This window comes from Ambystoma mexicanum, chromosome 10 (assembly GCF_040938575.1).
Source record: "Ambystoma mexicanum isolate Mex_15411 chromosome 10, UKY_AmexF1_1, whole genome shotgun sequence".
Taxonomy (NCBI): Eukaryota; Metazoa; Chordata; class Amphibia; order Caudata; family Ambystomatidae; genus Ambystoma; species Ambystoma mexicanum.
In genome coordinates, this window is record NC_090932.1 from 383,334,485 (window position 1) to 383,911,200 (window position 576,716).

The window sequence follows — 576,716 nt, forward strand, 5'->3', positions numbered from 1 at the left end:
TACAATCTTTGGTTATACATATCATTGTCCCACACTCTTTTGTTATATAGAGTAAGGATTTGGCAACAGGTATATTAGTATAGGCCATTTTGTTTTGACACGACAAGACTAGGACAGCGTTTTCTTTACTTTGATGGTTGCAGCTTGCTCCCATCTTAGATTAAAGTTTATGTTAGGCGTTGTTCTCACCCTTATACTGTTTAATAACCACCCTTGGATTATATACTCTTCGTGTCTGTTGTTCTTCTGATAACCATGCCTTCCTTACAATGTGCAGACTCCAGTCCATCCACAAGCTAGAAGGGAAGGATGAAAGAGCTGGGGTACAGACCAAGTAGAGATGAAAGGCAATCACAGAAGCCTATAATCTTTGAGTTGGTCTTTGATGAGGAGAGAACACGTCTCTCAACAGGGCCAAAATCTTGAATCTACTCTCCTATGTGCCTGGTGTAAACACCATCGCTTCCGCAGACTTGAAATCTGTCCACTTATATGACCAAGTCATTTAGGGAAGTGTGCTGTGTTTTTTACATCAAAACTAGTTGAAAATCTAGTGCACCACCATCAAGAGGATATCCTCCTAAAAGGCTTTGAGAGCTATTACATGGAGGTAGGGCCTGAAGCTGAAGATTATTTCAAGAAAGAACACATGCAACACTTTGAGCATGGATATCCCGGGCATTTCCCAAGGGCTCAATCGTCCTCTGGATGGGAATGGCTCCCTGGCTCCATACCAGGAATTCCAGCCTGTAGACCAGGATTCTAAAAACCAGATCCTAAGCTGGAATTCACAGGGCTTTAATTCCTTTATGCAAAAGAAGCTGTATGAAGTTCTACAGAAATATGACTTTATATTGCTACAGGAAACGTGGCTTATGAACTGCCCCGTGTTAGATGGGTTTTTGCTTGATTATAAACCAGCTAAGAAAGGCTTAAGGGGGGCTCGTGGGGGGCTTATTAACAGCTATCTCCTATTCAAAGCAATCAAAAAATGGAAATGTTCCTCTGAAATGGCACTGGTAACTGAACTGATGTATGCAAGCTGTGAGACGCCTAAACACACGTTATTCATAAACATAGAAGCCTACACACGTTATTCATAAACATAGAAGCCTACACACACGTTATTCATAAACATCTACTGCAATCCAACCAGATGTGTGTTGGACAGAACTGTGCATGAACTTGAAAACATTCTGTTGGATTGGCAGCGGTCAGCACCTGCCAGTCCAATTATTATGGGTGGGGACTTCAATTGCAAATGTAATCTGTGTGATAACAACCTAATTCTGTAGAGGTAGAGCCAGGTTTCCCCACCCAAAGCTCCTCCCCCATGCTACCTATATGTTGGGAACCGGAGTGTGAGACACGTGCATTACCAGTGAAAATACCAATATCGGGGTGAATCCTGGAAGTAAGGTTCCCATTCAGAAAGCCATACCTTCATTCACGACAATATGATGGCCATTTGAATGAAATCCCAGAGGAAGTGTGAAAACTGAGCAAAAGAGACGGTTGGTGATGTCATGAAAAGCAGAGTTGACGTACTCAGGAAAGAAGCAAGAGGCTGAAGACTATAGACATACTACAGGTTCTAAAGGAGGAGCTGTCAAAGAAGAGCAACATTTTGGGCTCGAGATGAATATGCTCATGCTACAGAATAAATAAAGAAGATACAAGTCATTTGACAATAGTACAGAAGCAGCAACGCAAGTAGACAATGTATTCTTATAGGCTAGCTATGTAGTGAATAGATTGTGGTGATGCAGAAACTTATATGTTTAGGAACGTATGAACTATGGATGAGTCCAAATCGCACGTTTTGCAGAGCTGGATCCCGGGAGCATAAAGGCTTTTTTCAGTGTTTCACAGATGAAAAGTAATTGAAATACAGAAATGGATAAATGAAAGGCTTGGTTAGCCCAACATCAGGAAGTCAAGGCCGCCTTGAGCCTGAATATTTGTGCAATAGTTACAAAAACGGTGTGAAAAGAACAAAACTCCTGTCTTATGTGGGGAGCGAGAACATTAAAGACGTCAGAGGTTCATCATTTAATAGTATTTTACCTGCAAAAAGACTCCCAAACATGGTCTATAGTCACGTGGTCAGAGGAAAACAAGACACTGGGACGAGCTGCATCCAAACTAAAAGACAGAGGGCCTCATTACATGGTAGGCTATTAGTGCCATGGTTGCCGCCGGTATTTTACCGTGTCCGCCTTGGTGGATGGTGTAATTACCTCCCTACTCCAAGGTGAGTGGGGGCAGTAATTCCCCATTCACCAAGGCACTTCCCCCTTCCCATTTTTGCCCCCATAGGGCATAATGGGAATGGGGAAGGCGCTAATTACGCTACCGCAAATTGCGGTACCGTAATTAGCACCAAGGTCCCTTTGCGGCACCCTACTTTAACGGCTGGTAAAACCAGCCGTTAAGGTCGGGTCCTGCAAAGGGAACTCGTAGTAAGGCGGTAAGGGTTTACCGGTACCGGTGCCCTTACCGGTACCAGTAAACCCTTACCGCCTACCGTGTAATGAGGCCCAGAGTATGCTCTACTCCCTCGTATTTTCTAGCACAGAGAACATTTCCAAGGCCAAGTTCAAAGCTTTAATTGACAGTCAGACTGCAAGTGTGATGATAGATGACAGGCTAATTGGTTGGAAGCTATGGTTATGACCAACCCACCAGCACCTGGGGTGCCAGCCTGCATGCTGCTTGCATATGTGGAATATTACAGAGTTGTACAAGGGTGCCAGCCAATAATCGAGGGTCACGTAATAGAGAGCCCTATAGTTTGTATAACCAATCGGACGTAGTGTATTTCATGACATTCGTAGTATCCTGCACTAGAGGAGGGCTTAGTTACCCCACCTGATGTTAGATACCCAATCACCTTCCCTGAGAAGTATGGAACGTACACCTAGATGTTCTCTGTAAGCCTATTACTTTCGCAAGTAGGTTTTTGTAGTTTGCCAAGAAAGATGATGTCAATGATGATGAGCTATTAGTACATAACCTGCTTTTTTAATGAAATGTATTGAGTGAGAAGATCGAGCAAGTTCATTGATGTTCGTTGTAACTCCCTGTTTTAGATAATTGCTATTAAAACAGATGCACTTTGCCAACTTCCTGAATCAGTTTCATTATTGATGTTTGAGAATATTCTGCATCCCCATCCATCTCTAAGTGTTGCTGCCTCGTCTTAAAGGGCTGGGTCGGATACCACAGTTCATGTAGTAGCACAGCTGATGGTTAAAAATCCATCGATCTAGTAAGCTTTGTGGTCCCGGAAATATCAGATGTCCTCCGCCATTTAGCTGGAAGGACGTGAAGCTCCCTGTAGATTGCGGCCGTTAGTTTAAAAATCTTGCAAGTACAGGTCGGATGGGTCCCTTGTTTTCAAGTGGAATCCCCTTCCCGACTTCTACAGGAAGCTGAGCAGACTGAAGGCTGAAGCGGCTGGTTGAGGAGGAGGCGATCCGAGGGACGGAAGTTGAAAACGCGAATGGTGAGTAGGCGGACTGAGGTAGCAAACTGAATGAGCACTGAGGGGGAAGAGTGATAATGGGGAAAGTGTAATGGAGGGCTGGTTGGGGTATTTTATTCTTTATTTAAAACGAAGAGCGTCATAGTTTATGATGAAGAACGTCATAGTTTAAGACAAAGAGCATCATAGTTTAAGACATATAGACGAGGAGCGATCTATATGGTGAGCCCAGAATCCTATGTCAAGGACGTTTCGAAGGATCTCGTCCTAAAGTCCAAGTGGACATATCTAGGCTATGAATGATCAAGGATCGTTAAAGAGGACACTTCATACTCCATCTGAGTCATTTTTATGGGCAGAAATAGTCACGAGGAGCGCTGACGAAAAGTTTATGTGGGCCGGCCAGTCTGTCAAGTTTGTCTGTTTGTTTGTATACTGTATAAGGATGTATGTGATAAAGGAATTAAATATTGAAAGAACAAGGAAGAAATAGACTGTGGTGGAAATATTGAGATTTGAAAGTTAATTGTTTATTTATTAGTGACCGATGGTGTTCATGGAATAGGTAGATTGAAGTAAAACGTGATATAAAGGCTTGGAGCTGCGACGGTTAGTGCACGCTCATATTGTATTATTTTTCTGGAAAGCATTTATCTGGGTAAAATAACGGTAAATTGTGACAGTCGATTGTGACTAAGTCATGATGGAGGATATTACTCCACTTATACACTTATGCAGACAGTTGCCAAAACACACACCCAAACTTGAGAAGGACAGTGCAGAATGGGTTATGGGCATGGCAAATAAGATGTTCATGCCATGGCCACAACGGGGATCGCTGTCCAAAGCGATCTTGCAACAGATGACGACATATTTACACGCATCATATACGGGGAAAAAGTTAGAAAAGAGGCTAGCCAGCCTAGAGCTCTGGAAGATGTACCAGGAGGAACTGGAAGACCTGCATCCTGAGGACTGGATGCTTATCCAGTGCAAAGAGGGGGGAGATGAGCCTTCTGCTCCCCCTACAGCGCCTGAAGTAAATGGCGATAGTACGAAAGATGAAGGAGTATATCCTTTAAAAAGCTCAAGGCAGGGACAGGGTATAGTAACCCGACGTATAAGTCATCTGCATGTAGCAGCGATGAGAGTCCAGAGAAGACTCCAGAAAGAGATGTGATCCCTAAAGTCCCACAGGACAAGGAGAGAAGTGATCGACCAGATATGTCTCTAGATATAGAGAGAGAGATAAAGAGATGGAAATAAGAGAGAGACAAAACTGATGAGGCAGCGTTCACACAGAACGAATGGATGGGCAGTCAGATATTGCAATAACTTGATGGAAAGAGCATTGAGGAAGTAAGGCAAAAGGAAGATCAGGATGAACAAGGTAAAACATATGAACAAAGAGAGAAACGATTGAAATAAGACAAGGCCAAAAGAAAAGTAGACAAATACGGGAACAACTGTATTAAGAGGAGTAGTTGAAAAAACAAGAATGAGCAGAGGAGGAAAGGAAGTATGATAATAGACAAAGAGCAATTGAATTTCGAGATAAGCTAGAAAGGATAAGAGAGGAAGAGGAAGAACAGAAATTAAGAGATAAAAGAATGCAAAGACTCAGGGATGAAGAAGTGTGTAGGGCAAACGAGAGACAAGAGGTGAAAAAACAGAAAGAATAAAGGGTTAGAGAGGAAGCGGAGAAACAAAGAGAGTTTGACAAAGAAGTGGAACGAAGGAGAAGGCAAAAGGCACATGACAATGATTACATAGAGAAAGAATTAAAAGAACCTAATCCAGTAGTAGCATTGTAATAATTAGAAGAATTATTCCCGACACACAAACCAATGCGATGTCCGTCTAGAGCAAATCTTGAGGACGATTTTGACATAAGAAGCATTGGAGAGAAAATCGATAAGGTTTATCATGGGATGAGGACCAAAAATGAATCAAATGAAAAGGGAAAAGTTGATCGATTTGAAGGTGCACAGTCGAAGGGCAAAGAAGGAGGTTTGTACATACTCGACCATAGATTCTTGTCTTTGGACAGACTGACTCTGAATAGAGATGAGAAAGAGGGAAGCCACACTAGTTGGACCAGACATGTCAGACGAATACAGAGAAACCTTCCCAGGGGAAGAGGACACTAATGCATGTGGTCCTGAGGGTTGTTCTCTGACCAATAGAGAAGTGAGATGGTCAGATCTAGACCTACCTAAATCAAGGACGCCAGAGCCGCTGGTGCGGCTAGATCGACCTAAAGGGCGATCCCATAATGTGAGGGGGGACTCACCACCTTATGTAAGCAGGATAAGGTCACTACCGGGAAGAAGACAGTGTGGATCCATTGTCCCTGCTATGGACAGGCAGACGATAGGGGATGAATGCAATTTTGGGACCTCGCAGTTCCCGTTGTTAGAGAAGGGAGGAGCCAGACCACACTATATACCATGGCCCCAAATGGATAAAGATAATTTAATATGCAAACTCCTGAGTCTGACATCGGGTGCCGGAAAATGGGCAATGAAGTTGAGAAAATGACAGGAGGAAATACGCTGGCTATAGGGGCCATTAAGGGTCTTGTAGCAGCTATGCTTGGAGAGAGAGCCGATGACATTTGGTCGAGAGCAGGATATGCAGGTGTCACTGCCCAGAACATTGCTCATGATGGAGCACCGTTAATAATTGTAGAGCAGCAGTTTGGTAAGCGCTTAGAGTACAGTATCCTGATACGTTGGATATGAGATATAATGGCACGTAAGATGCAGGAAGGGGCGGATCCTTTGATTTACATTCAACATTTCCAGGAGCAGTGGAGCTTGGAAACGTGCGAGCCCTGGGGAAAATCTATACCTGTATTCTATCATATATTATGTCAAGGGCTGCCAGATAAGGTGCAGAGACAGCTCAAGAAACTGGTGGGTATAAAGGCCAAGGCTCTCCTGGACCTTGGTTTTATCCAGAAAGTAGATAGTCCGACACATAACAAAGGTCGAATTCTGGACTGGTTAGTCAACCACAATTGTGACGTGGACATCAGTTCCAATACCCCATGCCTGTGGACCGACCACCACCTTTTGCACTTCCACATTCCTTCCAGAATAGCAGCTAAACAAAGCCTTCCCGTGCCAGCTGCCATGGATAGATCAAAAGAGCTGCTCACCAAAGACAGAATTCTCCCCTTCTAGAAGCATCAGCATTAGCGCGCCCTCTCTCTAAGAACCCAACAGATTTGGCCAGTCTCTACAACTCCACTCTCAAAGAATCGGTAGACGATAGTGCCCCACTAGAGAATAAAGGAGCCAAACGTATCAAACATGCCAACCCCTGGTACAGCCAAGATCTACTTGACTTAAAAGCACTTAAAAGGTAAGCTTTATACAAATGGGAAACCTGCCCCTCTCTACACAAAATACTTACCTCACAATTGCCAAGCAATATAAAAAGGCCATTGCCACAGCGAAAGCCGCCATATACAACCTTAGGATTGACTAAGCAAAATCCCAGTCCAAGGAACTATTTGCCATCTTCAATGAACTGTTAGTCCCCCCCACATCTACACAACAGACTGTGAAAGATGAGAAATGGTGTAATGACATCCAGCACGCCATGCTAGACAAGATTAACCTTCAACTTGGTGGACCACAAAATCCTAGGCAAACATCTCACAGACTCTGCTGACTTCTCTCCTGAAGCCACCACTTGAATTACATCCTTTCTGGAAGGACGAGCCATGAAGATCTTGTCAGTCCAGACATCTGCCACTCCATCACCCATCAGCTGTAGAGTGCCACAAGGCTCATGCACATCCCCTACCCTCTGTAATCTTTTCACCTTACCTTTATTAAAGGACCTAGCAGAATTCGGCATAACCTTCATCAATTATGCCGATGACACACAAATTCTTCTTCCACTATCTGGTGATTATGTGAAGGACCTCAAAACCCTACAAAAGACATATGCACTCATCCAGGCGTGGATGGTGGCCAATGGTTTATGTCTCAAAGGGGACAAAATGGAAATCCTACTAGTAGGCCCCAAGGAGACGTTGAACAAACTAAACAGTAACTACAGCAATATCAGCATAGAGAAGACTGTTATCAAAGTCTCTGCTGAGGTAAAAACCTTGGGAGTTTACCTTGACTCGACTTAGTCCATGGATAGACCAGTCAGTTACATCTAATCAGCAGCAGCTCTCACAACTAAACTCATTAATGCAGTAAAACCCCACCTCTCCTCCAAAAACTGTCTCAACATTGCTAGGGCCACTGTAGGTGCAAATCTGGACTATTGTAATGTCCTCCTCCTAGGCACCTCCTCCAAGAACCTTAACAAATTACAAATTACCCAAAACAATGCTCTCAGAGCTGCACTCAGTATCCCTAAGAGAGAGCATATCTCGCAGGCTAGACAAAACGCCCACTGGTGCCCGGTCAAAGATCGTATACTGTTCAAGGCCCTCAGCATTGTGCACAGATGCATATCTCAGTCTGCACCCTCCTACCTAACAGAACGAATTCAGCAAGCACAATCTCATAGACCTAAACCTGACCAATATTCACACCAACTTACAACCCCTACCTATAACAGAGCCAAAGCGGGGGGGTCCAGCTTCGAAGTGCTAGCACCAAAAGCCTGGAACTCACTACTACTCAAACTCAGAAAAAGAAACCTTGCTTATGGCTTTCAGAAAAGCCCTGAAAACTAAGCTATTCAACTGAAACTGCTCCTCAATGCCGTTCCCCTCTAACCATGGAACACAAATATTGTTTAGGTCTCACAACATCTGTATCACTACGTTGAGAGATGTTTTAATGTAACATGTACCTAAGTTAATACTCTGTAACAGCGCCATGATGCCCTATGGCAGTTGTGTGTTTTTTAAGTGGAAATAAATAAATAAATAAATTAATAAATAAATAAATAAAGGCAAAATCATGGCCAGAAATACAGTTGACAATTGTGCATCATTGCCAATTGTTGCATGAGAAAAGTTAGAAAAAAAAGAAGGTAGGAAGCTTGAGGAGGATAAGTTAGCACAGAAAAAGCTATCAAAGTATGCTATAGAAGGGGCAATGTTAACTATTGGAGAAAGGCCAGGATCACAGCAAACAACAGGTATGCCACAGGAGAATAACCAAGGTTATTTTGATCAAGGAGGGAATGGATTTGAACCACGAGGTAGAGGAAACTTCCGCGGGAGAGGAGGTTTTCAGAATAATCAAGGGAATTTTCAGATCAACCAAGGTGGGTTTCACCCTATGCAGAATGAAAATCAGGGCATGCAGGGAGGGCACATTAGAAGACTCCCTCCTGTATGTTGGAGATGTGGAATGAAAGGGCATATAGCACAAATGTGTGGAAGCCAACAGTATTCACAGAATGGGCAGTTCTCCAGAGGGTGGACTGCTTTTCTGCCTGCATATAACCCACAAAGTAGTAACGGGTTTGCCCAAGAACAAACAGTGTATCAAGCACAAGCGCCGAGAACACAACATGCTTTGCAATCACAGCGAGCACTGTTGAATCTACCACAAGGGCAATCACGACATGCACCCATGCAGATATAGCAGAGCACGAACACAGGATAGTTACTGACTCCTAGAGTATGGGGTATCACTGTCGAAAGAGGGAATCCTTTCACAGGCACAGGAAGAAGCATGTACCCACAGTAGGACAGCTCACTGGATAACTTGACATGTTCAATACTATCTGTAATGCAAAATCCTCAAGAGGAACCGAAGTTTGACATCACAATAGGAGGCAAATCCTTTCTTTTTTAGTAGACATGGGTGAATCTCGCTCATGAATACAAGAGGGAACATTTTTACTATCAGGTAATGCCACGAATGCTCAAGGTTTCACAGGAGCTACAAGTAGAGTTCCTTTTACTGAGAAATTGCCAGTCTCTATAGGAGAATGTGATATGTCTGTTCCATTGTTGTATTCAAAACGGACACCAGTTAATATACTGGGATGAGATTTAATGACAAAGTTGAATATGACGATTTCTTTTACTGATGAAGGCATAGTGTCTTCAATGCCAGGAATACATTATTTAAATGTGAGTGAATTCATTATGACATTTACAGGGCAAATAGCCATACGAGGGGTACCGTTAGAATCAGAAGTATTTCATTATGGGGTATGCATTTTGTTGACCTAGCTGCCTGGTTTTGTAGGTAAGACTATGAGAATACCTGATGAATTTCTCTTTAGGCCAGAAATGCTCATCAACGAAGAGGGGGGGGGGACAGATTTTTCCCTTAGAATTACAAGCATCTGTAGTATGAGGGGTCTTGGCCATGCTCGTAGGATTTGATGACAATGGCAGATCATGGAGCACAGTAACTGCCATTGAAGAGGGTTACAGATGAACTGAAGTCACTGATGAGGACATGTTTAAAGATGACCCATCTGATGACGAAGTAGTGTTCGACATGAGCATTACATATTGGGTTAGAGCAGAAAGACGCAAGGTCCCACAGAGAATAATGATATTGCGACAGCGTCCTGCATTCTTTGATGGCAAAAGTGGAAGTTTCTTTTTGGACTACGGGCCATTATGAGGTAGGCCTATTAAAGGGGGTTGGAGAAGTCAGGAATAAACTGAAGCTAGGAGCAATTTTACCTTGAGCAAGACAGTATCCCATGCCTCGAGAGGCAGATGAGGGTATTTTTAAGACGATATCTGCCATGATGGATCAAGGCATTTTAGTGGCGTCAGAGTCACCATGCAATACCAGAGTTTATCCGATCAAGTAAGTTAAGGGGAGGGTTGTGGCGTTTAATCCAGGACATGCACGCGACTAACCAGATTGGAAAGGCCAAATTTCCTCTAGTTTCTAATCCAGCGACAATCTTAAATAGTATCCCTGTTGATGCACGATATTTCACTTTGATTGATTTGAAAAATGCGTTTTTCTCAATCCTGTTGCATAAAGATTCTCAAGATCTGACGTAATTTATGTTCAGACAAAGTTAAAAAGCACAAGGTTACTTCAAGGGTATTTGAGTCTCCATCGATTTTCAACAGAGTCTGCAGATTGACTTAAGCAATAGTCATTTGCCAAGTGTCATGCTGCAATATGTAGATGATATTTTAGTCTGCAGCAAATCAGAAGAAGAGGGCAGACATGACTCAGTTCAGCTAATGATTATTTTAGCAGAGAAAGTATATGAAGTGGAGAAAGAGAAATTGCAGTATTGCCAACAAGAGGTGTTGTACATAGGACAGTTAATTTTGCATGAACAAAATAAAGTTACACCTGAAAGGGCAGAGGCAATTCTGAAAACAGCAAAACCACACGCGATAAAGCACATGCAACAGTTTTTGGGATTATGTAATTATGTAACAGCATGGGTATTTGATTATAATTCATACACAAGGCCATTGTTGGAGACCCTGAAAAAGGCTCAAGCAAATCAAGAATGGATTGTATGGACTGAGGAAATTGTAAGGGTTTGATGAGTTAAAGAAGACAATTTGACCAGCTCCAGTCAAGGGATTCCTAATATATCTGGGGAATTTTTTTATTCTTGCACACAAATGGGACAGTTATGATAGAAGTACTCACGCAGAGAAATAAGTGGGGTACAAGCCCTTAGCATATTACAGTGGGATTTTGGACCCAGTAATGAGGGGTCACTTCCCATGCGAACAATATTTGGCAGCCGCCCAGTTCGCTATTCAGAAGCCTACCAGCATAGTAATGGGGTGTTCCATGACGATGTTTGTTGAACATGCATTATTTGCTGTTTTGGAAAAACCTAAGGGTACATTGACATCTCAAAGAGCTTCTGCTTATGAGGTGGTTATATCAAATCCTGTGATTAAAATAGTCAGATGTAAGACTGTGAACCCTGCCATGTTTGTAGCCGAACCATTGGCAGAAGACGAGCATGTTCATGATTGCTCAAATTATGAAGAATTCTATGAAGAGATCCCAAGGTTAAAGAAAAATACTTTGGCAGCTCGGGAGATTCTCTTTATTGATGAGTCTTCAAAGATCGATCCAGCTGATGGGCAAAGATATTCAGGCGCTGATGTGATAAGGCACACAGCTAACAGGGAATTTCGAAGTAATGACAAGTGCACAACTACTGTCTCACTTTTCAGCACAGACTGCAGAAATAGTGGCGCTAATTGTCGCACTTGAGAACAACACAGACCAGGAACTAACCATGTACAGTGACACTGTCTATGTGATGTTGACAGTACATGCAGGGCTAGCACGTTGTAAAAGGAGGGGCTACCTCTGAGCGGACGGCACTCCAGTGCAACAAGCCACCCTATTAGACAGACTTGTTAAAGCACTATAGCTCCCAGTAGCCAATGCAGAGTAGACTTTATTTCATGCGGAAATCAAGCCGCAGACAATGAGGCAAAAAGATATACACATTCAACAGACATTGGCCCTCATTACGACCCTGGCGGAGTGGGTTTACGCCAGCGGTATTCGTGGCGGACCCGTCCGCCCTACTACGAGTTCCCGTAGCGCCATGGAGCCTTTCTCCGCCTGGTTTTTCCGGGCGGAGAAAACCATGGCGCTACGGGACCTTGTTGTTAATTACGCCACCGTACTTTACGGTGGCGTAATTAACGCCTTCCCCACTCCCATTATACCCTATGGGGCAAAAATGGGAATGGGGAAGGGTAAAATGGGGATTGGGGATTTACCGCCCCACCAAGGTCGGAATGGGGCGGAAAATCCGCCAACCCCCATGGCGGTATCGGCAGCTTTCCGCCGTGCTCCGAGGTGCATTTAGCACCGCGATTTCCGCCAGGGTCGTAATGAGGGCCATTATGAGTTTTGACACGCCTGATGTGAATGAAAAAATGGCGGTGATGATGATTATAGGTAAAGGCATCAATGAATTATCGAATACAAAATTGATGAAAGTTCAGGGTGGAGCACCACAGGATGAGAAAGATCTGTGGACATGGAGGGGGTGTTCTCTATCCCCTTCCAAGGCATTGTGGTGACAGGAAAGCACCGCTAAACCGGTGATGCCTGTAGCCTTATTAAGGGTGGCGTTGGAACAGATGCACTACCCTGCGCATGTCACTAGGCAAGCCTCAGAGCAACAATTGCGGAGGACTGGTTCAAATTGAATTTGTTAGAACACGTTGCATTTTATGTAGTAAATTGCATCGTATGTCAAAGGTGTACTGCTGGGCACACACTGCGATCAGTCAGAGGAGTTATACCTCAACCAAATGGTCCTTTTCAGCATTTACATATTGACTATTTTGATATGCTGCAAGTCTGTAATGGCTATAGTTATATGATAGTGGTAGTGTGCCCCTTCTCAAAGTGTATCAAAGCTGGTCCATGCACACATCCAGACACCACTTGCGCTGTGAAGTTCGTAGTTCGTGAAGTATTTCCTAGATGGCCAATATGTGAGGTGTTAAGATCAGATAATGGCCCGTATTTTGGGCATGAAGTATGAGAACAAATTAGCTTATTGCTCAGTATAAAGCATAAGTTTTGCTCTGCTTATCACCTTCAAGCTAACGGAATATGTGAGAGACTCAAGAGTTTGCTCAAAGTAAGGATAGCCAAGCTGAAACTAACGTTGAGAAAAAGATGGCTGCATTGCCTGCCTCTTGCTTTATATGCATTGAGGAATCAACCAAGCTCTGATCATCATCTTACGCCCCATGAACTAGTAACGGGGAGGCGAATGAGAACGCCTCTCACTCCTCCATAAAGGACTAGAAGTGATGCCCAGACAACAGAAGAATTGCTAGGAGATGAGCTTTGTGCGTATTTAGCCGGTGTGACTACAAGTATCTCTGTCATTTCAGACCAAGTCAAGGGGACGGAGTGTTGGTCTCAGAACTCAGATGAAGACCATACAGTAACTGGACCAAATTAACTTTTACTGCCAAAGTTATTTCCCGGAGTTCAAATTCTGATCAGGAACTTTGTCCGCAAATGGCATCAACCCAGGTTTAACAGTCCATTCATTGTCGAGGACGTTACACAATCAGCAGTTACGGTGCTAGGAAGACACGCTTGGATATTCCTCTGTGATGTGAAAGTCTACACCAGAGAGGCCGCTTCACCCCCACCCCATTTGGAAGCAAGCAACTGAGAAGAATTTCAGCATATGCAGACTAGATCCATGGGGAGGAATACGGATGCAAAGACTGTCCAGTAGACAGACAAAGAGTTCATTGGACTGTGGTTCATTCAAGACACTATTTGTAGCTGCTAAAAAAGGAGTGAAAGAAAAAGCTATTGTTTTTGAACCACAGGAGATTGCCAACATTGGACTGAGACATATTGAAGTCATGAAGGGAGAAGAAAAATACCAAACATCGAATTTCTTTTTGATGACTGGAAATTGAGCAGTTCCCCGATTCCTTTCTCACTGAGTTTCTCTTTGGAGGCACCCATGGTAGTGCCTGATGGCAACACTTATCGGCTCATTCTTGCTGTTTTCCTCTTCATTCTTCATTCATAGCCTTCGCTGGTTGGGAGAACTTAACGTTCACCTGTTTCTGCAAGATCCTAAGAATGGTCCAATCATGAGGAGACTGCTCTCAGCCATAATTGCACAAATCCTCCAACTACCTGAGCATAACATTGCAAGCACAGATGGTCCTGTCTGACAAAGACTCTCATAAACTGCTTTGAATGGTCTTTTATTTCTTGATTGAAGAATGTCCTTATCTTGTTTGACGACAAACCAACACTTGTGTATTCCTGAGGGATCGTAGGAATCGACCTGTGATAAATTGGCTGATACATGAAATTCACAGGCAGAACTGCTTACTACCTGACACATCTCCTTGAACGCATGACTGAGTTTGTCAAGTGACGATATTCACAATCTACTGGCCCTAGTCTTTCACTACTTACTGGAAGCACATCCTCATTTGGTTGGTGAAAGGACGATTATTTTGAATTCATCAGGAACCCTATCAAACGTCCTACCATCAGCCAGTTGCTTGTGGAGCTTGTGGAACAGATCCAGCAATTGGCAGATTATTATATGAGATTGCTGATTAAAGATTGTTTTTTCCTTCCTTAAAAGGAAAAGTAGAAAATGGGAAACATTGATAGCAACAATAATGTGGCAAAAAACGAGGGAGCACATCGATGTGCAAGAAGCTATTGTTGTATAAGGTGGACCTACTTGTACCTAATATATACATGCATCATGTTTATTGTAATCCATCTCTCATGATACATATTGTCTATTATGGGGATCCAAACAAAGCAGTAATTCCTGTGTATCTTCCTATGCCGCAGAAGGGTACAGATTTGGAAATTATAAGACAGCCAAGGCTTTATGTAATTGGCCCGACTCCAGTGATGCATATGAAAGCACCTAGTTCTGTGACAGATAAATCTGGGCTTCCCTCTGGGGGGAGGTCACCTTTGCAAGTTTTTCATGTTAATTGGATATCTTTGTATCATGCCAATAGGATGAAACCTTGTGTGATTGTTACTACAGCAGTAGCACATGTAAAGACAACAATTGTACTGACAAATGTCCCTATGATTCCCCCAGTGAGAAGGAATTATGCAGACATACTTCATGATATGATTATAAAAGCTCATGAGGAAAGAAACAGACCTAAGAGATGTGCAAGGGAGGATGATCATGACTTAAATGATTATCTAGACAGCACAGCACATTTGGGGACCAACATGTGGTATCAGCACATGAAAGAGATAGGCAAACAAACCTCTGAGGAGGAATGCTATGTATGTGCACTCCTGCCTTATAGCATGGGGAAGTCCAAGATATCCATAGCTATTGAAATAGATGTTCAGACAGCGCACTGCCTATCTCACATTGCACACTGCCGAACAAGTGATCAGTGCATGGGCCGAATAGCCTATCTAGCATGGGCAACAGAATGGACAGATCCAGATGAAGATCACTATGTAGTAGACACAAAGACAAGAGCAAGAACCCACACTAAAAATCATGTGATAAGATACAAACAGCCTGGAGTGAAAGGTGCTGGAATCAGATGGGAAGTGAACAGAAGACTTGAAAGTCCAGGAAAGTCTGCAGTAAAAATTCAAAGATGAAAAGACAGAGGCCAAATGCAAATTTGGGGATCAGTACTTTCTCCAGATGGATGGGAAGAAGGAGTGGTTATCTGCAGAGCGTGGGTAGTGATTGGCCACTACATACCGACTATTGACATTGTGGAAAATGTATGCAAATCTTTATGGCCGAGACTTGCAAAACTACTGACACGGGTCAAAGACAAAGGAGGGACTTTGCAGATAGTACCCTTGGGAAATGCAAAGCTATGTTTCAGAAACAATGGTACAAGGAAGCCTAGAGAGAACCAGAATTGTGGTTGAATCTTTGACATGCCAGGAATGAGCATTGGAACGGCAGTGATAATGGATCACTACTGGGCTTGTTGATCTAGAGCTTACATGAAGCTGCCCAAAGATTGGGGAGGACAATGTTCTATAGTGAACGTCCATGTTCCAGCATTGGTGATTCCTAAAAGTAACCTGAACATTGGCGAGTTTCTGAAAGCAGACGCTCACCTGAGGAAGAAGAGGTCTGCTGAACTTCTGAATCGAATCAAGAGATGGAAATATTTCTCAGCCAATTCAATAGAAGCATTTGATGCCATCCTTTATGAACACAGATTTTTTAGTCAGCCTTCATAGATATTCACTACAATCTTCATGCCCAGGATCCTGACGGATGCAAATACTAAGTGGTTACAAATAACCAGATGGGAATTGCTGCACACTGTTAACACGACTATAAAAGGATTCAATGATATCAAAGAAGAGCTGAGAGCCATACGACTGGTGACTCTTCAGAATAGATATGTCTTGGACATGATCACAGCTATGGATGGAGGTGTTGTGCCATAATTGGAGAATCATGTTGCACATTCATACCTTATCATGATGATGAGAATGGCACCTTGACAGAGGCCATAGAGATGCTGACGAAGTTACACATCCAGATGATAGATGAAGTAGAAGACATTGCTGATGACAAATGGTTTGGAGCACTCTTTTGATGGGTTGCACAATGGATGGCAGACATTTTCAAGTTGCTTGGAGCCCTGATAGTCATGCTATTGCTTGGATTCTGTGTGATCAGGATAATAATCCCACAGTGCAAAAAGACTGCAAAGAAAGCTGTTGGAATGAAGATCATGATTTATGTTGAATCAGGATGGAAGACTAAGGAGCTGACAGACGAAGAAATCAGAGACTATGTGAAGCCAGCATCCATGCACCCGAAGGAACAAAGTTCCTGTACCCAAAGAACCACAAGAAGTATGTGGGGAAATTGATCTATCGCAGTCCCAATGGACAATGCATGCTCATGTCCTGGAGTACTGATGAGCATGTGAAATCAGCAGGATGCCTGAAAGGAGACATAAAGGCATGGGTCCCTATGAAGAATTTCTTCAGACAAGGATGTCTAGATGTGAAGGTTGATGAGAGAGTGGTTGATGAATCGCCCAGATGGGGTGAGTGTAGAGGTTGAGCCAGTACCCCAACCCAAAGCTCCTCCTCCATGCTACCTATATGTTGGGGACCGGAGTGTGAGACACATGCAGTACCAGTGAAAATACCAATATCGAGGAGAATCCTGGAAGTAAGGTTCCCATTGAGAAAGCCATACCTGCATTCACGACAATATGATGGCCATTTCAAAGAAATCCCAGAGGAAGTGTAAAAAATGAGCAAAAGAGAAGATTGGTGATGTCATGAAAAGCAGAGTTGACATACTCAGGAAAGAAGCAAGAGGCTGAAGAATATAGACATTCTATAAACTCTAAAGGAGAAGGTGTCATATATGAGCAACATTTCAGGCTTGAGATGTAGATGCTCATGCTACAGAATAAATAAAGAAGATATCAAGTCATTTTACAATAGTACAGAAGCAGAAACGCAATAGACAAAGTATTCTTAAAGGGTAGCTATGTAGTAAATAGATTGTGCGATACGCCAATGTATATGTATAGGAACGTATGAACTACGGATGAGTCCACATCACACTTTTAGCAGAGCTGGATCCTGTGAGCAGAAGGCTTTTTTCAGTGTGTCGCACTTGAAAACAATTGAAATACAGAAATGGATCAAAGAAAGGAAGTTGAGGCCGCCTTGAGCCTGAATATTCGTACAGTAGTTACAGAATGTGTGAAAAGAACAAAACTCCTGTCTTAGGTGGGGAGTGAGAACATTAAAGATGTCAGAGGTTCATCATGTAATAGTATTTTAACTGCAAAAAGACTCACAAACATAGTCTACAGTCACGTGGTCAGAGGAAAACAAGACACTGGGAGTAGCTGCATCGAAACTAAAAGACAGGGTATGCTATACTCCCTCGTATTCTCTAGCACAGAGAACATTTCGAAGGCCGAGTTCAAAGCCTTGATTTACAGTCAAACTGCAAGTGTGATGATAGATGACAGGCTAATTGGTAGGAAGCTATGGATATGACCAGCCCACCAGCACCTGGGGTGCCAGCCTGCATGCTGGGTGCGTATGTGGAATATTACAGAGGGATACAAGGGTGCCAACCAATAATCGAGGACCATGTAATAGAGAGCCCTATAGTTTGTATAACCAATGGGACATTGTGTATTTGATGACGTTCGTAGTAACCTGAACTAGAGGAGGGCTTAGTTGCCCCACCTGATATTATATACCTAATCACCTTCCCTTACAAGTATGGGACATATACCTATATGTACCCTGTGAGCCTATCACTTTCCCAAGTAGGTTTTTGTAGTTTGCTACGTAGGATAACGTAATTGATGACGAGTTATTAGTACATAACCTGCTTTTTTATGAAATGTATTGAGTGAGAAGATTGAGCAAGTTCGTTAATGTTCATTGTAACTCCCTGTTTTAGATTATAGCTATTAAAATAATTGCAGTGATTGATCTGGAAGTGGCATTCGATAATATTGATATTGAGAAGCTCTGGTAGAAGCCGAAGTCATGGGGTACAGACATGGTGCTTCTTTGGATGATTAAACTCCTGTACACAGATAACTTGATAAAAGTAAGATTAAACATGCATGGTAATGTATCCTGGGCAATACCTATTTACAAAGTTGTAAGGCAGGGGTGTGTTTTTTCCCCTACATTGTTTAATCTTTACCTGGCAGATTTATGGGAGGAATGTAAATCGTGGAAGTGCTATCAGCCTAAATGGGGAGATCTCATTGCCAAAGACTAGGATAGTACCTCCATGAATGTTTAAGTAAAAGTTCCAATACTGTACCTCTCTTAGAAAATGTTCACAGGAGTTGCTTGTGCTTAGAAGAATTAATTGAGATCAAAGAAACTTACTCAGACTTTGTGAAGAAAAAGAGACTAATGCAGTGGGATAAATATACAGATGTTGTGGATCTACAGAGACTTAAATTGTATAGAGATGAACAAGTTCACTATGCATCAAGGGGGAAATGAAGAGAGTATTTAGCAAAATTCTCTTCTGAGAAATTAAGAGATTACTTCCTCAAATTCCACCTAATGATCTCCCTACATTTGAGGTCATAGGGCCTAAACTCAACATACCAAAGGAACTTTGTGGTCATCATCTATGTGGACTGGCACCTTTGGAGTCAATACAACACCTGGTCTTGGAATGTCGAATTTTGTGACTGACAGGATCTGTTTGTTCGGTCCGTGGGTGCACTCTACTTTTGCAGTTGTCAATGCTGCCCTGTGGGAAAGACTTATGACAACGACTAACCTGGGTCTGATATTAGCATTGCAAAATTCCTCTGAAAGAGTTGTAAAAGGTCATCCACCAAGGAGAACAAGACTGGCAAGAATGCTGTAGAATTGTATAACCCAAGGAATTGTAAAAGTGTTACGATTATGTATGTCTAGAACTAAGAATTTGTTTTGTGTAGTCGGGATCAATAGTATTAGGGACTGTAATGATATGGAAAAAGAGATGTTTTTATAAAGTAACAGTGAATGATAATTTGTTAATATCAGTGGAAAAGTTTCTTGTAAACTAGAAAACGCTGATTAAAATAATAATACACCACATGCCTCTAATTCCGTTGAGTGGACCACAAACATAAGTCAGCTCATCCATTCAACTGAAGACCTGTGGCCTACTGCCCACTCTATACCCCTTGAAGTCTTTGCCATGAGACCTGATGGCAGGATAGTGAATAACCCAGGAATTGCTTTTTGTAGGATTACTGAAAAAACATGGCCTCAAAAACACCAGAACAAAAGAACCTCCTGATTCACGTCACACATCATGCTCAAAGCAATGTTGCAGCAGGCCTGGATCCACTACTAAACTGGAAACTTTGCTTTAATGTCATCACAGAGAAACGCAGTGCACAAAACCGAGCATCAGACCTTCAGTAATAGTCCTCCCAATAGGTGATGACTGGCGATCAAAAGGGGTGCTTGAGATATGTAATTGCAAATCAGGCATAGGGGGAATTTGGAGAAGTAGTGTTAGGCAGAAACCTGTGCAGTTCCCTCTGGGACCACTGCAAAAGATTTAGGACTACAGGTGTTTGGCAGTAAACCCACTTGGTAGCAGTCTGTACCACACAGATTCACTTGGTAGCTGTGGCTGAGCAGTCAGACTTCCCTCAAGAAGAGTTAGGCAGTATACAAAGCATTCACAATATGTCAAGAGAACACAGTAGAACAAGTAAACACTGACCAGGGCTTGGTGTAAAAGAGACATAATTATTTGTTTAAAACCACATCTAGAAAAACACACAGGCACTGATAATAAGCAATTCAAAAACACGGTCACTAAAAGATATACACTTCCTTAAAAGAATATTGGACAAGTCTTAAGTAAAGCCCCACTTATTTTCAGACAGCGGTGAGCGCTTAACGTAGATGGCACTCTAATAGTTTGTTTAAAAAAAAGGGAGAGAAAAGCAGAGAACAAATTGAAACAGATCCCAACACTTTTTCAAGAACACAACAAGAGAGGAAGGCAAAGTGAAACCGTGAAGTTAGAGTTCAAGAGGCCGGATCCACTCTCAGAGGATCTAAACGAAATGTGTCCAATTTCACACGGTTGCAGTGCACAAAAATCTTGAAAAGGTTCAAAAAGGAGTTGGACCACAGAAAGGGACCAGTTAGAGGGTCAAGGCGGCCAGCCCAGTCCAGAAGGTTAAGGAGTTATTATTACCTTGTTGCAATCTTTAGAAAGGGAGGCCTGGCAGACACGGTAACTTAAAGTGGTGAGAACGCTCCAGCGGGGGCAGTTGTTCCTGGCAGCGGATGGAAGTCGGTGCTTCATCCGGGGGAAGAGAGAATCTCTTCGAGGAGGAAGACAGGAGTCTGTTGCATTGCGAGGGAAGAAACCAGCTGCAGAGTTTCTCAGGTACAAGGAGCGGTCCGGTGATTCGCGGTTCAGTGGTGAGTGGCTATCCGGCAGCCGGGGTGCTTGGCATGGGCAGTTCGACCACAAACTGGGCTGGGGTGCGAAGAAAGAAAGGTAAACTGGTTGTGCCCACAAGTCAGGGGAAGAAACCTCTCCAGCCGGGAGATCTTCTCTGTCGTCGGGAAGTGGTGAGTCGGTTCTGCAGGGCTCCACCGGTGGTGTCGTCGTGGTAGGTCGGCTCAGCTTCTCCCTCATCAGATTCTCAGGTCCTGTGGCGACTTCTGAAGTTCCAGTCCCCACAGCCATGCTTTTATGCAGAAAACCCCCATTCACTCAGCCTAGCTGTCACTCAAACATGCTAACTGGTGAGCCGGCCGGCTCACCACTTGGGCCAATCACACAAGAGTGCAACCTGAGTTACCAAGGTAACTCGGTCCAGGGTGCCTAAACCCCCTCCCACACCCCCTGTGGTACCCAGACAGAGTGGCACCACTTTTGGAGGCTTCTGTGGAGAAGCCCGCCAAAAAGTGGAACAAAGGGCTCGACTTGGGTTGGAGTCACAGAAGAGAACACAAACGCCATTTTAGAATCGAGTCTTGGCAAAAAATACCAACCGGAGAATTAATATTAATTAAATAAACCGGCGGTATGTTTGAGGCTATGAGAATTAAATAATTAAAGTTGGTAGCCTCGAACAATGGGAAAATCCCATAGGAAAATATTTGCGGTCGACTATAAAAAGTAGTTTCCACTGCCACCAGCCAAAACTCGATCAGGGGGGACGGAGACGTGCCCCCTCGACTAACAGACCCCGGGGCAATCGAACTGCCCCGACAAATACATCCACAATATGATGGTTTGTACTGGTTTCTGTTAATAATTTGGGACTAGCAAAGCCAATGGTGACTTTACATGCCCTGGGAGACAGTAGTCAGTCCCAGGGTATGGAGTCTATGGTGGGGTGTCACTATGACACCCCTGTGTTACTGCACGGAGGGTGCTGTGTAACACACATAGGAAAAACACATGAGACCCTATGGAGTAAAGGACCCCATAGCCCGTGAAACACATTACCAGTCAAAGGAATACCATTAAACATGTCCAAGAGTGGGAGGAAAAGAGTCTCACTCTTGGCAGGAGAAAAAAAAACAAACTCCAGAAATCCAGCAAAGCTGCTGAGGGACTCACTAGGTTGGGAAATTCAGCCTAAAGAGAGAATTCTCCCTAACACTCACCACCCCCCAGACTAAGGGACAGGAGGATTTAATCCACTCTGGGATGAACCTCATACCTCTAGTCGATGACATACATCCTAGAGAGTCCATCAGCATTTTGATGGTGACACCGTGACCTGTGCTCAATGGTGAAATCAAACCCTTGAAGGCAGATTGACCATCTCAATAGTTTTGGATTTTCCCCTTTCATTTGCATTAACCATCTCAAGGGTTGGTGGTCAGTCTGAATGACAAAAGTAGAACCATACAAGTATGGTTTAAACTTCTTCAGTGCCCACACAATAGCAAAGCATTCTCTTTCGATTGTTGCCCACCTTGTCTCAGCTGATCGGCTGATGAAGCAAATGGGGTGCTCCCTACCTTTCCCATCCAGTTAACTGAAGACTGCACCTATTCCTACATTGGAAGCATCTGTTTGCACAATGAAAGTATGGTGGTAGTCAGGAGCTCTGAGTACTGGCGCTTGGCAAAGAGCCTTTTTCAGGGTTTCAAAGGCCTGATTGCATTCCTCATTCCATCTAACCTAGGGAATTTAGGAGAGGAGATGACATTCAGTGGAGAAGCTATGGACCCATCGTTCTCAATGAAATTCCTGTAATTCCCAGTGAGACCTAAGAAGGCTCTCACCTGGGTCTGAGTAGTAGGTGTTGTCCAATTTTGCACAGCTTCAATCTTACTGGGCAAAGGCCTTATTTCTCCACCTCCTACCTCATGTCCAAGGTAGACCACTTTACTCTGTCCAATCTGGCACTTACTTGCCTTTATGGTCAGATTGGCCTTTCCAAGAGCCTGCAAAACATATTTTAGGTGGTCCACATGTTCCTCCCAGGAATTGCTGAACACTGCTATGTCATCCAAGTATGCTATGCAGAAGTCCTCCATCCCATTCAGAACCTGGTTTACCATCATTTGAAACGTAGCAGGTGCATTTTTTAATCCAAAAGGCATAACCTTAAACCGGTATAAGCCAACTGGGTTAGAAAATGCCATTTTCTTCTTGGCATGGTCTGTCAGGGCTATTTGCCAATAGCCTGACGTCAAGTCAAATGTGCTGAGGAACTTGGCTGCACCAAGTCTATCCACCAACTCATCTGTCCTTGGCAAAGGGTGGGCATCAGTCTTAGTGACTGCATTAAGAGCTCTGTAGTCCACACAAAATCTAAGTTATTTAGATCCTGCCTTTGGTACTAACACAACTAGGCTAGACCATGGACTAGTAGAGGGTTCTATTACTCCGAGATCAAGCATCTTGTTGACCTCACCTTTGATGTGGGTTCTTACATTTTCTGACATTCGATATCCTCTGCTTTTAACTGGCAGACAGTCACCAGTGAGTATGTCATGCTGTCCCCAAGGGGTCAAGCCTGGTGAAAGTGAGAACAGAGAGGCAAACTGATTCAACATAGATTTGCACTCTTCCTGTTGCTCAGGTGTCAGATTTGAAGAGAGATTTACTCCTTCAATCTTTTCATCCAAAGGAAAGCATCTGAGGAGATCTGGAAGAGCTCCACTCTCTTCTTCTTCCTCTGATGATGCTAGAAGCAAAGCTCCTACATCAGGTCTGGAGACATACGCTTTTAGTCTGTTGGTGTGGAAGACTGTTGGGGCCTCCTTGGGGTTGCCCAGGTCCACCAGATAGTTGACCTCTCCAAGTTTACCCACAACTTTGAAGGGTCCCATCCATTTGTCTTGCAAGGCCCTCTGCCTTGTTGCTATCATAACGAGAACTAGCTGGTCTTGAGTAAACTCAACCATGTTAGCCTTTTGGTCATGCCAGTGCTTGACCAATGCTTGTCCAGCTTTCAAGTAATCACTTGCTTCTGCCATCATTTGTGACATTCTCCTGCGGAGACCTATCACATAGTCAGTGACTCTGACTGGCTTGGGGGAAGGAGCACTCTCCTACTCCTCCTTGATCAGGGCCAATGGACCTCTGACTGGATGACCATAGAGAAGTTCAAAGGGAGAATAACCTACTCCCTCCTGAGGGACTTCTCTATAAGCAAAGAGAAGGCATGGCACTAGAAGGACCCGCTTTCTTTTAAGGGGGTCCTCTAAAGCACCTATCATGCTCTTCATGGTTCTGTTGAACCTTTCAACCAGTCTATTTGTCTGAGGGTGGTATGCGGTTGAGAACTTGTAAGTAACTTCCGCAGGTTTTCCACATGGCTTTCATGTAGTGGGACATAAAATTTGACCCCCTGTCAGAGGTTACTTTCTTAGGAAACCCAACCCTGGTAAAAATACCAAGGAGGGCCTTCGCCACAGCCGGAGCTGTAACAGTCCTCATAGGAATTGCCTCAGGGTACCTAGTAGCATGGTCTACTACAACAAGTATAAACCTGTTGCCTGAGGAAGTTGGAGGGTCAAGGCGATCAACAATGTCAATCCCTACTCTCTCAAATGGGACTCCTACAACTGGGAGAGGCACTAAAGGTGCCACATTCTTGGAGCCAACCTTACCAGAGATCTGGCAGGTGTGGCAGCTCCTGCAGTGTTTTTCTACTTCGTCCCCCATCTTCGGCCAATAGAAGTAGAGAGAGAGCCTTTCCTTAGTCTTCTTGAAACTCAAGTGACCAGCCAAAGGAATCTCATGGGCTAACTGCAAGAACTGTGGTCTGTTCTCTTGGGGTACTACAAGTCATTTGTTGTCCCCAGGTGCAGACTCGGTTGGTTCACTGTAGAAGAGGCCATCTTCCCAGTGTAACCTATATTTCCCAGGCTCTTGCCCTCCCAGCCTGAGCATCTGCCTGGTGGCGAAGACCTTCCAGAGTTGGACATTCTTTCTGTCCCTTACTGAAGTCTGCCCTGTTGGATCCACCTTCTGCCAGTAAAGACTGCAGCTCAGGATGGTCAACAAGATCCAGATCTCCAATGAGTTCCTGGCCTTCCACCAACTCTTCTTCAGAGTCTAGTTTAACCACACAGGGTTGTACCTCCCTCTCAGCCTCAGCTGGAGGGGGAGTTACGGGTGTAACTTTGGACAACCTAGGGGAAGTCCTTGTTGGCTGCACTGGAGTGCTGGCTGCTGGTTTCTTGTTAGAAGTCTTAGGTTTCCCCTTTGCTTCTGGTTTGTTAGAGACAGCAGCTGACATCTCTAGTGGAGCAGGAGTGATCTCTTTCTTCATCATCTCCTTGGGAGTACCTCTCATGGTTCTCTCCCTTGCAGGTCTCGGGAGCTCCTGTAAGCTTTTACTAGGAGGTCTGGGGGTATGTGACACTACTCCAAGAGTTTTCAAGTCATTACCCAGCAGAACCCTTCCTGGCACCTCACTTTGTATGCTGACAGGTATCTTCACAGTCATGTCATTACACTGGATGAGAACTGGTAATTGGGGAAGCATCTGCACAGGCCCTCCAGCTAACTTGGTGAGGCGTTTGGGTGCCTTAGCAACATCCTCAGCCTGAAAAAACGATTTGTCCACCACAGTTATGCTGACCCATTGTCCCTAATGGCAGGAATCTCCTGACCATTTACCTGGACACTGTCCTTATAATACTCTTTAGTATTATCTGGGATAGAATTATAGACATCTAAGTTCTGTTGTTCCCACAGACCCAGATAAACTAAAGAAACACTAGCTGAGACTTCAATGGGTTCATCAGCCAGTAATAGAAAGTTTCCACTTGCCATTTGTACTTCCTCCTCTGGAGCGAAGGCTAAGGAGACAAGCTGGACCCCTGAAGGTTTACCCTTACATCTGGGATCCCCTTTCACATGGTCAGTAGAGCCACAAACAAAGCATTTACCAAATGCTTTATGGAATGGTGGCTTGTTCTGACCTCCTTCTGGTTTGGCACCAGGAGGTGCACTAGCCTGATTTGGTTTCCCTGGTGGCTTACCCTTTTGGTTCTGTTTGTGGCCCTCTTTGGAATTGGAATTATTGGATTTCTTTTTGGAGTCCTTTTTTGGCTGTTTTCCCTCATCCTTTTTCTGAGTAGCCCCAGAATCCTTGTGAGTGGCCCTGTTGGCAACCCACAAGTCAGCAGCCTTAGCTAACTTCCTGGAATCTAATTCCTTTGAATCAGCCAAGTGTTGTCTGAGCTCAGGAGAGCAGGCATCATAAATTGACTCCAACATTACAAGATTCTTCATTCCTTCATAAGTGTTAACTCTGTAACCCTTAATCCATCCCTCTAAGTTTTTCAAACTTTCACTCACCCAGGTAGCCCAAGGGGTACCATCATGCTTTTTGAGGGTCCTAAACCTCTTAAGGTACTGGGAAGGGGTCTTCCCAAATCTAGCTATCAAAGCTAGCTGCACACATTCATAATCCTTCTTATCCACCTCCCCCAACTCCATTACCACATCAGTTGCAACAGGGGGAAGCCTAGAGAACAACCGGGGAAGTAACTCATTCCCTGTGATGTCCTGGAGCCCATGATTATACTCAAACATTTTCAACCAATCCAACACATCCAATCTAGGTTCATACATACCCACTAATTCCTTAGGCATCCGGGGTCTTTTGGGACTGGGACTCCTAGAAGAACCAGAGGAGAGAGAAGCATTTTCTACAGACAACTTTTTCATTTCTAACTCATGATTAAGCTCGATTTCTCTGAGTCTTAGCTCAGCTTGCTTCTGCTCAGCCTGGGCATTCATTCTTCTGAACTCTAGCTCTGGGTTTCTTCCAGATTGAGCTAAAAAACGTTTGTACTCTAATTCAAGCTTCATTTTTTCAAGTTCAAAATAAGCAGGGTTACATGCGGGACCTGGTATGGGCCCAGTAGGTACAGTAGGTAAGGCAGACAGAGGCTCAGAGTGGCTAACTTCATTAGGTTCACTTTCCTCTTCTGACTCATTCTCAAGACTTTGATTCAGATCAATACCATCACTGTTTCCTACATTTGCTGGGGGGTAGATTCCTCTGTACCACCCAGACTTTGGTTTTCTAACAATCTTTCTATAAGTTCCATTTTCTTGCCCTTCTCAGAGAGATTCTTATGTCTACACAATACTTTTAAGCAATCAGCAGTTTTGGCAGACAATGATTCTAGGGTATAACTCTCCATAGCAGACATAGTTAGAAAATCAGCTTTTTTAGTGCTAAGCTCTGGGGTTAGTTGTCCTAAAGTGTTCAACAAGCGCTCTAAAGTGTATACTCAATACAAATCCCACTGCTGTACACCAGTGTAAGGCAGAAACCTGTGCAGTTCCCTCTGGGACCACTGCAAACGATTTAGGACTACAGGTGTTTGGCAGTAAACCCACTTGGTAGCAGTCTGTACCACACAGATTCACTTGGTAGCTGTGGCTGAGCAGCCAGACTTCCCTCAAGAAGAGTTAGGCAGTATACTGAGCATTCACAATAGGTCAAGAGAACACAGTAGAACAAGTAAACACTGACCAGGGCTTGGTGTAAAAGAGATATAATTATTTATTTAAAACCGCATCTAGAAAAACACAGGCACTGATAATAAGCAATTTAAAAACACGGTCACTAAAAGATATACACTCCCTTAAAAGAATATTAGACAACTCTTAAGTAAAGCCCCACTTATTTTCAGACAGCGGTGAGTGCTTAACGTAGATGGCACTCTAATAGTTTGTTTAAAAAAAAGGGAGAAAAAATCAGAGAACAAATTGAAACAGATCCCAACACTTTTTCAAGAAAACAACAAGAGAGGAAGGCAAAGTGAAACCGTGAAGTTAGAGTTCAAGAGGCCGGATCCACTCTCAGAGGGTCCAAATGAAATGTGTCCAAGGTCACACGGTTGCAGTGCACAAAAATCTTGAAAAGGTTCAAAAAGGAGTTGGACCACAGAAAGGGACCAGTTAGAGGGTCAAGGCTGCCAGCCCAGTCAAGAAGGTTAAGGAGTTATTATTACCTTGTTGCAATCTTTAGACAGGGAGGCCTGGTGGACACGGTACCTTAAAGTGGTGAGAGTGCTCCAGCGGTGGCAGTTGTTCCTGGCAGCGGATGCAAGTCGGTGGTTCGTCCGGGGGAAGAGAGAATCTCGTCGTGGAGGAAGACAGGAGTCCGTTGCACTGCCAGCGAAGAAACCAGCCACGGAGTTTCTCAGGTACAAGGAGCGATCCGGTGATTCGCGGTTCAGTGGTGAGTGGCTATCCGGCCGCCGGGGTGCTTGGCACGGGCAGTTCGACCACAAACCGGGCTGGGGTGCGAAGTAAGAAAGGTAAACTGGTTGTGCCCACCAGTCAGGGGAAGAAGCCTCTCCAGCCCGGAGATCTTCTCTGTCGTCGGGAAGTGGTGAGTCAGTTCTGCAGGGCTCCACCGGTGGTGTTGTCGTGGTAGGTCGGCTCAGCTTCTCCCTCGTCGGATTCTCAGGTCATGTGGTGACTTCTGAAGTTCCAGTCCCCAAAGCCCTGCTTTTATGCAGAAAACACCCATTCACTCAGCCTAGCTGTCACTCAAACATGCTAAGTGGTGAGCCGGCCGACTCACCACTTGGGCCAATCACACAAGAGTGCAACCTGAGATACCAAGGAAACTCGGTCCAGGGTGCCTAAACCCCCTCCGACACCCCCTGTGGTACCCAGACAGAGCGGCACCACTTTTGGAGGCTTCTGTGGAGAAGCCCGCCAAAAAGTGGAACAAAGGGCTCGACTTGGGTTGGAGTCACAGAAGAGAACACAACGCCATTTTAGAATCGAGTCTTGGCAAAAAATACCAACCGGAGAATTAATATTAATTAAATAAACCGTCGGTATGTTCGAGGCTATGAGAATTAAATAATTAAAGTTGGTAGCCTCGAACAATGGGAAAATCCCATAGGAAAATATTTGCGGTCGGATATAAAAAGTAGTTTCCACTGCCACCAGCCAAAACTCGATCAGGGGGGATGAAGAGTGCCCCCTCGACTAACAGACCCCGGGGCAATCGAATTGCCCCGACCAGTACGTCCACAATATGATGGTTTGTACTGGTTTCTGTTAATAATTTGGGACTAGCAAAGCCAATGGTGACTTTACATGCCCTGGGAGACAGTAGTCAGTCCCAGGGTATGGAGTCTATGGTGGGGTGTCACTATGACACCCCTGTGTTACTGCACGGAGGGTGCTGTGTAACACACATAGGAAAAACACATGAGACCCTACGGAGTAAAGGACCCCATAGCCCATAAAACACATTACCAGTCAAAGGAATACCATTGATCATGTCCAAGAGTGGGAGGAAAAGAGTCTCACTCTTGGCAGGAGGAAAAAATCAAACTCCAGAAATCCAGCAAAGCTGTTGGGGGACTCACTAGGTTGGGAAATTCAGCCTAAAGAGAGAATTCTCCATAACAAGTAGAGAACCAGTGAACAAGAACAATCCAACCAAATGGAGTTAAAATACAATTGTAAGCCACATACAAGCGTGGCTATGCATGGGCAGGTCCTGAGGCCTGGCCACATCACTGCATAACCCAATGGGGAGAGAGTGGTGTGGGTGACTGGGGAATGGGACAGAGTACTTAGAAAGTTGGTGGTACATGGAGGAGGAGAAGAAGGTGGAACAGGAAGACCAAAGCTTTGGTGGTCGACAGTAGAAGGGAGGAGTAAGGTGAAAAATGGGGAGGAAGAGCTAAAAGAGGAGAATTGATAGAAGGGGCTACGAGGAGGTGAGCAATTACAACCCTAAGGAGGCATTTTTAGAAACATCTGGGAAGGGTTGGAGACTATTAAGGAGAAACACAATCAGCAGAGTACTGCATACAAAATAGGTGACTATGATAGAAATTGGGAAGAAAGGAGAAAAAAATGAAGAGTAGGCTGAAGGTGTTTGCGGGGGAAGGATAGGTCAAGGCAACGCGTTTCTCTTGGAAGCAAGACAACGCAGCACAACACATGTTCAATTCCCAACCCTGCGCTTATAAACCACTTGTTGGTTTTAAGCGCATTATAAAAGAATAATTACAATTATAATAATAAGCCTGAAAGGATAGTCAAGGAGAGGTGGAGGTACAACCCTGTGGTGAATCATTGGGGAGGCACAGGGGGAATTAAAGGAGACAGTGAAGAGGAGGGAACAGGAGGTGCAAGAGAAAATGGATCAGGAGACCGTTGGATCTCACCCTTGATGTGGACTAGAATGGGGCATTGGTCATTAGAGCTTGGATCCCGAGCCAGGGGAAGTTAAAGTCCAACTTACCTATAGGTGCAGAGAAGCATAGCTCACCCACAACTTGGTGGATATTTTGGGGTTCATTCACTTTCCACCCAGGCCTGACTTCTGCTATTACCTTGGCATACAATGCAGGTGCACATAGAGCCCTCAGACCCAGAAGGGAGGTCTCCCTAGGAGCAGTTGAGAGAAGCAGAGGATCTAAGACAATAAATTGAGGAGTCAAGCAAGAAGTGGTAGGACACTTAAACCCCAAGACTGGGAGTGGCTGAACAGAGAGAAACTCCATTGTGGAAGGGACCTCTGGACGGACAACTAGAACCCCAGAGACATTATGGTGCTTGATTCTCAAGGAGAAGGTAAACCCATAAGTAAGTTAAATTGATGTTATTTTGACCAACTTGTGTAGAAATGAGAACAGGAGTTCATATCGAATCTATTACTGCTGTTACCTATTACTGCAAAAATCCGCAGGGAGAAATGATTGCATCACGATATGATCGGCTTAGATCACACATTGTGTTCCCATATCTTTAAACAGTATATATTATACAGTTTAAGGGGTGCTGGGGTTGGAGTGGTGTCCCCCGCACTCCTTGTACAGTACAATGGCTTTGGTGGCTGCGGGTGTGTCCCCTGCTTCCATTGGAACGATTGCGGGTGATAAATGTCCTGGAATCTCTATAGGGTTTTGGAAATGTCATCGTACAATACTTTCAAATTCCACATGATGTGCAATAGTGCCATTGTCTGGAATTTGACAGTATCGTAAAATGACATTTCCAGTCCCGCATAATTTCAGAGTTCTTTCGGTTTATGATGAACGCTTTAAGAGTGTTTGGTAAGCTCAGGGTTATCTTGCGATCAATTTGGTCATGTAATAATCAACCTAAACAGTAGAAATCCCTCATGCAGTTGTATCTTTGATCCCATACTTCTGTGTTACTTTTCCTTTCCCGCTATCTGGCTTCATAAGAGAACTAACCATATGAACCTTGCTCATGCATCCATCAACAGTATTTGATGTTTTATTTGTCCCTCTAACCATTTGCTTGCTGTCTTATTTGAAATTATTTGTTTCTTTCATTCTCTCCATTTCTGTATGTATGATATTACCATATGCCACATAACTATTGTGATACAGGCATGGTATCAAGAGAGACACAGACTCAAAAATAAAAGTTTGAAAACCTTTATTATCAAACTTTATGGGGTTGGTGTAATGCCTATCTGGCCCTAACTCTAAGGGGATTATTCCCTCAACTGATGCTTCTAAGGGCCGTCTATGTGCGTAAATCCAAAACTAAAGATTGTCTGTGTCCAAACCTGTGCTTGCCCTCATTCTTAAATGAAAGGTGATAGGGGATCTTTTTAAAGGAAAAATGGTGACTCAAAAAAGAAATATAAACCACAGCTGGTTTTAGGTAGTCTTACCAATAGGTGTAGTTCTGCCAATTCAAAATAGTTCAACTCAAAAGGGTTGCTCTTTGAATCTTTCACATAGGGCTCTTGCAGAAAATCAATAAAGTTCACAATGTCGCTGGGTCTCTTGGGGTTACCTTCCCCAAACTTCGATCTTTCCAGTTCCATACATTAAGGCACAGTTCCTGTTAGGCCTCTCAGGGCTCCTTTCCCCAAGTCTAGGCCTCTCTTCACAAAGTTCAACAATGTCTTTAGTGGGCCTGTTAAGGTTCCCATGTTCAAGCCTATGCCCCTCTTTACGCAGTTCAACAAACAAACAAAAAGTTCCTCTTGTCAGGATTTACCTTACACTGTGCAGTTCTTTCGTGGGGTAGTATCAGAGACTTTTGAGAACGCTGGGTTCTTTGCTGCTCCAATGCGCGACCACTCTGGCCTCTAACCCCTCTACTTACTCTCTGGCACCTTTTCCTCTTCTGTGCCTCTTTCACTTTGTCCTTGTTCACTTTACTGTGCTTCCTGCACACCTTCTTTCCTGTTGTGCACAATTGCACCTTCTTTCCACCTTTCTGTGTCTCTTGCACACTTCTCTTTGCTTTTCACTGTGCTCTCTTGCAACTTTAATTTCACAACATGCTCTATTGCACCTTCATTTTCTCACTGTGCTCTCTTGCACCTTCATTTCATCTTTAACATTCTTCTTGCACACTCTGGGCCTCATTACACGTTGTGCGGTAAGGGAATAACGGTACCGGTAAGCGATTACCGGTACCGCTAAATTCCCTAGCTAATTACGACCCGGACTTGCCGCTATTAGCGGAACCGGTAGGTACGGTGCCACTAATAGCGACAAGTCCGTGGGCGCGCGGGCCCCAGACCGGAAATAGCGGCATGGCGCTAATTGCACGGCATCACAAGCCATGCGGACATGGCAATAGCGGCACGGTAAAGACCCAAAAATCCCTTACCAGCATGGCGCTAATACAGGCATCGCGAACCACCCGTTAACTGACCTGAGCAGTGTTCACACCTGCCACAGGTGGACACATCCAGCACAGGTGGAGGCAATGGAGACTTGCAGCACAAAAGAGCACACCACACCTCTTCCCACACACCTTCCCACACCAAAATGGTTCCAATACTGGCAGCATTACATGGGCTGGAGGACACGATTGCAGTGCGGCAGGACCAACAACAGGCAGCACAGAGGAGACGCAGGAGGAGGAGGAGGAGGAGGAGGGCAAGACAGGCGCAGCAAGCACCTCCAGGGCACCCGGAAATACCACAGAGCCAGCCACCAATACCCAGGATCCAAGCCAGTCAATTTAACCAAACACCTGAGCACATACATACCCTGTACCGTCTGCACCGGGATACCATCACCAGCAACGTGTATAAGATACATGACGACAGCGTGAGCCTCATAGACATCAGAACTGCAATCCCCCATCTACTGAAGGTGGTGACTGTGCACCACTTCCTGGCCACAGGCTCCTAGAAGCATACTGTGTGGCAGATGCATGGCATCTCACAACCAGTATTCCCATGCACGCCGAACCAGGCACACAATGCCCTCCTGAAGCTTGCACATGAACACATATTCCTACCAGGGACTGTCCAGGAGATCGCAAACACCAAAGTTGCCTTCTATTCACTTGCAACCATCCCAGTTAGCATCGGGGCCATCAACTGTACCCATGTGGAATTGGTGGTCCCACATCACAATTAAGTAGTCCAACTAAACAGAAAACAATTCCACTCCATCATTGTCCGAATGGCATGTGATGCAAACAAGATAATCACACATTGTTGCTCCAGACATCCCGGCTCAACCCATGATTCAATTGTCCTGTAGAACTCAACCATACCACGCAACATGGAGCGATAAGCCGGCCAAGGATCGTGGCAACTTGGTGATTAATAGGGCATGTACATGGCGGTGTGATTGGGGCGGGGGGAGAAGCATACACCAACTGGGAGTTGACTGTCGTGCGTGGGACAAATGGTCATACAGATGTACCCCAATGTCCATCGGGGAACGCCACAATGTACTTGAGAAGACCCCACATGAAATGTGAAGCTGCACAACATTGAATACAATCCAACTTTCGAAAGATTACACATCCATCCACACCCACATTTCACATCATGCAACACCACATAATACACAAATCAGCAACATGCCGTCAAGAGAGTCATACAGAATTTGGGCAGCACAACATCAATACAGCAATATGCCCTAGAATGCATGCAAAGGGATCACCCCTAGCCATAGCATCTGACCACAAACCCATAGCACCACTGAAGTGATGCTTCACAGTATAGCAACATGGATGTTGGAATGGCAGTACACTGGCATTGCAGTACTAAATTTGCCTGGGCCCAAGGACACCTGAGACCTGGCCTCACCCAGGACATATCTATTACAGTTGGAGGCATGATTCGGGCATGTCGACATGCATGGTCGAGCTCAGCTTTGCACATTGCAGTCACGCAGATCGTCTGCATACATGCTGTCTGTTGTGATTTCCAATCACAATGCAAAGACGATTTGTGTGACATGTACATGCCGCACCAGAGGTGGCTGGTAACAGGTACCCATTCTTCGCCCCATACAGGCAAAGCCGGCTATCCCCTGAAGAGGTGGCTCCTAACCACTGTATGGAACCCACTGAACCAGCAGGAAGAGGACAACAATATTGCACATACCTGTAGCCGCGTCGTGATGGAGCAGACATTTGGCCTTTCAAACACACAGCTCTGGTGCCTAAGCTTGCCGGGTGAGGCTCTCCTGTATGGCCATGACAAAGTGCCGAAGATAACCATGGCATGTGTGACACAGCACAAAATGTGCATCAGACGGAATGTGCCTATGCCACCTGACATGCAACCACCAGATGAGGATGATGTGGATGGTGATGAGGATGGTTGAAATAGCCCGCCAGGACATGCAAGAGGCTATGGCCAGGAGGGACACGATGTGCGTCAGCATCTGATGTATCAGATTCCATTAGACACAAGGGAAAACTATTATGTATGGAGATGGGTATTGTTGCCCTGATGCATGTGGTGAGTCCCACAAAGAACCATCTCCCCAATACTGTACACATACACAATGATGAAGACCAAGCCTGTGTTTCAAATTCTCAACAATATATTGTGAACAAAATTCAAACAAAAAGTGCATGGCCCCAACTGTGCATACAACTTCCCCCCGTCCCCCACACAACACTCCCAAGAACACCCTTACTCCCCTCCCCCCACAACAATCCCAAGAACACCCTTACCCCCACTCCCCCCACAACACTCCCAAGAACACCCTTACCCCCCTACCCCCACAACACTCCCAAGAACACCCTTACCCCCTCCCCCACAACACTCCCAAGAACACCCTTACCCCCCGCCCCCCACAACACCCCCATGTGAGCCTCATAGTGTGTACGTGTCCTTCTCCACATGTGCAACCAAGTCCTTGCTGGCCCTAATTCTCAGTGCCTCCTCCGCAATTGGGTGGTTTGAATGTGGTGCGCCTCAGGTTGCGTAGAGAGCGGCGCAGGGGGCTTGTTTGCCGGGAACTCCCAGAGGAGTAGGTGCCCAGTTGATCCGGTGTTGTGGGTGGGCATTGGCGCACAATCGCGTCTGCTCTACGGATCACGGCCTGCCTGAGTTGTTCGTGCAGGCCTCCATGCCCTCCCTTGTCTGCCTTGCATACATACAGAAGTCCTCCCTCAGACGGGCTGCCTCGGCCACATGCTGCCCTACCAGCCCAGTGATCTCTGGCTGATGGATGCAAGGTCATGTTGCGTGCTACGAGCAGGAGGGATGACTGCTGCGCCTTGGTCCATGCCTCTGGCATCAGGTGAGGACACCTGGGGGCTCCATGCCCCTTCCACGGTGTGGGTGGCTGATCCTCCATGGCTACCTGACCCTGATGACAACCTTGGGCTTGCCTCAATGGAGCGTGTTGGGCTGGGGGTCTGGCTTCACTCCACAATGTCAAGTGCTTCCTCCTCGTCCGAAAGTGGAGCAGTGGCTGCTGCCTCACCAGTTGAACTGGTGGCAGCAGAGTGCGTGCCCTCCATGCTGATTTCACATGCATTGGGACTCACTGCCGTGGTTGCAACAATGGCAGCAGCCATGGCCTCAGGCTGCGTGGAACTTTTGCTCCTGCTGCCTTTGTCCCTCTGCTGCTGGACACTCCTCCCGGTTACCCTTGAGGTGGTGGCGGTGTCCCCTGTTGCATCTCTCCTGGGCTTTTTTGTAGATGGGGGAGCAGCTTTCGCAGTGCGTGGGTCCTCAGTTTCTGTCTGTGATCCTGTAGGGGTGAGAAATGGGGAATATCATCATTTATGGTTCTACCTGCCTTATGCTGAATGTTTACGTCATGCCGCTCTATGCATTGGGGCCTCTTTATTGTGGATTCCGGTAATGGGGATGTCGGGTGGGTCATGCATGAATGGGTCTGTGTTGCACGTGTATGTGGTGATGCATGCATGCATGTTTGTGGCTGGATCCATGGCCTGAATATGGACACATATTTGGGGGGCCCCTCACACTTCACTGTGCATTTTTTGATGTATACACTCACCTCCATCGGATGAAGTGGCCACACCATGCTCCATTTCTCCAACACCCTCTATCGATTCCACTCCAATTGTGGATGCACAAGTCTCCTCCCACTCACGGAGTTTCAGAGGTGAATCGCCGCCACCTCCTGTGCCCATTGCCAGCTTGCGGTTCACTGACAGTATATTTCTGACACGGAGCCGGAGGTCATCCCACCTCTTACGGCAGTCCTTGACTGTGCGGGTGGTGGTGCCCACCGCACTGACTTTGTGGGCAACCTCTGCCCAGATGGCCTTCTTCTTGAGGATTGTCTCCCGCCGCATGTCATTGCTGAAGACTACATTTGCATTTGCCGATAGTGTCTCTGTGAGCATGATCAGCTCCTCATCGCTGAATTCTTCCTTACGTTGGCGATCAGCAGTTTTTTTTACGGCCTTGGGCATCTTTGGGCTATCCGGGATGGATTTGTGTCCGAGTTTCCTTGAAAGGGGTCCTGGATGCGGAGGATGGCAATGGATTGTGTTTTTAAAGATGGCCACCGTGCTCTTTCCCGTTCCTGTGCAATGACGCTATTTCCGGTTCCGCTTTTTAACGGTGACCGCTAATAGCGGTGACCGCTAATGTCGGTGACCGCTAATAGCGGTGACCGCAATTTGCATGCAGCGTGAAGGCGGAGGTGCTATTAGCACTTTAGTTGAAGCCGGTAAAGGACTATTTGGGGACTTTTACGGCATGGCGATAGGGCCATTACCGGCATGGCACTATGCTCCTGTCCGCGTACTCGTAATGGTACTCAATTAGCGGCCTCTTGCGAGGGCGGAGACGCAAATAACGCCATGCCGGTAAATGGCTTCATTTACCACAACATGTAATGAGGCCCTCTGTTTTTCTTCTGGGTCACTTGCACCCTCTTTTCCACTCTTGGGTTACTATCACCCTCTCTTGACTGTCCGTTTTCCTTCTCTCTATCTCTTTGCTTTCTCTCTCGTTTTTGGTTCGCTGGCACGCCTCACCGTACTTTTGGGTCTCTGGCAGCCCCTCTTGGCTTTTTCTGCACCGCCAATGCACTTGCTCTGTCTTTCTTTACTTCTGCGCCTCTAGCGCACCTTTTCTGCCATTCTGCTTTGCTCTCCTTCACCGCTGTCCAGCATTTGCTTGCTATGCTTTTTTTCCCTGCCTTGCTTTGCTTTCTTTCTCTGATTGTGCTCACCAGGATGTTCACTTTTCTCAGCGCCCTGCTCCTGCTCCGGCCACCCACACACTACTGAGTTTCTTACTGGCTCACAAAACTCACCAAAAGTAGCAGAGCTTTGGTGAGCAGGTCAAATGCGTTTGGGTCCAGGTCATGGTCTCACCACCGCCCCTCAGACAACCCTGTGACCCACACCGGTCCCAGGGGAACGAGCACTGGCCTAAACAAGACCGATAGACTTCCTTCCGCCCCGCACCGGCTTCCCAGATACACAGCTCCCTCGTCACGCTGCAGCCCCTCATATACACTGGGTCAGTGTCTTGGTGTACCTCACTCCACCGGTCCTTCTGGGCTCCTCTCCTTGCAGCCTTCTGCTCCTTGGCCTCCTGGCTGCATCCAGCAACCCAGCTTGCTCCATGATTCTGACAGAACCACCCTTTTTATACTCCAGGTGAGAGTCGATTGGAGTCAGGTGTGCACAGTTGGAGAAAAGTGCCTGACCTTGCCTGGGTCTATTAATGGGACAATTCAAAGGTGTTGGATGGTAAGCCTCACTTTGTATCCCTATGTTGTTTCTATGGTTAATCATCATTGCTCCTGATTGTCTCTTCCTCGTCCCAGTACTTATTGGAAATGGGGAGGGGGAGATGGGGTGAGAATGGAAATTCCCCATGAAGACTGAGGGAGATTGGGTTGGTGTGCAATTACAAAAGGGGGGATACCATGTCTCGCACTTGGGTATTGTCCTCCCAAACCACCACAACCCTCCACTCATGTGATCCTCCCTCGCTTGTCCACCCCCAGGGTCTGGGTCAGAAAGCGATGGGCCTTCCCTAGTCACCCGAATGGAAGATCCGCGGGGAGTACGTGGGAGTACACTATCAGGTTTCTCACACTATGTCACGATTTGATCCCATTCCCGCCACTTGGGGGCCTGATTTGGGGTCCATTCCCTATTGGACCTTCTGTCTGGACCTCATGTGACAGTGCTGTGGTGAATTGGGAGCGCAAAATCCTTATTTTCCATGTTACTTCCTTTCCGTATCCATTCCAGGTTTTTGGCAGCCAGTATACTGCTTTAATCAAAACTATGCTTCCCAGAATGTCTGGCCCACTGCTTCATCTCCACTCTTTCAAGACAAGGTTGGGTGGAGGATAAGCAGCACCTGTGGCTGGCAGGTGCAGCAAGCAGCACACCTGAGGTGTGTGATTGTTAGCCAGCTGTAAAAGCCTCAGTTTGCTTCAGTCCAGCACTGGTTATTGATGAAGTGTTCCTTTTTGTGACTGGTCACTGGTTCCTGGTTCTTAGCTTAGTGTATATTTCCTAGTTTCTAATTTCTTGTTCACTTTTCCATGGATTTGGAATTGTGTGCACTAGTAATTTCTGCTTCCAGGATTCCCTTTCTGTCTTCCTTTATTTAGCAATCAGCACTTTGCAGTGATTTCCTTTTTCTGTGCATCCCAGTTTGTCTGTGTTCTTTATTCCGTTGACTTTGCCCTATTCAGCAGTAAAATCTTGATCGTTTAGTCACTCTTCATTTATAGATTTAGTATTTTGTCCCAGTTTGCCTTTCCTTCCCTGGGTGGGGATGGGGCGGTTTTGCCCTTGTAATTTCGTTTTCCCTTCTCCTGTTATTTTAATTTCTCTTGGAGTCTGTTCCAGGTTTTCACTTACACTTCTCCCTTTGTTCCTATAGATTATTAGGTGTGGTGCGCTGTGTGGCCAGCTCCTGTGTGAATGCCTATGTTTTCCTCACTATTCTGTAATCACTATTCCTGATGTATTACGTTATCCTCCCTTTGCTGTTATAGCCTTTCTGGGTCCCTGTTTCATCAACAGGGTTTGTGGGCTTCGCTGACATTTCAGGTGGTATTTCCCGTCCTCATGAGTATTGGCTTTCAGTTACTTTATACAATACCATCAAGGGTGTTAGCTCACAGATCTTGTTGTTGCTTGCCCTGTATGTGTGCTTAGCTCTGACAGTATCTGTAACAGTAATTGTGGGTAAGGAGCTTGCTGACTTTCTTTGTAATCATAAGGAGCTTCTTAGCGTTTACCCCCACATCCCTGATTGTATATTTGTAATCTTATCAGGCTCTACTTGTACATCCTGGGTTTTAGAGTTCATGTGTCTTGGTTCATGAGTGCATGTTGTTTGTGTCAAAGCAATTCACTGTGTGATCTTGTGCACATTCCCCTTGCCATATTCACTACCTTTGTCCTCTCATGACACCCTATGCTTCAGGTCCTTAATAGCATTTCTTAAGACTCGGGCGGATAGCTCAGGGTCAACGTGCTCGCCTTGGAAACAAGACGCCACAGAGCACCACAGGTACGATACCCGGGTCCGTGCTTAGAAACCTCTGGGTATTAAGCGTGTTATAAATAACCGATCATATCAAGACTAGCTTTTAAAAACAGTTGTACTTGTGTCCTGATTATATGCTGTTAAACCTTTGGGTAGAGTTTTAGGTTTCCCTGAGGTTTCAATTGCTCATTACTAATAGACCATATCCTTAATGGTCTTAGCATTGATCTCAGATTATAATTTCCACGTATACATGACTTGACATTCTTAGTGATAATATTTTGGTGCTTAGTGTGAGGGTGCCTCGAAGAAAAAAGAAGGTGACACAAAGGTGGCATGATTGTGGTTATAGACTTTAATTATGGTTTTGAATACCTAACTGTATCTATTTCTAAGAAGGGTTTCCCTACCTCAAAACTAATACTAAAGGGTCTGCCATAATGTCCGTCAAATTAATCTCCACCATCCTGCGTCACAACCTACTTCTAACCCTCACACTACAAATTAAAGATAAACTCCCAAAAAGTTTCTTCTTCAAGAGAATGGCTCCCTTCTTCTGCTTTTTGAATAGTGTCCAAAGAAATGTTCTCTCACAACAGAAATTATTCCCTTCCCCTGGCTTCCGGGTTTCACCCCGTCTGCAATTTCACTCCCAGTAGAATGGCTCCTTTCTCCTGGTTCGAGATCTGTACAGTTTCCAATAAAACCAGGGGGAATGACTCCCTTCCCCTGGTATTTCCAGCAAAACTCCTAGCCCGGGACCAAGAGAATGCCTACCCTCTCCTGGTATTACTTGGTACAGTTCACAAGGAGGCCAGGGGGATGAACTCCCTTCCACTGGCTTATTTAACCCAACGTTTGACTCTGTACCAGGTGAATGACTCCCTTCTCCTGTAATTACTTTATTCAGTTCGCAACAAGGCCATAGCGGAAGGACTTACTTCCTCTGTCGTCTTTATCACACTGCTAGTTCGGTAACAGGAGAATGACTCCCTTTTCCTGGTATTGCTTGCCACAGTTCTTTCTCACTGTTTTCAACCTGCAGTAGCCTTTGCCACTCTGGTTTGTTCTTGGTGAAGTCCCAAATCTTGTTTTGGTCCCAGCCCATTCTCTGGTGGTCAGTGGTTTTCTTGTTCCCAGTGTGATGAGGAAGAATGGTTCTCTCTGTCCCACTGTGACAAGGAAGATTTACTCTTATGCTTCTGACATCTACTTTAGGGTCCAGGAACCTTCTCAGACTCCTGTTAGGTTCCCCAAGCCTTCTTGTGTTCGTGTTAAGGTCCCTGACCCTTCCCTGTTGGTCAGTGGTCTTATCTCTGCCACTGATGCTTCTTGGGCACTGATTAGGGTCCCTGACCATGCTCGTATTCATGGTAGGGTCCCCAACCCTTCTCTGGTGGTCAGTGGGTTTCTGTCTGCCACTGACACAAAGAAGAGGTCGTTGGAGGCACGACTGACAATGATTAGGCCCAATATTTGGTTCACTCCCACTAGTGTGAGGGAAAGCTGTTCGAGCATCTCTCCCACCTGTCCCTGCATCCCCCCTGTATCTCCTGTTCCTCCCCTTACCTTTACTGGGATTTTAGAACATCACTGGGGCTTCCTGTGACCGGGATCAGCTCTGTCGGCTTCCTTGCACCGCTCAGCGCAGTTTCCTCTCTGGATCATGTCCTCGGGTCTGCATCACCAGACTCAACGGAGAACTCCCACAGCTGCTCGCCAGCGTTCTCTGCATCTCCTTGCTGCTGGTCCGCCAGCAGGATTTGAATCTCCCGCTTTGGAAATCTGCAACACCCGCTTCCTCTAATGGCTGCGTTCGGCTCCGCAGCTGGGCTTGATACCCCGGATATTCCTTTGTTCCTTTTTATACATTGTATTCAGCTCCTCCCGTACGGGTTGTACAAGTCCTTTGTCTCTGCTAATGTTGTGATCCTCATACCTCCTCAGGGCCACCTCGTATCAGTGTTAACACTGTCAATGATCTTTATGTCTCCTGTGTTCTTCCTCGTACTATTACTTTTGGCTTTATCTCCTATGTTACAACAATACATAGGTTTGCTTTCAAGGTAATGGTAGTGAACATTAGGGAGGGCTAGGGAATGTCAGAGAGTGACAACATTCAGTGGGCTGTACCCCAGGTGATCATCCTTACCCCCAGAGGTGGAGGCCCCCCGTGAACTCTCCCGCAGTAAACCACCTCTAGGGGAACTATTGGATATCAGCCGCTTCTCCCTAGCCCCATGGAAAAGGGCCCCCCTTGGGGAGAAGTGATAACACCTTGTGAATAATCATATTAGTTTGAATAATAATCAAGTTATGTATAAGCAGTACAAATGTGTTTAAACAAAAAAGATGGTGTCAATGGATTAAGTTGATATTTATGGACTCTCAGATATTTATTCAGAGAATAAGAATCTGTCCTGAAATCCAAAGATATAGAGGAAGGCAGGACATGAAATTCTTGTAGAAATGTAATAATCGATTAGATATTTTAGTCAATAATACAGCATTTGTCTTGTTTGTGAAGATGTTTTAATTTCGTTTGCACCGCAGTATCATTCCATACATTTTCCTACCCATTTTTCTTTTCAATTAGTTGCTATCAAAATATTGTGCAATTTTTTAAAAAGGACCTCATTTTACAAAGCTACTATTTTTCAGACCGCAGGGCAGTGTCAAAAACTATTGATGCAAATATCCATAACATTAAACTAATGAGAATCGGAGAAAGATCCAAAACTTTAAGTGATCGCTGGCTCATGGTTTCAACTTAAAAGCTAAAGTAGAGGATTTTAATTCCTGTTCCCGTTAACCATGGATGGAAGGTGCTGCTGTGCAGCTTTGAAAAGGAGTTCAGCCCGTGTCCTTCTCTAGGATGGCTGGCTGGTGGCTACCCTTGAACAGAGTCCATCGTAGGAGTGAGCAATAGGAGGGTCCAGGTGGGCCAGGGACATGATAGGGCTTTAGGAACGTTGTCCTATATATATATTATGTATTACACAGCCCACGGGAGCTATGGTTATGGTGTAGTTATGGGTAAGTTGCTAAACTCATAGGAAGACCACTTTATCAATGGCTTATAACTTTGCTCCCCCTGGAGGAATCGTCACCAAACTTTGCAAAAAAAGTATATGGCCGGCTCTGAATTTTTTTGCCAAGTTGGGTGAGGTATTGTGCGGGGGTGGGGGAGCAACGTTGTAGGGGGGTCCCACTTTTTTTTTTCCATAGACTAAATGGGCCGAAAGGCTGGACAGATTTTCATCAAATGTGCGGCAGGAGCGGGGGGGGGAGGCGGTGGGTCAGAAAGCATGCTTTTGTGTGTTTGGTGGAAATCCGACCAGTACTTTTGTTGCAAAGAACTGAAATTCACATCCCAAAAAATGTGTGATATCTGAGTCCGCTCCACTGACCCATTTCCCTGTTCGCTCCGCGGACAGAAGTGTCATTGGCTCTCAGTACGACGTGCTGTAGGAGAAGTTTGGACGCGGGTGGTTGGTTGGAGGGAAGTGTGCTTAGCGTCAACATTTTTGGGGAAAGCCGCCATGGTTTATCGGAGGACAGTGCAGCGGTGGAAGGGTCTGGAAAATGTACCGTACGCAATGTGTTGGCAGCAATAATGGAGGGAACGGGTGGGGGAATGAGAAGTGGTTTATGTCAGATATGTACATAGGTGGAAGAAGACGGAGGAGTGCCTGCAGTATTTGCGCGTATTGCACCAATTTGCAGGTATCTAGACAGGCAAGTACTTTGTACGGTGATGGGAGGTACTGTTGGAATGGCGCTATAGCTTCTGCCGTGACCTGTTTGCGGCAACCTTTTTTCGTGGTGAGTGGTGGCAGGTGAATTGCAGAAGGGGAGTGAACTGCAAATGACATAGGTTGGGTGGGAGAGTGGGTGACTATGCGCTACAAATGGAATGCGGTAGTTGGACACATGGTGGCATGCATGGGTGAATGAAGTTGAAGTGGGTCTGTGGATTGTTGTAGTTGGTGACATGGTGCCATGCATAGTCGCATTACGTTGCTGTGGGTGTGTTCAAGGACTATACTGTGTGCAGATTTGTTGAAGTAGGACCAATGTTGTCAAAATGTTGTGGTTAGTCACACAAAACTTCTTGGCTTTTTCTGCACCGCCAATGCACTTGCTCTGTCTTTCTTTACTTCTGCGCCTCTAGCGCACCTTTTCTGCCATTCTGCTTTGCTCTCCTTCACCGCTGTCCAGCATTTGCTTGCTATGCTTTTTTTCCCTGCCTTGCTTTGCTTTCTTTCTCTGATTGTGCTCACCAGGATGTTCACTTTTCTCAGCGCCCTGCTCCTGCTCCGGCCACCCACACACTACTGAGTTTCTTACTGGCTCACAAAACTCACCAAAAGTAGCAGAGCTTTGGTGAGCAGGTCAAATGCGTTTGGGTCCAGGTCATGGTCTCACCACCGCCCCTCAGACAACCCTGTGACCCACACCGGTCCCAGGGGAACGAGCACTGGCCTAAACAAGACCGATAGACTTCCTTCCGCCCCGCACCGGCTTCCCAGATACACAGCTCCCTCGTCACGCTGCAGCCCCTCATATACACTGGGTCAGTGTCTTGGTGTACCTCACTCCACCGGTCCTTCTGGGCTCCTCTCCTTGCAGCCTTCTGCTCCTTGGCCTCCTGGCTGCATCCAGCAACCCAGCTTGCTCCATGATTCTGACAGAACCACCCTTTTTATACTCCAGGTGAGAGTCGATTGGAGTCAGGTGTGCACAGTTGGAGAAAAGTGCCTGACCTTGCCTGGGTCTATTAATGGGACAATTCAAAGGTGTTGGATGGTAAGCCTCACTTTGTATCCCTATGTTGTTTCTATGGTTAATCATCATTGCTCCTGATTGTCTCTTCCTCGTCCCAGTACTTATTGGAAATGGGGAGGGGGAGATGGGGTGAGAATGGAAATTCCCCATGAAGACTGAGGGAGATTGGGTTGGTGTGCAATTACAAAAGGGGGGATACCATGTCTCGCACTTGGGTATTGTCCTCCCAAACCACCACAACCCTCCACTCATGTGATCCTCCCTCGCTTGTCCACCCCCAGGGTCTGGGTCAGAAAGCGATGGGCCTTCCCTAGTCACCCGAATGGAAGATCCGCGGGGAGTACGTGGGAGTACACTATCAGGTTTCTCACACTATGTCACGATTTGATCCCATTCCCGCCACTTGGGGGCCTGATTTGGGGTCCATTCCCTATTGGACCTTCTGTCTGGACCTCATGTGACAGTGCTGTGGTGAATTGGGAGCGCAAAATCCTTATTTTCCATGTTACTTCCTTTCCGTATCCATTCCAGGTTTTTGGCAGCCAGTATACTGCTTTAATCAAAACTATGCTTCCCAGAATGTCTGGCCCACTGCTTCATCTCCACTCTTTCAAGACAAGGTTGGGTGGAGGATAAGCAGCACCTGTGGCTGGCAGGTGCAGCAAGCAGCACACCTGAGGTGTGTGATTGTTAGCCAGCTGTAAAAGCCTCAGTTTGCTTCAGTCCAGCACTGGTTATTGATGAAGTGTTCCTTTTTGTGACTGGTCACTGGTTCCTGGTTCTTAGCTTAGTGTATATTTCCTAGTTTCTAATTTCTTGTTCACTTTTCCATGGATTTCGAATTGTGTGCACTAGTAATTTCTGCTTCCAGGATTCCCTTTCTGTCTTCCTTTATTTAGCAATCAGCACTTTGCAGTGATTTCCTTTTTCTGTGCATCCCAGTTTGTCTGTGTTCTTTATTCCGTTGACTTTGCCCTATTCAGCAGTAAAATCTTGATCGTTTAGTCACTCTTCATTTATAGATTTAGTATTTTGTCCCAGTTTGCCTTTCCTTCCCTGGGTGGGGATGGGGCGGTTTTGCCCTTGTAATTTCGTTTTCCCTTCTCCTGTTATTTTAATTTCTCTTGGAGTCTGTTCCAGGTTTTCACTTACACTTCTCCCTTTGTTCCTATAGATTATTAGGTGTGGTGCGCTGTGTGGCCAGCTCCTGTGTGAATGCCTATGTTTTCCTCACTATTCTGTAATCACTATTCCTGATGTATTACGTTATCCTCCCTTTGCTGTTATAGCCTTTCTGGGTCCCTGTTTCATCAACAGGGTTTGTGGGCTTCGCTGACATTTCAGGTGGTATTTCCCGTCCTCATGAGTATTGGCTTTCAGTTACTTTATACAATACCATCAAGGGTGTTAGCTCACAGATCTTGTTGTTGCTTGCCCTGTATGTGTGCTTAGCTCTGACAGTATCTGTAACAGTAATTGTGGGTAAGGAGCTTGCTGACTTTCTTTGTAATCATAAGGAGCTTCTTAGCGTTTACCCCCACATCCCTGATTGTATATTTGTAATCTTATCAGGCTCTACTTGTACATCCTGGGTTTTAGAGTTCATGTGTCTTGGTTCATGAGTGCATGTTGTTTGTGTCAAAGCAATTCACTGTGTGATCTTGTGCACATTCCCCTTGCCATATTCACTACCTTTGTCCTCTCATGACACCCTATGCTTCAGGTCCTTAATAGCATTTCTTAAGACTCGGGCGGATAGCTCAGGGTCAACGTGCTCGCCTTGGAAACAAGACGCCACAGAGCACCACAGGTACGATACCCGGGTCCGTGCTTAGAAACCTCTGGGTATTAAGCGTGTTATAAATAACCGATCATATCAAGACTAGCTTTTAAAAACAGTTGTACTTGTGTCCTGATTATATGCTGTTAAACCTTTGGGTAGAGTTTTAGGTTTCCCTGAGGTTTCAATTGCTCATTACTAATAGACCATATCCTTAATGGTCTTAGCATTGATCTCAGATTATAATTTCCACGTATACATGACTTGACATTCTTAGTGATAATATTTTGGTGCTTAGTGTGAGGGTGCCTCGAAGAAAAAAGAAGGTGACACAAAGGTGGCATGATTGTGGTTATAGACTTTAATTATGGTTTTGAATACCTAACTGTATCTATTTCTAAGAAGGGTTTCCCTACCTCAAAACTAATACTAAAGGGTCTGCCATAATGTCCGTCAAATTAATCTCCACCATCCTGCGTCACAACCTACTTCTAACCCTCACACTACAAATTAAAGATAAACTCCCAAAAAGTTTCTTCTTCAAGAGAATGGCTCCCTTCTTCTGCTTTTTGAATAGTGTCCAAAGAAATGTTCTCTCACAACAGAAATTATTCCCTTCCCCTGGCTTCCGGGTTTCACCCCGTCTGCAATTTCACTCCCAGTAGAATGGCTCCTTTCTCCTGGTTCGAGATCTGTACAGTTTCCAATAAAACCAGGGGGAATGACTCCCTTCCCCTGGTATTTCCAGCAAAACTCCTAGCCCGGGACCAAGAGAATGCCTACCCTCTCCTGGTATTACTTGGTACAGTTCACAAGGAGGCCAGGGGGATGAACTCCCTTCCACTGGCTTATTTAACCCAACGTTTGACTCTGTACCAGGTGAATGACTCCCTTCTCCTGTAATTACTTTATTCAGTTCGCAACAAGGCCATAGCGGAAGGACTTACTTCCTCTGTCGTCTTTATCACACTGCTAGTTCGGTAACAGGAGAATGACTCCCTTTTCCTGGTATTGCTTGCCACAGTTCTTTCTCACTGTTTTCAACCTGCAGTAGCCTTTGCCACTCTGGTTTGTTCTTGGTGAAGTCCCAAATCTTGTTTTGGTCCCAGCCCATTCTCTGGTGGTCAGTGGTTTTCTTGTTCCCAGTGTGATGAGGAAGAATGGTTCTCTCTGTCCCACTGTGACAAGGAAGATTTACTCTTATGCTTCTGACATCTACTTTAGGGTCCAGGAACCTTCTCAGACTCCTGTTAGGTTCCCCAAGCCTTCTTGTGTTCGTGTTAAGGTCCCTGACCCTTCCCTGTTGGTCAGTGGTCTTATCTCTGCCACTGATGCTTCTTGGGCACTGATTAGGGTCCCTGACCATGCTCGTATTCATGGTAGGGTCCCCAACCCTTCTCTGGTGGTCAGTGGGTTTCTGTCTGCCACTGACACAAAGAAGAGGTCGTTGGAGGCACGACTGACAATGATTAGGCCCAATATTTGGTTCACTCCCACTAGTGTGAGGGAAAGCTGTTCGAGCATCTCTCCCACCTGTCCCTGCATCCCCCCTGTATCTCCTGTTCCTCCCCTTACCTTTACTGGGATTTTAGAACATCACTGGGGCTTCCTGTGACCGGGATCAGCTCTGTCGGCTTCCTTGCACCGCTCAGCGCAGTTTCCTCTCTGGATCATGTCCTCGGGTCTGCATCACCAGACTCAACGGAGAACTCCCACAGCTGCTCGCCAGCGTTCTCTGCATCTCCTTGCTGCTGGTCCGCCAGCAGGATTTGAATCTCCCGCTTTGGAAATCTGCAACACCCGCTTCCTCTAATGGCTGCGTTCGGCTCCGCAGCTGGGCTTGATACCCCGGATATTCCTTTGTTCCTTTTTATACATTGTATTCAGCTCCTCCCGTACGGGTTGTACAAGTCCTTTGTCTCTGCTAATGTTGTGATCCTCATACCTCCTCAGGGCCACCTCGTATCAGTGTTAACACTGTCAATGATCTTTATGTCTCCTGTGTTCTTCCTCGTACTATTACTTTTGGCTTTATCTCCTATGTTACAACAATACATAGGTTTGCTTTCAAGGTAATGGTAGTGAACATTAGGGAGGGCTAGGGAATGTCAGAGAGTGACAACATTCAGTGGGCTGTACCCCAGGTGATCATCCTTACCCCCAGAGGTGGAGGCCCCCCGTGAACTCTCCCGCAGTAAACCACCTCTAGGGGAACTATTGGATATCAGCCGCTTCTCCCTAGCCCCATGGAAAAGGGCCCCCCTTGGGGAGAAGTGATAACACCTTGTGAATAATCATATTAGTTTGAATAATAATCAAGTTATGTATAAGCAGTACAAATGTGTTTAAACAAAAAAGATGGTGTCAATGGATTAAGTTGATATTTATGGACTCTCAGATATTTATTCAGAGAATAAGAATCTGTCCTGAAATCCAAAGATATAGAGGAAGGCAGGACATGAAATTCTTGTAGAAATGTAATAATCGATTAGATATTTTAGTCAATAATACAGCATTTGTCTTGTTTGTGAAGATGTTTTAATTTCGTTTGCACCGCAGTATCATTCCATACATTTTCCTACCCATTTTTCTTTTCAATTAGTTGCTATCAAAATATTGTGCAATTTTTTAAAAAGGACCTCATTTTACAAAGCTACTATTTTTCAGACCGCAGGGCAGTGTCAAAAACTATTGATGCAAATATCCATAACATTAAACTAATGAGAATCGGAGAAAGATCCAAAACTTTAAGTGATCGCTGGCTCATGGTTTCAACTTAAAAGCTAAAGTAGAGGATTTTAATTCCTGTTCCCGTTAACCATGGATGGAAGGTGCTGCTGTGCAGCTTTGAAAAGGAGTTCAGCCCGTGTCCTTCTCTAGGATGGCTGGCTGGTGGCTACCCTTGAACAGAGTCCATCGTAGGAGTGAGCAATAGGAGGGTCCAGGTGGGCCAGGGACATGATAGGGCTTTAGGAACGTTGTCCTATATATATATTATGTATTACACAGCCCACGGGAGCTATGGTTATGGTGTAGTTATGGGTAAGTTGCTAAACTCATAGGAAGACCACTTTATCAATGGCTTATAACTTTGCTCCCCCTGGAGGAATCGTCACCAAACTTTGCAAAAAAAGTATATGGCCGGCTCTGAATTTTTTTGCCAAGTTGGGTGAGGTATTGTGCGGGGGTGGGGGAGCAACGTTGTAGGGGGGTCCCACATTTTTTTTTCCATAGACTAAATGGGCCGAAAGGCTGGACAGATTTTCATCAAATGTGCGGCAGGAGCGGGGGGGGAGGGGCGGTGGGTCAGAAAGCATGCTTTTGTGTGTTTGGTGGAAATCCGACCAGTACTTTTGTTGCAAAGAACTGAAATTCACATCCCAAAAAATGTGTGATATCTGAGTCCGCTCCACTGACCCATTTCCCTGTTCGCTCCGCGGACAGAAGTGTCATTGGCTCTCAGTACGACGTGCTGTAGGAGAAGTTTGGACGCGGGTGGTTGGTTGGAGGGAAGTGTGCTTAGCGTCAACATTTTTGGGGAAAGCCGCCATGGTTTATCGGAGGACAGTGCAGCGGTGGAAGGGTCTGGAAAATGTACCGTACGCAATGTGTTGGCAGCAATAATGGAGGGAACGGGTGGGGGAATGAGAAGTGGTTTATGTCAGATATGTACATAGGTGGAAGAAGACGGAGGAGTGCCTGCAGTATTTGCGCGTATTGCACCAATTTGCAGGTATCTAGACAGGCAAGTACTTTGTACGGTGATGGGAGGTACTGTTGGAATGGCGCTATAGCTTCTGCCGTGACCTGTTTGCGGCAACCTTTTTTCGTGGTGAGTGGTGGCAGGTGAATTGCAGAAGGGGAGTGAACTGCAAATGACATAGGTTGGGTGGGAGAGTGGGTGACTATGCGCTACAAATGGAATGCGGTAGTTGGACACATGGTGGCATGCATGGGTGAATGAAGTTGAAGTGGGTCTGTGGATTGTTGTAGTTGGTGACATGGTGCCATGCATAGTCGCATTACGTTGCTGTGGGTGTGTTCAAGGACTATACTGTGTGCAGATTTGTTGAAGTAGGACCAATGTTGTCAAAATGTTGTGGTTAGTCACACAAAACTTTCTGAATGGCTGTGGGTAGGGGTGGTGGAGGCGTGGTATGTTTGTGGATTCTGCTAATTGTGACCTGTTTTCGTGAATGGGTGTTTTATGGTGTGGTGGAGTTTGGGAGTGAAGTGCCGCTACCTACACATGTTACGTTTGTGCATAATATTAGCTGCCCACATGGGCACATGCATGGATCCAAAGTGTTGTGCTGGGTGTGGGCAAGGGTGGACTGTTGTGTGCATGGCCAAAGGTGTGCTGGGTGTGCCTCAGGATCTTTGTGGATGCTGAAGTAGTGCATCCCTTAACAGAAGTTACTGGTCGGGTGTTTTATGGTGTGGGGAGTTGGGGTGAAGTGCCGCTACCTAGGTATGTTATATTTGTGCACAATATTAGCTGCCCACATGGGCGCATGTATGGATCAATAGTGGTGTGCTGGGTGTGAGCAAGGGTGGACTATTGTGTGCATGGCCAAAGTTGTGCTGGGTGCGCCTCAGCGCTGGTACGGTAGGAGTGCTGGTGGCAGTGGTGTGTATGTGGATTGGTGTAGTTGGTGACATGGTGACATGCATGGTGGTATTACGTGCTGTGGGTGTGTAAATTCAGTTATGGTAAGCTAAGCAACCATAACTCATGCCACCAGTGTGCACTGCAAGGACTAACACCCATGACATCAAAGATGCCATCACAAATCTCATTGATGACATCACTGATGAAATCACATGCGTGGCTGCCCCTTTTTTTTTCTTCGACATTAGTAGGCCAGGAGCTTTTCTTCACTCCCAGTCAGGAAGTAACAAATCAAAAGGTTCTATCTTTGTGTACAGCACCATTCTCATATGTTCTTGCACTACTTTACTCAGGGTTCACTCACATCATATGGTACATATACATATAGAGGAAGAAGAAAGCTTAAAACTCCGGAATCATTTATGTGCATGACGGTAATCAGTTATGTTATAAACACTTTCTGGTAATACTGCTCCTTGTTTGCCTACTGTAATTTCCCTGTAAATGCTCATATTTGTATGCATTGTGGTTTCTTTATGTTTCCTGTGCAGTAGTGCAATTATGTAGTTTTGAAGGCAATGGTACCTACCTCTTACATATTTCACAGTACCCGAAACTCTAAAACAAAAGCATTCATGATTTCACTATGTAAAATGGGCAGATTTTCAAGATTACACTTCTATGGGGCATGGTGCAGACAATGGCTACGTGTCCACATGAGTTGGTTCATGTACTGCAAGGAAGTCTGTAATACAATGGTGTGTATAGCAATGCATTGCACAATGAACTACTTAGCTCATAATAGTTCTTCCAATGATCTTTGATCGTTTTCTGCCACCATAACAATAACAATCCCTTGTGGAGGCTTTCCATGAAAACTAAATGCACATGTGCTCTCATCAGTGATGTCATAAATGTGATTTGTGATGGCATCTTTGATGTCATGGGTGTTAGTCCTTGCAGTGCACATTTGTGGCACGAGTTATGGTTGCTTAGCTTACCGTAACTGGCGAATTCCGGGGGGGGTTCGGTTTTACCTATAACCATAATGTCCCTGTAACAACGTTTTCCATTGAATTTCATAGGTTTTTGCTAGTGCAACTTAACCATGACGTCCCTTTAACAACGTGTTTTGTTATTGATCTATAAATACACAAAGGTGTTCTCGTGCAATCTCAACTTCCTGAGTAGGTACTATAGCAATCACAACATGCATTTTAGATAAAATAGAAAGTGTTTCCAACTAAGAAAGAACTGATGTTTTCTACTTTAACTGTAAGAGGAATTGTGGTACGTTAGTGCTACTGTAGTATGAATACCTATAGACGTACCTTTAGAGTAAAACCTGCGTTACGTCCATGACTGACTGCAATATCTGCCAATTCTTTTTCAAGTGGTTCTTGGCTGGTGCCCTTCACATCAATATACTCACAGTCTGTACTCGCGTAATGGCAAGAAATGGCCTGCAAAGACAAGTGTAAAAAATAGGCATTCAAATATAGAAACTCTTTTAAATTACCTGCCACCGATTAGGGATTCCATGCGTTGTGCAGTATCTTGAATTTCACATATATGAGGTCCTCTACTTCCGTGGTATTCAAACCTTTTCATGTGCCCCCCTGGAGTAAACATGGTGTTGCCGAGCCGCCCTGGAGTGGACATATTGCTGCGGGGCCCCCCAGATCTCATTTCTGCTTATATTTTCTATTGAAATCAGGCACCGTACTCCCTTTAGGAAGAACCTTGCACCCCCGGACAGCCTTTGCCCCCCACCCCCACTACCCCTAGGGGGGGCCAGCTGCACCGTTTTTTCTTTCTTTAAACTCTTTTTATTAGTTTATTTAACCATAACAAAAAACAGAAAGGACAGCAGTACATGTCCTCACATACTAGGTAAGATTATAGCTGCAGCAGTGAAACAGGCAGCAACATTGAGATTCTATGACAAGACTGGAGGCGAGCATTATGCTTCAACTTCTTTAATTTACCACTCTTCAGCAGTTTCAACAAAACTCAAAAACCATAACAAAACACTGAAAACTTGTCTGAAACAGACTTTTCTTCCTTTAAACTACAATCCCCATAGTCTCTGTAGTACATCTCACTCCATGCTCAGCTATGACCACATCCTGTCCCTGAGCTCCTCCTCTTCTTTTACTGCTCTTCAAGCAGATAAGTACTATTCTGGTTATCTCCCTATTTTGATATAAAAGTTAGGGTTTTAATTAGTATAATATGAGATTAAGGCTGTAAAAGCTATGCCTATTGAGGATGTATTAAGAATGCAGTGAGGAATAGGACGTTTAATATGCAGCTCAATTATATGTTAGACAGATGATAATACAGCGCGGCGGTGCGTAGAGTTTTTTCTAGGTTATAGCCCGACCGTGCGGGCTGACTTCGCCTCGACTCGCAGGCCCCGTGCCGTATGCCCGGCACATCAGGGGTGGCAGTGAGCGAAGGCGAGCATATAGCGGGTCGCAGGACCGTGTTTAAGCTGAGTTCGGAGCCCCCCCGCGGGAATTACAGCGGCGGAGATCTGACCGCGACGGGCGACCCCCTCCCTTGGGAGGGAGGAGCCAGCCGCGTATAAGCCGCACACCCCCTCCTTTGCGGAGGCGGAGCCGAGGCGTGCTCGCTTCCGTGGCGACCCCCTCCCTTGGGAAGGAGGAGCCAGCCGCATATAAGCCTCGCACCCCCTCCTTTGCGGAGGCGGAGCCGAGGCGCGCTCGCTTCCGTGTTATCGCATTAAGTACGAGCGACACGGAGCAGCGCGGTCAAAGGAGCCGGGCCCGGCGGTGAATTTTATATTGTCAAGCAAATAAAATGAACGGCCCATTCAGAGGGCGCGATACAGCAGGAAAGCATTCCTAACACACACACACGATAAGATCGCGTTCATATCTTATTTGCACGATCGTGCGAGAGCCCTTAGGAGGCTCAGGAGGACGTGTGAGAGCACGTAATAAGTTCCCCTGACAAGGGGATTGGGAGAAGAAAGCCACCACAGGCAACTTGACTATCTACCCTCCGTCCAGCACAGCCACAAAAAAAAAAAAAAAAAAAAGGAATTATATATTTTGCTGATTAAAGAAAGGGTCACAAGAATAAGACCCAGAGCACATAGAGTGAAAGGGCGTGCAGTGACACCCTTGCGGGTACAACAGGCACACAGCACCCACGCATAATGTCAGAATTAGAGAGCAGACCGCAGATCTGACTGCCAGCTTCAAGCAGGTGCTAGGAAATTCACTCATAGATGCAGTGGCACAAGGGGTGTAACCCCTGCAGGGTAGGCTGGAGCCCCTCGAAGCAATTTTGCACCAGCCCATAGACAGTGTCGGACGGATGGGATGCACGCCCACGGAACCCTCAGAGGAGGGGTCATCGGGGAGTACTAAGGCCCGTAAGAGGAAAGCCCCTCTTGACCCCCAGGGCCCTTCGGATGGGGCAAAAGAAAAGGCCCCGGAGGTCGTCGATGCCTTGGCAAAGCTTCATGAAGCTTATTTGCGGCGTCAGACGGTGCCAGACTTCACGACCCCCACTCCAGGGGACGAAGAATATGGAGAAGAGGACCCAGGCTCAGGAGAAGAGCTGGAAGAAGGTTTAATCCCCTCGCAAGAGGAGGAGGAGGAGGTAGTGATCAGACCTAGCGGAGCGGAGAGAATCCGCAAATGAAAGCACCTCGAAGAGGTGGAGGTGGACATGTTTGACCTGAGTAGCATTCGGAATTCGAGGTCCTCGGACTGGCAGCCCTCGCCTAGAGAGACACAATATATGACCAGGAGGCTGCGAAAGGCACTGGACACAGAGGTCCGCCAAAGGCTCCGAGCAGAGTGTCCGAGACCAGATCTACCGGGGAAGGTGGCAGAGACGCCAGAATTGGACCCCAAAAGGCTGATGTTCGTCTCAAAGACGACCAAAGTCCCCCGGAAAGGTATCGATAGGTCTTGGAGGAGAGGTCAGGAGAAGGTTCTAGACCGGGCAGGACCCCTCGCTAAGATAAGGGACCTGGCTGAGAGGGCCAAGGACACTGAGGAGGAAGTAGACCCCGACGCCCTAGCGGGCTGAGCGCAGAGAGCAGTATGCTTCCAGGGGAACGCCAACTGCGCTTTGTAGGCACCTACGCGTCTCTGGAGAAGGCGCAAGCCCCCATAAGGAAGATTTTCCCCAATAGGAGTTTTTTGGGAGGGGCCGGTGGCCACAAGGTCGGTCGACTAGTTGTAAATAAGGAGGAAGAAGGCCCCAGAATCCCAGGGCCCAGGACTGGGAAAATAGACAAAGGTTCACTCAAGGGAGAGTTGCATATTACCCTCCTGTGGGAGGGAGAACAAGCATGTTCTGGAAAAGTTGGCGCAAGCTTTCCAGCGAGGCCTGGATTTTGCAAGCGCGCAGGCCACACCAGCAGCGTCTAGAGCGCGCAGAGCAGAGCCTGCTAGACCAGGAGTTACATCAATTAGTAATGAAGGGCGCCATAGAGTAATGTGCGAGAGAGCCCGTTTTTTATAAGTAACATGTTTCTGATGCACAGAAAGGGGTGGATTGTATACCGACATTTCAAGATGGAGGGCATACATCAGCTCCGAGAGAGAGATTGGTTGACCAGGTTCGATCGGAACGAGGCGTGCCTGACAATTCCGATAGCGGAGGAGTTCAGAACGTTCCTAGCTTTTCGCTGGAGAAGACAGCTCTGGCAGTTCAAGTCTATGCCCTTCGGACTAGCTTCGGCTCCATGGGCCCTTATCTAAGTAATGAATACAGTAGCGGCGGCCATCAGAGAGAAAGTATAAGACGGATCAGTTATCTAGACGATCTACCGCTACTAGCCGAGGATCGAGAGACCCTCAAGTACCAGACAGAGTGGGTAATAGACCTGTTATCGTCTCTAGGGTTCCTAGTGAACAAGGTATAGTAGGAAACCGATCCGGCACAGGAGTTAGACCTTCTAGGATTCATTCTGGATACCAGGAAAGCGACCCTGGAACGGCCAGCTCGGAAGATGCGCGACATCAAGAGGGAACTCAGAGGATGTCGGCAGAAGGAGATAGTATCCCTCCAGTCCCTAGCAAGAATAGTAGAGCTGCTTGCAGCTTCTAGTCAGGCCATCTTTCCAGACTCACTTCATTATCGAGCACTGCAGCGATTAGAGATACGGCATCTGCAGCAGGGTCTGCACTATCATCAGACAGTGCCGTTGGATCACGAATCCATGACAGAGCTGGAAGGGTGGTTACAAAATATGGATGACTGGAATGGGCGTGCCATTTTCGGAGACAGACCGGATCTAGCTATAGAATCCGAGGCCAGCCGGGTAGGCTGAGGCGCAAGGTGCGGAAACCTACAGACGAGGGGGAAATGGAGCGAGGAGGAACTTCGCTTACACATAAACTGTCTAGAGCTCCTTGCAGGGTCCCTTTGCGATAAGGGCATTCACGAAGGAGAAGATGAGATCTTGTGTCCTCCTGAAGAAGGGCAACATATCGGCAGTGCGTTACACAAATAACCTGGGAGGTACCAAATGCAGGATGTTGGCCGAACTAGCGAAGGACTTTTGGCACTTATGTCTACAGTCAGAGACGTCCGTCACGGCGGAATATCGGCCCCGATCAGTGAACGTCATAGCGGACTGGAACTCTCGGTACCTCGCGGACTCCAGCGATGGGAAGCTGGATCCAGCAATCTTTCAGAGGATAATAGAGAGAGGGGGTCCAGTGCACATAGACCTATCCGCGCCCCGGTTGAACAACCAGACAGCAGAGTATTTCAGCTAGAGGCTGGTTCCGGGAGCTCGAGAGACAGACGCGTTCCTTCAAGACTGGAACGGAGGTCAACATTGCGCGTTCCTGCCATTAATGTTGCGGAGCAGAGTTCTAGCGAAGTGTCGGAGGGAGACAGCGGAGTTGCTATTTGTAGCATCATGCTGGAAGTCTCAAGTATGGTTCCTGACCCGCATGGAACTGGTAGTAGATTACCCGAGACTTCTTCCGGAAGGAGAACAACTGCTCACGGACCCAGCTGGGTAGTATCAACCTCTGAGAGTGAGGGGGACTCTCCCGCTCATCACGTGCAGAATATCAGGAGACGCTGGGCGCTGCCAGGCATTTCGGCGCAAGCTGCGCAGCTCATTGCAGATTCCTGGGCTTCGTCCACGAGAAGGACCTACCACGCGGCTTGGGCCAAGTGGATTAGCTGGTGCAAAAAGAGAGGTCTTCATCCCATTTCGGCCCTGTAGTGAGGATTTTGAATTTCTTAGCTCAGCCACTACAAGGTGGTGAAGCGTTTCGTACCATAGGAGTGTACAGGTCAGTCATATCCGCGGGGCATCTCCCTATTGAGGGAACGCCAGCAGGGGAACACCCAGCGGTAGTACGGCTATATTAGAGGAGCCAGATTTAGAGTGCCTCCGGAACCTCGATACAAGACGGCCTGGGATGTCCTAACAGTTCACAATCTAGTGGAGAGTTGGCCGGGAACGGATATCTATCTATGAAGAGATTATCGGGGAAGTTAGCGATGCGGTTATGTTTAGTTTCTTGTAAACGAGTATCGGACGTAAGGGCCCTGGAGATTGACAGGAAGTCATTTGGCCGGAAGGTGCGACTTTTACAATCGTGGGACGAACTTAGACGGGGACATCTTCATTTCACTACCCATATTTACCAGCTAGGCCTAAATGGTGCGTAGCAAGCTGCGTAAAAGAATACGAGAGCAGAACAGAGGAGTTCAGAGCAGCGAATACGAAGCAATTGCTGATTGCGCGCAGGAAGCCATTCAAAGGGGTGTACTCAGCTACTATAGCCAGATGAGTTAAGGAAGTGATGCAGGTGGCAGGAATGGATGTAGAGAAGTATGGAGCACACTCTGTGAGAGGAGTAAGGGCGTCCAAAGTCTATAAGACAGGTGTATCCCTCTGAAATATTATGCTGGCAGCAGACTGGTTGAATGATCGAACTTTTAAAGAATTTTATTTCAAGACGACCGAGAGTTTAGCGGTCACGGTGTTGGGAAGCTTTGAACAAGCATAATGCTCGCCTCCAGTCTTGTCATAGAATAAAGATTACCCCTGCTATCTGCGCAGGGAATATTAATTCTATTAAAGACTAGGAGGCGAGCATTAAATTCCCACCCAATTCATGTATTGTATAAAATGTGATCGTAAAGGATAATGTTATGATATTATCAGTAATACATGGACACCACCCTGATTTTCTGCTTTTTGTTTATTTATAGGAGAGGAGCAGAAGAACAGTTGAAGTAGGAGACTAGCAGAGGTAGTCGCCTGAGTGGAGGAAGTTCGACATTCGTTTGGAATGGTTCAAGTTGTTGCCAGTTGCAGGACATGTGTGGAGTTCTAAATGGACTTTCAGAGCGAGTAAAAGAGAGGAGGAGCTCAGGGACAGGATGTGGTCATAGCTGAGCATGGAGTGAGATGGACTACAGAGACTATGGGGATTGTAGTTTAAAGGAAGAAAAGTCTGTTTCAGACAAGTTTTCAGTGTTTTGTTATGGTTTTTGAGTTTTGTTGAAACTGCTGAAGAGTGGTAAATTAAAGAAGTTGAAGCATAATGCTCGCCTCCTAGTCTTTAATAGAATTAATACTCCCTGCGCAGATAGCAGGGGTAATCTTTATTAATCAACAGACAAATCCTCCAGGGCGTGGAGGTGGAATGTGGTCTGGGCATTAAATAGGCCACATAAGGCCAGCAGGTGTTCTTCTGCCTAGCAGAAGGGTGCAGAGTGACACAATATTCAACCTCTACATCACGGCAGTACACAATATCAGTTTTCCATTGGTCATACAGTGGGGGACGACCCCTACGCCATAGTGGATTAACTTGAACCTGCCACCTTTTTCATCTGAGCTCAGCAGTACTGCTAGTCAACATCAGTGAGAGGGACACCAAGGGCACTCTCCCACTTTTCGCAGGAGTCGTCAGCCCAGCCCAGCCCACTGCCTTATCGATTATGCTTGCGTTCAGTCTGGACACCATCCTGGCGGTGTTCTCTGTGCTAATCACACCATGCAAAACAGGGGCAGTAGGGGGCGGTACAATGTCCTTTCATCGCCAGGCATTTCTACGCTAGAAATTTAAACAGGGTAGATAAGTGGTTGGGGGGTCGGGTTTACTTAAAAATCGGTGCAGTAGGGGAGGTTTGGGGGGATGCCCCTCATTAAAAAAATGATGAACTTTTTATTACAGGTTTAAATTGCAGGCGTAGAAATGCCTGCCGATGAAATGACATTTTGCAGCCTAAAATATAAAAACACATCCAACAACGAGGTGTCACCCCAACCCCTAAACTCAGTGATCGTTAAGAATTGACAAAACCCCGGCTCCCCCCCTCCCCAAAGACGTCCTGCCAGCATGAGATACCCAGCTTAGTCATGCATTCTGGGTAAGCCCTTTCACTAGTCAGCGAGATCGCGTCACAGGCAGGAGGGAGTATAAAACACTTCCTGCCGCGATCTTCCCTTGATCTGTCGCCAAGCCTTACATGTGATCTCGACCATGTTTTTGCCTTTAGCTATTCGCTGCTGGGTAGTCTATATCATTGACCTCAAGAGTGACTGCGACGCAAGTGCTCTTTCAATCTGGACATGTGATCTGTCGGGCACTGGGTCATACCAATATACTAGGAATGATGCTTGCATGGCTATCCAATAGGTTTCCAGGTAAGGGAGTGCTAGCCCACCCCTGTCCAGTTGGGCAGTCAACTTGTTCCAAAGTATCCGAGCCTGCCTACCCTGCCAGATAAAACCTGTAATCAAATCCTTCATTTGTTGAAACAAGAAAGGGGAACCACTATAGGAACGTTCAGGAATGTATATAGGAACATAGGCAGGATGACCATTAAAATCAACCATATCCGTCCATACACTGACAGCGGTAAATGTTTACACCTCTCCAGTGTTGCTTCATTCAGAGTGAGTTTTGCCATAGATTTCTCCTTTTACAACAACTCGGGGGACTGTGCAATCACAACCTCCAGATAATGAGTGCCCTCCTTGTGCCATTGGAAGCCCAGCCCATCACAGTACCTGTCCACTCCATCAGTCAGGGAGAACAACACCGATTCCATGGGGTTAATGTTGAGCCCAGAATACTGCCCAAATTCCAATACATCGGCCATAATCGGTGCCAGGTTCACCTTCGGGTCAGAGACAAACAGGATCCTAAAGTCTGCGTATAGCGAGATCACCAGACTGACCTATTCCCCTATGAATATGTTTAGCCCCACAGTTTGATGGCCACTGCTCTACGTAGATGGTGAGGTAAAGGACGCCTGAACAATGCAGGTCTTGTAGCCAGCATCATTTTTAGAGAGCAGACACAGAAATTTGATATGTTGGTGCAGCAGCCAGAGTAATTTCAAGAATGAGGGAGGACTATAAGGAAGCCACCACAGAATTATTTTTTTTAAAGACTTTATTTTCTCTGGTGAAAAGATTAAACGTATACCTTTTATTCAACATAAAATTAGCAATTTGGACTAACCTTACATACTGCTATTTCTGATATATACCTTGTTCACCTTTTATTATCCGCATTCATGCGTATACACCTGACATAATATGTGTTACCTTATACCAGTGGGAGTAGGCGTGCTGTGCGTTCTTAGGGATCCTATGAGAAACCATAAAGGGCAAATAAACCAACCCAAAATATTTAAAAAAGCGGGGCAACTCATTTTGCTTTCATCATACTTTTGCCTCTTGGTCCTGATTGCTGGGTGAGCTTGTGTGTCCCTAAAGTTCCTCTGTCCCTGGACCTCGGCTCGCATCCCTTTGTCCATCCCTTCCTTCCCCTAGGTATTTCTCTACTTATGGGTCCAGATAACCCACTTATAGTATCTTCTCAGGTATCTTGTCAGGTGAGTGAAAACTTCCTCAGGAGTGATGTTCTGAAGAAGTAACTTTCTTTATCTTTTACGTACTCTATGAATCGGGCCCAGGTTCTAGAATATTTTGGGAACCTATTATGTACCAATGCAGTTATTTTTTCCATGGATATCACATCCCAGATTTTGACCCATGATTGGGCTATTATGTGACCTCCTAGGTTTTTCCAAAATCGCGCTTGTTTGCGTCTGGCAGAGTTTAACAGGTGCGTGATTAAGGTGAATATAGGAATATAGGGCTCTGCACTTTATAAGTTCCTTACTCATCTATCTTCTGTGGTGGGTCAGAAGAATGACAAGGATACCTGTAAGACATTTCAAATGTATCTTTATTAAATAAAAGGATAATGCCTTTCTCTCCCTACTTCTATGGGGTGTTCCCTACCTAACACAACTAGCTAAGGTGCTTGTCAGTCATCAGTCAATGTCTCAAAAAAATATGTCCACCGTCCCAAAATAATCGTAACTGACCCTACCACTATCTTAACAACTAAAGACAGTAGAATGACTCCCTTCTCCTTGGTTCTTCTTTCATTGACTTTTATTCAATAGGTGATTTTTAAGTAGTCTCTTGTGACTTCTTTGATCAGGTCATGTAGTTCCCTCAATACTTCCTTATTCTTTGATTCCTTCTCAAAGATGGATTTCTTTAATTTTAGATGGTTATCTTTTCCTTTATCACTGATTTTCTTTTGTTTACCACTCTCCTCTTTCATTTTGGCTATGAAGGTTCATTCTTCCCCTTTTCAAAAGTATGGTTTTCTAACCTTTCGGGTTCTCTCTTTTGAGATGATCTCCCTTTCTGCTTAGTTCACAACCTTTTTCCTCGGTATTGTATCTGTCTTTTAACATAAATAGCATTTTGTCCTTTTTCTCCGGGCTTTCCCTTATAGCAGTATGCTCTTTTGTTTTGATCCTATCTTTACTTGGACTGTGAGGAGTTGGGCTACTCATATAGCAATTATTCTTCACTTCTCTTGGTTTCACTGCTATTGTCTTGTTATTTTGGTTGAGATAAGTATTAGTACTTTTATACTGATTCTCATGCAGTTTTCTTGCTTCTACTGTGATCGTCTCTTTATCTTGACTGAGACTAGTATGACTGTTTTTATACTGATTCTGATTCACTTCTCTTGCTTCCACTCTTATCACCTCTTTACTTTGACTGAGACAAGTGTGAAGACTCTAATATTGATTCTCATTTGCCTGTCTGGCTTTCGCTGTTATCATCTCTTTAATTAGACTGAAATGAGTATGAATGTTCTATTAATGATTCTCTGCTTCCCTCCTGGGTCTCCCGCTTTCCCTGTTACCTACCAACTTCAGGGATAATGTCACCGGGATTTCTTGTTGCTCGGGTTTAGCTTTCCCCTCTGCTTGACCAGCTTCTCTTCTTCCTGTGGTATCTCGCACTTTGTATCTTCTTCCAAGATAGCTTTCTGGTATCCACAGTACCGGGTTGTCATGCAGTTTCAAACGCATATCGGTGTTAGCGCAATTGCCAGGCCTGCCGGTTCACCATGGTATTTTCGTGGACGCACCACCAGTCACTACTTCTCTCCCTCTCTAACTCGTAGGACGCACTAAGTTCAGCTCTTGGTTCTCGCACATCAGCCGATTTGGAACTACCGGCTTCTCTGAGTACTCACCTTCCTCCTAGTTATGAATTAGCCAAGGGCATTTCCAAGCATGTCTTTGTGCCTCTCTCTTCTGCCCTCGCTCTTTATCTTCCTCGTCCCAGTAAAATGATGTTTTCCATTTAAAGGGATATTTACAGTTTCAGTTTTTCGATGACACATTCTTGTTCGTTCTTAATATAAATCCTGGTAGAATATGTCTGAAGAGGTAATGTTGGAAGGATCTGCAGGGAGGTTCTCACAGGAACGGGAGTCCTTGTCCCCAAAGGGGGAGTCTCTCCCAGTGAGGTCCTGATTGCCTTGACCCTGATTGCTCACCTCCCTAGCCTCACAGGGGGGCTCCCCCTTTGTGAGAAGAGACGAATTCCTGGGATTTCTCACAATCTCCTAAAATTGTTATCCTCTGTGACATTGGGAGGAGGCATCCTGGGATGTCTTTGACTATTTCAACTATTTTAGCCCGGTAATTTTGGGCCTTCTGGCATTTTCACTGTATGTGAGTTTGTCCCCTACCTCTTCACATCCTCTCCAACAATTCGGGGAAGTCGAGAGGTCAATTTTGTTGAATCTTAATGGTGTTGTATACCATCCAGGACTAATTTTATAGGCCCCATCTTTAATAGTGGCGAATCTGGATGCCTTGTGGACCCTCTTCCATATCTGTCCACATAATTCTTCTGAGATTAGGGTTCCTAGTTCTTATTCCCACCTAACCATGTATTGTTGTTTGCTGGTGTCAGATATGTCTTGTAATAGCCTATATAGTTTAGAGTGTTGTCTCTCTTCTATTGCTTCTATTAGTGCGTTTTCGATCACAAGTACTGCTCTGGTCCCTGCTGCTTTGATTTCTCTCTGGAATGTCCAGTGTTGGATTTGGATGTAGTAGTAATGCTTTTTTTCCATTATTCCTATTGTCTGTTTGCACTTTTTGAACATCTTGGGCTGTCTCTCTGTATACCTGTGTTGTAGTCTGAGGGGCCCCCACCCTCCCAGGTGTTCCATGCCCTACTATTGAGCCCTGGGGTACAATCTGTATTATGTATTTTAGGGATCATTGGGCTTAGACCCTGTCTAAACCTTTTACACCTGAGATGTCTATCCCAGAATATTAGGAAGTGTTCAAAGAAGGGTAAGAGGGTTCTGTGAGGGGTCAGAAATGCGAGACAGACACAAAGGTATAGTTTACTTAATTTTTGCCAATTTATTAAAATAAGGGTGAGATAAACGCCTATCTTTCCCTACCCTAACGAGAATGTCCCTTCATAGCAAACTAAAACTAATGAAAGACGACCAAGTGTGCAAAAGGTATCTGACCCTCACACTCATACAACACAAATGAATAAGGAATATTTGTCTTCAGTTGAACAAAGCAGTTCAAACATCTAGTTTTTAGAAAGTACTGCTTGTGACCAGGGTTGGGCTCCCTTCCATTCGATGAAATCATGAATACTCTTACACAAGTTCTGATTCAACACGGATCTGCTCAATATGTGAGACAGGCATGGTATCAAGAGGTTGACACAGACACAAAATATCAAGTTTATAAAACCTTTATTGTACTTGAAATGGGATTGGAGACTTCCTAACTGGCCCTCTCTCTAAACGGGTGTAGTCTCAACCATTAAACTAAGTTGAAAGGTAGTCTATTGTCTGTCAGTCAAAATAATAAAGATGTCTGTGTCAAGCCTTTTTTTATGTTTATTGTTGCATTTTTAGCATACAATATACCTTATACAACATAGTCAAAACAGTATAAATTAGAAAGAAAACAGTCAGTCTAGTCACACATACAAACAATTTTTAAAGATGCACTTTCCTAAAAATGTCACAACATTCAAAACACAATACTAAAATGTTTAACAAGGTATCATCCTTAAACTTAAAACTGTCATCTAAGAGCATAATTCCAGTAACAAATTCCTTTCTTGAATTACTTTGGCTAGATGTTCAAATATGATCATTAGAAATTTGACCAACGCCAAGAGAAGTGAAACCTGCGTGCAGGTCATCAGTCTGATCCACAGTGACTCTGTTTTCACGACCTGTGTCACACCTATGCTTGCCCTTTCTAGAACAATAATGTGTTTGGGATTGGATTGGAGTAAAATAGTGAGCCAAATTAATTTCAGGATGGCACTGGAGCTGCCCCACAGCTCCCTTCCCCAAGCTTGTGTTACTTGGGATTCAACAAAGTTCTGTGGGGTCAAATAGTTCACAGAAAGTTCCTGTAGATTTCTAAAGGGTTTCTTTCTTCAAAGACTTAGAAGCCCTTATTGTCACCTTCTCTCAGGAATTTCACAGTTCACAATATTTTCTCTCACAAGACTTGCTTGCTCTGGTTTCATCAGGGGTTTCCTTCCCTTACAATTCCAACAACTTGACAGTTCAGTAGTTTCTCTTCACGTTAGACTCTCTTGTTCAAAACTGGGGTTCCCTTCCCCAACAGTTCAACAATTCTCAACAACTCAACAACTCTTCATATCAGAGACTTTCGAGAGCGCACAGTTTCACTCAGCCCTGTGTGGGACCACTCTGAAACCTTGGCTTTAATGGGATCATGCCCCTGGCACTGTTTAGCTTTATCACCATTCACCAACAGGGTCATACCCTAGGCACTCTTTAACTTCTTCACTGGGTTGTGCCCCAGGCACTCTAACTTCTTCTGGGTTTCAGCTCACTCTTCCTGTTTTGCTCAGCTCCTTGTCATGCTCTCTATTTTGTTCCGACTTCTACGTTTGCACAGCTCACCTGCACTTTCCGAGAGTGCTTCAGAGTCTTTTGACAATGTTTTAAATGTACACACAACCGCTCCCTTACTGTGTTTCCTTCACTTTCACAATTATAGTTCACAATGGTTCACAATGGACAATTGAAGCTTTCTCTTCAGGGCGTCTTTCATCGTACGCTTGTCCTTCTCTTGCAACAAATTATCTCTCGCACTTCGTATCTTTCACTAACCGGGCTCTCGTCTCACTTTGAACTCATCGGTTGTGATTACTTCAGCATAGCTTTTGCGGTTATGTCGTGTCGAGGTCAAGGGCTCCTCGCCTGTCCCTAAGACACTCCTGGGCTGCCTCGCTAGCACAGGGGAACAAGCACCTTTCAAGGACTTCTCTTCAGAGATTAGTGTACCATGCAGCCCCTTTCTGGCTCCTTGGAGAGACGGCACCCTCGCCAAGCTTTCTCTAGCCTTCTCAAACCACAGCGTCTTGGCGCTCTGTTCTCCGACAGCAGGTCTGGGAGTACACAGGCTTTCCCAGTTGCCTGTTAGCTCATTCTCTGACTCGGGTTCTTTTTCAGGCTCCAACTTGTTCTGCTTTAGCTTTAATATATGGCTTTAGACTTAGAAGGGATCCCCTGCTGGACTCAGCCATGCATCATCACACCTGCTCTCCCAACTGCTTCTCACAATGTTCTTTCAGCAGCCTTCTTTTATACACCTGGGGCGTATCAATGGGATGCAGGTGTGTGGTCATGGTTGGGTTTGCCTGACCTTCAATATTCCAATAAAAAACATGCCTGTCCTTTAGTCCTAAAAAGAGAGTCAATTGGAATCAGGTTGTGAGTGTTCAGTGTTAAATGCCTTATCCTGCCTGACTCTATTTATGGAACAACCTAATTGTAGTTGGTGTCAGTCTTTTCTCTGTTTCTAAAGATGTTTCTCATAGGTAAACCTCATTACTCTCGGTTGCCTCTTCCTCGTCCCAGTATTTGCTGTAAATGGGGTGGGGTAGACCAAACCAGATGGGAGTTGATATTTACAGATTATAATATTACAAGGCGATTGGCAAAGGTGAGAAGGAAATCCCCTGCCCCTTGTTTTGTATCCTAAATGTGATTTTTCTTGCATCAGATTACTCCCTATTTTAAACACCCGTAACATGAGAGCATTGGTCTATACGACACTTCCCATTATCAGAACTAGGGGAAGACAAAGAAGTGTTGGAATGGAAGTTATGTCTTTGTCTTACCTTACTTTCCCCTTTTCGGGGTCTGTTCAGGGATGACATGTTTGTCCCTCTCTTGGGTTTGGGACATTGGGTCCTGCATAACCCATAAAGGCTTCTGGGATTTCTTCACCTACCGTTCCATTGGAATACTCTGTCTCGCCTGGGGCATCCCAATGAATGCAACCCCGGACATCCCTGGCCACCTGAATAGAGGGTTCTCTGGGTTTACATTGGAGAATACCCCTAGGTTTCTCACAAGTTCAACAAAACATGTCTTTTCCATTCACTGCTTCTTTCACTTTGTAAAGCAAATGTCTTTTTCACAAACAGTAGTTCATAAACTAAGGCAATTGTTTTCCTCCACACAATGTCATTCTCAAGTTTCAAAGTAAATCTTAACTCATCACGATTATTATTCCAATGGAATGCTTTTGTCAGGACAGCACAACCACTACATTTTTTTGATGCAACAGTTTGTAAAAATGATATAGTTATCAATGTCTCTCCACAACACCTTTTTGCCACAACCACATTTCTTCCAATCACCTGTTTCTTTTCAGGTCTACTCGTCTGCCAAGACTAACTGTACATGGTCCCTTTCCTGGTTCACTCTCATACCAGGAAGAAAACTCCTATCAGTACAGTTGGTCTCTTTCATGGCAATATGGGTTACAGGTTTCCCCAAGTTGACTTCTCATAAATGGAGAATTGTGCCCTTCTTGCACTTTAACTTCTTTTCGATAGCCTCTTGGCTGTTGGCAATGTGGATTACAGGTTTCCCCAAGTTGACATCTCATAAATGGTGAATTGTGCCCTTTTTGGCTTCTTTTCTTTATGATTTCTTGGCTGTTAGCAAAATGGGTTACATTTTGCTAACAGCCAAGAAACATCTCAGTATTGTGGCCTTTTACATTTTGCCAATAAAGGGGTTTAATTAGGCATTTATTAAACTCTCTTTGCCTCACCCTCCTTCTTTCACTTTGCTCTCTGGCTCCACATGGCTTAATTGCGGGAGCCCTATATCTCTTCTGAGGCTCTCTGGTTACTATTGGCAGCTTCGGCATCCTCCTTGTGTGCTGCACAGCATAGCAGCTCTTCTCTTTGGTGTCTTGGGGACCCCTTCGGTCCTCTCACCATCTGGGTCTCTCTCTCTGGGAGCCTCTGGGGCTCCATCTTCAGTGATCACGGCTCTCCTGACCTCCAGACCAACTCACAGATGCTGCCACGTCTGCTTCCTTGCACTTCTGCACACAAATCCGACCCAAAGCTGCAGCCTGGGAGAGTGAAATCTCTTCTTGTTTCACCTGCATCTTCAACCACTCTGCATCTTACTGTACTGCTTCTGCCTCTGCTGCTCCTTCCCTTCCTGTTCCACCTCGACCACACAGCTGTGGTCCACTTTCAGGTTTAAATGTCCTGCTCAGGTGCCTTGCCTTCAAACAACACATTCTCTTCAGTGGCACTTTGATCCTCATTCACTCCTGGTTCTTTTTCCTCGTCCTAGCATCAGAGGCATTATGGATCTTGAAGTCCATAATGGATATAATTCTTTTAAGTCTACTCACATCTGTTTGATTGTTGAACTGAATGTTATTAAAGTTAGGAGATGTTATATGACGGATGTGCGATTTATCATTAGAGCTAAGAGTTCTACCCAAGACAGAATCATGGCCATTAGACGGTGTCACATCTAATTCAGGAATTCCCAAAGTATATAACATATTTTGAATAGATATGGAATTTATATAGAATGGAACAGTGCTAAAAAAAAACGTCCAGAGAGTCTAGCGCCCAATTCCTTGATTAATAGTTTAAGGTGTCTGTGTACCGTTTATTTATTTTTTTTGCCTGCCCCCAACCTTGCCTCTGGATTGCTCTTGTTTTTAGCATACCCTTCTGACTACCGTGTTTGACCTGGCCTGTCCCTTAACTCATGCCTGTATTACTGGGATTATTGAACTTGCCCTGAGCCTGCTCTTCTCTTGGACCAGTTTGGGGATTATACATAGATTCCTAGGTACCTCTACAACCTACCCACTACTAAGTATACCATGGATTTCCTGACCTAGGAACTTGTTCTTGTCTTCTGTTAACCTACTTTAGTTGCGCTCTCGAGCCACCCAGGAGAGTTCTGCATTTTGTTTTATTTGTATCTACATCCTCATTCTGTACTGGCGGTAATCCTTCTTTTGCTGACCTATTGTTCTCATCTGCATTAAGTATTTTTATATTTTTTATAAAATGCATAAAGCGCCTTTCACCAAAGGCGCTGAACAATAAAAGAATTCAAAAACAGCACAATAAAATGATGATACAAATGGATCCAGGTTACATCAGCAGAGAAAAGGAGAAGGATATAATTTTATTTCTGGGAAGCAGGAGACGAAAGAAAATAGAGTTTAACATTTGTTTGAAAAATGCAAAGAGATGAGGAGGAGTGAAGTGAAAGAAGAAGGGCATTCCAACAGTTAAACAGAGTGGAAACAAAATTAAGCACAAGCAGGCTTAGGAACAGTTAGAAGAAATAGATTCTGAGATTGTAATGAACGCAAGGGGACATAAAAAAATGTAGGGATGAAAGATAGGGCGGGGCCAAACCATGGGTGCATTTGAAAACAATTGAAAGAAAGTGATGCAAGAGATGAGATTCGAAGGAGAGTAGTGAGATTGAGAGTAGGGAAGATGTAATATAAGATATAGGGGTTAAAAAAAAAGAAGACGAACAGAAGAATTATAGATGGATGAAGAGAAGAAGATGACAAGCAGGAAGACCAAGCGGTAACGATAAGCAATGATAAATATCGGGGGGAAAAATTAGAGAAAAAAGAAGAAGTTTAGTAGCATGAAAAGAGAGATAAGGTTGAGCGTGGTGACTGGTAAACAAATCATAGCAACAGGGGCGAGCAATTGAAGAGATATGAAGAGAGAAAGAAAGTAAAAAGGTTGAAAGATAACGCAGAGGTTGCACGCTAAAGGTGAGAAGGGGTGAGAGGGTGGAGGAAAAGAGAGAGAGGAGGAGTTAAAGTAGTAGAAATTGTAGAAGAGGGGAAATCAAAACATCAGTTTTTGAAGAATTAAGATGCAGAAAGTGGGACATCAAGTTTTGAACAGCTAAGAGGCAGCTTGAAACAGTATAATGCAACACAGAATCAAAAGAAGAGAAAGAGAGAATGATCTGGGTGCCATCAGCATAAAGATGAAAAGAAAGATCAAAAGTAAAGATAAGGGCAGAAATAGGAGCAGTATAGAGAGAAAAAAGAGAGGACCGAGTACCGAGCCTTGGTTGACACCATGAAGATGAGGGAGTGAAGAAGAATAAGAGTGTCCAGCCCAGGTGACAGAGTAGGTTCGTTCTGAAAGATAAAACCGAACCCATTCAAGAACAGACCCAGCAATACTTAAAGTGGAAAGAGAGGAAATACGAAGAGAATGATTTACAGTGTCAAACGCCCCCAGACAAGTCAAGAAGAATAAGAATAGAAGAAAGGTTTAAGTGGCGGGCTGAAAGAAGAGAATTAGAAACATGAAGAAGGGCAGTTTTGGCGGAATGAGATGGGGGAAGCCAGACTGAAAATATGGAAGAAGTGAGTGAAGACTCAAATAACGAGTTACTTGAGTATAAGCAGCACATTCAAGAATTTTAGAGAGAAAAGGTAGAAGAGAAATGGAAGAAAGTTTACAATGCATAAAGGTAGTCGAAGGAGGAACAGGAAGGAGAGAGGGAGTAAGTGATCTGAAGCATAAAAAAAGAAGAGAGGAAACACGAGGAAAAGGGGAAGAAGAACAGACAATTAAGTAAAAGGCAGGTGCCAGACTGATGAGATGAAGGAGAAGAAATAAAATGCAAGTGATAAGAGTCAGTAAGAAAAAGCAGCAACTGGAGTGAGGCGTTAGAAGCAGGAAGACTAAAATCCCCAAGAAGAAAGAAAGGCGAAGAAGACAGAATCAGATGGGATAGAATAAGTTCAAGATGTTAAAGAAAATCTCAAGATGCACCAGGCGTACGATAAACACCAAAAACTGAGATGTGAAAAAGATTAAAAAAGGAAGAAAAATGATATTCAAATGAAGTAAAATTAGGAAGATTAGGACGGGGAGATAAGAGTCCAATTAAAGAGAATTCCAGTCTCCCCCTCCAACCCTCCGCACCTAAGTGGTTGGGGGGTATGAGAGAAATAAGTGGAAGGAGTGTGAAGAAAAGCAGTAATTACAGAATTATCAGGAGTGATTCAAGTTTCAGTTAGACAAATAAAGTGGAAATTAGAGCGAAGAAAAAGATCAAGACTAGAATGCAATTTATTACAGATAGAACAAATATTTAAGAGACCAAAGTGCAATTGCGGAAGAGCATCAGGAGAAATAAGAGGACAAGACAGATTGGAAGCATTACGTAGCCGTGCAGAAGGTGGCACTAAAGAAGTGCGGTAGGTTGTCCTAGATGGAATAGGACAAGATATAGAAATAGATAAAATAAGTACAGTACTGAAACAGCATTACTTGACTGACTTAAAAAAACAAATGGATGCGGTCAGGGAATCAGGAAACCTATGCATTCTGCTCCTGCTTGACCTTTCTGCTGCGTTTGATTTAGTAGATCACACCAAACTATGCCAAACCCTTTCAAATAACTTTAATTTCTCCAAGGATGCAACGTCTTGGATTAAATCTTTTCTCTCAGACCGCACCTCAAGAGTAGCCATAGGAGATACAGCAGCTGACCCCATTTCAGTCCCGCAATGAGTCCCCCAAAGATCCTGCCTCTCTCCAATGCTTTACAGCTCCTACACCAAACTACTCTTCGCAGCCTTAGACTAATGGGAGTAATTTACACGAATTTTGCAGATGACACACAAATACTTATTCATATCTCAGGCAATTTAGAACGGAACACCATCTGTGTCAATAAAATGTACGCCCTCATCCAAAACTGGATGGCTGCAAATAGTTTATGTCTCAATGGAGAAAAAACTGAGATCCTCATAATAGGCTCTCCAGCCCGCCTAGCAAAGCTCCACCCATTTTACACTTCCATAGTCATCAACAATACACCCATTCCCATTTCTAACCAAGTGAAAACTCTAGGAGTATACTTGGACTCTAGCCTTACCTTGTGCAAGCACATCAGCGCACTTGCCTCAACCACAACATACACCACCAAACTTATCTCACTAAGCCACCCATTCCTAACGCCACAAAACTGCATCACACTAACAAGAGCCATTCTCTTAACCAAATTAGACTACTGTAACATACTCCTCTTAGGCACTCCACAAAAAACATCAATAAAATGCAACTACTACAGAACAAAGCATTATGATCAGAACAAGGCATAAGCAAAAGAGATCACATTTCACACCACTGGAGAGATGCACATTGGCTACCCATCCAAGCCGGGATAGACAACAAAACACTCACAGTCACGCACAAATGTGTCTCTGGCAAGGCCCCAACCTACCTCAACAACTGTTTCAACCGCAAAGCTTCAGTCAGATGCCTTAGATCTAACCCAAACTTACAGCTACACATCCCACGCTTCAACAGCGTAAGAACAGGCAGATCCAGCTTCATTGTAGCAGCCCCTAGAATCTGGAACTGTCTCCCTGCTAACATTAGTAATGAGCCCTCACTGATTAAATTCAAGAAACTCCTCAAAACATTGCTCTTTAATAAATACTGAGCCCGGTGATCTCTTCTGTAACGCCACACTGCATGACTCATGTCAATTTTGTATAGCAAACGTATACGCTATATATAACCCATGTAACCACTGTATATGTAACAACCAAGATTAAGTATTCCTATCTTTTATCATGTAATCTTAAGTCAAGCTTTCTCTGTAACTACGCCGGGAAACCCTTGGGTTTTGGCGTACAATAAATACAATAAATAAAATTAAAATAAATAATAAATAAACAAGTAAGTGACTAATCTGCACATGGTTTGCCACAAACAGGGATAAATAATGAGAAACAAAGCCATTCAAAAAGGGGTCACCTAGAGAAAGGGGTGCTGAAGGCTAAAGATGTCCAAGGAGACTCCTGAAGTAGCAGTCACGTGGAAACACACGACTGCCCCAGTAACCAAACACAGGAAGTGGGGAAAAGTTATAAAACCTGCCAAAGTGGTGATAAAATGCCCACAAAAAAGTCTGTTTTAGAGCTTCAGGAAAAAAGGCACACAGTCAGCAGCAGGTGTTCATAGGACAGCACAGGTAACAGTCCACGGAATGGCACAGAGTTGGAAAACCCGATGAAGCAGTGGCATAGAGGCAGTTGAAGGTAGTAATTCCAGTGCCCTAGGCGAAAGTACAGGCACAGACATGAATGGGTGGCAAGCGCACCTTCGCTGAGGTTGAGAAAACTAAGTCACTGTCATGGGATAGACCGCCTCCAAAGAGATGGTTAAAAGAGTGGAAACATGCCACTCTAGCAGTTGGTGTAGTGTTGGGTCAGAAAACCTGAATACACAAGGGGCTCAAGAGCAGTTGCTCGCAGTCACCCCTGGTGACCCACCTCCCCATAAATCCTCACAAACAACCAAACCAGCAAGTGCTTAGGGAAGGAGGAATTGGAAGGGAAGGGGGACACCAGAAAAGACTGAACTGAGCTGGACTAGAGGAATACTACAGGGCTCCAGCAGACAGTCAGAGTAACTGAGGTTCTAATTGCACCAACAAAGTCAGCACTACAATATGCTGCCCACAGAAGGATGCCACAACAGGATGCCCGACCCTTCCCACCCCAGCTAACCTTGTCCTGTGGTAAAAATGCAGGGTCTGTGCTTAGGGCTCAGAGCCTGCCAACCCAGCGTTAAAAGGGCAGAGAGCTGAAAAATACTCACAGGAGAAGGGAGGCTGCTCACAGGAGGAAGGAGGCTGCCATGGCTGGATCCAGGACCCGGAAAACAGAGGTGTCCAGACACGAGGCGCTCAGAAGTCTGATATAATAGCGTCATCTCCAGGAGGTCTCCCGATGGTACAGGAAAGCTGGTGCCACAGTCGCCGCAATCGCAGCTCCATGTGCAATGAGGAGGAATGCCCAAACCTCAGTCGGCAATGCAGCACAATGGACAGCAAGCACTGTGTTGGTGCAGGAGCAGGAAGGAGCCTAAAGGAATCGGAGAAGCGGACCCTTCAATGCAGGGTGAGCGTTGTGAAAACAGCCGTTTCCAGCGTCCCACCACCGCAAGCCTTTATTCTGATTTGTTGACCTGCATGCCACAATTGCAGATTCAGATCTGTGTCTTCGGCTGCACCTGATACAGATGAGTGGACTGATATGTGTTTCTGACTTGTGTGTGTGTCTGTGCTCTGTGAACACCATTCATAACAGTCGATCGAGCCGCTGTGTTCACCTAGCACCATGGATGCTTCAACTGATCCACTTGCAGCCCTGGTCCAGTCTACGACAACCCTGAAAACTGAGATCACTATGGCCACACTCACATTCATGCCAGCTGTACGCTATTCAGGCGGTTGCTCAATCTCTCCCTGTGGAGGCAAGGGAATTTGTGGCAGGAGCCACAGCAGTGCCTGCTCACACTGCAATTGCACCTACGGTTACTACGGTGCTCTTTCCATTTTCTTCCCCAAAGTGTTTTTTTGGGATCCCCGTACATTTAGGACTTTCTTGAATTAATGTAGACTGCACCTCCTATGTAGGCCTAAGGCCTTACCTGATTCCGCTTCCAAGGCTGCTTTCCTATTGTCCTATCTAGGTGGGGGAGCTGCTACATGGGAAAACCCGCTGTTGGAGGGCAGCAGTCCATTGCTTTATGATATTGATTAGGAAGGGTTTTCGACACACGGCCTAAAGGACAAGCCACTGACCTGGAGGTTCTAGACCTGACGGATACAGGAGGATCTTCTTTGTTACATCAGACATTTCAACCAACTGATGGCAGGGACCCACTGGCCAGAAGACAAGAAGGCAGCAGTGTTGTACAAAGGTCTTCGAGAAGACATAATGGGTCCTCTGTCGGTGGTTCCGCTTATTCCCAAGGACTACTTTGCGCTGTTGGATTTCAGGTGAATGCAAGCCAAGCAGAAAGAGGTGAGAGAAGAAGTACAACCCCTCATCCTCTTGCTTTGGCTGATCAACCCCCATCTTCATCTGGTGGTGCCAGCTGTGCTGAAGAACCAATGTAAATAGGAGATGTTTGAGTACCACTGAGTCAGGCGGAGAGGAATTGGTGAAGGAAAGAAAACTTGTGCTTGAATGGTGGACAGTCCTGCCATTTCATTAGAAACTGCCCAAACCGATTCAGCAAAGAAAGCGTGAAATTAGATGTCTCGCCCCACAAACGTAGCTTAAGGATGAGCCAGATGGCATCTCACATCTCCCTATCTTCTGACAAATCTTGAGTGTCTATTCTATGGTTTCCATACTCCTACGTCCCGTCTGCTTTCCTCCATACTGCATGAGTGTCCCTCACTAGGGACAAGAACCGAACCCTTTTCACCAGTAATAAATGTGGTTTCCCCTTAAAATTGAGTTGTGTGTTCGGCCCCGCGGCCCTGGGAGCATGCGCTCCCCTCACTCCGCCCCCTAGTGCCACACCTCAGTCTTTTCTGCATCAACGGGAGCGGGCCAGCTTCTCCTGCCCTGTGGTTGGTGCCCTTTATTCCCTCCTAATTCCACGCATTCCCAGTCTTCCCCGGGACATCTGTCCCTCTGTTACTTATTCTGCCTTTCCAGGTTTGCCATAATATGCCCAGGTATTCACAATATGTGATAGGTACTGTAGCAACCCTTTGGAGAAAGAAATGCAAAAAATGAAAATGAAAAGAACTGTATAGGCTTTGCAGCTTACCAATCGATTATATGAACATGTTTTCTAAGTAATCTGCGTTTCCAGGTTTGCCATAATATGCCCAGGTATTCACACTATGTGATAGGTACTATAGCAACCCTTTGGGGAAAGTACTACAAAACAAGAAAACTAAAAGAATTGTATAGGCTTTGCAGTTTCCCAATCGATTATATGAACATGTTTTATAGGTATTCTGCGTTTCCTGGTTTGCCATGATATGCCCAGGTATTCACACTATGTGACAGGTACTGTAGCAACCCTTTGGGGAAAGTACTACAAAACATGAAAATGAAAAGAATTGTATAGGCTTTGCAGTTTACCAATCGATTATATGAACATGTTTTCTAAGTATTCTGCGTTTCCAGGTTTGCCATGATATGCCCAGGTATTCACACTATGTGACAGGTACTGTAGCAACCCTTTGGGGAAAGTACTACAAAACATGAAAATGAAAATAATTGTATAGGCTTTGCAGTTTACCAATCGATTATATGAACATGTTTTCTAAGTATTCTGCCTTTCCAGGTTTGCCATAATATGCCCAGGTATTCACACTATGTGATAGGTACTGTAGCAACCCTTTGGGGGAAGTACTACAAAACATGAACATCAAAATAATTGTATAGGCTTTGCATTTTACCAATCGATTATATGAACATGTTTTCTAAGTATTCTGCGTTTCCAGGTTTGCCATAATATGCCCAGGTATTCTCACTATGTGACAGGTACTGTCAGGCACTGACATATTTTGGCAGTTAATACCATCATATAACCAGGCAATGTCATGTTTGACAGATAATACCTTGAGATTCTTTGGTGGTGACATCCTATGGCAGGAAATGCTATTATATTCCATGTATTATGTGAGGGGTCAGAAAGGCGAGACGGACAAGGAGATGAAGTTTTATCACAAGTAGCCATTTTATTAAGTAATATGAGTGTAATAAATGCCTCGCCTTCCCTACTCTAATGAGGATTTCCCTGACTAAAGGAGAATGCTCTAAAAAGGAATCTGTCCCTCACACAAATACATACAACATCAATTATCTAGGACTCACATGGCCATTTTAAATTAGACAGTATTACAATTATATTCAAAACATAAACTCTGTACACAGTTATCCTTGTAACCTGGAACAGCTCTCCCTTCCCCAGGATTAAGACAGGATTTTCCCAATTCAAGAGATCACAGATTCTTTGAAGGACTTGTGGAATCTAGCCTCAAGCTATGTCACAGACATAACAGATAACATGGTTTGAGAACCCCTCAAATCACCAAAAGGGGTTTGCAAATGGTTCCAGCAGTGAACTGGAGTCAAGAATGTGAGCCAACACTCGGACAACTGAGAAGCGTCCCAGCGACGGGATAAGAGCACGCATAGAAACCCTTTCTGTTTGTAATACAAGCATGGTCGGGAGGCTTTAGATGATGGAAGGCTGCAGAGTGACGGCCATTTGAACTTTTATTTGTATCTGAAGTTTTTTTGAGTTATCCTTTGATCAAGATACTGAACTATTTGGTTATGTTTACCTTCTTCCAGTTCGTTTTTTTGGACATAGCTCTAAGTTACTGAATACATATAAGGCTTTGTTAAGTCTACTATCCTGTCTGGTCCAGTCATCCTTTGTCAGCTACATGGCCCGCTATTGAACTTTCTTCGATATGCTGTATTGTACAAATGCCGAGAGCAAATAATTGAAACGTGTCGAATCTGGGGATGTCATTGCTTCTCCCCTAGCAGGAGTCACTCCCTATGCGGCAAGGGAGTTCATTCCACTGAACAAAACCCTTCCTAGGCATTTTGGAAAGCGGGACGTCACTAGGAATGACTCCCCTACAGGGGACAGCGACTCCCATTCCCATGGGGAGCTCCCTATACACCAGCCACAACCTGCCTGAGTGGGAGTCAGTAATAATGAAAACTCATCTGTGTGTGTGGCTCAATATATTAAGGACTCTCATTCCTATCAAGAACTTCCTGCAACAAATACTTTTCCTATATGGGAGTAAAAGAGACTGATGGTATCTTCATTGATTGTAATCCAAAACATACTGACATTGCTGCCAAACTCTGGAATCCCCATGAACCCAGCAGCTGATGTGGGACAACACACCCCTTGGAAGTAAGGCAGCGAGAATAAAAAGACGACAAACCTTGAATGGCTAATGAGAATTCTTTATGCAGAGGCAATCCTATGACACAACAACGCCCTGGAGGGATGGAGCTGCGCTGAATCACAGAGCTAGCGGTGGCCTGGATAGATCAAATCTCGAAAGAGAGACACTGGGACCTATGAGAGGAAGGGAATCTGGAGGGTCAATCATTCAAACCAAGAGCAATCCCTGCATTTAAAGAACTTAAGACACAAGTAGAGCCAGTCCACGTATGGGTCAGTCAGACCCCCAGAGGGAGAATATCCAGGAGGTTTACGAGGCGAACTAGAAATCTGAGTGTTGGACATAGGCAGAGGACCCAAGAAACAGTCCCAAGAGATAAGTAAATCAGGGGGCCACAGTGGTCTGGAGAGCCCTATTGAGGTAAGTGGATCTTTGCACCATACAAGTGAAAGGGAACCTGGAGGGTTCAACCAGCCAAACCAAGAGCACGATCAAGGGGAACTTGGAGGCTTCCTTTGTATACAACCAGTAAAAATTGGTGGAGACGAATTAAAGGAATCATCCATCCATTTAAAGAACTTAAGGCATTTGATTTTTGTTAAGACTTGAATTTTGCCTTGAGGAACCTAAGGAAAGACTTCAGAATGTTTATTTGATGAACTGTCAAGAAGGAACATTAGAACTGTGATATAGACTCTGGGAGAAACCCTCAGATACATGAGTAAGATTGATCTAAAGAAGATTGAGCAGGAGAGATAATGCTCTGGCTTATCTCTATGCTTTTGTGTCTTAAAGTGATAGGGGCATATAGGTAATAGATTTTGGACAGTTTTTTTGTTTTTGCGTTTTTACTAAAAACAAGCACCTTTTGTTTAATTGATAGTAAGGACAATCCCTCTTAATGGTAGGGACAGATAGACATTTCTCTTTTAAGTTAAACAAACACCCTTAAAGTGATGTCCTTGAGTCTGATTCCTTCTTCTGGTTCGCCACAAACACCAAGTATTTTTGCACCGGTTGTCCCTTCGTATTAGCGTTGGACACGCAGTCAAATCATATGTATATGTATGCAGAACACCTTCCTGCACACGCTCAGCAGCAAACAGCTAAAGAAGTGGCAGTGTAACATAGAAAAAAAGAAGTGATTTAGGGGCCGATTCATGGAATTTGTGCGCCGAAAAACGAGGATTTGTGCGCCATTCTGCCCGCAAATCCCCATTTGTTAAAAAGGGATTTGCAGGCAGAATGGCGCACAAATCCCGGTTTTTCGGAACAAATTCCAAGAATCATTCCCTTAATCAGGAAAGTGGGTGATCTAGTAACAACGGGCGTGGTACCCCACAATCAAACTCATGAAAGCTAGACGGGCCCTACCGCTTAGGCATTTCAATGGGATGTGCAAATCAATGCATAGAAAAACATTATGTCTTGAAACAATGCGGCACCTTGCGAGGCTGCATAGTCCTGTTCAATCCGGAACCATGGATCAGTAACGGGTGGAAGAAAACCGTGTCGCCTTTCTCCATGATGAGGTGGACCCTCGGAAGGCTCTGATCATAGTCACGTGCTTCGTAGAAAAGCTTGTTCACGCCACCCTGGAAAAAAGTAACACACAGGTGCATGAAATTGACGCAGGCCATCAACTTTACCATATGTCAAGCTGGAGAAGCCCAGCATGAAGCGCTGTACGAGAAAGACATGATTATTAACGACAGCTAGTCAACTGCCCAGCCTTGACTCTGTTAAAAGCAAGCATAATGCATATCTCTGCCTCACAAATAATGCCTTTTGGTAAATTGGCAGCCATGTGGCAGCTCGATTCCATCAAATAGTTACTTCTAATCGAAAACTAATTGTCAAAAATATCCCCCAATTTTCTTAAATTAATAGGATTCACTCTGTTACATCCTCATTTTCTAAAAAACTCCTTGCCCTCACGTCATGCTGGTTGCAGCGATATTAATATTTAATAGCACCGTGATGTCACGTACATTGTTGCGAGACATATGTTAAGGTGCAAAACATGGATTTCCATCCTTGAAACATGTCAGAACATGCTCTTAGTAATTAAAATACCCTCCAATTTGTCACAGCGCTGATCTTCTACTTTGATTAGTGCGTTGGAATTATTCTAGAAAGCAAGATTTCAACTGATGGCAATTGATTATTAATGTTAGAATGTGAGGCTCCTTTTTGTTTGATCTGATACTTTTTGCAGAATGTGTTCATTTCTGGTACTACCTTTCAGGACACGTGATTTTTAGGTTTTATAGAATGTACACTATACATTCATAATACATGCTATCTTGACACGCTGAACTATATGGAACGCAGGGGCTTAGCTATTTGCCATTCACCAAAAACTGATGCAACCCTTTGGCGAAAGAACTACAAAAAGTGAAAATGAAAAGAACTGTATAGGCTTTGCAGTTTACCAATCGATTATATGAACATGTTTTCTAAGTATTCTGCGTTTCCAGGTTTGCCATAATATGCCCAGGTATTCGCACTATGTGACAGGTACTGTAGCAAATCTTTGGAGAAAGAACTACAAAAAATGAAAATGAAAAGAACTGTATAGGCTTTGCAGCTTACCAATCGATTATATGAACATGTTTTCTAAGTATTCTGCCTTTCCAGGTTTGCCATGATATGCCCAGGTATTCACACTATGTGACAGGTACTGTAGCAACCCTTTGGAGAAAGAAATGCAAAAAATGAAAATGAAAAGAACTGTATAGGCTTTGCAGCTTACCAATCGATTATATGAACATGTTTTCTAAGTAATCTGCGTTTCCAGGTTTGCCATAATATGCCCAGGTATTCGCACTATGTGACAGGTACTGTAGCAAATCTTTGGAGAAAGAACTACAAAAAATGAAAATGAAAAGAACTGTATAGGCTTTGCAGCTTACCAATCGATTATATGAACATGTTTTCTAAGTATTCTGCCTTTCCAGGTTTGCCATGATATGCCCAGGTATTCACACTATGTGACAGGTACTGTAGCAACCCTTTGGAGAAAGAAATGCAAAAAATGAAAATGAAAAGAACTGTATAGGCTTTGCAGCTTACCAATCGATTATATGAACATGTTTTCTAAGTAATCTGCGTTTCCAGGTTTGCCATAATATGCCCAGGTATTCACACTATGTGACAGGTACTGTAGCAACCCTTTGGGGAAAGTACTACAAAACATGAAAATGAAAATAATTGTATAGGCTTTGCAGTTTACCAATCGATTATATGAACATGTTTTCTAAGTATTCTGCCTTTCCAGGTTTGCCATAATATGCCCAGGTATTCACACTATGTGATAGGTACTGTAGCAACCCTTTGGGGGAAGTACTACAAAACATGAACATCAAAATAATTGTATAGGCTTTGCATTTTACCAATCGATTATATGAACATGTTTTCTAAGTATTCTGCGTTTCCAGGTTTGCCATAATATGCCCAGGTATTCTCACTATGTGACAGGTACTGTCAGGCACTGACATATTTTGGCAGTTAATACCATCATATAACCAGGCAATGTCATGTTTGACAGATAATACCTTGAGATTCTTTGGTGGTGACATCCTATGGCAGGAAATGCTATTATATTCCATGTATTATGTGAGGGGTCAGAAAGGCGAGACGGACAAGGAGATGAAGTTTTATCACAAGTAGCCATTTTATTAAGTAATATGAGTGTAATAAATGCCTCGCCTTCCCTACTCTAATGAGGATTTCCCTGACTAAAGGAGAATGCTCTAAAAAGGAATCTGTCCCTCACACAAATACATACAACATCAATTATCTAGGACTCACATGGCCATTTTAAATTAGACAGTATTACAATTATATTCAAAACATAAACTCTGTACACAGTTATCCTTGTAACCTGGAACAGCTCTCCCTTCCCCAGGATTAAGACAGGATTTTCCCAATTCAAGAGATCACAGATTCTTTGAAGGACTTGTGGAATCTAGCCTCAAGCTATGTCACAGACATAACAGATAACATGGTTTGAGAACCCCTCAAATCACCAAAAGGGGTTTGCAAATGGTTCCAGCAGTGAACTGGAGTCAAGAATGTGAGCCAACACTCGGACAACTGAGAAGCGTCCCAGCGACGGGATAAGAGCACGCATAGAAACCCTTTCTGTTTGTAATACAAGCATGGTCGGGAGGCTTTAGATGATGGAAGGCTGCAGAGTGACGGCCATTTGAACTTTTATTTGTATCTGAAGTTTTTTTGAGTTATCCTTTGATCAAGATACTGAACTATTTGGTTATGTTTACCTTCTTCCAGTTCGTTTTTTTGGACATAGCTCTAAGTTACTGAATACATATAAGGCTTTGTTAAGTCTACTATCCTGTCTGGTCCAGTCATCCTTTGTCAGCTACATGGCCCGCTATTGAACTTTCTTCGATATGCTGTATTGTACAAATGCCGAGAGCAAATAATTGAAACGTGTCGAATCTGGGGATGTCATTGCTTCTCCCCTAGCAGGAGTCACTCCCTATGCGGCAAGGGAGTTCATTCCACTGAACAAAACCCTTCCTAGGCATTTTGGAAAGCGGGACGTCACTAGGAATGACTCCCCTACAGGGGACAGCGACTCCCATTCCCATGGGGAGCTCCCTATACACCAGCCACAACCTGCCTGAGTGGGAGTCAGTAATAATGAAAACTCATCTGTGTGTGTGGCTCAATATATTAAGGACTCTCATTCCTATCAAGAACTTCCTGCAACAAATACTTTTCCTATATGGGAGTAAAAGAGACTGATGGTATCTTCATTGATTGTAATCCAAAACATACTGACATTGCTGCCAAACTCTGGAATCCCCATGAACCCAGCAGCTGATGTGGGACAACACACCCCTTGGAAGTAAGGCAGCGAGAATAAAAAGACGACAAACCTTGAATGGCTAATGAGAATTCTTTATGCAGAGGCAATCCTATGACACAACAACGCCCTGGAGGGATGGAGCTGCGCTGAATCACAGAGCTAGCGGTGGCCTGGATAGATCAAATCTCGAAAGAGAGACACTGGGACCTATGAGAGGAAGGGAATCTGGAGGGTCAATCATTCAAACCAAGAGCAATCCCTGCATTTAAAGAACTTAAGACACAAGTAGAGCCAGTCCACGTATGGGTCAGTCAGACCCCCAGAGGGAGAATATCCAGGAGGTTTACGAGGCGAACTAGAAATCTGAGTGTTGGACATAGGCAGAGGACCCAAGAAACAGTCCCAAGAGATAAGTAAATCAGGGGGCCACAGTGGTCTGGAGAGCCCTATTGAGGTAAGTGGATCTTTGCACCATACAAGTGAAAGGGAACCTGGAGGGTTCAACCAGCCAAACCAAGAGCACGATCAAGGGGAACTTGGAGGCTTCCTTTGTATACAACCAGTAAAAATTGGTGGAGACGAATTAAAGGAATCATCCATCCATTTAAAGAACTTAAGGCATTTGATTTTTGTTAAGACTTGAATTTTGCCTTGAGGAACCTAAGGAAAGACTTCAGAATGTTTATTTGATGAACTGTCAAGAAGGAACATTAGAACTGTGATATAGACTCTGGGAGAAACCCTCAGATACATGAGTAAGATTGATCTAAAGAAGATTGAGCAGGAGAGATAATGCTCTGGCTTATCTCTATGCTTTTGTGTCTTAAAGTGATAGGGGCATATAGGTAATAGATTTTGGACAGTTTTTTTGTTTTTGCGTTTTTACTAAAAACAAGCACCTTTTGTTTAATTGATAGTAAGGACAATCCCTCTTAATGGTAGGGACAGATAGACATTTCTCTTTTAAGTTAAACAAACACCCTTAAAGTGATGTCCTTGAGTCTGATTCCTTCTTCTGGTTCGCCACAAACACCAAGTATTTTTGCACCGGTTGTCCCTTCGTATTAGCGTTGGACACGCAGTCAAATCATATGTATATGTATGCAGAACACCTTCCTGCACACGCTCAGCAGCAAACAGCTAAAGAAGTGGCAGTGTAACATAGAAAAAAAGAAGTGATTTAGGGGCCGATTCATGGAATTTGTGCGCCGAAAAACGAGGATTTGTGCGCCATTCTGCCCGCAAATCCCCATTTGTTAAAAAGGGATTTGCAGGCAGAATGGCGCACAAATCCCGGTTTTTCGGAACAAATTCCAAGAATCATTCCCTTAATCAGGAAAGTGGGTGATCTAGTAACAACGGGCGTGGTACCCCACAATCAAACTCATGAAAGCTAGACGGGCCCTACCGCTTAGGCATTTCAATGGGATGTGCAAATCAATGCATAGAAAAACATTATGTCTTGAAACAATGCGGCACCTTGCGAGGCTGCATAGTCCTGTTCAATCCGGAACCATGGATCAGTAACGGGTGGAAGAAAACCGTGTCGCCTTTCTCCATGATGAGGTGGACCCTCGGAAGGCTCTGATCATAGTCACGTGCTTCGTAGAAAAGCTTGTTCACGCCACCCTGGAAAAAAGTAACACACAGGTGCATGAAATTGACGCAGGCCATCAACTTTACCATATGTCAAGCTGGAGAAGCCCAGCATGAAGCGCTGTACGAGAAAGACATGATTATTAACGACAGCTAGTCAACTGCCCAGCCTTGACTCTGTTAAAAGCAAGCATAATGCATATCTCTGCCTCACAAATAATGCCTTTTGGTAAATTGGCAGCCATGTGGCAGCTCGATTCCATCAAATAGTTACTTCTAATCGAAAACTAATTGTCAAAAATATCCCCCAATTTTCTTAAATTAATAGGATTCACTCTGTTACATCCTCATTTTCTAAAAAACTCCTTGCCCTCACGTCATGCTGGTTGCAGCGATATTAATATTTAATAGCACCGTGATGTCACGTACATTGTTGCGAGACATATGTTAAGGTGCAAAACATGGATTTCCATCCTTGAAACATGTCAGAACATGCTCTTAGTAATTAAAATACCCTCCAATTTGTCACAGCGCTGATCTTCTACTTTGATTAGTGCGTTGGAATTATTCTAGAAAGCAAGATTTCAACTGATGGCAATTGATTATTAATGTTAGAATGTGAGGCTCCTTTTTGTTTGATCTGATACTTTTTGCAGAATGTGTTCATTTCTGGTACTACCTTTCAGGACACGTGATTTTTAGGTTTTATAGAATGTACACTATACATTCATAATACATGCTATCTTGACACGCTGAACTATATGGAACGCAGGGGCTTAGCTATTTGCCATTCACCAAAAACTGATGCAACCCTTTGGCGAAAGAACTACAAAAAGTGAAAATGAAAAGAACTGTATAGGCTTTGCAGTTTACCAATCGATTATATGAACATGTTTTCTAAGTATTCTGCGTTTCCAGGTTTGCCATAATATGCCCAGGTATTCGCACTATGTGACAGGTACTGTAGCAAATCTTTGGAGAAAGAACTACAAAAAATGAAAATGAAAAGAACTGTATAGGCTTTGCAGCTTACCAATCGATTATATGAACATGTTTTCTAAGTATTCTGCCTTTCCAGGTTTGCCATGATATGCCCAGGTATTCACACTATGTGACAGGTACTGTAGCAACCCTTTGGAGAAAGAAATGCAAAAAATGAAAATGAAAAGAACTGTATAGGCTTTGCAGCTTACCAATCGATTATATGAACATGTTTTCTAAGTAATCTGCGTTTCCAGGTTTGCCATAATATGCCCAGGTATTCACACTATGTGATAGGTACTGTAGCAACCCTTTGGGGAAAGTACTACAAACTATGAAAATTAAAAGAATTGTATAGGCTTTGCAGTTTACCAATCGATTATATGAACATGTTTGCTAAGTATTCTGCGTTTCCAGGTTTGCCATGATATGCCCAGGTATTCACACTATGTGACAGGTACAGTAGCAACCCTTTGGGGAAAGTACTACAAAACATGAAAATTAAAAGAATTGTATAGGCTTTGCAGTTTACCAATCGATTATATGAACATGTTTGCTAAGTATTCTGCGTTTCCAGGTTTGCCATAAAATGGCCAGGTATTCACACTGTGTGGCAGGTACTGTCAGGCACTGACATATTTTGGTAGTTAGTACCATCATATAACCAGGCAATGCCATGTTTGACAGATAATGCCTTGAGATTCATTGATGCCGACATCCTATGGAAGGAAATGCTATCATATGCCATGTATCATGCAAGGGTCAGAAAGGCGAGACGGACAGGAGTTGAAGTTTTATCACAAGTAGCCATTTTATCAAATAATATGGGATTGATAAATGACTCGCTTTCCCTACTGTAATGAGAATTTCCCTGACTAAAGGAGAATGCTCTAAAAAGGAATCCGTCCCTGACACAAATACATACAACATCAATTATATAGGATTGACATGGCCAGTATAAATTAGACAGAATTAAGCAATATGACCTGAACGGCGGGGGCATTAAAGACTCAGGGCGAAGCGAGGGCCTTAATGAAGGCCCCGGGGCATTACCTGAGTCGGTAATGCCGCTGCTGCGGGGGTCATATTGCTTTTAATACCCCAGCCCGCAAGATCTGCATGACCAGGGCACTAAAAGCATTTTTTTCTGTCCCAAAACGTTTCGGGACAGAAAATAAAATAAAAACGACCAAGAAAATGGCCGCCGGGAAAGAGAAAACGGAGTCCATTTTCCCTTTCCATGGTGGCCATCGGGAGTGGACACACTGGGAACACTTCTGTTCCCAGCGCGTCCTCACCGAAAAAAAAAAGATAAGAAGGTAAGTGGGGTTGGGAGGGAGGGGGAAAGGAGAAAAAAAGAAGAAAAAAAACACACGTACCTGCATCCCTGGCGGGGGACGAGGAAGCCTCCAGCCATGTGGAGGCTTGGAGAGGGGATGGCCCCGCTCCAAGTCTCCACACAGCTGGAGGCTTCCATCGTCCCCCACCGGGACAAAGCAGGCTGAACGTAAGAGGGGAGGGGTGTAAGGAGGGAGAAAAAAATAAAAAATAAAAATGTACCTGGGTCCCCGGCGGTGGACGATGGCGGCCTCCAGCCGCGTGGAGACTCGGAGCGGGCCTGACCCCGCTCCGAGTCTCCAAACGGCTGGAGGCTTCCATCATCCTCCGCCGGGGCCAAAGTGGGCTAAAGGTAAGTGGGGGGGAGAAACAAACAAAAAAAAACATACACAATTCCCCGGCGGGGGGTGAATGCAGTCTCTCAGCCATGGGGCGGCTCGGAGCAGGGATGGCCCCGCTTCGAGCATCCTCATTGGCTGAAGGGCTGCCACGCCCCCCCCTGCCGGGACAAAGGCTGTGGATTCCTGACCGAGCGATTCCCAGCCGGGTAATGCCTCGGCGAGGGCCAATCAGAATGGCTCTTTCATTCTGATTGCGCCCTCGTCGGGTAATATTAACAATTATATTCAAAACAAACTCTGTACACAGTTATCCTTGTAACCTGGAACGGCTCTCCCTTTCACAGGATTAAGGCAGGATTTTCCCAATTCAAAGTTCCATTCAAGAAAGTTCTTTTCAATAGCCAAGTACAGTTTTAAACGTAATACAACATTCCCTTCACTGCAAAAAAAGTATTTCACTTGGCAGTCGAATTTGTAGAACCAAGGTTTGTCACTCTCTAACAAATGACTCTTCAAAGTTTCCAAAATCTCTTCCATAATTAAACACAAAATGCTTTATCTTCACACTTCTTCCTCATGAACAATACATGTTTGTCAGGATAACTTGCATAATAGTACATCACAACATAACCATGCACTTGCCACTTCAAACTTCACCACAACCTTCCACCACAATGCAGTACTTCAATATCTTCTTCCTGGTCCACTAACCTGTCTGTACTACCACTAACAATCCCTTTTCTGGTATATTCACATGCCAGGATAAAACTCCTAACTCTACTATTATTACTTTGTGGTAAGGCTTCCTTCAAACATCAGCAAAGCCTTTGACTTTCAACAACATTGACATTAACAACTTCTTCCATTAGGATTCAACACCTATTGATGCTGTTTGTTGCACTGATTTGTTTGCCATATGCAATGGAGGTTATGTTCCTCTCCCCCATGACACTTTCCCCAAAGAGGGCTTCTCTCCTGCCACCTTTGAGTTTCTACTATCACACCAAGTAATTATTGGTAATGTCTATTATTCAAGTTTCTCTCTTCAAGAAAGTGTTTTCTCCTATTACACAAAATAGCCATTCTTTGGCTTAGGCAATAATGGTTGGAATCTGGTTTATATATCCTTCTCTTGACTCTGGCAATGGTGGTTATAGTCTTGATATATTGCCTTCTCTTGACTTTGGCAGTGGAGGTTATTGTCTTGATTCAATATTGCCCCCTCTCACTTTGGCCAAGATGGTTATAGCGTTGGTTCAATATTACCCTCTCTTTACTTGGGTAATGCTGGATATAATCTTTCTTAAACATCGCACCCTCTTTACTTGGGTAGTGATAGTTACAATCATGATTCTCTCACTTCTTCTCAACCTGAGCATTGTGCCAAAAATACTTTCATTAGTTTGGTATTCATAATGTTTATAATTAACAAGCAATTTACTATGGCACCTACCAAAGGCCAACTCACTGGCTTCTCTCTGCGTGTCCGTTAAACCCGCTGCTGCAATTTCTTTTTTGTCATCAGTTTCAGAGCTTCTGACAGCTCTGGTTGTATTCCTGTGGTCCACGCCTTTCACAACAGGATCCTGCGTTGCTCCTCATGTTCCCCGGCGCTTGCCAGCCACCAGAGCAGGGATATGGAGAGCTTCTCTCTCCCGGGGGGCAGTCTGTCACAGCACTGTTTCCCTCTGTGGTCCTCTGCAGTTCAGGCTTCTCACACCTATGACTCTCTCGAAACCATTATCCACTACACATGCGGCTGTGGTCCCGGCGCCTTCCTTTTTCTGCCTCTGCTGCATACACAACCTCTAAAACTTCTCCTACTGCTCCTCACACTTCTCTCCATACATGAAGGGGATTTAAATATTCAAAATTCCCGCTCATGTGTGGATAGTCAGAAACACCAGACTGCATACTGCAGTTCTGTGCATCTGAGTCCTGCTTCCTTGTCCTAGTACCTAGAACATTATGGGACTTTAAATCCCTAATGCTCGGGTCTCTTTTTACCTCAACAGCTTCAATGTTAACCTTATTTTATTCATGCTGTTTCTGGGATACATTTTTAGGGGTGGGAGTTAGAGGAATCAGTGGTTGGTTCTTAACGTCACAATGTAACCCTGTTAGGGAATCATAATTTTCAGAAGCAATGGTATTAAGGCACTGATCTTTACATATCTCATTCCCCCGTTGACCATGAGGCTTTGCACTTCTAAAAATGTGGGTATTTGTTGGAAGGGAAGCCTTACTCAGACAACAAGCCATTAGATATTCTGGAATTATGGAAATCTCACACCCTGAAGAAGATGAGTACTGCGTCTCTCCTAACAAAGTCCTCCTATTTCCATAGTGGCCTTCTCCACCTAGGTGATTCCCCCGGCTAACACCACCCGAGGGTTAGGATCAGGTAGCAGCTGGCTTCCCCTGACCATCTGGGAGGAGACTTTAGGCTACGATTCGGTGTGGACTCTGCAGGATTCATCACAATAGGCAGTCTATGTCCTTGTATTAGCGAATGCCAGGTATTGACAAAGTCTGTCCATGTTTTTATACTATTGAAGTGTTGGTGCCACTTATGGCAAGATATTCGTACCATGTGCAAGGTTTCCCTCAAATATGGGTTGGTTGTGAAAATACAGTGACACAATCATTGACAGTAGGACAACGTTTTTCTCATGACCCCTAAAAAGTCTTCCAAACATATTGAAGTACTGCTGTTATTTACTAATCTAACTCAAGTCCATATGAGGAAAGTGCTAACTAGCAGTTAGGGTGCACATTTCAAGAAACATCATCCCACTGATGATGTTTTCTCTGCTGGTATTTTCATAAGATACCATATGGGTTTTGATGGCCAACATGTTTGCACTCTGCTGTGCCTGGCAACAATCCAAATGTCTCGGGTGTGCGCCATAAATCCTAGTAACATAACAAAGCCCTTGCTGCGTGTATGCTGTTATGCCTATATCCCGCACATGGAGGTTTGGCAATGTAAATATAGCTTTGAGAGGTGTGGCGATTCAGGAGGAGGACATAGACACAATGAGGACATTTCAAAGATTGGTTTATTAAAGAATAAGAATTAGGCCTAACTTTTCCTTTTGCTACGGGGTGTTGCCTACCTATCATTGTAAATAAGGTGCTCATCAGTCATCTGTGAATGTCCAAAGAATATGTCCAAAGTGTAAAACTGACCCTAACTGACCCTACCACTATTCTAACAACTAAAGACAGGAGAATGACTACCTTCTCCTGGGTTTTGCTTCTTGCAAATGTGTGCTCTTTCTGGTTCTTCTTAACAGTTGTTTTTAAAGAGTTGTTTGTGACTTCTTTAATCAGTTCCAGTAACTGTGATGAACCAGGAATTAGATGCGGACACAGAGGGCTCATAGTGATTGCTGTAAACTTTTATTCAAAATAGAAGGGGTTGGAAAAATGCCTCACTGCCTCTGCTCTAGGAGGTATTTCCCTACCTCAAATAAAAAACGAAGGGTTTGACCTGCATCAAGATGTCCAAAGCAAAATGTCCTGTGTTCAAAATCCTAACCTAGCCCTCACATTTTAAAAGTAACTCTAAGGTGTTAAGGGTATTGGTTTGGCCTTGAAAGTGCACAAATATTCAAAGTTCCAAAAGAAAAGGATATTGCCAACAAAAACATTCCAAATGGAAAGTGTTCAAAGTTCAAGGGGATGGCCCCCTTCTCCAGGTTTCTCTCTACCACAAACTGTTCAACAAAAATAACCTAGTTCTTATTAGACCAAGAGGATAACTCCCTCTTTTGGTATTAGCAATTTACCTCACAGACTTGGCATTTCCTGGTATATCTCCTGCAAGGACGTTCTTAGACAGTTCACTCAATTCACAATCCCACGGGCATGGGTCCTCCTTAGGCTTCTCTTTACACACTTCGCTTTGCCTGGTATACTCTCCTGCCAGGGCTTTCTCATATAACACAACTCTCTCTCACTATGAACGCGGGTCCCAGACGTGCACGGTTTCTCAGGCCACAACCTTTTTCCAATACTTTCAACATCAAGCAGGTCAGAGAGCCTTCTTGCAACAGTTTCTCTCTGCCAGGGCAGCCATTCAGCACTTTCCCTGGTGCATGGCAACCTTCCTGAAGCACCCTGGCATCCCACCTTCCCCAGCTGGGCTCACCCGCTGTGTTTGACTGTGTTTGGCTGATTTGTTCTTCCTCGCACCGTATCATGAATGCTGCAGTTTGCCTGTTGATCGGGGGAACAATCAACCACTTCACCCCTCATTGTCTGCCCAACACGGTCAAAGGGCAGCCTCTTGCTCTCTACTCTGCCATGGTAGAGCACAAGCTCTTCAGTTCCTTCCCCTCGGGGATGCCAGCAACCCCTTAGCATCGGGCAGCAGTTTGCCTGTTCCTCCCCCTTCACCGGACTTCGCCTGCCGCCAGGTTCTCCTTGAGTTTCTTCCGACGTGAACTGCTTGCTTGTGTCAGATATCTATCTCCTTCCTGCATCAGCTGTGGGCAATTTAAATGTCCCGGCATTGCCTGTCTCCTTCCAGCAACTAGAGCGCAGTGCGATCTTCATAGCTCTGTTCCTCCTCCTTGTCCCACGTTTTACAAAGGATTCACATATATGGGATTGATAGTTAGTCTTTGTCATTCTAATTTCATAATATCATAGAATGTCATCAGCAAGACTTGTAGGTTGTTGAAGGGGGTACCAAAATATGCCATCAAGGCATGAGGAAAAAAGGGGGTATGCCTAAAAGGAAAGGGGGATACCATGTCTCATCGATGACACCTGTCTCCCCCCCTGAGTGTCAAGCTCCCCCCATGAGGTCCTACCCATGTGGTCCCCCCGGGTCAAGATCAGGTAGTGGCTGCCGTCCCCTGGCCACATGCAAAGAGACTATCTCTGGGAAAGCAGTGATGACATCATCGGGATTATTTCAAGATTTATGAGAATTTTCTTCCTTCTCAAAATTTGGTTTCTTTGACCTTGGATGAATACTTTGATTTGTATTAATGTGTTTCGCAAAAATTTGGTTCTTCTCTTTCCTTTCCCAATAAAGGGGTACTTCCCCCTTTTTCCAGGGTAGCGATATCCCAACTTTACAGTACTCCCTTTCGTAGGTTTCTCTCTTTTACTTAATTCATAGTATTCTTTCTCTTCATAGAATTCATCTGCTAGTTTATAGTCTCTGTCGTGTGTTATATTGCACTCTGCCTTTCTCTCCAGGCGTTTGTCTCTCAGTTCTAGTTTCTCTTTCAAGATTTATTGTATCTGAGGTTCTTACATTATCATCATTCCACTTTCTTACTTTCCATGCAGTGTTCTTGTCAATTCGACTGGGACGAGCATGAGCAGTCCCATAACTATTCCCTGGCAGCCTCCCGGATCTCCCTTTTTCCCCGCTACATTTTATTCTCTGGGATAGCGTCTCCCTCCTCTTCCGTTCGCTCAGGGTTCATTGTGTGTTTACCTTCGTTGGCTTCTCCAGTTACTCTGGTGTCCCGCTTTCCGTACTTTCCTTCTGGACGTATTGGCAGTCCTGCGGGTATCCGGATGGTATGTGGTTTTGACCGCCTAGTGATTGCAACGTTGTTTTGTGTACTGCTGGTCCACTACGAAGTACCCGTGGTCACACCACCACCACATATTCTGGTTCGCTCCTTCTGAAGGTCGCTGCTTGTCCAGCGCTCTGCTTTCGGCTCCGGAGCAGTTTCCAAACTTCCCTGGCTGGCCTTCACATCTCTCTTCCTTTTCTTTGTTGCAGCGTCTCTCTCTGTTCAAGCCTCCACATCCTAGTTAAATGGGGATTCCCATTTAAATTGATATGCTCTCTTTCTTGTTGACAATAACATGTGTTAGTTCTCTCTATTCTATACTCTTTTGTAGGTCTAATAGTCCCAAGTAGGAGTATCCTTTAGGGAGGTCCTCACAGGAAAGGGAGTACTTGTCCCCATAGGGGGAGACTTTCCCAGTGAGGTCCCACTTTCATCGTCCCCTAGGAAGGGTGTTGTGGAGTGGGCTGACCTACCTAGCCTCACAGTGGGGGGCCCTTGGGGAGAAGGGACAAATTACTTTGATTCGTCAAAGAGGGTAATAAGTTACCATGGACTCACTGAGTCCAATGAAATGGAAGAGGCTTTCTCTGAGCACATCCTGAATAGGGACTGTGGGGACACATTTTCATAGTACATGTGGGGACAATGCCATGCATATATCAGATCCGGAAGGAGCAGGATGAGAGGAGTTTCCTCAGGATGCTTTAGAAATCTATACCCACCGTCTGACTGAACAAAGCAGTGGAATAGTTCCTCCAAGGCAGGAGTGCTGCTTGACATACTCTGTCTTGAGCTTTGACAGGTGCGCAAATAGGAGCTGCAGGTGGAAATACAAGGTACAGGGATTATAGGGAAGTATGGCGGAGGAGTGTTTAAGAAAGAAAAAAGAAAAACAGGTCTTACCTAAAGTCCTATGAATAGGAAGTAGAACCTGGATAGAGTTGTAACAGAATAATGCTGTATCGAAAATACAGCAACGGTCCTAACAAGAGTTCCAAACAGGATAACACTAAATACCTGTAGATAATGAAGATAAAGCCAGCATGAACTAAGGCCAGGATTCTCTGTCCGAAATATATACTTTTTCAAAAACAGCATCTTCTTCCTCTGTTCCTCCTTTATGCTCCTGGGCCTTTGGAATGAGATTTGTGGAGTTCATGCCAATGCGGTTTAGAGAAATAGACCAATCTGCATCTTCACACACCATAGGCTCATCAGTCATGCGGACATTAACATCAGAGTCTTCTTGGACTCCGCAGTCCCTCTCCCCGATGCAGAACTAAGGATCCCCCACTTGCCACGATAACAGGTGGTTATTTTTAGCAGCAAATGAGGCATTAACGAGTATTGGATGATAATACCAGAGTATTTGAGTGAGATTCTCCCTGTGATGGTAGCACTTGCACACATAAATCTGTTTAGTACATGTGGTAACTATACCATACATATGAGACATTAATAAGCTTTGGCTGGCAATAATGGAGTATTTGAGGCAGCATTCTCCATTCGATGGTTGCTCCTGCACACATTAAGCTGTATAGTGCATAACTTACTATAGCATGCATAGGAGGCATTAACAAGCGTTTGATGACAAAACTAGAGTATTGTATTGTAGTAGACATTTATATAGCGCCTTTTACCATAATTATTGCTATCCGCAAATAGGGCTTCTTCAAACTTAAAAGACTCAAGAAGGTTAGTCCCTGCCTTCCTATGCACCTTCTTGCCCCCATTATTGCTACAGCCATTTCTGGAGACCTTCACTATTGCAATGTGTTTCTCTTTGCTCAGCCCAAATACCACATTTGCAGGCTTCAGATTTTGCAGAATTCAGCTGCACGCTTAGTGGCAGGCCTGCCTCGTTTTTCGCATGCCTCTCCTATTTTGACTCAACTCCACTGACTGCCTATCGAGTGTCGCATTAAGTTTAAGACTCTCTGGCTTACCCATTGTGTGTTAGATAGGCACAGAGCGGTTTTTCATCAGGACAACATTTCGGCCTATGCTCCTACCAGGGCCCTTCGTTCAGCTAGCTATAGTCTGATAGTAGTTCCTCGGTTTAGGAAGGCCAAGGTTGGTGGTCCTGCTTCTTCGGTGGCGACTCTTCGCCTTTGGTACTCCTTCCCTCTCTCCCTCAGGTTAACTGAGGAATTCCCTCTTTTCCTCTGCTCCCTTACTGATCTCCTGTCTGAAACTGAAACTGCTCTGGTTTTCCTGGCTACCCTCTGAACTCGGCCCATGTCCCCTTCCTGCCAGTTGCACACCTGCACTGCCCTCCTGTCAACCCTTGCACTCAGGGACTGTTTCTGTCTCCCTACAGCCCCCTACCACCACTTGACACCTGACCTCTGCCCTTACCCTTGCACTTGCCACCAGCTGGCCGCACTTTTCATTTATTATCTTTGTGTTTATTATTTTACTTATTTATTTATCTTTATTTATTGCTTACGGTTATCTGGTGTACTGCACTGCCCCCGCCCCTTTCCCCCTGCACTTCTCCACTTCCCCCTTGCATGCCCTTGCGCAATCTCAATGCCACCAAGCCTAGTAAGATCGCTGTCTGTCCTCCCTCTGTTCCCCCTCCCTTGCCTCATCTCGCCTTGAAACACTTGTGTATAGGCGCATTATAAATGCCATATCATATCATATCATATCACATCATAAACTCCTCACAACGTTCCTTTTTCCACACTAAGCTGTTCATTGGCCTCTCGCTTTTTCTTTTTTGCTCCCCTTCCTCTGTTCTCAGCACCAGGATATGCCCGGGTAATAGTGCGCTATCGAAGAAACAATAACATAACATATTGTAGTCTCAATGAACTAGTGGTGAGAACGCCCTGGGGGACAGAAGTCCAAAATATGGGATATTACGGAGTAGGTTTAGAATGCATGTGCGCATCTAGCCATGATAAGGCTTAGGAAGGCTAACCGGGCTCCGGTAAAAGCAACCCAAGAGGTCAGGCATATGACTGGGTACTGAGAGAGATCAGGAGAAAGTGTGAGTAAAAAAGACTCATTATGTTTCCAGCTGGCTCAAATTTGTCATAGGACTTTTCTGCATACTGATTGCATAGGTGTTTAGGCATAGTCTGGTGCAAGTAGTGTGATTAATCAGCAATTGATTTCCCCAGAAAACCTGGCCTGGGACCCTTCTCATGTGGCCAGGGAAGGGCAGATGCTTTCTGATCCCAAAACTAGGGCGGTGCTCTGTGGGAGGATCACATGGGGGGAACCAAGTCAGGAACACTGGGAAACCCCCTTGTTTAACTTTCCCTGAAATCCCACACTTAAATGGAGTATTGCCGAATAGAAGGAATCAGAAAACCTAATTATGTTCTTGAGGACTTCAAGTCCCATAATTCCCCAAGTACTAGAATGAGGAAGAGGGCTCAAGAGCAATGTTGCAGGGTTGGTCAGCTTGTTAAGGCCAATGACCCACACCTGAGGGAGGCAGAGAAGCTTAAAAGGCCCCCTCAGATGCAGGCCATTAGATGAAGATGGTGGTGGAGCTGGAGCATTAGCAGCAGCAGAAGGAGAGCACGTTGTTGGCAGTCCAAGCAGAAGTTGGTGGAAAGAGAGGGCATCGGGACCACGGTGAAGCAGATTCCAGCGGCCTGTCCAGAGAGGGTCCTTTTCCCCCTGAATCAGAAATGCAGAGGTTGCGCAGCAGGAAGCGCGAAGGAGGACAGATTTTCCTCATGTGAACCTAATTGCAGAGACTGCACAGCAGGAAGTGGGCAGGAGACCGTGGCTGGCAGCAGGTGTGCAGTTGAGGGTCTATGGATCAATGAGGAAGTGTGTCCATTCAAAAGGAGTCAAAGCAGTGGAAGTCATGCAGCATGCACTGGGAGCGAAGACAGAAGACGGTGAGTGTTTCCAAGGATTCTAATTCCTTGCACAAACAAAGGCAGGCAACTGTAGCCAAGGAGAATAATTTGCATGCAAATGAAAGCACTGTTAATCCTACTGTTGATTGTCGAACAATGGAATGCAAGAAAAGTACCACTTGCGTATGTATAAAACTCTCTGAATCACATTAATTGAATATTAAAATGAAGAAGACAGATGAAAGACTAATCATGTGTGCTTAAAAGTGATTCTGAAGGGAAGGCTAACTGAAGAGTTATTTGTGAAGCAGTAGAAAACATTGTAGCACTGAACCTAAGTGAATTGTGAGTTCCAGGGAACAAGCATTGCCCAAAGCCTAGGGTGGTGCACACATTGTCCACAGCCAAGAGTGGAACAAGCATTGCCCAAAGCCAGGAGCGGTGCAAGCATTGTGCAAAGCCAAGAGTGGTACAAGCATTGCCCAAAGACAAGAGTGGCGCAAGCATTGCCCAAAGCCAAGAATGGTGCAAGTATTGTCCAGAGCCAAAAGAGAGTAACAACAAGGCATACCACTAAGCTAATGGGACCAACAGGAAGAGAAAGGGTGAATGCAATGTATTAATGGGGTGAAGCTTGTTGATTGTTATTGTTCCATAAAATTGAAGCTGGTATACAAATGCATGCTCTAAAAATGCCCCTGTATTCCTCCTACTCACTTCAATGGTAAACAGCAAACCATTCTTGGGCAGAATTCATCCCCCTTAATGGGGCTGAGGCGCAGATACTTACTACCACTCCTACTTGATATGTGGCTAAGATCCATGAGGGAATCTATGCAATTCCTCACTAACACACTAGAGTGGAATGCGGTATTTGCCTCTGCAAGGTATGTCCATCGTGCCTAGCTTTTAAGAAGCAGGCTGTCAGTTATTGATTTAAACCACTCATAGGCTACACTGAGGTTGCGAGCTGTGCTATCCTCTTGTAGTCCAATCAGACCTCTATAATGCAGTATTGCGGTTGCGAGCCCTGCTCTCCTCTTCAGGTTGAAATCCAAGGTTAACAACCAAAAGTTGGTAAATTTAACTTGTTTTTAACTTGTTTTTATCTTCCTTCACTAAGTGTATGGTTTTATTTTAATGTGCATTTACTGTTCGTGGTTTGTTATATATTAATTGTGACTGTGATTGTGTTGTTCTGTGCTAAAGTATCAATCCGAATAAAGCTTTTTGACACATACATGATTTAATGGAGCTTTCATGTTTCAACAAACATCCCCAAAAATCCTGATATTATTTTAAAAAAACAGCAACCCGTCAATACAAAAATTACTGGCAAAAGGTCCTTTTTGGTCCCGTAAAAGGTTTTCCCCACACTTACTCTCCACACCCACTTCTTTATCATACCGCCTCAATAACTATGTATTCCTCAACCGCACACAAATGAAATCTCATTAAAACACGCCGCCCCATATCCTTTCTATTCCTTTGAGATTTCACCTTCACTCGAGCATCGAAGGAGCACAATGTTTTCCACTACAACACTCTGTATCGCTTCCGCTTTTCACTAGTATGGCCCATTCTACTACCGAGCCATCTTCTCCAAAACTACCAGAGGAGACCCACACTACGTTAGACTAACCAAGAAACTCGAGGTGTGGGGGTCGGCAGCAAAATTAGTACAAGTTAGGCATTACCAAGATATACCTCAGAAAGGTATCTACGGGTGGTCTTACCATAAGATGCCACCTCACTCTAAAGTGAGGGCTCCAGCCAACCAGACAAGCAACTGAAGGTTATCGAGACTATCCCCACGAGTAACATACTGCACTGAAAGTCTACACCTCTAAAACTAGACAATAAAATATTTAACATCATAAACGATTCATAAACTTCATAAACAGATTCACTCTTCAACCTGCTTAGTCCCTTCTAATCCCACAAACACATTTCTTGCCCTACCTAAAAAAACATGTTTCCTTTTTCTCCTATTACACCCCACTTACGTGGATGTTAAAAACTCAAAGCGCTCCAAACTGGTGCTCGCCCAATCAGTTGTGCTTCACAGCTGGGCTGTGGAACTTCTGCCTCCGGGACCAGGCAGGCCTCTTGGGACCTGCAAACCACTTCTTTTTCGTGCACATGCTGGTCCCTGCAGAGAAGACCAAAGTCGCGCTGGACGAACAGCAGACCCCCAGTATTTTTGGAGAGCCTAAGGCTCCTACCTGGCTCTCCAAATTGCAGGTGTTTACCTTTAGCTCTGCCCCTTTACTCAAATTAGGCCCACCTCTAGAATTAGTAAGTACACCTTTTGTCCATAAAGCAGGTTTTATTGTAAAGACAGCTGGGAGGGGGCTTAGATGACATCTAAGAGTCACACTAACCCTGGTCTCCCTGAACCTCACAAAGAACACACATTATATATAAAGTTTGCAACAGTTAATAGACCCCCAGATACTGTTACAAAGGCATCCCCCAAACATGATTGGTTGCCCTGTACAGAGAAATCTAAATTACAAAACAAACTTAATCTTTGTATACTTTCTGCATCAAACATTCTTCTAATTCGTTGTTGAATGTGTACTTTTGCTTTCAACAGTATTTAAACAAACTTTGTCCATGCATATTTTCTGCATTAGCACTCTTGTACCTTTCAGTCACTTCTGTTTCGGTTGTCGGAATGCCACCGGGGTCCCCAGTGTCTTTGGGTGGACTCACCAGTCTTTCCCAGCATCTCAAATAGTATCTGTGCCTTTCTGCTTTGACTTTCAGCTCTGCTTTCCAGTTCGGGGTATGCAGATGCATCTCCTGTGTCCACGGCTCGGCGGTCACCTGCCAGCTTTCTCCCAAGTCTCGGAGTGAAAACTGCTAGCCGACCGAGCAGCCCGGACACCAAGAGCTTCTGTACTGCTCTTGGATTTTCCATGGCCTCCCTCGCATCTGGCGTCTGCCTCTCTTCTCCGGTATCCTCTTCTGCTTCGCCAGCCTTCCCGGTAAGACCTGCTCTCAGAAGCCTTCGCGTGGAAACCAATGTTCCATTCTCTGCTGTCTGCTGCGCTTCCCCTTCCTCTTCCTTCTATACGGTTGCCATTTCTAAAAGCTCTGCTCATATCTCGTTTGTGAGAACATCTAGAATGCGTGTTGCAGTTTGAGACTTTTTTATTTTATATGAATTCTATTGTCCTCTTTCTCGTCCCAGTACCTAAGTGGTTATGGGAGTTGAAGTCCAGAATTTCTTTTGGGTTTTTAACTCCTGGGTGTTTCTTCTTCCCGATTTCACAAAAATGTACTTCAGTATTGGGGTTCATAGTTGTCTTTGGAGTCTTGATCCTAAAATGGGTTTTCCCTTGGGTTTTACATAAAGGCACATTAACAAGCAAAAGTGTTTTATGTAAATTGTAAGTGTTTGTGTGGAACTTGGGGACCTGATTAAAATGATGTAAAGAAAAGGTTTCTTGACGCCTTCTATGGGGGGTAATAGTAATTTGACAATAGGCCATTATGGTTCTTGGGTCCAGACAGTCTTTCTCAGGGAAGAGGGAGAAACACTGCGAATCCTCCAAATAAGTCACACAACCTCCCTGTTAGTTGTCTCCTCCCATTTGATCCTCCCTCATGCAATCGGCCTCAGGGTCAGGATCAGGTTGCGGCTGCCATCTACTGGCCACATGGGAGGAGGTCTCCACCGAGGATCCTGTGATGATTCCTCGGGAGTCATCACAGCATGCATAGGGGGCATTAACAAGCTTTGGATTGCAATACTGGTGTATTTGAGGCAGTATTATCCATATGATGGGATCAAATGTACACATGAAACTGTACAATAAGTGTGGTAACTATATCATGCATTTTAGGCATTAACAAGCTTTGGATGGTGTAGATGTGGACCTTTGGCTCCGCCCCTTAACCAAATTAGGCCCACCTCTAGAATTAGTAAGTGCGCCTTTTGTCCATAAAGCAAGTTTTATTATAAGGACGGCGGGAGGGGGTTTAGATGACATCTAAGAGTCACACTTACCCTGGTCTCCCTGAACCACACAAAGAACACACATCATATAAAGTTTGCAACAGTTAATACACTCACCAATATACTGTTACAAAGGCATCCCCCCAAACATGATTGGTTGCCCTGTACAGAGAAATCTAAAACCCACACAGTTCATTGGACACAGACATTATGATACAATCCCCTACATACTTATATTTACACGGTTTACATTTCCAATACACCCCATCCCAAAACCTCTCCATATTTGGTGGCAGCCTTGCCTCTTAGTTACACAATAACAGAATTCCTATTAATGATGCACTCAGACCTAGCCTAAAAATACCTAAGCACATGAAGACGAGAGAAAGACACGTAGATTCCCTTTTGACCTATTCCTGTTTGCTAATCGCATTGCCCAAACCTGTCCAGTGTCCAATTCTTAGGCCTATTGACCCTTCCTATTCACATGAGTTCCGCCCACTCTCTGAGAACACAATCAGTCTCCTGACATGTATTACTACTTATCTTCGCAAGTGTCCTGGGAGAAGCCACCTGTTCCAAATACCCCTGCGAGTTCACAAGTTGCCTATCCCTTACAACAATGAGCTCTTCTGTTTACCAGAGATCATATCTTCCCTTCGCCCTCCAGCACTTGAGCCATCTGCAAACTGAACGCAGCCACCTTGTTGACCAACTTACAAAATCTCTTCCCTGACTGCTGACTGGCCTTTGCCATGATTGCGAAAACACCCTTCTAATTAAATCACAATACGAAGACCCACGATACCCAGAGCAACCACACCTCATATATTTCATATTTCTTACTAAATTCGAAAAATACTTCCTATATGTATACCATTATGTGTGCATTTTATATCTATTATGATCTCCTCTCATGACCACCATTTATACAGCTAAACTTCACATGCACATATTGATCGCCTGCTTCACTTGGGTGGGGAGGGTCCCTCCGTGTGACAATGTTTCATCGTTATGTTTCTGCGTGCATACAAATCTGCAAATGTGTTGCCTCTACACAAAATAACACAAAGTAACCTAAATGTAACATTTATCCCATTTACCATCATTATTGTAATATTTGTAGCAATTTGCGAAAGTGACAGAAATGACGATGATGATGTGTCCACCCCCCAGTCAGTTGCATGGGGCGTGAAGTTCAAACTTTTCCAATTTCCCAACAATGGCAATACTATAGTGTTTGAGGCAGATTTTCCATATGATGGGTTCTACTGCACACATGAAGCTGTATAGTACATGTGGTGACTATACAGGCATACGAGGCATTATCAAGCTTTAGATTGCAATACTGGAATATTTGAGGCAGTATTATCCATATGACATGAGCTAATGCATACATGAAGGTGTATAGTAAATGCAATGCAATTTGTCATTTCTATGGTGCCTTTATCCCATTGATATGGCCTCAAAGCGCTTTCGGTGAATGCCCTCAGTGGACTGAAGTTCAGGGTTTGGGAAATTTGTCAGAGAAGTTTTCAATGAGCATGCGCATTTGACCAGAACGAAGTTGGGTGGGGATGGCCAAGCACCGGGCATGTGGATTAGTGCTGTGGGTTCGTTGGGAGTGTGTTTGAGGGCAGGAGACTTGTTATGTTTCCAGCTAGACTGAATTTTTGTCATGGGACTTAGCTGCATTCTAATGGCAAAGGTATTGTGCGTTGTGTCTTTGAGGGGTTAATGGAAGCGGATGCGTGAGGGTGAGTGGCCGTGCCTGCGGCTATAATCCATCAGCATGGCGTGCAATACTTAGGAAGGATTGATTTGGAAATGACTTGGAACGTGCAGTGCCAAAAAGAAATGAATGATGCAAAACAATCCTGTTGGCTAATCTTGTTTTGTTCACAGATACACAGGTGTAGTTTACAAAGGAACAGTTTAATCCAATGGTGGACAGCCGACTCGTGTTTTGAGCTCAAACAGGTCGTTCTCAAGGAAAAGATGGTGTCGTCAGTAGAAAGGCACCAAATTGCCTCTGTAGACAGAAGTTGTGGAAAGATATGTAACATCTGACACTTCTCAGCAGTTGGTGACTGTGTTTGTCTCGTTCAGTAATGTTATGATGAGGGAAGTTCATCTTGTGAAAAACAATTCAAAAGAATCCTTATGATAACAATTAGTGGTTTCTTTGAATAGTGCAATAGATTGTCATGCCTTAAATGGCATCAAAGATACGGCTTCGGACAGAATACAAGGGTTAGGTCCCTAAACAGGTGCCGCCTTGAACGTGACCTGTTTAGGGACCTAATCCTTGTTTTCGTCGATGTGGCGCGGATGCAGGTCCTAGATAGGGGAAGATGTGTCTGAGGATGCAGAGGTGTAGATGGCAGATAAGGAATTTCAGTAGGAGATATTTGAAGCCTGCGTTGCATGCATGTTCCTCAGAGTGTGAGATGGTGAGGTGTAGTTTGCAGAGGATTGCTAACCCTCTGCTGGTTCTGTTGTGCACTATCAGTTGGTAGTTTAGGGGGAATTCCTTGTGTGCAACGGGATGAAAATCACATGAGAACCAGGTTTTTGTGATAAAGAGGATGTCTGGGTTTTTCAGATGAAATAAAGTTGGATATGTTGTGTCTGTTTTTGGCCACTAATCTGGCGTTAATAAGGATGCATGAGATTGGGTCAGGTGAACAGGAGTAGTTGGCACCCGAGGAGGGGGATGGTGATGGTTCTATGATGAGGGGTAGTGGTGTTGGCTTGGAGAATTCTTGAAATCTTTGAGTGTGTGTGAAGAGTGCTTGTGTGTATGTTTTCTTAGGTGGGGGTTTGGTGTGGATGAAGTGTGTGAGAGGATCTGGAAGAGTGGCCCGTTGTAAGATCTGCGGAGAATGGGGTGAGAGGTGGGGCTGGTGGAGGGGCACGGCAGTTGCTGGAAGAGGATCAAATATGGTGATGGTGTGTGGGTGGGTCTGGGTGCAGATGTTCAGGAGGGAGTACCGAGGGCTGCGAGGGATCAGTGCTGGGAGAGATGGCAGAGGAATTGAAAAGGGAATTAACTGGTTTGGGTGAGATAGAGGAGGTCATAAAGGTGTAGAAGAGGGGTGTGGGCTCGGGTCCGGGTGCAAGCTTATGTTTGGAGTGCAGGGATGAGAGCCTATGCAAGATTATGTGTTTTGGCAGGTTATTGGATGCCAACAAGTGTTTATGGGGCAGCCATGAGGGGGTATTGGCAAGGGTAGACCCTGCAGTATTTATGGATTGGAAGGATGTAGAGCTAAGGGGATGGGAGTGTGGCAGTGGAAATATGGGTGGGAGTATCAGTGCTGGGAAGGTTTGGGGAGAGCCAGTGAGGGGGGTGCCGACAGAGGAGTCCTGATGGGTGGGGGTGTGAGGAACCTGAGGGCATCCTCACTCCTTTTCCCCGACATCCTCTGCTCAGGTAGCCAGGGAAAGGCCATCACTTTTGGATCCTGACTCTGGGGGTGGATATGGGAGGGAGGATCACCTGGGTGGAGGAGACTTGGGGAGTGGGAAGAGGCCATCCTTGGGTGTGACATGGTATCCCCATTCTCTTTCCACAATGAATCTTTAGTGCCAGCAGCCTTTGTAGATTACTGTCAACCATTCCTCTTTACTTCCTTTCAAAATGACCCTTAGAAATGCCATTATTAAGTGATATGTTATGATATGATATGATATGATATGATACGATATGGCATTTATAACAAGCCTATACACACGGGTGGGACAAGGAAAAGACCAACTAGGCGGACACCACCTCATTTAGGCAGGATAACCCCACATCAGCCTCCCCTTGTTAATACAGAGAAAAATCAGATCAATACCAAAACGAGGAAGAAACAACTGAGAGTTATGCGCACTTCCAATCATTCACACCACTTTGGTTCTGAGACGAGGAAGAGGACTGTGGAGGAGTACCATTGTAGTAGCCAGGCATGTCTAGCTAATAGGCTTAACTGTGGTCAGGCAACTGAAGTGAAGGACTTGCACCTGCAACCAGTTAACAAGCCACAGGTGTATTAAATGGGAGCCCGTCCAGGATAGGGGAGAAACCAGCCTGGAGAGAAGTACACGGCTGGCAGAAGCGGAGCGGGCTGCAGAGTAACCGGCTGGAAGGACGGCATACTGAGCAGGAGGGTAAAAGATGCACCGATGCCAGAGCTGGCCGTGAGAGGGTCGAGAAGCCTGCAGTCCTCTATGCTCTGTGCCCAAAGCAGAAGCTGTAGGACACTGAAGTCTCCCTACCGCCGCGGGCCGCTGTGAGCTTCCGCTAAGGAAGAGCGGAGCTATGCGCAGCAAGGTTCGAGGACAGCCAGCGCTACTCGGTGGGGCTTCCGTGAGGTAAAAGCAGAGCGAAATGAAGCCAGAAAGGAGAAACTAGATGCCTGGAGGAGCAGCAGCAAACCAGTGAATGTAAAAAAAAAAGGGAATACTCATACCAGGGCTCTCCAGGGGCTGCAAGCAGGCATGCTGAAATACCCAACGATCTGAAAACGATTACAGTCACTTTCGGAGATCAAATTATGGGTTTTTGAATGCCGGCCAAGCTGCAAAGTGTTATCAGTGCTTTTCTGAGTTCAACAAGTATTATTGAATACCAAGAAAAAGAGGTGCCACATATTATAGGTACTTTTGAAGGTGCAACAAGCAATTTTGAATACAGAACTAAAGGAAAGAAATGATGAACATATTTGAATACAGCCCGAGATAAAAGCAAGTGATGTGCACTTATGAATAATGTGAAAGTAAGGTGGTAGAAAAAGGTGAACACCCTGGAGTAAGTTGTGTGAGATACAAGCTGTGGCAAAGCCAAAAGACTTCCAATCAGAATATGGTTGTATGAGATACAAGTTGTGACACAGCCAAAAGACTGCCAAAAAGAATCTGAAATAATTGTGGGCCAAAGATAAAAAGTTGTGAGATACACGTGATGGCAAAGCCAAGAGAAGGACCAGGAGACTCTAAAATGATTGGTGACCAATGGCCCAGGTTCAGAGAAAGAGAAAACCTGTGTTGGCAAAAAGCCTGAAATAATCTAGAAGCATAACAAAGTACCAAGGGTTATCGACTGCGTGACCTGTAATGGGTTGACCAGGTGGCCCAACAACTGCGCCTAGACCGAGTGGGCCTTGCTTGGAAAGAGACAAGGAAAGTAAAGATAAAGACGTTGTCATTTATAACAGTTGCTAATGTGAATGAGAACTGCAGAAAGAGAGCAATCTATGTGAACTATTGAAAAACATGAATGATTAAGAAGTTGAGCTGGAACTATTTTGAAAGCAAAGATATTTGAGCTGATTATAGTTTTGAAGCCGGAAGAGCTGACTTTTTGGAGAAGGCAACGCTACGACCTTGTGAACTGTGTTGAACACTTGGGGAAGGGAACCCCAAGACTTGGTGAACTGCGTTGAACTCTTGGGGAAGTGAGCCATGAGGACTTTTGTGAACTGTTTTGAGCCTAAAGAAGGGGAAGCTGGAAATAAGCCAAGAGCTAGAAGAAGCTTGGAACTGTATTTGGAACACTCTTTGGTTGCTGACATCCCTACATATTGTATATATTTAGCTGTGAGGCCAAGCATAGGTTTTGGACACAGACAGACTTTTGAGTTGAACTTACTGACACAGACTATCCTTTGTTTTCTTTAGGTAGCGAAATCCAACCTTAGCATAGGGCAAGTTAGGCCTTATTCCATCCTGGTATTTAAGAAATATAAACCATTTATTTAGAAAATTGAATCTGTTGTCTATGTCTTAATTTATGATGCCTTCACAGCGGGAGGTGTCAGGGGTTCACCCAACTGCAGGTTGTGGGGGGCGAGGATGGGAGGAGGGCAGGGAGGAGTGTTGGTCAGGTTTCTGGTATGTCATATTGCCCCTTTAGCCTTGGAGCTGCTTGGTAAGGTGGAAGGTTTACTGTCTCTGCTCTGGTGGCTTGAATAACACTTAGGGGTTTATGGCCCTGTCTGCTCACTATTCAAGGCCAGCTAGATTGACAGAGGTGGCAAGGTGAAGGTAAGGTGGAATGTAGGCAAGGTCTAGCTTCAATACAGTGTCTATAACTAGAATGCAGGTAGGAACAGTACAATAGTTGCACTCAGATGCTGCTAGGTTCAATACAGCATCTACAAGATGTGTAACTGGATTCAAAACATTTGCTACACTCAAAATGTAAGTATATTCAGAACATTTGCTCCTGTTATGAGGATCTGCTTGAAGACCAAATCGAAGTGCAACTCTTGGTATGACTCAAACCTTGTCACCCTCAAACGCATGTGCAGGGGGGTTGAGAGTAAGTGGGGGGCATCAGTTGCAACCTCTGACAAACTGGCCTGACACCTGCTCCAATGGCATTACAGACTCTCTGTCCTCACCAAAAAGAGAGCACACATCCAAGCCTGCATCTCTGTGGCATCTCACAACTCAGCCAATCTCTTAAAAATCTGCAAGGAGCTGGCCAATCCTGCTGCATTGTCTACTCTCCTGTTCCCTCCAGAACCTCTGTATGGCCCTGGCTTCTCATTTCATCATTAAAACTCAGGACATCCTGTCCACCCTCTCTTCCTCTTCCCCCTCCACTCCTGGCCCGCCGTCTCTCCTCCCCCCTTCCCTGCCTTTCCCTTTTTCACCCCAGACAATATTTCTAGACAAGTCTGATCTATGAAAGTGTTACGCTCACCTGATCTCCACAGGGGCGCCGAACGGAGCTGGATGATGTGGTGGTGAGTGGTGTCTTGTACTCCTCTCAGATACGAAAGCAGGCTTGCCTAGAAAGGTAAATCACAGGTTACCCAACCATGTGGATAAGGGTGCCTCCCGCCTCCCGTGGCGTCCTCTTGCACCCCCCCCGCTATATCTCACCTTTGAGTTACAAATAGCGGACTCTCCGTTCTGCCACTGTTCGGAGGGGTGTGTCGTAGTTCTAGGATCTAGTTACTTCACTGATCCTATTGAAAGTTCCAGACAACTGTGACTCTATGGTAAGTCTTATTCCAAAGATATGGATAGCTAAGAGTTCAAATTGCAAAAGTTCACTCTGTACCTTTCTTTACAGATTCCCTATTTGTGCATACGATGGAGCGAGGTTCTTGGTAGCTGGCTTCCCAAGGTAAGATTTGCGCCAGTGCTATGCAAAAGTCTTTTCACCCGATACTGTTTTTCTGCACAACTAACCTGCTGCTTTTATATTCTGCATGTGCGGAATCTCCTGAACAAGGCTGCGTGATGAAGAATTGTGAGCCCGTGAGGGTTGCTGCCTTCAGTGAGAGCTGCCTCATGCAGGATTATAAGTCAGAATGAGGCCTTCCCAGTGCTCTGCTAACCTGATGTCTTCTTTTTGTTTTACAGATGCGGCAGTCCCGGAGCGACGATCGGAAGATGAAACGGAGATCCAGTGATGACTTTCCGATTGTTTGCTGGTAAGTATTAGTGCGGCGCTGAACTGCGATGAAGAGCGTGTGATCTGCAAGGCTAATCTGATGTTCTTTCCTTTTCAGTCCTGAAGAAGCGTGGACTCCGGAACGGCCGCGATGATGAGACTGGTACGTATCTTGTTCTTCTCTTCTTTCTCACACTTCTTTGCAGGTAACTCGAGACAACTGGACGGGCGTGGCAGATGGCTGGCCTAGAGCTGCAGTCACAGTGACTGTTACGCTGCAGGAGTGCAGAATAACACGAAGCGTGTTTTGTATGAAGGGTGTGGCTTATATAGTCTTCTGAAAGTAGTTCTCAGGTAAAGTAGTTCCAGCAACCCACCCAAGCAAATAGTCCCATGGCAAATAATCCCTTCACCCTGCCTCATATTGGTTCACACGTACCTCTCTGAGTCTGAAAGTGCCATGTTGGTGATGGCAGTATGAGCTTAGCACCAACAGTGCCAGGACCAAGTCCAGGAAGCCCCTGCAAGATTCCTTGGGCCTTCAAGGCCCCCATGGGACCTAAAGCCTTGGGCAGGGTGGTCTGTACCTGATGTTTGGGGGTATGGACCGTGACAGAAAGTCTTGTCAAAGCAGGTTCTCCCCTCTTCATCCAGAACCATCAAGGACCACATTGACACCCTTGCAACAGCCTTATCCGATTTCTGCAATTACTCCTTTGCCACTGGAACCTTCCCCTCCCCACTTAAGCATTCCCTTGTGCGCCCCCTACTAAAGAAGCCCTCTGCCGATCCTTCCTCTCCGGCGGCTAAATATCGCCCGATCGCCATCTCTCCTTTTCTGGGCAAACTCTTGGAAAAGCTGGCCATCTCCCAGATTAATCTGCACACTGCTTCTGTTGGTTGTCTCCACGACCACTAGTCTGGCTTCACAGCTGCCAGAACCACAGAAACTGCGCTCCTAAACACCTGAGAAGAGCTGCTCTCTAACCTTGATTCCAACAGTCCTTCTGTCCTCATTCTCGGATCTTTCTTCTGCCTTTGATACAGTCAACCATGCCATCCTGCTCAATCGCCTCCATGATAACCTGGGTATCACTGATCAGGCACTGGCCTGGCTGACCTCCTTTCTCACTGACCGACCCTCTCAGGTCCAACTGGGGTCTTTCATCTCCTCTATCTCTCTCTCTCTACTTGTGGTGGTCCCTAGGGGTCTAACATCTCTCCCTAGCTGTTAAACCAATACCTGGCATCCTCTTGCCCACAGCATCGCTTCCTTCTGCTCCAACTTTCAGTGTTAAGCGGATGACACCCAGCTCTCCTTCAGGTTTCCCTCAGCCGCCTCTTCTACTCTCTCATTCCAGATTGTCTGACCGCAATTCAGGAATGGTGTGCCATCAAGGATCTCTGCCTTAATGCCAGTAAGACTGAGATCCTCTTCATGGGAACACCAGCTCCCTCCTTTCCTCTCTCTCTCTGGTCTTCCACTCTTGGCCCCCTTCCTGCTCCTACCTGCGAGGCTAGGAACCTTGGGGTCATCTTCGACTCCATCCTCTCCTTCTCTCATCACATCTCTGATGTCTCTAAGAAGTCAAACTATCAGCTGCACCAAACTATCAGCTGCACCTCCTCAGAGGTATTCTTCTTTTCCTCACTTTTCCCCAGAAGCTCACTGTTTCCAGAGCTCTGGTCCTCTCTTGGCTGGACTACTGCAACAGCCTCTTTCCAAATCTTCCTGCCTCTACGCTCCGACCTCCACAAATTATCCAGAACAGGACTGCAAGACTTGTCCTTGGCCTCAAGCCCATGGATCATATTTCTCCATCTCTGAAATCTCTTCATTGGCCCCCAGTGGCAGCAGGGATCAAGTTCAAGACCCTCTGCATTGTCCACAAGGCTTTCTGTGACCTGGGACCACAATATTCCAATTCTCTCTACGGAAAGCTCTTTGCTCCTCCACATCCAACTCCTTGAGGGTCAGTCGCAATGAGTTGGTGACAGATCTCTATCTTTGGCTGGGGTCTCCCTCTGGAACAGCCTCCCTGCCTCTTTCAAACTTGAGCAGAACCACCTCCGGTTCCGGAAGCAACTCAATACCTTCCTCTTTGCTTCCGCTTTCTCTCTTCCTCTCCCCTGCTGATGTCCCGACTACTCCACCCACTGGTCAACTGGCTACCCTCTGAACTTGCACCCAGCCTTCTGCATGTCCAGTTGCACTTCGCCCTGCCTCCTAGCTCCCCTAGAACTTGTGGTCTGTCTCTGCAACCCTACAGTCCCTTCTCTCTGCACTTATAAGCCACCCATTGGTACTTCTCCCTTTCCGCTTCCCTGCACTTGCACAATCTGAATGACACAGGGCCTAGTAAGATCGTTGTTTTGTCCTCCCTGTTTCCCCCTCCTGGTCTTGTCGCCCTAGAAACATTTGGGTACAGGTGCGTTGTAAATGCCATATCATATCATATCATATCATATCATATCATATCATACACTCAAATGTAACTAGATTCAAAACATTTTCTACACTCAAATTGCAACTGGATTTAGAACATTTGCTGCACAAACTGCAACAAGATTAAAACCATTTGTTGCACTCAAATGTGTAGATAGAGTCAGAACATACTCAATATGCACCCAGATACCAATACAGAGGCTTGAAATTAAAGGCTACACTTGAGATGTACCTGAATTCAAAGCAGAAGCTTTGCTAAATATTAGGCCAGATCCAACACAATGGCTACATTCTGAAAGCACCAAAATATAACAAAGTGGCTGCATTCAAGTGAAGCTAATTTCAGAACAGAGGCTATCCTGGAAAAACACCTAAATTCAATGTGGTAGCTATGCTCAAAAGTATTAGAATTCAGTACTATGGCTGTATTCGAGGGCAGCTAAGATGAACACAGTGGCAGAAACCAGGCTCACCGCATTCTACACAGAGGGGGTACTTGCAATAAAGCTGACTACACATCAGTTACACATCAGTGGGGAGACTCCAATATATGGCTCTGTTTAAACAAAGGGGCTGTACTCTACAGCACAATTAGAATCAGATTAGGAGTCACTAATACAGCGTAGGCTAAGCACCTAATGGCCGTCTCTTACATTACGGTTGCTGCAGACAGCTTCTACAGGCCTGGCTTGGATGCACAGGTCCAACAGGCAAACAGGCGAGGGAGCTGCCCTGTGCCATAGTCCTTATCCGGTTGCCCCAGCAAAGCTGCCCTGGAGAATTCAGCTATGCAAACATCCTGGAAGCTTCCAAACAATAAGGGACTGGGTGGACGTGTGGGGGATGTAAGAGGGGGATGTAAGAGGGGGTACTGGGAGGGGCACAAGGAAATTGGGAGAAGGAAGCATGCTAATGCCCCAGTGTCATAGTGAAAATGAAAATACGGCCTAAATATGGCCTAAAGAAAGGCTTCAATATTCTCAAGGGCCTTACCAGGTCTGAGATGGTCTCTTCGAATGCACTGTGTCCTCCCATGTGTCCACATCTTATGATAAATATATTTCCAGCTTCAGCTGCTTCGAAAAAACAATTCTGGGCATAGGGCGCTGTGTGCTGTCTCGTCGAGTCGATGTCCCCCGAGGGCCTCCGTTCGACTGTCGACGTCATCATTAGTATAAAAAGCGCATGCAGCACCTGTTGGCTTCAGTTCAGTTTTTCCAAGCAATCTCTTCAAAGAATTATGGCACGCTTCGGTTCTTTACTGAACGTCGTCACTAATTTTCTGTACGAAACAGTCGTCACCATCAGCTCCATCAAAGACTAAAATGTGCTTCAAGAAATGTCAAGACTGCCGTTCGAAGATGTCAATCACCGACCCCCACTGCATATGCCTTTGGTGTCTTGGAACTGATCACTGTACCTCCGAGTGTTACCCCTGTCAGGATATGACCGAAAAGGCTCCGAGGGAGCATAAAGGTAAATTGGCGGTGGGTAGGTTACCTTCGAAGTCTCCTTTGAAGATTTCCAAAAGCAGAAAATCCGAACAGTCGAGAGATTTTCATTGACAGAAAAGGTCAAAAGGATCTCGATCGAGAAGTTGATCATGTCATTCTTCTTCTTCTTCTCCTTCTTCTTCTTCTTCTTCTTCTTCTTCTTCTTCTTCTTCTTCTTCTTCTTCTTCTTCTACTTCTTCTTCCAAGAAGGCCAAGAGACACCGTCACAGGTCATCTCCGACCTCTAGTGATTCCTTGGCCGAGGTAATCAAATGTCCAACCAAGTCTGACTCCTCAGCAAAATGGGATGCACTTCGTAAATAAATGTTCAAAATCTTCGAGAATGAGGCCCAGACCTCCTCGAAGGAGAAGCAGAATGTCCAAGCCACTGCCAATCTGCATCAAGACGGCAAAGGAAGTTGAAGGCTAAACCTTATAAACCTTACAAATCTTCGATTCTGAGACATAAGCCAGAACTACATCAAGAAAAATCTCGATCCAACGAGAAATCATCAAGGGCTTCAACAAGACAGGAATCAAATCCTTCGAAGGTTTCTTCGAAGAAACAAAGGAAGTCGGCAACCCTGATTGCCTCGCTAACACCATCAGCATTAGAGCCGTCAACACCACTATCGAAGTCGACTCAGGCGTTGATGACGTTATCAATGATTTCTTCGAAGTGGTCAAAGCCCATGGTTATGCAGCATAAGGTTTTCAAACCCTTACCAAAAATGGATTTTTTAAAAAAACTGTAACTTCAATTTATGAAGACAAAGAACACTCAGATGACAATACACCACCATTTGGCATACAATTTGGTACCCCAAATGTGCCAGAGGACTTAATATCTGAAGATTCCAGGATAAAAGACTTGTATGAAAACCTGCAAATAGCCATTGGAATAGATACCTCTCCAGAATTGGAATTTGGGAAACCAGATCCTTGTGACCATGCTGACTCCTCATACAGGCAACTAATGAGCAAGGTGGTTGAATTTGTGGGATGGATTAGGCCTGCACCTTAATTCGAGAGGATGACCTAACCGATATACTGGATCAGGGTCCCCAGAGAGATATCATTTTGCCCTTTCATATGGCCCTACAAAAAGGGTCTAATCGAATTGGTAAACAACAGAAACTGCAGTTGCAGTAAATAAGAACTTCGCAAAAAAATATAGGCCATCCAGCAGTGACACAGAATATTTAACATAGCACCCAACAAATGAGAGTTTGGTGGTTCAGGCTGCCACGTCTACTAAACAATCAGCATATCCTTCTATCCCTCCCGATAGGTATGACAAGCGAATGGATGTCTGGGCTAAACAAATATTTACTGCTGGAAGTATGGCTTTAGAATCAGCAAACACAACTTGTGTCTTGTCAAAAATCACATTTACCCTGTGGGACTGCGTAGCTATAGTGCTGACCACATCCCCAAAGGAGAAGAAAGAGATGGCTTCCTGGCTATCATCAAGGGTGGTAAGGAGGCAATGTGCAAATGCCTCCGGTCAGGTCTGGACACTGCTGATAGCATTAGCAGGTCCATGGCAACTAGCATTGTGCTGCACAGATTTTGCGTAGTTGAGGAAGTCTGGATTTGCAACAGATGTGCAATCTAGACTCCTCATTATCGCCTTTGACGGCTTGAGGCTGTTTGGCAGCAAGGATGAGGAAAGTCTGGAAAAGCTGCAGACCTCAAAAGCGGCAGCTAAATCTCTTAGTGCCGCCATTAGACAGCCTCAACATTCCTACCCCGGTACATCATCTTGGAGGGGTAGGTCCTTTTGATTCTACTCCCCAGTTGCAAGAGGGAGAGAAGAGGCCAGAAATAGAGGTCAGAGAATATTACTTCGAGATGGACGAGGGAGAGGTGCTAATTCAGCCCAGGCAGCGGCGGTTTTAGCCATAGCCACTGTTTCAGGCGCCTCAAAACCACTCTGAGGCCTTAACCCACAAGACCCCTGTGGGAGGCAGACTTTCTCAGCATCTGAAAGAATGGCGGGGCGTGAATTCAGATGCTTGAGCGCTGGAAACGGTAGCCCAGGGTTACTGCATTCCCTTTCTAAAAAGTTCCCAGGATCATCCACTGGGGAACAGATCTTTTAAAATTCTAGTGTTATGCTCACCTGGCTCCCACAGGGGCATCGGTCGGACCCGCACAGCTGCGGTCTCCACCCACGTGATGCGTAGTGCAGCGATGACTGACTGGATCTGCCCTCCTAATCTTGTCTGCTTAACCCGTAGAAATATTCTCCTGCAAGTGGAGAGATGGATTTAGCCACTTGTGGATTCAAGTGATGGCACCCCCACAGTCCTCCCCAACTAATCACCTCTGAAAAGCCCTCACAGCAATCTCACCTTATATTCTTGAAAGATGAGCTCTCCATCCTGCGTGGATTTGCAGGAGCACGTCGATTCCAGTTACTTCACTGGTTTGAAGGCTCGGGAGAGTTCCGGAGAGTATTGACTCTGAGGTTCCTGGTGAGGACCAGTAAGTATTAAGTTCATAGAGTTCAATATGTTCGATGTTCACTCTTGTTCCCCCATTCCTTTCTTGTCTTGCAGCTGGATGGTGAAAAGATGCTCTTGTGGCAGCTGGTGGCGCTCAGGTAAGAGTCTGTATTACCCGGCGCTGTCCGGTAAATGTAGCACGTGGAAAACGTGTTGTTTTGTCTCTCTTTACAGATGCGGCACGTGAAAATATGGAGAGTCAAAAAAGGATGCCTCCGGTGGTAAATCAGGTAAGTCTATTGTGGTAAGAATTATATTTTTTGGTTCCCTCGGCTCACCTTGTGGTTTTCTTTTGTCTCCTAGGTGCCAAAGTTCGGCGAAGAAATGATGGAGGCAGTGCCGACCCGAAGGATGCTGTGAAGACTGGTGAGTATGGCACAGCGCTGCAGCTGGAGGTGCGGCGCGTGCAGAAATGATGTTCTTTACAGGTCCAGAGACGAGATGGATCCAAAATCAGGTGTGGAATAGAAATAAGTTCGTTTTCTAACCTTGTCCCTTTCTTTCCTCGTTGTTTTAGGATCTCCGGATTCGAGGCGGGCGTGGCAGAAGACTGGATGCAGGCTGCAGGCATGGTGAGCGTTACGCTGCTGGATGCAGAAGAACGCAAAGCACGTGTTGCTGGTCGGGCGTGGTTTAAATAGCCTCAAAAGTAGTCCCAGGTAAGAAGTCCCTAGAACCACATCCGAGTAAAAAATAGTCCCTGTAGAAAAATAGTCCCTTTCAGGCTTCATGTTGGATTGGAGTCATTTGCAGCATGGTCTGCCTGAGGTAAGTAATAACTATGAGCCTGGCGCCTTAGGCACCAGGACTGATTTCTACTATGAGCCTGGAACCTAAGGCGCCAGGACTGAACCCAGATAGCCCCTAGCCGGGGCTGCTGAGGATGTACTAAATGTCTAGATGCCTGCTTCCGGGGCTGATGGGCTTGGTCCGGATGCCTGGGGGTAGGCATCATGACAGCACTCCCCCCAAGGCCCCTCCTAAAGTTGTTCTTCCCATGGGCCCTGGTTTGTCTGGAAAGTTCTGATGGAATCTTTTCACCAACCGAGGTGCATGGACGTGGTCACTAGGTTCCCATGACCTTTCTTGTGGTCCGTAGCCCTTCCAATCGATTAAATAAAAAAGGTTTTGATTGAACCATCTTGGAGTCCAGGACATTTTTTACCTCGAATTCAGGTTCTCCATCTATCAAGATGGGGTTGGGTGGTTTGGTTAATCTTGTTACTGGTTGAACTGGTTTTAAAAGTGAAACATGAAAGACAGGATGAATGTGCATATTAGAGGGTAATTCCAATTTGACGGCTACCGGGTTGATAATGGCCTTAATAGTGTAAGGTCCCAAATATCTAGGGTTAAAAGTCCGAGTTCCCTTGAGAGGTATGTGTTTTGTAGCCAGCCAAACTTGATCCCCAATCTGGTATTGTGGAGTTTTACTTCTATGTTGATCAGCATTTTTCTCATATTTCTCTTTTGCTTGTTTCAAATGTTCTGTTGCCTCTTTAAAGGCTTGTGTAATAGTAGAATGCAAATGACTAACTGCAGGCATTTCTAAATGCTGAGGCGAATCTAGTTCTGAGGTTTGAGGGTGATGTCCATATATGGTATAAAAGGGGCTTTGTCCGGTTCCTGAATGTTCAGAGTTATTGTATGCCTACTCGGAAATCCATAAAATATCTTTCCAATTACTTTTGGTCTGGTGTAGCATGCAACGTAGGTACTGTTCAAGGGTCTGGTTGGTCCTCTCCGTCTGACCATCTGTCTGGGGATGGTGACTGGTTGATAACCTCACGTCGATTTGCGCCAGTTGACAGCATTTCTTCCAAAAATGTGAAATGAATTGACTACCTCGGTCAGAGACCAGTACGGAAGGAAATCTGTGTATTCAAACAATGTTTTTGAGGAACTCCTTGGCCAGAATTGAAGCAGAAGGTAATCCCTTTAGAAGAATAAAGTGGGCCATCTTGGAAAAACGATCCACAATAACTAGAATGGTGTTAAATCCATTACATGGAGGTAGATCTGTAATAAAGTCTAACGATAAGGTGTGCCATGGTGTAGGTGGAATATCCAAAGGTTGTAAGAGGCCAGCTGGTTTTTACTTCTGACTTTTGTTTTGGGCGCAAATGCCACAAGACATTACAAATGACTTTACGTCTTTTCGCAGGGTGGGCCACCAGAATTGTCTCTTAATTTTAGCTTCAGTTTTTGCAAAACCTGGGTGTCCTTCCATCAGGGTGTCATGATAATTGGAGATGACTAGTTCTTGTCGTTCCTTGTGTGGTAGAAATAGTCGCCCTTGATAATAAGGTAGGTCATTGATGACTGAGTAGTCCGAGCCTTTCTTCACCCAGTCCTGCAGGGCTGTTGGATCGAAGAGTTGTTGGATCTTTACTTGAATATCCTCTAGTGTCTGTAGGGTGGTTATGCCAAGAATTCTTTGTTCTGAAAATATAGGCACTGGTTCCGGGTTCAAATATGCTTCTCCCATCCCTATTCGGGATAAGGCATCTGCCTTGCCTTTTTTACAACCTGGTCGATAAGTGATCACGAAATCGAACTCGGCAAAGAACAATGCCCATCGAAGTTGACGCGACGATTGGGCCTTGGCTGTTTTTAAATACTGCAAGTTCCGGTGATCGGTGATTACCGTAATGGTATGCCTGGCACCGAGAAGATAATGCCGCCAAGCCTTGAAGGCGGATTTGATGGCTAATAATTATTTATCGGTAACCGCATAGTTTAACTCGGGTGCCGAGAACTTTCTGGACCAAAATGCTACTGGGTGAAGTTGACCGGTTTCATGATCCTTCTGGGACAGGACAGTTCCCATGGCTAAACTGGATGCATCAGTTTCAACTATGTATGGAGGTTCGGGGCATGGATGCTTTAAGACAGGTGCAGATGTGATTTTCACTTTCAGCTCTGGAAGGCCTTTTCAGCTTCTTCGGTCCACAAGAAGCGTTTGTTTTTTCGCAAAAGTGCTGTGATAGGGTGTACAACATGTGAGAAATCTGGAATGAATCTGCAGTAGAAATTAGCAAATCCGAGCATGCTTTGTACCACTTTAACTGAACTGGGTGATGGCCACTTGAGGATTGCATCCACCTTTTGAGAGTCCATTCGGACTCCTTTTGGAGTCAGGATAAATCCAAGGAATTCAACTTCCATAGCTTGAAAAACACATTTTTCCAATTTTGCATATAACTTGTGCTGGCGTAGTTTCTCAAGGACTGCACGAACGTGCTTCACATGGTCTGATTCTGAAGAGGAGTACACTAGAATATCGTCTATGTATACAACAACACAGACGTCAATGAGTTCACGAAGGACATCATTCATAAAATACTGGAAGGCTGCTGGTGCATTGCAGAACCCGAAGGGCATCACCTGGTATTCGAATAACCTGTACTTAGTGTGAAAAGCAGTCTTCCATTTGTCGCCTTTCTTTACACGTACCAGAAGATATGCCCCTCGGAGATCTAATTTAGTGTAGATGCAGTCGTCCTTTACTTGGTCTAGTAATTCGGGTATCAGAGGCAATGGGTCTTAACCGTGATCTGATTTAATGCGCGGTAGTCTATGCACGTTCTGAGGTCACCATCCTTTTTAGGCATGAAGAACAAAGCTGAAGATGCAGGGGACTTGGATGGACAAATGAAGCTATTAGCAAGGTACTGGTCCAAATATTGTCGTAAGTGAAGTTTTTCGGGTTCCGTAAGGGCGTAGATCCTATAACATGGAGGTTGTGCACCGGGTATGAGATCGATTTGACAATCGTATGATCTGTGAGGTGGTAGGGTGTTTGCCTGTTCCTTTTGGAAAACATCCTGGAATTCTTGATATTCCTGAGGTAACTGCACAACTGGAGTAGCGACTGTGGCCAGGCCTTGGTTCAAGGGTTTTTTCGGGTAACAAGTATGTGCACAATCCGGGAAGGTTATTCTCTTCTCTCGCCAATCAATACAAGGATTATGTGTTTCCAACCAATGTATCCCCAGTATTATTTGGAACTGCAGGGCTTTGATTAAATCAAACACAATAGTCTCTCGATGCCGATCCTGACCTAATAGTGTCATCTCTGCGGTGGAATGAGTTACAGGCCCAGAGGCAATTTCAGTTCCATTGACTGTGGTGATGACATCCGAAGTGGTCTTTTTGCAGAGAGATAGATTCATCCTAGAAGCCAACTCGTGGTCCACATAGTTTCCTATGGCCCCGCTATCAATGTATGCCCTCAATGCCTGCATACGTGATGGCTGCCTCGGATCTATAAGGACCATTGGTATGATGAAGTGCGAGGTCTGAGTATCCTTCTTCAAGCTCGGCAAGCGGACCTCTACGCTTGTCGGGCGTGGTCGTTTCTCGAATCAGGCTCTGTTTGATTTTTATCAGCAACTCCGACTACTCTTTTAGATGTTTTTATAGGGCAATCCCGTAGAAAATGTCCTGAGGCCCCACAGTACAGACACAATTGCATCTGCTGTCTTCTTTCTCTTTCCTTTTGAGTTAAGGGTCCCTTGACCCCCCCGATCTGCATCGGTTCTGATACATCTGTTCCATGAACATTGGGTTTAACCAATACCCGATTCTCGAACTTAGCTCGATTAGCCTTTCTATTCTGAAGTCGGTGGTCTAACTGGACCACTAAGTCTATATATTCTGTACAATCCTGAGGTGGGTTCATAACTTGGGCCAAAACGTCTTTGAGTTCACCCCGAAGTCTACGATGAAATAATGTAATTTGTTTTACCTCTGGCCATCCGGTTTCCAGCACAAACCTATTGAAAGTGGTGATATAGGTTAGTAGATCCTTTTTACCTTGTCGTAATGATAAAGGTTTGTTATCCAGGGCCTGTCCCTGTGAATGTCTGGCAAATAGTCTTTCCATGCTCAATTGAAAACCTTGAAAATCCCGAAGAAGAGGGTCATCCTGGTTAACTAATGGAATTGACCAATCCGCTGCCACTAAGATATGATAGTACAAAGGCTACTTTGATTTGGTCATTTGGAAAAGCTCCAGGTCTGCATAAAAATTGCAAGCGGCATTGGTTCATAAACACAGCAAACGTTTTTGGGTCCCCAGCAAAACGTTCGGATGGAGCTAAAGGAATGCTCCCTGGTAGAACCACTTGCACAGGATTGCTCGATGAAACAGGAGTTGGATTCCCCCTGAATCCAGGTAACAGTGTTTGCCCAGCTTGGTTTTGCAGTAATTGTCTAGCAAGATCATCAGTGAGCTCCTTTGACACAATCAGTTCTCTCCTGAGGGCATTAGTCTCTTGGCACGCGGAGTACACTTCTGCCCTAAGTTCCCCTAACAATAGGGCTAGTTGGTCAGTTTCTGAGGTTTCCATAACGTCCGGGTGGGGATTTGTAGATAGGCTTTGCGTTCTGTTACGCTCACCTGGCTCCCACAGGGGCGTCGGTCGGACCCGGACAGCTGCGGTCTCCACCCACGTGATGGGTAGTGCAGCGATGACTGACTGGATCTACCTTCCTAATCTTGTATGCTTAACCCGTAGAAATATTCTCCTGCAAGTGGAGAGATGGATTTAGCCACTTGTGGATTCAAGTGATGGCGCCCCCACAGTCCTCCCCAACTAATCACCTCCGAAATGCCCTCACAGCAATCTCACCTTATATTCTTGAAAGATGAGCTCTCCATCCTGCGTGGATTTGCAGGGGCTCGTCGATTCCAGTTACTTCACTGGTTTGAAGGCTCGGGAGAGTTCCAGAGAGTATTGACTCTGAGGTCCCTGGTGAGGACCAGTAAGTATTAAGTTCATAGAGTTCAATATGTCCGATGTTCACTCTTGTTCCCCCCTTCCTTTCTTGTCTTGCAGCTGGCTCGTGAAAAGATGCTCTTGTGGCAGCTGGTGGCGCTCAGGTAAGAGTCTGTATTACCTGGCGCTGTCTGGTAAATGTTGCACGTGGAAAACGTGTTGTTTTGTCTCTCTTTACAGATGCGGCACGTGAAAATATGGAGAGTCACAAAAGGATGCCTCTGGTGGTAAATCAGGTAAGTCTATGGTGGTAAGAATTATATTTGTTGGTTCCCTCGGCTCACCTTGTGGTTTTCTTTTGTCTCCTAGGTGCCGAAGTTTGGTGTAGAAATGATGGAGGCAGCGCCGACCCGAAGGATGCTGTGAAGACTGGTGAGTATGGCGCGGCGCTGCAGCTGGAGGTGCGGCGCATGCAGAAATGATGTTCTTTACAGAAGAACATATATGGAGAGTCACAAAAGGATGCCTCCGGTGGTAAATCAGGTAAGTCTATGGTGGTAAGAATTATATTTGTTGGTTCCCTCGGCTCACCTTGTGGTTTTCTTTTGTCTCCTAGGTGCCGAAGTTTGGTGTAGAAATGATGGAGGCAGCGCCGACCCGAAGGATGCTGTGAAGACTGGTGAGTATGGCACGGCGCTGCAGCTGGAGGTGTGGTGCATGCAGAAATGATGTTCTTTACAGGTCCGGAGATGAGATGGATCCAGAATCAGGTGTGGAATAGAAATAAGTTTGTTTTCTAACCTTGTCCCTCTCTTTCCTCTTTGTTTTACGAGCTCTGGATTCGAGGCGGGCATGGGAGAAGACTGGATGCAGGCTGCAGGCACGGTGAGCGTTACGCTGCTGGATGCAGAATAACGCGAAGCGTGTGTTGCTGGTCGGGCGTGGTTTAAATAGCCTCAAAAGTAGTCCCAGGTAAGAAGTCCCTAGAACCACACTGAGTAAAAAATAGTCCCTGTAGAAAGTAGTCCCTTTCAGGCTTCATGTTGGATTGGAGTCATTTGCAGCATGGTCTGCCTGAGGTAAGTAATGACTATGAGCCTGGCGCCTTAGGCGCCAGGACTGATTTCTACTATGAGCCTGGCGCCTGAGGCGCCAGGACTGAACCCAGATAGCCCCTAGCCGGGGCTGCTGAGGTTTTACTAAATGTCTAGATGCCTGCTCCCGGGGCTGATTGGCTTGGTCCGGATGCCTGGTGGTAGGCATCATGACATACAGATCCGCTTGTGCAGGAAATTTTGACCCTGCTGGAGAAAGGTGCAATAGAAACCGAACCTGTCGCGGATAGGAGCAATGGTTGGAATTCCCCGTACTTTCCAATTCCCAAGAAGGACAGAGGATTGAGACCCATCTTGGACTTAAGAAACTTGAACAAGTTCCTCAGGAAGGACAAGTTCAAGATGGTTACGCTTTCTCAGATCATTCAGGCCCTCCAACTCCAGAATTGGATGGTATCATTGGACCTTCAGTATGCTTACTTTCATGTGCCTATCCATCACAAGCACAGAAGGTACCTGAGGTTCAAGGTTGGCGGTTCTCATTATCAATTTCAAGTTCTGCCATTCGGGCTGAGATCTGCCCCAAGGGTTTTCACCAAGTTAATGGCGGTTGTGGCAGCAAGTCTCAGAAGAGGGGGGGAGTTCACTTCTTTCCCTACCTGGATGATTGGCTGATCAGGGCACATTCACCCGACCAAGCCCTGGAACATTTCAGTATAACCTGCCACTCTCTCCACAGACTAGGCTTCTCCATTAATTACAAGAAGTCCCACATGATACCATCACAAAGACTCCAGTTTATCAGAGCAGTACTGAATACAACCTTGGGGAAAGCCTCGCCACCCAAGATGAGGGCTCAACACATTCTGCAGATGGTCACCAAATTCAAGAGTGCCCAGCATCTCCCTGCCTTCGATTTTTTAAGGTAGCTCGGCCTCATGGCATCCTGCATTTTTCTGGTGCCAGAGACTCTCTCCAATGGGATCTCAGGACTCAATGGTCCCAATTCTCAGGCAGGATGTGGGACCTTCTTCACGTTCCAAGCAGCGTCGCACAGGATCTTATGTGGTGGGCCTGTGCGGACAACATTTGAAGAGAAAACCCTTTTGCAACTATGGCCAGAGATAATATTAGTAACAAACGCCTTCCTCATGGGCTGGCGAGCCCATGCCAACGATCTGACAATCGGCAGCCGTTGGTCTCCATCGGAGTCCAAAATACACATCAACCTTTTGGAGCTGAGGGCGATCAGACTAGTGCTGGAGGCCTTCCTGCCCTCTGTATTGGGAAAGAAGGTCCTGATAATGACGGACAACGTGGCCATGTACTACCTCAACAAGAAAGGAGGCCTGTGTCACTACCACTGTGCATAGAGCAATGCAGTTCTGGTTCTGGGCAATTCAAGAAGGAATCTCCCGTTTGGCAGTTCACCTAGCCGGAGAGGAGAACGCAGTGGTGTACGCTCTGAGCAAGCAGAGCACAGTCTCCCACGAGTGGGGACTATCTCAGGACAACCTTCAATAGAGCTTCACCCTTTGGGGAACCCCGGAAGTGGGTCTTTTTGTGACCAGTGTCAACCGGAAGTACAAACTGTTCTGCTCCAGGGAATTTCCCCCAAGAGCAGATCTAGGGGACGCGTTTATAGTGGACTGGGAGTTTCCACTCCTGTACTCGTTTCCTCCAGTCCTCGTCATTCCTCATGTGATCAGGAGGTTGAGAAAGTTTGGGAAATCCATGATCCTTATTGCCCCAGATTGGGCCAGGAGGACGTGGTATCCGGATCTTCTGGACGTGTCCATCTGCCCTCCAATGCGTCTTCCACAAAGAGAGGACCTACTCTCGCGAAAGGAGGGTAGGGTTCTCCATCCAGAGGTCAAGACACTCAACCTTAGCGCATGGTTTCTGAGAGGTTGAGATATAAGGATTGGGAACTCCTGGATGATGTAATGGAGATCTTGCTTTCGGCCAGAAGGCCAGCAACAAAATCTTTGTACTGCTACAGTTGGAACAAGTTCAGCAGTTGGTGCAGGGATAAGAATATGGATCCTTTTCTTTTTGATTCACCTATGGTGCTTTATTTTTTTGTTACATTTGGTGAATCTGGGTCTCCAGATTGGAACAATTGAAGGTTACCTGGTGGCGCTGTACATTTTCAAGCGATCTTCAGAGGAGAATTATTATTTTAAAATCCCTCTGATTGTTCAATTCCTAAAGCGTCTTACTAATATATTTCCACCAATTCCATTCCAAGTCCCTATGTAGGATCTGTGAGAAACCTGAAGGTGTTTCTCCCGCTAGCCCCCGGGGATCTGTCATTCGGTGGCTGGGACATGGCCATTGCTTTTGGATCTAGTTCCTGGGGGTGGACCAGTGCTGGAGGGTCACCTGGGTGAGGGCTAGGCAGCTCACCCCCCCTTCACAACACAAACACTTTCTCACAGACAGATTGTTATGAGAGAAAACGGACTAACATCTGAGCTGTATACCTGACATGTCCCAATACAATGATCAGGCATGGTCAGGCAATTACTCACCATCACACACACAACTGACTTCCATTACACTTCACCACACGGATAAAAGGAGAAGCACTGGAGCACACTCTGGGCGAGGCAATGCACATGAGGAAGCAGCAGTTCCAAGATGGCAGTTTAACACAAGGAGAAAGATGGCAAAACAGAAGGGGATCGTAATGAGGGAGGTGTCCTTGTCCTTTTTGGTGAAGAACCGTTACTTTCACGAAACCTCAAGAATAGAAAGCGTAAGACCAGGAAACCAGGCTGAAGAATCTTGCATTGTTTGTCAGAGATACCTGGGGCCCTCCTGCATCAATAATCAAGGCGGGCAGAATCTCCACCTGCCGTGGTACTGTCCTTGGCTCCTACAACAAAGCAACACCAGTGAAATCAACACAGTCGGTGAGTTGGGGAGACTGATACCAGAACGGTCTGTGTTGAAGCCAAGATTGCAAGCAGCAGCATTGTATGGTGAGAGCTGAAGCAAACAGTGTTTGAAAGGCATGTGATAACCAACACAAGTAACATTTAACAACAGATGAGTGATTGAACTTTGAAACCAAGATCAATACCTTTGGCAGATTAGATCGGCAATGCATGCATGTTATTTCCATTGTCTCTCTAAAGTATCAAACTGAGAGTTGAGAAAGGTAAAAGAGTGGCAAAGAACTGTGCATCGAAGTGGTCCTGCGACGGGTCAAGCAAAATCCTGTGCACAATCGAAAGTCTTCGATGTTGATACTCGTCTGAGCCCGGCAGAGGTAGACTGATTGAACATTGTGTTAAAATGAATCTGAGCCCGGCTGAGGGGGATCCAGTGTGAACCTTGAATCACCCGAGAAATTGGATGTATGAAAATGCCAAGAGCATTGTGTTAAAGGGGATCTGAGCCCGGCTGAGGGGGATCCGAGGTGAATAGTGAATCACCTGAAAAATTGAGTATGTCCTGAAAAATTGAGTATGTCCGGAAAAATTGGATATGTCCAGAAAAATTGAGTACGTGGGATCTAAACCCGACTGAGGGGGGGTCCATGGTGAATCGTGAATAACCTTAGAAATTGAGTATGTGTGAAATCCAGAGAGGAAAATAATGTATTCTTTGTTTGTCGCATCAGGTCCTCTCAAAGAAGAGACTTTGAAAGGCAAAGAGACTTGGGCATGGAAGGCTCCGATGCCAATGTTTGAACTGCGCCCTCATGCTAGAGAAGCCAGAGACTGTGCTATCCTCGAGAGTGCCGTCTTGTCCTGTGCTGGAAATGTGGGCAAGGGAGACCTATGGCCTGAATATCCTGACAAATTATTTCTTGAGCACTTCTTTCTTTTACATAACATTGTTTGCCTGATTATTTGCATTTAGAGGTAAAGATTGGCAATAGGTTTATTTGTATAGGCCCTTTCATTTTGACAAGACACCACTAGGAGTGCGTTATTATTATTTGATGGTCGTAGCTTGCTCCCATCTTTACATTTAAGATTAGATAGGCGTTTTTCAAAACTTTTTTTAAATGCAATAAACACCCTTGAACTATGGTCAGTTTTGTCTGTCTTACTGTTATGATATGTTATGATATGTTATGATATGGCATTTATAATGCGCCTGTAGACAAGTTTTTCTAGGCACGACAATACAAGGAGGGGGAAACAGAGTTAGGACTAAACAACAATCTTACCATGCCTTGTGTCATTTAGATTGCGCAAGCGCATGGAAGGAGAAGGTGAGAAATGCAAAAAGGGAGGGTCGAGAAGTGCAGGTAATCAAAAGTGCAGCCACCGGGTGGCTAACTGCAGGTAATCAGAAAGTGCAACCAACTGGTGGCTCATAAGTGTAGAGCGAGGGGACTGTAGGGTTACAGATACAGACCACAAGTGTTGCGGGAGCCAAGGCCCAGTGTGAGGTGCAACTGGATAGATAGGGACCTGGGCCTAAGTTCAGAGGGTGGCCATGTGACCAGTGCATGGAAGAGACATGTCATCAGCAGGGGAGAGGAAGAGAAAAAGCAGAACCGAAGATGGTTCTGCTCAAGTTTGAGAGAGTCAGGGAGGCTGTTCCAGAGAGAGGCCCCAGCCAAAGAAAGAGATCTGCACCCAACTCTCTGCTTGGAAAAGTAGCCGACCCTCAGAGAGTTGGAGGTGGATGAGCAGAGAGCTCAAATGGGAGATACTTAGGAAGAGAGAGGGGAGGTAGTGGGGTCCCAGGCCCCAGAAATCCTTGTGGACAATGCAGAGGGTCTTGAACGTGATCCTTGTCCCCACTGGGAGCCATTGAAGAGATTTCAGAGCTGGAGAGATACGATCCCTGGACTTGAGGCCAAGGACAGGTCTTGCAGGTTGGTTGGCATGGTTGACCAGGTCTAAAGCAGATGAAAGATCCAGGAGGATGAGGACAGAAGGAAGGTTAGAGTTCAGGTTGGAGAGCATGTCTTCACAGATGCACAGGAGAGCATTTTCCGTGCTTCTGGCCGCTCTGAAGCCAGACTGATGGTCATGGAGGCAACCAACATAGTCAGTATAAAGGTTAAGCTGGGAGATGGCCAGATTTTCCAAGAGTTTGCCCAGGAAAGGAGTGAAAGAGATTGGGCAATAGTTAGCGAAAGAGGAAGGATCAGCAGAGGGCTTCTTGAGGAGGGGTTGGCAAGGCAGTGCTTCAGGGGGAGGGGAAAGCTCCAGTGGCAAAAGAGTGATTGCAGAAATATGCCAAGACTCGAGTAAGGGTGTCGATGTGGTCCTTGAGGGTTCTGGAAGAACAGGGAACAACCTGTTTTGACAAGACTTTCATAGATCAGACTTTGACATTGTCTCCGGTGAACAAGGGAAAGAAGAGAAGGGAGGAGGAGAGGAGGCCACAGACAGGCCAGGATAGGCGGAGGAAGAAGAGAGGGTGGACAGGATGTCCTGGATTTTAGTGATGAAATGAGAAGCCAAGGCTATGCAGATGGCCTGGGAAGGAACAGGAGAGGTAGAGACTGGAGCAGGGTTGGCAAGCTCCTTGAAGGTTTTGAAAAGTTTGGCTGAGTTGTTAGACGCTGCAGAGACGCTGGCTTGGATGTGTGCTCTCTTCTTTTGGTGCGAATAGAGAGTCTGTACTGCATTTGTAGCAGGCGGCAGGCTAGTTTGTCAGAGGGTGCACCTATAGTCCTCCATTTCCTCTAAGCCAACCTGTACTTGCATTTGAGGGTGACGAGGTCGAAGTCGTACTACGAGTTGCACTTGGATTTTGGGCTTTAAGCGTATCCTCGTCACAGGGGCAAGTACATCAAGGGTGTCAGAGATAGAAAGATGGAGGACACACTTAATGGGTTGGATGACCAAGAAGGTAGGTGGCATTGCTGGGGTTGGCTTGGCCTGAGGGGTAGAGAGAGAGAGATGGGAGGAAAGGAGAAAGTGATCACTCCAGGAGAGGGGAGTGGTAAGAGGGTTGGAGTGGGGGAGGTATGAGGAGATCAGACCATCGAGGGTATGCCCTGCAGAATGAGTCGGGCCAGAGGGAAGAATAGAGAGACAGAGGGAGTAGCAGAGGTTGCGAAAGAGTTCTGCAGAAGGGCAGGAAGCATCCAAGGTGATGTTAAGGTCTCAGAGGAGGAAAAGTTGAAAGGTAGAGGCGAGGAGGGAGGAGTAGAGATCCGCCCACTCAGAGATAAAGGAGGCTACCTGGCTGGGCGGCCGGTAGGTAGTGGCCACAGTGATAGAAAGGCCAGGAGAAGCAAGAGCCTGCAGACCAGGCATTCAAAGGAGGAATAGTCCTGCATAGGAATGATTGAAGCAGCGATACACTCCGGGAACATCAAGGCTAAACCCCCACTGGGACGGTTTGTTCTGGGCACAGAGAGGATCTTGTAGCCATTAGGAAGGAGAGTGTCAAAGCTTGTGACAGCGCTGGCTGTGAACCACATCTCGGTCAGACCGAGAACATCCAGATTGAGTTCTTCGAGGAGACAGCAGATGTTGGAGGAGTGTTTGACAGCTGAGCAAGAGTTGAGAGTGGCAATGTGGTGCAGGTTGCCTCCTTTTAAAGATTCTGTCAAGGGGCACATGTCAGAGGTATGCCCTGAGGAAGTGTTGAAGGTGCCCAAGGATGGGCAAGGTAGCCAAGGAAGAGGAGGTGGGTGCCAAAGGGGTGGCGGAGGAAAGGGGCAACAGGGTTGCCAGAGAAGCAGAAGAGGCAGCCGCAGAGGTGGCAGAGGATGAAGGAGGCAAAGGACCCAGAGAGGGGCAAGAAGGGACAGCAGGAGAAGAAAGGAAGTTTATAAGGCACAGGAAGCATCTGTCGAAAAGAAGGAGGTTGGCTGAGTGCCTTGGGCCAGGATGGTGCAGTTTAGGTAAACACTAATGATGGTCTTGGCGAGTGGAAGGGGCCAGGAGGGCCTCCCATCGGTGCCACCATTAATGGGTGAAGAGGAAAAAGAAGAAAGAACAGAGACCATATTGAGGGTCTATAGACGTGGAGAGGGAACGACAAAGATGATATAGGTAACGGTCTGTCTGGAGGAAGCACTGGTCTAGGAATCAGGGATAGGGAGGCCTGGGTAGGAGACCAGGATCTCCCTTTTGAACTTCTTCCTACCAGACTTAGCGAGAAGGATAGGATAGTCAATAGAAAAGCAGTTAGAGAAGATAGGAGAGAAAGAGAGCACCAAAGATGGCACAGAAGGCATAGGAGGGAGTGGAGATCTTAGGGGGAAAAACTAGGATGGGGGTGGGACAGAAGGAGGAGGGGCACACAGCAGACAGAACAATGACCGAACTCAGATACAAAGTATAGACAATGCCAACTGAATCTCAAAGTAAAGAATGGGTACAGCAAGGATGCCGTCAATACAATATAAGAAACAAACAGGAGAAACAAAAATGCAGATAGAAAAACCGAACAATCAATCAGAAAACCTACAGGAAGGAATGAACAGCATGGACACAGGCAATACAATGAAGCAAACAACCAGGAGAAACAAAAACACCAAAAACAGTACAATCAACCAGGGAAACTAGAAAAAAGAATGAACTGCAGGGATGCAAGAAGTACGATGTATGCAACAACCATGGATAGTAAACACAAAGGCAGAGCAGACTACCACGGGAACATAGAGGAAAAAGAATGCAACAACCATGGAGAACAAAAACACAGAAGTGCACAGTAGGTCAGTTGAAGGGGGTTAGGAAGGGAGAAGGAGAGGGCCTGCAGGGGATGCAGATACCATGCCTTCCTTACAGATCTTAACCTGGTGTTAAAATGTCTAGTATGTGTTCCGTTTGAGCGAAAACACTCATGCCTATTAAGACTTTTAACTTTGAAAACGGTTTTGGTAATGGCAATAAAGTCAGCTGCAGTGCAGGGTAAGCGAGTTGCAGGCACTTTCCTTTAAACCCCATACACTGTCTTCTATAAAGACAAGGTTGTTCTCAAGGTGAAACCTTAGTTTCTACCGTACGTAGACTCCGACTTCCACTTGTTGCAAAGATTATTTTACCATCTTTCTACCCACCTCCTCATCCTGGAAAGGAGGAGGGAAGATTACGTAGGCTGGACCCAAGAAGGGCTCTCAGCTTTTACATATGAAAAATGTCCAAAATTCGCCAAAATGACCAATTATTCATTGCCTATATGGTCCTAAATTGGGTCTAGCTCTGACAAAACAGACGCTATCCAGATGGATCATCCTGGCTATTGGGGAATGTTGCAGGTTAGCGGGCAAAGACCCGCGGAAAGGCTTGAGAGCACATTCCACAAGGGGCAATGCAACCTCTGCTGCTCTTTAGACATAAGACATATGTGCAGCGGCCACTTGGTCGTCTGTTCACACTTTTGTAAAACATTACTGCTTGGATTCATCTTTCAATCAAGAAGGACAATTTGGGAAAGAGGTCCTTCATTCAGTCCATGATAACATTTAAGGACGAAGTAAAATTCATAATCCCACCACTAAATTATTACTGCTTTGGGAGTCTATCATAAAATGAGGAATATGTGGAAGACACACTGCATTCGAAGAACATGTTACTTACCCCTGGTAGTGTTCTTTCGATTGCATGTTCCTCCCACGTATTCCTCATCGCCCCTCCCTGCCTACCCCACCATAGAATATACGTGTCTTTACACTTTGCGCTTTCTAGGAGCCTATTGGTTATTGTACGCATGGTAATTCCTCTGCAGGAGGGGAAAACCAGAACTAAAGCCAACGGGCGCTGCGTGCACTATTTATTTTAATGATGATGTCGACAGTCGGACGGAGGCCCTCGAGGGACATCGACTCGAAGAGACGGCACACAGCGGCTCCTGTCGAGAAAAAAAATGGGTAAGAAACTTGTTCTTCTCACACGGAGCGCAGTGAAAATATGGAAGGATCCGGTCTCTAGAGAGGGATATGCACAAAATGTCTTGAAAGCATGCAACCAATCAGGTACTGCGTAGGCCTGTGTGGGGTGGAGGAGCGGGTAGGAGGAGGAATACAGCGACAACGGGAGGAGGAAACTTGCTAAAGAGCAGGTGGCAGGTGGCATAGTGAAAACGAAAATCCAGCCTAAAGAAAGGCATCAATATGCTCAAGGGCCTTACCAGGTCTGAGAGGGTATCTTCTCACACGGAGCACAATGGCCCTCATTACGACCCTGGCGGAAAGTGACTGACCGGACCGCCACAGCGTAAATAGCGTTTCCGCCATTGCACGAAGGAGCAAAGTGCGGCCAATTCCGACCCATCGGGCACGAGCACCACGGCATGGCGGAAGTGCAAAGTCCGCAATGGCGGAAATGACCCCAAAACGGCCCACACCGCCGCCGTACGGCGCCCTAGGTGCAATACCGCCACCCATCACAGCGGACACCGCAGTGTGCGCCTACCGGAAAGTACGGTGACCGGAAATATACGGAAACGGAAGTTAAAACATGGGCCCGGAACGGGAAACATCCCGCCGTACACCTATAAAACCACTAAAACCACACAACCACTAAAAACACTACCCTGAGACACACCCCAACCCGACATCCACCCTAGCGAAACCAAGAAAAATGGGAAAAGTAGCGAAGAAAGCGTGCGACCGCAAGCGGCAGGTCCACTTCTCCCGTGAGGAACTCACCGTGCTTACAGAGACCCTCCAGGAGAATGCTGCCGTCGTCTTCTGCACGCAAATGACCAGGACGGCACTTGCAAACAAGAAGGCCATATGGGCTCTGGTGGCACAGCGGGTAAGTGCGGTGGGGACCGCACCCCGCAACCCACAGCAATGCCGAAAGCGATGGGACGACCTGCGGATACGCGTCCGCAGCATACTCTCTGCCAACCGCAACATTGCCACAGCCACCGGGGGAGGTCCTGATTCACCCATCAAGTTGACCCCCTGGGAAGAAATCTGTGCCTCCACCATCGGAATGGAGAGCATAGAGGGAGTCGGAGGGATGGAGAAAGGAGTGCAGACATCCGAAGATTCAGGTATGTGGGCCAAATAAAACAATGCCAAACCCACAAAGTCCATCCATGTGAAGTACCATGTGTCCACATAGTGCAACAGAAACACATGTCCAGGAGAACGTCCACACACATCGGCCTGATAGCGCACGTTAAAACCCACAATAAATACATAAATAATTAAAAACCCCTAAAACACGCACTACACGTGCAGCAGGCACACCCTAACTGCAGGCTGCCAAACAACTGCACCCTCACCCCACACACAAATGAAAGCACCTCCAAGGCCCCGACCCAAATCACCCTCAGGTACCACCCCAATGCATGTGATACAATGCCATTCCAATACCCACAGACCCATTAATAACCCTCGCCCTCCTTTACTCCACCACAGGGTCCGATCCAAACGACGAGCATCAGGACACCCCTACCAGCACACCTGCAAAGAGGGCCAAGACCAACGGCCAAAGACCCTCCACCTCAGCTGCACGCATCAAGACACGGCAGCAGCACAAATCAGGTGGCAGCACAGAGGAGGGAACATCAACAGGCACCCCAGCAGCCAGCATGCCCACAACACCACCACCACAGGTCCCCCCAACGGATGCCACAGAAGGCACTGCCTCTGGTGGCAGCAGCACCATAGGTGACACCCCATTGATGGCAGCATGCTCCGACACAAAAGACGGGGATGTCGAAGTCAGATCCATCCATGACCTGTCCCAATCCCCCTGTCTGTCCCATCCCGTACAACATGAGGATACCACGCAGGGGCACCCACAAGACGACGACTGGCCATCCACCACAAGCCCTGTGGCAAGGCAACATGAGGACAACAGCCCCTCTGTGACACCCCCGCAAATGGCCATGGCCCAGCAGAGGCAACAGTCCCTCGACCAGTTAATCGTGCAACAGCAGCAACTGGCCACGCTCCTCAAGGACCATGCCGATGAATGTGGGGGCACTAAGGCAGACATAGAAACATCAACTGAGACACTTAGGGCAGAAATGGAGAGAGGTACAGAGACACTAAGGGCACAAATGGAGAGTAGCACCGAGAGCCTGAGAGTCCAAATGGAGAGAAGCACCGAGAGCCTGAGGGGGGAACTGCATGCGACGTCCAAAGACGTATGTGCCGAACTTGCCGCAGTGCGCCGTGTGCTCACTGAGCTCTCGCAAACCCTTAGGGACATGCATGGACGTGAGCAGGCAGAGACATCATCCGTTGCAAGTTCCGTCCAGGGCAGCCCCCAACGTAGATCTGGGAGGAACCTGCGCTCCACAGGCAGGGGTGCCCCTGATACCCGCAGAGGGGGCTTGCAATAGCGACAGCCCACTGACAATGAGCATCTTTGGACACTGGTGTTCGGGGGGGAGGTAGGAGGGTGGAGGGGGTGTGTTGGGCTCACTTGGGTGGCGGGTCGATAGGGTGTACTACATGATATCACATATGCCATAAACAGTGCACGATCAACCAATGAGATGTGTGGACATTGATCTTTGTGTACTAGGCCATCATAGGCGTACAGTCCATATTGTGCATGTCCCAGACACACACAGTGCCACGAGTCCCGTGTCCATGTATCAGCCACCAGGCGTGAGTGCTAGAAGCATACATCAATGAGATGCTGACGAATGTCACGGCCCTCCGGTGCCTCGCAGACTCCTTGAGGTGCTGCCACATCCCCACCCTCATCATGACCATCATCAGGTGCTTGCAGTTCTGCGTCAGGGGGCATGGGCACATTTCTACGTACGCACATGTTGTGGAGCATGACACATGCCATCACCATCTTTGCAACCTTCTCATGGCGGTACAGGAGTGCCCCGCCAGACCTGCTGAGGCAGCGGAAACGACCCTTCAGTAGGCCGAATGCCTGTTCAATGACTACACGGGTACGTGAGTGGGCATGGTTGTAGTCCTCCTCATGCTGGTCCCGTGGGTTCCGGACTGGTGTGAGGAGCCATCTCTTCAGTGGATATCCAGCATCACCTGTATGTGGACGATAAACGTATGATGTGGAATGCCATTGCTACGTACGCACACCCCCCCCCTTCCTGCCAGGTCATTGCCGAATCACATACCCCACATTATCATGCATGTAATGAGACTCACCGAGTAGCCAGGATCTGTTCCCTGCGTGTCGCTCCATGTAGCGTGGTATTGTAGAGTTCCTCAAGACCATAGAATCATGGGTTGATCCAGGGAATCGGGCACAACAATGTGTAATGATCCTGTTGGAGTCACACACCATTTGTACATTCAGAGAATGAAATTGTTTTCGGTTGCGGTACTGGGCCTCCATGGCATGTGGGACGACCAATTCCACATGGGTGCAGTCGATGGCACCAATGCAACCCGGTATGCCGCCAAGTGCATGGAATCCCACTTTTGTGTTGGTAATTTCCTGCTCCGAGCGTGGTAGGGAGATGTAGTCGTCTGCGTGCTGCAGGAGGGCATCGAGCACTTGCAATAGTGTCCGTGAGAACAGTGGCTGAGAAATGCCATGCAACTGTCCGACTGTGTGCTGGTAGGTGCCTGTGGCCAGGAAGTGTAGTACAGACACCACCTTCAGTAGGGGTGGGATGGCGGTTGGGCTATCTATCATGCTGACAAGGTCAGCCTGTGTCATGTCCACAATGGCGGCTATGGTGTCCCGGTCCAGACGGTAGAGGGTGTGGATCTGCTCATCAGTGAGGTTGAACGGATGTGCTCGGAGGCGTGGGATTGCGGGCTGCCTGCGTGGTGGTAGTGGCTGTGCTGGCGGCCCTTGCTGGCCCTGCCTTGCCCTCCTCCTCCTCCTGCGTCTCCTCCGTGCGGCCGGTTGTAGTTGGTGTTCGTCTTCTTCTTGGAGTTGGAGTACTTGCAGTGCTATCATGTCCCCCAGGGCCAACATCGCGAGTCCTGCCGGTAGCATTTCGGTGTGGTTGTGGGAGGAGACTGGCTGTGCAATTTATGTGTTATCAGGCTGTATGGCCTCCACCTGTGGAGATTCATTCCACCTGTGCAAACTGCTCTCCCCTTTGGCCGAGCACGTCCCGCGCACAACGCTGCAATTCGGGGAATGGCATCTTGCTATTGCAATCATGTATTTGTACCCGATGGCCGTGTAACATTGGTTGATATGTTCATTCTGCTGTGGTCCCATTGTTTCACATACTATCTGTGCAGTCGCGAACAGACTTGTGAAGGGTCAGTGGAACGTAGTACTCGAGTAACGGTGGGCCCTCATGCATCACTGTACCGAGTTGCAACGACGGGCGGGGCGTCCCATTTGTGGGTGAAGGCAGTTGCCATTTTCACACACAGCCGCACTCGATGGATTAATTAGTGATTTCAAACGGCCACAGATGCCTCTTCGACGTGATGTTGCAAATGAGGAATTCGAAGGGCGGCGCTTTCGGTTTTCAGCTGGCGGCGAGGAAATGCCCACAGGTCTGACTGCTAATATAACGTACTATTGTTCAATGTCCTTGGGACAGGGGCCATGGCGAGGATGCAATGATTGATATGAATAGTATGGGAATGCGCAATAGCGACGTGGGCGATGAGGCCGGACGTTCCCAAATACATGTTACTTCACTACACTGGAATTACGGGCTGGGGCACTGTGGATTTTGCAGGCTGCATAACGCACAGACTCAATGGATATTTCTAATGTTATGTGAGTAAATATTCAGGCGTTTTAATCCCGGGATGAGGGAATGATGAATGGATGCATGGGCAGGTGATTTGATACAGAGTTTGCCATGTACAGGGCTTCTTGGGATCTATCCGCCTCCCCTACGCTATGTGATGCAGGGCTGCCATAGTGGGACCATCGTCTATCTGGCCTTGTTGAGCCCTCCCTGTCTCGACCCGCCCTCAGACACTTGTGTCCATGCACGTTACCAATCCCATCTGATGGATTCTGTTTTGCCAGACGCATGCACAGGTACACTCGTTTGTGATGGTGTTTACACCTCGATATAGATAGTTATGAGTCGCAAGTGGTTTTTGGGTGGTGATGGACCTTTGGAGTGGGCTAGCATGCATATGGCTGTGGATTTAGTGTGATCATTGAAGTGAGTTGTTGGAATGTAGTTCTGATGGCCATTCTGTTCTTTTTCTTTTCTTTTGGTTGACAGGTATCTCCTCCCCTTTTGCCACTGCCATCTGTATGCCACTCCTGCAGATGGGTTTTACTCCCGACACCTGCTGCTTCGTGTTAATCAGTGGAGCAGCATTACGATCTTATGGGACGATCGCCAATGGGCCACATGCCCTTACGCAGTACTGGTGGCTCGGAGCAACATTTCGGCCTTTCAGCTGGACTAGTGCCTCCCCATTGGGCCGGCCCTGCGGTTCTGTGCGCTTCCATGTTGCCTTTTCGTACGTGAATGTGGCTCTGTGTACCATGATGGAACAGGGCGTAACACAAGTAGTGGCTGGTCATTTCTTGCGGATGCAGCCCACAATGGTGAAATGTGTTTTGGAGTTCATGGCCTGATGGCTGTATGGGCTTGGTGATTTTGTTGTGCATTAAATTTCTATTCTGATTTGGCCCGTGTAGCGTTCTTCTTTGCAAGTGATGTGGCATATGCCTATTTGGGGAGCGATGTATTGTGAGGAGATCTGCATTGGGTTCCAGCTTCGGAGTTTAGTTGCGTGGTACTGTACTGGGCGCGTTTGCCTACGAAGCCCGTGAGGTCAGGGATGGGGGCTGCCAATATGACTGTTTGAATGTTGTCATGCTCAGGGGCGGGGGATTAGGTTTTGTGTGACAGATGCCGGTCAGCCAGGTGGACTGGTGTAATGATGTGATTTTCGGAATATTGCTGGTCACAGGTGCCTGTGTTTGCGTGCGTTTCTTGGTGGGGGACTGTGGTCATGTCCATTGGGATGGCTTCTGTATTCGTGCCATCTGTGCCCTGCAGCTCCCATTGGCCCCTGTTGTGTTTCTTTTGTTCGTTGGCATGCATGGGTGACTTGTACATTTCACTGGTTGCATTGTGGCTTCATTGCACCTACGGGGAGTTGTACTTTGTGGGCAGGGAGCGGTGTACAGGCACTCAGTGGGGCCGTTTACGGTTGATTCGCGATGCCGTACTTCTCACCATGGCGGAATGGTACATTCCGCCATGCTTGATGGCGTTAGGTACATGTCCGCTAGGGTCGGAATTGGCGTACCCTTGCGCCATGGTGGTGTTTACGGTTTGGCATGGCGCGCGCGCGCGTGCTTGGTGCAGTTGGCGTTGGCGTTCACTACGGTGTCGCTAGTGGCTTCGTACTTTGCGGTGACGGGTCATAGTCGCACCGAGCGCTATTCGATGGCGGTATTGCATTTCCGCCATCGTTTTCCGAATTCCGCCAGGGTCGTAATGAGGGCCAATGACAAATGTGGTGACTATACCATGCATATGAGACATTACCGAGATTTGGGTGACAATACTGGAGAATTTAAAATAGCATTCTCCACATGATAGTATTACCTGCACTTATGAAGCTGTATAGTACATGTGGTAACTATACCATGCATATAAGGCATTAATACGGTCTGGATGGCAATACCGAATTATTTGAGGCAGCATTCTCCATATGATGCTAGCACCTGCACACATGAAGCTGTATAGTACACGTGGTAACTACACCATGCATATGATGCATTAACAAGCTTTGGATTGCAATGCTAGAGGATCTGAGGCAACATTGTTCATATTATGGGATCCACTGCACATATAAAGCTGTATAGTACCTGTGGGGACTATACGATGCATATAAGGCATTAACACGGTCTGGATGGCAATACTGGAGTATTTCAGGCAACCTTTTCCATATGATGGAGTCGACTCAACACATCAAGGTGCGCAGTGCATGTGGTGATGCCACCATGCATATGAGGAATTGTTTGGTCGTGGAGGGAATGGGAGGCTGTGCTTGTCATACAGTGGCAGCTCCTGCTCATACCTCCGGGTCTGGGCGCTATACCAATTGAATAAATACATAAATAAAAAGATGTGACTAAACCTTGAGTTTTAGGTATTAACTTGTATGGCATTACTCGGGCATAAGTGGCAACATCTGGCTTACGCTGTCCGATGTTAAATATGTGAATCTGCTAAGTGTATTTTGTGATTATAAAATTATCATGAGGCATTCCCTTATTACTTGAGGGCAAACTATTGCCTACCAGAGAATAACAATGGGCTTGGCACAGCATCGCAGCCGCCCAAAGACTTTGTGGTCTATGTGGCAAGGAAGTTGGTACTGACTTTAAAGTCGTGAATAAATTGATGATGATGGCAGGCTTGCATTCGTTTTATGTGCATTTTTTTTAAAGTATACTATGAATCTGAACTGTTTACATATGTATATATTTATAACGTTTTAAAGTGTTTAATCTGTGCAAGTAAATCATTATCCTATGTTATGTAAATGTGCTTAAGGTTTTACTTAACCAAATGCACAAAAAAGTTTTAAAAAATGTGACTATACAATGCGCATGAGGCATTCCCCTATTATTTGAGTGCATTTTGTCTTCACGCACAATTTGAGGGTGCGCCTGTGCGTGGGAGGCTGTGCCTTACATAAGGTTTCTTTGGCAGGTGTTTTAGGCATCAACCACCATTGAATGACATTTCTCTGCTGCCATCGTATGCACTTGGAGGGCAGCACCTTGCACGTGGTCACTTTATCAGAGACCCGAGTCTCTAACTTCCAATCTGGCTTTTCTGAGAAATTTGAATGTTGCACCTGGTATTTAAGGAGCGCACCTGAATATGTGAGGCTATACCTGGCAGGTGAAGCCAAGAAGCCAGTATTCACATATGGCAGGCTATACATGGCACAATACTATAGAACTTAGGAATGTGGGGTTGGATTTGTCATGTAATGAGTATATATGGTAAGTTAGATATGGGATGACAGTACCTGGAGGAATGCAACTCTACGAGCCTGGTTTATGGTGGTTTAGGAGAGATTATCCCAGTCATACGATAACCTCAGCCATGGTTCATCGACTCAGCATTCAAGTCAACAGTGGTTGATGTTGCCTGGGATTCAGGCGGAAAGAATACACACACGCACGGACAGTTAGAACATGAACCTGCTTTATTCAAGGCTCTAACCACTACTGGCGCGTAGCGCGCCTTTTCCCAGAAACCTCCCCCCAACATGTACATCATCAAATCCCGCTCCTTTGTGGGTGGGGCATTCCTTGACAATACGGTGGCAGGTAACACCACCCCGGGACAAATGTCCAAACGTCAGATTAACATTCTTCGACCAGTCGTGCTAGTCTCTTAATTACTCGCTGTGGTCTCTCGTGACGGGCCTCAGCTTCTTCGTTTTTTCGTGTGTCCTCGCCGTGTTCTGTTCTGCTAGCGTCTTCCTCAGGCGGGACCCACAAGTCGTCTCGCGGGGCCCGTGGCTCTGGGGTGACGGGTCTCGGGGGAGGCTCACTCTCTTCTCTTTTGAGGTAATGTTTGAATTGTTGACAGTTTTTTGTGATGGCTTTGTCGTGGTTTTAGGCTGTCACCATAGTCCCTTTTACCGCTGTGACTCTCATGGGCCTCGGGGCAAATCGTGGATCTGTCTTTCGTATCATAGGTTGTTGTACCAGAACTTCATCTCCGATCTGAAAGTCTTTTGGCATTGCCTTGCGCCTTGTGTCGGTGTCCTGCTTTGCTCTTTCTTTCCCTTTGGCATCTTGCTGAAGTATTTCAGCATCTGGGGTCTCTCTGGCTGATGGGTTTTGTGGAATGCGGGTGTGTACCTCATATCGGACCATGAGTTTGGCAGGTGTTTTGTTCGTGGCTTCGTGTGGTGTATTTCGGTAGTCTCTGAGGAGTCGGCACAGTGCTTGATGTGGTTTGATTGCTTCGATGCAGGCTCTCTGGATTGTCTTCTTTATTGATGCCATAAATCCTTCTGCCATCCCATTTGCTTGCGGATGTCGAGGTGTGATTTTCATGTGTTTGAAACCTAGGTGTTTTGCCAGCGCTGCAAATTGATATCCACAGAAGGGTGGTCTGTTGTCGGACTTGATCACTCTGGGATTCCCCGTTCTCTGAGTATTTCATCCAGTACTGCAGCCACTTGGGGAAAGGCTGCAGAGGTTAGCTTTTTTACTATAGGGAATCGCGAGTACTCGTTGATCAGAAGTAGGAGATAGTCGCCTGACTCTGTGGGTCCATAAAAGTCCATGGCCACTCTTTCCCAAGGGTGATCTGGTATTTGCGTATGTTGTAGAGGAGCAGGGGGTTCGGCTGGCGATGTGCACTGGGAGGCATGGCAGTTCTTTACCCATTCGTCCACTGCAGCATCCAGGAATGGGAACCAGAAGTGACATCTTAGTTGTTTTTTTGTGTTTTCAGCACCCCGGTGTCCTTCCTGTGTGGTGCGGACAGCCTCATTTCTCAGAGCGGCTGGGATGATAATGCGTAAGGCTCTGAGTAGAATGTTGTGATCTTTTACGGCCAAATCGTTGTGTACTCTAGCTAGTCTCTCAATTTCTTGTCTGCACACCCCCGGATTTGGGATTCTCGAGTAGTCTTGTTCGCCCATAATGTTCATGGTTGCGCCTGAGTCTACCAATGAAGTGAAACAGGCAGTTTTCCATTTTGATTGGTATTTTGGGGGCTTCTCTGGCTTCTTCACTGTCGAGTACAAGGTTGACATACTCGTCTTGATTGTGTGCATCATAATACATGTTATATGTGTTTGCTGCAGGATCATGGTAGTATGCATATCCTTCTGGTGGGTTGTCATATTTGTCTGTTAGGTATTGTGGTTGATCGGTGTAGTCAAGCATGTACGGGTATTCATGATCTTGATATTCATCAACGGCTCTCACATATCATCGTTGGTTCTGTTGGTAGTGGTTTTACGGTCCATATTGTGGAAACGGTGGGCGGAATGGCATCCTGACCGGTGCTTGGGGTCGTATCATGAGGAAAAGTTTCCCTTCTCTACATACTGACTCAAAATGTCCTTCTCTTCCGCAGTTCATGCACCTTTGTGATAGTGCTGGGCAGGATCCTGAGTGTGGAAATGCCATGCCACAGCGGTAGCATTGCCTCTGTTGGCGTGGGACTTGTGGGGCTTGTAGCCTGTATGAGTATGGACCTTTATGACCCCAGCGAGGTGGCTGGATGGTGGATATGAGTTCCGTAGTGTCTTGTTTTGGGTTGTTGGTGCCGGTCATGGATGCCGCTTGGGCGTCAACCCTCTCAAAAATGCGGGCAAGCTCGCTGACTTCGGGGATAGTGAGGGGCTTCTTCAGCAACTGCTTCTTGAGTGCGGGCGATATGCAGCCTTCTATGACTCTAAGGCGTATTGCCTCATCAAGGGAAAATGCATCAAATTGGCAGCGAGCCCCTTTTACTCTTAAGCGGGTTAAAAATCCATCCACCCTCTCTTGTAGTTTCTGCAAACATTGGTTGAAAAGGTATCTTTCATAATTGCGATTTGGTTCGATTATGAGAAGTTTGTCAAGGGCTTAGATTATATGCTGCAAAGTCATTTTGTTCAGCTGCTGGGATGGTCTTGACAATGGTCTTAATCTCTCCCCCCACCAGATGGAGGAAGATGTCTCTTATGTGGGGAGAGTCGCCATCGCCTGACCCTCTCACAAAATGCTGGAAATCCTACATCCACTCAGTCCACCTAGGCCCTTTCGTGGCTTGCGGTGTCATGGTGAACAGTGGTGGCATCCGCAGCTGTATAGATTTAGCCGTGAAGGCTTGTTGGGGCGATGCTGGATTGCTCATCCTGTGGTGATGATATCCTCTTTATTGCTAGGATATGGGTGTCACCCTTGGGCGTAGCAGGGTCCTGATATCAAAATATCGATCGTGTGTGGGTGGGCACCAAATAGCAGAGTGACAAGGAGGTAAGGTGCAGGGGGCACCGTGTGTCTGTTTGGTAGGGCCACGTGGGCCAATTGTGTCGGGGTATTGGGCTTTGTTCTCCTTTGCAGGACAATGTTCTCCGATGTGTTGGTGGAGAGAAACAGCATGTGCCAGTGAGGGGGGTTTGGGTCCACTCACCAGTAGCTGTGCACGTGTCTGGAGCCGGATATTTCAAATCTCATGAGGGGCCGGCCGTTCTTCCAGCCGTGGTGTGTCTCGACGGATTTTGCAGGGCCGTGTGGGTGGCACAGGCTGCTGCAGCTCCAAATCAGAGTTAGAGGCATGGCGTCGCTTCAGGGAACTGGTAGGCCGCCAACAGCCAGAGGGCGTGCGCGGCGGGATCACCAGCGCTGTCAGGAGGAGGAAGCCTGGCAGGCTGTTGGGCCGGAGTGCGTGCAACGGAATCGCTCGCGCTTGCAGGAAGAGGAGGAGACCTGGCGGACTGCCTGGGCTGAGGTTTGCGCACAGCGGGATCTCTGGTGCCTGCAGGAGGAGGAGGAGACCTGGTGGACTGCCTAGGCCAGAGCTTCTGCGCGGCTGGATCGGCAGCAACAACAGGAGGAGGAGGTGTGACGGATGTCAGAGGCCCAGGGTCTCGGCGGACTGCGGCAAGGAGGACTCTGTTGTTTGTGTGGGACGGTCCTCATCGCCAGTGTTGCCTGGGATTCAGGCGGAAAGAACACACACATGCACGGAGGGTTAGAACATGAACCTGCTTTATTCAAGGTTCCAACTGTTACTGGTGCGTAGTGTGCCTTTTTCCCAGAAACCTCCCCCCAACATGTACGTCATCAAATCCTGCCCCTTTGTGGGCGGGGCATTCCTTGACAATACGGTGGCCGGTAACACCTGATAACTAAAATAGTTCTAATCTTATTTGTCTATTTTAGTAACTATCTGTTATTTCACTAATCTAACGCATACTTATAATAGGTTTTATCAACTTCAGCAATGTCACTTCCTGTGATGTGTGTGGTAAGTCAGACACAGGAGATGGATAAGAGGTTATGTTTACAACTGGATGTTTATTACAGGTTTTGAAATTGAGTGGATTTGGGAGCTGTTGGCTCCTGTTTGTAGCCTAGAAGAGCCTGTTTAACTTGACACCAACAACTACCTGGAGCCGCTTTTCGAACTGATGCCGTACATACTGTGAGTGGTCAGAAATGTGAGACAGACACAAAGGTATAGTTTGTCACAAGTTGCCATTTTATTAAAATAAAAAGGGGTGAGACAAACACCTGTCTTTCCTAAACCTAACAAAAAGATCCCTGCCTAACAAACCAAGGCTAAATAAAAATGACCCAGTGTCCAAGAAGTCTCCGCCCCTTACACTAAAACACACAAGAAAACCATATAAGGATTGATTGGCTGTTTTCAGATCAACAAATTCATGTATTAGTTCAAACTCAAAAGCTTTAAAGAGTGTTCCTTGTGCCCAGGGCGGGATTTCTTCCCCTGGATCAATTCAGTGATATCTTGATTAAAGTTCAGATTCAGTGCTTCAAGCAAGGATGGTAACCATAAGGGCCAGAAACCACACCAGCCATTTTTAAAGGGCCTTGTATATCATGGCCCTGCTCATTCCCACATATCCAACAAACAAATGGGATTCTGTATTTAAGGGAGGATGAGTAAAAATCCTGCTTGGAGATTCCTTGTCCTTTACACACGGTCACCCCTAGTGGATCCCACTTGCCCTGTCCCCAAGAGGTGTTATGTGTGGTTGGCTCGACTCCCTAGTCCCAAAGGGGGTGGCTCCCTCTTGGGGAGAAGGGATGAATTCCATGGAATAGTCAGATGTGATGAGGGTCAGAGGTCATGTGGGGTCAACACTGATACATGTCATGTGTGGCGCCATTTCCTGCTATATCATCGGGTGTGTTGTGTTACATACACTCTACCTGGCATTTTGGTGGCTTAACATCCTTGGCTATGGCTACTAAAAGGGCACTGTGAATAGGAGACATGACCAAAAACCAATGAGGCCACACGCCAGATAACCAAGGAATTGTTCTCCAAAGTTAATCAGCTGCAAAGCAACATTTTTCACAAATATATGCAATTGTTATCTTCTGAAAAAAACGTATTTTCTCCAAATTTTAAAATAATTACATTCTTCGTCACAAACAGGTTCACCCGGACCCAAGGTTAAGTTCTCAGCTTTGACAAAATCACATGGAAAAGTTTAATTTAAAAGGTGCAGAACATACCTCCCACTCGGGGTAACAGTGTTCTTTCAATGTACCCTTATGTGTTCCCGGAAGTACTTCTAGGCAACCGTTTTCGCGATGTAACTTCACCATCGCAGTCCAGGCAGCAACGATCCGATCGGCGGGACGGAAGGGAGAGTAGTGCAAATCCTGGTGCATGGGGTGGCGGGAAGTCTTCAGCCCTGAAAGGGACAGCACAGGTGCAATGATGTCATCTACTTCTTTATGAACACATTCACACAAACTAAGGGGAGTGACACACTTCAGCGTGACCACACAACTTCAAACCGAACAGACAGTTAAGAAAATGTTTGTGCATACAGGCTTTAACCATTTTTCTTTTTTCTTTTTTTGGTATTTTTGGTGGATTTATTATTGTTTGTTGATGTCTGTTGTGCAGATAGAGCATCCATCTTTAATGATGGAACTAAATCAATTACAAACGTAACTAAAGAGAATATTTTCTATGAAACCAAAGCATGAATGGACCGTGGTGGAAAAAGGAAAAGGAATGCATTTCAATCATTTGAACACGGCTTTAAAAAGCAGACATGCTCCTGGTTGCCGCTCTTTTTCCCTACTTAAGGATCCCTCCAGCCTCTCTTGCTTTGCAGATGGGGAGCAGGTGCAAGTGGGTCTAGGTCACCTGACCTAAGCCCCGCCCACCTTGTGCCTTCCTAGCTGCCGGTCTTTTTCCCCACTTAGCAAGACCCGCCTACCTGGTGCCTTCCTGCTTGCCAGACTTTTTCCCTACTTAAGGAGCCCTCCAGCCCCTCTTCCTTTGCAGATGGGAAACAGGTGCAAGTGGGTCTAAGTCACCTTTCTGAAGCCCTGCCCACCAGGTGCCTTCCTGATTGCCGCTCTTTTTCCCCACTTGGCAAGCCCTGCCCACCTGGTGCCTTCCTGGTTGCCGCTCTTTTTCACTACTTAAGGAACCCTCCAGCCTCTCTTCCTTTGAGATGGGGAGCAGGTGCAAGTGGGTCTAGGTCACCTGGCCTAAGCCCCACCCACCTTCTTAGCTGTGCCTATTCCTTCCTTCTCTTAACTCTTAGATAACAGGTGTCTCTGGGAGTCCGAAGCAAAGGGCAGACAAAGAAAAGGATAATTCCTCTTTGGACCTGTTCAGATCAGGAAAACCCGTAACCCGAACCCCCGCTCAGACAGAAGGTAAGCATGCTGTGATGTTGTGTGCTGTTCCCATTCCCCCTCTGCTTCTTGTTTGCTTGTGTTTCCTGCCTTGGCTTACTCCTCTCTATCCTGCCTTTCCATCCCTCATTGCCCTCTCCTTCTGCCCCCACTAAACCATACTACTGCAGGAGTTTTGTCTTGATACACTATTGCTCTCCCATCACCGTGTTGTTGCAAATGTTGGTTTTGACTTTGTGGACTCTTTTGAATCTTTTATCGTGCTGTGCCATTTTCATCCTGAATCCTGTCTTGCATCTGCTGTTCCCTGCAACATTATGTGTTATCACCGACTCTGCACCTGCATTAGTCTCTCCCTACTTGCCTCTCCACTCTTTCTCACTGCTCACAATGTTCTCTCCTCTTCTCCCCTTCTTCCTTTCCCTCTCTCCTTTCCCACTTTCCCTTCTTTACTCTATGCACTTACTCTATCAGAATTGTCCTTGAACATAGTATGATAGCTACATTGTTTGTCTCCACCCACCCCCCTCTCGTTTCTCTTCCTCCCCCTTCCTCTCCAGCACTATCTAAAATGTCGTCGGGCCTAGTACGATAGTCACTTGTTTTGTTCCTCTCCTTCCTTCTCCTCCTCCTCACCCACTCCTCTTGTAATCCTCCAGTTCTATCAGAAATGTCGTGAGGCCTAGTACGTTAGACGCCTGTCTGTTCCCTTTCCCTTCCCACCCACCTCCTCCCTCCCTTACCTGTGTCTTAGCTCTTGCACTATCTGAAATGACGCCAGGCCGAGTACGAGAGTACATTTCACATTCTTATTGTTCAAGGCCTTGTAAGAATGTTCACTGTTTGTATTTTTCCTATGTACCCTCTCCTTGAAGTGCTTTGAAACATTGTGTATAGGCACTATACAAATAAACTATCATATCATATTATATCTTATCATACGTGAATTATCACTATAAGATGCTATAAAATAACTCGCTATTCAAATAAATTTGCAAAGGGTTATTTTCTTTGGCTGCCAATGGGTTCTTGCCATATAATGATCTATGTTTTAACTTACTTTTTCAGTTTCTTTAATTTAGTGTTTACCTATGATAACTACCCTCAAAGCCCCACTGCAGTGTTAAATGCAAATTATTTAAAAAATACTGTAACTCTAGGAATGTATTTATTTATTTATTGGATAATTGAATGGCTCCTATACATAAGTGTTTCCAGGTGCCACAAGGTTGGGGGTGGGGGGGCGTATGGGATTTAATAAGAAAAACAGCGAACAAGAACACAAGATGGTTGTATTGGCCTTGTGACAACCCTACTGTGCAATCGCTAAGGAGATAAGTGCAAAGGGGTGGGAGTAGAGGGAGAAGTGCAATAGTGGGGGGACCCCACAGGGGGAGGGCAAGTGCTGTACGGGTCAAGGCGGCAATTGCCAGTGGAAAGAGGGGGAGAAAGGGAGGGAAAAGTGCAGTGGGCAAGCAGACTTGGTAGGGATAGTCCGGGAAAGGGAGCCCAAGGGCAAGTGCTGGCGGAGGGTGCTGGGAGGGACTGGTGGGGGTGGTCTGGTCCCTGTATGACTCAGAAGGGACCAGGCCCCAGTTGTAGCAGCAGGTGGGAATCTTAGCAAGGGAGGGGGAAATGGAAGGCAAAGGAGAAAAGGAAGGTCTTGAGAAGTTTCCTGGAACTTAAGAAGATCCAGATCAAGACTGATGGGGAGAGGGAGGCTGTTCCAGAGGGAAGCACCAGCCGAGGAGAGGGACCTACCACCAACTATCTGTTTGGAGAAACGTTTGACCTGCAGAGAGTTGGAGCCAGAAGACCGAAGGGTTCTAGCTGGGTAGTTTTTATGTATGGAAAGCTGGATGTAGAGAGGTACCAGGCCCCAGACAGCTTTGTGAATGATGCAGAGGGTTTTGAATTTGATCCTTGCAATCACCGGGAGCCAGTGTAGAGCCGGAGAGATGCAGATCCCTGGGGTTGAGGCCAATGATAAGTCTTGCGGCCCCATTCTGGATTAGTTGGGAAGGGAGGAAAGAGGAAGGTTGAGGAAGAGGCTGTTGCAGTAGTCCAGCCTAGAGAGAACCAGAGCTCTGGAGACATTAAGCTTCTGGGGGAAGACAAGGAAAGATAGAATGCTCCTGAGGAGATGGAGCTTAAAGTTGGATTTCTTCGCAGGACCCAGGACGTGTGGAGAGAAGAAGAGAGAGGAGTCAAAGATGATCCCAAGGTTTTTTCCCTCACACGTGGGTGAGGGGAGGGCACCCAAGGAATCTGGCCAAAGAGTGAGGTGGAAATTGGGCGCAGGCGTCCCAATGAGAAGGATCTCATTCACAGCTATCTCTATAAGACCCACAAAGCTTTAAAATGCAGACAGTGAAAGGAAATGTGTGTAAAGAGCAACAGTGAGCAAGGCTGTCAGGCTTCCCTGCAGGCCGGGCACAACACAATCAATCATGATGCAAAAAAAACAGCCTTGATAAACCACTTTTTAGCATGAAACAGAATGCGACAATTTAAGCTTACCCCTGCTGCAAGCGGCTGACTTGTTTTGTTCAGAAATAACAGATTTTCTTGCCTGCTTCTTTACCTTACGCCTTTTTACACCTCCAGCAAGTTTTGTCCGGGGGTGCTAAACATAATGTGACTGCTTTCCAAGAGGCCTAAAACGCTCTTGAAGAGTTTATCCTGGTTGGAACACTTTTTACAATCCCAGCTAGAACTGTTTTACTTTCCCTGCTTTAGTCTAACTTCCGACAAAGGTGAATATTTCTGCGAAGTTGGAAAGCCTGTGAAAAGAGCTTGTTTTATATCAAAACAGCAAGGACATCAGATCACCTTCGTCTCAGTGAATGACTGATTATGAAGCATGAATTTAAGCATTGGAATAAATCTATATCTCTCCCCTTCAATACCTTATGACTTTTTCATGTCTTAAAGGGCAATGTCCCACCGCTCCTGCAGACACTACACATTTGACCGAGTCCCACTTCATCACATATTCTGCAAGGTTCTATGTGATATTTCTGCATTTTAAAAGTCGAACAAAAAAAAAGATCGTTTTTTTTTCGGCCAATTTTGTGTGGCCTTTAAAATGCCAAATATCACATACTGAATCCCATCCCCTTCGGAAGGCGACCCTGCCCCCACCCTCTCCCGCTGGATTTTCAGAAACCCTCTCTTTCATCATCCACCACCCGCCTTTCCAGCACAACACATTTCCCATCCTCTCCCAGACATGCAAACACACTTCTCCCACCTGTGATGTCACGTGCCCCGGAAAAGCCTGGTCATGTGTCAGGGGGCGGGATTAAAGAATAAAGAACTCACCGGAACTGACGCCTGCGTGCCAGTCCGGATTTATGCAGCACATCAAGTGGTCCTGTGTTTTATTGCCGCGCTGTGCTGCATTGCCAGGCCCGAGCAAGCCTCATCATCGTGCTCGGCCTCAGCCATGGCAGAGGGCCCACACCATCACACCACCCACCCCCTGCCTTTCCCACCACAATCATTCCCCCTCCTCTTCCGCACAGACACACACAACACACGCACACACACACACACTCTAACAGCACATTAAATATACTTTCTGTTGGGAGTGTTCCAGAACTCCCATTAGCGATTCCCGTAAGCCCCCAAGCACTCACACAATGACACGGAGACATCCGTTCTGCTCGGGCTTCGCGGTCGCACTGTCGCGACCGGGAACGCCTCCTTTATTTATACTGCACGTGGCGGCGTGCAACGTCAAACCGCCGCGTGCGCTTCCCTTAAAGGAGCTGCGCCACACTTCTCCTTTTCCATGAGGACAAACAACACATCTTTATTAATCTACAAAACCAACCAAATAACAGGTGAACATAAACTTTCAAAAATCCCCAACACACCCCTTTATTTGCAACCGCCCTGGATCCTCCTAAGGAACACTCGGGCCCACGGGCCACTTATGAATCATGTCCCAGAACGTAATGGCTGAGGGCTGAGGTAAGCAGGTTTCCCTCGCCCAGCCCTCTGGGGGTACCTCCCGCTTACCTCTGGCACGGGGAGTCCATCCGATGAAAATCCCCGGGCGGGGGACTCGGATGTTGAGGATTGGCCTCCTTCCTCCTCAGGCACCTCTGTCAAGTCCGGTTCTAGGGGAGGCTCAGTTCTTGGGTCCCCTAGCTTCTTGAAGAAGCTCACATCCCGGGTAACAGCCAACCTCCCGTCTGAGGCTGCCACCATGGACCCCTTGACGGCTACCACATCGAGTGGCTCAGGTTTGTAGGGGAGAGAGGGCTTTCCATGGGGATGCCTGTTCCTGATGAGTACCTCATCTCCTGGCTCCAGTCGCTGCAGACGCAGCCCTCAACGCACATTCTACTGTTCGATCCGCAGCTGGCGGTCCATCTCCACCTGCTGGTCATCGATCACCCCAGGCTCCTTCTCCCCCACCTCGGGCAACAGTCCACGGGGGCACCGCTTAAACAGGGCTTCAGCGGGAGCCACCCCAGTGGATGCATGGGCGGTAGTGCGATACACCTGCAAGAATTGGTACAAGGCCCTCTGCAAACACTGTCCCTGGCCCTGGGCTATTCTGAAGGTCTTGTTCAATCTCCTCATCAGCCTCTCTGCTTCTCCATTGGCCCTCGGCCGAAGGGGGGTGATCTTCCTGTGCTGTACCCCGTACCCTCCCATCAGCTCCAAGAACCGCTTGATTTGGAACGTTGCCCCATTGTCGGAGCACAACGTGTGGGGGAACCCGTGGGCTGCAAACACATTCTCGATGGCAACCACCACATGTCCGAACGCCACCGAGTCCACGAACTCCACCTCCGGGTACTGAGAGTATTCATCCACCACCACCAGGTACCGAGCATTGTAGGCCCAAAGTCCGCGTGTACCACTTCCCAGGGCCGCGTACCCCAAGACATTGTCTCTATGGCCGGCTCTCTTTGCAGAGGGGATGCCGCCTGACACCAGACACATGCCGCCACAAAGTCATCAATCTTGCGCTCCAATTCGGGGAACCACACTATTAGCCGCAGTCTGGCCTTGGGTTTCGCAGCACCCTGGTGTCCATGGTGGGCCAGAGAGATCACCTCTTTGACCTTTGACTGTGGTACCACAATTCGGTCACCTCTCAACAGAAGGCCGGAAGCCGAAAATGGCAACTCCTCCCTCACCTTCCAGATTTGTTCCAGTACGATCTTAGCCTCTTGGGTGCGCCCAGCCAGGGACTCCAGCACTGTCTTCCATGAGCCCTCCTGCATGGCCTGTTTCCGGATCTGGAAACATTTGTCCTGCGCTGCTGCCGCCTCCAGATCCTCAAGGGGCATGGCATTGGGGGTGGCCGCCTCCACCACCATGCCAACATGATCTTCCGCCTCCTCGGCACATGTGTCTGGGTCCTCCCCTCCACGCACGCTTGGATGCCTAGACAGGTAGTCCGCCACATTGTTCACCCCTGTCCGATACACCAGAGTGACCCCATGTTCTAGGAGTGCCAGCATCCACCTCTCTATCCTTGCTGGCGGCTTGGATGAGGACCCTGCCAGAATTGGAAGCAGAGGTTTGTGGTCCGTCACGACTGTCACCAGGCAGCCCAGGACATAGAGCCTGAAGTGCCTGCAGCCCCACAACACAGCCAGCCAGCCTCGTGTTCAATTTGAGAGTACCGCTGTTCCGTGTTGGACAGCGCCTTACTGGCGTAGGCCACCGGACGGACGCTACCATCCCAATCAACGTGCGTTAGTACAGCCCCCAGCCCAAAAGGGCTAGCGTGGACACTGATTTCCGATGGCAAGGCAGGATCGAAAAATGCCATGGTGTCGTCAGCTATCAGTACACTCTTGATATCATCAAAAGCCGCCTGCTCAAAGGGGCCCCAATGCCAGCTCATTTCCTTCTTTGTAAGGGCCCTCAGAGGCTGCGATCGTGAGGCAAGGTTTTGTATGAAGCGGCCACAGTACGTCATCATACCGAGAAAGCTCCTCACATCAGACACGGATTCAGGTGGCTGTGCTTTCTTAATGTCCTAGACTTTCCTTGGATCTGGTGACATGCCCCCCTCCTTGAAAACAAATCCAAGGAACTCGATGGATGGGCGCAGAAATTCACATTTCTCCCTGTGGAGGGTGAGGCCAAGCGACTGCAGTCTTTCAAATGACCTTGCCAGCCTGCCCAGGTGGTCAACCTCAGTCCTGGCAAACACTAGGATATAATCTCTAATGTTTAAGACACCCTCCAGATCAGCGAGGGCGCGCCAGATGATGTTCTGAAGGTACACCGTCCTTTGATCGCAGGACTTTTCATCGCTGGGTTTTTTACTGCAAATTTATTTTGGGAAAAAAACTTGTTTTTTTTTGGGGGGGTTAAAAAATTAAAAAAAAATGTGAGGGAATCAAAAAATAAATGAAGTGAATGGGGGTGGGGGGTAACACCCCCCAAAAAAAAAATGTGATGGTTTTTTTTTTCGAAAAAAATATTTGCGGTAAAAAAACCCTGCGATGAAAAGTCCTGCGATTAAACAACGTAGAACCGTTCTGAAATACCTCCGCCACTGATGACACACTGAAACGGAGTCTTTTATATCGGTAGAGCCCCCAGTGGGTGGTAAATGTCGTAATGTACCTTGATTCCGGGTGTAGGACTACCTGATGGTAGCCAGCCAGGAGATCCAGTTTGGAGATAAACCGAGCACCCTGCACCTCCGCAATGATGTCAATTGTTGGAGTGAGGTGTCTCTCCCTTTTGATGGCCCTGTTGGGCAGCTTCATATCGACACAAATGCCGACGGAATTAGGTTGCTTCGGCTTTCTTGCCACTACAATTGGGGACACCCACGGAGTTGGACCCTCCACCTTCTCGATGATGTCTAGGTTCACAAGATTGTCCACCTCTTCATCCACCTGCTCCTGAAGATGAAAATGCACCCTCCGATGTTTGAGGGCAATTGGCTGCACAGATTGATCTATGTGAAGCCTCACAGGCTCACCAGCCATCTGTCAGATTCCATTGAACAAAGTAGAGTACTTGTCCAGGAGGTCGTTGATATCCTCCAGATACACAGAATACGCAAAGCTGAAGATGCCGAGGGCCTCTGCTGCAGCGCAACTCAGGAGAGTGTTCGTGCTCACCGGCGTCACATTGAAGCGTGCAGTGATCTGTGAACCATCATGCTTTACATTCGCTACAAAGGCACCATCCAGCGGGATAGATTCCAAGCCTCCGAAGACAAAGATGCAGGCCTTCGGGCTGACCAGCTTGAGAGGCATGTCCATTGCATCATTGTGTCCACGGGCCATCACACTGACCAACGCACCCGTATCCACGAGGACTGGGACGGGTGATTTCTTTACCTCCACCACACACCTTGGCAGACGCCTGGTCTTCGATTTGAGGGCTCCCACACTCGACACAAAGAAGATGTTCTCTTCCTCTTCTTCCTCCTCTTCTTCCACTGGGGCACCCTCTTCGCTTTGGTCAACCTGAGCTACATTCGGTGGGCGATTTTGGCGAAGGAACCCAGACCGAAGCGGGCCTCTGGGCATCATCACAGGCAGTGCTGCCTTGCACACCCGGGAAAAGTGATCCGCCAGGCCACACCTACCGCATGTTCTTCCAGCTGCAGGACACTCAGCGGGGTCGGGTAGGTCATACCCACACTTCTGGCATGACTCACCAGCTCTTCCACCTCTGTCACGGAGGCCAGATCCAGTTCTTCTGACACCTCTTGCACCTCGCCACATGACACACACCTCCTCAGTCTTAACTGGACGTGTGCCAGCCTCCATACTGGACGCCCAGGCTTTGGACACTTCGTGGCAGCATCCTAGCTCAAGGATGCGGGCCAGCGTGGTGCCTGGCTCCCTCAGCACCTGCCACCTCACTTTGTCTGAGGAGCATGCCTGGATGAGCATTGTTCGAATTATGTCATCCGCATCACCCCACGCACATGCCAGCGACAGGCGCCTGAGGCGGCCATAAAAAGTATCCAAAGTCTCATCCTCCCTCTGCTTTGCGGACAACATTAACAACCTTACGTATTCCGCATTGGCAAGGGGCAGAAAATGAGCCTGGAGGGCAGTCTTCGCAGCTGTATAGGAACCATTGGCCGGTTGTAATGACTCAAAAATTTCCTGGACCGCAGGTCCTGCCGAATAGAGCATGGTGGCCAGCTTGCTATCATCGTCCATCTCCATAGTGGCCCTGAAATACATATCGAGGCGGTCCGCCCACTTCTTCCACCTGGGCCCCAGACTGGATGGCGGGCCTGAGACATTGAACTCAGGAATAGGCTGCAGAGCCGCTGGGGCCCGTGCTTGGGCCATGACAGGAGGTGGTGGCTGAACAACCGGTTCTGCCACTGGTGGAGCCTGAGGCAATGGAGCATGAGGTGCAGCTGGAGCCTGAGGCTGCGCCGGAAGTTGGGGTCTGGGCTGGAGTCTGATGTTGGTCTGCAGGTTGCCCACCGTCCTGGTCACCAGGCCCGTTCATGGGTCAGAGCACACAGGCACCACCAGCGTGGATCTTGGGGGCCGCAACTCACTCCCACCACCACAGCACAGTCCTGACACACACACAGGCAATACAAAGTCCAACCTGGCGGTGATGACGATAATGGTAGAGATATCACTGCCACAGAATGCTCCATGCACAGATGCAGCAGCTAGACATGATGATGAAGAGGATGATGAGATGTGGAAGTCCTCAGCTGCAGCAGCTTGGTATGATGATGAAGAGGATGATGAGGAAATGAATCCTCAGCTGCACGAGTGCTGTGCGCATGCACAGATGCCCCAAAAATTGAGCCAAGGAGATAATGGGCTAAGCAGGCCCAGCCATTTCAGCCCTTCACCTCGCTTTCACTCGACGTAGGAAGCTCAGACATCAAGAAAAGTCCTAAATTCTGGCATGGGATTGCAGGTATAACTGCCTGCTAACAGTTGTTCCAAATATTTGACCTGGATGCCTCTCACCGATCGCACCAGATCTCGGTGAGTATCCACGTCGGAAATCTAAGATGGCCACCCGCCGCGTGGTAAATGCACGGCCTACGGCATGAAACAAAACTCATCAAAACTCTGCTTCAGGAAGAAAAATTGACGTTACTATCACCGCCGGGCCCAGGCATTACCCCGACCTCGTCGCCACTGTTGGGAGTGTTCCAGAACTCCCATTAGCGATTCCCGTAAGCCCCCAAGCACTCACACAATGACACAGAGACATCCGTTCTGCTCAGGCTTCCCGGTCTCACTGTCACGGCTGGGAACGCCCCCTTTATTTATACTGCACGCGGCGGCGTGCAATGTCACGCCGCCGTGTGTGCTTCCCTTAAAGGGGCAGCGCCACACTTTCTTCACTCCCGAGCCTTCCCTTTCCTGCCCGGCCTGTCAGCACATGCGTGCACTCGTGTGCGGCAGGGGAATGGCAGTTTGATTTAAAAAGGCCTCTCAGAGCGGTCTGCTGTGGTCTTTCTAAGTTGTTTTTTACTTTGCATTTTTAAATGCAAGTTTTTCACTCCACACCATTCTGCAATGTAATTGTTTCCCAAGGCTTGGTTCCCAAAAACATCGCCAATGACATGATTCCTGTTACTGTTGGGATTTGACCACCTCCATTAATGCGTCAGCCATGAGGCGAAGCAGTATCTGTGATTAATGGGCAGAGAAAGTAACTCGAGACTATTTTATCACCTTTCCCACATCCCGTAAAGTCTTCTGGCCTTTCTTCCTAGGTTTGTGATGTCTACCTTCTGTCCTGTTTCTCAGATCCAGCACTGGTCCTGGCCCATTGCCTGCTATGTGCTCCATCCTCTCGCTGCAAGCTCAGCCCTTACCCCTTGTCTTTGGCAATGTGTGTCCTCTCATGCTTTCCTCTTCTGAATATTTCTAGCACAACTATGCTTGTCCATCTCCTCATGCATTCCACCTACCTCTGCACGATTCTCTTCTATTGATTCCCTTCTTGGTCCACCTCTTGTTCTCCTCCTTGCAAGCCCTGCTGTTATCCTCCTTCCACCCGTTGTTGTCCCTTTTCCTCTCTCTCCTCTCCAATCTCCTCCACTCCTCATCCAGCACTCTTCTTCTTGCATCTCTCTCTCCCGATGCCAACTCTATCCGACTGCTTCTCCTCTTGCTCCAAATGCCTGCACTATCCCTTTCCTAGTCATCTCTTTTACCACTAGTTAGCTCCTCCTGCAGGATGTGGCTCAGCTCTCGGGTTTCAGGTGTGTATTTATTCACTCTTATTTTCCATTTGTATTGAAAACGTTGCAGCTGAGGTTTTGTGCGAGCTGGTGCTAAGCAAGAAGGTGCATCCTAGACCAGAGCTTTAAAAAGCCAGTCCTCCATCTTGGCCTGAATAGTGTGTCTCAGTGCGTATGTGCTGGTTGTCATGATCTCTGCTTCCAAAAGGTCAGGGTTTTCCCAACTCCCTTGGAAGCAGATCCATAACCCAGGTTCCGAGTGCCAACCAGTCCCAATTGGGACCTTTTGGACCCAGTCCTGGCGCCAGTGGCACCAGGCTCATAAATATGCCCAGTCCCAGCGCTGGAAGCGCCGGGCTCATAATGCTTGGGTGGACTTACCTGCAGCAGACCATGCTGCTTACTTGCCTGCCAGTTGAGCCTCTGATCCTCTTCTGTTTGGAACTACTTTTCCTGTTGGGTGGGGCAGGAGCCACTCCCTAGATTCAGAACACTGGAACTCTTCTGGAAAGCAGGAACTCTTTTCTTACCTAGGCGTGGCTGTGGAAGGAGACACCTAAGCACTACAGGAGGCTATTTAAACCACACCCGATGGATGAATCTTGCTTTGCGTTATTCTGCATCCTCTGCAGCAGAACGCTCATTGTGTCTTCTGCATCTGATCCTGGGCCTAAGGAAAAAGGCTTACCATCCTGAATCCAGTCTTCAGCAACACCTATAAAGGCAAGAAAGAACAGGTTAGCATTACGGTCTTCAGTGACAGCTCTTCACTTACCTGGTCCATCGGCTGTCACCAACGCCTCGCGGTGCATTCCGGCATCTGAAAGACAAAGGCTTACCTACTCTTCGTGCGCTCCGGAGGTCTTCACACTGCATTCCGGCATCTGAAAGACAAAAGCTTACCAATTCTTTGCACGCTCCGGAGGCCTTCGGCGCTGCATCCCGCATCTGAAAGACAAAACAAGGTGCGTTTAAAGACATTGGGGAACTTTAATACTCACGTGCCATTACTCCTTTCCACATCTAACCCAGTGGGTATTCCGGCACCCTGCAGCCGCTCCGAACTTGTACCTGCAAAATAAAAAGACAGTTAGAGCGCATTGTGAAGCAGGCAACAAGCGCTTACTTACGTGCTTCCAGGCGCTTCTATTCATCACACGGGCTCCATCTTCAACTCACTTCAGCCCGTCATCCGCCATCGCCGGAACCCTGTAAAACAAGAAACATCATTACTAAAGACTTTAAAGACATTAGAGTTACTCGAAACTTACCGTTCGTGCAGTAAATGACAGACAGCAGTTCTCTGAAGACATGAGGCCTGCTCCCCTTATCCAGTGAAGAAAACTGGTTACAGCACCCTGCCACGAGGCAGATGGAGAGCACGGCGTTCACTTACCTAAGGTGAGAGCGTTAACCTTTGGGGTTCTACAGGAGAAGAGAAAGGGAAGAAGAGAGAGACATTCAATAACCCAGTTCCTTAATCCCATATTTTCTATCTGCAGACATCTTACCCTTCAAGTCAGACATACAGTGCACAGAGGTCCAGCCCAAAGAGCCAGCCGTGTGTTGCACATCACCTTTGAAGATACGGTATACGTCCAGTCAAGACCGGCGCCTCTACGGGAATCAGGTGAGCGTTACAGAACGCAAAGCCCACCACAAAACTCCCGTCCAGGCGCTATGGAAACCTCGGATACCGACCAGCTAGCCCAGTTACTTGGGGAACTAAGGGCAGAAGTGCATGCAGCCCGTCAGGAAACGAACGCTCTAAGAAGTGAACTGATTATTTCCAAGGAGCGAACAGATGATCTCGCTAGAAAATTGCTACAGTCACAAGCCGGACAGACCCCGTTACCCACATCTGGGGGAAATCTTCCTTCTACATCCTCTATGAATCCAGTGCAGATCAACCTAACTGGGAATGTACCTCTGGCTCCGCCCGAACGATTTTCTGGTGACCCAAAGAGGTTTGCAGTATTTATCAATCAGTGCCAGTTGCATTTCTTATGCCGGCCAGCAGCCTTTCCAACTGATCAAGCTAAAGTAGCTTTCGTGCTTTCGTACCTTAGTGGCAATGCGGCAGAGTGGTCGATCCCTCTAGTAAATCAAGATGATCCGGTCCTCCATGATTTTCAAGCTTTTCAGCTCAGTATGGAAAAACTGTTCGCAAGACATTCACAGGGGCAGGCCTTGGACAATGAGCTTCTTTCGTTGCGACAAGGTAATCAAGACCTTTTGGCTTATATTGCGTCTTTCAACAGACTGATAGTGGAAACTCAATGGCCTGAGGACAAAAGGATTACGCTGTTTTATAGAGGTCTACGTGGAGAGCTCAAAGATGTGTTAGCCCAAGTAGTGAATCCCCCACAAGATTGTTCGGACTATATAGACTTAGTCGTTCAAATAGATCACAGACTGCAGAAAAGGAAGGCCGATCGTTCCAAGTTTGATGCTCAAGTATTTTCCAAACTGCCAACTCCTTCCAAAGGAGTAGACTCCGGGGAACCCATGCAAATAGGGGGTCTGAAAGGTCCTCTAACACAAAAGGAGCGGGAAAGGAGAAAACAGTTGCAACTATGCCTCTATTGCGGAAACTCAGGGCACTTTCTTCGAGACTGTCCGGTGAAACCTGCCAAGAAGGCAGTAGGAGCTGCAGTTACCAAAGTTACAAACTCTGAGCAGGGAAACGACCTCGCCCGACAAGAATAGAGGTCCTCTTGCCGAGCGTGAAAACCAGTTCCGTGACCTCACATTTCGTGATACCTATGGTCCTCATTAGCCCTGATAATCCGGATCGATTACATGCAATTGAAGCTTACGTCGACAGCGGTGCCATCGGCAATTATGTGGATCATGAAATGGTTTTGAGGATGAATCTAACTCTTTGTCCCAAGGCTGTAGAGGACGTCATTACTACGGTGGATGGTACGGAGATAGCCTCCGGGCCAGTAACGCATACCACTCAAGAGGTGACGCTAGTAAGTCAAGATGGACACCATGAGAAGATCGTGTTCGATGTGATCAAGGCCCCTCAGTTTCAGATTATTCTAGGAATACCTTGGTTAGAGAAACACAATCCTCTGATCGATTGGCGAGCAAGAACGGTCCAGTTTCCAGAATGTGTCTCTACTTGTCACCCTCCACCTGGTGTTGCACTGGCAGCAATTTCTTCAGAGACTCCCCAGTTACCTCCGGAATACCTAGAATACCAAGATGTTTTCCGGAAGGATCAGGCTAACTCTCTACCTCCTCATAGGTCTTATGACTGCCAGATAGACCTGATACCTGGATCTACTCCTCCTTGTAGTAGAATTTATGCCCTCACCGAGCCTGAGAACCTTCACCTTCGACAATACCTGCATTAATACCTGGCAAATGGGTTTATTCGTCCTTCCAAGTCCCCTGCTTCTTCAGCTTTGTTCTTCGTTCCAAAAAAGGAAGGAGACCTTAGAACTTGTATAGATTGTCGCTCCCTGAACCAGATCACCGTTAAGAATAGATATCCGTTACCTTTGATCCCTGAACTCCTGGACCAAGTCAGAAAAGCATGCATATATACAAAGCTGGATCTTAGAGGAGCTTACCACTTGGTACGAGTAAAAGAGGGCGATGAATGGAAGACGGCCTTCCGCACCAAGTATGGGCTATTTGAATATCAGGTCATGCCCTTCGGACTTTGCAATGCCCCGGCCGCCTTTCAATATTTTATGAACGATGTCCCCAGAGAGCTCATAGATGTGTGTGTTGTTGTTTACATTGACGACATCCTCGTTTATTCTTCATCGGAATCTGAACATCGGAAACACGTGAAAATGGTCCTCGAAAGATTGCGTCAACACAAACTTTTCGCTAAGTTGGAAAAATGTGTTTTCAACGTGACTGAAGTTGAATTCTTGGGATTCATATTATCACCTGGCGGAGTGCGTATGGATTCAAAGAAGGTCGATGCAGTTCTCAAATGGCCATCACCATCCTCCGTAAAAGGTGTGCAAAGCATGTTAGGCTTCGCTAACTTTTACCGCAGGTTTATCCCCGAATTCTCTCGAATAGTCCAGCCCATCTCTGCCTTGTTAAAGAAAAACAAACGTTTTGAATGGTCTACCGAGGCGGAACAAGCTTTCCAGGATTTGAAGACTAAATTTATCTCTGCACCAATCTTAAAACACCCTCGCCCCGAACTCCCCTACATCGTGGAAACTGATGCTTCAAGCCTTGCCATGGGGGCAGTTCTATCACAAAAGGACCCGGTAACCAATCAGTTGCATCCCGTGGCATTTTGGTCCCGCAAATTCTCGCCTCCTGAAATCAATTACACGATTACTGACAAGGAACTTCTGGCTATCAAGTCTGCCTTTAAGGCTTGGCGGCATTATCTGCTGGGGGCCCGACACACCGTTACTGTGATTACGGATCACCGAAACCTGCAATATTTGAAAACCGCAAAAGCCCAATCCTCTAGACAACTCCGTTGGGCATTATTCTTTGCCGAGTTTGACTTCATGATTACCTATCGACCTGGTACAAAGAACGGTAAAGCTGATGCCCTTTCTCGGATGGGAGTGGAAGAACACTTGATCAACCCTAAACCTGTACCAATCATTCCCGAACAAAGAATTCTGGGTGTAATCGCCACAGAATCCATAGAGGAAGTTAAGGATAAAGCCAGGCAACTTGTAACTCCAGCAGACATACAGAATTGGCATCTGCAGGGAAAGGACTTTGCAGTAAAGGACAACTTATTGTATTTCCAAGAACGATTATACCTACCCAGCACAGATTTACAGAAAAAAGTAATCTCTTGTTATCACGATTCTTTAATGGAAGGACATCCCGGTATGGCCAAGACCTCAGAAAAGATCAAGCGCTACTTCTGGTGGCCATCTTGGAAAAAAGATATCAGAGTCTTTATAATGTCCTGTGGAGTATGCGCCCAAAACAAGAGTCAAAAGGAAAGACCTGCAGGCCTCTTACGCCCTATTGACATCCCACCTCGCCCTTGGCATACGCTTTCTATGGACTTCATCACCGATCTACCTCCATGCTCCGGATACAATACGATTCTAGTAATCGTGGACTTATTCTCCAAGATGGCGCATTTCATTCCGCTCAAAGGCTTGCCAACAGCAGCAACTCTGGCCTGAGAATTTCTCGAAAACATCGTCCGACTGCACGGTTTTCCTTCGGTTCTAATTTCGGATCGAGGTAGTCAATTTATTTCTCATTTTTGGCGAAGTTGCTGTCGGTCGGCTCAAATTGATGTGAGACTATCGACCAGTCACCACCCTCAGACCGACGGACAAACCGAGAGGACCAATCAAACTCTGGAACAGTATTTACGCTGCATGCTGCAACAAACTGAAAAAACTTGGAAAGACATCCTTTGGATAGCCGAATATGCCTACAATAACTCTGTCCATTCGGGAACTGGGAAAACCCCGTTTTTTCTTTTGTACGGCAGTCACCCACGAACCTCGGAGTTGGATCCCCTCCAAGATCTTGAAACACCAGCAGTAGACTACCTGCATTCTACAATCACCCAAGCCTTTAAGGAAGCTGTTTCTCACCTTCAAAGGGCTAAAGAACAATACAAGAAAGGAGCAGATCAACATCGGAAGGAAGCCCCTCAATATCAAGTAGGGGATCAAGTCTGGTTATCCACCAAATATCTACCTCTAAAAGGGCCACGCACATTCAACCCAAGATACCTTGGTCCCTATTCCATCGTTACCATAGTAAACCCAGTAGCGGTCAAGTTGGACTTGCCCCCGCACATGAAGATACATCCGGTCTTCCACGTCTCTCTATTAAAACCCGTGCAACCTCAAACCCGACTAACTAAATCTCCAAAACCTATCCTAGTTGATGGAGAACTCGAGTTTGAAGTCAAACGCATTCTGGACTCCAAGATCTCCAAATCTAAACTATTTTACCTAATTGGCTGGAAAGGCTACGGCCCCCAAGAGAGATCCTGGGAACCTGCTGAATATGTCCACGCTCCTCGCCTAATCAAAAGATTTCACCGAACATTTCCTGACAAGCCAAAACCCCCGGAGAAGCCCGGTTTGGGAGGGGCCTTGAGGGGGGGTACTGTCATGATCTCTGCTTCCAAAAGGTCAGGGTTTTCCCAACTCCCTTGGAAGCAGATCCATAACCCAGGTTCCGAGTGCCAACCAGTCCCAATTGGGACCTTTTGGACCCAGTCCTGCCGCCAGTGGCACCAGGCTCATAAATATGCCCAGTCCCAGCGCTGGAAGCGCTGGGCTCATAATGCTTGGGTGGACTTACCTGCAGCAGACCATGCTGCTTACTTGCCTGCCAGTTGAGCCTCTGATCCTCTTCTGTTTGGAACTACTTTTCCTGTTGGGTGGGGCAGGAGCCACTCCCTAGATTCAGAACACTGGAACTCTTCTGGAAAGCAGGAACTCTTTTCTTACCTAGGCGTGGCTGTGGAAGGAGACACCTAAGCACTACAGGAGGCTATTTAAACCACACCCGATGGATGAATCTTGCTTTGCGTTATTCTGCATCCTCTGCAGCTGAACGCTCATTGTGTCTTCTGCATCTGATCCTGGGCCTAAGGAAAAAGGCTTACCATCCTGAATCCAGTCTTCAGCAACACCTATAAAGACAAGAAAGAACAGGTTAGCATTACGGTCTTCAGTGACAGCTCTTCACTTACCTGGTCCATCGGCTGTCACCAACGCCTCGCGGTGCATTCCGGCATCTGAAAGACAAAGGCTTACCTACTCTTCGTGCGCTCCGGAGGTCTTCACACTGCATTCCGGCATCTGAAAGACAAAAGCTTACCAATTCTTCGCATGCTCCGGAGGCCTTCGGCGCTGCATCCCGCATCTGAAAGACAAAACAAGGTGCGTTTAAAGACATTGGGGAACTTTAATACTCACGTGCCATTACTCCTTTCCACATCTAACCCAGTGGGTATTCCGGCACCCTGCAGCCGCTCCGAACTTGTACCTGCAAAATAAAAAGACAGTTAGAGCGCATTGTGAAGCAGGCAACAAGCGCTTACTTACGTGCTTCCAGGCGCTTCTATTCATCACACGGGCTCCATCTTCAACTCACTTCAGCCCGTCATCCGCCATCGCCGGAACCCTGTAAAACAAGAAACATCATTACTAAAGACATTAAAGACATTAGAGTTACTCGAAACTTACCGTTCGTGCAGTAAACGACAGACAGCAGTCCTCTGAAGTCAAGAGGCCTGCTCCCCTTATCCAGTGAAGAAAACTGGTTACAGCACCCTGCCCCGAGGCAGATGGAGAGCACGGCGTTCACTTACCTAAGGTGAGAGCGTTAACCTTTGGGGTTCTACAGGAGAAGAGAAAGGGAAGCAGAGAGAGACATTCAATAACCCAGTTCCTTAATCCCATATTTTCTATCTGCAGGCATCTTACCCTTCAAGTCAGACATACAGTGCACAGAGGTCCAGCCCAAAGAGCCAGCCGTGTGTTGCACATCACCTTTGAAGATACGGTATACGCCCAGTCAAGACCGGCGCCTTTACGGGAATCAGGTGAGCGTTACACTGGTAGACACTGCTTCAGCAGTGGAGCAGTGTCTGAGTCCTCCTGCACATACGCATTTGCAAAAGTGTGGATTATGTGCAGGAGTAGATTACACATTGCATTCTCCTTCCCGCTAAGCAATGTTGTCTCGGTGCGAATGCGGTAATTGTAGATTTGGTTTCCCTTACTCTTGGATGTTGCTGCATGCAGCCCTGGCACTCAGAGTTTGGGAAGACTCTGTCCTTTCTTCCATACAGATCTTTCTGTGAAAAGGCCAGGAGCAATTGGTTTGCACATGTGCTAGTCCCCTGCATGCTGGATGAGTCTAAAAGGGAGTGACCAGCAGATCCCCCTCCATATTGCCTAAGGGGCCATCCTTCACTGCCTGCGAAGCACCCGGCTATGTGAGTCACCGTAACAGAAGTCCCCCAAAAAAGGTTGGGGACTTTGACCCGCTGTCCTTTTCCACCAGTTGGGAAGTTTAAGGATGCAATTATTATTATTTTAGCCATTTATCGTTTGCTTTTACATTTGGATAATCAACATTTGTCTATTATTTGCAAGCTTCATTTTTACCAGAAAACAGTGTTTTCCTGTCTGATATGTAAGGACCTCATGTTGGCAACAATAAAGGCAGAGACAAGTGATCACATTTCAAGGGTGTTTATTAAACTCTATAAATGAGTGAGAAAAACGCCTAATCTAAACCAGTCCTAGTGGCGTCTTGTCAAATATGAAGGGCCTATACTAAAACAAGATATTGCCAATCCTTTCCGCTAAGTTACAAAATAGTGTGGGATAATGTTCACCAGAAAAGAAAGAAGTGTTCACTAATAGATAAGTCAGGATGGTATAACTGGTTCTCCCTTACCCACGTTTTTAGCACGGGACAAGGCGGGACTCTTGAGCACAGCCCACTCCTGGGCTTCTCCAGCACAAGTCTACAGCTTGTTTCCAAATAACAGGGACTCCTGTGGCCAAGCCTCTTTTACGCCATGTCTCTTGCCTCAGAGGGCCTGATGCACTATAAACAACAAATAGAAAGTTCCATTCAGTTATCTTCTTGTCAGGTGATTTTTATAGCCTCCAGTCAGGCTTTCTCTTGAGTCCCCAGTCAGGCTTTCCACATTTATTGTTCGTACAGCGTTTCCCACAGCGGGGCGCAGACGCCTGTTTCACAATGCAAAACTTTGGTAATGGGTTAAGGACTTTCGATTGTACAAGGGATTTTGGCTCTACCCTTGTATGACCACCTCAACTGTTATTCTGACCTTTCCTATGGCCGCTTGTTACTATAATGTTCACAGAAAGGGGGAGACCCATAAAGTCTTTCGAATGGATGCCCACGTGGCGCCGGACCACACTGCAGCTGGTCTCTTCCCCTGGGCTTTAAAAGTTCATTAGAATACAAGTTCTTTGTTCATAACAAGTTGCTGTTTGCAACCTTTGCCCAACACCGTCCGGTTTTTTTATTGGTTCTCCCTCTGACTCACTGCCTGTGCTGCGCTCCTTGTCGTTTCTTGTATCTGGAGTCAAGGATGGTACCACGGTAGCAACCGCACCTCTCCACCTTGGTTATCAGTGCATAAGGGACATGTGCCCCGTAGACATCTGTTACGCCACACATCAGCTGAAGTTCCCGATCCTATAATTCCATTCACGGAGGCTTTGCGGCTTTGGGTAAAAAAAAAGGCAAGGTCACTTCCCTCCTTGTTGTCCTCTCGGGTCTCACCGTCTTCCTTCTCCGTTTGAACTCCCGTCCTGGAATAGCTGCCTCCTTGTGCGGTTGTCCTTGCTCAAAGTGTGCTCTCGTGCGCTGCCTTTTATCCTTGTGGGGATAGGAAAGGGCCGTCAGGTGTGTGTAGTTTTTTTTTTTTGTTAAATGTTTTTATTTGGTATTTTAACAACAACATATGAGTAATCACATTTTACAATTCACTTTTAGATCACGGTACTTTGACGCTATATTCCCATAATTCACAAGGTTCTAAACACCTGTGTCCCACCCGCCTCCTGCAACTTAGCTAGACAGTGGTGACCTGTTGTCGTGACCTTCATACTACACTTAACATTTCTTGGCCTTTGTGCCCAACCGGAGTGTTTCTTTGTCTCTTTTCCTTTACTGCTTAAACAGTGTTATTGTTAGCTCTGATCATTGCAGCATGTCTACACTGGGCTCTTGTTTTTGTGCGCTGATCGCCTGTCGCCATACAGCAGTCTCTGCTACAGTCCATTTTTGCAGGTCTTTCCACCACCTATCTACTGATGGGCCCCTGACTGATTTCCATTCCATTACTATGCTGCGTTTGGACAGTACATATGCCAAGTCTTTCAGTTTCGACAGTGCTTTGCCAATCTTACTTCTCTGGAAGAGCCCCAACATGAATGCTTCTGGGGATTGTACATCTAGTTCTATTTGACCCCTGGATAAGCTTTGTGCTATGTCCCCCCAGAACTTCGCTATGGCAGTGCATTCCCAAAACATATGTAGCATTCCTGCATTTGCACATCTGTCTTTTGGGCACTATTGCTCCTCAGCACCTTTGAATCCTGCTATCGCCTCTGGTGTTAAGTAGGCTCTTAGGGTTACATACTTCTGTAATAGTTGGAATCTAGCATTCCCGCAGACATTCTTATGATAGTGCAATACCTTATGTCATTCCTTATCCATGAAGAGCTTCCCTAGGTCTGTCTGCCATCTCGCCCTGGTTGTTAACTAACCTTGATATTGCATGTCCTCCCTTTGAGATGTTTATCATTGTTTCCACTTCTTCTCGCTCTATCGTATCATCGCCTATTTTTGGCCATCTCTTCTTGATCGTGTTCACTATGGTCTGGTGTAGTAGGTATTGCCCTTTGTGTATCCCTGTTATGTCTTATAACTCGTGAAAGAATATTAGGGAATCAGCCATCCACAGGTTTCCTATTGTTATGATCCCACAGGATTCCCATTTTGATCGCACATTGGCTCTCAGCCCTTTGCTATCCGACATCACTGCGGCTAGGGTTATGTGCAGCGATAACGGTCTCTAATCTTAAGCTTTTTACAGGTTCTCCACCATAACTGTATGCCCAATTTTACCATCTTTAATAATACTGCTTTACTCATCATTGACAGTAGCAGCCTTCCCCAGAATTTCATCTAGTTTACCAGGCACGCAATCGCATTTTCGGTATTGGTCTTGTGTTCTTGCTTGGGGGTGTGGTATATATCTAGACCTAAGTATCGGAAGGTGTCTGTCTTCCACAGGAGTGCTAGTGTTGGTAGCTCCGCTCTACTTAGTGTGGCCATTTTGGCTACTGGGAATAGATAGGATTTTCTCTTGTTGATTGTAAAACCTGACAACGCACTGTAGTTATCCAGTATGTGTTGGAGATTATCCTCAGGGTTTTGTAGATAGAGCAGGAGTCATCTGCATACATGGATATAACATGCCTCCCACCATCTACCAGGATGCCTGCTTCATGATATTCTTGCCTGAGGAATGCTGCTATTAGTTCCATTGCCATAATATACAGCATCGGGGATAGTTGGCAGCCCTGTCTAGCACCCATTTTTAATTCCAATATCTTCACGTAAATGCCTCCCGTTTTTACCCTCGCTTTTGGTTTAGTGCAAATCAGTCTGATCCATTGCATACATTTCAGCCCTACGCCCATTCTCATCATTGTCGCGTATAGCCAATCCCAATGGACTGAGTCGAATGCTTTTGTTGCATCAAGCGAGGCTACCGCACAGTGCTCTTCCCCATCTATCGTGCTGGTGATTACATGGTGTAATCTGCGTAGGTTCCCGGAGATCTCCCTACCTGGCACATAACCCATTTGGTCTGGGTGTATTAGGTCCGCTATTACTCTCTTTAACCTTTATTCCAGTAGCGATGCAATTATTTTGTTATCCACGTTCAATAGGGACAGCGGTCTATATGAGCTGCAGTCCATGGTTCCTTTATTCAGTTTAGGGAGGGGATTAGTACATCTTCTCTGATACTACCTGGGAACGTCCCCTCTGTAAATGCCTCTGTGTATACTTTTAGCCAGCCTGTCGGCATATTCTTTATAGAAGTCACCCGGCAGAGCCCGTCAATGCCTGGTGTATCCCTGAGGGCAGCGTTCTGATTGTGGCCAGCACCTCATCAGACGTTATAGGTTCTTCTAACAACATTGCTTTCTCTGCCTCAAGTTGTGGTAAGGGTATGGGTTCTAGTGCTTCCTGCACCATGCTATCGATATCGTCCCAAATGTCTTCGTACAGTTCCCTGTAGAATTTGTAGAATGTGTTGTTCACCTCCCTTTGTGTGTTACACACAGTGCCCTCTTTGTTCTGCATGGCGTGCATTGGCGTTCTTTTATTGTCATTCTTGCATAACCATGCTAATAGTTTGCCTGGCTTGTCCCCTTCCGCATGTGTTTTCTCTATCTGCTTCGCGCAGCTAAACTTGCTCAGTCTGTTCCATTTTTTAATGCACTCGTGCCTTAGTCTGGTTTCCTCTCCCTGGCTTGTTTCACCTGCACGGTTCATTTTCTCCACTTTTGCTAGTTCTAGTTCTATATTGTTGAGTTCTACAGTGATGGTTTTCTGCACCCCACCTGCTTGGGATATCGTCTCTCCCCTGCTCACCACTCTAAATGATTCCCTCACCGTTCATACCGAGCTAACGCTACCCACATTAAACTTGAAGAATTCCTCATTGTGTTTATGCATGTGCTCTCTAAATGCTGTGTCTAGCAAGGTTTTGCTGCTTAACCTCCAGGTTGTTTTGGCCATTCTAGGGGCCGCTATTACCCACTTGAGTTCTACTGGGGCATCATCTGACAGTACCCTGGCCTTGTATGCTGCTTCCTCAAACTCGCCTATATGTTCTTCTCCTGTGAATAAGTAGTCTAATCTTGTGTGAACCTTGTGTGGGGTGGAATGGTGTGAGTATTCGCTCTCTGTTGGTTGCAGCTTCCTCCAAATGTCAACCAAGCTAAAGGACTGTAGGAGGTTATTTAGAACTTTTGCTGTGGGGGGAGGGTCTCTTGAACTTGTCATCCGATCTGTCCAATTTGGGTTTAAGTGTACAATTGAAGTCCCCACCCCACAGCAGCACCCCGTTTCTATATGGGCCTATCCTTGCGTATAACGGTCGAAAAAAGTTTGTGGCATCTTGGTTCGGTGCATAGGTATTCACAATGCATATTTCCCTGTTTTTTAGCATGCCATGGATCAATACTATTCTGCCCTCATTGTCTGTCTTTGTGCGTGTTATCTTTAGTGGGACTATAGGAGCAACCAAAATGAGGACTCCTCTAGAGTACATTGAGTATGTGGAACCTACTACCAAGCCTCCCCATTGTTTTGCTATTTGCCCTTGTTTAGTTTTGTCAAGGTGCGTCTCTTGTAGCAAGGAAACCCCTATTTTGTTCCTGTGCAGGTATCTTATCATTCTGTGCCTCTTCACGTAGTTGTTAAGACCACGTATGTTCCTGGTCATTTTTCTAAGCTACCTTCCATTGTTTGTGTGTTTAAGCGTCCCCGTTTGTAGCCCCCTTTCCCGGTCACTGTATCTTGAGGTTACGCCTCCTGTTACGGCCATCTAATGCAATATACTGCCTGGCTTCACTTTCTTGCCCTTTACCAACTCCCCACCCACCTCCCCTCCCAACTGTCCAGTCCCCAACTGAAACTGGCCAACCCACTTCTGCTCCGTTCCCTCCTAGTAGTACAACCAGTCGTTAGGTGCCCAGCTGTTGGGTGCTATGGTGAACCCTAACAAAGTGGGTGTGGGGTGGTTAGGGTGTTGCTGCTAACTGCAACTCCCTACCTTCAAATACTGTGACTACCTAGGTTGCATCCCTGCATATTAGTCTCCTTACAGTTACGGCCTATGTTGTGTTTGGTTACTGAAGCATATCAACTGTGCCTCTGAATGCCTTCTCTGGTGGTGCTCCTGAGTCTAACGTATGTGTCGCTTGGCTGAGCCTCCCGTCTTGCCAGTGGCCATGGCCCAGCCTTCCTTAGTCTCTCCTTGGTTGCAATGAAGTGAGCTCTGCGCTTCTGGACTTGGAAGGTGTAGTCTGGGTATATTGCTAGTTTAGCTGACGCCCTTTGTATGGTACTACCGTCCTCGAGAATGCCAAAATCTTTCATTGTCCAAGTAGCTCAGGATTTTAGCAATGATAGACCTGGGGTGGCTTCCTGATTTGGGAACGGTGCACGGGCTCCACCGTGAAGCCTTGCGTGAGGTTTCCTGGTCCCAATTCTTGCAGCAGTAAGTTTTCAACATAGTTAGTGGGGTCGTTGCCCTCCATACCTGCAGGCAGCCCAAGGGTTCTAATTTTGTTTCTTCTTGCCTTCCCTTCTACATCCACGGTCCTGTCCTCGAGCAATTTTACCTTCTGATGCAATATTTAGTAGCATCCGATGTTATCTTAGAGATCAACTCAGTGTTTCCTGTGACTTGTGATTCCAGTTGTCCAGTGTGTTCCACCAATGCAAACACATCTTGAAGCAGTAAGCCCACGTCCACCATATCTGCGTCTATTTTCGTTTTGAGCGCTGTCTTCAGTGCTGCTATTGTGGGGAGTATCTGTTGGTCCCCACTGTCTAATGCGTCTACTTTATTTTCCATTGGTGCCAGCAATGTTTACCCCTTGGGCTGTCTTGGCTTTAGTGAATATCTCCATTGTGGTCTGCTTGCCTTTGACGCCATTTGCAACACTCGTCTTCCATTTCCTCTGGTTACTTCCTGTTTTTTTGGCTCATTAGCTGTTTATAGCTATGATCTGTTACAGGGCGCGATTAAGGTACTGGCGTCACTTGTGGTAATACCTCTCTGCTCCCTGCGAGGCTTGCCTGGCACGCGTTACATGGGTACCCTCACAATTCGGGGTGTTGCGATATTGAGGTGGTAGTGTGGCTGAGGTTGGCGTAGCTTCGAGTTGGCTGTGCCTCAAAATTTCCTGGCCATCACTAATGACATATTACCGTCTACGCTGCCTAGCTACTGCCGTGATATTTGCGCTTCCTCCCGTCTCTTGGCCCCTAAAGCTGTCTGCTCACCAGTGTATGTTACCTTATGGGGTCTTGTGCTGGAGTCCGGGGTTTGTGTGCGCGTGTTCATGGCAATATCTAGGAGTTCACCCTTGGATCCGGCTTCACACACTCTGAGGGGTGATGTCTTGCTGGGGTATCAATGCAGCTCCTCTCTGCTTGTCTGATTACCCTCTCAGCCTGCCGGGCCGGCCCTCTCACCACTGCGCTGTCAGTGCCACCGTATATTGCGGGTTCGTGCACTATGCCACTCTGCCCAGCTCCTGTTCCTATCTTCGTTAGCGTGCCCTGCTTGATGTCGATTATGCTGTCCTATGTGGCTTGCATGTATACGTTTAGTTGTGTGTGAGGCGCCTCCTACAATGCCTATGCTTGCTCTTGGTATTTGCACTGTGTGTACTTTGGCAGGCTGTCTTGATCTCCTCCCCGCTCACCCACTTTGCGCCTTGATTTCCCTGGGACTAGTGGGACAGCATACCTTTCTCAGCGGGCGGGAGGTACAGCTGCGCTCTTCCGGTGCCAACTTCACATGCTCCTGACTCCGCTCACCGGTTTCTGGTCCCACAGGTTCCCGGGATCGCGTTGTGTGACTTCCACCAACGGGTGTGCTTGAGTGCCGTTCCCCCTCAGGCAGGTACACAATCTCTGCTGTGCGCTCCAGTGTCACCCTTTGTTCACCAGGTTACTCTGTTAGTCGCTCTGGGGTTGCCGCCGGCGTAATGTCGTCCTTCCGATCGCCATCTTGGATCCCTTTTCGTTGTGTTTGTGATTGTAGACTGCACTTTGTACTGCTTATCTCGGAGCGACAGGAGTCCCATTTCGGCTTGCCCTCACATTCTGCACTTTATTGCCCTTTTGTAGGTAGAGATGCCTTCATTTACATGCCGTATTTGGCAGATCTTTGTTGGATCAGCAGGAGATTATTTGAAGCATGTCTTCTCTACCTGACAGTTGGCCACGCCCCTCCCAGGTGTGTGTAGTTATTGTCAATTGCCTGACTCTGCCTGACCCTTGTGTTGGGACACATCAGGTAAACGGCTCTGGTGTTAGTCCATTATCTTTCATGGTGTAAGAAAGTGATTGCATTGGAAAAGGGGGGCGGGATAGAGCTTCAAAATATCCTATGGGGTAGGATGGGGAAAAGGTGTTATGAGAAAGGGGGTACTGTGTCTCGTCCATCGGTGTCCCACTTCTAATCCCCGAAGACCCCCCATTGTGGTGATCCTCCCCACTGGTCTACCCCCATGAACTGGATCCAATAGCAATGGGCGTGTCCTGGCCTCCTCGATGACATATCTCCGGGGACTAGCGAGTGAGACACCTTCAGTTTTCTGAGAGATGCCATCTAATTACTTAAACATCTTATGAATGACATCAAATGAGTTAGGTGTGGAAAAAGCTATGTCACAGACTTGAACAAAAATCCCTTTCCATAGTGACAAATCATAGGGTGTGGTAGCATCAAGGCTGCCATGGTATGAATGACGGTGAGGCACCACACTGAACTACATCGCCTGCAATAGATCGTTCCTATAGTTTTACCCGAGGCAATAGGTCCTCTAACAGAGTCTTTACATGGCTGTGTGGGAAATTCTCTGACTCGGATTTACAACCCCCTTTCACAAGGCGCTCACATTCTGTCCCTCTGATGAACATTTTAGAAATACAGATCTTCGTCAAAAGGTTTAAGAAATGTTATATTTCTGATTAGGCTGCTAAGTAGCAGGCGGAAGTTTACGTGTCTTTACTCTGCATTGTACCACATTATGTGGAGCAACTTCTTGTACAGTTATACTTTTTTTGATTTTATGATGTATTTTTTTTTAATGTTACAATGGAATTTGTGAGCCCCTCTACTGAGAATGTACATGGGCCAAGTGCCCTCTTCTATGAACTTTCTCAAACAGGATGGTCTACAACCACGTTTTAGCTCACTGTACTCTTCACAGTGGAGAAATAACTATTTGCATATCAGTCTGGTCCCACCCACAAGGGCAGTCCAGGGCCGACATGTTTCCACTCAGGAGGGTCTACAACCTTGCTATATTTCAAGTGTTATTCAGAAGGTTTACAGTAATTGACATCAAATTATAACTTCAACCATATAGGTCCAGGCAAGCACATAAGAACGGGGCACAATAATACAATCCAATATCACATTATTACGTTCCAAATTATGGAACTCTATCCCCGCGCCTTTGCGTGCAGAATCCTCATTCAACCTGTTCAAACATAACACGAGGTGTTGGCTTCACAATTTGGACTCCTCGACAGCCTATCTCCCGGATCCTAGCACGCTACACTGATGCCGGTACACGTGTAATTTATGTATACCTGTATGCACTTGCAACACTATGATTGTACCTTCTGTAATTGTAACGTAACCACTGTTGACTGCTTTTATTGTAACTGTAACCAGATTTAACTTACGCGCCCTTATGCCCACGGGCCTGGCTGCGCTTTACAAATAAAATAAATACAAATACAAACATTCCAATGATTCTGCAGCTCTTACCACCAAAAATAAAAGAAAAGAAGAATAAAAAACACTCCAATTTGAAACAATAAGATAAGTAATAGCGAGAATCACAACAACCATTCTGAATATTTCATAACTTTTTTCACCCCCTCCGTCCCCACCCTGGTCCCTCCCTCCCCACCTTCACCACAGAAGGGAACCAGCCAAAACAAAAATAAATAGAAACAATAGCATTAAAATGCTCTAACAGGACTATTACTGTCTCTGCCAACATCAGGTCCAACCAATTGTCTGGGAACTATTAAAACATTGGGTTTTCCTATGGGGATCATAGAATATTACGCAATCGTTTACAGGCATCTTGATGAGCAAGGGAGATCAACAGAGCACTCCTAACAGCCCCGAATTAAGAAAAAACATGTTAGAAAATCCTGCATTCTATATAGCCCAAAGTAAGTCAGAAAGGGGAGCCACTCTATTTCCGTATCTTTATGCAGTTCATATAAGGCCGCTGTGAGGCTCTCCATGCCCTGAATACCATGTGTGAGGCAGCTTCCAAAATGTCGCTACACATGCCCTAGCCGCATGTATACTTATTTTTAAACCTATTTTATTGCTTTATGGTGGTGTTTTTTTCTAATATTGTATAATTATGATTGGCAGACTAACTGCCCAGAAAGGTGAGTAAAGCAAATGGGTGTCCGGGGCTGACTGCCATGCTTTTGCATCTCTGGCTCTGGGTGGTGATGTCTGCAGACCTGTGGGGTGTTTTACCATCTTCAGAGAAGACCCTGAATCATTATTTAACATTTCCTTTCAGAAATCTGTGTATCCGAAAAAATGGACTTCAATTCCCATAATGCACCTTGTTGCAGTTCTCATTCCCTGGTTCTTCCTATGCATCAATGGCATGACCATAGGGCAAGGGCCCAAGCCTTCATCACCGCCAGGCTCCATATGAACCCAGTCCTGGTGTCTTTGGGGCCAGGCACATGGATATGTGTGCTCTGCACACTCTGTGCCTAAGGCATGTGCATCAGGGCAGGGCATGGCCACAGAACATCATTGGGAGGCACGTGCTGGAATCCTTGGGTGGGGCAAGGTGGAGCCACAAGGCGTGGCTTAAGGGAGTGGCCGGAGCCAGCCTATATAAGGCCAGCCCAACCACATGCCCTCGCTTCGTGTTACTCTGCTTAGCAGCGTGACGCTTACCGCTGTTCTTCACCTTGATTCCGGTACTTCATCCTCTGAAGATCATCTCACCTACCTGATCCCAGCCGCTCCATTTCTGAGGCGCACCTACCTGATCCCAGCCGCTCCATTGCTAAAGGCATGCTTACCTGATTCCAGCCGCTCCATCGCTGAAGACGCACCTACCTGATTCAAGCCGCTCCATCGCTGAAGGCACGCTTACCTGATTTCAGCCGCTCCATTGCTGAAGGCGCACCTACCTGATTCCAGCCGCTCCACCGCTGAAGGCGCACTTACCTGATTCCAGCCGCTCCATCGTTGAAGACGTGCTTACCGGATTCCAGCTACTCCATCGCTGTGCACGCACCCTACCTGCATTCCATTGGAGTCGGGGCCTTTTCTCACCCGATTCGGACTTCCAGCAACGCAGGAGTCTTCGCTTCTTCTCCGCTTCAACGCGGTTTCTTCCTCTGGAGCCTCTGAACTGTCTTCAAGCATCCAGACTCTGCTCCACGCCGTTGGACTGCTCCTACAAGGGGAAAAGAACACAACAGGTTAGAACCTCATAACAGCAAACTCTTGGCCGCATCAATACCTGAGTCTTGACTTCCATTATAACTGCCAGTTACCTGTTGACCTTGAGAGTCCATCATCGTTAGGGGAATCCCAGGTTCCGCTCCACGCTTCCGATATGTCATCTTCACACCTAGAGAAGAGCAGAGACATTACAAGACATCATTATTACCTACCATCAAGTCAAGACTCATTGTTAAAGACATTATTGAAAAACGAACAATAACTATAACCAAAGACGTACCCTCCAAGTGGATTGGTCACATCCGGTCTGAATCGCCACTTTGAGGGCCAGTAAAGCTACTAGGCCCATTCTACGTGCCCCTGCTGAAGAAAGCAGGACGGAGAGCCCAGCATACAAAATAACAGGTGAACTTGCATGGGAAGGCTCTTGCGCACTCCGTTTTGGCACAAAAGGGCCGAGGGAATTCGTAATACCTCTGTGCCATCCTCATTACCTCTCCTCCTCTCCCAGGGGCGATACCAGCATCCAGAGCAACATACTCCGCAGCAGCTGGGGAAGACAGCCGATACAGGGGAGCCAAGTCGAGGGAAGGATCCAACCATGCCCCAACGCCCCCGCAGAGACCAGGTGAGCATAACAGAACGCAAAGCCTCTCCGAATCTCTGCTTGGGCATAATGGAAACCTCTGAAACAGACCAGTTAGCCCAACTACTGGGGGAGATGCAGGCAGAAGTGCATGCCTCAAGACAAGAGACTAATTCCTTGAGGAGAGACCTCATAGTAGCCCGAGAGCAGACGGATGATCTGGCAAGGCAAATGCTCCAAGCACACGCAGGACAAACTCAGTTACCCAGGATCACACCAAACCCGTTGCCCCAGACATCACCTCCAGTGCAAGTAGTACTCCCGGGGGCAGTTCCCCTGGCTCCTCCAGAAGATTTCTTCAGCGACCCGAACAAATATGCCGTATTCATGAACCAGTGCCGCCTCCACTTCTTGTGTCGACCAGGAGCCATCCCTAATGACAGCGCAAGGGTGGCTTTTGTACTTTCCTATTTGGGAGGTTGTGCAGCCAACTGGTTCATCCCATTAGTAACCCAGGATGATCCAATACTTTGGAACGTTGGGGAGTTCTAACGGGAGTTGGAAAAACTGTTTGCCAGGCACACCCAAGGACAAGCATTAGACAACAAATAACTTTTTCTTAGACAAGGGAATCATTACTTATTGACTTACATTGCCACCTTCAACTGCCACATTGCACAGACAAATTGGCCGGAAGAGAAAAGAACCACACTATTTCACTGAGGACTACAGGGCGAGTTAAAAGATGTGCTAGCTCAAGTCGTCAATCCGCCCGAGGGTTGTGAGGAGTATATTAACCTAACTGTACAATTGGACCATTGTCTACAAGACTGAAAAATGGATCGCACAAGGGCAGAAGGGAGGTCAGTTTACCTGAGACCACGGGACAGTCAAACCAAGGCTCATGAAGCTACCGAACCTATGCAAATCGGGGGATTGCGAGCTCCCATTTCCAAGGCTGAGAGAGAAAAGAGGAGACAACCGCAACTTTCTTTATATTGCGCAAAGACTGGACACTTCTTCCGTGATTGCCCTGTTAAACCCCCCAAGAAAGTGGTAGGGGCCGTGGACAATGAACCAAAGCAAAGGAAAAAAAGTCAGAAAACTCAGATGCCCGGCAAGTGTAGGGGTCCACTTGTCGAGTGGAATCAAGAAAGTTGAACAGACCTCCCACCTAGTCATCCCGGTGTTTCTAACCCACCACCAACAACCATCAAGAGTCCATGCCCTGGAAGCCTACATTGATAGTGGTGCAGTGGGGAATTATATCGATCAGGATTTGGTCACTCGGATAGGCCTTCCACTTAGGCAAAAACCACGCTCGGACGGAAAATGTCACTGCCGTGGATGGCTCACAGCTGTCTTCTAGGCCAGTAACTCAACACACCGATAAGGTAATGCTGACATGTCAGGATGGTCACCAGGAAAGCATTTCATTTGACCTTATAGGGGCCCCCCAGTTCCAAATGATCCTCAGAATGCTGTGGCTTGAAACCCATAACCCAATGATCGACTGGCGAACCAGGAAGTTGACCTTCCCTCAGGAATGTGCAAAACGCTGTTTCCACAGGGATGGGAGGGAACTACAGCTCGAAGGAAAAACCCTCCTAGGAATTGTTGGTTCATTACCTTCCGAATATCAAGATTTTCTGGACGTGTTCCAAAAGGAACAAGCTAATACCCTACCACCCCATAGAACTTATGACTGCCAAATCGATCTGGTCCCCGGAGCACAAATTCCCTGCAGCAGAATCTACGCTCTGACTGAGCAAGAAAATAAGCACCTAAGAAAGTACCTAGACCAATATTTAGCCAATGGGTTAATTCGTCCATCCAAGTCCCCCGCCTCTTCAGCGCGCTTCTTCATGCCAAAGAAGGAAGGGGACCTCAGAACTTGTATAGATTATAGGGCATTAAACCAGACCACCGTGAAAAATAGGTACTCCCTGTCGCTTATTCCTGAACTACTTGATCAAGTAAAGAATGCACAAATCTGTACAAAATTGGATTTACGGGGAGCTTACCATTTGGTAAGAGTGAAAAAAGGCGACAAATGAAAAGCCATATTCAGAACCAAGTACAGACTTTTTGAGTACCAGGTTATGCCCTTTGGGCTATGCAATGCACTAGCAGCATTTCAGTTGTTTATGAACTATTTACTCCACGAGTTATTGGATATTTGTGTCCTAGTTTACATCGATGACATCCTCATCTATTCAACATCCAAAGAAGACCACGTGGGACATGTACGAGCTGTTCTGGATAAGCTCTGCTAACATCGACTATTTTCCAAGCTGGAAAAATGCTCCTTCCACGTCACGGAAGTCGAGTTTCTGGGTTTCATGCTTACCCTGCATGGAGTGCACATGGACACTCGTAAGGTAGAGGCTATTCTTCAGTGGCCGTCCCCGGCATCGGTCAAGGGAGTGCAAAGTGTACACGGATTTGCTAATTTCTACTGGCGATTCATTCCGGGATTTTCCCAAATTGTTCACCCTATCACTTCTTTGTTAAAAAAGAATAAGAAGTTTTCTTGGTCCCCCGATGCAGAAAAGGCCTTCCTGGAATTAAAATCGGCTTTCACTTCAGCACCCATCCTTCGGCATCCTTGACCCGATCTGCCCTATATCGTTGAGACCGATGCCTCCAGTGTGGTCATGGGGGCAGTATTGTCGCAAAAGGATCCAGACACGGGACAGTTACACCCCATAGCATTTTGGTCTTGCAAGTTTACAGTGCCAGAAAATAACTATGCCATAACCGACAAAGAATTGCTGGCGATCAAAGGAGCCCTTAAAACCTGAAGACACTATCTTCTAGGAGCTGGACATAGTGCCTCATTATGAGAATCCTGCTAAAAACGGGCCCATTACCGGCATGGAGTAAGTAGCCGGTCTGTGCTCGTTTGACACCGCTAATAGTGGCTGATTATGAGTGCGCAAGCACGCGTGAACCCCCATGCCGGTAATGGCCATACCGCCATGCCGCTAAAGGCCCTCCAACCCCCCGATAGCGGCATCACGGGACCCGCAGATACCACCTTCGCCTAGGAGCCACCCCTTAATACCAACCCGCTAATAACATCATGCTAATATCGGGCTCGTAATACCGGACCCAGAAGTAACGTCATCGCATCTGAAAGGGAAATGCGCCGGTGGCTATCTTGAAAAACACAATCCATTGTAATCCTCCCAAACCACCAGTGTTGCACAGGAGAGATCAGGGCCTTTGAAAACAAAATGTGTAAGGTAACCCGAAAATCCAACCCCCCGCCTGCGCAAGAAGCTTTTCTCTGATGAGGAACTTAACATGTTGGCAGACACCGTTGCTGCTCATGCTGAGGCGATCAATACACATAACCTCAAAGGGAGGCACAGCAGAGGAAGAAGGAGATATGGGAGGAGGTAGCCCACAAGATGACTGCAGTCGGCACCACCCCATGGACAGTCAAAGACTGCAAGAAAAGGTGGGATGACCTCCGCCTTAGGGTCCGCAACATCCTGGACAGCAATCGGAGGCAGGCCTTGACCACAGGCGGGGGTGCCCACTTCCCAATCAAACTAATGCGCTGGGAGGAGACATGTAGTGCCACCATCCAGATGGAGTCTATCGAGGGCTTCGGGGAGATGGAGACGGGTGCCGCAACATCTGGAGTTGGAGGCGAGTGACCCTGCAGACCCCAGTAGGGCAAACCATGACGTGGCACAAGTCATCTGGAATAGAGCCTGGGCAAGGCAATGCATGTCCCAACACACACACATCAACATATCCATGTCCAGATGGAGGGCCAAACCTTGCCACACTGAAATGCATGCTGAGTGTCAATCCCATTACCAACAGACAGCCAACACACAGGGACTATTCCCACGTCATACATCACACAAACCCTAATACAACGGCATGCCAACCGGCATGCAGCACTGCCGAATTGAGACGTCACGGCTAATGCCAAAATGCCCCCCTTCAAAATACCCTGTGCGACACAACTGTAAGATATGAATGCATGATAAATGAAAAACACCACAGCACTATCTAATGCATCTTGCATGTAACACCATCACTGATGCCCTGCATGTCTTCTACCACCCCCCGAGGCACTGATGGAGAAGATGGCAGTGAAGATGCAGCCACAGGGCCGTCCACGTCCCGGGCCAAACCACCTGCCACTGGCAAAACCACCTCAGGGGCAGCCTCACGGCCCACTGTACAAGCCAGGGCGAGTGCACAGGCCATGCCGGCACATGAGGGCCCCATAGCTACGAATGGGACTGGAAGCACAGAGCTGCCAACAACAGTGGAAGGGGAGGCCAGTGGCACCCATTCTGCTGCAACAAGTTCCGTGGGTGAGGCAGCAGCCACAGCCCCACTGAGTGACATTGACATTGGAGCAGAGGAGTATGTGGACCAAGAAGGCTTAATCCATGTTGCATGTCCACACACCCCAAGCCCCCGTCTAACCCCCAACCCCACACTCAGGCCACACTCTCCAGCCCCATTGCGGATCCTGCACTGCACAGTTCTGACCTCAGAACCACCCCCAAGGCCAGCCCTGCAATTGCACGCCCAGCCGCAGCACCCTCAACCTCTGCTGCTCCCACTGACTTTGAGGCACAGCTATCAAGGGTGGAGGCAAGGCAGGACTCCATACTGGAACTTGTTCGACAATATGTGGCTGACAGAGAGGACACAAGGTGAGAGATTGCGCAGGCCATTGCAGGGAACACTTCTGCCATAAAGGCCTCTGCCGTCATGATGCGTGACAGTCTGGGGGCCGTCTCGCAGGTCCTGAACGCCATACTGCAACACATGCAGCAGCAACAACCGGTGGCAGCCGTGCCAATCACTACGACATCCACCCCATCCACCACACCCGCATCCTCTGCACCCTCCAGCCCTGTGCGCCTGACAAGGCGGAGTGCGAGGCAGTCCGAAATGCTGCCCCGGAAACAAAGAAAGCACAGAAATAGTGTGGGTCAACAATGGGAGTTGGGGAGATGGTGTTGGTGGTGTATAGGTGAATAAGGGGGAGTACATTGGGGGTATGGGGTGTTCATTGGGGTATGGGGAGTTCATTGGGGTTATGGGGAGTTTTGGTGTGTTGGGGGAGGGGGAAAGGGGGAGAGCATGTGAGTGGTGGAGGGGCGAGGCACTTTTCTGTAGTTTACATTAATACACCCGTTGTGTAAAAAATAATTTAATGCCTGGACATTGTTCATTTCGTGTGTATTCATTTTATTCATGACAGTGCACAGTGCCAAACTCCCCACATACCCTGTGTGCATGTCCACATGGACCCAGTGCTCAGTGTATCACTGACACATATCCAGCAACATCGCTGTGGTTCAGAGGTATTCGTCAATCAGTGATTGGTGTACAGCACGGTCATCTTGGGCATCACGTACTGGCAGGGGTGCTGCTTCTCCTCCATCTTCATCCTCACCATCTTCACCCGGTGCATTCATGTCAATGCCAGGTGGCAGTGGTACATTTCTACGGATGCACATGTTGTGTAGAATGACACATGCCATGGTGATCTTTGCCACCTTCTTAGGCCTATAAAGGAGTGCTCCACCAGACCTGCTTTGGCAGTGGAACAGCGCCTTCAACAGGCCAAAGGCCTGCTCAATCACGACATGGGTACAGGTATGAAACCGATTGTACTCCTCTTCATGGCTGTTCCGCGGATTCCGCACAGGGGTAAGTAGCCGCGGCTTCTGGGGATATCCTCCATCACCTGCATGGGATTACAAAGAGGTCTATGTGAGTCATTCTGAGCTGCCACTTTCAGGATTCACAGCCATGGCCACAGCTATTTGCTGTTGACATGCATATGTCCCTGTACGTATGCACACATATTTTTCCGATGCATTGTGTACTGCTATATGGTCTGCTAGTCTGGATGGAGTTGTACAGATGATGCATGGTGTTGACTTGCATGCTGATGCGGATGTACTGTGGATGCAGAACGATGCCTTGACTCCCGTTATTGAAGTGTATGCTACTCTGTGCCCAATAACACTAGCGACATTGGCACAGTTGTAATCATGTTTAGTCATGCATTGCTTGACATACCCATGGTGGCCTGGTTGTGCGTCTTACATGTTGTGATTAATGTATGGCATTGGTCTAATGTGTGGCAGTGATGTGTCATGTTCGGGTTGGGAGGTTCAGGTCAGAAGTGTTTGGCTCTGAGTGCATTGTCCACTCACCGCCCATTCCCACCCAGGTGGAGTATGCACCCTCCATTCCCACCCAGGTGGAGTATGCATCCCCCCATATCACAACCCCGATGCTCTGCCATGGGCCAGTCAGGCAACTCACCATGCAGCCAGGCATGTCTTCCAGCATGTCGCTCCATGTGACAGGGTAGCGTGGAGTTACGCAGTACCATGGCGTCATGTGTCGATCCGGGATATCGAGCACAACAATGTGTGATGATCTTGCTGGAGTCACATATCATCTGCTCATTGATGGAGTGGTATTGCTTGTGATTGCGATACACTGCCTCTATGGCATGAGGGACTACCAATTTGACATGGGTGCAGTCGAGGGCACCAATGCAATTGGGCATGCCTGCCAGTGCATGGGAGCCTACTTTGGTGTCGGCAATCTCCTGGGCAGTCTGTGGTAGGGATATGTGGGTGCTAGCGTGCTTCAGGAGGGCATCCTGCACTTGGGTCAGCATGCGTAAAAAGAGCGTTGTGTTACACTCACCTGGCTAACACAGAGGCGTCGATCTGAACTGGACAGCTGCGGTCTCCACCAATGTGACGCGTAGGGCCAAGATGACTGACTGGACTGGCCGACCTAGCTTCGTTTGCTTGGCCCGGTCCTTTTGAGACAGGACAGCTCTCATGGCTAGACTGGATGCACCAGTTTCCACTATGTATGGAAGGTCAGGGCGCGGGTGCTTTAATACAGGTGCAGACGTGAATTTCGCTTTCAGCTCTTGGAAGGCATTTTCAGCTTCTTCAGTCCACATAAAGCGTTTATTTTTTCGCAAGAGTGCTGTGATGGGATGTACGACATGTGAAAAATCTGGGATGAATCTGCGGATGCTTTGTACTCCTTTAACTGAACTTGGTGATGGCCACTTAAGGATTGCGTCCAGCTTTCGTGAGTCCATTCGGACTCCCTTTGGGGTCAGGATAAACCCAAGGAATTCAACTTCTGTTGCATGAAAAACACATTTTTCTAGTTTTGCATATAGTTTGTGCTGGCGCAATTTTTCAAGGACTGCTCGGACGTGCTTCACATGGTCAGATTCTGAAGAGGAGTATACTAGAATATCATCAATATATACGACAACACAAACGTCAATGAAGTCACGAAGAACATCGTTCATGAAGTATTGGAAGGCTGCTGGTGCATTGCACAACCCGAAAGGCATCACCTGGTATTCGAATAACCCATACTTAGTGCGAAAAGCAGTCTTCCATTCGTCGCTCTCTTTTACACGTACCAGATGGTATGCCCCCCCGGAGATCTAATTTAGTGTATATACAAGTGTCCTTCACATGGTCTAGTAGTTCAGGGATCAGAGGCAATGGGTATCGGTTCTTAACAGTTATCTGGTTCAATGCGCGGTAGTCTATGCACGTTCTGAGGTCACCTTCCTTTTTGAGCACGAAGAACAAAGCTGAAGATGCAGGGGACTTGGATAGGCGAATAAAGCCATTGGCAAGGTACTGGTCTAAGTATTGTCATAGGTGAATGTTCTCAGGTTCCGTAAGGGCATAGATCCTGCTAAAAGGGGGTTGTGCACCGGGTATGAGATCGATTTGGCAATCGTACGATCTGTGAGGAGGTAAGGTGTTAGCCTGTTCTTTTTGGAAGACATCCTGGAATTCTTGGTATTCTGGAGGTAGTTGCATGACTGCTGTGGTTACTGTGGCCAGGCCTGCGTTCTGAGTTTTCTTTGGGTAACAGGTTTGTGCACAATCGGGGAAGGTTATTCTCTTCTCTCGCCAATCAATACAAGGATTATGTGTTTCCAACCAAGGTATCCCCAGTATTATTTGGAACTGTGGGGCTTTGATTAGATCAAACACAATAGTCTCTCGATGCCCATCCTGACCCAATAGTGTCATCTCTGCGGTGGAATGAGTTACAGGCCCAGAGGCAATTTCAGTTCCATCGACTGTGGTGATGACATCTGAGGTGGTTTTTCGGCAGAGAGGTAGATTCATCCTGGAAGCCAATTCATAGTCCACATAGTTTCCTATGGCTCCGCTATCAATGTATGCCCTTATTTCATACATACGCGATGGCAGCCCTGGATCTATGAGGACCATTGGTATGATGAAATGCGAGGTCTGAGTATCCTTCTTCAAGCTCGGCAAGCGGACCTCTACGCTTGTCGGTCGTGGTCGTTTCCCGAGTCTGACTCCATATAGCTTTTGTCAGCAGCTCCTACCACCTTCTTGGGTGGTTTTACAGTGCAATCCCGTAGAAAATGCCCAGAAGTTCCACAATATAGACACAATTGCATTTGACGTCTCCTTTCTCTTTCCTTCTGGGTTAAGGGTCCTTTAACCCCTCCGATTTGCATGGGTTCTGAAGCATCGGCTCCTTTGGGGTTAGCGTGGGTTTTGACCAACACCCGATTCTCAAACTTGGCTCGATCAGCCTTTCTGTTCTGAAGTCTGTGATCTAACTGCACCACTAAGTCTATATATTCAGCGCAGTCTTGAGGTGGGTTCACGACTTGATCCAAGACATCCTTGAGTTCTCCTCGAAGCCCTCGATGAAATAACGTGATTCGTTTTACCTCAGGCCATCCAGTTTCCACTAGCAACCTATTAAAGGTTGCGATGTAGGATAGAAGGTCCTGGTTACCCTGTCGTAGGGACAAAAGTTTGTTATCCAGGGCCTGTCCTTGGGAGTGCCGGGCAAATAGTCTTTCCATGCTTGTTTGAAAGCCCTGAAAATCTCGAAGAATTGGGTCATCCTGAGTAACTAGTGGAATTGACCAATCAGCTGCACTGCCGCTGACATATGACAATACAAAGGCTATCTTGGCTTGATCGTTTGGAAAGGCTCCAGGTCTGCATAAAAAGTGCAAGCGGCATTGGTTCATAAACACGGCAAACCTTTTGGGATCTCCGGCAAAGCGCTCGGGTGGAGCTAATGGAATATTTCCTGGTAGGTTTATTTGCACAGGGTTACTCGATAACACAGGAACTGGATTTCCCCCGGAACCAGGTAGGGGTGCTTGTCCAGCCTGGCTTTGCAATAGTTGCCTAGCAAGGTCATCAGTTTGCTCCTTTGACAAAATCAGTTCTCTCCTAAGAGCATTGGTTTCTTGACAGGCGGAATGCACTTCAGCCCTCAATTCCCCTAGTAATTGGGCCCATTGGTCAGTCTCTGAGGTATCCATAATGCCCGGGTGGGAATTTGTTGGTAGGCTTCGCATTCTGTTACACTCACCTGGCTCCCACAGAGGCGTTGATCTGAACTGGACAGCTGCGGTCTCCACCAATGTGACGCATAGGGCCGAGATGACGGACTGGACTGGCCCACCTAGCTTTGTTTGCTTGGCCCGTAGGAATATTCTTCTGCAAATGGAGAAAGGGAATTAACCACCCATGGAGTTGAGTGTAAATCCCCCCACCCCCGCTGTTCTGCCCACGGATCACCTTTGATGTCCCGTCTTACAGTCTCACCTGATGGTTTGAAAAGATGAGCTCTCCATCCTGCATTGAGCGCAGGGGCGCGTTGATAACGAGTTGCTTCACTGGCTCGAAGGAATTGGTGAGTTCCAGAACAATATTGACTCCGAAAAGTATGTAGTTCGTAAAAGTTCAAATGCCTGACTTTCACTCTTGTCCGATTCCTTGCAGATTGCAGCTTGACCCTAGTGAAGAGTTCCTCATGGCAACCGGTAATATTCTGGTAAGGATTTGTATTTCCAACACAGTTCGATAAATAATGTCAATATGTAACCTGTTGCTTTCTCCCTTATTCAGGCGCTGAGAGAAAGTATGAAGTCTCGGTGAATAATACCTCTGGCGGTAAAATCAGGTAAATCTATTGTGGTGAGGAGGGTTTCCCTTGATAATCCCTTTGTTTCACCTTGCTGTCCCTTTGTTTCCCCTTAGGGGCCGGGGTTCGGCGAAGATGCAGTGGAAGTTGTGCCGACCCGTGAAGAGGAATCGTACCCCCAGTGGTAAAATCACGTAAGTCTATGGGGGGGGTAACTAATATTCCTCTGTGTATTCCCTTGGCTCACCTTGCTGTTCTTGTCTACTCCTTAGGTGCCGGAATGCGGCGGGAACATGCAGGAGGATGCGGTGGAATGTGAAGATGCTGCAAAGGCCGGTGAGTTCAGCGCGGAGCTGCACCAGGCGAGGCGACGCGCATAAAATAACTTCTTTCTTCCAGCTCGAAGGCACAATGGATTGGGAATTAAGGTAAGGATCAAAGGTATTGCTCTTGTTCGAACCTTTTCTCCTTCTTTCTCCCTTTTTCTAGGAGCTCCAAACTCGAGGCAGGCGTGTCAGAAGACTGGATGCAGACTTGCAAGCACGGTGAGCGTTACGCTGCTGGATGCAGAATAACGCGAAGCATGTGTTGCTCTTTGGGCGTGGTTTAAATAGCCTCCAAAGTAGTCCCAGGTAAGTATTCCTCCCCAGCACCGCCCGAGTAAAAAAATAGTCCCTAGGTAAAATAGTCCCTTCCAAGCCTCATTTGGCTTTAGAGCTCTTGCAGCATGGTCTGCATCAGGTAAGCTTGCTGAATGGTCTGCATCAGGGAATTCTACTCTATGAGCCTGGCGCCAGGACTGACTCTCCATATGAGCCTGGCACCATAGGCACCAGGACCGCACCCAAACAGCCCCTAGCAGGGGTTTTTGGGCTTGCTCAAAATAACTTGATGCCTGCTTCCGGGGTTGCTGGACCTGGTCTGGGTCCCGGGGGGTAGGCATCATGACACGTTGTGATATACCATGCAGCTGGCCCACTGTGTGCTCGTAGTTGCCTGTGGCCAGGAAGTGGAGCACAGACACAACCTTTAGTAGCGGGGGGATGGCAGTGCGTATTTCAATGAGGCTGACGATGTTGTGGTGCATCATGTCCACAATGGTGGTGATGGTGTACCGGTCCAGTCGGTACAGGGTGTGGATATGCTCAGGGGTTAGATTGAATGGACAGGGTCTGATGCAAGGGATTGGTGGCTGCCTACGAGGTGCTACTGGCTGCACTGGTGGTAATTGCTGGGCCTGTCTCACCCTCCTTCTCCTCCTGCGTCTCCTCTGTGCTGCCTGTTCTTTTGGCTATGGTTGTTGTTGTAGTTGGTGTTCTTGCTGTAGTTATAGCAGTATAGGCATGTCCTCCAGCCCCATGATTGCAAGAGCTAGTGGTATCATTTTGGTGTAGGAAGGGGTGTGGTGTGTGGGTGCACTCTTTTAATACTGGGACAGGCTCCATTGACTCTACCTGTGGTGATTGTGTGCACCTGTGGCAGTTGCCTTAACTGCAGGTTGAGTGGTCCACGATGCCTGTATGGCCGCCATCGTACAGGCCCTATTTACCACCTTCGGGATGCCCGTAAGTGCATGCCCGCGTAACTTGTAATGTCCTCCTATTACCGGCATCCCTGTATTTCCTCCGCGAAGGGACGCGTGTACGCGCGCAAGCCGGTATGAAGGGGCACAGTACCGGCGGTGGCAGTATTTGCGGGTTGTCGGCTTGCAATGGCCCGGACCCGTTAACCATGCCGGTAATACTATTCCGCCTTCCTATTTTCATTACCTCCATTCGCGTAATAGGCCCGTACTGACACCATTATTACAGATCATCGTAATCTGCAATATTTGAGAACTGCCAAGGCCCAAACTTCTCGTCAGCTTCACTGGGCTCTATTTTTCACAGAGTATGATTTTGTGATCACGTATCGGCCAGGAGATGCTCTGTCACGAATGGGAGAGGAGAAAGACGCATTTATGCCATCGGAACCAGTATCTATCATCCCAGAAGAGCGAATTCAAAATCAGATTGCAGTAACCGCCTGCTGGGAAGATCTGAGATTGACCTCCAGACTCAGATGGACCAAGTCACCCAACAAGAATGGTTACGCAAGGGGACCCAGGATAACTTACCCGATTTCCAAGGGAGACTATACATCAAAGACAAAGAGACTCAAAACACGATCATTGCAAACTACCACAAAAAATTTATGGAGGGACACCCCGGAATTACTAAGACCCGAGCCAAGATCAGAAAAAGTTTTTGGTGGCCAACCTGGAGAAAATATTTGACCCAATTTGTTACTACCTGCGGAGTTTGTGCAAAACAGAACTCCCAAAAGTAACGGCTCGCAGGATTGTTGCATCCACTAGCTATACCACCAGTCCCTTGGCATACATTATCCATGGACTTTATTACCAAGGAACCTTCTTGCGACGGCTTCAACCAATCTTAGTGATGAAAGATTCATTCTCCAAGATGGCACACTTTATTCCCCTTAAGGGGCTTCCGACCGCTGGAGCTCTGGCAACTGTATTCCTAGAACAGATATTCAAACTACATGGTTTTCCTTCAGTATTGGTTTCTGACCAAGGAACACAATTTGTCACAGCACTTTGGAGAAGTTGTTGCAAGATAGCTCAAATTGACCTTCGCCTCTCCACCAGTCACCATCCCCAAACCGATGGTCAAACAGAACGAACCAACCAGATGCTGGAACAATACCTGAGATGCGTGCTGCAGCAAACCGAATGACCCTGGAAGGACATTCACACCAGCACTGGACAAACCCCACTCTATATTATGAATGGTCAACATCCTCGGACATCCTCCTTTGACCCGCTTGATGAGCTAGAAATGCCAGCAATCACCTCCCTACATAAGACAATTACTCAAACTCTGAAAGAAGCAACCAAGAATTTAACCAAAGCCAAGGAGCAACAAAAGAGGTTTGTTGACAGGCATAGAAGGGAAGCCTCACATTAACATACTGGGGATAAAGTATGGTTGGCTGCCAGAAATATACCACTGAAGGGGCCTCAAGTCTTCCGTCCCAGATATCTTGGACCTTATCCCATCAAGGCCATTATCAACCCGGCCGCAGTAAACCTTGATCTACCCGCCAATATGCGAATTAACCCAGTGTTTCACGTTTCTCTCCTGAAGCCTGTGAAGCCCAAAACTATGATCAAAAAACCTCCAGAGACAGAAATTATCGAAGGAGAACCTGAGTATGAGGTTAAAGATATCCTGGACTCGAAAATGGTATGGGGAAAACTATACTATTTAATTGATTGGGAAGGCTATGGACCTCAAGATCGCACTTGGGAACCAGTGGAATTCGTCCATGCACTTCGACTTATCAGGTGGTTTCACCGTGGCAATCCCGCCAAACCAGGACCGGGGAGAAGGGCACCCATGAGAGGGGCCTTGTTGGGGAGTGCTCTCATGGCCATTGGGCAAGGGCCCAGGCCTTCATCGTCCCCACGGTGGACATGGACCCAGTCCTGGCACCTTTGGCGCCAGGCTCATGGAAATGTGTGCTTTGCACACTCTGTGCCTAAGGCACGGGCATCAGGGCAGGGTGTGGTCATAGAACAGCATTGGGAGGCATGTGCTGGAGGCCTTGGGTGGGGCAAGGTAGAGCCACAAGGCGTGGCTAAAAGGAGGGGCCAGAGCCAGCCTATATAAGGCCAGCCCAACCACATGTCCTCGCTTCACGTTACTCTGCTTAGCAGCATGACGCTTACCTCTGTTCTTCACCTTGATTTCGGTACTCCATCCTCTGAAGATCATCTCACCTACCTGATCCCAGCCGCTCCATTGCTGAGGTGCACCTACCAGATTCCAGCAGCTCCATCGCTGAAGGCGTGCTTACCTGATTTCAGCCGCTCCATCACCGAAGGCGCACGTACCTGATTCCAGCCGCTCCATCGCTGAAGGCGTGCTTACCTGATTACAGCCACTCTATCGATGTGCGCACACCCTACCTGCATTCGGGGCCTTTTCTCACCCGATTCGGACTTCCAGCGACGCAGGAGTCTTCACTTCTTCTCCGCTTCAACGCGGTATCTTCCTCCGGAGCCGCTGAACTGTCTTCAAGCATCCGGACTCTGCTCCATGCCGTTGGACCGCTCCTACAAGGGGAAAATAACACAACTGGTTAGAACCTCATAATAACAAACTCTTGACCGCATCATACCTGAGGCTTGACTTCCATTATAACGGCCAGTTACCTGTTGACCTTGAGAGTCCATCATCCTTAGGGGAATCCCAGGTTCCGCTCCACGCTTCCGATATATCATCTTCACACCTAGAGAAGAGCAGAGACATTACAAGACATCATTTTTACTTACCATCAAGTCAAGACTCATTGTTAAAGACATTATTGAAATATTGAAAAACAAACAATAACTATAACCAAAGACTTAACCTCCAAGTGGATTGGTCACAGCCGGTCTGGATTGCCACTTCGCGGGCCAGTGAAGCAACTAGGCCCATTCTACACGCCCCTGCTGAAGAAAGCAGGATGGAGAGCCCAGCATTACAAAATAACAGGTGAGCTTGCATGGGAAGGCTCTTGCGCACTCCGTTTTAGCACGAAAGGGGCGAGGAAATTCATAATACCTCTGCGCCATCCTCATTACCTCTCCTCCTCTCCCAGGGGCGATACCAGCATCCAGAGCAACATACTACACAACAGTTGGGGAAGACAGCCAAGACAGGGGAGCCAAGTCGAGGGAGGGCTCCAACCGTGCCCCAACGCCCCCACAGAGACCAGGTGAGCGTAACAATCAGTCTTGGAACCACAATCCCCAGCAGCTGCCCCCAGGAGGACAGAACTTTTGCATTGAGTTCGCTCCAGCCCTTTTTAGCTTGAGCCTCGATGTTCTGCTGTTTCCTGTTGCTGTTAGATCATACTCCGGTTCCAGTGCCCTGTGCTCCCTGCCTTGAAGCCCTGCTACTCCCCTCTGCCTTCTGCCCTGCTCCTCTGACCTTTCTGCACTGCTGCCCTGCTCCCCTGTTGCTGTCTCTGTTCCCTATTTGCAGCCCCTTTCTCTCTACCGCCTAGTACCTTGTTCCCTGCCTGCTTTTCCTTCTTCTTTGCTCATTGTCTGTGTTACCTGGATTTAGCTTCCAGGTTTCCAGTCCTGAGTTTCCTTGTTGTCTGCCTTCAGTCCTAGCCTTGTTATTCCAGTCCAGACTTTCAGAACCTTTTTACCGATCTGCAGTGCCAGTCTCCTGTACCTTTGAAATTAGATTCTTTTCTGCTTGCTTTTCCGCTTTCTGAATCTTGCTTACTTGACTGCCTATTTTTCCCTAGTTATTTATTCATTATTATTTTTTGTTTTAGTTACATACAGCAACTTTTCAAATATTTTACTAGAAACAAACTAACCTCACAAAATAAAAACACACATTAGAGAAACACAAATACATCAGTTTCAATTTACAAAGGTACAACTATGTTACAACACCAATAACTAAAATTACCGCAATCACAATAAATGCTTAAAATATCACAAGACATACTGGAAAAAAGATAAAAACGAATATAGATCAAATCTATAGCCAGTTACCCTAACTCCTAGCTCCTGATCCGAGATATTGTTTACTCTTTTACATAAAATTTTACATTTCCTTGACTCGTGGTAAAAACATTTGTAAAAATTGCGCTACCGCTATTTGCACCCTTACACGAGTGTTTGAAAACAGCAATTGCCATATTTCATCGCTCTCCATGTCATTATGTAGCAAGATCACTTTATCGAAACACCTTACTCTAACTCCACTTAAAGCTTTACATTGAACTATCAAGTGTTGTAATGTTTCTCTTTGAAAAAGTATGCATCAATATCTGCAATAATTTTGATCTACACACAAAATGTTCCCTTTACAAAGAACATCTGCAGTGATCCATAAGTTGAGTCTAAACCTTAAATAATACAAACGGAACTTAGGCGACGGGCATTTCACTAAATAAGGCGCCATAATTCCAAATCTTTTCATACCAAAAGCAAAGATATCGAAATCTTTATATTGTGCGCATCTTGTTTAATTCATAGCCCAATCTGCTAGATACATTTGGGCTTTTGCTCTATCGGGATTCGATAACAGCAACTCAATGCTCACATCAGCCTCACCCAACTTATCCATCACATGGTTCCGCCATACTGCGAGAAATGCACCTCCAGATTTGAGCAGATTGAAGGCAATTACCTCCAAGATGCTAGCACTGTTTAGAACCAACAAATATTTGTGAAAAAACGTGCACTGTTTCCATAGAACCTGAGCATGTATGGATAATAGCCCAAGTTCATGGTGAATGATCGCTATAGGGACACTGTTTGGTAGATATAATATCTGGTTCCAATACATTGATTCCAATATGTCCCAGTACTCTCGTTTTTCCGGCAACCTTCCTTCCACGCCGAATAACATAATGGGCAGCACCTTCATTTTATAGAACGCACCATATGTTTCAAAGACAATTTCCCATACTTATTAATTAATATTTGCGACTTGGAGATTAGGTGCTGAAGTCTATTCCTAGCTGATGCCCCATCATCTCACCTTGTTTTCCTATTACTAATTGATACCCCTAGATATTTAAACCGGGTAACACTTAGTAATTTGATGTCTTGAAGCTTCCATGAGGGGGACTGACTCATTGCACTAGGGCTGGACCTGCACATTATTTTTCAGGATATCGCAGTGTTAATCATCAAATTGTTTACCTGCACATAGTCCCCCAACTGTAACAGCATTCGTTGGAGACCCTGCGGCGTTTGTGATAGCAGTACAAGGTCGTCGGCTTATAGCAGATATGTGATTTTCTGCTCTCCTAATCTCGGGGCATCCCCATTACAATTTACAAGTTCTCTCCCCAGATCTATTATAAAGAAGTTGAAAAGAAAGGCTGCCAATGCACAGCCCTGGGTTAGGCCTCGTTTTGTCACAATTTCCGGTGATAATTTACCGTCTAGGGTTATACGAACTCTCATTGTAGTGTTAGTGTGAAAGAGGATTATCAGTGAGATAATCGAGTGTGGACACTCATATAATTTTAGCTTCTTATATAACAGGGTTCTATCTACAGAGTCAAAGGCAGCTCTGTAATCAATAAACCCCATATAGAGGGGCTGCCTTCGTTCAACCTGCTGAGCTTGGATCATATTCAGGGTCATGATGTTAAGGATGGTTCCCAGGCCTTTTACAAAACCTGATTGCAGAGGGTCGATTAGATTTTTACTCCTTACCCAAGATTGTAATTTATCCATGATTAAGCGACAAAAAAATGTTCCAGGCACATCTAGAAGCGAGATGGGCCTATAACTACTGGGATCCTCTCAGATTGGAATCGTAATCGCCAGGGTCCACGTCTTGGGTAGGATCTGGTTCACATTCTCCAATGAAAAGATTTTATGCAAAATTGAGGCCCATAATTTGGGGTGTTTTTTGAGTGCATGATTGGAAAGCCCGTCTGGGCCGCTTGCCTTAGAGTTACTCGCCAAACTAATAAGAAGTAAAATATCAGACAGCTCAAACTCTAGATGAAAGGCAATTGGGATTCTCAGGTGCTCGAGTGTTTCATTGGTCTGAACTGGGGCATACAATTGTGTGAAATAGGCAACCCATATGTGTGCATGGACTGCGCTTGCCTGAAGGGCAACTTGCGGTGCTATTACAGAATGATTTATCGCAGTCCACATTTTTTACATTTTTTTGCTTGCCAGAATTTTCAACATGTTGGCACTGTCTTCTTGGTACATAGCTGCCCAGTGACCCCCTAATCCAGTTTCTATAACGAGTTCTCAACCCCCTGGGTAATTGCTTTCTAGTATCAACATGTTCCTTACACAGGAGCCTCAGGTCAGCCCGAAACTGGGCTTTCCTTTCTTTAACCACCAAATCATAGGAATGAAGATGACGCTTACAGGGATTTGTTTTAGGCTTTCATTGCTGGAAAACCTGGAATAAGTCAGAATACACATTTCTCACATTATCCGACAGACTACCCTTATCGGATAGACCCAATTTTAACAATCTCTCAAGTTGGATAACTTCCTTCTCCGACCATAACAGTCGGTACCCTCCAGCATTTACCACACCTGAGCCTTTGATGGAATCATGAGCAAGACCATCGGGAGCTACACCAGACCCCCATACCGCCGTAAGCATGTTATGGTCACTTGCGATGGATTTGAGCACACTGAAATTTATCATTGGGGGCCACAAGTCCTGGTTCACGTATATGTAATCAATAATTGAACTACTTTTGCCTTTTTGCCATGTCACAGCTGGGGGAATATCAGATTCGAAAGCCCCATTAAGCACAAGCAAGCCTCTGGCCTTCACTAGTGCGGTCCATCTTCGGAATCTTGCTTTATTTCGGTTGTCTGATTCCATCAAGCAATTTAAATTCAGATCTCCCACCACCACCAGTGCGCTAATATTTTGGGCTTCCGCTACCAAATCTAGGATGGAATTTAGATCTTGAAAAAAACTATTGTCAGACATGGCAATTGGGTTCCAGTGTATGTTCAATATTGCGTACCCTTCCTTTCCAAACAGTTTTTTCACCAACAACATGTATCTATTTGGCATTGCCCACAGTTCAGATGAGAAGCCTCTACCCATTTTAACCGCTGTTAGAATACCTGAGGTTGGGCGGCCTACTGGGGGTTTAAGAGCATGGTTTAAATGTAATTCATTGTTATCCCAAATGGGTAGCGTTGCAAGCCAGGTCTCTTCATGCAGTACTATATCCCATTTGCTCAATTCACTTTTATCGTTGTTAATAAGGTGCTTAAAAACTCCTAGTATTCCAGCTTACAAGCGAGACCTGGCTCCCCTCCTCCTCAACCTTACATTAATTCCGCATACAGGTGCATCGGCACACACCGGGCATCTTAGTAAGTTGTGGATTCTTTACACTCTTACTTTCCACCGGTAGGGCCTTCTGGTGAGTCTCATGGGCATTTGACAGGTTAGATAAAGGGCTGGGACCTGACTCCACAGTTAAAACAAATCTCAGGTTAAACAAATGGTCTTTCTCCGGCCAGATTAGATTTTGCACTACCCGGAATTTCAACCAGAGTTTTACCGAGTTTAGCTGGTGTTTCACAGGAAATTCTACTAAAGCTATGTCAGAGGACACAATATCCTCTAATTGCGGAATCTCAGAAAAGATGGCCATCGCTGCTCTTCTATTTAGATCATATTGCGTGGATGGTGGCTTTCTACAAGCCAAAACTAGGGAGTATGGTGCTGGAGACATCCTAGATGGAATCTTTTGATTTCTTACCTCACCATGTTGTGCATTATCAGACAGGGCTGATTGAGAACCTTGCTGGTTTTGTCCATGCATCTTATTTAGTGCACTCTCTATCAGGCACATAATTGCACCAGACATCTCCGATAGTGCGCCACTATTTTCCTTTTGTGGAAGGGATCCTAGAGACTTTCTAGTGTCACCATGTACCAAATCGTGAGGCAACACAGATTTCCTCACGGGTTCCTCAATCTTCTTCATAATTTGTCCTGTTAACTCTGAATTCTTATTTGCCACCCCTACCACCTCACTGATATTAGAGTTCTGTATTGCAATAGTAGGCACTTGTGGGCTATTTACCCCCGCTGTTGGGATGTTTTGCTTCAGCGGTGTTGGCAATGATGGACTAACTCTCGCCATATATGCACTGACTGCTTTGCGGATTTCAAACCTTTGCGCAGCCAATACTGAGTCCTTTACCACTTTAGCTTGATTAAGCTGACTAGAGGCCTCCTTAAGCAGCACACCCTCTTTATTTACCGCCTTCCCTCCTTCAGTGTTTTTTGTATTTAGCACCTCCATTAGATCATCCAACGGAAGATACTCCATTGCATGGATAGCGGCAAAGTTGAGAGTTCCAATTTTTCTATTTTGAGCAAGCTGCTGATATTTTTGCTTTATGGCCTGAGATGCCATAGTGCTGTTATGTTTCGGTACAGAGATAACTTTGAAAAACTGCTTTACCGAGGACTTCCCTATGTTTTTCAGTAATTGTTGGTTTTTTGGTAGTTTTTATGCATCCATACTCACTTTTTTTTAGACTGTTGGCCCCCAGGGGTGGAGACCATGGACACCTTTTTAAGGCACTCTCCCATACCTTGAGCGCCCATAAGAGTGACTGGAGTTATTTTTTTCTCTTTTGTCTTTACCGATTTGTCCACACTTTCCATCACCTCCTCATAGATATCTTTAATACATGGTACTGCTGACTTGATATCATGCATTTTTTTCTTATCTTGAGGATTGTTTTCAGTACACCGATTGCTAGGTGACTTACTTTCAGTTTGACTCACCACAGAGGACATATACTTCTTCAAGTCAGCAGTTTTGACCCTTTTGTCGGATAACCTCTCTATTTGGGAGGCCTTCAATGACGGCCACAAAATTGATTTTTTGCAGACCATCGCTTTGGGCGAGTAATGTTTGTTTGCATATATTCAGCATCTTAGACAAAGATAACGTTGCCAAATTCATTGCCTGCAGCGATATTCCCAAGAGGTTATCTGACTGATGAATAATAAGGGATGTGTTGGTGCTATGGTTATTAGTGATCACTTTTATAGGAGAGGGAGAGTCGTCAGTAGAGAAGGAGTCCCCACTGCTGCTTTCTGAAAACATTACTGGGGAAGCTGATAGATGTTCAGACATCAGATTATTTGAAAAAATAGAATCATTTGCTTCAAGGTCAATTACCGCTACATCACCCATTCTTTCCTGACACGTTGCTGACACCATCTGGGCCAGCTATGTAGTCGGTACAGACTCTAACATAGCCGTATCTGATAAGGAACGCGCCTCAGTGGAGTGAGCCACCGGTATATCCACGGCTTGCCGAGGCATTATTATATTGTTTGTATGCTCCACCTCACAATTCTGTTCTGCAAGAGGGCTTTCACTTGCTAATTCCCCTTCTCTGTTGCCACAAGCAAGGTATTAACAGATTCAGCTCGAAATGCAGACAGGGACCCATTACAAAATCTGCGGGTGTCCGCGGTCCCCAAGGAACCATTATTATTAACGCCCCGTCTAGGAGTGGACCTTACATGTGAAACAAGTCTGTTCTTCATTGCAGGCCCTGCTTTCTCCTTTTTCAGTGGGCTACGTACAGGCATACCCGTTTTCAGGGTTTGCCGAATCATCACTTTTCACTTACAAGAGGTTAGTTGAGTAAGCAGCGCACAAAAGGGAAAGATAGAGTGCAATATAACACCGCAAGAAGCATCTGGACTGCCCCGAAGCCTCAACACCTCGGAGAAGAGTCAAAGAGACACTTCTCAGGTACTTCTTGCAGGTGCGGGCGCGCGGGTGCATGCACAAGCTCGATTTTAAACCTTCACTTCCTGTGTGGCCGTGGCTAAGTGCTCGCCGTGAGTGTATTCTACAACAAAGTAGAAAAATAGATTATTACGTGCTACTCAGCAAGTCCCATAAAATTATGGACTTCATATCTAGCAATGCAGTTAAAGTAACATTAAGTCCTTGCTGGATCTTTGCTAAATTGTCCAAAATAACCGCTGCACAATCCTCAATCCACCGCCAGCCGGACAGGCAAAGAGGCACTTCTCAGGTACTTCTTGCAGGTGCGCATGCCTAGTTATTTATGTTACCGTTCTTGTCCTCACTTGTGCTTCTGTTATTCCTTTGTTCAGGGTCTGGCTGCTTGGTTTTCCAGCAGGCAATCTCTGCCCCTTCGCCTTGTCTTGTTTTACTTGTAGTCTATAGTGAATTTAATGTAACAATGTGTTGAGTTCTGTTCCCTCAGAGGGCATCCATTGCAGGTTCCGTCTCAACCCATACCAGCTTGTCTCGTGTAAGTACACTCCTTGTTTGTGCCCAAGGGTCCAGACACAGTAGCCAATCTTGCTTCCCCCTTCCATGGGCTTGCAAGGAGTGGTGGCTGTAAAAGTAACTTACACAGAGGCATTGAGCTTCCCTTATATCTGTGAGTATTCTCTAGTCCAACCTATCTATACACCACTAGTGGGATTCCTCATTGTTTTTCCAGTGCATGGTTCCCATTCCTTCTTGTTCAACTTTGAAGTCTGCCCTTTCTTCGTTCCGTTGTTCTGAATTATCTTGCCTATTCTTCCTTCTTGTTTAGTCTCCTGCTGTATGCGCTTACCTGCCCCTTTACATCAACACAGCCACCCAAAACCTACCTGGGTGCCCTGCACAACTTCTGACACTGACCTTGCTAGCGATGCCCATCCCTACTTTGTGTTCTTAGAGATGTGAATGACAAATTAATAGCTGAATGAAATTAGAAGGAAATATGCCAATAGTATGCTACACAGTTTAGTTCTGGTAATGATTTCAGCAATATATACATTACTTATTAAATACAGTAGGTAGAGGCCACAAGAGGGCGCACGGATGGAAGTTGCTCGATTGCGCTCCTCCATCACCTGGGACCCTACGCAGTGTGGTTGCCCCCACCAATGGCCCCTGTGGTGTTTTAAGGACTCTGGAGGTGGAATACAGACCAGGCGGGCATCATGTGGCCCAAAACCCGAAGGAAATTGGTGCTCCCCAAGTGGAGTTACAGCCTCCACAGGGAGTTCAGCATACTGACGGAGAAGATCTGACACGGCAGGCCCGGTGCCCAGAGGCAAGGAGTGTCGGAGATTGAGCTGAGTTGACCCAGAGGTCGGTCTATCGCCCCCTCCCTCCTGAAGGGCAGCATGTGACTGAAGAGGGGCGTAGGTGCCACCGCCCCCGCAACGGAGAGCACTGGGGGCTCGTACCCGACTGAAGGTGAAGAACGGATGTCAGCGCGGTCTGAATCCCCTCCGGCCAGAGAATTGTTGAGCGCAACCAGATATTGAGAGAAGAACCGGGCCATGGTGAAAGTGAAGATCAGGCCCCGGTACCCTGGGGCTACAGGAGGCGTGTGGGCCCCCAGTCTTGAGGCATGTGCCACCCCTTCTCGACCCGAAGCCAAGGGTCCAGTAACACTGAACAGAAGGTGGAGGGCAGGGACTGACACCCAAGGGCAGAGCCCCCCCAGTGCCCCATGAAATGGGAAGTTTTGGCTCCCTCAAGCAGACTCCAGGTGGTGCAGGACTGCCCGGACTGCGGATTTGACTCAGAGCCCCTGGGATCTGCAGGAGAGGTGAGGGCCTCCATTCCTGGGATGTGTGCCTGCCTCCCCGGACCTGAGTCTGGGGCACTGAGACTGTCATCTGGAAGCAGATGCTGGGGAGTGTAATTAAGGCACAGAGTCCTCCCAGGGGCCCTCAGAGACTCAGAACTACGGCTCCTTCATGCAGACAGCCAGGGTCACAGTGATTGAAGAGGCATAGACCCCACAACGTGCATAGGAGGCAGAAAGAGGTGAGGGCCCCCAGTTCTGGGGCATGTACCCACCTCTATGATCCAGGCCCAAGGGCCAAGTGACTCTGGAGCCAGGAGACCACAGGAGAGCTGTGGTGGTGTGTGGTGGCCCTTGTTAGAGTCTCTTGTTCGGGTGACAGCCTGGGCAGGGGACCTGGGTTTAAACTGAGACCATCCAGGGGCAAGGGGAAGGCCCACTTACCAGGTTTGCTTATTCTGAGCACGGTGACCCTGCTTGAATGGGGTGGGAAGAGGGGACCAATTGACGCCTCAGGAGCGCTGGGCCACTAACTGGAGATTTGTGAACTGTGGCTCCTGGCACGACTGGGCCTGGAGTTGAAGCGTGAGGCCTGTGGCCTTGGGGTGTGTGCCTCACTGACCAAGCCCCATTCACAGGGAGTTGTTCCCCGAGGATGTGGCGTGTGAAAGACACAAGGTTGGAAACAAGTAGCCCGGGAGTCACCCAATAGAACATACTCCAGACGAGGGGTACGATATAGGCTTGTCTTCCTCCGAGTCTGAGCTACAGGGAGTCTTTGCTGTCCGATCCCTCTCTTCGTCCCTTCACCAGTGAGGGGCAGGGTACTGAGAGGAGGCCTGTACCCGGGGACCGCCCTGCCATGGCGTGACTTTATATGGATTTCAAATCCCAGCTTGCAGATTTTGTATACCAGGAATGGATCGTAGGAGAGCACACTGAGGCGGGAGGATGATGGTGGCTGGAGGTGAGGACTCCATGGCGACAACGAGGGACGTTGCCTCACTGTTGGAGGAAATCACAGGTATGAGAGCCGATATAGGGGTCAAAGTTGACAAGATCAATGTCAGACTCGACAAGATGGAGGAGAGGTTGCAAGAGGTGGAGCATAACCAATCCTCCCTAGATACTCTGGAAACCCAAATATATGTAAAGATGAGCAAACTCAAGAGAAGAGAGGTGGAGATGGTGCTAAAAATGGATGACTTTGAGAATCGCGAGAGGAGAAACAACCTCTGGTTCTTCGGTATCCCAGAAAAGGTGGGGGAGACGGAAAGAGATCTGAACCGAATAATACATGAGATTACAAAACTCCTCTTTCAGGACGACTTGATTAATGAGACAAAAATCAAGAGGGTCCACACAGCTGGCAGTCCTCCCGGAGGCCCGAAATCAGTGCTGCCATGATTCCACAACTACCCTGACAGGCTCACAATTCTGGACAAGGCGAAGAGGAGGGGAGGGATGATGATGGGTGGGGCGTGGGTCACCATATTCCAGGACTTGTTCTCTCTGACCCTAACAAAGAGGCAGATGTGCCTGCCTCTGATGAAGTGGCTAAATGGTAAAGGAGTGCGCTATAGATGGGGAGTTCTGTTCTCTATCTCCTACGAGCTTGATGGTCAGAGACACAGGTTCATGGCGGAGGAGGAGATACACAGATTTACAAAGGAACTACTAGTGGAGGAGGGAATGGCCCCGGGCCCACAGAGAGAGAACGATGGTGACAGAGTCTTGCGCATTAAAGGACCAAGAAAGAAATGGATCCCGGGCTCTAGGAAGTTTATGAAGTTGAACACAACCACTCTCAATGCGTCTTGAGTATAACCCCTGAGGTGGCACAGAGAGAGTTGGCTGGGATGGTGTTTAGGGGCTTCCCCCTCGGGGAACACTCGAGAGGAGACATGGCCGGGAGGGTAGGATTCCAGTTGTACTATGAAGTTGAGCTGTGGGGTTTACGAAATGTTTAAAGCGTTAAGTGGTTTATTATCACCTGGGGGTCAGGACGAGGGCACCAGAGTTTGAGTTGTCTTAAAGAGAGGCCTGGGTTTTGTGATTGTTTGGTGGTTCGGATTCGCCTGGTGATGGTACCAGGGGGGTGCTGGGTGCATTGGGGGGAAGGGGGAGTGGGGAGAGGGGATGGGAATTGGGGGTTTAGGGAACTTAGTTTATATATAAAGGCTCATGTTATGTTCACCTGGGAAGTTGAGTCTCCTGCTAAGAGGGGGTGTGCTTTTGCTCTGAAGTTTATGCAGGACACAGGATTTAAATATGGCTGATAGAGGCAGGGCAGCGATGGGGGACAGTCTGCATGTATGTACATTGAATGTTAAGGGATCAACTCCCCCACCAAGAGGTCTTTGGTCACCAGGAAATCCAAAAGGGCAGGCATTGATGTTATGTTCCTCCAAGGAATCAGATACCAGAAAGGTGATGAAAGGAGGATCCCATGTGGGCATATTGGAAGTGAATACTGGGGGTCTGGTATTGCCAGGAAGGCAGGGGTGGGGATTCTGGTCCGGAAAGGGCTACAAATGGAAGTAACAAAGGTATTGTCAGACGCTGCAGGGAGATCAGTGTTTACCTCCGGCCTGATCAAGAAAATAAGGGTCACTTTCACAACGATGTATGCCCCAAATCAAGGCCAGAAGAGATTCCTATAAAAAACCCTGGAGAAAATACTGAGCAAGGCCCAGGGGCCCCTTATCCTTGGAGGGGGGACTTTAATGTGTGGATGGACGCAAGTCTGGACAGACAGACCAGCCAAGCAGAGGACCAGGAACTGTCATGATCTCTGCTTCCAAAAGGTCATGGTTTTCCCAACTCCCTTGGAAGCAGATCCATAACCCAGGTTCCGAGTGCCAACCAGTCCCAATTGGGACCTTTTGGACCCAGTCCTGGCGCCAGTGGCACCAGGCTCATAAATATGCCCAGTCCCAGCGCTGGAAGCGCCGGGCTCATAATGCTTGGGTGGACTTACCTTCAGCAGACCATGCTGCTTACTTGCCTGCCAGTTGAGCCTCTGATCCTCTTCTGTTTGGAACTACTTTTCCTGTTGGGTGGGGCTGGAGCCACTCCCTAGATTCAGAACACTGGAACTCTTCTGGAAGGCAGGAACTCTTTTCTTACCAGGAACTCTTTTCTTACTTAGGCGTAGCTGTGGAAGGAGACACCTAAGCACTACAGGAGGCTATTTAAACCACACCCGGTGGATGAATCTTGCTTTGCGTTATTCTGCAACCTCTGCAGCAGAACGCTCATCGTGTCTTCTGCATCCGGTCCTGGGCCTAAGGAAAAAGGCTTACCATCCTGAATCCAGTCTTCAGCAACACCTATAAAGACAAGAAAGAACAGGTTAGCATTCCGGCATCTGAAAGGCAAAGGCTTACCATCCTGAATCCAGTCTTCAGCAACACCTATAAAGACAAGAAAGAACAGGTTAGCATTCCGGCATCTGAAAGGCAAAAGCTTACCTACTCTTCGTGCGCTCTGGAGGTCTTCACACTGCATTCCGGCATCTGAAAGACAAAAGCTTACCAACTCTTCGCACGCTCCGGAGGCCTTCGGCGCTGCATCCCGCATCTGAAAGACAAAACAAGGTGCGTTTAAAGACATTGGGGAACTTTAATACTCACGTGCCATTACTCCTTTCCACATCTAATCCAGTGGGTATTCCGGCACCCTGCAGCCGCTCCGAACTCGTACCTGCAAAATAAAAAGACAGTTAGAGCGCATCGTGAAGCAGGCAACAAGCGCTTACTTACGTGCTTCCAGGCGCTTCTATTCATCACACGGGCTCCATCTTCAACTCACTTCAGCCTGTCATCCGCCATCGCCGGAACCCTGCAAAACAAGAGACATCATTACTAAAGACTTTAAAGACATTTGAATGACTCGAAACTTACCGTTCGTGCAGTAAACGACAGCCAGCAGTCCTCTGAAGTCAAGAGGCCTTTGCTACCTATCCAGTGAAGAAACTGGTTACAGCACCCTGCCCCGAGGCAGATGGAGAGCTCGGCATTCACTTACCTAAGGTGAGAGCGTTAACCTTTGGGGGTCTACAGGAGAGGAGAAGAGGAAAGAGATAGGGACACCCCAATAACCCCAGTTCATTAACCCCATATTTTCTATCTGCAGACATCTTACTCTACACGTCAGGCATACAGTGCACAGAGGTCCAGCCCAAAGAGCCAACCGGGTGCTACACATCACCTTTGAAGATACGGTAGTCGCCCAGTCAAGACCGGCGCCTCTGCGAGAATCAGGTGAGCGTTACAGGAACCCCATAAACTGGGGGATGCAGAGTTGGGATTGGCCATGGAATTGTATGGGTTAAGGGACATTTGCAGTGACTCTGCATCATTTGACTCATTGCAGTTGGTGCACTGATTATGGACTGAGTGGTCTAACTCTGCCCTGAGGTTGTGTTACTGCCTTTTCATCTTCTCAGGTCTTTACCTCTTGAAACGGACAGAGATTTGCCTTCTCTGCAGACAGTGTCCTTGTCTTCTGCCATCTGGATCTCCCACATTCAGCGGCCTTCAGAAATGTCGCTGCTCCAGGGAGGGCTTGACAGCCTCTTAGCCCGGCTTCCGTTTTTATGTCAGTTTCTTTGACAGGCCTCTGCAGATGACTAGAATGCTCATCTATGTTCTCAGTAGCATTCTCCATGATTCCGGGCCTCTTCTTTGTCCCAGTCCTGGACACATAAGTTATCCTTAGGTTGTCTGGACTCTTCCTCGTTTCAGTAGGTGATATGCTTCTTGCCCTACACACACCTGCATGGGATGGTGACATATTATGTTAGTTTGCCTTGTATGTGTGGAGACATGAGGGGGGTATTGTAGATGGCCATACCGCATTCTCCATAGATGTATGTCTTTGTCCCCACAGCGAGTCTCTCCCCATGAGATCCTCTTGCTGTGTACCACCCCCGGGGGACTATCAGGTAGCAGCGTCACCTACCTGGCCTCATGGGAAGGGGCTCCCCCTTGGGGAGAAGTGACGACATCTAAGGATTCTTTAAACCCTATTCCAGGGAGGTACATTCCATGTTAATCCAGAGATAATGTTGTTGGAATCATTTTAAGTTTGAAGATTGTATTTGAATACACATTAGATCACTTCTGGGTAAGGGAAATTTTATCTTTATCCTAACTTGAAGAGACTCCCTCCTTTGTGTTCTTTAATTGGTGTACGGACACACACCATGGGATAAAGTGCTAGTACCTATTTTGTGACCATAGATGATGTTTCCTGAAAGATGCCCTCTGCAAGAAAAGGTTACCTCTCAGATGGAGCCAAACACTGCTGAGGTCACAAACAAAATGGTGTCTCAATGCAGGGACATGCTTGGGTATCGAATGCATGCACAGTGGACATTGCTTTGGGTCCTTTAACCCGGTATTGCTACAAAATATCACAGACCATCACTGCAAATACCGATTAACATTAAATGAACGCAAGTAACTTGAGAAGACAGAACTTGTGTGTGTGTTTGAACTTTTGGGAAAGCCCAGACAAGGGCCAGCTGCAGAGTGGTCAGGCCCCACTGGAGTGATCATTCGAAGGACTCCTGCTGGCCCCATTTGATTTGTGTTGAAACTGCAAGTACCAGAAGGCCCTAGGAAAGGGCGGCGTGAGATGTCAGAGTGGTCCTATAAGGGTCAAGTAAAATGCCTTGTACAATCGAAAGTCTCTGACCCATTGCCCAGAGAAAGCTTGGGGAAGGGAACCCTGCTTTCTGATAAGATTGTGAACTGTGGAATAAGGCAAGTGTGAACCCGACAGAGGGATGCTGAAAGAAAGCTAGGAGAAGGGAACCTACGCTTTCAGATGAAAATGAGCAAATCATGAACTGTGTTAAAGATGGCTATGTGAACCTAACAATGGGATCCCAAGGGGAAAGCTACTGAGAGTGAATCCCGCAATTGAGATAAAGCAGAGTGAACTGTATATTTGGCAAATGTGAACCTGGCTGATTGATGCCTATGAGTTGGGGTGAAGAGTTATACACCCGGCAAAATTGTGTCGACAAGAGTGAACCCGGTTGAGGGTTGTCCACAGTGTTGATTGTTTAAAAAGACATTAAAGACCCTGAATGTTACCAGCTGTATTTGAAAGACCGTAGTGAACCCGACGGAGGGAGGCCCATTTTGCAAGGAGGATCCGAGCCCAGCGGAGGGAGTTCTTAGGCGCGAAGATCAATTGCCCAAGATGCAAGACCACCAAAGGAACTTTTGTTTGTTTGTTTGTTGTTTTGATCCAGCAGGTCTTCTAAGGCAAGAGACTTTGAGGAAAGAGACTTGACCCTTGAAGGTTCTGTATCATGGAATAGACTGCTGAACCTCGTACTGGAGAGGCCCAGGAGTGTGCTGTGCTCAGGAGTCCCGCCTTTTCCCATGCTAAAAACGTGGGGAAGGGAGACCCCGCCATACCATCGTGACTTATCATTTTGTGAACACTTCTTTCTTTTCTGGTGAACATTATCCCACACTCTTTTTGTAACTTAGTGGTAAGGATTGGCAATAGGCTTTTTAGTATATGCCCTTTTTATTTTAACAAGACGCTACTAGGACTGCCTTATTATTTGATGGTGGTAGCCTACTCCCATCTTAACTTTAGGTTTAGATTAGGCGTTTTTCTCACCCATGCATACAGTTTAATAAACACCCTTGAACTGTGATCACTTGTGTCTGTCTTTACTGTTGCCACCATGAGTTCCTTACAAATCCCACATGGGTCCGACATAGACAAGACAGCTCAATGATTTAATTATGTTGCACGCGATTCATCGAATGACGGAGAGTCCAAAGTACGCCTCTTCATGTGTACATCAGGTGCAGGCGGAAGGGTCATTTGGGTTGCTTCATAGACCTCATACTAGATGAACAGTAGAAGTGCCAAAGGGTGTGTGACTAGAGACGAGTCACAGGGCAAGTTCAATGAAGACAAACCTTCAGGCCGGGCACATGAGGAGAGCATAAATGGATGCAATGCCTTGGATAAGAACACATTATAGTTACATTTGTGCCACTTAAAGAATGTTTAGCTTCCGCTTGCTGGATACCTGGATCAAGTGGATCAATGTTTTTATTCTCAAGTCTTCATATTACCTGTATCCGGTGGCTTGTTGTGCAGCACGTTATGCATAGCTAGAATGTTGGGTCCAGTGAAGCACTCCACATACTTTACAATCTAAAAGCAACAGATGATTTCATTTAAACAGCAACACACTTGCCTTGATCGAACAGGGCATAATTTCTTCCAACATTGAAGAATGGGGTGGCATCAACAGCGAATCAAGCAATGGCATCAACAAATGTGCACTTAATAGTCAGTTCCTCTAGTCATGATTTCCAAATTTCAGTCAGACTTTTTCTTCTATCCCCAACTACCCAACCACATTACCCCAGATTCGGAACGTTAAATCAATACATGGGGCCTCATTACGACACTGGTGGTACGGGGTTAACAGCGCCGTAAAAGGTGCCGGCACCGTTAACCCCGTACCACCGCATTACAAGTTCCCCTCGCGGGACACGGTAAGTAACGCCTGGTCAAACCAGGCGTGCTTACCGGGTCCCGCGAGGGGAAGAGGGGGCAAACAACGGGCCAACTCGTAATGGCCCGTTGTTTGCTCCCTCTCCCATTCCTATTCAGCCCTATGGGGGCTGAAATGGGAATGGGGAAGGACCGTGTCCGGGTCCTTGGAGGGAGGAATTACTGGGCCTTCCAAACTCGGAATGGCATGGTAATTCCTCATTCTGAGGACCCGGACGCGATTTTGGCGGCAGCCATGCCACCAATAGCGGCATAGCTACCGCCGAACTCGTAATGAGGCCCATGATGTCCCCGGCACCCAGTGAGCTCTTATCAAACTCCTTGGAAAAGGGAAACATTGAGTCAACCTTAAAAAAAGAAAAAAAAAAAAACACTTGTTGCGATGTTTTACTCTGAGAGAAATATCAGCCACCCTACCTTTTTAGAATGCTCTTTTTGGCTCTTCCTACTTGGATTGGGCAATGCAACCATTAACCCAGAAGCTTAATTACAAACTATTAAGTTTATAAACACTAGACAAAACTGTTGAATGTCCCTGCTTAAGCTTGGCAAACTCTTTAAATGTCCCTTCTAAGAGCTGCTTCAGGTTTGATATTTACAATGATTTCCTCCAGGAATCACCAGGGTTGCTCCATGCAAATCTGTGTGAATATTGTAGAGGAGATGTTGAATTTATATTTTAGGAAAAAACCTTTATTCCATTAGGTGGGGGCGGGGAGACGGGGTGCTGAGAGATTTGAAAGATGCTGAGAACCTGAGTGGACATTGAAGAGTTTGGAAAGAGTCTACTACCCGAGAGAGGCACTGAGTAGTGTGAAATCTGCCTAGAACCTCACAGGGACTTTGATATGTGTGGAACGAGCCTAGAGATCGAGAGATGTGCTGAGTAACTTCAACGATTGTGGAGCACCTGGAAAGACATTGCAAAAACAACTAAAGAATGACAACTGCTTTACTCGTTAAGAGTTCAGAGATCAGACTCCAAGAGACTAACTCTGACAGAGCGAGAAGAAAACTAGCTCTGTCTGATATCTGAGAACCCTGATCTTATTTAATATTAAAGAACGACGCATTTAAATGAAGCAACTATGACTTGTTTTATTATTCCTCTGTGCTACAGCAGGCCTGAACCCTTTAAGGAGCAGTGGGCTTTCAACAACCCCTCCCCTCCCTGCTCCCCCCTGATCATCTCAACCTCGCATGAAAACAATGGAGAATGTTTCTCTGAGAAGGTTGCATAGCATCCCCAAATATAGTCACATGACTCCATTCTTCCCATCCTCAGCATAGATCCCACTGAAGCATGCGGGATCGTCAATACTGAATCACTTGCAATGCTGTATGGCTCAATGCCTGGCTGGTACATTCTCAATACATGTGGGCGTCAAGGAGGATATTAGACCGATAACCCCCAGCTTCCAACAGAAACCAACTCTGTCTCCTTTTGTCACCATTAGTGCACCCAAAAACCCATACTACTTTGCCCACGAAGTGTGTGGTGACCTATCCATCCCCCGTCTTAAGGAAGCCCCTAAAAAAATGTTTTCCCCCAAGAATTCCTTACTAACAAGTGCTCTTCAGTAGTGCTCACATCTATGTTGTTGTTGTAAATCTATTCCTCTTTGCCAAGCCCCTACCCGCCTTCACTATCTGATTTGTAAGCAACTGTAATCCCTTGCGCTCCCTTTCCCTTTTCCCACTTCCTTAAATTCCCCTCGATCTTTCCAGTAATTCCAAGTCCGTACACTTTGGACCACACTCTTCTCGCTCTTTTTTTGGTATTCACCAGAGATCAGTTCTTCATCTTATTACTGCTCTTTCGTCTCCCGTACACCTCCTTCTGTTCTTCTTGTTATTTTGCTGCAGGTGGCCCTTCCATCTTGGCTGATGAGGTTTAGTCAGTCATCTCACAGTGCCTTCTCTTTGTGAAGCTCTGAATGGCGAGTCCCTGTGCCTCAATTCTTCCAAAATCCAAATGATGTTCTTTGCCACGCTCTGCCCTAGGTCTGCACCCCAGCTGTGTCCATCTCCTTTCCCCATGCCCTCCTCCCTTTTATATCTTTGTTACATAACATTGGCATTTTCTTCAACGCATGGCCAACCCTTTCAGTCCATCAATAGTCACTGGAGCCATCCTTTTCATACTTTCCTAGTTACCAAAACTCTTATAATCGCTCATGTCGTTCATCTCTACCACCACTCGGCCCTTTTTGTCTAACTCCCAGGCATCTATTCTCTCCTCTCTGAGTGCTATTTTGACATCCCTCCCTTCCCATGGATCCCTTGCGTTCATGTGTTTGCTGTAAGCGCCAGCACATCAGAAGGTTATGGCCAGAATACTTGGAGGGTTGATGCCAACATCTGATGATGCTGTTGCTGTGTGGATCTGAGCTCTTGATAAGAAAAGCTGGCACTAATATGAGTAGCTGGGCTTTTGATGGCAATACCTGATGCTAATTCCCGTGATATAATGTGAGTATCAGCGCAGAGCATATCAGGGCAGTGCTGGACAATTGAAGATACTCTCAGGACATACATTAGCAACAGCTGGCAAATGCTGTGAGTACTGTGACGAGTCACTAGATGTCGTCACTTCTCCCAGGTAGGAAGCACTTTTCCATGATGCTGGGGAGCTGAACCAGCTTCCCAAATGCATCTCTTGGGTTGGTTTAATGCAGGAGGAACTCATGGGGAGGGATTACCCTTCTGGGGATATGGACACCCACCTGGGTTATGGTCTGACTGAGGTAATCAAACCCTAAGCACCCTTTACCCCATCTTCCATCAGTGGAGTTCCTTTTGACAACACATGTATGTATTACTGTAACTCCTTAGCTTTACCATGTATAGACTTCACTGAGAAGAAGAATTTACCCAACATGAAGATTGTGCCTGAGTACAGTACTGGTACGAAGATGAAGTGCAGAGTTAGAGAGAGTGCATCAAGGAAAAGAAAGAAGGACTTCAGTGATACTTCCAAGATACCTATGGGTATAAACATTGAGAAGGGATTTACATGGTTGTCAAGCCAGCCCTGGAGCAGCAGCACTGGAGGAAGCTGTCAAGTGCGAGAGATACAAAGTGTGAAGACCAGAAAGCTGCAGAGGCTGGCCGAGAGCAGAACGCATCACTCTGGGACCCACCGCTGGAGATCTGACCTCCAGGAGGAGGAGGACTGGGTGGCCCACGATCTGTACCGGTACTGCAAGTATCCACACAATGCAGAACCTCTGAGAACAGAGAGACGAAGAGATCTGGCGATGAACAGCGAACTCAAGACTGACACCAGTCCCAGGAAGAGCCCCTGCCATACGACAAAGATCTAAACGGTAACAGGAGAGTTGTGCGGACCGGCAGGGACATGTGGCGAGAGAGGGGGTCTCTGAAAACCACCATAGCTTCTGTGAGGTCCAGTGAGGGGCAAAGGGGGGCCAGGGACCCCAACATATATGAAGGGTACATCTGAGGTGTACATCCTCGTCTCAATGGAATCCAGAGGTGCACTGAGGTCCCAAAAGGGGGGATGGGGCCCAACTAATAAAGAAGAAAGCATCAGAGGAAATCTTCAAAGAGGTGGTCCGCATATCAGGTACCGAAGTAGACCCACTGAGCAGCAAAGAAAGGTCTGGGGATGTGTGAATAACTGGAAGGAGAGACCACCCACTGAGCAGCAAGGAAGGCTCTGCAGATGTGTGAATAACTGGAAGGAGAGACCAGTTGATTTACTGAACTTTCGTGACAGATGTCTGTACAAGCATCATACTAGAAGCCAAGGGCAGGGAGTCATTCCCCGGGGTACCATTTTGAAGTACATTGGGAAAGTCCCAGGAATACCAGGAGAAGGGAGTCATTCTCCTGGTAGCAACATGGAAATCTTGTAAAGTCACGCTTTGAGATGCCAGGGGAAGTGAGTCATTCCACCTGTCCTTGCAAATAACTGTATTGAACAGCTAGCCAGGAGAAGGGAGTCATTCTCCTTACAGGAATGATACAGGACTCAAGACTGTGGTGAGAAGCATGCTAGGGGAAGGGAGTCATTCCCCCTGGCCTATTTTTGGTCCAAGAACATTCTTTTTGAACTGAAAAAGAACTCCAGAAGAAGGGAGTCATTCTCCTGGTGGAAGAACGTTTAGGCTAGAGTCAGTACTCTTTAGTTCTAGTGTGAGGGACAGAATTAGGTTTTGCCATTGGACGCTAGAAGTTGGACTGATATTCTAACAGTTCATAGCTTCTCTTTGATCAAAAAAAATTACACCTCCTTTTCAGTCTCCTTCTTCTACACCCTTACAGTACCAGGACATTTGATGGCATTACCTGACGGTAATACCTGCCATATGATAAGAATAACAGAGCATATCAGAGCACTGCTGGCCGATTGGCAGTACTCTCAGGTCATATCTTGGCAACAGCTGGCAGATGTTGTTAGTACCTGAGCATTTGATGGCATTACCTGACGGTAATACCTGCCATATGATGTGAGTACCAGAGCATATTAGGGCAGTGCTGCAAATTGGCAGTACTCCCAGGGCATATCTCGACAACAGCTGGCAGACGTTGTTAGTACCTGGTAATTTGATGGCATTACCTTACGGTAATACCTGCCATATGATGTGAGTACTAGAGCCAATCAGGGCAGTGCTGGCCGATTGGCAGTACTCATAGGGCATATCATGGCAACAGCTGCAGATGTTGTTAGAACCTTAGCATTTGATGGCATTACCTGATGGTAATAGCTGCCATATGATGTGAGTACCAGAGCATATCAGGGCACTGCTGGACGATTGGCAACACTCCCAGGGCATATCTTGGCAACAGCTGGCAGATCTTGTGATACCTGGGCATTTGATGATTTTGCCTGATGGTAATGCCTGCTTTATGATGTGAGTATCAACGGACAAATCAGGTCAGTGCTGGAAGAGTGAAGATACTCCCAGGGCCTATTTTGGTAAAAGCTGGCAGATATTGTGAGCACCCAGGCATTTGATGATATTGCCTGAGTGTAATGCCTGCCGTATGATGTGAGTACCACAGCATATCAAGGCAGTGCTGGAAGAGTGAAGATACTCGCAGGACATACCCCGGCAACAGCTGGCAGATGTTATGAGTACCTGTGCATTTGATGGCATTACCTGACGGTAATACCTGCCATATGATGTGAGTACCAGAGCATATTAGGGCAGTGCTGGCCAATTGGCAGTACTCCCAGGGCATATCTCGGCATCAGCTGGCAGACGTTGTTAGTAGCTGGGAATTTGATGGCATTACCTTACGGTAATACCTGCCATATGATGTGAGTACTAGAGCCTATCAGGGCAGTGCTGGCCGATTGGCAGTACTCATACGGCATATCATGGCAACAGCTGCAGATGTTGTTAGAACCTTAGCATTTGATGGTATTACCTGATGGTAATAGCTGCCATATGATGTGAGTACCAGAGCATATCAGGGCACTGCTGGACGATTGGCAATACTCCCACGGCATATGGAAGAGTACAGATACTGACAGGGCCTATTTTGGTAAAAACTGGCAGATGTTGTGAGCACCCAGGAATTTGATGGTATTGCCTGAGTGTAATGCCTGCCGTATGATGTGAGTACCACAGCATATCAAGGCAGTGCTGGAAGAGTGAAGATACTCGCAGGGCATACCCCGCCAATAGCTGGCAGATGTTGTGAGTACCTGGGCATTTGATGGCATTGCCTGACGGTAATGCCTGCCGTATGATGTGAGTACCAGAGCAGATCAAGGCAGTGCTGGAAGAGTGAAGATACTCCCAGGGCATACCCTGCCAACAGCTGGCAAATGTTGCGAGTACCTAGGCATTTCATTGCATTGCCTGACAGTAATGCCTGCCATATGATGTGAGTAGCAGAGCATATCAGGGCAGTGATGGATGAGTGGCAATACTCCCAGCGCATATCTTGACATCAGCAGGCAGATGTTGTGAGTACCTGGCCATTTGATGGCATTACCTGATGGTAATACCTGCTTCATGATGTGATTATCAGAGGACATATCAGGACAGTGTTGGAAGAGTGAAGATACTCCCTGGGCCTATCTTGGCAACAGCTGGCAGATGTTGTGAGCACCGAGGCGTTTGATGGTATTGCCTGACTGTAATGCCTGCTGTATTACGTGTGTACCAGAGCATATCAAAGCAGTGCTGGAAGAGTGAATATACTCCCAGGGCATACCATGGCGACAGCTGGCAGATGTTGTGAGTACCTGGGCATTTGATGGTATTGCCTGATTGTAATGCCTGCTTTATGATGTGAGTACCAGAGCATATCAGGGAAGTGCTGGATGTTAGGGAAAATTCTCATTTATGTGTTAATTCCCTTCAACCTTAGAGACTCCCAGCTCTTTTGCTGGACTCTAGGACTTTTATTTTTTATCCTGGAGAGTTTGAGCCCTTTTTCTCACTCGCTCATGTATTTTTGTTTGATTTGAACTCTGTGTTTCGCTGACTACTGAGTCTGACAAACTACATAGGCATCACCTTTTTGTATTGTGACATACAGCACCTGCCTGTGCAGTGTCACAGAGAAGTCCTTTGGATTACTCTAAAGGTTTAAATACCTTCTCTTGGATAAACTACTGTTTCCAAGAGCAGTAAATTGAAATTGACTTTACTTACCTTTTGTTACTTTGTATACCCAGCACACATCACCTTATGTGGAGTGTTGGAGGTGTTACTCAGTATCCCCTTTTTTCTACTTTCTCATGTAACATTTTTATGTTACCCTTTCTACAATTAATGGCTGGTGGCAGTGGTTTATCTTTCCTACCATTGTTCGTTTTTACCGCTTGCTGAATCCTCAGCTGCAGTATTGCACCCATGGGTGTCCATTTTGTTAAAATGGCCCCGTCTTCCTTGTTCGCAATTTCTTGTTGGAAAGGTCCTTCTTGAGATGTACTCTGTGTGCCAAACCATATTTGGTCTCTTTGTTTGTTTTGTCTTTGGCTGGGTTCACTGTTGAAACCCTCCTCTGGCTCCAGCGTGTCTGGTAGGGCACGAAGCGAAGGAGGTTACCGAACCTCCCTGTGCTTAGTCTCCTTGGTAACAGGAATGCACCAAAAGGTGATTGGCTGGCTGTCTTTGGAGGACAGCCACCCTGCTGTGTGAGTGACAGCTAGGCTGTGAATGAATGGGAGAAAGTTGCATAAAAGGCGAGGTCTTTTGCAAAAAAAGGCAGAGTCGACTACTGTATGAAGGAACTGAAGAAGAAACTGGAAGAGAAGCTTGCAGCACCCTCCTGGACCGTTGGTTTGCCCGGTGAAGCCTTGCTACAGTGCTGAAGCTCAAAATTTCTAATCGACTAGAGAAGCCCGGAAAGAACTACTTCTCCCCTTGGGTTCGTGGGACCAATCAACCCCAAGACGAACCTGCCTGGAACGCCTCGCTCTGCTGGCTGTACTTCTTTGCTGTTGCAGCAACCGAGTGCCTGGGGACAGGAACACCAAGACGAATGCATCACTTTTAAGCCAGACCCGAGCTCCTGGAAGATTCTCCGGACTCCCTTGAAGCAGGACTTTCCAAACCTGAGCCACCTCAACAGAGTGCTGGACCCCAGAAGCGAGGAGAGCCCATAAGGTGTCAAGAACCACTGTGGTGCTATTTGCAAGTAGTTGAAACCGCAAAGTGCTGCTGATCTGAAGTGTGCCCATTGCTGCCGTCGACATTCAAACCAGGAGTCCCCAGACCTCCTCCCTCTTGTCCCCCCGATTGAGGCGCAGGAACAACAGGATCTGCAGGACTACAACAGGAACAGAAGCCAGCTGGACCTTTTTCTTCAGACTCAAGGTACTGTGAAACTAGGGGTACTTACCTCTTGTTGTGTGTAGCATGCTTGCTCTTCATTCAGACTTGCATTGGCTGCCTTTTGTAGAGTTGTTTGCAGCTCTGCTCCTTCTTTTTTTATTATTTAAATCAGTTTATTACAAACTTTTTTAAAACAATTATTTAATCCCTCCACAAGATTTACTTCTCAAACTCTTTCAATAACAGATCCAATTCCTCAACAAAACAAAAACGTTAGTGCGAAGGTTAGTTTTCCATCTTCTACCTCTTGCATTTTTTTCCACCAAACTTCCACACTAAAAATAGAGAATTTTAAAAGTTCTGTTCCCAGAAATTTGGTTCTCATGGCTCTCAGTTTTGGACATGAGGTCACCAGATGTTTTAATGTCTCAGTTTCAATGTTGCAAAATCGACAGTTGATTTCCATTGTCACACCCTTCCTTTTTCTCATATTTTTTAATCTCAGACGTGTGGAATAAATTCAACCTTAGTTTTAGGAAGATTTTCTTCCAACATCTCTTTTGTCATTGCCAATTGTACCAAGATGATTTCACAATTCTTTTTCCAAATCTCAAAAACTTTGTTAGGAGTATTCATTTTCTCTGGTCTCAGTATTTCATATTGCAGTGTACTTTCTTTTTCTATGATCTTCCTATAAGTAGATAGAGTATTCCATAGTACCCTCGCATTAATTGACAAAAGGCCCAGTTCTTACTTTATACATGCATTTGGTGTACTTTGGGGCACTAAGAGAAATGGGCATCCAAACATTGCCTCGGCTCCATGTATTAGAGCAGGAATTACTTTGGCATTATAGGAATGTACAATGGGCTGGTATGAAAATGTCCCATATTTCTTGTGCAGCACAGCTTCTTGGACTGCCAAGGCTTTACATTTTGTTTTTATTTTCCTCACCATTGGTTCATCTGTAATGCTTGCGCTTATTTGCACACCTTCGTATGTCACTTGAGAAGCGCTCTGAATTGTCTCTTTCCCAACCTGCATTTCGGTTGGACTTTCTTTGATCGTTTCTGGCCTTTTAGATCTAATAATTGTATGATCTCAGTTTTTGTTACTTTTTTTACATTTATTTCAAGCCCATTCCTCGTTAAGTAGTTTGCAAGTGTGGTTAATTTCCACTGGAGCCCTATCGGGGTTAGTTCCAGCAGGACGATATCGTCCGCGTAAATTAACCAGCTTATGATGGTTCCCATTTATTTTTGGTGGGAATGCTGAGATTGCCTCCAGAGCTTCTCCCACATCTGCTATTAAAAGTTTGAAGAGAGTGGATCCCAGTGGGCACCCTTGTTTTACGCCTCTTGTGGTTTTTATACATTTTGTTAAAGTTCCTTGTTGATCAAGACGAATTCCAACATTTGTGTCTGAATGGAGTTCTTTTATAGCTTGCAGCAGACTCAGGGGCATCTTAACTTGGCCATCTTCTCCCATAATAGTTCTCAGTTTACTCCGTCAAACACGTGAGCTAAATCCACGAATGGCGTGTAGATTTTTCTTCCATTCCTTAAAGATTCCATCTTTAATAGGTTTAATATTAGAAGATTCAGTCCACAGCCAAAACCCCTTACGAAGCCAGTCTGTCGCCGATCAAACACCCATCCTTCATTGATCCAAGAAGTTAAACAATGTAGTAATTGGGTGGCAAATACTTTCCCTATCACATCAAGCAGGGCTATAGGCCTGTAATTTTTGGTGTCCGATCTTTCTCCTTTTTTTAAAATGGGGACAATTATTGCCGATTTCCACGATGTAGAAGTAGTGGCATTCTTCGTTATTTTTTAAAATAATATTTCACAGAAGTCCGCCCATTAATCTGGATGTTCTTTCAGCATTATATTTGTCATACCGTTGGGTCCTGGCGCTCTCGGTGAGCTGTTATTTTTTATTGTTTTGAGAATGTCCTCCTTAGATATTTCAATGTCCCAACTAGAGTGAGAGTTGACTACTTCCCTTGTCTGATCACCTTGTTTTTTGAAGAGCTTCGAATAGTGTTTAATCCAATGCTGTTCCGAGACCAAATTTGTTATTAACGCCCCTTGAGGCGCACCCTCACTGTTAATTATAGCCCAAAATTCTCTCAAGTTTTTGTTTTTTAATGTTGACATCATTTTTTCTGTGTCTTGTTGTTGCATGATGTATCTATGACTCCGGATCCAATTGTTATAACGTGATTTTATTTTCCTCTTCTCCACATGTACTTCAATTGAAACCATCTTTCCGAGGGCTCTTATTTTTTGTCTCAGTTCCCTCTTTTTCACCACCAGCGCTGGGTCAAAAGCATGGAGTTTAAAACAATTCTTTCTGCTGCTATTACAGGTTTTTGAGTACTTCTGCAGAAGGGCATCATAGGCCAAATGTTCATGGTCTTGGGCTTGTATTTTCAATCTGTTTGTGAAATCCTCAATGTTTGCTTTATTCAACCTTATTCTATTTTGGCCCGGTTCTATTTCTATGTTGTTATCCCACTTTTCGTTCTTTGCTTGTTCTTTTGTTTCCCAGGTTATTTTAACAAGATTGTGATCACTTTCAGATGTTTTTTTCACTGACAAACTTAGCGTTTTTCTCGTTATGGATTCGCAGCCAAAAAAAATTGTCCAGTATGGATTTTTGGGACCCTCTTTCCCATGTCACTTTTGGAGGGATGTCTCCTTGTATTCGTCCATTCAACATATTCATGTGCCTGATCTCCATTTCTTCTAGCCATATTTTCCCCAATTCAATTTATTTATTCGTTTCAGAGTTCCTAGAAAGTTTCATGCCTCTCTCGAATGTCAGATCCATATTTAGGTCTCCACAGATTATTACATCGTCTCCTGGATTCTGCATTCTCAATTCGTCAAGGATGTCACATATTTTGTGTACAAATTCTGTTTCTCCAGCTTGCTGGCGGTGCCAATATATATTAAGTATATGGAGACACGGTTTCCGTGCTCCACCTTCGTCTGCGTAAATGTTTGATGTCAATTGGCTATATGGATTAATATTTGTTGCATTTCTGATCTGCATTCCACTTTTTCGTTTCACTAGGGTCATTAGGCCGGCCATCGGACGGCCCTTTCTATTAGTGGTTGCTGGATTGAATGCAATCTCATACCCTTCTACACAAGGAGGATTCACCAACCAGGTCTCTTGTAGGCATATGATGTCCAAATTCAAGAGTACCTTCGAAGTATTTCCGAATAGGTGCACATGTCCCCTAGTGTTCCATGTCCCGCACTCAATCCTTGGCCTTTCCTCATTCCGGCATTATCTTTGACTTGAAGAAAGTAAGGCTATTGACAACCAAGACCAATTTTCATCATCATCTCCCTCTTCAGTAGCTGCTTTTATTATGTTTGATGGGCCTAGTTCTTGGATATTAGCAGCAAATGTGATCCTTATATGTTTTTTTGGACTCACGTCTTCTTTGGGCACGTCTTCCACCTCTCGATTGTATGTTTCCTCATTTACCGACTTCTCACCTTCCTTCTCTCTTATACTTTCCATGGTATAAATCTCTTTTTTATTGTTAGGTCTTTTCTGTTTCTCTCTATTCGTAGAATCATTATCCTCTCTTATATCAAAGCCCAGTGTGTTCAACTCTGCCCTGCTTTCAAGGAGGATTTCCTTTATTATCTTTGAGTGAAGATGAATTTGAACCATGTCCAGGATGTCTTCTTCCACAAATTCTACTATTTTCACGTCATTTGTGGAAATTGTTTTAAGGTGTAGAATTTGATCTAACAATTGCATCACATTGTACCTATTCAGGACCAACCCATCATTCTTAGAGCTGCAGCATTCCAAAACTATGGTTAAACCACTTAACTTGGGACGGTCATTTGTCTTCTTCAAGTGCCTCTCTTTTCCTAGCACCAATTTACTTTCTCTTTGCCCGTTTGCTGTTTCACACTCTTTAGCACTCCTTCGTCTGTTATCATGAATTACAAATGTGGGTTTCTTTTGCCCCAGCGTTTCAGACACCCATTCCCAGTGCCGCATTTTTTTTTCTTTTTTCCTCAATTGTCATGAACACTTCTTTTGGTTCCTTACGACTCACTTTCTGAGTCTGTATTTTGGGGTCCTTCTTTGGAGGTGAAGCAAAGGTACAGCTTCTTTTTTGAGGTAATCACTCCCTGTTTTATTCCTTCACCTTTTCTGGAGACCGGTTTCCTTCGGTTTCTGATTCTACCAGCATCACAGATCTTACGTCCGTTATGTGGAAAATCTGATCAGAGTCCTCCCCTTCTTCAGTTTCGTATGTTGAAAAGTTCAGTAGTTCATCGGGGGTTATTTCTTCATCTTCGATACCTCACATCCACCACGATCCTCTAAATTCAAGTTCATCTTTGTAGATCTACTTGTTTTATTTTTTACATCTTGATTAGAGGCATCCTTGTTTAAAGGTGGATCCGTTCGAATTGTTACATTTAGGGCCTTTAGGTTCCTCAGAAACTTACAAGATCCTCTGCCCATTTTATTTTTATTTTGCACCATGTTCTTTGTTTTCTTTTTGCACTTTCCATTTATTATACCCCCATGTAAGTTAACAATCGGGTCACTTTTCTTGCCTTTTTTGAAAATTCCATACACTTCTCCATACACTTCTCCAGACTTACTGGACTCCATGTCCACTTCTTTGGTAACTTGATTGGGGTCTATTACGTCCCATTCCGCCATTTTGGAGGTTGAAGTGATTTGCTGTTTGGGGGTGGTTTGTTGATCTTGGTCTGGCATTAGGTCTACCACTACCTTGGCTGTGGTTTCAGCTTGACCGGGCAAATTTCAGTTTTGGGGCTTCCAGTCCAAGACCTGTGAGACTTCGCTAGTTCCGTTCAAAGGGTCCCTCTAAGATTCCTCCGCTTGTTTATCTTGGATTTCTCCTTGTGGACTTATGCCTCCTTTCTTTGTAAACCCCTCCTGTTCACTTCATTCTCATTTTTTTACCTCTTCCATAAACTTTGTTTGTTTCAGAATTGTAATGACCTCTTTTGCAAGTTCAGAAAAAAGTCTCTTTTCCTCCCCATTATTTCTCAATTGCTCTTTAATCGTTTTATTTGCATCTTCAGTTTTCTGTTTCTCATGTTTTACTTCTTGCTCCCAGATATCCATATCCATCTCCAGCTTGGTCATTTTTTAGGTCATAAGTGCCAGCAAGTTGTTTTGATCCCTGTAGGTTTCATGGAATTGCTCATACAATTTTGTTAAAGGGCCCAAAGAAATTCCAATGGCGGACATGATGTGTGGCCTTAAGTCATTGGCGATCCTTTCAGCCATACTTTGAGCCATATTCATCCATTATCTCTTTTCACTTGTTCTTGAGGGCGGGTACTTTTCAAATTCTTCCCTTGTTTCAACCTTCGAACTTTGGGAAATTCCCTTTGAATGAAGGAGGATTTGGAAGATGCTTCTTCTGAGGAGTCAGCCAAAATACAGGATTCAGGTGCTCCTTTTTCTGAATGCTGCAGGGATCCTCCCTGAGTTCTCCTTGCCATGTTTTTTTAGGGTAGCTATTTTCTGTGAGCATGCTACACTTAAATGTTGGCTAAGTTCCACTCTCCTTTTTTGGGGTTGTTCTCGTTCAGCAGGGATGTGCTTTCCCCGTGTCAAGACCATTGAGCATGAGTTAACACTTAAATCTATTCTTAGTTTTTCAGTTCCATGCTCACATAGTACTGGCCTTCAGTTGTCAACTGCCTCGTCCTTCCCTTGTTTTTTGGAACTTATTTGCCCATTTATTTCAATGAGGTCCTTTAAAAGTTGATCCGCAACAGCCAGAGAGTCTCTGCGGTTCCCTATTGCTATCGCTTCTTCTAATTGAATTCGTATAATTCTCTGATCTGAATCAGCAAAAACCTCCTCTCCTAAAGCTGCTTGTTCATCGTTGTTTTCCTCACTTTTTTCACAGGATATTGGCAATTGTCTGTTGTTTTCTTCATCCATGTTTGTTTGTGTCAGACAGTTTACTGATGAATCTACTCGCACTTCCGATCCGCTTCCACCACTGTGGCTTCTAGTGCCGGAGCCGGAGCCCGCCTCCACCTCACCAGCCCCTCCCCCGCTGTCGTTCAAAATCCCATACTCCTGCTAATTTCCCAACAGTGAGGCGTCTCGCGTAAGACCAGTGGGCGGGCTCTCACTACATGAGAAGAACCTCGCCGCGGGAGGACAGAACTGCGAGGTGGGAGACTGATTTAGTTTCGGATCTTTATTAACTTCATTTTTATACAGCTTGCATCCATAGTCATTTCTGGTGTCTAGCCTCATATTTGCCTGCGCCCTCCCATTTTGCAGCTGAAGCGGGGCGGCGCAATCATTGTAGCCCTGCTCATCTCTCAATGAGCCTACGGCATGCCACGGATTTGCATAATTTTGCCGGCACTGTATGGGAGCACCGCGGGGTGAGACGCCACTAGTCTCGGCACCATTTGACTTATCACCGCTAGTAGGTGCATAACAGTGTCTGTGCGACTCTCCCCCTTCTCCCCCCTTCCTCCTCCCACTTAAGTCCTCGCCCGTATTATAGGCTAATGAGTCGTTGTTTCGTGCCGTGTGCCATGATGTTTTATCACATAGCTGTTGACTAGAACAGTCACTTGCATTTAGGGGGGGCATACTTACTTGGATTGTGATGACCAGATCCGTATGGCACTCCTCTCCTTCTGACCCCATGGGGTCCACAGCCACAGCTTTCCAGCGCCACATCTGAGCTCTTGTGACAGCGGCCATTACCGACTCCCCACTTAACACCTTGTCGGAATTTGCAGATATTGGTGCGAACTGCTCCATTGGGCAACAGACTGCTTATAATGTTTGTTCAGCAGCCGGCCAGCTATGGCCCACCACGAACACCAGGAACACTCCCTCACACTCTGGGATGCTCCATGTCTGCAGAGGGATTAAGTAGTGAAGTAGTGAAGCTCCTCCTCAGTCCAGGTAAACAGTGAAGAAACACTGCAGTCTCGCCAGCAAAACCTTGGTACTCCACACCAGGAACACTGCCGCACACTCCACTATGCTCGGCGTCTGGAGAGGGATTAAGTAGTGAAGTAGTGAAGCTCTTCTTCAGTCCAGGTAAACAGTGAAGAAACACTGCAGTCTCGCCAGCAAAACCTTGGTACTCCACACCAGGAACACTCCCTCATACTCTGCGACGCTCCGCGTGTGGAGAGGGATTAAGTAGAAGTAGTGAAGCTCCTCCTCAGTCCAGGTAAACAGTGAAGAAACACTGCAGTCTCACCAGCAAAACCTTGGTACTCCACACTAGGAACACTCCCTCACAGTCCACAAGGCTCCGCGTCTGGAGAGGGATTAAGTAGTGAAGCTCCTCCTCAGTCCAGGTAAACAGTGAAGAAACACTGCAATCTCGACAGCAAAACCTTGGTACTCCACACCAGGAGCACTCCCTCTGCTCCTTCACAAATCTTACAGCTTGTGGTCCAACAGTGATTTCTTATCTACCAACTCTCTTTTGACATTGTGCAACAATGTTGTGCTATCTTCAAAAAGTGCTTCAGCTCCCCTAGACTTTGCTCAATTGACATTGGCTGTCTTGGTTCCATGCAGACTCTTCTGACCCTTTGCCTTTGTGTTTATCTGTCATATAGGTCATACATAAGTTACTTGTATTGCTGGGAAAGGGTTAACTTATGGTTCGTTGGGGGATTGTAAGAGTGCTTACCTGTTCAGGAGAACTTGTTAACCTTTGTTTCCTTCCCTTATCTCTTTTTCTTTTTTGACCATAACTCCAGTATTGCAATAAGTGGCAAAGTGATATCTCCACAGTTGCCTAGCTATTGAAGTCACCGGAGTGTGTAGGAAGTGTCTGTGTGTCATCCCAAAAGAGTATCTACTTACTTAACTGAAACTCAAGGAGTGTATTTTTGAAGTGTATTTTATTGGTGCATCTTGCCCTTTCTAAAGAAAGTTTACTTAAAAACATACTGTTAAATTAATACATATTTTTAATAAGAAACCTTGAGTATAAGTGTTATTTGAATACTTGTCACTTTGAATACCTATGTTGCATCACTACAGCTCACATTGACCCCTCTTGAGATAAGCCTGGCTGCTCAGTCACTCTACCAACTTGTGTAGTATAGGCCTATACCAAAGGTTGGGTTCCCTATTGTCAAGAGGACAAGGCTGGTGTAGTCTCCCACAGGGTTACTACATAAAATATTGCCTAACACTGGACGATTGGCAATACTCCCAGGCCATATCTTGGCAACAGCTGGCAGATGTTGAGAGTACCTGGGCATTTTATGGTATTGCCTGACGGTAATACCTGCCGTATGATGTGAGAACCAGAGCATATCAGGGCAGTGCTGAACGATTAGCAATACTCCCAGGCCACATCTTCTCAACAGCTTGCAGATATTGTGAGTACCTGGGCATTTGATGGTTTTGCCTGATGGTAATACCTGCTTTATGATGTGAGTACCAGAGCTTATAACAGCAGTGCTGGATGATTAGCAATACTCCCAGGGCATACCCCGGCGAAAGCTGGCAGTTGTTGTTAGTACCTGGGCATTTGATGGCATTACCTGATGGTAATGCCTGCCGTATGATGTGAGTACCAGAGCATATCAAGGCAGTGCTGGACGAGTGGCGATACTCCCAGGGCATACCCTGCCAACAGATGGCAGATGTTGTGAGTACCTGGGCATTTGATGGTATTGCCTGACGGTAATACCTGCCATATGATGTGAGTACCAGAGCATATCAAGGCAGTGCTGGACGAGTGGCGATACTCCCAGGGCATACCCTGCCAACAGATGGCAGATGTTGTGAGTAGCTGGGCATTTGATGGCATTGCCTGACGATAATACCAGCCTTATGATTTGAGTACCAGAGGACATATCAGGACAGTGCTGGGTGAGTGGCGATACGCCCAGTGCATACCTTTGCAACCGCTGGCAGATGTTGAGAGTACCTGGCCGTTTGATGGTATTACCTGATGGTAATACCTACCGTATGATATGCGTCCCAGAGCATATCAAGGCAGTGCTGGACGAGTGGTGATACTCCTTGGGCATATATTGGCAACAGCTGGCAGATGTGAATACCTGGGCATTTCATGGCATTGCCTGACAGTAATACCTGCTTTATGATGTGAGTATCAGAGGACATATCAGGGCAGTGCTGGACGAGTGGCAATACTCCCAGGGCACACCCCGGCAACAGCTGGCAGATGTTGCGGGTACCTGGGTGTTTGATGGCATTGCCTGGCGGTAATGCCTGCCGTATGATGTGACTACCAGAGCATATCAAGGCAGTGCTGGAACAGTGAATACACTCCCAAAGCATACATAGCCCAGCAACAGCTGGTAGATGTTGTGAGTAGCTGGGCATTTAATGGCATTGCCTGACGATAATACCAGCCTTATGATTTGAGTACCAGAGGACATATCAGGGCAGTGCTGGGTGAGTGGCGAAACTCCCAGGGCATACAATGGCAACAGCTTGCAGATATTGTGAGTACCTGGGCATTTGATGGTATTGCCTGATGGCAATACCTGCTTTATGATGTGAGTACCAGACCATATAACGGCAGTGCTGGATGATTGGCAATACTCCCAGGGCATACCCCGGCGAAAGCTGACAGATGTGTTACTACCTGGGCATTTGATGGCATTACCAGACAGTAATGCCTGCCATATGATGTGAGTACCAGAGCATATCAAGGTAGTGCTGGACAATTGGCGATACTCCCAGGGCATATCCTGCCAACAGATGGCAGATGTTGTGAGTACCTGGGACTTTGATGGTATTGCCTAACGGGAATACCTGGCGTATGATGTGAGTACCAGAGCATATCAAGGCAGTGCTGGACAAGTGGCGACACTCCCAGGGTACACCCCAGCAACAGCAGGCAGATGTTGCGAGTACCTGGGCGTTTGATGGCATTGCCTGGCGGTAATGTCTGCCGTATGACGTGACTACCAGAGCATATCAAGGCAGTGCTAGAAGAGTGAACATACTCCCAGAGCATAGCCCAGCAACAGCTGGTAGATGTTGTGAGTAGCTGGGCATTTGATGGCATTGCCTGACGATAATACCAGCCTTATGATTTGAGTACCAGAGGACATATCAGGACAGTGCTGGGTGAGTGGCGATACGCCCAGTGCATACCTTTGCAACCGCTGGCAGATGTTGAGAGTACCTGGCCGTTTGATGGTATTACCTGATGGTAATACCTACCGTATGATATGCGTCCCAGAGCATATCAAGGCAGTGCTGGACGAGTGGTGATACTCCTTGGGCATATATTGGCAACAGCTGGCAGATGTGAATACCTGGGCATTTCATGGCATTGCCTGACAGTAATACCTGCTTTATGATGTGAGTATCAGAGGACATATCAGGGCAGTGCTGGACGAGTGGCAATACTCCCAGGGCACACCCCGGCAACAGCTGGCAGATGTTGAGAGTGCCTGCCTTCATGTTGCTAGTTTTTGACAAATTACTTTTGCATCTTTGCACCTGATCAGACAACAGTTGGATTTGCCATGGAGGCTTCACTAGATTTCCAGAGAGCTTTGGCGGGAGCGCCAACACAATGGCCCCAATATATAAACAGTGTGAGGGGCTCCAAAGGGTGGTGGCCTCTTGCCATTTCAATGGACTCAACTGTTAAAGGTAGTAAAATAGACTTTGATAACAAATAGCGCATGTATAGGGTAGGAGTGGTTCTAACATGTCCACAAGGTGGCAGTGCTGCACCGCATTTTCCTGCGTTTCAGAAGCTTGCAGAGTTAGTGGCGTATGCTAGATCTTCCTGTCTTCAAAGCTTCAACATTAAAGAAATGCACAGTCAAAACCCAAAAGCATCTGCTCTTTTTTGAAAGTCTGGGCTCCATTTTTCAGAACTCCTGAGGAATAGAAGACTGAATGCCAGCTGAGAATATTATCTCAGAAGAATTGGTTCCCGGATCCTTCGCACTTGGTTTGTGGAAAAGGATAAATATCCACACCGTTTTTTGGTAATTTCCGTGATATTGTATTCTGAAGAAGACATGTAGTCTTTTTGTGGTCAGCGGACACGTCTTTCGACCTCAAGGGTTCTTTATCAAGGCTGATTTTTAACGTATACATTGTCAACCATAATCGGTTTTAAGTAGTGATAATTGGTGACATTTGTGACAATTGTGTGGGTGAATCGTGAATAGGTGTTTGTGAATCAATTACCATTGGTGTAAGCATTGTTTTACAAATGTAGCAACATTTTTACAATCACTGGTGATAAAGTCAATATTAGGCTGATAATTCATAGAGGAAGAAAGGAAAGAATAGAAGGACGGAAGGGAAAGCGGGGACGAGTTAGAAGGCTATGGACACTGGTGTGTATTAATTAGTGCTTCATGTGGAACTTGTATTTGGATGGCTTACCTATGTTGTAGGTTTGTGGGCTCTGTTGTCCCTGTGTGTCTAGTCATGATTCGGCTGTGTTGGATGGTCCTGCATTTGCTGTCTTATTCAGTTGTAGTAGCCTGTTTAAGCTGGGGGAGAAGGTCATTTTAGGATTGATGCTTGCAGGTCTCCTCAAGGTGTCCTAGAAAGCTACATGTTATCTCATGTTTACTAGGTTTATATATCTCGGATTAGTAGTGTTTTCGCGAAGTGTGCAGTCATGTGAGACATAGTGGCCGGGTGTCCTAGTGTTTCCCTAGTTCCCTACCAATTCTGATCTAGATTGGTTACTAGTGTGTTGTGTGTTCAGCAGTTGCCGGCGAGTGCCTGTGTTGATTAGCCCTGGCTGGCACTTGTGCTGTGAGATTAACAATGGTGTGTTTTCGTTAGAAGGGAGCGAGGGAGAGACTGTGTAAGTGTGGTGGTGGCACTCGTGCTTAGAGTGCTGCGGTGAGCGAGGCTTGCGTTTGGTTCTTCTCCCTTTTTGTTAGCAGGGTGACATTTTTAAGTCGCTATCTCAGCTCTCAGGTTGTAAGGGGCATCATTTAATCACCAAGCTCACTATAGAAGGCATGAACCAGGTTTGGGGGACCGCTCTTTTCCTTAGCTCTGTTTCGTTGCTCAAGTCCTTCGGGCAGTAGGTTTATGGGCGTGCTGTCTGCGGTGGCACAAGTGGTGCTATGGGCAGTGCCATAGACCTGGACGGTGGCACTCAGGCTACCACCCTGTACTGCCTCCTAGGTAACTCAGGGATCCGGCCATACCATCCTGGTTGCGCCACCCCCTTCAGGCCTTGGGGAGTAGTCAGGGATCGGAGTGGATGGTGTTCCTGAGAAGCCTACTTACCTCTAAGGTGATGAAGCAAAACATGAACTTGCATCTTTTCTACTATGACTGCATCGTTCCAGCGTGATAATGGCCTTACATTTAGCTAAAACGTGGTTGCAGACGCTCCCAAGTGGGCACCTTCCCTAAGAACAGCTCATTTGGCCGTATTCGTTCTCTGTAGAGGGGCTCCCAAACCTTTTTGTGAACTTAAATTTAAATTTAAATAGGATTTAGAAAAGCGTGTGAATTGAGAGAAGGGTGGTGCTTTGGCACTCAGAGATTGATGGCAGAAAGTTAAGTAAGAAAAACTAAACTCGAGTCATGAGCTGCAAGCCTTTACCGTTAGCAGTCCCCAACAAGCATTGGCAAAGCCAACGGTCTATGCATTTGTGTGATAAACATTAGCTTGGCACTGATACAATCAGTGCTTAATTTGTGGGGGGTGTTTGCCAGGGCTCAGCCCTAGCACTTACTTTTGCACTCTGGCACTTATTGTCTCAGATTCCTTTTAATTATGAAGTGGTGATAGCCAGTGCATCTATCAACCACAATGAGCAGGTGCGAGCTGTAGCGTGTTAGGGAGAATGGTCAGTTTCTGTGCTAATTCCCTTTAACCTGAGAGACTCCTAACACTTTTGCTGTACTCTGGGCTTTTTGATTTTAATCTCCTGGGTGAGTGGAACTTTTTACCACTCACTAATTGTCTCTGACTGGGATTTTTATTTTCACTGTTTTATGGAGTCTGGTAAACTGCATGTGTTACATTTGCTCTTTGACACCCAGCACCCTGTGTGCACTGTCACTGAAAAGTCAGTTGGACTTTTCTTTATGTTTAAACACATTGGGCTTCATTCCAAGTATGGCGGTCTGGAAAAAAGGGTGCAGGTAGCAACGTACTGGCACCATTTCCGGACCGCCGTACTACGAGAATGCTGTTAGGGGCCACGGATCCCCTGACAGGCCTGACCTGCAGGAAATCAGGCCCCTATCAGCATGTCTCGAACAGAAGCACCAGCACCGTTTAGTAACGGTGCCAAAGTGCTTCAGTGACCCCATTCCCAAAGACTCCACGGGAATGTGGATTTACAGTTCCGCTGCCACTTGTGATATAGCAGTGACACCAGGATATCAGGCAGTGGAATCGATGTTACAGGGTTGGTGGTAACCCCCTGCTAGCACCGGCAGGTTACCGCCAACCTCATAATGAGGCCCAGTCTCTTGTGAGAACTACAGTTCCCAAGAGTAGTAAGATAACTTTTATCTTACTTACCTTTTATTTTTTGGGTCCAGCACACACCTACTTATGTGGGGTCCTGGGGGTTATATAGTAACTCCTTATCCCACTACTCATGTAACATTTTGTTACACTGACTCACTTAAATGGCTGGTGACAGTGATTACTTGATACTACCTTTTGTGCAGGTTACTGGCAAGCTGACTTCTCAGCTATAGTACAAATAAATAAATGTAACTAAACTAAACAGCACCCATGGGTGACCATTTTCTGAAAATGGCCCGGTCTTCATTTTTCACCTTTTATTGTATGTCAGTTCCTTCTGGGCTTTTCTTCTATCCTTTATAATAGATTTGAGTCCTTTGTGAGTTTTGCGTTTGGCGGGCTGCAGCCCTGAAGCCCACCCAGGCCCCAGTGTGTCTGGCAAGGCAGGAAGTGAGGGAGGAGCCCAAAACTTCACTCGCTGTTCTTTGTCTGTAGGTATGCCTGACTGAAACCATTTCAACTGGGTGGTTGGCTGTCCTGCAGGACAGCCAAACCCCAGGTGATTGACAGCTCCACGAGAGTGAATGAATGGGTTCCAGCATAAATGGTGAGGATGTTTGGACTACAGAGTCGACCACTGAAACAAGGAATCCAAAGCAGAAGACAAGCAGAAATGCCATCAGCACCTTCAAGAACCGCAGAAGTACTGGTGAAGCCCTGCAGCTGTGCTGACCCCATTTTCATCTCATCAGGGAAGCTCTGCAAAGGACGACTTCCTCCCTTGGGCTGCTGGGGCCAACTAGCCCCAAGACCTTCTTCAATTTGGGTCATCGCCTGAAATCCTCTGAATTTTTTGGGCTACATAATACCAATACCCGGGATACCTAGACCATTTGCAAGTGCATCATCTTGTCAACATCGAATCTCACTGAAACTTTGCAGGTATCTGTGTGGCCTTCCAGTGGCAGGAATTATTCACCAAAAGTTCCCTCGCAAGAGTGCAGCACCGAGTCATCGAAGAGAATCAAAAAGGCACCAAAACCCCAAACAGCAGCTGGAGTAATCTGAATCCTTTGCTGCTGACTCCTTCTCTCGAGTGATGCCACAGCAGCCCACCAAAGGTCCCCCCTTTCGTCACAACGACCAAGGAGCTTGAATCAGGGTCTTCATCATTGAATCCAGAGGGTGACCAGCTACATTTTCAACTTCATTCTTCAGGTACTGTGGGGCTTAGGTTATACTTACCCTAGGCCATTTCTGGTGCTCCTTTTGCTTTCGGGGTGCTTTTTTCCAAGTTTAGGAGTTCACATCAACTCCCCTGTGAAGATCTTGCAACCTGTACTCCTACAGGAAGGTTCACCTTGAGCTCCTGTGCTACAAGAACATTTGACTGGTTACTTAACGTTTCTCTGAAGATTGTCATCAGAACTGATGCTGTCCATTTGACTTTTGGCTTTGCTCGTTTCCCAAAGGTCCATCATCTTGATCATATTGGCTTGGGTAATACTTGTTCCTCCACAACGTGAACTGTGACCACTATTCTAGTTAGGAAACAGACTGCCTGAACCACTCTTGTAGAGTTATCTTAGCAGTTGTAAGCTGTGTTCTGTCTAACCTTTACTTTCCCTTGATACTCAACGTTGCAAAGGTAATACATATACGTGATTTTACTGACCTTAACAAAAGTCACTCTGTGTGCTGGGTATGAAAAGTATATGCAAAGTTACTCACCTGCATTATTTTTCCTTTTATACATCTTATTCCATTTTTGATGGAATGTTATTAGTAGGTGCTGCATCTTAGATTTGCTTATGTGACTTGCACATATAAATCAATATATTTTGATGTAACTTCAGGTGAGTAAGTGTTTCCTTGGGTCTATGTATGAACTGATTTCTTTGTACTGCTGCTCTACAGCTCACATCACTGCCTCCTAAGATAGGCCTGGCTGCTCAGTCACACTACCAACTTGTGTAGTACAGGCCTATGTTAAGAGTCAGGTCCCTAATATGAAGAGATACGTCTTATGAAGTCTAACCCCAGATGGACTTTAGAAAAATGCACCTAGCAAACCAGTCCTACAGGTAAGGGGTATATCGACCACTTTAACTCCCTAAACATAGGCAAATAGTCCCAAAAAATAAAAAAAGGGAGTACAATACTACTAACAAAAATGGGAAATATGCACATAGGAACTGGTCTTCCAGTTTTCATCTACACAGCTCCATCGATGTGTTTGGACCAGTAGTACACATAGATACAGAGGAAGAAACTACAATTATTACTGCCTAATCCAAGTGGTAAAAATGTACCTTTTAATGTGCATAAATAACTTGGTGCAAAGAAGTGCTTATTATGAAACTATTATTGCTTTACAGTTCAAACATATTTTTACTCACTTATTAAATACTCCCGTTGGGAATGGCACTGCCTTTTTTACTCCCTAAAAATCATTTTACTCCCAACTTTAAAAAGTAGGGAGTGAAATAATCTGACTGCAAAATCTTATCTGGAGCACTGAGTGTAACCTCAAATATGTCAACCCTGTGGGGAGCACCTACGGGTGGTGGCAGCAGTGGTGCCCACCCTCAGTGTCACAGGAGTGCTCGAAAATATTTGGGCCCTGGCACTTATTTTTTTTACAAAGTAAGCACTGTGTAAAATGCAGGATTACCTGGGAAGATTGTGGCAAAAGCTGGCAAATGTCTATCTAATACCTCAAGCCAATTCTGTTGGCTTTGTCTGTGCTTCTTTTTAACAGGACTTCAGTGCATGAAAGAAATATGATCCAACTGGATGAAGGCACACTAAGAGATTTTTTATTATACCAGTAGTGATTAACATCTGCAATTAAGCCATTAACTCTCAGAAAACTTCTTAGGAATAACAATTCCGGGCCAATGTTTGATATTACTGCTTGATAGAGCTAGCTCATAGAGATCCCAGGGGAATGTGTTTTTAAGCGGGGAGGGGCAGTTAATGGGTGGGAATGTCCATAGACATTATTTTGTCCATGGGCAGTCAATGTGGTGGTAGTAAACCAAACAACACCCACAAGCTGTGTGTCACTTCCCACATGCCACCTTTAACCTAGCTGTACTCTAATGCAATAGTTACGGCCCAGACTAAATATGGGGTCAACTCAGAGTATAGCTCCGATGTTAAGGAAGAAAAAGAACCCAGGTTTTGGAAATTATTTTTAGGGAAACTATTGATCAGTTCCTTAGACATAGAAAATACTCTTGATGTGAAAACCTGTTGGAACCTGTCCACAAATAACAAATAGGAAGACGGATACAGAATCCAGCGAGTGACATCGTAGTCCAGAGAGCAATGTTCAAAAACGCTGAAATGTGTCTGCAGCCCTGCTTGCAAAACTGGAGAGATGGAGTAAACTTTAAAATGGGCATGCGTGTCTTTCCTAAAATTCCGATCCAATCCTATCAATTATGTGCAGTTGCGTTTTGGCCTCTCCGCCAGAAGGACTAACATTACTAGCCTAACACCTTTACTCTTATCTTTTATTTCCAATACTACAGCGCGCGCCCACTTGCTACATTTTAGGATTTGCAACAGGTAGACATTTAATCCTGGCACAAGTTGAATGTAAAGGTTTAAACCTCCTCAAACACATTATTGCAAGAAACCCAAATGTCATTTTTTTCACAATAACAAACTTCGGTGGCTATTCACGTCTCCTACTGAGTTCAAAATGCCTCGTTCCAATGCAAAATAAACTCCCGTATTTCAGATAACAAACACAAAGAAACTCATATAAAGTCTTAATGGTAAACACCCGTCCCTTCGTTGTCCTCTTCCCAGGGTTCAGTCGACCAATAACCCTGCCGTTTAGCTCATTCTGCTCCAAGTCTTTTACTCCTACACCAAAAGCTCAGTGCAGAATATCCAGTAAAAATAACAGAAATTCAACCACACCATTACAAGAGATTATTACAATAGCAGTACTTAACAAACACACTTTAAGCAAGAAAAAAAATACAAAAAACACTTCTGAAAAGACGTGAACACCAGGAAATCTTCAGTACATTGACAGCAGACACAACCGATTACAAGTAAACTACACATGGATAATTCACTTTCAACAAATCGGAAGACCAGGAACTACAGTAAAAGGGGCGAGGGACACATCACATTTGTCAGATCCCATGTCTAATAAGTGGATTTTGGCAACTCGGTGACGTTAAAGCGTCACCGATGAACCAAAACTAAAAGCCAAAAGGCACCAGCTCATAATGAGCTGACTGGAGGAAGTGGACCCCTGTTTTGGATCGATGACTGCAACCTGCAGCTCTCCAGTTATTTTGAGTGCTTATAGACCAGGGGAATGGCAGCAGTGCATAGATTGACTATGCCTGCTAGGCATGGTGGGAGTTGTAGTCCAAAACCTGTGGAGAGCCAAGAATTGCACATCCCTCCTCTAGTTGGCGGTGGATGGTGTGGGGGAGCCCTAAAATGGGGCGCCAGGAGGAAAGCCATTACTTTAGGCAGACATAAATATATGAAGACGGGCACAATTACAGCATCAATTACAACAGTACAGTTACCTCAGGAAGGCAGCAGTATTTAAAGAGCTTCTCATCATTTTGGAAATCTTGTATTCTCAAAACTGTTTTTTCGTCTGTCGAACACTCTGCTTTTGCAAATGCCACATCTTTCATGATCATCAACCCGGGAATCAACACTTCTTTTTTACATATCCTTACAAACTCCTCCCTGGAAGAAAAAAACATATTTTCATGTTTACAGTTATCTCAGTGTTTAGTTATGCATTCAGGGAGCAACATTCGCGGTTTTAGGGAGCAAGGATAAAAACAGCCCGAGCGATAACGGGGAGAGAAAAACTGTTTACAAGCAGCTGCTCTTCTTTTCAGGAAACCTGGGCCCTCATTACGGAAACTTTGCACCAGCGAAAGTGCCAAACATATTTATTTAATGCATTCTTTAACCAAGGCAATGTTTCACTGAGTAAGAACACTGTGCAGTATTAGCACTTGGGCAAACATCACCCTAATAGCTTACGGGCCGTTTTGCAGAATGTTTGCACTGGGCCAGGTGCAAGCAACACAAGGTAAAAAATTGCCTCCGTGCAAAAAACATACTCTTTCAGAGAATTTTTTGCACCAGGGCACATGACTTTCACTGGGCCAAACACTGCCCTCATGCAAAACTGCATTGAACCTTTTTGTGTTTTTTGCATTTGGGTAATGTTTTCCCTATTGCTAATTGCACCTGCAACGGTGCAACTGCAACGGTGCAAAATGTCGATAATAACACCTCACTGTACTCCATTTTAGTTATAAGAAGCACAGCATTTCATTGCTTTAGTCGACTCGAGAGAAAAACAGTCTAAATGTATTTCAAAATTAAGCTATTTTTATAAATTACATATAAGTATTGTGTGTATGTAAATTGCGCCACACCCGGGTCATAGTAAATGTTACTACAGTGTAATGTGCAGGTATCGAATGTACTCAATTGGGGGCAACCATCGTATGCCGGTAGTCATTAGACTATCATGCGAGCTAAGGTGTCCTATCACACCCAGTGATCGTATCTCTTCAGGTTCGAAATCTCTTCATTGTCTCCCAGTGGCGGCAAGGATCAAGTTCAAGACCCTCTGCATTGTCCACATGGATTTCTGGGGCATGGGTCCGCACTACCTCCAACTTTCTCTTCCTAAGTATCGCCCTTCTCGAGCTCTTCGCTCATCCACTCCAACTCTGGGAGCGTTAGTCGCTTTTCCAAGCAGAGAGTTGGTGGTAAATCTCTTTCTTCGGCTGGGGCTTCGCCCTGGAACAGCCTTTCTCTCTCTTCCTCTCCCCTGCTGATGACACATCTGTTTCACGCACTGGTCACCTGGCCACCCTCTGAATTTTGGCCCAGGTACCTGCCTTTCCAGTTGCACCTCGCACTGCCTCTTGGCCCCCCAGCACTTGTGGTCTGTATCTATAACCCTACAGTCCACCCACTCTCTGCACTCATTACTCACCCGCTGGCTGCACCCTCTGATTACCAGCATTTACCCACCCGCTGGGTGCTCTCTGTTACCTGCACTTCTCCTTCTCCCCTCCCTTTTTCCACTTCTACATCCCCCCACCCCGTCCCTTTTACAATTCTACCACCACCCCTCCCTGCGCTTGCGCAATCTGAATGACTCAAGGCCTAGCACGATTGTTGTTTTGTCCTCCCTTTGTTTCCCCCTCCATGTCTTGTCGCGCCTAGAAACACTTGTGTACAGGTGCGTTATAAATGGCATATCATATCACAGAGAAGAAAGAACCCCAGCATTAAGTGATATACTGCTTTGTTTGACAGCTAATATATGTCCCTCATGTTCTTCAGAATCTGTGTAGGGCATTACATTGAAGAACAGGCTTTGTCAAGTGCTGTTGGGATGTGTAAGGGTTCCGGCAATGGGTTTGTGTTTAAATATGCATACTAAGTACGGGCCTGAATGAAGACCAGCGGGAAGGCCGAACCAGGGCTACCGTTGGTAGCCGCAGAGGACATCACCACTGTTCTAGCCGGCGCAGTGGGGCCAGGTAAGGATTTCCCAGCTAACAGGGGAAGAGGTGCGGTTGAAGCTGTGCCAGAACGTGCCAGGTACTGCAGAATTCTGCAGCACGATTAGCCACCGGTTACTCCAGATTCTCTCATGTTTCTCCAGTGCTCAGGAGCCTCCATTGGCTCCCCATCGATGCAAGAATCAAGTTTGAATCTTTGTGTATCATTCATTGGGCGTACTATGGGTAAGGTGCTCTTTACCTTTGGGAAGAATTTGCCTATAGGAACTTAAGCTCGGCTAATTATTTATTGCTGACGGTCCCATGTTTTTTAGATTCACGATTGGGGGGGGGGCCTTCTCAGTGGCCGCCTACCAGCTGTAGAACATGTTACTTCTCTCGCTATGGGCAACTACGGGTCAACTTACCCCTAGAAAGTCTCTAAAACATTACTATTTAACTAGATTACCCTGCACCTGATTGCACACCATTAAACACTATGACTGTCTCCTCGCGGAGGAGCAGGTTTCCTAGCGCCAAGATACCCTCACGTCATAGCTGCGCTTTAAAAATTCAGAAATAAAGAACACCAGCAGAGTAGCAGACAGAGCCATGCCGCTGCAGCAGGAAGCAGCAGGTTGAGACACTGGTGAGACCCGGCGACGCACAACAGCCCGGCATGACAGAGCATCAGGGTTGCATTTTGATGCAAGGCGCGCCGATTGCAACATTGCTGGACGATGCCGGGTGAAGATCACGCCTTTACTGACAGTGTCAGCTGGAACCCACAGGGGTATGAAAGACCTCTACTAGCCCACCAGCCAATCCCTTTTGGAAGGAGGCCTACTAGGCCACCAGGGAAGGTTTCATTAAAAGCAAATGGCCTCCAAAAAGGCCAGCATAATCCCCCTAATGCACAGGGATTGTTGGGGAAAGGTTGGGCCTACAGGGAGGTATTACACAATGGTCCCTCCTGGCCCCCATCAGGGTCCATGTGAGAAATGCAGCCAGAAGCTCCCGATCCTGATGCACTAGCTGCAGTTTTTTTATGACTCTTTTTCTAATATTTTGGCTCCATTATTACTTCAATAATTCTCAAATTTTGTAGAGCAGGGTGTAAGTATGGATTCTTTCACTGAAGCAACATTAGTTCTATTTCCAAAACCTGATATAAAGATTCCTCTTTAATAAAAGAAACGACTGTCCCATTTCATTGATTAATTCTGAAGTTAAGATTTTTGCTAACATTCTTGAAAATAGACTGGATAGAGTTATACAGTATTTGGTCAATGTGGACAAAACATGATTTATCAAAGGCGGTATGGCTCGTCCAATACACGTCTTCTATTCCTTGTTCTAGCATTTCAAAAGACATCCTCTGATCATCCCTTAATCACTTGATGCTGAAAAAGCATTTGCTTAATCACTTGACGCTGAAAAAGCGTTTGCTCGTGTTCATGGGCAATATATGTTTCAAACACTTAAATGACATGGATTTCCTGCTCCCTTTATAAACATGACCACAATCTTAAACTATGCTCCCTCTTCTAATATTTTTATTAATGGTCATCTGTCTTGATCCTTCCCTATCTTGAAAGGTAGACGGCAGGGAGGTTCTTTTTCCCCAGTTTTTTTTCTGTGCTAGTTTTAGAACTATTTCTTGAAAATATCAGAATAAATGATACAATTTTTGGGATTCGAGTTAATTCAAAAACAGTTAAATTGTCTGCATATGCAGACAATATTTTACTTTACATATCTAACCAATGCTCATCGATTCCCAATAGATTGACAACTATTAAAAAACTTTCATTGGTGTTGAGGTCTAAACATTAGATTATCATTTGTGTGTACCAATGCTTTTTGTCAGATGAACTCCTGTTGGACTATGTTTAAAGTCCGAGCGGAGTGATCTGTTAGCAGACCAGACTGAGGCAGCCAGGCAAGCATCTGATTTACGAGGCAGGTAAGATGCCTTTGTTGTTTTTTGCATAGCTGTGAAGTTGGGTTGAAAGCAGGATTATTCCATCCCATGGGAGCAGGCATGCTGCAAAGGGTGCTTTTGAGTGCTGATCAGTGGATCCAGCATGAGGTAAGAAAATGTGATCTTTATCCTGCTTAAATATTGCCACCTAACATTTTTTTTACGGCTTTATCATTAAAGCTGTGTCCGTGTGCTCTTAGTCGCCATCCCATTATGGCGCAGAGGATATGCTTGAGTTGCTCTTTGTTTGCTTTCTTCTCTTCAAAACACAAAGCACAGAATAGAGATAATTGATTCCTATCCTGTGATCAGAATTCAGGGATAGGATAGGAAGCAACATGACTGAACAGGCTGTTTTCATGTAAGTTTCATGTGATTGTCTGGAGGTGTGAATAGCTGCACTGAAAAGCTTTTTCGAAGGACAGTATTTATTTATGCAATTGTTGATGCTATCAAAACTCAGAACCAGTATTTACCCCATAAGAAACAGCAGTTTGCTGCTCTGTGACTTTTCGACAAAGGCATCTACATCTTCTAAACCCAGTGTCACGACCCTCAGCCCTGATCCCCACTGGCAAGCCCATTGGCCAGGTGGAATCAGAACTCGGACTGTAAATAAGGCCTCGCATCCACTTCTCAGGCCCTCTATGGGCCAGGCTCATGAACAGGGAAAGACATCTGCTTAAGGAACTACTTTATTTAGGCTTTCAGCCAACATGGAGGCATCCACATAGCTTGATTCCTAGAACCAAGCTATGCGGTATAGTGTTTTGGGTGTGGTGGCCTAGGGACTACTTTACCTGGACCACTTTGGAGAGGCTATTTAAACCACACCCGAACAAGACAACACAATTCACGTTACTTTGCTACTAGCAACGCAACATTCACCATGTCCAGCTTTCTCGCAAGCCTGGCAAAATCCAGACCTGCAGAAAAACAAAGAACATCGTTAGCAGCAGAATCTTACCTGCAATCTCCATCCTTCAATGCTCGCAGCTCCTGGGCAGCTCTGTTGAAAGGGTTCGCTGCCCGGATTGAAGGACCTGAGAAAGGAAGAAAGACATCATTAAAGGAGGTAGTAGAGACATTACCACTACGAATTGCTTAGAGACTTACCTGGCCGGTTGCTTTTCGACCGGAATAGGGAATAGTTCCGGAACTCCGCCCGCACTGGGAGCACACCGCGACCTATGAAAAAGAGAAAACACAGGTAAGTGAAGACAAGACATCGCCACACTGCGCAAAGAACCTAATTACCGCATCATAGCGCTATTGTGCGCCATCATTTACTGGCGAGAACCAGCCTACCTAGTTCGCCAAGCGGACGCTCCGCGTACCTAAGGGAGATAAAAAGAGACATTATCGAACAGAGAAAAGGCATCCAAGAATAACAACACCATGAACCGCAATAAGACCTACCTCAAAGACATTACTTGGGCCGCTGTCAGTGAAGTAACTGGACAACACGCGCCCACGAAAGACAACGCGCCCCTGCCCAGAAAGCAGGACGGAGAGCCCACCAACTTCGATAACAAGGTGAGAAGAGAACCCGGAGGGGCTGAAATCACAAGGGAGGTGGGGGAAAACTTACCTTGGTCATCCAGTCCTAAACATAGTGTTTATTTCCAGGCGGAATTCCACCGAGAACCACACCAGGGAATCACTGAGAAGGGCACCAGCGACCAACTGGCTGGGTGGCATCCCGTGGATACCAGGTGAGCGTAACACCCAGGTGCAGGGGGTGATTGGCCCTTCTCCTGCTGTATCGATGTCCCTCCCCACAATGCCCCAACAAGTCCTGGCTCACTGGAGGCAGTTACCTTTACTTGTAGGTCTTAGAGTTATCGTGAGAGGGAAGCAGGCACTGTGCCAGAGGGACCCCCTATCCTCACTGTCTCTACAACCACCCTACCCCCACTCTCTCTGCAAAACCCCACTTTCTCTACATGCACCCACCCACCCTACCTCCACTCTCTCTACCCCCACCACCCACCCTACTTCCACTCTCTTCACCACCATAAACCCACTCTCTCTACCCCTACCCACCCTAATCCCACTCTCTCTACCCCCTCCCACCCTAATCCCACTCTCTACCCCCACCAACCCACCCTTATCTGACTCTCTATACCCACACCCACCCACCCTCATCCCACTCTCTCTACCCCCGCCCACCCTAATCCCACTCTTTCTACCCCCACCCACCCTAACCCCACTCTCTCTACCAGCAATCAGCCACCCTGCACCCACCAGCCCCCACTCTCTGCATACTATTTTACCTCCACTCTCTCTACCCCACTCTCTCTACTTCCACCCACCCTACCCCTGCTCTCTCTACCCATTTGCCCTATCCCTGTTCTCTCTTATCCCACCCACCTTAACCCTGCTCTCTCTATCTGCACCCACCCACCCTGCCCCTGATCTCTCTATCTCCTCCTGATCTCTCTATGAATCCCTGGTCTCTCTATCCCCAACCATGTTATCCCCTCATTCTCTACCCCCACCCACTCAACCCCATTCCTTCTAGCCCCACTTGCCCAGCCTACAACTTCTCTCTCTACCCAACCTCACCCACCCTACCCCCACTCTCTCTACGCCCACCTACACCCACTCTCTCTATCTCCACCAACCCACACTACCCCTGCTCTGTCTACCCCCACCCACCCTACCCTTGCTTCACCCTGCTCTCTTACCTGTGGTGTCCCACAGGGCTCCTCACTCTCCCTGATCCTGTTTTACATCTATATTTGGGCACTGGTCTGCCTCATCCGCTCCCACGGCCTCAACTGCTATTCTTATGCTGAGGACACTCAAATTTTGACCCGGCTAGATCAAGATCAAGCTGAGGTGTCGTCATGCCTTCATGACTGTCTGGGAGCCGTTGGCGATTGGATGGATCAGAACTGGCTTAAACTTAATGGTGACAAAACGGAGGAGTTGGTGGTGGGTTGTCCCCCTATCCCTCACTGTGGACCTCTGCTTTTTGGCCCATTTCTCTAGGCCCCCTTCCCAGTCCATTGAGCAAAGTGAAAAACCTGGGTGTTATTCTCTCTGCCTCTCTTTCTTTGTCTAATCAACTGACAGCTGTGTGCCAAGCCACCTATCATCAGATCATGATTTTGAAGAGGGTCTTACCCATTATACTGGAAGCCATTCGCCCTCCTGTAGTGGCTGCATTAGCCTTTCTCGTTTGGACTACTGCAACTTTCTGTATCAGTCGCAGCCGATTGGTCTAATACAGCGGCTTCAGCGCATAAAGAATCTGGCGGCTAGGCTAGCCACAGGCACTTCCTATGGAGCTCATATCTCTCCAGTGCTCCGCCAACTTCACTGTCTCCCGGTGGGCCAGCGCGTCCACTTCAACTCTCTGTGCACTGTCCATCGAGCGATTCACGGTCAGGGAGCTGAGTTTCTACAGACTAAATTCTCCCGCTACCTCCCTGAACGTGATTTACGCTCCTCCACTGCTAATCTTCCCGTTGTTCCTAGATTTAATTGTGTGAGGATTGGCGACAGGGCCTTCTCCATAGCAGCTGCTAAACTTTGGAACAATCTCCCTTCGGTATTAAGGACCGTTCCTAACCACCTTGGTTTTAGAAGAGCACTTAAGACCACTCTGTTTTAGTTTCCCACTTCTTGGCTTCTACTTCTTACTGAGCAGCTCTCCTCTGCAGCGCCATGATGCCCCTGGGCGACCGTGCACTCTACAAGTATAGATAACATAATATAACATAACATAACCTACACCCACTCTCTCTATCTCAACCAACCCACACTACCCCTGCTCTGTCTACCCCCACCCACCCTACACTTGCTGTTTCAACACCCACCACCAATCCTACCCCTGCTTTCTCTCATCCCACCCACAATACCCCTGCTCTCTCCACTCCCACCCACTCACCCAACCCCCACGCTCTCCACCCCAACACACCCTACACCCTATCCCTCTACCACCACCATCCCAGCCTACCCCCACTATCTCTACCCGACCCACCCTGCCCCCACTCACTCTACCCAACCCACCAATGCTACCCACACTTTCTCTACAACTCCCCCCACCCAACCACCCAATGTTGCTATATCACTCCACCAACACACCCTACCCCTGCTTGCTCTACCCCACCCACCACCCTACCCCCACTCTCTTGACCCCATGCTCTCTACCCCACCAACCCACCATCCGCTCTCTCTGACCCACCCATCATTCACCCACACTATCTACCCCACCCACCCATCCTACCCACACTATCTCTACCACCAAACACCCGCTCACTCTCTACTCCCACCCACTGACCCTACCCCTGCTCTCTCGACCTACACCCACCCACCCTATGCCCGCTCACTCTACTTCCACCCACCAAACCTACCCATGACCTCTCTGCCCAAACTCAGCCACCCATCCTACCCACACTCTCTGTACAGATATACCAACCCTACTCTCAGTTTCTACACCCCCACCCACCTACCCTACCCCCACTCTCTACCCACACCCTCTCTGCTTGAACCCAGCCATCCTATCTGTACTCTCTCTAACCCAACTCACTCTACCCCCACTATCTCTACCCCACCAACCCACCCTATCCCAACTCTCTGTACCCCAAACCATCTACCCTAACCCTACTATCTCTAACCCCACCACCTACCCTACCCCCACTCGTTCTACACCCACCAACCTACCCCAGTTTCTCTACCCACACCCTCTCTACCTCCACCACACTGCACCCACCCTCTTTACCCTCAGCCCCTCTACCCCCAACCCTCTTACCCCCACAAACCTACCCTACCCCCAATCTGTCTACTCCCACCTACCCTACGACCACTCTCTCTACACCCACCAACCTACCCTACCTGTAGTCTCTCTAACCACACCATCTCTACCCCCACCCAAACTACACCCACCCTCTCTACCCCAACCCCTCTACCCCCACCCATCTTACCCCTACAAACCTACCTTACCCCCACTCTTTATATCCCCACCAACCCTATCCCCACACTTTCTACCACCCTCACCCTCCCTACCCCTACTCTCTTGACCCCCACCCACCCTAACTCCACTCTCTCTATCCCACCCTACTTCCATTCTCTCTATCCCGACTCTACCCCCATTCTCTAAACTCTCACTCTCTCTATGGTCACCCACCCACCCTACTCTTGCTCTCTCTACCCCATCCACCTGCCCTAATTCTCTACCCCAATCCAGCTTACACCCACTGACCGTATGCCACCCACCTATCCTACCCTCACTCTCTCTACCCACATCCTCTCTACCCTACCCACCTTATCCCCATCCTTATCCCCATCCTCTAACCCCACTCAGCCTACACCCAATCTCTCTACCCCATCAACCCACCCTATCCCCACTTGCTCTACCTGTTACGCTCACCTGGTATCCACAGGGACACCACCCAGCTGGGTTTCTCGCTTGTATGCTTCTCAGCTTTACACTGATGTGGTCTGCGGGGAAGGTTCTGTCTTGTGGTAGAATTAGGCGTGCTCTCCGTCCTGCCTTCTTTGCAGGGGCGCGTTGTCTTTCATGGGCGAGTGCGGTCCAATTACTTCACTGACACCGGCCCGTTTGATATTGTTCAGGTAGGTCTATTTGCTGTTCTTTAGTGTTGTTGCTATCCTGCATGCCTTTCTTTGTTTAAAATGTCTCTTTTTCCTCCCTTAGGTATGCAGAGCTTCAGCGCGGCGAACTGGCTTGGTTGAGCCCCGCTGGTAAATGATGGCGCATTAAGAGTGCTATGATGCTGTAAGTAAGCGCTATGTACAGCACTGCAAAGTCTTGCCTTTGCTAACCTGTGTTTTCCTTCTTTGTAGGTCCCGGTGTTCTTCAGCGCGAGTGGAATGTCTGGAGTGGTGCCAGCCGAGAGGCGACCAGCCAGGTAAGCCTTTTGAGCAGTTCGTAATTTGTAAATGTCTCTTGCCTCTATCTTCCTCTTTCAGGTCGTTCTGTCCGGGAGGCGTGCAGATTCGAGGAAGCTGTTCTCATTAGCTTCAAGTGTTTAAAGATGAAGACTGCAGGTAAGATGCTGCTGCTAATGATGTTCCTTTTGTCTCCTTGCAGGTTCTACTTCTCTGAGGTTCGAGGGAATAGCTGGACACGGTGAGCGTCACGTTGCAAGCTGCAAAGTAACACAAAGCATGTTCTGCAGTTAGGGTGTGGTTTATGTAGCCCAGGTAAAGTAGTACCAGGGAAAGTAGTTCCAGGCCTGCCACACCCAAAACACTAGACCGCATAGCTTGGTTCTTAGGCACCAAGCTATGTGGATGCCTCCATGTTGGCTGACAATACAATAAAGTAGTTCCCAAGCACATTGTTGTTCATGGTATATGAGCCTGGCGCCATAGGTGCCATGACTGGCCTCATGAGGGCTTTTGAAGAGGATGCTAGGCTCTAGGCCTGAGTCCTGACTCCACCTGGCCAAAGAGTTTGCCAGAGGGGGTCTTGGGCAAGGGTCATGACAGCACTCCCCCCTAAGGCCCCTCCCATGGTGTTCCTTCTGTCTGGCCCAGGTATGGTTGGGAAGTTCTGATGGAATTTCCTGATTAGACGTGGTGCATGGATATTCTCACTGGGCTCCCAGGATCTATCTTGTGGTCCAAATCCTTTCCAATCGACGAGATAATATAGCTTGGTCCTAGAGTATTTAGAGTCCAAGATATCTTTGACTTCGAATTCTGGTTCTCCGTCAACGAGTATGGGTTTAGTTGGTGTCCCAATCCGTATGCCGGCTTGCATTGGTTTCAGGAGGGAAACATGGAATACCGGGTGGATGTGTAGATTAGGTGGTAAATCCAGTTTCACGGCTGCTGGGTTGATAATTGCCTTAATGGTGTAGGGTCCTAAGAATCTGGGATGAAAGGTCCGGGTTCCCTTGATGGGTACGAATTTAGCGGCTAACCAAACTTTGTCTCCTACTTGATAATCAGGGGCCTTTTTCCGGTGTTGGTCGGCGAATCTCTTTTGTTTTTCTTTGGCATGAATAAGGTGTTCCTTTGCCCTTTTGAAAGCCTGAGTAATGGTTGTGTGTAGAGTCTTTACTGCTGGCATTTCCAAGCGAGCTGGAAGGTCTAGTTCAGAGGTACGTGGATGTCTGCCATGAAGGGCATAGAAGGGCGTTTGTCCCGTGCTTGAATGCAAAGAATTGTTATATGCATATCCAGCTATCCATAGTAGGTCTTTCCAATTCCTATGTTCGTGGTGCAGCATGCACCGTAAATATTGCTCGAGTGTCTGATTGGTTCTCTCGGTTTGGCCGTCCGTTTGGGGATGGTGACTGGTAGATAGCCGAATATCGATCTGCGCCATTGCACAGCATTTTTTCCAGAAGTTTGAAACAAACTGGCTGCCTCGATCAGAGACCAGAACCGAATGGAAGCCATGTAGCTTAACCACGCCCTCCAGGAACACTTTTGCTAAAGTGGCTGCGTCTGGAAGTCCTTTGAGAGGAATAAAATGGACCATCTTCGAGACTAAGTCCACAACTACAAGGATGGTGTTGAACCCTTGGCTTGGAGGTAGATCAGTGATGAAGTCAAGGGAAAGAGTGCGCCATGGAACTGGAGGAATGTCCAATGGTTGTAGGAAACCAAATGGTTCTTGTTTCTGTGATTTATTTTGTGCGCAGACACCGCAGGATTGAATATACTGAATGATGTCCTTACGCCAGGTAGGCCACCAAAAGTTCTCTTTCACCTTAGCTAGGGTTTTGGCAATCCCAGGATGCCCTTCGATCAGTGAATCGTGATAGTTTGAAATAATATGCTGTTGTAATTCCTTCTTGGGTACATATAGGCGATCCCTAAAAAAGGGTAGGTGGTCCTTGATGGTATATTCTTCTCCTTGAGTTTGCCATGCGAGGTAGGCATCAGGATTCATTGTCCGTTGGATTTCTTTTCGTATTTCCGCTTGTGTTAAGACTGTTGTGATACCCAAGAGTTTGTCTTCAGGTATAATAGGTACTGGGTCTGGAGTTGTATATACTATTTCATCTATGCCCATGCGAGATAAGGCATCTGCCTTTCCGTTTCTGACTCCTGGTCGAAATGTGATTACATAATCATATTCGGCGAAGGAAAGGGCCCACCGTAATTGGCGCAAGGACTGGGCCTTGGCTGTTTTGTGATATTGCAGGTTTCGGTGGTCTGTAATTGTGTGTCTGGCCCCCAGAAGGTAGTGCCTCCAGGCTTTAAAGGCGGATTTGATAGCCAGGAGTTCCTTGTCTGTGATGGCATAATTAATCTCTGGAGGTGAGAAATGTTTTGACCAGAAGGCCACAGGATGTAGTTGGCCGGTTTCCGGGTCTCTCTTTGAAAGGACAGCCCCCATTGCGAGACTGGACGCATCAGTTTCAACGACATAAGGGAGGTCTGGACAAGGATGTTGCAGGATAGGAGCGGAGGTAAACCTTTGTTTCAGTTCCTGAAAGGCTTCTTCTGCTTCTTCGGTCCAAGCAAACTTTGTATTGATTTTTCGTAATAGTACTGTGATTGGGTGCACAACCTGAGAGAAGTCTGGGATGAACCGACGGTAGAAGTTCGCAAAGCCCAGCATGCTTTGTACCCCTTTCAGAGACATCGGTGAAGTCCATTTCAGAATGGCATCTACCTTGTGCACGTCCACTCTGATGCCTCCTGGAGTAAGGATAAAACCAAGAAATTCTACATCGGTGACGTGAAAAAAGCATTTTTCAAGTTTTGCAAACAAGCGATGTTGACGGAGCTTGGTGAGGACTGAACGAACGTGCCTGACATGATCTTTTTCCGAGGCTGAGTATACTAAGATGTCGTCTATGTACACTGAGGCGGACACATCAATTAACTCCTTTAAGACGTAATTCATGAAATATTGGAATGTCACAGGAGTGTTGCATAACCCAAAGGGCAGGACTTGATATTCAAACAAGCCATACTTCGTACGGAAGGCGGTTTTCCATTAATCTCCTTTTCTGACTCGGACCAGGTCGTACGCTCCTCGAAGGTCCAATTTGGTATAAATCTGGGCATCTTTAACTTGGTCTAGCATCTCAGGGATAAGTGGCAAGGGGTAGCGGTCTTCACGGTGATCTGGTTCAATGCGCGGGAGTCAATACAGGTTCTCAAGTCTCCTTCCTTTTTCGGTACGAAGAACAAAGGACTGGCTGCGGGGGACTTCAAAGGACGGATAAATCTGTTTGCAAGGTACTGGTCTAAATAGGATTTCAAATGAAGGATTTCTCGTTCTGTGAGAGCGTAGATCCTGCCGCAAGGGATTTGTGCACCAGGAACAAGGTCGATCTGACAGTCATAGGGCCTGTGCGGCGGCAATGTATTGGCTTGGTCCTTTTGGAAAACATCCTGGAAATCATGGTATTCACTTGGCAAGGTATTAGTTGCTCCCAGGAATGATACTGTTGCTCCGGGAGTCATGGGGATACAGACGTTGTGTTTCTCCTCTTGGTAATAGCAGGCAGGGGAGCAGTCACCGGGGAAGGTTAATTTTCGTGCCCGCCAGTCTATCAAAGGGTTGTGAGCAACCAACCATGGCATCCCTAGTATTAGCCTGAACTGAGGTGCCTTGATGAGATCGAATGAAATAGACTCCCGATGCCCGTCCTGACACAGCAAGGTTACCCTGGCTGTGCGCTGGGTTACTGGTCCGGAAGCGATTTCCATCCCATCCATGGTAGTTACCTTGTCCATAGTTGGCTTAGAACACAAAGGAAGCCCCATCTCTGCTGCCAGTTCTTGATCAATATCATTTTCAACTGCTCCGCTATCGATGTATGCTTCAACGTCATGCATTCTTGATGACTGTTGGTGGTTAATTAAGATCACTGGTATTGCAAAGTGCGAGGTCAGCAACTCTTTCTTCTCACTCGACAAACTGACCTCTACCTTTGTCGAGCTTGGTAGTTTCCCGATTCCTTAGCTTCATCCTTCTCTGTGGCCCCGACTGTTCTTCTTGGGGGTTTTACTGGACAGTCCTTCAGGAAATGTCCTGGTTTCCCACAATACAAACAAAGCTGTTGTTTTGTTAATGGAGGCCGTATCCCTCCAATCTGCGTGGGTTCTACAGCATTTTCAGGTACACAGGGTGTGTTTTCCCTTGGTCGAACATACACGGTCCGAGGGTCTGTCTTTTACCGGTCTGCCTTTCGGACCTGCAACCGGTGGTCTAGCTGCACGACCAGATTTATGAATTCTGCACTGTCTCTGGGTGGATCAACCACCTGGGCTAAGACATCCTTTAATTTGCCTCGTAAAGCTCGATGGAATAACGTGGTTCTTTTGTTTTCTGTCCACCTAGCTTCGGCAACCAATCTGTTGAAGGTAGCAATGTACGTTAACAAGTCCTGATTCCCCTGTCGGAGGGACAAGAGTTCATTGTCTACTGCTTGTTCCTGGGTATGGCAAGCAAAACATTTTTCCATTTCTCTCTGGAACCCCCCAAAGTCATGTAATAGAGGATCGTCATGGGTTACCAACGGCACCGACCAATCTGATGCACCACCACTCAGGTATGATAAGACAAAAGCTACCCGAGCTTGGTCGTTTGGAAATGCTCCAGGCCTACAAAGAAAATGAAGGCGGCACTGATTGATGAACGCCACATACTTCCGTGGGTCGCCTGAGAATCTTACTGGTGGTGCCATGGGCACTGTTCCAGGTAATGTGATCTGTACCGGGGTGGGTGGTGTGGCGGGGTTTTGCATCGTTGGATTGCTTCCAGGTAGAGGCGTCTGTCCTGCCTGTGATTGCAAGTATTGCCTGCTAATCTCTTCAATGCGTTCTTTGGTCACTATTAGGTCTCTCAAGAGGACATTAGTCTCTTGTCGGGCAGAATGAACCTCAGCATGAAGCTCTCCTAGTAATTGGGCCAATTGGTCCATTTCTGATGTCTCCATGGCGCCCAGGAGGATTTGTTATGGTAGGCTTTGTGTTCTGTTACACTCACCTGGTATCCACAGGGACGCCACCCAGCTGGGTTACTCGCTGGTATGCTTCTCAGCTTTACCCTGATGTGGTCTGCGGGGAAGGTTCTGCCTTGTGGTAGAATTAGGCGTGCTCTCCGTCCTGCCTTCTTTGCAGGGGCGCGTTGTCTTTCATGGGTGACTGCGGTCCAGTTACTTCACTGACACCGGCCCGTTTGATATTGCTCAGGTAGGTCTTATTGCTGTTCTTTAGTTTTGTTGCTATCCTGCATGCCTTTCTTTGTTTAAAATGTCTCTTTTTCCTCCCTTAGGTATGCAGAGCTTCAGCACGGCAAACTGGCTTGGTTGAGCCCTGCTGGTAAATGATGGCGCATTAAGAGCGCTATGATGCGGTAAGTAAGCACTATGCGCAGAGCTGCGAAGTCTTGCCTTTGCTAAACTGTGTTTTCCTTCCTGGTAGGTCGCGGGGTTCTTCAGCGCAAGTGGAATGTCCGGAGTGGTGCCAGCCGAGAGGCGACCAGCCAGGTAAGCCGATTGAGCAGTTTGTAATTTGTAAATGTCTCTTGCCTCTATCTTCCTCTTTCAGGTCGTTCTGTCCGGGAGGCGTGCAGATTCTAGGAAGCTGTTCTCAGTAGCTGCAAGTTTTTAAAGATGAAGACTGCAGGTAAGATGCTGTTGCTAATGATGTTCCTTTTGTCTCCTTGCAGGTTCTGCTTCTCTGCGGTTTGAGGGAATAGCTGGACACGGTGAGCGTCACGTTGCAAGCTGCAAAGTAACACGAAGCATGTTCTGCATTCAGGGTGTGGTTTATATAGCCCAGGTAAAGTAGTACCAGGGAAAGTAGTTCCAGGCCTGCCACACCCAAAACACTAGACCACATAGCTTGGTTCTTAGGAACCAAGCTATGTGGATGCCTCAATGTTGGCTGACAATACAATAAAGTAGTTCCCAAGCACATTGTTGTTCATGGTGTATGAGCCTGGCGCCATAGGCGCCAGGACTGGCCCCATGAGGGCTTTTGAAGAGGATGCCAGGCTCTAGAGGCCCGAGTCCTGACTCCACCTTGCCAATGAGTTTGCCAGAGGGGGTTTTGGACGAGGGTCGTGACACTACCCCACTATCTCTACCTCCTGACACCCACCCACACTATCCCCACTATCTCTACCCCAAACCCCTCTACCCCCACCCACCCTACCCCCGCCAACCTATATTATCCCCACTCCCTCTACTCTGACCAACCCTACCCCCACTGTCTCTACCACCCCCACCCTCCTTTCCCCTACTCTCTCTAACCCCACCCACCCTACCCACATTCTCCCTACTCCCACCCTTCAACCTACCCCTACTTTCTCTCCACTGCCCATTAACCCTATCCCCACTCACCCACCTACCCCCACTCTCTTTACCCACCCTTGCTAACTTCACCCTCTCTGCCCCTATGTTGCCATCACCCTCTCTACCCCCACCCACCCTACCCTCCCCCTCTCTCCCCAACCTACCCTACCCATGCCCTCTCTGCCCCCACCCTCTCTATCCACATGTTTTACACCCCTCTCTACCCTCACAATCTTTACCCCACATCCTCTACCCCTACCCTCTCTATTCCTGACACCAATTTCAAACCCCACCCACCCTGAGACTACTTTCTCTACCCCTACCTGCCCTACCCCCACACACTTTTCCCCCACCCTAACTCTACCCTCTCTACCACCACTCACTTTACCCTCACCCACCCTAACCCCACTCTCTCTACCCCAATTTCCACCCCACCCACACTCTGACATGTGAAATATGGCAGCATGCCAGCACTCACCACTCCCAGTCCCTTTAAATCCATTACCCATCATCAAGGTACCATTTTTGAGGATCTGGATGGATATTGTTGGGCCTCTTGAAAAATCTTGAAAAATCTAAATTGGGCAATACATTTGTGCTAGTAATACTTGACTATGCCACCTGATACCCTGGGGAATTTCTTCTGTGCAATACTTCCCAGAGAATACTAAAATATTTGCTTCCCTTCTTCTCTCATTTGGGCTTTCCTAAAGAAATAGTAACAGACCAGGGTACCACCTTTTTGAGTACGCTCATGGAGGAGGTAAAACAGCTTCTTCACATAACTACTTTGAGGACATCCGTGTATCATCCCCAAACAGACAGACAAGTTGAACGGTTTAACAAGACCCTTAAGACCATCCTTAGGAAGTTGGTCGATAAGGACGGACCAACTGGGATCAGATGATTCTGTGGACCTTGTTTGTCATAAGAAAAGCTCCTCAATCCTCCACTGGTTTGTCACCCTTTGAACTACTTTATGTGTGAGAAACCAGAGATGTTTTGGATATGCTCAGAGAAGCATGAGCAGAAAAAGAGGAAGCTCCAATGCCACTCTCCTAGACAGTTTACAGGAATATATGGCAGCTGTCCGATCCCTGGTACAAGACTATCTTGGTAGAGCACAAAGTCAACAAAAGGCATCATATGACAAAATCGTCTCCCTTAGGTCATTTTCCATAGGGCAAAACATCCTAGTGCTTCTCCCTACCGCAAAGAACAGAGTTATTTCTAAATGGCATAGGCCATATGAAGTATTGGAAAAGACAAGACTCTGTAAATATAAAATTGTCCAACCAGACCGCCACAAGAAGACACAGGTCTATCATGTAAACGTGTTGAAGGAGTGGAAGGAAAACATCTCTGAGCCTAATGCCACAGTGTTATCTTCTTGAATACCGGAAGAGGTGAATGATAACATTCTAATTCCCTCTGATATTACTAACACTCAACAACAAGATCTCAGGGAGATTATAGATCAATCCCAGATGTTTTCCCTGAAGAGCCTGGCAGGGTGAAAGGAATATACCATCATATCTGCACCCGAGCAGGCAAGGCAGTACATCTCAAACCATATTGACTGCAAGAGGCCCGTAAAACTATTGTTATCGAAGAGGTAGAGCAAATGCTCCAGGCCAACATAAGTGAACCATCTACCAGTCCCTTGTCCTCTTCCATTGTTTTAGTTGCAAGAACGGACAAAAGCTGAAGGTTCTGCATAGACTTCCACAAGGTGAACAACATCTCAGCCTTTGATGCTTATCAAATGCCTCTGCCTCGTAGTGGTGATCTTATCGATAAATTAGGTAGTGCAATCTATTTATCTACCCTAGATTTATACAAGGGTTATTGGCAAGTCCCACTGCATGGACCAGATAAAGAAAAAAATGCCTTTACCACCCCTATAGGTCTATATCAGTTTAAAGCCTTACCCTTCGGGTTGCATGCTGCCCCAGCAACCTTCCAAAGATTGATACATAAGATTTTCCAACCTTATTCTGAATTTCTGTATACTCTAGTAAGAGCCTTAAGAAAAGCCGGATTAATGGCTAATCCCAAGAAATGCAAATTGACCCATCCTGCTGTGAAGAATCTGGTATTTTCTGTCAGAAATGGCAGTGCTCAACCTCAAGAGGAAAAGGTTAGAGCTGTCTTAGAGTCACCCACACCCAAGACAGAAAAGAATTTAAGATCTTTCCTAGGGCTAATTGGATATTATCGAAGAGTCATACCTAACTTTTCCAGTAAAACTGCCAGGTTGACTGACATACTATGAAACGCAAAGCCCCAGAAACTTAAATTGGATGAAGAGGACGAAATATTCTATAAGGCCCTCAAACAAACATTATGTCAAAACCCTATTCTTAAGGTAGCAGACTTTTCTAAAGATTTCATATTACAAACTGATGCTTCTTTGACTGGGTTAGGTGCAGTATTATCTCAAAACCATGACGGGCTCGAACATCCCATTCATAATGCTAGTCGAAAAACATTTCCCAGAGAAAATAATTATTCAGTGATCTAATTGGAAGCCTTAGTGATAAAGTGCCCCATTTTACATCTTAAGTACTACTTATTAGGCCGAAGGTTTAGACTGATCAACAATCACTCCCCCCTAACATGGATCAGTCAAATGAAAGAGTCTGCCCAAGAGTCATGTGTTGGTTCTTGGATTTGCTACCTTATTGCTTCTCAGTCGAACATAGAAAGAGCTGAGAACAAGGAAATGTAGATTTCCTTTCGAGATTCCCCTGTGAAGCAATACAATCCAAACTGCATAGGGAGGGGTTTGTGAGAAACCTGATGCTGTTCTCCCAACTACTCCCCCAGGATCATCTATTCATGTGGCAAGGGAAGAGCCATCTCTTTTGGATCCCAACCCTGGGGGTGGACAAGCGAGGGAGGATCACCGGAGTGGAGGGTCAGGAGGGATTGGGAGGAGAACACCCAAGGGTGAGACATAAGGCCTCATTGCAAGTCAAGCGGTCTGGAAATAACAGTGGCAGTAAACCCGCCGCCACCATTGTTTCCGGACCACCTGATCTCGAGTCCTGCAGACGGAGGTGTCATTCCCACCAGGTCTGACCTGGTGGGTTTAACACCGCCCGCCTGCAGGCAGATGTGGAAACACCGGCACGATCATGAGATGGTGCCGGTGTTTCCACTTCCCCCATTCCCATTGAGTCCTATCGGACTCAATGGGAATGGGGATTTACTGATTTCTGCCTCTGGAATTCCCGGGACACGGGGTTGTAATGCCCCGGTAATTCCGCGAATCACGGAGGCAGAATGGTAATACGAGTCCGGCGGTGACCGAGCCGGAAAAACCGGCAGGTTACCGCCGGACTCGTAATGAGGCCCATAGCATTCCCCCTTTTCCCAGTACACCTTAAAACCTCCCTTAGCTTTTATGGGATATTTCCAGTCCCATTTCATCTCCCTCTCCCCATTTCCAACATGTACTGGGGTGAAGAAGAGGTGACCGAGAATAGTGAGGATTAATAAGAATAACATTGGGAGGCAGGAAGAGGCTTACTGCACTTTACCATTAGGCTGTCCCACTAATGAGTCAGACAAGGTAAGGCACTCCACCTTAACTGCACACACCTGACTCCACTTGACTCTCAAATCAGATATAAAAGGAGTGGTTCTGCCAAGGAAAATGAGTGAGCTGGGGTTGTCGGTTGGAACCTGGAATCCAAAAAGCAGGAAGCTGCAGCCAGAAAAGCCTGGTAGAGCCAAAGGAGAGCAGGACGCCAAATTGCTGATCCAGTGTTTCAGAGCGGTTTCAGCCTGGCAAGGTAGCCGTGTTTCCAGGGAGCCGGAGTGAGCATGCTGCTGGCCATTCCCCTGGGAGGTTGGCTGGTCCCAGAGGTGTCTGAGGGTCAGGTGGTGAGACCCTGATCTCAGTGTACAGATCCTGAGGACCTTCTCGGCAGGGCCATGCTGCCAGGGTAAGTGTCAGACAGCAAGAGAGAAAGAAACTCTGTAGCGTGTGGGTGGCTGGAGCGGGAGGTAAAAGTAATGCAAGATGCGAGCAGAATGTTAATCAGAAAGCAGAAAGAAAGTGAGAAAGACCTGAGAAACAGTGCGCTGGTGGCGCGAAGACCAAGAGAGAAGGGAAGATTGAATAAAAAGGGTGTGAGTGACCCAAAAGCAAGAAAGAGTGCACGGGAGACGCAAAAGCAGCAAAGAGTGGCGAAAGCACGAAACAGGGTGTGAGCGACCCGAAAGCAGGGAAACGGTGCAAGCAGCCCAAAACAGGAAAGTTGTTATGATGATCCAAAAGAAGGAGAAAGAAGGTGCAAGTGTGCACAAACAAAGTGGAACGAGTGAAAGAAGGTAAAAGGGTGCACACGCAAAAGGAAAGAAAGGTGGAAGAGAAACAAGAGCAGAGTGGAAAAGGCACTGGAGGAGAAAGGTGCCAGAACAGAGATTCAAAGTGTAAGGAAAGGGGCCAGAAATCGGAGTGGTCGTGCAGGTTGAGGAGCAAAGGGCCCAGGGTTTTCAAGGGTCCCATGAAAGAACTGTGATTTGAAAGGTACATCCTGATAAGGTGCACTTTTCTTTGAAACCAGAGGGGCCTGAGCTTGGGGGAGGGGACCCCTGAGAGGCCCACATGTGTTGAGCGGTGCATCCTGACAGGGTGAACTTTTGTTTGAGACCAGATGTGCCTGAGCTGGGGAAGGAATCCCTGAAAGGCCCACATGTGTTGAAAGGTACATCCTGACAGGGTGAACCTTTATTTGAGACAAGAGGGGCCTGGCCTTGGGGAAGGGAACCCTGAATGGCCCACAAAGACTGTTTGAACTCTGCAGGAGAGGCCTAGACTTGCGGAAGGGAACCCTGAAAGGCCTAACAGAAACAATTGTTTTGTTTGTTTAAGGCATAGACTGGGGGAAAGGAACCCTGAGAGGCCTAACAGGAACTGAGTCCTTTGGTCTGGAACTGGAGGGATCACAGCTTGGGGAAGGGATGCTTCCTTTTGCATTTCCCTTTTAAATCGTGAGCTTCAGTGCACTTGATTCTCGCATTGCTGCTTGCTTAATGTGGGGTTGGACTATCCAGTGCTTTATTTGCTTGTATTTGAATCTTTCTTTTTCTGAGAGTGAAAAATTCTCTTTACATTCCTAGAAGGTCAGCAGCTAAGACCCCCCACAAATATCTGTGATATGTGTTGCAGTCCCACCTGTGACCAGCTATTGAAATCTCTCAGTTTAAGGCCTTGTGTAAAGTCTGCATTATTTGACTACCGGATTCAAAGGGCTGAAGCCTGCAGGAAACGACTTGGCTCACATTGCTTTATCCCAGTAGTTCAGCGTGTTTCTGGTAAATGCTAACAACTGGCCACTGTTTCCAGACTAAAGCTGTTATATGTGGCAAGAGTTGTAGGGGCAACGTCATCCTAGTTTGTTCTATGCTTACCCATTTTGGATGGGAGTCTGTGTCAATCCCTTTCTCCATGTGTGAAACTTGGGTTGCGATATTATATCCCTTTAGGTCTGGAACTCCCATTCCTCCCATGCAAGCATCCCCCATCATCACTTCTCTGGTGATCCTAGGATTTTACCCTGGCAAATAAATCCGAACACCATTTGTTGGAGTCCTATCCGAGATTGTTGTGGAATCTCAATCAGGAGTGCTATACAGTAATATAGGTTCCTCAGGAGTAGGTTAATTTTTACTGCGGTAATGCGGCCCATTAGGGATATCTCCTGTGTGCACCAGCATTTTAGATCTGTCTCAAAAGTCTTAAAAGGTTTTGGGAAATGTGCAGAGTAGGTCGCTTGGGGGCACACAGGAATCTGTACCCCCAAGTATTCCACTGCATTCCTTTCCCAGGACAGCAGAGACAGTGAGCGTAGCGACCTCTGCTGATATCCGATAATTAATAATGAACCCTGCTGTCCCCTGGAATAAATCAAATTCTGAAATGGTTTCCCTTATTGATTTTTGCAAATTTGTAAGCGTCAGTACGAAGTCATCTACGTAAATGTATACTTTTTATTGTCTGCCGCTTGCCTTGATCCCCTCAATCAAGGGGTTGTCCCTAATCTGTTTGGGAAAGGACTCCATCACCAATGTGCAGATTAGTGGGGCACGGGGGTTTGAGGGGTCAGAAATGCGAGACAGACAAAGAAGTAGCGTTTGCCATTCATTCAGTATAAAAGGGTTCTGATAAACAACTCTTTCCCTACCCTAACAGAGAAATCCCTGCCTAGCAAATTAGAACTAAAGAAAACCGACCTAGTGTCCAAAATCCTTCTGGCCCTCACACTAATACATACAATCAAATTATGCCAGGAAAATATGTCTGACTTCTGTTTCAACACAAATACAGTATTGCAATGTAATATTAAATATGTCTTGAAAAAACTCCTTGTGTCCATGGTTGCTTTTCCTTCCCCTGGATCAATTCAGAAATACTCAAATTAGGATCCTCTTCCAACAAAGTTCTCTTCATAAAATTAGAAAAGTCATTTCCAACCACAGAAATAACAAATGTCCTTTTTGCCACAACAGGTTAATAGTTCAAACAACACAATGGCCCTCATTATGATTCTGCCAGTGACCCGCCGGTGCTACCAGTGTGCTACTGGCAGACTCGCCTTACTATTTCCGCTGTCCAATATTCCGGTATTACCAGGAAATTATCGGTTGTGGCGGAACGGTAAGCTCCCATTCTCATGGAGTCCGATAGGACTACATGGGAATTTGAACACTGAGGCACTGTTAGTAACATTGCCGGTGCTTCAGTGACAAATCTGCTGGTGTTAGCCATAATTATATGCAGTACCCTTTGGGAACACCACACACAATTAAGACTAATAGTGTCAGTACAATTTCACCTTTGGTACAAGCCTGTACTACACAGTAAAGTGGTAGCGATGGCTGAGCAGCCAGACTTATCTCAAGAGTAAAGTGAGCAGTACCAGATGTTACACAAAGGACAACAATTACTATGATTCAAACAAACACTGATTCAAGGTTTCTGAGTAAAAGAATATACATTTATTTACACCATCAATTACAAAACCGTTCACTATTATAAAGGAGCAGAAAATCACAATCTTAATACACTACAACAACACCCAATCAATTCTAGACAAGTTAAGCTAAAAAAAGAAGTGTGAGCAAAATGGCACTCCAGCAATTTAAAAGGGGAGGAAAGACAAGGTTATTCAAAAGCAACAACCCCAACAAGTTATAGGCAGGGCAATCTAGAAAAGGCTTACTACAATGAGGATTCAAGTCAATAACCTGAGCCAATAGCCTGGGCCAATGAGTCTGGCTCATCTCTGACTGTCTGTTATCCAGGAGTGGTGTACCACCAATGACCTCTGCCTTAATGCCAGTAAGACTGAGATCCTACTCATCAGCACACCCACTCCCTCTTTCCCTGCAGCTCTCTGGCCGGCCTCTACCTCGGGGTCATTTTCGACTCCACACTCTCCTTCTCCCCTCACATCTCTGATGTCTCTAAGAAATCCCACTACCAGCTGCACCTCAGAGGTATTCTTCCTTTCCTCTCCTTCCCCCAGAAGCTCACCGTCTCCAGAGCCCTGGTTCTCTCTAAACTGGACTATTGCAATAGTCTCTATCTTAATCTGCCTGCCTCTACCCTCCGCCCTCTGCAACTTATCCAAAACAGGACTGCGAGACTTGTCCTTGGCCTCAAGCCCAGGGATCGTATCTCTCCAGGACTGAAATCTCTGCACTGGCTCCCAGTGGCTGCAAGGATTAAGTACAAAACCCTCTGCATTGTCCACAAGGCCTTCTGGGGCCTGGGGCCGGATTACCTTCAACTCTCTCTTCCCAAATACCTTCCTTCTCGGGATCTTCGCTCATCTGCCTCCAACTCCCTCAGGGTCAGTCGCGTCTCCAAGCAACAAGTGGGTGGTCAAGCTCTCTCTTCAGCAGGGGCCTCCATCTGGAACAGCCTCCATGCCTCCCTGAAACTTGAGGAGAACCATCTCCAGTTCCAGAAACACCTCAAAACCTTCCTCTTTGCTTCTGCTTTCTCTGCCTCTCTCCCCTGCTGAAACTCCTGGCTGAAACTGCACTGGTCAACTGGCCACCCTTTCTGATCTTGGGTCCAGGCCAGGCCCTGCATTTTGCTCACTTGCCATGCCCCCCCCTGTCAACCGATCGTACCTGGGGACTGTTTTCTGTATCCTTACAGTACCCTACCAGCACTTATTCTGAGCTTACCCTGCACTTGCCACCATCTGGCCGCTTTTATTATCTTATTTATTCTTTCCATCCCTTGCACTGCACTTTTCCCCCTTCGCCCTTCCCTCAGGCACTTGCCCTTTCTCCCTACCCATGCACTCGTGCAATCTGAATGTCACCTAGCCTAGTATGATAGTTGTCTGTTTCCCACTGTTTTTCCCCCTCCCTTGCCTCGTCACAGCCTGAAACACTTGTGTATGGGCGTGTTATAAATGCCATATCATATGATATCATATCATATCAATGTTAATGGTTCAGAGGATTTGCAGAGGATCACACAGTTCAGATTAGTTTGCGGTTAAGTCTTTGCCAAGAGTTCAAAACGAAGCTGGACGGAGGAAAAGTTATTCAACAGAGAAGAGAAGGACAAGCCTTTGGAGAGGCGAAAGATTTAAAACACTCTCACCGCGGTCGGACGGAACTAACAACCGGATTTGAACAGTACCTTATATGAAGAAGAATGCTGTAGCTGGTGCGGTAGTTCCTGGCAGTTCCTGAAGGCTCACGGTTCCTGAAGCGACTCTCGAACTGACAAGGAGGAGGAAGACTGGAGGGTCCTGCGCTGCTCAGGGAAGAAAGCAGCAGCAGAGCAAAGCGTCAAATAAAACGTGCGCTCCTTAAAAGCCCAAAGGGACTCTCTCTCACTGGCTATCCGGTTTCCTATAGCACAGCAAATCGAACCACACTGAAGACAAGGTCCAATGGCTTTGTGAGCGGGTTTGTCCCACCAAGCTCCAGGGGAGAAGACTCTTTGCAGATCTCCTCTGTCGTCGAAGTTTCAGGCGATTCGGACCTGCAGCAGGGCTTCATCGTGATGTCCAGTAGATGCAGCAGTCGTCTTCCTTCAACTTCTCGTTGGCTCTCTCGATCCAGTGTCGACTCTGCCTTCCAGTCCCAGAGACCAGCTTTTTATGCACCAAATCCCCCATTCACACAGCCTGGCTGTCAATCACACAGCAGGGTGGCTGTCCTGGCCGGACAGTCACCTAGCCAATCAAACCATAGTGCGACTTGGGTCTCCAAGGAGACCCTGTGCAGGGGCCTAAAACCCCTCCCTCCCATTCAGCCCACCCAGACACTCAGGCACCTAAGGAGGGTTTCTGGGCAGAAGCCCGCCAAAGGACGGCAAACAAAGGAACCAAACCTGGTTTGGCGCACAGAGCAAAACTCAAGAAAGACCTTTACAAAATGAAATGGCGAATAAACCTAGCTGGAACCAAATAAAAATAAAAGGGGTCCAGCGGGTTTAGAGTTTAGAGTCTAACTATACCGAGGCTATTTTCACAGCTCGCAGTAGAAAGCAAAGGGTAGATACCACTGCCACCAGCCAAATCTTAGAGAAAGGGGAACAAAATAATGTTCCATGAGAAACAGACAAAAAGGGATAACTATTAACCCTTCCAGTACTCTACGGAAGATAGTTTGTACTGGGTCTGTGAATTTAAAAAGACTAGTAAAGTCAATGGCAACTTTACATGTTCTGGGAGACAGTAGTCAGTCCCAGAAAATGGAGTTTAAAGTGCGAAAAAAAACAATCCTGTGTTACTACACTAGAGGTGCTTTGTGACACATAGTAAAAAGACAATGGGCCTCATTACGACCCAGGCGGTAAATTACCGCCTGGGTCGTACCTTTACCGCCAAGGCTTAAACTATGTTTACGCCATGGTGGTTGGCGGACTTACCGCCCCATTCCAAGGTTGGCGGGGCGGTAAGTCCCCAATCCCCATTTACCCTTCCCCATTCCCATTTTTGCCCCATAGGGCATAATGGGAGTGGGGAAGACATTAATTACGCCACCGTAAATTACGGTGGCGTAATTAACAACAAGGTCCCTTAGCGCCATGGATTTTAAAACCTGCTAAAAGCAGGTGTTAAGTCCTCCATGGCGCTAAGGGACCTCGGAATCAGGCGGTAAGGGTCGGCGCTGTTTACGCCGCCGTAAACCCCTTACCGCCTGGGTCCTAATGAGGCCCAATGCCTATGGAGTTGGTGAGACTCCATATCCATGAACACAAAAATGTACAACACACAGCAAAAACACATGTAAGAGTGGGAAAAAAGCTTCCACTCTTACCAGGTGAAAAAAATAAATCCTAGAAATCCAGCAAAGTTCGTGAGGGACTCATCAGGTAAGGGAAATTAGCCATTCTGGAGAATTCCCCCTAACAACTGGCAGGGGCCAGAACTACCGGCAAGTCTGTCCTGCCAGTAGTTCACTAGCCCTACCGACAGACTTGTAGTTTGCTTGTCCGGGAAAGGGTGCTGCTTACCATTGTTACCGATACTTTTTTCCTCACCGGCAAACTTGTATTGAGGGCCAATGTCTTTCACAATATCCCTTAGGATGTTTGACTTTCTTCTAGTAAACAAGTATCAAAACTTAAATGCTAATGATCTGTTATCATAGAAACTTCTTTGTGTCACAAGAAACTTCTTTTGTCAGCATAGCAAACAACAACTTGCTTCATTGGTACTATGATTTGTCAACATTGAATAACACATATATGTTCTTTTTCTTTAACAAGTTTTCTTTCTACAACCATTCTGCCACAAGATTATCAAATTACCAACTTTTTTCCTGGTCCACTCACCTGCTAGGACTAACTACAAAAGGCTCTTTCCTTGTAAACCCGCCTGCCAGGATGTCTCCTACCACTAACTTTCAACTTGTTGGTTTGACTCCAGTATTCTTCACACCAGTCTTTTGGAGGGCTTCACAATTTCTTGTCTGCTGGTAATGTGAGATACAAGCTTCTCCGTAACTATATCTCTGAGAAGGGAACTTATGTCTTGGTTGTGCTATTAACGGTCTCTCAGAACCTCTTGGCTGTTGGCAATGCTGGGTATAACCATTTCCCCGGGTTTGTCTTGATTTGCTAGACCTGCGTTTCCTTGGTTTATAGACAATGATGATTAGAAATGTCCCCCACTAGTACTTTGCCCAAAGTCTCTGGGCAGCCTCTTGGATGTAGGCACACTTGTTACAACTGTTCTCTTCTTGGTGTCTACAAAACGTCTGATAGCATTCTGGCTGTAGGCAATTCTGGTTACCACCATTCTCTTCTTGGTAATTTTACAAAGTCTTATAACAGCCACTTGGCTTTAAGCAATACTGGTTCCAAACTTTCCTCTCTGGGTTTTTCCCTAAAGACTTTCTTCTTGGCCACTTATTTTTGTTTGTTCTCATTAATTGATAATCATTCAATATATTCTGCATTGATTCATTAAGTGTCCGGTATTCAAAAAAATCAATGGCAACTTTCTTTCATGTAACGCCCAGGTGTCAGTATTTCCTTTCTGAACACTCACCTGCTCTTCGCAGCGGCTCTTTTCAGTTGTCAGGTCTTGCGGCAGTTCGTTGGATGTTCCTCTGTCCCCTTTCCCGCTTTGATGAGCCTCAGGTAAACAGAGCAGGGATCTGTGGGAGCAATACAAGCTCTGTCGATCTTCTGCAGCATATCCAATCTGCTTCACGTTGCTTCAGTAGTGTGTCCACTTCGCAGCTGGGCTTGTCTTCAGAACGCTGTCATCAACAGCTCATGTGTGGCCAGCAGATGGCAAGTGCAAGAGTTAAACGCAGACAACAGTTGTCTAATAAGTGCAGGTAAGGGGACTGTAGGGTTGCAGATACAGACCCAAGTGCAAGGGTTGCCAGGAGGCATTGCGGGTATGCAGCTAGGTGGACAGGGTCCTGGGCGCGATTTCAGAGGGTAGCCAGGTGCCCAGTGATCAGCAGGGGAGAGAGACTCTTGTTCAACTTTACAATAAACCATTGTAAATTCAGGGATTAAAGGGGAACGGGGAGGTAAAGAAATCCATTCTGTGTCCCGATACGAGTCTCCTCCCGCCAGTACTCCACATAAGATGTTGAGGCGGGAGTATTTTACTACCCATTTTGAAAAAAACAACTTTATTTAGTGTAGTGATAGACGAACAACCTCGAAACACATACATTTCTCAGTTTGTCATGATCTGGTTTTGTAACAACAATAATCAACCAAACAGATTACGCAGCGCTGGTGCATAGTATTAGATGTACTATCCCATAGTGCATTCACTGAGCCAAAGTCGTTTTCCGCAAGTACTTGTAAAATGGTTCCCATATGTCCTTCGGTCTGCTGCTGGGTGCCATCAGCGAAACGTAGCCTTCCTCCCTTTCGTTGTCATAGGTCAGTTCCCTAAACCAAACATTAACGTCAAGGGCAGCTTTAGATTATCAGTACTTCAATATGCCTTTTTTGCAATCAGAAATCCCAAATTGAAAATCTGTCGAGTCTTCACAGCCACATTCCCAATGTCCCCCATCAAGTATTTGCAAGGTGAAAGTGAAGGGGTGATATCAGTAATATCATGCAAGGCGTCCACACCTGAGCACCAGAACTGGGCGATCCGTGGGCAGCTCCAGTGCATATGCAGGGAGTCCGCGGCAGCTATGCTGCTTTTCATGCATTCGCTGCTGGCCATTGGTGTGCATTTTGCTACTCGCACAGGAGTGTATAGCAGTTGATTTAATATTTTAAATTGTATCAATCTATGCTGAGCGTTTAGTGAAAGTTCTTTTGTTAGTCGGCACCATCGTGACCACTGTTCATCATTTATTACTATACCCAAATCCTTCTCCCATTTCCCTTTGGCACTGTGGATGGGAATTTGATTAACCTGACATGCTTTGTACAGCCTGGACACCAGTCTCCTAGGGACTTTACTTGTAACTACCATGCCCAGTGGTTCACAATCATTTGGTTGGAGAGGGAAGGAGGGCCAGCGGCTACAGACCGCTGTTCTCATTCTGAAGTATTGAAATGTTCTTATTGAGTCATCACCTAGTTTACTGTTAAAGTCTTCATGTGTGACAAAGGTCCCATCAGGTAAAAGGTTGCACATTATTAGGGACTCCCCAGGATCCCATGTTTTTTGAATATCGTGGTCAAACTTCGGGGGGAGGCCAGGACACTTCCAAAGGCGGAGCGCTCCGCAATATGGCGTTGACACCCCAAATCTCGTAAACAATCTAGCCCACGCATTTACTGTTGCACGAACTGGATCAAATGTAAAAGTATCAGCATGCTGATTCACAAGAATAATTGATTTTAAATTTGGGGGGAAGCACTGTATGTCTCTAGGGCTATATTTATCGGGCAGTCCTGAGAGGAATACCAATAGCCAGTGTGCTGCGCCTGCGAAGCGACATAGTAGAGTTCAGTCCCTCCCAGTTCATTCGTGGAACCCCCGTATCCCAGGTGTATCTAATTACCGAGCAGCCCAATTTATCGAAGAAAGTGTGTCCCGGCCAGACAGGTGAATGGAGGTTCCTACTCAGCCCTTTAAGATGAGATAGCAATACCCTTTGAGATAGATGGGGATGCAGATTTGTATTCAAACATCAATAAACAAAAAACTCAGGTAGTTGGCAAAAAGGATAACTGTTTTAATATCAATTATCTAAAACATAGAGTACCACCGACATCAGCAGACATCCCTGATCACAATCTCTCTCGAGACTTCTCAAAGCATTTAGAAAAAACGTACATCTTTATAGTGCATATTCATCATTAATGACGTTAACCTGCGTTTCACTAACGTCATCCTACGTGGCAAAAAGTTATAACTTATGAGTGAATATGATAAGGTCTACATGGATCATCTAGGTATTCGATCGATACTTGTCTAGGCAGTGAAGAAAGTAATAGGTTTCTTAACATCAGGTGGGGCAACTAAGCCCTTCCCTACTGTGTGTCACTACGAGTGTCACTAAATATACAACATGTAATTGGTTATACAACTACAGGACCCCTAATCATACTGCCCTTTATCACTGGTTGCTTTTCAAACTCCATCAGAGCTCTCCCAGCCCACGTTAGCAGCATGCAGGCTGAGCGTCCACGTGCAGAGAAGCTAGCCTTGCCCTTAGCTTCCCACCAATTAATATGACCATCCATCATCACCTCAGTGGTCTGCTGTCAATTCGAGCTTTGAACTCAGCCTTGGAAATGTCTCTTGCTACTGAAGAATGAAGGGGAGTGCAGGCACACTCTGCCTCATGCGTAGGTGTGACCATCAGGTTTGTCCAATTTCTTCTCCCCTCGTGACCAAAGACCATGAAATCGAGCATTCAGTATATTAAAATGCTATCTTCTAATAGGCCTCTGACATCTTCTTGGTTTCGTCCATGCCCTCTGACGGGGAGCTTCGTTCTTTCATACGATTTGTATATAATGTCAGATTACCCCAGTATGATAAGGCCTTGGCATCTTGGCTCATACAACCTTGCTTTTCCGAGTTTTCTTCTGTAAATCAGTTGTTTTCTGACTGTGATAAATGAAAACTTGGTCTGTATATATATATATATATATATATATATATATTACATGGCCACGGTAGGTAGTGGCCATGTAGTTATGGTTAAGTTGCTGTCTCCATAGGAAGAGCACTTTTTGGGCGGCTTATAACTCCACTCCCCTTGGACAACTTTGAAAACTTTGCAAAAAAGGTATATGGACAAATCTGAATTCTTTGGTAAAGTTTGGTGAGAATTCGTCCAGAGGGAGCAGTTATAGGGGGAGTCCCAAAACATCTTTTTTTCCCATAGAATGAATGCGGGAAAAACTTTGCGCACGGCTACAGGTGAAACTGCTGGACGGATTTTGATGAAATCTGCAGCAGGTACAGGGGCTTGGCCCAGAAAGCGTGCTTTTGAAAATGTTGTCACCATCCATGTAGTACGTTTATTTGTAATTATGAAAAAGTAGGTCTGAAATAATTAGTGATATCTATTTTCGCTCCGCGGTCACACTTCCCTGTTCAGTCGATGAACAAGAAACCGATTGGCTAGGGGGCTGCCGTCATGACCGCATACACGCGTCTTCTCTGCCCATTGGCTGCTGCGAGACGTGTTCTGCGTCAGATGGTTTGGATGCGCCCGACATCTTGGTTCCACGGAAAGTGGAGCAACAATCAGCATACACATCTTTTTTTCGTTCCCCTATTTTGCTGTGTCACACAACATTGGGAAAGGTTGACACAGTAAGAAATGGGTGATCTATGCAGTTGTTCTTTGGTCATCATGATGTAATTTCTATGGACACCTTGTACATACAGTAAATGGGGGGTAATAACGATAGCACTTGAGTCCATGGATTGGGCAGGAAATTTGTAACACTGCAGTCCATCTAGTGGACAGGAAATTTGTATCTCTTGAAAGCACACGGGTATTGGTAGGCAACATTGAAATCGACATCATGTCGTGAACACATTATTTTTCTCAATGCCTATTATTATATTCATTAGTACGCCGCCATGGGTGGCACATGCTACGGTGGTAGTGGCCAGGGGCTACAGTCTTAACATATGGGTGCATAATGCATTTGTTCTCGGGGTCGGTCGTCATGATGTAATGTGTATGGATATTTTGTACGCACAGTACACTTATACGTACTTAGTGACATATGTTGTATGACCTCCTTGTATGTACAGAAAAGGAAGGGTCCAATAAGGCCAGTATTTGAGTCCGTGCACTGCATGGGGGAGTTGTTACATTTGTAAGGACACATACATTACTGTTTCAAATGGCTATTATTATATTCATTAGTAGGCTGCCATGGTTGGCACATGCTACGGTGGTTGTGGCCAGGGTCTAGAGTCTTGGATGCCTGGCTGTCGGCCGAAGGCCGAAGGCCTTACTTCCGAGACTCTAGGCCCTGGCCACAACCACCATAGCATGTGGCACCCATGCAAACACCCCTTTTGTTGCATTTTCATTGGCAAGTTGTGGGTAGTGCGTACAGTGTTGGGTGCATGGCCAAAGGCCATGCACCCAAGAACAAAAAGGTGGTTCTGGGGAGAATCTGCACTCTTGGGTGCAGGGCCAAAGGCCATGCACCTAATAGTACACTTATACCTACTTTAGGACGTATGTCCTGTGGCCTCCTTGTAAGCACAGAAAATGAGGGCTCCAATAACGCCTGTAGATAACATAGGTTATCGTACTTGGCAGAAGTACCACTTTTTCCATTTCTGTGTTGAAAGAAAAAGGAGTGTTAATGTTGGCAGTTTTTCCACATTTACCGTATTGCATAATAGACAGTTAATTTATTTTTTTTAGACCCTCATATTTAGTTTACAAACCATTGTACAGTGCATTGCACTCAGTTTCTTTGTTTGCTTTTCTAATTCTTGGGTCTGGGGAAAAAAATCCTTGTCAGATTAAAAAAAAAACTTCATTTCTTATGCAACTAAGGACTTCATTTTTTCCTTTCAGTGTTTTCTTTATTTTTCTGATCAATGTTATGTTTGTTGCCTTCGTGCCCATTTTTAACAACAGTTACATACCTGTAGGCGTAGTGTAACTGTGCATTTGTTCCTACAGCTTTTTGATACTCATTAATTTGTGTTGTTGTTACATCCTGTTTCCTTCATTTTTCCCTTCAATGTTTTCTTTGTTGCCTTACTGCCGATTTTTAACAACACTTAGATACCTATAGGCATATTCTACCTGTCCTTTTGTTTCCAACAATCTGTGATAATCATTTATTTGTGTCATTCTTCCATCCTGTTGGGTAGTTAGATACCTGTAGGCGTATTCTAACTGTGCATTTGTTCCAACAGATTTGTGATACTCTTTCATTTGTGTCGTTGACACATCCTCTTTCTTTTTATCTTTCCCATTAATGTTTTCTTTGTTGCCTTCCTGCCAATTTTTAACAACAGTTACATATGTATAGGCGTATTCTGCCTGTGCATTTGTTTCCAACAATCTGTGGTAATCATTTATTTGTGTCATTTTTCCATCCTACTGGGTAGTTAGATACCTGTGGGCGTATTCTAACTGTTTGTAGTCTTTCACATACTTTGTTGCCAATTTTGAAGTACACATTATTTCATACATTTTGGCTTCAAGAACATTAAATATGCATTAGTTAGGTTAGCTGGGATCCTCTGCTTTAGAGTAATGGTGCTATCATTACATTCAAACCATCCAGAATTGTTTTTAATGTATGCAGTGTAGTGACCTGCATTGGTTGTAGCTCCTGTGTGGTAGATTATTCCTACTGTTGTAAAGGTTTTCTTTCCAAGTGACACTTGACCGTGTGTAAATCCAGTTAGTTTGCAGTTGTTTTGGTGCCATCTGCATTATAACGTAGAAGCATAAGTATTACGTAGGCACTATGTGATTGTATCAGTAAGGTAGAGCGATTGTCTGAATTGCAAATACTACATAATCTGCCATGGTTTGCATTTTGTACAAGTTGCTGAAAAGGAATGTTCTCACAATTTGGTATGGAAATATACACAAATCGCTAATTCGGGATGTCTTCCTGTATCACTATATTACGGAGAGTGCATGTATGTTTCCACATGTACGAAATTTTGAAGATTTCATTTACAGGTATGTTTTTGTTTTCCAATACTAATAGTATATACATTAGACATTCTTGTGGATCTTCTTGTGAGTTCATAGTGAATCTCACTATTCCAGCACAGTAGTCCAATTGTTCCCTTACTCCATGAACACTGCATGTGTTGTCAGGATTGCTTGTTGCATTTCTATGCAGCACTAACATTTGCAAACACAATTGGTCTGTGCTGTGCAGGTAAATATTGTTAACAATTGGTGGCAATTGAAATAGAATATTCATTGCTACATTTGCATAGCAACTTACCCCACTTTCATTTGTAAATTTGAATGGGCCAGCAAGTTGTGTATCGAAGTGCATTTTTCAGTTTTTCTGTTGCTTCTTTGCCGACGTGCCTGGTTTACATTCCCTAATTGGTTCTTCTATGTTTGCGGCAATTGATGAAACTTTAGCTTGTTTTATTTTTTTTGCAGAGTTTCCTGTTGCATTCTGTTGCATTTCTGTTTCATTTACTTCTCTTTTACCACGTTTCACTTTATCTGGAACAGGGTATTTTTTCAGATGAGGGGTGTACAGTGAACACAATCCATTTTTATTCTAGAATGCAAGGAATATCAGCTTTGACTTTACTTGAATCAAAGTTTATTAGCAATAGACCGTTAAGTGTACGTAAGCGTGATAATTCAACGTAGCTCATGCATTCCTTAAACACTGTCTTTCCTGTATCTATCAATGCTTTCTCTCGGGTAAGACCTTGCGATTTTTGAATGGTAACTGCATATGCAAGAGTTAGAGAAAATTGCTCTCTACGTACATACATGTCTTTGAAGAGAAGAAATCGAGCCATTGAGCGCCCTATCCTTTTCACTTCTGAAACTTTATCACAGGGAATATTCATAAACTGAATGCTACTATCACGTGGGTATGATTAAAAGTGAACAACTGTGCCCAGTGCTCCATTTACTAGCCCTTGCTCTACGTCAATGTTATGTTTAAGCATTACTCTACAATTTAATGATAATTTCAATACATTTTCCAACCCAGCTGTGTTGGAGATTGAATTTTGGTGTGGGTCTGCTGAATCGAGAGGTGATTCTGAGTTTTCAGAACATAGTTTTGTAAGCAGTGTTTCTTGTTCCATGATGGTAGTATTGATTTTCTCATACCCTCGTCCACTGCTATGGATGGCAATTGTGTTTGTTCGATTTTGTTTGTATGCTTCTTCCTTAAAATATGGCTCTGTGGCTGTTGTGTGACTCCATTCACCACCACAAACATGCAAAAAATTATTTTTGTTCACATTCAGTTTATTGCTGAGTTTCATTTGTAGTTTGGTACTTACTTTTGTTAGTGCTTTCATCCTTCTTAACACTAATGTGAACAACTTCCTTTTGAGAACGATTTCACTGTCCACGAGTGCTTGTAGAATTAACTTTCTATGGTACGTTTTAAGGGGTGAGGATGATTTTGGTCCTCTTCTTAGTAGATTCTGAAGGACTCTGTGTCGAAACATTTTTGCTAAAATATTTTTTTTACTATGGGTTCTTCTTACACTATCAGGATTATTAGGAACCTTGTTAGCTGTCTGGCAGCCGTTTTTTGACAACATTTCTATGTTTTGTGGCACTTTTTTGATGGAGGAGGTACAGTTTTGGTAGTTGAGACTTCTTTTATTATGTTACCCAACTGCATTAGGTGGTTTGTACCAAGATTCTGCAACCGGTGGATGCTTACATTGGCATCTTTATTTTTATTTGCTCTAATTCTGCATTCCTTTCTACACAGCTGCTTTTTGGTAGGCATTCTTTGGTGTCTGTTGAGAAAAAAAAGTATACTTTGGTCTGTTGTCCAATGTATGTGTGGTGTGTGCATGTGCGCATAAATGTGATGGGGAAGCTCTTTGGCATGGTGTGTCAATGCACAGTGACCACTAACTATCATTTGGTAAGCCTACTTAACTATTTGTATACTAGTACAATGTGCTTTAGATGAGAGTACAAAGTGCCCTACTTGTGGTGAGAACCAATATTAATACCCGAAATGGCAAAAACTTGCTACTGCTACTTACTTTCACAATCTAACCTTCTACGGTTTTCCTATGTTATTTCAGTAGCAAACACACAGGGATTTCTCAGCCATTCCACCTGTTATTCTTTGTTCAATAAGTGGATATTTGTAGGTAGAATGGTTTACAAATCGATGCTTACTTTGGTGCCCAAAATAAACAAATAACCCACGCAGCCACTTTAAGAAGTAGTTACAATATGAAGGTTGTACTGTACTTATATTTTTGTGCAAGATGACCAAGTTTCTTCGGATATGTCGTATGCAGTGTAGATGCTGTTGATTCTCAGGAGAGTAGTCTTCACTGTGAATTAAAAAAAACAATATCAATTACTTTGTGTGCTTGCAGCAGTCACGATACTGCAGACTTTACTTGTACTTCTTTCGTCAGAGGATTCAACTTTCATATTTCAACCCAGTCCACGTGCACATTTCACTTCTCTCTGTGCAGTCTTTGCATACTACTTTCATTATGGTACTTGCAAGTCCTTCAAAATAACTAAATTTTTTAAAGGTTTGCAAATGCCTTGTTCTTTACAAAGTGTGGTATGCATAGGAGAGAGGTTTGTAAGCGATAGGGCAAAGTACTAGATGGGCAAACATTTTGTACTTGTTAATGAAAAGCACAATGTCCACAAATCGGGAGACCCTCTGAAGGACATGTAAGCACCACAATCGGGAGCGCTTGCTATTCTCATACGATCACATTGCAAGTAGCATTACTGTAGTCAGTACACAGTACAGAACTCAGACATTTTCACATACAAAATTGAGGTCTGCCCTAAATTATACTTCTCAACTCACACGCTTTTGGCAGGTGTCACCCTCCTTGTAAAGGGCAGACTCACGCGCCAAGCCTCCTGCACAGCCATTCATTCCAATGGGCGTCTCACCCGCCTTTAAGACAAAAATGGTAGAGAGCTGTGCCCAAATAGGCATGCTTGCAACGCATGTACAGGTTATGCAGAAGACAGTAATCAGTCGTGCAATTTGTTAATGCCATTTCAGCAATCTTGCACTTTAAAAGGGGGAGCGTTGTTATGTGTTCCCTATGGAAATTTACCAGCATTATTTCGTCTATTTTAAATCATAAGGCTTCCACATGCACTCTGATTAAAATGTACATACCTGTACTCTATACTGATACATGTGGACATGCATGGAGCTGTATGTAGAAATTCACAATCTTTGCACAGTAGCTTGTGAAGTAGGTGCTTTGCAATGGTATGCAATTTCCATTAAGAATCATTGACAGTAATTTTGAAGTGCGCAATGTTGATGACGGATTTAAATTTAGCGATGTTCTCTGTGATTGGTGGATGATTGTGCGCCCGCATAGTTGTGCCCAATGAGGGACTCGCTTTGGTACCGCTGTAGAAACGGTGGAATGACTGGGTAAGAGTTACGTGCCGCACGTAGGCAACGCTTGTCCGCTGGTAGGGCGTGTCACATACAGGTTTCTACAGAAAATTCTTTATGGAAATACTACTGTAGGCATCAGCCAATCAGATGTTCACATTACTCTTTTGTGTCGAAAGCCGGTGCGCACACTGAAAATGGCAGAGGTGGAGAGGGTCAGGGTTTTGTTGCTTGGAGACATTTTTGTGCAAGGCTTACAACACTGTGAAAGAGTAGGCATGTGGCACACCATTTCAATGTGCGAGGAGTGGAGGTGGTGTTGAGCGCTGACACTGATGCCACTGCTGCGGCAATTCTGCAAGTTTGCAGAGACATGCGTAGAAGCACTCATGACCATCTTCCCAACATCGAAAGTTATTTTTTCTGCTTTACTCCCGAGAGTACAATGGAACAACACTTCTCTGTTCTGTCCAGATCAAAGCATCGGGAGGTGCATCATCAATTGCGGGATGCGTGCATTCATGCTACGAGTTGGTATTTTTTTTGTAGCCACAATAAAATTGCTCCAAGCAATGCGCATTACGTTGAAGGAGATGGTGTTGCGCTATCCTCTTTGGGAAATGCAATGTTCTTTTGGAACATAAGGCTTGCTTTAGAGCAGGTTCTGTAAAGTTTGCTAGAGTAAAGCAAGGACAAAAAATACAAAAAATACATAACATACCACATGTTTGTACGATATTTGGCCACAAAAAAAAAAAGGCTCTTTTCAGAGCCTACCTTAAAGGGGAAAAGGGGAATAGTATTTTACTGTACCGTCATCAGGCTCTGATCCTGTACATGTCCGCGAAGATGGCGGTAGTTAGAAGCCAGCACATATCACCACCGGAGACTGAAGGGTGGAGTTGCATGTAAATGAGAATGAGCAGAGCTAGGGATTGGTCCATACAGTTCAGTAGGTGTGTTCTGATCGACGTATTTTAGTAAGACCGTCTTCTCCCTCACAGGACACCACACAGCCATGGCTTTCTATGCTCGAAAACACATCTGGATTGTGGGCAACTCATGGATACATTGGTTGAAGGTGCATGCAGAAAGCTGCAGTTTATCTACAAATCTCAGATTTCCACATGCGGAAGTGCACTGGCATGGCCTGTGTGGCATGAGATGGCTGGACTTGGTACCTCTTTTTGTAACTTTACAGACAGAGCGTCCTGCAGATATACTCATCTTTCATTGTGGAGGAAACAGTTTAGGGCATGTATCTGGAATTTCTTTACAATTTGCCATGATGGAAGGACTCGCGAAGCTCATGGACATGTTTCCAAATTGTCACATACTTTTTTCCCGTATTGCCCAAAGACAAATATGGTTGCGTTCTTCTGCATTTGGTCCACAAATGGAGAAAGCGAGACGCAATGTGAATAAGGCTGTGTGTGCTTTTTTAAGAGATATTGGCATGTTCTCTTTCCACAATGACATTTTGTTTCGTAGCAGTTTCATTTTCTGCAGAGACGGAGTCCACCTTACATATGCTGGCACTCAGATGTTTTTTCACAATTTACAAAATGCATTGTGCCATCTCTTGCATTCACACTAACCTATCTGACAATCCGTTTTCCCCAATCCACTGTTTTTCACCCACACAACACCCGACCAGAAAGCTGTTTTCAGAGCCGCCACTTATTCCCAACATACACTTTACTGCATTTGCTCCGCTTGCACCCTCCCTTTTGCCCACTATGACTGTCCGCAAACTTTTGCTGCACTCCGCAGGGGTCTACGGCCTTCACTTCATAGTTCTTTTGTTACACTGAGAAAGGCAGCTCTGAAAAGAGCCTTTCCTGTCATTTTTGTTGTTTTTACGTTCATTGATTAAACGCACTCGACAAACTAGGAGGAGAGGCGAAAGGAGGGTAAGGAAGTGACACCAGCCACGGGGATAAGAAAGGGCAACTGAACAGCCAAATATTAAGGGTGATCTTTATTTAGGTAAGGAGCAAATCTTCTGGTGCTTGGTGACTGCAGCCTCAAAAGCACTTCGAAAACTCTCCCCCCTGCAGAGTACTGCATCACAATATGTTCACACTACTGTCACCTTTGAAAGGTAAGGGTCCACAGCATTGCAATGACTTGTGAAGCAGCTGGAGGGAGACGCTCCCCCACAGGAGTGTCTCTTGTGGTGGGAGGATCGGATTGCGAGGATGCTGTGGAGGAACTCAAACGACTACGCTCTTCACATGGCACACCTTGCGAATGTCCGCAGTGTGGAACAAAGTGATGTGTCGCTTCATGGTTGTTATACCAAAACTGTACGCTCCAAATCTCCCGTGACTCAACACCACATCGAACTGGTTACACTTCACCAGGTTCGCACGTGCTTTAGGTACATTCCCATAAACGGAAAACAACCGCCACACCCACGACTCCCGCCGAGTGCTCCTAGTGCGGAATTCCTCCACTTCATTCTCATTCCTCCTCTTCTTCCTCAATCTCTACATCCTCACCCATATATCTCTCTGCAGGCCCTTGGTGAGGTGGTGATGGTGGCGGGTTTGGGGGTGGTGCAGAGGCTAATAACCCAACAGCAGCCATGGAAGCCATACCGATTACTTTCCTTTTTGTCACTATAGCAGTAAAGGCAACGCACCTCAATCTGCTACAGCTAGAAGGACAATGAAGATGAGCTCGGGGGTGTGGCCTTTTGTAGGGGTGCAGGGGTGTGCCTCGTGACCGTCTTCATCCCTACAAAGCGGTACACACATTTTAAACGCCAACTCCTGAGGTGGTCTACTGTTTGGGATGTGTGAAATTACATTTTTACACTCCACAGTACTTTGCCTTGTGTCTAGAATCTCATTTTTATTGTTGCGAAAGCACACAAACTGCGGAAACTAGTCCCCACGCTCAGCGTAGGTGTGGTCACAGGATGACATCCTCAAAACATCCACCCCCGTAATGAAAGTCCCCTGGACAGCAAATGCAAAGAATCAAACATGCGAATGCGCACAAGTGTCCTACGGAGAGTGTTTGGGTTCTCAAACTACTTCAAAGTGCGACACAAGTGAGACAGACAGTTAGGAACTGGCCAGATGTCCGCAATACTCACGTTTGTACTGTGCATGTGCACGCATGCTATATTCACTGTAGGGACAGTTCCAGTGTCCTTAGGACAACTCCATTTTTTTTCTTACGAACTTGCCAGCCACCGTGCCTGTTCTACGGATGGCACCATTTTGACTGCACCCAATACGGACCTCTATACTGTCCTTCACACACTCCTTTTTTACTCATTTACACCTATTCCGGACTTCTTGTGTGTTCTACGACCATGTATTATCTCGTTCCCAAGAGGTACACCGAGGTAGTACATCCATTGGACACCCCTTTCTGTTTATGAGCACACATGTTCAAAAGATGGTCCAGTCACACATCACATCCGTCTTACTTCCCATTAGACAGCACCCGCATTCCATTGCTTGCAGATAGGTCGAACAGGCGCGCTGTTCGTGAATATTTTACATCTTTTTAAAAAAGAATTCTACACACGCACTGTTGCTCTACAACTACTGCACAAAAACATTTCAAACACACACACACACATCACTCTAAAGAAACAGCGGGTGAAGCGGACACAGTACAAATATGGGGGAATTAGGATTCAACACAGGCTGATTATGAGGAGAAGATTTGTGAGGGGAAGAAGGGATCGATATTTTGTCAAAACGTCTATTTTCCTGTTCAAGGTTTGGGGATGGTGCACCAGGGAATGGAGAAGCAGGGCACGTGCAGGTGGGGCAATTATAACGAATATTTCCTCTCACAAAGTCCTCCACAAACTCCCGTAAACTTTGAAAATTGTCGTTCAATGTGTCCATTTTCTGCTCTATACTTTTAATCCTGTCTTCTTCTGTCTCATTTGTTGCCCTTTCTTCTTTTCTTTCCTGGTCTGTTAAAATAAAAATACATAGGTTGAATGCCTCTAAAGTACTGGTCACTATTTTGCATTTGCTGAGCACTCTGTACCATTATTGTCGCTGTCTTCAGACATTTCGTCATGTGGGAAATGCTCCTCCAGCCACTCCAAAGTACTTGCCATTTCTGAGTGAAAACAACAGAAAGAAATTACTATTTATGCACTACATACCACAAAAAAAATCACCCATACAAACACTTGACCTGCACTCACTCTTTTGCTGTAATGTCCCTTCGTCCTACTCTGTCCGTCCACTGTCAGTTCAGATTGCCGAGTTTCTGTGAAGTGATTACGCTGGAGGCATCCCTTCTTTTTTATGGTACCATCCACTTTATTCTACATGGTTATTAATTGTGTGGTTTTCTTTTCCTAACTTTAAGTTTCCATATTTACTTACTACTACTTATAATATCTTTATGTCCTTCTTCTACGTTGCACATGTTTTGTGTAAGACAATAGTAAATTTTCAGCTATCCCCCTGCCTCTTTGGGTAATGTTGATGCTGTCCAGCCCCGTCCGCAAACAGGCGCTCAGTCCGTACCTTTCCACAATCAATAAGCAGGGGGTTCTATATGTTCTATGTTAAATGTATGTCAAGTACGTACATTATACTACATAGTTTTCAAAATCATATCATTACAGTGTATATTCTGCTGAACGACTTCATTGCCACAATTTCATGCTTAAGTTCCACCTTCCAAAAGCCTATGGAATTCCCTACTAAACAAACATTGTTATGGGGTCGTTCTGGTTAAGTTGCCCTCCCAAAAACCAGCGAAATTCACTACAAAAAAAACTTTGTTTAGGGGACGTTATGGTTAAGTTGCCCTCCCAAAAACGAGTGAAATTCACTACAAAAAAAACTTTGTTTAGGGGACGTTATGGTTAAGTTGTCCTAACAAAAAACTGTACACTTCACTAAAAAAAATCTTTCCACCTCACCTTTATGCTTCAAATTATAACCGAAAAACCCCTGAAATTCGACAGTTATGGTAAACTAAGCCCCCAACCCTGCCACCACTCCTGTGCACTCCTAACACTAACACCCAGACCATGAAAAATGTCATCTCAAATGTCAATGCTGACATCAATGATGACATCACTTGTTTAGCCCCTTTCTTTTCCTTCCCTGCCTGGACGGGGTTGGACAGGATCAACATTACCAAAAGAGGCGGGGGGTAGTAGAAAATGTACTATTGTCTTACACAAAAGGTGTGCAACGTAGAAGAAGGACATAAAGATATTATAAGTAGTAATAAGTAAATATGGAAACCTGAAGCTGGGAAAAGAAAACAACAAATGTAATAAGCATGTAGAGTGAAGTGGATAGTGCCATAAAAAAAAAGGATGCCTCCAGCATAATCACTTCACAGAAACTCGGCAGCCTGGAATGACAGTGGACGGACGCAGTAGGACAAAGGGAGATTACAGCAAAAGAGTGAGTGCAGATCATTTTTTTACATGCGTGACGTTTTGTTTTTTATATGTGGTGCATAAATAATAAATTATTTCTGTTGTTTTGACTCAGAAATGGCTAGTACTTTGGAGTGGCTGGAGGAGTATTTCCCGCATGGGGAAATGTCTGAAGACAGCGACAATAATGGTACACATTGCTCTGCATATGCAAAATAGTGACCAGTATTTTAGAGGCATTGAAATTATGTATTTTCTTTTTTAACAGAGCAGGAAAAAAAAGGTGAAAGGATAACAAAGAGACAGAAGAAGACAGGATAAAGAGGATAGAGGAGAAAATTGACATATTGAATGCCAATTTTTAAAGTTTACGGGAGTTTGTGGAGGACTGTGTGAGAGGAAAAGTTTGTTATGATTCCCCACCTGCACCTGCCCTGCTTCTCCATTCCTAGTGAACCATCCCCAAACCTTGAACAGGAAAATAGACGTTTTGGTGAAATATCCATCCTTTCTTCCCCTCACAAATCTTCTCCACATAACGAGTCCGTGTTGAATCCTAATTCCCCCATATATGTTTCAGTGTCCGCTTCCCACGGTATTTCTTAGAATGATGTGTGTGTGTGTGTGTGTGTGTGTGTGTGTTTGAAATGTTTTTGTACAGTAGTTGTAGAGAAAGAGTTTGTGTGTAGAATTTTTTTTTAAAAAGACGTAAAATGTTTGCGAACAGCGCTCCTGTTAGACCTATCCGCAAGCAATGGAATGTGGGTGCTGTCTAATGTGAAGTAAGACGGATGTGATGTGTGACTGCACCATCTTTTGAAAATGTGCATACATAAACAGAAAGCAGTGTCCAAAAGATATACTACCTCGGCGTACCACTCGGAAACGAGATAATACATGATCGTAGAACACACAAGATGTCCGGAATGGGTGTAAATGAGTAAAAAGGGAGTGTGTGAAGGACAGTATAGCAGTCCATATTGGGCGCAGTGAAAATGGTGCTGTTCGTAGGCAAACAAAATGGCGTTGTCCTAAGGACACTGGAACTGTCCGTACAGTGAACATAGCATGCGTGCACATGCTCAGTACAAACGTAAGTATTGAGAACATTGCGCCAGTTCCTAACTGTCTGTCTCACTTGTGTCGCACTTTGAAGTAGTTTGAGAACCCGAACACTGTCAGTAGGACACTTGTGCGCATGCGCATGTTTGATTCTTTGCATTTGCTGTCCAGGGGACTTTCATTACGGGGGGGATGTGTTGAAGACGTCATCTTGTGACCGTACCTACGCTGAGCATGGGGGCTGGTTTCCGCAGTTTGTGTGCTTCCGCAACAATAGAAATGAACTTGTAGACTCAAGGCAAAGTATTGTAGAGTGTAAAAATGTAATTTCACACATCCCAAACAATAGGCCACCTCAGGAGTTGCTGTGTAAAATGTGTGTACCGCTTTGTAGGGATGAAGACGGTCACGAGGCACACCCCTGCACCCCTACAAAAGGGCACAACCCCGAGCGCATCTTCATTTTCCTTCAAGCTATAGCAGATTGAGGTGCGTTGCCTTTACTGCTGTAGTGACCAAAAGGAAACTAATCGGCATGGCTTCCATGGCTGCTGTTGGGTTATTAGCCTCTGTACCACCCCCAAACCTGCCACCATCACCACCTAACCAAGGGCCTGCAGAGAGATATATGGGTGAGGATGTAGAGATTGAGGAAGAAGAGGAGGAAGAGAATGAAGTGAAGGAACCCCACACTAGGAGCCCTCGGCGGGAGTCGTGGGTGTGGTGGTTGTTTTCCATTTATGGGAACGTAGCAAAAGCACGTGCAAACCTGGCGAAGTGTAACCAATGCAATGTCGTGTTGAGTCGTGGGAGATTTGTAGCGTACAGTTTTGGTACGACAACCATGAAGCGAAGCCTCATTTTGTTCCACATTGTGGACATTTGCAAGGTGGTGCCATGTGAAGAGCGTAGTCGTTTGAGTTCCTCCACAGCATCCTCGGAATCCGATCCTCCCACCACAAGAGACACTCCTGTGGGAGAGCGCCTCCCTCCAGCTGATTCACAAGCCATTCGCAATGCTGTGGACCCTTACCTTTCAAAGGCGACAGCAGTGTGCATGTATTGTGACGCAGTACTCTGCAGGGAGGAGAGTTCTCGAAGTGCTTTTGGGGCTGCAGTTACCGAGCACCAGAAGATCTGCTCCTTACCTAAATAAAGATCACCCTTAATATTTGTCTGTTCAGTTGCCCTTTCTTATCCCTGTGGCTGGTGTCCCTTCCTTACCCTCCTTTCGCCTCTTCTCCTATTGTGTCGAGTGCTGTTAATCAATGAACGTAAAAACAACAAAAATGACAGGAAAAGCTCTTTTCAGAGCCGCCATTCTCAGTATAACAATAGAACTATGAAGTGAAGGCCGTAGACTCCTGCGGAGTTCAGCAAAAGTTCACTGACAGTCGTAGAGGGGAAAAAGGGAGGGTGCAAGCGGAGCAAATGCGATAAAGTGTACATTGGGAGTAAGTGGCGGCTCTAAAAAGAGCCATTTGGTGGTGTGTTGTGTGGGTCAAAAACAGTGGATTAGGGAAAACGGATTGTCAGATAGGTTAGTGTGAATGCAAAAGAGGGCACAATGCATTTTGTAAATTGTGAAGAAACATCTGATTGCCAGCCTATGTGAAGTGGACTCCATCTCTGCGGAAAATGAAACTGCTACGAAACAAAATGTTTTCATTGTGGAAAGAGGACATGCCAACATCTCTTAAAAAGGCACACACAGCTTTATTCACATTGTCATCTCGCTTTCTCCATTTGTGGACCAAATGCAGAAGAACGCAACCATATTTGTCTTTGGGCAATACGGGAAAAAAGTATTTGACAAATTGGAAACATGTCCAAGAGCTTCGCAAGTCCTTCCTTCATGGCAAATTGCAAAGAAATTCCAGATACATGGCCTAAACTGTTTCCTCCACAATGAATGGTAGGTATATCTGGAGGACGCTCTGTCTGTAAAGTAACACAAAGAGGTACCAAGTACAACCATCTCATGCCACGCACGCCATGCCAGTGCACTTCCGCATGTGGAAATCCGAGATTTGTAGATAAACTGCAGCATTCTGCATGCACCTTCAACCAATGTATCCATGAGTCTCCCACAATCCAGATAATCTGTTTTCGAGCATAGAAAGCCATTGCTGTGTGGTGTCCTGTGAGGGAGAAGACGGCCTTACTAAAGTACGTCAGTCAGAACACAACTACTGAACTTTTTGGACCAATCCCGAGCTCTGCTCATTCTCATTTACATGCAGCTCCACCCTTCAATCCCTGGTAGTGATATGTGTTGGCTGCTAACTACCGCCATGTTCGCGGACATGTACAGGATCAGAGCGTGACGACGGTACATTAAAGTACTATTCCCCTTTTTCCCCTTTAAGGTAGGCTCTGAAAAGAGCCATTTAAAAAAAAATAATTTGGCCACATATTGTACAGACATGTGGTATTTTATGTATTTTTTTGTATTTTTTGTCCTTGCTTTACTCTTGCAAACATTACAGAACCTTCTCTAAAGCAAGCCTTATGTTCCAAAAGAACATCGCATTTCCCAAAGAAGATTGCGCAACACCATCTCCTTCAAAGTAATGCGCATTGCTTGGAGCAATGTTATCCTGGCTACAAAAAAAGTGTTGTTCCATTGTACTCTCAGGAGTAAAGCAGAATAAATGACTTTCGATGCTGGGAATATGGTCATGAGTGCTTCAACCAACTATGCCAAATCTGCCAACAAAGTACGTGAAGTCAGGTATCCCAAGTGGCAAGCACCTTAGTGCAAAATTACCACATGAGGAGTGGTCATTCTACGCATGTCTCTGCAAACTTGCAGAATTGCCGCAGCATTGGCATCAGTGTCAGCGCTCTAAACCATCTCCACTCCTCGCACATCGAAATGGTGCGCCACATGCCTACTCTCGGCATTGTGTTGTAAGCCTTGCACAAAAATGTCTTCAAGCAGCAAAACCCTGACCCTCTCCACCTCTGCCATTTTCAGTGTGCACACTGTCTTTCGACACAAAAGAGTAATGTGAACATCTGATTGGCTGATGCCTACAGTTGTCTTTCCATGCAGGATTTGCTGTAGAAACCCGTATGTGACACGCCATACCAGCGGACAAGCGTTGCCTACGTGCGGCACGTAACTCTTACCCAGTCCTTCCACCCTTTCTACAGTGGTACCAAAGTGAGTCCCTCATTGGACACAAATAAGCGGGCGCACAATCATCCACCAATCACATAAAACATCACTAATTTTAACTCTGTCATCAACATTGCGCACTTCAAAATTACTGTTGATGATTCTTAATGGAAATCGCATACCATTGCAAAGCACCTACTTCACAATCTACTATGCAAGGATTGCAAATTTCTACGTACAGCTCAATGCATGTCCACATGCATCAGTATAGACTACAGGTATGTACATTTTAATCAGAGTAAATGTGGAAGCCTTATGATTTAAAATAGACAAAATAATGCTGGTAAATGTCCATAGGAAACACATAACAACGCTCCCCCTTTTAAAGTGCAAGATTGCCGATTTGTCATTAACAAATTGCACGACTGCTTACTGTCTTCTGCATAACCTGTACATACGTTGCAAGCATGCGTATTTAGCCATAGCTCTCAACCATTTTTGTCTTAAAGGTGGGTGAAATTGGTCGATTTTGTTTTTCGCGGGTGAGACGCCCATTGGAATGAATGGGCGTGCATGAGGCTTGGCGGGTGAGTCTGCCCTTTACAAGGCGGGTGACACCTGCCAAAAGTGTGTGAGTTCAGAAGTATAATTTAGGGCAGACCTCAATTTTGTATGTGAAAATTCTGTACTCTGTACTGCCTACAGTAATGCCCCTTGCAATGTGATTGTATTAGAATAGTAAGCACTCCCGATTGTGGTGCTGACATGTCCTTTGGAGGTTGTCCCGATTTTTCGACATCGTGCTTTTCATTAACAAGTACAAAATGTTTGCCCATCTAGTACTTTGCCCTATCGCTTACAAACCTCTCTCCTATGCATACTACACTTTGTAAAGAACAAGGCATTTGCAAACCCTTAAAAAATGTAGTTGTTTTTAAGGACTTTCAAGTACCATATTGAAAGTAGTATGTAAAGACTGCACAGAGAGAAGTGAAATGTGCAAGTGGACTGGGTTGAAATATGAAAGTTCAATCCTCTGACAAAAGAAGTACAAGTAAAGTCTGCAGCATCATGACCGCTGCAAACACACACAGTAATTGATATTGTTTTTTCAATTCACAGTGAAGACTACTCTCCTGATAATCAACAGCATCTACACTGCAGAGAACATATCCGAAGAAACCTGGTCATCTTGCACAAAAAAGTAAGTGCAGTACAACCTTCATATTGTAACTACTTCTTAAAGAGGCTACGTGGGTTATTTGTTTATTTTGGGCACCAAAGCAAGCATTCATTTGTAAACCATTCTACCTACAAATATCCAATTATTGAACAAAGAATAACAGGTGGAATGGCTGACAAATCCCTGTGTGTTTGGTACTGAAATAACATAGGTAATCCATAGAAGGTTAGATTGTGAAAATAAGTTGCGGTAGCAAGTTTTTGGCATTTTGGTTATTAATAATGATTCTCGTCACAAGTAGGGCAATTTGTACTCTCATCGAAAGCACATTGTAGTAGTATACAAACATTAAAGTAGCCTTACCAAATGATAGTTAGAGGTAACTGTACGTTGACACACCATGACAAAGAGCTTCCCATCACACTCATGCACACATGCATACAGCACACATACATTGGACAACAGACCAAAGTATACTTTCTTTTCTCAACAGACACCAAAGAATGCCTACCAAAAGCAACTCCGTAGAAAGGAACGCAGAATTAGAGCAAATAAAAATAAAGGTGCCCAATGTAAGCATCTACCTGTTGTAGAGTTAGTGGAGAATCTTGGTACAAACCAGCTAATGCAGTTGGGTAACAAAATAAAAGAAGTCTCAACTATCAAAACTGTACCTCCTCCATCAAAAAGTGTCACAAAACACAGAAATGTTGTCAAAAAAACGGCTGCCAGTCGAGCTAATAATGTTCCTAATAATCCTGATAGTGTAAGAAGAACCCATAGTAAAAGAATTATTTTAGCAAAAATGTTTCGTCACATAGTCCTTCAGAATCTACTAAGAAGAGGACCAAAAACATCCTCACCCCTTAAAACGTACCGTAGAGAGTTAATTATACAAGCACTCGTGGACAGTGCAATCCTTCTCAAAAGGAAGTTGTTCATATTAGTGTTAAATAGGATGAAAGCACTAACAAAACTAAGTACCAAACTACAAATGAAACTCAGCAATAAACGGAATGTGAACAAAAATAATTTTTTGCATGTTTGTGGTGGTGAATGAAGTCACAAAACAACCAAATAACCATATTTTAATGAAGAAACATACAAACAAAATCAAACAAACACAATTGCCATCCATAGCAGTGGACGAGGGTATGAGAAAATCAATACTGCCATCATGGAACAAGAAAAACTGCTTACAAAACTATCTTCTGAAAACTCAGAATTACCTCTCGATTCAGCAGAACCACACCGTCCAGTATACAAATGGCCAGGCAAATCAATGTGTGCCATTCCAAACAAAGCTTTCAAATCTTTACATCAGTTCCTCAATCAATGTCCCTCATTAAAAGTCAGGCGGTGGACCATGGTGCTACAAGCACCATGGTCCATGCCGGATTCCGCCATGGTGGATGGCGGAATTAGCGCCCCATTCCAAGGTGAGTGGGGCGGTAATTCCCCATTCACCATTTGGCCTTCCCCATTCCCATTTTTGCCCCATAGGGCATAATGGGGATGGGGAAGGCGCTAATTACGGCACCGTAAATTACGGTGCCGTAATTAGCACCAAGGTCGCTTAGCGCCTTGGACTTTAACGCCTGCAAAAAGCAGGACCAAGACTGAGCCATAGCTCAAAACTTTGCATACAAAAATAATGTAAAACCCGATGAAAGCAAACGTAGAAATAGAGTGACCGATTGTGAAGGGAGCTTAGTGAAATTTAACAAACAAAGCTTAATCAATCATGTGAAATTGTCATTAAAAACTCCTCAACGGAAAGAACTATATTACATATCTCTGTTATAACTTTTCAAACCATGGAGAAAAGAGGAAGAAATACTAGATAATGCTATGAAGATGCTTTCAAAGGAAATGAAAGCACTATTACCAATGTGAACTTTACGCAATACAAAACAATGTTACACAATGAGCAGCAACAGGAAGAAGAAATTCAGGCCCAACTAGATAAAGACTCTTCCCGACATTAGTCAACTTCTGTAACAGGAAGTCAAGAACCATTAGGACAACCGCTAATAGCAAATGAGGCTCAAGTTGCTATGGCAGAAGTAGAAAACACCATATATCAGTATCAAGAAGCTACAGAAGACTTAACTGTACAACAATCGAAACTTTACAACGATCAGCGCACCATTTTTGAAGACGTAACAAAACAAATTGTCCATTGCGTACAACACGAAAATAAAGAATGTACCTGCCAAAATTACAAACCTATACTGCTGTACGTCAGTGGTGAAGCTGGATCAGGGAAAACATTCTTAATCAAAATTATCAGCAAGTTCCTTCAACAACTGACAAACAGCAAACTGTCAGCTGTTGTAACAGCCCCCACAGGTTTACCTGCCTACAACATAGGCGGTGTGACTTTTTTTAAGCCAATTACTACTGCTTCCAGTAGAGCTTCAAAATAAATTAGACTACTACAAACATTCTGCAGAAGCTGCAATGGAATTACGTAGAGTATTGAAACAAATTAAAATGCTACTAATAGATGAAGTGAGCATGGTCTCTGTTAAGACGGATTTCTGAACTCTGTCCTGGTGGCGCAGAAGTTCAGAAGGCCAACCTAATTACTTGGAACAGGGTAACCTCTGGACGAGCCAGACCAATCAAGGTAGCGATCGCGGCGGTCAAGACTAGGTCTCAAGAGGGGTGAGGGTGACTGAAAGCCCGCAATGAGCACACAAAGCAAGGACACTTACAAACTACTTCAAACAGGTGTTACACATTTATTCCAAGGCCTTTAAAACAATGACCGTAGCGAGAAAATCACAATATAACAATAGTAAACCAACACATACCATACCAATACAATATATATACAAATACAACAAGTCTCAAGAGGTAGATGCACGAAATGTGTAGTCCACCTAGAAGGGAAGGAAAACAGGCAGTGCGAAATAATTCTTAGACCCAGTTCGCCTTCAGAGGCACCTAACTAAAAGGAAGTCCGAGCCCTGCGAAGAGTGGAGCCTTGTGCTCAAAAGTACCTGCACGCGCGGGTGCCAACGGGCAAAAGGGGAGTCTCTTCGAAGGAAATCAGGCAGTTCAGTTTAGTGCACAAAAGAAGAAGAACAAGTTCCGCGACTCAAGCGCAGCCTCCACAGTGGGCAGAAGCAGAGCGCGAGTACGGAAAAGGGCGCTGTTCTGACACAGCGGGGAAAAGCTATGGGCTCCTGCAGGAGGGCGACCAGTTCCTAGCTATGCTACTCACCGGTCCCCAATGCAAGCAGACCCAGGCTTCTCCGCGTCCGTTTCAATCGCTGGCAGGTTCAGAAGAGCAGGGAACGTCTCGTCGTCGTGTTGAGTCTGCAGCAGCAGAGTTGAGTAAAAGACGTCCCAATCAAAGAAACCCGCACAGTGTGTTACCACAGCAGGGCAACGGAGCGGCCGTGTGTATCTGAGCCAAATGTACACTACTCACTTCAGACCTGGGAATGCCAAGTGTACGAAGTGTGTGAGAGTGACAAGGACTCGAAATACTACACAACCTGGCGGCGGTTACAGAGCAAGACATCCGTGTAAGCTGGTCAGTCTACTGGATGGCCCAGAGACGCTTCTGAAGGCTTACGAGCAGGAGATGGTGAAGGTGCCGAGAATAGCTGTTCCCGCTATTCCAAGGGTCGAAGTACCAGTACAGGCCTTCTGGTTCGATCAAAGGTTAAAAGGGGTTCACAAGGAGACAGCAGTGCAGAGGAGAAGTCCTTCAGCGGGTCACCAGCGATTCCTCGGTCCAGCCTCTTGGTTGCAGGATACTTGGCTCCTGTATTCCTTCGTTCGTGAGAACTCAGGAGATCGACATGGTAGTGGTGTTTCCAGCCCCCTCTTATCCACGGTTCCCTTCGCACCAAAACGGAGGGGACCCAATGGGAGATCCGCTCATCAACACTCACACCATTCGTGGACCAATCACGGACCACGGTGGTCCCAGGCATTCACACCACCCTAGACTCTCTGGCACCCAGGATGTGTATTGGGACCAGACATCCCAGCCCAAATCCTGGAGGCACACACAAGACATGTAGAAGCCCACGAAAGCATCTGTGTTTCGCGGGAAAGTACATGCCCAAATAAGGAAGGCCCCGGGTCGGCTCGACCTGGGGAAGGTGAAGGGAGCAAGACGGTCAGCGGACAGGACAAAGGAGCCTCGTGGTCTGGCCATTTTGGGAGCCAGGCCACCAGTTTGGGTTAAACGTGAGAAACGCGCTTTGAACGCCAAAAGGAGCTCAAAACACAAGAAACGATCGCTGCCACCATTCCCGTCCCTGAATCACTTGCACCGATCAGTTACAATCCTAAACGAGTATCTAGGGCCTGTAGAAGGCTAGAGACCCAAGAGAGCTGTAACTTAGCTTACAGTGCCCTCTTGTGTCATGTTGCACGAAAGCCGCAACATGATAAAAGAAACTACGGGAAACAGTGTTCCCCGGTACTGACTGTCTTAAGGGCATGTCAGTTTCCCCGTAAGAAAGGAGCGAAAGCCCAGAGGAGTGCGGCAGAAGGCTGCATTTCTCTGGCAAAGTCGAGAACAAGGTGAAAAACAACAGCAAAAAGTTTAGGGGTTGCCACATGGAAGGAAAATTACCTACAATTACGAAATCTTTCCTAACAGTCTCCAATCTAATGTTGGCTATGATTCTTCTCAGATTGCAAGAAGTACTTAAAAGTAATAACGAAGAACTCGTTGCAGGGAAACACGTTATCATTTTCGGAGATCTTCTACAATTGACACCAGTGAAAAGTGAACCGATTTTTAAAACTTTAGGCCACAAACTGTTGGTAGCATAGGTAATGTTAACCTTTGGCAACATTTCCAATACAGAGAAATAACTGAGAACATGCAGCAATCTGCAGATCTCACTTATGACAACATCTTAAAAAGTATTAGAGTCTGTGTATTATCACAAGAAGCACAAGCTCTATTGAAAAAGCGCCACATACATGCACTTTATGGCGATAATGCATGTGCAACTTATGTTATGGAACAAACAGCGCACAAAAATGTCAATTGTATGGTCTTAATGCCAACTCTTGCAAGCTGTTTCAAATTCAATGAAACAATGTTAAATAAAGAAATACAAGCAATAATAGAAATTAGCGCCACAGACAAACTAGACATCCATGGTTTGACAATACCCATGTGTGAGCAAGCCACAACAAGACTAAAAAGTTCTGAAAATTCAATCTCCAACACAGCTGGGTTGGAAAAAATATTGAAATTATCATTAAATTTTAGAGTAATGCTTAAAAGTAACCTTGACGTAGAGCAATGGCTAGTTAATGGAGCACTGGGCACAGTTGTTGGCTTTCAATCATATCCACGTGATAGCAACATTCAATTTGTAAATATTTGCTTTGATAAAGTTTCAGAAGTGAAAAGTATAGGGAGCTCAATGGCTCGATGTCTTCTCTTCAAAGACATGTATGTACGTAGAGAGCAATTTTCTCTAACTCTTGCATATGCAGTTACCATTCATAAATCCCAAGGTCTTTTACCCTAGAGAAAGCATTGATAGATATAGGAAAGACAGTGTTTAAGGAAGGCATGAGCTACGTAGCATTATCACGCTTACGTACACTTGACGGTCTATTGCTAATAAACTTTGATTCAAGTAAAGTCAAAGCTGATATTCCTTGCATTCTAGAATATAACAGATTGCGTTCACTGTACACCCCTCATAGTAAACAATACCCTGTTCCAGATAAAGTAAAATGTGGTAAAAGAAAAGTAAATGAAACAGAAATGCAACAGAATACAACGGGAAATTCGGGAAAAAAAAGAAAAGAAGCTAAAGTTTCATCAATTGCCGCAAACATAAAAGAACCTATTAGGGAATGTAAACCAGGCACGTCAGCAAAGAAGCAACAGAAAAACCGAAATATGCACCCAGATACAGAACTTGCTGGCCCATTCAAATTTACAAATGATAGTGGGGTAACTTTCTATGCAAATGTAGAAATTAATATTCTATTTCAATTGCCACCAATTGTTAACAATATTTACCTGCACAGCACAGACCAATTGTGTTTGTAAATGTTAGTGCTGCATAGAAATGCAACAAGCAGTCCTAACAACACATGCAGTGTTCATGGAGAAGGCTACAATTGGACGACTCTGCTGGAATGGTGAGATTCACTATGAACTCACAAGAAGACCCACAAGAATTTCTAATGTACATACTATTAGTATTGGAAAACAAAAGCATACCTCTAAAGGAAATCTTCGAAATTTTGTACATGTGGAAACATACATGCGCTCTCTGTAACAAAGTGATACAGGAAAAAATCCCAAACGAGCGATTTGTGTATATTTCCATACCAAATTGTGAGAGCATTCCATTTCAGCAACTTGTACAAAATGCAAACCATGGCAGATTATGTAGTATTTGCAATTCAGACAATCGCTCTGCCTTACTGATACAATCACATAGTGCCTACATAATACCTATGCTTCTACGTTATAATGCAGATGCACCAAAAACAACTGCAAACTGAATGGATTCACACACGGTCAAGTGTCACTTGGAAAGAAAACCTTTACAACAGTAGGAATAATCTACCATGCAGGAGCTACAACCAATGCAGGTCACTACACTGCATACGTTAAAAAGAATTCTGGATGGTTTGAATGTAATGATAGCACCATTACTCTAAAGCAAAGGTTGCCAGCTAACCTAACAAATGCATATTTAATGTTCTTGAAGCCAAAATTTACGAAATAATGTGTACTTCAAAATTGTCAACAAAGTATGTGAAAGACTACAAACAATTAGAATATGCCCACAGGTATCTAACTACCGAACATGATGGGATAATGACACAAATAAATTATTATCACAGATCGTTGGAAACAAATGCACAGGCAGAATACGCCTACAGGTATCTAACTACCCAACAGGATGGAAGAATGACACAAATAAATGATTATCATAGATCGTTGGAAACAAATACACAGCTAGAATACGCCTATAGGCATCTAAGTGTTGTTAAAAATCGGCAGTAAGGCAACAAAGAAAACATTAATGGGAAAGGTGAAGGAAACAGGATGTAACAACGACACAAATGAATGAGCATCAAAAATCTGTATAAACAAATGCACAGTTAGAATACGCCTACAGGTATCTAACTGTTGTTAAAAATGGGAAGAAAGGCAAAAAACATAACATTGATCAGAAAAATGAACAAAACACTGAAAGGAAAAAATGAAATACTTAGTTCCTTAAGAAATGAAGGTTTTTGTTAATCCGTCAAGGATTTCTTTCCCCAGACCCAAGGATTAGAAAAGCAAACACAGAAACTGAGCACAGTACACTGGTTTGAAAACTAAATATGAGGGTATAAAAAAAAAAGTTAACTGTCTATTATGCAATGTGGTAAATTTGGAAAAACTTCAAACACTAGCACACCTTTTTCTTTCATCACAGAAATGGAAAAAGTGATACTTCCGCCAAGTACGATAACCAATTTAAAAAAAGTTTATGGATTCTGAACAAAGTAAGGAGTAAGTATATTGGCAGGCATTTTCTACACATGGGAATCTACTTGTCTAATCTATGGTAGTAATATGCTGCAGTGCCTGTAGGCTGGCCTTTCATCTGCAGTGAGTAATCTACCACCTACGCCTTACAACCAAGTTTCAAGGAGTACAGTTCCTATCCACAACCATCGCTGCATATGTAAAACATGGTCCTTGTAAATTATCTTCTTATAAATTTACTTTTCGGACCATCGTCTGCAGCCATGAAGTGAAGAAACTAGGGCATCAACACAACGACCACAATGAACATGCAGCACAAGAGGTGTCCATAGAAATTAAATCATGACGGCCGAAGAACAAATGCATAGATCACCCGTGTCTTACTGTCTGCACTTTTCCCAATGCTCTGTGATGCAGCAAAATAGGTTAATGAAAAAAGCATGTGTACGCTGGTTGTTGCTCCGCTTTCCGCGGATCCAAGATGTCGGGCGCATCCAAACCATCTGAGACGTTGCGTGTACGCGGTCATGGCCGCAGCCCCTTAGCCAAACGGTTTCTTGTTCGTCGACCTAACAGGGATGTGTGACCGCGGAGCGAACAAAGATATCACTAATTATTTCAGACCTACTTTTTCATAATTATAAAGAAACGTACTACACATATGGTGACAAAATTTGAAAAAGCATGCTTTCTGGACCAAGCGCCTGTACCTGCCGCAGATTTTGTCAATATTCGTCCAGCGGTTTCACCTGTAGCCGTGCGCTAAGTTTATTCCCCAATCAGTCGATGGGAAAAAAAGACGTTTTGCGATCCCCCTATAACTCCGCTCCCCCTGGACGAATACTCACCAAACTATACAAAAAAAATCAGAGTGGCCCATATACTTTCTTTGCAAAGTTTGGTGAGGATTCGTCCAGGGGGAGTGGAGTTATAAGCCGCCCAAAAAGTGCTCTTCCTATGGAAACAGCAACTTAACCATAACTACATGGCCACTACTGTGGCCATGTAATATCACTACAAAAAAAAACTTTTAAGGGGACGTTATGGTTAAGTTGCCGTACCAAAAACCTGTGCACTTCACTAAAAAAAACTTTCCCACCTCCCCACTATGGTTCAAAGTAAAATCTAAAAACTCCTGATGTCCGTGATGTCATGAATGACATTTGAGATGTCATCTTTGATGTCCTGGGTGTTAGTCTTAGCAATGAACGTAGGTGGTGCGAGTTATGGTTGCGTAGTTTACCATAATTAGGGAAAGCGTAGTGTTTTTTGGTTTCACTGTGAAGTTTAACATCCCTTTAACAAAGTTGTTTTACTGAATGGACATATATATATATATATATATATATATATGGCAGTGAACGAAAACAAAGGGGCTAAACAAGTGATGGCGTCAGTGATGTCATCAATGACATTTGTGATTCCATCTTTCATGTTCCGGGTGTTAGTGTTAGCAGTGCACAGTGGTGATGGCAGGTATGGTGGCGTAGTCTACCATAACTGGCAAATTTCAGTCGTTTTCGGTTTTACTTTGAACCATAGTGGGGAGGTGGGAAAGTTTTATTTAGAGAAGTGCACATGTTTTTGGTAGGGCAACTTAACCATAACGTCCCCTTAACAAAGTTTTTTTTGTAGTGAATTTCACAGGTTTTTGGGAGGGCAACTTAACCATAACGTCCCCTTAACAAAGTTTTTTTTGTAGTGAATTTTACAGGTTGTTGGAAGGGGAACTTAATCGTAAGATTGTGTTAATGAAGGTGTTGTGCTGAAGATACACTGTTGTCATGTGATTTTGGGAGAAATGTAGTATAATGTACGTACTTGATGCACATGTAACATAGGACATACAGAACTCCCTATTGATATTAGAGAGGGACGGACTGAGCGCCTGTTTGCGGACGGGCGTGGATGAGGGCAAAAGTACCCAAACAGGCAGGGGGGATCTGAAAATGTACTATTTTCTTACATAAAACGATGCATTTAATAACCATGTAGAATGAAATGGATGGTACCATAAAAACAAAGGATACCTCCATCATAATTACTTCACAGAAACTCTGCAGCCTGGACCGACAGTGGACGGACGCAGTAGGACGAAGGTAAATAACATCAAAATAGTAAGTGAAGGTCATTTTTTGGATGTGTGTGTATTTTTTTGTATGTGGTGCAGAAATAATAATGCCTTTCTGTTGTTTTGACACAGAAATGACGAGTACTTTGGAGTTGGTGGAACAGTACTTTCCGCATGGGGAAATATCAGAAGAGAGAGATAACAATGGTACACAGCACTCTGTGTATGCAAAGTAATGGCCAGTATTTTATGGGCATTTAATAGATTTATAGTTATTTTTTACAGACCAGGAAAGAAAAGAAGAAAGGCCAACCAATGACAGAGAAGAAGACAGGATCAGAAGGATTGAAATGAAAATGGACACATTGAATGAGAATTTTAAAAGTTTAAGGGAGTTTGTGAAAGACTGTGTGAGAGGAAAAGTACGTTACCACTGTCCCACCTATACCTGCCCCCTTCTCCATTCCCTAGTGAACCATCCCCAAACCTTCAAGAAGAACATAGACGTTTTGTCAAAACATCCATCCCTTCTTCCCCTCACAAATCTTCCCCTCATAACCAATCTGCGTTGAATCATAATTCCCCTGTATTTGTGTCAGTATCTACCTCTTTTCTTTGGAATGAAGTTTGTGTGTGTGTTTGGAATGTTTTTGCATAATAATTGTAGTTAAAGAGATTGAGGAATATTTTTTTTTTAAAAAGACTTAAAATGTTTGCGAACAGCACGCCTGTTCAACCTATCCGAAAGGAATAGAATGTGGATGTTGTAAAGGCAGCACCATCTGTGCAAGTTGTGCGTACATACACAGAAAGGCCGTCCTAAGGACATTATACCTTGGCGTAACGCATACAAACGAGATAAAACATGTTCTTAGAACCCACCAGGTGTCCGGGATGGCAGTAAATGAGCAAAATGGGAATGTGTTAAGGACAGTATACCTGTCCGTATTGTCTGCAGCCAAGATGGTGGCATCCATAGAACAGGCGCGGTGGCTGGCAAGGGCGTAGTGAAACAAAATGGAGTTGTCCTAAGGGCACTTGACCTGTCCTTACAGTGAGCATATCATGTACGGACATGCGCAGTTCAACCATAAATACAGCGAACATCACGCCTGACCCTAACTGTCCATCTCACTTGTGTCGCACTTTGAATTAGTTTGAGGACCCCAACACTGTCCTTCGGACACTTGCGCGCATGAGCCAGTTTGTTAGTCTGCATTTGCTGTCCAGCGGGCACCCATTTCTGTCGTGGATGTTTTCAGGATATCATCATGTGACCGCACTCACACTGAGCATGTGGACTAATTTGCGCAGTTTGTGTGCTTCCGCAACAGTACAAAAGGAACATATGCACACAAGACAAACTATTGTACAGTCTAAATATATCATTTCACATATTCCAGACAATAGCTAATCTGTGGACAAGTTGTGTGAAATTTTCGGAATGCTTTTCAGTGATAAAGATGGTTACGAGGCGCACACCTCCACCCCTTTAAATGGCCACATCCCGAGCACATCTTCATTGTCCTGCTAGCTGTAGCCGATTGAGGTGTACTGCCTTTACTGCTGTAGTGACCAAAAGGAAAGTAATTGGTATGGCATCCATGGCTGCTGTTGCTTCATTAGCCTCTGCACCACCCCCAAACCTGCCACCACCACCACCACCAACACCTCCCCAAGGGCCTGCAGAGAGATATACAGGTGAGGATCTAGAGATCGAGGAAGAAGAGGAAGAAGAGAATTAGGTGGAGGAACTCTGCACTACAAGCACTCGCCGGGAGTCGTGGGTGTGGAGGTTGTTTTCCATTTATGGAAACGTACCAAAAGCACGTGCGAGCCTGGTAAGGTGTAACCAGTGCTAGGTGGTGCTTAGTCGCAGAAGAACTGGTGCGTACAGCTTCGGTAGGACAACCATGAAGCGACACCTCCCTTCGCTCCACAGTGCGGACATTCGCAAGGTGGTGCCATGTGAAGGGCGTAGTCGATTGAGTTCCTCCACATCCTCCTTCGTGTCCGATCCTGTCACCACAAGAGACACTCCTGTGGGGGAGCGCCTCCCTCCAGCTGCCTCACAAGCCATTTGCGATACTGTTGACCCTTACCTTTCAAAGGTGACAATAGCGTGTATGTATTGTGATGCAGTACTCTGCAGGGGGGAGAGTTTTCAAAGTGCTTTTGAGGCTACGGTGATGGAGCACAAGAATCTGCTCCTTACCTAAGTGAAGCTCACCCTATATCTTTCTCTGTCCACATGCCCTTTCTTATCCCCGTGGTTGGTGTCCCTTCCCTACCCTCTTTTGTCCTCCTCTCCTAGTGTGTCGTGTTGCCAAAAGCAGGCAAGTGGAAAACAACAAAAATAAAAAAAAATTGCTCTTTCCAGAGCCGCCTTTTTCAGTATAACAATAGAACTATCAAGTGACCGATGTAGGCCTGTGCTAATTCGTGAAAAAGTTTGCTGACAGTCGTAGGACACACAAAAAAGGAGGGTGCAAGAGGAGCAAATCCAATGAAGTGGACGCTGGGAGTAAGTGGTGGCTCTGAAAAGACCCTTTCGGTAGTGTGTTGTGTGGGTCAAAAACTGTGGATTGGAGAAAACGGATTGTCACATAGGTTATTGTGAATGCAAAAGAGGTCGCAATGCATTTTGTACATTGCAAAGAAAAATCTGACTGCCAGCATACGTGAGATGGACTCCATCTCTGCGGAAAATGAAAGAGCTGCGAAACAAAATGTTTTGATTGTGGAATAAGGATATGCCAACATCTCTTAGAAAGGCACAAACAGCTTTATTCACATTGTGTCTTGTTTTCTCCATTGCAATACGGGAAAAAAGTATTTCACAATTTGGAAACATGTCCATGACCTTCGCAAGTCCTTAATTCATTGCAAATTGCAAAGAAATTCCAGAGACATGGCCTAAACTGTTGCCTCCGCAATGAATGATAAGTATATCTGGAGGACGCTCTGTCAGTAAAGTAACACAGAGAGGTACCAAGTCCAGCCACCTCATTCCACGCATGCCATGCCAGTGCACTTCCACATGAGGCAATCCGAGATCTGCAGATAGACGGCAGCTTTCTGCATGCACCTTCAACCAATGTATCCATGAGTCTCCCAAAATTCAGATAATCTGTTTTCGAGCACGCAGAGCCATGGCTGTGTGGTCTCCTGTCAGGGAGAAGACGGTCTCACTGAATCTCGCCTTTCAGAACACACCTACTGAACTTTATTGACCAATCCCTAGCACCGCTCATTCACATTTGCATGCGTCTCCACCCCAGAATCCCCGTTGGTGATATATGCAGCCTGCAAACTACCGCCATGTCTGCGGACATGTATAGGATCAGAGCGTGACGACGGTGCATTAAAGTATTATTCCCCTTTTTCCCCTTTAAGGCAGGCTCTGAAAAGAGCCATTTTTGTTTTTTTGTTTTTGGGCAGATTCCTTAGAGACATCTGTTATTTTGTTTATGTTTTAGTATTTTTTTGTCCTTACTGTACTCCTACAACCATTACAGTACTGGCTCTAAAGCAAGCCTTACATTCCAAAAGAACATGGCATTTCCCAAAGAAGATAGCGCAACACCATATTACTTGGAACAATGTTATCGTGGCTGCAGAAAAACATACCAGCTGGTAACATGAAAGCACGCATGCCGCGATTGATGATACACCTCCCAATACTTTGATCTGGACAGAAAACAGAATTGTTGTCCCATTTTACTCTAGGGAGTAAACCAGAAAAAATTACTTTTGTTGTTGAGAAGATGTTCATGAGTTCTTCAACCAACTGTCCAAATATGCCAACAAAGTACGTGAACTCACGTAGCCCAAATGGCAAGCACCGTATTGCAAAATTACCACATGAGGAGTGGTCATCGTACGCATGTCTCGGCAAACTTGCAGAATTGCCGCAACATTGGCATCAGTGTCAGCGCTCCACACCACCTCCACTCCTCTCACATCGAAATGGTGTGCCACAAGACTACTCTCGGCATAGTGTTGTAAGCCATGTACAAAAATGTCTCCAAGCACCAAAACCCTGGCCCTCTCCACCTCTGCCCTCTTCAGTATACGCACCGTCTTTCCACACAAAAGAGTAATGTGAACATCTGATTGGCTGATTCCTACAGTCCCCTTTCCGTGCAGGATTTGCTGTAGAAACCCGTATGTGACAAGCCCTACCTGCGGACAAGCGTTGGCTACATGCGGCACGTAGCTCTTACCCAGTCCTTCTACCCTTTCCACATCGGTAGCAAATCGAGTCCCTCATTGGACACAACTAAGCAGTCACACAACCATCCACCAATCACATTAAACATCGCTAAATGTAACTCCGTCATCAACATTGCACACTTCAAATGTACTGTCGATGACTCTGACTGGAAGTCATATATTGCAAAGCACCTACTTCACAAACGACTGTGCAAGTGTTGCAGATTTCTACATACAGCTCCATGCATGCACACATGCATGAGTATAGAGTACAGGTATGCATATTTTAATCAGAGAACATGTGCAACCCTTATGATGTAATTTAAATAAATTAATGCTGCTAAATGTGCATAGGCAATACATAACAACTCTCCCCCTTTTAAGTGCAAAATGTCCGATTTATCATTGACAAACCGCACTTCTTACTGTCTTCCGCATAACCTATACATACTTTACAAGCATGCCTATTTAGGGCGAAACTCTATTTTGCATTAGAAAATGTTGGAGGTGTGTATAGTGTACAGCCTACAGTAATGCTACTTGCAATGTGATTGAATGAAAATAGTAAGCTCTCCCGATTGCTGTGGTGACATCTCCCTCTGAGGGTCTTCCGATGTGTCGGCATTGTGCTTATAATTTGCAAGTAGAAACATTTTTCCCATCTACTATTATGCCCTATCGCTTACAAACCTCTCTCCCATAGATAGTATACCTTTTAAAAAACAAGGCATTACCTTAACCTTAAAATTGTTCTCAATTCAGAAGGACTTGCAAGTAACATATTGCAAGGAATATACAAAGGCAGCACAGAGTGAAGTGAAATGCACATGTGCACTGGGTTGAAATATGAAAGGAGAATGCTCTGACGAAAGATGCACAATTAATGTGTTCAGTATCATCACTGCTGTAAACACACAAAGTAATTAATGGGTTGTTTTCAATCGCAGTGAAGACTACTCTCCTGAGAATCAACAGCATCTACACTGCAAACGACATATCCCAAGAACCCTGGTCATTTCGCAAAAAAAAGTAAGCAAAGTACTAACTTTATATTGTAACTGTTCCTCAAAGAGGCTGCGTGGGTTATTTGTTTAATTTGTACCCCAAAGCAAACATTGATTTCTGAACCATTCTACCTACAAATATCCATTTATTAAACAGAGAATTACAGGCAGAATGGCTCACAAATCCCTGTGTGTTTGAAACTCAAATAACATACAGAATCATTAGAAGGTTAGCTCTAGAAAAGAAGTTGCTTTTTCAAGTTTATGGCATTTCGTTTTCTAATAAGTCTTCTCATCACCACTAAGCAACTTTGTACTCTCATCTGAAGCTCACTGTAGTAGTATACAAACAGTAAAATAGCCTTACCAAGTCATTGTAAGAGTCCAATGCACATTCACACACCATGACAAAGAGCTTCCCCATCAGACTTATGCACGCATGCACACAGCACACATACATTGAACAACAGACCAAAGCATGCCTTTTTTTTTCAACAGACACCAAAGAATGCCTACCAAAAAGCAACTTCATAGAAAGGAACGCAGAAGTAGAGCAAATAAAAATAAAAGTGTTCAATCTAAGCATCCATATGTAGTAGAGCTTGTAGAGAACGTTGGAACAAACCAGCTAATGAAGTCATTTAGCAAAACAAAGGAAACTTCAACTACCAAAACTTTACCTCCTCCATCAAAAAGTGTCACAAAGCACAAAAAGTGTGGCAAAAAATCGGCTACCAGCACAGCTAACAATGCTCCTAATAATCCTGATATAATAACAAGAACCCACAGTAAAAAAAAGTATTTTAGCAAAAATGTTTTGTCACAGAGTGCTTCAGAATCTACTAAGAAGACCTACTGTGGAAAGTTAATCCTACAAGCTCTTGTGGACAGTGTAATCCTTCTCAAAAGGAAGTTGTTTATATTAGTGTTAAGTAGGATGAAAGCACTAACAAAAGTAAGTACCAAACTACAAAAGAAACTCAGCAATAAACGAAATGTGAACAAAAATAATTTCTTAAATGTTTGTGGATGTGAATGGAGTCACACAACAACCACAGAACCATATTTTAATGAAGAAGCATACAAACAAAATCAAACAAACACAATTGCCACCCATAGCAGTGGACGAGGGTATGAGAAAATCAATAGTACCATCATGGAACAAGAAACACTGCTTACAAACGTATCCCCTGAAAACCCAGAATTACATCTTGATTCGACAGAACCACACTGTCTAGTATACAAATGGCTGTGCACATCAATGTGTGCCATTCCAAACAAAGCTTTCAAATCTTTACGTCAGTTCCTCAATCTGTATGTAAAAGGGAAAGACAAAAGTAAAATGAAAGTGCTGCAAAATATGGATTTATCCAGTGCGCAAATTTACAGGACTACAAGGACATTCATTATCCTGCATTTCTGGGCCTAGTTGCAAAAGCACCTTCCATGATATCAAAAGGATATCAGTACATCAATCAAATGTAAGAAATCTAGTGTATAAAATATACTATGCAAAAATTCCAGCTTCAGAATTAGGCAATTTAAATAAGACTCTTCTGCATGATACACCCAAATACTTACAAGAAGAAATTGACCGTATTCAGAGAAAGTATTTTGGAAGTATAAACCAACAAATCTGCACATAGCAACCTTCTATTATACACATACGGAAAAGAAATAGTAAAATTTAAAAGGGCATCAGCTGAAGTACCAAACCATGTGTCTGTGTTGCCGCAGAACGTTTTACAAAAGGAACACAAAAAATGTGGACATAGCATACTAAATAGAAGACAATGAAGATTCCAAATGGTTTGAATTAGCTCTGTACCTTTTAGCAGAAAACAAATATGAACTAACTGAACGCCTAATATGTTGCAGTTACTGTACTACAAAATTAGACTACAACCACACTCCTTCACGTGCTATAACAAATAATTTGGAATTGTTCCCACTACCAAAAATCCTGCAACAACTCAATTTGTATGAGAGCATAATAATTCAAACAGTTCACCCATTTCAAGCAATTATACGCCTTCATTCAAAAACAGCAAAATTACCTCCCTCTGAATTGGTGAAAGGCATTTGTGGCAAAGTAGTTTATTTGCCATTAGATCTAACCAAAAATGTACACACTCGAGGAGAGCAACGTTCAATAGAGCATTCTTTAATAGTCCTGGTAAATGGTGTACCAACAAAGACAAAAACATTTGGCACAACTGGTGGACTTACATAAATTTAGACAAGCATTGCAATATCTAACATACAATAATGGGTACTACAAGGACATAAATATTGAAGAAAGCTTAAGGGAAACAACTGAAATAATTCAAGAGCCATCAGAAACTGGACAATTCGAACTTCTGGACCCTGCTACAGTATCCACTCTTTTGGACCAGTACACAATTCATCTATTGCATTCCAATGAAAGCATAGAAGATGCACTAGAAACTTACCAAATGCGACAAACCAAAGGTTTACCAATGAGTATATGGGAAGAAAAGTATAGAAGCACGTGCGTTTTCACTGCTATTTCCTACTGGCAAAGGTGGAAGATACGATGATAGACCTACTCAGATTGGGGCATCAGAATACCGCTCATTACGAATGTATTTGCAAGATCCTAGATTTTGACAAAATGTGAAATACATATTCTACCTACTCTATGAAAGTGAATTAGCAACGTGTATGGGGTTGCTGGTGGTACTCTTGTTCAGAGAGGAATTGCCATATTATTTTGATGCTGGACTGTCCATGTGGGCGGGACAAAGACTGATATGCAAATGGATATTTCCCATCTGTGAAAGGTACAGTGAGAAAAAAGCAGATGGCTTCGAACTCTCAATGTGGTTAACAACCACTGAACAGGTTATCATGCCTTGTTCTTCCGAGAGAGGGGCGCCTGCTTCCTTTGTTGAATTAGCAACGCTATGTTACAGAGTTGCACACATTTTGAAATCTGGAACCCACTTTCAAAATATATATATCAGCTACGCAGTTAATACAAAAAGTACAGGAAAAAGATGAGGTTTTACAATCAAGTATAACAAATTTGTTTGCAAACATGCATGGTACAAAGGAATACTGGTTCTGACGGCACAGAGAAGTGTGTTGTATGATCAGAAACCTTGGACCACCGACTTGCTTTGTTACACTAAGTTGTGCAGAATATGCATGGGAAGATTTACATGAGCTCCTACACATAGCAAAAAGCAACAAAAACAACATAGATATATTAACACCTGGAGAACTTTGCTCTCTAGATCCAGTTAAAGTGTCAAGATATTTCCATCATCGTTTCATTGCCATGCTACACTTTATTTGCAATAAAACTGTTCCTCCCCTTGGAGAAGTGCAACACTTCTTTTGGAGAAAAGAATATCAAGCGAGAGGAGCACCACTTATTCACATGCTGTTATGGATCAAAGGTGCACCTACATTTGGTCACGACAGTGATAGCACTGTTTTGCAGTTTATCCAAAAATATGTTACTTGTGAAATCCCTTCACAACAGACACATAGTGAGCTGCATGGGCAGATTTTACAATTTCAAAGACACAAATGTGGCAAATATTGTCACCGCAAATACAAAAACAAAGGTAAATACTACACCAAATGCTGCTTTGGTTTCCCTAGACCAGTTACAGAAACAGGTGAAGTAAACAACTTCATTTCTTCAGTTCGACATAGTGATAACGGTAAATCACCTAAGAACATGTATTACATAAAAAGAACAGAAGAATCAAAATATATCAATGATTACAATGCAATCATTGCCCTCTTCTGGAATGCAAACATAAATGTGCAGTACATTGCAGACAATACTACTGCTGTTGCACGATATGTTACAGCCTACATAACAAAAGCAGAAAAAACAGAGCTTTAAGACCTCTGGGATGACCTAGCATCAGACAAAACACTATCACAGAAATTGTACAGCCTAGGCATAGAAATTCTCTCTCATAGAGAATGTGGCGCCTATAAAGCAGCAGATCATTTAACCGGTACTGCTTTGTATGGTAAATCAGACAACATAATATGGCTAAGTCTTGGTCCTGCTAAATCTAGAAAAAGAGTGCTGAAATCACATGAGGACATAGAAACAATTGCCAGAAATGATCCCAACAGCCAAGACATTCTAAAAAACAATTTGCTGGACACATACTATCCGAACAGGAGTAGCACTTTGGAAAGCATGTGTCTATACCAATTAGCTCAATACGTTGCATACAAAAATAATATAAAACCTGATGAAAGCAAAGGTAGATATAGATTGATCGATTGTGAAGGGAGCTTAGTGAAACTTACCAAACAAAGCTTAATTAATCATGTACAATTATCATTAAAAACTCCTCAACAGAAAGAACTATATTATCTGCCTCTGTTACATCTTTTTAAACCATGGAGAAAAGAGGAAGACATACTAGATAACTATGACTGCTATGAATATGCGTTTAAAGCAAATGAAAGCACTATCACCGATGTGAACTTTACGCAGTACAAAACAATGTTACACAATGAGCAGCAACAGGAAGAAGAACTTCAGGCCCAACTAGATAAGGACTCTTCCGACAGTAGTCAACCTTCTGTAAAAGGAAATCAAGACCCACTAGGACAACCACTAATAGCAAATGAGGCAGAAGTAGCTATGGTAGAAGTAGAAAACACCATGTATCAGTATCAAGAAGATACAGAAGACTTAACTGTACAACAAGCAAAACTTAACAAAGATCAGCACAGCATTTTTGAAGACATAACAAAACAAATTGTACATGGTGTACAACACGAAAATAAAGAATGTTCCTGCCAAAATTACAAATCTATACTACTTTACGTGAGTGGTGAAGCTGGATCAGGAAAAACATTCTTAATCAAAATCATCAGCAAGTTCCTTCAACAATTAACAAACAACAAACTGTCAGCTGTTGTAACGGCCCCCACAGGTTTAGCTGCCTACAACATAGGCGGTGTCACTTTACACCGATTACTACTGCTTCCAATAGAGCATCAAAATAAATTAGACTATTACAAACTTTCTGCAGAAGCTGCAATGGAAGTATGCAGAGTATAAAAACAAATGAAAATGCTAATAATAGATGAAGTGAGCATAGTCTCCAACCTAATGTTGGCTTTGATTCACCTCAGATTGCAAGAAGTACTAAAAAGTAACAACGAAGAACTCTTTGAGGGAAACACATTATCGTTTTCGGAGATCTTCTACAATTGACACCAGTGAAAGGTGAACCTATTTTTAAACCCTTAGGCCACAAACTCTGCCGGAAAACTGTTGGCAGCATAGAAAATGTCAACCTTTGGCAACATTTCCAATACAGAGAATTAACAGAGAGCATGCGGCAATCTGCAGATCTCACTTATGCCAACATCTTAAAAAGTATTAGAGTTGGTGTAGTATCGCAAGAAGCACAAGCAGTATTGAAAAACCGGCACATACATGCACGTTATGGTGATAATGCATGTGCAACTGATGTTATGGAACCAATTGCTCACACAAATGTCAATTGTATGGCCTTTATTCCAACTCTTGCAAGCTGTTTCAAATTCAATGAAACAATGTTAAATAAAGAAATGTAACCAATAATTGAAATTAGCGCCACAGACAAACTAGGCCTACATGGTATGAGAGTACCCATGTGTGAGCAAGCCACAGCAAGACTAAACAATTTAGAAAATTCAATCTCCAACAAAGCTGGGTGGAAAACATATTAAAATTATCCTTAAATTGTAGAATAATGCTTAAATGTAACCTTCATGTCGAGCAAGGACTAGTTAAAGGAGCACAGGGTACAGTTGTTAGCTTTCAATCATACCCACGTGACAGCAACATTCAGTTTGTCAATATTAGCTATGATAAACTTTCAGAAGTCAAAAGGATAGGACGCTCAATTGCTCAATTCCTTCTCTTCAAAGACATTTATGTACATAGAGACCAATTTTCTCTAACTCTTGCATATGCAGTTACCATTCATAAACCCCAAGTTCTTACCCTGGACAAAGCATTGTTAGATATAGGTAACACAGTCTTTAAAGAAGGCATGAGCTACATAGCATTATCACGCTTACGTACACTTGACGGTCTTTTGCTAATGAACTTTGATGCAAGTAAAGTCAAAGCTGATATTCCTTGCATTCTAGAATACAATAGACTGCGTTCACTGTACACCCCCCATCTGAAACAAAATCTTGTTCCAGATAAAGTAAAACGTGGTAAAAGAAAACTAAATCAAACAGAAATTCTAAAGAATCCAACAGCAAATCCCTCAAAGAAAACAAAAGAAGCTAAAGCTTCATCAATTACCAAAAACAAAGAAGAACCTATTAGGGAATGTAAACCAGGTACGTCTTCAAAGGAGGAACAGAAACTCCGAAAAATGCACTCAGATACAGAACTTGCTGGTCCATTCAAATTTACAAATGAAACTGGGGTAGGTTGCTATGCAAATGTAGCAATGAATATTCTATTTCAATTGCCACCAATTGTTAACAATATTTACTTACACAGTACAGACCAATTGTGTTTGCAAATGTTAGTGCTTCATAGAAATGCAACAAACAATCCTGACAACACATACAGTGTTCATAGAATAAGGCAAGAATTGGACTACTGTGCTGGAATGGTGAGATTCACTATGAACTCACAAGAAGATCCACAAGAATTTCTAATGTACTTACTACTAGTATTGGAAAACAAAAACATACCTGTAAATGAAATCTTCCAGATATCGTACATGTGGAAACATACATGCACTCTCTGTAACAATGTGATATAGGAACAAATCTGAAATGAGCGATTTGTGTATGTTTCCATAATTGGGAATCCATTCCATTTCAGCAACTCATACAGAATGCAAACCATTGCAGAATATGTACTATTTGCAATTCAGATAATCGCTCCACCTTACTGATACAATCGCATAGTGCCTACATAATACTTATGCATCTACGTTATAATCCAGATGGTACCAAAAACAACTGCAAACTGACTGGATTCACACACGGTCAAGTGTCACTTGGAAAGAAAACCTTTACAACAATAGGTATAATCTATCATGCAGGAGCTACAACCAATACGGGTCACTAAACTGCATACATCAAAAGGAAATGTGGATGGTTCAAATGTAATGATAGCACCATTACTCTCAAGCAGAGATTGCCAGCCAATCTTACAAATGCGTACTTAATCTTCTTAAAGCCAAAATTTAATAAATAATGTGTACTTCAAGAGTACCATAAAATTATGGAAAAGACTACACACAGTTAGAATACGCCAACAGGTATCTAACTACCCAAGACGACATAACAATGACACAAATAAATGAATATCACGGAACTGTAAGAACAAATGCACAGTTAGAATACGCCTACAGGTATCTAACTGTTGTTAAAAATGGGCAGCAAGGCAACAAACATAACATTAATCAGAAAGATGAAGGAAACACTCAAAGGAAACAAGGAAGTAGTTAGTACTATAGCAAATAATTTTTTTTTTTTTAAATCCGACATGTATTTTTATTCCCCAGACCCAAGGATTAGAAAAGCAAACACAGAAACTGAGCAGAATGCACAGTACACTGGTTTGTAAACTAAATATGAGGGTTAAAAAAAAGGTAAACTGTCTATTATGCAATGTAGTACGTTTTCATAAAATGCAAAGACTAAGATACTTTTTTCTTTTATCACAGACATTAAAAAAGGATACTTCTGCCAAGTACTGAAGGCATTTAAAACATATATGGATTCTGAACAAAGTAAGGAGTAAGTATTTTGGCAGTCATTTTGTACACATGCAAACCTACACGTCTAATCTATGGTTCTAATATGCTGCAGCGGCTGTAGGCTGGCCCTTGCATCTTGGTTGTGTAACCTACCACCTACGCCTTACGAACAAGGTACAAAGACTATAGTTCCTACCCACAACTATTCTGCATATCAAAACCATGGTCCTTGTAAATTAAGTACTTATAAGTTAACTTTTGGGACCATCGTCTGAAGCCATGCAGTCAAGACGCTAGAACGTGCACACAACTACCGCATTGCACCACACCCATATTCACTTATAACCCCACTGCTTATGACTTCAGTCTTGGGTGCATGGCCTTTGGGCTTGCAGGCAATACTGTGGGTCCTGGGCAGAAACACCACAGCATATCGAAACCATTGTGCCTTGTAATTTCACTACATACAAAGTTGGTTTTGGGAGCATGCCCTTTGGCCATGCTCCCAAAACGCTACGCCCTCCCCACAACCATCTTAATGATGTTGCATAGTACAAGTGTACCTATAGCTCTGATATGCTGCAGTAGTTTGTAGCCACATGCTATAGACGTGAGTGTGAGGCCACAGATTTATAAATGTATGGGTATGCAGTATATAAAATCCATGGTTGCTTACAACTGCAGTGCTTATTATTTTGTTCAAATACTCTACATCCTGGCCACTACTACCACACCATATGACATCCATTGGGGCATATAACTACACTACTTACAAATGTGCTTTTGGGCGCATGGCCTGCGGCCATGCACCCATGACTGCAGCCCCTCCCCACAGCCACCTGAGTCATGCACTACCACAACATATATCACCCATTGTGACTTGTAAGTACACTAAATATAACTGTACTGTTGGGGGTATGGCCTGCGGCCATGCTCTCATGACTGCAGACCCCCCCCCCCCACAGCCCCAAAGTGATGTTCAATACTAGGGGTGTCTCTGTAGCTGTGAAATGCTGCCAAGGTTGTGGGCAGGGCATGAAATCTTAGGTGTATGTCCATACATTTAAATCTATGGATGTGAAGTAGCTTATATCTCCAGTGCTTAGAAGTTTCTTCTTGGGTGCATGGCCATGCACCCTAGACTGTACACACTCCCCACAACCATCTGATCAATAATGAATACCTCAGGTGTACCCATTGCTGTGACAATGCTGCGGTGGCTGTGGGCAGGGCCTACAGTCTTGGAAGTATGGCGTCCGACCTACGGCCATGCATCCAACACTGTAGGCCCTGGCCACAATCACCACAGCATATTACACCCATGGTTGCTTAAAAATCAGTAGCACACCCATAGAAGGAAACAATGTAAATGTAGCATGTACTGAATATGTTCCCAAAACTCTGGAGCTGGCCACACCTGCCAGATATATAATCGATTGTGTGGGTGTCAAGTATAAATGTGATAAGCTGCAGTGGTTGTGGGCAGTATGTACATGCTTGGGTGTATGGCATACAGCCTGCAACCATGCACCCAAAAGTATACAGCTTGGCCACAACCACCGCACTAGATGAAACCCATGTTGGCTCGTAAGTGAAGAGGATATAACTTTGTTATTGGGTGCATGGCAGAATCCTGTGCAGTGCTCTTAAGGACCACTACACACAATTAAGACTAGGTGGCAATACAAGTTTTACCTTTGGTACAAGCCCGTACTACTATGTCAGAGTGGTAGCAGTGGTGGAGCAACCAGGCTTATCTCAAGAGTATATGAGCAGTAGCAGAGATTACACAAAGGGACGACAATTACTGTGACTCAAGCAAACACTGACTCAAGGTTTCAGGTAAAAAATATAAGTACATTTATTTTTAAACCATTCGTTATAAACACAACACTTCTATTAAAATCAAATAAAAACCACACCTTAAATATACTTCAACTAACCAATTCACTTTGTACAGTAAGTCTCAAGGTAAGTACCCTGTGTTGAATGAACCAGTGTTACGAACAAAACACGGTACCGTGAATACGATTGCGATCACTTTTTGACAGTTCGGTCTACTAAATAAACGCGCATCCGTGACATGAAATGCTACCGGGGCAAAAATACACTTAGCACCTGAGATACCCAGAGGGTGTTGGAGGCAAAAATCACAGGCAATATTTTGGTTAGGCAGTCAGAATCAAGAAATACTCAGAGACAGGAGTTCAAAAGTCAAAGGGCCAGAGCCAGGCTCGAAAGACACCGGGGCCTTTTGCCGAAGACCACACAGTCAGACAGGTCACGATTCAACATAGCCAAAAGTACTTCGATATTGTCAATGTTCGGAAGCAAAGGTTATAAGAAGGAGGGAAGACAAGGGCAAGCCTTGGAAATGAAGAAAAGGGATTCAACCAGTTTCCTCAAGTAGAACACAGTACCTTGTTCCAATGGAGCAGCTAGTGCCCTGGCAGTTGTTCCTGTTGGTTTCCCGCAGACGCACGATTCCTGGAGCTTCGTTGTGAAGGAGGACGTCTGAAGGGGGTCTGCACCACACAGGGATGAAGCCGGCAGCAGCGACGAGGAATAAAAGGTGCGCTCCTTAAAAACAGGAGAGGCTCATCAGGGGCTATCCGGACCACTACAGCAACATGCAGCAATTTCGACCAAGGAAGAGGATCCTCTGGCTGTGGAAGATGAGATAGTTATCCCCACCAAGCTCAAGGGAAGAAGACTCCGGACTGGATCTTCTCTGAGTCGTCGAAGGGAAGATAGCTCAGCACTGCAGCAGCGCTTCACTGGGACGGGGTAGTTGCAGCATTCGTCGTTCTCTCCGCTTCTCTTCGGTTCCTTTTAGTTCCAATGATGACTCTCTGACTTCTAGCCCAAGAGACCTGCCTTTTATGTGGAAAACCCCCATTCACACAGCCTGGCTGTCAATCATCCAGCAGGGGGGTTGTCCAGACCGGACAACCGCCCTGGCCAATCATGACAAAGTACGACTTGGGTTTCCTAGGATACCATGTGCAGGGGGTGACTACACCCCTCCCTCACATTCAGCCCACCTAGACACCCAGGCGCCTTGAGGAGGGCTTCTGGGCAGAAGCCTGCCAAAAGACAGTGAACAAAGAAGGCAAACCTAGTTTGCAGCGCAAAGTAAAACACAAGAAGGTCTTTAATAAAAAGAAATGGCAAATAAACCCAACCGGAGCCAAAAGAAAGATGATTTGGTCAAGCGGGTTTATGTTCGAGGCTAATATAATAGCCACGAACAGTACCATGGTTTTCTAATATAATCGCGGTAGAAAAGTTAGGGTAGATTCCACTGTCACCAGCCAAGTCTTAATGTTAAAAGAGCGAAACAATGCTCTAAGGGTACAGATAAAAAGGGATACAAATTAACCCTTTCCAGTACTCCATGGAAGATGGGGTATACTGGATCTGTGGTAGATTGACTAAGTAAAGTTAATGGTAACTTGACCCTTTTCTGGGAGACGGTAGTCGCCTCAGAAATAGAGTCGAGGGAAGTCTCGAAGACAACCCTGTGCCACGCAACTGAAGGTGCTGTGTGACACACAAAAAGAAGAGAGCTACTGAAGTGCTGTACTTCAGAGTCCATAATCACAAAAACAGGTAGAAACACATAGCAAAACACAGGTAAGAGTGGGGAAAAGCTCTCACTTTTACCAAGTGGGAAAAAAAATAATCTCCAGAAGTGCAGCAAAGCTGCTGGGGGACTCACTAGGTGAGGGAAATTAGCCATAGATGAGAATTCTCCCTAACATCACTGGATTAGGAACTAGAGGAAATTCAGCCGCTACAATTTGGTTAATCGGTCTTAAATCTTGGATTAAACTCCACGAACCTCCTTTCCCCTTTTTGATCGGATAGATAGCAGTATTGCACAGTGACTCTGGCGTTACTAAAATATGCTGTTCCATTATGGCTTATATTGTTTTAAAAGTACCTTTGTCTGCCTCTCGAGACATGGCATACTGTCATGATTGATGTAAAATTCATCAGGGCTACAATTTAATTTTTACTTCTCCCACTTTTTTTAATAGGCTAACATCATAGGGACCCTTTGTCCATAAGGAATCTGGTATTTTTGCCATGTCCTCTTCATAATATTCTGGGAGTTCTAGGGCTAACGTCATCTTTTAGGAACCTCTCGTTTAATGGCTCTTACCCAATAAGTAATGCTAGTTTCAAATACTACTTCGTCATCTGTTGGATGATCTCTGAACAAGTCTTCATCTGTGACATTAGTCAATCTGTAACCCTCGCCAATGGCGATTACAGTACTCTATCGTCTGCCATCATAATCAACTCCATCAAGCACAGCTAGTTCTCTTTGTACTATAGCTGCTTGTAACTCTAAAGAGAAGAGTCATCCTTCCTGTTCAAACATAGGTATTTGTTGTCTGAATAGAAACTCATCAGGTATCCTCACAATTCTGCCCACTAAGCCTGGTAGCCATGTCAGCAAAATACGTACCCCATAATGAAAAACCTCTGGTTCTAATGGCACTCCTCGTATAGCTATCTGTCCTACAAATGCCATAACAAACGCCTTGAAGCTTAAATAATACATTCCTGGTGTTGAGCACACTATGTAAATGAAATTGTCATATTCACCTTAGTCATTAAGTCTCAACCCAATATATTGACAGGTGTCTGTCTTGAATATAATAATAGTACAGACATGTCACACTGTCCTGTAGAGACAGGTAGTGCATCAGTAAAAGCAACTCTACTTATCGCTCCTGTGAAACCATCAAAAATGTCCCCTCTTGTATGCATGAGCATGTCGCACCTGTGTCTATTAAAAAACGAAAAAGATTTGCCTCTTATATTAACATCAACACTTGGTTCGTCTTGAGGATTAGGCATTACTGATAGTATAGAATGCATCAAGACTCCCAGTGAGCTGTCCTATTGCGGGTACAGTCTCATTCCTGTGCCTGTGAAAGTATTCCCTCCATCAGCAGTGACACCTCCTATTCTAGCAATCATTAACTCTCTGCGACTGCCCTTATGGCAGATTTCCTTGTGGCTGCTGTATCTGAAAAGTGTGCTGCACTCTTGGCATGTGTGTCTGCTGCGCTATCTGATTTTGAGAAAACCCATCTCCGTTCTGCTGCGTATATGCAGGTGGATTCAACATCCCCCTCTCCAAAATTTCTTATTCTGTACAAATTCTTGACTTCCACACATATGTGCAACATGCCTTGTCATTCCACATGTCCAACATACAGGAGGTCTCCTATTCTGTCCTCCCTGCATGCCTTTATTGTCATTTTGCATATTCTGAAACCCACTTTGATTATTCTGGAAGTTTCCCTGATTATTTTGGGAGCCACATCCTCGAAAAACTCCCCTTCCCTGTGATGGAAACCCATTATTACCTTGGTCAAACTGTCTTTGATTATTCCATTGTGGCATGCTTGCTGATTGCTGTGAACCAGATCCATCTCCACTGGTCAGCATCACCCCTTCAATGGCGTACTTGGACAGTTTTTTCTGCACTAGTTTTGCCTCTTCGCCTTTCCTAGTGTCATCTTTCTTTCGATTCTTTTCTTGCAAAAGCCTACAATAGTGCGCAATGGTCAGCTGAATTTCCGGCCATGGCTTTGCCTCCATACCCACCAACTTTTTGAGCTGCTTTTGTACTGGGTCTGGCAGCCCTTGGCAGAATATTTGATAGAACACGAGTATAGATTTGCCCCAAATCTCACGTGTCTCCAAAGCCCACTGCTCTTGGAAATTTTGAATATAAACAAGTGGATCATCCCCTTCTTGCATTTTCTTCGTCATTATATCTCCCATATCTGATGTATCCAGATATAGCACTCTAAGCGCTTTCCACACAGCCGCTCTGCAGTTATCGGACGGTGCTCCATCATGAGCAGTGTTAACTGTGGTAGCACTAGAATAACCTGCTCTCAACCAGACATCATCAGCTCTTTCCCCAAGGATGGCAATCAGGAGACCTTTAATGTCCCTTATAGCTAATGTATTGCCTCCTGTCATTTTTTCTAGCTTGTGTATCCATTTCCCAGTGCTGCAAGTTAAACTAGGGAGTTTGCACCTTAAATTATCCTTGTCCATTTGCGACCAAGGTATATCTTGTGGTCTTGCTCCTCCTTTTTCAAACAAAGGAAACTGTGAAACCTCAAACTCACATTCATCGCTCATCGTTTGTCTGTCCATGACTGGAACAATAGTCCCACACCACCTTCTACCTGGTAGAGCTCTCAGCTTGCTCACATAGGGCGGCGAATCCCCCCTCTGACCATGGGATCTCTATTTGGGTGGATTTAACGGCGACACAGAGTCTGATGCCCGAGATATAGAGAGGTTTAAATCTGACCATCCTACTTCCTTTTCTACTGACAAACACTCTTCAGGCCCACATCTATTAACTTCTTCCTCATAGGCGGGTTCTTTACCATCATCTGACATTTCTTGTCCCCAACTTGTGTGACCTCTTTCTTCATCATCCTTGTTTAGAGTCAGTCTATCTAAAGACAGCTCCTTTGGTTCTAAACTGCATGAGGCTCCTTCCTTTTCGTACTGCTGCATACTTTCAAGTCGATCATTTTTACCCTTCCCCTGCGATGCCTTTTAATACTAGATGTCATGATAGACGTTATTGATTGTCTCTCCAACACTTCTAGAGTTAAACTCATCGTCTTGATTTACTTTGGACGAACCTGCTATCGGCTCATGCTCTGGGAAGAACTCTTCTAAATCCTCCCATGATACTACTGGATCAGGATGCATTACCTCCTTCTCCATGCGATTGATGTCACATGCTCTTTGCCTTCTCTTTCATTCCATTTATTCATCAAATTCATTTTGTTTCCTTGCTTCCTCCCTTACCCTGTCTTCTTCTTTTCTTCTCACATCCCATCTTTCATTAGCCCTTTGTATCTCTTCATCTCTGCGCTTTTGTATTCTTTTAGCAATTAACTTCTGTTCTTCCTCTTCCCTTCTTTTTCTTTCTTTCCTCTCTTGTACTTCGATGGCCCTCTGTCTAATATTGTACCTTCTCTGTTCTTCTGCTCTTTCCTGCTTTCTCAGTTGCTCTTCCTGATACAAATCTTCCCGTCGTTGTCCATCCTTTCTTTTCGTTCTATCATCTTTCAATCTTTCCTCTTTCCTTATCCTTTTTGTCCTGATCCTCATGATCTTCCCTTTGCCTTACGTCCTCAATGCTCTTACCATCGAGTTTGAGCAAAATCTGACCACCCATCCAGTTGTGCTGTAAAAGCGCTAACTCATCAGTTTTATCCCTTTCTCCTTTCCATCTTTTTATTTCTCGTCCTATATCTAGGGATGTACTTGGTCGATCACCTTTCTCCTTATCACGTCTCTCCTTGTCCCTTGGTACCATAGAGATTACATATCTCTCAGTATTTTTCTCCGGGCCCTCATTGCTGCTTTGCGCTGGCGATTTAAATGCTGGGTTGCTATATCCTGTAGCTGCCTTGAGCTCCCTTAGTGGGTATAGCCCTTCATCTTTCTTGCTATCGCTGTCTGCTTCAGGTGCGGATGGTGGAGCAGAAGGCTCTTCAACCTCCTCTGTACATAGATTAAGTATCCAATCTACAGGAGGTAGGTCTTCTTTCTCCTCCTGGTACATTTTCCAAAGCTCTAAACTCGCTAGTCCCTTGTTTAGCTTTTTCCCAATATATGCAGCATGCAAACATGTCATCATGTGCTGCAGGACTGCGTTCAATAGTGATTTTCCTTGTGGCCACGGCATAAACATTTTATCTGCGGTTCCTATAACCCATTCAGCACTTTACTCTCTAAGCTTGGGTGCATGTTTAGGCAACTGTTTGCAAAGATGTATAAGCGGAGTAATATCCTCCATTTTGACACATCACTCTTTGACCATCAATACTCACTGTTTACTTTTTGAAATGTATGCTACTATCTTTCAATACAATCAAATGAATCTGAGCAAGCACCAATCGTCACAAGCTCAAAACCTTTTTTTTTCACTTTTTGTTTTTTACTTTAATCTGCTAAACATATCATCAATTCAAATTCTTTAACCATACACTTAGTTCTCATCAACTTTCGCGTTATTCATCAACTTTGTTTCATCATTTCATAATTTTTTTTTCAAAATCCCAAAAGACAGACGGACAAACTCACTCGGCCAGCCACATAAACTCTTGTTTTCTCTTATAAGACTAACCCTGCCCCTATAATACTCTGTACAGAGTTTGAACAGACCTCATTAAGTTAATCTTTAACCAAACTCATCTTCTACTGCTTCCACTATGGGATTTTAGGTTCTGTTCCTTCTGTTAAAGGGACCCGTCTAACCAGTCTTGCAAGACTTTTGCGTTACACTAAAAACTGCTATTTACAGGGAATCTAACGTCCTTTCAGCCAGAGGTTGTGTGATATTTCCAGGACCTCAAAAGCTTACTTAGGTTGATGGCTATATCTAACCATCAAATCTCTGCTACCAAGTGAACTGAGGTTCCTACTCAGCTCTTTAAGATGAGATAGCAATACCCTTTGAGATAGATGGGGATGCAGATTTTTATTCAAACATCAATAATCAAAACAACTCAGGTAGTTGGCAAAAAGGATAACTGTTTTAATATCAATCATCTAAAACAAGGAGTACAACGGACATCAGCAGACGTCCCTTATCACAATCAATCTTGAGACTTCTCAAAGCATTTAGAAAAACCTAACATCATTATAACACATATTCGTCATTAATGATGTTAACCTGCGTTTCACTAATGTCATCCTACGTGGCAAAAACGTAGAGAATGTATGAGTGAATATGATAATGTCTACATGGGTCATCTAGGTATACGATCCATACTCATCTAGGCAGTGAAGTAAAGTAATAGGTTTCTTAACATCAGGTGAGGCAACTAAGCCCTTCCCTACTGTGTGTCACTACGTGCATCGCTAAATATATGACGTTTAATTGGTTATACAACTACAGGACCCCTAATCATACGGCCCTTTATCATTGGTTGCTTTTCAACCTCCGTCAGTGCTCTCCCAGCCCACATTAGCAGCACGCAGGCTGAGCGTCCAGGTGCAGATAAGCTAGTCTTAACCTTAGTTTACCACCAGTTAACATGAACATCCATCATCACCTCAGTGGTCTGTCATCAATTAGAGCTTTGAACTCGGCCTTGGAAATGTCTCTTGCTACTGAAGAATGCAGGGGAGTGCAGACACACTCTACCTCGTGCGTAGGTGTGACCATCATGCTTGTCCGATTTCTTCTCCCCTGGTGACCAAAGACCTTGAAATCTAGCTTTCAGTATATTAAAACGCTATTTTAAAATAGGCCTCTGACGTCTTGTTGGTTTCGTCCATGCCCTCCCAACAGGAGCTTAGTTCTTTCACACAATTTGTATCTAATATCAGTTTACCCAAGTTTGATATGACCTTGGCTGCTTCGCTCATCCAACCTTGTTTTTCCGAGTTTTCTTCTGCAAATCACTTGTTTTCTGAATGTGATAAATGAAAACTTTGTCTTCCTTCTTTTGCTCAGCACTGCTATTAAACGTAGTGGGAGCATCCATCCTTTACTGACTCCATTATATATATATATATATAGATATGTACATGTTGGTGCATGCCGCAATCTATTCACTATAAAGCTAGCCTTTTAAGAACACTTCATCTGCTTGTGTTTCCTTGCATATTTACATGTGTGAAATAGTTTGATATCTTCATCATTTCTTTAGCATAAGCTTCTTCATCTTGATCCCAAGATGTCCTTTGTCTCAAAACGTTCTTGATGCCTTATAGACTTGTTTTCATTCTTCACTCTCTGCATCTCTTTCTTTATTCGTCAGCTTCATATTCGTATGATGTCATCATTTTTCTTTTAGTATTCAATTCGTCTTATTTCTCTACTGGATTAGCACTCAGACAGCCATCATGTTGTCTCATTTGAGGATATGGTTTCTTCAATGGAAACCTTGCTTCCAGTATTCCCTTTGTTGTCATTTCAGCTGTTCCACATATGTCACATACTCTGGTTTCTAACATATAGACATTTTGACCAAAGTGGTTGAGGTGGGGGTACTTAGCTTCTTCTCTACACAGAAATATTATAAAAATGTTACAACAGTTTAGGAACTACAATCATTGAGAGCCTACCATACAATGAAATGGGGAATCTAGCCAACAAACCCAGTTTGTCCGCCAACACCACCAGGTATGCCTCATGGTTATCTGGCAGCAAAGATCGATCTGAACGAGTGACCAGTATGCTAAATTTGTGTGGGACCCACCTGAACCCCATAAGAATTGTCGGGACATGTGTGGCGTCAGTCATCGGGAATGGCTCTGATTTTGATTCGTTAATTCGGTACCCAGAATATGTTCAGAAAATCGGACCTCCTCCAGCAGTACGGCCAGGTTTTGTATTGGAGTTCGGATATATAACAGTGTGTCGTCAGCATAGACAGATATCATTTTTGGTGGGTCCGCTACATGCAAACCTCTATGACTGTGTTTAAGTCGTGTTATGCAAGCAAGGGGCTCAATCGTTAGGGAAAATAGTAAAGGGGACAATGGGCAGCCTGCCTTTTCCCACGGCCCAATAGGAAAGCAGACACGCGTGTGCCACCAGTGCGGACTCTGGCCATAGGACCAGCATACAGCAGGCTAACAAACTGAACAATGGGATCCCCAAAAAGCATCCGCCGGAGCACTGCGAAAAGAAATCGCCATGAGACGGAATCAAAAGCCTTCTCGGCGTTCAGCGAGGCGGCCACAGCCTGAGCTTGAGGGTTAATTTGGGACATGATGCAGAATACTCTACACAAGTTAAATGCTGTGGAGCGGCCAGGGATAAACCCAGATTGGTCCGGGTGGACCAGGGTCAACATATAAGGTAGTATACGAATGGACAGTAATTTGGCAAAAAGTTTGGTGTCAGTATGGAGTAATGATAGAGGTCTATACGAGGCCATCTCAGAGGCTGGTCTGTTAGGTTTTCATAATACAGTGATTACGGCTTCTGAGAGTGAGGGAGCAAATCCCCGAATTGAAGGGATTCCTCCCAGACCTTCAATAGTCTGGAGCAAGGATAAGCCGTAGCTCCTTGTAAAGTTTGATACCTATGCCGTCGGGGCCAGTGGTCTTTCAGACGGGAGAGCCATAATTGCCTCTGTGATTTCATCAAGTATGAGTGGCTGATTCAGCACTAGCAGCTCTTCTTGCATCAACGATGGAAATGGGATCTCATTTAAGTAGCTCGCCAACTTTGCAGTTGTGCACCTATCAGCGTTCGCATATAGAGGCTTACAGTATTGGTGGAATTCGCCAATAATTGCCTCAGGAGCATTAAGGATATTTCCTGACATCCCTTTGATACAAGTGATTTGTTGTGCTCATTTCTCATATCTAATGGCACCAGAGAGAAACCTGCCTGGTCTGTCCGCCTCCCCATAGCACCTTGCCTGAATAGGATGATTCATTAAGTGGACTTCTCTGTCCGCTAGTTCTGTAAATTTCAGTTTCATTACACAGTGTCTCCAAGAATATTCAACCTAGTAAGCAGCAGGGGGCACGCGAGAGGGAGGTCGGGGGGGGTGGGCCTTCCCGAACTATTGTCAATGTGACCGTCAAATGATCAGATATGGCTCTAGAGTGAATCCTACAATCCTGCACCTGCACCATAAGTGCAGACACAACCAACCAATAGTCAATCCTGGACTGTGTGTCATGCACCAAATAGAAGTACATGAATTTGTGAACTCCAGGATTGCGGTCCTCCATGTGTCAACCAATTCAATTTGTTGCATAATATGGAGAATCGTATGGCCCGCATTAGTCAACTCGCATTGAGAGGCCCTAGATCGGTCAACCACACAGTCCAGGATTGACTTAAAGTCCCCTCCCCAGATGATCCAGCAGCGGCAAACCCCTATTAGAATACCAATCACTTGACCATAGAATTCAGGGTCATCTAAGTTTGGGCCATACATATAGACCAATGTTGTGTCAATGCCAGCTAGTTTGCCCCATAGGATCACATATCTCCCGTGCCGGTCTATACAGCGCTTGGCTTCCGAAAGGGGATCGATTGGTGTATCAGAGTCATAACTCCTCTAGTTTGAGTTGAATAATCAATGTAGTACTACTGGGGTCCCCAGCTGGGGGCAAACCGTTCATTGTGTGACCCCTGGGCATGAGTTTGCTGCAGCATTACCACCTTCAGACCATGATGGTTAATATATGCTGCTACCTTACGTGACTTGATAGGGTGATTGAGGCCGTGGACATTCCAGGTCAAGAAGGAGATCTTGTCTTCCATAGTGTCATGATTATGTTAAGTAGTGGACATAACTCGCTTACATGATCAGGTAGGGTGGTACTACAATGTGTGGTAGAGAGACAGCCTGCACTGTTTTTTTTTTTAAACGTGCAAATACTTCTTCAAAACATTCAAACCCCTGTAACTTGTGTTCTACTTGCTCGTCATTTACCCCCAACTCGACGACATCCACCCCACCACTCTCATCATCACCCCCAACATGATGATGTACCCCAACGAAAGAATTGGAGATTTCCTGGGTTACGCATTGAACAGGAACTGCTATCGCCTAGCTGGTTGCAGTGTCTGCAGCCAGTCCCAATTATACAAAAGTCCTGTATCCACATACGCACCATGAAAGGAGAGCTCTATTCAATTTCCTTGTTGGTCAATCATTGTCCATAATGTCAGGTCCATTACTTTGCGGGTGAGGGATGCGACCGTGGTTGCTGTCGCGCCTCGGTAGGGGAATAGAAATAGTTGCTTCTATGTAGGTTGTGGCATCAGATGGGATTTCAAAGAAATGGGCACAACCACCATGCTGGATTTGCAACTTGGCTGAAACATCAGAGCGTAGGGGACCTGTCTGGTGTGCAGCAGTTTCTTATCAGGATCATACGATTTCTGAAGGGCTTGTACATTGGCAGAAAAGTCCGGGTAGATGTGGATATCAGAGGACTCATAATGAAGAGCGCTCTTCTCTCTAGCCAGCTGTAGAATTAGATCTCTATGCAGGTAGTTAAGTAGTCCAGCCAAGGTGGAGCTAGGGGGTGCCCTGGCTTGGGGACAGGAGCCAAAACTCCATGTGCTCGCTGCTCCAGGAAGTGCGGGGAGAACTTTGAATGATCAAATAATGACTTCAGCAAGTTTTCAATGAAAGTATCCATCGGACCCTTGCAGGTCCCCTCAGGAATTCCAATTATATAGATATTGTTTGCCTGCTACGTGACTCTAGGCCCACACATTTGTTGCAGATTTTTATGACTTCCTGGTGCATCTGCATTATGGAGCGATCCTGTCTGTCGATGTCATGGCCACCAGTCAAGAGTTCAGTCCATCCTCATCCCCAGGGTCCCATTGGACCCAGTCCTGGCGCCTCTGGTGCCAGGCTCATGTAAAAGTGTGCTCTGCACACTCTATGCCAAGGGCGTGCAGCTGGGCCGGGCTTGGCCATAGAACAGAACTTGAAGGCATGTGCTACAGTCCCAAAGAAGGGCAAGGTGGCGTCAGTAGGCTGGGCTAAAAGGGAGGGGCCTGAGCCAGCCTATATAAGGCCAGCCCATCCACGTGCCTTTGCTTCGTGTTTTTCTGCTTTCAGCAGCGTAACACTCTTCGCTGTGCTTGCCTGCGCATCACTGGATTCCAGCAGCCCCATCCTGAAGATACTCCTGAGAACGCTCCTTACCTGCAGTCTACCGCAACATCACCGTGAGCGCCTTTTCTCCCCAACTACTCCGTCGCTGTGGGCTCTTCTTACCTGCTGCCAGCCGCTACATCGCTTGGCGTGCATCTTACCTGCTACCAGCCTATACATCCCTGAGCGTGCATCTTACCTGCTGCCAGCCGCTACATCGCTGAGTGCGCTTCCTACCTGCAACTCATCGGCATTCCATCATGGTCAGAGTCTGAGTCTTCATACTGCAACCACAAATCTTCATTGAGAATCCAGACACCATTCTTCATAGTGAGCCTGCAACTACGAGGAAATAAGAACACAACAGGTTAGAACTCATGCATATCAAACGCACGGCCGCATCTTACAAGAGACTATAGTTCCCTTATAAAGACCAATTTACCTGTCACTGTTCAAACTCCATCAGCCTCTAGGTCTTCTGGACTCTCTTCAGTCCAGATTTACTTCTCCGTGCCTATGGAAATGGAATGAGACATTGCAAGAATTATTATTAGACGAAATACAGAGAGTCTAATCGAACAATAGTCATAACAAAAGACTTACCTTATAAGTGGATTGGTCGCAGCTGGTCTGGATCAACACTCCCACAGAGCAGTGAAGTAACTTGGTCCATTCTACGTGCCCCTGCTAGGATAAGCAGGACAGATACCTCATTATTACAAAACTACAGGTGCGCTTACATGGGAAAGCGCTTGCACACCGTATTTTGGCACAAAAGGGTTGGGGGAAGTCACGATATCCCCACTCCATTTTCATTGCCTCTCCTCTTCACTCAGGGGCAACACCCATCTCCCGAGCTGCAGGTCCAACCACTATCTGGAGGAGAAAGTGATTCGGAGGAGTCAAGTCAAGGGAGGGCTCCAACCGTGCCCCAACACCCCCGCGGAGACCAGGTGAGCGTAACAGTCGACATTGTCCTCCGCGTTGCTGATCCTTGTCTCTGCCTTAGTTATGCAGAAACTTTCTCCAATTTAGGCTTCAGAGAGCCAATGTTGGACACAATGTCGTCAAGCTTCATGTTGACTGCCATGAATCCATTCTGCATTGCCGCCAATAAGTGGTTGTCACGAGAAGCCTCAGAAATCGAGGCATGGTCGCCGTCAGCCATAGGGTCTGTCACCCCCGAGAATTATGCTGTCAGGCTCCCCCATTGTACTAGCCGTAGTTTGTTGGCGGGAGGTAGATAGGAGGATGGGCAGGTGTTGTGGAAAAGTCCTCCAAGCCTGTATGAGTGCTGGAATGGCTGGGTGTGTCCCAGTGGGCACCGGAACACCGACCCGAGCACATTGATACAGCAGAGCTTTGAAAAATTGCAGTCACAGATCCCAAGGGCAAGGCTCAACAATGATCAGCAAGGGTCCCAGAGTATGATACATCAGGCACAAATGTGGGATCCAGCAGAGAGCGGGCCCCTGGCTCCCCACAGCACAGGCACCAGTATCAAAACTCTAAAATGGTATGTGTGGCCCACTCGCCCGGGAAACAGGAAGGGCGAGCGCAATGAGCAATGGGGCAGCACTCCACCCACGACAGGAGATGCAGACACCAGCCCGGGGAAAGCGCTGTCCCAGCAGCAGGCTCACAGGGATGCACCACTCAGGCCTCACCCCTTCCACAAGCAGCTGACCCATGGAGGTTAACTGCACCGCCCGCAGAGAACGGATTATCTCGGGATCAGAGCAGCACAGTCCACAGCCCTTCCGCTACTTTTACAGACTGCTGTTTCACTTTTTTTAATTGTTTTATACATTGTTCAATCACAGTACAATATCATGTTTATTAGATCATAAACTATATTCAGTTAGGTTTCTCTCCCCAAACCATATCTCTAGCCCACCCAACACAAAACTAACAACAACTTACACAGATTGTACTCTATCAGAAGCTCTCCAGTTGACGGATCCCTGTTACTGACCCACTCTGGTCTTAGTTAATTTATTTACTGTTACTTGTCTCTTACACTTGTTTCTCCCATTCCTCTATTCGCTCCATCATGGGAGTTCAAGGGGGCTTATCTGAGTAGATAAACAATGCATGCATTAAGTCATTCCAAGTCATCACGCTCTATAGATTGTTTCCTCTATCCATCTGGATTGCCCCATGTTAAACTGTGGCTTCAGCCATGGACCAAAGACTCAGGTCTCTCCACCATCCACTTATACTTGGGCCCTCTCGCAATTTCCACTTCATGGCAATCCTCCTTTTGGCTAGTATCCAGGCAAGGTCTCTCATCTGACTCAATGGTTTAGCACTTTTAGGGTGCCCAAACACTCCCAGGAGGCAAGCTTCCAGGGTCCACATATCGTTTTGTGTTCCTCCTTTTCTAAGTCTCTTTTCCATTTCTCTTGCCAAAACTCCTGGTTCACCTGACATGTCCAAAACATATGTATCATACCAGCGCCTTTCATTCCATACCTTGGACATTTCTTTTTCTCCCGAACCTCAAAATTGTGAAATGAGATGTGGTGTCATGTAAGCCCTATGATGTACATATTGCTGATTTAACTTCAGCCTGGCATTTCTCGAGACTTTTTTTAGGGTATAAAAGGCCTGAGCCAATTCAGACTCCATAAACTCTCTGACTTTGTCTGATTCCCATTTCCTCCTACCTTTGAGTTCTTTTTTTAATACTATCCCTAGGAGTCTGTAGTGTAGGGAATCTTTCTAAGAGTCCCTGATATAATCTAGACATGCCTTGTGCTCCCCCTGAAATGACAAACTTCAGCCTGGCATTTCTCGAGACTTTTTTAGGGTATAAAAGGCCTGAGCCAATTCAGACTCCATAAACCCTCTGACTTTGTCTGATTCCCATTTCCTCCTACCTTTGAGTTCTTTTTTTAATACTATCCCTAGGAGTCTGTAGTGTAGGGAATCTTTCTAAGAGTCCCTGATATAATCTAGACATGCCTTGTGCTCCCCCTGAAATGACAAACGACAGCTCAAGCAAACTATTTTCTGCCAGGGGAAGTTGTATGTGTTTCCACCTCTTTTCCACTTTATTTATCATTATAGAGTGTGCCAAGTATTGCCCTATGTTAATTTCAAACCCTTCTTCCAATTCATGAAGCTTCAGGAGCCTATTAGATGTCAACAAGTCTCCCACTGCTACTGTTCCTTTGGCTGACCAATGTGTCCTGATCTGTGCTAAATCTCCAGTGTCTCTGCCATATATCACTGCTATGGTGATGTTGGGAATGTATGGCTCCCCCAGCTTCAACAACACTTTGGTCCTGGCCCAAATCTTCCTGCCTAACTCTAGGAGATGGAGGGGATATCTGATCCTTCCTCCTTCAAACCACAGCGCTTCTTTTAGTAAATAGGGAGTCAGTCTTGTGCTCATGTGTTCCGTCGTCTCCATGTCCGCCAGCTACCCTGCAGTATGTTGTCGTTGCCCAACAAGTAGTTAAATTCAAAAAGTGGGAGTCTCACTCCTCCATCCTTGCAGTCTTTGCATAGTACCTCGCTGGCTATTTGACGCCTGCCTGAACCCATATAAACTTTCCAATTATCATGTTCAATTCCTTAAAGAACTTCCTTATGAAATACAGGACATTCAGGAAATTATATAGCAATCGAGGAAGGGCAACCATTTTCAAGAGAGCAATTCTACCCATCACTAAGAGGGGCAGTTTCTCCCAGAATTTAATTGAGTTCACCAACCTGTTTTTTGCCCTTAGAGTGTTGTCCTGATGGGTCTTTTTTGTGTCATGATGTATATTAACACCTAAGTATCTGAACGTTTTAACCTTCCACTGTTGCCCCAGATTTGTGAGTCGTGTTTCCTTCAAGCCCATCCATTCCGCTAGTCGAAATATACAGGATTTTGCTCTACAAATCACTACACCTGACAGCCCTGAAAGATTTTATGAGACCTCCAGATAGGACTGCAGATTATCCTCTTGTCTATGCACGTATAATAACAGATCATCTGCACAGAGCGAGACAACATGATGTGTTCCATCCACAAGGCGACTTGTGCTTCTAAACTCCCTTCTCATAAACACTGCTAATAGCACTAGGGCCAAAACATATAACATGGGTGACAGAGGGCATCCCTGTTTATTGCCCCTTTGAATGGCAAACTGCCCCGACCCATGTCTACCCATACGTACCCTTGCTATCGGGAGTATATCAAGTTAATCCACTTCATAAACCCCTCCCCATCTTCAAAACATCTTAAGGAGGCGAACATCCACTCCCATCTGACGGAGTTGAATGCTTTAATTGCATCTAATGCTACTACTGCACACCCCTCCTCCCACTCCTGTGTTCCATCTATGATTGCATGTAGTCTTCTGAGGTTCTCAGATGTGGCTCTCCCTGGTACATATCCCGTCTGATCCAGGTGATTCAACAGACCAATAACCCTCTTTAGTCTAGCCGCCAGGATCGTGTGAAGTATCTTGGTAGCCTGATTAATCAAGGATATCGGGCGAAATGACTCACAGTATCTTCCCTCTTTCCCCGGCTTCAAAATTGAGATTGTAATGGACTCTTCCATACTACTGGGCAATCTTCCTTTCCCATATGCTTCTTGAAAGGTCTGGAGGAGCCTTGGAGTTATTTTGTTGATTAATTTTATATAAAATTCGCCCAACAGGCCATCTCCTCCTGCCGTCTTACCGGTAGGCAGTGTATCAATCAACTCCCGCACTACTTCTAACATGAGCTGTGTCCCCAATTCTTCTGCCTGTTCTGTACTTAAGGTGGGCAGGCCGATATTTATTATGGTTTCCATAACCTCCTGATCTTTATTGTCTCTCCTTTCACTATGCAATTCCTGATAGAATCTCTGAAAGGCTTAGTTGATTTCACTTTGCGACCGCCATAATTCCCCACACTCATCCTCAATTTCTGTGATCCCTTCTTGCTTTTCTATACTTCGATATAGGCACGCTGGTAGTCTACTCTGCTTATCCCCTTGCTCATGTAGCTTTTCTGAGTGTCTGGCAATGCTATATGTTAATAACCTCTCCCAATGTTCTAGACATTCCTGTCTTAGTTTAATGAGTGTCTCCTCTGACTTCCTACTCCCTGGGGGGGGATACTTTTCTCTATTTTCATTTTCGCTGCAGTATCTGCCAAATCCCACTTTAATTCTTGTTGAATCCCACCTGAATTTGCTTTGGCGGTCCCTCTTATCATCACTTTAGAGGCATCCTATAAGGTCCCTTTGCTACTCATGCTTCCCTCATTAATACTGAAATATTGTTCTATTTGTTGCGCTAACCCTTCCCAGAATGGGTCATCCCATAGGGCCTCAGCCCGCAACCTCCACGTGGGTATCAGGGCCCGATTATCACTCAGTACATATTCTATGATCAACGGGGAATGATGTGATAGCGTCCTACTTTCATATGAGGCTCTTACAAATTCCCCAAGTTGGTCTATTTCCGTAAAAAAGTAGTCAATGCACGTGTAAACATCATGTACTCATGAATAATAGGAGAACTCCCTCTTTGATCCTATTAACAGTGCCAGACATTTTGTAATTCTAAGTCTCTTAGTAATGTCCTCAGAACTTCCGCAGGTGTAGATGGAGTCACATGTCTATTATCTGATCTGTCTAGCCCAGGATTTAAGGTGAAATTAAAATCTCACCCCCAAATCCACGTCATTCCTCTATAAGCAGTCAACTTTTTATACCAAGAGCGGCAGAAAGTGGAGGCTTCTTGATTGGGGCATATGTGTTTAACGGGCAGACCCCTGTCCTGCCTAGGAGACCGTCTATTAGCACCATTCTCTGCTTAGTGTCCATTTTAACTCCTAATTTCCAGAAAGGCACGGTTGTGGCAATACAAATGAGCACATCTTTAGCTTAGTTGGAACTGACTGACCCAAACCCTTTCCCTCCCTATTTTTGTAGGCTCTTAGTTTGCCTTCCTGCCGTAAGATGTGTCTCTTGCAACCGTGCTATCTGAATACCTTTTCATGTATGACGCTACCCTGATTAGTTTGACGTAGTCATTCATTCCTTGACATTCCAGGACAAAACTCTAAGCCATTTAACTTCCTCAATTTCTCCTTCATCCCTCCATCCTCTTGTAGGTGGAGCAAGGCCCTCTTTTCTAGGCCTTCCATCTTTACTATGAGCCGTTGTCCATTAGCAGTATGTTTAACCAGCCATGTGTTAACCAAAACAATCAAAAATAACCTGTAACTGTAACATCAGAACTCTTCTGTAGAGGGATAACCACAGTGAATTCCAGCTTTGCCTGGAACTTGGTGGGTTGATGCCAACTGGTATCTGCCAACTATTCTAAAATGGACCATACATATAGCCAGTTCCCTTAGTCTAATGATCCCCAGTATCTGAGTACCACGGAGTGACAGGGTTTATCAAAATTGTCTTGTCCACCCTAGACCCATTTTCACACCGTTCATTAGTGTCTCTGCATCCAAAGCTTCTCTCTTGCTGCATCATTCTTCCTTCTAATGCAATGTCATGTGTTATTGTTCCTTTTCCGCCATCAGTTTCATTTGGTTTGTATACATCCACCCATTAACCTCCTTGGGGCATCGAAGAGCAAGGTCTACCCATTGTGTATTACTTTCAGCTTTGCTGGGCATAGTAACATATATTTAAAACCCTGCTGTCGTAGCCTCTCTTTTGTCAGGATAAATTGACCATTTCTCCTTTGAACCTGTAGGGTATAGTTTGGGTAGATTGCCAGCATGGCCGATCCAAGCTAAGATGTTTTCTTTATCTCTAAAGTACAGTATCTTAGCAATAATTGGCCTGGGTGGGGCAAAAAGACGCGGGGGTAGGAGGGGTCCTCTGGTTAGCGCTCTATCGGCTCTCTCCACTGTGAACCCTTGTGACAATAATCCTGGGCTGAGTTCTTGAAGTAACATGTTTTCGACATATGTGGTTGGGACTCTACCTTCTGTTCCCTCCTGGAGTCAGAGGATTCTAATATGACTTCTTCGTGCCCTTCCTTCTGCATACTCCGCCCAATCCTGCAGCATTTGCACCTTCTTTGTCAGTTCCCTAACTGTCAACTGCAGGTCTTTGTGATGATCGACATTTCTTCCACTTTGCCTTCTGTCTCCCCAACTCTGCTTGCCAGATTTCGCATATCCTAATGCAGGAGGCTTACATCACATTTAATTTCATCAATACAATTCTCCATTGATGTTCGCAGGGCTGCAAATGCTTCTAGAACCGAGTATCTGCTACTTCCGTCAGGGGTCCTTGGTTGCCTACTGTGGATTGCCCATCATTGTCCTTAGGGTCTTGATTGGTTTCACTCTTTCTGGCAAACGCATTCATTTTTGTTTGCTGTGGTTTCACTGTGGTTTTTCTCCAGTTCCATCCAGCATATGTCTCTCTTGTTCTTTTTAATTCTTATTCACCATAACAGCTTGTCTAGGTCCCTGTGTTTTGGCTGTGAAGTTGGTTCCGATATGGCATGCCCTATTATGTTTACTCTGCCTATGACACTGTTGACCTGCGGTAGGGCAGGCAGTTTCTCGCTTTGGATCTTCTCCAGTTGCCCTTGCCTACTGTCAGTCAGTCTCCCACCTCCGCCGAGTCTTTCTATCACCACTTAGGCGTCAGTCGCTGTTCCTGCAGATGTATAATTTTTTTCTGTGCCTACGGTTTCATCCAGCCCCTCTGCAATCACTCAACATCTATGTGGAGCTAGTGGGGAGGCTTCCACTGCACCCTAAGAGTGGCCTGTGTTACCGAGGGACCGTCGATCACTGCCCTGACAAAAGGTGGGGAATGGATGTTAGAGTGCCACCGCTCGCAGCCCCGTGGGGGGGTGGTTGGTTCTTCCTGGTGCACACTACTGTCCCAGTTGGTGCTAGTCATGCAACATACTTCGATGCTGTCTTGGACGGGCAACCGTAACCCTAAGGCTGCTGCACTGTACAGGCCTGCCTCACCTTCTGTACTCCCGCACCCGTCGCAGCCTTTTCATCTGTACAGAATGTATCCTCTGCTTTAACTTCCTTCTCACAATGTCGGGAACGCAGGAAGATTCATTATCCGTGGTATTGTCTGACCACCCGTTTGTGGTAGAGCGCTCAGTGTCTCTTTTCATTCCTGAGGTGGCACCTGCCATTTTGTTCGCGATCATCACCGATTTCTGTTTGCCTGCTGGTGATCAGGGAACACTCTCGCTTCTCTGTGCCTCACCTAATGTTTCATGTTCGTCGCTGGGCTAATTTCGCTTAATAGGATGCCCGAAAAGCTTTTCAATGTCGGATCATTATGGGAGCTTAGAGTGAGAACGTCCCGTTCACATTTCTGCTAGCCATGCCTCCCTTGCCTTTTGATTTTTAATGAAAGTCCTCATTTCCTGGAGCTGTTACTAGCTAATGGTATGCTAATGTTATGATACAACAGTGCAGAGAGGTAAGGACTCCATGGTAAATTCTATACCTAATCTCTTGGTCAAATTGTTATTTATATAGCGCTTTTTGGCATAGCACTGTACATAGAACATATTTATCACAATTGTCACCAAATCGAAGTTGGTACACCTTTATTGACCTTTAAAGGATGAAAGGCTGAGTTGGCTTTGCCGGGATTCGAACCTGCAACCTACAGATCATGCACAGATCACAGCAACGAGCACTCAACCGGCTGATCTATTTAATTTGCTAACATCTTCAGAGGTCCGTAAACTGAATATCGACTGAGGTTTAATAATCACAGTGCCTAGATGTTGGACGAACCATGTATGAAGCGCTACATAGAGTTAAAAAATATATCTGGATTATCACAGGGACAGGTTTCGCTGAGTTTCTATTTCAATTAGAAATGTAACTTTCATTTGTTTGTTTTTGAACAGCGCTTCCACTTCCTGGAGAGTCAGGTTGTGGATGTTTTAACTGTAGTCTTGACTGTTTGAGAGGTTATAACACCTGTGATTGGTATAATTACAATCACTCACCCATGAGCAAAGACTCTGCTGCCACTGACCATTTATAGTAATGTACCCCATTGACTGCAAGGTTGAATGGATGTAAACTAGACCGTGCTTACTCATCATTTTACACACTATTTTTACAATTAGAGTGTAAATTAAATTGTAAGTGTAAAAATGATCTGTCTTTGCATGATTGTGCACACAGCACAGGAACTCTGAAAAATTCAATTGTGCAATTCTTGTTTGCATTCACTGGGGAAAAAAAGCATAATTAGTTCCACAAGATTAATTCTCAATTGCAACTTAGTTTTACATTTTATTAATTATACAATCCTAAAATGCTAGGAATATGATTATGCACAGAGCTTCTATTTGCTCCATATCCACACAAAGCTCAGCAGAAGCTGAATGGAAAGAAACCATTCCTTTTATCACAGTGTGCAGTTTTTTGTTTTGAAAGGCTTCAGAGAACTACATTCTGTTTCAGAGGCTTTTCCTCATGGCTTGCAATTACATCCATGTAGATAGAAATCAAATGAAGCGTTCTGGTTTCTGTCAAGAAACCTGACCTTTACACTGCACTCTGCTCTAAACTTGTGTGTAAATGTGTGCAGAAAAAAAATAAGGCTGTTGTATTTACAAGATTTTCATGCGTTAAAAGGCCTAGTACGACCCTTATATGGAAGCCTGCCTCCCGCATGATACCACCCCCAGGGTAAGGATCAGGTAGCGGTTGCCTTTCCCTGGCCACGGGAGACGAGGCCCACATTGGGTCTCCACTGAGGATATTAATGGATTCATCATAGGGGCATCCCTGCCTTGTGCCACAAGTGATTTATATGGGCAGTGTGTGCCCACGATTCACCCATAGGCTTGTCCTGGGCATTTTGTAGTTAGTTAAAATCATTTGTTGGAAAGTCATCCCAAAGTTAAACGCTTGGAGCGTGGAGTGCATAAATGCTCAGTCCACCCTGTTAAAGGCTTTAGTTGCATCCAGCGGGACATTTTACTATTTTCGTCTGTTGTGACCTCATTGAGGTCCAGTGGCTGCTGAATATGATCAGATGTGGGTCTTCCCTGAATAAAGCCTGTTTCGTCTGACTCGATGAGCGGTGGCATCACTTCTGCTAGTCTATTTGCTAAGAATGTGGAGTAAATATTTCCATAGATATTCATGAGTGTGATCGGCCTATAAAAGGTGCAATATTGGGGGTATTTCCCTGGCTTTAATAGTAATATGGTGGCTAATTACCCTCAATTTTTTTATTTTTTTATTTTTTTATTTTCATTTAGTTTGTACAAACTTTTGAAAACTTTATCTTTAACATAAAAAAACATTCCATCTATCGTCCTTAACTATTTTTCACTAAACACCTTATTGGTCTACTTCTCGAGGCTTATTCTACCCCCAATTCCTCTACCTGTACATCAACAGATATTCTGTCTTATCAGTCTTTTCAGTGCGGTTGGTCTCCTGACCTCTAGCTGCACAGGCTGCTGTTTTGGGCAACTACCGGATTTGATTTTAGGCACTTCTGCATAAGCTCTAAAAATCGCATTACTGCAATCATCAGTGGCTTGCTTTCAGTCAAGTGTAGTTGTCTCTACCATTCTTCTTCAGACAACGTCTGGTAGTCTGTCATCATCTTTCCCATGCAACTGTCACGTTGGTCATTTAGTTCAGTGCAGCTTAGAATGAGATGTTTTTAGATTTTCATCTTTCTCTCCACAGAATCGGCATAGAGTGTTTTCCCTTGCTATCGCACGCCTGTTTCTCAGAATTTCTTTTGTTTCTATAATATTTAGACGAAACATCAAGTAATGTTTTCTAAGGTGCTTACACGGAGCCAGTGCCAGATATTTCTGAAGAGTATTCTGTTTTTTTGCTTCTTTTGGTTGATTTCTCATGGATTTTTGACAGGCTCTTCTCTCCCCAATTGTGATCCAGTCGAGGTCCAGCAATTTTCTTTTTACAAAATCTGGATTATTCCATAATGTTGGCTCATCCGTCCCTAGCTGTTTGAGGATTTCTCTACATTGCTGTTTCCAGTCTCCTAAGGCTGACTTATTTTCACCTATTTCGTATCCCATTAGGATTTTGAACGGTGGTAGGTTTGCTTCATCGTTCATTTTCCTGAAAAGCAATAACTTATTCCATGTAATCCTTACGTTCAGAGCGCATATTCCTACTTCATATAGAACACACACAGTCGGTGTACTTTGTGGTATTTGGAGAAGTTTTTTCCAGAAGAAACCTTCACACCTGGACCATATCTTGTGGTCACAGCCAAACATGTTCTCTGCACCATAAATCAAGATCGGTGTGATTTTATTTTGGTAACATTTTCTCACTGGCTCACACGTGAATTTCCCAAATTTCTTCTGCATTACGATTCTTTGTGAGGTTAATTGTCTGCAGCTATTTAGAATTTTTTTTACCATTGGTTCGTCATTTATGCTGGAGTTGATTATTGTGCCCAGGTATTTTGTAAATTGCACTTTTTCCAGCTTCTTTGATCCCACAAACCAACTTGATCTATACTTGCACGATTTCCTTCCTCTTTTGTTCTCCAGGACTAGGATTTCGGATTTGGCTGCATTTATCTCTAGCCCAAGTTCTTCTGAATAAATCTTCAATGCAGACAATTTTCTCTGTAGACCGATTGGTGTACGGTCTAAGATCACCATATCGTCTGCATATAAGATATGATGCAGTTGGAATCCATTGATGGTTGGCGGAAATGAAGTCACGTTTGCCAGGGCTTTTCCTACTTCCGAGATGTAGAAGTTAAACAGGGTCGCCCCTAATGGGCAACCCTGTTTTACTCCCCTTTCTGTGGGAATTGGATTAGACAGATTTCCTTCTTTGTCTAGCCTTATTTGGATGTGGGTGTCGGAGTAAAGTTCTTTAATTGCTGCAATTAAACTCTCGTCGCAGCCTCTCTTCTTTAAATTACACCATAGGATTTCCCTGTTTACTCCATCAAACGCGTTTGCCATGTCAATGAATGCCAGATAGATTTTCTGGCCTGATCGAATGGCGTCTATTTTTAGTAGGTTTAATATTAGAAGGTTAGTGCTGCAACCCACTCCCTTTACGAACCCAGACTCTGGTTCATCATAGATTCTTTCGTGATTAATCCACAGTGTGAGTTGTTTCCGGAGCTGAGTTGCAAACACTTTACCTATTACGTCAAGGAGGGCGATGGGACGGTAGTTTGCTGGATCAGACCGTAAGCCTTTCTTGAATATTGGGACAATGATTCCCGATTTCCAAGTTGTTGGAATCCTTCCTTCTTTTATTATCGCCTTAAACAGGATATCACATAATTCCGACCATTCATTGATGTTTTCTTTTAACCAGCATTCGAGAGGCCGTCAGGTCCAGCGGCTCTGGATCTACTGCTGTTTGCAATTGAGGTTCGAATGTCCATTCTATCTATTTGTAAGTCCCATGGTACTTTTGTGTGGATTTCCACTGTACTTGTTCCTTTCCTTCTTTTAAACAAATTTTTGTAGTAGCACTCCCAATTCTTTTCCGTTACCATATTTGTTATGATCGCTTTTTCTGAGTTGGACGATTCATTTATTAAGGTCCAGAATCCCCTTGAGTTCCTTTGGTTCAGAACCTCCAGGATTGTCTCAGCGTCATTTTGCTCCATCTTAGCTCTGTGTAACTTGTGCCAGTTGTTATATTGGTTTCTCGCTTTTTTTGTCTGGTTTTGGTTTGCTACTCCTTTAGTGGCGTTAATCGATCTTAATGTTTTCCTCAGTTCCCTCTTTTTTTTCGCCACTTTTGGGTCGTACTTATGTTTGAAGAAGTTTTGGTTCCTCAAAACCTTTTTTTTTTGGATTTATAAATTTCCAATAAATGCTGGTATTCAATTGCCTCAATCAGACCTTGCTCCTGGGATCTTTGCAGTTGTTCAGATATCACCTTAATATTTTGTTTCTTTATTCTTAGTCTATTCCGCCCAGGTTCCACTGATATGTCACATCTCCATTGTTCCCTTTTTTCTACTTTTCTCCGTTTCCATTCCATTGATGTAATATTATGATCACGTTGGATGTTTTTAGTGACTGTGAAGGAGACTATTTCATGTAGTATGTTCTCCGAGACAAAGATGTAGTCTAAAATAGATTGCTGAGTTCCTCTTTCCCAGGTTGGTTTGGATGGAATATCCCCTTTTGTTGATCCATTAAGCATTGACAAATTTCTATTTGTCATCTCTTCTAGCCAACATTCATTTTTAAGTCTCTCCCCGTTGATCTTCGTTGTTTTTCGTTGGTCTAGGTCAATAAATTTCCTATTGAAGTCTCCACATAGGATAATTAGTGCCTTTGAGTCTTCTGTTTTAATTGTGTCTATGGCTTCAATAATATCGTCTTCAAACTTTTGGTTGCAATTTGGAGTCGTATTCCAGTATATATTTAATATATATAGTTGGTCCAACTTCTCAGTGGACTCTATTTGTTCTACGCAAACCTCCTGAAGGAATGGTGACAAGTTACGGGCCAATTTTATTCTTAGTCCACACGTTCTTTTAATTAAAGTCAGTTGACATGACATAGGTCGTCCTTTTTTTTGTTTTATAGCTGGATTTATCACTACTTCATAACCGTCTACACATGGTAAATCAGAGATCCATGTCTCTTGCAAACATATCAAGTCTGCCTTTTGTATTGATTCAGGTGGCGATCCTAGGAGATGTGAAAATCCTCTGGTGTTCCATGAGGCTATCACCAATGTCCCTATCTCGTCATAGCATTAGCTTCTCATTGTTGAGTTCAACGATTTTGCCAACCAAGACCATTTTTTCTTTTCATCCTCTTCGGAGTTTACTTCCGGGTAGTGAGAGTTCACTGAACCTGGCTTTTCGCGGTTATCCACTGTTATTTTAATTTTCTTCATCTTTATATCATCAGGAGGACCTACTACTTCAGTCTCCATTTCTGTATCTTTAAACTTAGTGTTGGACACGTACTCCTTTATTACACTTTTTTCAATTGGTTTAATTTCCACTAGATCTTTCTCGATTATTTTTTGTGCTTTTTGTTCTTTCGTTTTTGCTTCATCGCTTCTCCTTAAGGTGTTGTCTACTTCGTACACTTGATATCCAACTTCCAGAAGTTGTCTCTCGCTCATCATAATCAGTTCTACATCTTTTTTATCGTTGATGTGTAGGAGTACAAATTTCTGGTTCATCTCAGCCATAATTTCCACACGATCAATCCGAGCACTCTTTATTGCTCTTAATACAGGGATTTTTTGGAATATCTGTAAAATGGCGTACCGGTTTAGTGGGGTATCTCCTTTTCTTCCCTCAATTTTCTCAACCAGTAGTCTATACTGGTGATTTTTTCGTGTCGTTTTGTTATCAACAATCGAATTAGAATTTCTTAATTTAACGGACTCTTCGGCATTCCTTCTCGGTACTCCGACATCTCTTTGGAATTGTTGTGGATTTTCTTTCAGGAGCTCAGTACCGCACGTATTGTTCTCCTGCTCATCTAATATGGGATTTTTTGTAACTTCCTTAGTCTTAGATGGATTTCCCTGCTTCAACAAGCTCTTTAGCCTTTTCTCTTCTAACGTGAGAAAGGTTTTTGAGTCTTCCACCTTTTTTATAATTTTCTTTACTGTAGATTGCATTTTTTTTGGTGTTTCCGGCCACGAAATCACTCTTTTACTTGACATTTCATCTTCTTTCTCTTGTTCATCTCCTTCCATAGATGGTTTCTGCGGGCTTGCCTCTGACTCACAATCATCTTGTCCAGTGTTACTTCCGTTTTCGGTAGTTTTCACTACTCTATTATCATCCTTATTTTCTTCAGCGTCAGACACACTGTAAGTTGACATGTTCAGCAATTCCTCCTCGTCACCTTCTGAGTCTTCCGCATCCAGCTCAGTTGTACTCCCTGTTGGTGACCTATTGTCTTCAGTCAGGTTTTCTGGCTGTACTTTGTTCACTCCTGCACAGATTTTCTGGTTTTCAAATATATCGTACCACTCCCTCTCATTCTTTTTTCCAGATTCAATTACAGACTTACTTCCCAGATTCATTGAATTTGTATCAGTGGATTTAGACGTTTCAGGTGGATTGGGTGGTGGGAGAGCTTGCTCTTTATCTACTTCTTTTTCGTTTTGCTGTTTACTTTTCTCAGCTTCTTTTCCTATAGGTTTCGTTGAGACAGTCGAAGAGCAAGGCCTTGTTTTCTGTACGATCTCCACACCATTACATTCCATCCTTCCGCAATCACTGTCATCGTGCCTAATTTCGAACTCCTCATCATAACAGCAGTTCTTTTGTGGTACCCTTATCTCCGCTTCTTTCTTTTTTTTTCAGACAGTTGCTTAATTTCTCCAGATTTCTCGGGTATCTCTAATGTCTCTAGGTCGATCACTGAGGTCTGGCTTATTTGTACTGTTTTTGGGACCTGCGTTGTATTTAAGTCTCTCCTTCTTTCTCATTCGTTCTGTAGTAGCGTAAGGGCTTGCCTTGTCACTTCTGCTAGAAGTTTCTTATCTTCAGAGTTATTTCTTAGAGATTCTTTTAGAGCCATTAGTGAAATATCATTCCCTCGTTTGGCTACCACAATCTCAGAGGTCATTTCCTTAAGATCTGTCTCTAGTTTGATCATTTTAGAGTTTAGTAGAGCGATCAAAGTCGTTTGGTCTCTATAGTTCTCATTTAGGTTCTCATACAGCTTCATCAGAGGCGCACCAGCTATTGTTGCGGCAGACATCAGAATTGGACTTAGCTTCGATATTATTGTTTCAACAAAAGTCGATGTTTCATCTGTATTGTTTATTCTCTTCGGGGGTGTCTCCCTAGGTTTACGCCAATTTTCTTTTCTCATAGTTGTTGTACCATCTTCATCATCCGATTCCATGGATGGAATTAAGGTGGCACGACGTTTGGACCTTTGCGGTGGATGAATCTCACCAGATGTATTTCTTCCCCTACTTTTCTCTTCTCTTTGACCTTTTAGTCTTTTCCTCAGACTACGATCCTCACTTTCGGAACTTTCTCTTCTGCGACTTCTCTTTTGAGACACTATGATATCCTCGTTTCGAGATTCAAATGCTGGCGAGTTTGTTTCTAAGGTCATTACTTCATGGATACTCCTATGCTTAGGATAGTATAGCTCTGCAGATAGTGGATTTCCCTCGTTGGTGCTTATTTGAGATAGCCTTCGGGTTTGCATCAGTTTTGCATTCATTTTTGCTAGATCTTTTATCACTTGATCCACAATCTCGACTGAATTCCTTCTTTCTCCTGAATTTAAAATATTTTGTGGTAGCGTCGTTGGTAATGTAGAGCTTTCCATCCATTCATTAGGTGGTGACCACATCACCCTAGTACCCTCCATTTTCTCTAACGCAGTAGGGTGTTCTTTTGTGTTTAGTTTATCAAGTGAACACCTTGTGTCTTGTAGTAATTTGATCGTTTGGTCATCTCCTTTGCTCGTGGATGTTGTCATTTCTATTTTGTTTAACTCTGGTTTATGCATTTCAGCTACCTTTGTCCAAGCCAATAGTTTTAGTGATGAACTCGATTTTAAGTGCTCAACCTTGGCTGCCGCTCTTTGTATCTTCGTTAGGCTTGTGTTCTTCTCTTGAATCATTTGAGCTGGGTCACGTATTTGGTCCTCTGGCCTATCCCCGAAGAAGGTGGTATTTGGAGATGGTTGGTCACCCAGAACCTGGTGTATCATAGCAGTGCAGACTTCGGCACTCTTTGTTCCTAATTGGATTCCTTCAGATTCGCTGTTCCTTCTCTGTGTCTCGACCACCTGCATCTTTTTTTCTATTTCCATGGTTGTTCTGGTTTTCTTTCCATACGATTCTGGGGATCCGATGTACTTTGCCCCTTGCAACTCCCTGCTGTTCTCAGATTGCACCTCTTTTTCCATCTCAAGCCCGTCTTTATTTTCCTTCTCGATAGCCTCGTCCCGCTCTTGGTCTTCGTCACTTTCAGAGTCACTTCCTAGATCGAAAGTATCCATCAAGTCATTAGTGGATTCTTCCCTTCTCGGCCACACAGTTCCCATATGTTCATGAGATCCAGTAGACCTGGGTGCCTCAGTACTGGAGTGCTGCTGCTGCCCAGTGGTTATAGTGTTAGATATCATCCTGGGGCTGTTAGCTTGGGTAGTGACGCTCTTACTAGCCAAAATAGCGGCTACCTGGGCATTAGCAGCTGCATAGGACTGATTGCGAGCTCTATCCATGTCAATAGAATTTCCTTTAGTAGTGGACGTCGCGTTCAGACCTCTCTTAGCTTGAGCACGTGTATTGGCTTTATTCGTGGACCCCCTCATTGCTGCTGACATTATCTGATAGTTCAATTCTTGAAGTGCCCAGCAAGCACCATATAAGATTTACAGTGTTTGTTTGGACCTCGCTGCACACTCTTTTACCAGGGTCCTTTTTACAATGTTAATTGGACTTACCTTTAGCTCCTGATCGGGATCAAGGAGGGATTTCCTCCGCAGTCTCCCGTTCCTTAGTCTCCAGTCGAGCTGTCGAGCTGTCAGCGCCTAACTGCCGCACAACAGCCGTTGCCCTCTACTCCTGCCGGGCTCAACGCCGCGAGGGTGAGTGCGGGTGCGTTTTCAACCAGATTTCCCTCATGTGGTAGGTCACGTGATCGCGAGTGGTCTCCGCCCCCTCCAAGGAACGAAAAAAAAAACACCACGCTTTGCAGTGGCTAGCCCTGTAGCCTCGTTGTCTCCAGCAGCAAGTCTTGTTTGTGTTGAACAAACGCAGCGCTCGCCTGAACGCGGGTGCGTTTTCAACCAGATTTCCCCTCACGTGATAGGTCACGTGATCGCGAGTGGTCTCCGCCCCCTCCAAGGAACGAAAAAAAAAACACCACGCTTTGCAGTGGCTAGCCCTGTAGCCTCGTTACCCTCAATTGTTTTTGTCACTCGTTCTGCATGAAGGAATGAGTTGAATAGTTTAGTGAGGGGTTTAAGCAGTTAGACCCAAAATGTTTTGTAAAACTGGGGTTTATCCATCTGGACCCAGCGCTCATGATTAAAGGGATTCAATCACCACATCAATTTCATCTATACTGATCCAGCGGACTAAGTGCACCTTGTCCACGTCTAATAGATGCAGAAGCTTTGCCTTTCCAATGTACTGCCTCTGCTAAGATTTGGAGCAAGTTCTGGCCACAATTGTTTCCTTAAGATAGTCTTTCATTAACTACAACTTGGTATCCTCTCCATATTGTACCATCCCGTTGGGTCGTTCACTTCCATCACCACATTTCTATTTTTGATTCCCACTAATTTCCTCACAAGGTATTGATTAGGCTAATTGCCTTTTGCGTAGTACCCTTATTTTGTTCTAGCCGGTGATTGGGCCGGTTCCTCCGCCAGGTGTGCCGCCAGCTTATTCTGGGCCAGCCTTAGGCGTTGTCGTATTTTGGGAGTGAACTTCTTGTTATGGTCTGATTCAGCATTAGTTGGTATAACATCTAGGTCAACTTTTAGCGCCTTCCTGCATTTGATATAGACTGAGGACTGGGCAATCAGTTCAACTCAGAGGACAGCTTACAATGTGCCCCAAATCGTCACGCCGCGAAAGTAATTAGATATTGCCTTTGCAATATCATCCTGGTGAGCCATGTAACTAAGAATGGGGTCATAAAATTTCCTTTGGGGGTTCATGGGGAAGGGCAGATTCTGAATTGTCATGTCCATTATGACCGGTGCGTGATCAGATAGAATCCTTGCACCGAACACCACTTTGTCTGAACATGGTACAACCTGCAGGGTAGTCAACAAGAGATCCATACTAGAGAAGGCACATGGGAGAAATGTGTATAGTCACGCTCCCCTGGAAGTAGGATTCTCTATATATCCACCACCACCAGAGTTTTAAAGAGATGGAGCAAGGCAAGGGCATTTTTAAAATCCACCTGTGAGGGGGCATGTGTTTTTAGAGGTCCGGGACCACATTAAAATCCCAACCAAACAGTAAATGGCACTCAACAAATGGGCATATATCTGCAACCAGGGCATTCAAAAAAGTGTCTTGTTTGTCATTCGGAGCATACAACAAGAGCAAGGTAAAGAGCTGCCCATATAGTGAGCAACTGACCCCTATATATCGCCCCTCAGGGACCATTTATTCTATTGAGTTCCATAAATGGGACACCTTTTGCAATCAGGATAGCTGTCTGATGTTCTGATGAACTGTTGTAAAACCCTCCTGACTAAACCGTGTTGCTTATGAAAATGAATGTGAATTGAGGAAAAGTAAATGATATTCAAAGAAGAGAATAATTATATTGAATACTGATTGGATGTGCAAACACAAAGGGCCTCATTACGGCTGAGGCGGAACGGGTTAACGGGCTCCACTAAAGGAGGCGGACCCGTTAAACCCGTTGCACCTCATTACAAGCTCCCCTCGCGGGACCCGGTAAGTAACGCCTGGTCAAACCAGGCGTCCTTACTGGGTCCCGCGAGGGGAAGAGGGAGCAAACAATGGGCCTCTCGTAATCGGCCTGTTGTTTGCACCCTCTCCCATTCCCATTGAGCCCTATGCGGGCACAGATGGGGATGGGGAAGGTCCGGGCATGGGTTCCTGGAGGGAGGAATTACCAGGCCCTCTGAACTCAGAATGGCCCAGTAATTCCCCATTCTGGGAACCCGGACCCGATTTCGGCAGCAGCCATGCCGCCAACAGCGGCATGGTTACCGCCGATGTCGTAATGAGGCCCAAAGTCTTTCTGGTTGTCGAGCAGAGGTTGGTGGACACTTTGACTATTGTTTAGTGAGGAAACCTGTTTGAAAATAAAGCATTCCACTTGCCAAGTGAAGGACTTATGGAATGAAAAGGAACTTTGTGTTATACTTCGGCTGGAACTTGGCTATTGAAAAGAGCTTTCTTGATTTGAACTTTGGTTTGAAATATCCTGAATTGACTCTGCCGAAGGGAATCTGACCGCCGTGACAAGGATACATGTTTATCAAATGTCTGTTTGAATATAAACAGCCATATAATCCCTGTATGATTTTGTTGTATGTATGAGTGTGAAAGCAGATATGTTTGGATATTAGATCATTTTTCTTTAGTCTTAGTTTGACAGATGGGGAAACCCTTGTTAGGCTGGGGATAGTTAGGCATCCGTCTCACCCATATTGTTTAATAAAATGGCTACTTGTCAGAAAACTCTGCTGTTCGTCTCTCGCATTTCTGACCCCTCACAGCAACACAAAGTTCATGCATGAAGAAATAGTCTTTGGCATCTGATAAGAAAGAGATTTTGCCAGGCAATGGTGTTCAATTTATTTTAACTTTAATCATTTTATTGATATTTCAACATAACCAAAATACCACAGCCAGCCCCCCCCCCCGCCACTATTTTCAGTGAGGGAGATAGAGGGCGTGGAACTTGAAATAACAGAGTCGGGACAATACCCATAAACTAAAACATCCCCATTCGTAAATATATAAACATGCTTTGGGGAGAGAATCCAATCAATCAATGTTTATTTTGGATTTCACCATTATCATAAAAAACACAATCAAACAAACATGATGAATAAAACAACATGAAACACAGTTTAAAATCTTTAAGCTCAGACATTAAAAGGTTTAAAACCAAACAGTCTGATATACTCCCATGGGGACAGAAACATAGAAGGTCTATTCACCTGTATTATGCAAAATATGCAGTCTCAAATTTAAGGCTCTCTTCATAAATTCAGCCAAATTATATAAAAAAGGAATAATCTCACATTTTTAAATAATAGGCACTGCTTCCTGAACATACCTAATATGGCTACTCCTAAAATGTGTTTTTTACAATTCCTTCCTCACATTATGATAATGTGGACAGATAAAGAGAAAGGGGGGCCAGATCCTCATCAAACCCCATCTTACACCTGCATTTACATGACACCTTCATCCAACTCATCCTTTTTGGACAGTCAGTATGTTTAGTCGTGCCAGAATTAACAGTTTATGTCTGCAGGTGAGTTTATTTTATTAATGGGACCCGGGCCCAATGTAAAGCTCTTCAAATCAATGTACTGGTCAAAGAGCACAGCAAGTAGAGCACTCGCTTTGGTATCTGTGCCGAACTTCCTGAAGCAGGTTCGAATCCTGGCAAGGCCAAACTCACCCTTCCGAGGTCGACAAATGAGCACCACACACTGTGGGTAATAATAAGCAGCACTCAGATACCTGAGGTTTTGTAGTGCTATATAAATGCTACATTATTATTATTATTATTATTAAAGAGGGTAAAGATCTGGAATTCACCACCTCTGACTCAAGAGCCTTTCCCTTCGGCCAGGTAAGATTGCATGCCTTGACTTGCTTTAAAGTACATCGCTTCGAGTTTTTCCCAGCTACTGACAAAAACTCCTGCCAGGGACTATACCCTGTTCTGAACCGCTGGTGTTTCACCACACTCACAAAGGCCTCCAACTCTAAAACACCCCCCTCATGAATATTCAAACACGCTTTGGGGGAGAGAATCCAGTTGGCTCGGTTGATAGTACACAAGAACCCGCCAAAGCTGCAAAAGATGAACTTAATTAATTATGCAGTAGTTGGAACTTCATGAAAGGTATGACAAGGTCAAAGGACAAGACCCAGTCAAGGAGGGATGGGTACTCCTCTCATCCTGGGGCAGGAGGCCTTCCATGGTGTTTACCAGAATCCAGTCCGGCTCCAGTGGTGGGGTGAGGGGGTTGGGAGGCCCCAGTCTCAGGTATTTCTATATGTACCTGGACGCAATTGTCAAATGGCACTTTTGCTAGCCCCCTAATTGCCATGCTCCGTTCTGGCCACTGTTGTCTTTCTTCTATTCCAGGTGTACAGAGCCCAGAGGTCCATGTGGCAGTGAGGGAAGGCGCAAGCCACCAGTGAGAGCCGCCAATGTACGGCAAACAAGTGAACTGCAATTCAGTTGCCCCTCCCACATGGAACATGATTGAAGGTTAACATTGGCTCTGTGTACAAAAAGGAGGCAGGACTTAAAGAGGCTTTATATATTCCCAAACTCTGTAACCCAACTCCTACGGGAGAACAAGCTAGCGGTTGGCCTTGGGATCCAGGTGGGCACCAGAACCATTGGGAGGGGGATGTCTCAGGAGGATGGCTCAGCTGCAACACGCTCGCCTTGGAAGCAAGACGACACGGAGCAACACAGGTTTGATCCCGGGTCCGCGTTTAGAAACCTCTGGGTATTAAGTGTGTCATAAATAACCTATCATATCATATCATATCATATCATATCATATATCATATCATATCATATGATATGAATAAAAGGGGATGCAGGGCACAGGGCAGTGTGGGTTGTGCAGGGGAGGTCCAGGAAACACTCCTGAAACACTTGTGTATAGGCGCGTTACAAATGCCATATCATATCATATCAGGAGGCAGACCGAAAGACCAGGTGGAGGAAGGATGGTGCAGCAGAGGATGTAGGAAGATAACCGAGAGCGTATGCAAGGTGAGGCATTGGTTAGTGAGAGAAAGTAGTACTTAGGTGTGAGAATGCCTGTATGGTAAGTAAGGTGAGTGAGAGAGGCTAATGGGGAGACAGAGGCTGAGTGATAAAGGTAAATGAGACAGTGACTTGACTGTGGGAGAAGGAGGGGTGGAGTAGAATGTACCGTGGGCAGCAGTGGGAGAAGACTGAAGGAAGGAGTAGTAGGAGGAGCATGTAGTAGGGGCTAGTGGGAGGAGAGTATAGTACAGACAGCACTACAGAGTAAAGGGAGGAGAGTGTAGTGGGAGTAGTGTGAGGATAGTGTAGTAGAGAGTAGAGTGGAGGGTGATGACTAGTAGAGAGAGAAGGCAATAGTGAAGGGCGACAGAGTCTAGCAATAGACAGAAGAGTATCAGAGGGACAGAGAGATGAAAAAGATGGAGGGAACGAGGCCAGGAGGAGAAGGAGGAAGACATTGGTAGTAAGAGAAAGGAAGGAAAGAATATCAGGGCGGGGAGTACAAGAGCGTGTGAGGTACGTACTGAGTGAAACTAGACGGCAACACTTCTTAAAACCATTCTTTGTGTGGGAACCCATGTTAGGATCCAGCTAGAAGATCCCAGGGGGAGTAAGAGAGATGACGCAATTTACCTTTAGGCCCTCGCCACTAGCCAGCCAGATCTTAGATAGCAGGGGTCACCAATCTCTAGCGGCCACCTTGGGGTTTAGTGACACCTGGGCTAGCGAGCTGAAAGCTCATGGAGATGAGAGAGGACAGCTCTTAGCAATCTCTAATCAAACATTTAAAAAAAAAAACTTTAACCGTCTTCGAGAGTTGGTGTGTTCTTGAGGCCATCTGTGACAAAGACCAAAATGTGGGTCTAGAACAGGGAGTTGGCAATATTGCCACAAAATGGAGGCCTACCCAACCCCTTGCACACATTTTGTAAAATCTGACAAGCCGCCCAATGCCTTTAACAGAAATTGCGTATGTGGTTTACCTGAATTCTTCAATGTCTTCATTTGAAACCAGATTTCTAACAATAAGAAATCCATTTTCCTCGTACTGGAGTCTCTGGTCCAGGGACAGCAGGTTGTTGTCAACGGTATATCTATGGGATCACGATGGAAGACAATTGAATAATACAGTGTCCGAAAGGTTCAGTCAAGCAAGTTAAAACAGTAGAACAAAGGCATTGGATATAGGTTTTTGCATGTACAAGGCATATCACATATAAAGTGATGACTTGTTTTCAAACATCCTTGCAACCATATTTGTTCAATGCCTATAAGATCCAGTTACCATTTCAGCATCTGTTATGGAATAAGGAGAATAAAGGTTATGGTTAAGCTCCTAGTTCTTGGTAAATGGTACCAAGGATTGTATTCCAGCCGGGAATATCCACAAGCATATATCTGGGAACCGACCACCACCAGGCTGGCAATTTGGTGGGAGGTGTCTACAACAGCACTGTAGACAGAGAAGGAGAAATATATCAAACCTTTCAACAAGCAAGGGAGCATTTGAAACTTAAAAGGAAAAATGAAAATTAGATGAAAAAGATTTAGTAAATTGGACTTCATGGTGTTAGGGAAAAGACTTCAAAAGTAATAAATAAGATTCACTACAAAAGTTTGGTATACCAGTTAGTACATTAAAGAGGCAGTTGGATGCATGTTTTTTCTTAAACCCTGAAGTAATCACTATTGGTAGCTTTGAGAACAGCGCTAGACTTGTAAAAATATGTTAAGTTGTCCCAAAAGAAGCCTTCAAACTGGTTTCTGCCTTGTGCCAGTGACAGAGTGGGGCTGCATAATTCAGAAAAGTGTGTCTCCCATAGTTCTTCCGCCACATTACAGTTCTGTAGAACCACCTGATGTATTTCCTTCTCAGTTACAATCCGATTTCCCCAGAATGGCAGCTAGCATGCGCTCCCTGCTCTCTTATATCTCATCACACGTAGAGCTTTTATTTTACTTTTAAAATGTTTCTTTTCCTGTGGAATGCCCAATGAGTAGTCAGATGGGCTCAAGCTTAAACCCTTAAAGGAATAGCGCATTCAAAAATGTTATTTTCCTGAGCGTTCAGGCATGTAGTTTTAAGCAAACTGTGATCTATCGTAAAAACATTTCCTATGCACCTTACCTTAGTTTTCCTTACTTTTACACCTGCTAAATCAACGAGTGGGGAGCGGCCATCTTGTGCCAATGTTATCCATTGCCGCATCGCCCCAAGTTCAAATGCCCTCACGGCACTTAATCATATCTCCTGCCCCTGAAACTGACATCCCTAGACGCATATGGCCCTTTGCACGATGTGAATGTACATCTCGTGTCAATGTTCTCTGTGCACCAGCTAATGACGTGTCTACATGTCTCTTTCCTCAATAAGTATAAACAGACCGCTTCTCATCAGACAACATCAGAGTTGCTTTTTCAATTGTTTCACTGTCTTTTTTTTTTGTATAGCCTGTGACTTGTTTCTGCTCTGTTCAGCTATCTTCTTTGCACAGAGCCCCTGCAAACAGATACTACTATTAGCATTACTAATGATTTCAATAATTACTTGCGTTTGATTTCAAAATGTTGTTGTATAATGGCAAAAATACAGCCCTACCATTACGAGCCGAAGTATTCTGAGGTGGAAATAGTTGATAGAGAAAAATGTGGAAACGATGAGGCATCGGACGACAGTTGGGAAGACGAATCACTGAATCCTGCGCCTAAGTCTAGTCGCATGGAAGACGTTTCCACCTTGTGTACCTGCAATCACTGCAAGGTCATGCCAACCGAGGAGGATAACTGCTGCTGCAAAGAAAACTCTGGATGCTCGGCCTACATATCAGAAGAAGACCCACCTCCGCCATGCGTTACCAAGCTTTACGACTTCAAGGCATCCTGCCTCACAAGGTCGTGTTGAGGATTATGATGGTGCTTGTGCACGAACTTCACACAACAGTTCACCCTCACAAACCAAGTAATGAGTAAGTGTACTCTAGATGTGATTTCATTTTGACCACTGAAGCCACTAACATTTCATGTTTGTCTCTTATAGTGTCATAACTTTAATCTATCACTGACTAATGAATGTAGTTTGCCAATTGAATACATTTCCCGCACTTTTGGGTAATCAGAGTGTTAATTTTATGTGTCTTTCACATACAACTAAGAAACAATATTTCTCTGTGCCCCAAACGTTATGGATTGCATGTTTGTTCACTTTTGTAATATGTGTGCACTTCAAGCCCAAGTTCATTGATCCATGAAGTAACTTTGGTACGGGCAACTATGCCATAGGATATAGGGTGCATTTTCAAGTAGGGTTTGTTCACTTATCAGGTCCATTTAAATACAGTATGTATGTTTCTCTTTCACAGGTGGTACAGGCTGATGGCCTACCATTCATTTACATGGTGGCTTTATGGGAGGCTTGGATTCCAAATTCCCCAGTGACAGCGGACAGTACAGAGGATTTTTTCAAACTGTGCTGAAACCCGAAGTATACAATTTGGAGTATATTTGTGCCATCAACATCAGCAAAAAAAGAAAATACAAATGAGGTTTTATGAATAGTTATTTCAATTGTTCAGTGAATCAAGGACACGCTCACTTGTCTATGATATGATAGGATATGGCATTTATAACGTGCCTATACACAAGAGTTTCACGGCGTGATGAGGCAAGGGAGGGGGAACAGAGGGAAGACAGGGACAGCGATTTTACTAGGCCGGGTGACATTGAGATCGTGCAAGTGCAGGGGATGGGGGGGAGTGCAGGGGAAAGGGGGAGGGCGCAGTGCAGTACATAGGATAACATCAAAATAAATAAGACAATAAATAAAATAAACAATAAATGAATAAGAGACAATAAATAAAAGTGCGGCCAGCTGGTGGCAAGTCTATGAGGGACATGAAAGAATGGTTGGTGCCCTTTTACGCTCACCTACTCCGCAACAATCCATTCCCCCCTCCATTATAAACCACTACAGAACTGGGTGGGTGGGAACGGTCAAGGTGCCAAACACCATGTACACTTCAAAGGTATCTTCCGCACAGGGGCCATTGTTCACACAGCCTCCCCAGACGCAGTGTCTCCAGGCTCCCCTCTAACAGACCCCGCCCCTGCAATCCACATAAGTGTATCTTACATCAGCAGTGTTCTGGGCCTCGTCTGCATGTCTCATGCCCATCCATCCCCCTCCAGTATCAATGGCAGTTCGCACCTGTGGCCCTGTGCTCCCAAGGGGGCTGGCAGGTTGGGAACGGCCAAGGTGCCAAACACCATGTACACTTCAAAAGTATCTTCCGCACAGGGGTCATTGTTCACACAGCCTCCCCACACTCAGTGTCTCAAGGTTCCCCTATTGCAGACTCCAACAGAAACATGCCACACATTCACATACACACCCACTTTTCTAATCTTTTATAAACCCCTTGATAGTTTGCCGGAGAACATCTCTGTGCACAGGAAGGCAACTATTACGCTCACCTGGTATCCACGGGGATGCCACCCAGCTCTGGTTGGATGATTTGCACTCTCAAACCCTATCCCGGTCCCTTGGTAAGGCCTCTGGTTAAAGATGGGTCTTAATATTGTAAAAGGTGGATTCTCCGTCCTGCTCCTCGTGGCAGGGGCGTGTAGATGTGGGGGTCGAGCACCGACCAAGTTACTTCACTGGTGCAAGCCCTCCCGTGGGAATCAAGGCTTGCTGCGACTCCACAGGTTTGCTGCTTTATAGTCTTTATATGTAGTTCTTATGTTAGTTTGAATAATACTGTCTTGCTTCTTTCCTTTTAGGTATGGAAAGGTATTTTGGTGTTGTCATGCAGTTTGAAGATGAGCATGGGCTGGTAGCCGAAAGCGCGGTGTGCGCGATGCTGTCCGGTGTGTGTTGCGCGATGCGTGGTGCTCTTTCGCCTTTTATATTGCTAACCTCTGTCTTTTCTCTCGTTGCAGGTTGTGATGTTCCTCGCCGAGTGCCGTATTGTTCCAGCAATGATACTGACCAGGAGATGACTACCCATGTTAGAATTGTGTGGCTTTCTTCATTCGGAGGAAACATGAGTAAACGCTTACTAATGCTGTATTTCTTTCTCCTCTTTCCAGGTTATGGTATTCCAGGATGCATGCAGTGCCGGATGATGGAGTTCGTACCTTCAGGTGAGTGGAAATTAAGTCGGCAATGGATTGAAGACAGGATACTGTTCCAGTTAAGTTTCGTAGTGTTCTTTCTCTCTCTGCAGGTCCATGGTTTCAGGTAAGCTGGCATCAAAGAACTGGACACGGTGAGCTTTACGCTGCCCACAGCAGAATAACGCAAAGCATGTTCTGCTGTTTGGGTGTGGTTCAAATAGTCTCAGGTAAAGTAGTCCAGGTAAATAGTCCCAGGCCTGCCACACCCAAAGTAGTCCAGGTAAAGTAGTCCCAGGCCAGCCACACCCAAAAGACTAGACTGCTTAGCTCAGTTCCTTGTAACTGAGCTATGTGTGTGCCTCCATGTTGGCTGAACCCCCCCCCAAGTTAAATAGTCCCAAGTAAATAGTAAATAGTCCCATTCTAATGTTGGTCTTCATGATGGTTATGAGCCTGGTGCCAAAGTGGCCAGGACTGACTCCAAGAGAGTCTTGGATGAGGTTTTAAGGCCTTTGACCTGGCCCTAACTGGAAGGCTGACTTGCCAGTGAGGGCCATGGGCAAGGGTCATGACAGCAACTCTTCATTGTGCTACCTGTTCTCCTGCTACTAGCTCCCCTGCTTGCTGAATCTAATTGTTTGTTAGTCAAGGTAATAGCAGGGCCCCTAGTAACTTCTCTATATTCATCTATTTCTGATCTCAAATTTTCTATCTATTTCCACCGAATGTACCCAGTAGTGTAATGTTCATTCATCTCAATGACTTTACCATTGTCTAATGTTTCAAGTGTTTTGATCTCGATATATAGCACATTTAATCAATGTGCATTGTAATAGAATAGTATCTTTCATATTTTCTTGCATCAATCTCATGCATACAGTACAATTTTTTTGTAATTATGTATAATTTTTTATACAGATCTTATAGATTTTTCAAGTATGCCTGCTTGTATGGTTTTCGGTTGCCCTTCTAGGAGCCATGTCAAAAGTCCGGGCACAGTCCTGCATACATTCCCAAAGGATATTGATTTAATAAGAAGATGGGTTTGATATTTTGGTTTTGCGGTGGACGAGATTTAAAGTAGAGACCAGGCTGTCTTGGGAGAACTGAGGGCCAATCGATTTCGCATCTGCAGCCTGCAGTTTACAGACGAGATGTACGACTAATCGAAGTACACAAACAGTGTTGACCCAGAATATTTTGTAAATTGCTTCCAAATGCAATTCCAACTCAATTGATGCACACACTGCCTGAGGTGAGTCCCGGATGATGAATTAGCTGTAGGTGGTGGGGTACTAAAAAGGTAACTTCATGAACAGATTGGTGCTTTTGGTGCAAATGTGCCTTACTAAAGTTTGCAGAATTTCCAGATTGAATTTTACTATACATCTGTACCGGTTTATGGAGCCTCAAATAATGTAATTATGATCATAGAAAGCAATTCCATAGTGCCCTTCAAAAGAAGCATAATATTTTGGAATCAGTTGCTTAACATGTCAATTTGTTTAGGAGAGCCAACTGATGGAATCACAGACCCTCATAAGTGACAAAACCACTAGATACGTATAGTATACCAATGGCGAGCCATACAGACATGCAGAAGTTCCTATTCTCGACTGTTGGATCTTCCCACATATCTAATGCAAATCTAATTTTCTCTTGTACCACTTTATGACAATGCACTGAAAATGAAGGAGCAAGATTCTGCATTCATTTATTTTCCAGAGTCAACAAAAACTTTAAGAGCCTATCAGGTCATTTTATTTCACTTTTCCTTTACGAGAATGTATTATGCTTGGATTTTCAAAAAATATGAAAACATTTATGTATCCTGTCGGTTGTTTAAACTAGGTGGCATTTATGGATTTCTCTTTATATGTACCATTGTCTGCATCCCATTGTCTCAGTTCCATTTCGCTGTTTTCATCCGTACTAAAACAAGTACTGTGTTACAGGGGGATGCTGGTACTCGACTAAGATTACATCGTCCTTTGCAGCTGGTCAAGAGTATGAGGTATACGTACCTACAGTTCCCTAGAATGAAAGAAAGTAAATCCTACATAGGATACTATTAGACAGTTACATGCATATAAACGTGCAGTGTTTCAAACTTTTTGGATTTAAGTTCTAACGTCACACTTCCTCCCTAATGCAGAATACTTTGCAAAATGTTTGAGGGCAACATTACAATCAGTATGTTTTGCACAGTGATCTCTGATCAAGTACACTTGCCAGCTCGGATGGCTATCAGGAGAAATCTGAAATGTATATTTTGACTAAATAACATGAACTGTTTGCAAGGATATGTGTTAGCGCCTTGTGTGATGAAAGATTTTAATTTACAATACGACTGACTTTTCATTTTTAATGAATATTCTATTCAAGGAATCTACACAAGGTGAATTAGAAGTGGAGGCACATGGATCAGAGGTAACATAAACTACTATTGGATACAACTGGACATCAAATAGCATTTGTAAGACATTTTTATGTAGTCATTTTTTGCAATTCAATCAAGTTGGTTCTGTTTGTAGATATTTAAATATGTTTGTTTGTATGTAAATTAAATTTGCTTGATTTAAACCATATAAAACCTTTTTTTTCATCTTACTGGTGCAGTTGTGAAAAAGAAGACCAAGTTTTCACAGAAAATCAAGAAAACAACGGTAACTAACAAACAATTTTGTTTTCAAGAAGTGTTTTGGGCTGGTGTTATATTCATAACACATTTTTGTATTTAAAGTGCTATCTGCTGTATGTGTGCAATACATTGAACACATGTAATTCCTCAAAACATTGCAAAGGAGCCCTGTCCACCTAAAGTTGAACTTGTTGAACGGATGACTTCCCGGTATAAATGATTTGTAGTGTTGTTCTGAATGTGCTCACTATAACTTTTGGGATGTGCTCCCCAATGTTTGTACATTGTACATCAACAATGGAATGCTAATAAACTTGAATTTCAATGCTATAAAAAGTATTAAAAAGTATTTAATTATGCAGTTTTAATCCGGGTTTATGATTCATTAATTTATATCTTTTGTCTTCCCTTAATCTATATTACTGGTCCTTTGATAATGCAGAAATAATGGCAAACATAAAATCTTGCAAAAATAGGGGTACTTCGGTGAAATGAGCTAATATATTGCCATTCTAACCTCTACCCTTTGGAATCTATTTGATACCGCAATCTCTGTACCCAGGTGCACAACCTAAAGGTTTGATCTGCCATCTGCCTTGCTTGGGTCCTCGGGATATAGGTAATCGTGTGTTGCTTTTTGGGAGAATATATTACTACATGGGATTAGGGCTGTGATGTGGGTCGATGACTGATCAGGGCATGGGAGGGTCAGATGGATATCAGCATGAAAGGAACTGCAGGGTCTGAGCTGGTGGGCTCAGGCCTGGCGGGATGGAGGTTATTAGTGCTTGGGAAGTTCAGTGGAGATGAATGGCCACTTGGATTTATGACTTGTCAGTGTCTCACATTATCCGCAGAGCGCATTTCTTCATGAGAACAAGGCTTGTGCAGACGTGGCAATGGGGAGGATATGTGTGGGCTGGCTGAGCAAGACGCTGGGGATGGGAGAGCTGCATTTGTACAGAGAGATGGATTTTCCGGCCTAGTAAAAAGATGTCATTCGGGCTATTTCAAAATGGTTTCCTAATGTTGGGCTAAAAACTATAGTGTATGTCTTATTTGCAATGGGGTGTGGTGTAACGGAATGTCGCGGGGGTTGGCTATGCCTCCCCCCTTTGTTGTGAAGGTCACTTCGTGTGATGTTGCTTGTGGGGAGTTCACACTGACGCGTCTTGTACGGTATGTTTTAGATTTGTGGCTTTCCTTCACAAAAACGAAAGCTACCAGGCATACACGCTCTAAACAAGCTTCAATTGTTATTCGACCTTGGACGAAAGGGAGGATTCGCTATGGCTCGAAGGACGGTAGGTGTCGAATACCTGTAAAAATTGATAACATTCACTATTTTGGAACTGGAGATTGGAACATTTACTTTCAATCTATGCAAACCGTTGTTCTCACCGGACACCCTGCATTATGCTAAGAGAATGTAACTACCAAATATAATGTAAGTTGAACTATTCAACATTTTTTTGCGATTCGAAGCTGCATTTCTGTTGTATGAATATGGAACAATTCAACGACGTGCGAATATGCCATTTGCTGAAAAAACTGTGCACAACAATTTACCCTCTAGATTACATTTATAGAGCGGCATATTTATATTTAAACAAGCAATCGAGTAACTCGCAGGCTGTTTATAAGTCTCATAATAATGTATATTTGTTTACAGTTTAAAGACAAATGAGTAAAGGTTTCATTTTCTGCCCGGTACTGCTTGCTTACATTGTTATGGGTTGTTAGTTGGAGCATATTGTGACGACTATTCATCGACGACCTGCAAACACAACCAGTATGCAGGCTAGTGATATCTAAACCACTTTGTCCCATGGCATATCAGGGTGTCCTATCAACGTTGTATTAGTGGATGTGCCGGGTGCAGAACATTTTCCAAGGGGACTTGGTTCGCTTGTCAAAATTTGATGTTGCCAGTTCCGTTACATTTTTAAAAAAGGTAGCAGGCGCCCCTCTCTAGAAAGAACATTGCATGATAACCTGTTATGTGTTTATTTCACACTTTGATAGTCCACAGCCATCTCCTTTTGCTCAATGTACCTTTCACAGATCGGAAATATCCATTTGCATATCAGTCTTTGTCCCGGCCAAATGGGCAGTCCAGCACCGAAATGCTATGGCAATTCCCTTCTGAACAAGAGTACCTAGAGCAACCCCATATACGTGTTTCAGCCTTGTTGGGCCTCATCAGTGAGGCAGAGCTGTGCCTCTATGATCACAGTGAGCAGGGAGTCCACGTCTGGGTTCCCCCAGGGAACTTAGGGTCAGCAACCCCAAGTTTGTTGCAAATATTACATTTTAATGCCATCTATGTGCTGGTCAAATTTTCCGTCAGTTTCCGAATCCCATTGGGAGCTATACATACTCCACAGCGCTAACCTCTCAAGCACATCGTAGTCTCAAACTCTACCCGATGTTTTCTGTGTGTTTCCATTGTTTGTGGTTTGTGTTCGTTATTAGGTTTTATCTGGTGCAGAATAACAGAGTAAATGGATACATTTGAATAAAGAAAGGCTACTAAAATATATTTTTATTATGTTATCTGCACACCTATATTTTACCATTCTGCAAATGCCATAGTTTCCAGATACTGAGTGATGGTTTCTTCAGCCAGCAGTGGCAGATACGCCTAAATGGATGGATTTCCATTACGCTGATGTCGGACGATCACCAGGGACCGATATGCCCTTTGGTGGTACCAGCGACAAGGAGCAACATGTCATTGTTTACGGTCTAGCAAGAAGCTGGTGCCGAAGCCTTGTGATTCAAGGTACATTGAATGCTCATCTTCTCCCGAAAGGAACACTGTGTGCCTCATGATTAAGTTTTAATGCTCTAACCCAAGGACATTGCAAAATTGGTGGTTAATCCAAATCAGTGGATGTTCTAGGAGTGTTTTTTGTGAAATAAAAGCACATTATAAATGGCAGAGTATTGATGTTTCCTTTCAAAATAGTGTTTTCTAGTCTGATTTGTGATGCGCTATGCTATGAGAGGATGTGTGTGTTGATATTCCAGGTTCTGCGTCAAGGGACGTTAAAACGTAGGCGATGACTGGGCGTGTTAGGCTACGCTGCCCACTAACTTCATGAAAATTGGTGGAGAATATTGCTAGGAATAGTGATGTCAGCTTCAGCGGCGGGTGATATGATTTAGTGCCGCAGGGGAGCTTGAACTTAGGGCGATCGATCCACGGATAAGATTAGCACAAGATTGCCGCGCCCAAAGCCTTGATTTTGCATGTATAAAAGTGAGAAAAACGAAGGTAAGGTGCATAGGAAATGTTTTTATGATCGATCACAGTTTGCTTAAAACCACATCCCCGAACACTCGGGACAATAAAATCTTTTGGCACACTATTCCTTAAAACATTTCTGATGTTTCTTTGCATTGCACGCTTCAGCAGCTGTATTTCAGGGATATAGGTGTCATGTGTGCTTATAGCACTGAGCCCAGTATTCTTCACACTTGCTACGTGCCTGTACTTTGGCAAAGTCTTTACACATTTGATTAGTGAAGCTCCATTCAGGGTAAACCAGAAATGACAAAGTCGCTTTCCATTCGAGGCAAAATAATTCACATAATACCATCCAGTCAACCAGTGATGAAGCAAAAGCAACTTGTGACAGGTTTCACTTTCATTAGTGGATGAAAGATGTTGCAGCCCTCCTTAAAACAAGGCTGGGAAAATGCTGCGGTCTGTCTTCAAAAAGCGAATTTAGGGGACAGCTGCAAGAAGTTAATTTTCGATTGAAAGAGATCTGTAACAATGTCCCGTGACTAGTTCTTAGGGAATGTTTGGGGTTAAAATAGGGACAGCACCAGTACATGTGGAGTGTTCTGATATCGTCTCTATCCAACCCGTGATATGACACAAGTCACTTGAAATCCCCAGTGCTCATTACAATGACGCAAGTTTGCGGGGTTCTGACCACAGTTTTCTCCATATGTGAGCTACGGGGAACTGCTCTTCATGCAGTGTTGCAAGCTCATGGTATCCCAACTGCAGATTTCTCCACTTATGATTCCAACAGAGTTTCCCTCACCAAGGATGCATTGTTGCAAGTACACCACGAGCCAGCATTTTCTAAACAGCATGCATGATAGAGTGGAGTGGTCATTGAGATAGTTGGTGTTATAATGTGTGGGAGCATAGAGAGAAGGAGGGTTATAGGAAATAGTGAGAGTAGAGGGTGAAGACAGATATTGGAAGGTGTGATAAAGAACATGTTGGAGAGGAAGTAAGCGTAAGAGGAGAAAGGTTCATAGGTGGCATGGAGGATAGGAGGGAGTAGCAGGAAGGAGATGGAGAAAGAGAAGGTAAACACACGAGGAAGACTGGAGGCATAGAGAGGCAGAGAGAGTAGGGAGCAGCATGAGAGAGGCAGGAGAGTGGGAAAGATTGGAGGGACAGATAAGCGGGGGAGAGAAAGACCAGATCGAGAAATGGAGAGAAAGAGAGAGAGAGAAAGGGAGAGAAAGAGAGAGAGAGAAAGAGAGTGAGAAAGAGAGAGAGAGGGGGGGGTGAATAGGATAGAGGGGGATACAGTGGAGAGAGGAGAGAAGGAGGGAGAAGCTGGTGCTCTACAGAGTGAGAAAGGAGGAGGGAGAAAGGAAAGGAGAGGAGAGAGTGAGAGGGAAAGTGTGTGAGAGAGAGTGAGAAGGCACATCGGGAACATCATCTTGTCTGGCATCAGCAGAATAGGGGATTCCTTACAAGAATCCCAGAGATAGTAAGATAGATAATGCTATGGTCTGTTTGCTCTCACTTGAACATTAGGATTATACCAGATAGTAGGGGTTTCTGATCATTAGTCCTGCCCCACAACCGGCAGGGCAGTAGGGAAGCCTGGGCTAGGGTAGAGGGAGCCCATGAGATGTCGAGTGTTAGACCAGTAACTCCCATGAGGTGGGCCTTCCTGCAGTCCATCAAGCTTTCAAATCTGGCAATAAAAGTACTGAACTAGTGAAACAAACCCTTGAATTTTTGGAGCCATCTGTGACAGTTGGCGAGGTCAATTTGCAAATGAGGACCTCAGTTTCCACACATACAAACTGAGTGCCTGCTCTGCAAATCTAAGGCGTTTGTATGCACAATTTGTGTAAATGGGCTTAATAATGAAATTGTATGCAAGCTGATACATTTGCAACCAACCCCCTTGCAAGCATTTTCAAATAATTGTAACACTGACCCATATTTCCTTTAAACTTCTGAAGTGCCAACTCACTACTTTGTAGAATAGAAAAAACAATATTTTTCTTTAAGTAAAGACTTTTGACCTAAAATTATCATATTCAGATGCACTTTCATTTACAGAGAGGTATTCTTGAAAATTGCATTCACTGTTAATTGAAATTCACTAGCAATCTGCTTAGTATTAGACATTCCCAACTTTCCATGTCGACTTCCTAAATTTAATAGAATGTGCACATGTTTAGCACAGTGACCTAAAAATAGGATTGTTTCAATGTCTTGTGCAGAATCACAGGCATTCATCCCTTCTCCCCATGGAGGTGCCCCCCCTCTATGAGGCACCAAGTTCATGTGGCAGGTGAAGTTTCCATTGGGCAATGGACTAACGTGGCTGCCCCCACAAGGATCAACGTGGAACTGCAACATGCAGTCTAGCATCCAGGGCGTGGCGCACCCCGAAGGTACCTGGGATACCTGCTGGCTATTTGAACCACGCCCGAGTTGAGGCACGTGCTTCGCGTTATTCTGCTCTTGCAGGGTGATGTTCACCGGGTCCTGCTCAGCATCTTCTGCCTGCAAGGGCAAGAGAAGAAGAAGAACCACGATATTCATCCTTACCTGCTCGGCATCCTGCTCCTCTGTCAACCCGAATCTTCCCTGGAATTCGTTATCTTCCTCCAGCAACATCCTAGTGGGGAGAGACAAGAAGAGGACAATTAATAAGCGATCATCCATCTGATCCATCCCCTCCAGGCTCGCTTACTTACCAAACTCTCCTGGAAGCCTACCTTCCATCCGAAGCCCTGTTTCCATCTGGCCACGTTCCTCCAGGAATCTTTCAGCGACCTGCCAAAAAAAAGACAGTACAGGTTAGCCTCATTCAAAGGATGCTCATAGCACCGCGCTCTGTGCTTTCTCTTACCTTCTAGAGCTGAGCCCACCATATCAACTCGACGTCTCCATCATTCCTTCAGCATCAACAAGAACAAAGGTGAAGGTCTGCCGGGGCAACTACAATTACGGACATTCATTCTTAACCAGATTAGAGACTTACCTCAAGGGTGGAGTCGCAGCCGGTCTGGACTCCCGGGCCACGCCAGTGAAGTAACTCGGCGGACGGTGCCCAGCTACAATGCGCCCCTGCTCAGCACGGCAGGACGGAGTGCGCACCTTATAAAAACCAAAGGTGAGAAAAGCTCCAGGGGAGATCGCAAAGGGAACACGGGGGAGGTGGGCTCCGAGAGGAGGTGTAGTAGATAAAACCAAACTCCTGTCTACCAGAACAAGCCCTCGGCAGAACGAGTTCTCGGGGAAGGTGCAGCGGTCCCAGAAGCATCCCCAGACCAGTCGGGTGGCGTCCCTCGGATACAAAGTGAGTGTTACAGATATCATTGCTGTAGTTTAGGACGTTCATCTCCGATATTAGGCGTCTGATTGTTTCTTGAAAGATTTCTGCAGCTGAAGATATGCCAAAGTTGAGCCGCTTATATCTAAACAGCTGTTTGTGTGTCGCAAAAGTGTTAATTGCTCGTGAGGCAGGGCCTATGACAAGCTGATGTTAGCCCTGATTGAGGTCTAGTTTTGAGAAATGTGTCACCTGGTTTAGTCTGATAAGCATATCTTCTAGGCTTGGTCCTGGGTGCCTCTCCCTTTAAATAGCGGTGTTGGGGATGCACATATCGATGCATATGCGTAGGCGTCCATTGTCCTTAGGTACTATTACTATGAGGGATACCCATGGTGTTGGACCTTCTACCTTTTCGATGATGTTGTTGAGGAGGAGGAGTTGGATCTCCTTTGAGACCTGTGCCTGGAGGTGGAAACCCACCTTGCGGGGGTGTTGAGGCACTGGCGTGAATTTGGGGTTGATGTCCAGCTTAACAACAGAGTCTTTGAGCATTCCTACCCGTTCAAATAGTTGTGGGAACTGAGCTTTGAGATCCTCTTTGGTGAGGGGTCGGCATCTTATTGACATAATGGCATCGCATTCTGATGGGTGGCCTTTTATTATCTCAGTTTGGTCATATTGCAGGACAATGAGTGTCAGGGCTCTGCCCGTTCTGTAGCTCAGGAGGCAGCTTCCTACGGAGGGGCTCTTTATGACATGAATTGTGGTTGTTATCGTGAGGTTGCGGTGCATCAGGTCACATTGAAATTGTCCTTTGGACATCATGGGCAGGGTTGCACCCCATTGGAAGATGCGTGTTCTGGACTTCCGTAGGGGGTAGAGGGCTGCAATCTCATGGTATAGTTCTTCATTCATGACATTCTCTGTTGCCCCAGTGTCAATGACAAATTGGTTTCTGGTGCCTCCCATTTGTATCATGACTCTTCGGGCCATCGTGTCCTCAATGTCAACGCTTAGGAGTCGGACATATGCTCTAACATATCCGTCTTGTAGGTATTGTGGACGTTGTGCCTCCTCCTGATGATACTTTGGTGGAGTGTTGTCGTACGGGTCAGCTTCCAGTGGAAACAGCTGGGCCAGGCTGTCTAGTTCGTGAGGTGGCGAGAGTTCTCTCGCATACATTCTGTCCTGCGCAGCTAATTGCACTGAGTCACGGTGACGGAAGTCGTAATGTTCATGAGTTTTCCTGTTGGGTTCAATTTGTAGTCCTTCTAGCGCTCTTACTGTGTTTGGACGATGGTAGGCGGCTGTGAAGCGCTGGTCATGCTGTTCTCTGTGTGACTCCGGTGGGCGACTGGCATTCAGTTGGCGGGTTGGGCTAACTTCAGGGAGTTGTTCCTTGCACATTGCTTGAAAGTGGTTTTCTTGCCCACATTGCATGCATCGTTGGCCAATCGCGGGGCATGGTCCCCTGTGTGGGTACTCGAACCCACATCGGTAGCATTGACGATCACTTTGTGTACGTGGTGAGGAGTATCTGGGAGTTGATCGCTTTAGGTATTCGAGTATCGGGTGTAAGGTGTTATGGCTGCGATGACATCACCCTTTTTGGGGTTCTCTATGGCTGCTGCCTGAACATCAATCCTTTCAAACACTCTGACCAAGTCCAGTACTTCTTTGAGGGATAGGCATTTTTTCAGTAGATGTTTCCTGAACATTTACGATATACATCCCTCTATGATGCGCAGCCTGATCGCTTTGTTGTCGTTAAAGTTGGCAAAGTCACATTCGATGATCTTCCTTTGGAGGCGAATGACAAATTCCCCTATGGATTTGTGGGGGAGCTGGGCGCACTGATTGAAGGTATAGAGTTCATAATCACGGTTCGGCATTATAACCAGTTTCTCATTGACGGCTTCAAGGAGACGTGGGTAGGTGGCGAGGTCTTGCAGGGGAATTGTACATATTATGTTCTTTATTTCTCTCCCTGCTACATTTGTAAATGTGCTGATCTTGTTGGGAGGATCTTGGGTGCCAATGGCACCTACAAAGTCTTCGAATTCCTCGATCCATTCTTCCCATGGCTGACCTTGATCATGATGTGGGTTGAAAGTGAATGGGCTTGGTCTTCTCATGAGGCTGGCATGTGAATTGAGGCTGGCAGGAGCGATTGAGGGAGATCCTGCATCAGCCGCTGCTTGCACTTGGTCGGTCATGTTTGTGTTTTGGGCGGCATCAGGGTAATATTGTCTGCTGGTCTCTCTGTCTGGTGCTGGTTTGTTCTTGGATATAGTATTGTTGGTAAAGGGTTGAATTCTGGGAGCCTTGTAGTTGGACAGGTTTGTCTTCCTTCCCCCTCTTTGTGTTGGGGCCGGAGTGGTTGGGTGGCAGCCCTTCTTTCCTTGTGTTGTGTCCTGTGGTTTTGGTGATTGCATGTGTCCACAAGTGTTGGTGGAATGTGGCGTGAACGTTTGATGGTGTGCTCAGGCTTATGCTGCTGGTGGGGGCTCACACATGGTGCAAGCGTTTCATTATAAGGCCAGGTGTATGTTGCTGGCAGGGTGCACACGTGTGTCTTTATGGTGCCCTGGGATGTGAGATCATGGGCGGCGGTCTCTTTATTTTGTGGTTTCTAGTCCCATAATAATGTGAATTATCAACATTGAACTTTGTTCTGAGACTTTCCCCTGACTTTGCCCCATGCAAGAACTGTGGTGGCAACCGGTTCCATGACCTCGATGATGCGCATCAACAGGGGCAGTATCAGGTATCTCACATCAGGTGTCCCGGCAATCCGTCGTTCAAGCTTAACATGGGGGAGCAGACTATCTGCATCAAACCAGTTCGCTGCATATTGCGCCTGAGCCACGATCCAGTACTTCTCGAAGTTAGGGGCGGTATAGAAGGGATTTGTGTTGCGTGACAGTGACACCCAAATATTTGATCTCCATCAGGGACCATGCACACCCCATAAGGTCCTGCGGCGCCAGAGTGGCATCGGTAAGTGGGAACAGCTCCGACTTAGTGTAGTTGACCTTGAGTCTAGACAGTACCCCGAACAGGTGGACATCACGCATGATCGGGGCCAGGTTTACAGCAGGGTCATTGACATATAGCAATGCATCATCCGCGTATAGTGACACAATTTCAGGGGCGCTCACTAGTCAGACTCCCTTGTGTGCATGCCGTTGCCTAATCCAGTTCGCCAGGGGTTCCATGACCACAGAAAAGGGAGAGAATGGGCAGCCCTGTCTGGTCACCCTGGCGATGTCAAACAGAGTGGACAGCAGTCCATTCATAAAGACTCTTGCCATTGGAAGCGTTAAAACAGCTTGACCCATGAGATGAAACAGGGACCAAAGTTACTTTTCACAAGCACAGTTCACAGGAATCTCCAAGACACTGAGTCAATGGCTTTCTAGATGTCCAGCACTGCTGCCACTGCCTGTGCTTACGAGTATATCCGGGCCAAGATGTCTAACATTCGCCGTAAATTGAGTGCTGTAGACCGTCCCCGAAAAAACCCTGCCTCATCATGTGTATCATGTAGGGAGCACCACGGAGGGTCAATACTTTAGACCATATTTTCACATCACTGTTTATCAGTGAAAGGGGGCAGTATGAGCCACATTGTGTGGGTGGTTTATCTGGTTTCAGCAGCACAGTTATGACCGCTAAACGCAACGTGGGAGGGAGAATACTCAGCACACAACACTCGTCCCATACAGCAGCCAATCAAGGAGCCAATCTGGTTTTAAAGCACATATAGAAGTCCATGTTTAGCCCATCGGAGCACAGGGCCTTGCCCAATGGGAGTGCTTCAATAGCAAGCAGTATGTCCTCGCTGGACATTGGCCTGTTTAGTGCTTCCCTAGCTTCATCAGAAAGCACAGAGAGCGGAAGGTCATCAAGGAATGCCTCCACCTCGGATATAGGTGCTTCATCCCTGTTGGCATATAACGAAGCGTAGATTGAGCAGACCACCTCGTTGACTGCGGGCACAGTGTGCATCAGCGATCCGTGGTTGTCCTACGCAGATGAAATATGATGAACTCCATTCTCCTGGAGTATCAGCCTGGCAAGGAGTCTACCGAGCCGATCGCCTTCACCATACTGTCTCACAGCCCACTAGGGTCATCCAGGAACTTGCGCTTATGGTCGGCATGCTTCAAAAAGTTATCAAACGCGTCCCCGATCTCACCTAGTGTGGTTGTGGAGGGGAACGAAGCATATTGTGTCTCCAGTCGGGCGAGCAGGGTTTCACATTCACAGATAACACAGCAGATAACTTTAATAATACTGACCTCTTTGGAGAGGGCCATGCCCCTGATGCACACCTTAAAGACATCCCTGAGGATAGCATTGGAGTCAACCGTCCTGGTATTAAGGTCAAAGTATGCATCGATATATGCCCCTATCTCAGATTCAAAGACTGGGTCCAGTAATGCCTGTGGTGTGAGCCGCTAAGGGCGCAGTGGCGCAATCTCATTATTGCACATTAGCGCACAGTTACCAGAGAATTATCAGACTATGTTCTAGGCAATATGGCTGCTGCTTCTACTTGACCAAAGAGGTTATCAGAAACACATCATCTGTCAATTCACGAGTGCAAATTGTGCACCGAGGAATAAAAGGAGTATTCCCGGGTCTGTGGGTGCAGTAGCCTCCAAACGTCCACAACCCAGAGCCTGGTCTGCTCCTCAAAATCACCTTCGCAGCTCTGGACAATTGTTGGGCCCTGGATCCACTTCTATCATTAGTAATATCAATTATGGTGTTAAAATCTCCCCCCCCACAAGATGAGTATCAGGGAGGACTGGGTTAATATATCAGCTATCTGTATATAGAAAACAGGATCGTCCACATTGGGATCATAGACATTGACCAAAACCACCTCACGCTCCATCAGTATGTCATGCAATAGGACATATCGCCCAAGAGGGTCTATGTGTGCAACAGCTGAAGTTTGGGCATTTTCATCGGGTTACCAAGCCCCCTAATATTCCAGCTCATGCATAACAGCCCCTCATCTCCCATCTAGCCGGTAAACAACTGACTATGTATATTTGTGTGTGTGTTTATATGTGTATGGGAATAATATTTGGAACCCAATTTGAATGCAGGAGACTGGATAACAACTCTGATATGTACATTGATGTACGCTTGTGTCAATTGTAGTTTTAGAGCAGCAGAAAACGTATTGCAAGACCACTATGCTAACGTGATTGGTGACATTAGCTTCTAGAGTAGATATCAGCCTTTGTATGCTTGCATGCTATTAATCCTGTAGGAGGCAGACAAGCTGGAGCACTAACTGACTTCCACCTGAGTGTGTTGAAGTGCCGGACAGGTCAAGGTGTGTTGGCACTGTAGTGCAGCTTTCTCCATATGTCATATGTTCCTGGACTCCACTTAGCAGCAGAGACGTGCACCTTGCCACCGGTGTTCAGAAGGTTTTGGCAAGACACAGCAGAAGTGTGGCCTTTGGGGCAGGGAAGGGAGCACAAATGAGGACTGTGATAAATTAAGGGTATTTATCCCTTCTCCCCAAGGGGGAGCCTCCCCCTTTGAGGAAAGGGAGGTGAGTCCACTCCTCAAGACCCTCCTTAGGGGTCTGAGCAAGTGAGACCTCACTGGGAGAGATTCCCCCTTATTAAACAAGGCACCCATTCCTGTGAGCAACTCCCTAGACCATCCACCATAGTGGCATATATAGGACTATCAGATATGAAGAACATTGTAAGCTCCAGGAACTTGGCTAAAGACAAAACTAAAATATCCCATTATGCACAAAAAGGAGGATCTTTCTCTTTAAGGACATACATACATTTACCTGAGACGGTTAGGCTGAGAGAGAAGAGGGGAAGCACAACCAGAGAGAGAAGAGCATAAGCAGGGGAATCCCCCTAACGAGGTGACGCCTGGAGGAGGTGGAGCCATGGAACCCCAAAGCGTTTTCATCCAGAGGTACCTGGGAGAATGGGAGTACCGGGAGGCTGCCGAGGCATCTCTATCAGTAGGAGAAACTCGCCCCAATGAAATGGACGAAATTTTACATATAACGCCATTAAAGGGGAACTGTGTTATTATAATCATGAGAACAACGAATAAGCCCAAGAGAGAAGATATCAAGGAGTAGGCAACAAGAGAAACTTGTCCTAGTGGAATTGACAAGACCCTAAAAATAAAGCCAGTAAAGCGAAACTATGTTATTGTGATCTCGAGAGTAACAAGTTAACCTAAAAGAGAAAGTATTAAAAACAGGGCACAAACACCCTCAGAAGAAGGGAGGAGATATAAATGGGAAGTGAAGTTGGGTGAAGCTAATAAAGGAAGAAGTCATCAAACTGAGCAGCGCCAGGAAAGTGGAAAGGTCACGTTGCTACAAAGGATAAACAACTTCAAAAGGCCAAAATTACAGAAGTCAGAAAGGCATATACGCCTGGAACAAAGTGTAAGAAAGAGGAATACAAACCCTTGTGGAATAACTCTCCCAAGAGGGGAGACCAGACCTAAGTACTTTGTAAAAGAGCTACAGAATCTGGACAAGAAGATGACAAGAGACTATTTGAATATGTATTACTGAAGAGAACTATGGACTAAGTAGAAGCATTATCATAAGAGAATACTAGAAAAGGAGGGAAATGCTCCTAGTATAATTTAAGTTAGTCTAATAGTGGTAGGATATGGTAGAATTAGTTTTGGACAGGGGACATATTCATATCCTGATGACTGACGAGCTGTTGTGTTATTTATATCAGCAGAGAATCCCCTCTAGGAATAGGGAAAGATAGGCTTTATTATAAACAACACTCAGAATGTCCTTCAGGTGTCCACTTCCTTCTCCCGCCCGCCACCCACAGACCCCATAGAAGAACTTACCAATAAGAGCTGCGGCCCACAGCTAAAAGCCTGTAACTGTGGAGCAGAAGGGCTGAACCTGTGTTTGTAGGTATGGCTTCCTCTGTCAGGGACGTGGCATTGGGGCACAGTTTGAGACAGTGGGTGTCCTAACTGCAGACATTTCTATTTAGTCACTTTGCTGACTGGGTATTCTGGATGCAGGTTCAAGGTTTGCAGGATGGCAAGTGGCTTTCTTGTTTTCTTGTGCACTTTAAATGTCTGACATCTGTACCCGACCCTAGCCACCAACACCCACTCCAATGCCGCTATAATCTCTGCTTTCTTCATGTGACCACTACAGGATGGCAAGTGGCTTTCTTGTTTTCTTGTGGACTTTAAATGTCTCACATCTGTACCCGACCCTATCCACCAACACCCACTCCACTGCCGCTATAATCTCTGCTTTCTTCTTGTGACCACTACTATTAGCAGCATTAATGTCAGTTAAAGGTCCTTATAATAACAATTAAATTAACATCAAAAATTATATGACAAATGTTACCCACTGGAAGTTTGTAGCATACTTTGCAGTTCCATTCTGCGCTGATGTAAGGACAGATGTCTGAAATATATTTTAAGGGAAATAAAGCTTTAATGGCTGCAGCGCTAGATGAACACATGCTTCTCATTGAAAATTAAAAATTGAAAGACATATCACTGACATTCATAATCTGATATTCTTCTATTTAACTGTCATATATTTACGGTCTTAATGATCTTATAGTTTTAATCTTGGCACTTTTCATATTTGATTCATCCTGATAAAAAGGGTACCAACTTAATTGTGTATTAATGTTCTTTATAAGGATGTGTCAGATATTTAAAGTCCAATACGCTTGAGTAATAATTACATGTTATCCTTTCAGTAAGTTGTGAGAAACCTGAGGGTATTTCTCACTCCTACTTCCCTTGGATGCGCTATGCAGGTGGCCAGGGAAAGGCCATCACTTTTGGATCCTGACCCTGCTGGTAGACAAGCGAGGGAGGATCATCTGGTTGGAGGGTCCTTGGGGACCTTTAGGCGAGACATGATATCCCCATTATCCTAGTGACAACCAGTCTAACCCCCCCAATCTTTATGGGTTATTGCAGATCAGCTCCCCTTTATTCCCCTCTTGGGGTACCTGAGAGTACTGAGATACTGAGATGAGGAAGAAACAACTGAGAATAATGAACACTACACATACCCCCTCCTCTAGTACTGAGACGAGGAAGAAGCAACTGAGAGTAATGAACACCACTTACTCTCACCACTTTGGTACCAAGACTAAGATAGATGAAAGGTATGAAGGTCGGGCATGTCCTCTTAATCAGAGTCAGACAGCATTGAATGATGGAACAGACCTGCAGCCCCTTGAAGGGCCAAAGGTGGAATACAGAAGCACATAGAGGAAGCAGCAGCAGAAGAGAAAGTAACCCGGGGAACTTGGGTAGAGATCAATATAATACCAAGGGAATTTGGAGGAATTGCTGTGCTGAGGAACAAGAAATCGACACACCGACATGATGTCGATGATCCAAAGAGTTTGGCTGAGGTGACTGTGCAGGACAGTGAGCCCTTGTGAGGGAAGGCCGGCAGCAGGCTCTGCCAGAGAGCAGAGGTGGATCCCAGCACGAAGGCTGATGTGTGCTGAGCAAAGCACCAAGTGAACTAGCGAGTTGGTTCTCCCGCTCGGGGAGGATCCACAGAATGGACCTGCAGATACCTGGTAAGTGTCGGAAGACACTAGGAATGCTAGGGCGCTCCAAGGAACCTTGGGAATGGTACCAGTCCATGGAAGAAGTTAAATATTGCATTTTCTGAATGCCATACTGAATGAAAGGCACTGTTTAAGCCACACAATTGAAAACTGCTAATATTAAATACCGAACTGAATGAACAGAGCAAGCTTGCTAATATTGAACACTGAATTAAATGAAAATAACAAGCCTGCTAATATTGAATACCAAACTGAATGAAACAGCAAACCTGCTAATATTAAACACTCCAGTTCAGATACCACAGCAACACACACCTGCTTTCACAGCACACCACCACCTGGTATTCCAGATACCACAGCTCCACACCCAAAACGTACTACACATTATAAACCACAAAGGTGGCCGTCTGGATACAAATGGGCATGGCAAAGGAGGATCCGGGGACGTTTGATGGGAAGTAATGGTTGCACATGAGGATATGATGTGGGATCCAAGCTGATGAAAATCCCAGTAAATTACGTAGAGGGATTTCAGCTTGATTCTTTGAGCAGCGGGATCCAACAGAAGGAGTCAAAGGGAAGCAGAGATATCAGGAATTTGGAGAAGAGGCATGTGGCAGCATTGTCTACCGTTTCCTGTCTTGGCATGTTAGATAGGGAGAGCCAGCGGTAGAGACTATAACTATAGTCAAGTCTAGGGGACCAAACGTTGTTGGTGACTATGGTAAATTTGTCAGAGGAGGTGAGGTATGGCAGAACTTTCTTCAGTGCATGCAGACAGAACAGCAAAAGCAGATGCTGACCATGTGGTTGATTTGAGGATAGGTGAAGGTCGTCATCACAGCTGACATAGCGTTTTCTATCTGGGAGAACGCTTTGAGACGTGCAGAGCTGCCAATTAAGTCCAGAAGTTCACGTGGCAATCGAGAGTCTGATGTTGTCTCCATTATAGTAAAGCCAGGAGGATGGCATGCAGGTGTGAATGTCATCTACGTGGCAGAAAAAGGAAGTCACCTTGCATTGTAATGCAACACTAAAGGGATTGATGGGTGTGGTGTAGGCACAGATAAATGTTAAAGAGGAAGGTAGGCAGAGAGGAAGCATGTAGACTAGACTTGCCTGGGCATGGTCAATGACACAAACTCGGGATGTGGATCTGTTGGCCTCTGTTTAGGAGCAAAGAGGAGATCCCAGCCTTTACTGAGCCTCCAAATGCCACCTAATGGATGCCTAATAGAAGAGTGGTGTTATCCTAAGTAATGGTTTATAGCGATCTAGTAGAACCAAGCAGCAGATCTGTTGTTGTTGGAGCGCACACCAAGGTTGACAAGGCTGATTTGATATCTCTGGCAGAGCGTAAATCAGCTTTATGGTTGGTTGGCAGATGGTGAGCCTAGTAGGATTGCGTTTTTAAGATGGCGGCAGGCTCCACATGATTAATAGGCAAATGTGTAAGGCAAACTGGACTATAGCATCTGAGTTAGGAGAATGCTTTTTGAGAAGGGGCTACAATGCTCCGTTTGTGAGACCAGGGGAGCGGATCTAAGCTAATAGAGCTTTTTAACTTTTGAAGATGCAGGGGACTGGCCACAGGGGAGTGCTGTTTAAACCGTTCAGGGAGATAAGGACCAAGAGGTAGTCCATACTTTTGGCAGGTAATAGAGAAGAGTGTGCTGCACACAGAAGGAAGTAGGGAACAAAGGGGTTTACAAGCAGGAGTATTGGGGAAGAGTTGAGAAATGGAAAACGGCAAGGTTGAGTCCGTTTTAAGGTGAGTAGCTGTGCTCTTATCTGAGAACCGCAAAGTGGATGTTCATAGAAAGAAGGTGGATAGGTGATGGTCAATGATGGGGCAAGGGAAGCAGAGACATAACTGGCGACTTGACTATGTATTTTCTGATTCTGGAGCATACAAAAGCAGTGCATAGAAGTTCGAATGAGTGTCCTGTAGACAGAATAAGGTGAAAGGCCTTAGACGGGAAGTGCCAAGGAAGCTGGGTGATTCTAGAATGGAAGGAGAAATCCTGTGGTGGGCTGAGCCTGAGATATCTGAGAGCTATCATGGAAGGGGCGATGGGTGTCTGTCACCAAAGCCATCATAGAAGGAAGGGGAGATGAGTGCCTGTCACTAGAGCCATCAATGAAGGTAGTGGAGATGGGAGTCTGTCACCAGAAACCTCAATGCAGGAGGAGGAAATTGGTGTCTGTCACCACAGCCATCAATGAAGGGGGAGAAGATGGGTGTCTGTCACCAGAGCCATCATAGAAGGAGGAGGAGATGGGTGTCATTAGAGCCATCAATGAAGAGGGAGGGGTGATCTATATCACAGAAATTTGGAAGGTGAAGCTATTAGAGACGTGGCAAAGCTCCAGTGGAGGGGTCAATTACAGAATTTCCTGAAGTAGTGCAACCTCCCACTATGCTTATAGGGCCAGCTCTGTAATACATTTCTACCCGGTGTGCTATGGGGTGGCTCAGTGATATTGAAGACACGTGGATCGGTCAGGTAGATTTCCAAAAAGGCAAAGGAAGTCTACAGAGTGGGAAGTAGGATGGAGGTAAAAGATGTTAATGCCATTTGTTGGGTCACAAACGGCATTTGGCAGAGGACTGCTAAGAGGAAATGGAGTCTTAATAGAGGAAAAGGGAGGGATGGGGAGTAGCAGGGAAAGGAGCAAGTTGTAGAGGCTGAATGATTAAGGCTAAAAGGGTGGGTAGCAAACTGTGGAAAAAGAGAACCTTCTGAGTGAAGCTTAGGAAGTGGAAGGAGAAGAGAGAAGTGCAGTTACCAGCATAGATGAGAAGGACGAACGGGGATGGGGTCATGCACTAGAGGCGTGCACGCCGGGCTGGAGTATGCCAGTGGAGAGGAGGCAGGATCACTTATGTGGGGGCCTCTATTACACCGGTCACCAGGATAGAGATATCAGCCACCAAAAGAACAGGTCTGAAGGCACATCATGTGGAAAGGTAGCTAAAGCCAATTCCTTGATGTAGTCAGTGCAGGGAATGATTGCTTATGTCTAAATGGAGTCAACGACCTCACAAGAGGCCACTGCCATGAAGGATGGGGTGGAACGCGGAAAGGTATGAGTAGGGCTGCCTCAAGACAAATCAGACTCACATGGATTGATGTGCAGGAGAAGGCCGAGGTTAACAGTGAGGGTGTGGAGAATAGGATCCATCGGATTGACCTACTCCAAATCTTATACCACTTAGAAATGTGAGTGGCATTTTGGTTCACTGTGGCTCACTCTTGCTCTGCTACCACATTCCACATTATACACTAGCTCATATATGCAGCATCATGCTCAAACTCAGATATGCAGCCCAACAGCTCAGATACCACATTGCACTATATCTCAGGTAACTCAGCAGCACACTACAGCTCAAGTTCCACATGACTCGTTTTTCTGAGATACGCAGCACCACACTTTGGATCAGACACTGCAGCAGCGCACTGCAGCGCAGACCCCTAGTGCCATCCTCCAGCAGAGGTACTCCAGCAAAGCACATCCACAACAAACTCTGGCTCAGATATCACATTGGTGCCTTGACATTGAACCACCACAGCACCACAGCAACATATCCAAGCTGTGATACCACATCAACATAGTCCACCTCTGACAACACAGCAACTTACTCCATATCAAATACTACAGAAACAATATAACTCCAGCACCAAATTGGAACAGTGTAGATACCACGGAAGTAGATGCCATCCCAGTAACCAAGAAACAAACTTTGGATCGACTTGCACAGCTGCAAACACCACTTTTTTACACCGCCTCAATCAACGTTCTTTTTTTTTAGCTTGTTTTATTTTTTTTTGTTAACATTAAGGCAAATGGCACATGCAACCACTGGAAACAAAATGAAACTAAGATGGCACATTGTCAGTAGAAACATTTGTACACCCTCTAAATTATCTAGCCCTGAAAGCACAGATTACCATTACAGAGGAGAAAAAGACAAATCAACCAGCTTAGACACCCCCATGCTGCCAATCCTAACCCTCCCCCTCTGATTTCCTCCATATTTTCTGCATTTTATCTGGACATCCCCATGCATTATACACACTCTTTTCCAGGGATATGCATATGTCAATCTCAGAGAGCCACATGCCGAGCCGGGGGCTTTCCACAGCTCCCTACTTCATGGCTATGGACCGCTTTATCATACCAACCGTGGTAGCTATAAACAACTTTTCATCGTTACTTTACGTGGTTTCACCCCAGATTCCCAGTAGTAGTAATTTTGGGTCTTCCAGAACTGGGATACCAAGAACATTGTTCAATTTCTGAAGACATTTCCCTTGAAAATATTGAACCTGGGCACAGAATAGTAGTCATGTTACATTCCGGGAGGTTATTAACCTCCAGGGCCGAACAAGCAGAAATGTTTTCCAAAGTTCTGAAATTGGGAGTTTCTAGCGTTTATGACCTGTACATAATGATAGCGTTCAGAGTCGGGTAGCCCGAAACGGGACCAAAGGTCCGCAAAAGATACCAGCCCACCCTCCCCTACCACATCAGCCAGAACCGAGATAGTATGCCGCCACCACACCTTGAGGTTTCCGATCGTATTAACTTTGGGCAAGTGTGCATTTTCCAATAGTGGTCGGGCTAGCGTCCGTATGCCCCCCCCCACCTTATATATGGATGAGCCTCCCTCCACACACCCGCATTGTGCAGTGTCATGTCTGGTAGCATTCACCTCCTTTATTCAGTGTAGAGACTTTGAGTTGGCGAGAGACCTTTCATCAGTGACAACTCGGCCTGAATGTGTGGCAGTTGAGGATCCCTGTGTAGCAAGTCATTCACCGTCCCCAGCTGGCTCACCCAGTAGTACTGATGCACACAAGGTAAATGTACGCCCCCTTCCCAAATGGAGCGTTGCAGTGTAGCCAAGGTAATGCAAGGTTGTTTCCCGCCACAAAGCAAGTCTCTCAGGGCAGAGTCAATCTTGTCAAATTCCCCTTTGGGTATCGGGAGTGAGGCATTCTAGGTTTAGTCGAAGGGATTTCCAGTGAGTTAAATCTTGAAGAAATCGTCTGATGATTGGGTAACGGTTTTGGGAACGGTAACCCGCATGACTGAGTCCTACCTGAATACTAAGATATTTAAAACCAGCTCTTGAAATCTGGTATGGACATCCTTGGGGAATTGCCTCTTCCTCCCCCTGTACCAGGAAAAACGTGCTTTTTGCCAATTGACCCTGAGACCACTAATCTTCTCATCTTCACTAAATGTGATCATCACCATGCGACACAAGTCTTCTGGCCCCCCAAATATAACACAAGCTCATCCGCATACAGCAAAGCATTGTCCTATTTACCCGATGTCCAAAGGAACCCTGTCCATTTGTCGTCAGATCTCAGTTTAATCGCTAGAGGCTCTATTGCCAGAGTAAACAGCAGGGGCTAAAGGGGACACCCCTGCCTGGTCCCACGGCTCCATGGAAAAACCCTTGAGGATACCCTGTTAACCCTACCTTCTGCCGATGGTGAATTATAAAGCAGTCGGATCCACCTGAGAAAAGTCTCTCCAAAACCCATGCATTCCATAACTTCACATAAACAGTCCCACAAAACAGAATCTAACGCTTTTTCAAAGTCTATAAAAAGAAGGGTGAGGGAGTCTTGCAACATTGAAGCCTGACCAATAGCCAGATGCAGTTTGTGAATATTCATACAAGTCAATTTGTTTGCCATGAATCCACACTTATCCGGGTGGACCATAGAGGAAATCACCCCCACTAGTCAGTTGGCAGGCACTCTAGCTAGAATCTTCAATTGGAGATAGGTCTATAGGAGGAACAGAGTTCTGGCTGCTTATCTTTTCTGAGGATCACTACTATACAATCAGCGCTATGATGCCCGAGGGCTGTTTGTGCGCTATATAAATTTAAAAAATAAATAAAATAAATACAAGCCCTTCAAATGTCTGAAGGTCAGATCCCATCTTCCCTACTATGATAGAATAGTTTGTGTAGGTGAGCAGGTGTAAGGTCGCTTTTTCCAAGTTTTTACTCGGAAATCATTCAGTACTGGGGTTTAGCCTGATTGAAGATGGGAGATCGCTGTGGCTATCTCCTCTTCAGTTATGTCAGCCTCCAAATCTGCCTACTGCTGGGGCAACAAGTGAGGAAGCGCAATATCCTGCAGTGCCCTCATTCTTGCAAGCGAGCCCAATCTCTCAGGGCTCGATAGAGTGTTTCATATTGGCTGTAAACATTTCAGCAAAGTCTGCTGTGAGAAACCAGAAGGTGTCTCACCCATTAGTCCCCGGTGGTCTGTCATCCGGGTGGCCAGGAAATGGCCATTGCTTTTGGAACCAGGATCTGGGGGTGGACAGGTACAGGAGTATCACCTGGGTGAGGAGCGTTCGGGGAGTGGGGCATCGGATGGTGAGACACTGTATCCCTTTCCCGATAACACCTTTACCCCCTCCTAGGATATTTAGAAACTCTACCCCCATTTTACAACACAAACACTATCACACGGACAGCCCGCTATGGGAGAAAACAAACTAACATCCGAGCAGTATACCTGACGTGTCCCAACACAATGGTCAGGTGAGGTTAGGCAATTACTGATTATCACACTTACCTGACTTCCATTAAGTTTCCCCACATGGATAAAAGGCAGAGAATGAGAGCACACTGAGCGATGCAAAGCACACGAGGAAACAGCAGTTTCGAGGAGACAGCTACCCAAGAGAAGAAAGATGGCAAAACAGAAGGGGATCGAAAGGAGGGAAATTTCCCTGACCTTTTCGACAAGGAACTATTACTTTCCAGAACCCTCAAGAATATACAGCGTAAGACCAGGAAACCAGGCTGAAGAATCCTGCATTGTGTGTCAGAGATACCCGGGGCCCTCCCGCATCATTAACTAAGGAGGGGAAGAGCATCAGCCGCTGTGGTGCCATCCTTGGCTCCAGGAGCAAAGCAGCGTCAGTGAAATCAACACAGCCAGTGAGTTGGGGAGACAGATTCAAGACCGGTCTGTGTTGAAGCCAAGGTTGCAAGCTGCAACATTTTATGGCGAGCACTGGAATGAACATTGTTAAAACGTGTGTGATAAGAGACGCAAGTAAAGTTGAACTGCTGATGAGTGATTGAACTTTAAAAACAAGATACAATACCTTTGACAGAGTGGTCTGGCACCACATGGGTGCTCAATCGAAGGTCTCTGTAAGGTATCCAGCTGTGAAGTAGCAAAAGTGAAACTGAGAAAAAGGTTATATCAAGAAGAGAAAGAGTAATTGTGAATCGAAGTGGTGCTGCGACCGGTCGAGCACAATCCTGTGCACAGTCGAAAGTCTTCAATTTTGATGAAGTAAAGAAAGTTGTAAAAGTAGATCAACTTGGTCTGAGCCCGCAGAGGGAGACCAATTGAAGGTTTTGTGTTACAGTGGCTCTGAGCCCGGCAGAGAAGGACCCAGGGTGAACAGTAAATCACCTGAGAAGTTGCAAATGTGAAATCCTAAGAAAAAAGGAACTTTAATGTTTCTTGTGTTGCATCCAGCCCTCTGATATAAGAGACTTTGAATGGCAAAGAGACTTTGGCACAGAAGGCCCTGATGTTGAGGCTTTGAACTGCATCCTCGTGCTAGAGAAGCCAGAGAGTGTGCTAAGCTTGGGTGTGGTGCCTGGTCATGTGCTGAAAATGTAGGGAAGGGAAGCCAACGGCTTGAATATCCTGACATCATTTCTTGAAAAAAATGTTTTGCATAACATTGTTTCCCACACTAGGATTCGCAATAGGTTTATTAGTATAGGCCCTTTTATTTTGACAGACTCGACTAGGACTGCGTTATTATTATTTGATGGTTGTAGCTTGCTCCCATCTTTACATTTAGGATTTGATAGGCGTTTTTCAAACCCAATTGAAGTTCAATAAACACCCTTGAACTGTGATCACTTGTGTCTGTCTTACTGTTTGATACCATGCCTTCCTTACACTGCATCGTTCATAATCTGATCCCCATTATTGTCTTATCTCCAGACAGATCAGCATTTTCCCTGCCTTGTCGCCCAATTCATAGCTCTGACTGAACTTAGCCTAGTGTGCCTGTCGTGCGTTATAAAGGGACATGTTCTTGAGCATCTCCTGGGCCCCGGGGAGGTCATCACATGATTCTGGGGATCCTGCTGTGAGAAACACTTCCTCAGCTGCGATCACAGCTAGGTCAGCCTCCCTTACCACCTGTATTTGCAATTTCTTTTTTAATGACACTAGTGAAATCATCTCACCTCTGAGTACTGTCTTATAACCCTCCCAGATCATGATCGGGCTGTCCACCGAGTCATCGTTCAGGGTGAAATACTAAGATGTCTTCGACTTAATACTGTCTATAAAATCAGGGAAACCCAGGTAGTAACTATTGAGATGCCATAGCGGTTGGGGTCTATGTCTGCAATTGTAAGCTCCATGAGAAGGGGAGAGTGATCTGAGGTCCCTCTGGCCAGGAATTTTATTGATGCTAGCCTGTGTGCATTGCTGTGGGGAATAAAAAAAATTTAATACGAGACATGGATCCGAGGAATGAGAAACCTTGATTTAAGGTGTGTTCAATCCTCCACACATATAAGAACCCAAGAGCAATTAAAAAGGAATTTAACTTTGTGGGTGTGTTAGGGTTTTGGTTCCTAAGGTGGGTCCGGTCAGTGACCGGGTCCATTACATCATTGGAATCCCTGCCCAGGACGGAAGTATCAGCTTGGTTATTCATGACCACTGTCTGAACTGTGTTAAAAAAAGTTTAAAGTCACCGGTTGGGGTGCATAGATGGCATTAATACCCCAAATGTTGCCCCAGATTTCTCCCTGTAACATAACAAAGTGGCCGAGCGGGTCTTGGTGTATTTGTTGAAGCCGCAGGGGAATCCATTTGTGAAGTAGGTTTACGGCAGCACTGGCCCCTTTAGAAAAACCTGTGTGTGCTGATGTGTTATGATTCGATCGTTTGAAGAAATGACACACCGACCCAGCCAAGTGCATTTCTGTGAGGAGGGCTATATCCGGGGAATCACCTCATGCAGCTTTACTCAGATAATGTGGTGGCACAACTCTTGCTTAGATCCCTCAGAGAGGTACGCTAACTCAAATACTTCAAGTGCAGACTGCATCTCCCATAACAAAACAGCACACTCTGGCTCTGATAACACAGCCTCATACACAAAGGCAGATTCCACAGAAAGAGATACCAGTGCAGATACCCCAGCAGCACTCTGAAGGTCAGATACTAAATGCACTGCACCACAGACACAACAGACAAGAGGACAGCACAGATACCACAACAGCATACTCCAGCAAAGATACAATGGCAAGACAGGACAGCACGGTTACTACAGCAGCACACTTCAGCAAAAATACCATGGCAAGACAGGACAACACAGATACTACAGCAGCACACTCCAGCAAAGACACCACAGCAAGACAGGACAGCACAGACACCACAGCAGCACACTCCAGCAAAGTCACCACGGCAAGACATGACAGCACAGATACTGCAGCAGCACACTCCAGCAAAGACACCACAGCAAGACAGGACACCACAGATTCTACAGCAGCACACTCCAGCAAAGACAGCACAGCAAGACATGACAGCACAGAGACTGCAGCAGCACACACTTGCGTAGATCCCTCAGACAGGTATGCTAACTCAAAAATGTCAAGTGCAGACTGCATCTCCCATAACAAAACAGCTCTCTCCAGCAAATACACCACAGCAAGAGAAGCCAGCAGATACACAACATAAACACAGTCCAGCAAAGGCACCACAGCAAGACAGGACAGCAAAGCACAGATAATACAGCAGCACACTCCAGCAAAGTCACCACAGCAAGACAGGACAACCCAGATACCACAGCAGCACACTCCAACAAAAGCACCACAGCAAGACAGGCAACACAGTTACTACAGCAGCACACTTCAGCAAAAATACCATGGCAAGACAGGACAACACATATACTACAGCAGATACTACAGCAGCACACTCCAGCAACAATACCATGGCAGACAGGACAGCAAATATACTACAGCAGCACACTCCAGCAAATATACCATGGCAAGACTGGACAGCACTGATACTACAGCAGACACTCCAGCAAAGACACCACAGCAAGACATGACAGAACAAATACTACAGAAGCACACTCCTGCAAAGACACAGGTGCAAGGCAAGACAGCTCAGATACTACAGCATCAAACTCCAGCAAATATATCATGGCAGGACAGGATAGCTCAGATACTACAGCAGCACACTCCAGCAAAGATACCACAGCAAGACAGGACAGCACAGTACTGCAGCAGCACACCCCAGCAAAGACACCACAGCAAGACAAGACAGCACAGATAATGCATCAGCACACTCCAGCAAACATAGCACAGCATGACAGGGCAGCACATACAGTACAGCAGCACACTTCAGCAAAGATATCACAGCAAGACAGAACAATACACAGATACAACAGCAGCAGAATCCAGCAAATATACCACAGCAAGACAAGACAGCACACAGCTACAACAGCACCATACTCCAGCAAAGATACCACCGCAAGTCATGACAGCACAGATCCTACAGCAGCACACTCCTGAAAAGGTACTGCAGCAGGACAGAATAGCACAGATACCACAGCAGCACACTCTGGCAAAGGCATGACAGTGGATCAGGACAGCAGAGCTACTACAGTGGCACACTGCAGCAAGGTTACCATGGCAAGAAAAGACAGCACAGATGCCAGAGCAACACAATTCAGCAAAGATAGCACGGCAAGAACAGACTGAGCAATAATACAACAGCAAACTTTAGCAAAGATATATCTTCCTTCTCGAGCCTTTCGCACATCCGCCTCCAACTCCCTCAGGGTCAGTCGCTTCTCCAAGTAACGAGTTTGTGGTAGAACCCTTTCCTAGCTGGGGCCTCCCTCTGGAACAGCCTCCCTTCCTCCCTGAAACTTGAGGAGAACCATCTCTGGTTCTGAAAACACCTCAAAACCTTTCACTTTGCTTCTGCTTTTTCTACTCCTCTCCCCTGATGACCTGCTGGCTGAAACTGTACTGGTTACCTGGCTACCCCCTGATCTCTGACCCAGGTCAACTCCCATCCAGTCGCACACCTGCACTGCCGTCCTGGCAAACACTGCACTTGGGGACTGTTTTGTATCTCTGCAGTCCCACAACCAGCACTTGATACCTTATGTTTGTACTTACCCTTGACCTTGCCACCGGCTGACCTCACCTTCCTATTGTTATTTATTCACTTATCTCATGTACTGCATTGTTCCCCTCCCCCTGCCACCCTGCACTTTCCCCCTTCCCATGCACTTGCGCGATCTGAATGACACCTTGCTACTAGGATCGTTGTCTGTCTTCCCTCTGTTCCCCCTCTGTTGCCTCGTCGCGCCTTGAAACACTTGTGTATAGGTGCGTTATAAATGCCTTATCATATCATATCATACAACAGCAGCACACTCAAGCAAAGATATCACAGCAAGACAGGACAGCACACAGCTACAACAACAGCACGCTCCAGCCAAGACAGCACGACAGGACAGGACCACTCAGAAACAAAAGCAGCACACTTCAGCAAAGATATCACAGCAAGACAGGACAGCACACGGATACAACAGCATCCCAATTCAGCAAAGATACAACAGCAAGATAGTACAGCACAGATAGCGCAGCAACACACTACAGCAAAGATATCCCTAAGTGTTATAATCTGGGCTCCTTTCCACTGACCTCCTAGATTCACTATCATTTCCAACTAGGGCTGTCCTGGACTTTTCTCATTCGGCTCCCTTAGTGTTAATATCTAGGCTCCCCATCACTTACCTCCTAGACACACTAGTCTTTCAGACCTGGACTGCCCTTCACTTTTCTACCTAGGCTCCCTAAGTGTTATAATCTAGGCTCCCCTTCACTTCGCTTCTAGATTCACTAGCATGTCCTACCTGGGCTGCCCTGCGCTTTCCTCCCTAGGATCTTTAACACTTTTTTACTGGGACTCCCTGTGATTTCCACCTGCGTTTGTGCATATGTCCATCTGTACCTGGGGCTCGTTGTGGGTTTTTCCTCATTCTATCTTTCTGTGACTACCTTTGCTTGCCTATTTGAACTCCCTATGGTTTTCGACCACCCACCGGTGGCTTCATCTTTGTGAGTGTTTTCCACCTGGTCTACTTGCAATTTCATGACTGTTATGTCTTGGCACGGCCTAGGTCCGGTGCCTTTCCGAGATGGTTAGTCGAGGGCAGCTGTAGGTTGGAAGCAGCCACATGAGAAAACTCTGTTTTTTTGTAGAACTGTAGCCTTTAAATGGTAATTCTAAATTCTGTTTTGGTGTCCACACGAACGTCCAGAGGTAAGTAAAGACGGACCATTGAATATTGTGCAGTGGGGTGCAGTAAAGAGGTGCTAGATAAAAGGCGCAAAATATGACGTTTTAAATAAGAGGTGCAAATAATAGGTGCCAAATAAGAGGTGTTAGTTAAGAGTTGCTAGATTTGACGTGCTAAGAGGCTAAATAAGAGGTGCTAGGTAAGAGGTACAAATAAGAGGTGCCAGATAAGAGGTGCTAACTAAGAGGCTAAATAAGAGGTGCTAGGTAAGAGGTGCTAGATAAGAGGTGCTAGATAAAAGGCACAAAATATGAGGTTTTAAATAAGAGGTGCTAGATAAGAGGTGCTAGATTTGATGTGCTAACTAAGAGGCTAAATAAGAGGCGCTAGGTAAGAGGTGCAAATAAGAGGTGCCAACTAAGAGGCTACATAAGAGGCGCTAGGTAAGAGGTGCTGGAGAAGCGGTGCCAGATAAAAGGCGTTAAATATGAGTTTTTTAATAAGAGCTGCTAAATAAGAGGTGGTAGATATAAGAGGTGCTAGATTTGATGTGCTAGCTAAGAGGCTGAATAAGAGGCGCTAGATAGCGGCACTGCATATAAGGTGTCGAATAAGAGGTGGTAAATAAGAGGTGCTGGATAAGAGGAGCTGGATTAACTAGTCATTTTGGATCAACAGTTGGGGCTATTGCTTATAGATCTGAACAGCCGGTGAAGCGAGCTGTCACACCCCTCCCCCTGCGCACTGAGAGCGACCTCGATGCAAAGGATACGACTTCTGCCGGTTTTGGCGTGAGGTGTCCGATCTCTGTGGCGTCGTCCTCTTGCTGTCGGTCCTGCATCTCCTCGGCGGAATCGGGTGTGAGCTGCCAGCTGCTCCTGGGTACAGCCAAGCCCTTTATGCTACCCTCCCTGCTACTCTGCATTTAGGCTGGGCACCCTCGGGCAAAGGCTGGCGCCGGTGCCAATGTACAGACCGAGAGGGTAATATGAGGGCGGAGAATGTAATGATGGCATCGTGACCTCAACTCAAATATCTCTTTCCAGACGGCGCACCAAACCGGTTATGCAAGACGCATCCGGGTTTAAAATGAAATAGTTGGGGAACACACTGTTTATTGGTATTAAAGTGCCCATGTTGACATACCACACAAAACCTAAATACGCATGCTCTCATATACCGCCATTCTGATTCATGCAGACGTAGATAATTTTTGCCGGTATGCAGGGAGGGTTCTTGGAGGATTATGCCAGCAAAGTGAATGACTTGAAGACTGTTTTCACGAGTGGTGGAGATTAGCTGGCAGGGCCCACACTCGGAAGACTGTGCGAGGCTTTGCTTTGAGTCCAAGGTTGGGTGAAACACACTAAATCAAGGAGAACTGAGAGGCATGCAGTGCCCTGCATTCTTCTTTCACAATCTGCTCAGAGTATAAAGGCCTCCGTGCAGTGCAGTGGACTGCATCCAATGGAGTAACTTTGCTGAAAATGTTGGGGGGGGCATGACATCTGAAAAAAAGGTGCCCCAGCCAAATGAATGGGGACAAAATGGTGTGCCATGAAAGTTGGGGGAACCAACACCCTTGCCCCCCCTATAATTACGCCCATGACTGCATCTTCCCACAGAGTGGATGAGTGAGGATACAAAGTAAGGGGAGAGGTGGCCAGAGATGATGGGCTGCAAGGGCTGGGGTCATTTCCCTCTCGGGTGCTTCCAGAGGGTGCTGCAGGTGGATTTGGGTACTCCAATATGGGTTTGTGATGTGCCCCCAAGACGGTTCAGTTGGATTATTAGAAGGAAAGCGAGCTGAGACATCTATAAAGCAACCTCTTTCCTTTGAAGGTTGAGTTTGGAAGCCCTGGAGTTTTTGGTGGAAAGTGAGAGAACAACTTATTGTCGTGGTTGGGAGCAGGATCGTGTATTGTGCAAAACCATTGTTCATTTTTGCAGGCAAACTTTATTTTTTTTATTTTTTATTTACAGGTTTGATTGGTTTCATGCAAACATACAGGAAAGCAGAAGGAAACCTTTAAGTTTACATCAATTCCTCCACACAAAAAAAGATTAAAAACAAATTTCCAAAACCATTCCTATGCACATGGGCCTAATACTACAAAATGACAATCTCCTCCCAAAAAAAAAGGAATTAAATAATCAGGAGTCACACTGTGGGATGTATCAACCCACTCATCCAAGCCCTGCAACATCACTGTGCATTGCTGGCAGCAGAACCATCATAATAGCCACTGGAAAGCATGCTGATCGTTAGAAATCACCAGAAATTGCGCAGTGAACACCTGAAAAATAGGCCACCATCCACTTTTGCCTATCTTAGTGAGCACAGGATATCACTGCCTAAAACCCCAATTGGGCTACCCACAAAGTAGCATGAAACCACTTGGAAATAGCAATGCTGATTGAAAAAGAAACACAGAGCTGTTTGAAAATCTGTTTTCTTGATTGTCAAAAATTGCTAAAATCATGGCTCACAAATCCAACCTCTTTGTTGGGTGTTCCACATCATTTACGGAAAGACAGCTGTCAAAAATGGGTATAATACCGTTGCTCACCTCTACCAGAAAGCTAGCGTTTTAAAACCATTTGTGTAAAGTTGAACAATTGAACCCAAACTATGCCAAAAGAAGAGAATTCCATCAAAATGCCATATAGAGTGCCACACAGTGATTTCATGTTGAAAAAGACTTGCTTTAAAGTTATGTTGCTTATTTTAAGTTTATAAATGTTATGTTTTTTTCACAAGGAACTATGTTATAATTGATCAGAAAGTAACCTGATGCAGTTAAAACTCCAAAAGGCTTGCTTCCACTGAGAACCCTTCACACCTTGTCATTCCCACCAGAAGGAGGATGTCGCATTGGCATGCTAATCAAAAAGGGAGGAGATTTTCTCTGCAGCCCGGAGAAAGGAACAATAGATTCCTTGGACTGAATGGGAATGCTAATTTGGGGTGTAACTGTCCACAAAGTGTTGGCAGGAAACAACACATGTCACCCTCTGAGTCAGCCCAGTTCTAGGAGGCGGACCAGACTGAGATGTGAATTGAATTGAAAGCAAAGGTATGTTTTATAAAAATGCTTATAACAAATTGTACCAAGCTGACAAAAATGGGAAACTTTGAGGTTCTTAAAATGAAAAATTCCCTCACAATTTAAGACTAAGCTGGACGCCGTGTGATGTTCTGAGACCAAACCCCAGAATTTATTCATATTGCAGCTGCTGTGTTGTTGCTGTGAACATAAGAAATTGGAGTATGTCTAAAAATGGGTGCAGAAATAATATTGGGAAACCCACCAAAAGCGCAAAAAGTCGTCATTTCTGAACCAAAGCTCCTAGGAAGATAAGAGTTGGACAGAAATGTACCTTAGACAATCTGTCTTGCAATTTAGGTAGCATTAACAAGTTGTGCATATTGTAAATATGGGTTTTATGAAAAATCAGATATGCGGTACAGACTCAATGGGGAGTGTTTTCACCTAAGCCATAAACATGAGGCTGGGTGACACGCTGATGCTTTCTCCAGTCAGGGGACAGGAAATCCTCTGACCAATCAAATCCTTAGAGGGTTGGGCATAGAGAATCAGCCTCCCCACCCACTTTGGAAATACATAATTAAGGACTGCTAGGACAGATAGGACACACATACTTTTCCACGACTCAACTATTCTTGGCGAAGCACCCTGCAGGAAGACTCTAGACCCTAGATAGATCCAGAGACCAGACTCTAGAACCAAACTCTAGAACTTTGAAGCAGAGAGGCCTAATTCACAAGCTGAACCCTTCTCAGCAGGCCTGCAGAATCTAGCAACCTGATTCTAACCCCTAAACTCCCCAGGGGCTCTCACCTTCAACAGCCGGGCTGTGCTGTTTTGCTGTTCTAGCCAAGAACCCTGTGCTAGAACCAAAGTCCAGACGCAGAAAGCAGAGCTGTATCTAGAACTCATCAGATCCAGTCCAAGAGGCCACCCAGACTGCCGTGCAGTGCTGAGAGCAGAACCCAGAGTGTCTGAGATCTGTCCGGTGGTGAGTGAAGTCCAAACCCTTGCCCAGATCTTGACGGGGCCCATTCCATTCCAAAGCCTAGGAGTGACTATTTAGTCTAGAACTGTCCATAGTCATCTCTTAGTTTAAAGTAATCCTATTCCAACCATCTCAGCCTGTCCAGAACTGCATTATAAAACCTCTTTTGTCTATCCTAAATTCTTCTCTCCTCCATATACGTCTGTGATAATTGTAGTAATAATCATCTTTGTGCTGATATTTTCTGAAGAGGGACAAGTCTTTTGACGGAGAGAGATCAGAGCGGAGGCGCCGCTGTTCTGGTGGCTGCCCGTTGAGTGTATTGCTTCTTCATAGCTCCTTAGTCTAAGCTTATCCTTGTTGCTAAATCTTTAAAGCGTGATCTGTCATATTTGAAATCTTGACTTTATTTCTGAAAATCTACCTTCACAAACAACTCTGTAACTTTTGAACCTCACATCCTAGAACCAGAATTTAACTGTCATTTTGAAGCTAAGATCCTAAGCTTTCCAATGAACCTAAGAGATTCCAATTCTTTATAGTTCTTCACGCACGCGGAAAAATTGCAGCGAATTGCAATTTAGCTCCATTTCAACACATGTCAAAATAGCTGTTTCTTGTTTGCAACTGCTGAATTTCGTTTTCAATCTGATAATCATTCATGAATCATTGCTAGTGTTGACCTTTACCAATCCAAAGTAATTTACGTTGGTGCTGAATCTCCTTTAGTGAATTAAAATCATTTTAGCATATTTTCCCATTCATTGCTATCCCATTCAAAAGTTTTTTTGCCTGTTTTAAAATGATACCTGTTTTCTCTAAGTTTGCTGGAGGAACTGGAATTGAACTGCATTGTTGATTAATATTTCTGAAACCTGTGGGCCCTCATTTCCACCTTTTCATATTGCATAGTGGGGGGAGTGAGTAATAACACGGGAAAAAGTGATCACATTGTCTTTTGATTGAAACCATATCAAGTTTTATCAAGTTTATTTCTGTGTTGCATTTTCCCATTCTTGCATTTCCTTCAACCCATACCAAGTATTATCTGCTACCTTATCCTTTCTATTCCTACTCCTAAGTGATTAAAGAGATTGTTGATATTGTGATATTACCCATTACTGATTACTGTTCATATTCATAAGTGTGTTATTCAGATATTATTTTATTCATGAAAGTGTGATATATTGTTACGTTCACATGGTAGCCACAGGGACGCCACACAGCTGGGTTACTCGCTGGTATGCTTCTCAGCTTTGCTCTGATGTGGTCTGCGGGGAAGGTTCTGCCTGAAAATACAGGAGGACTGTGTTCAAGACTGACCGACTGGGGTAAGTATCCTCCCTCCACCCCTGTATGCTTTCAGTCCCTCTGGCGCCCTCTCCTACCCTTGTGGTAGAATTAGGCGTGCTCTCCGTCCTGCCTTCTTTGCAGGGGCGCGTTGTCTTTCATGGGCGAGTGCGGTCCAGTTACTTCACTGACGCCGGCCCGTTAGATATTGTTTAGGTAGGTCTTATTGCTGTTCTTTAGTTTTGTTGCTCCCCTGCACGCCTTTCTTTGTTTAAAACGTCTTGTTTTTCTCCCTTAGGTATGCGGAGCTTCAGCGCGGCGAACTGGCTTGGTTGAGTCCCGCTGGTAAATGATGGTGCATTAAGAGCGCTATAATGCGGTAAATAAGCACTATGCGCAGCGCTGCAAAGTCTTGCCTTTGCTAACCTGTGTTTTCCTTCCTTGTAGGTCGCAATGTTCTTCAGCGCCAAGTGGAATGTCCGGAGTGGTGCCAGCCGAGAGGCAACCAGCCAGGTAAGCCTTTCAGCAGTTCATAATTTGTAAATGTCTCTACAGCTTTCTTTAATGTTACCTCGATCTTCCTCTTTCAGGTCGTTCTGTCCGGGAGGCGTGCAGATTCGAGGAAGCTGTTCTTAGTAGCTGCGAGTGTTTAAAGATGAAGACTGCAGGTAAGATGCTGCTGCTAATGATGTTCCTTTTCTCTCCTTGCAAGTTCTGCTTTTCCGAGGTTCGAGGGAATAGCTTGACACGGTGAGTGTCACGTTGCAAGCTCCAAAGTAACACGAAGCATGTTCTGCAGTCAGGGTGTGGTTTATATAGCCCAGGTAAAGTAGTACCAGGGAAAGTAGTTCCAGGCCTGCCACATCCAAAACACTAGACCACATAGCTTGGTTCTTAAGAACAAAGCTATGTGGATGGCTGCATGTTGGCTGACAATACAATAAAGAAGTTCCCAAGCACATTGTTTTTCATGGTGTATGAGCCTGGCACCATAGGCACTAGGACTGGCCCCATGAGGGCTTTTGAAGAGGATGCCAGGCTCTAGAGGCCCGAGTCCTGACTCCACCTGGCCAATGGGTTTGCCAGAGGGGGTTTTGGGCGAGGGTTGTGACATATATATATTGTTCAATTCTTCAAATAAACCTTTTAATTTGCAAAACAAACCTACTTCTTGGCTCAGTGAGGTCGGGGAGATTCAAAGAGAGGGGCGTTATATAAGGGTTCATCATCCAGATTTAAAGAACTTTGACATAAAAATATCTAAATAAGGGCTTCCATTGGGCATCCCATACTAAGCATTGACTTGGTTGGAGTATTGGATTGAAGTCACTTACAACACTCCTTCCCTTGGTTCCATTTACTGTCTCTTAAGATTCTCTCAACAAATTTTATTGCCGCCAATACCATGCCATCCCTTTCACCCAGTAACACCAGCTCCCACCATTCTTCGACTGTCAATGATGATATTTTGCCCAATTGTTCACCTAAGTATAGTGATCTAAATTCAGTTAGAGCCGTACACCTCGTTACCAAGTGAATTAAATATTCTACCTGGCCCTTTTCCTCACAATATCGGCAATGGACATTGGCCTCCTATATTTGATGTCTTAATTGAACATCTTTCCTGGGCAAGATGTTTAAGTGACATCTCAACAAGAGATCTCCATAATGGGCCAATGGGAACTTCTGGAGGTACTTCGGTAGATCATTCAGGCCTTTCCTCTCTTTCGACAAGTCTTTCTCAAGGTGTCCCTCCCTTTGGCTTCAGTTGTTTCAATCCAATCTGATTTTTCAAGAAGAGCTTTAACTTTAGATGGCTTCACTGCAAGGACTGCAGATTCAATGTTATGATGATGTAGGACTCTTTCTATTTTCACTTTCCATTCTTTGATGACCTTTCTCCGAGATCTTGAGATCTTAGGATGGCAAAGGGGAGCACCCCCTCTACCAAAGTACATTTCCGATACAGTTAAATAGATTTCCATAACACTACAGACACCATGGATTGTAGGCGAAGTTCATGTTGTATCTCTGCTACCGGAAACGTTTTTGACAGCCTCAACACTTTGCGTCAAAAGTAGCCCTCCAATAATGCCCACACTTCCCATGTGAGGTTTAGAATAGCTTTGACACTGTATGTTAGCACTTTCACCACCTTCTATTTATAGAAGGTGTTCACCGGTGTCAGCGAGAAGCTATATTGCTTGTATATGGCTGCCCCATGGGTGGTTAACTTTTTTAATTTGTCCCTCAGGAATGTGTAATTACCTTTTTTCATTCAAATTGCAATTAATCATGATTTCCAAATAGACAATTGTTTCGACCACTTCCAGGGGCTGGGCTTCCACTCTCCACCGAAAGATCACCCTCCGTTTCCTACCCACCAAAGACATAACCAAAACCTTGGATTACTTGGCATTAATTGTCATACCATTGGCCTCCAGATAGTGATTAAATTCAATTTGTCGCTGGATGCCGATGGGCGTTTGGTCCAAAAAGACAATGTCATCATCGTATAGGATCCAGAGGACCTCCTGGTTGTTTAGTTTTGGGGGAAATGCTCAGCTCTACTCTTGTGAGATTCCTAAATCTGACAGGTATAGACTAAATAACAGAGGAGCTAAAGTGTACTGCTGCTTTAGCCCACAAAAGGTGTAGATTTTCTTCGACAGGGTTCTAAGACTCCTAGCCGCCTCAAGCACATCTGACAGGCAATTCCAGCTCTTGAGTCTCGCCCACAGGTGTTGCCTGTCTACCCCGTCAAAGGCCTGTTTTAGATCAATTAAGCCCATATAGAGGCAGGATTTAGAATCTATTGCCCCTTGCTTCAGCACATTGTGGATGAATAAGTTCAAAGACGACCCTACCCCCTTAACAAAACCAGCTTGCCTGGGTTCCAATCTGCCACTGTTTGTCGCACAGGCGTTCAGGTCACACAAGATAACAGAGGCAAAGAGCTTCCCCAAAGAATCAAGAAGGGTGATGGGCCGATAGTTTTTTGGATCTCCTCTATCGCCCTTCTTGAATATTGGAACCACAACGGCCTTTTGCCAGGACCGAGGTACCTGTTTAGTAGCCATCACTTGTTTAAACAGAGCTACAGCCCACACTTGCCCATATGTCAATATTTGATTTCAGAATATAATTTGATAAACCACCCGGGCCAGCTGACCTAGATGAACTAAGCTTGGACAGCATCCACCTGGCCTCTGCAGTATCAAAGTCAAAAGACCAGCTCTTTCTCTTCAAATCACCAATAGCCTGTGACCTTCTATCCCCTTTGGGAAAGAGAGTAATGTCTTACCCATCCCTCTTTCGTGACCTGACCCATCATATGAATCTTTCTTAAGTTCCCACCATTGTTGATTAGATCCCACATAGATCTTGTATTTCTCCCACAGATAGCTTTTAGCATTTTTTCTGCATCTTTTTGCAGTCTCCTAGCTCTATTAGCTTCAACCCATTTTATATATTTTTGTCTGCTTATCCTTACTTTTTCTCTCATCCCTGGGGCTTTCGCCCACTTCAGCCTTTTGACATCTATTCTCAGGGGTCTTCTTTCCCTCACTAACTCTTGGCCCTAGGCGTGTCTAGGTGTTATGAGGGCTTTTCCTCCCTTATCAAGGACTTGTCTAAAGTCCTTCAAGATCTGAGCATATTCCACTATGTCAGGATTACCAACAATTGCCTGGGAGAATAGATTTGGGATTGTCATTGCTTCCCTCTGATTTATCTTTAATCTATTCTTCCCCCAGGCTAGATCAACCATAGGTATTTTCTTGGTGTCTTGTACAAGGTGGGCCACAATGAGTGTAATGGCTAGAAGGTCATGATCACTCTGGGGAAGGTTTATGACCTCAAACCTCACTACCCTAGCCCATTCAGGTCTAGAAACAAAACAATGATCTAAACAGACCTCAAGAGCTCCATTTGCCCAGGTACATGCCTGGGTCTATCACCGTCTATTTGCCCATTTAATATCATCAATTAGTGGGACCGTGTTTCGGTGAGCCATTCTCGCTCCCCCACCCCCGGCTACTTGAGATGTCAGAAGTGGCACGCCTTCCTTGGACAGCATCTGCATGTTGAGGTCACTGCAAATTTGTATCTGCAGATCAACCCATTCAATTAGAGCATCGTCCACCCCGCTCATGATTGATTCAATTAATTCCTCAACATGGAGCTTGTTGACACTTTAGTAAGAGTTTATTAGCAGGAGATTAGATTTCACGGCCGGAGACTGCCTACACAACTGCACTATTTGCACATACCGGTTTGGATTGCTATAGCTACATATTATAAAGCCCTTGTCCACTTTGATCAATGTAAGCAAGCCTGAAAAAGGACGACCCAGCAGACTCTTAGAAGTGGGATTTAGGAGCGCCTCATAACCCTCAAAAGAGGGATTAGACCTCATCCACATCTCCTGAAAACAAAGAATATTGTAGTGGCCCAAAGCATTCAATTCATCTGTGAATACACATTTAAAGCCTTGAGAAGTCCATGATCCTATCGGAATTCTCAATTTCGTCCAATTCTGAGCAGTCTAATTTCAATGCGACTTTCCCAAGACACCGGCAAGCCAACCCCACTTGGTTAAATCTGCACCACCTTACTGATGACCATTTAGGGATGGTTTGGTGCCGTGTTTTTGGGGTCGATTTTCCACCGTAAATTTAACTGCCGAAAGATTTATACTTGCAAAGCTTGGCTGGGTAACTGGTGGGCGGGTGGGTTCACCTCTTCATTACCCCCCCAGTTCCGGCACTAGACTCTTTGGCTTGGTATGTGTGACACTTGGACCTTCATGAGTGTTAGAGTTTGCACATAGAATGTTACGGCAATCACTAAGGTCATAACCCACAGGAAGTAGCTTATCTCTGTGTTCAAGCAGGGCACCTTTAATTAGTTGGGAATCAAGATGATGAATGACCCAGTCATTATGCTTTTCACTTACAAATTCAACCACCCTGATGTCTTCAGTTGTTATATATCTTAGAGCAGCAGTGTGCTGCAATAGCTTCATTACATTACCCCTGTTCAGTATTGGAGCTTCCTGAATCAACAATAATCTTTCTAAGCATACTCTCAGATCATGTGTGCTAGCAGGAGATATAGGATTGACCCACTTTTGATGGTTTCCCCCCCTCTTTTTCGAGCATTATGATTGTTCTGATGAGCAGCACCCGGAGATCTTTGCTTAGGGTCGGCCTGAGGACAGCTGGAGACTGCTTGTGCCATCCTTTTTTCCTCCAGGGTTTCGAAGGGGGATAATATTGGCGTTGCAATGGACTTTTGGTCTCTCTCCTTCCCAGTTCTCCCTGTCTTACCCAAAGGCAGTTGGCTCATTTGATCTTCTTCTCTCTCAATTTCGAGTCAATCTGTTTTTCTTAAGTTGTTCCAGCCATCATCCTCGTCTCCATTGATGATCTCAATTAAGTCACTGAAGCACGTCCCTGAGGAGGAGTCAAACTTCGTTTGCTCATTATGGGTTCTAAGGTCCAGGGCAGTTGCTGGCTGGCTTATTAGTGGGATCACTTCATTAGGGAATCATTAGTTCAATTCGGGGCCTCTTAGATGTTGGGAAGGGCACCTCTCAAGCTGGAGTTTATATATTCTGCAAAGAATCTCGAGAGCCATTTCATTTTCGCTCTCAAACCTGATTTATATTTTTGTGTTCTCTGGTGGTGGTTGGCCATTTTTCCTTTTTCGGTTTCCAGCTCTCACGTCAGACGGTTTTGCTTGCATTGAATATTCAGAAGGTGGTAGCTTGATTCGTTGTCACCTCACCCATTTTAGCCCTATTATCCAGTTCCTTAGCCAGGGCCTGCAACCACAGACAGGCTCGCTTCAAGGCTGGGCTGGCGGAGGCCAAAATCATGGCACAAGATATAATGGAGTCCACGGTGGCCCACATTGACACATCAGGCTGAGCCATTTGTATTGCCACGGACATGAGAAGGATGACTTGGCTCAAGGTGACAACATTCAACCAAGACATGCAGAAGTGCCTACTAGACCTGCCTTTCGAGGGGGGGCGACCTGTTCCATTCAACAGCGGATGAGGAACTTGATAAGAAAAAGAATAGCTCCCAGACAGTGAAATCTTTATCTATTCTTACCAAGTCCACACCCAAGACCTAAAGCCAAATGCACCCGCACTCGGACAAAGGTTGGTCCTTCGGAGGAATTAGGGGCTTCCAGGAGAGACTGTCCAGACAACCGGATAGATCCCCTAGCCAGCACAGGCACAAACAGCACAAGGCGGCTAACAAATGATTTTTCCAGTCCCCCTCCCCAGCCCTAGCCTCAGAGGGGAAGAAGTTGTGACAGGCTCATCCGGATCCACTTGTCTCCGGTGGGGGAAAGGCTTGCCCTTCATGTACGCTGCTGGCGGACAAACTTCACGGACCCATGGATCCTCTCTGTGGTATCCAGGGGCTTCCGGCTCCCGGTACCTCCTTCTCCTCCTTCGTCCACTCCACTCCCGCAGATTGGTACAGCAACTCTGCAGGGATGTCATTTCACCAAAATGCCAGGGGTAGCGGAAGTGACATCACACAACCATTGACCCCCTGATGACATCACAGGAAGTGATGTCATTTGACCCCACCCTGAATTGATATCGCGGGAAGCGATGGAACACAACCTTTCACCCGTTGACAAAACAGGAAGCGGCATCACATAGCATTCTACACTACAAAAAATATGGTTACGATATCACTATAATGTGATGTACATTTCAAACAAGAATGGATCGCCATATGTTTCATTAAGATCAGTGTGTTTAGGCCCATATTACCAAATTACTATGAATGCAAGCAGACGTCCATGACCAAATGATAATGATGTGTTAGTATATAGCACTTACGCTTAAGCACTTTATATAGAAAAAATATACACCCAATATCACCCAACCTGTGTTGGTACTCATTTATCGACCTCAGAAGGATGAAAGGCTGAGTTGAGTCGTTTAAGAACAGACCAAATCAGTGACTCACCCCTGAAGTGTGCCTGAAATAAACCTTTAATGAGATTAGCAATTATTGTATAGAATTTCAGAAAGACACATTATTTGGTATTCTTTCTTATTTAGGGTCAGTGCTAAAAGTCTTATACTTGTGGCACTTCAGTTCTTATTTTTCTACTTGTTTTTAAGAAGACTGAACAAGAAAGCCAGCCACTCCAGAAGTAAAGAAGTAAAGTGCCACATGGTGCTGGCCACAGCCCAGGAGCTTGCATTACAAAAAAAAAATATATATATAGTATTTTTTTTTTTAGAGGTCGCAAGGAAGACCTCAGAGGTCGCAGTTGCAACCTCTGGTGACCCCTAAATGACCTCCCTGCTGGCGGAAATCTGCTCACTCGCAGTCAGACGGGAAGTGGAGGAAGTCAGAGCCTCGTAGCGGGTCCTGGGCGTTTATTCACAGATTTTCGCCATACACAAAAAGAAGCAGGCTGGCATGAGAGTTGTGTTGGACCTTTCCTTCTTGAAGCTTTCCCTTCCCCGCCAAAAGTTCGAGATGGTTACCCCAGCATTCATAGCGGAGACATTGGGCCTCATTACAAGTTTGGAGGTAGGCTGTTTTTAGCGGCATGACTACCCCCAAAATCGTGTCTGGGTCCGGGTCCCGCAAAAGGGTACTTACCGGGCCATTCCGACCTTGGAGGGCCCAGTAATCCCATTTCGTGGGACCCGGACCCGGTACGTCCCCATTCCCATCGAGCCTCTATAGGGCTCGATGGGAATGGGGAGGAGCTAACAATGGGCCCGTTAATGATGGGCCCATTGTTAGCATCCTGGTCTGCTAGCGTGTCCCGCTCTGCACGTCTGGTCAGGCGTTCAGAGCGTTCAGAGCAGGACCCACTGCAGGACTCGTAATGTGGCAGCCCGGAATGAACGGTGCCGGTTCCTTACCGGCACCGTTCATTCCGTGGCCGCCACACTCGTAATGAGGCCCATTGTGTGTGGGAGACTGGATGTGCTCCCTGGATCTGAAGGATGCCTACCTACACGTCCTGATCCGGGAACCCCATTGGTCCTTCCTTATGTTCAGGATCATGGGTTTTCACTTTCAATACAGGGTTCTACCATTTGGACTCAATTCGGCCCCAGGGTCTTTACAAGGCTGATGAGTGCAGTGGCTGCCCTACTCAGGGCACAGGGTCATCACATGTATCCATATCTAGATGACTGGCTAGTCAGGGTGAGGTCTCCGGAGGAGGTACAGCACACAGCCTCCGCCCTTATGGATACACCATACAACCTGGGATTTTCTATCAATCTCAAAAAGTCATAGTTATTGCCCACGCAGATTCTGTCCTTCCTGGGCCTTACATGGGACACGAGGTCTGAGAGGAACTTCCCCCCAGCTGACAAGATCACTGCTATCAAGAGGGCTACTGGACATTTTCTCAGCAGAGCAATGACCTTGGTGTGGTGGTACCAACACCTGTTGGGAGTCATGGCTGCATGTCTCGTCGCCGTGGCACATATGAGGCTCAAAATGAGGAGGCTGCAGCTGCACTTCTCAGCCTCCTAGATTCAGGAGAAGGGATTTCAGACGGAGCAGGTCAGCATACCACAAAATCTCCACCAGGATCTAGTATGGTGGGGTACAGACATCAACCTGCGGCCAGGCAGGCCCTTCCGGCAGCAGGCACCTCAGGTCACCATTACTACAGACTCATCCCTGGAGGGATGGGGCGCTACCCTGGACAACCACAGTGTCCATGGAGTATGGTCACGTCAGGAGCATCTGGCGCACATCAACTGGCTCGAGATCATGGCTATCTGGCTTGCCATCAAAACCTCCCTCACCATTATCACTGGCAAGTTTATTATCATCCAGACAGACAGCTCCACCTCCATGTATTACATCAACAAGCAGGGTGGCACCATGTCTCTCCTCCCCTCTGCAGACTATTGATGGACATTTGGGAGTGGGCTCTGGTGAACAGCATGCACTTGTCGGCAATCCACCTCCTGAGGGAGTCCAGCCTAGAGGCAGACAGGCTCAGCAGGCTAGGCTCAGACAACTATGAATGGCAATTGAATGAGGAGGTCCTTCAGGGGATCTTCACCAGGTGGTGTCATCCGCAGGTGGACCTCTTTGCCACCAGTACCAACAGGAGATGCCCCCAGTTCACCTCCTGGCTGGGCAAGGCAGGAGTTTCTTAGGCGACGTGATGCAGATCCCGTGGAACAACATGATTGTGTATGCTTTTCCCCCAACTCCCCTGGTGCACAGGGTCATCTGCAGGGTCAGGGAGTCGCGGGGCCTTCGGCTCATCCTGATAGCACCATGGTGGCCCGCAAGACCTGGTTCTCAGAACTTCTCAGTCTGTTGGATCAGCCCTGGTACACCTCCAGGTGGGCCCAGCACACATACTCTCCCAGCAAGGGGGCACAGTGGCTCACCCGCCCCGCAGAAGTTAGCTTTTGCAACGTGGTTCCTGAACAGGATACCCTGAAGCATCTGCACCTGTCACAGGCTAACCTGGCAATCATACAAGTAGCTAGGAGCGACTCTACCAGGAGTCAGTACAAAAGCAAGTAGACCAGGTTCTGTCACTGGGCAGAATCAAAGGAAATTGATCAATTGACTTGCATGTTGGACGATGCTCTATTCTTCTCAGCGCACCTCGCCCATTCAGGGGTGCAAGTAGAGAAATGCTGCACATATCTGGCAGCCTTTGGGGCCTACAAGAACTTGTCTTTTCGTCCTCGAATCCAGTGGGTAAGAGGCACTTTTTGGGTCTGACTAGACTGTATCCAACTATCAAGTAACCACACCCGGTGTGTGACCTTAATGTGGTCCTGGGCGCCCTGGCGCATAAACTATTTGAACCAATGGCATCCGCGGACTTCAGGCTAGTAACCATCAAGATGGCCCTGCTAGTGGGCCTTACCTCGGCACGCCGAATCAGGGAAATCCAGGCCTGGTGGCTTCAGAGCCATATACTACATTTCACAGGGATAAAGTGGTCTATCTAAGGTCGTATCCTTTTTCAACCTGAATGAGCAGATAGTATTACCGACATTCTTTGCGGAACCTAAGGTTGAGGCTCAGAGGGTATTTCACTGTCTGATGTCAGACATGAGCTAAGAATTTACCTGGACAGCACCAAGAGCTTCCATAAATTAGACGCCCTCTTCATCACCTTTGGGGGATCAAAACCTGGCTGTCAGGCCTCCAAGGCATCCATAGAAAGGTGGATGGTTATGGCCATCAAGGAGGTTTATGAGGGGCAGCACAAGCCATTGCCAGCAAACATGAATGCCCAAGCCATCAGAGCTAAGGCCACGGTGGTAGCTTTCCAAAAACAAGTGCCGTGGCAGGTTATCAGCAAAGCGGCTATGTGGGCTACTCCCTTGGCCTTCTGCAAGCACTACTGCTTGGATGCCAGCACCAGGTCAGATGCTGCATTTGGCCAGGCAGTATTGAGGAACTTGTTTCCTTAAGAGGGGCAACTCTCCACCATGGGCTACATTCAGTTGTAAACGCCCTTACAGTATGGAGGAAAGTATACGGGACGTAGGAGTAATTATAAGTTACTCACATTAGTGACTAACATACTCCTAGTCCATAGTCCCCTTTACTACATACCTCCCACCGTCCTCCCCCTAAGAAAACTCGGGTCATTAGGCAATGTTAATATTGTCGACGTGTCATAGGGAACTGAGGAGTGGCGCCGGTGGGTGGAATCAGGGGAGCGCATGCTCCCAGGGCCACACCCCTGTGCTCATCTAAATTTAAAGGGAATGATGATTTTTCTGGGGAAAAAGGTTCTGTCTACCGTCCCTATCGAGAGATGCCCCATGCAGTATGGAGGAAAGAGGACTATGGACTTGGAGCAAGTTAGTCTCTACGGTGATTAATTTATTATATATTGGACTAAGTGGCAATGTGGCCGCTTTGACAGAACATGTCATGCCACCTAGACACATTTGTTGATTTGGAGGTGCTAGGCATAAGGATGAAGGCCATGCCCAGGGCACCTTATTGGCTGGGTATGGCCCAGTCAATAAGAGGCCTGGCAACCAACTTCTAGTACAGTCCAGGTGGAGCCCTGTCCGTCTCGTGATCTTCAGTAGGCCTGTGAAGGTGCTGTGACCCCAGGAGTGGAAGAACCATCCACTCCCGAAGCCGACTGGGTGCCCAGCACAAAAGACGCCTTTGGAAGTGCCCGGGAATCGTCCTGTGGCTGGGCAGCTTCGTTTTTGGGCTACCAGGTTATCTTCCTTGCCAATCCACATTTCCCTGTGAAACTTGGTACACTCTCAGCTGCCTCAGCAACGAAAACCTCTGCAAAATTTCGGAGTCCTAGTACCAAGGGACCCGAGAAAAACCAGAAAGTCCAACCATTGCTACCGGGTCCTGCTGCATCGCTTTGCGCGATGTGCACTGTCCGAAACCTCCTTTTCTGACCCGCCTCCAGTCCCGAGAAGGGTGTTGCACTGTTTTTTTCTGTATTTCTTCATCAAGAGTCCTTGCACCAGCAAAAGATCCTAACCTGAGAATTACTCGAACCTGCAACCCGTAAAAAACGAGGACTGCAGAATTTGGTGGGAAATGCAAGCCAGGACACCCTTCCTTTGTTCTGAAAAGACTTGGGAAGATTCAGAGTGAGGGGGGTAAGTTACTGAGCTTTTAACATACCCATGCACTCTGATAATAAGTCAATGGATGGGAGGATAGCTAAGCGGCAATGTGCTCGCCGTGGAAGCAAGACAACACGAAGCACACAGATTCGATCCCGGGTCCATGCTTAGAAACCTCTGGGTATTTAAGCACGTTATGAATACGCAACTAAGACAGACAACAAAAAAATATAATTAGCAAACTAAAAAAAAAAAGAAAAAAAAATCCATTCCAGTAACGGGACCTCGTTGCTGGTGGGCTGTGTGAGCACTTTAAACATGCAAAATAAATTAAATAAATAAATAACCTTAATTCTAACACTATTGCCTTTGCCATTACTTGCCTTGGCAAAACTTCTGACTATTGGTTGTAATTTTGGGCACTTGTCTATATTGAACCCTGACTCTAGGAATCCATCACTGGACCCCAGAGACCCTACCTGATTTTTTTCCTGCATCCTAAATTCTGTGTAATTGTATACTGAACAATAGGGCACAAGGCCCCAGACAAGTTAGGGTTGGACAATATTAGTTAGGGATCATCTCTGTGGACGTTTTTGTGTGTGATACTCAACTTTTCATTCCATTGCAGGAGTATTTTGATTGGTATTATGCACTTGAGCCTGTGACTGTAAATATGTATTTTAGTTTAATGGTATTGGTTGATAAATCCACCTGCTTGTATTCATTTTTCTTATAGTGTGTTTGGCCATAATTAAATAACTGTATTTTTATACATCGCGTCTAAGTGTTATTTGTGACTCCCATTGTGTGACCTCATTGTGGACCCTTTACACTCTCACCCCTCTGAAGAACTTAGCCTAAACTGCTTGTCACTGCTACCATAAACTGGTTTGGCTACATCTTCCCAGAGTTGTCCCTCTCACAATATAGGGTGGCCTTTTTTACATCTGTCCACCAGGCCATAGTATAGAAAATCAGGCTTAACAGGGAGTGACAAGTCTAGGACAGGCATGAAGGCCATGCCCAGGGCACAGTATTGGCTGGGTATGGCCCAGTAGATGCGGTGGAAGTGACAAGTCTAGGATAGGCATGAAGGCCATGCCCAGGGCACCTAATGGGCAGGGAATGGCCCAATGGGCACAGTGGGAGTGACAAGTCTAGGACAGGCTTGAAGGCCATGCCCAGGGCACAGTATTGGCTTGGTATGGCGCAATGCGAGTGACAAGTCTAGGATAGGCATGAAGGCCATACCCAGGGAACAGTATTGCCTGGGTATGGCCCAGTGGGCGCAGTGGGAGTGACGAGTCTAGGACAGGCACGAAGGCTATGCCCAGGGCACAGTATTGGCTGGTTATGGCCAAGTGAAGGCAGTGGAAGTGACAAGTCTAGGATAGGCTTGAGGCCATCCCCAGGGTACAGTATTGGATGGGTATGGCACAGTGGGCGCAGTGGAAGTGACAAGTTTAGGACATGCATAAAGGCCATGCCCAGGGCACAGTATTGGCTGAGTATGGCCCAGTGGATGCAGTGGAAGTGACAAGTCTAGGATAGGCATGAATGCCATGCCCAGGGCACAGAATGGCCAAGAAATGGCCCAATGGGTACAGTGGGGGTGACAAGTCTAGGACAGGCTTGAAGGCCATGCCCAGGGCACAGTATTGGCTGGGTATGGTGCAGTGGGAGTGACAAGTCTAGGACAGGTATGAAGGCCATGCCCAGGGCGCAGTATTGCCTGGGTATGGCCCAGTGGGCGCAGTGGGAGTGACACCTTTAGGACAGACTTGAAGGCCATGCCCATGGCACAATGTCGGCTGAGCCTGGCCCATTGGGCGCAGTGTGAGTGACGAGTATATGACAGGCTTGAGGCTATCTCAAGGGCACAGTGTTTTCTGGGTATGACCCAGTGGGTGCAGTGGAAGTGACACGGCTAGGACAGGCATTAAGTCCATGCCCAGGGCACAGTGTTGGCTGGGTATGACCCAGTGGGTACAGTGGAAGTAACAAGCCTAGGACAGGCATGAAGGCCATCCCCTGGGCACAGTGTTGGCTGGGTGTGGGCTAGTGGGCGCAGTGGGAGTGACGGGTCTAGGACAGGCATGAAGGCCATGCCTAGGGCACAGTATTGGCTGGTTATGGCCAAGTGGATGCAGTGGAAGTGACAAGTCTAGGACAGGATTGATGCCATCCCCAGGTGCTAGGCATAAGGATGAAGGCCATGCCCAGGGCACCTTATTGGCTGGGTATGGCCCAGTGGGCGCAGTGGGAGTGACGAGTCAAGGACAGGCATGAAGGCCATGCCTAGGGCACAGTATTGGCTGGGCATGGCCCAGTGGACGCCGTGGGAGTGACGAGTCTAGGACAGGCATGAAGGCCATGCCCAGGGCACAGTATTGGTTTGGTATGGTCCAGTGGGCGCATTGGGAGTAGCAAGTCTAGGACAGGCTTGAAGGCCATGCCCAGGGCACGGTATTGGCTGGTTATGTCCGAGTGGTTGCAGTGGGAGTGACGAGTCTAAGACAGGCTTGAAGGCCTCGCCCAGGGCACAGTATTGGCGGGTATGGTCCAGTGGGTGCAGAGGCAGTGACAAGTCTAGGACAGGCATGAAGGCCATGCCCAGGTCACAGGATTCGCTTGGTATGGCCCAGTGGGCGCAGTAGGAGTGACAATGAAAGGACAGGTTTAAAGGACATGCCCGTGGCATAACGTTAGCTGTGCCTGGCCCAGTGGGTGCAATAGGAGTGACGAGTCTAGGACGGGCATAAAGGCCATGCCTAGGCAGAGTATTGGCTGGCTATGGCCCAGTGGGAGCTGTGGAAGTGACGAGTCTAGGACAAACTTGAAGGCCATGCCCAGGGCACAGTAGTATCTGGGTATGGCCCAGTGGGCGCAGTGGGAGTGACGAGTCAAGGACAGGCTTGAAGGTCTTTCCCAGGGCACAATGTTAGCTGAGCCTGACCAAGTGGGCAAAATGGGAGTGATGACTCTAGGACAGGCTTGAGGCCATGCCCAGGGAACAGTATTGGCTGTGTAAGACCCATTGGGTACAGTGGGAGTGACAAGTCTAGAACAGGCATGAAGCCAATGCCCAGGGCACAGTATTGGCTGGATATGGCCCAGTGGGCGCAGTGTAAGTGACAAGTCTAGGAGAAATTTGAAGGCCATGCGTAGGGCACAGTTTTACCTGGGTATGGCCCAGTGAGCGCAGTGGGAGTGACGAGTCTAGGACAGGCTTGAAGGCCTTGTCCAGAGCACAATGTTAGCTGAGCCTGAGCCAGTGGGCGCAATGGGAGTGACGCGCCTAGGACAGGCATGAAGACCATGCCCAGGGCACAGTATTAGCTGGTTATGGCCAAGTGGGCGCAGTGGAAGTGGCAAGTCTAGGACAGGCTTGAAGGCCATGCCCAGGGCATATTATTGGCTGGGTACAGCCCAGTGGGTGCAGTGGGAGTGACAAGTCTAGTACAGACTTGAAGATCATGCCCAGGGCATGGTAATGGCTGGGTATGGCACAGTGGGAGTGTTAGGAAAGATTCTCTTTACTGAACCTTTCCTTCCATCTTTATGGAACCCCCAAACTTTTTGCTTTTATTTTTAATCTGACTTGTACATTTTACAGTACAGTGAAGCCTTAAACTTCACTGCACTGGCCTTTGCTCGACTGTTATGGGGAAAGAGAAACTGATATGTCCTTAAGGCTATCAGTACTGGGAAACAGTATTTCCCTTAGTCTTGTGACTATGTTGCTACTTGTGGTTACTTGTGTATCACATGTGGTAACTTTTAATCATTGCACAAAGCAGCTTCCACTGCAGTGCAATGGGGTTCATTTTTGTTTTGCCCTAGACTAACACTCAGTGGATTTTTTGGTTACTCTAGAGGTGCTTAAAAGATGGGCTGGTGGTGGCAGTGACTTTTCCCCACTTTTTGGGGAATTTCGTTTAAGCTTAACCGCGTTTACCGCGTTTGGCTACTTACTGTGGCTACTGGTCAAACGTGGGCGTGCCACAAGGTTTTTCACCCTTTCTTTTTGCATCTTGTTGTTTAGCCTTCTTCCTGGCCTCAGATGCCAGAAAGATCCTTATACGGACTTCTAGTGCTTGGGAAAGCAGCAGCATTTTTCGGGCTACTGGAGGGCTTTGTGTGTTTGCAGGCAGGATGTGGGCTGGACCAGTCAGGCTACAATACACATCCTGGTTTCTGTGTGTCTCAGTGGTATGCAAGAGTGTTCCTGCCAGTGGTCCTGATTGGACCACTGTGGGTGTGAGTGTGGGCTAGTTCTGCCATTGGCTAGTGGGAGTTCTGACTCCTGCATGGCTTTTAGGATAAGAAGAGGGCCCTGCATGCATTTCTGAGTGATCCTGGAAGAACCTAAAGGAGCCAAGAATCAGTCCAGCTGAGGAGACCCGCAAAGAAACCCGAAACCTCTCCGAAAGAGGCCTGGCAACCAACTTCTAGTACAGTCCAGGTGGAGCCCTGTCCGTCTCGTGATCTTCAGTAGGCCTGCGAAGGTGCTACGACCCCAGGAGTGCAAGAACCATCCACTCCCGAAGCCGACTGGGTGTCCAGCACAAAAGACGCCTTTGGAAGTGCCCAGGAATCGTCCTGTGGCTGGGCAGCTTCTATTTCGGGCTACCAGGTTATCTTCCTTGCCAATCCACATTTCCCTGTGAAACTTGGTACACTCTCAGCTGCCTCAGTAACGAAATCCTCTGCGAAATTTCGGAGTCCTAGTACCAAGGGACCCGAGAAAAACCAGAAAGTCCAACCATTGCTACCGGGTCCTGCTGCATCGCTTTGGGCGGTGTGCACTATCCGAAACCTCCTTTTCTGACCCGCCTCCAGTCCCGAGAAGGGTATGGCATTGTTTTTTTCTGTATTTCTTCATCAAGAGTCCTTGCACCAGCAAAAGATCCTAACCTGAGAATTACTCGAACCTGCAACCCGTAAAAAACGAGGACCGCAGAATTTGGCAGGAAATGCAAGCCAGGACACCCTTCCTTTGTTCTGGAAAGACTTGGGAAGATTCAGAGTGAGGGGGGTAAGTTACTGAGCTTTTAACATACCCATGCACTCCGATAATAAGTCAATGGACCAGAGGATAGCTCAGCGGCAATGTGCTCGCCTTGGAAGCAAGACAACACGAAGCACACAGGTTCGATCCCTGGGTCCGTGCTTATAAACCTCTGGGTATTTAAGCGCGTTATAAATACGCAACTAAAACAGACAACAACAAAAAATAATTAGCAAAATAAAAAAAAAATAATAAAATCCATTCCAGTAACGGGACCTCGTTGCTGGTGGGCTGTGTGAGCACTTTAAACATGCAAAATAAATAAAATAAATACATGAATAACCTTTATTCTAACACTATTGCCTTTGCCATTACTTGCCTTGGCAAGACTTCTGACTGTTGGGGGTAATTTTGGGCACTTGTCTATATTGAACCCTGACTCTAGGAATCCATAACTGGACCTCAGAGACCCTACCTGATTTTTTTCCTGCATCCTAAGTTCTGTGTAATTGTATACTGAACAATAGGGCACAAGGCGCCAGACAAGTTAGGGTTGGACAATATTAGTTAGGGATCATCTCTGTGGACGTTTTTGTGTGTGATACTCAACTTTTCATTCCCTTGCAGGAGTACTTTGAATGGTATTATGCACTTGAACCTGTGAATGTAAATATGTATTTTAGTTTAATGGTATTGGTTGATAAGTCCACCTGCTTGTATTCATTTTTCTTATTGTGTGTTTAGCCATAATTAAATAACTGTATTTTTATACATCCCGTCTAAGTGTTATTTGTGACTCCCATTGTGTGACCTCATTGTGGACCCTTTACACTCTCACCCCTCTGAAGAACTTAGCCTAAACTGCTTGTCACTGCTACCTTAAACTGGTTTGGCTACAGCTTCCCAGAGATGTCCCTCTCACAATATATGGTGGCCTTCTTTACATCTGTCCACCAGGCCAGAGTATAGAAAATCAGGCTTAACAGGGATTGACAAGTCTTGGACAGGCATGAAGGCCATGCCCAGGGCACAGTATTGGCTGGGTATGGCCCAGTAGATGCGGTAGAAGTGACGAGTCTAGGATAGGCATGAAGGCCATGCCCAGGGCATAGAATGGGCAGGGAATGGCCTAATGGGCACAGTGGGAGTGACACGTCTAAGACAGGCTTGAAGGCTATGCCCAGGGCACAGTATTGGCTTGGTATGGCGCAGTGGGAGTGACAAGTCTAAGACAGGCTTGAAGGCCATGCCCAGGGAACAGTATTGCCTGGGTATGGCCCAGTGGGCGCAGTGGGAGTGACGAGTCTAGGACAGGCATGAAGGCCATGCCCAGGGCACAGTATTGGCTGGTTATGGCCAAGTGAACGCAGTGGAAGTGACAAGTCTAGGATAGGTTTGAGGCCATCCCCAGGGTACAGTATTGGATGGGTATGGCACAGTGGGCACAGTGGAAGTGACAATTCTAGGACATGCATAAAGGCCATGCCCAGGGCACAGTATTGGCTGAGTATGGCCCAGTGGATGCAGTGGAAGTGACAAGTCTAGGATAGGCATGAAAGCCATGCCCAGGGCACAGAATGGGCAGGAAATGGCCCAATGGGTACAGTGGGGGTGACGAGTCTAGGACAGGCTTGAAGGCCATGCCCAGGGCACAGTATTGGCTGGGTATGGTGCAGTGGGAGTGACAAGTCTAGGACAGGTATGAAGGCCATGCCCAGGGCACAGTATTGCCTGTGTATGGCCCAGTGGGCGCAGTGGGAGTGACACATTTAGGACAGGCTTGAAGGCCATGCCCATGGCACAATGTTGGCTGAGCCTGGCCCATTGGGCGCAGTGGGAGTGACGAGTCTAGGACAGGCATGAAGGCCATGCCCAGGGTGCATTATTGGAGGGTATGGCCCAGTGGGTGCAATGGGAGTGAGGAGTCTAGGTCAGGCATGAAGTTCATGCCTAGGGCACAGTATTACCTGGGTATGGCCCAGTGGGCGCAGTGGGAGTGACGAGTTTAGGACAGGCTTGAAGGCCATGCCCAGGGCACAATGTTGGCTGATCCTGGCCCATTGGGCGCAGTGGGAGTGATGAGTATAGGACAGGCTTGAGCCCATCTCAAGGGCACAGTGTTTTCTGGGTATGACCCAGTGGGTGCAGTGGAAGTGACACGGCTAGGACAGGCATTAATGCCATGCCTAGAGCACAGCGTTGGCTGGGTATGACCCAGTGGGTACAGTGGAACTAACAATCCTAGGAGAGGCATGAAGGCCATCCCCTGGGCACAGTGTTCGCTGGGTATGGCCCAGTGGGCGCAGTGGGAGTGACGAGTCTAGGACAGGCATGAAGGCCATGGCCAGGGCACAGTATTGGCTGGTTATGGCCAACTGGACGCAGTGGAAGTAACACGTCTAGGACAGTATTGATACCATCCACAGGGCACGGTATTGGCTGCTTATGGCCCAGTGGGCACAGTGGAAGTGACAAGTCTAGGACATGCATAAAAGCCATACCCAGGGCACAGTATTACCTGGGTATGGCCCAGTGGGTGCAGTGGGAGTGACGAGTCTAGGACAGGCATGAAGGCCATGCCCAGGGTACATTATTGGCTGGGTATGGCCCAGTGGACTCAGTAGGAGTGACAAGTCTAGGACAAGCTTGAAGGCCTTGCCCAGGACACAATGTTAGCTGAGCCTGATCCAGTGTGTGCAATGGGAGTGACAAGTCTAGGTCAGGCATGAAGTCCATGCCTAGGGCACAGTATTACCTGGATATGGCCCAGTGGGCGCATTGGGAGTGACAAGTCTAGACAGGCTTGAAGGCCATTCCCAGGGTACATTATTGGCTGGGTATTGCCCAGTGGGTGCAGTGGGAGTGACGAGTCTAGGACAGGCTTGAAGATCATGCCCATGGCACAGTATTGGCTGGGTAAGACGCAGAGGGAGTGTTAGGAAAGATTCTCTTTACTGCACCTTTTCTTCCATCTTTATGGAACCCCCAAACTTTTTGCTTTTATTTTTAATCTGACCTGTACTTTTTGCCGTACATTGAAGCCTTAAGCTTTACTGCACTGGCCTTTGCTCACCTGTTTTGGGGAACTGATATGTCCTTAAGGCTATCAGTACTGGGAAACAGTGTTTCCCTTAGTCTTGTGACTATGTTGCTACTTGTATCATATGATACTTGTATCATATGATACTTGTATGATACTTTTGTATCATATGTGGTAACTTTATCATTGCACAAAGCATTTTACACTGCAGTGCAATGGGGTGCATTTTAGTTTTGCCCTAGACTAACACTCAAATGATTTTTTGGATACTCTAGAGGTGCTTAAAATATGGGCTGGTGGCAGCAGTGACTTTTCCCCACTTTTTGGGGAATTTCGCTTTAGTTTAACCGTGTTTTACCGCATTTGGCTACTTAGTGTGGCCACTGGTCAAACGTGGGCGTGCCACAAGGTTTTTCACCCATTCTTTTTGCATCTTGTTGTTTAGCCTTCTTCCTGGCCTTAGATGCCAGAAAGATCCTTATAAGGACTTCCAGTGATTGGGAAAGCAGCAGCGTTTGGTGGGCTACTGGAGGGCTTTGTGAGTTTGCAGGCAGGATATGGGCTGGGCCAGTCTGGCTCCCATACACATCCTGGTTTTTGTGTGTCTGAGTGGTATGCAGGAGTGTTCCTGCCAGTGGTCTTGATTGGACCACTGTGGGGTGTGTGTGTGGGCAAATTGTGCCATTGGCTTGTGGGAGTTTCGACTTCAACTTGGCTTTTAGGATAAAAAGAGGGCCCCTGCATGCATTTCTGAGAGATCCTGGAAGAACCTGTAGGAGCCAAGAATCAGTCCAGCTGAGGAGACCCGCAAAGAAACCCGAAACCTGTCTGAAGGAGGCCTGGCAACCAACTTCTGCTACAGTCCAGGTGGAGCCCTGTCTGTCTTGTGATCTTCAGTAGGCCTGCGAAGATGCTACGACCCCAGGGGTGGAGGAACCATCCATTCCTGATGCCTACTCGGGGCCCAGCACAAAAACTGCCTACGGAAGTGCCCGAGTATTGTCCTGTGGCTGACCAGCTTTGTTTTTGGGCTACCGGGATATCTTCCTTGCTGTTCCAATTTTCCCCCTGAAACTTGGTACAGTTTCAGCTGCCTCAGCAGTGAAACCCTCTGCGAAATTCAAGCATCCTAGCACCAGGGGGAATCGAGAAAGGCCGGAAAGTCTGACCGCAGCTACTGAGTCCTGCTGCATCGCTGTGCGCGGTGTGCACGGTCCAAAACCTGCTTTTCTGACCCGCCTCCAGTCCTGAGAAGGGTGCTGCATTGTTTGTTTCTGCATTTCTTCATCAAGAATCCTTGCACCACCAAAAGATCCTAACCGGAGAATCATTCGAACCTGCAACCTGTAAAAATCGAGGACCGCAGAATTTTGAGGGAACCGCAAGCCAGGACACCCTTCCTTTGTTCTGGAAAGACTTGGGAAGATTCATAGTGAGGGGTAAGTTACTGAGCTTTTAACATACGGATGCACTCCCATTATAAATCAATAGATGGGAGGATAGTTCAGCGGCAACGTGCTCGCCTTGGACGACATGAAGCACACAGGTTCGATCCCCGGGTCTGCGCTTAGAAACCTCTCGGTATTTAAGTGAGTTATAAATATGCAACTAAGACAGTCAATAAAAAAGAAACAATGATCCTACTAAAAAAATAAACAACAAACAATTCCATTCCTGTAACGGCGCCTTGATGCCGGTGAGCTGTGTGAGCACTTTCAAAATGCAAAATAAATAAAATAAATAACCTTTACTCTAACACTATTGCCTTTGCCATTACTTGCCTTGGCAAGACTTCTGACTGTTGGGGGTAATTTTGGGCACTTGCCTATATTGAACCCTGACTCTAAGAATCCATCACTGGACCCCAGAGACCCTACCTGAGTTTTTCCCTGCATCCTAAATTCTGTGTAATTGTATACTGAACAATAGGGCACAAGGCCCCAGACAACTTCGGGTTGGACAATATTAGTAAGGGATCATCTCTCTGGAAATTTTTGTGTGTAATACTCACCTATTCATTCTTTTGCAGGAGTATTTTGATTGTTATTATGCACTTGAACCTGTGACTGTAAATATGTATTTTAGTTTGATGGTATTGGTTGAAAATCTACCTGCTTGTATTCATTTTTCTTATAGTGTGTTTGGCCATAAATAAATACCTGTATTTTTATACATCCTGTCTAAGTGTAATTTGCGACTAACCTTGTGTGACCTCATTGTGGACCCTTTACACTCTTACCCCTCTGAAGAACTTAGCCTAAACCGCTTGTCACTGCTACCTTAAACTGGTTTGGCTACAGCTTCCCAGCTTTGTCCCTGTCACAATACAGGTTGGCCTTCTATACATCTGTCCATCGGGCTAGAGTATAGAAAATCAGTCTTAACAGGGAGTGACAAGTCTAGGACAGGCATGAAGGCCATGCCCAGGGCACAGTATTGGCTAGCTATGGCCCAGTGGATACGGTAGAAGTGACTAGTCTAGGATAGGCATGAAGACCATGCCCAGGGCACAGAATGGGCATGGAATGGCCCAATGGGCACAGTGGGAGTGACGAGTCTAGGACAGACTTGAAGGCCATGCCCGGGGCACAGTGTTGGCTGGGTATGGCACAGTGCAAGTGACAAGTCTGGGACATGCATGAAGACCAGGCCCAGGGCACAGTATTGCCTGGGTATGGCCCAGTGGGTGCAGTGGGAGTGACGAGTCTAGGACAGGCTTGAAGGCCATGCCCAGGGCACAATGTTGGCTGAGCCTGGCCCATTGGACGTAGTGGGAGTGACGAGTCTAGTACAGGCTTGAGCCCATCCAAGGGCACAGTGTTTTCTGGGTATGACCCAGTGGGTGCTGTGGAAGTAACAAGTCTAGGACAGGCATAAAGGCCATGCCCAGGGCATAGTGTTGGCTGGGTATGACCCAGTGGGGGCAGTGGAAGAAACAAGTCTAGGACAGGCATGAAGGCCATCCCCTGGGCACAGTATTGCCTGGGTATTCCCCAGTAGGTGCAGTGGGAGTGACGAGTCTAGGACCGGCTTGCAGGCCATGCCCAGGGCACAATGTATGCTGAGCCTCGCCCCTTGGGTGCAGTGGGAGTGACGAGTCTAGGACAGGCTTGAGGCCATCCCCAAGGTATGGTATTGGCTGGGTATGGCCCAGTGGGCGCAGTGGAAGTGACAAGTCTAGGACATGCATAAAGGCCATGCACAGGGCACTGTATTGGCTGGGTATGGCCCAGTGGATGCAGTGGAAGTGACGAGTCTAGGATAGGCGTGAAGGCCATGCCCAGGGCACAGAATGGGCAGGGAATGGCCCAATGGGCACAATGGGAGTGACGATTCTAGGACAGGATTGTAGGCCATGCCCCTGGCACAGTATTGGCTGGGTATGGCGCAGTGGGAGTGACAAGACTAGGACAGGCATGAAGGCCATGCGCAGGGCACAGTATTGCCTGGGTATGGCCCAGTGGACGCAGTGTGAGTGACAAGTCTAGGGCAGGATTGAAGGCCATGCCCAGGGCACAATGTTGGCTGAGCCAGTCCCATTAGGCTCAGTGGGAGTGACGAGTCTAGGATAGGCTTGAGGCCATCCTAATGGCACAATGTTTTCAGGGTATGACCCAGTGGGTACAGCGGAAGTGACAAGCCTAGGACAGGCATGAAGGCCATGCCCAGGGCACAGTGTTGGCTGGGTATGGCCCAGTGGGTACAGGGGAAGTAACAAGTCTAGGACAGGCATGAAGGCCATGCCCAGGGCACAGTGTTGGCTGGGTATGACCCAGTGGGTGCAGTGGAAGAAACAAGTCTAGGACAGGCATGAAGGCCATCCCCTGGGCACAGAGTTGGCTGGGTATGGCCCAGTAGGCACAGTGGGTGTGACGAGTCTAGGACAGGAATGAAGGCCCTGCCTAGGGCACAGTAATGGCTGGTTAAGACCAAGTGGACGCAGTGGAAGTGATGAGTCTAGGACAGGCTTGAGGCCATCCCCAGGGCATGGGATTGGCTGGGTATGGCCCAGTGGGCGCAATGGAAGTGACAAGTCTAGGACATGCATAAAGGCCATTCCCAGTTCACAGCATTGGCTGGGTATGACCCAGTGGTTGCAGTGAGAGTGATGAGTTTAGGACAGGCTTGAAGGCCATCCCCAGGGAACAGTATTGGCTGGGTATGGCCCAGTGGGCGCAGGGGGAGTGATGAGTCTAGGACCGGCTAGAAGGCAATGCCCTTGGGAACAGTATTGGCTGGGAATGGCCCAGTGGGCACAATGGGAGTGGCAAGCCTCGGGCAAGCTTGAAGGCCATTCCCAGGACACAATGTTGGCTGAGCCAGGCCCATTGGATGCAATGGGAATGATGAGTCTAGGACAGGCATGAAGACCACCCCAGGGCACAGTATTGCCTGGATATGGCCCAGTGGGCGCAGTGGGAGTGACAAGTCTAGGACAGGTTGAAGGCCATTCCTAGGGCACAGTGTTTGCTGGATATGACCCAGTGGGTGCAGTGGATGTGATGAGTCTAGGACAGGCATGAGGACCATGCCCAGGGCACAATGTAGGATGGGTATGACCCAGTGGGTGCAGTGGAAGTAACAAGTCTAGGACAGATGTTAAGGCCATCCATTGGGCACAGTGTTGGCTAGGTATGGCCCAGTGGGCGCATTGGGAATGACGAGTCTAGGACAGGCTTGAAGGCCAAGCCCAGGGCACAGCATTGGCTCGGTATGACCCAATGGGTGCAGTGGAAGAAACAAGTCTAGGACAGGCATGAAGGCCATCCCCTGGGCACAGAGTTGGCTGGGTATGGCCCAGTAGGCACAGTGGGTGTGACGAGTCTAGGACAGGAATGAAGGCCCTGCCTAGGGCACAGTAATGGCTGGTTATGACCAAGTGGACGCAGTGGAAGTGATGAGTCTAGGACAGGCTTGAGGCCATCCCCAGGGCATGGGATTGGCTGGGTATGGCCCAGTGGGCGCAATGGAAGTGACAAGTCTAGGACATGCATAAAGGCCATTCCCAGTTCACAGCATTGGCTGGGTATGACCCAGTGGTTGCAGTGAGAGTGATGAGTTTAGGACAGGCTTGAAGGCCATCCCCAGGGAACAGTATTGGCTGGGTATGGCCCAGTGGGCGCAGGGGGAGTGATGAGTCTAGGACCGGCTAGAAGGCAATGCCCTTGGGAACAGTATTGGCTGGGAATGGCCCAGTGGGCACAATGGGAGTGGCAAGCCTCGGGCAAGCTTGAAGGCCATTCCCAGGACACAATGTTGGCTGAGCCAGGCCCATTGGATGCAATGGGAATGATGAGTCTAGGACAGGCATGAAGACCACCCCAGGGCACAGTATTGCCTGGATATGGCCCAGTGGGCGCAGTGGGAGTGACAAGTCTAGGACAGGTTGAAGGCCATTCCTAGGGCACAGTGTTTGCTGGATATGACCCAGTGGGTGCAGTGGATGTGATGAGTCTAGGACAGGCATGAGGACCATGCCCAGGGCACAATGTAGGATGGGTATGACCCAGTGGGTGCAGTGGAAGTAACAAGTCTAGGACAGACGTTAAGGCCATCCATTGGGCACAGTGTTGGCTAGGTATGGCCCAGTGGGCGCATTGGGAATGACGAGTCTAGGACAGGCTTGAAGGCCAAGCCCAGGGCACAGCATTGGCTCGGTATGACCCAATGGGTGCAGTGGAAATGAAGAGTCTAGGAAAGGCTTCTGGCCATCCCCAGGGAACAGTATTGGCTGGGTTAGCCCCATTGGGCGCAGTGGGAGTGACGAGTATAGGACAAACTTGAAGGCCATGCCCAGGGCACAATGTTAGCTGAGCCTGACCCAGTGGGCGCAATGGGAGTGGCGAGCCTAGGACATGCATGAAGGCCATGTCCAGGAAACAGTATTGGCTGTGTATAGCCCAGTGGGCGCAGTGGGAGTGACGAGTCTTGGACAGGCATTAAGGCCATGCCCAGGGCACATACTGGATGGGTATGGCCCAGTGGGTACACTAGGAGTGACAAGTTTAGGAGAGGAATGAAGGCCATGCCCAGGGCACAGCATTGGCTGGTATGGTCCAGTGGACATGTTAGAAAGGATTTATCTTTACTGCACCTTCCTTCCATCTTTTTTTAACACCCAAACATTTTGCTTTTATTTTTGAATCTGACCTGTACGTTTTGTAGTACAGCTGGCCTTTGCTCATATGTTATGGGGAAACTGATATGTCCTTAAGGCTGTCAGTACTGGGAAACCTTGTTTCCCTTAGTCGTGTTACTGTGTTACTACTTTGGTTACTTGTTATCAGTGTGCAATGCAGCTTACACTGCAGTACAATGGGGTAAATTTAGTTTTGCCCTAGACTGACACTCAGAGGATTTTTGGTTACTCTAGGTGTGCTAATAGGATAGGCTGGTGGTGGCAGTGACTTTTCCTTACTTTTTGGTGATTTTCATTTGAACTTTACCGGGTTTACCTCGTTTGGCTATTAACTGTGGCTACTGGTTAAACATGCCCGTGCCACAAGATTTTTCACCTGTTCTTTTGCCATCTTGTCAATTAGCCTTCTTAAATCCTTATAAGGACTTCCAGTGCCCGGGAAAGCAGAAGCTTTTGGCGGGCTACTGCAGGGCTCTGTGTGTTTGCTGGCAGGATGTGGACTTGGTCTGTCTGACTCCAATCCACAAACTGGTTTCAGTGTGTCTCAGTGGTATGCAGGAATGTTCCCACCAGTGGTCCTGAATGGACCACTGCTGTGGTGTGTGTGTGTGGGCTAGTCCTGCTATTGGCTAGTGGGGGTATCAGATCTTACCTGGCTTTTAGGATAAGAAGAGTATCCCTGCACCCATTCTTCAGAGATCCTGGAGAAACCTGAAGGAGCCAAGTATCCTATCCAGCTGTGGGACCCGCGAAAAGACCTGAGACCGACTGAAGGAGGCCTGGCAACCAACTTCTGCTGCTGTCCTGGAGGAGCCCTGCCTTGCACTTGATCTTTAGTAGTCCTGCCAGGGACCATCCATTCCCGACGTCTGCTCGATGCCCTGCCAAAGGTAGCCTTCGGAAGTGCCTTGGAACCGTCCGGTGGCTGACCAGCTTCGTTTTTAGGTTACTGTGCTGCCAGCGTCATCATACCGAGTTTCAGCCTGAAACCCAAGACTACCTCCTGTGAAATCTCAGCATCTTAGCATCAAGGGGACCTGAGATAGAAGGGAAAGTCTGACCGCGGCTGCAGAGTCCTTTTGCATCGCTGTGTGCAGTGACCACTGTCTGAAAATTGGCTACGTGACCTGAGTCCAATCCTGAGAGGGGTGCTACATCCAGTTTTACTGCATTCTTCGACCGAGAGTCCTTGCAACAGCAAAAGATACCAACCAGAGATCAGTTCGAACTTCAAGCCCCTGGAAATAGAACACTGTGTATTTTGGCGGGAAAAGCAACGTCAGAAACTCTTCCTTTATTCTGCCAAGTCTGGGGAAAAATCCCATTATAAGTCAATAAGCTTATAAAAAAGCTTATTTATAACACGTTTTGCTTTGCCATTGCTAGCTTGTGCAAGATTTCTGACTGTTGGGGCTACTTTTGGGCATTAGTCTGAATTGAACCCTAACCCTAAGAACCCTTCACTGGACCCCAGGGATTTTACCTGCATTTTTTTTACTGCATCCTAAGTTCTGTGGAATTGTATCCTGAATTATTGGGCACAAGACCCCAGGCAACTTAGGGCTGGACAAGTTTAGTTAGGGATCATCTCTGTGGACCTTATTGTGCATAACACTTGTCTAACCATTCCTTTGCAGAAGTTTCTGATTTGTATTATGCCCTATAACAAAGTGAATGTATGTATGTATTTAGTTTGATAGTGTTATGTTCTACGTCTACCAGCTAGTAGTCATTTTTCTATAGAGTGTTTTGTCTATAAATAAATCATTGTATTTGTATACATCCTGTCTAAGTGTAATCTGTGATTCCCATTATGTGACCTCATTGTGGACATTTTACAAGCTCACCCCCTCTGACGAACTTAGCCTAGACCGTCTGCCAATGCTACCTAAACTGGTTTGGCTAGAGCTTCCCAGAGTGGTTCCTGTCACAATATAGGTTGGCCTTGAGATATTATATAGACAGGACCAAAGGTACCATCGAACTTTGCAGCTGTTTGTAGCCTTGGAGCCCCTAACAGGGGTCGACCCATTTCCAAACAAGGCATCGCAAGATGTGTCACCTCTGCGATCACAACCGCATATGCACAGGCCAACAGGTCCCATCAAGGGCCTATTCGAGCGCATTCTATCAGAGCTTTGGGTTTGTCTGCTGTGTTATGGGCAGGGATTCCCCTGTCAGACATTTGCTGTGCAGCAACCGGGGCAATACTGCACACATTCGTGAAGCACTACTGCAGGGAGCGACAAGGGGAAGCAGAAGGAAGGGCCAGAGTAGCCGTCCTGCAATGCCTGTTTGAGTAAGGTATGCCTTTCTCCCTTACTGCCTCTGATTCGTGAATGCCAACTGCTGTGCACTCTATTCAAAGAATGTGAATCCATGAAAGAACCAATGCTGGAGAAGGAGGATGGTGCTTAAGTGTAACTCCTGTTCTCCAGCCTTTATGTGATATGATATGATAGATTATTTATTATGTGCTTAATACCCAGAGGTTTCTAAGAGCGGACCCAGGGATCAAATCTATGTTGCTCCGTGTCGTCTTGCTTTGAAGGCGAGCACGTTGCCCCTGAGCTATCCTCCCGAGTCAGCCTTGGTATCTTTCATGGATTCACATGCGCCCATCATCCACCCCGCAGGGAGTGAGGCTATAATACAATGACTCTCATCTCTCCCGGGTTACAATCTGAAGATGGCCTCCTGGGTGGAGCTAGATACTCCATGCCCCATTGGCTGGGGCAGAATGCACCCAAAAGGACAATGATTAGCTACTAGAGTGAGCCTAAAAAGCTTTACTATAAGTTATATTACTAAGGTGAACGAGGATCCCCAGCCTGTCTGCTGGGAATATTCAAAGTATGTGAATCCTTGAAAGATATCAATGCTGGAGAACAGTGGTTACAGGTAAGCAACATACTCCAAAGTGCCCGCTGTGCCAACATGTACATATACACCGTTTTGTTTCTCAAAATGTTCACTCTTCTTGAAAAGGTTCACAATATTTAAGAAAGTGATCTGTCTGATCTGTAAGCACCACTGCAATATTTAATTTTGCATGCTGGCCACTGATTGGTTTGTAGTGCTAGAGAACCAGTGCATTTGTTTATCGAAACCCATATAAAGAGAACACATTTGAGGTGGTCTGTTTCTAGACCTTTTATAATAAGGGTGTTTCCAAGGGTCATTCCCAAAGGAAGGGGGAGGGGTTGGTCGAATGTACCCTATAAAAGCTTCTGCCACTGAAGGTTCATCATGAAAAGGGAATGGGAAATGCTGTGTCTCACCTAAGGACACCCCCAAATCTCCTCCACCCAGGTGATCCTCCCTTGCATAGCCACTGCCAGGGTCGGGATACAAAAGTCATGGCCTTTCCCTGGCCACCTGAGCAGAGGATGTTGGGGAGCAGGAAGTGAGGACACCCTCTGGTTTCTTACAGAACAAAAAATAGAAAATACCAAATGCAATTGTAGACTCTGCATGCCTAATCCTCTGGTCTCTTAAAAGGTCGGTCGGAACCACAACACCCCCCACATAGAGCCTATTTGTGTCCCCCTCCACCCTTCCTTTGTGGACAATGTGCACTCTGTGTGATAGCTTGATTTCTGAAGGATCTATGGCAATGTACGTCTCCAAATACCAGGTTTGTCCACATTTCAGGGGATACCTGGGTTGCTTCTGCTGTCATTCTACTTTAACCATAAAAAAACACAGCACACCTCCCCATCAGGATGTGTGTATTTACCTATGGTCATGCTGCTGTCATGAGTGACTGAGGTAGCTCTGAGACACAAGCACCTGACATGCTGAGAGAGAGAGATAAATAGAGTGAAACAGAGAAAGATAGATTGTGTGTGTGGTGAGTGAGAGAGCGCTACAGCCATAAACGCATTGAGAGAACACTACGAGGCAAGAGTGACTAGCAACTTGACTGATCCAGGTGTACAATTGAACACTATGGTCCTTATTCACAGAGCGTTTTACAATGGGGGTTTGTTATTATAAAACACTTCTGTGAATTAGGCCCTATGTGATTTCATGACATGGAAAAATTGCATCACCATGTAAGTCTATCCTGTTCAAAGACCACACAGTGTGGCAATGCCGTGGGTTGCAGTGTGGAGAGTTGGGGATGAGTGACTGGTAGAGAGTGCAGCCCTGCTGCAGCTACCAGTATGCATGGCATCATGGAACATATGGTAAGGGAGTCCTCTCCGTTGACAGCAAATTAAGTCCCTGACTTCACACCCATAGACACTTCACTTATAACCCCCATAATAGGAACACAACAATAATCCACAAGATAACACTTCATTATAGTCTCCTCATTATTGGGTGTGTGGGTGAGGGAGGTCAGAAGGAGTGGTGAAGGTTGGTGGGGTGCCAAGCATGCAGGTGTGGGTAGATAATGTGTAGAAGTGGATTGTGGGTGAAAGTGTAGGTGAAGGAAGGAAAATGAGCAGTGCTTTAAGTGGGGTAAGGAATTGAGGGGGCGGGGCTCATTTGGGGGTTTGGCTTGCCTGATGGGCCTGGTCTAAGACTTGTTGGGCGTGGCCTAAAGAAGAACCTGTAAAAGTACACATAGATGGTCTAAAGGGTAAGAACAATGGAAAGGGATGAGAACGAAAGGGGTTGGAAAGGATCAGAGAAGAGGGTAAGCAAAATAAAGCAGGCAAAGAAGAAAGAACATGAAGGCAGTGAGGTGGTGATGCGGGAATGAATACAGAAAGGGAAGAGAAGGTCTAAAAAGAAAACTAACTGGAGGTGCGGGGAAGCAAATGAAAGAATGGACAGGAAGAGAGGAGGCAAAGCAAATAATGGAAACGAAAAAAGGGGAGATAGAGCCTAAAGGAGGAGAAGGGAAAGGCAGGCAGGATCGAAGAGAAGTGGAAGGGGATAAAAGAAATATAAGGAGGCAAATGAAGTACGATAAAGAAAAGAGGTAGAGAAGAGTGGGGCGGAAAGGAAATAGAAAAGGAAGGGAGAAGGAAGAGCCGCAGTGAAGCGAAAATTGAGGAGGAAAGACGAGAGAAATTAAGAGGGCATTGAAAGGGGAGAGAGAATGGAAAGGAAGCAGGGGTAGGGGAAGTTGCAGAATGGGTGGGGAAGAGCAGGAAGAAAGAGAACACAGGGAGAAAGGAAAAAAGGATAGAGTGCAAAGGAAAAACATGTAGTGTGTAGGGGAGGGCAGATGGAAAGGAAGAGAAGGAAAGGAGGGTGAAATTAGAGAAAATGGAAGGAGGAACAACAATGACAGGCTGCAAAGGATGCAAGCAAATGGGAAGAAAAAGAACAAAAAGGGAACGGAAGAGAAGGAGAAAGACGGAAGGGGTAGGAAGAGAGAAGGGCAAAGGAGAGAAGAGAAATAGAAGTGGGGAAGAAGAAAGAAGACAAGAGGAAGAGGAAGAAAGAGAAGGCAGAAAGAAAGCGGTGGAGAGAAGAGGGACTGAAGATAAGGGGGAGGAAAAGAAGGGGAGGGTGGGGTAAAGTGAAAGGGAAAGGAAGAGGGAATGTAGAAGGGGAGGCAGAGTCGGGTAAAAAAAGTGGAAAGTAAGATAAGTGCGAAGGAATGGAAGGGAGCAGGAAGAGAGAATGGGTAGAAAGTGAAGGTCATGGAAAAGTGAAAGGGGAAGGAAAAGAAGAGGAAAGGAAGGCAGAAGTGGGAAAGAAAAGGTGGAAAGAAAAGACGGAAAAGGAGAGTACGGATTTCCTTTTTTTTGCACTTTCATCAGCAAGTGACTTACTGATAAATATGCAAGGAAAAGGAATTTTTTGTAACTTACATGGTCGTGGCGTATCTCGTCCGGCGCAGCGTGAGAACCTCTCTTCGCCTCTCGTAGGTTCCAGGCGCAGCAGGCAAGGCCAGGCCAGGCCAAAATGGCGCCTAGGGTTGCAACTTCCTCTTGTGACACCTCGGTTGACCACCACACTCTGCATAGGCTTTGTGTAAATCGCATTCACTCCTTTTAGGAATCACTCCACAAATCCCTGCTTCTTGAGGATTTCAAATAAGAAACCAAAACCACCTGGTTGAACTCCTATTCGGCATCCAAGCTCACAAACACATGGTCCTGCCCCCCCTTTCATGCAAGAGTGCTCCATCAGGTCCAAGGTCTTCCTCATGACATCACCCCCTTGCCTCCCCATTGTAAATCGGACCTGTTCTGGGTGAATCAGGTGGGGCAGTATTCTCTCCAACTGTGTTGTCAGCGTTCTCATGAACATTTTTCATCCAGTTTCATCAGTGAGATTGGGCGGTAAAATGTACAGCTATGTGGGTCACTGCCCTCTTTAGGGATTATGGAGATTAAAGCTTTGTTGAAAGAGGGTGGCGCTATGCCAGTCTCCAATATATGTTTATACAATTGAACCAGTCTGGGGACGAGAACCCCACCAATTTCATGTAAAATCCCACATATACACATCATCCCCATGAGCCTTCCCACTAGGTAACCTGTTAATAGACGGCTGTACCTCTTCGTCTGTGACTGGCGCCTCTTTGGAAGGATTCACGTCCTCCCTAAGCTTATCCAGATCTAGTCTCCCACAAATTTGACTGTCTCTCACTGGTCTGTGCTCCCCTCGCTTGTATACAGCACTTTGGGCCTCATTACGACCCAGGCGGTAAGTTACTGCCTGGGTCGTACCTTTACCACCATGGCGTAAACTACGTTTACGCCATGGTGGTTGGCGGACTTACCGCCCCATTCCGAGGTTGGCGGGTCGGGAAGTCCCCAATCCCCATTTACCCTTCCCCATTCCCATTTTTGCCCCATAGGGCATAATGGGAGTGGGGAAGGCGTTAATTACGCCACCGTAAATTACGGTGACGTAATTATCATCAAGGTCCCTTAGCGCCATGGATTTTAACACCTGCTAAAAGCAGGTGTTAAAACCTCCATGTCGCTAAGGGACCTCGGAATCAGGCGGTAAGGGTCGGCGCTGTTTACGCCGCCGTAAACCCCTTACCGCCTGAGTCGTAATGAGGCCCTTTGTAATAATGCACAAAGCACTCCACAATCACTTCTGATGTGGTCTCCAGCTGCACCCTTTGTCCCTGACCCCTTTCAGCCCATCTTTCTGCTCTCTGTGCCCTCATTCTCGCTACTAGCAGGGAGTCAGTGTTGTCCCCCTTCTCATCAAACTTCTGTTTGAGAAATAGTCCCCCACTCCATCTGCTTTCAGCTCCACCCTTTTCTGCCACAAAAGCGCCATATCAGCTTCCTCATATCGCCCCTCGGTATGCATGCACCTCTTCCAGTTCCATAATCTCCCTGCAGAGCCCATCATGCACCAGTTTACACTCCCTTTTCCTTTGTGCTCCTTCTCTAGTCAGACAGCCCCTCCACGTCCCTTTCCCGGCCTCTCATAGTGTTTTAGTGTCCACATCCCTGGTGTCATTTTGATGTGATTGTTATCACCCCTACCTCCAGAGCCTTGCCTCCACCCCTAAGGGCAGTGTCTGTGACCACCACAGCAGTGGCTGTGGTAGCTGTTGGGTTAGGGAAAAGCATGTACCTGTCACTGTGCAACAGAGACAAGAGCAGGCAACAACCTCTGCAGCAGGTGGCTGCTCGCAATTGCCAACACAGGAGATGTTTACCAATGTTACATATATTTTTATTGATAGTCCATTGCTCAAACTATCCATTAACCCTTGATGTGTTTTAAATACATGTACCTTGTATAAACACATCAATACACAGTAGTTTAAATAGATGCCCCACACTTAATAATCATGTTAAAACTCATTTGATATTACCCAGTAATGAACACTCAATGAATGTGTCTTACACCCTTACACTCTCATATAAAAAATAAATAATTTTAATTATGGGAAATATTTAATAAAAACATCATCATTATACACAACACACTTAAAATGCAATCAGCCATTAATGGAAAAGTTGAACCATTGTCATTTGCCTCTAACTCAAGTCAAGACTAAGACTGATCAACCTTCTCGAGGAAATCAAAGTCACCTTAAAAACCAATTAACTGCCTCGCCAGGTCTTGATAGGCAACCTCATAGAACATGCTAGGCAATCTAGCACCCGCCTCACCAAACCATGATAGGCAGTCTCATAGAGGCCTCAAGTCTCAATCAATAATCAATTCCTCAATACAATTCCTCAATACTTTCAATGTATGTCAAATGCAGGGTAAAAAAGCCTTATCCACAATTACTAACTGAAGAAGGTAGGGAGTTGAAGAGGGCTGTAGAATAGAATGGATGCCTGCAAAAAATCCACAATTCAAAACAAAAATGAAAAATTGATAAAACAAAATTGGAACAAATCCAAAAAGACACCTTTTAATGCACCATGGGCCTTTCATCAAAAATGCATAACATTAGGATACAATGCTTTAAAAAGAATTAAATGTCCATTGGACTTACTTGTGCTCATCTAATAGCCAATCCAGAATAAGGTGTCTTGTCTTATGCCCTTAGGCCGTGAGTTGAAGTGAGCTGAATTGCCTTGTATAATAAATGAGAGATCCTCTCTTCAAGCAGGTGAAAAAGTAGCTAAAAAAGAAACGAGTTCTGCTCATAAATGTTTCAAAATAGCCAGAGTCCAGTTTGGGGGCTTCAAAATCCAGCTAAAGAAAAGAGAGGGAGTTGGGCTCTCCCAACTGAAGTCTCTCTCTGCTTCCCTCTCCTTCCAGCCATCTGTGTCTGCCCCATTCTTCCTGGCAGCTCCGAAAAGCCAGAACAGCAGTCCCCAGAGGCTTGGCTTACTGTGTTACATGCCCTATGAGCTGTCCCTATTTCCAAGCCCTCCATGCCTACTGTATGTCCTTTAGAGGCCATTTGGAATTTTGCCAACAATTGCATTTCAGCTGACAACATCTTTCTCTTGCCAAGACTAGCAGAGGACATGGTCCTGTCCTTCAGATGGCACTAGGAATCTCGCCAATAATGGATTTTTAGCTGATATTACGGTATTTGGGCCCAGAGTAATCAAGGACAATTCTCTGTCCTTCAAAGATTGTATTTTTAGCTGTTTGTCCCAGTGCACTTGACCAGTCAAGGATAATTCTCTGTCCTTGCTAAAAACTGTAATTTTAGATGAACGCACCCTTCTTGTCCACAGTATGACCAGGACATGGCCCACTCCTTCATACTAGAACTACAGAAGGCCTGTATATTGTAGTTCGGAGTGTACGCTTTCTATGTTTTTTGTTTTGCAAGTACATTGGCTGCCTTCCAGGAATGGACTTTGTGAGAAACCTGAAGGTATTCTCCTACTTACTCCCCCGGGATCTTACAATCAGGTGACCAGGGAAGAGCCATCGCTTTTGATACGGACCCTGGGGGTGGACAAGCGAGGGAGGATCACCTGAGTGGAGGGTCACCGGGGATTGGGAGGAGAATGCCTAAAGGCGAGATATGCTATTCCCCCTTTTCCAATTGTACATAAGCACCCTCTCCCTGAGGCAAAAGATGCCCGAAAAGTGTGAAAGAGGCACAGAAGGATGAAAAAGGTGAAGGAAAGGGTGCAAGAGGCATGGAGAGGCAAACATTGCCATAAAGTGTAAGGAGAGGGGCCAGGAATCAGAGCAGTCGCACATGGGGAAAAGCACAAAAGCCCTGCATTCTCGAAAAGTCTCTGATACCACCCCGGTGTTGACCAAAGAAGGTGTACAGCGCCACTTGATAGAAAGAAGAAAAAGGGGAGCTACACTGAAAATGAAGTGGGACCGAAATCCTCCAAAGTGAAGAAAAGGCTGTTGCAACCCCACCAGAAAGAATTGTGCTTTGAGAGGCGCCTCCTGACGCTATCAGGTAATACTATCCCCACCAACAATATCGCCATATAAATATGGCAGTGGGGTAAGTCCATAGGCGATATTAGTGGGGATAATTTATGGGGTAAATGGGACCGGGGGTTTCGGGGGTGTCCCCCACTCCCTTAAAAAAATATTGGGGTTGCAGGGGTGTCCCCTGCTGGTTCCATGGGTTAATATCAGCGCAAAAATATGGCAATATTCTTGTATGGCAACATTTTTGAGGGGATATTAACACATGGAAGCCACCCTGACAAGGCGAACTTTTGATGTTTTGCGTTTGTGAACCCTTAAGTTAACATTTGAGGTAAGAGGGACTTAGGCTTTGGGAAGGGAACCCTGAGAGGCCCAAAGGAATCTATGAGGGACATATGTTTAAAAGAAAGAGGCCTAGACTTGTGGAAGGGCATCGTCAGAGGTCTAAAAGGAACTGTGACTCTTTGTTTTGGAACCGGAGGGATCAAAGCTTGGGGAAGGGAACCCCAAGAGACCCAAAGTCATTATGAACTGCATGTTTTTGCTACAAATAGCCCTACCTGGAAGATCCCAAGGGCACGCCTTTTTGCATTTAACTATTTTTAAACTGGCAGAACTAAACCTGACGGTTAGGTTACCTGAAATCAGCCTTGGTTTACATTTCTTTTTGAACAACCATTTTTCTTTAAGAAGACCTACCATCACATTTGTTTTAAGGGTGAGAGCAAGCATATGTTTGGACACAGACAGACTTTGGTTTTGGACTTACGGACATCGATGGCCCTTAGAAGCATCAGTTGAGGGAACAACTTCATTAGAGTTCGGGCCAGTTAGGCATTACACCAACCCTACAAGGTTTTATAATAAAGGTTTTTAAACTGTTACTTTTGAGTCTGTGTCTCTTGATACCATACCTGCCTCACAACTTCCATAGCGGTTAATAGAAAATACAAACAGAAGGTTCTGTTCCAGGGTCAAGGTCATTGGCTCGCAGCCTGGATTTTTTCATGTACTTTAACACAACATGGAAAAGCAAATCTCGCGGCTTGTATTTCACTAAACATAAACGTGTTTATAATGCGCTGCTCATTATAGCAAGGAGGCCTGTATTACACCCAATATTAAACTGTTTTCAACACACAGTGTAGAAGTTCTGCTCTGCCTCTCAGATGACAGGCCATATTAAGCATGGCTAATATTACCAGACCTAGAAAATACATGTCAATTTAGTTGAAATTATTTCTCTACTGTGGAACCAAATTGTGCAGTGATGTGAGAGTCCCTCCAGAGGGAGTTGTTACATCTCCATCAAGTTTTCCCCTAGTTTATCCCAGCAATATCCAACATCATTCCCACCATATCATGGTCTGACCACCCCACTGGACGAATCTCACACTCGTGTACCCTGGAGGCATGATCCTGGCCCAAAAGGCGATAATCTATGCACATAGAGGTGTCATGTGGCTTAGAGGAGAAGGTGTACCCCCTCTGACCAGGGTGTGTTTCTCTCCAGACATCAATGAGTCCCTATTTTCAAGGATTCTCACAAATGTGTCATCATTGACTGTCCTGTCAGGCCCATGTGACTCTCCCATCGATAGTCTGTCCAACTGTGCGTCTGCCCAGGAATTGAAGTCCCCCTGCTACTACCATTCCACTTCGTACGGCTAGTATCTTATCCAGTGCCTGTGTGTAAAATGGCTTCTGACCCTGGTTAGGGGCATAAACTGAGGCAGACATCACCCAGGTCCCTTCCAACTGACCAAGAACAAGAAGGAGTCTACTCTCCATTAGCGCAGTGACCTGCAAGCGCATCTTATATAGTCATTTATGTATGAGTGTAGCTACTATTCCCTTCTTACTGGTGTTGAAGGCCCAGTAAACCTGCCCAATTCTGCCTCCCCGAAGGAGCCTCTCCCCCCCACCTTTAGCAGCATTTCCTGCAAAAACAGGACATCCAGGTACGCCCTATGAAATTTTCTCACCACTAGGGATCATTTTGTGGGTGAGTTGAGGCCTTTAATGTTGAGAGTCTCAATCTTCAGTCTGGAATCCCCCATCATAACCTATGTCATATCAGCCATAGATGACCTATTAGCACTCCCATTAATCCTCCCCTTTCCCTCAACTCTTCACAACTGTTTTTGTGTGCCTGTTCCATCCAATTGTATGCTGCCCCTTCTGCCATCGTTCCCCACCTCTGTATAACAATCCATAACAGTAACCATAAAACTGCAACTGTCAAACAATTTTACCCCATAGAGGCACCCTTTTCGTAGCAGAAGGCCACTTGGGGGTTCCAACCCACTGGAATTTGCAGTCAAATCGCCTGGGTCTGCGGTATCAGCGAGTCGTATGTGCAGCTGATCATTAACTGTCTCTCCAACGACCTTCAGGGATGTTTGGAGGGAGAGGCACCAGTTAGCTTCATAAACTTATTACCCACCTTGCCCCTTCTGCACCTTGGAGGGCCTTCTGTGGGACCTGGATCCGTGTGCTCACCATGGGTACACTGACTGCCGGCCTCTTCTTTGTCCACCCTTTTCTCCAAATGCTGAGAGACCTGGTCTGCTTCTTTTCCCCTCACCCCCCTGTACTCCTCCTTTCCCATGTAGAGGTGCAGGGCAAATTGGAAAACCCACCTGTATCAAACCCCTTTCCCTGTCAGCCATTAGGGTGGCAGTTTTTTCAGCATGCCAGTGTCATCCCGGTGCGAGGGGTCAGAAATGTGAGGTGGACAACTTTGTGAAGGTTTCTCAACAAATGCCATTTTATTATAATATAAGGTTGGATGAACACATCACTATGCCTACCCTGACAAGGATTTCCCTGCCTAAAATAAATTAAACGAAACACTCTAACAGAGGATCTCTATCCCTCACAACTATACATAGAACAAATAAACAATGAAATACATGGCAATTTCAAACAAACAATAATGATTGAATTTGTAATGTCACCATGGTCTCTTTTTGTAACAAGGGCAAATTCCCCTTCCCCAGGTTTAAACATGATTCTGTTTCACAGTTCAAAAAAAGAAAACAAGGCAATCCTAATGTGCAACAATGTTCAAGCACAGTATGATTCCTCTTCATCTTGTCAATAGAAAGTTCCAAATTAGTTTGGTGTAGTTTCAACTTGTCATCAGAAAGTTCCAACTCAGTTTGGTATAGCTTCAACTTGTCAACAGAAAGTTCCAACTCAGAAAATAGAAAGCTCTTTCCCTTCCTTGAACATGTTTTCAGTACATCAATAGTCTTTTTCAGGATGATTTGTCGCAAATACCTTTAGCACCACACGCAACATAAATTGTGTTTGTCAGTAACCCTTTTAAGCACTTCTTCAACGTCCACCTGGCATACTCCTCCAACAGTTTGCCATACAGGTATACTCCCCTGCCCAAACAGCGTTTTACAACAAGTGCTTTTGGAGTTAGTCACTTAACAAAGGTTTCACAACCACATTATAATATTCAACAATTTGCAACTTTGAAACCCCCAAAAGCTCTTCAGGGAAAACAAGATTTACATTGGTGCTCTTTGATACTCTTCTGTAAATAATGCTCCTCTTCTTCTAAGCCTCTTTTCTCAGAAGGGCAGCCTTTTTGCCACTCTTGTTTGCCCACTATACAAGTGACCAAAGACTGATAGGGAGAGAGTCTTTTACACCTCCTCCCTTGACTTGAATAATGTAAGTTTATACCAGCTTTCACCATATGTTGTACCAGATATGGGCAACAAGTTCCACTGCTTAATAACTTCCCAGTAGCCCCTTTTCGTTGATGCCAACGTTCACTAGATTGTAACTGCTTTGGCTCTATTCTCTCTTGGCATTGGCAATGCTTGTAGGTGTTCACCTTTAACAATGTTGCCCTTTAGATTGTTGGTGTTTCCATAGAATCACACGTATAAGGTTATAGCCCTTTGCCTTTCTTACAATGGGGTTTTGCAGCTGTTGATTACTTTGCTATTCAAGTTTACCTTGGGAATCACTTTCACTCGCTCCTGAGTGTTGCTTCTGCTGCTTTTCAGTAGGGTGCGATTCAAAACTGCTTTCTGCACCACTTTCATTCACATGTGAGTATTCCCCACTCGCCGAAAGCCTGCCTTGCATTCGTGAGCAGGGAAGGAGTGCTCTGGGGTCACTAACAACCTGTGAACACACCGGGTAAGCCGATCACCTCTATTCCTCTCGCCGCTTGCAGGACTTCTCTCCCTGTGGCTCCTCACGACTCAGCAAACCTTTTCTTTTAGTTTGACGCTGTACACGCCACCTGTAAATGTAGCTCTCATCACTTCTAAGGTCCTCTGATGCACACCATCTACCAACGACAAGCTCAGGGCCCTTGGGTGCAGGGCAGCCACCTGAGACGGCCTATGGGAAGGGAAAACTTCCTTTGACTTCACTTCATGCTGAGTAGCCTCTGCAGATTAGGTCACCAGAGAGCGGGCAAGCTTCCCCATTGAACACTTCCTGCTGCACAACCTCTGCACTTCAGGATTCAAGAGGCATAGACTCTCTAAGTACCGGCAGCCGTTCTCTATCAGGCAATGATCCCGGCGTCTTCTCTCTCCTCCAGCTTCTGTCTGGGCTGCCTACAAGACCCACACTGCTTCTGCTTCTTCTTCTCACCACTCTTCTCACCTCTGTCCTGCACCTGAGGGGGCCTTTTAAGCCTCTCAGTCTCCTTTAGGTGTGGGTAATTTATTAATAATCTGACCACTCCTGGAACACTGCACCTCTTCAGCCATCTTCTTCGTCCCAGTACTTGAAGTCCCTAATGGTAAAAAAAGGTTTTCTTATTTTTGTTGTTTTACAATAAGCCATTAATACAGTGGTGTTTTGGGGAAAGTTGAATAAAGGGGTTTCCCATTCCTCCTGACCTGCTTCCCGCCTCATGTGATCCTGCCACAGAACACTACCCCTGGGTCAGGATCAGAAAGCATCTGCCTTTCCCTGGCCACATGATAAGGTTCCCAGGCCAGGTTTCTGGGGGGATAATTGCTGATTCATCACGCCTGACAGATCTTGGAAGAGCTGTATCTTATGCCATTTGTGTCCAATTCACGTGCCTGTTTTGCTCTGGCCAACACCTCCATGTTCTCTTTGTAGCTAAAGAGCTTCACGATGACAGAGCGAGTCCCCCTGCCAAAAGCTCTGACACTTGATAGGCTCTTTAAATCTGGACAACTTTCCCCCCTTCGGGCTGACAGACGAGGTACACGAGATCCAGTACCTTGTGTTCCACCTCTGTGGGGGTCTCACCATCTTGCTTCATTAGGCCAAGTATCTGAATGTTGTTCCTCCGCTCTCAATTTTCCAAATTGTCAAGGTTTATAGTTATGTCCTGTAAGGAAGGTATTGCATCAAAGTAAGACAGACACAAGTAATTACAGTTCAAGGGTGTTTATTGAACTTTATCAGGGGTGTGAAAAACGACTATCTAAACCTAAATCAGAGATGGGAGCAAGCTACAACCATCAAATAATAATAATACAGTCCTAGTGGAGTCTAGTCAAATATAAATGGCCTATACTAAAAAAAAAACTATTGCCAATCTTTACTGCTATACTATAAAATAGTGTGGGTTAATGTTAACAAAAAAAAAGAAGTGTTCACAAAATGATAAGTCAGGATGCTTAGGCCGTTGGCCTCCCTTCCCCACGTTTTTAGCACAGGACAAGGTGGGTCACTCAAGCACAGCACACTCTAGGGCTTCTTCGGCACAAGGTTACAGTTCCTTTGACCAACATCAGGGCCTTCTGTGCCTAAATTTCTTTCATTCAAAGTTGCTTGCTTCAGAGGGCCTCATGTACCAGAAACAACAAAGAAAGGTTCCTTTCCAAATATTCAAGTCGGGCGACCTACTCTTCGCCCGGGATCCCCCTCAGCTGGGCTCCTTTCGGGGTGCTCACCCCTGTGGGCAATCACTGCTGGATCATCTGTTCGTCCGCTGGGGTATTTTGCTGGCTGTGCCTCCCCTCTGCTTGCACTACCCTCTGAGGTCTGTGAATGTGGTGGGGAGCAAGCTGACAGTTGCTGCTTGTGTCACCTCCTGGCAGAACTCTGGTGGTGATAGTTAGCACAGGTCTCCGCTCCCCTGTGCCATGATCTGACTACCTGCTGTGCAATGTGCAGCTTCTGTCCACCGGTGGAGATCTCTCTTCTCACACTCTCTGTCTGGCTCTCACTGCCCGGCCCGATCCTCGTGCAGTTACTATGCCCACCTGTCTATGTCTCATTATGTTGATGCCTCGCATGGGTGGCTGGTCGGTCCATCTTCCAACTGCCCTCATGGGAAATTTTCCTCCTATTGCGCCTAAGGAGCCTGCTCTTAGGCGTCCGCTTCTGAGTCTGATGCTGGGGACAGCTTCCAATGGCTTAGAATGCAGACCGGCAGTTTCCCCTTCCCCCGCCAGCATCCAGACTCCGCGCCACAAGATTTATCAGGCCGCAACACCCTTTTTCATCGAGCACCGGGCCAATGGCTTCACCTTTCCTCTTTCGGTGCAATCACCCTTCATAGATGTACTACTGTGTGGTCTCAGGCTCGGTAAAAGACAGCGTCTTCAGCACAATATCATCACTATTAGACCAGCGAGTGTCGGAGCCGATGTTTAGGCGGCCATTGCAATCCGCACCCCTTGGTGGGCTCCCATATACAACATTTTGTTTCTCAAAATGTACATCCTTCTTGGAAAGGGGCACAAGATTTAAACCAGTGATCTGTCCCTTCTGTGAGCACCAAGGCAACATTTAATTTTGCATGCTGGCCACCAATTCGTTTTTAGTGCTAGAGAACCAGTGCATTTGTTAAAGTATGCACAGAAATGTATAATGAACTGTGGAGGCATCACAAAGCAAGACACAGACAACAGATTCACTTTTCTTATGAAAAATACTTTATTGGTCTTTATTTGTCAGGATGGATTAATGCCTAACTTGTCCTAAGCTATGGTGGGATTTCCCTACCTAAAGACCTCAGGATAGTCTGTGTCATTAAGTTCAATTCAAACGCCTGTCTCTATCCAAAACCTATACTTGACCTCACAACTAAAGCTATACAATGTGTAGAGATGCCAGCACTTAAAGAACAGTGTTCAAAGTAAAGTTCTGAGCTTCTCTCAGCTCTAGCTTGTTTTTATCTTAACCTTTCCCAAGTTCAACAATAGTTTCAAATAGGTCTCGAAGCTCCTTTCCCCAAGTTTAATACAGTACCAAAAATGTCTCAGCGTTCCCTTCCCCAAGTTCAACACAATTCACAGAAACCTTGGGCTTCCCTTCCCCAAGTGTAACACAGTTCATAAAAGTCTCGGGTCTCACTTCCTCAAGCAGGCAGCTCCTGTACTAGAACTGCTGTGAGCTTCTTGTCTTGTAGGAATGCTATCAGTTTAACTTTATAATCCACTAGGCTCTTAAAATGGCTCAAAAAAAGGCTTTCTTTCACTTCAGCAATTGTCATGTAGCATAGCTGTTGTATCGTGGCTTACTTTTTTTTTTTTTTCCAGTAGGGCTCCTCGTTCTGGGAGCAGTTGTCGGACCGCACGGTCCACCCATTACAGGTCCGGAAACCGATAACCCTTGGCCCTTTGTGATGCTCTTGGTTTTTCTTGGTTCTTTCTGACAGAATCAGGAGGGGTCACTCGGTCTAGGTGCAGTTGTCAAACCAGGCGGTTTACCCACTACAGGTCACGCAACTGATGACTCATGATAGTTGACTATCATCTTGTGTACTTGGCAAATTGTATCAAATGTCAATATTCAATGCCAGCACAGGTTTCCTGTTCCCCCGATGTATGTGTTTGCTTTTTGGTACAGACTTGCCATGTTACCGTTCACATTTCATACATTCTATCCGGCCTCTCGCCAACACAGGCTATTTTTCTGAACCTGTGTCAGTAATTCACCTTCATTGTAGATTTCACCAAGGCAGTCACTTGGCTTTTCTATAACTTTTCTGAACAGGTTTTCACAGTTTCTTGAGTGTACATCATTCGCTTTTCACTCGTGCAATTGATTTCCTTATCTTTCTCTTTAATTCGGTATTCAATAAATTGTGGTACATTTCAAAAGGTACTTTGCATTGTTTTTGGTATTCAATAAACCTTGGGGCATTACAAAAAGTGTTTTGTAGTTTGCTCGATATTCAATATTCTTCCCTTAGGGCTCCCAATCTCAGTCTTGGGTGGTTTAGCTGAATCGCTACTTGCAAATATCCAATTTCCTGCCCCTGGATCAGACTGGTATGAGTGTTACATCTCTCACACTCAACGGTACACGGCTGCTCTTCTGATCTTCTCCGACTTCCACTTTTTTCCAGGTCAGCGCTGAAAGCTCCAGCAAGTAGCGATCGCTACCGGGTAGCTTTGCTGCAGTGGTCTGCAGTGTTTGGAAGTCTTCCGTGTTCACTAGCTCCAGCTGGGAACACGTGGCTCAGGTAGTTGCTGGGGCTCTGGTCCTCTCAGGGTCTACTCAGGTTGCGGCACCTCGCTCAGCCCCTGGAAACACACAGCATGCTCTCTGCCGGCCCTGGTCCAGCATGCTCCTCGCCTCGCCGCTGCCACCTTCTCACCAGGCAGGTTCCCCTTCTCCTCTCTCAGTCTACCATTTTAAGCAGCTGTAGCCTATCAATTGTTTGCAGGCGCAAGTCCTTTGCCTGACCACAATTATAGCAATTAACGGGACATGCCTGACCCTCCATAGTCCTCTTCTTCATCTCAGTACCATAGTGGTGAAACTGACTCAAAGTTTGCATTACTCCTAGTTACCTCTTTCTTGTTCCAACTGTAAGGTTATTGTGAATTGGAGACAGTTGGTGTGCAGTAAATGGAAAGAGACTGAATGACAGGGGGTATTACAAGATTTTTACTCCTTGGTTTGGCATAGGTTTGAGGTGTCTTGGACTCAACATAAGGGTTTTGAGGTGTGTTTATCTTGCCCATATAAAGAGAGCTCCTTCGAGGTGTTCTGTTTCTAGATATTTTGATAATAAGAGTGTTTCCAAGGGTCATTCCGAAAGGAAGACAAAGGGGTTGGTCAAAAGTATCCTATAAAAGCTTCTGGGACTGAAGGTTCATCATGAAAAGGCAATGGGAAATGTTGTGTCTCACCTAAGGACACCCCCAAATCTCCTCCACGCAGGTGATACTCCCTTGCATATCCACCCCCGGGGTCAGGATCCAAAAGCGATGGTCTTTCCCTGGCTACCTGAGCAGGAGATGTTGGGGAGAAGAAAGTGAGGACGCCTTCAGGTTTCTCAGAAAACAAAAATAGAAAATACCAACTGTGATTGTAGACTCTGCAGTCTAGTCCTCTGGTCTCTTAAAAGGTCTGTCAGAACCCCAGCAGCCCCCACATAGATCCTATTTGTGTCCCCCTCTAATTTTCAAGTTTGGGCAATGTGCCTCTGTGTGATAGCAACATTTCTGAAGGATTGTCTCCGAATACCAGGTATGCCCACAGGGGATGCCTAGGTTGCTGCTCCTCTCCTTCTACACAGCACCCCTCCCCTTCAGGATGTTCAGGATGTGTGTATTTACCTATAATCATGCTGCTGTCACCAGTGGCTATAGCAAATGCTCACCTGACATACTGATTTCCCCCCACAGAGAGAGAGAGGGAGAGGGAGGTTCAACACAGTACCAACAATGTCTCAGGGTTCCTTCCCCAAGTTAAACACAATTCACAGAAATCTTGGCGTTCCCTTCCCCAAGTGTAACATAGTTCATAAAAGTATCGGGGCTCACTTCCTCAAGCAGGCAGCTCCTGTACTAGAACTGCTGTGAGCTTCTTGTCTTGTAGGAATGCTATCAGTTTAACTTTATAATCCACTAGGCTCTTAAAATGGCTCAAACAAAGGCTTTCTTTCACTTCAGCAATTGTCATGTAGCATAGCTGTTGTATCGTGGCTTACTTTGGTTCTTTTTCCAGTAGGGCTCCTCGGTCTGGGAGCAGTTGTCGGACCGCACAGTCCACCCATTACAGGTCCGGAAACCGATAACCCTTGGCACTTTGTGATGCTCTTGGTTTTTCTTGGTTCTTTCTGACGGAATCAGGAGGGGTCACTCGGTCTATTTGCAGTTGTCAAACCAGGCGGTTTACCCACTACAGGTCACGCAACTGATGATTCATGATAGTTGACTATCATCTTGTGTACTTGGCAAATTGTATCAAATGTCAATATTCAATGCCAGCACAGGTTTCCTGTTTACCCGATCTATGTGTTTGCTTTTTGGTACAGACTTGCCATGTTACCGTTCACATTTCATACATTCTATCCGGCCTCTCGCCAACGGCTATTTTTCTGAACCTGTGTCAGTAATTCACCTTCATTGTAGATTTCACCAAGGCAGTCACTTGGCTTTTCTATAACTTGTATTCGAGTCACTCTGTACCTGGCTTTTCTTAATGTCCATTCACTTTCATTAACTTGTATTTCACACGTGCCTTTCTGCTTAATTCAATAATGCTTATTATGAGCTTTCACTTTGTTCATCAAATGCTTCTGAACAGGTTTTCACAGTTTCGTGAGTGTACATCATTCGCTTTTCACTCGTGCAACTGATTTTCTTATCTTTCTCTTTAATTCGGTATTCAATAAATTGTGGCACATTTCAAAAGGTACTTTGCATTGTTTTTGGTATTCAATAAACCTTGGGGCATTACAAAAAGTGTTTTGTAGTTTGCTCGATATTCAATATTCTTCCCTTAGGGCTCCCAATCTCAGTCTTGGGTGGTTTAGCTGAATCGCTACTTGCAAATATCCAATTTCCTGCCCCTTGATCGGCCTGGTATGAGTGTTACATCTCTCACACTCAACGGTACCGGGCTGCTCTTCTGATCTTCTCCGACTTCCACTTTTTTCCAGGTCAGCGCTGAAAGCTCCAGCAAGTAGCGATCGCTACCGGGTAGCTTTGCTGCAGTGGTCTGCAGTGTTTGGAAGTCTTCCGTGTTCACTAGCTCCAGCTGGGAACACGTGGCTCAGGTAGTTGCTGGGGCTCTGGTCCTCTCAGGGTCTACTCAGGTTGCGGCACCTCGCTTAGCCCCTGGAAACACACAGCATGCTCTCTGCCGGCCCTGGTCCAGCATGCTCCTCGCCTCGCCGCTGCCACCTTCTCACCAGGTCTCTCAGTCTACCATTTTAAGCAACTGTGGCCTGTCAATTGTTTGCAGGAGCAAGTCCTTTGCCTGACCACAATTATAGCAATTAACGGGACATGCCTGACCCTCCATAGTCCTCTTCTTCATCTCAGTACCATAGTGGTGAAACTGACTCAAAGTGTGCATTACTCCTAGTTACCTCTTTCTCGTTCCAGCTGTAAGGTTATTGTGAATGTGAGACAGTTGGTGTGTAGTAACTAGAAAGAGACTGAATGACAGGGGGTATTACAAGATTTTTACTCCTTGGTTTGGCATAGGTTTGAGGTGTCTTGGACTCAACATAAGGGTTTTGAGGTGTGTTTATCTTGCCCATATAAAGAGAGCTCCTTCGAGGTGTTCTATTTCTAGACATTTTGATAATAAGAGTGTTTCCAAGGGTCATTCCGAAAGGAAGACAAAGGGGTCGGTCAAAAGTATCCTATACAAGTTTCTGGGACTGAAGGTTCATCATGAAAAGGGAATGGGAAATGTTGTGTCTCACCTAAGGACACCCCCAAATCTCCTCCACGCAGGTGATACTCCCTTGCATATCCACCCCCGGGGTCAGGATCCAAAAGCGATGGTCTTTCCCTGGCTACCTGAGCAGGAGATGTTGGGAGAAGAAAGTGAGGACGCCTTCAGGTTTCTCAGAAAACAAAAATAGAAAATACCAACTGTGATTGTAGACTCTGCAGTCTAGTCCTCTGGTCTCTTAAAAGGTCTGTCAGAACCCCAGCAACCCCCACATAGAACCTATTTGTGTCACCCTCTAATTTTCGAGTTTGGGCAATGTGCCTCTGTGTGATAGCAACATTTTTGAAGGATTTTCTCCGAATACCAGGTATGTCCACAGGGGATGCATAGGTTGCTGCTGCTCTCCTTCTACACAGCACCCCTCCCCTTCAGGATGTTCAGGATGTGTGTATTTACCTATAGTCATGCTGCCGTCACCAGTGGCTCTAGCAAATGCTCACCTGACATACTGATTTCCCCCCACAGAGAGAGAGAGGGAGAGGGAGGTTCAACACAGTACCAACAATGTCTCAGGGTTCCTTCCCCAAGTTCAACACAATTCACAGAAACCTTGGCGTTCCCTTCCCCAAGTGTAACATAGTTCATAAAAGTATCGGGGCTCACTTCCTCAAGCAGGCAGCTCCTGTACTAGAACTGCTGTGAGCTTCTTGTCTTGTAGGAATGCTGTCAGTTTAACTTTATAATCCACTAGGCTCTTAAAATGGCTCAAACAAAGGCTTTCTTCCACTTCAGCAATTGTCATGTAGCATAGCTGTTGTATTGTGGCTTACTTTGGTTCTTTTTCCAGTAGGGCTACTCGGTCTGGACCACACGGTCCACCCATTACAGGTCCGGAAACCAATATCCCTTGGCACTTTGTGATGCTCTTGGTTTTTCTTGGTTCTTTCCAATGGAATCAGGAGGGGTCACTCGGTCTAGGCGCAGTTCACAAACCAGGCGGTTTACCTACTACAGGTCACGCAATCGATGTCTCGTGATAGTTGACTATCATCTTGTGTACTTGGCAAATTGTATAAAATGTCAATATTCAATGCCACCACAGGTTTCTTGTCCCCCTCACCCCCCATCTATGTGTTTGCTTTTTGGTACAGACTTGCTGTGTTACCGTTCACATTTCATACATTCTACCAGGCCTCTCAACAACACAAGCTATTTTTCTGAACCTGTGTCACTGATTCACCTTCATTGTAGATTTCACCAAGGCAGTCACTTGGCTTTGCCACAACTTGTATTCGAGTCACTCTGTACCTTGCTTTTCTTAACGTCAATTCACTTTCATTAACTTGTATTTCACACTTGTGCTTTTCTGCTTAATTCAATAATGCTTATTATCAGCTTTCACTTCGTTCATCAAATACTTCTGAACACGTTTTCACAGTTTCATAAGTGTACATCATTCGCTTTTCACCCGTGCAACATTTTCATCTGATTTCATTATCTTTCTCTTCAATTCGGTATTCAATAAATTGTGGTACATTTCAAAAGGTACTTTGCATTTTGTTTGGTATTCAATAAACCTTGGGGCATTACAAAAAGTGCTTTGTAGTTTGCTCGATATTCAATATTCTTCCCTTAGGGCTCCAAATCGCTGTCTTGGGTGGTTTAGCTGAATCGCTACTTGCAAATGTCCAATTTCCCGCCCCTGGATCACCCTGGTAGGAGTGTTACATCTCTCACACTCAACGGTACCTGGCTGCTCTTCTGGTCTTCTCCGACTTCCACTTTTTCCCAGGTAAGCGCTGAAAGCTTCAGCAAGCAGCGTTCGCTACCGGGGAGCTTTGCTGCAGCAGTCTGCAGTGTTTGGAAATCTTCCGTGTTCCCTAGCTCCAGCTGGGAACACGTGGCTCAGGTAGTTGCTGGGGCTCTGGTCTTCTCACGGTCTACTCGGGTTGTGTCACCTCTCTCACCCCCTGGTAAGACAAATCATCCTCTCTGCCGGCCCTGCTCCAGCCTGCTACTCGCCTCGCAGCTGCCACCTTCTCACCAGGCAGGTTCCCCCTTCTCCTCTCTCGGGTGCAAGTCCTTTGCCTGACCTCAATTATAGCAATTAACGGGACATGCCTGACCTTCCATAGCCGTCTTCCTCATCTCAGTATCATAGTGGTGAAACTGACTAGAAGTGTGCATTACTCCTAGTTGCCTCTTTCTCATCCCAGTTGTAAAGGTATGTGAATTTGAGACAGTCGGTGTGTAGGGAAGTGAAAGAGACTGAATGACAGGGGGTATTAATCCTAGTTGTTTACTCCTTGGTTTGGCATAGGTTTGAGGTGTCTTGGACTCAACATAGGGGTTTTGAGGTGTGTTTATCTTGCCCAAATAAAGAGAACTCCTTCGAGGTGTTCTGTTTCTAGACATTTTATGATAAGAGTATTTCCAAAGGTCATTCCGAAAGGAAGACAAAGGGGTTGGTCAAAAGTATCCTATAAAAGCTTCTGGGACTGAAGGTTCATCATGAAAAGGGAATGGGAAATGTTATGTCTCACCTAAGGACACCCCCAAATCTCCTCCACCCAGGTGTTACTCCCTTGCATATCCACCCCTGGGTCGGGATCCAAAACAGATGGTCTATCCCTGGCTTCCTGAGCAGGGGATGTTGGGGAGAACGAAGTGAGGACACGTTCAGGTTTCTCAGAAAATAAAAATAGAAAATACCAACTGTGATTGTAGACTCTGCAGTCTAGTCCTCTGGTCTCTTAAAAGGTCTGTCAGAACCCCAGCAACCCCAATATGGAACCTATTTGTGTCCCCCTATACCTTTCCAGTTTGGGCAATGAGCCTCTGTGTGATAGCAACATTTCTGAAGGATTGTCTCCGAATACCAGGTGTGTCCACAAGGGATGCCTAGGTTGCTGCTACTCTCCTTCTACACAGCACGCCTCCCCTTCAGGATGTGTGTATTTACCAATGGTCATGCTGTTGTCACCAGTGGCTCTAGCAAATGGTCACCTGACATAATGATTTCCCCCCACAGAGAGAGGCAGGGAGAGACAGAGAGGGAGAGGGAGGGAAAGAGAGAGAAGGTGGCGAAACGGAGATGGAGGGAGAGAGAGAGAGAGAGAGAGAGAGAGAGAGAGAAAGAGAAAGAGAGAAAGAAAGGGGGAGAGAAAGAGAGAGAGGTAGAAGGAGGGTGAGAGAGGGCGAGAGAGAGAGAGAGGGCGCGAGAGAGAGAGGGGGAGATATAGTTAGAGAGAGAGAGAGCGAGAGAGAGAGAGAGAGAGAGAGAGAGAGAGATTGTGTGTGGTAAGCGAGAGAGTGCTATAGCCACAAACTCATTGAGAGAACACTGCGAGGCAAGATTGATTAGCAACTTGGCTCATCCAGGCGTATATTTCAATACTATGTGATAACAAGGCATGGAAAGATTGCATGTCTTTGCATAGATCTGAAAGTATATCCTGTTCAATGCCTGACAGTGTGGTAAAGCCACGGGTTGCGGTGTGGAGGGTGGGGATGAGTGACTGTTAGGGATGAGTGCAGTGCAGCTGCAGCTACCAGTGTGCTTGTGTCATCATGGAAAAAATGGTAAGGGAGCCCTCTCCATTGACAGTAAATTAAGTCGCTGCCATAGCACCCTTAAACACTTCATGTATAGCACCCAAGCTTACCAACACTAGAGGAAACACCAATTCTGCCCTAGCACAAGACACTACAGTTGACTACCTGACCCGTTATTTCTGCACCGAGCACCAAAATGCCCTGGAACAGGAATGGGTGCCGAGAAAGAGCACAAGATCAGGCCACAATTGCAAGGGACACACAAATCAAAATTTCCCCAGCAGTAACAGCCGCAAATGCAGGAAACACCATGAAAAAAACAATACGATCAAAACGACCTTCGAAAGGGAAAAATCCTCATATCTCACACTATACCTCGAAACAACCCTGGAATCTGGATACCCCAAGAACATCGAGACATACAAAGAATCGCAGGAGATAGTCAGGAAAAAGATGGGAGCACCTGTAATGCTCACCTGGCTCCCACGGAGGCGCTGGTCTGGTCTGGGTTGCTCTGGCCTCTTCAAGCGTGATGCGTAGAATTCGGACCACCGATTGAACACGACCCCCAAATCTTGCTTGTTGGGCCCGTAGGATTATCCTTCTGCAGATGAGAAAGGGGATTAACTGTCTGCCGAATAGTGTGCTTGCTCCCCCCTTCCCTCCTTTCGTTCTTCTCTGATTCCTCCAATACCCCCGGTTTAAGCTCACCTTATGGTTTGGAAGGATGAACTCTCCATCCTGCTTCTGGTGCAGGGGCGCGCGTTCGTCCCGTTACTTCACTGGTTTTCAGAGTGGCGCTGGCACATCCACTTGACTTTTTTTGAGTAAAACGCCGTAAGTATGAAGATGCAAAAGTTCAAGTGAGCCTCCTTTTATGTTGTCTTTCCTGACCTTTATTTCAGGTGCAGAACAAAAGCGATGCATTGAGGGGTTAAATTGCCGGTGGTAAAATCAGGTGAGTTAGTGATGAGGGCGACCCCTCTAAATGTCTTTATAATTCCCCAGTAATGTCTTTTGTCCTTTCCCCATAGGGGCCGGGGTGCGGTACCTGCCAAAGATGTGGCACCGACCCGAGATGTGGAATGGTTCACCAAGAAAAGCCGGTAAGTAATATGGCTGAAAATTCGGCTTTCCTCTTTTGTTCCCTTACTCACCTTTTGTCTCTTCTTCTCTCCCCTCGGTGCAGAGATGTGGCGATCGGTGCTGAGAGCCGCGATGGAGCCGGGCGCATCTCGGGAACAGGTGAGTGAAGCACGGCGCTGCAGTGAGCAACGCAGTGCTTTTAAATGGAAGTCTTCCTTCAGGAATGCTGGCGTGAAGATTCTGGATGCAGGTAAGAAGGTTGAATAAGTTCTTGGTTTTCACCTTTTTCTTCTCTTATTCCCGTACAGGTGTTCCAGGTTCGAGGCGGGCGTGGCTGGAGTCCAGGTGCAGGAGCAGACACGGTGAGCGTTCAGCTGCTGGGTTGCAGAACAACGCGAAGCACGTGTGGCTGTCCGGGTGTGGCTTAAATAGCTTTGGAAGAAGTTCCAGGTGAGTATTCTTCCACAGCCCCACCCAAGTAACAAAATAGTTCCATCAGAAAAATAGTTCCTCCTAAGCCTCATTTGGCTTGGTTCTTCATGCAGCATGGTCTGCATCAGGTGAGTGTGCAGCATGGTCTGCTTCAGGTAAGTGCCCCAAACACTTCCCCTTATGAGCCTGGCGCTTATGGCGCCAGGACTGATGTCCAACATGAGCCTGGTGCCAACGGCGCCAGGACAGAGTCCAAAGAGCCCCTATAAAGGGCCGCTGGGCTTTTACCCGGGGGCGTGATGCCTGCTCCCGGGGGTGCTGGGCCTGGCCTGGTGCTCCAGGGGTAGTCATCATGACAGCACCCAAGAAGAATGTGGGAAGACTCCGACCCCATCACCGCATGCATCACAAGAACAGAAGTGCACCACCAACACCCAAGGCACACCAGACAAAACGACGAAGCACTAGTAACCAACAACCCAACCATAAACCTAACGGACCGATTCAATGAAGAAGAATCCTTCGCTGATCTTCAACCAATCGGCATGAATAGGGATGCACCTCTATTGAACAGCCAAGCTTTCAATCTAGCAGACGGCTTCAATTATGAAGATGCAGCCCTCGCTGATCCTCACCTTCATCCAATGAACTCCAATAAAGATGCACCGGGACCAAACAACTGCAAACCAAAACAAGCAACAACTAATAAGCAAAACCACACGAAAAAGATCCACTGCAATTTAATCAATGCAAGGTCAATGTCCAAACACGCCACCAAAATGTTTGATCTCCTTTGCGACAGAGGGATCGACATCCTATTTGTAACAGAATCATGGCTAGACGACAACTACAAGATCACCCTCAACAACTGCCTGCCTGAAAACATCAAATGCGTCCAAGCAAACAGTAAAACCAAAAGGGGGGGGGGGACTGGCAATCATCTACAAGGAACACATGAATATCAAATTGAAAGATCCACTAAACATCGATAAATGTGAATCCTTAATCATACGTCTTTCAGTAAACCCCAAAACAAACCTGAAATTCATACTGATATACAGACCACCAACCTACCATGCAACCTTCGTAGACGCCCTCACAGAAACAATCACCACCATAGCCATCAATCACAATCACCTGATCGTCCTCGGAGACTTCAACATTTGGTTCGAAGAAGAAGCCATAACCACACAAAAATCTCTAACCTGCCAATAAGCAGCAATGAATCTACAATTAGTCAAAGGAGCAACCAACTCGGCAGGGCATACACTTGATGCAATCTTGGCGAACAAAGAACTCCTTACCATGGCACCCCCAATTCAAATACTCTGGAGCGGCCACCTCACCATCCCCTTCATGCTCTTAACATGGCTCAAACAAAGGCTTTCTTTCACTTCAGCAATTGTCATGTAGCATAGCTGTTGTATCGTGGCTTACTTTGATTCTTTTTCCAGTAGTGCTACTTGGTCTAGGTGCAGTTGTCGGACCGCACAGTCCAACCATTACAGGTCATGCAACCGATAACCCTTGGCACTTTGTGATGCTCTTGGTTTTTCTTGTTTTTTTTCTGACGGAATCAGGAGGGGTCACTCGGTCTAGGCGCAGTTCTCAAAGCAGGCAGTTTACCCACTACAGGTCAAGGAACCGATGACACGTAATAGTTGACTATCATCTGGCGTACTTGTCAAATTGCATCAAATGTCAATATTCAATGCCACTACAGGTTTCCTGTTCCCCCGATCTATGTGTTTGCTTTTTGGTTCAGACACACCTTGTTACCGTTCACATTTTATACATTTTATCCGGCTTCCCGCCAACACAGGCTTCCTTTCTGAACCTGTGTCAGTAATTCACCTTCATTGTAGATTTCACAAAGGCAGTCACTTGGCTTTGCAATAACTTGTATTCGAGTCACTCTGTACCTGGCTTTTCTTAATGGCCATTCACTTTCAATAACTTGTATTACACACTTGCTTTTCTGCTTAATTCAATAATGCTTATTATGAGCTTTCACTTTGTTCATCAAATGCTTCTGAACAGGTTTTCACAGTTTCATAAGTGCACATCATTCGCTTTTCACTCGTGCAACATTTTCATCTGCATTTCCTTATCTTTGTCTTCAATTCGATATTCAATAAATTGTGGTACATTTCAAAAGGTACTTTGCATTGTGTTTAGTATTCAATAAACCTTGTGGTATTACAAAAAGTGCTTTGTAGTTTGCTCAATATTCAATATTCTTCCCTTAGGGCTCCAAATCCCTGTCTTGGGTGCTTTAGCTGAATCGCTACTTGCAAATGTCAAATTCCCACCCCGGATCACCCTGGTACGAGTGTTACATCTATCACACTCAACGGTTCCCGGATGCTCTTCTGGTCTTCTCCGACTTTGACTTTTTCCCAGGTCAGTGCTGCAAGCTCCAGCAAGCTCCAGCAAGCAGTGTTCGCTACCAGGGAGCCTTGCTGCAGCGGTCTGCAGTGTTTGGAAGTCTTCCATGTTCCCTAGCTCCAGCTGCGAACACGTGGCTCAGGTAGTTGCTGGGGCTCTGGTCTTCTCACGGTCTACTCGTCTTGTGTCACCTCTCTCACCCCCTGGCAATACACAGCATTCTCTCTGCCGGCCCTGCTCCGGCCTGCTCCTCGCCTTGCAGCTGCCACCTTCTCACCAGGCAGGTTCGCCCTTCTCCTCTCTCAGTCTACCATTTTATGCAACTGTGGCCTGTCAATTGGTTGCAAGTGCAAGTCCTTTGCCTGACCACAATTATAGCAATTAATGGGACATGCCTGACCCTCGATAGTCCTCTTCTTCCTCTCAGTACCATAGTGGTGAAATTGACTCTAAGTGTGAATTACTCCTAGTTGCCTCTTTCGCATTCCAGTTGTAAAGGTATGTGAATGTGAGATAGTTGGTGTGTAAGGAAGGGAAAGAGACTGAATGACAGATGGTATTACCCCTATTTATTTACTCCTTGGTTTGGCATAGGTTTGAGATGTCTTGAACTCAACATAAGGGTTTTGAGGTGTGTTTATCTTGCCCACATAAAGAGAGCTCCTTCAAGGTGTTTTTTTTCTAGACCTTTTATAGTAAGGGTGTTTCCCAAGGTCATTCTGAAAGGAAGAAAAAGGGGTCGGTCAAAAGTACCCTATAAATGCTTCTGAGACTGAAGGTTCATCATGAAAAGGGAAAATGTTATGTCTCACCTAAGGACACCGGCAAATCTCCTCCACCCAGGTGATACTCACTTGCATATCCACCCCCGGGGTCGGGATCCAAAAGCGATGGTCTTTCCCTGGCTACCTGAGCAGGGGATGTTGGGGAAAAGGAAGTAAGGACGCCTTCAGGTTTCTCAGAAAACAAAAATAGAAAATACCAACTGTGATTGTAGACTCTGCAGTCTAGCCCTCTGGTCTCCTAAAAGGTCTGTCAGAACCCCAGCAACCCCAACATAGAGCCTATTTGTGTCCCCCGCTACATTTCGAGTTTGGGCAATGGCCTCTGTGTGATAGCAACATTTCTGAAGGATTGTCTCCGAATACCAGGTATGTCCACAGGAGATGCCTAGGTTGCTGCTGCTCTCATGCTCTCTATACAGCACCCCTCCCCCTTCAGGATGTTCAGGATGTGTGTATTTACCTATGTTCATGCTGCTGTCACCAGTGGCTCTAGCAAATGCTCACCTGACATACTGATTCCCCCCCACAGAGAGAGAGGGAGAGGGTATGAGGGAAAGAGAGAGGGAGGGAGAGAGAGAGAGAGGGAGGGAGAGAAAAGGAGAGGGAGGGAGAGAGAGAGAGATAGAGAGCGAGAGAGAGAGAGAGAGAGAGAGAGAGGGGGGGAGGCAGAGAAAGATGGTGAGAGAGAGAGCGAGAGAGAGAGAGAAAGAGAGAGAGAGAGAGAGAGAGAAAGAGAGGGAGAGAGAGAGAGAGGGAGATGGAGAGAGAGATTGTGTGTGGTGAGCGAGAGAGTGCTACAGCCACAAACTCATTGAGAGAACACTGCGAGGCAAGAGTGATTAGCAACTTGACTGATCCAGGCATACATTTCAATACTATGTGATAACAAGGCATGTCTTTGCCTTGACATGGACGTCTATCCTGTTCAATGCCTTACAGTGTGGTAAAGCCGCGGGTTGCGGTGCGGAGGGTTGGGATGAGTGAGTGTTAGGGATGAGTGCAGTGCAGCTGCAGCTACCAGTGTGCATGTGGCATCATGGAACAAATGGTAAGGGAGCCCTCTCAATTGACAGTAAATGAAGTCCCTGCTTTCACACCCATAGACACTTCATGTATAGGACCCAAGCTTACCAACACTAGAGGAAACACCAATACTGCCCCAGCACAAGACATTACAGTTGACCACCTGACCCGTTATCTCTGCACCGAGCACCAAAATGCCCCGGAACAGGAATGGGCGCTGAGAAAGAGCACACGACCAGGCCACAGTGAACAGGGACACACAAATCGAAATTTTGCCAGCAGTAACAGCCTCAAATGCAGGAAACACCCTGCCAAAATACAATACAATCAAAACGACCTCTGGAAGGGAAACCTCCTTATATCTCACACTATACTTGCAACAACCCCGGAACCTGTATACCCCAATGACACTGAGACATTGAGACATGCAAAGAATTGCCGGAGACAGCCAGGAAAAAGATGGGAGCACACAAGAAGAGTGTGGGAAGACTCCAACCCCATCACCTCATGCATCACAAGAACAGAAGTGCACCACCAACACCCAAGTCACACCAGACAAAACAATGAAGCACTAATAACCAACAACCGAAGCATGAACCTAACGGACCGATTCAATGAAGAAGAATCCTTCGCTGATCTTCAACTAATCGGCATGAATAAGGAAGCACCGCTATTGAACAGCCAAGCTTTCAATCTAGCCGACTGCTTCAATTATGAATATGCAGACTTCGCTGATCCTCATCTTCATCCAATCAACGCCAATACAGATGCACCACGACAAAACAACTGCAAACCAAAACAAGCAACAACTAATAAGCAAAACCACACGAAAAACACCTACAGAAATTTAATCAATGCAAGGTCAATGTCCAAACATGCCAGCAAAATATGCAATCTCCTTTGCGACAAAGGGATCGACATCCTATTGTAACAGAAACATGGCTAGACGACAACTACAAGATCACCCTCAACAACTGCCTGCCTGAAAACATCAAATGCGTCCAAGCTAACAGAAAAACCAAAAGAGGGGGGACTGGCAATCACCTACAAGAAACACATGTATATCAAATTGAAAGACCCACTAAACATCGATAAATGTGAATCCTTAATCATACGTCTATCAGTAAACCCCAAAACAAACCTGAAATTCATACTGATATACAGACCACCAACCTACCATGCAACCTTCGTAGACACCTTCACGGAAGCAATCACCACCTTAGACATCAATCACAATCACAATCACCTGATCGTCCTCAGAGACTTCAACATTTGTTTCGAAGAAGAAACCACAACCACACAAAAATCTCTAACCAGCCAATTAGCAGCAATGAATCTTCAACAACCAGTCAAAGGAGCAACCAACTCGGCAGGGCATACCCTTGATGCAAACAGCGCAAAAAAGAACAACTTACCACAGCACACCCAAGTGAATTACTCTGGAGCGACCACCTCATCATCCCCTTCGTAATCAAAATGACCACTCCAGTAAATAGGCAACTAGACAAACCACTGACCACCATAAAAAGAAACTGGAGAACCATCAAAAACTCCAACCTAATTGAACTCCTGGAGTTCTGCAAACCACACCCAACATTTATAGCACAAGCTGACCTGGACAAAAAAGTAGCGCTGCTCCATACCTGGATTAGAACAACTATCGACAACATCACCAAAGAAAAACCTTTCAATCCTTCTCATAAAAGAGCAATGGCAAAATGGTTCGCCCCACTACTCAGAACCATGAAAAGGAATAACCGAAGACTAGAACTAGATTGGAGCATTAAAAAAAACGACACTGCGAATAAGCTTAAATTCCTGCAACATAACTGCGCATACAAACAGGAAATACAAAAAGTGAAGAGGAAACACTTTGACAACCGAATCTTCGAAGCACCAAACACCCTAAAAGAACTCTTCAAAATCATAAATGAAATAAAAAATCCACCGGGCTGCAACAACACACCAATTCCTTCGACAAAACTATGCAATGACCTAGCAGACCACTTCTAAAACAAAATCACCAGCATCCAACGAACCACATAAAGCAGACCATCCGATCATACTACGATCCCCAGCTATCCTCAGGAGCAACATCCAAACAAACTACAAAGATTTCCTGAAATATCAGGGGAGACTTTCGTCAAACTGGTAAATCAAAGCAACAACTCAGGGTCTCCTGAGGACCCCTGCCCCCTGGACATATACAAATCGATTTGTAAACAAGGAACTCCCATGGAATACACACAGGAATATCCTCAACCTTTCAATCGCAACTGGGAAAGTGCCACAAGCCTTCAAATCAGCGTTCATCTAGCCACTACTCAAAGATAAAGCGGGAACCGTTGAGGACTTCTCCAACTACAGACCCATCTCCAACATCCCATACACATCCAAGATGCTCGAAACGTATATATACAAAATGACCCAAGAATTCATAGAAGAACACTGCACACTAGACCAGCCACAAGTTGGTTTAAGAACAATGAGAGGAACGGAATCAGCTCTCCTCTCAAAATGGGACGACCTAAAAATAAACGCAGACTCGGACCACAGCACTGACATCCTCATAATGAGATTAGAAGGACTCGGAATAACAGACACTGCACTACTGTGATCAAATCCTTCCTAACAAACAAAACAGAAACCATATGGATGAAACCTTTCAAATCCAACTCGAGAGACTCCACATACCTATTTCTACTAATCAAAATCATCAAAAGTCACAGCGTCACCTGCTACAACTACGCTGATGATACACACATAATCTCCAAAATACAAGCAAATCGAGAAACAAACTCATTGCTAGAAAACTGCCTTCGTGAGATATTCAACAGGATGAACTCTAACTACCTCAAAATCAACCCAGGCAAAACAGAAATAGTGATTGTCACACAAAATTTAGGAAAAACTACTTCATCCCTTGACCAAGGGAACTTGGGACTACCCCAGCACGTTTGCCGACTGTAAAAATCCTGGAGGTCCTGATGGACAATAATCTCACCCTAGAGCCACAAGTAAACGCTCTACTCAAGAAATGCTTCTTTCTCTTGCGAGCGGCAAAGAGGATCCTACCGTTCCTATCATTTGCCAACAAAACAACCACCATCATCGCTCTCGTCATGTCCAGAGTAGACTATGGCAATCTCCTATGCTTGGGTATGCCTGAACGACTTCTAAAAAAACTACAATGCATACAAAACGCGGCAGCCAGATTGCTTCTCAAACTATCCCGAAGAGAACACATCACACCTGCGCTAAAAACACTACATTGGCTACCAATAAAACAACAAATAAAATTCAAAACAATGTGCATCGCGCACAGAGCAGTACGCAAACAAGGCGCTGAGTTCCTGAGAGACAAACTGCCCCTACAGCAACCAACAAGAACGCTCTGATCAAGCACCGACATCCGCCTGGAACCAAAACCCTACACTAAAAGAAAACTCAGAGGATCTTCTTTCTCTCATCAGGCGCCGAAAACCTGGAACGACCTACCAAAGTACACACGCAACACAAGAAACCACCTACTATTCAGGAAACTATTCAAAACCTGGCTCTTGACTACATAATTAGAAGACCGCCCACAGGGACACACACACACAACTAAAACAAGGAGGAATGAAGAGACAGATCCCGATTCACACTAAGCAATCAACTGGGAAATTATCCTAAGGAAGATACTCCACGACATACCAAATGACTAACCGAGAGACAGCCATCATAGGACCCAAAGACCAAAGACATAGCTAGACCAAGATGGAAGCAGCAGGATGCATCATGTATAGCACTGTGGCCCTAAACCATAACCATGTACCAACAGACCCCTGTCACGATAGACAGCAAGGGAATAGGGAACACTCATCCCTCAGCTCCGAGACCAGAGGTTGGGAAATAGACATACCCAATCACATTATACAAAGCTCATTAGGATACAGTTGGTAGCGCGCCGCGCCATCACACAAAAGAGACAACCAAACAATAGCTTTTAAGGTAGATACTCCATGACATGCCGAACGACTAACTGAAGGATAGCCATGATAGGAGGACACTAAAAGACTGAATACATAGGCTGACCACAACGGAAGTACTAGGACGTTTTCATTAACAGCACCCTGGCCCTGAACCACACCAAGCTCCAACAGACCAGTGTCACAATAGATAGCAAGAGAATAGAGAGCACCCAACCTCAGCTCCCACACTAGAGGGAGAGAAATCAGACATACCTATCACACCATACAATGCTCATTAGGATACAGCTGGGACTATGCCCCACCATCACACACTAAAGTCAGACGGCCTATAAAGAATCAGCAACAACCCCACCCACAGGAATACAGCTCAAACCGAACGAGAAGTATTAGAACCAGGATACAGACCCCACTAACACAACTTTCAAATCTCTGAATCCTAAACCCACCCAAAACTCAAACAACCATCTCTAACTCAGCAGTCCGCACTCACTTTACCACACGGCATCAACAACACACAAACAACACATAACAGCACATACTGCACACAAGGTCCTGCCCGATCCGATACTCGCACCAAAGCTCAGCGCATGGTGTATACCGAACTGAACCCGCCAACAGCACACCACTTCTCATACTCTCATACTCCCTCTCCACCCGACTAACCCTTTCCTGCCCTCCTTCTTGTTTACAGATCCGCCAGAGCACCTGGGGACCAATTCCACTGGTGACGGTGTGCTACATAAGTACCTTTAACATAACCCCGATAATGGGAACAGAACAATAATCTAGAAGATCACACTTCATTATAGTCTCGACATGCATTTGATTTAAAAGTGTAAAGATGGTTGGGTGCTAGTAGTAGGTGTGTAGGTGAGGAGGATCAGAAGGAGTTGGAAGGGTGGTGGGTGCCAGGCTTGCATGTGTGGGTAGATAGTAGAAGTGGATTGGGGTGAAAGTGAATATTTAGGTGAAGGAAGGAAAAGGAGCAGTGAGGTAGGTGGATAGGATGGGTTGGGGTAGGGTAGGCATGGAGAGTGGGTCGTAGCAATAAGTAGGGGTAGGTATATGTAGGAAGGAATGAGGGCTGGTGAGGCAAGGATAAGTCTCCATATAATCTTTCAGACTAATCTGCAATGGGAGAGAGTTCCAAACTATAGAGTGACATACCCTGAAAGAGACTTACAGGCATATGCGTGCATATAGATTTCTACAGGCACTCTAGTATCATGGAAGCGGAAGGTAGAGGTTGGGATGGCATGAAGAGAGGATTTACTGGCAGGGACATTTCTAAGAATGGGTATGTGAAAGTGTAAATCTCCCCTTCCCTCCCCTTCCGTTATCAAAGTCACTCCCTATTGGTTCTGATGTCCTCGGTTTCCTGGCAGAGCTGACATAGGTCAGAAATACTTGCCATGCATTAATCTAGCCATCCTCATGTAATATTTTCCATATTAATCACGCTTAGCTTGGCTTCATCAACAACGCATGTTAAAGAAAAATTCACAAATATTCCAACACTTCATACAAGTCACTGCTGTGACATTGAGAAATAAAAAAACAGGAGGTGGTAAGATTCCTAGATCTTGGGATCTGTAATCAAAGGGGGGACTTGGAAGGGGACCCACATCCCCCATATGAGCTTTACAGGATCCTTGGGTGTCATTGGAGGAAAATACACAAATGGGGAAAGCTGGCATCAGATCAAATGTGAAGAAAGCAGTGACTTCAAACACAGAATTTAAGAAAGAACTGCAGCTCAGATTATGATTCAGTACATTTTACAGAAGGTAGAAGCATTCATCAGAATGGAGGAAAAAGAGGCGAGCACCACAGTCTGTTAAATTATAATATATTCTTAGTTACACAATTTTGTGTTCAGTTAATAGGAGCTACCAGGCTTTAGTCGATCCTGCAACCCAGGGATCCACAAAAACTAGTAAATGCAAGAACCAGGTAGAACCACCCAGTAATGCCTGATCATGTGACTCAAAGTGAGTCAAAATATAGTGACCCATTTAGATTCCCATTCATTATATGTAGTTCAATTGGTTAATTTCATTGTCTTTACTTGTAGTTCATAATATTCAATACAAAATTGTGTGTGCAAAAGAGTTATTTTTAATTCAAATAAACCAATGATTTGATATGATATGGCATTTATAACGATCCTATACACAAGTGTTTCAAGGCGCGAAGATGCAAAGGGAGGAGGAACAGAGGGAAGACAAAGACAACGATCTTACTAGGCCAAGTGATATTGAGATCGCACAAGTGCAGGGGAGCGGGGAGAGAGTAATTGCAGGGGGAGGGGGTAGTGCCATACATAGGATTAACAGTAAAGAATAAATAAAATGTGTCAATTAGTTTCTTCAAGGCACACAGTTTCCTAAGTCACAATGTGGCTCAAAGCATATGCATTTCGGAGCCATTCTTCATCTTCAGGGCTTATTTCCTATCAGCATCTGCTGGGACAGAACGCTGAACATTTACAGCCATCAGAAAGATTCCGAGTATTGCAACCATACAGCTTAAGTGAGTACAAGGCTCTGGAAATAAGCCCTGAAGATGGAGCATGACTCAGAAATGCATTGGCTTTGAGCAACATTGTGACTGAGGAAACTGTTTGCCTTGAAGAAACTAATTGACATATTGGTTTATTTGAATTAAAAAGAACGCTTTTGCACACACAATTTTGTATTGAATATTATGAACTACCAGTAAAGACAATGGGCCTCATTACACGGAAGGCGGTAATCCAGGGTGCTATTAGCACCCTGGACCATGCCGGTAAATTACCGGCACCGCCTTGGCGGAAAGGGGATTTACCGCCCCATTCCAAGGTTGGAGGGGCGGTAAATCCCCTTTCCGCCATTGCCCTTCCCCATTCCCATTTCTGCCCCATAGGGCTCTATGGGAATGGGGAAGGCGCTAATTACGGCACCGCAATTTTGCGGTGCCGTAATTAGCTCCGAGGACCCTTAGCTGGTTGGTACTTAACGCCTGCAAGAACCAGGCGTTAATTCCTCCAACCCGCAAAGGGACCTCGTAGTACGGCGGTAAGGGTTAACGGTCACCGTTGCCATTAACGGTGACCGTTAACCCTTACCGCCGTCCGTGTACCAAGTGAACTACAGATAATGAATGGGAATCTAAACTGGTCACTATATTTTGACTCACTTTGAGTCATATGAGAGCATCAGGCATTACTGGGTGGTTCTACCTGGTTCTTGCATTTAGAAGCATTAATCAGACCACCATGAATACAAGACCACCCGAGAGGCAGATGCTGGCCAGAATTAAATCTAAGCTTTCACATTTTAATGTATTTAATATTAGTCTAAATTATCCTGCCTTTATATTGTTTTGTATCTTTGTGACTGTTTTATGCTATTGATAAAATTGTGCTATGTATATGTGTGTGAACATTGACCTCTTTCTGGGACTACTGGCATTAAGCGTTGTACATTTGCTGAACTGGAGCTGAAAACTGATTGGGATTGTTTGAGACATTGTTAGAGAAAGCGATTGATACAGGTATCTTAGTTCCCAAAATCCTGGACACAGAAATTAGCGTGCCACCTTCACCGTCGGGGAAATGGGGGTGTGCATATGTATGCCATTCATTTATAGTCTGCCCCCCAAACCAATCTAATCATCCGCTATCATTATGGACTTGCCAGGTTGCCCAATATATTCATGTATTTTTAGACTGAGAATTTAGCAAAATCTTTAGTGTCTCTCTTTCCCCTGAGAAGGTACATGTTCTGGGTGTTTACACTTTGCTGTTGTTCACCATGGGTAGTTTTGAAAACTGCTAGGACTCTGCCCTGGCTAGCCTGAGCCCACTTAAAGCCATGTGGGAGGTAGGTAAACCTTTAGGGTCCAACAGGGAAAACACTGGAACCTTTGGCTTGTTCTGATTCTCTTCAAATTAATCCTACTCGTTTTGCATTCTCCAAGTTTTGGGTGGAAGCTATTTTCATTTTAGCCTCATTTGGAACTTGACAAGCACCAGGGGGCCACATTACAGACACTTTGCATGGTGTTAGCCCTATGAGAAACATGTGGGTGTTTCCAGCAGGGCAATATATTCCTTCCTAGTGTGATGGGGATCAGTATTAGCACGAGGACAAACATTGCTTTGAAACAATATGCATTTGCACTTGAGTCATTTTTGGCCAAGTCTAGTAACATGCAAAGGTATCGGGATGACTTGCCTCCTGCTTTAGGGGACCTTCGGCCCCATCTTGGATCACTCAAAGCGCCTTCTTGGTGCTATTTAGAACAGCCGCAATTGACGCATCCGGGACAAGCATAACCCTTCCCCTTGACTTAAGTGGATGGCGAAGGTCTTTTGGGATTTATGCGCCTGCTTAGAAAGATCATAGAGCAAGATGGCTGCCTGCAATGACTGCTGGGTAATGAAGTCTTGGAAGCCTATCTCCCCAGAGAGCCACCTTCCAAATTTCTATAGAGAATTCCTGATGGATTTCAAATTCCAAAATATGACTTTAGAGTCAGAGAGCGGATTTCTTGAGTGCGATTGCCTGAATTGCACATCAATTTGCATGGTCACCTTGTCTGGATTTCTTGATGATAGGACAAGTCTTCTTTACCCAAGTAATCATTCGAGGTTTGAGAGCCCACCTCTCAGAGACCGGAAGTGCAGAGATCATAAAGCGGTAACATAGGGATTATTTTGCAATGTGTTTGCGCAGTCCACCCGAACTGAATGAAAGGAGAGTGGTTGTGAAATTGGTAATTACTAACTATTGCTTTTGTAAATGTCTGATTTTGTTTAAAGAAATGCACCAAAGGGTCTTTATTTATATACCCCACCTAGTACACTCTGTTAAAAATATGAACAAAGTAAGCGACAGGTTCCATACCATTATATTTAACCAATCAAGACACATAACACCATTTTACGGCTTGAGTGAACTGTCGTCCTTTTCGGAAAGTGTTGGTGTCCAGGAGCTGGTAAAGATGGCAACTATTTGGAGAAACACGTGTGGTTACAGCATGGTGCATTCCCTGAAACATCAGTTTTCCAGATGTGGGGGCCTTGTTTCCAAAGCAGACTTTCTTCCCTGGATGGAACATCAAAGCGGTGGATTGGGTGCAGAGGCGTAGACACTGGGTCTCAGCACCAGACCTTCCGGCCAGACATCACATGATCTTATAAAGCATCCGCTGACGCCGTGTTACCAGGTCTTCCATTCCCACGTTATCACCATGTTTGATTTAAAACATTACTAATGTTGTGCCTTTTAAATGCAGTCTGTCTTTCTCTTCATAATTTCCCTGTCAAATTGAGACTTTCCTGTTTAACAGACAAAAAATTACTAATTTCACACCTTTTCATTTATCAACGGAGAGGCCAAATTTTTAAGGTGAGGATTACTTCCATCATCGTGTGTGTTTACATCTGAAAATGGAACTGCCTGGATCTTCCGCCAACACCAACAACACTAGAGTAAAATCTGACAAAATATACAGTAGCACACTGTCACAAGCTTCTTTCTTTCTCACCTTTTTCTCCTTGCTTGGGTTCTTCCGGGATGAGGTTTCTTTCTTTTTCACCAACCGTGACTTGTACAGGCTGGAACGCGAGTCCTCGGGTTCCAGCGTGGAAGTCAGCTGCCAAGCCGGTAGCGTTCGATCGGAAAGTAAGGATTGGAGGGGGGGGCGGTTCCAGGAATAATGAAGGAAGATAGAATTCACGATTGCGCAGAGAGCGAACTCGAACAACGTCTAGTAACTCGTAGGGGTAGAGTGGAGATGCGCGGAGCCGCGGGGCGTCCTGGTTTTCTAGGACGCTGGCGACTGCACGCAAAGGCTAGACCGCAACGGTTCTGACTCGTCGGCCATCTTGGATGAGTTGCGAGTTTATGCCGTGGTGCATCATGGACCACGAAGTCCAGCCGGGGCTAATCCGGCTATTCATGACAGTATGCCTCCTCCTGAGCCCGGACCCACCAGGTTTGCTCGGGTGTATTCGATGAAACCTCTGCAGTAGACGAGGAGTATTCATGTTAGAGACTGGTTCCCATGTACGCTCGCTGGGGGGGTAACCTTTCCACTCTACCAAATATTGTAGTTGGCCTCGTCTATATCTGGAATCACATATCCTGGAGACTTCGAATTCAACCTGATCACTGATGAACACAGGATTAGGCCTCGGAATAGTCTGATTGGATTGTACACATGGCTTCAATAAGGAGGAGTGAAAGACCGGATTAATTATTTTCCAGGATTCTGGGAGCTGAAGTCGATATGACACTGGGTTAATGATTTCCTTGATGGTGAAAGGTCCGTAATACTTGGGAGCCAGTTTATTTGGCCGTAGATGTTGAGGAAGGAGTTTGGAGGACAGCCAGACTTCATCCCCTATTGAATAAGAAGGGCTAGGTCTCCGCTTGGCATCTGCATATCGTTTAACAGCTATCCTGGCCTTTTCCAGATGTTCCTTAGCATCCCAGTGAACGTTTACCAATGTTTCAATCCAGGAATCAACTGCTGGGACTGGGGTTGGATGTGGTAAAACTGATGGTAAAACTGAAGGATGGAATCCTTGACTGCAGATGAATGGACTTGTCTTGATGGCCGAATGATCTGAATTGTTGTAAGCAAATTCGGCTACAGGAATCAATAGCGACCAATCATCCTGGACCTTGCTCGCAAAACAGAGGAGATACTGTTCTAGACTCTGGTCGACTCTTTCTGTGATCCCGTTGTTTTGGGGATGGTAACCTGAAGACAATGCCCACTGAATGCCTAATATTTGGCATACTTGTTTCCAGAACTGGGAAATATACTGAGGACCTCTGTCGGAGATGATCTTGGAAGGTAATCCATGGAGCCTAAATATGTGTTTTATACATATCCCAGCAAGTTCAAGTGAGGAGGGTAATTTAAACAGTGGTGTGAAATGTGCTGTATGGGTAAACAAGTCAAGGGTAACCGTTATAGTCGTATAACCCCAGGATGGGGGTAATTCCACAATAAAATCTGTGGCGATGATCTCCCAAGGACGTGTTGGTGATGTGGGTTGATGCAGAAGACTGGCAGGTTTTCTATTGTCATGTTTGTTTTCACTGCACACAGCACAGGATTGGATGTAGGTTTTTATGGCAGTAATCATTCTTGGCCACCAGAATTGTCTCTGTATGAGATGAAGGGTAGTACTAATGCCTTGATGTCCTGAATGAAAGGTTTCATGACAGAGGTTCATGATTTTATCTCTCAGTCCTTGTGTAGGGATGACTAGTCGTTTGTCCTTGAAGAGATAACCATCCTTTGTGTTCAAGTTCCATTGATTGTTCTGGGTTTATTCTTTCCAGAAATCAGAGGAAGGAGTATGAGCATGAATGTCTTCCAGGAGAAATTTAGCTTGTGCCACAAACACGGTTTTAGGAAACATCTTGGGAAAGGCCCTGACCTTGACAGGTTCGTAGTCAGGATGTCTGGATAAGGCATCTGCGACGATGTTATTTATTCCAGGAAGGTGGTTAATTTGAAAATGGTACTGAGCAAAAAAGAAGGCCCAACCGGCCTGGCGACTGTTTCTGCATTGCAGGGATTGTAGTACTTGCAAGTTTCGATGATCTGTACGTACTTGCACTGGATACTTAGCTCCCAGGAGTAAATGACGCCAGTCAGTGAATGCTTGTCGGATGGCCAGTAACTCCTTCTCCAGGACGGAATAATGGCATACACCTTGCGTCAAGGTGCGGGATAGGTAGGCAATAGGATGTTCCTTCTTGTCCTCAAGCTCTTGTTTTAAGACTGCCCCAATGGCATAGTCAGAAGCATCTGTCTCCACCAGGAAGGTTCGATCTGTATCGGGTTGGGCCAGGATAGGACCTTCAGTGAATTTTGTTTCAGTTGTTGAAAGGCCTTCTCTTGTTCTGTAGATCAAATAAACGGTGTATCCTTCTTTAGAAGGGCCACAATGGGATGTACAATTTCAGAAAATGCTGGAATAAATTTTCTGTAAAGATTTGCAAGTCCTAGGAAGGATTGTGTCTGTTTCACAGTGGTAGGCACAGGCCACAAACGTATGGCATCTATCTTGCTTGGATCCATTCCAGTTCCATTAGGGCTGAGCACAAATCCAAGGTAATGAATGGTCTGAGCATGAAATAGACACTTTTCAGGCTTGGCCAGGAGTTTGTTTTCACGTAATCATTGCAGAACTGCCTTAACATGCTCTTGATGAATCTGGGGATCTTTAGAATAAATCAGTATATCATCCAGGTATACGATAACAAAAAGGAACAACATATCCGAGAAAATCCTGCCCATGAATCGTTGAAATACAGTGGGAGCGTTGGCAAGACCTAAGGGCATGACCAAATATTCAAAGTGGCTAAAAGGGGTTCTAAAGGCTGTTTTCCATTCATCACCTTCCTTAATTCGAATGAGATAGTAAGCACCCCTAAGGTCGAGCTTGGTGAAAATAACAGCTCGTCGCACGGCCTCCAGAATATCAGAAATGAGTGGTAACGGATAGCGGTCCTTGAGGGTACATTGGTTAAGACCACGGTAATCCAAACAAGGTCGTAACTCTTTTGTGTTTTTCTTGGGAACAAAAAACAAAGAAGCACTGGCAGGAGACTTTGAAGACCAGATAGTTCCATTTGCCAAGTTCGTATCCAGGTACTCACGTGGAGCCCTCTTTTCAGGTTCGGATAATATGAACATTCTCCCAAATGGAATCACGGCGGAGGAATCCGTTTCTATGGCGCAGTCCTCAGGTCTGTGGGGTGGAAGAGCTTGAACAATGACTGTTGAAAACACGTCAGAGTATGTTTGGTATGATTCCGGTACTTGTATAATGTTGGACACGCTTAAGGAGGATGGTTCGTGGCTCTGGGAGTTTACTGGAGGAATCTGGGACTTGTCCTGACATAAACAGTGGGACATACAAAACTCTGAACCAAGGAACAAGGAACCTGCTGTCCAATTGATTTATGGGTTGTGCTTCTGTAACCAGGGCATGCCTAAAACCATGTGATAGTGGGCAGCCTTTATGATGTCAAATCGTATTCTTTCCTCGTGGTTGTTTATTGACAGTCGCAATTCTTTTGTTTGGTGAGTAATGGGGCCTGAAGACAATGGTCTACCGTCGATTCCTTCCATGGGTTGTATCAATTCTTTGAGCTCTCTAGGGATATTATGAGTGGTGGCCCATTCGTGATCAATGAAAATCCCCATGGCACCGCAGTCCACGAAAGTCAGGATGGGAAATTATTCATTCTAGGTAGATGTCAGGACAGTTTGTAGAATCACTAAGGTATTCAGTCCTGGAGTATTCAAGGAAGGAATGGATGCGGAGCAGGCATCCTTCTCCCAAAGCTGTGCTCCGTTTAGGATCGGGAGCTGGCATTTCCCGAACGCTAGGGTGGTGCTATAGGACATTCTCTAACTAGATGTTTGTCAGAGGCACAGTACATGCAGAGTCCTGTATCAATTCTACGGGGCCTTTCTTGTGGAGAAATTGGACCCCTGAAGGCACCTAGTTGCATAGGTTCAGGATCCAGGGTACGTGGAGCAGTGCTCTCTTTGGTACTTGGGTACTCAGTAGTTGTATTTGGAAATGCTTTCACCTTTCTTTTCTCAGCCTTTCTTTCCTGGATCTGTAAATCTATCTGCAAGGAAAGATCCATAAGAGCCTGGACGGTTCCTGGACGTGCTACTCTGGCTAGCTCGTCCTTTACTTCATCATTTAAACCCCTTCTGAAGAGAGTGAAACTGGCTTCTTGTGACCAACCAGCTTCTTTAGCTAGCTGCTTGAAGCGAGTCACATAAGAGAGCATATCCTGACTCCCTTGCTTAAATTCAAGAAGTCTTTCTTGTGCACTATAGACAAGCTCTGGTCAATCGAACATGGCTTTTAGGGCATCCACAAATCCTTCGTAGTTATCCAAAAGCTGATCTCCCAAATTAATTAAGGCAACTACCAAGGTTAAGGCATTGCCCGTTAAGTGCGATATCACGAATCTGACCTTTGCTCGTGGTGTAGAAAAATAGTAGGGTTTGAAAGTGAAGTGCACTAAGCATCAAGGAAGGAACGCAGAGACCTAGAAGATCCATCACACTTGTCCACAACACCTCCTACCAGAATGCTTTCTTTGACTGCGGAATCCTGGGATAAGACCAGCTGTTTTAAAGCTCCATTTTTGGCTTTGGGATTTTGAACCTCGATAGTTAATTCTTTCATACCTCTCATGAGGTCTTGGACTGCTGCTTCCATATCTGTTTTCGTATCAGGTTCAGGGCGTCTCAATCTGTCACAAGCTTCTTTCTTTCTCACCTTTTTCTCCTTGCTTTTGTTCTTCCGGGATGAGGTTTCTTTCTTTTTCACCGACTGTGACTTGTACAGGCTGGAACGCGAGTCCTCGAGTTCCAGCGTGGAAGCCGGCTGCCAAGCCGGTAGCATTCGATTTCCAGGAACAATGTCAATAAATCCAGGAAGGAAGATATCGGAAAGTAAGGATTGGAGGGGGGGTTCCAGGAACAAAGAAGGAAGATAGAATTCACGATTGCACAGAGAGCGTACTCGAACAGCGTGTAGTAACTCGTAGGGGTAGAGATGAGACGTGCTGAGCCGAAGTCCAGAAGGGTCGAATCCAGCTATTCATGACACACACCTTCTTGCTCAACACAAAAAGGTTTTCAATATCAGCCCAAAACCAGGCCTGTTGGCATTGCCAATTCTTGCGTCTTTTTTTTTTTATATATGTTAGTTCGTCCTGGCATTGGAAATTATATACTGACTAAGTGCTGCTGATGTAGACTTCTAAAACGCATGGCTTTTTTGGGAGTATTTATTTCACAATACTCCCAAAGAATAGTTTATTACCAACTGAGATGAGGAAGAGGCGGGATGCAGTGAGGAATACTCCCAATGATGCTCAATGTTAACTTCCTCAACATCGAACAAGAAACAGTACAACAACTGAGACGAGAAAGAGGCAAGGAGTAATGATGATTACTCCCAATGAGAACCATGGGCAGCGGTCTAGTCGCTGGGGAAGTACAATTGGCCTGACATGGTTTAAAGCAATGCCGGGAAGAGAAGCTTGGAGTTCTCCAGCTCACGGTCGATCAAGGCACAGGCAGTGGCACAAGAGTCCAGACATTGTGAGAGGCTCCCAGAAACCACAGTGGAGTGCAGAGAAGCAAGTTGTGCTTCTTGAAGGCTACAGAGGCTGGGATACTGTCCAAAGTACAGATGCCTCCCAGAGACATCGACAGGAACAGGAAGAGCCATGGGAGCTGTAGAAAAGCCTGACTTGGAGTCGGGGACGCCGAGAAGCCATAAGCAGAAATCCGGTGAGCCTATGGAAAGTGTTGGGAAGTTGAAGCACTGTCGGGCAGTGTAGTACAACAAAGGCCCTAAACAGTAAGACTGGGGGCTGTGGACACTCAATACGAACTTGGGGAAGACCAAGGAGGGAAATCAGAGATAGACATTGTGTGTTGAGCCATGATGAAAAGTCAACCAGAAATGTGTAAAACAAGCTGAGTGTATGGATTGAAAGTACCGAACATCCATTGTTGGTATTATGAGCAGATCAGAAGTACTGATCCACCTTATTGAAAATAACTGCATACAAGTCCTGTCAGGCTAGTATACCAGGCAAAGTCAAGTGCTTGAAAGGAAACTCACACAAGTCCTGGTAGGAGAGTATACCAGGCAAGGTCAAGTGTTTTAAAGGAAGTGCATACAAGTCCTGGCAGGGAGTACATCAGGCCAAGTTAACTATATGAAAAGAAGTGAAAAATACTATATCCAAAACCTGGCAAGAGAGTATGCCAGGCAAAGTCCAGTATGTGTGATAGCCTGCTGTTTGAAGGAAATCTCAAGGAAGAAACATGCCCTTGAGTTTATGAACTGTTATTCATCTGGAAAAGAACCTGGCAGGTGAGTATACCAGGTGACCTGCAAGTCTGGGACCCGCACCCAATTTGTGATACCGTAAAAGGAAAATTGTGGAATTGAAGAGAAACCTGGGGAAGGGAGCCATTTCCCCGGGAGTGAATTGTAATACCAAAAGGAGAGAGTTATACTTTTGGACCTCAAGGAACTTGATTATTCTCTGTTTGAACTTTTTGGGAAAAAGAAACCTGGGACAGGGAATCATGCCCTGGACCTGTAAGCATTGTCCATTTGGAACTTTTGGTTGGATTTATAGCTTTGTGTTGGATTTGAAAATTTGCATACTTTGAAAGCGAGAAACAATATCCATTGCACCTTACAGTTAGTTTAGAGTGTGAGGACTAGAATAGGATTTCAGACATATCTTTGCTTTGAACATCTTGATGAAGAACAGACCTATTACTTTTGGTTGATGTAGGGAAACATCTCCTAGATTAGGGATAGTGTGGCAGTCTCCAACACTCTTTTCATTTAATAAAAGTTATCAACCAAAACAATGCGTCCTCTGCATCTGCGTCTCATTCCTGGCTCCTCACAGAAACCAGGGATGCCAAAGGTTAAACGTATGTAGAGTCATAGGAGTATAAGTGAGTGTCATGCATGGCCCACAGTGCTGCACGTTGTGTGTATGAACTCTGAGCAGGAGAAGTTTGAACAGCAAGAAGGGGCCTCATTACAAGTTTGGCCGATTTTGCATGTGGTCATGCCATGCTCTTATACCGTTACTGGTTTTATGTGATGTGACTAGAGCAAATCTGGGGAAATTTCCCATCCACAGAACCCCTCTCTAGCTTTCCCACCCACAAACCCTATAACCTAGACTCTCCTGTTTTTCCACCCACTGCCCTCACTGATGGGGGGATTCACCACACAGTACAGCCTCCCTCCTGCCTATACACTGAAAGGTGAGCGCCATCCCTAATACCCCTGCACTGCGATGCAGTCTGTCTGATGCCCCTTGACCACCTTCACTCTCTACCCCACCAGCTCCTAACCCCTCTCAATGCCCACCCTACTTCCAGACCTTTCCCAATCTCTGCTCATTGTAGACACACCCATCTACACCTCTGTGGGATGTATTAACCCACTTATGCTCTGCCCTGCGGCATCACTCTGTTCTGGTGGTGCCAGAATTATCAAAATGGCTGTGAAAACCCTTGTGTGTGCCAAAACCTTTGAAAATTGCGCTCTAGAAAGCACAAAGAGATGGCTGCCAAATCTACCATGCATGTTGTCAGCGGTGGAACAGAGAGCGCACTCCTGAAACATGTCACTGGGCTTCACAACACGTAAAAATGGAGCCTACATGAAAAGCAGTGCTTTGCTGAAAGAAATCCAAAATCTTGCTTGTAAATCTTTTTCTTGGTTGCTGAAACTGCAGAGTGCCGGCACAAAACACCTGCAAACATCCCATATTCTTGCTGGGTACTACAAGTCACTTAATTCAAGAAATCATTATGAACAGACAATGGGCCTCATTACGAGTTTGGAGGTAGCCATGGTGCTGTTAGCACCATGACTGCCTCCAAACCGGGCTCCATTACCGGGTTCTTTCAATGAGGAATAACCGGGTCATTCCAACATTGGAGGACCCGGTAATTCCTCCTTAAAGGAACCATTCCCCATTCCCATTTCAGCCCCTATAGGGCTCAATGGTAAGGGGAGGGAGGTAATAACGGGCACATTATGAATGGCCCGTTATTACCTCCCTCTTCCCCTCGTGGGTCCCGGAAAAGACATTTGGTTTTACCAGTCCTCTGGTCTGGGTCCCGCAAAGGGAACCTCGTAATCGTTGCTCCCGTAATGAAGGGTGCCGGTCCCGTACCGGCACCCTTCATTATGGGAGCGCCACCCTTGTAATGAGGCCCAATGTCCTGAAAAGCTGAATTTGTCATAAAAACATTCACAGCAAAAATGTGCCTGCCTGTGAAATCTGTCAAAATCTGGGCGCAGTACCCGTGGCTGCCTGTATCACAGCTGTCAGTAGATTGCATTAAAACTGTAAACCGGTACAACTGAAATCTAATGTCTGCAAACTAAGTGACCTGTTATTGAGAGTAACCTAGGTTGTAACTATTTAAATCCCTTGGTTTAGAATCTGGAATAGGTATTCTAGCTGCTTGTTTTGAAATTACAAGTTTGTTTTAAACCAAGAAAAAAAATGTAACAAAATGACATTGTATTTAAGCTGGACTCAAAGCCACTAAACCAGTATGACAGCTTTCCCCACGGAGGCCAGGCATCTCCTTCCTGCTCACTCCACCAGGAAATCACACCTCTGTGATGATTAGATTAGGGGGGGGGAGAATTTGGTCTGCCAGGGGAAGAAGACAATGGACTTCCTCCATTCAAAGGAAGGCTAAGTGTGAAGAGTGGTTAAATGGCCTGGGCCTCTGGAGGAAAAGGGAGGAGACTGCTTCTGAACTGCAGAGAGCCAGAAGGTGGCGGAGACAAACAGCCATTTGGGGCTGGACATTCACAGCGAAACATTTTGTTAAACATATATAACTTACCACTTAAAATTGTTTAAATTACAAAAATCACATATTTGTGTATCTAAATTCTGACTGTACATTTTAAGAGGCAGCAAAATTGTGTGACATGTTCTAGTAGGAAACGGCAGAAAAGGTGGTTTTACACCAAATGTATTTGTGCCAGAAGTTTGAAACGTTATACCCTTAGGATAAACCAGCACATACCCCCTTTATCATAAGCATAAAAAGAGAAGGCTGAGGACTTAGAAACAGACACAGATTCACCCACTAACCGATTGCTGGCAGAGCACCCTGCGAGAGAACCATCCATTTTTCTTGCTCCAGATTCCAGACACTTGGCAAGCAGAAAGTCCCGTTCCATTAGGTGAACCATTTTCAAATAGGCCTTGAATTTTCAGAATCAGAAAGAATCACAGAGACCTAAGGGTAAACAAAGAAACAGCCGGGCTGTGCTGTAACTGCTTGCCTGCTAAATAATTATCTTCAGAACCAAGAAGGGCAGATTAAACCCATTCCTGTGCCGTGCTGTGCTGTGCTGATCCTGTCCAGTCCAGTCCTGTCGTGCGGTGACCAGAGCGCCTTGCTGATTGCAGACCCAGTCCAATCCGGTCTGCCCAGCAGTCGGTCCCAGAACCAGAATCCCTGACCAGAATCTGTGACGGTTCCGTTTGAAACCCATATAGTGAGTATAATGAGTATCTACAGATAGAACTGTGTCACTAGCATATGTACTGTCCAGAGTAATCCGTATCTAAACCATCCTCTCTTGTATTCAGAACCAGGAGTGTTAGGAGTATTTTTGAATTGTCAGAGCGTTTTCTTGCACTAAGTTTCTCTCATTTGTTTTCTAAAACCATACATCATTAGTATTGTGTATAAATAAATTGAATCCCAGAAAGAAAGTGAGTATCCACCACGTGAAGGGTCTGTGGCCATGACTGTGGAGATTCATGTGTGGCATTCTCATTTTCTATAGTAATAACCTAGCGTAACAAAAATCCCATTTGTCTTTTAAAAGCGTATCCCTATTTTCCCATTCTTGCGCCTATCTCAGAAAAATGACCTCCACAAAAACGTCCATAACTTTCTCAAATATTATGATAGAAACAAAATTTCAACTTCTGCTTATAGCTAACAGCTTTCCATAGAACCTAAAACCGCATTCCAAATCCATATAGTTCTCCCGCAATTGCGATTACCGTGCACAGAAAAGTTTGCAGCAAATTTTGTTTTAGGAAATTTCAATCACATGTAAAACAGCTTTTTGATTGCACCCAACCTCCGTTTTACGTTTTCACATTGCTTATTAGTGTCAAATCATTGCTAGTGTTTGTCTGTAATTATCTAATGCAGCTCCCATAAGAATTTAAACAATTTCAGCAATTTAACCCATATTTACTGTTTTACCCAATCCATTCTTAACATAACTTAAAAAAACATTTTGACAGTTTGCCAATCATTTCTTTTTCTCCCTTGTGTTGCTGGGGAGAAATTAGGATTGACATTTGTCTGAATTCTGCATTTCTGAATACCTGCTCTCTCTCTCCTCCTATCTCTTTACATTGCTTGTTGGAGGGTTGAGGGGTGTGCAGGGGGAAATAGTAACCACACTGCTGTTGATCTGAAACTATACAAAAGTATTATTTTTGTGCTGAATTGTTTTGCTCACTATTACTCCTTGTGATTAAAGAGATTGCTTAATGTTACATCACCCCATTGGTGATTGTTGTATACCCATTAAACATAGTGTGATTATATTGTGAATAAATAAATAAATATTTTAACTTTGCAAACCAGCCTGATTTCTGGTTCAGTGTGTCTGGGGGGTTCCAAGGGAGGGGCATGATATAAGTGGTACATCGCTCAGAATAAAAAAAACTTTTGGACACAAAATAAATAAGGATTTCAGTTGTGCATTATACGCTAGGCATTGACTTAGGTGAAGTGCCGGATTGAAATCACTTACACCTCCTGGTTCAGTGCAGGGAACACTGAATAAAGAAAGTGGAGTAGGTGCTCGCCTATCCTGTGTTCGCTGTGTAGGCCAATCAGTGGCCTGTGGATTCGTCCACCCATATTCGCTAGAGATGGATTCGGCGAATATGAGTATGATATGATATAATATTGTATTTGTATCGCGCTAATACACAAGTGTTTCAGAGCGTGACAAGGCCAGGGAGGGGAAACAGGGGAGAACAACAACAACGATCTTACTAGGCCCAGTGACATTGAGAACATGCAAGTGCATGGGAAAGGGAAAGGGGAAAAGTGCATGGAAAGGGGGAGCGTGGAAAGTGCAGAGCAGAGGAGAACAGAAATAAATAATAATAAATAAAAGAAAGATATATAAATAAATGAATAGACAATGGAGGCAATAAACAGTGGTAATGTAGCCAGCAAGTGGCAAGTGCTGTGTTTACAGCAGCAGACTGGGTAAGTCTGATAAGTGCAGAAAAAGAAGAAAATGTGGGTGGGGGACTGTATGGGTACAGATACAGTCCCAGTGCAAGAGGTGGCCAGGAGGCAGTGCAGGTGGGTGGCAGGGTGAGAAGGCACCTGGACTCAGGGGACAGATGGAGACCAGGTGCACAGTGCCAGGAGATAGCAGATCAATAGGAGAGAGAGGGTGTGAAGGCAGAAGCGAAGAGGAAGGTCTTGAGGTGCTTCCGGAACCGGAGATCGTTCTCCTCAAGTTTTAGAGTGGCAGGGAGGCTGTTCCAGAGCAAGGCCCCAGCCGAAGACAGAGATCTACCCACAGCTTGTTTCTTTGAAAAACGACTGACCCTGAGGGAGTTAGAGGTGGAGGAGTGAAGAGCTCGTGAGGGGAGGTATTTAGGGAGGGCTAGCTGAAGGTATTTTGGACCCAGGCCCCAGAAAGCCTTGTGGAGAATGCAGAGGGTTTTGAATTTAATCCTTGCATTCACTGGGAGCCAATGGAGAGATTTCAGAGCTGGAGAGAGACAATCCCAGGGCTTGAGTCCAAGGACAAGTCTTGCAGTCCTGTTCTGGATTAGTTGCAGAGGGCAGACAGTAGAGGCAGGTAGATTTAGAAAGAGGCTGTTACAATAGTCTAACCTAGAGAGAACCAGAGCTTGGGAGACTGTGAGCTTCTTGGGGAAGGAGAGGAAAGGCACAGTACCTCTGAGGAGGTGCAGTAGGAAGTTTGACTTTTTAGAGACATCAGAGTTGTGGGCGAAGAAGGAAAGTGTGGAGTCAAAGATGACCCAGAGGTTCTTAGCCTTGCAGGTAGGGGTAGGAGGAGGGCCAGGTGAGGCCAACCAGAGAGTGAGGGGAAAAGATGGTGATGGTGTGCCGATGAGGAGGATCCCAGTCTTGCTGGCATTCAGACAAACATCATTGGCAGCACGCCAATCTTGAATGGCAGTAAGGAAGTCTGAGATGAGAGAGGGAGAGGAGGTGGCTGAGGGCAGCCTGAAAATTAGTTGGGTGCCGTCAGTGTAGCACTGGAAATTGGAGCAGAAAATGGCAATGCAGTGGGCAAGAGTTGCCAGGTATTGGTTGAAAAGCCTGGTTGAGAGGTTAGACCCCTGGAGAACACCACAGGTAGAGAGGAAGATACATTATAGGAAGGACCCCAGTTGGACCTGGGAGGGTCGATCAGAGAGAAGGCTGTTACTACCTTATACTGCCTTGAAACCAGAAGAAAATCCTCCAAATCTGGCATTCCTATGGTTTGGAGGCTGTGATGCTGGAAATGCTTCGGAGGGACAGGCCCTCCTCGTCCTTGTCCCACTATCTCTTTAGACTGCGTTTTCTGCTTGTCTTCTGCATAGGACTCCAGTTTGGACCCTGGAAGTGCAGCTCTTCATTTTTGTTCTTGGTGAACAAAGACACATAGGGTACACTTATGGTAGTCATGGGTAGTGTATTTTTGGGCACATGTGTGATGCCCACAGAGCAGGGTATGGGTTGGTGGCAGCTACATGCTGACCTGACAGTGGCTCTGGGTGTCCTAAAAATGGATTCCTGAACAAAGCCAAGATGGCCACTGCAAGCCTCATGGTTTTCTTTCCCTTTCCCCCTTGTTTGTCAAGGTCCTGAGAAACCCTGTCTCTGTTTCCTTCCCCTGACTGGATGTTGGGTGGAAGGGCCATATATGGAACCAGAGCTGCCCCTGCTAGAATAGCAGGAGCCTTCCCATGGATTGCCTTTGTGGGTACATCCAAGCGTTGGGACCTGCCTGATTAGAGAGAGGAGGGAAATCACATTCTGTGTTGTGGGTGTCTCGTTTTGGTTGTCACAATGCCTGTGGTCCTGCCTGATCCCGCCCTTACTGAAACTGAGTGAATTGTCTGAAATGCTAGGAGTTGCCTCCAATCCATATCCTGTGTTATGAATGTCTGGTTTCGGTGAATGGCCTGAATGACTGTGAGATTGAAAGTCAGCTGCAAGAATGCACTTTGTGTGATTGGCTGGCTGATACTGGGTCAGGCTGAATTAATGGAGAACATTTGTATATAACTAGGGACCCCTCACTTAACTCCTTGTCAAAAACTGAAAGTCGAAACTGCAGCAGAAACTGAAGTCCCAAGAAGCGTGCATTCTGAATCCAGCTGGAGGAAGACGTCTGCGGCTGCAACTCTTCATCAGATCTAAAAGCTGCTTTGCTAATTTGAAGAACGAACCAGAGAGGATCTGGATAGGTGTCCTCTTCACTTAGCTACAAGGGGACATTGTGCAACTGTTTCTGTTCAACCAAAGTGGCTTGGAAGCTAGTCCTGTGTGCCTGCCATCCCGAAGAGGTGATTTTGTGGGTCCAGAAGAGGAGTGCCTGGACATCGTGAGTCCAAGAAGTCCATTTGTGCATTCCAGGGACAGGAAGAGTGTTTGTGACTGCTGGAAGCCAAGTTGTCGTGTATCGCCCAGAAGAAGGGGTACCCGGGCATAGTGCTGCTCGATGCCCGGAGCTGCCAAAGTTACAGGTAATGCCAGAAATCATCAAGTGGCACTGCAGCCACAGAATTTGTCTAGATGATCCAGTGTCCCTGCCTGCAGAGGAGTGGCAGCCAGTGGATTTTCTGACACCAAACCCTGAAAAAAGCATCTCCAAGGTCCAGACTTAGTGCAGGCCTGCAGTGCTGTCCAATGCTGTAGTCCAAGTCATCAGAAGCCACCCTGTCATCCATGCTGCGGCTGCAGCACTGAAGAACCGAGAGGCGGCCAGCCGTGAAATACCACAGCTGACACCTACTACTGAACTTCACCCGTCACCACCGAAAGTCATCGACGACCACCAAGGGACTTACCTTCATCATCCATGACTTGCTGAGGTCCATGGCAAGTTTCATCCAAAGTCGGCATAGCAACCCAGGACTGGAGACCACTCCGACAGTCCTGCATTGCTGCCTTTCCGACACTGCTTGGTTCCCTTCTCCTGCTCGAAACTGACATGCCAGTGACTGCTTCTTCCAAGGGGGGTCCATCCTCGATGGGGCATTATGGAGTAAAGCAGACAAATTCTTCCACTTCGGCTTCCAAGGCACCCAAGCTACTGTGACGAGGAAGAGCATCTTCCATCCTCAGGATTCATCAAGAGGTCCCAGATTCGCCTTGGATCCTGTTCTCCTGAGGCTTCCCAGGTACTTAGGGGTGGAGGACCTGTAGAAACAGAAGCAGTCTATTAATGAACATATTTGGGCGGGGCTGTAATATACAATATAAAGTAAACCTTAACTTTTCCTTACAGATTACCCAGGTGGGGGGATCCTCACACAGTATTGCCTTTTAATAACTGTCAACAGTTGGTGCATTATAACTGAATTTAAAAGTAACAGTGGTACCACATAGAATGATATATATTAAGTTAAGTTACCTGATTAGATTTCTAGAACAAAGTAAGTCTTATTTATTTGTATACTAGCAGTACCACCAGGCGTTGCACGGTATGTAGCTGACATGCACGTGGGGGTCTGCTATATCCTTGTGTATATTTTATTGTGTTATAACTTCCTATTTTTGAAAAGTCACACATGAGCAATCTCCCGAAATCGCCTATACTGATAGCACAGGGCTGGACCCCGCTTCACCCCTGTGAAGGGCGAATGGGTGGGGTTGGTCAAATTTCACTATCGCCAGTACACCCTGGACTGGTAAGTCGACCTTGGGCCAAAATTTCAGCCCACCAACTGTTATGGGGCTGGTGACAGCCCGAACATACTAACACACTTTCACAAATATATATTACATGGCCACAGTAGTGGCCATGTAGTTATGGTTAAGTTGCTGTTTCCATAGGAAGAGCACTTTTTGGGCAGCTTATAACTCCGCTCCAGCTGGACGAATCCTCCCCAAACTTTGCAAAAGAAGTATATGCTCTACTTTGAATTTTTTTGTAAAGTTTGGTGAGAATTATTCGTCCAGGGGGAGCGGAGTTATGGGGGGGTCCCAAAACGTCTTTTCTTCCCATAGACTGAATGGGGGAAAAACTTTGCGCACGGCTACAGGTGAAACCGCTGGACGGATTTTGACGAAATCTGCGGCAGGTACAGGGGCTTAGTCCAGAAAGCTTGCTTTTGTAAATTTTGTCACCATACATGCAGTACATTTATTTATAATTATGAAAAAGTAGGTCTGAAATAATTAGTGATATCTATGTTCGCTCCGCAGTCACACTTCCCTGTTCGGTCAACGAACAAGAAACCCAATGGCTAAGGGGCTGCCGTCATGACCGCATACACGCAACGTCTCTGCCCATTGGCTGCTGAGAGACGTGTTCTGCGTCAGATGGTTTGGATGCGCCCGACATCTTGGATCCGCGGAAAGCGGAGCATCAACCAGTGTACACCTGCTTTTTTCATTACCCTATTTTGGTGTGTCACAGAGCATTGGGAAAGGTTCACACAGTAAGAAATGGGTGATCTATGCATTTGCTCTTCGGCCGTCATGATGTAATTTCTATGGACACCTTGTACGTACAGTAAATTTGGGGGGTAATAACGATAGCACTTGAGTCCATGTAGGGGCAGGAAATTTGTAACACTTCCGTCCATGTAGTGGACAGGAAATTTGTAATTCTTGAAAGCACACGGGTATAGGTAGGCAACATTGAAATTGACAACATGCCGTGAACGCATTATTTTTCCCAATGGCTATTATTATATTCATTAGTTTGCCGCCATGGGTGGCACATGCTACGGTGGTTGTGGCCAGGGGCTACAGTCTTAACATATGGGTGATTAATGCACATGTTCTGGGGGGTCGGTCATCATGATGTAATGTGTATGGACATCTTGTACGCACAGTACACTTATACCTACGTAATGATGTATGTTCTATGGCCTCCTTCTACGCACAGAAAAGGAGCTGTCAAATAAGGCCAGTATTTGAGCCCGTTCACTGCATGGGGGAGTTGTTACATTTGTAAGGACACGTGTGGTGTTAGGGAACATTGAAATTGCCAAAATGCTGTGAATACATTACTGTTTCCAATGGCTATTATTATATTCATTAGTACGCTGCCATGGTTGGCACATGCTACAGTGGTTGTGGCCAGGGCCTAGAGTCTTAGATGCATGGCCGTCGGCCGAAGGCTGAAGGCCTTACTTCCAAGACTGTAGGCCCTGGCCACAACCACTGCCGCATGTGGCACCCATGCATATACCCCTTGTGTTGCATTTTCATTGGCAAGTTGTTGGGAGTGCGTGCAGTGTTGGGTGCATGGCCAAAGGCCATGCACCCAAGAACAAGGAGGTGGTTGTGGGGAGATTCTGCACTCTTGGGTGCAGGGCCGAAGGCCATGCACCCAATAGTACACTTATACCTACTTTATGATGTATGTCCTGTGGCCTCCTTGTACACACAGAAAATGAGGGGTCCAATAAGGCCATTATTTCAGCCTGTGCAGTGCACGGGGGAGTTGTTAGATTTGTAAGGACACGTGGGGTGTTAGGGAACATTGAAATTGACAACATGCCATGAATGCATTATTTTTTCTAATGGTAATCATTATATTCATTAGTACGCCGCCGTGGGTGGCACATGCTATGGTGGTTGTGGCCAGGGCCTAGAGTCTTGGATGCATGGGCGTCGGCCAAAGGCCGAAGGCCTTACTTACAAGACTGTAGACCCTGGCCACAACCACGACCACATGTGCCACCCATGAACACACCCGTAGTGTTGCGTTTTGATTGACAAGATGTGGGGAGTGCGTGCAGTCTTGGGTGCATGGCCGAAGGCCATGTAACCAAGAAGAAAGTGGTAAGTACTAGACTTGGAAGACACTGCACATCCATCCCATGTAAGATCTACAGACATACACCTAGGAGGGAAGCCTCTGGGCAGAGGTACTGAAACTGAAGGATAACGCACCTATAGAATAACCCCCACTGCCACACATCACAGAGGTGGTTGTGGGGAGACCCTGCAGTCTTGGGTGCATGGCTAAAGCCCATGCACGCAAGACTGAAGTCATAAGCAGTGGAGTTACAAGTTAATATGAGTATGGTGGATTGTGGTGGTTGTGTTGATGCCCTAGTTTCTTCACTTCATGGCTGCAGACAATGGTCCGAAAAGTAAATTTATAAGCAGCTTATTTACAAGGACCATTTTTACATATGCAGCGATGGCGGGGATAGGAACTGTACTCCTTGAAACTTGGTTGTAAGGCATAGGTGGTAGGTTACTCACCGCAGATGAAAGGCCAGGCTACAGGCACTCCAGCATATTATTACCAAAGATTAGACGAGTAGATTCCCATGTGTAGAAAATGCCTGCCAATATACTTACTCCTTACTTTTTTTTCAGAATCCATAAACTTTTTTAAAATTGGTTATCGTACTTGGCGGAAGTATCACGTTTTCCATTTCTGTGATGAAAGAAAAAGGTGTGTTAATGTTTGCTGTTTTTCCACATTTACCACATTGCAAAATAGGCAGTTAACTTTTTTTTAGACCCTCATATTTAGTTTACAAACCAGTGTACTGTGCATTGTGCTCAGTTTCTGTGTTTAATTTTGTAATCTTTGGGTCTGCGGAACGGATTAAAAAAAAAACTTCATTTCTTATGAAACTAAGTACTTAATTTTTTCCTTTCAGTGTTTTCTTCATTTTCCTGATCAATGTTATGTATGTTGCCTTCCTGCCCATTTTTAATAACAGTTAGATACCAGTAGGTTTATTATAACTGTGCATTTCTTCCTACAGATTGTTGATACTCATTCATTTTTGTCTTTGTTACATCCTGTTTCCTTTGTCTTTCCCATTAATGTTTTCTTTGTTGCCTTCCTGCCGATTTTTAACAACAGTTAGATACATATAGGCGTATTCTGCCTGTGCATTTGTTTCCAACAATCTGTGATAATCATTTATTTGTGTCATTCTTCCATCCTGTTGGGTAGTTAGATACCTGTGGGCGTATTCTAACTGTTTGTAGTCTTTCACATACTTTGTTGACAATTTTGAAGTACACATTATTTTATAAATTTTGGCTTCAAGAACATTAAATACACATTTGTTAGGTTAGCTGGCAACCTCTGCTTTAGAGTAATGGTGCCTTCATTACATTAAAACCATCCAGAATTCTTTTTAATGTATGCAGTGTAGTGACCTACATTGGTTGTAGCTCCTGCATGGTAGATTATTCCTACTGTTGTAAAGGTTTTCTTTCCAAGTGACCCTTGACCGTGTCTAAATCCAGTCAGTTTGCAGTTGTTTATGGTGCCATCTGCATTATAACATAGAAGCATAAGTATTATGTAGGCACTATGTGATTGTTTCAGTAAGGTAGAGCGATTGTCTGAATTGCAAATACTACATAATCTGCCATGGTTTGCATTTTGTACAAGTTGCTGAAATGGAATGCTCTCACAATTTGGTATGGAAATATACAAAAATCGCTCATTTGGGATTTCTTCCTGTATCACTTTGTTACAGAGAGTTCATGTCTGTTTCCACATGTACGAAATTTGGAAGATTTCATTTACAGGTATGCTTTTGTTTTCCAACACTAATAGTATGTACATTAGAAATTCTTGTGGATCTCCTTGTGAGTTCATAGTGAATCTCAACATTCCAGCACAGTCGTCCAATTGTTGCCTTACTCCATGAACACTGTATGTGTTGTCAGGATTGCTTGTTGCATTTCTATGCAGCACAGCATTTGCAAACACAATTGGTCTGTGCTGTGCAGGTAAATATTGTTATCTATTGGTGGCAATTGAAATAGAATGTTCATTGCTACATTTGCATAGCAAGTTACCCCAAATTAATTTGTAGATTTGAATGGGCCAGCAAGTTGTGTATCGGAGTGCATTTTTCGTTTTTTCAGTTGCTTCTTTGCTGACGTGCCTTGTTTACATTCCCTAATAGGTTCTTCTATGTTTGTGGCAATTGATGAAACTTTAGCTTCTTTTCTTTTTTTGCGGAATTTCCTGTTGCATTCTGTTGCATTTCTGTTTCATTTACTTTTCTTTTACCACGTTTCACTTTATCTGGAACAGGGTATTGTTTCAGATGAGGGGTGTACAGTGAACGCAATCTATTGTATTCTAGAATACAAGGAATATCAGCTTTGACTTTACTTGAATCAAAGTTTATTAGCAATAGACCGTCTAGTGTACGTAAGCGTGATAATGCCACGTAGCTCATGCCTTCCTTAAACACTGTCTTTCCTATAGGGTAAGACATTGGGATTTATGAATGGTAACTGCATATGCGAGAGTTAAATAAAATTGCTCTCTATGTACATACATGTCTTTGAAGAGAAGAAATCGAGACATTGAGCGCCCTATCCTTTTCACTTCTGAAACTTTATCAAAGCGAATATTTACAAACTGAATGCTGCTATCACGTAGGTATGATTGAAAGCGAACAACTGTGCCCAGTGCTCCATTAACTAGCCCTTGCTCTACGTCAAGGTTACATTTAAGCATTACTCTACAATTTAATGATAATTTCAATACTTTTTCCAACCCAGCTGTGTTGGAGATTGAATTTTCTAAACTATTTAGTCTTGTTGTGGCTTTCTCACACATGGGTACTGTCAAACCATGTACGTCTAGTTTGTCTGTGGCGCTAATTTCTAATATTGCTTGCATTTCTTTCTTTCACATTGTTTCATTGAATTTGAAACAGCTTGCAAGAGTTGGCATTAAGGCCATACAATTGACATTTTTGCGTGCTATTTGTTCCATAACATCAGGTGCACATGCATTATCGCCATAAAGTGCATGTATATGTCACCTTTTCAATACAGCTTGTGCTTCTTGCGATAATACACCTACTGTAATACTTTTTAAGATGTTGGCATAAGTGAGATCTGCAGATTGCCGTATGTTCTCAGTTAATACTCTGTATCGGAAATGTTGCCAAAGGTTAACATTAAATATGCTACCAACAGTTTTCCGGCAGAGGTTGTGGCCTAAGGTTTTAAAAATCGGTTCACTTTTTAATGGTGTCAATTGTAGAAGTTCTCGAAAACGATAATGTGTTTCCCTGCAAAGAGTTCTTCCTTATAACTTTTAAGTACTTCTTGCAATCTGAGATGAATCAAAGACAACATTAGATTGGAGACCATGCTCACTTCATCTATTAGTAGCATTTTCATTTGTTTCAATACTCTATGTAATTCCATTGCAGCTTCTGAAGAAAGTTTGTAGTAGTCCAATTTATTTTGATGATCTACTGGAAGCAGTAGTAATCAGTGTAAAGTCACACAGCCTATGTTGTAGGCAGCTAAACCTGTGGGGGCTGTCACAACAGCTGACAGTTTGTTGTTTGTCAATTGTTGAAGGAACTTGCTGATAATTTTGATTAAGAATGTTTTCCCTGATCCAGCTTCACCACTGATGTACAGCAGTATAGTTTTATAATTTTGGCAGGTACATTTTTTATCTTCGTGTTGTACACCATGCACAATTTGTTTTGTTACCTTTTCAAAAATGGTGCTCTGATCGTTGTTAAGTTTTGCTTGTTGTACAGTTAGGTCTTCTGTAGCTTCTTGAGACTGAGTACATGGTGTTTTCTACTTCTCCCATAGCAACTACAGCCTCATTTGCTATTAGTGGTTGTCCTAATGGTTATTGATTTCCTGTTACAGAAGGTTGACTACTGTCGGAAGAATCTTTTTCTAGTTGGGCCTGAATTTCTTCTTCCTGTTGCTGCTCATTGTGTAACATTGTTTTGTGCTGCGTAAAGTTAACTTCGGTGATAGTGCTTTCATTTGCTTTGAAAGCATCTTCATAGGACTCATAATTATCTAGTATGTCTTCCTCTTTTCTCCATGGTTTGAAAAGTTGTAACAGAGACATGTAATATAGTTCTTTCTGTTGAGGAGTTTTTAATGACACTTTCACATGATTAATTCAGCTTTGTTTGTTAAGTTTCACTAAGCTCCTTTCACAATCGGTCACTCTTTATCTATGTTTGAGTTCATCAAGTTTTACATTATTTTTGTATGCACATTTTTGAGCTATGTGGTATAGACACATGCTTTCCAGAGTGGTACTTCTGTTTGTATAGTATGTGTCCAGTAAATTGTTTTTTAGAATGTCTTGGCTGTTGGGATCATTTCTGGCAATGTTTTCTATGTCCTCGTATGATTTTAGGACTCTTTTTCTAGATTTTGCAAGACCAAGACTGAGCCATGCTATGTTGTCTGATTTTCCATACAAAGCAGTGGCGGTTAAACGATCTGCTGCTTCACAGGCCCCACAGTCTCTATAAGAGAGCATTTTTATGCCTAGGCTGTACAATTTCTGTGATAATGTTTTGTCTGATGCTAGATCATTCCAGAGGTCTTGAAGCTCTGTTTTTATCTGCTTTTGTTAAGTTGGCTGTAACATATCATGCAACAGCAATTGAATTGTCTGCAATGTACTGCACATCTATGTTTGCATTCCATAATAGGGCAATGATTGCATTGTAATCATTGCTATATATTGATTCTTCCCTTCTTTTTATGTAATACGTGTTTTTAGGTGATTTACCTTTAACACTATGTCGAACTGAAGACATGAAGTCGTTTACTTCACCTGTTTCTGTAACTGGTCTAGGGAAAACAAAGCAGCATTTGGTGTAGTATTTATCTTTGTTTTTGTATTTATGGCGACAATATTTGCCACATTTGTGTCTTTGAAATTGTAAAATCTGCCCATGCAGCTCACTATGTGTCTGTTGTGAAGAGATTTCACATGTGACATATTTTTGGATAAACTGCAAAAACAGTGCTATCACTGTCGTGCCCAAATTTTGGTGCACCTTTGATCCATAACAGCATGTGAATATGTGGTGCTCCTCTTGCTTGAAATTCTTTTCTCCAAAAGAAGTGTTGCACTTCTCCAAGGGGAGGAACAGTTTTATTGCAATGAAACTATGATGGAAATATCTTGAGACATTAACTAGATCTAGAGAGCAAAGTTCTCCAGGTGTCAATATATCTGTGTTGTTTTTGTTGCTGTTTGCAATGCGTAGAAACTCATGTAAATCTTCCCATGCATATTCTGCACAACTTAGCGTAACAAACCAAGTTGGTGGGCCAAGGTTTCTGATCATGCAACGCACGTTTCCGTGCCGTCTAAACCAGTATTCCTTTGTACCATGCATGATTGCAAACAAATTAGTTATACTTGATTGTAAAACCTCATTTTTTTCTTGTACTTTTTGTATTAACTGCATAGCTGACATATTTTGAAAGTGCGTTCCAGATTGAAGAGTGTGTGCAACTCCATAACATAGTGTTGCTAATTCACTTTCATAGAGTAGGTGGAAAATGTATTCCACATTTTGTCTAAATCTGGGATCTTGCAAAAACATTTGTAATGAGCAGTATTCTGATGCCCCAATCTGAGTGGGTCTCTCATCGTATCTCCCACCTTTGCCAGTAGGAAATAGCAGTGGAAAAGCATGTGCTTCTATACTTTTTTCCCAAATACTCATTGGTGACCCTTTGGTTTGTCGCATTTGGTAAATTTCTAGTGCATAATCTATGCTTTCATTGGAATGCAATGGATGAATTGTGTAATGGTCCAAAAGAGTGGACACTGTAGCTGGATCCAGAAGTTCGAATTGTCCAGTTTCTGATGGCGCTTGAATTATTTCAGTTGTTTGCCTTAAGCTTTCATCAATATTTATTTCCTTGTAGCACTCATTGTTGTCTTTTAGATATTGCAATGCTTGTCTAACTTTGTGTAAGTCCACTAATTGTTGCCAATTTATTTTGTCCTTTGTTGGAACTCCCATTAACAAGACTATTAAAGAATGCTCTATTGAACGTTCCGCTCCTAGAGTGTGCACATTTTCCATTAGATCTAATGGCAAGTAAACTACTTTGCCACAAATGCCTTTCACCAATTCAAAGGAAGGTAAATTTGCTGTTTTTGGATGAAGGCATATAATTGCTTGAAATGGGTGAACTGTTTCAATTATTATGCTCTCATACAAATTGAGCTGTTGCAGGATTTTTGGTAATGGAAACAATTATTTGTAATTGCACGTGAAGGAGTGTGGTTGTTGTCTAATTTTGCAGTACAGTAACTGCAACATATTAGGTGTTCAGTTATTTCATATTTGCTTTCAGGTAAAAGGACAAAGCTAATTCAAACCATTTAGAGTCTTCATTGTTTTCTTTTTTGTATGCTATGTCCATATTTTTTGTGTTCCTTTTATAAAACGTTCTGCGGCAGCATACACACATATGGTTTGGTACTTCAGCTGATGAGCTTTTAAATGTTAGTATATCTTTTCTGTATTTGTGTAATAGAAGGTTGCTATGTGCAGAATTGTCGCTACTATGCTCTAAAACTGTTGCATTTTCTACGTGGCTCTCACTTGCAAAATACTTTTTCTGAATACGGTCCATTTCTTCTTGTAAGTATTTGGGTGTACCATGCAGAAGATTGGTATTTAAATTGCCTAATTCTGAAGCTGGACTTTTTGCATAATATATTTTATACACTAAATTTCTTACTTTGGAATGATGTACTGATATTCTTATGATATCATGGAAGTAACTTTTGCAAATAGGCCCAGAAATGCAGGCTAATGCATGTCCTTTTAGTCCTGTGTCTTTCCGCTCTACACAACTATCCATATTTTGACGTAAAGATTTGAAAGCTTTGTTTGGCATGGCACACATTGATGTGCATGGCCATTTGTATACTGGACGGTGTGGTTCTGCTGAATCGAGAGGTAATTCAGAGTTTTCAGAAGATAGTTTTGTAAGCAGTGTTTCTTGTTCCATGATGGTAGTACTGATTTTATCATACCCTCATCCACTGCTATGGATGGCAATTGTGTTTGTTTGATTTTGTTTGTATGCTTCTTCATTAAAATATGGCACTGTGGTTGTTGTGTTACTCCATTCACCACCGCAAACATGCAATAAATTATTTTTGTTCACATTCCGTTTATTGCTGAGTTTCATTTGTAGTTTGGTACTTAGTTTTGTTAGTGCTTTCATCCTATTTAACACTAATATGAACAACTTCCTTTTGAGAAGGATTGCACTGTCCACGAGTGCTTGAAGAATTAACTTTCTACGGTATGTTTTAAGGGGTGAGCATGATTTTGGTCCTCTTCTTAGTAGATTCTGATGACCTCTGTCACGAAACATTTTTGCTAAAATACTTTTTTTACTATGGGTTCTTCTTACACTATCAGGATTATTAGGAACATTGTTAGCTGTACTGGCAGCCGTTTTTTGACAACATTTCTGTGTTTTGTGACACTTTTTGATGGAGGAGGTACAGTTTCGGTAGTTGAGACTTCTTTATTATGTCACCCAACTGCATTAGGTGGTTTGCACCAAGATTCTCCGCTAACTCTACAACAGATGGATGTTTACATTGGGCACCTTTATTTTTATGTGCTCTAATTCTGCATTCCTTTCTACAGAGCTGCTTTTTGGTAGGCATTCTTTGGTGTCTGTTGAGAAAAAAAAATGTACTTTGGTCTGTTGTCCAATGCATGTGTACATGTGTGCATAAGTGTGGTGGGGAAGCTCTTTGGCATGGTGTGTCAACATACAGTGACCTCTAACTATCATTTGGTAAGGCTACTTTACTGTTTGCATACTAGTACAGTGTGCTTTAGATGAGAGTACAAAGTGCACTACTTGTGACGTGAACCATTCTTAATAACCGAAATGCCAAAAACTTGCTACCGCAACTTATTTTCACAATCTAACCTACTAAGGATTTCCTATGTTATTTCAGAACCAAACACACAGGGATTTGTCAGCCATTCCACCTGTTATTCTTTGTTCAATAAATGGATATTTGTAGGTAGAATGGTTTACAAATGAATGCTTGCTTTGGTGCCCAAAATAAACAAATAACCCACGCAGCCTCTTTAAGGAGTAGTTATGAAGGTTGTACTGTACTTACTTTTTTGTGCAAAATGACCAGGTTTCTTCGGATATGTCATCTGCAGTGTAGATGCTGTTGATTCTCAGAAGAGTAGTCTTCACTGTGAATTTAAAAAACGATATCAATTACTTTGTGTGTTTGCAGCGGTCATGATACTGCAGACTCTACTTGTACTTCTTTCTCGTCAGAGGATTCAACTTTCATATTTCAACCCACTCCACGTGCACATTTCACTTCTCTCTGTGCAGTCTTTGCATACTACTTTCAATATGGTACTTGAAAGTCCTTCAAAATAACTACACTTTTTAAGGGTTTGCAAATGCCTTGTTCTTTACAAAGTGTAGTATGCATAGGAGAGAGGTTTGTAAGTGATAGGGCAAAGTACTAGATTGGAAAACATTTGGTACTTGTTAATGAGAAGCACAATGTCCAAAAATCGGGAGACCCTCCGAAGGACATGTCAGCACCACAATCGGGAGCGCTTACTATTCTCATACGATCACATTGCAAGTAGCATTACTGTAGGCAGTACAGAGTACAGAACTCTGACATTTTCACATACAAAATTGAGGTCTGCCCTAAATTATACTTCTGAACTCACACACTTTTGGCGGGTGTCACCCACCTTGTAAAGGGCAGACTCACCCGCCAAGCCTCCTGCACCGCCATTCATTCCATGGGCGTCTCACCCGCCAAAAACAAAATCGGCTGATTTCACCCACCTTTAAGACAAAAATGTTCAGAGCTATGCCTAAATAGGCATGCTTGCAACGTATGTACAGGTTATGCAGAAGATAGTAAGCAGTCGTGCGATTTGTTAATGACAAATCGGCAATCTTGCACTTTAAAAGGGGGAGCGTTGTTATGTGTTGCCTATGGAAATTTACCGGCATTATTTTGTCTATTTTAAATGATAAGGTTTCCACATGTACTCTGATTAAAATGTACATACCTGTACTCTATACTGATGCATGTGGACATGCATGGAGCTGTACGTAGAAATTCACAATCCTTGCACAGTAGCTTGTGAAGTAGGTGCTTTGCAATTGTATGTGATTTCCATAAAGAATCATCAACAGTAATTTTGAAGTGCACAATGTTGATGACAGAGTTAAAATTAGCGATGTTCTATGTGATTGGTGGATGATTGTGCGCCCGCTTAATTGTGTCCAATGAAGGACTCGCTTTGGTACCGCTGTTGAAAGGGTGGAAGGACTGGGTAAGAGTTACGTGCCGCACGTAGGCAACGCTTGTCCGCTGGTAGGGCGTGTCACATACAAGTTTCTACAGCAAATTCTGCATGGGAAGACGACTGTAGGAATCAGCCAATCAGATGTTCACATTACTCTTTTGTGTCGAAAGACGGTGAGCACACTGAAAATAGCAGAGGTGGAGTGGGTCAGGGTTTTGCTGCTTAGAGACATTTTTGTGCAAGGCTTACAACACTATGCCGAGAGTAGGCATGTGGCACACCATTTCGATGTGCGAGGAGTGGAGGTGGTGTGGAGCACTAACACTGATGCCAATACTGCCGCAATTCTGCAAGTTTGCAGAGACATGCGTAGAATGACCACTCCTCATGTGGTAATTTTGCACTACGGTGCTTGCCACTTGGGATACCTGACTTCACATACTTTGTTGGCAGATTTGGCACAGTTAGTTGAAGCACTCATGACCATCTTCCCAACATCAAAAGTCATTTTTTCTGCTTTACTCCCGAGAGTACAATGGAACAACACTTCTGTTTTCTGTCCAGATCAAAGCATCGGGAGGTGTATCATCAATCGCTGCATGCGTGCATTCATGCTACGAGTTGGTATGTTTTTTTTGTAGCCACGATAACATTGCTGCAAGCAATGTGCATTACTTTGAAGGAGATGGTGTTGCGCTATCCTCTTTGGGAAATGCAATGTTCTTTTGGAACATAAGGCTTGCTTTAGAGAAGGTTCTGGAATGTTTGCAAGAGTAATGCAAGGACAAAAAATACAAAAAAATACATAAAATACCACATGTCTGTACAATATGTGGCCAAACATTTTCAGAGCCTACCTTAAAGGGCAAAAAGGGGAATAGTACTTTAATGTACCGTCATCACGCTCTGATCCTGTACATGTCTGCGAACATGGCGGTAGTTAGCAGCCAGCTCATATCACCACCGGGGATTGAAGGGTGGAGCCGCATGTAAATGAGAATGAACAGAGCTAGGGATTGGTCCATAAAGTTCAGTATGTGTGTTCTGACCAATGTATTTTAGTAAGACCGTCTTCTCCCTCACAGGACACGACACAGCCATGGCTTTCCATGCTCGAAAACAGATTGTGGGAGACTCATGGATACATTGGTTGAAGGTGAATTCAGAAAGCTGCAGTTTATCTACAAATCTCAGATTTCCACATGCGGAAGTGCACTGGCATGGCGTGCGTGGCATGAGATGGCTGGACTTGGTACCTCTTTGTGTTACTTTACAGACATAGCGTCCTCCAGATATACTCATCATTCATTGTGGAGGAAACAGTTTAGGCCATGTATTTGGAATTTCTTTGCAATTTGCCATGAAGGAAGGACTCGCGAAGCTCAAGCTTTTCCCGTATTGCCCAAAGACAAATAAGGTTGCATTCTTCTGCATTTGGTCCACAAATGGAGAAAGCGAGATGCAATGTGAATAAGGCTGTGTGTGCCTTTTTAAGAGATGTTGGCATGTCCTCATTCCACAATGAAAACATTTAGTTTCGTAGCAGTTTCATTTTCCGCAGAGATGGAGTCGACCTCGCATATGCTGGCAATCAGATGTTTCTTCACAATTTACAAAATGCATTTAGCCCTCTTTTGCAATCACACTAACCTATCTGACAATCCGTTTTCCCCAATCCACTGTTTTTGACCCACACAACATACCACCAAAAGGCTCTTTTCAAAGCCTCCACTTACTCCCAATGTACACTTTATTGCGTTTGGTCCACTTGCACCCTCCCTTTTTCCCCTCTACGACTGTCCGCAAACTTTAGCTGAACTCCGCAGGGGTCTACGGCCTTCACTTCATAGTTCTATTGTTACACTGAGAAGGGCGGCTCTGAAAAGAGCCTTTTCTGTCATTTTTGTTGTTTTTACGTTCATTGATTAACAGCACTCGACACACTAGGAGAAGAGGCGAAAGGAGGGTAAGGAAGGGACACCAGCCACGGGGATAAGAAAGGGCAACTGAACAGACAAATATTAAGGGTGATCTTTATTTAGGTAAGGAACAAATATTCTGGTGCTCGGTGACTGCAGCTTCAAAAGCACTTCGAAAACTCTCCCCCCTGCAGAGTACTGATTCCCAATACGTGCACACTACTGTCACCATTGCGAAGCAGCATTGCGAATGGCTTGTGAAGCAGCTGGAGGGAGGCGCTCCCCCACAGGAGTGTCTCTTGTGGTGGGAGGATCGGATTCCGAGGATGCTGTGGAGGAACTCAAACGACTACGCTCTTCACATGGCACCACCTTGCGAATGTCCGCAGTGTGGAATGAAGTGAGGTGTCGCTTCATGGTTGTCGTACCAAAACTGTACGCTCCAAATCTCCCGCGACTCAACACCACATTGCACTGGTTACACTTCACCAGTTTCGCACGTGCTTTTGGTACGTTCCCATAAACGGAAAACAACCACCACACCCACGACTCCCGCCGAGTGCTCCTAGTGCGGAGTTCCTCCACTTCATTCTCTTCCACCTCTTCTTCATCAATCTCTACATCCTCACCCTTATATCTCTCTGCAGGCCCTTGGTGAGGTGGTGATGGTGGCGGGTTTGGGGTGGTGCAGAGGCTAATGACCCAACAGCAGCCATGGAAGCCATACCGATTAGTTTCCTTTTGGTCACTACAGCAGTAAAGGCAACGCACCTCAATCTGCTATAGCTAGAAGGACAATGAAGATGTGCTCGGGGGTGTGGCCTTTTGTATGGGTGCAGGGGTGTGCCTCGTGACCATCTTCATCCCTGCAAAGCATATATATATATATATATATATATATATATATATATATATATATATATATATATATATATATATATGTATGGATGTATGTATATATATATATATATATATATATATATATATATTACACGGCCCGTAGTAGCGGCCGTGTAGTTATGCTTAAGTTGCTAATCTCATAGGAAGAGCACTTTTTCGGCAGCTTATAACTTCGCTACCGCTGGAGGAATCCTCACCAAACTTTGCGAAAAAAGTATATGGTTGACTCTGAATTTTTTCACCTAGTTGGGTGATGTTTCGTGTTGGGGGGAGGTTATAGGGGGGTCCCAACATTTTTTTTCCCCTTTGACTGAATGGGGAAAAACCATCCACACTGCTACAGGTTGAACAGCTGGGCTGATTCTCACCAAATTTGTGGTAAGAGCGGGGGCTTAGTGGAAATCCAACCAGTATTTTTGTTGTATACTACTGAAATGTACATCCCTAAAAAAAGGTGTGGTATCTGTGTCTGCTCCGAGGACCCATTTCCCTGTTCGCTCCGGGGACAGAAGTGTCATTGGATCGCGGTACGGCGTGATGTCAGAGAACTTTGGACACGCCCACTGGTTGGCTGGAGCTAAGTGTGGTGTGCATCAACATTTTTTGGGAAAGCCGACATGGTGTATCAGAGGATAGTGCATCGGCGGAAGGGTCTGCAAAATGTACCAAACAGAATGTGTTGGTGGCAATAAGGGAGGTAACAGGAGAGGGAGTGAAAAGTGGTTCATGTGAGAGACGTAGGTAGGTGAAGAAGACAGAGGGGACTGCTTGCAGGTTTGGTGTGTACTACGTCAAGTTGCTGGTAGCTAGACAGGCGAGTACTTTGTGTGATGATTGGGGGCAGGTGCAGTAACGGCCCCATAGCTTCTGCTGCAAGCTGTTTGCATCGACCTCTTTCCGCCATAAGTGGTGGCAGGTCATTTTTAGAAGGGGAATCAATTGCACAGGACATAGGTTGGGTGGGAGCGCGCGAGGCTGTGCTATGCGAATGGAATGCGGTAGTTAAGTTGGGGAAATGGTGGCATAAATGGCTGAAGAAATTCGCCTTAGGTCTGTGGAAGTATTACAGTATTGGGGGCATGGGTGAAGGCATTACACTGTACGCCATACACTGAAGAGCGTAGGGCTTTAGCATACCCACCACAGTCACGCTAGTGTGGGTGTGCATAGTGCAATGTGTGCATATTGGTTGCAGTAAGCTAGCGTTAGAAACCTAATGTGCGTAGTTTGGCAGCGACACAATACTTTGGTAATTGAAGTGTGGACGGCCATAGTATGTGCATGAAAGTGCACAGCGGTGCAGGACAGAGTGCTTTCTTTCTACATCACAGTACCTGCTGCAATTTGTTGCTGCATACTTCCATGGCGGAGCACAGGTTGCTCAGTAGTCAGTAGTGCTGCTGTAAGCACTGTGCCATTATGTACCAGTAAGAGTGTTGTAGGTGTACACTGTTGGCTGCATGGACAAAGGCCGTAGGCCATAGGCCATGCAGTGAAAACAGTAGGACTGCAGCACATACAAGTCAGTAATGCATTTTGGATTGTACAGTAGCTATAGGGTGGTGACCTACAAACAGTGGGTGTACAGGAAATTCCACACAAATAGAGCAAGAAAAGTGAACTGCCATGTCTGAATGTTTGCTGTTGCAGATGAGGACACTTGTACAGCATGTTAAATGTTTTCATGTGTACTTGTCAATGGTGCTGTGAAAAGTCATACAGTGTGGGCACTGGGTGCAGGGTTTGTATATTGGTACTATGGAAGAGGATATGGTAGAAGTGCATCTTGATTGTGCTTGCTTAGTATGCTGCATGCTGAGTAGGTGAAGTACGGCAATGTTGTGCAAATAGTTGTGGTGAGGTTGGTAGTAACACAATGCTTTGTGAATGGCTGTGGTTAGGGGTGCTTGAGGCTGCAGTGTCGCTGTGCATTGTGCAGATAGAAACCTCTGTTTCCGAATGGGTGCAGTGTAGAGGGTGAGTATGTGATTGCTGGATGCGTGTGCGGGTTGGGTAGGAGTGCTGGTGGAAGTGGTGTGTATGTAAATTGGTATAGTTGCTGAAAAGCTGATTTGAATGTTGCCCTTACATTGCAGTGTGTGCCTTCTAGGGCTGGCCTATTGGGTCCAATAGAACAGCAGAAGTGAGCTCCCATGAGTGCATGGTTGGTTTTGCAGGTGAGGGCAAGGTTAGAAGATGGTAAAGGTTGTCATCTGCACTTGCTGACAGTGATGTGAAAAGTCTTGCAGTGTCAGCACTGGGTCCTGGGTTTACATACTGTCAGTATGGAAGAGGTTATGGCAGAAGTGCACCTTCAATGCTCTGAAGTGGTATGGTGGGTGGTGATTTGTTGAAGTAGGGTCAATGCTGTGCAAACGTTGGGGCTAGGTTGTTAGTGATGGAATACTTTGTGTATGGGTGTGGGTAGAGGGGGTGGAGGCAGTGGTATGTTTGTGGATTCTGCTAATTGCCATCTGTTTTCGTGCATGGGTGCTGGATGATGTGAGGGAGTTGGGTTGAAGTGCTGCTACATATGTTACGTTTGTGCACAATGTTAGCTGCATACATGGTCGCATGGATGGACTCATAGTGTAGGGCTGGGTGTAGGAAAGTGTGGAGTGTTCTTTGCATGGCAAAAGGTGTGCTGAGGGCGCCACAAGATGATTGCAGATGCTGCAATAGGACATGCAGTAGGAAAAATGTGTGGTTGAAGGGCCTTTAGAAGCAAATGGATTGTGTTCTCAGAGTCTTTCACGGGAAGTATGGAGTTGTGTACAGAAATCATAGTGTGCAATGCCGAGGGTCACTATGTGATTGGTGTAGGTGTTTTTAAAGAAATCACACTCTCGAATAGGTGCCACAAAGGGAATGTTGAAAAAAGGAGTGCAAAGGATAGAAGTATTTGTCTTCTTTACTGGGGCGTGGCCCTAGCTGTAGCTGCGCAAACGCATGTGCACATCATGACCTTGTGAGCATGGAGCCTTCACGAATGGAACTGTGCAGATTCTCCAATGAGAATTGGAGGTTGTGGTTCACCGGAAGGGGCCGTGACATATTTATCCTAAATTGGATGCTGTGAGGTTGGGAGACATGGATCGACGGCGAGTGCTTGTAGTCCGTGATACTTTTGTGCGCGATTTGCACAAATGTGCAGTAGAATGAGGTATTCGATAGTGACTTTCAGTTAGAAGGAGTGCAGGCTTTTTGGGGCACAGTGTATGAGTGGGGTTTCGGGTGCATGGATCTCCTTTGCAAATGTGTGGCCTCTGTTGGTACAGTAGATGTGGTGGCCGTGCATTTTGGAGGACTAAATTTGGGCCACATGCCTTGCTCACGTTTTCTTGCTAACTTAAAGAAGTTGATGACAGATGTGATCCAAATATTTCCAACTGCAAAGGTGATTTTCTCCTCCATCACACCAAGAGGACAATGGGAGCAGGCCAGTGTATATTGTCCACAGCCAGAGGTGAGGAGATGTTGGATAAACAATACCATGCACAACTTTATGTGCAAGGCTGGAATGTTCTGCACCAACTATGAAAGCATTGCAAAGCAGAAAGATTTCCAGTGGTTTCAAGGAAATGACATTTTTTTTAGTTCAATTGGGAATGCTGTTGTTTTTGCACTCTGCACGATGCATTGGAGGGAATCCTGTAGACATGTAAGAAAAGCATTAATCTACAGTCGAGAAAAAATGTCTGGAGGAGATGCAAACCGACAGTGAGCAAAAGAGAGAAAAAGAAGAAGAATGATGTATGAATGAATGCACATAGATAAGAAACACACGACAGAAAAAATTATAATTCTTTAGAGACATCCCTAAACACACACTCCCCTCAGCTGTGTTACATTTCCCCCAAACTCCTTCCCCCCAACCAGCCCCTCTCCAACCCCACCCAAAGAACCCTTGAACCCCGTTCCCCTGCACTTTCTTGCACCGTACTGCCACGCATGCTGCAGAATTTTGAGGACTACACATGGCACATCTGGCTGTTTTTATGATGACAGTTACTACATTGACACTGTGGAGGCTAAGCCAGTGGGAAATGTGGTTGCCGGTTGTGGTGTGTACCCAAATATTGACAGACGGTCTGGTTCTACAGTTCAATATAGGAGGCTATAGTGCCTGTGTGCAAGGCAAGGGGCATGCATACTGTTTGTGTGCATGCACGACACGCAGTTGCTTACCGTTGTTAATATACATTCCTTGGTGCTTTTGTTAGGATCACTTTTCCGACATTTGCAGTGCATGCATTACAATATCAAGACCTTATTGTGGTGTTTAAAAGCTACGTGGCAGGCATCATGTTGTTACGTATGCAGTGTCTGCATTCTATCATATCATGCACTATGGTATTTTGTGCCATTTGTGTTGTGCCTATATACAAGTGTGTGAAGGCGCACAGAGAAAAGCAAGGCGGAACGGAAGCCACACAGACACATTTTTTCCTGTAGGCCAGCTGACATTGACAGTGCGCAAGTGAATGGGAAGGAGAAGGCCAAAGTGCAGTACATGAGAACAATACAAAATACAAATGTATGCACCAACGGCCGGTTCTGGCAAGTGCAAGGATAAGTGTACACATGAAGTGGTGCCTGGAGTGTGAGGGTTGTAGAGAGCACTTCCCAAAGTGCAGGGGTTGGCAGAAGGTCAGTGCAGGGGTGCAAATGTAGGGAGGGCGGTGGGCTGTGCCACAGATGATAAGTGGGTAGGAAAGAAGTGCACAATACTTTTTAGCCAGGAAGTGCGCAGGGGAGAGGAGGTGAAAAAGAAGAAGCACATGGAAAGGTTTTCTGGTACTTTAAGAGCTCACAATCTTTCTCCTGAAGGTCTATGGACACAAAGACCCTGTTGCACAGGGAGGCCCTAGCAAAAGAAAGACATCTACCACCATATGAATGCATGTAGAAGGAACTGATCCGGAGGGAGTAGGAGGTGCATGAGTGAGGAGGTGGAGCAAGCTGATTAATAGGAAATGAGAGTGCAGATTATTGTGGTGCCAGGGACCAGAAGGCCTTCTGCGTAATGCACAGGGCTTTCATTTTATTGTTTGCAGCCACTGGGACCTATAGCAGACATTGCACTCCACCAGAGATACGATTCCTGCCGTTGAGGTGAAATTGTGCACTCCTTTTACGGATGATTTGCTGATGGGGCACAGTGGAAGTTGCCAGATTTAAAAAGAGCCTGTGGCAACAGTGAAGTGTAGAAGGCACCACAGCCCTGCAGACACTGACCCTTTGGGTAAGTGACTGTACGTTGCAAACATACATTCAGTGGTGCCTTTAATGCTTTTTTTATATGAGCTATGTAGTTGGTGGGTTAGTGGGCATCAATTTTCGTACCATTGTAGGATGGAAACAACAGAGTTCCTGTTTTGCTAATGTAGTGTATGAAATGGGTAAGTGAGAATGTTGCAAGCACATACCAACAAATTGCCACTTCACGGTAGCAGATGGGAAGAACGTCAGTATGCTTTGGCAACTCGTACTGGACGCTTAGAGGCAGACATCGTGCACCACAGCACTTATAACAGAGTTGTGCACATACTGCCAAAAAAATGTTCATACCTTTCTTTTGTGGTCATGGTGCTTATGTGGATGAATGTGCATGTATAATCCTGGAATGTTTCAATGAACATTCCACTGGATGTGCTTTCGAATAACAGCACACGTGCAGGTTGATTTTGTAATGGTCGAAATGAAGTCTTGTGTATGACTGACACTATAGGATGCCGAGAGTCTTGGAGGTCATTGTTGGATCTGTGTGAGTGCTTAGCAATACGTAATAAGGGCGTGGTAGGATGAGGATATTGGAAAGGGAAGAGGGACTGTTGATGATTGACAGGGGCGCGGCTGTCACGGTACTTTGCGAGGCACATGTGCTAAATTGTGCACTTCTGAACATGCTGGCCAATGGAAATACGATTGTTGCAATTGACCAATCAGGTGGATAGAGTGTGTGTCACAGGAAAGGGCGGCCATATTTTCTTTAATTACTTGTGTAGTGCGGCTGGCGGAGATGGCGAAACGGACAGTTTTTATAGCGGGTGATCGCTTTGTGGTCGATCTGCTGCAGTATGCCGTTGAAAGAGGACTTAATGGAAATTTGAATTTGGATGAAGTGGAGGCTTTGTGGTGTGGTGTCCCGGGCCGTACTTTCAACCATTTGCTTGCAGATTGTGGATGAGTGGCCACTTTAGGTAGTGTACATGTTGTGGTAGTGCACTTTGGAGCTTTGCTTGTGGGTTCCATAGCTTGTGCAAGTGTGTACCATCAACTGAAAAAGATGATGAAAAAAGTGAAGTGCATTTTTGCCACGGGAAAGGTGCTTTTCTCATGTATGCCAACAAAATCCAGCTTATAACTATCCCAATGCATGTTGTCGGCAGCCAGACGTGGGAAGGCGTCTTATCAACAGAAGTATGTGCAACTTTTTGCGTGCTGCAGGGATGTACTCCTGTGACAATGACAACATTGGTTATCGATACGTGCAGCTTCTCAATGTAAATGGCATTGCATTGTTGCCCAGGGGCAATGACATTTGGTTTTTCAATCTGCAAGCTGCACTGAAGATGCTACATTTGTGCTGTCATCTTTGATGTCATGGGTGTTAGTCCTTGCAGTGCACAGTGGTAGCGTGAGTTATGGTTGCGTACCATATCATAACTTGCAAATCTGTGAGGTTTTTAGGTTTTTACCTGTAACCATAACGTCCCTGTAGCAACGTTTTTCTATTGAATTTCATAGGATTTTTAGTAGTGCAACTTAACCATAATGTCCCGTTACCACATTTTTTTGTTAGTGAATTTCATTGTTTTTTAGCAGGATACCCTTAGTTTGTAATGAAGAACTGTGCAACGTAGTGAAACTACTGGCACCATGTTAATGCGGACAGCAGTTGCGGACTGTGCGTCTGTTTGGAGAGATTGCGTGGCATCCAACCTGCTGAGGAAGGCAGGTGCTCTCTTTCATAGTGGTGCCAATCACCAAACGCAAAGACCATATACAAACTGCATCATGTGCAAGAATTGCAAGTGAAAAAAGAGTAGGTTTGCAAATTGTGTACATATGAAGCAAACAGGACAAAGGCATGCGTACACTATAACGGAATGCATTAACAACCTAAGTGGCGTCCACATTCAACAATGTGCCGCACTGCTACTGTAAATGGGAGCAAAGAACAAAGTGCCACAGTAACGAGTGGAATGTGCTAAGACCTCGACTTCACTACAATGCAGTATGGACACTAACGTTATGTACTAATTATACATCTGCTGCAGTATGCAATAGAACATAACCATTACATGTTTTTGTGTAACGCAGCAATAGCAAGCACCTTAGAGTGGCAGGACAAAAATGTCCCTCATGACGCAAACAGTTTCTATAATAACCCCATTGGTACGCACATTACAGTGAACCGTAAATGATGTAATATATGTTGCTGCATGTAAACCAAACACATTCTCTTTTCGGGAAGAGAACATATTGCAAAGGAAAGCAAGGCAGTACAAGTGTCAATCCTTGCACAACAGCATACGGGCATAGGAAAGGAAAGAAACTCTGTGCATAGGGAAATGGACAGCCTGGAGATGAAAGTGGAAAAAGTAGTGAATAAATGGACCGTCGTAAAGTTTGAGTGCAAGGATATATTTTGAACAAAATAAAACAGCAGTGGCACACCTGCACGTGTACTCCTTCCTCATGTCATAGGCCGCAATCCCCTCAAAAACCATGTCATGGGAGATGTTATGGTAAAACAGCAAGCTCTTCCTCCCCTCACAACCAAGTTCTGTAAATCCCCCATTTCACCACAATAGATAGCCTCTTCTGCTACCCCTTCCCTTTCCCAATGATGCGTATGAGTGTGTACAAGTAAAAGGTAATATTATAAAAGTTGCTAAGGGTTTGTGTGGTGTTTTTTTTTCCCAAAATGGGGTTGTGACTCAGCGTCACACAGTCCTCTTCGCAAAGACTGCAATTAATAAAAGGTAGGTGTCCTATGGACACCAGAGCTGACCGACCTATCAACAATCACAATGGAGGTATCCGTTTGATGCCAGGAAGGTCTGCATGTCTGCATGTTGTCCACCACCTATCAATGCGTGTGGGAGTGGACGTTTGTGCGTAGTGCAAGTACAAGCATGTGTATGTGTTCCTGTGTGTCCTAGTAACAGCGCCACTCTGCTGCATTTGCAAATAAACTTTAATGTGCTGGAGGCACCTACCCACTTCCTACAAGTAGCTATACACATGAACATTCCACCTGCTATGCACTATATAAATCCAGTGTCTCCCAAAATGTGTTGGCACACATGCGTCGCACTATTATTCAGTTGACAATTGGCAGCGTTGTGCATAGGGCACTTCTCCTCATGCGCACAACGTATTCCGGCCAAAATGCGTACTGCGGACAGCCGTCCCAAAGGAGAACAGTGGCAACTGCAGCATACGGCTGCACCAATGCTGCGCGTAGGGCCTTATTTCAAAAACACCATCTGGACCCTCGGACAGCAGAAAAAAGGGCAGTGTTTTTCAATGTTAAGATTGTTTTTCTGAAAGTACACGCTTGCAAACACACCACAATGTGCCATTGCACATATATGTATCTTTGTCAAAAATGCAGGCCTGTTTGCCTAGTGCAAGTTCTCCACAGCAGTCTTACAAAAGTACACACCACAAAGTTCCACCACAATTTCTTTGTAGCTTCCCAAAACAGAGTAGGAGGCCACAGTACTGTGCCCTGTAAGTGAGGTTGGACCGAGTCTGCTGTGCTGCATTTTCTTTGCAATGAATGCCTACCCAGCTTAGTATGTACTGTAATTATGAAAAGTATTTACTGCTTTCCTCTAACCCACTCCCTAAGTTGCAATAGCCCCCTGCAGTGGCCTATCAATGATCACACCAGACGTGAAGGTTAATTTCATGTGCTTTTATTAACTCTTCACAAATAGCACTGCTGTCAAATTTTAGTCACCTGGCATCATACATTTCAGCAAACACTTATACAAATGTTATTGTCCTGCTGATGGTCCCTGTATTGAGGTGAGTTAAAGTCTGTGGAGGAAGGTTGTAGGGGAGACCGTATGACAGCCTACTGCTGCCCGGCTTGCCAGGCTGACAATGTCCTCACCGGGAGCTGGCACACATGATCTCACAGGTTCTCCCACGTAACTTCCACCGTTACCTGCCTAATCTCCTTTACTGTGCAACCCCATTATGCCATTCCATAGGTAGCAGGCTGCAAGCGGTTTTATGTGCCACGTGCGTTTCTTCAACTATGGCGAAGGCCGTACCTGAGGGAAGCACAAACATTCCTTCCTTCCTTTCCTCTTCCTTCTTTGTTAAACGATAGCATCGGTTGTTGTTAGAATGTTCCACACACATCTACCAATAACATTGAAAAGGTCTCAGTTGAACTATATTAGTTTTGTACACCAGTCCTCTTCGTATATACCACACCCAGAAGCGGTATTCGGCAATTCCTCAGCCTGCACAGTCCCGTTTTCATGGCCATCCTCAAAATCCCCAGATGGGGATTTCGTGCTGCGTGCAACCGTAACTTAATAAAGTACAACCAAAGTGGGGGAGGTCGTTTGTGCGGACCGCTCTGAAAATAGCACATTTCGTTTTAAGTTGTATTGTAGATGTTTCTACTAAACACCCTTTCTTTCAGGTTTCAATTGCTTTTGTGTTTGCTTGTGCTCACATTGTCACACTTAAGTCTTCAACGCATCCCGTAGGCGGGCAAACAAAACAACATTACCCATGGTGTACAACGAAATACCTTCTGCTTGCAAAGACTCTGCATTTGCACAACAAATGGGTTCATTGTTGCTGAGAAATATCCCACCAGTGGACAAAAAATGTTGCATGCGTCTGTTCAAAAGACACCTTACACACTCTGGCTCGGAACAACTTACATGACCATTGTCCCACACTCTTATTACTATTAGGCACCAGAAAAGCACCCTGGTATTATGACAAAGCATCTGCACGACATTTAGCAACCTCTTCAGTGGATGGAGGATGCGTAAACAAGGCAGGTAAGCCATATACATTTCACCGTACTTCATGACAATAACATTGCCAGTATGCATGCATATTGGCAATACGGTTGTCATACACAGTACACCACAATGCGTGCACTCCTTCCAAATCTCAGTAGCCAACAAAGTGTCTTTCCTGGGCATACTTATGCATATGTAGCACAAATGTATCACCCAAAGGCAAATCAAGGCGTTTCGCCATGAGAAACAGCCTCACTCTGCAGAGCAATATACAACAGTATGACCAGGCCTTTGTCTGAACTACACCCACAGTACCTGATTTCATATTCCCCACAGTTCCATTTCCATTGGCCCTCATGAAGAGATGCGCAGATTGTAGCACATGAGCATCCGAAAATATGGCGAAGGCTGCACCCCAGTGAAATAGGAGGAGTCCCTCTCCCTATGGCCGCCCTTGCCTATGACACACACCCTGCGCACCTCATTGGACAATGCCCACAATCCCATTTCTATTGGACACCGTGGTGAGAAGACTGAATATGACACGTGCTCTTTCCCAAGTATCGCTACTTGTGCGGCCCACTGAAGCATCAACAATTCTTTTTCCATTTCCACTTATTTCCTTCTTGCACGCCGTCGTTATGTTCTCTTACAATGTTGCACACGCATCCGCCAATTACATTAAAGAGCTCTCCATATAACAGTATGAGTTTTCAACACCAGTCCTCTGTGTACACACCACACCCAGAAACTGCATTGTGCAATACTTCAGCCTGCACAGTCCCATGTCCATGCCCATCGTGAAAATCCCCGGATGAGGTTTTCGCACTGCGTGCCGCCGTGGACGTATACATTTCAACATCGTTTTTAAGGGAGGCTGTCCAAAGGCTTTCTTTTTTTCAATTTCTCTTTTTAGATGCTTGTTTCAAGACCCATTTTTTCGTTTTCTGTGTTCTTGCAGGCACAATATTACAGTAAACTCTCCACCGTCTACTGTAGATTGGCAAACAAAACCGCATTGCCAATGGGCGACACGGAAAGGCCATTTCCATAAAAAAACTCTGCATTTCCACAACTCTTCTTGGTAGTATAGATGAAACGAGAACCTGCACAGTTGGAAAAAGGTCCTCACTGCATTCAGCAACTTTCTGATTCGACAGAACAAACCTAAACAAGGCATGTAACCCATATGCATACCGCCGTAGTGAAGGACGACGACATCCACAGTTCCAAAGGTGGCCAAGTCTCTGCAAAGTGTATGTATATCGGCAAAACTGCGCTCATAGACACGGTTCCACAAGGCGTGCAATCCTACCAGACCAAAATTGGCATCAAAGTGTCTTTCTGAAACTTACTTGGGTAGATTGAGTACAAACGCATCAGCCAAAATCAACACGATGCGTTTCACCATCTCAGCTACCCTCACTACGCACATTAATGGAACACTGTATGACCGCCCCTTTCACTGAACCACACCCTCAATACCTGATAGGATAATTTCCACAATCATATTTCTATTGGGCCGTATGGTGAGAAGCACACAATGTGGCACGGGCGGGTCCCAAATTGCGCGTAGGGCAGCACCCCAGTCAGTAGCAGTCTTTCCTCCCTTTCCACTATTTCTTTCTCCACCAATATCTGATTGTCTACGTGTAAACAGTCACACACGCATCCACCAATGGCATCTAAGACCTTAGCATGTAACACTGTGGGATCTACGCAACACTTCAAAAGTACAGTTACTAAATCAGCCTGCAAGTATCCAGTCATTAGAAAACACTTGTAGTAGAAAGTTATGTTACAGAGTGCAAACTTTTTGCATCCACGTTCACCCACATGAGCACCCAGCACGACAACATGTAGGTATGCTAACTTCTCCCACAGTATGTGTACAACTCTGTTAAGGAACACCTCTGTGCACGGTATCCACCACTGAGCAGCCATTACGTTCTTTACAAGCAAACTGAATGCTTTCCCATTCTCTACCATTAAGTAGCACTTTAGCGATGTGTGCTTGCAACGTTCTTATTTGCCCACATCATACAATGTAATATTGACACAGGAACTCTTTGCTTTCATTCCAACAATTCTACAAAATGTATTACCCACTAACCCACCTCCTACATAAAGTATAAAAAAATAGCACCAATAGCAGCATCGAATGTACCGCACTAGGTGAAAGGAGCTTTCCCAAACATCAATATGTGCACAACTGCAATTATGTCTAGGCACCACTATTGCCAAAGTATTCTTTTAAATCTGCCCCCTTCTACTGTCGGCCCTCTGGAACGCATCCAGAAGAAAAGTATGCGATTTAGGATACTATATAGCCTGCACTGAAATGGCGTCTCTTTTGCTCCACAGTTTCATTTTCATACCTCCCATCGAAAAAAAAGTCTGCATGTGGCACATGCAAGCGTTCAAATACACATTAATCCACTGAGTTATCGTACTAGGGAAGGAGGGGGTGGGTAGGAGGGTAACTGTAGAACAGGCTAGGGGATTGGGTGTGTACAACTGTCTCAAAAAACAAAAGGTTGTTTTGTTTGTGTCCTGGTTCTGTTATGTAAATGCTTTCTTAAAAAATGGTGTTTTTTCTCTTTCAATAACTTTCTGTTTCCTTATCCTCCTCACATTTGTACATACTAAATGCCAAGGTCTTTCTTACAGTTCTACAAGATTCTCTGCAAATCTTAGTGCAGAATTGCAAACTAAAAAGCATTGCCAATAGAGGTCCAAAAAATAACATTTCCTCGCGATCACTGACAATCTTGCTTGTTAATGCTGTCATAGTCAGTGCAGAACCTCCCAGCACTGCACATAAACTCACACAAGCCTCTGTTTATTAAACAGCTCCCAAAATCTGGCAGTGGGCAACTCACACCAGCATGGTTCCAATCACCTTTGGCAGTGGGAGAAATGTGCATCACTGCTGATAGCCACTTCTTGAGGTGACGTAGCAAATGTGCACATGACATCTAGGCCAAATGTAGTGCTGCATAATGCACTACCACGACATTCACTGTTCCGACAGATGCCACACATATATAACAGAGAACCATAGCACCGAAACCCCACTCATGGACTGTGCCCCAAAAAGCCTCCACTCCTCCCAACTAAAAGTTTGTATGAAAGCATCTTCCCACAGTATACCTGTGCACATCTTGCACATAGGTATCACCCACGATAATGACTCTGAGTCTCTCCTTCTCAGTAAAACACACTGCAGCAACATTTGGAGACATCTACCACCTACCCTTCCTGTGACCCACACCCTCCTCACGTCATTTGATAATCCCCCCATTTGTAAAGGCATCACGTTCAGAAGGGCACATTAAACCACGTGCGCCTTCCCACCTACAGCAAGGGGCACACCCCATTAAAGCTGAGGCACTCCTTCTTCCGTTTCCACTATTATATATACAGCATTCCTGCATTACGTACTATTTAATAGCCAGAGATGCATTTAGCATTCACATCCAAGCCCTCCGCATCAAACACTTTCATTTCTGCACTACACTGCATACATACCTTTACACACTCATAGTGCAGGTCTGGTGTAATGTGAAACCACCTCCATGTAACAGCTCTCCTAAGTGATCCACAATTTCATCATCCACATTCACCCACACCACTACCCAACACCACCAACTGCACCCACCAGTATTTTATTTTCCTCCCAACACTCCACCAACTGCAAAGATACAGTACTTCCAAGTGCAGTACGGTATTTACTAATCTGCGCAATGCACACTACTTAAGCACATGCACTATACAGTACCCTATTTACTCCAACACACACGTTTTCTCAACACAGCACTCAGTGGACACACTGTATAACTGTACACTCCATAAGCTACTGCCATGCACTGCTAAATGTACCATGTGTGAACAATGACCAGGCCCTTGGAATGAACAATGCATGCACAACTCACAACCCGCACACAAAAGGAAACATTTTAAGGAGTACTTACAGACAACCCACACATGTCTTTGTGCAAGGCTTCCAGCCATGCATCCAAGATGCTAAGGCGTCATCACACACAGAACACCCTAATACACCTCAGGTAGTACTCCTCATGTCATATGTCATGTGTCATGGATTCCCCATCTGCAAATGGACCTGCCACCTTTCACCCAGGCCACATCTTTGCATGCAGGCCACCACAATGTTGCTTTGGCTCTGCTAAACGGTGTGTCAGTACCTCTGTACATTGTCCATTATGCAACTTTTAGATGGTAAGCACTTCCTTTCATAGTGAAATATGATAACACACTTCCTCAGTTAATGGTCATGTAAAGGGAATCCCATATTAAAAGCACATGCTGACATATGCCTCCCTAAAATGGAGCACGTGCAAACGCCTACACCATGTGCTCATGAATACATAGCACCTCACTTCACGTGCTCCACCAAGTGTCAAATGCTCTCCGCACACATTATTGTAAGGTCACCATCCTCTGAGAGATACCAAAGCAACTCGTCAGGGCTGCATTATGGTATGCTGGCTGCCATCGAGGGATACGCTCTTGGGTGCATAGCTTATGGCCTTTGGCCAGGTACCCAATAGTACAGTCCTTACCCACATCAACCACAACAAAACTCTCTCATTAAGGGGAACATTTGCCACATACCACAATCCTCAAACGTAACATATAATGGGTTCTTGAAAAGGCAACTGATGACAAACTGTAATAGCGCCATGTGGCTCCCCAATGTCAACGGTGGTGCAATAATGTACACCAAATAAAATTGCATGAATTTGGGGTCACTGGTGATGTTCTACCACATCTACAAGCTCCTGCACAACCATTTATTGAACATCACCACCATTTGACACATGCACACTAAAAACTAGATGTCTGCGTTATGGTGGCGTACTATAGTGCATGCCCAGGCTCCTTGAGTCCTCTCCTACAACCTGTGTGTGGCCCACACCCAACACAACATAATACAGTCATGCAAGTGAACAAGTGGCCAGGTACATGCAGGTCACCCCTAGCCACTTCTAATCATCCAGTACTTGACCACTGCGCACACAGGACACACTAGACAAGTTGTCACTCCATGAGGTCCAGGCATCCAGTATGCAGTGTAAAAATTGCAACCAATCCCCATACCCAGGAATCCAACATGTTATGCAATAATCACAAATACAACATCAAAGGCAACAATGTCAAAACTAATGCCCCCCAGGAGATTGTACCCACCCATTCATCAAAGGAGCTACGGCTGCATCACACGCAACACACCATACTACAGTGTAAGTTTCAATTTTAATGTCGTCTTCATTGTACTTCCCTTCTACCATTGCTGTACCGGCACTGACCGTTTGGCCCTCACCACACACAACACACTCTACTACAACCCATCTTCTACTCCTCATGTCATGTGTAATGCCCTCCCCATCTCCAATAACCCCAGCCAACGTCCACCCTGTCCACATCTTCACAAGCATGCATACATGACATTGTGTTGCCTGTGCTAAAGGGTATGTAATTAGCTGTATACATTATCCATATTGCACATTTGTAATCCACAAGCCTTACCATAATGCAGTAACATATCACTATGTTTGCCACCGCGACCCACTTCCAATCGCAAAGCATTATAAAGATACCAACCAAACAAGACACTCTTCACAATATTTACCCTGCTCCTAACACTGTACTACGTGCATACAAACAATGCTGCGTAGGGCACTGCAACACTCACTAATCTGGGCAATACACACAACACAAGCACATTAAAGAACCAGGTGCACGTCACCTCTTACGGCTCTATGCCATTGTGTTGCCTGTGCAGAACAGTATGTGAGTGGCTGGGTAGATTCTCCATATAGAAAATGTGCCATGCTGAAGACTTCCGTGTATGTTATGTTATGTTACTTTGCATTTATATAGCGCCTTATGTACCATTGTTATGATCTCAAAGCGCTGGTAGGTTTAAGCCCTCGGGAACAGTAGTTCAAGTCAGTAGAGAGAGAGAGAGAGAGTCATACGGTGCTTGTGAGCACCGGCTATGTGTGCAGCAGGTGTGGCACTTGTATGATAGCTGCTTCTTAGTGGTAGGTGTGGTGGTTGGGAGATTAGGAGTATGTGTTTGTTCTGGCAGGTTGATACCAGACTGATTCTGGCTGCGTTAGGCCTGAGGAGAATATCTAGGCTGGCGGGTGTGCGGCCAGCTGTGTTTAGATAGGATGATGGGGAGTATGTGGCAGGTGTTGGTATGAGAACAGCTATACCGAATGTGTCATAGTATTGTTATGTTCTAGTTGAGTGGTGGTGTATAGAAGAGAGTAAGCATGGTGTTGTGATATGATGGTTTTCAGTATGTGCTTGAGATCGAGCGCACATCTATTTATTCTATCTGTTTTATTCACTCAGGGCCTCATTACGAGGTATGCAGGTAAGGGAAAAATGATACCGGTATGTAAATACCGGCCTCATTTAACGTTCCGTAGCATTCTGACCCACAGACCCGGTATTAATGGCACCGTTATTTACTGTGCCGCAAATAGCGGCATAGGCGCGTACACGCGCCTCTTCAGGCAGGAAACACCGGCATGCCTGTAATAGGTGCCAATTACAACCCATGCAAACATGCAAATACCGGCATCGCGAACCCGGTAATAACAGGCTGCATGATGCCGGCAAAACAGGCATCGCGGACCACCCGCAAAAAGCAACCAAGATGCAAGGCAGCTGACACAGGTGCACACAATTGTGATGCTGGAAATGCATCTGGGGGACAGGGCCTCTGAATCCTTGTCCTTTTTCTGTTTTTACCGTGTGTTCTGTCATGTTTTCTGCCCAGGAGTCCATGTGGGACTCCTGGCAGTGCAGCTCTCTCTTTTGGTTTGGTGAACAGACCCTTGGGATACCCTTATGGCACCCATGGGTAGGGGTACAACCCTGTGCCCCTAGTGTATGTTTTTGGGCACCTGTGGGTGGCCCACAGAGCAGGGTATGGGCTGGTGGCAGCTCCATGCTGAATTTGACAGGTGCTCTGGGTGTCCTCCATTTTGGGATACCCAGGCCCTGCCATTGGGATCAGTTGATTCCTGATAGAAAACAAGATGGCCCCTGTGGCCTCTTGCTTTCTATTGCCTGTTATCTTGTTTTCCCAAAGTCCTGGGAAGCCCTGTCTCTGTCCCTTCCCCCTGACTGGCTGTTGGGTGGAAGTTCCATATATGGTGTTGTTGTGAAGGCCCAGCTAGACTGACTGGAGCCTTCCCAGTGACTGTATGTTGTGGGTACCTCCTGTGGGTGGGACCTGGGTGAATGGAGTGTGTGACCAATATACACTCCTTGTTGTGGTTGTCTGGTTTCTGGCATGAGAGACAAAGGCTGAGACAGCCCTGCCCGAAACTGGCCTGAATGCAGTGTGTAGTGTTGAATGGCTGGGTACCTGTCCCAATCCACATTCCTTGTTGTGAGTGTCTGAAAGGGAGGAGTGTGGCCTGAATGCACTGTGTGCCTGATTGGCTGACTGACTGCATGAATGCCCTTCTGTATGATTGGCTGCTGAGTGTGTGCCAGCAGTGTGGATGAGAGGCAGAATAGTATATCTGGGGACCTCTCACCACTGGTAGTTGTTCAGGAACGTTCAAAAGCGTTCAGAAGCGTTCTGGAGTTGAGTCTCCACTCTAAGAGTAACTGGAACTGCTGATCCTCGACGTCCAGCTGGAAGAAGAAGACTTGCTGTGGCATTTGCTTCGACTGATCCGAAGGCTGCCGAGATCGTCGAAGACTGACCCGAGAGAGGACCTGGTAAGGCGCCCTCTTCCCGTGCTCCGAGGGACCATCGAGCACCGCTCCATCTTCGCCGAAGCGCCCTGGAAGACAGACCCTCTAAAGGCTGCCGACCCGAGACGGGACCGCTGAGGAGATCGAAGTGAAGCACCCGGACATCGACGCCGTCGAAGTCAATTGCCGTCGACCAGGGTTCGCAGGTTTGTGAAACCACTGGAGGCCCGTCGAAGTTGTGTTGCCCAGCCGTGGGAACCACTTGACGCCGTGCCGCCGACGACCGGAGCCGTCCGCTCCTTTGCCTAAGAACATTCAATCGAAGGACTCTCTCGACCGCATCGTCGACCGCTTATCCTGCCGGAGAAAGTCGAGGCCGACCAACGCGCCGAGGAGAAACCTGCCGGTGGGTTTCCCGCCACCCGACGACCTCAAAGACCCGGACGACTCGACGCCTTTGCTGGGCTTCCGTCTCTACAATCTTTGCGGTCCAGAACTATTGTCATCGAGGTGCCCCGCACACCTCCGCCTTGCAGGACGCCGACGCCCCGACGCCGACGAGCACCGCTCGGACGAAGCTGCCGCCTCTTCGACATCGTTCTTCCTCGTTTGTCGACGGACGTCCGACGCCCCGTGCCTCCCGCTTGAAAGGGAAGGCATTCAAGAAGGGCCGTCGATTCCCCGTCGCCAAACAGCGAGTCCCTCGACGTTTGTCGACGCCTCTTCGAGGAACTTGACTCCACCAGGTACATTGGGGGGGTAAAAACATTCTAGGAGGGAATAAGACTTGCAGAGTAATACATGGACTGGGCTTGTGCTATATCTTCCTTACAGGTTGCCCAGGTGGGGGGATCTCCACACAGAACTGTGCCTAGTGGTAGGGGTCAGTATTCTGCCTATTGCTCAACCATCTTATTTTCTCTCCTCTCTCTATTGCTGGTTTCACTCTATTGGTCTGTGTGATATTGTACAGTATTGTTCATGCACTTCAATGAGATCTAGGGTGGTACCACTTTAGAATTGTAAATATTTGTCATTGTACATTTTGCCAGAGTACAAAGTGAGTTATCATGATAAATGTACATAACCTTAACTTTTGATTATATAAATACTGTGTTCTAACCAACACAGAGTGTGGATATTCCTTTGTGGGGGCTTGGGGGATACACGGTACTTAAGAACCAGCCTGCATCACCTCCTGAGAAGCTAGGCCTTGATTGCTCGACCATTGCTACCGAATAGAGAATCTTGGCTGGGGTCTCCTGTGACTCTCCTCCACCATATAGGGAGCGGAAGTACAGACACCCCCCACCGGTCGTTGAGACCCGTCTCTCACACTGGTGGCAGTGGTGGGATGCTTGTGGTTTTAAGAATCAGTGTATAACCGTGCCACTTACAAAGGATATTTGCCCTTTATTAAATTAGGGTTTAGTTGTGTACAAGGTAACTGCATTACAAACAATGGAGTCTATTGCGAATGGCAATTTAACTCGGATGAGTTTGGAGGCTCTCCAGAGTGCTTGTGAAGCTAGGGAGTTAGACTTTGTGGATAAGTCTAGGGCTGAGCTAATAGCTGCCCTGGTGGACTACCAGACTGATAGTGAAACTCTTGATGAAGGGGGGAATGCAACCAATGAGGACTCTGCCCCTGGGGTTTCAGCTGAATCTGTTTCTGGGAATGCCGCCAATCCTGCTGCCTCTGTTCCAAACTCCAGCAATTCCTTAGAGCTTTGGTTATTAAGGATGAAATTGGCCTTTGAATACCGCAAGTTGGAAATAGATGCTGAGCTTAAGAAAGAGGAGTTGGCTCAACAAGTGGAGCTCAAGAATAGGGATCTTGAACTCAAGAGCCAGGACACTGAATGTCAGAGGATCCAGCTAGAGAAAGCTAGAGTGGAGACTTCAGCTAGATCCAGTGAGAGTGTCAGGTCCCCAGCCACCAAGTTTATGAAAGATTTGGTGGGTGTATTTGTGGAGGGTTCGGATATCCTCCAATGGATTGAAGCATTTGAAATGGCTTGTGAGATTCATGATGTGGATAAAAGAGATTGGGCGAAGTGTTTGTTAAGCAGAGTGCCTCAAACCGGGTATGACTGTATTCTGAAGCTGAGTGTGGAAGAAAGGGGTCAGTACGAGTGTATGAAGTCTGCTTTAATTGCCAAGTTCGGCAAGACACCTACCCAATACCTTAGAAGGTTCAGGGATTTTAAGAAAAAGGAGAATATGTCTTGGGTTGACTGGGTGAGTGCTGCGCACATGAACATGATGGGGTGGATCGATGGATACAAGGTTAAGACTTTTGTTGAATTGTCCCACCTCTTGTTTTTTGAGCATTTCTCTGAAGCCTGTTCACCAGAGCTGCGTCAGTATGTGGCTGACCAGAACATTTTGGACCCCTTTAAACTAGCTAGGTTGGCTGACAAGTGGGTCTCCCACCGGGTGTCCCCTAAGGACTCCAGTGGCGAGGACAAGGACAAAGAGAAGGGGGCCTCTCAGAAAGCTGAGGAGTCCCCCAAGCAATCACAGTCGGGTAAACCAAAACCTTCCTCTCCTAAGACCCAAAAATCTAGTGGGGATAAGTCATCTGGGGGTGGGAATAAGAGTAGTGGTCCACCTGCTGCAAAGCAGGCTCCCAGTGGTTCCAGTACCGTACCCCGCACTCCTGGCGCTTGTTGGGACTGTGGGGCTCTGGATCACAAAAGGGGTGACCCCAAGTGTAAAGGTAAGGCACTTGGAGTACAGGCTGTCAGCCTGACCTACCCTTACCCCGTGTCTGAGGTGGAGGCCACTGTCCTCCCCTCCTCTGCCGGTATCACATTTGGTGCTCCTGGTGGAGATTTCCTTAGTGTCCCTTGGGGCCTGGGACCAGTATGCGGAAGTACTGGCGACTATCCCACAGAACACCCGTAGATTTTTGAGAAGTGTCCTCTTGAATGGCCAGCCTTCTACTGGTTTGAGAGACACTGGGGCAAGCATGACAGTGGTGGACAGGACCCTGCTCAGGCCAGAGGACTATGAAGGTGCTCCTCTGCAAACCACCAGATTAGCTGGTGGGCCTCCCAAATTATCACCTGTAGCCTTAGTCACACTCATGATTGGCGACAAGACAGCGAAGCTTCCTGTCCTGGTTCAGGACAATGTCCCTGCTAACATTTTGTTAGGGAATGATCTAGTAGAGTTGGGGTTGATCCCGGATGGTCTTCCCATGACTGCTGCTGCCGTCACTAGATCACAGGTGACACCGGGTCTGGCTGTGGGTCAGATACCCAAGCCAAAGGCGAGGCCTAAGGCAAGAAGGAGGAAGACCAAGAAGGCCACCTCTGTGGAGGGAGCGCCTTCTCTTCCTGCTGCACCCATTGGGATCTATGCTCCCACTCTCTCGAGGGACTGAGGAAACAGGCCCTGGCCGAGGCACAAGGAGAGGTGCCTAGGAACTTCCGGATCTATTGGGAGGGTGAGCTCCTTGTTAGTGAGCCCACTAAGCCTGAACCTGGTGCCCGCAAGAGGTTGGTGGTACCCCAGGTTTACAGGCCCTTCCTACTGCAGTTGGCGCATGAGGTGCCCTTGGCTGGTCATCTTGGGACCAAGAAGACTAAGCAGAGGCTCTCTGCCCATTTCTGCTGGCCACGGATGGGAGTAGAGGTGGAGTCTCACTGCAGGACCTGCCCAACTTGTCAGTTGTCTGGCAAGACTGGAGGCAGTGTCATTGCCCCACTGCAGCCGTTGCCAGTGGTTGGCACCCCATTTGAGAGGGTGGGCATCGACATCGTCGGTCCCCTTGACCCTCCCACTTCAGGTGGACATCGGTTCATCCTGGTCTTGGTAGATCATGCCACCAGGTACCCTTAGGCGATACCCCTTCGGACTGTTACTGCCAAGGTGGTTGCCCGGGCTCTCCTGGGCATTTTTACCCGTGTTGGATTCCCCAAGGAGGTTGTCTCTGACAGAGGATCCAACTTCATGTCTAGTTACATGAAAACCATGTGGAAAGAGTGCGGGGTAACCTACAAGTTCTCCACCTCTTACCACCCCCAGACCAATGGTCTGGTTGAGAAATTTAATAAAACTCTCAAGGGCATGCTAGGGGCTTTGGAAGAACCCCTAAGGAGGAAATGGGATCTCCTCCTACCATGCCTGCTGTTTGCTTACAGAGAGGTACCTCAAGAGGGTGTTGGTTTCAGCCCCTTTGAGTTACTCTTTGGACATCCCGTGAGGGGGCCCCTCGCCTTGATCAGAGAAGGCTTGGAAGCCACCCCTCCAGGTCCCGCCAAGCAAGTGGGGGACTATGTGTTAGGCCTCAGACGGAGGATGACACAGATGATGGGCCAGGCAACAGCAAATCTCAAGGCCAGCCAGGAATTGAATAAGTACTGGCATGACCTTAAAGCCTCGCAAGTGGATTGGACTCCGGGACAGGAAATCCTTGTGATGGAGCCTACCAAGCCTAGAGCTTTGGCAGACAAGTGAACTGGACCCTTCAGGATCATCTCCAAGATGGGCGAAGTCAATTATCTGGTTGACATGGGAGCCTCTGGGGTAGCCCCTCAGATATTCCATGTCAACAGGCTCAAGCCTTTCCACCGGCGAGCAGAAGTCTCATGTCTCTTGTTAGCTTCTGGGCAAGAAGAGGATGAGAGTGAGCCCCATCCTGATTTGCTGCATAGCAACCCTCAGGATGGCTCAGTGGAGGGAGTACATCTCTCTCCAGATTTGACAACAGAGCAAAAGAGGGCCTGTAGGGCTTTGCTCCAACAGTACGCCTCTCTGTTTTCACTGAAGCCAGGCCTTACACCGTGGTGTAAGCACGAAATTGACACTGGTGACAGTGTGCCTGTCAAAAGCAGGTGCTACCGTATGTCAGATACCGTTAAGAACCACATCCAGGCTGAGATCCCCAAGATGTTGGATCTGGGTGTTATTGAACACTCAACCAGTCCCTGGTCCAGTTCAGTGTTCCATGTCCCAAAGGCAAGTTCCCAGGCGGGCACCAAGGATTGGAGGTTCTGTGTGGACTACCGAGGAGTCAATGCCGTCACCAAAACTGACGCGCACCCATTGCCCAGGGCTGATGAGCTCGTGGACACCATAGGTGCTGCCAAGTTTGTGAGCACCTTTGACCTCACTTCAGGCTATTGGCAAATAGCTCTGACGGACCATGCCAAGGAAAAGACGGCCTTCTCAACACCTGAGGGACTCTACCAGTTTAGAGTCATGCCTTTTGGGTTGAAGAATGTCCCTGCCACCTTCCAGAGATTGGTCAACCATGCGCTCAGTGGGCTGGAAGCCTTTTGTGTGGCTTACCTAGACGACATTGCCGTCTACAGTTCCACCTGGGAAGAGCATTTGACACATCTGGATAAGGTGTTGCAGGCCTTAAAAAGGGCTAACCTCACTATCAAGGCCACCAAGTGCCAGATAGCTCAGGGGAAAGTTACCTATCTTGGTCATGAGGTAGGAGGGGGTCAAATCCAACCTCTCGCCAGTAAAGTACAGGATGTACAGAACTGGGAGACTCCCACTACTCAAACCCAGGTGAGAGCCTTTTTGGGCCTCACTGGGTACTATCGCAATTTCATGGCAGACTATGGAACCATAGCTGCACCTCTGACAGCTCTAACGTCACCCAAGCAACCTAGGAAGGTTACTTGGACCGAAGACTGTCAGAGGGCCTTTGATGGCTTGAAAGAAAGTCTGTGTAGGGCACCTGTGTTGAGTGCGCCTGACTACAGCCGACCCTTTATCGTCCAGACGGATGCCTGCGACACCGGAATTGGAGCTGTCTTGTCCCAGTTAGATGACAAAGGGAGAGAACACCCTATCATATTCATCAGTAGACAACTCAAGGGTAGAGAACTTAGGTGGGCTACTGTTGAAAAGGAGTGTTTTAGTATAGTTTGGAGCCTTAGGCGTTTTAGGCCCTACCTTACGGGGTCTACCTTCAAGGTCCAAACAGATCATAAGCCCCTGAAGTGGCTTATGCAGATGAAGGGTGAGAAGCCGAAATTGCTCAGGTGGTCCATTAGCCTGCAAGGGCTAGACTTCACCATAGAGCACAAACCAGGGAAGAGTCACGATAATGCAGATGGCCTTTCCAGAAGGTATGTTGACCGTCTGGATGAGGGTGTCTATCCCGTGGGAGATTAGACACCCTCCACCTCAGTCTGGGGGGGCGACTGTGATGCTGGAAATGCATCTGGGGGACAGGGCCTCTGAATCCTTGTCCTTTTTCTGTTTTTACCGTGTGTTCTGTCATGTTTTCTGCCCAGGAGTCCATGTGGGACTCCTGGCAGTGCAGCTCTCTCTTTTGGTTTGGTGAACAGACCCATGGGATACCCTTATGGCACCCATGGGTGGGGGTACAACCCTGTGCCCCTAGTATATATTTTTGGGCACCTGTGGGTGGCCCACAGAGCAGGGTATGGGCTGGTGGCAGCTCCATGCTGAATTTGACAGGTGCTCTGGGTGTCCTCCATTTTGGGATACCCAGGCCCTGCCATTGGGATCAGTTGATTCCTGATAGAAAACAAGATGGCCCCTGTGGCCTCTTGCTTTCTATTGCCTGTTATCTTGTTTTCCCAAAGTCCTGGGAAGCCCTGTCTCTGTCCCTTCCCCCTGACTGGCTGTTGGGTGGAAGTTCCATATATGGTGTTGTTGTGAAGGCCCAGCTAGACTGACTGGAGCCTTCCCAGTGACTGTATGTTGTGGGTACCTCCTGTGGGTGGGACCTGGGTGAATGGAGTGTGTGACCAATATACACTCCTTGTTGTGGTTGTCTGGTTTCTGGCATGAGAGACAAAGGCTGAGACAGCCCTGCCCGAAACTGGCCTGAATGCAGTGTGTAGTGTTGAATGGCTGGGTACTTGTCCCAATCCACATTCCTTGTTGTGAGTGTCTGAAAGGGAGGAGTGTGGCCTGAATGCACTGTGTGCCTGATTGGCTGACTGACTGCATGAATGCCCTTCTGTATGATTGGCTGCTGAGTGTGTGCCAGCAGTGTGGATGAGAGGCAGAATAGTATATCTGGGGACCTCTCACCACTGGTAGTTGTTCAGGAACGTTCAAAAACGTTCAGAAGCGTTCTGGAGTTGAGTCTCCACTCTAAGAGTAACTGGAACTGCTGATCCTCAACGTCCAGCTGGAAGAAGAAGACTTGCTGTGGCATTTGCTTCGACTGATCCGAAGGCTGCCGAGATCGTCGAAGACTGACCCGAGAGAGGACCTGGTAAGGCGCCCTCTTCCCGTGCTCCGAGGGACCATCGAGTACCGCTCCATCTTCGCCGAAGCGCCCTGGAAGACAGACCCTCGAAAGGCTGCCGACCCGAGACGGGACCGCTGAGGAGATCGAAGTGAAGCACCCGGACATCGACGCCGTCGAAGTCCATTGCCGTCGACCAGGGTTCGCAGGTTTGTGAAACCACTGGAGGCCCGTCGAAGTTGTGTTGCCCAGCCGTGGGAACCACTTGACGCCGTGCCGCCGATGACCGGAGCCGTCCGCTCCTTTGCCTAAGAACATTCAATCGAAGGACTCTCTCAACCGCATCTTCGACCGCTTATCCTGCCGGAGAAAGTCGAGGCCGACCAACGCGCCAAGGAGAAACCTGCCGGTGGGTTTCCCGCCACCCGACGACCTCAAAGACTCGGACGACTCGACGCCCTTGCTGGGCTTCCGTCTCTACAATCTTTGCGGTCCAGAACTATTGTCATCGAGGTGCCCCGCACACCTCCGCCTTGCAGGACGCCGACGCCCCGACGCCGACCAGCACCGCTCGGACGAAGCTGCCGCTTCTTCGACATCGTTCTTCCTCGTTTGTCGACGGACGTCCGACGCCCCGTGCCTCCCGCTTGAAAGGGAAGGCATTCAAGAAGGGCCGTCGATTCCCCGTCGCCGAACAGCGAGTCCCTCGACGTTTGTCGACGCCTCTTCGAGGAACTTGACTCCACCAGGTACATTGGGGGGGTAAAAACATTCTAGGAGGGAATAAGACTTGCAGAGTAATACATGGACTGGGCTTGTGCTATATCTTCCTTACAGGTTGCCCAGGTGGGGGGATCTCCACACAGAACTGTGCCTAGTGGTAGGGGTCAGTATTCTGCCTATTGCTCAACCATCTTATTTTCTCTCCTCTCTCTATTGCTGGTTTCACTCTATTGGTCTGTGTGATATTGTACAGTATTGTCCATGCACTTCAATGAGATCTAGGGTGGTACCACTTTAGAATTGTAAATATTTGTCATTGTAGATTTTGCCAGAGTACAAAGTGAGTTATCATGATAAATGTACATAACCTTAACTTTTGATTATATAAAGACTGTGTTCTAAACAACACAGAGTGTGGATATTCCTTTGTGGGGGCTTGGGGGATACACTGTACTTAAGAACCAGCCTCCATCACCTCCTGAGAAGCTAGGCCTTGATTGCTCGACCATTGCTACCGAATAGAGAATCTTGGCTGGGGTCTCCTGTGCCTCTCCTCCACCATATAGGGAGCGGAAGTACAGACACCCCCCACCGGTCGTTGAGACCCGTCTCTCACAACAATCCCCACAGGTGGAGTCAATGGATGCTGTGCCAGTATGAACTGAGCACACCCACACACCACAACCCCCCCCCCACAGGTGTAGGCAATGTAGAGTGGCCCAGTACAAAAGGAGCACACCTACACACCACACCCCTTCCCACACCAAAATGCTACCACTTGCATTTGCAATCATGGCGCAGGAGGACATGCCTATACTGCTACAACTACAGCAACAACAGCAACAACAACAACAACTACAGCAGCAAGAACAGGCAGCACAGAGGAGACGCAGGAGGAGAAGGAGGGTGAGACAGGGGCAGCAATTACCACCAGCGCAGCCACCAGCGCCTCGTAGGCAGCCACCAATCCCTCGCACCAGACCCAGCCCATTCAACCTAACCCCTGAGCAGATCCACACCCTGTACCGGTTGGACCGTGACACCATCACCACCATAGTTGACATGATACAGAACAACATTGCCAGCCACATACAAATACGCACTGCCATCCCCCCACTACTAAAGGTGGTGTCTGTGCTACACTTCCTGGCCACAGGCACCTACCAACACACAGTGGGCCATCTGCATGGCATTTCACAACCACTATTCTCACGCATGCTGAACCAAGTGCTGGATGCCCTCCTGAAGCAAGCATGCACCCACATATCCCTACCACGGATGCCCAAGAGATAGCCGAAACCAAAGTAGGCTTCCATGCACTGGCAGGCATGCCCAATTGTGTTGGTGCCATCGACTGCACCCATGTTGAATTGGTAGTCCCCCATGCCATAGAGGTGGTGTACCGCAATTGCAAGCAATACCACTCCATCAATGTGCAAATGGTTTGTGACTCCAGCAAGGTCATCACCCATTGCTTCACCCGATTTCCTGGATCCACACATGATTCCATGGTACTTCGCAACTCCACGCTACCCCGTCACATGGAGCGACATGCTGGACCACGTGCCTGGCTGCTCGGTGAGTTGCACAACAGGCCCATGGCCATGCTGTGGGGTACTCATGTTTGCGGATGCAGAAGGGGGGGGCTACTGCACCCAGGTGGGAAAGGGGGGGGATACTTCACCAGGGTGGGAAAGGGGGGGGGTCAATAGTACACCTGGGTGGCAATAGCCAGTGAGTGGAGAATGAATGCAGAGCTAAACACTCCTCACCTGACCCAGCCAAAAGGAAAATGATACACCATTGACCCACATATTAAAAATAATGCATATGGATGACAACAAGTTAGAGGCACAACCGGGGCACCATGGTGATGGCAAGCAATGCATGACTGAATAGGATGGCAACTGTAGCAATGCGGTTAGTGTGACCATGCATAGTGAAGAGTATACAGCATGAATTGGAGGCTAAACATTGTCCCACTGCCACAGCACATCTGCCTCAGCATGCATGATTACACCCTGCATCATCTATTCAACCCCATTCAGTGTTCCACACCTCTTTACAGTATACATTCCATATAGGTGACTATTTGGTACACGTACAGGGACATGTGCATGCCCACACCAAATAGCTGCTGCCATGACCGTGCTCCCTGAAGGTGGCAGTTCAGAGTGACACACATCTATTTGTATCTGCTTGCAGGTGATGGAGATGGAGGATATCCCTTGAGGCCGTGGCTACTTACCCCTGTGCGGAACCCGCAGAACAGCCATGAAGAGGAGTACAATCGTGTGCACACTCGTACCCGTGTTGTGATTGAGCAGACCTTTGGCCTGTTGAAGGTGCGGTTCTGCTGCCTAAGCAGGTCTGGTGGGGCACTCCTATATAGGCCTGAGAAGGTGCAAAGATCACCATGGCCTGTGTCATGCTGCACAACATGTGTGTCCGAAGGAATGTACCATTGCCACCTGACATTGACATGCATGGGCCGGGTGAGGATGAAGGGGATGGAGACGGAGGCGAAGGAGCCCCCCTGCCAGTACGTGATGCACGGGACGGCCATGCTGTACGCCAAGCACTAATTGACAAATACTTTTGAAACACAGGGACGATGAATGACTTGTGTCAGTCAGACACTGGGCCAATGTGAACATGCACAAAGGGAATGTTGGTGGTTGTGCACTGAACACCGTAACACATTAAATGGATGAACACGAAAAATAAAAATGTCCAGCCATGGATTTTTCTCATCACAACTTGTGTATTATTTGTAACAGCAAAACTGTGCCCACTACCCCCTCCCTGAACCCCCCAACAAACTCCCTCACCCACCCCACATACCCCAGTGAATAGGCCAACAAACCCCCTCACCCACCCCACATACCCCAGTGAATAGGCCAACAAACTCCCTCACCCTTCCCCACAGATCCCAAATGTCCCCATGTGTGCAACCAACAGTGTTGCCTTCACCATTGTAGTTCCTCACATATTGTCATTTACCATAATGTCATTTCTTTGCGACTTTTGGGTCTGGGGGTGCCATGGCCGAGCGCCGTGCGCTCCTGCGCGTTAAGCACACAGGGCTTGATTGCACCGAGGTGGAAGGAGATAACGTGGTTGAGGTGTCTATTATCAGTCCCCTGGCTGGGCCATGGTGTGGCTGCTGCACTTGCGTGATGTTCGCAAGAAGGGCCTGGGTCAGTGACCCCATGCACTCCCGGAATGCACACGTGGATGCCTCCACGGCAGCTGTATTGGCAGCAATGGCCGTGGCTATGGCCTTCATGGCCTCATCACCAGCGACGACCTGTTGTCGCATTATCTGTTGCATTTCTTCTTGGTGGGCCTCTACCCTTGCCAGACGGACCTCGAAGGGGGTTTCAGCCGCAGGTGTAATGATGGCTGGCGGGGTGGTGGAAGACAGGGTGGTGGAAGGCAGGGTGGTGGCTGGCAGGGTGGTGGAAGGCAGGGTGGTGGCTGGCGGGGTGGTGGAGGGCAGAGTGGTGTCTGGCGGGGTGGTGGAAGGCAGGGTGGTGGCTGGCGGGGTGGTGGAAGGCACCTGCGTGGGGTCCTCGTCCTGGGCAGTGTCCTCCTCGAAGATGCAATGTCCGATTCTCCAAGGTCGGAGTCATGCAGACATGGGTCATCCTGGCTCTCAGTCTCCACAGGTGGGGGGTGCTGGCAATGGGCGTTGGGCTGGGCGTTCTGGACATTACATCTGCCTCTTCAGCCACCTCTGTGGACACAACGTCTGTGGTGGCCGGCGGAACAGCTACCACTGTTGCAGCAGGTGCCCCCTGCAGGGTTGATGCCTTGCGTGGCACACTGGGTGTGGCTGCAGGCAATTTCTTGGACGAGGGGGTGGCGGTTGCCCTGGTCCCCTTGCCTGCACGGGATGTGCTCGCACCCCTGTCCTCTGTTCCACCTTCCTCATCGGTGCTTGGGAGATAGAAGAGATGCAGGTCATCATTGATGTTGCGAAATGGCAGCTGTGATGTTTTGCGGTGTGATATTTTCATACATACAGGTACAATTTCATTTCTGTTGTGTGGCATTTGGTGTACTGAGGGGACATGTTGGCAATCATTGCATGGCTGGTGGCATTGGATTATTTTGGTGTCTGGGGGGGGGCATGGGCATGGTTGGGTCATGTTGCACCTCTGTTGGGATTGGAATTTTCACTCATCATGCGTGTGGTGCAGGGGGTGGCACTCATTATTCTATTGATTTGTTGATGTCGCCTTGGGACATGCATTGGCCTGCCTAATCTGACGTCAACATCACTTGTGTCACATCATGCTTTGTTTTGCGTGGATGTGATGGTTCACTCACCTTCCTCTGTTGTAGTTGCTGCGCCAAACTCCTGGTCTCCTATCCCCTCTATGGATTCCGGGTCGATGAATCCACTTGCGATCTCCTCCCATGCAGTGAGCTTTACAGGGGAGAGTGTGCCACTGCCTGTCGCCATTGCGGCCCTTCGGTTTTCCGACAGGATCTTCCGGACCCGGAGGCGGAGGTCGTCCCAGCGCTTTCGGCAATCCTGTACGCTCCTCCTGCCGACACCCTCGTAGCAACCTCCTGCTACACCTCTTTTATTTGGGTTTGTGCCGCATGCTTAAGGTCTGTGCTTCTGATGATATCAGCATGCTGTTCGAGGGTGTTTGCCAGCATTGTCAGTTCAGCATCACAAAAACACTGCTTCTTCTTCCTTTGGGTGCTTTTTCTGGTGGCCTTTGACATCCTGATTGAGTTGTGGCACTCAACAACACGGGTGTAGTGGTGGTTATGGAGGATGGTAATGGATTGTGTTTTTAAAGATGGCCGGCGGCCCATTTCCCGTTCCTGCGCGTTGACATAATTTCCGGATTCCGTTTTTACCTACACGGTGATACCGTGCCAGTATCACCGTGCCGGTATTCAGGTGTTGGTATGAAGCAGTAACACTATGGGCGTGCCGCGCGATGCCGGTATAAGGGGGTTGGTGGCATCTTACCGGCATGCCGGGATTGCCACTACCGGCATGGGGGAACGTGCGTGCTCGCGCACTCGTAATCACCCACTGTTAGCGGGTTCATACGTGCACGGACACGCTCATTCCGGCATGCCGGAAATGGACCCGTTCTTACCGGCCAACTCGTAATGAGGCCCTCAGTCTATTCAGTTGGCTTTGTCTGTTTAACTCCATCCTTTGAGTCCGCGCCATACGTAGTGACTGCTCCATGCATTCCATGCACATCAACCATTCTATGCACTCCAACCGTTCCATGCACTCCAACTGTTCCATGCACTCCAATCATTCCATGCACTCCAAACGTTCCATGCACTCCAAACGTTCCATGCACTCCAAACGTTCCATGCACTCCAAACATTCTTGCACAATGTCCATTCCATGCCCTCTATTTGTTTCATGCATTCCTTCATCGCATGTACTCCCTCAGCTCTATGCGCTCCATCTGTTAAATCAGTTCCATGTATTCCTTCTGATCCATGCATTTCGTCCGATCCAAGTATATCATCCGTTCCATCTGCTTCATCCATTCCACCCGCTTCATCATTTCCACCCGCTTCATCCGTTCTATCAGCTTCATCCTTTCCACACACCATCCTTTCCACACACTTCATCCTTTTCACACACTGTATGGCGCAATGTGTAACAACGCTCTCTACAGCCAGGGTCTTACAAGGGCCTAACCAAAGGAAACACAAATGGTCACATTTCCTCCCTATTGTGCAGCAAGGCCCATCATTAACACCATGCGCTAATGTATGCATATCAACTCACTTCTGCTGTTCTACCAATTGTACAATGTCCTTCTCAACCATTGTGTAATACCCACCAACTTGAAGGGCATGCAGAGTAACAAGTGCATCAGTGCATTATGTTCTGGTGGCTCACATGCAGGCCTGGCCTGTCGGGTGCTTGGCCTACAGCATGCGTCCTCCGGCCATGTACCCTACAGTCTAGGCCTAGGCCACACCCACCACAACATAACAAAGCCATGCAGTAGAACATATATGGCCTCATTACATGGTAGGCAGTAACCATGGCGCTATTAGCGCCATGGTTGCCGCCAGTATCTTACCGTGTCCGCCTTGGTGGATGGCAGAATTACCGCCCTACTCCAAGGAGAGCGGGGACGGTAATTCCCCATTCACCAAGGCTCTTCCCCATTCCCATTTTTGCCCCCATAGGGCATAATGGGAATGGGGAAGGTGCTAATTACTGCACCGCAAATTGCGGTACCGTAATTAGCCCCAAGGTCCCTTTGCGGCACCCAACTTTAACGGCTGGTAAAACATGCCGTTAAAGTAGGGTCCCGCAAAGGGAACTTGTAGTAAGGCGGTAGGGGTTTACCGGTACCAGTGCCCTTACTGGTACCGGTAAACCCCTACCGCCTACTGTGTAATGAGGCCCATAGTCATATATCAGACATCAAAAATGAAATGCAACATACGCACCACAACTTCCACCCATTCACCACACCGTAAAGCAGGGATGCACACACACGTGTTCCACTTACCGTAATGCAGCCACAGATCGCTGCGTTTGGCACCGCTACCCTCTTTCTATCACTAAGCTCTATAAGCATCCCAACCAAAGAATACAAGCGTCACTACAATTCACCTGCTCCCAACACTGTACTATGTACTTACAACTAATGGTTCGTAGCACACTGCAACATTTACTAATCTCGGCACTACCCACTAGGCAAGCACATATAAGAACTACGTGCACAGTGACCTCTTCCATATGTACACCATTCCGTTACTGCAGCCATGCAACACACTACACGACTTGTCACAGCTACATGTCCACCCATACACCGACAAGTGTAGACTGTTCTACCAATCTCCACACCCATGCTATCAACATTATGTGCGATGCAGCCAAAGCATACACACAAAGTCACAATGTAGCACCTACTTCCAACCAGTGGACACACTTTTCAGTACTAGGGCTGCAGCTGTGCATCGAAAAGAGCTACAGACTTAATTCACACATCACACCATACTACGCACCACAAGTGTCCTGCAGTGCATTGCCCTTCTGCAAATGGGCCTGCCACCGCTCATCAGAGAAACACATTTACTCTGGAGCTGCCATGTCATTACGACTGCCTGCAATCACCACGCAACAGTGCGGTCTGTTCACGTAACCGCACATTTGCGGAGTATGAACTACTACCGCTGGCAAGGCAGCACCTTCTTCAAATTAGGTATATTACATGAACCATTTCTCACTCCTGCATCTTTTCCATCCCTTCTTCCCACCACCAAATAATTATGTTTCTCTGTCTCTTTCGCCGCCGCGTTGTCCTCCCATACAACATGCCGCCATTATTGCACACTTTTAACAGACATCCCGTGACCGCACACTGCAGTGCACTCAAAGTTTTCTCTGCTCAGCGAACAGGTAAATGGGACGCCAAAGCGTAACCTCATCAGACCACTTTCAGTGCACACACCAATACTTACAACACTCCCAGCCATGCTCACAATGCCTTACAGCCTTGCCACACACACCACAACACTATCCTCCGATACACCATGGCAGTGTTTCCCGAAAACATTGACGCACAGCACACTTCCCTCCAGCCAATCACCGGCCGCGTCCAATTTTCGCAGTCATCACAGAGTGATGCATGCCAATCAGACTGCGTTGTGCGGAGCGAACAGGGAAATGGATCCAGACCCAGATATCACTAATTTTTTGGGATGTACATTTCTGTGATTTGCAACAAAAGTACTGGTTGGATTTCCACCAAAAACACAAAAGCACGCTTTCTAGCCCAAGCCCCCAGCCCTGCCGCAAATGTGGTGAAAATCCGTCCAGCCGTTCGGGCTGTAGCCGTGCGCAAAGTTTTTCCCCATTCAATGCTGAATGGGGAAAAATAAATGTGGGACCCCCCCTATAACTTCGCCCCCTGCCACCGCATGACACCTCACCCAACTTGGCGAAAAAATTCAGAGCAGCTCATATGCTTTTTTGCAAAGTTTGGTGTAATTATGGCCTGTGGTAGCGCCCATGTAGTTATGGCTCGGTTGCTGAACTCATATGAAGAGAACTTTTTTTTTGGGCGCTTTATTACTTTGCTCCCCCTGAACGAATCCTCACCAAACTTAGCATAAAGAATATATGGCACACTGGGAATTTTTTTGAAAGGTTTGGTGAGGGTTCCTCAAGAGGGGCAAAATTAGAGGGGGGTGCCAAAATATTGTAAAGGCTTACACATGTGGTGCCATTTGACGATTGTACAGAAACGTTTGCAAAAAATCTTGCATGTACATTGAAATATTTTTGTGAAGTGTGAATCTATTTTGTCCAGTGGGGGCTAGGTTATATGACTATTGTAAGTGTATATATTTGACAGATTTAAAAAACATGGTTCCATTTACAGCAAACTTGTCTAAGGAGCATTGGGAAAGACCTTAAAACATGGTGTTGCAAATGTGGGCATGTTTCATTTTTTTCACACGTGTCATAATTTAGGTACAAACAATAGTGACATACCCTTTGTGACTGTGGTGTACCTTCTGCCCATGAGCAGTGGCCACATTCTATGGGTGAAGGAATCAGGTCATGACCCAGATAATCTGCCTACTGGCCATGATAATGAGGGACAACACATGCGGGTCAAGTGGCCATGTCCACCTGGGACTGGCTTTGTGGTAAAACTGTTCGACAATAACATTCATCCTCTTGGTCCTCTTTATTATCTTTGGGAGTACTGCGTTTTATTTTTGTGAAGGTCCTCAAACTGCTGGCGGTGGTCGCTCTTGGGGAGGAGGGATGGCAACAGCTGATGGCATTTTTAAGGTAAAGAGCAGTTTTGCTACAGTTCTTCCAAGTATGCACTGTGTACTTTATTGTTAATGCATAAAGAGTAACAATAGGTGTAGGAGCTGTGCAAGGAAAATTTTGAAGTTCAAACTTCCTAGGTCACTTGAAATTGCAGTTCCCAACGGTCTGTGAAGCACGGATCTGTTTGCGAACTGCAGACGCATTGTCAGACACATCATCATGCCGCGCGCCAGCGTATGCTCACGTAGCAGTGTCCAGAAGGGCCGTGATGAAGTCAGATGTGTGTGGCCTTCTACAGACACAAAATCAGCTGTAAAAGTTGGAAAAAGTGTACAGAAGTGTTAAAAATGATGCTACAAGGTGGAAAATGGCAGAGCTTTAAGGTAAAACTTTGTACATTGGACACATATATTGCTACTTTGGGTAAGTATGTTATCAGTAAGTTGTACAAAAATACCATGCACTGGTGAAAACCCATGAAATTCACTGAAAACACTTTATTAAAGGAACGTTATGGTGAATTTGCACTAATAAAAACTTATGACAATCAATGACAAAAGTATGAAAGTATGTTAAAGGGACGTTATGGTTCAGTTGGAGTAATAAAACCCTATCAAATTGATTTAAAAAACATTCTTAAAGGGACGTTGCCATACCACATACCTATCCGCTTTACAGAAAACGCTATGCTGCAGCAACGTTCTGCTTACTGTCCCTACTAAAAACTTATGGAATTTACTGACAAAAACATTGTTAAAGGAATGTTATGGTTAAGTTGCACTAGCAAACACCTATGAAATAGTATGGAAAAACATTCTTACAGGGACGTTATGGTTACAGGTAAAACCGAAAACATCAAAGATGCCATCACACATCTCATTCATGACATCACTGATGACATCACATGTGCATTTAGTTTTAATAGGACGCCTCCACAAGGGATTGTTATTGTAATGGTGGCAGAAAACTATCAAAGATTATTGCAGGAACTATCATGAGAGAAGAAGGTAATGGTGGAATGCATTGCTATACATATCATTGCATTGCACACTTTTTCAGGTGCACATGAAGGAACTCATTTGCAATCATAGCCATTGTCTGCACCATGCCTCATAGAAGTGTAACTTTAAAAATCTTTCCATGTTACATAGTGAAATCATGAATGCATTTGTTTAGAGTGTCGGTACTGTGGAACATGTAAGAAGTAGCTACCATTGCCTTTATAGGTACATAAAGGGAGTACAGCACAGAAACGATAAAGACAACACAATGCATACAACATCACCATATGCAAGGGAATTAAAGTAAGTTGAAAAGGAGCAGTATTAGCAGAAAATGATGATAACATAACATATTATCTTCATGCACAGAAACCAGTGCTGTGTTTTATGCTTTTCTCTTCCCCAATATGTATATGTATTATATGATTTGAGTGACCCATAAGGAAAGTAGTATAAGAACATATGACAGGAGTGCCGTACACAAACATAGAACCTATTGAATAGTGTGTTCCTGACTGTTAGTGAAGAAAAGCACCTGCTCTGCTTATGGTAGTGAAGAAAAGAGAGGGAGCCAAACATGTTTGTTTTGTTTGTTTGTTTTATTATTTGTATTGCGCGAGCATACCCTAGGGTAACAGGGCACAGCAGTTACATGGATATGCAAAGAAAATGTACATACACACAGTAATAGTCATAGCAGGATTATATACATATATACAAATAAACACATGTAGGTATAATAAAAACAGATGGCAGGAGAATGAGAGTCTAAACACGTAGATGTGTTTGCATTTTTTAACCAAGAAACAACTTTAGAGCAGAGGTTTTGATAAGGCAGATCCAATCTAGCAGTTGGTGGTAAGGAATTCCACAGTTTAGCTGCTTTCACTGGCAAGCTGTTGCCCCCTATGGTGGAACGTTTGAAATTGGGGACAGAGAGGCAGTCTTTGTAGAAGGTTCTAGTGGGTCTCAAGGGAGTCTGTCTATGAAATCTGTCGATCAAATAAATTGGAGCAGCGTTATTCAGAGATTTGTGAGTAAGGAATGCAGTTTTTAGGATAATTTTGTCTTTGATGGAAAGCCAATTATTATGTTGGCTGTGTGCTGTGGTATGGTCTCTTCTGGAGATGCCCAAAGCCGCTCTAAGGGCATTATTCTGAAGAGTTTGTAGTTTGCTGGTGGTGGCTTTAGAAGACCCAAGGTAAAGAGCATTAGGCGGGACAATATGAGGGCTCTAGCAAGGGTCAAGCAGCTAGTGTCAGACAGAAAGGGTTTGGCTGCGCGGATCAGTTTGCACGTGTAAGCCATGGAGGAAGCAAGGGAGTTCACCTGTCTGTTGAAAGAGAAGTTAGAGTCCAAATAAAAACTTAACGTTTCAACCTCTTGTCCCACTTTGATACTGTTGCCTTCAATTGTGAAGGACGAATAGACAGGGCCTAATTTCTTTAAACTGGAGGTGGTGCCTAGAATGATAAGTTCAGTTTTATCATCATTCAGGCATAGTCCATGTGTGGCCATCCATGCCTGGAGGATGATGTACACTCTATTCACCAAGGCCAAATCCTTTCCATAATCCCCAGAAAGCAGAAGGAGGATCTGGGTATCATCTGCATAGTTATTGTAGGTGATACCGAGATGATCGAAAAGGGGCCTAGTTAATATAATGTACAGTGTGGGCGATGCACAGGAGCCCTGTGGCACTCCACAAGTGATAGGTATAGGGTCTGCTGCAGCTGTGGGAGAAAAAACCCTCATGGTTCTGTCGTTAAGGAATGATCTAATCCATGTGATGGCCTCAGCGGAAAAGTGGGCTGATGAGTTGAGGTGGGTGCACAGGACAGAGTGGTCGACCAGGTCGAATGCTGCAGAAACGTCTAGGAGGAGGAGTAGGGCGGCTTGACAATTGTCTCTAAGCATATCGATCTGTGATTTAAGGTCAATGAGAGCAGTCTCAGTCCCATGTTGAGGGCAGAAGCCTGATTGTCTAGCTCCTAGTAGGTGATGTTCTTCCAAGTATTTCTGTATTTGCACGTAGGCGACCTTATCCAGGATTTTTAGAAGGAATGGTACAGTCGTTATGGGTCTATAGTTTGTAGGTGTGGCTGGGTCAAGTGTAGTTTTTTTTAGTAATGGGAGTACCCAGGATTGTTTTAGATTGGGAGGGATAGAGCCGGTGGAGAAGGAGGCGTTAATTAACCATGTGATGAAAGTGGAACGGTCACAGGCAGCATCCTTAATGAGCTGTACAGGGCACAAATCTCCCTGACAGTTGGAAGGTTCTAGTGCCAGAATGATTTTTTCTACTTCACGTGTGGTAACTTTAGAGAAGTTGAAGCGGGTAGTTTCCATTAAAGTAGGCTTAGCGGATGGTTTGGAAGGGAGGGGGTTGTTCAAGGAGGCTTTTTTACAAGAGATTTTATTTTGTAATGTGGCAATCTTGTTGGCTAAGGCATTTTGGATTTCTGAGCACCAATTTTTGTCTTTTTTACAGGTGTCAAGAGGTGCTGTAGAGGTTTCTACTTCCTTGAGGATGGAGAATAATTCCTTCATGTTTGATTTAGCACGGGATATAGGGGAGTCGAAGGATGTTCATTTTGCAAGGCAAATTTCTTTTTTGTACAGGGCAGCGAGTTTAGTAAATTTGAGTTTATTAGCTACTGAAGGGAGTTTTTTCCAAGTGGCCTTGCAGTTTCTTTTTTGCTGCCTTAAATTTTTGAGGAAGGGTGTACACCATTTGTTCAAGTGCGTTTTGGGCTTACTTGGTCTGAGTTTGAGGGGGGCGATTAAGTCCAGCGAGGTGGACATGATTTTATTGTATTCTTCGACCAAAGTCTCAGGATCCAAGTTGTCAGGGAGCGAGTTGAGTGTGGGGAGTAGGTTCGGGATCAGTCTCTCCACAGTAATACTTTTTTTATTTCTCGTGAGTGTGGGTGGAGCCCTGCTAATCAGCAGGGGCGAGGGGCGGGTAGTAGAGAGCATGAATGATACCAGATGGTGGTCATTCCAGGCTAAGGGTGAGATGTTGGTAATGTTAGCTCGACAGTTGTAGTCAGCCACCCAGTCGAGTATTCTGCCTTTGGCATGTGTGGTTCCATGCTTCCCTAGGTAAATCCTAATTCAGAGAGGGTATTAAGCGTAGTACTGGCAGACTGGTCTTCCGGGTCATTGAAACCCATGTTAAAGTCCCAAAGTGTGAGTATTTGGGTGGAGCCTTTAACGTTACTGTATAGGATGATATTAATGTCCTCATCAAATGTGCCTATTGTGCCTGGCGGAGCAATAGATCAGGTGGATGTTAAGGGTTTGGGCATTAGTGAGTGGAACTTAAACTGAGAGAAGTTCACATGAGAGGACGTTGATAGGGGTTGCTAGTCCCATAGTGAGACTACATTTATGAATGATAGCAACACCCCATCCTCTGGAGTTGGGTCTGTCTTGTCTCAAAATGGAATAATTATCTGGGACTGCAAGCATAAGCATAGGGCCTGCTGCCGGATGTAGCCATGTCTCCGTGATAGCAAGGATGTCAAGGTCTTCTTTAAGGATCAGGTCTGCAATTTCTGTTGCAAGAGCTACTAACGATCTGGCGTTGATCAAGGTTCCCTTGATTTGGGGACTCGCGGTGGTTGTAATAGTTTTAGTGGGGGTTGGTCTTGTATAATTTCAGGTTTGCTCTGGTCGGAGGAGCTGTGTGTGAGTCTGGGGTTGGACTTCTGAGATGAGCTAAGTTTTAAAGTAGTTAGGCAAGGCCGGACTGTTGGGGTTCTAAGTCTCTGTATAGTAGGCATAGAGTGGGTGAGAGGCTCATAGATTTTAGCTAATCTAGCTCTGAGTCTTAAGTTTCTGTCAATGGTAGGACAGGGGACACTGGTAGATAGTGTTGGAAGTGAGTCAAATATGTCTAGGAGTGGGCTACAAAAGGACTTAATATTAGGTATAGTCGAGTACCTAGTAATGGGTGCATGTGGTGACATGCTGGCCATTGCTATGTTGTTAGTGAGGAACAGGAGGCAGGCGAGCTGGTGAATGGCCATGGGAAGCATGCTAAGTAGTGGTAGCAAATATGTTAGGATATTAGGATGGTTGGCCTTGTACTTAGGGAGGTGCTTGGGCTAGGGCCAATGCAGGCTTAGGCTCTCCCTAGACAAAATAGGTCCTGGTAAATCTTGAAGGTAGGGTGGGGCATAAATGGCTCAGGCTGCATAAAAGTGAGTGGTGCGGGCCAAATGGCATCAGGCAGTTATATAACAAGCAAATTTGGACTGGGCTCATTGGGCGGGCGAAGAGCGTAACACAAGACAAGGGGAGGCACTAGCCTTAGTCAAGTGGGTAGAGGAGTTCAAATTGAATACCCTGGTGGCGTGGACTTCATGCACAGGCAATAGTAGAGGGGCAGGCAGACATAGGGAACCTATCAACACATTAGCAATGCTGTACTGGCAAGAGAGAATATAAATGGTTTCAGGATGGGGCAGGTTGATTAAAGATGCATATGGGCAATAACTATAGTCAAGCTAGAGTCAGATGGCTAAAGTGCAGTAGAGAGCCTAGGTGAAAATAAAGGTAGCATCATGAGCAGTATTGAAATTGAAGTAAGGCAATAGGCTCTACTGAATGAGCACCATCAATATCAAGATAGAAGCAATAGGCTAATATGATATAGCAACATCTAGAGTCAAGGTAATCACAAAGGCAGAAATAAGTAAACAGGGATGGGAGAATGGCGTTCTTCAACAGGTAAGATGATGGCTGAGCAGGCATACAGTGGTGGGAAGCAGGTTAGTCGAGCAAGCGTAAAGGGCACTATGATATGCATAAGCAGCAAATAACCATAATAACAAACATTACAAGTGCTAGTCGTTAAACCGGGATGAAAAAGCAATGTGATCGCCTAGAGGACTAGCGTGCTTAGGTAGCTCGTAAGTACGTCGCACAGTTGGTGGCAAACAATCTACCGCTGAGCCAGCACAAGCAACTACATAAACATGTCATTAACAGGCGGAGACAGTGGGTGATAGTCTTAATACTGTGGCAGTTCGATAGCCATGCAAAGGATAGAAGAAGTATACAAAGGTTCCAACAAACACACAGTTGTAGGCAGGGGACAGCGATCAGGTAGCTCTTGAAATAAAGATAAATAAAGATAAAAGGACTGGAGCGCTTGAGCACGTCCAAGCTCAGTCAGGCTCAGTCAGGTAGCAGCCTTTGTCGGTTGCCTTCGTCGGGGCCGGCTTCGCCGGCCGGTGATCGCCGATAGGCTAAGGGGATGCAGGCGGCCAATCAGAGGACAAGGCGGGCTTCTGGCCTTAGCTGCAGTGTGGAATCAGACGGAAAGAACGGCAGCAACAATCTTTTAGTAGCAAAAACCTTGTGTTAATGCAATTTCGCATTTAGATGGAGTGGATTTCTTTTCGTTTCCAGCAGGCACAGGGGAATACAATGGATTCTATGTGCATCGCTTAGAAGGTGCATTTAATTAAATAATAAAATGTGATTTAGATGATGCAGATGGGACAGAGCCTAATATCAATAGGTGTAGCCTCCAGGCTTACCTTTGAGCCAGCAATGCTTCTGGCTGCATGGGGCTGCTCCAGCAGCTCGAGGGAGAGGGAGCTGCTGCTCCAACCTCAGTGAGCTAAGATGTCAGTGAGCCCACATTGTCAGTGAGCCAAGATGCCATCAGTGATTTCATGAATGAGATTTGTGATGGCACCTTTGATGTCATGGGTGTTAGGCCTTGTAATGCACACTGGTGGCATGAGTTACGGTTGCTTAGCTTACCATAACTGTGGAATTTCGGGGACGGGGGTTGGTTTTACCTGTAACCATAATGTCCCTGTAAGAACGTTTTTCCATACAATTTCATAGGTTTTTGCTAGTGCAATTTAACCATAACGTTCCTATAACAATGTTTTTGTTAGTGAATATATATATATATATATATATCTACCTGACGTTTTATCTTTTAGCAAATACAGATTTGGAATCATACAGGATGGACACAAGATTCTATAATGCAGTTCTGGATAAGTGGAATGGTTGGAATAAGATTACTTTAGACTAAGAGTTTGGCTATCTACAGTTCTAGAATGGATACTCACTCCTAGGCTTTGGAATGGAATGGGCCCTGGCAAGATCTGGTCAAGGGTTTGGCTGGGTTCTCTCACCACCAGACGGTCTCAGGCACTGGGTTCTGCTCACACCACGTCCTCTGGTCTGGGTCTGGTGGGTTCTCGATACAGCACTGCTCTCTCTGGGTCTGGATCTTGGTTCTAGCACAGGGTTCTTGGCTAGAAACAAAACAGCTCAGCCAGGCTGTTGAATGTGAGAGCCCCTTGGCAGTTTAGGGGTTAGAATCAAGTTGCTAGATTCTGCAGGCCTGCTGAGAAGGGTTCAGCTTTTGGATTAGGCCTCTCTGCTTCAAAGTTCTAGAGTTTTGTTCTAGAGTTGGTTCTAGTTCTGGAGTCTTCCGGCAGGGTGCTGTGCCAAGAAATCAGTTGAGTAGTGGAAAAAGCTGTGTGTCTCTGGGTCTCAGCAGTCCCTATTTATGTGTTTCCAAAGGGGGTGGGGAGGCTGACTCTCTATTCCCAACCCTCTAAGGATCCTGATAGGTCAGAGAATTTCCTGTCCCCTGATTTGAGACAGGAGCAGTGTGCTATATGTGTCAGAGTGATTCTGTGTTTTATGGCTTAACTGAAATCCCTCCCCTTTGCTTTTTCATGGAAAATCTATTTTTCGCAATAAAACGTATTTCCCAGATACATACGTTGTTCATAATACATATACACATCACAGATTAATTAAGGCATGTCTCTGTTCAAGTCCCATGTTCCTACCAGGTGCTCCACGAACCTGTTCCGTACATAATCCGAATCTGTGATTATGACCAGTTCGTGGAGTTGATGTTGGACAGCAGTGAGGATGGCTTGATGCACAGCCATCAACTCTGCCACTTGACTACTTCGGGGACCAATCTGGTACCCAGCAGAGGGTTCTGGGGACTCATTCACCCATGCATTCCCTACGCCGGCCACAAGTTCTTTTTCCCCGTTGTTGTCAACATGGTAAGAGCATCCATCCACATAGACAGTGGGCATTCCCTCACACTTGTCTTCTTCAAAGACTTTGTGTGGGGAATTGAGGTATGCCTCCATGTTGTCCTTGATTTTTTGACTTTCGTCTCGAAACAGTTTTCTCTGGCACAATCATGCAAGTCAGCCTGACCTTGCACGAGGGGACTTTTCTTGTTTTGGCCATATCTGACCTCCACAGGAAAACCTTGCATTGACAGAATCAAGGAAGTAATTCAGGAATTACTCACATTTCCGGCCCAGATTCTGTCACTTTGGAGATATTGCAGAGGCTGGTGTGGAGTCTCCACTATGATGTGTTCCCCCTGGATAAACAGGCGGTAATTCTTCAATGCCCACACCGTTGCCAGGAGTGCCTTCTCACAATCATTTAATGTTTTCCTCCACAGAGGATAAAGTTTTACTCGCATAGGAGATTAGTTTATTGACCTTGTCATGCTTTTGGTATAATACTGCAGTGAAGCATGTATTAGAGAGCCCTGTCTCCAAGAAGAACTCCTTGTTTCTGACAGGGTAAGCTAGGCAAGGCGCTTGTGAGAGGCTTCTTTTGAGCTGTCTTACTGCCTCGGATTGTTCTGCACCCCATTCCCACTTGACCCCCCTTCAAAAGATGAATCAGGGGTCTTGTGATCTCTGCGTAGCCCTCAATGATCTTTCTGCTGTAATTAGTCAGTCCGAGGAGTCCCCTTAGTTCCCGCAGAGTTGTGGGGTCCTTCAATAGCTTGAGTGCTTCCACTTTCTTTTCCTGGGGACAGAGACCCTGAGGAGTAATCTCATGCCCCAAGAAATTAACACTGGTTCTACACCACTGTGCTTTCTGAAAGGAAAGTTTTGGTCCGGCGGCCCTCAACTGTATCAGAACATAACAAATCTCCACTATGTGTTCCTGTCATGATCACTGCTTCCAAGGAGCCAGGACCAGCCCAACGTCCTTGGAAGCAGGCCCCTAACCCTGATCCTAGGCACCAGCCGGTCCCCACAGGGACCTTTTGGACCTTGTCCTGGCGCCGGTGGCACCAGGCTCATCAGAAGCATCGGTCCCGGCACTGGAAGCGTCGGGCTCATCATTGGTGTGAAGGTGCTTGGGTGGACTTACCTGCGGCAGACCATGCTGCTTACTTGCCAGACTCTTAGAAGTCCTCGGTGAACTGGGACTACTTTCTTACCTGGGTGGGGCAGCTCCACTCCCTGGATACAGCACTGGAACTCTTCTGGAAGCAGGAACTCTTTTCTTACTTAGGCGGGGCCGTGGAAGGAGACGCCTCATCACTCCAAGGCTATTTAAACCACACCCGATTGATGAAACGTGCTTCGCGTTATTCTGCATCTGCAGCAGAACGCTCACCGAGTCTGTTCCAGCATTTCTTCTTGGGATCCTGAACCTGCAAGAATTATACTTACCATTCCTGTACCTGAGCAACTTCAGCACCTGCAAAAGACCAGAAACAACAGGTTAGCAGAACAAACTTTCACACGCAGTGCTTGCTTACCTGATCCATCGGCAGCGGCCGTGTCTAACGCTGCACCTCCGCCGGCAAAGATAAACAGTATTATTATACTTGCTGGCACGCTGTGCACTCCAGATTCTTCACGCTGCATCTGCACCTGCAAAGATAAACAGTATTATTATACTTACTGGCACGCTGTGCACTCCAGATTCTTCACGCTGCATCTGCACCTGCAAAGAGAAACAGCATTATTCTACTTACTGGCACGCAGTGCATTCCGGATTCTTCACGCCGCATCTTACCCTGCAAAGACAACAGCAGTGTCACACTTACCGGCACGTGGCGAATTCCAGATTTCTTCATTCTGCATCGTCTCCTGCAAAGACAAAGAAAGAGACAGTAAGAGCGCTGCCATAATTACGCAACTCCAGGCGCTTCAGTGCCATGCATAAAAGACTATAAAGACTAAAGGTGTCCAGAAACTTACCGGTCGTGCAGTCAACGACGGTACCCATCCTCTGAAGTCAAGAGGCCCACGTTTCACCAGTGAAGGAACTGGCAACGGCACCCTGCACTAGACGCAGATGGAGAGCCCAGCATTCACCTATCTAAGGTGAGCACGTTGACCTGGGAGGGGGGTTCAACGGTCAAGCTGGGAGGAGAGAGATAGGGACATTCAGCAACCCAGACCTTTAATCCCCATATTATTTCACCTGCAGAAACCTCACCCTTCGAGTGCGACACACGGTGCGGAGAGGGTCGACCCCAGAAGCCAATCGAATCCTGCACATCACGTTTCGTGTTACAGACACCTTCCTGCCAAGACCCGCGCCTCCGTGGGAATCAGGTGAGCGTTACAGTTCCTCCACAGTTGGGCTTTTGATGAGGACATCATCTACATAAGCCAGGTTACCCCTCACACCCAGGTCGGGCATGGCCTTGTGTAGGAAAATGTTGAATTCATTGCCGGAGTTGAGGTATCCGAAGGGAGTCCGGGTCCATGTGTACTGCTGGCCCCCAAAGGTAAAAGCCAGCTTGTATTGGTCCTCCCTACTGACAGGTACAGTCCAGTATCCATTGGTCAGGTCTATTGCAGTGAATACCTGTGACCCCTGGATCTGGGCCAGCCCTTGATCAATGTAAGGGAGAGGCCATCGGGAAGTATGGACCCGTTTGTTGAGCTCCCTAAGGTCGGCACAGAGTCTCCACTGGCCGTTTGGCTTCAATATCCCAGCACCGGATTATTGAAGGTGCTGTGGACTGTACAGATGATCCCACGGAACTCAAGGTTCTTAATAATTCCAGTAAGGGACTCCATTGATGCGAGAGGCAAGCGATATTGCTTCACAAACATACCAGGGTCCGTGGGAATTGTTGTTGTGTGGATGTCGATGCAACCACAATCATATGAGTCCTCCGCAAAGAGATCTTGAAAATCTGAGAAAACTTGTTTCAACTTTTGCTTCTGCTGCAGAGTCTCACAGGCATCAGCTAGGTTGACTCTCTCTTCAACCATCTGCAGAAACCTCACCCTTCGAGTGCGACACACGGTGCGGAGAGGGTCGACCCCAGAAGCCAATCGAATCCTGCACATCACGTTTCGTGTTACAGACACCTTCCTGCCAAGACCCGCGCCTCCGTGGGAATCAGGTGAGCGTTACAGAACGCGAAGCCCACCACTAAACTCCTACCCAGGCGCAATGGAAACTTCAGATACTGATCAACTAGCCCAGTTGCTTGGGGAATTAAGAGCAGAAGTACATGCAGCTCGCCAGGAAACGAGCTCTCTAAGAAGAGAACTGATAATTTCTAAGGAGCGAACAGAGGACCTTGCTAGGCAGTTGTTACAAACGCAGGCAGGACAGACACCTTTGCCCGTTCCAGGAGGAAGTTACCCTTCTGCCTCAGCTTCAAATCCAGTGCAAATCAATCTGCCCGGTAATGTGCCCTTGGCTCCGCCCGAACGCTTTGCTGGTGATCCAAAGAAATTTGCAGTGTTCATCAACCAGTGCCGCCTGCACTTCTTATGTCGACCAGCTGCATTCCCAACTGACCAGGCCAAGGTGGCTTTCGTGCTTTCTTATCTCAGTGGCAGCGCTGCAGATTGGTCGATCCCTTTAGTCACCCAGGATGATCCGGTTTTACACGATTTTCACGCCTTCCAGGCCAGCATGGAGAAACTGTTCGCAAGACATGCACAAGGGCAGGCCTTGGACAATGAACTTCTCTCATTACGACAGGGTAACCAAGACCTCTTGACTTATATAGCCTCTTTCAATAGACTCATAGTGGAAACACAATGGCCTGAGGACAAGAGAATAACGCTTTTCTACAGAGGTCTGCGTGGAGAGCTCAAGGATGTGCTAGCGCAGGTTGTGAATCCTCCACAAGAATGTTCAGACTATATTGACTTAGTTGTTCAACTAGACCATAGACTACAGAACAGGAAGGCAGATCGCTCCAGATTTGATACCCGAGTGTTTTCCAAACCACAGACCTCGAATAAGGGAGCTGACACTGCGGAACCCATGCAAATAGGGGGCATGAGAGGACCTTTAACCCAGAAAGAGCGGGAAAGAAGAAGGCAGCTGCAATTATGCCTCTATTGCGGTAATTCAGGACACTTTCTTTGGGACTGTCCCGTGAAACCAGCTAAGAAGACTGTAGGAGCCGCGGATACCTGTACCACAAATTCTGAGCAGGGAAACGACCTCGCCCGACAAGAGTAGAGGTCCTCTTGCCGAGCGTTAAGATCTGTCCCGTGACCTCGCATTTCGTGATACCCATGGTCCTCATTAATCCTGAACGTCCGGATCGTTTGCACGCAATTGAAGCTTACATTGACAGCGGAGCAATCGGTAACTATGTGGACCGTGAAATGGTGTCAAGGATGAATCTACCCCTTGTCCCTAAGGCAGTAAAAGACGTCATCACTACTGTGGATGGCACGGAGATAGCCTCCGGACCAGTAACGCATGCCACCCAAGAAGTGACGCTGTTGAGTCATAATGGACACCGGGAGAGAATAGTGTTCGATGTAATCAAGGCCCCTCAGTTCCAGATCATTCTGGGAATCCCTTGGTTGGAGAAGCACAATCCTCAGATTGATTGGCGAGCAAAGACGGTTCAGTTTCCAGAGTGTTCTACCACGTGTTATCCTCGACCTGATGTTTCACTGGCAGCGATCTCTTCTGAGGAGATTCTCAAATTACCTCCCGAATACCAGGAGTTCCAAGACGTCTTCCAGAAGGATCAAGCTAACACCCTACCCCCTCATAGGTCTTACGACTGTCAAATAGATCTGATACCTGGAACAACTCCTCCTTGCAACAGGATCTATGCCCTCACCGAGCCAGAGAACCTTCACCTCAGACAGTACCTGGACCAATACCTAGCTAACGGGTTTATCCGTCCTTCCAAATCTCCAGCTTCATCGGCTTTGTTCTTCGTTCCGAAAAAGGAAGGAGACCTTAGAACTTGCATAGATTACCGCGCCCTGAATCAGATCACTGTTAAAAACAGATACCCGTTACCTTTGATCCCTGAACTCCTGGACCAAGTCAAAGACGCCCGTATATACACAAAGCTGGATCTCAGAGGAGCCTACCACTTGGTAAGGATCAAAGAGGGCGATGAATGGAAAACGGCCTTCCGCACCAAGTACGGGCTATTCGAATATCAAGTGATGCCCTTTGGACTGTGTAATGCTCCTGCTGCTTTCCAATATTTTATGAACGATGTCCTTAGGGAACTCATTGACGTGTGTGTAGTTGTCTACATTGACGACATCCTCGTCTATTCATCATCGGAAGAAGAACATCAGAGACATGTTAAAAAGGTTCTCGAGAGATTGCGTCAACATAGTCTTTTTGCTAAACTTGAGAAATGCGTCTTCAACGCAACGGAAGTCGAGTTCCTGGGATTCATATTGTCACCTAACGGAGTCCATATGGATTCAAAGAATGTTGATGCAATTATCAAGTGGCCATCACCAACCTCTGTAAAAGGAGTTCAAAGCATGTTAGGATTCGCTAACTTTTACCGCAGATTCATTCCTGAATTTTCCCGGATAGTCCAGCCCATCACCGCTCTGTTGAAAAAGAACAAACGTTTTGAGTGGTCTTCTGAAGCGGAACAAGCTTTTCAAGACTTAAAAGCTAAATTCATTTCTGCACCTGTTTTAAAACATCCTCACCCAGAACTTCCTTACATCATGGAAACGGATGCTTCTAGTCTTGCTATGGGAGCAGTGTTATCACAAAGAGATTCGGTCACAAACCAATTACATCCGGTTGCCTTTTGGTCCCGCAAGTTTTCGCCTCCTGAGATCAACTATTCAATTACGGACAAGGAACTTTTGGCCATCAGATCGGCCTTTAAAGCCTGGCGGCATTATCTTCTAGGAGCCAGACACACAGTCACCGTAATGACTGACCACCGCAATCTACAATACCTGAAGACAGCCAAAGCTCAGTCTTCCAGACAACTTCGCTGGGCCCTGTTCCTGGCAGAATTTGACTTTATAATTACTTATCGACCAGGTAGTAAGAACGGAAAGGCGGATGCCCTCTCCCGGATGGGAGTAGATGAACAGTTGATCAATCCAGATCCAATACCCATAATCCCAGAACAAAGGATTTTGGGTTTGGTCAGCACTCAATCTTTTGAAGACATCAAGAACACGGTGAAATCGCTCCTAACTCCGACCGATTTGCAGGACTGGCAATTAAAGGGAAAAGAGTTCTCAGTAGATCAAGACCTACCATATTTCCGAGGACGATTGCACTTGCCCTGTGAGAGACTACAAAAACAAGTAATCTCCGGTTATCATGATTCTCTAATGGAGGGGCACCCTGGCATTACCAAAACCATGGAAAAGATTAAAAGAAATTTCTGGTGGCCATCGTGGGAAAGGGATATTAGAGACTTTGTAATCTCCTGTGGTGTGTGTGCCCAGAATAAAAGTCAAAAGCAAAAACCAGCCGGCCTATTACAGCCACTTGACATCCCTCCCTGTCCATGGCATACCCTGTCCATGGATTTTATCACGGACTTACCTCCATGCTTGGGATATACTACCATCTTAGTAGTCGTGGATCTATTCTCGAAAATGGCGCACTTCATACCCTTGAAGGGTCTGCCTTCAGCCTCAGTATTGGCCCGGGAATTCTTGGCGAACATCGTTCGCTTACACGGTTTTCCTTCGGTTTTAGTCTCCGATAGGGGAAGTCAATTCATCTCCCACTTCTGGCGCAGTTGCTGTCGTCTAGCCCAAGTCGATGTAAGACTTTCAACCAGTCACCATCCCCAAACGGACGGACAAACCGAAAGGACAAACCAGACACTAGAACAATATCTACGCTGCATGCTCCAACAAACAGAAAACCCCTGGAAGGACATTCTTTGGATCGCGGAATACGCGTACAACAATTCGACTCATTCTGGAACCGGGAAGACTCCTTTTTTCCTATTATATGGACACCATCCTAGAACCTCCAACCTGGATCCTCCCCAAGAAATTGAAGCACCTGCTGTGGATCACTTGCATTCGGAGATTACCTGTGCTTTTAAGGAAGCCACTGCCCATCTGCAAAGAGCTAAAGCTCAATTCAAAAAGGCAGCCGATCGGCACCGTAAAGAGGCCCCTCACTACGCTGTAGGAGATCAAGTCTGGTTATCCACGAAGCACCTGCCTTTAAAAGGACCCCGCACTTTCATTCCGAGATACCTTGGGCCCTACCTCATATCTGCCATAATCAATCCGGTGGCTGCCAAATTGGAATTACCTACGCATATGAAAATACATCCAGTATTCCATGTCTCCTTATTAAAACCAGTACAACCAGAAACCCGATTGACCGAATTCCCAGAACCCGTTTTGGTAGACGGAGAACTCGAATTTGAAGTGAAGAACATCCTAGACTCCAAGATTTCCAGGTCTAAATTATACTATCTGGTTGATTGGAAAGGATACGGTCCCCAGGAAAGGTCGTGGGAACCCTCAGAACACGTCCACGCACCTCGTCTGGTCAAGAGATTCCATCTGAATCACCCCGACAAGCCAAAGCCCCCGGAGAAGACACACTTAGGAGGGGCCTTGAGGGGGGATACTGTCATGATCACTGCTTCAAAGGAGCCAGGACCAGCCCAACGTCCTTGGAAGCAGGCCCCTAACCCTGATCCTAGGCACCAGCCGGTCCCCACAGGGACCTTTTGGACCTTGTCCTGGCGCCGGTGGCACCAGGCTCATCAGAAGCATCGGTCCCGGCACTGGAAGCGCCGGGCTCATCATTGGTGTGAAGGTGCTTGGGTGGACTTACCTGCGGCAGACCATGCTGCTTACTTGCCAGACTCTTAGAAGTCCTCGGTGAACTGGGACTACTTTCTTACCTGGGTGGGGCAGCTCCACTCCCTGGATACAGCACTGGAACTCTTCTGGAAGCAGGAACTCTTTTCTTACTTAGGCGGGGCCGTGGAAGGAGACGCCTCATCACTCCAAGGCTATTTAAACCACACCCGATTGATGAAACGTGCTTCGCGTTATTCTGCATCTGCAGCAGAACGCTCACCGAGTCTGTTCCAGCATTTCTTCTTGGGATCCTGAACATGCAAGAATTATACTTACCATTCCTGTACCTGAGCAACTTCAGCACCTGCAAAAGACCAGAAACAACCGGTTAGCAGAACGAACTTTCACACGCAGTGCTTGCTTACCTGATCCATCGGCAGCGGCCGTGTCTAACGCTGCACCTCCGCCGGCAAAGATAAACAGTATTATTATACTTGCTGGCACGCTGTGCACTCCAGATTCTTCACGCTGCATCTGCACCTGCAAAGATAAACGGTATTATTATACTTACTGGCACGCTGTGCACTCCAGATTCTTCATGCTGCATCTGCACCTGCAAAGAGAAACAGCATTATTCTACTTACTGGCACGCAGTGCATTCTGGATTCTTCACGCCGCATCTTACCCTGCAAAGACAACAGCAGTGTCACACTTACCGGCACGTGGCGAATTCCGGATTTCTTCATTCTGCATCGTCTCCTGCAAAGACAAAGAAAGAGACAGTAAGAGCGCTGCCATACTTACGCAACTCCAGGCACTTCAGTGCCATGCATAAAAGACTATAAAGACTAAAGGTGTCCAGAAACTTACCGGTCGTGCAGTCAACGACGGTACCCATCCTCTGAAGTCAAGAGGCCCACGTTTCACCAGTGAAGGAACTGGCAACGGCACCCTGCACTAGACGCAGATGGAGAGCCCAGCATTCACCTATCTAAGGTGAGCACGTTGACCTGGGAGGGGGGTTCAACGGTCAAGCTGGGAGGAGAGAGATAGGGACATTCAGCAACCCAGACCTTTAATCCCCATATTATTTCACCTGCAGAAACCTCACCCTTCGAGTGCGACACACGGTGCGGAGAGGGTCGACCCCAGAAGCCAATCGAATCCTGCACATCACGTTTCGTGTTACAGACACCTTCCTGCCAAGACCCGCGCCTCCGTGGGAATCAGGTGAGCGTTACAGTTCCTCCACAGTTGGGCTTTTGATGAGGACATAATCTACATAAGCCATGTTACCCCTCGCACCCAGGTTGGGCATGGCCTTGTGTAGGAAAATGTTGAATTCATTGCCGGAGTTGAGGTATCCGAAGGGAGTCCGGGTCCATGTGTACTGCTGGCCCCCAAAGGTAAAAGCCAGCTTGTATTGGTCCTCCCTACTGACAGGTACAGTCCAGTATCCATTGGTCAGGTCTATTGCAGTGAATACCTGTGACCCCTGGATCTGGGCCAGCCCTTGATCAATGTAAGGGAGAGGCCATCGGGAAGTATGGACCCGTTTGTTGAGCTCCCTAAGGTCGGCACAGAGTCTCCACTGGCCGTTTGGCTTCAATATCCCAGCACCGGATTATTGAAGGTGCTGTGGACTGTACAGATGATCCCACGGGACTCAAGGTTCTTAATAATTCCAGTAAGGGACTCCATTGATGCGAGAGGCAAGCGATATTGCTTCACAAACATACCAGGGTCCGTGGGAATTGTTGTTGTGTGGATGTCGATGCAACCACAATCATATGAGTCCTCCGCAAAGAGATCTTGAAAATCCGAGAAAACTTGTTTCAACTTTTGCTTCTGCTGCAGAGTCTCACAGGCATCAGCTAGGTTGACTCTCTCTTCAACCATCTGCCTGGAAGCCTGGAAAGACTTCTGGTTTCGCTATCTCAGCGGCCTCCTCAAGCTGGGTGGAGAAGTCCCTGGTCAAAGTGCTGATTTGGACTGGTGGCTTCAGGTGGGAAAGGCAGCCCTCATGGACCTGGAAAATCACCTCATCCCTTCTGAAGTCACAAGTCACATCTTCCTTGCCATAAGGGCAGGAAGTGTACACCAGGAAGTTCCCCCCATGCTGGGTAAAGATCCTGTCTGGTGTTGTGTTGTCATCACTGTCACTGTCAAATCAGTCCTTGGGGATTGGTCCTAACAGTTCATGTCCTAAATCAATGGAAAAATGTCAGTCATCAACCGCCATTCCAATAATGATGCCTGCGGCTAGAGTGATACTCTTTAAGTCGCTGTTATCCACCACTATTGGAATGGTGTCATGTTCTATATTGACTAATGGTGTTGGGTTTACCCACAACCCTTGCTGTTGGAGAGAAGCATTGAGATGAATATAAGCATCAGGGTTTTTCAATTTCTGTCCTCTTTTAACTTTCACTTCCAGTGAGAATTGTCAGGTCCTTTCTGGGATGGTGACATCCTCTCCAATCTGAATTTCAACTGCATAAGGTAGCAATTGAGCTGACCTAAATGCTTTCTCTGGATCATCAAAGCCCATGGGATTATCCGCTAATCGGGCCCAAGCTTTGAGGTTTATTAGGTCCAAACTAATGGCAAAGCGATTCAGAATGTCACTGCCTAAGTAAAAGGTGGCAGTGACATCTCGCACAACCCAACAATTATGGACTATGCTCTTGTTGCCAATGGAGATTTTGAGCATACACCTGCTTGGCAGGAGATGTTTGAAATTGGGTGTTTCCAGATCCATTTCCCATTTGTCTATTAGTCTAAAGGTGGGAATGGCTGGATCTTTCGGGAGTTGGCGGAACATGGCTTCGCTGATGAAGCTCTTACCATTGTTCACACACACTCGGGCGAGAACAGAGTCCTTCCCTTCATTTAACTGAACAGGGATGAACAACTGCCCTCCAATTTGCTGAATATAAGCCAGGCTCTGAGGTGATTTTACATCTTTCTGGACTATTGGAGTGGGAATGTCTGATTGTGGATTTTTAAAGAATTTCAGAGTATTTCCTTCCAGTGTGGAATACCACCTTAAACTGGAAGGAAGGTTGATTTTCAGAAATAGAGAGCACCCCCCCATCACCAGTCTGTTGTCCTACTGCTATTACTGTCACGTCTGGTATTTGGTTGTTCTGGAAGTGGAATTCTACTTGGTCAACTCTGTTTCAATTTTATGGGTCGGCTAGTTTGGGTCCAGAGGACCTTGTTTACGCAATCTATTAGGGGTGGCAACCTTCTCAGGAGGTAATTCCCTAGTAAACACGGGGTGCCCTCTGGAGTCACTACTATGACCGGGTGTTTCACCTTATGTCGCCCAATTTTAATGTCCAAATCCGCAGTCCCCTCGACGGGAATTTCCTTCCCGTCAAAGTTCTGAAGTTGTCCAGGAAGAGAGGTGAGAGAAATTTGGTAATTCTCCCCCCTTCCTGAATTTAGTTCATCAAGGGTCTTTTTGGAGAGAAGGGTAGCTTGGGATACAGTGTCCACCAGTGCCAAAATTGTACCCTGCCCCTGTACTTGAACCGGGGCATAGTATCTTACCTCCTTCTCCGCAAGGGTGCACAGATAATGCACATTATTGGACAACTGGTGGGCTAATTTTCTGGTTTTGGACATGGAGAGAGAGAAGAGATTTGGGTAGAATTCTGTGGGGAGTCTTGGGAATTTGAAAGAAAAAGTTGGCAACTCGAGATAGGAGAGGTTTTGAGTTCCCCTAGTTCCGGTTCTGGCCGCCCCCCCCTTTTTGGAGGCAGTCACCTGGATGGGTTTGAACCAGGGGATTTTGATGCTGTTGGTTCTGGGATGGGATGATGGACGGCGCTAGCTCAGTCCCCACATCTACCCAGTCTGGATGTGAATCTCTTGGGACCCATTTTTCTTTGGGAGGAGTTCTCCCATCTCTGAAGGAGAAGATCCTTTTCCCACGATCCTCTGAGGATCATTCTCCTTCAAATTGGAAGATTTTTACCTCCTCCTCAAAATGGGTCTGTTTGGGTCCTTTGTTTCTCGTACCCCCCCTCTGCTCCTTGGGTGGCAGACTTTCAGGGGTAGGAGATTTTGTTTCCAGTTCCTGGGTTTCCAGGGGCTGTTTACAAGTGGGGAAGGAAGCTTCCTCCAGGGCTTTACACCCCACTTCCCCTTGTGCCTCCTCCCTGAGAACCGGTGCGTTATTGGGGTGCTGCCCCATCATTGTTCTGGAGCACCAGGTCCAGAGTTGGTGGCAGTCTGTGCCGGCATGTCCATCTGAGGGTTCTGTTGAGCCCTCAGCATGCGACCCAGGTCCTGTGCCATATTTTGGACCTGGCGCTCTAGCTGTGAAACCCTCTCAGGCTGATACAGGGTTTTGTTTTCTCCCCTGGGCTGATCCTGGGAAGGGTAGCTATCCCTTCTCTGGTAGTACCCCGGGTTGGGAAGATTTGGGTACCCCTCCACCCTTGGCCTCCCCTCTCCCGGATTAAGTGGCCTGGGCTCAGGGAATTGGGGAAAGAAGGATGGATGATTTTGGGGTTGGACATTTTGTGGATACCTGGGGAAAAAGTTCTGCCCAGGATTTGGTGAATTTCAAAAGCCCAACTGTGGGGGAAGTTAGGCGGAAATTTTCCTGGGTTAGGTGCTTGGTTGGATCCCCCCTTGGGCTGGAGGAGTCCACACATAACCCAGGATGGGCAGTTTCCCTTGTAGCTGGGACTTACATAGTCAGGGGAGTGAGGGACCCCATTTGTGGGACTACCTCCTTGACTCCCTGTCTGTGACTGGCCAGAGGGCCTTCTGGGCTTAGAATTATTCTGTGCCGGCAGGTTTTTAGGCCCCCCCATCTCCAAATCTAAAATGGGGGCAACCTTAACTCTGCCACCTTAGCAGCTTCAGGGGTGCTAGTCGGTTTGGGGCTTTTCTGAGCATTAATTTGATTTTCATGGGGTTTCTGCACCTCATAGATTCGTGTGGCCTGTTCAATGACCCAGTCTAGTGACCTTTTCTCATGAAAATCTCTCACTAGCTGGGTCATGATGTATTTGGGTAAGGCATGGAAAAACGTATTTACAAATTCTTTACTGTCCGTGCGCACCCTTTTGGTAGTCTCCGCAAAGGCACTCTTCAGCTCCTGCACAAATTCTTGTGGGGCCTTATCCTCCCCACATTGCAAATTGTCTGCTGCTTTTACGAGCCTCTTGGGGATTTCTATGAACAGAAAAGTGCTTTAAGATGGCCGCCCTATATGTGGACCATCTTGAATGATTTTGGCCCTTTAGCCCTGCAAAGAAACTGGACTATTCTGGGGAGAATGTCCATTTGACGTACTGAATGCAGCTACTGCTGTCTTTCAAATGGAAAGACTCCATCATTTGCTCAAAGAGCTCTAAGTGTTCCCACACAGAATACTTGGTGTTTTTGTGATAAGGCGTGATGACACTCCTTATTGCCTTAATCTGTTTTAAGGGATCCTTAAGCAAAGCCCTTTTTGCCTTATTGGCCTTCTTGGTTGTGGTAACCCTGGGCCATTCATCCTCTGACTCAGAGGCACTGCTCTCAGAGGTGCCCGTCTTATCTTCCAGGTTTTCCCGTATTCTGCGAGCCTGGGAATGGCTGGCAGAATGTGGGGACCTGGTCTCTTGTGTACTGGGACGCTCAGAGGAGTCTTCAGATTCCTCCTTGCTGCCAGGATTTGATGGGTACCCCTCCCCCACTGACCTAATTGGGCAGAGGATGCCCTTAGTGGGCCTACTCTCCCGGGGTTCCCCACTAAATTGCACTGTACTTGGGTGCCCATGCCCAGATGCCAGCCTATCCATTCCTGGGAGGTACTGGCCTATGAGCCCCATGCTTCTGACTGGATAGTAATCTGCCATCCCTGTGGCCCTGGGCTCATGTGCGTCAGGGGACTGGGGGTGGCAGAGTCCAGGGACTGGGAGAATTGGAGGCCTCTGGTACTAGGGCTCCTCAGGTTATGCTCAGGTGTTTCCCTTTTCATCTCTATCAGCCCTTGCTCCCTGTTGCAATGCAAGAGCCTGAGCTTTCAGTTCCTCAGTCAAGGCCTTACTAGACTCTGTCATGATGCCTACCTCCAAGGAGCCAGGCCGGGCCCAGCAACCCCAGAGGCAGACATCATTTTCCCCAGGGAAGTCTCAGCGGGCCCAAGTCGGGGCCCTTTGGACTCAGTCCTGGCGCCTTAGGCGCCAGGCTCATAGCGGACCCCAGTCCTGGCGCCTTAGGCGCCAGGCTCATAGAAGAGGATATGTGTTTAAGTGCTTGGGTGCACACTTACCTGATGCAGACCTTGCTGCTTCATCCAGGCCCTCTTGAGGCCTGGATGGGACTACTTTACCTGTAGGACTACTTCACCACCCGGGTGTGGTCGGGGAAGGATACATACCTGATTGGTGGAAGGATACATACCAGGAACTTCTTCCAAGTCTATTTAAACCCCAACCGAACAGCCACACGTGCTTCGCGTTGTTCTGCACCTAGCAGCTGGACGCTCACCGTGTCAGCTCCTGCATCCTGACTTCAGCCACGCCTGCCAGCACCCTGGAACACCTGCAAGGGGAGAAAGGAAGAGAATAGGAGAAGAAAAGCCCTTACCTGCTAAATCTGCATCCCGGAGTCATTTCTCCAACGGCCCTGAAAAGGAAGACATCATTTAAAAGGCATTTTGTTTCGATCGCTGCAGCGCTGCATTTTACTCACCTTTGCAAGGCGCTTCCATCTTCAGCAGCGATCTTCCGGATTCAGCTACGCCCCGGCGCCTAGAGGAAAAAAGACAAGAACAAAGGTGAGAGGGAGAAAAGGAATAAGGAAAGCTCAGTTTCCTTTAAGTCTTACCTGTTGGATTATTCCCACTGCATTTCGGGTCCTGCCGCTTCCTGGCATCTCCGGACCCCGGCCCCTATGGGGAAAAAAGACAAAGACATTGAATGAGCGAATGCAAAGACATTACCTGAGCGCTCATCCAGAACTGTTTCACTTCGGGTCGGCGCCATATCTCCGGAACTCCGAACCCCGGCCCCTAAGGGGAAAAAGACATAAGCATTAGCGCTTGCTGCAATTAGACAACAAACATTATTATTAAGCTTGAACTTTTAAACAGAACTTTTACAGCGCCTTACCTGAACAGTCAAGCTCCCATCAATCCTCAATCCAGTGAAGTAACTGGGTTTCAACGCGCCCCTGCATCAGAAGCAGGATGGAGAGCTCATCCTTCCAAACCCTAAGGTGAGGCTTCACGGGGAATCGTGGAGGAGGTATCGTGGAGGGTTGGAAGGGAGTGGGAGGCTTGAGCATTGTTCCACAGTTGGTAATACTCTCTTTTCACGCACAGGAGGGTATCCAACGAGCCAGGGAAGCCAGAATAGAGGGGCCCTTCCTGTCCATCTTCAGAGTTCTGCGCCTTCGACGCCGCGCCTCCGTGGGAACTAGGTGAGCGTTACAGAACGCGAAGCCTTACCACAATTTCCCACCTGGGCGCTATGGAGGCTTCCGAGACGGATCAGCTGGCCCATCTTTTAGGGGAATTACGGGCAGAAGTGCACTCAGCCCGCCAGGAGACTAATGCTCTCAGAAGGGAACTAATCCTATCCAAGGAAAGAACTGATGATCTGGCCAAAAGGTTATTGCAGGGCCAGGCAGAGCACACTCCTTTACCTGTTTCCGGAGATATTTCTACAACAATGGGTTCGAATAACCCGGTACAAATCAATCTACCTGGACACATGCCTTTGGCCCCGCCGGAACGTTTTGCGGGGGATCCCAAGAAATATGCTGTTTTTATGAACCAATGCCGTTTACACTTTTTATGCAGGCCCGGGGTCTTCCCCAACGACCAGACCAAAGTAGCCTTTGTACTATCTTACCTCAGTGGCTGTGCTGCCGATTGGTCTATTCCATTGGTAAATCAGGATGATCCCATTCTCCGGGATTTCCAGGGCTTCCAGGCCAGCATGGAAAGATTGTTCGCTCGACACTCGCAGGGACAGGCCCTTGACAACGAACTGCTATCCTTACGACAAGGTAATCAGGATCTTTTGTCCTATATCGCCACCTTTAATAGACTAGTTGTGGAAACAGGATGGCCTGAAAATAAAAGGATCACATTGTTTCATCGAGGCCTGCGCGGAGAGCTTAAAGATGTTATAGCTCAGATAGTAGATCCACCCCAGGCCTGCGCAGACTACATAGACTTAGTGGTTCAACTTGATCACAGACTTCAAAATAGAAAAGCAGATCGGCTCAAGTATGAAACCAGAGTACTTATCAAGACCCACGTTAACTCCAAGAGTACTGACGTTTCCGAACCTATGCAAATTGGCAGTGTTAAAGGACCATTAACGCAGAAGGAACAAGAGAGAAGGCGACAAATGCAACTTTGTCTGTATTGCGGAACTTCCGGTCACTTTCTTCAAAGTTGTCCAGTTAAACCACCCAAGAAGGTGGTTGGAGCCACTGATAACGAGTTATTGACACCTGGTTCGGGAAACGACCTAGCCCGACAAGCGTAGGGGTCCGCTTGCCGAGCTTGAAAACAAACGCTTTGACCTCGCATTTTGTCATGCCAATGGTGCTTGTGAACCCAAAACAGCCTCAGCAGTTGCATGCTATAAAAGCATACATAGACAGTGGAGCTATTGGAAATTACATAGACCGTGAATTGGCTTCCAGGATTAAGCTTCCTCTCCGCCCGAAAGTAACCCAAGATGTAATTACTACAGTTGATGGAACCGAAATAGCCTCAGGGCCTGTAACGCATTCCACAGTTGAAATCACTCTGGTGGGTCAGAACGGACATCGGGAAGCAATCGTGTTTGATGTGATCAAGGCCCCACAATTTCAAGTACTTCTTGGTATCCCTTGGTTAGAAACACATAATCCAAGAATAGACTGGCGAGCAAAGAAGATAACCTTTCCTGATTGTGAACCAACCTGTTACCCAAGGAATCCAGCTATGGGTCTACCCTCTGTAACTTCCACCCCTGTACAGCTACCATCTGAATACCAAGAATTCCAAGACGTTTTTCAGAAAGAGCAGGCTAACACCTTACCTCCCCATCGATCTTACGATTGCCAAATCGACTTGGTACCCAATGCACAACTACCTTGTAGTAGGATTTATGCTCTTACTGAACCTGAGAACCTGCATTTGCGCCAGTATTTGGATCAATACCTGGCCAATGGCTTCATTCGCCCATCAAAGTCACCAGTCTCTTCCGCTTTGTTCTTCGTACCTAAAAAGGAAGGAGACCTTAGGGCCTGTATTGACTACCGCGCCCTAAATCAGATAACGATTAAGAATCGTTACCCTTTGCCCCTGATACCTGAGCTTATCGACCAAGTAAAAGATGCTCGTGTGTACACCAAGCTAGATCTCCAAGGAGCTTACCACCTGGTACGTATAAAAGAGGGCGACGAGTGGAAGACTGCATTCCGCACCAAATTTGGGCTCTTCGAATATCAAGTAATGCCCTTCGGTTTGTGCAACGCACCTGCCGCCTTTCAGTACTTCATGAATGATGTTCTTCGGGAACTTATCGATGTTTGTGTCATCGTTTATATTGACGACATCCTGGTGTATTCCTCCTCAGAATCTGATCACAGAAACCATGTTAGGGCAGTTCTTGAGAAATTTCACCAGCACAAATTATTTGCCAAGCTCGAAAAATGCGTTTTTCATACCACAGAAGCGGAGTTTCTCGGATTCATCCTGACACCTCAAGGAATCCGAATGGACTCGCGGAAAGTGGACACCATTCCCAAATGGCCATCTCCTAGCTCTGTGAAGGGAGTGCAAAGCATGCTTGGCTTTGCCAATTTCTATCGAAGGTTCATCCCGGAATTTTCTTGAACTGTTCAACCCATCACAGCTCTTCTTAAGAAAAATAAATGCTTTGAATGGACTCTTAAGGCTGAACAAGCCTTTCAGGACCTGAAAACCAAATTCACCTCTGCACCTGTATTGAAGCACCCGCGCCCAGGTCTCCCTTACATCGTGGAAACCGATGCATCCAGTTCGGCCATGGGAGCTGTCCTGTCGCAAAGAGACCCAGAAACTAATCAACTACACCCTGTAGCCTTTTGGTCCAGAAAATTCTCTCCACCTGAACTCAATTACGCAATCACCGACAAAGAACTACTGGCTATTAAATCAGATTTCAAGGCTTGGCGTCAATATCTTCTCGGTGCAAGACACACCATCACCGTAATTACGGACCACAGAAATTTGCAGTATTTAAAGACGGCCAAAGCTCAATCTTCGCGACAACTCCGATGGGCTTTATTCTTTGCGGAATTTGATTTTGTAATTACCTATCGCCCTGGCTGCAAGAATGGTAAGGCAGATGCCTTATCCCGGATAGGCATGGAAGAACCCAATTCGAGTTTAGAACCTGTGCCAATCATACCGGAACAAAGAATTCTGGGCTTGACTTCATTGCAAACCATTGAGGACATCCAAGCTCAAGTAAAACAGCTTTTTGACTCTTCTGCCTTACTGGAATGGAGTCAAAAGCGTCCTCACTACACCGTTAAGGATGATTTACCCTACTTCCAAGAGCGGTTATTTCTGCCAAGTAAAGAATTGCAGGAACTTGTCATTACCCGTCATCATGAATCATTAATGGAAGGACACCCCGGTATCGCGAAAACAGAAGAAAAGATCAAACGCCACTTCTGGTGGCCTTCTTGGAGAAAAGACATAAAGTCATTTGTGTTGTCTTGCGGAATCTGTGCCCAAAATAAGAGTCAAAAGAAAAGGCCAGCCGGCCTACTTCAACCTTTGGACATTCCACCAGCACCTTGGCACACCTTGTCAATGGACTTTATAACTGACCTGCCTCCTTGTGGTGGTTACAACACGATTCTCGTAATAGTGGATCTATTCTCCAAAATGGCCCATTTTATCCCTTTAAAAGGATTGCCGTCAGCTTCCACCTTGGCCAAGGAATTTATGGAAAATATAGTGCGGTTACATGGTTTCCCTTCCATATTAGTCTCAGACCGTGGAAGTCAATTTATCTCCCACTTTTGGAAGAAATGTTGCCAACTAGCACAAATAGACGTGCGGTTATCCACCAGCCACCACCCCCAGACCGACGGACAAACCGAGAGAACCAATTAGACTCTCGAGCAATATCTGCGGTGCATGTTACACCAATCCGAGTTAAATTGGAAAGACATCCTTTGGATTGCAGAATATGCATACAACAATTCAGTGCATTCTGGAACCGGACAGACTCCTTTTTATACCCTGTATGGTCACCATTCTCGGACCTCTGACCTAGATCCACCTCTGACCCTGGAGATGCCTGCAGTAAATCACCTCCATTCCACAATAACCCAAGCCTTCAAAGAAGCTACAACCCACTTACAGCAAGCCAAGAAAAAGTATAAAGAAAACGCTGATTTGCACCGAAGTAAAACTCCTCCTTACCAAGTAGGAGATCAGGTATGGCTAGCAACTAAACATCTACCCCTCAAGGGTCAGCGAACTTTTAATCCCAGATTCATTGGGCCTTACCCCATCAAAGCTATTATCAACCCAGTGGCCTTTAAACTCGATTTACCATCCAACATGCGGATTCATCCCGTTTTTCATGCATCTCTTCTAAAACCAGTACAACCTGGAACCAGACTGTCTGAGCCCCCAGGCCCTGTCCAAATTGATGGAGAATTAGAATTCGAAGTGAAAGACATTTTAGATTCCAAGATAGTTAAGTCAAAACTCTTCTATCTTGTTGATTGGAAAGGATATGGACCTCAGGAAAGATCTTGGGAACCCAGTAACTATGTTCACGCACCACGATTAATTCAAAGATTCCATCGAAGATTCCCGCACAAACCAAAACCCCCGGAGGAAAAGACCTTGGGAGGGGCCTTGAGGGGGGGTACTGTCATGATGCCTACCTCCAAGGAGCCAGGCCGGGCCCAGCAACCCCAGAGGCAGACATCATTTTCCCAGGGAAGTCTCAGCGGGCCCAAGTCGGGGCCCTTTGGACTCAGTCCTGGCGCCTTAGGCGCCAGGCTCATAGCGGACCCCAGTCCTGGCACCTTAGGCGCCAGGCTCATAGAAGAGGATATGTGTTTAAGTGCTTGGGTGCACACTTACCTGATGCAGACCTTGCTGCTTCATCCAGGCCCTCTTGAGGCCTGAATGGGACTACTTTACCTGTAGGACTACTTCACCACCCGGGTGTGGTCGGGGAAGGATACATACCTGATTGGTGGAAGGATACATACCAGGAACTTCTTCCAAGTCTATTTAAACCCCAACCGAACAGCCACACGTGCTTCGCGTTGTTCTGCACCTAGCAGCTGGATGCTCACCGTGTCAGCTCCTGCATCCTGACTTCAGCCACGCCTGCCAGCACCCTGGAACACCTGCAAGGGGAGAAAGGAAGAGAATAGGAGAAGAAAAGCCCTTACCTGCTAAATCTGCATCCCGGAGTCATTTCTCCAACGGCCCTGAAAAGGAAGACATCATTTAAAAGGCATTTTGTTTCGATCGCTGCAGCGCTGCATTTTACTCACCTTTGCAAGGCGCTTCCATCTTCAGCAGCGATCTTCCGGATTCAGCTACGCCCCGGCGCCTAGAGGAAAAAAGACAAGAACAAAGGTGAGCGGGAGAAAAGGAATAAGGAAAGCTCAGTTTCCTTTTAAGTCTTACCTGTTGGATTATTCCCACTGCATTTCGGGTCCTGCCGCTTCCTGGCATCTCCGGACCCCGGTCCCTATGGGGAAAAAAGACAAAGACATTGAATGAGCGAATGCAAAGACATTACCTGAGCGCTCATCCAGAACTGTTTCACTTCGGGTCGGCGCCATATCTCCGGAACTCCGAACCCCGGCCCCTAAGGGGAAAAAGACATAAGCATTAGCGCTTGCTGCAATTAGACAACGAACATTATTATTAAGCTTGAACTTTTGAACAGAACTTTTACAGCGCCTTACCTGAACAGTCAAGCTCCCATCAATCCTCAATCCAGTGAAGTAACTGGGTTTCAACGCGCCCCTGCATCAGAAGCAGGATGGAGAGCTCATCCTTCCAAACCCTAAGGTGAGGCTTCACGGGGAATCGTGGAGGAGGTATCGTGGAGGGTTGGAAGGGAGTGGGAGGCTTGAGCATTGTTCCACAGTTGGTAATACTCCCTTTTCACGCACAGGAGGGTATCCAACGAGCCAGGGAAGCCAGAATAGAGGGGCCCTTCCTGTCCATCTTCAGAGTTCTGCGCCTTTGACGCCGCGCCTCCGTGGGAACCAGGTGAGCGTTACAGACTCTATCAGTCTCTCTTGCATGGCTACCTGTCACTGGAGCCTATCACTGTGCTAACAGAGAGCCTCATTCTCTCTCTGTGCTTCCTGGTTTGTCCTGGAGTACTGGGCCAGTCTTTGCTGCAGGAGGGTTACATCCTGAGTCCCGTCCCTACTGGCCTGCTCCTTTCTTGCCAGAGCATCTTCCACCCTCCTGGTGTGCCCTAACAAGTTTTGATGCTCTTTTTGGAGGTCACCCAGTCCCTGGAGGGCCAGGTGATTTTCTTCCAGCCTGCCTTTTAAGTGGCAGACTTCCTGGCCTAAGGTATCCCTTTCCTGAGCAAGAGCCTGCCTCTGTGCTGCCAGGTCATCCCTCTGCCTTTGAAGGGCACCAGCTTTCTGGCGCTCTTCCTCAAATTCTGCCTTGATGCCCAGGTCTTTCAGAAATAATTTTTGCACTCTGCCTTCTCTCTATCCAGGTGGCTTTGCAGGGTGACACCTGCTCTGCACATACCTTATTGAAATTGAATTGTTGCTCCAGCTTTTTATGGCTCTGCAGTAGGGAGTCCAAACCTTCTTGGTACTCCTTCAGCAAGGCCAGAATTCTGGTATCCTGGTCTGCCCTTTCCTGTTGCAGGATACCCATCTCCTCTTTGATTTTAACTAGGTGTTGCCTACTTTCTTTTTCTGACTCCTGGTTCCTCTGCAGCCTGTGCTCAGAAGAGTCCAGATCAGATTAGGCCTTCTCTAATGCCAACAGTTGCCTACTTGCCAGATCTTGGCCTTCTGCACATTTGTCCTGTATGGTTCCCATAGACAATTATAGGTATGCCGCTACCCTGGCAATCTTATTGTGCTCATCCTTGGCCTTAGGGGCCATATATAGTTCACTCAGGGCCACATGTAAGGGACTCTGATCTCTCCAGGTATCTTACCCAGTTGCAGTGACCTGTTGTGTGATCGCCTGCAACCACACATTTTCAGTCCTGCTCAGTCCACTCACCTCTCACAAATAGCTTATGTAAGAGGTGCTCTCTAGCTATCTTGATGTCTACCAATGTCGCCATTCTGGAAATTGATTTCCTTCCTGACTTACAGAAGTTTTTTATTTTATTTTGCAAAACAGACCGTTTCCTGAGAGCGTTCCTTTTTGAGGGGTGCTTTTACAGCGTAACACAGCGTGGTAACCCAACAGGATTTATGAATCCTATCAGTTAGCACACTGTATTAAGCTGCACAAGTGGTAGACCTACTCCAGAAGTCCCGCGACGAGCCCCCTATCTGTAAGTGACTTCAATCCAGCACCCCAACTAAATCAATGCTTAGAATGGGATTCCCAATGGAAGCCCTTATTTATATTTTTTTATGTCAAAGTTCTTTAAATCTGGATGATGAACCCTTATATAATGCCCCTCTCTTTGAATCCCCCTGACTTCACTGAGCCAAGAAGTAGGTTTGTTTTGCAAATTAAAATGTTTATTTGAAGAATTAAATAATATATATATCACACTTTTATGAACAAAATAATATCTGAATAGCACACTTATGAGGATGGACGGTAATCAACAATGGGTAATATCACAAAATCAACAATCTCTTTAATCACTTAGGAGTAGGAATAGAAAGAATAAGGGATCAGAGAATACTTGGTGTGGGTTCAAGGAAATGCAAGACAGGAAAAATGCAACTCAGAAATAAACTAGATATTAGTTCAATCAAAAGATAATATGATCACTTTTTCCCCTGTTATTACTCACTCTCCCCACTATTATGCAATATGAAGAGATGGAAATGAGGGCACACAGGTTTCAGGAATACAATCAATAATGCAGTTCATCCCAGTTCCACTAGCAAGCTTATAGAAAACAGGTATGATTTTAAAACAGGCAAAAATACTTTTGAATGGGATAGCAATGAATGGGAAAATATGCTAAAATTTTAATTCACTAAAGGAGAGTCAGGATAAGTGATAGTTACTTTGGATTGGTTCAGGTCAACCCTGGCAATGATTCATGAATGATTATCAGATTGGAAACAAATTTCAGCAGCTGAAAACAAGAAACAGCTATTTTTACAAGTGGTGAAAAGGAGCTAAATTGCAATTTGCTGCAATTTTTCCGCGTGCGTGAAATGTAATTATGGAAAACGATAATATAGTGTTTTAGAAAGCTTAGGATCTTAGCTTTAAAATGACAGTTAAATTTCGGTTCTAGGATGTGTGGTTCAAAAGTTACGGAGGTTTCTGTGATGGTAGATTTTCTAGAAATAAAGTCAAGATTTCAAAATGACAGATTGCGCTTTACAGATTTGGAATCATACAGGATGGACACACAAGTCTATAATGCAGTTCTGGATAAGTGGAATGGTTGGAATAAGATTACTTTAGACTAAGAGTTTGACTATGTACAGTTCTAGACTATATACTCACTCCTAGGCTTTGGAATGGAATCGGCCCGTCAAGATCTGGTCAAGGGTTTGGCTGGGTTCTCTCACCACCGGATGGTCTCAGGCACTGGGTTCTGCTCACAGCACGGCCTCTGGTCTGGGTCTGATGTGTTCTGGATACAGCACTGCTCTCTCTGGGTCTGGATCTTGGTTCTAGCAGAGGGTTCTTGGCTAGAAGCAAAACAGCTCAGCCAGGCTGTTGAATGTGAGATCCCCTTGGCAGTTTAGGGGTTAGAATCAGGTTGCTAGATTCTGCAGGCCTGCTGAGAAGGGTTCAGCTTTTGGAATAGGCCTCTCTGCTTCAAAGTTCTAGAGTTTGGTTCTAGAATTGGTTCTAGATCTGGAGTCTGGAGTCTAAGTTCTGGAGTCTTCCGGCAGGGTGCTGTGCCAAGAAATCAGTTGAGTAGTGGAAAAAATGTGTGTGTCTCTGGGTCTCAGCAGTCCCTATTTATGTGTTTCCAAAGGGGGTGGGGAGGCTGACTCTCTATGCCCAACCCTCTAAGGATCCTAATAGGTCAGAGAATGTCCTGTCCCCTGATTTGAGACACGAGCAGTTTGTCATATGTGTCAGAGTGACGCTGTGTTTTATGGCTTAACTGAAATCCCTCCCCTTTGCTTTTTCATGGAAAATCTATTTTTCGCAATAAAACGTATTTCCCAGATACATACGTTGTTCATAATACATATACACATCACAGATTAATTAAGGCATGTCTCTGTTCAAGTCCTATGTTCCTACGAGCTTGGGTTCAGAAATGACCACTTATTTGCACTTTTGGTGGGTTTCCCAATATTGGTTCTGCACCACATTTTACACAGGCATACACACTCCATCTGAGCACATCTCTGTAATGTCTTATGTTCATAGCAAAAACATTGCAGCTGCAATATTAATAAATTCCGGGGTTTGGTCTCAGAACATCACATGGCGTCCAGCTTAGTATTAAATCGTGAGGGAATTTTTCATTTTCACACTCTCAAAATGTTACATTTTTGTCAGTTTGGTGCACTTTGCTATAAGCATTTTTTTAAAACATACATTTGCTTTCAATTCAATTCACATCAGTGGTTTGTCTCCGTCTCCAGGGTCCGGGCTGACTCAGAGGTCACATGGCCTGTCCTCCTGCCAGGAGTTGTTGTCAGTTACACCCGAATTTGGCATATTCTATTCAGTTGAAAGACTCTATTGTCCCTTTCTCCTGCCAGCAGAGAAAATCCACTCCTCATTTGATTAAAATGTCCATGCGACATCATCCCTGTTGATTGGAAGGCCCAAGGTGTGAAGGGTTCTCAGGGGAAGCAAGCCTTTTGGAATTTTAACTGCATCAGGTTACTTTCTGATCAATTGCAACATAGTTCCTTGTAAAAAAAAAACAAAAACATTTATACATTGAAAATAAGCAACATATCTTTAAATCCAGTCGTTTTCCACATTAAATCAATGTGTGCAACTCTATATGGCATTTTGATGGAATTCTCTTCTTTGGCATATTTAACTTCTGAAACACCAGTTCTCCTGTTTAATATTATAAATCACCAGCACCTGACAGAGGCGAGTAACAATACTATACCCATTTTGACAGCTGTCTTTCCATCAGTATCTTTAAAAGGGGATTTTGCTCTGATAGCATATGATTCTTGCTGACATTGTATTGATGTGGATTCTTGCAGTAGAGTAATGTGGAACACCCAACAAAGAGGTTGGATCTTTTAGGTGATTTGTGAGCCATGATTTTAGCAATTTTTGACAATCAAGAAAACGGATTTTCAAACAGCTGTGTGTTTCTTTTTCAATCAGCATTGCTATTTCCAAGTGGTTTCAGGCTACTTTGTGGGTAGCCCGATGGTGGTTTTTGGCAGTGGTCTCATGTGTTACCACTGACATAGGCAAAAGTAGATGGTGGCCTATTTTTCAAGTTTTCACTGCGCAATTTCTGGTGATTTCTAGCAAGCAGCATGCTTTCCAGTGGCCATTATGATGTTCCTGCTGCCTGCAATGCACAGTGAAGTTGCTGGGCTTAGATGAGTGGGTTGATACAACCCACAGCATGGTTTGCTCAGTTGTGAGCATTTGGTCACTCAGGTTTGGTGCCTGGAGTGGTGCCAATGTTAGTGTGCTCAGTTGTGAGAATTTGGTCATTCAGGATTGGTGCCTAGAGTGGTGCCAATGGTAGTGTGGGTTGGAGGCCCGTTTTCTAGATTGGTTCACTATTAGTGTTAATATGACAATATTTTGATACTACATGTTGGGTTGTGCCAGTTTTGGTGTTATGGCATACTGACAGTTTGGTTGGTGCCCAAGAGGGTGTTTTGATAACGCCCATAGTGGAGTTAGGACGTGTTGTACACTTTAGGCGGTTAGGGGGGTTTAACCCTGTTGTTTGTGGTATCACAAATCGTAGTTGGTGAATGAAGATGCAGGGTTAAAGTTGTGATGTGAGTTCGTAATGGTTGTGCATTGGATTGTGGGCTGGTTCCCTTGTAGCGAGTTCCATAAAAGGCATGTTATGGTACTGGTGATTGTTTTGGAAGTGGGTTAGCAATTTGGTAGCTACATTAAGGACTTGGAGGGGAATAGCTTTATGCTTGGAGCGGTTTGCTGGATTGGTATCTAGAAGAATAGTTGTTTGTGATATATATATTGTTCAGTAAGGACTGTGCCTTCTGTTTCTTCCTTTGATTGTATTGTCATGTAAGGGGGGAGATGTGTTGTGTTTTACCTATTTTGGCTATGGGGCTATTTCCTGTATGTGTTTGTGTTTGTAATGTTTGGTATAGAGTGTTCTGGTTGGAATGTTATGATGTGAGTGCCTGTGTTCCTGAAATGTCAGTTGGAAATGTATACTTGGCACAGGGGGACCGGTGGATGCTTCTCTCCTAAGAACCTGTCTTATATGTATCCTAATGTACTTACCTGTGTGCCATGTACCTAGTAAAGCTACTTAAGTCATCCAAGGCTCCTGTGCAATCTGTCAAACACTAAACCTACAATATAACTTGTACCAATAATGTCACTGTCTTCACTCAAAACATTAAAGCCATCAGGTGTGGACCAGGTGCAAGTGGTTGGGGCAGGATTGACTTTCTCAGGGCGATATAGGACGCAATGTATGACGTTGTGCAGAATCTGATTTTATGAATAAGAAACACAACGGACTGAGATAGGAGGAGGGATATTGGTAACACAGAAACTACTAAGTGCATAAAGCTGTTGCCACAACTTCTTGGATGCTTGGAAAAATAGAGAATGCCTTCCTCACCACAGTCCACACTTCAGAAACGGCGATGAAAGAATATAGAACCGGAAGACCGAAGTCTGTTTTGAAAGTAATGAAAGCAGTGGCAAAATGTGTGTGTACATTTATAGTCAGATGTAAGGTAGGTAGGCAATGGCTAGGTCTCTAACAGCAGACCATATTGCAAAGATGTGAGGACGGGTATTGTATCACGTTTTCAAAGGGTCAAGCGATGGAAACAGCTGAACCAAATTTTGCGTGGGTCTCAGTTGTATTGTATGTGTGGTATCACTTGGGGTCAAGAGTGATGGAAACGTGGCAGTGAAATTCAAGTGTGACAAAATACAGGGGTGGTAAGATTCAATGTAACAAGCCCGCATTTGGAATACTCTGGGAAGTGACTTGCAAGTGTGGCAAAAGACAGCAGTGTGGAGATTCAAAGTAACCCGCCAAAATTCGGAACACTCTGGGATGTGAAATGCAAGTTGTAAAAGCAAGGAAATATCAAGGCTGAGTACCACAAAAGGAAATACACAAAACATGGGCTATAAAGATTCACAGATCTTTATTCAACTATACAGTTACAAAGAAACAAAAATACAGATAGCTCTCTGGCTCTCAATACATCACAATGAGTACCAGCCCTTCAGAGTGAGGAGTGAGAGTGCTGGACATCTAGACATTTACATATTTATACATTTCAGTAATAATGTCAAGCCCCTCTACAGGTTAATAATCTGCGGTCTAGAGTTCGTGCCGAGTTCACTAATGGCTCATACAATAATATGCACACGGATTACATAGATTTGCATTTCGAACAAGTACAATGGTAAAGTGTATTCCTGGATTTAGCAGTAAGCCTTAGCACATATCCCTTCACAATGTAGTTCTTCCAGTGTCCACGCTCGACATTTGCATTACATTGTCCTCGATGTATGTTCGTGGATGAGGCTTGTTAGTGCAGACAATCCTTAGACCACAAGTCATGTACAGGGCAAGGTCTCATTACCTAGTCTAAACATTTGGCCCTCGGACAGTCTAACCATTAACTAGGCACAAAGGTCGGGAAGGCTCAGTTACAAGTTGGAAACACAGTCCACCATTTTAGAACACAGAATTACATATGAACAGAAATCAAAATGGCGGATGATCCTAAAATGGCGGCGAAGTTGATCTAAAATCAGAACTTTGCAACGCGGTTTTCTTCGCAGAGCGACTAGGCTTAGGCCAATATATATTATAAGGAGGCACAATATGATTTCCCGTTTAACAAAGTGTGGCAAAATAAAGCAGTAGCAAGATTGAAAGTAACCAACACAAATTTGGAACACTCTGGGAAGTGAAATGCAAGTGTGGCAAAATAAAGCAGTGGCAAGATTCAAAGTACCCAACACAAATTTGGAACACTCTGGGAAGTGAAATGTAAGTGTGGCATGTTACAACAGTGGCGAGATTCGAAGCAAGATGCCCAAGTTTGAAACACGTTGGGTAGTGAAATGCAATTTGTCAAAAAACAGCAGTCATCAAATTAAAAGTACAGAGTCCCTTACCTGGATGTAGCTGTTGGTTGGAGCAGCGCATCTGGCAGGGTTTGGGTGCAAGGTGAACAGGCAAACAACGAGGGAAGGTGCCCTCAGGAAGGCCCCATTAGCCTGCACCATTTGCCAGTTGCCTGGGCCAGAGATGACTGCTGTTCCAGGTAATGTGTCTCCAAGCACAGCCAATCACGGCCTAGGGTGGGCTGACAGGAGGAGGGATTTGGGAGGGGGTTAGGAGTTTTTATTTAAATTTTTAATTTAAGGAAAAGTTAGGGGGGTGTTTTGCTTTCACAAAGTGCCCAGATATATTACACAGAACACTTAGATGTTTTCTCTCCCAGCTTACTCAATGAAAACCTTGGACACCGGAGAGCAATTATTCACACAGCCAGCCAACTGCACTGCTAAATGACTCTTTATGGCCACGAGATGAGGATGACGAAGACGATAGAATATATGTACAGAAACGGTTCCTTCCGTGTCGTAGATCGGCACCTGAGGAAATACGAATTTGTACCAAAGATGCGATACGATGGATCTCGGATTCATCGATTCCGCCAGATGAAGTATATGACACGTATAGTCAGTATACAGTAGAAATGCAAAGAAAGGTAATTCAGGTAATGGTACAGTACCTGCAAGAAGAATGTGTAAGAAAGAAGGTTAGTTGCCCCATAGAATTATTGGAGATTTGTAAAAGGGCTTTTTCGCCGACACTTCTTCAGCTGCCTTAGCGCTCGACCTGGCTCTGTTGCTTAGTAAGCGGCCGGAGGTACCTATATCTCAGTTGCCTATGAGAGAGGTTCCTCTGACCTTTGTCCCAAAAGTTGAGATTCCCGCCAATGCTGGGACTGGTGCCCCCGCTGTGAATATCCCTGCACATTACGTATCACAATTCGTTCACGTCTCGTTTTCACGACAGGAAGTGAACACTATTAGACAAACAGTCCCCGATATAAAGAAAAACCCGACAGGGTTTTACAAAGAAATTGAGTCCATTTTGCAGTCCTCTGTGTTCACCTTAAGTGATATTGACTTGCTATTTCCTGTACTCCTACCCGTAGATGTATGGAAACAGGTTCGGACAATAGACGATGTGCCAGTGTTCGGAGATAAGTGGGCTAATATGATTAGGATTGATGGGGAAAGACCAGCAGGTGAGAAACCACCACAGGTAATACTTACTTTGCCTGATAGAATTGTCGCAAAATTAAAAACTATAATTCCAGAGAAAAGAATTGTTTGGGACAAGCTTACGGCCTGTGTTCAAGGGAAAACTGAAGGCGCCACTGAATTCTTTAACAAATTCGAGCAGGTATTTTCTGACTTCAGTGGGCAGGATTTGGGTACAGAGTCTGGGAAAAGGTTGTTTGTGGACAAATTTGTACGTGGATTGTTGCCTGACATCCAGTCACAGATTATGTCCTCTGAGAACGCTTGGCAGGCAAAATCTCAATCTGAGGTTTTGCACATGGCTCAGTATTATGAGAACCGTGTTAATAATGAGAAGGACAAAATTGAAAAGAGGAAAGGAGATTTGAAAACCAAAGTATTATTGCAACAAATTGTTAGAAACCCCAGAGGAGGCACGACACAGACCAGAAGTCAGTATGTCCCAAAAGGAAATGCTCCTATGGTTCCTGTGAATATTAATCAATGTGCTTATTGCCGCCAGGAAGGTCATTGGCGAGCACAGTGCCCCGTCCTTCGACAAAGGTCAAACAGTGCGTTTGGGAGTATGGGTAGACGACCTAGGGGCCGCCCTGGAGCAGGGGGCCCTGATCGAGGTCAGTTTTTGCAAGATCCTCCGCAACCTTTTTCACGGGAAAATCAGACCTCGAGTGTGGACTCAAGGAACATATTTGATCACCCTTCTGCCGCCTACCTTTCTGAAGAGCTTCCTTCTGACGAGGCTCTATTTCATTAGGATTGCCCGAAGCAGGGTTTGGAACCTTCACCTATTCCCGTTAATCAGAAAGGCCCCTACGTTGAATTATTAGTAGGGAATAGGAAACACCAGTTTTTGATAGACACTGGAGCGCAGAAGTGCTCCATTGATCATTCCAGGGTTCCAAACATTCCACTGTCAGGGCAAACAAATGTTTCCGTAGGGTTTTCTGGTATACCAATTGTCTGTCCGGTTTCTTCACCGGTGTCTGTTTCTTTGGGTCCCTTTACGGACCATTGCCCTTTTCTTCTCACTTCGAACTGTGGAGAGAATTTGCTGGGGTTGAATTTGTTAAAGAAATTGAACGCAGTAATTCATTGTTCTTCTGATGGAGTACGGCTGACGATTTCACCACAGCAACTTCCTAATTCTCAGTTCCTGATTCAACCTTTACCTCCTGAGTTTAGCATTGTCCCGCAATGTTTATGGGCGGTCGAAGACAATGATGTCGGGGTATTACAGATTGAGCCCGTTAAAATAGTTTTGAAACATGGAGTGAAACTACCACGCATTCCGCAGTATAAAATATCAGTTGAGGGCGAGCGTGCTTTGAAATGCATTGTCTCCGATTTTGTGCATCATCGGGTGATCGAGGAGATTACGGGTAGTCTGTGTAACAGTCCGATCTTGCCTGTATATAAGAAAGGCGACAATGCAATTCCATACCGGTTCATAATTGATCTTTGTGCTATTAACAGAGTTGTCGCCCCACAATTTCCAATTGTGCCTGATGTGACGACGATATTGACAATGATCCCTGCTACGGCTACGCACTTCGCACAGGTGGCTCTCTATACAGGATAAAATTGCCCTAAAAACTATGTGCCTCACTCATAAAGCTCTTAACCACCAAGCCCCCCTCTACCTCACAGATAAATTCACTTGGAAGGTATCCAATAGAACCACCAGATCATCCAATACACCATGTCTGGTGGTGCCCAGATTTAATCTAAAAAGAGCCGGAGGCTCCAGCTTCCCAGTATTAGCTGCCCAGCTCTGGAACTCTCTCCCACAGAATATTCAAACCATTCAGACCTTCAACAATTTCAGAAATCAGGCTATTACCTGGATACTAAATAAAACTTAAAATAACAGCTCCTGATACCACTAACTATTAGGTATCCTATTCCATCAGCGTCCTATTCCATCGACGTCCGTGATCGGCTCATACGTCTGATCCACCAAATGTACAACATGTATGTATAATGCGCAATTTGTATATATTTACCATTTGTATATATTTACCATTTGTATATATTTACCATTGTAACCTTTACTATGTATGTTCAAACGTTTTTTAATGCACATAATTGTCAACCTATGCCTTGTAACCACCACTATCCTTAGCGCCCAGTTACCTCCGGGTCAGGTGCGCGATATAAATAAATAAACAAACAAACAAACAAACAAACAAACTTCAGCGTTGTGGATTTAAAAAATGCTTTCTTTAGTATTCCTATACATAAGGAAAGTAGATATTTGTTTGCGTTCACCTTGGGGGGACGCTCATTTAAATTTACCAGGGCACCTCAAGGGTATACTGAAAGTCCAAGCATTTATAGTAGAGCTTTGAAAGAGCAGCACGACACCCTTGAATTGCCACCTACTTGTACGCTGCTTCAATATGTTGATGATTTGCTTTTGGCTGCAGACTCTGAGAGTGCTTGTAAAGAAGGCACTGTACTGTTGCTTGTTCATTTACCTAAAAATGGTCATAAAGCTTCGCTCAAAAAATTTTCAATATTGTTGTCAGGAGGTCGCCTATTTAGGCTACCTCCTGTCAAAGGAGGGGAGAAGATTGACACCTGAAAGAATAAAACACATTTCTGGCATGTCTGTTCCAAATACACAGAAGGAAGTCAGAGCCTTAATAGGTATGGCTTCTTACTGTAGGTTGTGGATCCTGAACTTTTCGCTAGTGATAAAATCGATGTTGGCTTTGACGAAGAAGGGCATTTCTCTGCCACTGCCATGGGAATCGGAACATCAACAATCATTTGAGCTTCTCAAAACCGCGTTATGCTCTGCACCGGTTCTGGGTACTCCAAATTATGACAAGGCCTTTGTGTTGTTTGTGCATGAATGTGATGGATGTGCTTTGGCTGTGTTAACACAGGAACACGGAGGGAAGAATAGGCTGTGCGGCTACTACTCCTCCGCCCTTGATCCTGTCGCATGCGCTTTGCCAAGATGTTTGCGAGCTGTCGCTGCTGCTGCCGCGTCTGTAAAACAGAGTCAAGGAATGGTCCTAGGCCATGATTTGATTTTGATGGTACCTCACTCTGTAGATATCCTATTGAATAAAACCCAAATGCAACACCTCACCTCTGCGCGGTTAACAAGGTATGAATTAATTCTGTTTGCCCCTCACATTCAAATTAAGAGGTGTTGTGTTCTTAATCCGGCTGAACTCTTACCTTTCCCGCAAAACACTGTTTGCGGTGACGAAGAATTACATGACTGCCTGTATACCACTGAACAAGAAACGAAGGGCAGGATAGATCTTATAGATACTCCTTTGGACAATGCAGAAGGGGAGCTGTTTTGTGATGGCTCCTGCTTCAAACTTTCAGATGGTACATCTACAGCTGCTTATGCAGCTACTACATTGAGTAAAGTTGTTGAAACTAAGAGAATTTCGCATAACTCCGCGCAGGCCGCAGAGATTATAGCATTGACCCGAGCTTGTGAACTCTCTCAAGGGCGTATAGTAAATATATATACTGATAGCCAGTACGCCTTTGGGGTGGCTCACAACTTTGGAAGGCTCTGGTCGGAAAGAGGGTTCCTGACCTCACATGGGACCAAGATCCAGCAAGGCCCCTTGATAGTGCAATTACTCTCAGCACTCTCACTCCCTAAACAGTTAGCGATCATGACATGTGCAGCACATCGTAAGGTCATAGATGATGTGGGGAAAGGGAACGCTTTTGCGGACCTGATAGCCAGACAAACGGCCACAGACCTTAGCACGGACATGTATGCTTTGAGGGAAATGAGAGATGCTTATATAATGGATGAAGGTATTGGGTCTGTGCGAGATATTCAAACTGATGCCACAGTAGAAGAATCTAAAAGGTGGGCTGAAGGAATGGGGAAACTAGATGATGATGGGTGTTGGGTGGATACATCTGAAGGAAAATGGCTGCTCCCTGATTCATACATACTGTCAATGGTTACGATGGCACATGGTCCTACACATGTGTGTGCTCAGCAGATCACGAAAATGTTACAACAAGTTTGGGTGAATAACAAGATTCCGGAGACTGCCAGATATCATGTCCGAAATTGTATGATCTGCTTACAGCACAATGTGGGTAAGGGGACAGTAACTCCAAGGGGAAGCTTTGGGCCCCCTTCTGTTCCCTTCGAGGTCATTCACTTTGATTTTATTGAGATGGAACGGTGTAACAATTTGAAATATGTTCTTGTAATTATTTGTGCCTTCAGTAAATGGGTCGAGGCTTTCCCCGTTAAAGATGCTACCGCCATGACCACTGCAAAGATTATGGTAAAAGAATTCTTTCCTCGATTTGGGCTCCCGAGGGTAATTTGGTCGGATAATGGTCCTCATTTTGTTGCAGCAGTAATTTTGCAGATATGCACAGCCTCACATATTGAGAAACGATTTCACTCAGCTAGACATCCTCAAAGTGCTGGGTTGGTGGAAAGACACAATGGTATCTTAAAGAATAAACTTGCGAAAACATGTGCCGATACCAAACTGAAGTGGCCAGGTGCCTTACCTATTGTATTATTGGCTATGCGAACTACACCTCAAACTAAGACTGGGCTTTCTCCATTTGAGGTAGTGATGGGGAGACCTGCTAACATTTGGGGTCTCCCAAAACCTAAAGCCCTGAGAGATGTGGAAAATGTATTGCTTGTAGACTACTGTAACCAGTTAACTAAAAATCTGTATTTTATTTATCACCAGGTGCACTCAGCTTTACCTGTACGGTTCACGGGCCCAGGATACGATATACAGCCTGGAAGTTGGGTCCTAGTGAAGGCCTACGAAAGGTCTTCCTGTCTCGCGCCTCGCTGGCGGGGACCCTACCAGGTGCTGTTGGTCACCCGGACAGCAGTGCGGGTGGCTGGAAAGAAGCACTGGATCCACGCTACGCATGTCAAGAAACTTCCTCACCCGACGCCACACGTTACAGAAGAAGCAGAACCCCTCGCTGATGCTACAGTCTCTGATCTTGGAGTAGCAAACAGCGTTGTGAGTGCGTCGGAGAATCTCTCTGAGCCCGTGGAGCTTGGGGAACAGTCCATTTCGTCTCCACACTCTTTTGAAGAATCACTTCCGGAAAACACTGTTTCAAGCTCTGCGACTTCCGTCGCCTCCTATACGTCGCTTCCCTCAGGAAGTGACGACACTTTATTTTTGGATCAAACAATCTTGGGTACCACCAGGTACAACCTAAGACGAAGAAAATAGAACTACGGCACAGGTTTTTCGTGCATCTGGAAAAGGGAAGTGATTGGAAGTTTTCTTTTGTATAAGAAAGTTCTGTTGAACAAAAGGGATTCTGCTGGCTAGGGTTGGGAAGGACTAAGAAATCGCGCGACCGTAGCGTCGCCAGCAACAAACTTTGGGGTCGTTGATTGAGGAATAACAATGCCTGCCACCTCCACTGCTGCTCCCCGCACTGGACTTGTGAATAAGGGGGTGACCAACTTGGACAATGAACAATGTGCCTGGGCCCCGAAAACGTACTGCTGTGTTTTGATAATGATAATTGTTATTTTTGCGATTACTGCTGTAGGACTTTGGTACTTTGAAGAAATCTATCCCCTAAAACCTCTACTACCGACCGAGATCGTACCAACTGCTTTGACTCCCTCTGTACACCTTCACACTCTGGCCCCTAGAGACTCCCAACATAGACAAAAGTATCATAATAACACTCTAATGATAGTAATGAATGCAACTCATGCCATTTTTAATAAGAGTAATTGTTGGATTTGTACTCATTTACCGCAACATGGGAACAAGAGACTGGGATGGTATATTCATCCTTTACCTTTAACGACTGCTTGCTATGCCTCTCTTAGAGCACTATTCTTTGGCCGCTGGAATGATAGCATCTCAGGGAACTTTGATGGAACTAATCTGAATGATTTTGAGAAACGTGAATTAACTCCCCTGGGATGCTCGCTTTTTGCAAATAGAAGTAAACCCAATGTTGCTTCTATTAGGCCGCCTGATAAACTCTCTCTTCCTTTTCAAACTCTAATTTCCTTTAAAATGGCTCTGATAGGCAATAAGGACGCTGTACCTCCTTCTTATTCTATAAATCATAGCCCTGACTCAGTCCCCTTTTGTGTACAAAGAAATGGCACTCGGCCAATGGGAGATTTTGAAGGTTGTAAGAACATTGTAAATTTGACTGGAGAAAACAGGCCTCTGTATGTAGGGGGGCCTGTTTATTTTGTTTGTGGTAGTTTAGCATTTCCCTGGTTGCCCAAGGATTGGAAGGGAACCTGTTATTTAGGAATACTGTTACCCGGGGTATTTATAGCTAGTACATTGGAGGTTTCTAAGGCTCGCCCACGGCGGGACAAGAACGGAGATACCCCTGGGCAAGTATTGGGAGATATAGCGAAATCAGTTGTGCCCTTTTGGGGACAAATAACAAACCCTGAGAACATTAGGGGATTAGCAAGGGTACTGGAGAGAACGATCAACCGGACCACGGACATACTCTACAATATGACCTTAGAACAAAAAGCAATAAGATTGGGAGCACTCCAAAATCGGATGGCATTAGATGTCATTCTGGCAGAACGAGGTGGAGTATGCAAATTAGTGGGGTCCGCTTGCTGTGTTTTCGTACCAGATTCCTCGCCGACAATTTTTAAAGCAATACAGAACTTGCATACTCTTAGTTCTGAAGTACATATCCCTGTAGGAGATTGGAATCTTAGCACCTGGTTCTGGGATTCTTTACGATCTTGGGGTTGGAAGGTGCTTTCTGTCATTTTAGTTAATTTGGGGATCCTGCTATTCCTTTGTTGCTGTTTTCAATGTCTTCCGAGTATATGTGGAATGTTAGGGGGATGTTGTGCCCAAGCAGTGAGCACAATAGGGCATAGAATATATGCCCCAGATATAGCATCTAAAGAGTTCGTGTTACAAGAGGTTCTGATGAACGACCTAATGGCTATAGATATTACAGACAATGATTCGGGATGTATGGATGACAACACATGGAGTTATTTGCAAAAGTATTAGAAATGATATTAGCACTTGGCATAGGCCAAAAGGAGGGTCTGTTGGAATTGAAATGATATTATGCCTCCTATCGCAGTATTTGAATGTGTATTGGCCTATGCCAAGTTATCTAAAATATCATGTAAATAGACTCCGCGGCAAGGTCTTGACCTTAAGGAAAAATTGTGTAAATCGCCATCTTGGATTTAGCCGCCATTTTAGGTTCTCTTGTAATGTGGAAGTCACCCTGAACATCAAAATGGAGGCCGAATGACATTCTGAGTGAGATTCTGGCCGTTGTGACCTCCGCACACATGAATAAGTAATATGCCTGCAGGCCACTTGTCGGGGTCGCGAACTGAGACCTTGTCCTATCCCTGACCTATGTGTAAATGAACAACTGTATCAGCGGAACTGATCAAAATGCATACATTATGGGATTGACCTGGCAAGGAACCCTAGGCCTGGTCCCAAGAATGGTTAACCCGCGAGGGGGTTGGCCAGGGCTGGATAAAGAATATAAAAGCCCAAGTTTTCCAATGTACGGTCTCTCTACTAATCAAACCTTCGTTGAAGTTCGTTACGTTACTCAGAGAGCCGAATAGCTATCCGTTTGTCAATTGACTTTTTTGTATCTGTTGTAGCTTTTAAATAAAGCACTTTGTATGTCCTTTGTAACCTGTGTTGGTGTGTTTCCTTTGGGCTTCCCAGCCTCATATCAATTTTTATGTTTTCACAGTTTGGCTATCTAAAAGCAACTCATCTAAAGCTTGAGAAGTATGATTGAGCCCTTTTACTATTAAGCTCTCAGCTCAACCGTTTCGCAGAATCCAAGAGCCTACTCGACCACGCTCAAACAGGCTTCCGACTGTGCCATGGAACAGAAACCACTTTGATCTCGACCTTTGATGACCCCAAAGTCTCAGCAGACTTCAGGGTTGTGCAGCACTGGTTTTACTTGATCTCTCAGTAGCTTTTGACACCGTTAACCACTCAATCATCCTTGACCAACTCCACTCCCTTGGAATCTGAGACTCAGCACTCATCTGGATTGCCGCTTTCCTCAACAACAGGAAACAAATCACTTTCCTCCTCCCTTTTCTCTGGACCGCTCACCCTGTGAACACTGGACTACCCCAAGCCGCTTGCCTCTCAGCTCTCCTTTTCAATCTCTACTTGACCCCTCTGCCAGGCATCATCCACATGCACAACCTCACCTGCTATAACTACGCTGACGATTCCCAAATTATCCTGAGAATCCCCAAAACAAGATTTGATTCTCAACCTGACCTAGCAGCTTGCCCCAAAGATATCAACCTATGGATGACAAGAAACCACCTCCTTCTGAACGCAGGAAAAACAGAGAACATGTTGTGCGGCAACAAAGCTCTACTCCCGCAACCACTTCCATGGACCCCCTCCCTCAGCAAACCCTGCCCACCTCCAACATAGACCAAATCCTTGGCTGATCTATGGACACGGGCCTAACCCTTTCCCATCTGATCAATAATGTATCCAAATCCTGTCACTACCACCTCAGGCTCCTGAGATGCATCTTCCCTTACCTCACCTACCCCAACAGACTGGCTGCTATAATGTCCACTGTGAACTCCACCTATTTGGGTGCACCGGCCTACCAACTTAACATACTCCAAAGAGCCCAAAAAGCTGCCGCCAGACTCCTTCCTAAACAAGGACGAAGGGATCAAAACTCGCCTGCTCTCCACACTTTTGACTGGCTCTCTTTTGGATGAAGGGCCCCTTTTAAAATCCTATACTTCTCTCAACACGCGCCCTAAGGTATATCACAACCCTCCTACTAGTGATTCCAGCGTCCAATTCAGCCAGGATTGGACGGGTCCTCCTACTCCACCTTGGCACCAACACTGCATAACTCACTGACTCACCACATTCAAACAAAGCCAGGACTACATGGCCTTCCGTAAAGCATTGAAAACCATGAAATGGACCGCCTAGGGCCACCAAACACTAAACCAATTGGCAGAATTTTGGCTACTACATCATTACCTCACAAAGTAATAGCAGCTGAGTCATGGAAGCCGGCCAACAAGACATCATCACGGAAATAGGAACAGTCGGGGCACGAAAGACATCTTTAGTGACTGGCAGGCTCTAACATATGCAACTGCTCACTCTCCAGTCTCTGGCTCTACTTCAAATGCCTAGTAGCCTCTTGTGCCAACAGGTTGGCCATAACCCAACAGTCACTCACTAACCTTAACTACAAAAATAAGGCACAAAATCACTAATTGTTTGCTTTGACCAGGCAAGCTCACTGCCACCCGACCATACATGCCCCACGGTCTAATACCGGAAGATGTCTGTCTGAATATATCAACCTGGAAACCAGATCTTAGCAACACCCATACCTGAGCATAATCACTATCTACCCACATGGAAGCACAGCACTATCCCTCCAGGGGAGGCAGACCACTGTTGTAAATTCAACACCGCAGACTCCCCACCACCACAATCCCAGACCGCAATTGCCCCTCTGACAGCAAAATGGAATTGGGCCTGCTCTTGCCAAACTTTACAGATCTGGAAATTAATACACACAATCACCATTGCAGGCCTCCCCTGTCAACTGTGTCAAGCTCCAGTTATTTGGAATCAACCCACTGAGCCACTACTGCAGAGCCCCGTAGCACGATGCTTCAAGCATTATGATCAGGCCTTACCATGTCACCTACCTGTACAAAAGGTGGTATATGCTCAAGGCAGGCAATGAATAAGACTATGCAGAGACCCACCTGAGGCGCTATAGCAACTATGCGGTACAGACGTCGTCCAATCCGTCCTCTAACACCAGTGCCTTGATGGGACTACTTTGTTGCGACATAACTTCACACCTATAACCATTAACATGTCAGGAATTACAATGCCATCTACCATGGCCAGGGACATGGAAAATGGGCCCTCTGAAACCTTAAACAGAACCTCAGATTCAAGGACGCTTCGACCGGGCAAACGTAACATACTCTGCACCAACCTGATAATATGACTCAGAAATCCACTACTGTGAGCCACCAGGAGGAACACTGGAAGATCATCGGACTCCAAAAGTAATCAGGAACAGAGGGTTCCTAACAATAATCCCAGCCACTCACCACTCCTACCAATATGTTCACTCTCCACTTTACACCAACAAACAATAGAGCGCAGCTATACCCCTCAATTAGTTTCGGCCTAGCTGCACACATACCTACACTCTCCGAACACCTCAACAGCCTGTTAGAACACAGTTATACTGCACACAAAAATTGGCATAGCTGCACACATAAATGTCTTACACAGGCCCATGGCCAACAGAATACAGACTTGGAGACCAAATGCCTTGCTTCTCACATTCCACTGATCTCTCATAACCACTGCACCTAGCATTAGAATGCAGCCACCAACACTCAAGCCACACTGGCTGCACACATACTGAGTGCACCCAAGCACTATGTACTACCCTACTCTCGCCACTGATCTGGACTACAGTCTCCAAGGGCCTTTAAACCACAAGCGATTTGAGAACATACCAACCTAAGGCGCTACACACATGCACAATAACATTACATTAAACATGCTAATTTGATCAAAGGTTTATAGCCCTTAGCAGCCAATCCCCACATTTTCACCAATTAAAATGCAAGGGCAAACAAGTCCAATTTAGTTAACAATTGCAGATTTGAATCACAGTCTTGTGATAGCTCTACAGCTTCAAAAGTTGATCTCCTCATTCAATGTGATACTGGCTGTAGAGAAAACAACATTAATCCAAGATGTGTTAAAGCATGTGGTCCTCAGGAAATGTTAGCGGAATGTAAGCATATGTAATGCTGTCACACGAAAAAAAAGCCACCCTTTTGTAAGTTTCACATTGTTCAAATGACTAGCAGCTACAGCTGTATGATTACATGGCCTTGTGTTATTTACTTGAGTGCATGTGCTTAGAGCGCATGCACACAACTGCTTCTCAAACACAGTTCGGTTTTCCTCTTTGGCTACCTTCAGCTTTTGATATTTGCCAACCTACTTTCGTTCACAGGTCATATGATAGCAAACGTTGCCTTGGGTGACATTGTAAATTACTATCTGAGAAAGGTTTCTCCACTTTTGGTCTGTTTCCTGTCAAAACCTTAAAAACTCGTAAATGGAGAACGATTGCCACACATCAGAATCCGCCACTAACAAATCATTATGCATAATTCCAAAGATCTGTCTCCAAATTGAAGCATCGCTACTAGACATCTGGTCAGCAAGTCTACTGCATTGTGCACATTGGTCAAACAGAAATGTGAAACATTCAAAACCTTTTGTGCGAGATATGCTCACATGTGTTCTGTTTGGGCAACCATATCAGATATCTTTGCTGTGCTAATGACATTTCTGGTACAGCCATCATCAGTGTTTCTTGAGCTTGTACCCGGCATGTTCTCAATGATTTACGAATCCAGTTCTTTGTGCCTGGTGTGGCTGGTGCATTGGTGCTGGTATCGGGCGGCCTCTGGACATCATTTCTCATCATCGTCAGACTCACATTCGTCGGTTGCGCAGACGCGACATCTTGTGTTTGCTACAGTGTGCTGCTAGAATCTCCTGAGTGGGGTCCAGTTAGTATCACAATTACACCAGCCAGGCACAGGTTCCACAAGGCAAACCCAGAAAAGACATATCAGTGTTGATATTCACTCTCTAAAGTAGCATTTGTCTGCTGGCACATAGTCCCAATTCTCTTTGCCAGGCTCCATTACCAAAACAACTTGGTCCTTGCCAGATGCTATTACGTCCCCATGTATGGGTGAGCCACTTGGTTGTTCTACCAACACCTTCGCATCCACTACCATGCTGTCTGATGAGCCAAAACCACAGTCTTCATGAGTAGTTAACACCATAAGGGGATCACACTTTTGGATCATGGACAATTTATCAGGTATAACAATCAGTTGTCCTATCCTGTCTCCTTCATGAATAAGCAGTGCTTGGTCTCTGCTGTGCATCAGAGTACTTATATGACCTTTAATACTAATGCAGATCTAGGGGCAATTAATCCCATGTGTTCTGGTGGAACCTGTACTCCGATCCCAGTTTTAATCGCCATCATACCTCTGGGTTCTAATCTGATTTCTTTGTGAGTATGCAAAGACTAACTCTGCAAGTTCTGGGGTTGCGCGGTATGGAGCTATAGCACCTGGCATTATCTCCCAGTACAATAAAGTCTATTCAAATGAAATGAGTTGCATGTGCAATCTAGGTGCCAACATGCGTTAAAGGTGTTTCATTTTCAGTCAATGGTATATTATTCAAAATGTGCACTGCATCAAACACACACTCACTCTACCCTACCAGACTGCCATTGCCCAATTTGTGCATTCAATCAAACCTGCCACTTGGGAGTGATACATTGTATGATAAAGCCACTCAATGTTCTTTTATTGACAGTATTCCTGAATCTACTTACCTTTGAAATGAGAGCCGTTGTCATACAGATGTGATTTGGCAACTTACCTCTTTGTAAAGTGCCCTGGACAATGTGAGGGATGGGACTATGCTGCTGATGTTGACCCACCAGCTATTGTAAACTTATTTGTTTCACTACTTCTAAAGGGATACTAATCCCCTGAATTTGTGCCCACCGGCTAATAGCCTCCTCTCCCATATGTTAACATTTCTGGTGTGCCCACTTTGCCAAACCCTCAAAATCGCACTCCTAAGCCTCTGTGTCCACAGAGGAAACCTTGGTGTTCTGGTCTGCAACTAAATTGAACCAGCATTCCAATGAGTGTGTAGCGTAATGCACATCCACATGTTCCACTGTTACCTCACTTTGTGATAGCATTTCCCAGATATCTTGCCACAGCTCCTTTCCCCACAATTGTTTTGAATTCATTGTTCACCCATTCTTTTGCCACATCAGCAACCACCCAGCTAGCCCATTAGCCACTGAACATGGATGTGTGTACAGATGACAGTGGCCAGGTATTTTTTGTTTCAAAGCTTGATACACTGCATAACGTTTGGCAAATTGGCTGCTCTCCCGTTTTGTTAGGATCGTGTTTGTCTTTGGATTATATGACACAGCTTTCCAGTAACACTCAGTTGCTACAAAGGGAGCAGAGCTGTCGGTGACCCAGATATGTTCTGTCTGTTCCACCATCATATCCCCAAAAGGTATTCCCCATTTTACTGGAGACTTATGCACTCTATTACTTCCTGCAGTATATAATCTACAGGTGGGACATTAGACATTTGCTCATGTAGTTTTGAAACCCCACCCTTTCCTGATTTTGCTCTATGTTGAATATTCGATTTCCACTTGATTATACTGGCTATTTGGGTGTGTCCTATTCTGCATGTTTTAAGAGAACTTAAAACCCATTGCATAATCCAGATTCTGGGCCTCATCAGTACATCATGACCCACTATCATTTGTTCATTATCAGCAAGAGCTGATCACTCGGCCAATCAGTAGTAATGGGATATTTATGGCTATAGCCTAGGGCTGCTAGGTCCTCCAATGACCACTGTGTAGCGTGGTGACACTCACCTGAAGGAGGGTCTGACCGCAATACTTCTTGTATATTGGTGTCATTCGACAAAGGCAGAAAGCACAGAAAATCTGTGGGGTCCACCAACAAGCCTGCACCACCCCCATCAAACATTTGCACCATCCAGGTGAGCAAAGGCTCCTCTGTTTTCTGCCCTAACCGAGTAATAATCATCTGGTTAACGGTTTAGCATTTACAGTCTTTTGGTCATGTTTTGATTCAGATCCTGTGTCCACCTCTAAACTAGACTCTGAGTCAGTGAAGTTCCAAATATCATGGCCCCATTGATCTGGGTCCCAGTCCACCCCGGCCGTGGCAATGCCAGCTGGCACTTTCTTCTTATTTATGTTACCTCAACATTTTTTGTACTTATATATGTTTACCCTTAGAGCTGCCAGCTCAGTTACTGTTTGATATTTGTCTGACTTAGCATGCCAATGTTTCTTCTGTAACTGCTGCATTAGCGCAATATGCTTTTCAGCAGCTAACTATTTTTCCAATCGTAAAATGTCTTTATTCAACTCAACATTCCTCTGGTGCATTTTCCTGTACGCATGCAAGAGAATCCACCCACGCCTTCCCACATGGCTAATTCTTTACCCTTCTCTACTAAAACAGGCTGTAAACAAAACACAAACGCTGCAGTTTACATCTCCCGTAGGCTCTCATTTGTATTTGTATTTGTATTTTATTGTTTTATATAGCACCTTAATCCAAGGCGCTTTATGGTTAACAACAAGAAACACATAAAATATGGAACAGTAGAAGCAAAACAGTATACATGAATCAAACCATAAAACTGGCATTTAGAACAATTTGCAAGCAAGAAAGGAGAGGAGAAGAGTAGAGAAGGAAAGAGAAGAAGAGAGTAATGAGCGAAGTGAGCAACAAAAGAGAGGAGAACACAGGACAGACAGGTGAAGATAAAGATAAGGAGACCAGTGAGAGGATATTAGAAGGAGGGGGGATGAAGAGCGGGGGAAGTTATCAGGGAGTTGAGTGAAGAAGTTCTTTCAATGGGGAGCGGAAGGAGGAATCAGTGGGGGAGGAGCAGAAAGAGAAAGATAGGGAGTTCTAGTGTAAGGGGGCAAGAAGCTGAAAGGAGCAGAAATGAGAAGAGGCACATGGTGGTGGGGGAACAGAAAGTAAGAAGAGATCAGCAGAATGAAGGGAGCAAGAGGGGGTATAAAATGAGAGGAGAGAAGAGAGGTAAGGAGGGCAAAGTCATGAAGAGATTTAAGACAAGACAAAGGAAGTAAAATTTAAGTTGGGAGTGGAAAAGAAGCCATCCTAGGTAAGAAAGTGAGTTGGAGATAGAGTAATGGGGAGAGAGTAAACAGAGAGTATGTATGGCAGAATGATAAAGGGATTTGAGAAGGGCAAGATGGGAAGCAGGAAGACCGAAGAAGAGAGCAGAACAATAAAAAAGGTGAGAAAAGATGAGGGAGGAGATTAAGAGTTTGGTAGCATGGACAGTGAGAGAGGGACAGACTTTACGGATGTTGAAGAGATTTTAGCGACATGCCCGAGCAGTGAGGGAGAGATGATGAGAGAAGGAGAGGGAAGAGTCAAAGTATATACCTAGATTACGAGCATGGTAGGAGATTGGAAGATTAGAAGGGGGAAAATGGATGGAAGGAGGGGGAGAAGTAAAGGGTAGGGAGTTAGAAGGAAAGAACAAGACTTCAGTCTTGTCAGTGTTAAGAGAGAGATAGTGCGGTGACATCCAGTCTTTAATGGCAGTAAGACAGGAAGAGAGGTTGAGATGTAAGTAGAGGTAAGGAGGAAAAGGAGAGGAACAGCTGGGTGTCATCGGCGTAGAAATGGTGAGAAATATCAAAGGAGGAGATGATAGGGGCAAGGAGTGAGGTGTAAAGAGAGAATAAGAATGGTCCAAGAACAGATCCTTGGGCCGTATTTGAGAGGGAAGGTAGTGGAGGTTTGTCCACCCCAAGAGACTGCGAAAGAGTGGTGGGAGAGGTAAGAGAAGAGCCAGTTAAGAACAGGGCCTTCAAATCCAAGAGAGGAAAGAGTGTTGAGAAGTAAGGGGTGATCAACAGTGTCGAAGGCAGCAGAGAGGTCAAGGAGGATGAGGATTGAGGAATGTTTAGAATAGCGAGCGCTAAAGAGGAAGTTAAGGACATAGGTAAGAGCGGACTCAGTGGAGTGTTTGGGGCGGAAGCTGGAGTGTTTGGGGCGGAAGCCAGATTAAGAGGGGGGGAAGGAGTGAGTGGGACGTTGAGAGCTGAGAATAAGTTAAGCATTTGAGTAATTTAGAGAGAAAAGGTAGAAGTGAGATTTGACAAAAGTTGGAGGCGAGAAGAGGATTAGCAGAAGGCTTTTTTAGTATAGGGATGATAGTGGCATGCTTGAAGGCAGAAGGGAAAGTGGCTGTGGATAAACAAGTGTTGAAGAAGGAGGTTAGGTAGGGAATGAGAGGGGGGTATATCTTGGGAATAAGAAGGGTTGTAATGGGGTCAGAAGGGGAGGCAGTAGGATGGGATTTAGTTAGGAGGAGAGAGACATCAGAGGGAGTGATAGGAGAAAACTTGTGAGCCGAGGGGGAGTGTAAGGAAAGTGGAGGAGGGGAAAAAGGAGTACAGACAATTTTTTGGCGACGAGAAAACATTTTTCAGAGAAGAAGTTTGCAAAGTCAGAAGGAGAAAGAGGAGAAGTAGAAGAGGGGTCAGGAGCTGGAGGGGAGAGGATATGAGAGAGGGTTTGAAAGATACAACGAGGATGAGAGGCTTGGGAGTGAAGGAGGTTAGAAAAGTATGCATGTTTGGCGGATTTAAGGCAGGAGTCATATGAGGAGATATAATAAAAGTAGGAGGTTTGTTTAGGAAGAGTGGGGGATTTCAGCCAGCAGCGCTCAAGCAACGAAGGAGACCACGCATGGACAAGAGTTGAGGAGAGAGCCTGGGTTGGGAAGGTTTAAGAGAAGGGTGGAAAGAGGAGAGGGGATAGAGTTGGTATAGACTAGATGAGATAGAAGAGGATATGGAGGATAAGGCAAGTTCAGCAGGGAGGGAGGAGAAATCAGAGAGGGGAGGAAGAGAAGAAGAGCAGGTATCAAGGAAGAGTGAAGGGCAAAAGTTCCAGAGGTTGCGTCGAGTAAAACATGAGGAGGAGGGTAAAGGAGAGGAAAGTGGAGTGCTAGGGGTAAGGGAGAAAGAGAGCAGAGCATGATCAGATAGGTAGCTGGATAAGGAGGAGATAGGAGAGGAAGAGTAGGAGGAAATAAAGATGAGATCAAGAGTGAAGCCAGAGGAGTGGGTCAGAGAGGAGGGAAGTGGACAGAGAAGGTAAGAGTCAAGGATCGAGAGAAGAGGTGAGAGTTGGGGGGAAGTAGGAAGGTGGAGGTTGAAATCACCAAGTACAGTGAGGGGAGAAGGGGAGGGGAAGATAAGAGAGAGGAGGTGGTCAAGGTCATCATGAAAGGGGAGATGGAGCCAGGAGTCTGTAGATGATTAGGAAGGAGATGGGATGAGGATGAGTAAAAGATCTGTATAAGTATTCAAAAGAAGAGAACTTAAGAAGGGACAGTGAAGAAGTAGATGAAAGGTATATAGGATGGAAGAGGATGCCCACACCACCGCCACAACCAGTGGGACGAGAGATGTGAGAAAAGGATGAAGAAGCGGTAGTGAGAAAGGCAGGGATAGTTGAGTTGTGAGGTGGGATCCAAGTTTCAGTTAAACAAAGAAAGTGAAGATTGAGACGAAATAACATGTCCAGGACAGCTGCAGTCTTATTACAGAGGGATCTGACATTCCAAAGAGCAATATTAAATAAGTTGGAAGGTTGGATTGGGGGGTAGATGAGGTTAAGACAATGAGGAGGAGGGCAATTGAAGGGGGTGAATGGGGGAGGGGGTTGAGCAAGGGGATGGATATAAGGAAGAGGGAAAAAATTAGGAGGATAAGAAGGGGGAAGAGGAGGGGCGGGAAGGAGAAGTGAGGAGAGAGGTTGAAAAGAAGGGAGGAATCTAGCGATGCGAATGACAGGGAGGTGAGAGATTGCAAAGGGTAAGATAGTGGAGAGGAAAGAGGTCGGTAGGGTGAGGTGGAGATGGTAGGGGAGAGGGAGGACGACCAGTGAAGAGGCAGGGGTGAGAAAGGAGGGATTTAGAAGGCAGTAGGTGGGGTGGAGCAGGAGGGATTGGGAGGGCAGAGGGAAGGTCGAGGAGGAGATAGTAGACTATAGTATAATGGGGGTCAGGTGATGGTTGGTGACTAGTAAGAGTGAAGAGAAGGGATGGGAGGGGGAAGAAAGGAGAGAGGGAGAGCGAGTTGGTAATGGGAAGGTAGCAAGTGGATTGTTAAAGGGTAGAAATAAGGACTATTTGGTGGTAGGACCCAAACGAAGACTCGGGATCAGAGTCCAGGTGACAGCAGGACACAGGTGGAGGCGAACTGAAGGGCCAGGGCACTGGTCAATGTTGGTGAGTCCAGAAGGAAGCCGCTTGCAGGCAGTGGAGTACTGAAGGGCTGGAGCACTGAAGAAACTTAGCCTGAGGAGGGGCAGCAGTCATTGGCAGTAAGGCCGGTGAAGCTGAGGCCAGAGCAGCCCAGTACCTTTGGTGTTGTGGGGTGAGTTGCAGGAGTCCAGGAGATAGCTGCACACAAGCAGAGGAGAACTGGAGAGCAGGAGAACCAAGGAAGTCATCCACGGCACCTCTATGTTGTGGGAGGCACCTCTGACGGTATAGGAGGAGGAGCAGTAGTCCAGGGGGGAGCCACCTGCACGGAGAGGAGGACAGAAGGGCAGCAACAAGAAAGCAGCTGCAGCACCTTGATGGTGTGGGAGGAGGAGCAGGAGTCCAGGATGGAGCCGTTTGAAGGCAGAGGAGGAGTGAAGGGCAGGGGGAACAAAGAAGGCAAGCGCAGCACCTTAGACGGTGTAGGAGGAGGTGCAGGAGACCAGGAGGGAGCCGCTTGCAGGCAGAGGAGGACTGAAGGGCATCAACAAGAAGGCGGCTGCAGCACCTAGATGGCATGGGAGGAGGTGCAGGAGTCCAGGAGGGAGCTGCCTAAAGGCAGAGGAGGACCGAAGGGGAGCAACAAGAAGGCAGCCACAGCACCCTGGACGGTGTAGGCGGAGGTGCAGGAGTCCATGAGAAAACTGCCCGCAGGCAGAGGAGGACCGAAGGGCATAAACAAGAAGGCAGCCACAGCACCTTGATGGTGTGGAAGGAGGTGTAGGAGTCCAGGAGGGAGCCGCCTGTAAGGAAAGGAGGATTGAAGGGCATGAGCAGCAAGAAGGCAGCTACAGTACCCCTGATGTTGTCGGAGGAAGTGCAGAGGTCCAGGAGAGCCGCCTATATGTAGAGGAGGACTGAGGTCTGAAACAAGAAGGTGGCCGTGGCACCCCGATGATGTGGGAGGAGGTGCGGGAGTCCAGGAGGAGCCACCTGCAGGCAGAAGAGTGCCGAAGGGCCTGGAGCACCGAAGAGCTCAGCTAAGGGGAGGGGCTGCAGTTGTTGGGAGCGAGGCTGATAGCCGAATGAGGAGGGGACAGAGAGGCTGCAGCATTGCCCAGAGAGCAACCAGTCCTGCAGATCCAGTCAGGAGCAGGGCTGGGAGGCCAGAAAGATGCCGGCGAGTCCACTGCAGAGAAGGGCGGGTGCAGCAGAGGGGCTCCGAAAGCCGACAGAGCAGAAGCCGAATGAGGAGGCAAGAGAGAGGTAGCAGTGCCACTCTCCAGTAGCAACCAGTCCAGGAGCAAGCAACCAGTCCAGGAGCAAGGCAGACGTGGAGAAGGCAGAAGAGAGGCAGCAATGGAGTCTGGAGATGTTACCACCGCAGGTGCAGGCGGATGACAAGAGGGAGGCAGCAGGCAGAAGGAACCGGACCAGGAGAAGGCAGAACAGAGGCAGCAATGAAGTCCAGAGATGCTACCACCGCAGGTGCAGGCAGATCCCAAGAGGGAGGCAGCAGGCAGAAGGATCCGGGCCCAGAGAAGGCAGAAGAGAGTCAACAATGGAGTCTGGAGACGTTACCACCACAGGTGCTGGTGGAACTCAAGAGGGAGGTAGTAAGCAGGAGACCAGCAGAGGAGCCTCAGAGTGGCAGCAGAGGCTCAGTGTGCCTGCCAAGTGATGGGAGCGCGAAGGCCAAGGAGGAGAGGCGGCGGCCAGAAGCACTGAGGGTCCAAAATCCAGCAAAGTCCGGTCCAGAGGCGCCCAAAGGTAAGAGAACAGGAGCGGAGATGTGGAGGCAGCAGGTAGGAGATCAGCGGAGGAACCTCGAGTGGCAGCAGAGGCCCAGTGTGCCTGCCAAGAGATGGGAGCAGGAAGGCCCAAGGAGGAGAGGCGGCTGCCAGAAGCACCGATGGTCCAAAATCCAGCAAGTCCAGTCCAGAGGTGTCCAAAGGTAAGAGCACGGGAGTGGAGATGTGGAAAATTGCAAATTGTAAATAAAAAACAACTTTAAGAGCTTGATTCAGCCTGAGTTTCGGGAGATGTCAGCTCAGGTAGCCAAGCTTCTGTGTCTCCTGGTGGTCATTGTGATGCTGGAAATGCATCGGAGGGACAGGGCCTCTGTATCCATGTCCTTTACTGCTTTTTATCATGTGTTCTGTCATGTTTTCCGCACAGGAGTTCATGTGGGACTCCTGGCGGTGCAGCTCTCTCTCTTTTGGTTTGGTGAACGGACCCGTGGGATACCCTTATGGCACCCATGGGTGGGGGTACAACCCTGTGCCCCTAGTGTATGTTTTTGGGCACCTGTGGGTGGCCGACAGAGCAGGGTATGGGCTGGTGGCAGCTCCATGCTGAAATTGACAGGTGCGCGGAGTATCCTCCATTTTGGGATACCCCGGCCCTGCCATTGGGATCAGTTGATTCCTGATGGAAAACAAGATGGCCCATGTGGCCTTTGCTTTCTATTACCCATTACCTTGTTTCCCAAAGTCCTGGGAAGCCCTGACTCTGTCCCTTCCCCCTGACTGGCTGTTGGAGGGAAGTGCCATATATGTTGTTGTTGTGAAGACCCGGCCAGACTAGCTGGAGCCTTCCCGGTGATGTATGTTGTGGGTACCTCCTGTGGGTGGGACCTGGGTGAATAGAGTGTGTGGCGAATATGCATTCTGTGTTGTGGGTGTCTAGTATCTGGTGGTTGATACAATGACTGAGACAACCCTGCCCGAAACCGGTATGAATGCGGCTTGGAGTGTTGAATGGCTCGGTACTTGTCCCAATACACATAACTTGTTGTGAGTGTCTGGAGAGAAGTGAATGACCTGTATACCTTGTGTGCCTGATTGGCTGCCTGCCTGCATGAATGCCCGTAGTCGTGATTGGATGGTTGAGTATGGCCCAGCGGAATGAATGGGAGATCAACAGATATACATCTGGGGACCTCTCACCGCTAGGAATCGTGTTCAGAAGCTGAAGTCCACTACGACGAGTAACTGGAGTAACTGACGCTTGACCTTGAAGCCCTGCTGGACGAGAAGAATTGCGTTGCTCTCCTTCACAATCTGAAAGCTGTTGTGCCTCCAAGGACTGACCCAGATAGGACCTGGTAAGGCACCCTCTTCCCGAGCTACGAGGGACCATCGTGCACAGCTGATATTTGCCAATGCTCCCTGGTAGACAGACCTTCGACAGGCTGCCGACCCGATACGGGGACTGCTGAGGAACTCCAAGGAGAAGCACCCGGACTGTTGTCCACCACTGTCAACGACCGCCATCGCCGACCGGAGCCGCCGTGCTCCCGTTTGCCTAAGAACTTCCATTGATCATCGGACGCTCTCGCCTGCATCGTCATCCGCTTGTCTCCCGCTGGAGAAGGCACGACCGTCGGCCGGCCGAGGAGCATCCACCGGTGGGTTTCCCGCCACCTAAGGACCACAGAGACGCCGGCGACTGAACGCCCTTGCTGTGCCACAGTTCTTCATCATCTCTCTGCGGTCCAGAACTATCATCACCGAGGTGCCCCGCACGCCTCTTCCTTGCAGGATGCCAACGCTCTGTTGTCGACGAGCACCGCTAGGAACGAAGCTGCCACTTCCCTGCCATAGTTCACCCTGTTCACCGTCAGACACTCGACGACCCGTGACTCCTGCCTTATAGCGAGGGCACTCAAGAAGGGCCGTCGATTCCCCGACACCGAACGCCAAGTTCCCCAACACCTCTCGACGATCTGTGGCTCCCGCCTGAAAGGGAGGCACTCAAGAAAGATCGGTCGACGCATCGTCGGAGAACTCTACTCCACCAGGTACATTGGGGGGGTAAAACCTTAATAGGAAGAAGTGAGACTATTGAACATATGGACTGGGCTTGCGCGATATATCTTATTTTACAGGTTGCCCAGGTGGGGGAATCTCCACACAGAACTGTGTCTAGGTAACAGAGCCAGCATTCTGCCAGTTGTATCAACCATCTTATGTTCCTGCCTATCTCTACTGCTGGTTTCTTCGTTATTAATATGTGTGTAATTTTAACCGTAAAGTTGATGCACTTTAATGAGATTGGATAACATTAGTGGTACCACTTTAGAATTGTATATATTTATCATTATTGACTTCCGAGTACAAAGTGCGTTATTGTGATCGTGTACATACCTTTGAATATTAATTATATAAAGACCGTGTTTTCAGTAATACAGTGTGTGAACATTCCTTTGTGGAGGTTCGGGGACTACACTGTACTTAAGAACCAGCCCGCATCACCTCCTGAGAAGCTAGGCCTTGATTGCTCGTCCATTGCTACCACAATAGAGAATCTTGGCTGGGGTCCTCTGTGCCTCTCCTCTACCATATAGAGAGCGGAAGTACAGAAGACACCCCTACCAGTCTTTACAGTCATCCCACGGTTCACTCAATCCTGCACCACACCCCATCCTTCGGCTAATTTATCATAAAGATTCTTTGCCCACCCTGGAATAATAGTACTAACGCAGTCCCTGCCAGTGGATGACCCCTTCAATTATTTTTTAAACAATGTGTTCATATTTATAATTTAATGAAAAAACTTTGTTAAGGGGACGTTATGGTTATGTTGGACTAATAAAAACCTATGAAATTCAAAGAAAAAACTTTGTTAAAGGGAAAAACCCCAGAAATTCACCAGTTATGGTAAGCTATACAACCATAACTCGCGCCACCACCGTCACTGCTAAGACTACCACCCCTAACATCCAGGACATAAAAGATGACATCACAAATGTCATTGATGACATCACTGATGGCCACCATGGAAAGGGAAGGCGAGGGTTCCATACAGGGCCCCTCTTCACTTTCCATGGCAGCCTGCAGAAGATAAAAAGAGAACCATATGACCATATTACCACAAGCACATTTTTCTTCCCTTTCAGATCTATCCTAATTTTGAATAACTTCACCACAAAGCCAGTCCCAGGTGGACATGGCCACTTTAATCCTATATTTTGTCCCTTGTGGTCATGGCCAGTAGCCAGAGTGTCCGGATCATGACCTTATTCCATGACCCGGACAATATGGCCGCTGCCCATGGCCACAGGCTACAAAAAGGTATACCGCTATTTTTTGTAGCTACATCATGACACTTGTCACATAATAAAACACTGGCACATTTGCAAAACCATGCTTGTAGTTCCTTGCCAATGTTCCTTACGCAAGTTTGCTGGAAATCCAACCATGTTTTATTTGTTCAAAAGTATCAAATGTATGCACATACAATCGTCATATAACCTAGCCCCCACTTGACAAAATCCATTCAGACCTTACAAAAACATATATATATAGATATCTTTTTGCAAACCGTTGTGTAGATTTGTCAAATGGCACCACATTTATAAGCCTTTACAATATTTTGGGACCTCCCTCTAATTTTGCTCCCTCTTGACAGAATCCCACTAAACTTCACAAAAACATGTATATCTAGATCTATTATCAGTTTCTGAAATGAAGTGTAGATTCGTCAAATGGCACCTTATTTATAAGCCTTTACAATATTTTGGGACCCCCTCTAATTTTGCCCCCTCTTCACAAAATCCCACCAAATTTCGCAAAACCATTCACATCTAAATGTATTATCAGTTTCCCAAATTGAGTGTCAAAAAGCATCTCATTTATAAGCCTTTACATTATTTTGGGACCCCCCCACTAATTTTGCCCCCTAATGACAGAATCTCACCAAACTTTGCATACTCACTCAGAATCGGGTCAGAAATATACCTGCAGTTCCATTAAGTGGTGCCAAAGTTATAAACCATCCAAGAACTGCATTTCACCAACCCTGTAATGGTGAGGTGTTTGCAAACTTTACAGGACTATTCGCTAACATCCAAACTGTTTTCAGACTTTTGCGGTTAAAACACCCATTTTTTTATTTCTTTCTTGCAGCGAAATCACATCCCATCCTCATCACCCCTCACCTCCCAGAAATTATTTGATAAGCTTGACAAATGCAATGTTTTTTTTAAAATATTTTTTTACCGCGATGTCTGCGGACACCCGCCGCTTTCCGCGAATCAAAGATGGCGGGCGTTTCCAAAAATCTGACGCACTTCACTCTCTTCACCATCCAATCAACAAACATGTTGCATGTCCGCAGACATGATGCAAGCCGATTAACCAATCAGTGTCCTGTCCGCGGAGCGAACAGGGAAGTGTGTCTGTGGAACGGACATAGATATTACTGATTTTTTGTGACCTACTTTTTAGTCGTTTTAAAAAACTGCTGGACGGTTTTCACCAAATTTACAAACCACGCTTTCGGGACCAAGCCACTGCTCCTGCTGCAAATTTGGTGAAAATCCGTCCAGCGGTTTGGGCTGTAGGCATGAGCAAAGTTTTTTCCCCATTCAGTCTATGGGAAAAAAAGAAATTTTGGGACCCCCCTATAACTTTGCCCCCCCCCCCGGACCAAACCTCACCAAACTTTGCAAAAACAAATTCAGAGTGGGCCATATACTTTTTTTTCAAAGTTTGGAGTGGATTCGTCCAGGGGGAGCGAAGTTATAAGCCTCCCAAAAAGTGCTCTTCCTATGGGGTTAGCTACCGTGGGCCGTGTAATAACTTACACTTGAATATTTACAAACTTTATTCACTGCAACCTAAACGCAGTAAGGCAAGGCGCACACACAAAGCACTTATTAAAGCAGCCTGACTCCCACTGCAAAACAACTCGCTTCCAAAACAAATATTGCCCACCAGCATTCAAGCACAAGTTCTTTGGTACCTAGTATTTTTCATCACGAGGTACCTTGCTCACAACGCCAACATGTTTTGCTTTCACAATGTACCCGGATATATCACACATAACTAGTAGCTGTTTTCTTCCCCATTGCACTGAATGAAAATTTTGGACGCTGGAGAGAAATTATTCACACACACACACACAACTGCACTGCTAAATTGCTCTTTACAGCCTCTTTATTCATACCATTGACAAAAACAATAAATGAAGGGATGAATGCAGCAAAAATACTAAATGAATAAGTGATTGCTATACATGCTGTAAGGAACTCATGGTGACAACAGTAAGACAGACACAATTGAGTACAGTTCAAGGTTTTTTTTTTTTTACTATTTGCAGGGTGGACAAATGCCTAATCTAAACCTAAATCTAAGATGGGAACAAGCATTGACTATCAAAAGAAAAATAAGCCATTATGCCAAATAATAAAGGCCTATACTGAGAAACATAATGCCAAACCCACAACTAATACAAAAAGGCTGTGGAATCATTTTTAAGGAAAGAAAGAAGTGTTTGTAAATAATATGTCAGGATGTGGTAGCTTGGAACTCTCTTCCCCATGTTTGAAGCACGGGTAAGATGGGAATTTGGAGCACGGCACACACTCAAGCTTTCCCAGCACGAGTTAACAGTTCCTATGGCAGCAATCCGAACCATTGATGGCCAAGTCTCATTTCTTCTTGAAGGTCTGTTGTCTTCAAGTGCCTGAGGTATTCACAAAACAAACAAACACCCTCAGTTCTCCCTCTTCTGGGGCTGACCCTTTCAAAACTGTTCCTCTTCGTAATGGATTTTGGGTGATTACTTCACCCCTAGATCTCCCTCGTTCGTGCTCGAACCTGTCTCGACATTTGGCCTCCCTCCACCCAGTTCCATATGACTTTCAACAAGTCTTCTGTATTCATAAAAAGTATGTTCAAAAGTCTGCTATGAACCTCCTTTTCTCGGGTTCACATGATCAGGGTAATATTAGCTCATGCCTTGGTACCCCTCTTCTGGGCTATGACCCTTCTTTGAATACCGAGTCAGTGTACTTTTTCTGTTTTACAGTGTCTCTTGGATTCTCCCTCCGTCGGGCTCAGATTCCTAAATGACTAACCAGACGGTATACTTCTCCTCTCCCTTACTTATTGCCTCAAAGTCTTTTCAAACAGCTCATAGTGGACATTCCTTGCCTTGTCTACACACTGTTTCGCGGGACTTAAGTCTTTGCCCCTTCTCGTTAGCACCCCTCTTCTGGGTACACTCTTGCCAACTTCACATTCACTTTCACTTGTAATGTTCACAGGCTTCAATTTCCCCTTTTACTTGACAAACGGGATTCACTTCCCTGTCCTTTCCAAAGATTGTAGATCAAAGTCTTTCGATTGTACGAGGATTTTACTGGTCCTCCAGTATGACATCTTCTTAGAGCTCTCCTACAGCCTTCTGGTTTTTGTAGTTTCATTCAATCAAACAGGGTTTGACCAGAGTCTCTCAGAGTGACACCCATGTGGTGTTGGTTCCCTCTGCAGCTGGTCCCCCCTCAATACTTTTACAGTTATTTCACAGTTACTAACTAGGTTCAAACTTGCCACTTTGCATTTCCCATTCAACAAAGACCGGTTCTTATCGGTTCTCCCCTCGACTCACCAGCTGTGATGAACTGCTTGGCTTTCGGCTTTTCTGGAGTCAAGGCCAGTACCACATTAGCAGGAGTTTCCCTTGCTCTCGCTTATCAGTGTCACTATGGTACGTGTACTGTTGTCATCTGTTGCAAGACACTGTGCTATTGTTTGCAGTCTTAGGTTTTCTTCCACAAAGGTTCGGTGGGTCTGGGCGAAAAGGGCAAGGTCACTTCTCTCCTTGCCACCCTCTCACTGCCTGCTGCCTTTCTCGTTCTCTTGAACTGCTGCATCTCATTAGCCATCTTGTTGTGCTGTCTGCTGTGCCCATAATGTGCTCTCTTACTCCACATTGTATCCCTGTGGGTAAAGTAAAGGGCTGTCAGGTGTGTGTGGTAATAGGGAAAAATGACCTGGCTCTGCTTGACCCTTGGGTTGGGACATGTTAGGTAAACAATTTCATCATTAGTGCATTTTCCATCACAGTAACAAAAAGTATTTGTATTGGAAGAAGAGGGTTTCGAGGTTTCGAGTCTCCTAAGGGGTAGGATGCAGATGGTTTGTGAAATAGACGAGAATGACTGGGATCCAGAACAGAACATAGGGTATCGTGGGACCGATAGTCTTCCGTCATACGAGATTGAGGTTTCAAAAGATGACAATCAGAGGGACGGGATTGGCAGGTTTTGTTGGGTAAGCTGAAATAGTGGGGTTTGTGACATGAACAAAGGGGACTGTGGGAATGTTATTGTTTTGTCCAATCATGTTGGGAATGTGTAAAATGATAATCAGAGGGACGGGAAGAAGATGGATGGGGAGTATTCGAATGGAGACCGGTGAACCAAGGATTGTGGGAGTTATGCTTTTTGGGTGTAACCAGGTTAGGGACCTTAAGATTGACTAGGTACGGAGGGTATGTTTCATCGGGCAGGAGAGTTCTAATAGGAGGAAGGCAGGCAGATGCAATACAGCCCATGAAAGCCTCAGATATCTTCCCCTCCTTTCCTTTTCTGGCAAGATACTGCATCTACCTTTGAGCATTCTCCTGAGCATAACCCTGGGCTCCTTTACCCAGGTTATCTTTTCCCGCTCGTCTGCCTTTCGGGTCAGGATAAGAGAATGTCCTCCCTTTCTTGGCCACTTGAATAAGGGACTCTTAAGGTTTGCTAGGTGAGATACCCTCAGGTATTTCACAATGCAAAGAATGAAAGAGGTCTAAATAAAATACATCACCATTGACACAGCAGCAAAAAACATCCTCATTTTACCGAAGTCAAGGAAAAGCCCTGAACGAGTCAGGGAGAGCGATCTCAGCATCAACAGGCCTGGAGCAATGAATTCATCTTTCAAAGTGTAGCTTTCTACCTGACCGCCTCAGCGGTCCACGTTTTAAGCTCTCTGCAATTGCAGGGTGGCACTTTCGAGAAACCTTCAAAGAGCAGAACTCTTCCCTCTCTCAAGAGAACATGAAAAACTCACACTCAGTTTTGACAATGTTCAATGATAACCGTAGCAGGTAACAGCTGGCACTGGCTTGTTCTAGCCTTTTCACATACATTTTTCTCAAAGTGTCCTTGGATGAGCAGTGCAAACTAACATAACCAATGAGTAAAGTTGAAAACATGTTTATCAGTGGAATAATACGAGCAACGTTGAAAACATGTTTACCAGCAGAATAATTCACATCAAGTGCAGATTCCCACTGAGGCATAAAGCAAATGCCCACTATGGCTTTGAGTGCACCAGAATGCGCTGCGCACAAGCGCCATGTTTTAGTCGAAAGCATTGCATGGGGTAGCGATGGGGAGGGAGATGTGGAATGAGTGTAGGCCTAAGGCCTTTGCTTGCCTGGGGGTGGGCGGCAGGGGTCTTGTCCTCGAGGTGTTGGGAATTAGGTGGGCTACCCCCACTTTACGTCCCTGTTTTGCTTGGTGCTGCTGTTGCTGTTCTGGGTCACATGACCCCAGCAGCACCAATCATGGCCTAGGGGGGATGTCTGCAGTAGGGTCACGGGAGGGGTTTTGGAGTTTTCTTTTTAATTTAAGTAAAAGGAAGGGGGTAGTGGTAGGGAGGGAGCTGGGAACGAGTATAGGTCTAAGGCCTTCACTTACCTGGGGGTGGGTGGCAGGGAAATCATCATCAAGTTGCCAGTGACCCCCAGCACCACCGATCAGGGCCTACAGAGTGCGGGCTGTGGAAGTGTCGGCGAGGGGGTTTAGGAATTTTATTTTATTTTTAAGTTAAGGGAAAGAAAGGCATTTGGGGTGGGGCGGGAGCTGGGGAACAAGTCTAGACATAAGGCCTTCATTTACCTAGAGGTGGTGGTGGGGATCTCGTCCTCAAGGCACCGGTAATCAAATGGCCATCCCTGCTTTACTTCCCTGTTTTGCTTGTTGCTGCTGTCACGGTTCACATGTCTTTTATCGGCACCCATCAGGGCCTAGAAATGGAGGGCTGGGAGAGGGTCAGGGCAGTGTGTTTAGAATATTTTTTTCTTTTTAAGTTCAAGGAAAAGAAGGTTCTAGGGGTGGGGAGGGAACTGGGGAACAAGTGTAGGTTTAAGGCATATCTTGTTCGCAATAATGTGACTGTACCCTGAGTACATACACAACATGCTTCTTACATCTGTCAGTAAACACATGAATGCAGGATTTTGTATGCAGATAGGGAAGACATTTTCTCTTTTCTGATAGCTGTGTGCAGAGTGCTTGCAAATCTTGCATCTTAATGTCAGCATATTTATAATGCAATAAAATTGATGCCCACACTTTTAATTAGGGGTTCAACTAGATTCTTTGTGTTCATGAGATCAACATTTTGAGAGCCGAAAAAAAGTGATATTTGCAAATGTCTCTCTCAAAGACAGTCTATCATCATAATTGTTTTGGGCATTAAGCTAGTTGCGGCATTCTAGCAAGATGTTGACCGTTGCATATGAGGTGAAGAGAAGCTAAACTGTAATTTAGCTACCTTTGGGATCCTTTGGCAAAATAATGTATTTCTGTTATTTGAACGTAGTTGTTGAGCACTGGGGTTGTTGATATCAGTCTGACCTCTAAGGAGAAAGTGGATGTTCTAGGTATCAGGGCTAATGGCATTGTTCTCCTGTTGTTTCTGTTTCTCTTCAGAGAAATCTAGAGAGGATATGTGTGCTCATCAGAAGGTGTTTCATATTGGAGGACTACACACAATGGTGTGCACAAGTCAGTTGGGGTAGAGTTGTGAAATGTGTCTGTGTGATTACAGGAGTTTTAAAATGATGTGGAAAGCAAGTATTTTGATCTGGGCCTTGTAACAAAGCAGTGGCATTTTTATACAGACTTAAAGTGTAGTTTCATTTATAGTGGTAATTGCTGGTGTTATTTAATCTTACACTCGTAGACATTTTTTTTATTGTATTGTATCGTACGGATACTTAGTAGAGCGTGAACAAGACCAGTTAAGGCATTAAGGTCATAGAAAGACAAGAGTAAGGGAACACCCAGAACTCTAAAATAAAAAGGGTTTTAGATGTTTGTGGAAAGAGAGAAAGTAAGGGATGTTATGGATTTCAGCAGGAAGAACATTCCATAAGGTAGGACCAAGCACAGAAACAGATCTTCCTCCGGCACGAGTCGGAAGGAAATGAGGAATACAGAGCAGAGAATGATTGGCTGAGCGCAGAGGTCTGCAGGTTCGATAAGAAACCAATTTGGATTGCAGGAACTCCAGCCCAGTATTGTGAATGGCTCGATGAACGAGACAGAGGGCTTTACACTTGATGGAGCTTTTCACGGGAAGCCAGTGGAGTTGGCCAAGAAGCTCCTGTGAGTGAGCCAGTCTCAGAACATTCAGAGCAAGATGGGCGGCCGAGTTCTGAAGAATCTGCAAACGTTGAAGTAGAAATTCAGGCTGGCTGAGGTAGATCCCCATAATAGAGGCCATAACGATTTTAGATCTAGAGTGAGTTAGGAGAAAAGGGAGAACCTATTTTTAAAAGTTTTGAGTTTGGCAAAGCCAGTTTGGCAAATTGCAGAAACTTGAGCTGATCTGAACCCAGAGGGCATGATCTTTAAGTCTAGGATTTTACCAACAGAGAGGTTTCTGGGCATGGGCAGAGACAGGAGGGCCAGCAATCAGATGTCCAGGATGAACTGGAACAAGCAGCACCAACCAAACAAACCTCGGTTTTGTCACCATTGAGCATTAGCCAATTTTTGACATCCAATCAGCAACTGCAGAGAGACCGTTTTTCAGTGGTAGGGGCATTGAGACAAAAAAGACCTTGTGTGTCATCTGCGTAGTAAAGAAAGGTGAATGCTGTGACTAGAAATATGTTTTGAAAGAGCCAGCAAATAGAGATTAAACAGAAGAGGAGAGAGAGCTGATCCCTGCAGGACTCCACTGTCCAAGGTAATGGGAGAAGAGGTAAAACGAGGAAGAGAAACAGTCTGGACTCGGTTTGAGAGAAAGAATTATAACCATTTAAGGGGGTACAGGCAATTAAAACTTCATGAAGACAGTGGAGAAGTCTGTGATGGTCAACAGTGTCAAAGGCTGCAAAGGGGTCAAGGAGAATTAGGCCTGCAACCTCTCTACGGTCCTGAAGAAGAGAAATGTCATCAAGAAGAGATACCAGGACCGACTCAGTGCCCATACCAGGGCGAAAGCCTGCCAGGAAAGGATGAAGGAGATGGTTAGTTTCAAGAAAGGCAGAAAGTTTTGGTGTGGCAATCACTTCAAGCAGCTTCATGACAACAAAAAGAAGAGAGATAGGTTGATAGTTTTCCACTGCAGCAGGATCTAAATGTGTTTTTTTCAGAAGAGGAGAAATCACAGTGTGTTTGAGTGAGTCAGGAATGTGTCCAGTAGAGAAAGAATGTTGAAGAGCAGAGATGATAAGGGGGGCTATTTTATGAGGGAGGGAGAGTAAAATACAAAGTGGGATCGGGTCAGTGGGAGAGGCAGATATATGCATGAGAAGAGCAGTAGACACCATGGTATCCATCACTGTCACAAATTCAAAAATGTTAGCCGCAGACGTGCGTGAGAGGAAGTAGACATCAAAGGGGATGTCAGGAGCCTGTCTCTCAGCACATATCTGCTTTCTAATTTTACAGATCTTTTCCGTGAAGAAAAAAGCAATTTTGTTTGCAGTGAGCTTGCATAAGTAGAAAGGCGGGGGTGTAAGTGGGTGGGGGCATATCAGAGTGGTAAGTTCCTTGGCCACCCGGAACAGTTCTCTAGAAGAGCAAGTCGCATTCAGGATGCAATCAGCAAAGTGTAGGGATTTAGCATTTTTAATGGCACTTTGATCAACTTTACGTGCTGAAGCATAATCCAATTTTGCCAGGGGATCAAGAGAATGGTGCCATCTATGTTCAGCTTGCCTGCATCCTTGCTTCAGTGTACCTAGTTCAGAGGAATACCAAGGGGCAGATTTTTTGCATGAATAATGGCGAATTTAGAACGGGCTAGAGAATCTGCACTGGATTGTAAATCCTCAATCAAGGAGTCACAAGGATTATTGTAAGTAAGAATACCTTGGTGGGTGAGGGTTTCAATGGAGGCAGCAATTTCTCAGGAGAAATTTCAAGACATCAGCGTTGGAACTTAGCTAAGGGGGTCAGCCTGGTTCTAGCTTGTGCAAGGGTAATGGAAAAAGACACCAGAAAGTGATCAGACCAAAGCACTGGCAGTGGCAAAAAAGAGAGAAGATCAGAAATATCTGAAAAAATGAATTTGAGCTGATTACCAGCCAAGTGGGTTCAGCTGTGGTTTTTAAGGTGCAGCACAAAATCAGTAAGATGCACGGTCAGTTTAGAAGCTTTCTGGTCGGAAGGATTGTAAGATTGTAGATTGAGATCTCCCAGAATAATTATTCTGGGGTGTATCAGAGAAAGATCAGCCATCAATTGGGTGAAGCTGCTAAGAAAACAATTGGTGGCATAGCAGTGCTTGCGGTAGACAATAAGAAAGTGAGGAGAATGTTCGGGGAAAACCTGAATTCTAGTGATGAATAGCTCACAGCCAAGTTTATCATTGAGTTCAGTAGTGCAGCGGTTCAAGGGATTTTTAAACACAATGGCCACACCACTGCTAGTTCTAGGAGTAGGCCAATCCAACTGGTGAATGTCATACTGGGCGGGAAGCATTTGAACCATATCAGGCCCAGAGGTGGCATTAAACAAGTCTCTGTAATACAGAGAACATCAGGTGTGAGCTTCTCAAGCACTGAGAAAATGTCATCGCAGTGAACAACCGCGGATCATGCGTTGATGAGAAGACACTTTATGCAACAGAAAGAGGTGATGGAAACATCTAATGTGTTAGGCAAGGAAGAGATATTGAATCCGTCAGGCCAGCTCACGTTCAAGGAAGCCATGAGAACAAGATCATTACGCGAGTAAAAGATTGCACGCAGCTCACAGCTGCCATCAGTCTTAGTTTCTGGGGTCCACGTCCCGGAGTGGTCCTGGACAGGCACGCACAGGCTTGCCTTTAGTGTGCCTTTGGCACGCTGATGGCCCGGCTGCTGCGCACGTATGCTGCCCGTGCGTTCTCTCCGGCATATTTATGCCAGAGCGAATCAACAACGAGGCATGTGTAACGCTGTTAAGAAC

The 576,716-nt window shown here is 45.8% G+C and overlaps 1 protein-coding gene across 1 annotated transcript; it reads right to left on the reverse strand.

Annotated features, from left to right (window-relative positions):
- Nucleotides 1-35,545: 35,545 nt before the first annotated feature.
- On the reverse strand, nt 35,546-337,947 carry LOC138492874 (phytanoyl-CoA dioxygenase, peroxisomal-like). Its single transcript, XM_069620196.1, has 9 exons — nt 337,917-337,947; nt 337,521-337,548; nt 337,020-337,130; nt 229,482-229,650; nt 203,211-203,292; nt 142,299-142,480; nt 83,546-83,695; nt 52,164-52,272; nt 35,546-35,877 (listed from the first exon to the last, which is right to left on the reverse strand). Exons 1-9 carry the CDS (start codon nt 337,945-337,947, stop codon nt 35,546-35,548), a joined length of 1,194 nt encoding a protein of 397 aa, XP_069476297.1.
- Between the last annotated feature and the right edge of the window lie 238,769 nt (nt 337,948-576,716).

What these genes read in the sequence shown, in the direction of transcription:
- LOC138492874 (XM_069620196.1), bottom strand. Translation starts at nt 337,947, where the DNA reads ATGCTAGCTGCCATTCTGGGGAAATCGGATT. An exon ending in ACTGTTACCCCGAGTGGGAG is followed by an intron (nt 83,696 to 142,298) that starts GTATGTTCTGCA and finishes ACTTTTTTCCAG; the next exon opens with GGTGGCGTGAACAAGCTTTT. An exon ending in TATTGCAGTCAGTCATGGAC is followed by an intron (nt 35,878 to 52,163) that starts GTAACGCAGGTT and finishes TCACCCCTACAG; the next exon opens with GATCACAGACAGAAACTGAG.